Consider the following 576,716-nt stretch of genomic DNA (forward strand, 5'->3'; position numbering starts at 1 on the left):
TGTCGTCAAGTCGCTTCCGACTCATGGCGACCCTATGAATCAACGTCCTCCAAAATGTCCTATCTTGGACAGCCTTGCTCAGGTCTTGCAAATTGAGGGCTGTGGCTTCCTTTATAGAATCAATCCATCTCTTGTTGCGTCCCCTTTTGGATGCACACCTTAATGTGTTGAGGGGGTTTGTGTGTAATCCAAAATAGAAGGTACCAGAGCATTTTCTCTCTTTTTTATAGAAATATACTGTAGGTGGCGCTATTGTCTTGTCATTTAAGTATGTTACTTCTCAGCATCAGATTATTGCTGAGGTTTAAAGTCGCTAGCTTTACTGCTGGCATTGAACAAACTGTAGCATACTGTTTATTGTTTTTTTAAAATGTATTTTTAGACATACCACACTCTTAGTAAAAAATAAACTCAGAGGCTGTTTCCAGCATTCAGATGTACAAAGTAGTATAATATTCATTATAAAATTAACTTTACAGGATGATACCATTAATCTGCTGTTACTTGATCGCAATGGGTTTCAACTGGAGTATCTCTGCATAGGATTGCACTGTAGAAGATGCAAGGCAGACAATTAATGTAAAACCTTTATATAAAAGGATGTAGCGTCAGCAAAAGGGAGAAAAGTCAGCAGAAGCAATGCGGGTGGCAGCAAAAAATCCCCAAAAGGTAAAATGCAAACAATTGCCATCCAAGAACACTTGGGAAAACAAAAATGGCGTTGCCTGACACTGGAAGGGCATCAGAATCTGTGTGATGTGGCAGGATATTTCATAAGCAAGAAACCACAACTGAAAAGGTCCTGTCTTTAGTGGTTGCTCATCGGCTTGTATCGAGCAGGTGGCCCTTCAGGTACCCTAGTCCCAGATTGTTTGGGGTTTAGAAGGAGGAGTAGAAGAAGAGTTGGGTTTTGTATGCCAATTTTCTCTACCACTTAAGGAAGAATCAAACCAGCTTACAATCACCTTCCCTTCCCCACAACAGACACCCTGTGAAATAGGTGGGGCTGAGAGAGCTCTAACAGAGCTGTAACTTGCCCAAGGTCACCCAGCTGGCTTCCTGTGTAGTAGTGAGGAAACCAACCCAGTTCACCAGATTAGCATCCGCCGCTCATTTGGAAGAGTGGGAAATCAAACCCGGTTCTCCAGATTAGACACCACCGCTCCATTTCTGGATTAAATTCAAAGGCAGACACTGTGAATTGAATCCAGAAATGAACTGGCGGCAACTCCTTAAGCACCGGCAAGACATATTGCAGATAATTAACACTTGTCACCAGCCAGACTGCTATACTGTACAAGCAAAATGCTGCTATACTGAGCTAACAGCAGCTCCTAGGCTCTCTTCAAAGACATGCCTGCTTAGGTGGCACTGCAGTCATCTACCCTGAAGGTAACCAGCACATGGAAGGAGGGAACTGGGAACATAAACAGATGAAGAAGACCCACCTTTCTGCAGATAATTTAAAGCCAGAGGTGCCAGCAATACCCTTCAATGAAACTACTCATTCAACCCAGGGGCCTTGAGCACTAGGGTTGCCAGGTCCCTCTTCACCACTGGCGGGAGGCTTTTGGGGCAAAGCCTGAGGAGGGCAGGGTTTAGGAAGGCGAGGGACTTCAATGCCATAGAGTCCAATTGCCAAAGCGGCCACTTTCTTCAGGGGAACTGATCTCTGTCGGCTGAAGGTCAGTTGTAATAGCAGGAGATCTTCTGCTACTACCTGGAGGTTAAGCAATCTTGAATATATAACCTGTGCCAGTATTAAGAATACTTTATAGAAGAGGCAGCACGAAGGCTCATAAATCAACAATCCATAATAGGAAAATATATATTTAGAATCTTTTATTTCTGTTTAGCTGCCCATCCAGCAACATTTCAGCTGAGAAATTTGCAGCAAGATGAGAGTCAGTCCTTATCAGGGAGATCTGTAGGAGACATCTCCCTAAGCAAATTGTATTCCTCCTACTTATTAAAGAGGCTGTTGGACTGGGTTGAGAGTAATGACATCCTTGGCTGGGAACAGATTGGCTTCAGAAGGGGTTGGTCTGTCATGGACCACTGTTTAGTGTTCTCCCATCTAGCCGAGAAATATTCCTCCCCCCGAAATGGCACCCTTTATGCGGGTTTTATGGATCTTAAGGGAGCTTTTGATACCATCCCGAGGGAGAGGCTATGGTTGAAACTATCACATTCTACTATGGATAGGAGGTTACTATGGCTTATCCAGCAATTTCATACTGACCTCACAGCTCAGGTTCGCTGTGGCAACCAAGGAGAACTAACCGAGCCTTTTGAACTGGCCAAGGGAGTTAGACAAGGTTGCCTCCTTGCTCCTCTCTTGTTTAATCTATACCTGAATGATATGGCAACCAATTTCTCAGAGTTTTGCCACCCCCCAAAGCTTGCAAGCCATTCCACCCCAATTCTACTCTATGCTGACGATGCAGTTCTCCTGTCCCGCACAAGAATTGGTTTGAAAAGATCTTTGCAAACTTTTTCTGAGTACTGCTCTAGGGAAGGTCTTAAAATAAACCATCATAAATCTAAGACTATGATCTTCACTAAGAGGAGAAAAATGCCTCTTTTTCGCTGTTTATTAGATGGCTTTGAGGTTGACCAAGTCAAGGAGTTTGTTTACCTTGGCATTCTGTTTTCCCATAACCTAAATTGGAATGCCCATCAAAAAGCAGTGTCCAACAAAATTAAACCTGGGGTTGGTGCTATTGTCAATTTTTTTCACACCAAAGGTGGCAAATATATTCCAGGGGCTATTCAGGTTTTTAACCTGAAAATTACCCCAATTATCCTCTTTGGTGTTGCCATCTGGATTACAGTCATCAATGAATCTATAGATCATCCACTGCTTCAGTTCTTACGAAAACTCCTAAATGCCCCTCGATGTGTTGTTGGCGTTACTCTTCGTTCCGAGTTTGGCCAAATGTCACTTGAAGCTAGGGTGTGGTTGGCTGCCTTTAAACTCCACCTTAAACTGTGCTTTAGCACTGAGGGGTTCCTAGCTTCTCTGAAGCATGACCCTTTCAAATCCTCATGGCAAAAAATCTTAGATGAGAAACTGGCGTTGCTGGGCTTCTCGCAGGATATGATATCAGATCTTGGGAAAACTGAAGCTTTTGCCAAAATTAAAAAGCGCATTAAAGAGCTCGATTATAACAGCACTACTTTTCGTGCTCGTCGCGTCTGTTCATCCCAGTTCTTCTGAATACCCCCTCCACGTGGTCTGCCTGCCTATATATATTATCTGACAACTCCTCGTCTCTGTAGAGCTTTTTGCTTGGCTAGATTGAATGCTAATCCTTCTATGGTAATGCAGGGCAGAATTCTGAATATACCATACTCAGACAGGATCTGCCCTTGCTCTTCTGGCTCTATTGACACATTAGCCCATGCCCTTTTGGAATGCCGCTTTTACGAGGAACTTCGATCGCACTGTATTTCCCCCCTTTTAATATACAAATCCAATGCCTCTGTGACTGACATAATGCCTTTTTTACTAAGCGACAGGGACCCCAAGGCTACATTGTCAGTGGCAAGATTTGTTTCAGTCCTTATATCCCTCCAACACTAGATATATGCTGCTCAAGATCAATTGATCAAGGAGCTTCTAAGGGATAAAAAGGAAAAAAAGGAAAGAATTGCAATTCAGCAACGACGCGAGAAAGTCCAAGTCATAGACAAGCAATTGCGTCTGCACGCGTTCTTGACCACGAAGGTTCCAAATGGTGCCCGAAGGTCCAATTTCTCCTAGGGTGCAGAAAGATCCAAGGGAGAGTCCCAAGGCAAAATAATACAACACAAAGAGAACGTGTAGCCAGCAGTAGCACGTTTCACTACGCCTCGTCAGCTCATTCAAAGATTATCAGCTCCTAATGCATGTCAATTTCACATTTACGGCATGCTGTTGGATGCCTCCAGAAGCCCAACATGTGTGTCTATTAGTCTTAGACTGTAAAGTGCGCACCCAGTGCGCACCCAGTTTCTCTCTTGGATTTTCTCGCGTCGTTGCTGAATTGCAATTCTTTCCCTTGTATGTTTTGTATTGTTAGGTTGTCTTAGGTAGTTAGGGGATTTTTGCCATTGTGTTTAATTGTGTTCAGGCAACAGCATGAAGTAATGCTGAATTTGCCTAGAAATAAAAGATTCTAAATGTATATTTTCCTATTATGAATTGCTGATTTATGAGCCTTTGTACTACCTGGAGGTTGGCAACCCCATTGAGCACTATCACACTGATAATGTTAAAAACAATCCTAATAACCCAACTCCAGACTTAGACTCATTCATTTATATTATTATGCCTCTCTATAACTTGAGGGGGGGGAATCTTTGCGACAGCCAAAGTGGTCTTGTGTTCAACGCCTGCTTTCAGTTTCTCTTCGGTAGGTATATTTGCTCTCCCTTGAGGAAGCGGCAAAATCCATAATTCTCTTATATTGGAGTGAAACACACATTCCGAAAGACAATGCTCTGATGTATCGGTTTGCCCCAATTGACCTTAAAGCACAACCGTGTAAGGACTCCTTATAGGATTGCCAGGTCCCTCTTCACCACCAGCGGGAGGTTTTTAGAGCGAAGCCTGAGGAGGGTGGGGTTTGGGGAGGGGAGGGACTTCAATGCCATAGAGTCCAATGGCCAAAGCAGCCATTTTCTTCAGGTGAACTGATCTCTATCGGCTGGTGATCAGTCGTAATAGCAGGAGATCTCCAGCTACTATCTGGAGGTTGGCAACCATAACTCCTTTGGATACCTGGACATGATGGATGGTATCCTGCCATTCCACTCAGCTAATGATGACACACTCCACTGGGACAAAGAGCTTTCCTTCCGTTTAAGAGGCTGTTCTACCAGCAGAAGAGCTCTTGCACCAGAGAAAGGCTCCTTGTGATGGGGAAATCTGCCACCATAAACCGAGCAGAGTGGGAGAACGCAGCCCATTATCTCCAAATCTGTGTACGTGTCGGCACCCTCGACAAAAAGGCGTCACCCCTTCTCTTTTGCCCAAGGATTAAAACATGTGAACCTTGCTTTTATCTTCGAAAAGAAAGACACTACTGTTATAATTTATACCCATTAAATTGTCTGAGTGCACATGATTCTGTTACCTTGCCAAAGTGAAGCGGATCTCAGCTGGCAATCTGCGCTCGGGAGATAAGAGCAGGATATAAGCGTAGTTAATAAGCAACTCATAAACTAACAGATCAGCAGAACGCCGTACAATAGTTATCAGCCATTCATTCAGTCAGGTCCTATGCATGCTCACTCAAAAATTCATTCCCACCAAACTCAGTGGGTCTTGCACCTAAGTAAGTATGCCTAAGATTGCAGCTTTGAAGTGACAATTAAGGGTTAAAAACTTTTGCACACCAAAGGCTATGAGGTAAGGTTAATTTGCCCCAGCAAGTTGTCTTTTAAATAGCTAGATTAGATCATTGAGGTAGTTTTTCTAAGGAGCTTTCAAAAATACACAGAGGAATACAATTCAGACTGCGCTAATTCAAAACAATGAAACAGTTTGGTTTTGGGGTGACAGCCCCCCCACACACACACTTCTTGAATACTGCCATGTTTTCCTTTACAGTCATTTTTTTCTGCCTTTCGAAGGAACTACTGTGCTATGTATAGATCACAGAGAAAGGAGGAATCTGGTGTAGTCAACCTCAAGAAAGACTTTTTGCAACCCTTAGCAAAGTAAGATCAGAGGGCTGCAAGCGAAGGGATGTCTCAGGTTTCTCAAGCAGCTTGCTAACCTGGTACTACCCTATCTATATTGCCCTGCAGGACTGCTTGACTTCACATAGCATGACTGCAGTTATACAGTGATGTCTGTCTTAGTGTATGCTTCATAGAATCATAGACTTGGAAGGGACCACCAGGGTCATCTAGTCCAACTAGGGTTGCCAACCTCCAGGTAGTAGCAGGAGATCTCCTGCTATTACAACTGATCTCCAGCAGATAGAGCTCAGTTCACCTGGAGAAAATGGCCACTTTGGCAATTGGACTCTATGGCATTGAAGTCCCTCCCCAAACCCCGACCTCCTCAGGCTCCACCCCAAAAACCTCCTGCAGGTGGCAAAGAGGAACCTGGCAACCCTGAATCATGAACCAGATTGGTTTCCCCACTCCTCCACATGAAACCAACTGGGTGACCTTGGGCTAGTCACAGCTCTTAGGGCTCTCTCAGCGCCACCGACCTCACAGGGTGTCTGTTGTGGGGAAGGGAAGGGCAGGTGATTGTAAGCTGCTTTGATTCTCCCTTTAAGTGGTAGAGAAAGTGGGCATATAAAAACAAACTCTTCTTCTTCTTCTTCTTCTTCTTCTTCTTCTTCACAAGAACCCTGTGAAGTCGGTTACTCTGGGAGAGAATTACTAGCCCCAGGCCACCCACTGAATTTCTTGGTAAGCAGAGATTTAAACCAGCATCTCCCCTCCTATTCCTGCATGCTTATTACTATGCCACGGCTACACAACTCTCAAATCTGAATGACTCCAAGTATCTTACTTGTAGTGCGGTATTCAGTTCCTAGGGGCACTTGAGCAACGAGGAAAAGTGGTATGGAAATTTAGTAAATTAACTGAGAACAATTTGCAGTACCTAGTTGATTTTGAGTTTCAGCAGAAAGTAGTGTTATTAAAATTAATTGTACTTATGTAAGAGAGAAAGAGGAGCCCCGTGGCGCAGAGTGGTAAGCTGCAGTACTGCAGTCAAAAGCTCTGCTCACGACCTGAGTTCAATCCCAACGGACGTCGGTTTCAGGTAGCCGGCTCAAGGTTGACTCAGCCTTCCATCCTTCCGAGGTCGGTAAAATGAGGACCCAGCTTGCTGGGGGATAAATGGAAGATGACTGGGGAAGGCTCTGGCAAACCACCCCGCAAACAAAGTCTGCCTTGGGAACATCGGGATGTGACATCACCCCATGGGTCAGGAATGACCCGGTGCTTGCACAGGGGACCTTTACCTTTACCTTTAAGAGAGAAAGGCTTCTCATAACCATCTTCTCTGGGTGACTGCACAAACTCGTCTTCTTTTACACAGTTTCCTCCTCAGAATAACTGGTGTCTGGCTCATCCAGACTCACCCCTATTATGATGAGAAGCACCTGCTCATTCAGAGCTCCTCTTTTATGGTGGGGGTGGGAGTGTGAAGTGGTATTGAGGCACTATCTGCTTGAGAATGCCAGAACTTGCTTGAGGCCTGTCAATCCTATGCATTCCAGCTGTAAATTTTAAAAAGATTGACTGCGTTCCCCAAGGAGTGACAGTTACTTTTTACCCTGTAAGCCTCGTCCTTCACCCCTGAGGCACGTAGTTATCACAGTGGAATGTTTTCCTATACACAGAAACCAAGGCCCTTAACATGCCAGCACTATTTGATCCTGTAACGTGCACAAAGCAATAAAACACTTCATATTGAGTACTTTTTGCTGGATCAAGGTAGACGGCATACCTTGCTGAGAGATTAAGTCTCTGTAGTAGAGCCAGCTTCTTTTCGAGCCAGATTCAGTTGAAGGGGTTTTATATTTATTGTATTCAGATATTTATTTGTATTCAGATATTAGAGTACCTAAGGGAATGCCTGCTCTCACATTGGTTTCCCCACTCCTTGAATTCTGCCAACAAAGCCCCACTCGGGATACCCTCTCAGGCAAGATAAGCATCCACTAGAAGCAGGGTGATTCTGGTGGTTGTACCTATGGCTTGGACCCACACAAGGTTTCTATGGACAGAAGGGATTTCTGTCCCTTCCACTGCATCCTCAAATATCCCCTGAAATGCTGCTCCTGGGAGGAAGAGGGTATGCCTTGTGGCCGTTCAGGTCTCCTATGTGGTGCAATCTATGTATAAAGAGAGAGCCTGAGAAAGTTGGATCCTTCTTGTAGAAACCAGGAGAAAGTGCCCTCCCCATATGTTAAAACCTTAGTGATGGCAACTACATTTGTCATGCTTGGTGCATAAAGCGGTGGCAAGGGGAAGTCAAAGAGTATGCTGGCAGGTCCTTCCCATTGGCAACCCCTCCGAGAGGCAGTACTGTGTAATCTGCCCAAGGAAATATATATTCTTCAGGGAAATATTCCTAATACCCTCTTGACCAAAGTGAAGTCAAACTTCTGTCTTTCCCAGAGTGACGTGAATACTCTCCTTTGCGCTATCAAAAAGCACAGAAAGCACATTTATTATTTATTATTCATATTTTATTGGGCCCAGATGAACAATTTATACCTCATTATGCTAGGTCAGTACCTCATGCACCACATCTGGGGTGATGACCCCAGAATGGCTTATCAGATTCATTTCTCTCTACATAGTGTCAGTTGTCAGATGGCAAACTCCTCGGGGCATGGGCTTATGTGTTTTGTAGAGGCACGCATATTGGTAGCACTGAATAAACAACAAATCAATCTCAGGTTTAAATTAGTTTTAAGTCTTCAACGATTATTTAATATGAATTAGTAAGCATCTAATATACTTTAGGCCGGCCTTTTGTTCAAGTCATAGTGGGTTGTTCTCATTTTAATGGGCATATAATGATACGGACTGATGATTCCATATGCATTTCTGGTTGTGAAAGCAAAAATGTACAGGATTCCAAGATTCTTCTCATACATGTGCCATGGGGAATATTTACCAGATAAATAAAAGCAGATTATTCAATTGTATTGAATTCAATTGTATTACAGCTTATTCAATTGTTTTGGAAATGCACGTTTAACTGTTCTCACAATCCAGTTAAAGCAGTATGCTTACATTTTAGTTAATTTAGTTTCCCTCACATTTAATAGGACAGGTGATATAATTCTGAGCATGCTTGCCCAGCTGACAGAGTGTTCAGGAGTCCTCCAGGGGGTCTTGTACATCTCTTCATCCTCTCTTCTCAATTTGTTCTTTTATTTTCCATTTTTCTCCTTAGGCAGCCCAATCCGGGGGGGGGGGGTTAGTTTGACTGCAGCTGGGAGCGGCACAGCCATGCTGCAGCCACAGAGGATTCCTGGCCACAAAACAAAAATTAAAACTGAAGAAAAATAAAACGTACCCAAAAATTCCCCATTGAAATCAACAGGGCTACGCCACCAAAAAAGGTGGCATAGCCATGCCGCTGCAAGAAGGGGCATTTCCGGGGCTGAAGGGCTTAAGAAACTAAGGCAGCTTCACCCCCAGGAACGCCCTGGGAATGTCTCTCAGGACGCCAGCATGGGGACTTGTGCCGCTGGAATGCTGCCAGGAGGCAGCGCCCAAGCCCCACACTACTGCATCGTGTGCCAGCGTGGATGCCACCTGTGATGGCGTAAGTACCTCTTATCCCGGGATACACTGCCACAGGGCCATGCCGGGTCCTAAAGAGCTTTGCTCCCCCCCTTTTTTGCTCCCCCCTCTGGTTAGCAACTTCTGTGATTTACATTTACATAGTACCTGGCTAACCATTTTTGTTAGTATCAATGGTTTGCTCTCATACCAGACATTCAAACCAAGTTCTAATTTTAGTTTCAATTTCAGATTTGAGAGCAAATTGTGGTTAGCAAAAGTGGTTGCACCAAAGTTTGCAATTCCTAGGTTTAGAATACATACATTGAAAGTAACTTGAAATATTTATTCTCATTATGGCGGTATTAGGCTCTAGACATTAGCTTTAAACTCTAGGCATGATTCCAGCACTACACACAAATATCCAGCATAGAGGAAGTAAACTTGGAAGATGATAAGCCAAGAATGAAGGTGGTTGCAGATGGAGGGAGAAGGCTGTGAAGGGAAAGGACTGGCCAATGAGGATATTTTCCACCTGTTCCTCGTTTGATGTAGGGTATGATTCAGAAACAGTAGGGAATCACGTGAGCACATGTTCTGGGGTGAGTTGTAGTCTGCTGCAGCAAAGGTAGAGAGGAGGGATTTTCTTGAACTCCATGGATCCTTTTCTTCTACCCTTCTCCTTCCAGGCCTTCTTTGGTCACTTATGCATGGGAGTTTTACCTGAGATTCGTTGCTCGCTGGACCCACACTTTCTTCTTGCGAAGCTATGTACCAGGAGTCTCCAAGCTCAAAACAAGAAGCTTGTGAGTCCCCACCCCTTGAAACTCTGCTTTGTAATTGGCTGTAGTCCTTAGAAGTCACACACACCCCCGAAACCCAAGTGCTGGGTCAAAAAGCATTTTAAAAACCAAAACCAAAACAGAGCTCCCTAAAAGGAATGGGGGGGGGGGGAGAAGAAACCCAAGCCTTGTTTCTGAATGCCTCTCTTCTGCTCAGAACTCCCAGGAAGCAGGAGGCATTTGAATTTCCGCCTCTTGACACACTTTGTAATTGGCTGTAGTTTTTTCTGTGAGAGAAGCATCACTCCCCCAAGCTTCCATGTCCTGCACTTTGCCTTATGCATGGGGATTTCAAGCGGGCTGAGATCAGGGGAGATGGAAGAATTGGGTTAATAGACGGATGGGAAGCCCCTGGATTTGTGAGGGCTGGCAGCGAGGTCATCTCTAATGGGTGGAAAACTAATGCATAACTCCAAGGAACAACTGAGACAGACTGGGGGTGAACGTGAGTGAAAGTACCCATGCATAACTGACCTTTGTTAGCATGGGCATTATATTCCCATCTCAGAGGGGGGAAAACTATCAATGAGTATAGGTAGTAGGACAGTGCTGTACTTAGGGTTGCCAGGTGCCCAGTGGTGGCGGGCAAACCCCCGGCAATTTGCCCCTTTGCCCGTCGACCAGCTGACAGTCGGCGGGCAAACTTGCACGCTCGTACACGCCGCTGCAGGTGACTTCCGGAAGTCCTGCCTTGCGAGGGGCCTTATGCTGCTCAAACTAAGAGTTGTAAACCGGAAGTGATGTGCACACGCATCGGCACGTCCACGAATTGCCATGCGATCCCGAGCTGTGCCTTAAAAGTCTCCCGCCGGAGGAGAGGTAGGACCTGGCAACCCTAGCTGTACTGCATATGTGCAAAATAAGACACCAGGACATGCTAATACAGCTGGAAAGCAATACAGCTACTATGCAGCTGCAAACTGACCCACAAGTAGTTCAAGATGTTTGCTCAGCAAATGAGTAAACAGTCAAATCTCAGGCTCAACTCGCCACATTTTGCAACCATCAAGCATGGTAAATTTGACTGCCAAAGTTGTTCAGAGTTAAAATTGTGGCATCCCTATCTCAGACCCTACCTTGCAAGTAGACTTTCTAGCCATTGGCTCCCAGTGAAAAAAATAATCTGACCTACCCTTGACCATTAATTAGCAATCTTCTTAAGAAAAGGTGGCTAGTGTGAAAGCTCTGAATTACAATTTATCAAGAAGCTTGATGCTATACAGCAGGGGTGGGGAACCTTTTTTCTGCCAAGGGCCATTTGGATATTTATAACATCATTCGCGGGCTATACAAAATTATCAACTTAAAAATTAGCCTGCTATATTTGGTCAAACATTTAGCCAAGAGGCACGACCGAGTGTCTGCCACATAGAGCGACTCGCTTTTGAGCTCTGCTGTCCCCAGCTGGGCCCAAGAGATTCAGGCAGGGCAGCATCCTTCTGAGCTAGAGATCTGCCAGAACCCATGAAGGGCCAGACCAAATGATTTTGCGGGCCTTATATGGCCCCCGGGCCTGACGTTCCCCACACCTGCTATACAGTTATGGATCAGGATGAGATCCTCTCACACTACAAATGTTAAACTATCTTAGAAGGCCTTGCCTAGGCTGTGTTATTTTGCTGCTATTGTGAATAATTGCTCTGCGTATCTTGTATAACGTTGAAATGTCACAACTTCATGAATGTAATTGGCTTTGGATATAGGATGGTGAGGTCACACATGAACACATGAAGCTGCCTTCTACTGAATCAGACACTTGGTCCATCGAAGTCAGCATTGTCTACTCAGACCAGCAGCGGCTCTCCAGGGTCTCAGGCAGAGGTCTTTCACATCACCTACCTGCCTAGTCCCTTTAACTGGAAATGCTGGGGATTGAACCTGGGACCTTTTGCATGCCAAGCGGATGCTCTTCCACTGAGCCACGGCCCCTCCCCGGCCACCAGCGGGGGTGGGGATACTATTTATTTATGTCTCCACAAATGCCCCAATTTTGTGTGTATTATAACTGCCAATTTAGGCAGTTATAGATTAATTTAGATTAAATAATCTCTAGTACACAAACGCTTATGCCACAATAGTGTTTATGCTGCCACAAGACTCTGTTTTGCATACCTGGACAGTGCTCCTATTACAGTGTTTTATTTATGTTCTTAAAATTTTTCAATCCCACTTGTCTCTGTAAATGGGTTCCAGAGTTAGGGTTAGGGTTGCCAGGTTCCTCTTCGCCACCTGCTGGAGGTTTCTGGGGCGGAGCCTGAGGAGGGCGGGGTCTGGAGAGGGGAGGGACTTCAATGCCGTAGAGTCCAATTGCCAAAGCGCCCATTTTCTCCAGGTGAACTGATCTCTATCGGCGGGAGATCAATTGTAATAGCAGGAGGTCTCCAGCTAGTACCTGGAAGTTGGCAACCCTATTTTCAGTCAATCCAATAAAACTAAGAAACATCACATAATTGGTTCCACAGGGGGGGAAATGAAACAATAGAACCCCAAAAGAAGTCTCATCAGTGCTAACAACCATAATTAAAGGCCCATTAAAAGTCTTGGCAAACAGTGCCTCTTCTTGAACTCCAGAAAAGACTACACGCTTCCCATGCCCTCCAGTAACCTATTCTACAAAATGCAATAACAGGGCTCTCTGATGGAGGACTAATGGATACTTGTAGGTAAAGGGATGGTAAGAAGGCCCGAGGAGCATGATTGGAGCATGAGAGAATAGTTGGTACTGTTGTTGGGACTTTGTACTGCACACTAGTCTGAGAAAACTGGTTACTACTTTAGAGTAGGGTATGTTGTGGGCGCCTTCTCTGGCATTCAACTAAGCACAATAAAGATAGGCTCAAACATCTTGCTGAATGCTGACCAAGATATAAGGATTCTTGTAGGTTATCTGGGCTGTGTGACTGTGGTCTTGGTATTTTCTTTCCAGCAGCTGTAGCAGGCATCTTCAGAGGAGTAACACTGAAGGACACAGTGTTACTCCTCTGAAGATGCCTTCACACAGCCCGGATAACCTACAAGAACCAATGAACTCTGACCGTGAAAGCCTTCGACAGTAAGATGTAAGGACTTGGGGGGTGGGCAGCGGCAAGCAAGTGGGTTATTAAAGAATTAGGTCATTAGGCTCTCCTTGTGTGTGAATACAATATCATATTCTCCTCCTGCCAAATGGCCATGCAGAAGCCAACATTTCACTGGAAACCCTGATTATGGCCATGCGTTCCAGTTAATGATGCATAGTAGAATTAAATGTCATATTTTCTATGCCTATGTGATATAAGGAATACTGTGGAAAAGAATTGAGAGGTTAAAAAATGAATCATGATCTCTTGCCACACATGCATACTTCTAGTAACTGGGCCAAGCAGACAGCAGTTGAGAACTATCAGAAGACACGACTGTCATTTCTGAAGCCCAGCCAAGCCCTGCTGGGATCAAGACCAAAAAGCTTGAGGCTGGCAGTTTAATTCCTCAGTTAAGACTAAGAGCTGGCGATGCTGGTGGTTGCAAAGGAGAATATATACAAGAGCCAGGTCTTTGGAAGCATTTCTTTGACATGTAACACCTAGCCTTCTGACTCATTGTTTTAAACAACTTTTCAGCAATGACAGAAATCTTAGGGTTTGTGATGTATCTAGTCCTTGATTCTCACCATTATACTGAACTACCCAGTGTGATTGCTGGCTAATGCTCCTCAAAGTCTACAATGGATTAAAACAGCAGATTCCAGAAAGGAAGCCATATTTCATTGTAGCCAAGCCCACAATATTAGGGGTGCCAGGTCTCTCTTCACTACCAGCGGGAGGTTTTTGGGGCGGAGCCTGAGGACAACGGGGTTTGGCGAGGGGAGGGACTTCAATGCCATAGAGTCCAATTGCCAAAGCGGCCATTTTCTCCAGGTGAACTGATTTCTATCGGCTGGAGATTAGTTGTAATAGCAGGAGATCTCCAGCTAGTACCTGGAGGTTGGCAACCCTATTTGTGTGCACAGAGCCGGCTCTGAGCGCTCTAGAGCCGGCTGGGCGCGTGTGCGTTGGGAAGGTGCAAGCCGGCGTTCCCCGCCCTGACGGCCAGCTGGGAGGCGGGCGGGGCAGCACAGAGCCAGCTGGGCGCATGCGCCGGCTCGCTCTGTGCGGCCCCGCCCGCCTCCCAGCTGGCTGTCGGGGCAGGGAACGCCAGCTCACACCGTCCCAACGCGCACGCGCCCAGCCGGCATTCGCTCCATAAGACAAGTTTTTAGAGGAGGAAAACAAGATTTTTTCTTGTTTTCCTCCTCTAAAAAATAGGTGCGTCTTATGGAAAGATGCGTCCTATGGAGCGAAAAATACAGTATTTTATCAAAGTAATTGTTGAACTGAAATACAATTAAGAAGAAGTATAGCAGGCGGGGCCCATTACTTACATCATAGGAGCCTACACAACACAAAACACTGTTGCTGTATGTAGGTTTTATTTTATTTGTTTTTTATCTTATATTTTGGAAATGTACATCCAGGTTTTTTTCCTTTAATTTTTTTTTGGGGGGGCCCCAAGAGAGTGGGGCCCTAAGCTATAGCTTGTTTAGCTTATACGTAAATCCGGCACTGCTGGTGTGGCATTCCCAATTAAAATCTTGCCTCCGCCATGAACTCACTGTAGAAGCTACTATGAACTACAGATATATGGTAGGTTATCGGGTGCATCTTATTATAGTGTAGCCAAGCCTCAAGCTATGGCAGGAGACCTCCCACCAACAATGGTTGTTGCTAGGGTTGCCAGGTGCCCAGTGGTGGCAGGCAACCCCCCAGCAATTCACCCCTCTGCCTGCCAACCATCTGAGGCAGAGGGGCAAATTGCTGGAGGGTTGCCCACCACCACCAGGCACCTGGCAACGTACACGCAAGCGCTGGTGCCGCCTCGCGAGGGGCCTTTCCCTCTTAGTTTGAGTCGTAAAAGGCTGCTTTACCACTCAAACTAAGAGGGAAAGATCCCTCACAAGGCGGCACTTCCGGTTGTAAACCAGAAGTGCCGCTCGCACGCAGCCTCATAGCCCCATCGCACCTACAGCCCCATAGCCTCCTGCCGGAGGAAAGGAGGGACCTGGAAAGCCTAGTTGTTGCCCACTGTTTTCTGGCCTAGCGCCGAATTGGGGAGTGTCTTGGAGCCGGTTACTTACTGCAGCCCCCCAACCCTGGCCACCCTTGGCATGCAATAACCACCCCATGATCCTTCTACTATGATGACCTTAGCATACCGTTAAACACGCAGAGACAGTAGCTGGTATGGAAATGGCCACACCTTTATTGGTTACAGCATCAGGCATTGGTGTTGCATAGGAGCTGGATCCAAGGCATTGGCCCGACCCGCATGCCGACCGATGCATCCTACTCCCAGCCCGCCTGCTGGGAGTAGCCTGAGATGGCAGCATGTGGGACCCACTTGGGCAGATGCCTGCTGTGTGGTCCCATGCCACTTGGTGGGAGACCACCACCCTGACCACCCCCGACTGGGCATGTCTCTATTCCAGGCCTCCCCAAAAAAACCTGATTGGGGTCCCCAGAATGGGGAAAAGGGGGTACGTAGGCCGCCTTTCCCCCCAAACTGGATCCGGCCCCATGCCAAAACAGCCACAAGAGACGGCTGGGGACCAGCTGGGACCAAGCCAACCCCCGCCAATGCCTACAGCTGCAACCAATCTTTTCAGCCATGCTGGATGTCATGTAGCTGAACATCCATCCCCCAGGAGGAAAGGAGGACCGTGCCTGGGTGGACAATGCCTCCCAGCAGCAGGAAATGTCCGTGTGATGAATCACAGAGTCACTGATGTCTACTGCCATCTTACCAAGGGCCACCATGGCTTTTTGTCTGGCTCTGTCCACCTTTTCCAGGTGGGCCGACCCACCATGACTGCCTCTCCGGGAGTTCAGACCTAAAGCTGCTGGTGTCGGCAACCTGCTGGAGATAGCCTGCCAAGCCAGTCTGCTCCCGCCAGCCCACCCACTAGGGAGGGGCTCACGAACAGCGAGACCTGGGGTGCAGAAGCAATGTGAAGCGAGCATTACCGGCAGCCCAGAGCCCAGTATGCACTGAATGGCTCCTCTTCCCAGACCCCTTGAGGGAGTCCCACAACAGGGGAGGTGTGCAGCGGGCAGGAAATGTTCCAGCTGGAGTTAGAAACACTATGGCTCCTTCTCCAGCTTCCCCACCAGCAGCCATTTTGTGGCGGCATGCTGGCTGCCCAGCTTATCCCTCGCCTCACCAAACAAGCCCCTGAACTTTGTACCAGCTCCCAACCCTCCCCAGGGCATGCCAGAAAACTGGGCTCGTAGGTAAGTCTGACCCTTGCTACTCTGAGCAGCAGTTGGAGAATTTTTTTTTAACTGCTGGTATCACACATGGTGTGATATCACTTCTTGGGAAAGTTCAGAAGTGATGTCATGGCACTCTAGGAATCGCTGGAAACTCTACGGTTTTACCTTGATTTCTAGAGCCCCTTCATGTCAATTCCAGTTTTTCCCAGAAGTGATGTCATGGTGCACACAACAAGATAAAGAAAAAGGCAATCCCTCAAAACATCCTACAAAAAAGTGCAGCAGCACAAAAGGGGAAAAGAACCTACCCACCATCAATGAATAATATATAAAAAGTCTATTTTGAAAACATATAGTTGCATAAACATAAACATGTACAATTACGTAGAAGAAATATATATATTAGGAACAGGAAAATCCAATGGCTATTTGCAAGCAAACGTGAATGAGAAAGACAAGAGCCGAGTAACATTCTTACGGCCACAAGTTTCTAACTTGCCTGTCAGAGACAAACTGGTATCTTCAGCTTGTCCTTTGACTGGTGGCTTCATACAAGAAAGAAAGAACCATGCTTTATATCTGAAGAAAAGAATAATATTTCTCTAAAGAAGATACTTCAAAACATCGTGCAAGCAGCCATAATATGTATGTGTTATTCCTAATGCTTGCAGCCTTTTGACTTCTGGCTGACTATACAATGACGTTACTCAGTTCTCAGTTCAACTTTCTCATTCATGTCTGCTTGCAAGTAGCCCTTGGAGTTTCCTGTTCCTAATATATACATTGAGGGTTGGCCTTGGTTAGTATTTGAATGAGAGACCACCAAGGAAGTCCAGTGTTGCTACGCAGGGGCAGGCAATGACAAACCATCTCTGTTCGTCTCTTGCCTTGAAAACCCTATGGGTTCACAATAAGTCGGCAGCGCTTTCCACCATCAAAATATACATTTCTTCTATATAGTTGTACACATTTTTCTGTGTAACTGTATGTTGTTGTTTTTTCAAAATAGATTTTTAAAATATTTTTTCAGTGGTAGTGGGTAGGTTCCTTTCCCCTTTCGTGTGACTGTGCTCTTTTGCAGATGGTGCACACAACACTAGCATGCCCCTGTCCCCACCCTCCAAGCCCCCCATCGGTTGCCATGCAAGCCCTATCAACACTAGTCCCATACAAGCCTTCAAGGGAATCTTGTGTGGTGTCTGGAGTTACGTTAGTTGCATTATTGCTACGGCAGATCTGTCTGGTCTGTAAATTTCTAACTTAGAAGCCCAGTTGCTTTATCAGCTACTAGAAATGCTTCTTACTGAATACGTTTCTGGCTCTCATGATAACAAAGATAAATTTGAGAATCTGCAGGTAGATTTCTTGTTAAAGGATAAGACATCAAACAAAGCTGGTATTAAGTGCTCACGGACTGATTTCAAAATTCTTTCACCCTTCTCTGGAATAAGCATATTTATGATGCTGGTTGGCAGCCCAATCCAAAGGCCAATCGTACTTTGGGACGGCATAGCCATGCCACCTCTTGAGCGGCTTTCTGCCCCCCTAAAACATTATTTTAATGCCAGAAAATTCAAAAACCCGTGAAACTCCTCCATAGGGTTGTACGGGAGTATCACAGGGCAATGCCAATTATTTTGCTAGCATAGCTCCACAGCAGCGCAAAGGGGCATTCCCAGGCTGAAAAAAAGTTTGGAAGCTGCCTAAAAGCAGCTCCGCCCCAGGAATGCCCTGGGTATGCCCCCCTCCCCCCGATGCCGGCACAGACACACACTTCCAGGAACGCAGCAGTGCTGATGACCGAGGCCTGTGCTACCACGTCGCTCCCCAGTGGCTGGCATAAGTTGCCCTGTGCTGGTGCCTGTGCCACTTTGCACAGAGCAAGTGGCACGGACGCTGGCGTAGGGGGCATGCCAGCTCCTATGTGGCTCCAGCCTCCCCCCCCATTCCATTCAGGATTGCGTGGTTATTCGGATGCTGACCACTGATCAATCCAGCCTAATACTGTTTACTTCAACTGGCAATAACACTCTAAGTTCATGAGAAGAGGTTTTCCCTACCCCTCTTATTAGAGCCTCTTTCTACTGGAGATTCCATGGATTTAACTTGTGGCTTCCCATATATAAATCATGTAATTACAGTCAGCTGGGCTCTGAGAAGGAAGGAGAAAGAGAGCCGCTAGAGTGCAGATTGTACCTAATTGCGGAAAGGGATTGCAGAAGCTGATTGTTGTTGACTGGGGAGGTCCTGCTTTGCCTGGGGTTGACTGCTGGCTCCGCCTTCTGTTGGGTGAGCCTTGAACCGTATAGGGTTCCTCCTCACCAGAGGAACGAGTAGGGTTGCCAACCTCCAGGTATTAGCTGGCGATCTCCTGCTTTTACAACTGATCTCCAGCCAATAGAGATCAGTTCACCTGGAGAAAATGGCTGCTTTAGCAATTGGGCTCTATGGCGTTGAAATCCCTCCCCTCCCCAAACCCCACCTTCCTCAGGCTCCACCCTAAAAACCTCCTGCCGGTGGCAAAGAGAGACCTGGCAACCCTAGGTGTGAGCCTTTGGTGCAAACCGAAGGGTGAGGGCTCAAGGGCTCTTACCCTGTGGCTCTTTGCCTAGGGGTTCAGGCCTGGGGGCCCTGTAAGACGCTAAGAAGTTTGTAAATCCTACATGTGATATCCTTTTTGCTTCTGCGAGTGGGGAGTCTAGTGAGGCAGTTTGTCAGGAGAGTTATCAGGGAAGTGCAGGAAAAAAACTGAACCCCTTCTGCAATGGATCACAGCAGCATGGCTGGTGAGTAGGGTTGCCAGGTCCTTCTTCACCACTGGTGGGAGGTTTTTGGGGCCTCAGAAGGGTGGGGTGCAGGAGGGTGCATTGTGCAGGGGGTTGGACTAGATGACCCTGGTGATTTCTTCCAACTCTATGATTCTACTCTACCACTAGGCAACTGCTAGTTTGCTACTTCCTATATCTGTCTCCCACATTGATAAATGCATTGCACACAATAATATCACTTCTGCCTAACAATCTTCTCTCTCCATCACCTCCTACCCTTACAAACAATTCAAAGTTATGAAAAGAGACCCAAACAACCATCCCTCAAATATTGCAGCTAATATTAAGTGAATGGGCTATGCAAAGATACTTGTGTTTTTCCCATTTGCTGTTTATTTTGATGCTGGGATTTTAGCTGGGATCCTGAGCAGATCCCGCAGCACAGGAAAACCTTAAACAATTGCCACGGCACCTGTAGAAGAATGGAGATTTCACTTTTTAATTCTTTTTTTTGCTTTTCATGAAACCAGCATTTTAAAACAAGAAAGTGCTTGTTGTGAGCTTCAGACACTGATCTAAAAAATAGATGGGGAAAGGTACTCGCTGCTTAGTGTAAACCTTTGCCTTGCAGCTGAGCATATCTGTCTGCTGTTCATCACAACAAACTGGAAAATGTCCAAGATGTGGGGTGGGATTAGTGGAGGCATTTTATGAATGGCCAAGCCAAATTGTTTTACGTTCCATAGCCACACACTGTGTTGAATGTTGCTGTATATTGAAGAGAACCATCTAGGCGTGTCTGTTTACCCTAGACTTCATCGGAATGGCAGAGGAGTCGGTCTCTCTCTTTCTCTCTCTGTGCGTGAGAGATCTTCACTATTAGCTGTCCTAATTATCCCAGGGACTCTGTTCTACTTTTTCTGTGTGCATCAGGCAGGCTGATCCTTTGCCTTGGAGTTACATGTCTGCAGTGCCAAAAGCAGCCCTTTGCACACAATCTCAGCGGCCCACATGAAAGGAGCTTAACTTTGATCCAGTTTTCGGTATTACGAATTCTGGCACAGTTCCACCAAGAAAGAGACAGAGAGAGAAAAGAGAGACGAGGAAGAGACAGACTTTAATTCTTTGTGTCGTTTCGCAAATTTTAAAATATAACGTGGGGCAGGGGGAAATGTGATGCTGGTTGTAAAATATTTATTTGCTAGTGCACCATCTTTCATCCAAAAGACATCAGACAACAAAGTAGCATGCTGAATAGGGCAAATTGCCTCCAACGTATGCAGAATGTGGCTCTGTTAAGAGCATACTTAATAGCTGCGTTGGTGGCAGAACAAGAAATAAGCAGGACAGTTCTGGGTTAGGTAAAGAGATAGATGTTCTTTTGCTGATGACTTTAAAAAAATCCATCCAGCTTCTAAAGTACACTGAGGTCATTTATGCATGGGTACTTGGACTCACATTCGCCCCCTGTCTATTCCAGTTGTTCATTGGAGTTCTGCATGAGTTTTCCGTTCATTAGAAATGAACTCTCTGCCAGCCCTCACAATGTCCAGGTCTTCCCATGATGCTTCCCTCTTTCCTGAGCTCAGCCTCGCTGAAATCTCTGTGCAGACAGCAAAGTAGGGTAAACAGAAGCTGGGTTTCTCTCTCAGCCAATCACAAAGCAGTGTGTAAAGAGGCGGGGATTCAAATACTTCATGCTTTCTCTGAGTTCTTTTTGTGCAAAAGAAACGCTTTTTAAAACCGAGGCTTGGATTTCTCCCCACCCCCCCTTCCTTTCAGATTGCTTCGTTTTTTTTCTTAAAAAGCTTTTTTATGCAGCAATTGGGTTTGAGAGTGAATCTTCTTTCACAGTGAGCACTGTGAAGTAAGCCAATTACAAAGCAGCATTTAAAGGGGCGGGTCTTTATTTGAGTTTGGAGACTGCTGGTGCAGAGATTCCCAAATGGAAAGTGTTGGTCCAGCCAGCAACGAACCTCAGGTAAAACTCCCATGCATAAATGACCTGAATGAGACATCCTGTTTGGAAGAAGAAGCCTAAATTGAAGGTACCACCAGAGTTGCCAATAGTAGCCATAGAGAACCAGTAAAGCAGTGATCCCCAGTATGGTGCCCAAGGATGCTGGGATCCCTGTCAGTGAGTTTCCTGGTGCCTGATTCCTTCTTCCCCCACAGCAAAGACCCAGTCCTGCCTTTCCTCCACCTCAATGAAACAGGAGGTGCTCCTGAACAGCCCAGTAGGCATCACCATTTGTATCCTCAGGAAGTCCCCTTTCGGAAACAGCCACCTTCATCATAGGAGGATCCTCAGCTTGGACCTTCCAAACATTTTATGATTGGCCCCAGCTCCCAAAGCAGGTACTAGCTGGAGATCTCCTGCTATTACAACTGATCTCCAGCCAACAGAGATCTGTTCTCCTGGAGAAAATGGCCGCTTGGCCACTGGAGTCTACGACATTGAAGTCCCTCCCCAAACTCCGCTCTCTTCAAGCTCCGCCCCCAAAACCTCTCACCAGTGGCGAAGAGGGACCTGGCAATCCTACAAAGCAGCCATTTCATGATGGTGCACATTCTAACTATTCTCACAATTACAGAGGTGCCTACAAGTTCGACAGAGTTGGGATGACTGGGTCAAAGTGTCAGGACAACTGAGGAGTGTTAATTTCATTGGGTTAATTGGGTGACTTTGGACCAGTTACTCTGGCTCCACTCAGACATCATAGGAAACTGGTTTGTGCAATGAACTCAGACATCATAGGAAACTGGTTTGTGCAATGAACTCCGATTATGCTATAGTATGTAAGTTTTAAAATCCCATTTTTTTTGTCTTCATCTTGCTTTATCTCCAACGCCAAAGCTTTCTCTGTGGCCACAAGAAACAGTGCTACTAAGTTTTGTGTTCAGATGTCACAACCAACTGTGGCTAACAAACCAACTACAAATGCTACTTTGGAAATACCATCTTGGTGCAGGGTTACAAACTCTGGTTTGGGAAATTCCTGGAGATTTGAAGGATTTGGGGAGGAGAGTGACCTCAGTGGGGTATAATGCCATACAGTCCACCCTCCAAAGCAGCCATTTTTCTCCAGGGGAACTGATCTCTGTAGTCTGGAGGTCAGTTGTAATTGTGGGAGCTTTCCAGGCAGTACCTGGAGGTTGGCAAACCTAGTTTGGTACCAACCAGTAAACTGCAGTTTGTTGGATCTTGTATACAGACATCACAACTAACTGGGGTTTGTTCAATCAAACCATAGCTTTGGTGTCTGAATGCAACCCATTCTCAACTAACATTCCTCACACAAGATGCTGTGAAACTCACTGAGTGACCTCGGGCCTGACATTTTCTTTTAGCCTACCTAACTTACAGTGCTATTGTGAGGGTAAAATAGAAGAGAAGGGAACCTTATACACAGCCCGAACTCCTTGTAAAGGTGCCTGAATAAAAATTGAATAGATGTATTTACGTGTGTAAAGTGCTGTCAAGTCGCAGCCGACTTATGGCGACACCTTATGTGATTTTCAAGGCAAGAGACTAACAGAGATGGTTTGCCAGAGCCTTCCTCTGCACAGCAACCCTGGTATTCCTTGATCTCCCATCCAAATACTAACCAGGGCTAACCCTGCTTAGCTTCCAAGATCTGATGAGATCAGTTTATACTATGCTGCCTTCCCTAATGCATGTATTAAGATATCCACTGTTTTCTCCCATGGAGACATACAGTGGCTTATAAAATCATTCCCCCCTCCTCCCTTTTATATTCATAACAACCCTTTGAGGTACGTTAGGCTGAGAGATCATGATTGGCCTAAGGTCGCCCAGTGAGCTTCTATGGCAGAGTAGAGATTTGAACTTGGGGTCCCAGATCATAATCTGGCACTCTAACCACTGCTTCAAGCTGGTTAGATAGCTGATACCTATAGTTTTACCTGTGTGTTTTACCTATGTGTTTTCATTGACTTTAATTTAAAAAAAATTGTTTTCCATTTCCCCCTTGTTGGAGTGTAAGAACTTTGGCACTCACCGACAATAATTTACACCTTGCTCATCCTATCTTCTTTAAATGTGCCTTTGGTCAATCAATAGTTTATTTGCAGTCATAGGCCATCAAATAAAGCACATTTGCATAGTTAAATATTATAGGATAAAAACAAATACAAAATAGATTTGCTATTAAAATGGTTAAATGGTTAAAATGGCTAAAAATGGCAAGATTATCAAGGTGCGTAACTAATTAATATCAGAGCAAATACTAAATGTGGGTAAAATTAGAATGCTTGATAATATCCTAAAATTAGAGGCTAAAACTAGAAGGAAAAACAAACAAACAGGTATTCAATCTACAGGATCAAACAGTATTCATTCTCTATTTCCTTAGCTATTGTAGGTTCTTAAGCAAACTCTGCCTGATTTTAATTGCTAGCCAAGCAAACCTGGCCATGCTTGCAGGTGCCTTTGGTCTGTTTCTTTCATATGGAGCTGCTCAAGGGAGGGGTGGTGGTGTAATTATACTGCATTATCTGCCTGAGGAAACAGAAACTTGACAGAAACTGGTATAAAAAGGATATTCTTTCTCTCTCTCTCTCAGTAATAATACAGGCACACTGAAGAGAAAATACATCTTCTTTTAATTCTGTGAGGACAGTAATGTAAGGGACAACCGCTAGTTTCAAGTGACTCTCCTCTCTGCACTTAAGCTTTCTGGGAGCAAAACTAGATGTGACGGTAGCCACAGGGCCAACCCCTGGCCACTGGGGCCATTTTAGAGGAGAATTTAGCCATTTAAAAATGGTCACAAGGGCCTGATCCTGATTTGGCTTGCAGCATGCGGGCGACGGATGATCCTGCTCCCCTTGTGTTTTTTAAAGTGTTAAAATAACCATAGAGCTAGATTCAAGTCCAGTAGCACCTTAGAGACTAACAAGATTTCCTGGGTATGAGCTTTCGAGAGTCAAAGCGAAAGCTCATTCCCCCGAAAATCTGGTTGGTCTCTACTGGTTGGCTGCTACTGAACTCAAATCTAGCACTTCTGTTGCAGACCAACATGGCTACCCTCTGAAACTGCCTTGGATCAGGTTCTCGTGGCAATATTGAAATGGCTAAATTTTCCTCTAAAATGTAATTAGTGGGCACTGTTTGGCCCCTTGGCTGTTGTTATGCCTACTTTGGCCTTGAATTACTTTGGACAATAGTCTCTTAGCCTAAGCTACCTGACAGGGTTGTTGTGAAAGGAGACTGGGAACATCATGTATGTTGTCCTGAGCAATCAGGAGGAAGGGTGGGAACAGCTTTATTTTGCCTTCCTGCAGCAGCCTTTTGCATGCACAATTCCTTACAGAAATCTGGAAGGGAGATCTGCATAAAGAAGCCCTTTTCAGTGCACAGATTGCCCTTTCAGAGCTAACATCCATTACTCCTATATTAGAACAAGTCTGCATTGTATCAAGTTGAGAAGTAATTCAGTGTTGCAAGTAGCAGGATAATTACATTTTCTTTTTATTTTGTTTGATTATTATCCCCAAACAAATCAGTTGTTTTTATTAATGGCTTGGAGTTTAAAAAAAAAATAGAAAGAAAGAAAAAGAAAATCAGATTTTTTGTAAAGTTGTGTGACTGTTAAAATTTAATTTGTTGTATTTATTTATGGAGCATTGCCCCACTTTTATCCCTGATAGGGACCCAAAGCAGTTTACAAACATACCTAATAAACAAAAACGAATCAAGCAAAATGTAAGCAAAACACAAAACCATATCCTTTTCTGGTTCTGAATCTGGTGGTCAGCTCACTATATGGCTCTGAGTGGCAAGCCAAGAACCCTATAGCTCTTCACCTTTCACCTTTGGCTATGCCAAGGCTTTCAATACCTGCAAACAGGAAGGAGACACAAAACACAGCTGTATAACTTGCAGGATGTTACTGCAACACCTCCCCGCCCCATGCTTTGCTTTGACAATGAAGGAATAATGTTACAGGTTTCCCAGCACGATCATATATCTAATTCTGAACTGGGCCCTGGAGTGTGGGTCGCAGTGGGGTCATCTACAGAAAAGTGAAATGTTTCTACAAGCCTTGAGAACTCCCTGGTTTGGAAAAAAATAAATAAATACAAAATGTAATAATCCCTTCAAAAAAGGCAAAGCAATGGGTGAACCTGTGCACACATCACAACTTTAAAAAAAAATGCCAACTGAGCCTGTGCGCATTCTGTATTTGTTGAATGCAAATTTGGCCAGTGGCAGTAGAGCAGCCCAGTAATCCTGCTGGTGACTGCTGTAGCACCGCAAATACTGCTCTAGTGTGGAATTGGCTCGTTCCGTCTGGCTGTCCGACTGGGGATGATGAGCAGAGGTCAGATGTGCCTGAGTGCCCAAGAGGGGGTGCAAAGCACACCAGAAGCAAGACGCGAATTGTAGACCCGATCTGAAATTAGATGTTCTGGGAGGCTGTAGAGTCGGAAGACGTTTTGTAGGTACAGACGGGCGGTCTCGTGAGCAGAGCCTGTTGTTCCTGGATACGTTCCTGGAGTGAGGGTGCGGGGGTGCGGCAATGAATGTTTCTGGCAGCAGGATAGTTGCCAGTAGCTAGCATATTCAGGTTTCCAGGATAAAGCATCTACCCATTTTTTCTGGGTCCTGGGGATGTACCGTATGTGGAAGTGGAACCAAGAGAAGAACAAGGACCATCAGATCTGTCGCTGCTTCAGCCATTTTGCCATCTGTAGATGCTCCAGGTTCCAGTTATCCGTCCAAACCTGCACTGGGTGGTGGGCTCCCTCCTGATGCCTTGTTGTTTTAATATTGATGAGTATTATATTGTTGCTTTTATCATTTTTATTGCACTGTTTTTAGTTATGAGGTGCCTCAAGCAAGTATCAGGCAGCACATAAATATCCTAAATCAAGTAATATATAATAGTTGAACTATATATGCCGTGGTGTTTAAAGCTAGTAACAACTTAAGGGTGTGTGTGGTGGGGGGGTATAGGTGATTTCGATTAGAGCCTGAAGTATTTTAAACTCTCCTTCCCTTCACCCACCTAGGAAAAGCTGAAGGTAAGCATGTGGTAACCATCATAGGTCGAGTCTGCCTTGCAAAGATCCCATGAGGGGCCATGGCCCAGTGCCAAGCTCCAGGTGGGGCCTGGAGATCTGGAATAACAACTGATTTCCAGATAACAGAGATCAGTTCCCATGGAGAAAATGGCTGCTTTGGAGTAAATGGCATTAAACCCTGCTGAGGTTAGGGTTGCCAACCTCCAGGTACTAGTTGGAGATCTGCTATTAGAACTGATCTCCAGCCAATAGAGCTCAGTTCATCTGGAGAAAATGGCCACTTTGGCAATTGGACTCTATGGTATAGATTCCCTCCCCAAACCCCACCCTCCCAAGGTCCCACCCCCAAATCTCCAGGAATTTCCTAACCCAGAGCTGGCAACCCTACCGAGTAGTAGAACACAAGCTTGGTATGCAAAAGGCCCCAAGTTCAGTTCCTGGCGTCTCTTGTAAAAGGGTAGCATGTGTTGAGAAAGATCTAAAAGGGGAACACATGAACACATGAAGCTGCCATATACTGTATCAGACCCTTGGTCCATCAAAGTCAGTATTGTCTACTCAGACCGGCAGCGGCTCTCCAGGGTCTCAGGCAGAGGTCTTTCGCATCACCTACTTGCCTAGTCCTTTAACTGGAGATGCCGGGGATTGAACCTGGGACCTTCTGCTGGTCAAGGCCAGCATTCCCGGCAGTCGGTTATCATACGGGAGTGCTCAGCCTCCATCTGGGCCAATCATTAGTGGAGGTACCTAACAGGTAAAAGGTGCGTAGCACAGTATCGATCCAAGTTTCACGTCAGACGTCAACAATTGTGGGTTATAGTAATGGCCATTTCAATAGCTTTCTCTGAGGTAATCCAGGCTGGGTCTTTCATCCAGCCTATCCCTTCACTCTGCAAGGTTTTCCAGAAAGGTCCTTTGCTGATTTCATTGCTGATATCTTTGTGAACTTTTCTCAATAAATCTTGCTTTTTAAGTTTACTGGTGTACAGCTGTGCCCACATGAGGCAGTTACTCCTCTCTTTCTTGCTATTATTTGGCCGAACATGGAAAATTATGCCATATTTGCAGTGTCTAGAAGATACTTAATTCACTCATTCATAGGGAGCACATTCCATATTTATGGCTCCATAAAGGATGAAATATTATAAATGGCTGGATGGGTGGCAGTGCCTAAAGATGTCATTGGGTGCGAAGCCCGAATATTCACATTTCAATTGAACTTTCTGAGAATCTGAGATACAGAAAGTGGATTACGCCTCCATTTCTGTGGAACCGTTATTTGGCTATGGCACATGATATGTAATTTGGGGCCGTGGTGTTTAAGTGCAAGGGCTGCTTTGTTTAAAAGACTTTTCAACTTAGTAATTGGTGACTGTTGCAAAGGTCCCTCATTTGGCTGATAAGCAAAATTATATACACACAAAATGGCAGGGAAGGTTCTTGTTGTGACTGTCTTTTAAAAGTACTTTTCAATACATCCTGTGATTATGGTCATTAAATTCACACAATGCCACAAAATAATCAACAACGAATGCCTCTTTGGCACCCAATTATCACTTCCAAAAGGCAAACAAACACAGCCAAAGATTAAAGACAATATTTAGCCCTCCCAAATGAGGAACCCTGCTTCCACAACTCCTACACATGAAGCCAGCTGGGTGACCTTGGGCAAGTTACCGCTCTGTTAGAGCTCTCTCAGCCCCACCTACCTCACAGGGTGTCTGTTGTGGGGAGGGGAAGGGAAGATGATTGTAAGCCGGTTTGCGTCTCCCTTAAGTGGTAGAGAAAGTAGGCATATAAAAAACCCAACCCAACTCCAATAACTATGAGAACAGTTGTCTAAGAACTCCAGATCAGTATAAGTCCTGTGCACCTGTTTCTTTGTCAAACCAATCAAGACAGAATTTCCATATTTCACATTAAGGGCTAGGGTTACTCCATTTCTGTTAAGGTTTTGTTGCCTGGAACTCATGAGGAATGGAGGTTGCCTGTTAATCCAATGTGTCAAATACCCAGATTTACTGCTCTGCCCTGCTGCCTACCCAAAGAGACCAAACCCCACCACTGGTAACATCATGGTGGCAGCTCCCATGCCTGGCAGGGCCCGTCTGTTCCCTTTAGTCCATGGAGCTATCCTATCCAGCAGGCAGACAAGTGGGCCAGCTGTCCAGAAGCCTTCCAGCAGAGCAAGCCTGCAAGAGCTTTAGGAAGGCTGAGGGGGGAGGAGGTACCTGATGTCAGTGGCAGTGCCAGCTCTCTGAAGCTAGGGTTGCCAGCTCCGGGTTGGGAAATACCTGGAGGTTTTTGGGGCGGAGCCTGAGGAGGGCGAGATTTGAGGAGGGGAGGGACTTCAACGCCATAGAGTCCAATTGCATAAGCGGCCTTATCTGAAGCTCAGCAATGGCCTGGGGTATCAAGATGGCCAGATGGAGGGTTGGAAGAGGGACACGCACATACCAAAAGACACAGTGCAATCCTAAGCAGAGTTACACCATTGTCTTCAAGAATCAGGATGTGTTCCATGAATCTTACTGCTGATTTGCTTGCAAGCTGGCAGGGCCCTACATCATATAGTACATAAATGCAAGAAAATGTGTTTTGGGTAGCTTCTGGAAACTCTAAACATGAAGGGAACAGAATGAAAAAAAATAAGGCCTTTCCCCACAGAGCTCTTTCTCTCCCCACTCCTCTTTGTTCAACAACCTCTGTGATGCCCTACTTCCACAACCAGGACCCATCTATGATCTCCAATCAACACTGGGACTGGGCATGATCAGAACATCCACCTACACAAAGCCATCTTGTCTCTCCCCTCAACTTGCCAACTGGCCAGCTGAACCTAAGGCACCATTAAATATAATGTGTGTGTAAAGTGTTGTCAAGTCGCAGCCGACTTATGGCGACCCCAGCAAGGGGTTTTCAAGGCAAGCGATTAAGCAAAAGTGGTTTGCCATTGCCTTCCTCTGCAGAGGCTTCCTTGGAGGTCTCCCTTCCAAGTACCGACCCAGCTTAGCTTTCCAGATCTTATGAGATCAGGCTGTACTATATCATTCCACATCTCAACTAAATATAATAAAACATATTAAATACAATACAAAAAACATAATGGGACTTTCCCAGTACAATAAATCCCACAGTATTTGGTTGATTTTCTTCAGACTGGCAAAGTCACTCACCTGCAGAATAATCCTGAGTTTTTAAGAAAATCTACAAATGTTAAAAGTACATTTTCCCTGGTATAAAAGACCTCAACATAAAAAACATCTTCAAGCCAAACTGATTTTTTAAAATCACTCTGTTGGCCATTTTGTGCTGATTTTTCATCTGAAACAAGGCCAGATCACACCCCTCGTGAGTTACTTACTTTAATGATACTGTTTATATGGCCAGTTCAGCCCTGAACAATGTCACACTGAGACCAAAGTCCAAAACGCACGGTCAGTTAGCCCAGTTCCAGCCCTGTTACAGCCCAGTTCCCTCCCAGTTTCACCCAGGATCAAGTCTTCGCAAACGGACGGTACCTTATTTACTCTTCTTTCAGCCCTGTATCGAAGCGAAACGAACCCGCCTTTTCCCATTCCTCTTCTAGGAGAAACAGAAACAGAAATAGGGGAAACACAGATGATTGGCATCACTCACAACCAATCACGAGGCAGTTTGTGAAGAGGCAGGGATTCAAATGCTTCCTGCCTGCTGCTACTTGGGAGCTTTTTCTGAGAAAAAGAAAGTCTTTTTTAAAACGAGGCTTGGATTTCCCGCCCTTCTTTCAGGTAGCTCAATTTTTTGTTTTTAAGTTCTTAAAATGCTTTTAAAATTACAAGCGGGGGTGGGGGGTGGGGGCCTCCATTAGTGAATTCGAAAGGACCAATCACCAGGAGCTGGGGTGCGGGGGGGAGGGCTTACTCAGCAGGAACCCGCATTTTCTGTTTACATGGATCCATTTGCACATAGTTTAGTCCCTGCTCATTCCAGGTAATACGGGTTCATTTGATCCTGGGTGGAACGGGCATGGAACTGGGCTGGAACTGGGCTAAGTGACCATGCGTTTTAGACCCAAAATAAAAAGGGGGGAAAGGGGAGGGAGGAACTATCTAAAAAACCCATAAGGAAATTAGTATTTTTAAATCTTAATTGACTGGGGAAGAAATTTGTCAACTGCCAATGTAGTATTAAAATCACCCCTGCTAAAAGACCCCTCAGATTATCCAGTTCAGAGATAGATTCCCAAATAAAAGGCTTTATCCATCTGACTCTAGCCTTGTTGAGCAAGTCACAGCTAAACAAGGAATGCTGAAGAGTGTCTATTTGGCCAGAACCACATTGACATACTCTCTCACAGTACGGTACCCTATTTAAACGTCCTGTTAAGTCCCCTGATGGGATGGCATTCAGACTAGCCAACATAAATAATTATCTGTATCACAGGATTATCAGAAAATCAAAGTACATTGGGAGGGATCGCGGCAAGTTTAGACCTAGGTATAGAGGTGAGCACACCCTACGTGCTCTTATTGTAGTACTTCCAGAATCCAGTTTTTGCAAGCAGCTCAAGATGGAAGAAAGAGCTGCTGATGACCTGTGCTCTTTTCGGTCAGAAAGAGAGATTCCTAAAGACTGGATACGACATTCAACCAGTTTACTCCACAGTGTTTGAGTTATGTTCTCTGTGCCAAAATCCAGAGCCATAACTTGGATAGGCAGAATAGAATTTCAAGCATAATAATGCTACCTTCCACAGCTTAATTTATGAGGTGATAAATGTGACTTTATTATAAGAACGATTTCTAGTGGTTCAACCTGCATGCAAAAGTGTTGTAGAGACACACAAGCTGTTCTATGTCTAATTAAGTGCTTCTCCCCACCACCACCCGATGGATTGTGCAATTCATGCAGCTAGAAAACAATGGATTGTATTTTCCGTGTTTAGTTTAGTCATTCGTTTGGCATTGAGTCTGAGGTCATCCATCCAATCACACGCTGCAGCATCTCAGTTTGAGCTAGCAAGGAGAAACAAAGAAAGGGAAGCTGAGTCGGCAAGAACGGGACAGCGCTCATGTGTGGAAAAGTACTCCGCTAAATAGCTTTTTGATAATGGTGCCACAGTCTGTTGTGCAGCATTATTTAAAATCCTTTTGAATAAGTAATTCGCTCATAAATATCTTGCTTCCTTGCCCAGCTGCTGATCATACTCAATACTGTTTTCCTGTCAGAAGCAATAATTACTGGCTTGGCTTGGGCTTGCAGCAAAACGATACCAGAGGCAAAGCCAGGAGTCAGACATCAGCCCACCAGCATGCTGAAGCTGCTGTACGAGTGCCTGAATAATTTCATTCAAATGAACATTAATATGTTGCATTAGAATAGAATCATAGAGTTGGAAGGGACCACCAGGGTCATCTAGTCCAACCCCCTGCACAATGCAGGAAATTCACAACTACCTCCCCCCTCCACACCCGCAGTGACCCCTACTCCATGCCCAGAAGATGCCCAAGATGCCCTCCCTCTCATCATCTGCTTAAGGTCATAGAATCAGCATTGCTGACAAGATTTGCAGGAAAATATTTGTAATACAATACATTGGAGATTGGAAAAATCCAAACATCCATAGAAGTAGAGTTGCCAGGTCCTACCTCTCCTCCGGCGGGAGACTTTTAAGGCACATCTCGGGATCACGCGTCAACACGTGGACGCACCGACGCACGTGCACGTCACTTCCGGTTTACAATTGGAAGTCCCACCTCGCAAGAGTCCTCATGCCACTCAAACTCTTAGTTTGAGTGGCATAAGGCCCCTCGCGAGTTGGGACCTCCGGTGCAGCAGCATGTACGTGCGTGCACGTTTGCCCGCTGACCGTCAGCTGCCCAGCGGGCAAAGGGGCAAATTTCAGGTGGTTTGCCCGCCACCACCGGGCACCTGGCAACCCTACATAGAAGGCATGGCTGCTCCTTTAAGAAAGGTGTGCCGCTGAGATCTTGTAAGATTGAAAATGAGCAGCCATTTGGGGGTCATTAGGCAGCCCACAACCAACACTGCTGATGATTCCAAGCCACCATTAGAGGCAGGGGAGGAGGGAGAGAGAGAGAGAAACTGAAAGAGGTCAAAGATAGGAGGAAGGGAAAGTAAATATGTGGGGGTTGGCAGAAAAGATTAAAAAAGCCAAAGATGGGGGGAAGGGGAACAGAAAAAGGTGGGTGAGAGAGGGGTAGAGGGTGCCAGGGGAAGAAGCAGAAAAAAATAGGTGAGTGAGTCGGTGGGTGGATGCGAGAGAAAGGAAAGGCACTGCCAGGGGATGCAAAGAGGGAAAAGCACAGGGAGAGAAGGATTGGAGAGATTCCCACCACTTTGAGTCCTTGCAGTTGCCACATTTGTACAAAACTATTTACCAACTAACTTACATACACATCGTGGCAACTTTTCACTTGGTACATTCCCCCCCCCCCTGTATTTCCACAGCTGGAATCACTGAGAATGTCAACTTTTGCTGGCAGAAGATAATACCGGAGAGAGTAATTTGCAATTACACTTGATAAACAGAATATGTAAAACAGATAACATCTGTTATCAAGGAGTGGCTCATCACAGGTGTATCCTTTGCACTGCAGATGAGGTGATGAAGGAGCTGTGGTTCAGGTGATAGCGTTTTGCATGTCAAAAAGTCTGAGTTCAGTCCCTGGCATGCAGAGAGCAAGCAAGTGTTTGCAGAGACCTTTCTTTGTCCTAAGAATCTGGACAGCCACTGCCAGTCACTGTAGAAGATACTGTACTTTCCGGATCCAATGGCTTGTCTCAGCAGATTAATGTTTATGACAAACATGTAAAAATTGGTGCTTGGTTTTATGGGGGTGGGGAAGACCAGAGAATCAGCCTCCCCCAGGCCCACACAGAAGGAAATCAGAGGGGAAACCAAAAATAATAACAGTAAGAATAAAAGCAAATTGGGACAGGAGCCATGCAACAACTACCCTTACTTGAGGTGGACTTATCTGATTGGCTACTGGGAATGCTCTCTTGACCCCTCCCAGGAATCCCATTGGAAGGGAAGGGTGTCTCTTTTTCATTGCCAGGGAAACAAATACATTCAAAGAAAAACAAGACTGAGGAAGCAGCAAGGTAAGACCTGAACCCGAAACAAAAAAAAAAACCCACAAAAAATTATGTCATGCATTCCTGTAATCCCGAAGAATTCCAGAATGATATTAGTCATTCTAGAAACCATGGAACCAGCCCCCAAAAAGGCATTTTTCAAGTTGATTACACGTACGGGAAATTCCAGATGCACACCCCTAGCAAGAATATGTGGAGCAGGGCACTGGAATGAGTATTGTTACTGTAAAGAATGTGCTAATTCCTATAGTGTTGTGTGCAACCTATGGGACTACTTATCTAGATATGTATTATCTGTTTATCTCTGACCTTGTGACCATCAATATTATGCCAATAAAGGTTATCTGATTCTGATTCTATGGGACTACTTAAACCTAGGTGTGTTAAAGGTGCCCCTGTCTCCAAAGTATTTGTGAACTATTTACTGAAAAGTTATGAAAATGTTTGCATTCATATTGAATCTCCTGGGATTACAACTGATCTCCAGGCAACAGAGACCAGTTCACCTGGAGAAAATGGCCGCTTTGGAAGGTGGACTCTGTGGCATTATACCTAGGGTTGCCCGGTCCTTCCTGGCAACTGGAGGGAGCTTTAGAGAGGCAGATTCGGGGGTGGCGATCTGCACCCCCTGCGCAATGACATCACTTCTGGTTTGATGTCCAAAACTCTATGTCATCATGCAAGGGATGCAGATTGCTCTCCCCCCTTCCACTGGCCTGCTTCTATCCGTCAACCAGCTGAGCAGTGGCGCGAACTGGTGGGCGATTGCCCACCGCTAGTGGGCAGCTGGAAACCCTAATTATATCCCATTGAAGAGTCTCCCTTCCTCAAACACCGCCCTCCTCAGGCTCCACCCCCAAAATGTTCAAGTATTTCCCAACCCAGAGCTGGCAACTCTAAGTCAGGCAGTGAAGCTTGCTGAGAGAATACTGATAAGGTAAGTAAAGAAGACAGTATAAGTGTTCATCTGTGAAACACTGGAGCCTTTGCAATGGCGTGAGAAGGAAGGTGGCGTCTCAGCTAAAGGAGACCAACCACTCACACCACCAATTCAATATTAAGAGAGGAGGGAGGAATGATGTTGTAAGTTGCTTTGAGTCTCCAATGGGGAGAAAAGCAGGATATAAACAAACAATGCAACACAATATAACAACGTGACCAGAAAAAAAGTCATCTCCGCTATGTATAGAAGCGAAACTTTCAGGGCAATGCTAAACTGTGGTATACCCTTCTAAATCCATTGAAGTCAATGTTTAGGATTGCCACTATTAGAAATTCTAAGCGAGTTTACTCAGAAGTAGGTCCCATTTTATCCAAAGGCGCTTTTAGGAAAGTGTTAAGACTGTAGCCTAAATGATTTATTGCTGCAATGGACACTATGAATTTTAATTTCCTGTATTTCAAATATGTGTGAAATCTCAGCCATAAATTGCATTAAGGTTTGCACAATCTGTTTTTGAAAGGCCTGTGAGAAGAAAAGATTTACACAGACATTCCAACATGTAATATTTTTTAAAGCTCCACAAAACAGATGCACTTAGCTGAAAATCATGGAACAAAAATCAGGGAACAAGTACTTACGTTTGTTTACAAAAAAAAATTCTCATTGTCAGAATCGGAAGCAAATAATTTAAAATATATTCTTTAGGAAACTTGAACTTTGCTGTAATGGGCATCCTCAGAATTTCAGCAAATGTAAAGCAGCTCCATTCCACAAAAGGACACTGTGTGTGTGTTTGTGTTCTGTCAAGTCACAGTTGACTTACTGTGACCCTCTAGAGTTTTCAAGGCAAGAGATGTTCAGAGGTGGTTTGCCATTGCCTGTGTCCGAGTTAGGACTCTGGTGGAGGTTGCCCATCCAAATACTAACCAGGGCTGACCTGTGCTGGTGAAGATACAAGCCAGGAGAGGAGGATGGGCAGTTTTTATTGATTCTCTCCTACCACAGCAAGCCTTCATATCACACCCAGCACTGTTCCTAGGGGTTCCCTGAACCTCATAGGTGGTGATTTGGGATGGGGGGAGGGGGTTAAAGCAGGCAGAGTGTACAGGAAAATCCCATTCCAAATGAGTAGAGCTGAACTTGCAGGTCGTAAGAGCCCATGGTTATTATTTATTATATCTTGGTGTAGTGGTTAGAGTGCTGGACTAGATTCAAATCTGCCCTCTGCCATGGAAGCTTGCTGGTGACCTAGGGTTGCCAACCTCCAGGTACTAGCTGGAGATCTCCTGCTATTACAACTGATCTCCAGCCGATAGAGATCAGATCACCTGGAGAAAATGGCAGCTTTGGCAATTAGACTCCATGGCATTGAAGTCCCTCCCTTCCCCAAACCCCACTGTCCTTAGGCTCCACCCCAAGAACCTCCCACCGGTGGCAAAGAGGGACCTGGCAACCCTATGGTGACTCCAGGCCACTCACACACTCTCAGCCTAACCTACCTCACATGGTTGTAGTTGCGAGGATAAAATGGAGCAGGTAGACAAGACTGAGCTAGCTTCTAAAAGGCAGCAAACTTTTTGTAAAGTGTGTTTGCCCTCAGAGCTGACATCTGGAATATGCAGTTTCTTGAGGGTTTGAAAGACTTGTGGCTTCCTGAGACTTGAGTCCTCTGTAATCGAGCAGTGTTCTCTTTTGTATGCTTTGAGTGTCTGTCAAAACGGGACAAGACGACAGAAGAGACCTATAGTCTCCATAATATTTTTTAAAGGAATGCAATTATCGTGAGAGTGTTGAGAGTTGTGTGACCTATTGTTGGACCATATTTGGTCCAACAATATTGTTGGACCATATTTAAAAGAATTCCTTTTATGATACCTCAGGTATATTAACGTGACAATGCATCAGATTCCTGCTAAAAATCCTCTTTGATTGGCTTTGTTTCCAGGAATGCCATCTGGAAAGGACTTGTTTTTCTCTCCCTGCTAAACCTTATAAAACCATGAGTGATTTGAAATGGATCTTAAGTATCATCTGGTCCAACTCACAGCAGAGGCAACTGTAAATCATCTTTGGTAGATATTTATTCTTCTCGCTTCATCTTAAAACCTTGAAGGGGGTGGGTAAGGAATTTTACAAATTCTTTGGGTAGATTATTTGGGTTTCCTGACATCCAGAACTTGATTCAAAACAGGCTTCAACAAAAGGATCAAGCCCAAAGAAATCAATTTTAGTGCTGGGACTTTGGCCCTAGAAGATGTCAAGTAATAAGAGGAGAATGCTGTGGCTCGTGTGTGGAGTGTTTCTGAACCACTGAAACAAGAACCTATCTTCATACCTCTAGGATTAAAAGCACAATTCTTCAAGGTCAGGTGATTGAAGGTGGGGCCAATGAGGGTGGGGCCCACATGGAGCACAGATTCACCCAGCCTAAGATTTTGTTTTAATTACTTTGTGGTATGATAACTTCCATTCAAATAATGAGAGCTTGGTTTTATGATAGAAAATTATCTTAATAAAAACATTAGTGCCACCGGCACCCCACCCCCCTGGTGTTATTGCTAGGGTTGCCATCTGCAGGCAGGGAATTTCCTGGAGATTTGGGGGAGGTGCCTGGATTTGGGGAGGGGAGGGAGCTCAGCAGGGATGTGATGCCATAGAGTCCACCCTTTGACGCTGCTATTTATTCCAGGGTAAATGATCTCTCTAGAACGGTATGTATACAATATCAGGTGGGACATCATTTTGTCCTCCCCGCCCCCCAATGTAGATCCAGCCCTGGACTCTCCAGCAAAAAGTCTTTCATATCACCTGCTATCTGATCTTTTTAACTGGATATATCTGGGACTGAACCTGGGATCATCTGCATGAAAAGCAGATGCTCTACCACTGAGCCACAGCCCTTCTCCAACTGGCATTGGCTTTCCATTTCCTGAAAATCACGCTCAGCTTTCACTGCTGAGATTTCCATTGGCACTGTCTGTGCACTTTGAAGCCTGTCTGCAGCCTTAATGACTAGAAATTAGCTCTGGGTTGTGTGAAATACTTGGAGATGTTGAGGTTGGAGCCTGGGAAGGGTGGGGTTTGGGGAAGGGCCCTCCCTTGGCAGGGTATAATGCCATACAGTCCACCTTCCAAAGCAGCCATTTACCCAGGCAAACTGATCTCTGTCCTCTGGAGACCTGTTGTAATTCCAGGAGATCTCCAGCTAGGGTTGCCAACCTCCAGATAGTCAGCATGTGGCTCAATATTCAATTCAATCCAAAGCAAAACCAAGGGCTAATTTATTCAAATAAAAACATACAAGAATAAACCAACAAACCAAAGTAAGAGGTAGAAGTGTTAACATCACACAATTCGCCTCGCAGGGCTTAAGGCAGCACCTCTGAACAACCTCTGAACAAGCAAAGGGCTATATACTTCAAATGTGTTTCAGTGTAGCCAAACTGCTATAATATTATATATTCATAAGCCTTTGGGCTGCTTTGAAACTGTATCTTTTCTTGTTATATGTTATAGCCGTTTGGCTACATTGAAACACATTTGAAGTATATAGCCCTGTGCTTGTTCAGAGGTTGTTCAGAGGTGCTGCCTTAAGCCCTGCGAGGCGAATTGTGTGATGTTAACACTTCTACCTCTTACTTTGGTTTGTTGGTTTATTCTTGTGTTTTTATTTGAATAAATTAGCCCTTGGTTTTGCTTTGGATTGAACTATTCACTATTTCCAGCATAGTTTTTTTCACTTCTTAGTTAACCTCCAGATAGTAGCTGGAGATCTCCTGCTATTACAACTGATCTCCAGCTGATAGAGATCAGTTTCCCTGGAGAAAATGGCCACTTTGGCCATTGGACTCCATGGCATTGAAATCCCTCCCCTCCCCAAACCCCACCCTCCTCAGGCTCTGCCCCAAACACCTCCCACCAGTTGCAAAGAGGGACCTGGCAACCCTATGAATGAAGGATGGGAGAGCCTACAGGAAAGCTGGTTGGAGCCTTATCTAGGGGAAAGGGGCAAGAGGAGTCAGGAGCGAATCTAGAATCATAGAATCATAGAGATGGAAGGGGCCATACAGGCCATCTAATCCAACCCCCTGCTCAATGCAGGATCAGAGCATCCCTGACAAGTATTAATCCAGCCTCTGCTTAAAGACTGCCAGTGAGGGGGGAACTCACCACCTCCTTAGGTAGCTGATTCCACTGTCGAACAACTCTTACTGTAAAAACTTTCTTCCTAATATCCAGCCAGTACCTTTCCGCCCTCAATTTAACCCCATTATTGCGAGTCCTGTCCTCTGCTGCCAACAGGAACAGCTTCCTTCCCTCCTCTAAGTGACAGCCCTTCAAATACTTAAAGAGAGCAATCTTGTTTTCCCTCAGTATAAGTGGGCCAAAGAGGAGGACTACTACCAGACACGAGGCTGTGAAGTCTGGTAAAGCGTAGGGAGAAAAGGAACAAGGTCGTGCAACCCTCTTTGCCTCCCAATCTGAGGCCTTCAGGGATAGCGCGGTGGTGGACACTCCCACAGACAAAGGGGCGATGACGGGGCTTCACAAGCAGCATACATGGCTCCCTGGTCTTTGGTTCTGTATGCACTGAACCACTGGTACAGAACAGTTGCTGCATCCATTAAGGAATTGGCTGACTCTTGAGTATGTGTGGTGTTTGCCCCAGTAGGAAAATAATACAGCTGAGCCTCTGAAGCAAGTGGTTTTCAACTGTCTGGGAAGGGCTGTCTCCTTTCTCTCTGCACTGAGGTTTGCCAAGATGGCATTGGAAGGAGCCAAATAGAACACATGGGCTTTTGTCAAAAATCGGATTTGTGCCATGAAATGGGGTACAGAATGTGTGCGTTTGTAGTCTTTTTCCCTAGTGAGATGATACTTGTATAGACAGGAGCTGCTCTGAAAAAAGGAATTGAGACAGGATTAAAGAGACCAGCTTCACACAAAGGAAGAGCTGCAGCTAAAGTCTTAAGGCCTCCTCTTAAATAAACGTGTATCTGGGGTTCTCAAGAAACTGCCCTCTCCAGGGTCAGGAGGAGGAGAGGGAGGGAGAGAGCCCACGATAAAAGACAATTTCTCTTTCATTTTCCAAGAAAAGGGGAGGAAAACAAGCCACCCTTCCTCCAACCTGCCTGCTCTCCTTCCTGCTGTGTTTTAACAGATGGCATCAGCAGGGACCAGAGCGGAGTGCTTAGTAATAATACCAGAGCAGTGTGGTCTCTCCCTTGGCTAAAACCATCACATCGGTTCTGAAGCCGCAAAATTCAAGCGGATGCAGGAAGGCTGTCAGAGTAAGCTTTGAAACTGATCCGTATGGATATAAAGTAAACTGGGACCCAATCTCAAGAGGGACAGCAATGGTCCCAGGAACAATTGCTTAATAGAACCACAGCTGACAAACGAGTTAAGGGAGCTCGATGGGTCTGAACGGAGTTTAACCCCATGGAGCTCAATAGGAATAAATTGGTCTGAAACCCGTTACACTGGCTTGGAAATTAGGAAGCCGAGCTACTTTTGCTGTGAATTATCATTTCGTTTGCTGCCGCTACATTCTTGTGTTTCATGCCTTTGCTTAGAAAAAATAGGGGAAATTATGCAGTTTTGCCCGAGTGGGGAAAGATGAGATCGCTTGGGAAAACTTTCTAGCAGTGGCTTAAATTATCCCAATTGTCGGATGTATTTTGTTGGATAATAAAACTATCCAAGGCAGAGCTCACCCAGCAAAATCAAGGGTCATTTATGCATGGTTGCTTTACCCTCCTCGATTCCCTGTTTCAGCCAGGATCAAAGTTTTCAGTATGCACGTTACCTCATTCCTTGGAAGCTCACTGTTTCAACGCAAATCAAACCCGGATTTTCCCATTCCTCTTCTGGTCCGAATTAAACCGTTCATCCTGGCTCATTCCAGAGCCACAGAGTGTGCTTATTCCTTTCTTGGGCTGAGCTTTGCCCCACCCTTTTCCAGACCACTTTTCAAGGCAGCATGCTGATAGCCAAACAGGGGAAGCACAGAAGATTGGCTTCACTCACAGCCAATCATGAAGCAGTGTGTAAAGAGGCGGGGATTCAAGTGCTTCCTGCTACCTTGGAGCTCTTTCTGAGCAAAAGAAAGGCTTTTTTAAAATGAGGCTTGGATTTTTTAAAACGAGGCTTGGATTTCTCTCCCCCCCTCTTATTTCAGATTGCTCTGTTTTTTTGTTTTATGTTCTTAAATTGCTTTTTTATGCAGCAGTTGGGTCTGGGGGGAAGGAAATCTCCAATGGGGAACAATGTGAGGTAAGCCAATTACAGAGCAGCATTTAAATGGTGGGATGATTTGAACATGGGAGACTGCTTTTCTGTATTCATGCCTCCATTAGCACACAGTTTCGTCCCTGATCATTCCAGCCAATGCATACAGTTTTCCTCAACCCGGGTTACTTTGATCCTGGCTGAAATGGGGAATAAAGGAGGTTAAAGCAACCATGCATAAATGACCAAGGTGTCAAATAACTGCCGTGCTAAAATAAGCCACAAAGGGGTCTGAATTATAGTACAGGCTCATCCCTCGTACATGTGTGATCAAGGCATGAAAGGAAATAATCATAGAATCATAGGATCATAGAGTTGGAAGGGACCACCAGGGCCATCAAGTCCAACCCCCTGCACAATGCAGGAAATTCACAACTACCTCGCCCCTCCACATCCCTAGTGACCAGAAGATGACCAAGATGCCCTCCCTCTCATCATCTGCCTAAGGTCACAGAATCAGCATTGCTGACAGATGGCCATCTAACCTCTTCTTAAAAACCTCCAGGGAAGGAGAGCTTACCACCTCCCGAGGAAGCCTGTTCCACTGAGGAACCTCTCTAACTGTTAGAAAGTTCTTCCTAATGTCTAGACAGAAACTCTTTTGATTTAATTTCAACCAAGACTACGGTTCAACCAAGAAAATACCAAGACCAATTTTAAACCAAGAAAATACCAAGACCACGGTTACACAGCCCGGATAACCTACAAGAACCAATGAACTCTGACCGTGAAAGCCTTCGACAATATTTTAATTTCAACCCGTTGGTTCTGGTTCGACCTTCTTGAGCAACAGAAAACAACTCGGCACCCTCCTCTATATGACAATCCTTCAAGTACTTGAACATGGTTATCATATCCCCTCTCAGTCTTCTCCTCTTCAGGCTAAACATACCCAGCTCCTTCAACCTTTCCTCATAGGACTTGGTCTCCAGACCCCTCACCATCTTTGTTGCCCTTCTCTGGACATGTTCCAGCTTGTCTACATCTTTCTTAAATTGTGGTGCCCAAAACTGAACACAGTACTCTAGTTGAGGTCTAAGTCAGTACAGTCCACCTGACTTTGGGGCAGTGATACACAGTGGCTCTGGAACCAAATATGGCTCTTTGACCTGCCACTTGTAGCTCTTCTAAGCACTGTTCCCTGCCCTGTGTTTCAGCAAAGTGGGAAAGACCATTGTTGGTGGAGCTCATGGTTGGCAAGAGTTTTTCACCTTGAAACAGCCCCCACCTGGGTGAGCCTCCCTGAGGTGTAGGATTCATACCAGGGATGGAAGTAAATACAGCTCTTTTGGTTCAGAGTAACTGCAAATATGGCTCTTCACAAACCACAGAGTGAGCACCACAGCCTTGGGGCAATCCTTTGCGGCTTCACTGCTATGGTTTTCTTTCCCTAGCCCATTGAGGGGTTTCCACAGGTTTTTTGACCACTCTTATGTTTTAAATTATTTTTATGTTATTCTTAAAACTCATACGTCATGAAGTGATCAAGTCTGCACATACATCTCCTAAATGATGGTCAGAACTACGAGCTCTTTGGTGGGAGGTGGAGAGACTGAATCCAAGTATCACCTTCTTCCTTGTGCCCACAGCAGACTGGCAAAATTGACGATCTCTTTGTTGAATGTCTACACTAAAAAACCTAGAGTCCAGTATAGTACGTGCACATAAGGATCTATGTGATGCTGTTGTGAAGAAGAGCATTTTTTCAGATTGTACAGTAAGTGTGGTTGCGGAATGCTAGGGACTGTGCTGAGCTGCTTCCTAACCCCTTCCAGCCTGGGAACTCCTCCCTACGCCTCAGCAGTGCTGTGCCGGGTTTTTGCTGGTGCAGCATCACTTTTTTCTATAGGGCTCCCCCCCCCCCATTTTTTATTTTAAACATTTTTAAAGCCCTTTTTCCTGCTTGCGATGCCTCAACCACCCAGTGCCCGGGTGCCACTGGGCTCAGGAATAGGCTGCCTGACTTCCCAATGGGTCATATACTTTCCAGTCATTGGGAAATAGGTGTGGTTTGCCCCAAGCAGTGGTTCCCAACGTGGGGTACAGGCCCCACAGGGAGCAATTTGAAAGCTTGTTTTGACCAGGTTAATGGCCTTCTAAGACTTCCTCCACGTGAATTGGAGTTCACTTTTTGAATAATAAGAATTATATGTCACGGGGGGGGGGTGGGATCAGGATTTTAGAGATGCTTAGGTGGGGCATGGCCAAAAATAAGTTGGGAACCACTGGCCCCAAGGAAAGACAGTTATCTTTTCAGTACAAGAGAAATTAGCATGTGATGGGTGTGTCTTTTACCCACCTCTTTGGAGACAATCAGCCATAAGCTATTCATTTTGGGGTAAATTAAGATTACAATATCCAAAGTTTAGTGAAAACTTTGCTGCTGGAACACTCCTGCTGTAAAATAAACCAGGGTTAAAGCCTGTTAGGTAATTCCTAATTCAAAAAGGAAATTGCATAACATGGAGCTCAGGGTGTAAAGGCTTAGGTGGCTCTATTGTTGACTGCTTGTCAATGCAGAAGCTCATATCACACCACCTCAGACAGAATCAGCTGTTGCACAAGCGTATGTGCATAGCCAAGGAAAGTGGTATTACATAATATACAGAAAAACTGCTCAGTGAATAGAGGCAGAATAAAAATCTTTCTATTTACCTGTGCATTTATGTATTATGTTTGGATCCCTATTCTTCATCAGAATCGTCTCTCCCAATGTGTTTTCATAGCAGTTGGAGGAATATCATCAGTACAACATTATATAAGGAGCAGTGCTGAAAGGAAGTGGGCACACATCTTAACATATTTTTTTAAGTTTCCAGTTTTGTTTTCAAATTTTAATATTTGAGGAATGCTTAAAAATCCCTAAGGATATAATTATTACCTTGCCATACTCAAACCTTTATATCCTCCCACACCTAAATACAACAGCATTAATAACTGAACAGCTTTTAAATGTTTAGATTAGAAAATCAGATTTTGCAGGACAATTTAAGGGGATACGAGGTAGTCACTGAATTAGAAGGCAATTTAGAAATAGTTAGAATTCTTTAACATTACTGACAGTTCAGTCTGATATCTTGAAACATTGTAGATTAATCCCCAAACTGTCAAGTATTTAGTAATTTATTTGATATCAGATTTGGAGGGATATTATAAAATGGTTATGCTCCTCTGGTAAATGAGACTGTGACTGATCTAATACAAGGGTCGATATTACGATCTCTTGGATGCTGCTTTTTTTTAAATAGATGTGTTTACAAGGTTTCTTTCTGTATTTGAAAATGACCCTCTAATAATGTCTTTTACTGTTTTAGGGTCAGTGGTGAGAGGTACAAGCCAAATGTATAAGGAAAAGTAAACCTTATAATGAAGACAGGCTGCACAGAGGTAATACTGTACCTCTGTGTGTGTGTGTATATGTGTATTAAGTGCTGTCAATTTGCTTCAAACTCATGGTTACCCTATGAATCAATGCCCTCCCAAACATCCTATTGTTGACAGCCTTGCTCAGGTCTTGCAAACTGAGGGCCGTGGCTTCCTTTATAGAATCAATCCATCTCATATTGGATCTTCCTCTTTTTCTGCTGCCTTCAACTTTTCCTAGCATGATTGTCTTTTCCAGTGACTCTTGCCTTCTCATAATGTGACCAAAGTATGATAGCTTCAGTTTAGTCATTTTAGCATCTAGGGACAGTTCAGGTTTGATTTGATCTAGGACCCACTTATTTGAGTTGGTGTTTTCTTTGATGGTCCACAGTACCCGTAACACTCTCTTCCAACACCACATTTCAAAGGAATCTACTTTCTTCCTGTCAGCTTTCTTCATTGTTCAACTTTCACACCCATATGAAGTAATAGCATGAATGTACTTGATCTTGGTTGCCAGTGATACATCCTTACACTTAAGAATATTTTCTAGCTCCTTCGTGGCTGCCCTTCCCAGTCTCAGTCTCCTGATTTCTTTGTTGCCTGCAGTCTCCCTTTTGGTTGATGATGGAGCAAAGGAATAGAAAGTCTTGAACAATTTCAATTTCCTCATTATCAACTTCGAAGTTGAATAATTCCTCAATAGTAATTACTTTTGTCTTCTTGATGTTCAGCTGTAGTCCTGCTTTGGCACTTTCTCCTTTAACTATCAGTAGTAGTCCTTTCAAGTCTTTGCTATTTTCTGCCAGCAATGTAGTATAATTGGCATATCTCAAATTGTTAATGTTCCTCCCCGCAATTTTCACTCCACCTTCATCTAAATCTAATCCAGTTTTCCTTATGATATGTTCTGCATATAGATTGAAGAGATAGGGAGATAAAATACATCCTTGTCTAACGCCTTTGTCAATTGGAAACCATTCTGTTTCCCCATATTCTGTCCTAACAGTAACTTCTTGTCCAGAGTACAGGTTGTGCATCAAAACAATCAGATGCTGTGGCACACCCATTTCTTTTAAAACCAGTCATAGCTTTTCATGATCCACACAGTCAAAAGCTTTGCTGTAATTTATGATCTGCACCTCTACCTATTATTAAATTAGTTACCTAAAATCAGTATTCAGTTGGCTCTCTACAGCTCATTATGCATCATGGTGTACAACAGAGCACTAATTAGTGCTTTCTGAGTTATATCCAATAATCATTTTCTATTGGCTGAATAATTCTGCCGGATACTTCTGCCGGCAAAGGATGTGTACTATATCTGCTTAATCTCTCCTCTCCCTACAGACTCCCATGACATTCCCAGCACTGTTCCTAGGGGCCTCCTGAACCCGTTGGGTAGAGTTTGGGGGGATCAGAGTAGACCCTGGGGTTTGGCACCCCCTATGGATTTTTCATGCCGTAGGTGACCCATGACGTTTCCTTCAATAGCCCCCCCCCCCATAACCTGGGCATTCACAGAGTTGGGTAGGCAAGAAACTAATGCTAACTGGACAGCATGAAGCCAATGGCCACCTGCTCTTAGGGGGCAGGGCCAGTGTGGACTGGGAACAGGGGAAGGCAGAACAGGCAAGTACGCCGTAGACTCCCATGCTGCTGCTGGTTATGTTGTTGGAAAAATCTCTGGAGCCTAATTTGAGTGACAGAGGATTCTTTCCTCCTTCGGAATCAGCCCCTCCCTTCTGTTGACAGTTATTGTAACTAACTGATGCTGCTAACTGCCACTGACAACTGCCTGTCTCTGTCTGCCTCACACTCTCTCTCAAGATGTTACACTGTTTTAGTTAAGATGCGATAAAAATGATAGAAACCTCTTAAAGAAAATGTTTGTTTTGAAAGACTTTAGGAACATTTATTAAAACAGTTTTTCTTATAAATTTCTCCACATTCATAGAATTGCCTGTTTGGAATCTGCTGTTAAAGAGGTGGAATATCCTGCATCTAGTCAGTGCTGGGATGTTACCCCACAAGAAGGGATTGGATTAATTTCCTCCCCCACCCAACACATGTGACACACCCAGGTGATGGCACTGGGGCCAGTGGTACTGCCTGGGGTTGCCACTTACCATCCAGGACCCACCTTGAGCCTCTTTTGATGCCCTTTGGTACCCTAGGCAATTTCCTAGGACTGCCTAATGGTATCACTGGGAGAGGAGATTTGTTGGTCTATGGATGGCCCAGGCTAGCCTGATCTCGTCAGATCTCAGAAGCTAAGCAGGGTCAGCCCTGGTTAGTATTTGGATGGGAGACCACCAAGGAATACCAGGGTTGCTGTGCAGAGGAAGGCACTGGCAAACCGAAACCGCCTCTGTTAGTCTCTTGCCATGAAAACCCCAAAAGGGGTCGTCATAAGTCGGCTGCTACTTGACGGCACTTTACACACATGTTCAAATTAGCTCAATTTATAAAACTTGCTTCTTTTTGTTACCCTATTAATAGAAGCAATTTTGCCAGCATAGTGTAAAATTTTTTAAAAGCCCTCACCAGTCAATGTTGTCTTCTTATCTCTTTAATCCTACTCTTTGGTTAATGTGTGAGGTTACAACAGCATGTAATCCTAGAATGAAGCCGAATCTTAAATATCCCATCGTTCTAAATCGTCATTTCCACTTCAGAGACTCTCTTTCACCTATTATAAGAAACAAAATAATATGACTTCTGTGAGTCAGTTTGAGAATCTTTTATTGCAAAGCTTAGTGTCCAAAATATACAGAACGAAGTATGTATTAATTCAGTGCAGGGAAAGTTAAATTAAGAAATTCTGGATAATTTGTGGAATCTCATTTTTATAGCTGGTGCAGCAAATATTCCCTTGTGTTAATATTAAAGGAAAACATTGTAAAGTGCTTCATTGTCCCCTTATGGACTGAACAGATAGGGTTGCCAACCACCAGGTACTAGATGGAGATCTCCTGCCATTACAATTGATCTCCAGCCGATAGAGATCATTTCACCTAGAGAAAATGGCTGCTTTGGCAATGGGACTCTATGGCATTGAAGTCCCTCCCCTCCTCCAACTCTGCCCTCCTCAGGCTCTGCCCAAAAAACCTCCTGCTGGTGGTGAAGAGGGACCTGGCAACCCTATGAACGGACTTTGTAGAACAGGAGAGGATAAATGTTGGCAATGATAAAAATATTTTAAAAAGAAATAAAAATAAATGTTTATAATTGAGATATATTGGGCAATACTTTTTGTGTTGATTGTTATCAAAGACTTTTTCATAGGTCAATTTAGTCTCTTCTATTTCCTGTGGGTTAACTACGTAGGCCTATTTGCCTTATCCAGTTTTTGTAGTGATCTGCGGTACCTGAATAACTCATTTTGAGGATACTGCTGTTATTTACGCCAATTCCCAACCAGTTTCCATGTGATAGCCTACACCAAAATTATCTTCAATAAAATGAGAGAATGCTTTGGGAAAGTATTAAGGGTTTGATTTGTCTCTGAGATCATCCTCTGTCTTCTCCCTCATGTTTTATCCTGAAACATGACGTTTGTAGTGCTTCTACATCAGGTTTCACTCATGCTAGGGTCTGTTTTATCAACCAGGTGGTAAATTGCATGCTAAGCCAAACAAACTGAATGAAAAAAGTGGGAAAGGTGAAGCAAGAAAGATGAAGAATCTGCAGACTGGTAACGGCTGAAGCAGGATACCAGCCAAGCTCAAGGAATTTATATACAGGATTTTATCCCAGGTGAGGTAAAAGTACATACAGTTTTCATAGGACTTCACTCACCCAGATCTTGGAGTAGCAGTTAGAGGAACATTTCAAGACACTTGATCTTAGAATCTCATCTCTTTTTACAAAGAATACATTCCCACTGGTGAAGGTTGCTACTTCATCACAAGGACCACAACAATTTCTGTTTAAAGAAATGTCCTTGAGCTAGATTCAAAGTTTCATAACTGCATTTCTGAACTTCTTCTATGGCCTCCATAGAGGATGTTGTTATTTAGCAAAGATTGCAAATATCTGCAGCTGTTAAGTGCTGTTAAAAGAGCAGGCCCATATTTAAATCTAAAAACATACCATATTGCCATGTTGAGCTTCCAGTGCTTAGGGTATAACGTAGAGGGTGGCTCCAGACAACCCTTGGAGAACAAATTAGAGGCTTTGGCAGCCCTCCCTTGTCTTAAGGCTTAAAAAAAAATGCAGTTCAGGTCTGGCAGAAAACTGTAGTGGGTTTAAATGTTATCGTGCATCTCTGACAATTCCCCTATTAAAAAGAGAGAATCCTGAAATGAGCCTTATTGTTTTGGCAATGTCAAACAGCCTCATGAGAGATCATGTCAGTTCTGTCGTCCTAACAGGTCTTAAAGGGAGCTGATGTCACAAAACATTTTATTCTGCAAACAAAAATGTATCGCTTGGGACTTCGAAAATTATATCCTAGGAAAAAAGAAGTATTTCTTTTTTTTTTTTTAATATAAATTTTATTAGGTTTTATACTAGAAGTTTTCCATTACATTGAACAACATCTATAACAATATCAAATTTCAATTCTAACTTAAAGTTGTTATACTTCCATATCATATAATAAAAAAAAGAAAAAAGAAAAATGGAAAAATTTTTTGACTTCCCCTTCACCTCTATCTGCCTCTTAATAAAAAGTTCATCCCGTCGTAGGTAATCTAATCTTAATAAACTATCAATACCATATATAGAAAAAAAAATCATAGTCTGTTAGTAAATATACTTATACTTAATCATTATAAAAAAAAATCAGAAATAATCCTCTGGATCAGATTAGAAAATATTCTTCCATTCTTCCCATTTTTAACTCATATTCACAATAATGCATCCACGCCCCCCATTCCCCCAAAAACCGAACGTCATTTTCTTCATTTAGAATAGCTGTGAGTTTTGCCATTTCTGCAACTTCAAACATTTTAACAATCCAGTCTTTTTTCTCAGGAGTTTCTAGCCCTTTCCATTTCGCTGCATAAAGCAGTCTCGCAGCTGTTGTGGCATAAATCAAAAAAGTTCTTTGTATTGCTAAGTCGTCTGGAATCATACTCAGTAGCATCATTTCTGGTGTTTTGGGTATATTCTTTTGTAGTATTAATCTCAATTCATTATAGATCATGTCCCAGAAGTCTTTGGCTTTGTCACAGGTCCACCACATGTGATAAAAGGAACCAATTTCTTTGTTACATTTCCAACAAGTAGGGGACATCGTTTTATAAATCTTTGCAATTTTCTTGGGTGTTAAATACCATCTATACATCATTTTATAAATGTTTTCTCGCACTGACTGTGCTTTTATTCCTTTTAGATCTTTGGACCATAATCTTTCCCATTTATTTAAAACAATATCATGTCCCAGATTTTGAGCCCAATCGATCATAGTTGGTTTAATCGTATCCTGCTCACAATATATTGTTAAAAGGAGATTATACATTTTAGAAATCAGTTTTGTATTATTATCTAGTAAAATCCTTTGAAAAGATTTTTCTTTAGAGAAACCTTTTTTTGCATCTTGTATAAAAACTGATTTGATTTGGTAGTATTGGAGCCATTGTAAATCATCCTTAAGAAGTTGAAAGTCTTTTAGTGAGCATTTCTTTCCTTCCCAATTAATTAGATCTTGATAAGTAATAAATTTGTCTGGTCTAAGTGGGCGCAAAGTTAGCATTTCTTGAGGCGATATCCACATCGGTGTTTCTGGTTCCAAAATATGTTTATATCTCATCCAGATACGAAGTAAAGAGGACCTGATTATATGATTACGAAATGTTGCTTGTAATTTAATTTTATCATACCACAAATAACCATGCCATCCACTTAAGTTATTATAACCTTCCAAGTCTAACAAACGTATATTTGACAAGTTCATCCAGTCTTTTAGCCATACTAAAGCTGCCGCTTCAGCATAGAGTTGAAAATTAGGCAGTGCTAAACCTCCTCTAGTTTTTAGATCCACCAAGTATTTATAGGCAGTCCTTGGTTTTTTCCCTTGCCAGATGAAGTTTGAAATGTCTTTCCTCCAAGTTTCAAAATATTTAGTTTGTGATATTATTGGTAAATTTTGGAATACGAAGAGCATCCTCGGTAAGACATTCATTTGGATCGTTGAAATACGTCCCATTAGTGACAATTTTTTGTTTGACCATATAATCATATCAGTTTTAATCTTACCCCATAACTTGAGGTAATTGTTGGTTATCAGATCTTTATTCTTTGCAGTAATCCAAATTCCCAGGTATTTAACTTTGTTAGCTTTCTCCCAGCCAGTATATGATATAAATTCCTGTTGCTGTGTTTCCGATAAATTTTTAAATATTATCTTTGTTTTTTCTTGATTCACTTTAAAGCCTGATACTTTTCCAAAATCGTCCAAAGTCTCCTGAAGTATATTCATTGACTGTGTTGGATTTTCCAAAATTAGCAGTAGGTCATCCGCGAATGCTCTCAACTTAAATTCATGTTTTTTAATTCTTAACCCGCGGATGTCCTCCATACTTCTTAGTTTCACACATAGCGGTTCCAACACCAACAAAAATAAAAGTGGAGACAAGGGACATCCCTGTCTAGTCCCTTTCGTGATTTGGCAATTATCTGACATTGATTCATTAACCAAAATTTTAGCTTGTTGGGAGGTATAAATAGCCGATATACCTTTCTGAAAACGATCTCCAAAATTCAATTTATCCAAAATCCGTTTCAAAAAGTTCCAAGAGACCATATCAAAGGCTTTTTCTGCATCCAAAAATACAAAAGCCGCAGTTTGTTGAATATTCTGGTCATAGTATTCCAGTGAGTCTAGTAAAATTCTTACATTGTCTTTTATTTGCCTTCCTGGTATAAAACCTGCTTGGTCCTCGTGTATAAGATCCTTAATAAATTGTTTTATCCTACATGCCAAAACCGAAGCAAAAATTTTGTAGTCCACATTTAGCAGCGATATAGGTCTGTAATTAGATGTTTTTTCTGGATCTCTTCCTTCTTTAGGTATCAATGATATAAATGCATGTGACCAAGTCTCCGGGGATGTTCCCTCGTCCAAAATTGCATTGTAAAGTAAGCCAAAAAATCCAACTAAATTGTCACTAAATGTTCTATAAAATATTGCAGTAATTCCATCTGGTCCAGGTGTTTTATCCGTCTTTTGTCTCAGTATTGCTTCTTGTATTTCTTCCCTTGTTACTGGAGCTTCAATACATTCTCTCTGGGTCATTGACAAAGCTTTCATCTGTATTGAGTTTAGAAATTTATCTATTTTCTGTTTTGGAGTATTTTCTTTCTGATATAACTTAGAGTAGAATGAAACAAATTCTTTCTGAATTTCTGAAGTTGAATAAACTGGTCCTTTAACAGTTTGGATTTTTGTTATAATCTTCTTTTGAAATGAGTCCTTCAGTTGTGTTGCTAAAAATTTTCCTGGTTTATTTGCATATTCAAAATACTTTTGTTTAGCAAGTTTCAGATTTTTATTCATTTCCTCCATTATTACCAAATTTAATTGGTGTTTAGATGCAGAAATCTTTATTTGAATTTCTCTTTTCTCCTCTTCCTGTGTTACCGTTACCAATTTCTGCTCCAAATTTTGTAAATTCCAAAGTATATTGTTTGTAAATTGCAATTGAGTCTTCTTCCAGGCCGAATGTTTCTGTATCATAAAACCTCTCAGAACAGCTTTGAATGCATCCCAAACTGTATTCAAAGAAGTTTCCCCATTAAGGTTAATTTCAAAAAAGTCTTTCATTAAAGCCTGTAATTCCTTTTGTATCTTATTGTCTTTTAAAAGTTTATCATTCATTCGCCATCTAAATGCTTGTTTATTGTTCCAATCAAAAGTAACAGGATTATGATCAGAAAAAGTTCTAGGTAAGATATGAATTTTACGTAGTTGCGTGAAGATTGATTTACTGGCCCATATCATATCGATTCTGGAGTGTGAATCATGTCTTGCTGAATAAAAGGTGTATTCTTTAGCTGTTGTATTCATTGTTCTCCAAATGTCTTGTAATTCTAATTCTGAAGCCATGGTAAAGAAAGTTTTAGGCAAGCATCCATCATTGATGTCTTTTGCTTTTGATTTTTTGTCCAGAGATGGGAGAATAATTCCATTGAAGTCGCCCATCAATAAAATTTGGTCTTTTGCGTGCTGGGCTATCAAATCGTGTAATTTTTCGTAGAAGGGTTTTTTCCCTTCATTGGGTGCATAAATTCCAACCACTATTGTCCTTTGTCCCAGTATTTTAGTTCTGATAATTACAATTCTTCCTTCATTGTCTTTATATACTAATTCTGGACAAAGATTGGGGTGGGCATAGATTACCACTCCCTTTGTTTTAGTTTTGGCTGAAGCAATAAATGCTTGTCCAAGCACCTGTTTCTCCAAGTATTTTTTATGCTTTGAAGCTATATGGGTCTCTTGTAGACAGATTAGGGAGTATTTATATTTCTGTAGATATTTGAAGATTCTAGCCCTTTTAGTTTTCTCATTCAGTCCATTTACATTCCAAGAAATTGCTTTTGCCATAATGTAGTATTTTTTAGCAAAATAAAAAGTCTATAATTTGGTACCTCCTTCTGCACCCTGTACCTCTTCTTCTTCCTCTTCTTCTTCCTCCTTCTCTCCAGGTAATTCTTTAAGGTCCATCTTATATTTTCTCAGAAATTTCCCCACATCTGCTTGAGATAGAATTGTCGTTTTCACTTCCTTGTAGGTGAAAGCCAAACCTTGTGGCATAATCCAACGGTATTTGATACCATTAGCTTTCAGTGTAGACACAAAGTCTTTGTAGTTATTCCTCTGTGAGAGTAGATGCCTTGGAATATCCTTCAGTAGTATAAGAGAGGAATCTCCTGCTGACACTGGATTTTCATAATGAATCTTCATAATCTTATCCTTAACTCTGGTGTCATAAAACACTATCATCAAATCTCTTGGCTTAGATCTTCTCATTCTGGCAGGTAATGGTATCCTATATATTCTATTAATGGCTTGTTTTAATTCTTGTTCATCTATCTGAAATAAGTAGGCCAAGTTTGGTATTGCAGTTTCTTTATTGTCTCCCATCATATCTGGAAAGTTGCGTATACGAAGATTGGTCTCTCTCACTCTCATCTCCATCATTGCCATTTGATTTTTTGCCGCCATCTGATCAGTTTGTATTGTTTCAATCTGTTTTTCTTGGCTTGTTAATTTTTTCTTTGTGTCCTTGTGCTCATCCATCACTTTCTTAATTGATACATCCATCGCTTGCATATCTGTCTTCATAACAGTCATTTGAGTTTTTACTTCTTTCAAGTCTCCAGTGACCACATCCAACTTCTGATTAATAGCTTGGGATGCTTGACCAAGATTTGTCATCATAGAAGTCAACTGTGCCATCTGTGTAGACATCTGTTCAAACTGTTTATTTGTTGCCTCAGTTTGTTTAGTTAGCATATCCTGTAACTTTTTTTCCATGGTCGAGGTTTGTAAAGAGTCCCTTAGTTTAGTATAGGCAGGGCTGTGTAGTGAGCCAGAGCGGGGTCGAGACATTTACATTCAAAAAAAGCTGGTAAAATACATGTCCACAGACAGGGCCTTTAAGGTGCTGATTAAAAATGATAATTCAAACATCAGCCTAATAATTTTTTCGGGTTGAAAAGAGTCGAAATTGGCTTTAAAATTGCATTTTAAAGTTTTAAAATACCAGTGAGTTTTTTCGGTCGCTCTAGATTGGGTTAATCAGGAAGTATACCGGAAGTTGCAAGTGCTGCGGACCTTCTACCGCCTCTTCTCGATGGTTATTCCTTCAGGAATGATTTCAAAGTAACTCGAGTGCGACGCATATTCAGTCCCACAGCTACTTCCTGTTGTTTTAGTTCCGATGATAGAGAGGGTGTTATAGAAAGTCTTCCGTTCCAGGCGCTCCCTTACTACAAACGTGGCAGGAAATTCTTTTCGCCGGAAAATCAGGAAGAAAGATCACCCTCCCCTTCCCTCGGACCTTCTCATTGGTGATAGTTCTTGTCAATCTAAAAGGTATCCTTCCGACTCTTTGTTATGGTTTAGGCTGATCAATTTGATAAAGGTCCTGTCGCTAATCCCGATGACTAACTCAGATCAAACTTTTTCAGTTCGAATTAAGGAGGAATGGGGGTCTCAGAAATGTTCTTATCAGCCCCCCGTCTGTTCAAATATTCCAGTAAATAGACGCAGAGTTCTTTGTACTCACTTGGGTGTCAAGAGGTGAGGTTCTTTTCTTTATGTAGTCCTTATGCTGGTAATAAGGTGGTGGAGGGTAGAGCTTGAGGCCAGAGTTGCGTTTTGGCGATGTCCTTCCCTAGTGCCCTCGCAGGACCGGCGTCCAGGACTCCGAGGGGCTTAAAAAAGCCCCCTCAGAGTACCTAGGAGGTCAAACCGCGTTTGCGGGCTGCAGGGAGTTCCTGCTTTCCAACCCACTTGCAAGGGTCGGATTGGGGTATCTATGTACCCCAGAAATAACGCAAACTTGGATTTCTCCCAGGACAGCCTGGGGAAATGGAGTGCTCTCTCCAGCGGCACCACCGGAAGTCCGGAAAAAAGAAGTATTTCTGAGGGGGGCGGGGAGGTGTCAATTTAGATGGGATCCCAAAGTTGTATCTCTTGCATAACCTCTTTTAACTTGTTACATTCCCTGCCTACCCCCAGCAGATGCAAACAGATCATAACTGATGGATGCAGCGCTGGTACCTAAGAAGAGTCATGACCAAAGGTGCCCATAGGGTAGCGTTGCCAGGTCCCCCTGGCCATCAGCAGAAGATGGGTAGGCTTGCCTGGTCCCACTTCGCCACCGGCAGGAGGTTTTGGGGGCAGAGCCTGAGGAGGGCGGGGTTTGGAGAGGGGAGGGACATAAATGCCATAGAGTCCAATTGCCAAAGCAGCCATTTTCTCCAGGGGAACTGATCTCTATTGGCTGGAGATTAGTTGTAATAGCAGGAGATCTCCAGCTATTACCTGGAGGTTGGCAACCCTAAAGATGGGGGAGTAGTCTGGTATCTGAAAATTGGATCTAGCTTTTCTTTACCTGAAAGAAAGAAAAGGACTATGAATAATGTACTAGAGCTTAGCTGATGCCTTGCATCTACATCCAGAGAAAAACAGAGGCCTACTTATATTACACATTATATGTACAGAGAAATCCTGTTTATTCAGAAACAAGACCACTAATTCAGAGGGACTTAACCTCTAGTAAGTGTGTCTAGGGTTTCAGCCTTACTTGCTGCTGTTTCTGCATATTATTTAAAATGGGGGTGGGGAACAGTTGCCAACCTACAGGTGGCAACTGGAGATTACCCACTATTACAAATAATATCCAGACAACCAAGATCAGTTCTCCTGGATAAATTGGCTGCTTTGGAGGGAGGATTCTATGGCATTATATACTAATGAGGTCTCTTCCCTCCCCAAAGCCCCCTTCCCCAGGCTCCACCCCCCAAAATCTCCAGTTATTTCCCAGCCCAGAGTTGACAACCCTAGTAAAGAAATAATTTTTTCTAGCCTTTCAGGAGTGAGCAGTGCAGTTATACATTTAGACTAGGGTTGCCAGGTCCCTCTTTGCCTCCGGAGGGAGGTTTATGGGGCGGAGCTTGAGGAGGGCGGTGTTTGGGGAGGGGAGGGACTTTAATGCCATAAAGTCCAATGGCCAAAGCAGCCATTTTCTCCTGGTGATCCAATCTCTATCGTCTGGAGATCGGATGTAATAGCAGGAGATCTTCTGCTACCACCTGGAGATTGGCAACCCTAATTTAGACCCAAAATGCAAATCGGTGACATTTATTTATAATAGTCTTGACCTGATGGGGGCAGAATACACAAAAACCCTGGAAAATCCTGAGACCAGTAACCAACTGAATCCTAAATTCAGGGGCCTGTATCCAGCCCTTCACACCTGGATGGTACAGAGTTTCCTTTCCATTCTGGCATCCTTTCTAACTCCCAGAAAGATCGCTGCTGGGGCTGAAATATGCCATTCTTGGAACTGAAAAAGCTTCTGTGTGAAAAATAAGATTATCCATTTATGCTACCTGTTAATTTTCTCCCTAAGTGGCTTATTTATATATGCACTCATTGCCCTACATCAGTGCAAACATTCTTGAAATGAAATGGCGTTTGCAATCCTAAACATACCAGAAAGTAAGTCCTATTGAATTTGTGGAACCTGCTTCCAGATGTTGTTTTTTAGGATTGGGTGGTAATCCTTTAGCCTTAACATTGATAACAGTGAGTTGGGCTTTGGGTAACTGGGTGGCATCCTACTTTAGGGTAGAGGAAGGACATCCAGTTTAAGGAGACCACCACAAATTTATGTGGCTCTTCTACTGGAAACAGACTCCTTAGGCTGGAGGAAGGCTTCCATCTTTGCTCAGTGGAGTGGTAGGACACACCCCAGTGTTGGTGTTTACCGGTATATATTTGGACTGAAGAATAAGCAAGTGAATGACAAGCTTTTTGTCTGCTTTAGTGGGCGAATGGGTGAATGTGATCTCCGCTATGGAACATCCATTCAGAACTGTAGATAGGGTTGCCAAGTCCCTCGTCACCACGGGCAGGAGGTTTTGGGGGCGGAGCCTGAGGAGGGTGGGGTTTGGTGGGGGAGAGACTTCAATGCCAGAGTCCAATTGCCAAAGCAGCCATTTTCTCCAGGGGAACTGATCTCTATCGGCTGGAGATCAGTTGTAATAGCAGGAGATCTTCAGCTAGTACCTAGAGGTTGGCAACCCTAACTTTAGATCAGATCTCATGTTTTTATTCGTTGTACAAGCAACAAGACTGGATCTGATGGCAGCAAAAGCCCCCAGGAAAACACAATAGAGTCTAGCTAGCCTCTACTGTTCCAATGAACACACTTCCCTGTGAAGAAATACTTATTTAATTAATGGGGATATGAGATAAATGCTGTAATCTTGTCTGACTTTAATCAATGCAGTTGTGACTTGTTATTCTAATATGTTTTAAAACTTCATATGTTCTTACCTCTACCAAGATTAATTATATGTAGATCAGATAACTAGCATAATTGTTCTTTTCTTAGACAATAACACCAGATTGCTTTTTACTCGGTTGTCTTGATGTGGGTAGTTGCAGCTCCTTTCCCAGTTGACCAGATTGGTTCCTTCACCGTGCAGGGCCCTCAAATTATTAATCAAAACTAAGCTCAGACATATTATTTAACCAGTGCAAATAAATAAGTTCATATAAGAATATGATCACTATTACAGACTCCTGACCCAAAGCATGAACAAGAATGAAGCATTGTGTGATGTGATTCATAGCCTTTATGACTATTCTTGGGTTGGCTGCCAGGAAAATATGGGCTCTAGTAGTCAGTCAGAGAGCTACTAATGCTGTTTAATTGCATATGTATAATTATATTCATAATAGCACCACCACTCATGTCTGTATCAGAGAAGTATACATATTCAAGCAATTTCAGAGGTTACCTGTGTTGGTCTGCAAAAGATCAGCTATATTTGATTCCAGTAGCACCTTAGAGACCAACAGAATTTTGGGGGCATAAGCTTTTGAGAGTGCAAATCATCAGATATCCTGAGAAAGGGAGCTTTGACTCTCAAAATTACATACTCCCAAAACCTTGTTGGTTTCTAAGGTGCTACTGGACTAGGAATCTAGATATTCATACAGATTTTTCATATAGTGCCAAGTCTTACAAAGCCTTGCAAGCTACCTGTGACAGAAAAGATTACAATAGTAATCCCAGCTATAACAATAAGGTCCATTTTTGTGCTGTCCTCAAAGTAAACATGAAGGCTTATTTGATTATATTTAAACAGCAGTAGGCTCCTAGTGAAAGTGTGACTGGTAAATTGCAGACCAATGAATGAGTGTTAAATTTCACTCCAAAGCATACTTAGCTTGAACATCAGACTTTACGAGGGGAGATTCCAATTGTAATTGCTCAAGACCTGCCCTGGTCTCTGATAAATCAGGGCAATCCATGATATCTAGTGGAGGCCAGTGTTGCGTAGTGGTTACAGCATTACTCTCAGACCTAGAAGATCCATGTTTAAATCCCTGTTTGGCCATAAAGTTTGCTCCATGTCCTTGTTCAGTCATTCTTTTTCAGTTTCACCTACCTACAAGGTAGGTGAGGATGAAATGGGGCGGCAGAGCAGCCCCAGTCTTCTTTGGTGGTCTCCTATCCAAATACCAACCCTGCTTGGCTTCTGAGCTCTGTCCAACTAGACTCTGCACTATTAGGGCTACTATTGTCAAAGGAGCCCCGTGGCGCAGAGTGGTAAGCTGCAGTACTGCAGTCCAAGCTCTGCTCATGACCTGAGTTCGATCCTGATGGAAGTTGGTTTCAGGTAGCCGGTTCGAGGTTGACTCAGCCTTCCGTCCTTCTGAGGTCGGTGAAATGAGGACCCAGCTTGCTGGGGGATAAAGGGAAGAAGACTGGGGAAGACACTGGCAAACCACCCTGCAAACAAAGTCTGCCTAGTAAACGTCGGGATGTGATGCCTCCCCATGGGTCAGGAATGACCTGGTGCTTGCACAGGGGACCTTTACCTTTTATTGTCAAAGTACTAGAAATAAAATAAATATTTAGAGAGCTGTATGATATTCCTGTCTCCGTATCCTGATATTACATTATGGAGTTATTGTATGTGGGTTTTGAGGAATGCATCCTATATTATGATTTTAGTGTGTACATATGGAGCACACAATAAAACTGTAAAACGGTTAGATCCAGGGATGCTTGTCAGATTCAGGAATGCCCAGCACATCTTTTAAAAGATGAGGTTAAATATTTGTCTAGGCTACAGGGAACTGGTTGTGGCCAAGCATATGCCTCTTGTAAAGTGTGAACTGGACTGTTATGTCCAGTCTACACTGGACCTTGTTACTGTTTATCACAAATAGTGTTTGCGGACCCCCACCCCATTAAAAAATGTTTATGTGAGACAGCGCTTGTGTTAAACTGAGGATGCTTTTATAAATATGTGTCATTAAAAATGGTTTCTTAATCGTTCAGAAAGTGTGTGTGCTTGATGTAGTGGTTAAGAGCAGTGGAGTCTGATCTGGAGAACCAGGTTTGATTCCCCACTCCTCCACATGAGCAGCAGAGGCTAATCTGGTGAACTGGATTTGTTTCCCCCTCAAGAAGCCAGCTGGGTGACCTTTGGCTAGTCACAGCTCTCTCAGCCCCACCTACCTCACAGGGTGTCTGTTGTGGGGAAGGGAAGGTGATTGTGAGCCGGTTTGAGTCTCCCTTAAGTGGTAGAGAAATTCACAGTGGGTAGCTGTGTTAGTCTGACCGCAGTAGTAGAAAAGAGCAAGAGTCCAGTAGCACCTTAAAGACGAACAAAAAGATTTTCTGGCAGGGTATGAGCTTTCGTGAGCCACAGCTCCCTTCTTCAGATACAGCTAGAATGTGAATCCATCTGTCTTTAAGTAGAGGAGAGTGAATTCAGACCTTAGGGAACATAAGAAAGGCCCTGCTGGATCAGACCCAAGCCCATCAACTCCAGCAGTCTGTTCACACAGGGGGCAAACAGGTGCCTCTAGGAAGCCCCTAGGTGCCTCTAGGAAGTGTCACATACCCCACTCCCAGTGGGCAGCCGTGTTAGTCTGTCTGCAGTAGTAGAAAAGAGCAAGAGTCCAGTAGCACCTGAAAGACTAACAAAAATATTTTCTGGCAGGTGTCTGAAGAAGTGAGCTGTGGCTCACGAAAGCTCACACCCTATCAGAAAATATATTTTTAGTCTTTAAGGTGCTACTTTTTTCGTCTTTAAGGTGTTGGTCTTTAAGGTGCTACTGGACTCTTGCCCCTTTCTACTACCCTTATTCTAATACTCTTGCCCTTCCAATACCCTTTTCTAATACGCTTGCCCTTTTCTACTACCCCACTGCATTCCCGTGGGGGTCTTCTCACTAGGGAGCGAGCCAGCGGGGCCCCTCGTGCGTGGAAAGCAAAACCGGCGCGCGCCTTCTGCATCCCGGCGTTGCAACCCGGGACTTTCCAAGTTGTTAAAAAGAAGAAGGAGGAAAAGAAGAACCACACACACACCCACCCACCCCTTTCTTTGCCCAACGCGTCTTGCTTCGTTAGCCCAGGAGGCCAACGGGGAGGGACTACGATTCCCATCTTTCCCTGGGCTCGGGGGGCGGCCCCGTCGGAGGCGGCTGCGGGAAGGGGGCTTTGTGCTGCGGGGCGCGCTCGTCTGGCCGGCGGCTCATCCCCGGGCTGCGCTTGGACGGCGGCGCTCGGTTGCATCCCGCGGCGGAGCGCGCATCCCGCACCATGCTCCTCCCCGACGGGACGGCGCGGGGCCGAACCGGCGCCGCATGCAGCAACCGCAGCAGCTGAGAGCCCGCGTCCCCTGGAAACGAGCCCGATTGCGCTGGGGAGGAGGAGGAGGAGGAGGAGGAAAGGAAGGGAAGGGAGAGCAATGAAGGGGGAAGGCGACCGTTTCCGCGGCCGGTGCTAGAGGGAGACAGAGATCTGTGCATCCCCCCCCCCTTTCCCATCCGCGGTTTTCCGATTCGGCGGCCGGGGAGGAAGGGCAGCTCGCCAGGGGGGTGGGCGAGGGCAGGGCTGAACGGGGGCCGGCGACCCTCGCGAGCGGGCGAGGTGGACGCATCGCCCCCGCCGCCGCCATGGGCAACGCGGGCAGCATGGACGGCCAGCAGACGGACTTCAGGGCGCACCACATGCCGCTCAAGCTGCCCATGCCCGAGCCCGGGGAGCTGGAGGAGAGGTTCGCCGTCGTCTTGGTGAGTGGCCCTTGCCTTCCCACCCACCCACCCCGCATCCCGGCCGAGCACCCCCATGCAGACGGAGAGAGAAAGAGGAGAGGGGGGGGGGTCCGCTCGCTTGGGTCCCCTTCGCTCCCTCGTTTCCTCCGCCGCCTTCATCCCCCCCCTTGAAATGGGACACCAGAGAAGACGGTGTGTGTGTGTCCTGGGGTGGGGGGGTGGGGGACACGTCCTAAAGACCCCGTCGGGATCTCAGCTGTGATTTCCTTTTTTTAATATATATAACATATTTTTATTGTTTTTTATAGTACAGTAGTTTCCATCATTCATTAACATGATTATATGATATAAACGATCTTTCTCTCTTCTCTATAACTAAGTCGAACATTTACATTGACTTCCCCTCTCTCCTCCTCTATCTTATGGGTAACTTTAATCGCCACCTTTGCATTTAATGGCTCATTCGATACAATACTTCATATAGAAACCTGATTACAATTCTTAAAATCTAAATCATTGCCCTGGATAGTATTTCTCCCTTAATCGATTGAATTAAGAACAAAGCGTAGCCTTCCACGCTTCCCAATTTAACTTCATGTTGGCAATATGTTGTGCACGCCTCCCATTCTCCCACAAATTCTCCTTTTGGTTGACTGATGCCGTGAGTGCAGCCGTTTCTGCTAGTGGGGTCTGAGCTGGGCTTTCCGACGCGGGGCCAGCGGGCGGCTGGAAGTTGGGAGGAGGCGGCCCCACTGCCTGCGGAGCAGCTGATCCATTGTTCGGAGGGGAGACGGGGGCTGGCGGGCTGGCTGGCGCGCGAGGGGAGGGGAGGGGAGGGGAGGCGGGCTCCCCTTGCACCGCTTCCACGCCCCCCCCACCCCCAGCCTTGAAAGCAAACACGTTTTCAAAAGGTATCTGAAGAAGTGAGCTGTGGCTCACAAAAGCTCACACCCTGCCAGAAAATATTCTTGTTAGTCTTTCAGGTCCTACTGGACTCTTGCTGTTTTCTACTACTGCAGACAGACTAACACGGCTGCCCACTGTGAATTGTGTGTGTGTGTGTGTATATATATATGTGTGTGTGTGTGTGTGTGTGTGTGTGTGTGTGTATATATATATATATATATATATATATATATATATATATATATATATATATATATATATATATATATAAGCTCATACCCTGCCAGACAATGTTTCTGTTAGTCTTTAAGGTGCTTCTGGACTCTTGCTCTTTTCTACTACTGCAGACAGACTAACACAGCTACCCACTGTGAATTATGTGTGTGTGTGTGTATATATATATATATATATATGTATGTATGTCTATATATATATGTATGTATGTCTATATATGTATGTCTATATATGTGTGTGTGTGTATATATATAAGCTCATACCCTGCCAGAAAATATTTTTGTTAGTCTTCAATGTGCTACTGGACTTTTGCCCTTTTTCAGATACCTGAAGAAGTGAGCTGTGGCTCACGAAAGCTCATACCCAGAAAATATTTTTGTTAGTCTTTAAGGTGCTCCTGGACTCTTGCTCTTTTCTACTCCTGCAGACAGCTAAAGCTCATACCTTGCAGGAAAATATTCTTGTTCGCCTTTAAGGTGCTACTGGACTCTTGCTCATTTTCAAAAGCGTTTTCGTCCCTCTCGCCGCCGAGCGCACCGGTAAAAAACACACACACACACAAAAGACGCGGCTGCGGCTTCCAGATTGCGGGAGCGCTCCCCGGCGCCGGTGGAAGTTCTGGCTGCGCCAGGCGGCCATTCAGTCGCGGCTGGCCTCTTCCGAGGAGAGGGCTCCCTCTCTTTGCAGCAGGGGGGGAGGAAAAGGAAGTCGGAGGGTCTGGGAAACGAAACAAACAAAGCTACACTAGAAAAGGGCAAGAGTCCAGTAGCACCTGAAAGACTAACACGAATGTTTTCTGGTAGGGTAGGAGCTTTCCTGAGCCACAGTTCACTTCTTCAGAAGAAGTCTGAAGAAGTGAGCTGTGGCTCACGAAAGCTCCTACCCTGCCAGAAAATATTCGTGTGAGTCTTTCAGGTGCTACTGCACTCTTGCTCTTTTCTATTACTACATACAGCAAGAGAAGTGAGCTGTGGCTCACGAAAGCTCATACCCTTCCAGAAAATATTTTTGGTAGTCTTTAAGGTGCTACTGGACTCTTGCTCTTTTCTATTGCTCTTTTCTATTACTACATACAGCAAGAGAAGTGAGCTGTGGCTCACGAAAGCTCATACCCTACCAGAAAATATTTTTGGTAGTCTTCAAGGTGCTACTGGGCTCTTGCCCTTTTCTACTTCTGCAGACAGACTCACATGGCTACCCACTGTAAACAAAGCTACAGTCCTTGAAGAAGGAGGAGGAGGGGGGAAGTGAAATACATTCATAGGCTTGCTTGGAAAGCCTGCGCGTTTTGTTGTTTAAAAGTGTGTGTGTGTTGTGGGGGGCGGGGTTTGCGTGGGTGGGTGGGTAAAACGTATAGTCTCTTCAAGGTTTTCATTCTTATTTTTTTATTGGCTTCGTTGGCTGGAGGCATTTCAGGGTTGGCCCTTTCTTGTCTTTTTTTTCAAAAAATAATAATTCAATAAAACCTGCCTCGCTGCAGCTGTGTCCACAGTTTTCACAGCAATCTGCAAAGCTTGAGATGAAGAGGGCATGGCTACACCTCCTTTTTTTTTTTTTTTTTTTACCTCTGAGAGGGTTTGGGGACTTTGGACTGCTTTCTCCTCATGTAGACCCCGAAAGCTTTCTCCTCGTTCGGTTGAATTAAGAGCCAATTGATAGATGGTGCAGATTAAATCTACAGAATTCAACCATTTGACCCATCCCCCCACATATTTGACCCTAAACAGTCTTCAGTCCAGTAACTTTACTTTTGCTGACCATTGTGTTGTCTCTGTGTCTGTTAGTGGAACTCAGTACTGCCTCTAACCAACTTACTAGTACTAACTTCTAGCGGTACTGGTTGTGGATTTAACTTTTGGTGTGGCAAACAGTACAAATCATAGAATCATAGAGTTGGAAGGGACCACCAGGGCCATCTAGTCCAACCCCCTGCCCAATGCAGGAAATTAACTACCTCCCCCCCCCCACATCCCGTGACCCCAACCCTCCATGAAAAGTTAGAGGCACGCATACAAAGCGCAAGCAGCATGTAAGCCATTGTTGAAAGGAGCAGGTGATTTTTGTTATCTGCTAGACAGGCAGGAAGTTTTGCAGCAGCCAGGAGGGTTCTGTTAAATTGCTTTAGGAGGCTGCCGATTTTTAAAATCAAAAGTGCTGTGCGAGTTGCTTTTCAGAGACTTCGTTGCTATCAACAGCGCCTCAGACGTTCCCTATTTCTCTGCATCTCGAGTAATGTATTATGGAAATCAGCTTTTGCAGCAATGATTGTCTTTCTGTCATGAGTTTAGAACCAACAGTGTAGTGTACCTTGAAGGAAACAAATAGGAATCACTTTTCTCTTTGCCTGCACTCACACCACATTTTAATTTTACAAATGGCATCCTGTCAGATGGGCCTTAAGTAATAGAATGTGCAAAAAAAGTAGTTATTTTCAAGGGAAAGCAGCAGTGAGGGTACGTGTGTTATGTCCCATGCTTGACCTGATGAAGAAAACTTTTTCTTTCCTTTTTAAATGATACTTCCCAAATATCTAGCAGCTGCTACTTTAGAAGTGTGTCTCAGTTTACAGCCCAGATGCAAAGATGAGTCCACATATTTTTTCCTGGAGTGGTCGAAGCAGTTGTGAAGAGGAAGGGCTAATCTGTGATCTACTCCTAAAGGTGTGCTACGTACCTACATCACACTGGAAGGAGGGTTTCCCCCATTGATTAGAGTATGAGTATAGAGTTTTCATCTGTTTTGTTATTTCCTGATGAGTTTATATATCATGTGAGCAATGCATCTTCTAAGAAGTTGTTGTGACTTAAATAAATGCACCATTAGGAAGGACTATATGGATGGAAATCTTTACATTTATGTTGATGGGCACGGGAGCAACCATGGAGGATGTCAGCAATAAGCCGGTCCAGGCTGATCTGGAATCTGCCCATTTGAAATGGCTACATTGTCTTCTGGTTCATGGACGTTTGGTCACTTTATGAGAATAGATTCCAAAAGTTAGAATCCTTGCCAGCATTTACGGCCTCTGAGAGTGATGGCTGCCCGGATTCCAAGTGATATTTGTGTTCACAGCAATTAGGGTCTACAAGAGAGAGGAGACCCCTCTGTGAGCATTTTGGACTGTGCCAAAGTGTCCAGGTAAGCTTGGAAAAAACGAAGTGCTCCAGGGGGCAAGAAACAGATCTGTTTCATTTCAGGGCCAGACTCTGGTGGTGTCTGGCCCCAATTCTAAACAGATCCACAGTGGGAGGTTAACCCATACATTACAGTGCCTGAACCCTCCTTTCTCCCAATTTTTAGGCTATGCCTTATCACTACTTCACGTTTGCAGTTCTTAGACTTCTGAGTAGGTGAGCTAGAAGCAGTGAGACCAAAATGGGTCAGGAAAGAATTTCTGAACATAGTGATATGAAAGGCAAAACCTTAAATCTCTCTTGTATTGGAAAGTATTACACATTTAGTATGAGCTGCACAATTTCAAAAATGCATTCATTTTTGATGGTTTGTTTATTGTATTATTTCCCTGTTGTATCTGCCTATTGAAAGTTCATAGTTGCCTTTTTGAAACGTTTGAAAATCATTTTAACTATACAGTTAAATAACTATGCAGTTAAATAACTATAGAATAACTATGCAGTTTTACTTTGGATTATATTCAGGGCGGGTTGAGATGTTAATTTAATGTTGAAAGCAAAGGAGTTAAATACTAAAGTGGGATTGCATGTATTTGAGTTGAAGGTAGGTATTACTAAATAGGGAACTTTTTGCCAGGGATAAGAGTTCTGGGTTGTGTGAACAGATTAAGCTACTTAACTTCTGCAGTACTACCATAATACTTTCCACTTTCTCTGAATGGGTAGCTAAGCTTATAAACTTGCATGGATATAACATAAATGATTCACTGTATTCAGTTTTAGCACATCCATTAATTATGACATCATGTAAAGTATACAGTAAAGTCAATACAGTGCTTCAGTAATAGAACTATCTTCTATCTGTCATGTAATATAGGTCTTGGTGGGTGGCTGTTTATGTTAATTTTTTAATTACTACTGATTGACTTGGTCAGTTTATCATGTGAATAAGCTTGTTAGTAGAAGAGCTTGCATTGGTACACCAGCAAAGCAATCCTAAACAGAGCAACACCTTTCCAACACCACTGACTTCAATGGACTTAGAAGTATGTAAGACTGTTCAGGATTACAGTGCAGATTTAATGGTAATTACTCCAGGGATGCACCTATGACCAATCTTATGCTTCATTTGCCTAGCACATTCCTCTTGCCTCTTCTCTCCCATGCTTATGCTAAGTATTCTCGGTGCCTTTAGTTCTTCTTTATACTTATCCTTGTCCAGGACTGGAATGGTAATGCTGTGCCATCTGCATACTGCATCCACAGTAGGAATTTATTTGTGTGCAAAAATCCCGTAGTATTGCTTTGAATAAATGGGGAGGTTATCAAGTGCAGGGGATTTCCACATGGGTATCTAGAACAGGTTGCTGTATCAGGTCATATTTATGTAGAACTAGAAGTCTGGTTATGACATAGTCCTGTTAATCAGGCTGCGAAGGTTGACTACACTATAAATAGACATAAATAGAATCACTTAAATAAAAAAAAATCAAACTATTTACAGTTAAGGTTGCTGGGCAATGCCTGGCAACCAATGAGAAGGTTGTGGACGGAGAATAGGAAACTGGGACACCAGCTGGAGCATTACATCGCTTCTGGAACCAATATAAGGTAGCTCTAGGAATTGCTGGAAACTCTATGTTAAAAGTTTCCAGTGTTTCCTAGAGCTACCCTTTGCCCATTTTGGGGTTTTATCATAAATGGTACAGCACTGTATGCAATGCTGTTCTTTTTTAAAAAAATTATCCCATCACAGCTTAGGGTATTGGTAGGCTACAGTGGGCTTGGTAGCCGTATTCACAGTGTTAAGTCTGAGCACACTTAGTCATTGTAGTATCATGTAAAATCCTTACTGAATACATAGAACCATATTTTATCTGTGAGCTATGTTCTGTCTACTTGTGATGGATGCCACAGTGCGAGCTTGCACTGTGTTCTAAGAATATAGGTCCATTAGGAAGTTGGGTAGCCTTTCCTGTATTTTTCATATGGTTGAACAGAAGACTGGTTAGTTTGTTAAGTCCCTTCAGTTAAGGTGCATATTTTCTTTCTAAACTGGTTGGGTTGAACTTGCTCTGTGACTGGACCACTGAATTTTCCCCGCAGAACTCTTTCACAATGTGAGGTCAGGTACATTGTTTTAGAATGCTTAATGACCAGGAAGCTATCCAGTTGTTTCTATGTTCCAAACTTTTGAAGCGGCAAAGCTCTGGTTTTGTTGGGAAAATCTTAAAACGGAAGATGAGAATAGTGTTACCCCAATCAGACCATGGGGGTTACTGCACTTTGTATTCCCAGCTATGTATTAAGAGTTTGAAAATGTTGCAAAAAACATCACTTTAAAAGGGTTTTTGCATACCACAACTTATAAATGGTTGGAAAACGTCTTCACAGCTAAAGGGGCCAAACAAAGTGCGAACAGTCTTTTTTATAACGTTGTCAAACTCTTAATACATTGGTGGAAATACATAGAAAGTGCAAACAGTGTATTTTTTATAACATTTTCAAACTCTTTACATTGCTGGGAATACAAGTGCGGTAACCCCCCATGTTGACTTTTTGACTTTCCTTGACTTGTACTTGAAAGCAAATTTTATTATATTCTTTTCACTGAGGTGGTATTTGTATATTGTTACTGGTTCTTAATAATGCCTATTTCTAACTTAATTTAAGTTGTTGAAGAAGCCTGAAAGTAGCAGCAACACAATCCAGCTTACTTCATTGCCGTAGAATTTCTAAGCAGCTACTAGAAGCTGTCCAACTGCTTGACAATCTTTCTTTACTGTGATGAAGTGGAAACAGCAATGAAAATGCAATCCTGTGCATTTACTCCATTCTGAGCACACTGGAATCAAAGGGCTTAGGCTGGTCTAACTCTGTATAGGATTGCATTGTTAGAAGTTTTTAAAGAATCAGAGTGAAAAATCAGAGTGAAATTTTAGCATATAGTACCATTGTTTTTAATGTCATATTCAAACATTTATATTTGTATTCAACCAGGTGTTTCCTGCAATCCCAAAAACACTTCCCTGCTTGATTAAATAATATTGGACTTAATTCTGTGCAGATCTTTTTAGGGTTGCTCCTACTTGTACCAGTTTTGCCATGAGTATATCTGTGGACATAGTTATTTTCTCTCTTTAGCCACATCACAGTTTTTTTTGTAATGGTGCATATTATAGTCCAGGAGGCTGAAAACTGTAATTATTAAGAGCTATTACTAACATGGTTGAGCACACAGAAAGCTCAAAAATTTATGCTGGAGGGTTGCCAAAGCCTAGCTCTCAGAATTTGAGTGCCTTGACCTGGAATATGAGTGAGGTAATGAGGAACATGGAGCTTCGAGACTGCGGACTACTGTTTTGTCACCACTGAAAATAAGAACTGGCAATGCTAAATATCTGAGATAAGAGCTTTGACATGAGAGGTGTGCCTTTCCGACATGCATGAATCTCTAGGATTTTTAAATTTAGAAATGAATTGTAGAAACATATGCCCATGGAATGTGCTATAAAACCATCTCTTTGTGTGTAGAGGAAGCCTTAGTTATATGTGTCTGCCAAAAAAACAGTGGGTTATAGATCAAATCAAGCCTGAACTGACCCTAGAAGCTAAAATGACTAAACTGAGGCTATCGTATTTTGGTCACTGGAAAAGACAGTCATTCTAGGAAAAGTTGAGGGCAGCAGGAAAAGAGGAAGACCCAACAAGAGAGGGATTGACTCAATAAAGGAAGCCACAGCCCTCAATTTGCAAGATCTGAGCAAAGCTGTCAAAGACAACATTTGATTCATAGGACATTGAGTCATAGGGTCGCCATGAGTCGGAAGCGACTTGACGGCACTTAACACACACAGTCTCTGTAACACAGTTAATGGGACCGAAAGCCATTATATACACAAGTGTATCTGTTATGCCTGAAGAGTTTCTGTAGAGCAGGACAAATACCTTGCCATCCACATGTATATGATTTTCAAAAATATATGTATCTATATGTCACAGTATATTCAGAGGTTGTATTAACTGGTTCCCCACCACCCCCGCTCCCCTATTTACATTTTAAAGATAAGAGTTGGGGGAAAGTAATATCTGAAGCAACCGTCATTTTGTCTGGACTGTGCCCAAAAAATTTGGACGGAGGCGGTAAAGGCTGAAACTTCAGTGATTCCATCAGGGTGGTCTCTTTTTTAATAGTGTGTTCATGTTTACGGAAGACACATGGTCACGAAGAGGGGGCCGAGGTAGAGTCTGCAGAAGGGTCTAAAATCTGATGAGCTGTTGCTGACATAATCTAATCATTTGCTCACATGTTTGTGGTTATCCTAACATGAAACATCTTATTCTTAAAATGTGCTGTTGCATTGTGCAAATGACTGTCCTTCAGAGGGACACAGAACAATACATTTTTGAAAAAGGAAATGCAACATAACGATGTCTGGTAATCCGTTTTTTATACTGCATACGAGGTCTCCCCATTCAGTTTTGTGCTCACAGTATGCATACGTGTGGATACTTACTTAGTATCTATGCTTGAGAAAAACGTGATTGGATACCTTCTCTGGAGTACAGTGTGTTGCCCACAAATGTCTTAACAATCCATTCCAGGCATGGGAACTCAGACGTGAAAAATGTGTTTCATCAGAGTAACTATCTCCATTAAATTCAGCTAATGCTGCATGTTACCTTACATTCCTTTTCATATATGCCTTAGGAGTTGTGGGATTCAACCTTGGAGTCCTGTGGGCTAGACATCATTTTTCTATACCTGGCACCACCAAGGCTACTGTTTGGAAGTGCAGATTTCATTCACCTGGCATACAGACACCATGGATCAAAACCCTCCTTATATACTTCAGTCTGATAATCTTGGAGGGTCAGTCTCATGATACTGCATATTGTGTTGTTTCAGTGCCTGCTGTTGGATGCCTTTTGTTCGAGCAACTTGCGTGGAGAGAAGTCACTAGTCGGCTACTGTGTTGATTCAGACTGCTTCCCTCCCAGCAGTTCTCCCAGCAACAGTTGTAAGGGTGGTATAATGGATACTAATCAATTAGTCACCTCCTAGCAGAGGAAGGCCTAAAGCCTAAAATACTCTCTACAAGAGTGTATTTTCAGGTGACTGCTGGAATGACTCCTTGGGTTATTTGCACTCTGGCCTAGGATCTTCTGGGTAGCATCACTACCCCCTACCTACAGAGCTCACTACCCACTACCTCTGCATGGCTTCAGCCAGGAACAGATATGCACATTGCCACTCCAATTGCCATTGGTGGGTTCCTTCCTGTATGCCATCTCCTACACCTTTCTCCTGTTCGGTTCTTTGGCCTGCTGTTCTGTTTCTTGATATGCCTCGAGCCGCAGGAACTATAGCATTGCTTTTGAATTTAGGCCGGCATTCAAACTGTCCCTTGGCCCTCCGCCTTCTGATTACCTGCAGCCTCACAAAACACTGAAGCTTGATTCTCCAGCACTCAGAACCTGAATCCAGGTGTCAGACCACCTCCCTCCAGTGGAGTGATTGGGGATTCCCATGTACTGAAACGATGTAGGGCAGATATCGTGATGAGCAAACCTTCTAAAATCCTGACCTGTGTCTTCAGGCTGTAAAACTTTAATGTTCTAGCTGTGAGAGAAGGGCATCTTGAAAGCTGTGGGTGATTCCCATTGCACTCTTGGGGAGGCAGGACTAGATCTTAACCATGTCTTCCTGGGCAGAAATCCACCCACTGCTCTCAGTTTCCATCCTGCCTCAACGGGGAGAGCATAGTGTTTCTCTGCACTGAGAATTAGCTCTTAGGGAATTTTTTTCTATTATTCTCTGTTCCTTTCACTATCAATCTTGCTCTTATCGCACCATACTACCCTCTAACCTCCTCTGGCCTCTATATTCAGGCCAGCGCCATTCCGCCTAGTGGGGAAGCCGCTCCAGAGGCAATCCTAGACTTAGGACCTAACTGATGAGGCTGATGCCTCTGAAGAACCAAATAGTAAATCATGGTTCAAATGAAATAAGGAATTCTTTCCTAATTTTCACAACAAAAACTTCATTGTCCCCTTTCTGGAATATTTTGATCTTCTGGTTAAAGCTTAGTGGGACAAACCACTGGCGAATAGACAGTTCTTTGCAACCACAAAAAGTTATAGAAATTGGACTTTCATGCTATGGATCTTTTCCAGATTCCCCAAGTGGATGCCCCAGTGGCAGCCTTACAGTCCTCAGACCTATTATTTGAGGATGGGATAGGCTACATTTGAGATTCCTTGGATAAAAAGATGGATTTTTTTGGCTAGAAAGTCCCATGAGGCAGCAACCTTAGCTATCCAGGTTAGAGCTACAACCTCCATATTTGCTGGAGCCTCAATAGTGTGGTCTGGAAAACTCATTCAATTAACTCCTAGGGACAACAGAAGGTTGTTGAGGACCTTAGTAAGACCCTGATAGCAGTCACCTTCATGGCTGACGCTTCTTTGGATGTGATGACCTTCGCGACCTGCTAAGATGCAGCCACAGATGTAATGCAGAGAGCCTTATGGTTTAGAGCATAGCGAGCAGATTTTAGATCTAAGTCCATCCTTATGGCATATATCAACATCATGTCCTGGTGCGGACTGACAACATGACAGCCAAGGCCCACCTCAACAAGCAAGAGAGATAACGATCATCCACTCTCTACAACAGTGGTTCCAACCTTTTTTTGACCAGGGACCACTAGGACTTTTTGTTCGGTGCAGGAACCCCAAGGTTCAAAATAAAAATTCTGAGAATTTGAAAATAAACTTTAATCATAACTGTTAGTTAAACATTAAGCTTAGAATAATATTTGAATATATATATTTATAATAGAGAACTTTTAATTGAAAATATTAATTTATTATGGGTTTATAACTTTGTTTCGCGGACCTTAATTTAATTCTCGCGGACCCCTGGGGATCCACGGACCCCTGGTTGGGAACCAGTGCTCTACAAGGAGACGGAGCTGATTCTCATATGGGCTGAATCCGACCTGAAATCGATGTAAATTTTGCTTTAATGAATAGACCCTTTACACTATTTTATTCTTATCAAATAAAGTCATTTTTAAATGGGTATGCTTATGGGTGTGAAACATTGCATATTTTCATACCAAATTATTGACTTAATCTGTTGGTGCTTTCTTGATGAAGGTATGAACCCATTCTGTCAAGCTGCATGCGTCACTTGCTCTTCCCTTCAGTCAGATCTGACTAGCCTGGACGAAAGCAATAGGCTTGCTTTTTAAAAATACTCTGATGAAGAAGGATTATTGTGTGGTGCCTGCATTAGCAAGGATGAATCCATACATCACAATTCATTCCTCTTGGAATATGCATTTGGACAGAACCATAGAATAAAACCACAAGCTTGGGGACAAGTTGTTTCATTCAGAGAGTGCCTCCTGTGTTGGTCCCCTGAGGACCTAAACATGGAGTCCTCAAAGCCAAAGCACTGATTTTGTAAACTTGTTATAATCTGAACTGTTCATAACCCCATACTGGGTTAACCTTGGCCTGGTTTACATATGTAGCTGAACGAGGTGGCAGAGGGCTGAGTTGGTAGAATGGGCTGTTACCACACAGACTGCAGTTGAGGATTTAAATTTTTCCCTCCTGTTCATTAATAATTCACAGTAACTGGAAAACTAGAACAGCATGCAAAGAGCTAAGCTAGAACCCTTTCACTTTGATGTGCTAATTGTTCTTTATTTGCAAGGGATTTTTTTTACAGGGGGTGAATTTCCTACCTTCTTGTACTTCTTTTTCTTTTTTGCGGAATGCAAAGGGAACTCTACAACCTTTTCTTCATAGGACATTGTCACCTGTGCATTAGTGTAGAATGCCCACAAAGTACAGTGGCGAAACCACCTGCAGAGTTTGCTTTCTGCAAATAAAAAAGCACCCAGAATACAATACTACTCCCAGAACATACTGATTTAAAATTTGGGGGTACATTCTTACCCCAGTCTGTAAAATGCATTGGTGTAAAAATACCCCATGAAGTTTTTTTAAACGGAAAACACTGATCCAGAGAAGCATTTTAAGTGCTTTGGAGACATACCCCCTTCCTGATAACCTGTCAAATATGATCTCCGGGTGTATCAACAGATGCTTAGTGTATAGGACGCAAGATGTGATAGTACCACTGTAAACATTACTGGTCAAATCCCATTTGTGTATTGTGTCATGTTCTAGCAGCCTTTTTTATAGGAAGGACATAGAAACTAGAGTGGGTACAGAGGAGAACGGTGAGGATGAGTAGGGGTTTGCAGACTAAGCCTTATGAGGAAAGGTTGCGGGAATTAGGAATGTTCCGCCTGGAGAAGAGGAAGTTGAAGGGGAGATCTGATTACTCTTTTTAAGTATTTAAAGGGCTGTCATTTAGAAGAGGACAGCAACGTGTGTTTCAGTTGGTGGAGGATAGGACTTATAATTGGTGGGTTTAAATTATGGGTGGGGAAATATTGGTGAAATATTAGGAAAAAACTTTTAAACTTTATGGATGGTTCAGTGATGGAATCGGTTGCCCAGGGATGCTGGGGGTTCCCCCTTCTTGGAGGTGTTTAAGCAGAGAACAGTTGCTTAAGGTCATCGTGGCTGGTGGAGGGGCTTGGAATGGATGGTCTCTAGGCTCCAACTTTCTATTTCATGATAATCTGGAGAACATTTACTTCACCACAGAGATAAATTCTTGGGTTAGAAAAGTACCTGGATTATTCATTGTAACAATAATAATAAATTAATTATTAACATTATTAGTTTTACATGTTTCCGTTAACACTATGAAAGTTTATCTTGGTTTCTGATATCTTAGGTTCAAAGCATAGGTTTGGTTATTTCAAATTAAATAAATTGCTTGATAAAGGCACAGTACTTGTGTAAGTTATTCATTATACGAAAAGGGAGTGGTGAATTTACTCAAAAGAAACATTGTGCCTCGTTTGAAAGTGTGTTTTCATGCGCTGGGTGTTCAGGTATTATGAAGCACCATGACTTCTATGACCACAAACATTTTTATTTTTGTGGTTACTTTTCTACCTCAAAATACATTGGAATTTGTCTTGGGTAGTGAATATACTCCAGAGTACATTATGTGTAATTTTTTTCACAGATTTGATAGAAGGTTTTCAGGCCAATTGTATACTTTTAAGAACTTACGATGGCTGAAATTACTAAGCTGAGTTTGTTCTTTCCATAATAGCGAAATGTAGAAACACTGACACAAGCCTGGGGGTTAAGGGAGGGAAGTAACAAGGCATTTAACCTTGTTAAATGGGGAGGGGCTGAGGCTCAGTGGTAGAGCATCTGCTTGGCATACAGAAGGTCCCAGGTTCAGTCCCTGGCATCTCCAGTTGAAGGGACTAGGCAGGTAGGTAATGTGAAAGACCTCTGCCTGAGACCCTGGAGAGCCGCTGCCGGTCTGAGTAGACAATACTGACTTTCATGGACCAAGGGTCTGATTCAGTATAAGGCAGCTTCATGTTTTCAAGGCATTTAACCTACACAAATAGAGATTTACATTTAAACTAGTTAATATATAAGACTATATGCATTGTTTTACTCAGTGAAGGACGTACACTATTTGAGAAATCATGCAGTGATTTTACAACTTTTTTTTAAAAAAAGAAAGGGTTTGGCTACAGTTTGGGGCACTAATTAGTTCCCTGTGTTCAGTTTTGTGTTACGAAGTTTTAAAATACAGTGGGGTTGTGAACACTGCCAGCAAAACCTCATAAGGTTGTTTGCTCTTGTATTACTTTTCCTCCTCTTCCCCCTTTTTTTGCCAGTCCCTTTCTCTGTTCGCTAGGAGCTGTTTAAGTCAATCTGTTTGCTGTTGGGGTTAAAGAGCAGAGTTTGGGGCCAAACCGGGTGGGACTTTGGAAAGTCTGTGATTGGATATCTGGCACGCCTCTTTATTTTTGTAAATAGCAGCTGCGGGAGGCTTCAGCTCAGATCAGGACTGCAGGGAGGGTGGGGGTTTAATTACCCCCCATGTGCCATGTCCCCAACTTCAAGTGGCCCCACAGAAAATGGTATTTGATCTATTGAGAGTAATGTAGCCTTTCTGTGCAGGAACTATACATTTCATTTAGTGGGAAAATATGAATTATCGGGGGTGTTTGAATCTGGGAAAATGGCACGGGGAGGGGAGAGAAAACTTCCCTGGTGCCTCCATCCTGATCAGAATAGGGCAGAATTGGGCTGTCTTGTGGCTGATGTTTACCAAAAAGAGCCACAGTGGAGATCTGATCACAAGCCTAGCAGCATCTTATCTGTTTTGTCCAACAGTGTCTTTTGTCAGTGTCTTCCTCATTTTCTAAGTATTAGCCATCGTTAAGGTCTTATAACATTAGGCCATGTAGGAAACATTTGCTGTGAATCATTTTCATGTTTTCTACACTTCATAGTCCATGAAGATGAGAAAGAGTCTGTAATGTACAAGGCATCTTTGGGCTGTTCTAAGCAGAGATTCATGCCTCTTAAGTTTCAATGGACTTAAAAAATAGTGTAATTCTGATAATGATGTTGCTGTTGGAATTCAGCACACACACACACTCCGCATCACTCATCTGGTTGAGATTTCTTTCTTCCTTCCTTCCTTCCTTCCTTCCTTCCTTCCTTCCTTCCTTCCTTCCTTCCTTCCTTCCTTCCTTCCTTCCTTCCTTCCTTCCTTCCTTCCTTCCTTCCTTCCTTCCTTCCTTCCTTCCTTCCTTCCTTCCCAGTTTATTTTATTTTATTAGATTTCTACCCTGCGCTCTTCCCAGCCAAAGCCAGGCTCAGAGCGGCTAACAATCATTGGAGAAAATCCAACATTACAGCATAAACATTCCATATAATACAATACAGATTAAAATCAATAAAATTTATACAGTAAACCAATGATGCCTATTAAAACCAGTTGGTGAACATTAATAGCACACTGGAGCCACAGTGAGTCAGGGGGAAATAAGTCAGGACTCCACCAAGGAATCAATTAGATGGAATAGAATTTTTTTAAAAAAAACAGAAATAGTGATGGTCAGGGAGGCCAGCTATGATATTATATCAACGGTTGCTGTCCTCAACTATTGGCCGGGCAGAACAGCTCTGTCTTACAGGCTTTGCGGAACTGCGTTAGGTCCTGCAGGGCCCTGGTCTGATTGGACAAAGAGTTGCACCAGGCTGGGCCAAAAAGGCCAGCCCCCTTCCAAAATACACACACACACTAGTAAGCTATGAACCTGGAGAAAGGTGAGATATCCCCTGAATACGATCCATGTCACAATATTGTGCTTTTTAAAAAAACCTTCTTTGACACACTATTTTACCCTATAGAAAAATAAGAAAAACCAGCCCGGCTCTATTCGATCCCTGGGGTCAGAAAGCACTTGCAGGGAAAGACCTGGTGCTCCCTCGACACCCCCTCCCTGCATTCAGATCACTCGGTGGTAAATTGCCTGAATGGAGGGGGTCTTTGCATTGGCTGCTCTTCTCTTCATTTATATTTATAAATTTAGTGTTTTATTGCTAAAATTGCACAACCAAACAAAAAACAGGTGGGGGGGATGGCTGAACAGGAAAAGAAATGGAGGTCTGAAACTGACAGCGCTCACTGTGGAACTGCCCAAATAAACAGCCTCTAGTATTCCAGCTTCGAAAGGAGGGGTTGGATGAGGGCTGGGAAGGGTGTGTGGGAGGGAGGAACGAGAATGGTGGGCCGTGGGGAGACAAACCCAAACTTAAACCTATGCACAGGAGTGGCATCTATTTGCATCGAATGGGCAGACTTTAAATTCATGGCAAAACAGCATCCCGAAAACCCCGGGGAAAGTGTGAGGTGGGAGCAAAGTGACTTCTGAAGGTCAGAAAGAATCATGCACCAATGAAGACCTGAAGCAGTCTGGTGGTGATTGTGAAGCTAACTACCGTGCACAAAAGGCCTTTGTCTCCTTTGGGTAAGACAGACAGCAGCTACCTGTACTCCTTGCTAGAAGCATGAAAACAGACGTGTGGGAAGCTGCACCTGTGTCAAGAAGGTGCCATTTGGCTTGGGATTTTGAATACTGACATCCCTTGTGGGCTGTGCTTCCGACATGTCAGATCAGTAAATTCCTTGCATCTGTTATCCAGATTCACTGTAGGCTGAGCGCTGTCATTGTGCTGGTGCTTTCAGGTTCTCGGAAGTCAGAAAAAACAAAAAAAAAAGAGCACCTGAGTATGAGGGAAAAAAATCCCCTCTGAGTTAGACATGCTCCTTCTTGGTCTGTATCTCTGCATGTGCCTGCATGAACCCCCTGGAGAAGCTTTGGAAGGTCAGCCATGAGAATTTTGTGATAGCATCTGAGTTCTTTTTACGTCTCTCTTCCCTTTTAATGTGACTACAGAACCGACTGACTCCGTAAACAGCCCTTTTCCATCCTATTAAAGCATTTAAGCAAGTATTTAACTTTATTGTGTTGATAGACCCATTGAAAATAAAAAGGCAGATACATTTAAATGCACATGGAAGTGTTTTGCTGGATTAGGATCAAAGGGTGATGTCAAATGTACAGAAGAAAAATCTTTAGCTCTGCAGATCTCTCTGCAAACATAATGATTATAAACAGCTATACTGCGTGCTTCACCAGGATCATACTGTAGAGGTTGAGCTACACATGCAGAAGTTCTTGGTTGAAGTATTGCTTCTGCCATGACTACTGCCAGGCTCTCCTGATGGCGTTAGCCAGTGTGGTGTAGTGGTTAAGAGCGGTGGATTGTAATTATGGAGAACAAGATTTAATTCCCCGCTCCTCCATATGAGTGGCAGACTTTAATCTGGAGAACCAGGTTTGATTCTCCACTCCTCCACATGAGCGGCAGACTCTAATCTGCCGAACTGGGTGTGTTTCCCCATTCCTACAGATGAAGCCTGATGAGTGACCTTGGGCTAGCCGCAGTTCTTTCAGAACTCTCTCAGCCCCACCTACCTCACAAGGTGTCTGTTGTGGGGATAGGAAGGGAAGGCGATTGTAAGTGCTTTGAGACTCCTTAAAGGTAGAGAAAATCGGGATATAAAAACCAATAAATCTTTTAGTCCTCAATCTGCAGATTCATTAAAGCATAAACTTTTATGGGCTAGAGCAGGGTGTCGAACTCAATTGTTACGAGGGCTGGATATGACATAAATGCCACTTGGTTGGGCCGGGACATGCCTCACCAAGCCCAGATCAAGAGTGGGGGTGGGGGCTGGCTTGGCTGGCTCGCTGGCCGGATAAGCGCTCTCAAGGGGTTGGATCCGGCCTTCAGGCCTTATGTTTGACACCCCTGGTCTTCGAGCTTGGATTGCCACCAAGTCTGGAGAAACAAGTCCTGTCCTTTAATAGAGTCTTAATGTGTGACAGTGGGTAGTTCAAGGTTTTGATAGCATGGAGGTAAATAGCACTGCTTGGTAAATAACATGTCTTTAAGTCTCTATTAATGAGGCAGGGCATTTTTCTCTCTAGGTTGTAGGCAACCCTAGCTTGATCCTACTTCTTCAGATACATGAATTGGTAATATAATTGATATATGTAAATTATCGTGAAAACTCAGAATGGTTGTTATATTCAGGTTGAATATTGTTTATAGTTGCTTAGAAAAGGACATTTCTTGTCTATGCTGTGCAAAAGCTGGTCGTGACTGATGGCGACTCACAACATTTATTTATTTAAAATATTTGAGTCCTGCTTTCCAATTGGGCATCATTATAGCAGCTAGCAACAATTTGTTTTTAAAATTCAAGCACCAAAATAATAGCACAATAATTGTAATCAACACTAAATTAAATCTCCAAAGTGCAGATTAGAAATCTGGTATCAGGAGAAGAGAAGAATCAGTTCAGACAGAACTCAAGGGCAGTTTTTGAACAGCCATGTTTTTTCTAGGAGGCGAGCAGTGAAAGGGATAGGTGGACTTTCCCAACCAGGGCATTCCATAATTGTGGTGCAGCCACCGAAGAGGCCCTATTATGTATCCCACTCTGTTGAAAATGGTGAAGGGGTACAGAGATGGGGCCCGTATTTGATAGGTATGTATGCAAAGATGTGGTCTTCAGGATAACTAAATGACATAAATCATTTAGGTCAAGTTTTCAGAGTTTAAGTACTCATATACACAAGATAAGTTATGATAATAAATGATGCCAAAGTCTTTTGTTTCTAATTTACAAAAGCCGTTCATCTGTACCAAGACTAGCAGCAAAATAATAGCACTGTCTTGTCAGAACAGACTAGAGCAGTGATGGCGAACCTTTTAGAGACTGAGTGCCCAAACTGCAACCAAAAACCCACTTATTTATCGCCGAGTGCCAATGCGGAAATTTAACCTGAATACCACCCCCAGAGGGGGCCCAGAGGGAGAGGCTAGGGTTGCCAAGTTCCTCTTTGCCATGAATGGGAGTTTTTTGGGGTGGCGCCTGAGGAGGGTGGGGTTTGGGGAAGGACTTCAGTGCCATAGAGTCCAATTGCCAAAGTGGCAATTTTTTCCAGGGGAACTGATCTCTATTGGTTGGAGATCACTTGTAATAGCAGGAGATCTCCAGCTAGTACCTGGAGATTGGCAACCAGTTCCTTAGTGTTTTCTCTCTACATATCAAGACAAATGGAAAGGTGTTTGAAGGATGGCTTGTGGGCACTTCAAAGGTGGAATAGGACTGCACACCCCTCCGCCCGCACAGACCCGGAGGGCGCTGGAGAAGCCGCTGGAGGGAAAGAAGGAAGGAAGGAAAGAAGGGAAGGGAGAAGGAAAGGTAAGGAAGGGAGGGAGAGAAAGAAAGAAAAAGAGAGAGAAAGGGAGAAGGAAATGGAGCAAGGGAGAGAAAGAAAAGTAGGGAAAGAAAAGGACAGAGGGAGACAAAAAGAAAGAGGCCATTTATGCATGGGAGGTTTTGCCTTGGATTTGCCACTCAGTGGGGCGTGGCAGCGGCGGCAGGCTTGTGAGAGGCGAGCAGGGTAGGGCAGAGGACGCCTCTTTCGCACCCACCGGCCAGCCACGCCCCTCCACCCGCACAGAGGGCGCCGGAGAAGCCGCCGGCCATGCCGAGTGTGGGCGCTCGGCTTCTGTTCCCCGCTCTCCCACCCACCTGGCCCGCCACGCACGCTCCAGTGGCAGCAATGGCGGCAGCTTCTGTGGGAGAGTCCGGAGGCCACCCCCAATGATGTCGGAGGTTCCCCACCCCTGGGCTACAGCCTCCCCCATCCGGGGCAGGGCAGAGCCGGAAAGGCCAGCGGCTTGGAGGAACCGCACGTGCCGGCAGAGAGGGCTACGAGTGCCGGAAGTGGCACCCGTGCCATAGGTTCGCCAACACGGGACTAGAGTATCATGCATTTCTTCCCCAAACATATTTGACAGCCAAGAACACCCAGAGAAAGGGATCTCTTCTTTAATAAGAATGAAATTACTTGAATTTGCAAAGTACACAAATAAAGGGGGGGGGGAGATACACAAAGGGTGAAAACACATGGTCACTTTAGCCTCCTTTATTCCCTGTTTCAGCCAGGATTTAGCCAGGAACGAACACACGTTCGGCAAAACGCATGTGTTCGATCCTGGCTGAATCCTGGCTGAAACAGGGAATAAAGGAGGCTAAAGCAACCATGCGTTTTCGCCCGAAGACACTGGCTGTGATCAGGAATACCAGTGATAATCATGGATTTGGCTGGAACATGTAACAGTTTGATGTAAGAGTTGGCTCATTTTGCTATTTTACTGTGTCAGATGTTCTGCTTTTTAAATTAAAGTTAAAAACAGCCATGGGGAATGTAGAGGGAGAATTTATGGTGGAGTTAACTCTTTGTACTGTTTCTCCAGTCCACTGAAGGCTTACAAAGGGTGTAACTCTGTATAGGACTGTATTGCTGGTCTTTGAGGGTGATCAGCAAAGATGAACATATCAGGCTTCATTCACTCATGTCTTCTGCAAGACGTCAGGGCAGGGCTGGAGGGGTAGACAGTTTGGCAGTTTTGGATAACAGAAGCAGTTAGTGGTAATGATCCAGCCATAGCTTTGGCAGAGATTAGAACTCAAGTGATTCCTTGGAGAAATTTTTGTCCCCGCTGGGCATAATTTTCTTCCTTTTCCTCTCTGTACATATTTTGATAACCAGAGCAATCACTGTGTTTGTGTAAAGAGTGCAGATCATCCTGAGGATATGATATGCGTTTCACTAATCAAGTTGGAGTATTTTTGACACTGTGTTAATTACAACATATTTGACAAATGATTTTTTTGTGGTTGACAGCTTTGTTGTATGCATACAATGCTAAAATGGTAAAAAATAGTTTACTCATTTAAAGAAATCTTAGTACTACTTATGATCTGAACAGTCAAGCAGATACATTTTTAAACAAGCTTCTGAAGTCACTGCTCCTCCGTATGTGAGCTATATGCAAAAGGATACTTTTTGATGAACATAGAAAATACTGTGATTCTGCTGCGGCTAAGAGTAATTAATAGATAGGAAGGTCTCAGTGAAGAGAGGTGTATGGTAAAGAAAAAAACTAAGATTTTGCCTTTTATTCTGAGTAGCTCTACGTTGGGAATGACTCCGTTGGGAGTCATTTCACAAACTGCTGTTCTTTTCACATATAAAACTTTGTTCATCGTTGTGGCCTCAGGAAGGAGGACGGAGGGAAGAGATTGTGGCAGCCTTTAATGTCACCCTTGCTAAAATTTACTTACCACTGGGCTGTCCACATAACCTCTGTGGTTTGACTGTTGGCCCCTCTGCACAATTCTAGAGGCAATTACATTGGGGGTGGGGGCACCAAGTTCCAAATGAGCTCTGAAACAAAATACTAAACATGGAGAAAAGTGTTTCATGGGTTGAAAGGGACATGTATAAAATAGTTTCCAAGGGTAACCATGTTGGTCTGCAGTAGAACAGTTACATTCTAGTCCAGTTAGATTCTAGTCCAAAGATAGGACATTTTGGAGGACATTGAGTCATAGGGTCGCCATGAGTCGGAAGCGACTTGACGACACTTAATACACACAGCACCTTAGAGACCAACAAGGGTAAGAGCTTGTGAGAGTCAAAGCTTAGAAGGAATGGAGATCTGAGTCTTTTTATTCTGATCAGAAGGTGAGAGGGGTGTTGAGAAGAATGCTACTATAGCCGTGTTGGCGAACCTATGGCACGGGTGCCACTTCCGGCACTCGTAGCCCTCTCTGCCGGCACGTGCGGTTCCTCCAAGCCGCTGGCCTTTCCGGCTCTGCCCTGCCCCGGATGGGGGAGGCTGTAGCCCAGGGGTGGGGAACCTCCGACATCATTGGGGGTGGCCCCCGGACTCTCCCACAGAAGCTGCCGCCATTGCTGCCACTGGAGCGTGCGTGGCGGGCCAGGTGGGTGGGAGAGCGGGGAACAGAAGCCGAGCGCCCACACTCGGCATGGCCGGCGGCTTCTCCGGCGCCCTCTGTGCGGGTGGAGGGGCGTGGCTGGCCGGTGGGTGCGAAAGAGGCGTCCTCTGCCCTACCCTGCTCGCCTCTCACAAGCCTGCCGCCGCTGCCACGCCCCACTGAGTGGCAAATCCAAGGCAAAACCTCCCATGCATAAATGGCCTCTTTCTTTTTGTCTCCCTCTGTCCTTTTCTTTCCCTACTTTTCTTTCTCTCCCTTGCTCCATTTCCTTCTCCCTTTTTCTCTCTTTTTCTTTCTTTCTCTCCCTCCCTTCCTTACCTTTCCTTCTCCCTTCCCTTCTTTCCTTCCTTCCTTCTTTCCCTCCAGCGGCTTCTCCAGCGCCCTCTGGGTCTGTGCGGGCGGAGGGGTGTGCAGTCCTATTCCACCTTTGAAGTGCCCACAAGCCATCCTTCAAACACCTTTCCATTTGTCTTGATATGTAGAGAGAAAACACTAAGGAACTGGTTGCCAATCTCCAGGTACTAGCTGGAGATCTCCTGCTATTACAAGTGATCTCCAACCAATAGAGATCAGTTCCCCTGGAAAAAATTGCCACTTTGGCAATTGGACTCTATGGCACTGAAGTCCTTCCCCAAACCCCACCCTCCTCAGGCGCCACCCCAAAAACCTCCCATTCATGGCGAAGAGGAACTTGGCAACCCTAGCCTCTCCCTCTGGGCCCCCTCTGGGGGTGGTATTCAGGTTAAATTTCCGCATTGGCACTCGGCGATAAATAAGTGGGTTTTTGGTTGCAGTTTGGGCACTCAGTCTCTAAAAGGTTCGCCATCACTGTACTATAGGATGCAAAGGTACAGTGCCTATTGTATTCAGCTTGAGTAGAGCAGAAAGGAAATGCTTGGGGGCAAAAAATTAGCATCTGTAGTAAGATTAGAATCCTGTGTCCCTATTCAGCCCTGGGGAGTCCATTGTTCTGAACTGGAGAATGAATTTAAAATCAGCAGTCTCGCTTGTAATTTCCCCTTGAAGGTTCTTTGTTTGAGGATTGCCACTCTTAGGTCAGCAGTGGAATGACCTGGAAGATTAAAATGTTCTCCCACTGTTTTTTGAGTGTTAGGTTTTCTTAAGTGTAAGGATGTGTCACTGGCAACCAAGATCAAGTTAATCATGCCATCGTATTCCCTATTACTATGTATGGGTGCGAAAGCTGAACAATGAAGAAAGCTGACAGGAAGAAAGTAGATTCCTTTGAAATGTGTTGGAGGGGAATGTTACGGATATACCGTGGACTGCCAAAAAAAACAAATCAGTGGGTTCTAGGTCAAATCAAGCCTGAATTGACCCTAGAAGCCAAAATGTCTAAACTGAGGCTATCGTACTTTGGTCAAATTATGAGAAGACAATAGTCACTGGAAAAGACAATCATGCTAGGAAAAGTTGAGGGCAGCAGGAAAAGAGGAAGACCCAACAAGAGAGGGATTGACTATAAAGGAAGTCACAGCCCTCCATTTGCAAGATCTGAGCAAGACTATTAAAGATAGGACATTTTGGAGGACATTGATTCATATCTGAAGAAGTGAGCTGTGGCTCACGAAAGCTCATACCCTACCAGAAAATATTTTTGTTAGTCTTTAAGGTGCTACTGGACTCCTGCCCTTTTTGACTATTGATTCATAGGGTCGCCGTGAGTTGGAAGCGACTTGACGGCACTTAACACACACACACACACACATGGTTTTTAACGTCAAATTTATGTCCATTTATTCTTTTGTGTAGGGACTGACCTGTTTGTCCAATGTAGAGAGTGGATAATATAGAGTGGGATAACTGAGAACTCAAGCCTCCCCTTGACTGCAAGTAGGGTTGGAATCCAGATTAAATTCTGCCCATCTCCTCTTCCTTCTGCAGACCCTCAGTTTGCCCCTCATACCATTAGTGAGAGTCCCCTGTATCCCACCAGAGCAGCATTTCCGGGAGATCAGTGGACCACAGCAGGAGACAGAGAGGGAGGGAAGTTCTACTCCACTGACAATTGAAAAACCTAGTCTAGATGTGGCAGTCTCAGTGGACAATCTGCACCATAGTGGATTATTATGGCTATGAATTGTGCTCACCTTCTAAGGATATTGCCAGCTGAAAGAGAAATAGACAGTGATCATACTGACGATGGATATATTATCCATACAGCCACCTATCTTCCTACATTTGGCTTGGTTGAGATGCGACAGCAAACCGTGTTTTGCCACTGTGTGAATGAGGCTGTGGGATCCTTGGGCTTGTGCCCCCACCCTTCTTTGATGAGTAGCTTGCTAATGAACTGTGGTTTGCCGGCACATCAGAACGGGCAAACTAGTGTGTGCTTGCCCTGCAGACCAGGATTCCAAACAATGGTATCCCCCATTGTGGAGTCCTGCTTTTCTGGGCAAGTGTGAACCACAGTTTGCTGATGGGCAGGCAATGGCAAAGATTACTTAGCTGGCTGCAAGAAAAGGGGAAGGAAGAAGAGGAAATGCCTGAGGGTTAGTGATGTGGGTTTGCAGAGAAATTTGTTAAGGAAAATTTTTCCTGGAAATGTTTTCCAGAAACATCTCTGATTCAAACTTTTAAAAATAACAAAATTTAATTCGTGTTAGCAAAAGAAGGTGAATAACCATGTATAACCCATTTACAAGCTACTGGGGTGTGTCCATGCATCATATTCTGCATATAGCCCATCCAGCATAACTGATTTGCAGCACAACAGCCCTGACAAGTATAAATTGGCTATATTTACATATGTGGGGCGGAATTTTTTCCACCGAAAAATATAGCATTTGAAAATTTCTTGGGAAATGTTCTGTTTGGGGAAATTACCTATCCCACGTCACCACTGAGAATCTCTCACCCCAACCACCAGCTCATTAATGTAACAATAATCCATAGTTTGCCATTATCTAAGCTCACTTTCCGTAAGACATCCAAAACGAGTATACACTTATTCAGCTACAAGAGTTTATAACAAATAAATAATCTGTGAGCTATGGTTTGGAAGTAGTCTTTGTTGTGTGGAATATTTTCAAGATACACAGCACAGATGTTGGCAGGGAAAGGAATTATTAACTGAGGGGCTGGGTTTTTTTTAAATTTCGGGCTGTTGATTATTTGGAGAATCTCTCTTTTCTCTTTCCTTGCAATGGCATTTTAATTTTTCCAATGTTTGGTTTCAATTTCTTGTTTGATTTTTGTGCAATGGGGTGTTGTTGTTTTTTTGTAACGTAGGTGATGCCATATGAATAATAAAAATCAAGAATGAATTTATAAGAATGTGTGCTGAATGAGAGGCCAGCGTGAAGGCTAATTGCCTCTTGGGGCCTGGAGAGGGAAAGGATATCTTTATTCTCACCTTGGAAAAACTGACTGTTTCCATGGTAGTCGGTGCAGCGGGGCAATGGCTCTTGACTGGCAACGTTCCACCTCATTTGGAATGGAGAATGTATCCGTGGGGGATGTAAAGGCAAATAGCATGAAGGTGACAGGGCATTTCCCCCCAAAGATTCAGAAGGAGTGGAGGAAAACAGATTCAGAAGGAGTGATATGGAAGCAGAGATGGAACCCAGGATTGCAAGTCAATATGAACACAGGAGGGCCGGCTGAGAAGCAAGAGATTCTGATGTTGGCTTGCGGAAGAAAGCAGAGCTGTAGCCAGAAGGCAGGCATTGTGCCTGTGAGCCAGAAGACTGAGCCAAGAATGTTGAGAAGAATCCAGGAGAAAATTGCTCCACGTGGTTTGAAATTTGTTCTGGTTACTCCATGTTACATCGACCTGGAGCCGCTTGGGTTACATCTGAAAGTGCTTGGTTTTTTTTTTTAAAGAACAAAGTGTATTCTTTTGTTTTTCTCCCTTGTAAGCTTCTAGAATCAAGCACTGAAGCTTAGTCTAATAGAGGATTGGGAAGCTGTTTTGTAATATTGTCGAAGGCTTTCACGGTCAGAGTTCATTGGTTCTCGTAGGTTATCCGGGCTGTGTAACCGTGGTCTTGGTATTTTCTTTTTCTTTTTTGTTTTAATTGTGTAGGCTGAGTTGATAGGGTGGATGATTTTGGGAACCATGGATGATTTTGGGAATTGGCTTATCTATCTTTTTCAGTCACCCAAGGGCAAAGGCCATGTTTGTTTGGCACTGAGTAAGATCAAAATTCTGAACCCTATAATATTAAGCAGAACAAGTTTGGTATATCAGTCAGCCAGAGCCTTGAGATCTTGGGGCCTTCCTGTGGAAACTTGCCTTATCTAATGTTAGGTGGGAGGGACTTTTTAAAGGGCCTTGTAAGCAGCTGTCTCCAAGTTATGATACTCTGGGGGTTACCGCACTTGTATTCCCAGCAATGTATTAAGGGTTTGAAAACGTTATAAAAAATACTGTTCGCACTTTCTATGTATCCCCACCGATGTATTAAGAGTTTGAAAACGTTATAAAAAATACTGTTCGCACTTTGTTTGGCCCCTTTAGCTGTGAAGACGTCTTCCAACCATTTATAAGCGGTGGTATCCAAAAACCCTTTTGAAGCGATGTTTTTTCAAACTCTTAATACATCGCTGGGAATACAAAGTGCGGTAACCCCCTCTGTCCCCTACTAGCACTTTAGGTCTTCCAGGGGTGGACTAAATAATTTCCCCCTCCAGATAGGGTTGCCAACTCTGGGTTGGGGAATTTTCATAGATTTAGGGGTGAAACCTAAAGAGGTGGGGTTTGGGGACGGGAAGTACCTTGATGAAGTATAACACCATAGAGTCCACCCTCCAGAGAAGCCATTTTTTCAGGGGAACTGATCTCTGTTGTCTGGAGTTCAGTTGTAATACCAGGAGATATCCAGGCCCCACCTGGAGATTGGCAGCCCTACCTCCAGAGGAGGCAATTGAGGAAATATCCTTTTTTGTTGTTGTTGTTTGTTTTAATAGTTAGCTTTTTTGCTCTTTTTTTGCCAGCGTGGTGTAGTGGTTAAGAACGGTGGTTTGGAGCGGTGGAGTCTGATCTGGAGAACCGGGTTTGATTCCACACTGCTCCACATGAGCAGCGGAGGCTAATCTGGTGAACTGGATTTGTTCCCTCACTCCTCCACACGATGCCAGCTGGGTGACCTTGGGCTAGTCACAGCTCTCTTAGAGCTCTCTCAGCCCCACCTACCTCACAGGGTGTCTGTTGTGGGGAAGGGAAGGTGATTGTAAGCCGGTTTGAGTCTCCCTTAAGTGGTAGAGAAAGTCGGCATATAAAAACCAACTCTTCCTTCTTCTTTGGTGTTTCACTGTTTGTTTTTAATCTGCAGAATGATTTTTATTGCTTCTCTTGATTATGCTGACATTTTATAATTTTTGATGGTTGGTTTTTTTTTAATGTAGTTAAATAATTTAATGTGTGATTTTTTTGTCTTTCTTGGATGTCTTTAGTGGGCAGAAAAGGGGGAGTGATATAAATAAACTAAGTCAAAAAATTTTTCCTATTTTACATAAGTCTTCTTTTGCCAGTTATAGGTGTTGAACTGCAGTTCAGCAACTCTGGCCACTACTTAGTTACTCTTTGAGGAGCTCCCTTGGCTTCTGAGATTTCACCAAATATTGCCCACACACTTTCAAGCATATCTTCACACACATAAAGGCTTGAAACTAGTGACAGACGAACTCCTCTTGGCTTCATTTAGAATTGGCTCAGTATTTATGTATTTTCTCAACAAGCACTTGAAAAGCTCATCTGTTTTCTGAAAGTTCTCTCTTGGCTTTTGCAATATTTTGGTGGACATTGGTGCTGTCTCATAGCACCTCCTGGAAATTTAACCACTATTCTTCTTTGTCCGGGGGGGGGGGGGGAGAAGGAAAAGAAACACAATTGTGAACAAGAGGGACATATTGGAATTGAGGATATCAAACACACACAAAGGTTTGCTGGAAAAAATAGAGAGAATTGATCCATCCCAAAAGAGAAAATGCCTACCAGACAAAAGGCTGCTTGGTCACTGATTTAGTCACATAATTAACAGCAGTTACCAAGAGTTTCATTTAGTCTAAGTTGGCTAATGTTCTGGGCATGTACCTCCAAAGCAATTGGCTTGTAGTTTAGAATCTGGTAGGAGCCCCGTGGCGCAGAGTGGGAAGCTGCAGTACTGCAGTCCAAGCTTTGCTCACAACCTGAGTTCGATCCCAATGGAAGTTGGTTTCAGGTAGCCGGCTCGAGGTTGACTCAGCCTTCCATCCTTCCGAGGTCAGTAAAATGAGTACCCAGCTTGCTGGGGATAAAGGAAAGATGACTGGGGAAGGCACTGGCAAACCACCCCGTAAACAAAGTCTGCCTTGGAAACGTCGGGATGTGACGTCACCCCATGGGTCAGGAATGACCTGGTGCTTGCACAGGGGACCTTTACCTTTTACCTTAGAATCTGGTGGATGCTTCCTGCTGGTGTTCAGAATCTCATTTAACGTAATGAGCCAAAAAACGTCTGGAGGAAATAGTGCTCAGATTGCAGTAAAGCTGAGCATTACAGTCTGCACAAATTAAGACCAGATAATTGCAAATGTTGTCAGCAGCAGTACTTAGAGCTAGTTGGTTGGGTCCAGCAGTAATTTCCCCCAACAGAAGGAATTTCTGTTAGTGGAACAGGACTTCCTTGGTTTTCCTCTCCTGCGGCAGCCTGAAAGGAGGCCCCCAGAAACAGCCTGAGGCGGGAAACCTGCAGCAGTAGAGAGGATTCAGAGCCCCGTGGCGCAGAGTGGTAAAGCTGCAGTACTGCAGTCAAAAGCTCTGCTCACGACCTGAGTTCGATCCCGACGGAAGTCGGTTTCAGGTAGCCGGCTCAAGGCTGGCTCAGCCTTCCATCCTTCCGAGGTCGGTAAAATGAGTACCCAGCTTGCTGGGGGTAAAGTGTAGAGGACTGAGGAAGGCACTGGCAAACCACCCCGTAAACAAAGTCTGCCTAGGAAACGTCGGGATGTGACGTCACCCCATGGGTCAGGAATAACCCGGTGCTTGCACAGGGGACCTTTACCTTTTAGAGAGGATTCGGCAAAAACCACAGGCCTTCCATTACAGAAATTTGCACAGGATCCAGTGGTTTTTCCCCCCTCTTCTGTTTAAAATGAAAGCGTTTTTCATTGTGTGCTTTTCCTGCAGTCACAAAAGAGACACAGCTTTGGTTAAGGATTTTCCTATACAGTAGCTTCCTCCAACACAGCAACTTCCCCCTGTGGCTGGTTTAAAGCTGTGGGGCTAAACCTGATGTGGGGGAAGGTACCTTTAATAAGGTGAAGCAGTTGTCATGGGTTTTGCGTAACCCCATCTAGGTTGATCGAGGTTGACTTTTGGATATAATTGAGGGGGTTTAGCAGGAATCAATGTGGGGATCAGCAAAACCCCTTTGTGGCTTGCAGGTACTTCTTGTGCTTAACCAGTGCCCTTTGACATCTAAAACCTTCCTAGCTGATTCATGTGCGCGTTTCTTTATCTAGATTTCTCACCATGATCATTCATGTTTCCTGTCTGCTCGATTCATGATAGCTGCATTAGTCAACGGCTGGGTGTGTTAGTTGCATAGGATCCAGAAGAAGTCATATACAGGCCAGAATCTGGGTGGGCCTTGTCAGTGCTTGAGCACGGTGGCCTCCTGCCATAAACAAGTAGTAAACGAATTTTTCTTTTAAAAAAGGGAGAATATGTGCAAGATTTCACATTTGGCAGTTCAGAGAATGCCCATTTGTTTCTGGTGCTTGAAAACTTTAGTTCAAGCAAGGGAGCCATCCCTGGGTCTCCTGTGTATTAAGGCTGCACCCAGATTTCAGGGGTTTGTCACTGCCTGTCTTGGTGAGCGTCTGTGCCAAACGGCACGTCATGGATTGTTACATGATATGAGAAGGAATGTTGATCTCTATAGACGAACGATAATGAAGCTAATTATCTTGTAAACTCTGCTGCTGCAGAATAGAATACAATAGCCAACCCCCAGTGATTACATGGGGAAGATAATAAGGATACACACATCTCGTTACAAATGGTAATAAAGGAGAGTGTGACTCCCAGCACCACTGAGAAGCAAGGACTGCCACCCAGGAAGACACACACAGATTGGTCAAGGGTGGTGGCGACTGCACCCCAGTGGGAGAGACAAATGCCACACACTGGGATGTAGGTAGGTGTGGCCAAGCCTGGGGTGGGGCAGGTTGGCACAGGGCATGTCACCAGCAAAAGAGGAAGGAATAAGAACCCATTATAAGGAAGGGCAGGGGAGGGCTCAAGAGAAGAAAGTGGGGCCCAGGAGAGGAGCCCAAGGCAGGGCAGCAGAAGCTAGAAGGGAAGGAGTTAGACGGTGTTAAAGCAATTGATAGTTCTTGACCTGGCTGGATAGCTCTATTAGGGTGAGCTCTTGAGGAAGTTGTCCTTCACAGCCATGGGTTGGAGCAGGGGTGGGGAACCTTTTTTCTGCCAAGGACCATTTGGACATTTATAACATAATTCGCAGGCCATAAAAAAAATCAGCTTAAAAATTAGCCTGCTATATTTGGTCAAACATTTAGCCAAGAGGAACAACTGGAGACGGCTCCGAGTGCCTGCCACGTAGAGTGACTCGCTTTTGAGCGGATCGACAGTCTTAGATCCTTCTGAGCTAGTGATCTGCCAGGACCCACGAAGGGCCAGACAAAATTATTTTGCTGGCCTGACGTTCCCCACCCCTGGGTTGGAGGACCTTGTGGATCATCACAACCCTGAAGAGTGAAAGAAGAAGGCAGGTGCGGAAGCACCCAGAACAGCACAAGCGCTTGTAGACCTGGGTGCAATAAAGCTTATCACAGAACCGATGTGTTATCTGGTGGCCAGCAGCAGATCTGAGATACAACACGTGGGATATAGTATATCGAGAAGTTACCACTGGAGCTCTTTCAGTTGAGGTTGGGAAATAATCCTGTTAGGCTATCTCAATATCCTTCATTGTTCTAATGCCTCATTTTGTCCAGCTTAAAAAATAGGAAGACCTTAAAAATTTTTACGTTGTTTGAAAGGTGGTAAAAAGAAAACTCAGCATCTGAATTTTTTAAAACATAAGCCTCAGCTAATGTGCGTTTTGGAAAGTTGAAGAGTAGTTCATTATTGCAAAATGTTCCCCAGGATGCCCTTTTCCCAAATCAGTTCTTGCCAGCATTGCTATCTCTTGTGTGGGCGGAGGCTGTTTAGAGTGAAGGTTGATGTGTCTCCAGAGTCTTTTGTTTGAAAGATTTGATGCTTTGGACCCACTGCTGTAGAAAGAAGATGAAAAATTAAGGCCTTCCTTTGGAGGCAACATGCTGATTAAGTCCTTGAACGTGAGTGTGTTTATTCTGCTAACCAGCGTAGCTCAGCTCAGTTCTCTTGACCTTGTTGGCTTTCTGATATCCCTTTCATATCACTATCTACCATTTCCCTTTAGAATCCAGACAGACAGTGCAATCCTAAACACAGTGATATTTTTCTAAGCCCATGAGTGTAGAAAGGTGTAACTTTGTTTAAGATTACGCTGAGAGTTGGTTCCCCTAGCCCTTTTTTGTAACCCCACTGGTACTGGATATTTTGTGTAGAAAGATATTTTTTCTTGTTCCTAACATTTGCAAGCAATTCATGATTCCCTTTTATCTTTCCCCTGACTCTCTGGTTGATTTCCTGGCAGATGCCTGTCTAAGGGCATAGGAGGTGTATGCTAATCTAACTTTGTAGAAACTAGTGTATCCTGAAAGAGCAATGGATTTGTTCTAGATGTCTTTCTGGCACTCGAGTGTAGATAGGCTGGTAATAATTGCTTGAAACATTGTGCACCGACTGATATACAGGCACATTTCAAGATCTCACAGTATGATAACTTTCACACATTAAAAAATCAGACAGTGTTGGCTTTTTCCACCAAGGCACTCCAGGTTGATTTGGCAATGTCTGCATTCAGTCTCATTGTTGTAAACATAGACTTCATGTTTTTTGTAAGTATATTCTGCATTATTTAATTCTGCGTTTCAGAGTGGCTTGTTGTTATTCTCGCAGGTCTTCATGTGAATACTATACATCTACTCTGACTGGTGCAGCAGCTCTCCAGGGTCTCAGGTAGAGGTCTTTCACATCACCTGAACCTTTTAGCTGGAGATGCCAGGGTTTGAACCTGGGACCTGGACTTCGGCATACAAAACAAATGCTCCACCTCTGAGCCAGACCCTTGGTTGCCCTCCTAGCTCTACAGCAGGAGTTAGATGACAGATTTTTTCAGAGTTGGTAGTTTGAAAGAGGTGTGGCTTGTATACCCAACACCATTTCTGTGCTTGTTAAAGAGGGTTTTTAGGTTTTTATATTTTTTAAATCTGCAAAACCTGTTTGTACGAAGGCGACTGGAACAGAAGAGATGTGTATGTACACTATGGGAGATATTGTCTTTCACCTCTCTTAAAAATGATTGTCTGCCTTGGGGTTGGTGGGTTATTTCCAGATAATTTTTCTCAACCCTTTTTTTTAGTTTGGTTCTTTATTTTGAAAGATGACCCCACGTGTGTGCACATATTATATTATCCTCTAGCTTGTATGTTGAGCCACAGTCCTGGACTGACTTCTTATTTGCTGCGCTCAGACCTTATGATAACGTGTGGCTAAACTCTGGTTAGTCTGTCTTATTTATGTAACAAATCCCAGGTTTGTGCATAAATCCTGGTTTGTCTGCTTTTTGCCTCTGCCCCACCTCCCAGCAGGGAAGATATCTTCCCCGAAGTAATATGACTGTGGTCAGGTGGCCATGAGGGACAGCGCTACTCAGCAAACTGTGACTTGAGAATTCAGACATCATAAAACACCCTACTTGTGGCATATTAGGTACCAAGTGTGTTTAACAGACCCTCATGTGAAACTCCAGTGTAATGCCATCCAACAGAGCAGGGTTTGTTGGACTGTCTGTAACCTGATGTCACAACTACCCAGGGTCTGATCAAAGACACAATTACAAATCAAGGTTTATCCTGACATCTGAATGGCCCCAATGTGTTAGCATATTATTATATATTGCTTCCATGATTAATGATATTACAGAGGATAGATCTCTTCAATGGGAAAAAAACACCTTTGATCAGAGTCAGAAAAGGCAGCTTATTTATTTTTGAACTTTATTACACGCTCTCTGGATGGTGAGAAAACCTCCTTTTATTTTTTTTTGTGCTGCTGTGATAAAGTGACTTTATTTGAACATTCCAGAGGATAAAAATTCATGCAGCCTAATAATTTTGGGGTGAAAGAAAACTGCCTGTTTAGCATTATTGATCTGATAAAATATTTTAATTTCTTTAAGACTTTTAAAAGAAATGACTGTGATTTTGGTGTCTGGTAATTTTTAAAAATTAAATTGAAATTAATTTTACAGTTCACGTGAAAAATTAAGTTATTTCATTCTGAACTGTAAATATGCCATTTTACCTTTCATTTGTGGTTCAACCAGATTAGATACCCAGCAACTGTGTGTGTAAAGTCACCAAGTCGGAGCCAATTTATGGTGACCCCATAGATTTGCAAGAGATAAAGAGGTGGATGGCCATTGCCTGCCTCTTCATTGTGACCTTGGACTTCCTTGGTGGTCTCCCATCCAAATACTAACTAGGCTGGACCCTGCTTAGCTTCTGAGGTCTGACAAGATCGGGCTAGCCAGGTCAGGGCCCCAGTGACTGATACAACTAATAAAATCTGAAATGATAGGAAAGATCATGGCATTTATAAAGTCATATCATTTTCATCCTCCCCCGCTACAGGTAAGTTCTCCTGCCAGCCTGCTGATTGTTGGTGGGGGTCAGGGCCGAGGGTGGAGGATCCCCTACCCTCCGCGGGAGCATGGCAACGCTACTTGTCACATCTCTTGGACAACTCAGGAAGGGTCTCATGTCCCACATAATCAATCATAATCTCGCCTAGAAGAATGAAGCATCCAGGCTTTCTTATTTCTAAAAGTTTTCTGTTTTAAGAGGAAGTGACCTAACCCACTCAGCAGGAAGTTGTTACGGAAGAGCAGACCCTTGATACTGATTACATTGAAGGTATTTAGAAATGTTCATCTCCCCCTTCCCCTTTGTTTACATTATTTTTTTCTTGTGATAACTAAAATGTGCTAAATGAAGAGAATCATTGATTTACACAACATGTTTCATGGCTATTAAGCAACAATAAACCTAAGATAAACTGCTCTTTGCTGTGGCCTTTTGCAGGAAAAAAAGGATTTAGTTGGACACCATTCATACCCTCTTTTATGGAGAGACTCCGTTTGAAATTCGAGTTAAACGTAGCATAATGTAAAGAGGCACAGGCTTGCTTCACAGATGTTTAAGTTGAATTGTGCCGCTTGTCTTTATTTCTCAGCTGGGGTTAAGCCCCGAACTGCACAAAATGAAAATGGCCTTTTTATTGCCTCGGAGGCTACATTGTTGGGTTAATGCCATGGATGCTTGGCGATGAATGCTGGAGCCCCAAACAGCTGCCTTTGGAGTGTGCTAGAACTGTGATCCCATATGCTGCTTACCAGCCCACTGGGACAGAGTGGCTCAGTCAGAGACACTGAGACAGTGTTGGCTTTCTAAAGTTTATTATTTATTTTTTAAAAATTGGGAACAAATGGGCACACATGATATTAAGTATAATTTTTTTGCCCCAAACAGTGTCTACCAGAGCTATGATTAAAAACATTAGTTTTAAAAAAATTAGTTAAACATTAAAAACATGAGTTTTCTTGCATTTCCAGCAAAATACCCCAACTCCTGTTCCTGATCTTCAAAAATAGTTCAGCATCCTTGCTTGTGTCAGAGTTGGAGCATCTGAACAGTTATGCATCCCATGACCGTATTTGTTTGAAGTCAAGCTGTATTGATTTATGTGGGATTTAGAAGCAAGACATCAGGTAATAGGGAATGGGAAAGACCTCTGTTGGAGACCCAGGAGAACTACTGCCAGTCTTATTAGACCAGTGATTCCCAATCTGGGGTACGGGTACCCCCAGGGGTACGCACCATGACGTTTAGAGGTACGCAAAAAAAAATTGAGTAATAGATGAAAAAGACACATACTCTGTAGACGATCAGGATCGGGCTGGAGGAGGTGATTGCAGCAGTTCCTGGTGCGCTCAGGCACAGTGTGCGGCGGTGGTGATGGGAGAGCCCAGGTGCGCCTTGTGGTTGGTTTCTTTCGCCTGGTACCCGGTGAGGGGTGGAGCGGAGGAGCTTGCTGCTGGCTTCACTCCTTGGACTCTGAGGAGGAGATTGCCAGGCGCCCTCGTTGGCCAGCTGCGAGTGGAGGTGCAGGGGGGACCTGCGTGAGCATGCCAAAGGCCGGCTGCAAACAGAGGTATAATGTCCCCTCATTAGCGAACATGCTAATGGTCGGCTGGGGCACTTCGTGACTGCAGCAGGCCAGGCACCTCAGTCATGAGCCATACGTGTGGGATCTAAAGTCTGCTGTTGCTGCAGGCCGAGAGCAGCCTGGCTTTCTTCAGGTAAGGTGTCCCCACGCCAGCCGCTCTGCCGCCTCACACTCTTTCCTGGTCCTGCCAGGAGCACCACCTAATCATCGGCGCTGCCCTTCAGACGAAAGCCAAAAGGCCACAGAGCCGGCAACAACTGGACGAGGGAGAATGGGCCTTAAACAAGGAAGTGTTCCTTCAGATAGCGGAAAGATTCGGACGTCCCGTCATGGATCTATTCGCCGCAGGTGACAATCATCAGGCTCTGAGGTTCCTCTCATCATGTCGGGATGATGCTCTAGGATTCCACCAGAACTCAGTAGTAACAATACAGAGTTTGGGTGGAGTCCTAGAGTTTTGTCCTGGCGCAGTGATGTTACTTCTCAGTTCACACCAGAACTTATTTGTGGCATCACAGTGACACCAAGTAACATGTCTCCCCCTCCCTGAGCTCTTGCTGGGTGCCAACGCTGGGTTGGCAACTCTAGCAGAGCTTTTCTCCAGCTCAAGGAAAGTTCTACTATGGAACATGTTTCTTTGGCCAGAGCAAGGATGCTCGGGCTGGTGGAAGCCACCACCATTAGTCAAATGGAAACATTTGGCACCTATTGTAACTCTATGCATGGATTAAACTGTTTTATGGTTAACCTCTACTGAGTATCTGCAGATCACAGAGCCATTATCTCTGTACAGGGGAACAAAGGCATGTCTGCCCATTCTTCCCTCCCCTCGTTGATTTGGCCTCGTTGATTTGGCCTTTGATGCATGCAGTCTGACATAATGAGCACAATCAGCATGATCAGCTTCAAAGTTGCTGATCAAAAATATAACATTTTGCTTCATCCTGATGATGCCCTGCTGGCATTCACTAGTCCTATGTCTGCTACACTTCACTACTAATAATGATGGACTTCAGATCATTGTCTGAACACATGAAGCTGCCTTATACTGAACCAGACCCTTGATCCATTAAAGTCAGTATTGTCTACTCAGACCAGCAGTGGCTCTCCAGGATCTCAGGCAGAGAGGTCTTTCACATCACCTACTTGCTTAGTCACTTTAACGGGAGATGTCGGGGACTGAACCTGGGACCTTCTGCATCCCAAGCAAATGCTCTACTACTGAGCCACAGCCCCTGGGTGCACCATCAACTGAAAAGAAACCTGAACTTTACTGCTTTTGATCAAAAGTAGCTGTATGTTATGATAATTTGGACTGTTATTGGTCTAAGGATGAAGTAGAATAGTTTGGGAATGCGGCTTCTCCAAAGCATATAATCCAAATGGTTAGAATAAATTGAAGTCACTTGACCAAAAATAATAGCAGAGTTGGGAGTTTTGAAACATACTAGATCTTACAGTTGGTGAATGAATAAAGGTATTATATAATTTAATATAAACGTTGAGATCATTGTCTCTTCCCATATCCATGAGCTGCTTTTGTAAAATTAATCCAACCCTTCTGTCATTCTGACACAGAGATAGAGAGAGCTTGCATTTAAGTTTTGAAATAATAATTGTATACCAGATGAGGAGGATTTTTCAAATTTAGCAACAGCGCAGAGTGTGAGGAGTAAACTGGCATCCCAGTTTCACTCTGATCCACATTGCTGCAAAAAAAGAAACCTCTGTTTTTCTTGAGTCCTTTATATAGAAAGTGGCAGCCTCTTTTATGGAAGCTGTAGGAAGATGCAAGTATGCTAAAGCCTTCATAAATGTGAGGACCTATTACTGTATTATAAAAGAAATATAGTCTGGCTAACAGTAAAAAAAAATGGAGACAATCCACTAGAATAGCTCTAATCTGAACAATATTATTTTGGCCGAATGGATGTGCAATTTTTGAAAGGTCAAAATGAACTGGTGCTCTGGAGATAGAAGAAGAGATGGTTTTTATACCCCACTTTTCTCTACCTTTAAGGAGTCTCAAAGTGGCTTACAGTCACCTTCCCTCCCAACCCCACAACAGGCACCTTGTGAGGTAGGTGAGGCTGAGAGAGTTCTGAGAGAACTGTGACTAGCCCAAGGTCACCCAGCAGGCTGCATGTGGAGGAGCGGGGAATCAAACCCAGTTCTCCAGATTAGAGGCCACTGCTCTTAACCACTACACCACGCTGGACACCTCCCAAAACTTCAGTTCTTTTGTATTACTACATGGAATGCAGAATCCGGATTCATCCTCCCTATCCCATTTATATCTACATTGTTAAATCAATGCCAGCACTTTCCCCCTGACATTTCTTCAGGAAATTTCTGAATCCAGTATTGTCCAAATAACATCCAACATTGCTTAAACAGTATTTTTTGAATTTTCAGTTTCCTAACATCTCTTTGCTACCTTATCCATTAACATAACAGCCTGGCGACCATTTTATGTTAAATATGGATGAGAATTGGTTCAATATATAAGCATATAGTAATGAAATATTAGGGTTATAATATAAGAACATGATATTTAGAGTTGCATTCGAGTTATAATTAAATGAATTAGTATGGCATTGAATATAAGGTAGCATAAATGATTATTTGACAAATTTGAGATGGACAATATTTTAGAACAAAAACTTAGAAATATAACTTAAATGTATTAGAAGTAGTATTTGGTTTAAGACTGGAGGTGGGTTGCAAGGATTGCGTTGTATGTATCACTCCCATTATCATTTCCATTTTCCCTTTTTTACTTTTTATGTATCCAAAAATTAATCAAAAACAAAAAAACATAATATGCCTGATCTTACAAAGCCAAGACTCTATGAATCAATGTCCTTCCAAACGTCCTATTGTTAACAGCCTTGCTCAGGTCATGCAAACTGAGGGCTGTGGCTTCCTTTATAGAGTCAATCCATCTCATGTTGGGTCTTCCTCTTCCTGCAGTCATCAACACCATGGAAATACTGGCTGGATTGCTGTCACCAGCAAAAGATGCTTAGATTTGGATTTTCAAGGTGAAAGTCCTGGAGTTGTCCCACATTTAATCTCCTCTAGAGATGCTCGGATAATGTGCACTTAATAATTCATTTGTACTGATTTATGTTCACGGACCCATTAGTTAATAAGAAGTGTCACAAACACTTTAAAAAAGTTGCAATATGTTGTCAGTGTGAATTCAGCAATAGGCTTATCAGGGAAAAGCAGCACTGAAGAAGAATATCTTTTCTCTGCCAAGTTAAACGCAGAGGTAGCAATTTAGCATAGGCCAGGATTGGATTAACCTTGTTATGAATAAGGTCATGATGATTAAACGTCATTGATGCAAGAACAGCAGTGGATGGGTGATAAAATACAACAGAAGGAAAAGTTATTATTGTGACTAACATTCAAGGCTTAATTAGTAACAATGCATTTAATATGACAGTCAACTCAGAATTGCTGAGCTGAGCTAATGGGCATAAGAATCACAAAAATGGTTTCCCCCCCTCCCACCTGATCTGCTTCCTCGCCCTTAATATTGAACATGAAGGTCTTAAATACATTTGTAACATCAGGAACATCAATCCATTTGCACGCTGCTGCTGAAGTCCAGAATGAAAAGGGTTGCCAATCTCCAGGTGGGGGCTGGAGATCTCCCAGAGTTACAACTGATCTCCAGATTTTCTCTGCCCTCTTGCATTACTGATCAGATAGTTTCCTCATTAGCTTAAAAGAGAGAAGGCTAGGTCAAGTGTGGGTTGTAGCACCCCATAGTTTCAGTCTGAAAGCAGGTCATATTAAAGTGATCAAGCCAAACTTAATAAACAAGTCCATCGGGCAAAGAATAAAAAAGAAAGACACACATGCCAGCAAGTTAACAAACCACCATTGAAGACCATGACCTTTTCTCAGCCTGCAACTGAATGACTCTTGGCCAGCCATGTCCTTTTTCTCAAAGGCCAGGCTTTCTCCTCTTTTAAAATTCTCTCTTGCTTTCCGATACATCATTTAATTTGTACCAGACTTCAGTATTTTAAGAAGTAATTTCTGCTGAGCTTCCCCCTCACCCCACTATGTTTGTTCATACATTACAAACTAAGCAGTCAGATGCATAAAAACTACAACTGTGAAATGTTGTGCCCAGTCTATACTTATTTTGCCTTCAAAATAAACTTTTAAAAACATGCACTAGCTAGTAATTGTTAAGTCTGTCATGCAAGAATTCGGCTTGCATCCTTCTGCTTTGCTCAGGAAGGGTGGAAGCCCTCCTCCAGTAGAAGGAGCCTTTCACCAGTGGGAGTGACTCTTCTTTCCATTGGAGGAAGGCTCCTGAGTTTGGAGGAAGGATTGCAAATGTGGTGGAGCACAGGGCTAGAATAGCCCAAACCTGGATGGCCCAGGCTAGCCTGATCTCGTCAGATCTCAGAAGCTAAGCAGGGTCAGCCCTGGAGACCACCAAGGAAGTCCAGGGTTGCTTACAGAGGAAGGCACTGGCAAACCACCTCTGTTAGCCTCTTGCCTTGAAAACCCCATAAGGGGTCTCCATAAGTCGGTTGCGACTTGATGGCACTTTACACACACACACACACAGTGCTAGAATACAAGCTACTAAAATTATTAATATTATTGTCCTAACATCCCTCATTGGTGCTTTGGGTTCTTCACATAAAAATGTAACAAATGCAGCATTGTAGTGTCATTAAAAAAACAGAATTAAAAATATAGAAAATCAATAGTATACTCTTCACTACTTTAGAAAATAAATGGATTTCAAATGTGTGATAGAGGTGAGGAAGAGAGAACGGCACAAGTGAAAGTTCCTTTTTAGAAGAGGCCTGATTATCATCCACCTGGTTCTCCCATATCCTAGTCCAACACCGTAACCAGTACATAAAACTGCCTGTCCATGTTACCATACAGAGTAGTGTCTGAGCATAGGTAGTTATGAGGTTGATATTCCAGGAGCAAAGATTGCTATTTAAGATCAAATTAAAACTACAAAGACATACAGCCCAATCAAAACATCTCAGTTGAGAATAGGAGTTGGATACTTGCTTATGGATTCCTTCTTCTTTCCTTTCATGATTGGCAGGCACAGGGAAGATGGTGTTTGCAACTGGAGGGTACATTTGAAATGTCAAATGGAACTGCACTTAAGGAGAAATGTGTGTGAGCCTGGCTTGTCGCTGTGCTCCCCTTGTTCCTTCCCCTTTCTTCTTTGCTCTGACAATAATGGTAATATATTTGAAACCAATTATTTGTGGTCAGTATGATGGTGGTTCATGCAGGCCTCAGGATAGTGAAGCAGGATGTTGTTGTCTGTATCAGGTTATTGTCTTCACGCACTCCCACACCAGTAAGCTCAACATCTTTCCCATTTTTTGCATGCTTGTGGTCAGTGATAAGGAGTGGTTTCTGCTAGGGCATAAGATCAGCCATGCTGAATCAGACCGACGGTCCACCTAGTCCAGCATCCTGTTTCACACGGGTCAATCAGATGCCCCCAGAAGGTCTACAAGAAGGGCATGGATGACAATGGTTCTACCTGCTTCTTGCATTGATTTACAGCCTCTGAACATAGTTGTTCCATTTAGTTGTGGCTGAAAGCCATTGATGGACCTATCTTCTATGAATTAATCTGATCGCTTTTAAAGCTGTCATTATTTCCTGTGACAGTGAATTCCACTAGATAATTTATTATTTGAGTGAAGAAGTACTTGCTATTGCCCATCCTGAACCTGCTGTCTATTGATGCCTATGAGTTCTAGCAATATTGGGGGGGGGGAATCTCTTTACTTTTTTCACTCCTCACATAATTTATTATAAACTTCCATCAGCCCCCCTTTCCCTGGCTGAGGTTGCATTTTCTTCAAACCCAAAATTCTTTAAGTTTAACTTGTAGGAGAGGTGTTCCAACCCCTTGGTTCCCCTTTTCTGCACCTTTTCCCAGAGCTGTGATATCCTTTTAGAGATACAGCAAACAGAACTGTACACAGTTCTCCGAATGTGGCCTATGTAGATCTATGCAAGGGTATTACAATCTTGGCCATTTTATTTTCAGTCCTGATAATCCCTAACATGGAACACAGGAAGAAATAGAAACACAGGAAGAAATAGAAAGTTGCACACTCCTGAGAGTGGGCTGTAGTCTATGGACTCTTCAGTCTGAATAAAAACCTGTTAGTTTTTAAGGTGGCACAAGACACTGGTTTATTTTTATTGCTAGAGACTTGTTTCTTCCTTTTGCCTTTGTTGTACAAAGTGTTAAATAATGTTATGCTGATTGTATGTTATGGTTGCAATGTTATGTTTCTTCTCTAGGAGCCACATTAAGGATGTTTCCTCAGTAAATGTTTGTGGGGCTAGTTTGTCATGGATTTCTAAAGGTGCTTGTACCTTGCTCAGAATGGTCCTGCCCAGCAGCAGCATTCATATGCTACTGAAGTGCCACACCCGCTGTGGTCTGGCAGTAATTTGCACTAATAATGTATGGAAATTCTGAATTGCGAATTGCCTGGATTACATGGTTAGTTCCCACCCCATAGTTCTAGATGGTGGCATAGGAAATAACTACTTAGTCGGGGCTGCCCTGACAGCTGGAGTTCGTCTTCGGTCTTCTGTGCAGGCACACATTGGGGACTGCACTTGCGCAAGCCTGCTACGGAAAGGAATTGCTAGCTTCTTAACCCTAGTTAGGGGGTGCCGGCTCCACCATGCTTGAGCTAATTTTTCCGCTGAAATTCTGCATCCTAGTGGAGTGGCGCCCCCTCTCCCTCAGTTCTTTCTTTGCCACTGATGAGAAAAGACTTCCAAACAGCTTCGCTCTCATTTCAGCTCTTTTTGTCAATGGTTTTGTCGCTGAACTCCCTCTCATGGTTCAGTCGGCTCTATTTAAGAAGTGCCTTAAATGTGGCACTAAAATGACAAAGACAGATGAACATTCCCTCCGCCTTTTCTGTTTAGGTGAGTTGCACAATGGGGGGGCATGCAAGCACTGCCAGCAGTTTGTCCCCAAAGCTTGAGCCGACAGGGCTTCTCACCTGAAAGCATGGCTCTACAAAAAAGTGCTATCTGGATCTCAAACAGTGACCTCAAAGTCATTGCCCGAGTGAGACCAGACTCAGTGTCCAGAGTCTGTCAGCTCCGTCCACTCAGATCCAACGCTGGGTTAGCATAAGAGACATTCTCGGTCCCCAGAACTGAAGTGAAAGAAGAGTAGTGCGTTGGAACCACTGCTGAAGAAGGCTTGTTCAAAGACAAAGCAACTCACCAAAGATCCTTCTGAAGACCTTAAGGAGCTGGTTCCAACCAGCTTGGTTTTAATGGAACCTATAATCTTGGAGGATGTATCTACACCTCCACCCCCTCGCTCTCCTTTCCTATGTCTGAATCTGACTTTGACCTCGCAGACTTTGTAATGCATGAGTTTCAACAGGCTCTGGAGTCTACCGTTTCCTCAGATCAGCCTGCTCCTCCTTCCCATGTTCCCGCCTTTGCGACAGGTCAGATGACTTCGGCTCTGATGCAGCAGCCTCTAGTACGGACTGCTGCTCAACCCTGTTGGGTTCCACAGTGGCCTGCTCCTCATCAACATAATCTGTGGTCTGGGTATCCTCAGTGTACCCACAATGGACACCTCCTCCTACTCAACATCAACAAATGCCAGCTCCTTGGGCTACCCCAGTCTATGAACCAACTTCTCAGCAAACGGCTGTAGTTCAACCAGAGCTTCAATTCTCTGTTCAGGCGAGTGGTTCCAACTGATCTGGGCAACGTAGGGTTGCCCAGTTCCGACGTAGGGTTGGAAGCACCATTGGAATAATCCCTGACTGATATGGTCGGGTATGCCCTCCCCATCTCTCCAAGAGATGATGTAAGGCATTTTTCTGACTAAATGATTTATATTACTAAAGATTTGGACATTGATACTAAATCTTCCAAACCTAAGCCCAAGGAGAAGATCCTTTCGGCCTCATACTCGGAAGTCCCTGTTACGGTAGCATTCCCTGTCCCAGAGGACTTCATGGGCATGGCCCAAAAAGTGTGGGAAACACCAGCTTCCACTCCATCAACATCCAGAAAGGTTGAAAACCTTTACAAAATTCAACCTGCTAACTGCAAATTTTTATTTTCGCACCCAACTCCCTCATCAGTCATTGTGGCAGAGTCTCAGCCTAAGCACGGTCAGGGTAGCCACTCTGCTTTCCCTGTGTCCTTGATGTGGAAAATATGCTTTTCAGTAGCACTTGGTTGTTGGTATCATATGAACTGGGCCTCATTTACTCTCTTGCCCATTATACCAGATTTCAGTTGGGCTTGGTGAATCCTATCTAGGCATTAGAAAGGATTATGTCAGAATCTAGCCACTGAAACACAAGCCTGAGTGATGTAAGCTTGGTATGAATGACCAGTCTGTCCCAGTGGAGCAAAATGGCTCGCTATGTGGCCCCAGATATAGTCTACTGGGGGGGAGCTTATCTCCATCCCCCCCATTTCTCCACCTTCTAGATGTGATATAATTTAAACAGCAATGTGCCAGGAAATCAGCCAGGATTAAACCAGGATGTCTGAGTTCACACATCACATGAAACAATGCACAACAAACCAACTTTAAAGCATGGTTTGAGATCTGGTTTGACATGCTCATGGCTTCATGTGGTTTCTGAACTGAGTCCATCTCACTTCAAGAAGGGAATAGTTGACATCATAGTAAACACAGTCCACGGGAAGACGTTATGGGTTGTATATTGTTGTAAATTTGTCCATAGTTGTTCTGGCCCCAGTAAGTTTCTGTTTATATCAGATTCTTTGTTTTGTAAAACTGTCTAGTGTACATCACTTGTGTGGACTCCACAGTTGACTAAGAAAATAATTAAAGAATTTAGTGTTTTTTTCCATTTTCCTTTGCTCCTTATTTTAAAAGTCTGTAACATTTGTTGACACAATGGAATCCTCCCTCCACTTACTGTACTGATTGTTTAATTTAACCGAGATTGCGATCCCATAACTTTGCATTAAAAAAAGCTATCCATTTTATAGCTTTGGAAAGTAATAAGCAGGGGATTAAAGATTTCATTTTGAATTGTCTGACATCCTGAGCAATTTGTCAGCTGTGCTTTTCAGATTGAGAAGATTTTAAACTGCTGTTTAAAGATAAGGACATTTTGCTACCCATGATAACACTTTTTGTTTCCTATAAACGGAAAGGGTGGTTTTCCCTATGCTGTTGTGTAAAATTCATTGTTAAGCACACATCTGCATTTTCGAGTCACACATTCAAACAAAGAGAAAACATTTTTTTCTCATGTGCAGAATGTCATGTATGTAGGCGATCACTTTTTGTAGTTACAAGATGGAACTTCTCTAAGCTCACTCCTGATCTGTGAACTTCCTCCCCCCTCTTTTCCCTTATTTTAAAGTTTAAATTCTTGAGCTCTTTTGTAAAAAGAGCGAGAATCTCCATGTAAAAACACTGGACATGGCCAGTTGGTGTTTGCAGTTGGCATCTTCTTTCAGATACAGCATGGCTACAGGTTCAAACTGGGTTGCCATGGCATTCTCACATGACTTGCAGAAACTGCAGAAGAGAATCAACCAGCACTGGGGAGATGAAGGGAGACATCTAGGATAAAATTCTGCCAAGAGCTACACAGAGGAGAGATCTGTGATATATGTTTCTCAATTTAAATGTAAATATACACATGGCTGCAGTCCTAAAACCAGTTCTTGCAGAGCCATAAAGAAAGGAAGGAAGGAATGGGGGGGGGGGAGCAGTGGAGCTACTCTGGAATAAATGGATTGTGGATGGCAGGCCTGTTTGTAGTTCTCCAGTGAATTGTTTCATTGCTAAATGCAAATTTCCTCTTTTCAGTATTGAGAGCTGCAAATTTTCAAAAGTAATGTGTTAAACCTTCCACAGTCAGCCTGAGGTATTAAAGAGCTAGGACAGTATCAGCAGAATGTGTTTCTAAGTAAAAAACAACAACCCAACAGCAAACTGATCCTTCTGAATTCATTACAGTCAACCTGCAAGGTATTTTGAATAATAATGTAGGCTAAACAGTGCCTGGTGAAAGCCTGTGAGTTTGCATTAATGGACTGTTACTCTACCCATTGAGATGAGATTGTGTATGGATAAGATGGGTCAAATGTATGTTGCAGAATTCCAGACCATTGTGAAATTTATCTTTTAGTTTTGATTTTCTCCTGGGTCACCTTTCTGTCTACCAATGGGCTCTCCTGTACAATTTTCAGGATAAGGCAAGGGGAAGAAAGTTTTATGTTAAAACTATCTGAAGAAGTGAGCTGTGGCTCACGAAAGCTCATACCCTACCAGAAAATATTTTTGTTAGTCTTAAAGGTGCTACTGGACTCTTGCCCTTGTTAAAACCCAGTCATTGGTTTGCAAAAGAAGGAAAGATGCTTCACATTTATGCATAGCTCTGTGTAGTATCGCTTTAATCTTAAGTATACACAGCTACCATTGTTGTGTGTGTGTCTGTTGGGGGGGTTTACTTAATTATCTACTATTGTGTGGACTTGTGATTGTGTGGACTTCTTCATTCTAAAAAAGAATTTCTACGTGTTCTTGAAATTTTATAAGCATTTTTTATTCACTAGGTAAATTCAAGTGTGACCGATAAGTCTTGGCAACTTGACCCTGCAGTTTCAAAATAAGTATTATGTTTCCGTCCATCAAGAATGTTTCACATGAAACAAACTTTATAGGAAATTCTGCTGTATTAATAAACAAGAGGAAGAACCCTGATCTTGCTTTCTTGTTCTCTTTAAAAATATATGCCTGATGCCAAAGGAAGTTCTTAATAAAGCTGTAATGTCTCCACTTTTGGCTTCCTAAGAAATCTTCAAGAATTACAATCTAACTTTTATCATTGCTTTGGTGCTGCAGTTCTGAACAAATATATTGAGAGTCAAATATTTTTTTAATTGGTTATTTGCATAGTAATATCACCAGGACAGTAAGAGACAGGCCTCCCAATCCTCAGATCATTCTCAAAGCATGTACAGAAGAAAGAGAAGAAGAGGAGTTGGTTTTTATATGCCGACTTTCTCTAATACTTAAGGGAGACTCAAACCGGCTTATAATCACTTTCCCTTCCCCACAACAGACACCCTGTGAGGTAGGTGGGGCTGAGAGAGCTCTAACAGAGCTGTGACTAGCCCAAGGTCATCCAGCTGGCTTCATGTGTAGGAGCGGGGAAACAAATCCCGTTCACCAGATTAGCCTCCACCGCTCATGTGGAGGAGAGGAATCAAACCTGGTTCTCCAGATCAGAGTCCACAGCTCCAAACCACCGCTCTTAACCACTACACCATGCTGGCTCTCTAAATGGCAGCACAGAATCTGTTTCCTTGCATTTATCACATGAAATCATCTAAACATGATGGCTGCTTGTGCTACTGCTACGATTCATGATGGAATCCCTTGCTATAGTATGCGCTGGACAGATGGTATGGAAATTTAGAAAGCGAACTTGCTACAAACAACCACTGTTCCTTTTAAAAATGTCATTAAGATAACTAAAAAAAATACTCATCTTCCCTTAATAGCTCCTGTCCCTGGAAGAAGGAGAAGGACATGCTATTTTCACAAAATAGTTATATGGATCCAAGTGTGGCCCACAGTTGATGCTCATAGTCATTCAAAGAGCAAGTACACACACTAGGGGACAGATTGTAACTTCTCCCTTCCCTCCTGACAACAGCCAACTGGAATTTTTTTTTAACTGGCTTTTTAGGAGCCACGTCTGGGAACCGGCATCCACCCTCCGATTTCAGCCAGGTGGCAATCCTATTGATTCAAAAGACTTCATAGGGATACCTGGCACTGATCTCTGCCTTGGCAGAGGAGTCCAGGAAGAATAGGCTTTGGCTCCTTGCCTGACACAATTGATTCTTAATCACTTGACCCAAAACAAGAGGCAAGATTTGCAGTGACAGTTGCGGGCTACTACAAACAAAGCAAATGAGAAAACTGAAAGCCTTTCTTTCCTCGAGACAAAACCCTGCTAACATTATTTCAGCAATCAAAGAGGAAGAGAACACTAGAGTATTGTTACTTCTCGGAGGGCAACACAGGGCCCGTTTTTGTAGCTCAGCTCTGTTTTAAAGAAAGGTCTACAGTGGAAGAGTGAAGATTTTGAAAGCCATTTGTCACACCTTTGGCTGCCTTCTTTTTGCAGATCAAGGATTTTTTTTTTTGTCTTTACTCAGGGACAGCCTGCCTATTAGACATTGGCCTGTAGTGGTTGGTAATTTAGCAGAGGAAGTAAAGGTGCTCCCCCACCCCACACTAAACCTGCTGTCATAAAACTACCAGCCAGCTCTTTGACGGATTTGAATTGGAAGGGAACCACATATGGAAAAAATAGGCATAAGCCCAGAATATATAAACTCCCACCGATAGCCCAAAAGGGGGGGGGGGAAGTGTCTGGAGAGGCAGTAATTTTCAGGCCTAGACACCAACTGTGTCTGAAGGGAAAGAAAACGGCTTGCTTTTTTGCAGGCATATGTTTTCTTACGGTTGGCTGGTTTTGAGTGGTTGGACACGGGCTTTAGCAATTAGGACTTCTGACTTCAAGAACAGGGAGACTTTCAGGAATGGTTTTGCAAAGGGCTATGATGAAAAGCTGCGCTAAAAGAGCAGAGGTCTGTATATGGAATTTGAATTGCCGTCAACAGAGGTTTTTTTTTGTGTGTGTGCAAAGGGCTATGATGGGGGGGGGCTGAAAAGCTGTTCTAAAAGAGCAGAGGTCTGTCTACGGAATTTGAATCCCACTCAACAGAGTTGTCCCTTGGGTGCAAGGCCCTGGACAGATGTTTGTTTGTTTGTTTATTTAAACACATCCTGCCTTTCTCCATGGCTCATACAGTACATAATTAAAACATCAACCTCCCGCCCCCCTCAGTTTTACTCCAACCTAATAAAGCCTAATAAAATGACTGCATCCAACACTCCATTAAAAGCTCTGGTGAATAAAACAGCCTCCTAAAAGTTTCGAAGGATAGCCTAAGGGATCTGCCTACTCCCATATAAACCGACCATTACAGTCATATCCAGATGCTCTGCTTCATGCGCCCTCACCATGATCAGAGACTAGATGTGTGGCAACCCAGAAAAGGCCCGTCTCAGTTGTGGCACAAAAATTATGGGATTTCCTCCGCAGGGAGATTCGTTGGTCCCCTTTTGTCAGTGTCTTCTTCCACCAGGGTTTTGACTGGCGTTCCCTCACTGGTTCCCACTGACCGTTCCTCCCACTCTTGGGTTTATGTGTTTTGTTTTTATGTATTTATATGCGTGCTTAGTCTTGTTTTAATGTTTTTATTGCTTGCTGCCTTAGGTACCCTAAATTGGGTGGAAAAAAGCAGGCTTCACCATGTTTTAAATACCTCATAGATGTGACATTTTGGGTTGGGCAAGATGTGGAGAGGAGCAGGAAGGCTAATGTGTGATTGTATGTCCGGTTTTAGGATATGAAACAATATGCAATACAATGGAATTGTATTTTTCCTGAGACTCTCCTCAGACTTTGCATCATCATGAGACTGCAGGAAAGGAAGCTAGAATGCTACAAAGTTTTCCCTCCTGGAATGCTTGGGTATAAGGCGATTTAAAAATGGATACCTATTACAACGTCGTCTGGATCTGAGCAACCGAAAACACCTTCTTCTATGATACTTCCACAATCCTTGATTTTCTGCTGCATGTATTTGCTGGCGTTCTTTCACTTTTCCATTAATGTTCTAAAACGGCTTGTTGTAGCGATGGTCTGTCTGACAGTGGACTCTGTGGGTGGTTCCATGCGGAGGCAATTCTTTACAATCAAGTCATTACTCTTCTGGCATTAGCCGCATGTGGAATTACAACGACCTCACGTTGGTGAACATTGACTGCACTTTATACCTCTGGGATTTTCCCACCTACCAAAGGGGTCTTGTCCTGTTCTAATAATGAATCCACGCCCCCTCCCCTTCGTTTGATGACATTGGTGGAGGGATATCTTCATAATTTTATGTTTAGTTTGCGCTGATACATCACGACACTGGTGAGATCTCCTAATGACAGAACTAAAAATAGTGCCAAATTCACAATGGTGTAATGACGCCGACTAAAAAAATAAGAATGTCACCGGTGGCAAGCTGTTCAGAGGTTGACAGCTGGAACTGTGCTTTCCCACGTATCCCAAAGCCCATGTCCTCCTGAGAAGATGGGGAAATAGCAGCACATAGAACAAAGACCCTTCGTGCAGCATGGAGATTACGCTTGTAAGTCTGCCAAAGAAAAAGCAGCCGGTCAGCTTCTAGAAAAAAAATGGGGCCATAACAAGGAAAGAATGGAAGAACAGTGGACTAATGACAGTCCTACCTAGAACTCCTGTTATAACTGAATGAATGGATGGTTTTATTTGCATTTAGCCATAACATATGGCTACAGACATATCAAGTATACCACAAATACATAATAAAATATTAGATTAATAACATACTGGATTAATAATAAATATACATAATAAAACTTTGCTAAAACGATGCGTACAAAACAACAAAATAATAGCTAAAAATTGTGGTGGTGTCCCAATCGGACAATGGTGCCTAGCGACCATTAAAATCAACTTGAAGGATCTACTCCCTTAGCAGCCATATTGGCCCTTATTTTCTTTGCTGCCAGAGCATACAGGGCAGTCCTATAAGAGACAAACCCATTTGTATCTTTTAACAAAAATACTAGTTTCTCGGCTCTAGGACAGGTATTTAGGCCAGAAACCAACCCGGCAAGAAATTTAGCCCTGGGTTCCACATATAGAGGGCATTCAAATAAGTAGTGGTATAAATCCTCTATAGCAGATATTCCACAGATGCAAAAACGTTGGTCTTTTGGAATTTGGCAATAACGCCTGGACAGTACAGCCGTTGGCATTGTTTGAAACCGCAGGGACGTAAAGGCTGCTCTAGGCTTGGGGTTTGGTATATTGACTAAATAAGTAGCTCTAAGATGGTCAGTTTTGGAAAGTTTAAACCAAGGAGCAGTTCTTGGGCCTGTTATAACTGGGTGTAGAAACAATGGTAATTGTATACTACACATCACTAATGTAGAACCGCTCCTGCTGTGTATGTGTACATGTATGTGTCTGAATTATCCACGTACACATGTTTTGTCTGATGGGCTGAGAAAAAACAGGATCTACATTCTCTACTGCAGGGGTGTCAAACTCAATTGTTATGAGGACCGGATATGACATAAATGTCACTTGGTCGGGCCAGGCCATGCCTCGCCAGCCCAGATCGAGAGTGGTGGGGTGGCTGCCTTGGCTGGCTTGCAGGCCCGATAAGAGCTCTCAAGGGGTGGCCCACGGGCCTTATGTTTGACACCCCTGCTCTACTGTGTCCACAAGCAGTTAGAAGGAACATTTTATGGTTGTGTGATGTTATAGTGATTTCTATGGCTACTGGTTTCAATATGGATAATGGGGAAATAGTTCTCTTTTTTTACATTTTATGCTTAAAGAGAGTCATGTGCGATGGGAATGGCTTTAGTTCAAAGAGGCAGGAACGCTGAAAGAATGTAAAAGCACGCGAGCTTTCAAGAACATGCTGCTTCAAATGTGCCTTCAGGGTTCTGTGTGGCTTGCTGCTAAAGTTTTTTTTTAAAAAGAAAGAGGCTGTCAAAGAAAATGATTCTTCTTGCAATAACATAGACAATATTAATATTAAAGATAACTTTTGTTTTCTTCTCAAACAACAAATCATCCGTACCCTTCTTCCAAGGTGCTTGGGATAGCAGTATCATGGTCGTTTCTGTCTTCATCATGGTGGTAAGTAACATAATTATACTTTGAGGAAGCCAAGGGCACTCTGACAAATGAGAAGGCGGGCTGCTCAGGGAATCCATTGAGCAAACAAGCAGCATTCCCTCCCCTCGTTCCAGACTATGGCTTGGATCCACTGGAAATTCCCGGCTTTGCTGGGAAAGGGCGGGGCACAAATGAAATAAATAAAATTTCCACCAAAGGAAGGGATTTCTTTCCCCACAGCATAACTTCTGTAGTGTAAACCAAAGGCATGAGCTTCTTGGCTAAGAATAAAAATGTGGCTGTTGGACACGTATGTTTACTTGGAAGCAAGTCTGTTAAATTCAATGGGATTTGCTCCCAAGTAATAGTGCAAAGGATAGCAATTTTATGACATCACTGTAGTTATTATGAGAAAGCCACAGTTGTGTTTGTTTGCAATTTTTACTGTTGGATATTGTTCCTCCATGAAATATGAAACAGCTAAGGATATTGGTATATCTCAATGGGCAGCAGAACAGCTATCACGTAAACTATAGAGGAAGTTGTGGTGTTTTGTTTACTTGCTGAAGGTTTCATGTTCTGTTGAAGCCATGACACCCTACACTAAAGACTGAAGATGCCTGGGCCTTAAGCACGTAGACCTAGAACTCAGACTTCTTGAGCATAATGTGAAATTATCTCATTTTTCCATCTGGGTTGTGTTGCCACCACAGCGACCAGAAGGGTGGTGCTAGTGGTTAGGTGGTAGAGCAGGGCTATTGAACAGAGGTGGATAAAGGCCTCTTCCATAATTATTTCAAGGTTAATTTATATTTCAGTGAAAAGTCCAGCTGTTGTTACTTTATAGAGGGTTTTGCAATTGCAAACATACAAATAGACCCCTTTACCTTTTGAAGGACCTTTTATATGTGTCCTTTTGGAATCTTTGATCAGTAATACAGAGAGGGAAAGTAAAATATTATGTCTTTAGCTTTAAAAGTCATTTTAATCCCCACCCTCACTGCCTTACAATTAAGGGTGGCTTTATTTTGCTGAGCTGTCTGTTATGCCTAGGCAACTGTCCCAGATTTGTCTATAAATCTTCATGTATTTTTGCATGATATACGATGCCCCAAGGCTAGAACAGCTCAACCACTATCTTTTAATTTTTACACCCTCCTTTTTAGTTTCGGAGCACAAGCTTTTGCTGCAGCTGTACACTGTCAGGTGTGCAGAGTTAACTGTTAGTCTGGGAGCATCAAGAACCCGCCGGTGTAGCATAGTAGTGGAGAAGAATTGGATCTTGGTGACCATGCAAACCATTAACCTAACTGGGTTACTGCAAGCAGTTTACTGTCCCTCTGTGAATTAAACACACGAGAAAGAAACGTAACCACACCTCTTGGAGGAAAACATTCTGTAGCACTGGGGAAAACCAGAGAATGCTCTTCTTCTTGCTGAGGCATGTTGGTCCTGAAGTGTGTAGGTCAGAATTGGCACCTTGAATTGGACTGGAAACACATCAATATGTTCAAGGGCATTACCAATTAGGCTACATTGTGGGATTTTGAGGTTAAAAAAATGTATTGTGAGATCCTGTTTGTCCAACAGGGATGCATCAGATGTAGTTGCTAAAAGGTGCTTCTGACTACTGCCGTCATCTGTTTGTTCAACAGTAACCCTAGGCCCAGAAGCACATCCAAGTTATGCATGTTTTGGCTAGTTTATTTAGATAATTATACCCCTCTTTTCTCCACAGTGGGGACTCAGAGTAGCTCACAACATCATTCTCCCCGCCTCCATTCTGTCCTTACAGCAACAACCTGTTCGGTAGGTTAGGTCTGAGAGAAAGCGACTGCCCCAAGGTCACCATTGAGCTTCCATGGCAATGGTTATGTTAGCCAACCAGAAAAGAGTGGATAATGTCTGTATCAATGTTGAATGCTAATGGTGGAAACAAACTGCATGAGAAACACTATACATGTGGCTTCAACTTTATTGTGCCTCCCTGATATTGACACGTTGACCATAATGTTGGAGCATGATCTGTTTTTTAAAATTTCACACCCTGGGCCTTCTGTGTCAGTCTCTGTTTGCAGAGGCCGTATGCCAAGAGAAATCTCACCAAGTCCAGTGCACTAGGCTTTGCTTTGGCAACACTATGGATGCAACACTTGAATGTTAAGAGAATGTATGGATGGAGCAGGCAGATACTATCTGACTCCTCCGCTGCAATCATGCTCTGGAGAGCTGGACTGTATGTCAACTGTGCCTCAGTTTAGAAAACAACATTTCAGAATGACTTCTTCTGTCCTCATATTCCCAGAACTTCACACAGTCTGTAGTGAGAGGATGAACAACAGTTCACATAAACCAATAGAAAGGAATCTCTGTGTTTTGGATCGATTGTGGATGATAACATCTTGGGCTGGAGGAGTTGGCAAATGTTGCATGATAGACTTCCTTAAATGCACATCTGGTTTACAGATACACGGCATTTGTCATTTGTTATGCTTTCTTCTAAAAATATGGCTCGAGAATATGTCCTGTTCTTTTTTTCCTCCTCCCTTTCCCTTAAAAAATGTCTTAAGTAGCTGTGCAAAGATGCAGGGAGGCAGTAGCTAGATTAGCTCTCCCTATTTTAGGAGTAGCCTCCACCTGTCAGCAACATATTTTGCTATAATTTGTAAACATGGGAGGAAGATGTCAGCAAGTAGCCACTTTCTCCCTTCTTTAGAAACAAGATTGTTGTGAGCAGTGGAGAAGGGAATGAATTAATATGAACCACTTAGGTTGTCATACCAAGCCAAACAGAAGGGAAAAGGAAGAAGCAACCCCCCCAATAAAAATGTTAGTAGAATAGTTGCCAGTGAGGTGCATACTTAGGTCCTTTCTCTTTCTGCACCACAAAACAATGGGCAACTGAATAGTCACTGAGTTTTGTTGTATGTGTGTGTGCTCACGCAGGATAGTATTTGATCCAGGGGTTACTGAGAAGTGAGGTATGAAGACCTGGATGCAGGCAGCCTCAGACTAGCCTCAGGGGGTGTAGGCATCCATTTCTGCGTATTATTTTAAAGAAACCACTATTTGCACATTTGGTGGTCTCGCATTCCTTTGAATCCCTTCTCCAAATCTCCAGCAGTTATAAAAATACAAATCCTAGAAATATGTGCTTGCCATTTAGAGATTGTTCATCTCTTATTTGGCAGTCGTCATAAAGGGTCCCTTTTAGAGAGATTTGTTCATGCGTTCCGAATGGCCATTTCTTTAAAAATATGCAGGCATTCTGCCTTCCCAAGATCATTGTTGAACGTGAAAATGTTTGAAAGCAATTAAGGACATATTTTGGGGTTGGAAGGGCACATGGGGCAGTAATAGACATACAAATATACGTATGAATATAATTTCTTTTGGATGGCTTTATGATCTGTGCGGAAATGGTAAGGAAACATGTTGAGGCTAATAATCCTGTGTAGAGTTATACCAGCAGTGCAGTCCTAAAGAAGAGTTATACCACGAGTCCACTGAAGTCACCGGGCTTAGAAGAGTGAAACTCTGGTTAGGATTGCATTGTAAACAAATTAAATATTACAATGAGGAAGAAGGGCAGCCTCAGAAAGGACTGTCCAGGTATGTAGGATTTTATCACATCAGTCTTGAATATATTTAGCTTTTTAAAATTCACAAAGAGAGAACGAATCAGTACACTGCCCTAAGTTCCTTGCAGGAAGGATAGGATGAAGTACAGTGGATAGATAGATCTGCTCTTAGTAAGAGATAAAGATTGGTCATTTCAAGCATGTCTTACGGTGCCATCCTAGAACATTTCCTTGGCAGCAAGTTTCACGGAATAGACCTGAGTAGGATTCTGATAAGATCTGCTGTTAGTATTTGACAAATATTTTTGAAATGGTTTCACCGTATGTTCATTAAAGTAATTTAAGTTTTTAAAAAAATCCACTGCTTTTGCTAAAAAGAGTAACTTTTTAATATACTTCATGGAATGATTCCCCCACCCCACCCCACCAGCATGTTTTTGATTCTGTACCTTGTTCTAATTTTCAGGCTCTGTTGGGTCTGAAGTTATTTAGTAGGAGATGGGTACAAATAATTCGAGTAAAGTGTTGTGCGAAAAGAACGTCCTTGCTGCCTGCAACACGAGAAAGACATCATGCACAAGGCATTGGCAAATGCCCAGACAAGAATGCAGTAAAAAGGGCTGACAGGAAATATCTATATTTTACATGAATAGCCAGCTGTAAGAACCTTGTCAAAAGCAGTAAAAAAAACCCTTAGAGGATTGCTTGTAGATTCTGCTTCCTATGCTTCTACCATGTGGATTTGGTCACCTGCTTCAATAAGTAGAGCAGTCTTACACTGCAAAAGTGTAGAACTTAAGTCAGAAAGCCCTTTTCGTACGTTCTTGCGGCTGGTTGTGTTGACTTGTTTGTTTTATGATTTATAAATTCTTTTTTTGGGGGGGGATCCTTTTAGAGTTTGAGACATTTCAAATGGAGGTAGCTTTGATTTAGAAACAGAAGGAAGGCATGGCTCAAGCGTCTTCACTATTGCAGTTTATTGCTTAAGCTGTCATTTCCTAGGGATGCCTATTATTTTCCAGGCTAGTTGGGGTATGGGATAGAGGGTTCCCATTTCAACCTTTTTTTATGCTGAAATGAATAGAAATATTTGATGAGGATTAGTTCCTTACAGGCTTCCCTCCCTCCATGAGTAACAAATCAAGATTAATTTTGTTCATGATTAAATTTGTATTTCAAAGCTGCCTTGGTAAAGTTAGATCATTTTTACCTCTTCCTTGGTTCTGTTGTAAGCAGCTTTCACATGAAGTCATGCTGTTATTTAGCATATTTTTCTAAAGGTATGTTTCTTGGTATGGAAGGCAGCCTCCTTAAGGAAAATAGTTGGTGGGATAGACTTCAGTTTTTCAGTGCAGTTTAACAGCATGCAAGAAATCAAGGCAGGCGGAAGGTGAACTTGTTAGAAGAGTTGGTCTCTACCACTTAAGGAAGAATCAACCCGGTTTACAATCACCTTCCCTTCCCCTCCCCACAACAGATACCCTGTGAGGTGGGTGGGGCTGAGAAAGCTCTAAAAGAACTGTGAGTATCCCAAGGTCACCCAGCTAACTTCATGTGTAGGTGTGGGAAAACCAACCCAGTTAGTTTCCTCCTCCTTTTTCCCGGGTTACCCCCTTTCTCTTTCATATACAACCTTCTACTCTTTCACCTTATGCCACTATGGTTTCACACAGACAAATCGATACACAAATTCCCATCTTGCTGTGTTTCCCCCCTTCATTCCACTTAATGATAGCCGAAGCCAGCTGATTCCAACCACTGAAGAGAGCACTATAGCTCTGGTTGAGCAGGTGAATAGATCTAGAGGCTTGCTGCCGGTCTGCTGCCAGGTCATTGTTTTCCTCGCTGTAATAATTGGGTGCACCACGGAAGCATAAGGAAAGGTATAGTATGACCTGCTGAGAAGACCCAAGGATGCTTGTTCATCTGCCCAGTAGTTCAATCCACAGTTGTGCTTCTCTTCTCAGGAGCGGTAATCAGCTGAACACTCAGCCAGCCCAGCCACCATGGAGAGCAACAGGGGGTAGGTGGGTGTCTGTGTGTGTAGGGGGGGAGGGCTTGGTCTGAGCTGATGGGTAGATGCAGGATTGGCTGTGAACTGTTTCCACAGGTCAGCCCAATCCCATTTTGTATGTTTTGGGGATAGACCTGCCCTTGAAGCTTATAGCAGTAGCTTGAATGATCAGGACTTCAAGCAGGATTTTTCTGTAGTTGATTTCAGGTCACTACCAATGTTATTTTGGTACTGGGAGGTTGTAGAAAGTTGTGTAGACAGAGTTTAAGAAGACAGAACGTATGCTTCATTTGTTCTTCACCTACCTCCAATTTGAATCAAATTTTCACTAACAACCCTTTCTTTAAAATTATTGTGTTCTCCCCCCCCCCCGTTTAATCCCAAGTACTACTTATAATTGCTATGCAGAATTATTGATTATAGCTGTGTTAACAGTTTATGGGGAGAAAGAAGGGAAAAACCCTTCTCAGAACTCCACAGTAAAAATGGAGCTCAGTTGTCACATACTTCACTGATTAGAATTCAACGTGCTAAACTGGAAAGTTAGGCCTAGTCTTCCGAATAAGCTTGCACAACTCCTGTTGACTTCTCTGGGAGTTCAGTGCAAGCCTTCAGAACACAATTTGGCACTTGTGGAAAATATTTCTGTAATAAAGCCCTGAATGAGGTCTTTAGTTTTAGACTCTTGTGCAACACCAGAGAGAAAGAGAGACCGAGAGAGAGAGATCAGCCAACTTAAGGCCCAGTAAGTCTAGGTAAACCCTCTGCATCGGTCACCATATGTTTCCAATCAATATTTCTTGGCTGCCTCCAGGAATTAACCAGTCTGATTTCACCTGCTGGTGTGGCAGCTTCACGTAAGCAGCATTAATCTAGACTAAATTGCTCACCAAGGCTTAAAGCGCAGTTTGTGTACTGCTGTTGCTCTCCGATGAGGAAAGGGGGCTTTTTTTTTTACCTTCCTAGAAGGTTGACATACATTCCTAATAGCATTCCCTAAAGCATTTTACCGTGTTTTAAGGAATGGGTGCACTGTGAGTGCCATTGTAAGGTTCTTTTTCATCTGCATGATTGAATTTAGGTCGAAATGCTCAGGCCGTATGGTGTTTGTACAGTCTCTTTCTTGACCTATGCTTTAATGGGAGTTCAGCTGGGGTTCAGGGCAGGAGATGGAGGCCGAGGAGAGAGAGTTTTGCTGTTAAGTGTTTAGCCAGAAGCTACATCTGCAAGAATAAGGAATGGAACCTGTTAAATGCTTTTTCCTGTCAGTTACTGACGGGGGGCCTGGTGCAGAATAAAATTGCTGCAGAATAGACTTCTGGGATGGTAGAATGGGTAGAATCCCTGCCCTGTAGTCTAAAGTATATCAATTATAAGTAGGGCTCTGGTTTTGAGGTGAAAAGCTTTTGTTTATTCAGCCGGGGGGGGGGGGGACACACAATCATTTTAAAGCAGTGGTTCCCAACCTTTTTTTGACCAGGGACCACTAGGACTTTTTTGTTCGGTGCAGGGACCCCAAAGTTCAAAATAAAAATTCCGAGAATTTGAAAATAAACTTTAATCATAACTGTTAGTTAAACATTAAACTTAGAATAATATTTGAATATATTTTTTATAATAGAGAACTTTTAATTGTAAATCAATGTGATTTTTGAGCTTGCATCCTTTTTACAAGCTGGGCAATTCTGGGGCTAATACTGTTGCTCAGAGCTACATGAATATCATCACTTGCTTCCAATCGATTTCTGGTCTTGTTCTTAATTATAAGCAAAGCAGAAAACCCTTGTTTGCATAAATAAGTTGTGGAGAAGAGCATAAGATATTGCAAGGCGAATCCCCGAACTGTAGGATATTAAATTGCTTTTTTACACCAGAACTCTTCAAGAGAAACTGATTCAAACGCATCCTTACAGTGCCTATCATTTTGGAATTCAATGAGCTCTTCCTGGATTTCTTCTGCAACCTCTTCAACAGCAATACCAAAAGGATTGCAAATCAGCTTTTGGGTATCTTTTGATTCGGTCTGGTTATATTTCTGGAAGTAACGGTGGAATTCATCGACCAGCATTTGCAGATGACTTCTGATGTTGTCTTGTATTTTTGCGGTGATCATGTCATCTTTAATATCATCGACCAGTGCTTTTAATGTCACAAACGCAGAATAATTGTTTTCGCCTACCCATAATTGAAGTTTGCAAATAAAGGCACGCAGTTTGTCTTCAAACATAAAAATGTTTCCCACACCTGGTAAATTTATGTTTCCAGAACCTTGCAACTGTAAGTTTAGTTTATTCAAACGTGAGAAAATATCCACAAGGTCAGCCAAATGCATCTGACTTTTCGAATCAGAAAACAGCTCTAGTAAATCTTTAATTTTCTTCTCGGCTAGAAACAGCTCAACCTCTTTTCTTAATTCAAATAACCTTCCCAGCATATTGCCTTTCGATAGCCAACGAACTTCGGTGTGGAAAAGAAGAGTCTCATGATCGGAGTCCATTTCAGTGCACAGTTTTTTAAAAAGGCGTGTATTTAAGGCGCTGCTTTTAATAACATTGACCACTTTTATGGCCATTTCCATGGTATTAACAAGGCTTTTAGGAAGAGTCTTGGAAGCTAACGCCTGACGATGTATGATACAATGAGTTGTTATTGCTGAAGGATTCTTCTGTTTTATTAATGTTGCTAGACCAGAGCATGATCCTAACATGGCTGGAGCGCCATCTGTACAGAAGCCGGCGAGCTTTTCCCACATAATGCTATGTTTCTCAAAATACTCCGCTATTATATTCATGACGTCGATACCTTTTGACGTTGTTTCCAGTTTTTGCGAAATCAATAATTCCTCTTTAATAGTGTTGTTGTCGTCTAAAAAGCGGACAAATACAAGCAACTGACTGCAATTAGAAACGTCTGTCGATTCATCACACTGCAAAGCGAAACATGGCGAATTTTTTATTTTCAAAACAAGCTGCTCCTTGATGTCATTTGACATAATTTCAATTCGAGCTTTTACCGTGTTGTTCGATAGAAGTATTTCTTGTATTTTCTTTTTGGCTTCCATCCCTAAAACCTCTTCGACAGCTATCATCAAACAAGGTTTGACGAGTGTTTCTCCTATTGTGTGTGGTTGTGTGAGGCTCGCTTGCACCTTCCCCCGGCCTCCCCGCCCCACATGTTCCTTACTTGTCGCACGCTGCTCCCGCGAGTCACCACCGCACGCCGCCGCTCTCTGCACCTGCGAGCCACCGCCATGCCGCCCGCATAAGTATTAATTTATTATGGGTTTATAACTTTGTTTCGCGGACCCCTGGTTTAGTTCTCGTGGACCCCTGGTTGGGAACCAGTGTTTTAAAGGAAGGGTGTACCGTTTCAGGCTGCAGGTGGGGAGGTTACATCCTTAATACTACCTACTCTATGAAAAAGCTCCCTGGAAATTAAAATTGAGCACACTAGGCAGAAAAGTTCTAACTTAACCTTTACATACCATACTAGTTTTCCAATTGAAGGAAATTAGGTATGTAGGGATGTATTGAAAAACACCCTGAGCTGGATAGACCCAGGCTAGCCTGAGCTTGTCAGATCTCAGAAGCTAAGCAGGGTCGGCCCTGGTGGGTATTTGGATGGGAGACTTCCGAGGAACCACCGGGGTTGTGACGCGAAGGCAGGCAATGGCAAACTACCTCCGAATGTGTCTCCCCTTGCAAACCCTACGGGGTTGCCATAAGTCAGCTGTGACTTGACGACGCACACAAAAATGCACCGCATAAAGTAACATTTGAATGCATTCAAAATAAAACTAGGAAAATAGTGTTTCATATTGTTTTTTCCCCTTGTTTATTGCATAATTTATTTTCTTGCTGGCCTCAGGAACCAAATTTCAGGGAGCTCAGTGGGCCTCAGCAGTAGAGGGGAATTGGCAGAAATCAATGCCTCCCCCTAAGAAAACTTATGTGCTCTTAAGATTTTGAAACAATATATTTTTGTGTGTGTTTTTGCCCATTTCTGGGGTAGTTAGCAAAAGAAGGAAACCGCCCTCTTAAGTAGACATCTTTTCAGTGCTCCTATTTTCATAATGTTTATTGAGCTGTCCAGCCGTGGATGTCGTTTGAAAAAGCTCAGCGCTAGTAGCACATTGGAAGATCACAAAACTGTATCTAAATATCCTCACTAAGTAATTGGTCGCTTTATGTTCCTCTGTGTGTTTTATCAGTTGCTTCATAACGGGGTTATTGTTTGCTGGCCCTGTTGGCAGAGCGTGCCTGTTTGCAGTTCATTGAGTCACAAGTTAGCCCCTTAGTTTGTACATTGCTGCTAGCCACATTAATGGAAGATATGATCATGCTGCATTCCTGACTTATTTTGTCATGAAAGTAGAGGGGAAGGGCTGGCTATGGCTCAGGAGGATTAATCCTGGTTTGAATGAATTTGGTGAGAGTTTGTATGCCCGCAGAATGACTCTGGCAAATGTAACAGGCAAAATGTTCACCTCTGCTTAAAAGATTGGAGAGTATCATAGGTGCCTTGTATTAGAAAGCCACGGAGAGAGCTTTTGTCATAATATTTAGTGCAATCCTATTTTGAGTTATTCTAGTTGAAGCCCATTTATTTCAGTAGGGTTAAGATGCTGGGATAAGAGCCCCATGGTGCAGAGTGGTAAGCTGCAGTACTGCAGTCCAAGCTCTGCTCACGACCTGAGTTTGATCCCAACGGAAGTCGGTTTCAGGTAGCCGGCTCAAGCCTTCCATCCTTCCGAAGTCGGTAAAATGAGTACCCAGCTTGCTGGGGGTAAAGGAAAGATGACTGGGGAAGGCACTGGCAAACCACCCCGTAAACAAAGTCTGCCTAGTTAAACGTCAGGATGTGATGTCACCCCATGGGTCAGGAATGACCCAGTGCTTGCACAGGGGACCTTTACCTTTTAAGATGCTGGGATAACTTTGCATAGGATTGTACCATTAGATACATATGACCCAGTGCTTGCACAGGGGACCTTTACCTTTTAAGATGCTGGGATAACTTTGCATAGGATTGTACCATTAGATACATACTCGATTTGTCACAAGCGGACTCTTAATCCGTTTAAAACAATAGAAGTTTGCCTGTGTCAGAAAGAAGGCAGTGATGGCCTTCTTCCTTGTTTGCCTACATCACCCTGTAATTAGGAAAGTGATAATGACATATGATTTCTATGAAAAGAATATACTTAGAAACAGAGAAGGTCAGTTAACTGGTTGACAGGAAATTCATAAGACTAAATAGGAAATTTGGCAAGACTGTGCAGGGAATTTGTAAAACAAGAAGGATTCTCAGGTGTTTTGATATCTTTGAGTAGTGGAGCAGGTGGTGGTAAATGAACTTGTTGAATATGTTAAGTCAGAAGTTCTTTTTTCTTAGTACCCCAGAGGTGTACAGCTGTAACTGTAGCTGGTAGATCTCATTGCTGCTAAGGGTGGGTTCTGTGATTTGTTTTGTTTTTCATTTTGGTTATTGATAGCATTAATGAACAATGAACATGGGGTTACAAAGAAGCAGATTAGGAAGGCTGAAAGCCCGATCACAGGAGCGGTGCTTATTGACCACGGATTAAGTGTGATGATTATAGCATAGGTATATGGTTGACTGCCCTGACCTGGATGTCCCAGGCTAGCCTGATCTCGTCAGATCTCAGAAGTTAAGCAGGGTCGGCCCTGGTTAGTATTTGGATGGGAGCCCACCAAGGAAGTCCAGGGTTGCTGTGCAGAGGAAGGCACTGGCAAACCACCTCTGTTAGTCTCTTGCCATGAAAACCCCAAAAAGGGGTCGCCATAAGTCGGCTGCGACTTGACGGCACTTTACACACTGTTGATTAGTTATCATTGTTCGTGCATTAGGAGAAGAGAATTTTCTCACTCTTCTGCCTAGGCACAAGGAATTGTTTGATAGTTCGCACCTCAGAAGTCCAAATACCATTTTCTGTTGTGCTCGGTGATATAGACAGAAAACTAGCTCTTCTACAGTTCTCTAGAAGTTTCCTTGTTCGTCTTCTCCTGGTCCCTGCAAGTTTGTCCCAATGTCTACCAGTTGCTAACCACTGCATGATGGCAGAATTGATGTGCCGCTTTGTGGTTTACGGTTTATGTTACTTTCTGTCCCACAATGCTGTAGTTCTGTAACTCACAGTGCAGTCCTAAGCAGAGTTACACCCTTCTGAGCCCATTTAAGTCAATTGGTTTAAAAAGATGTAACTGTGTTTAGGATTGCCAATAACCCTAAAGAAAAATGTCCTGTTCATTTATGAGGCTTAATGTGTACAAAATGAACAACTGAAGCTTTACGTGGCATGGAGGTAAATAACATCACCAGCATGACATCCCATTAAGTCTCTATTAAGGACATTTTTTCCCTCCCAGCTCCTTATTACACATTTAGTCCTTCCTTGATTGAATGATATGTTGTACGTGCAAAGGTCCAAATCAGTTTATGCTGCTTTTAAAAAGTGCATCTTAACACTAAACAGCAGCGTCAGGTAAAGTAACAACATTACCTTGTATATGAATTGTTCTGTTACGCTCCCACAGCTGCATCCATATTGAAAACTACCATGCCAGTTAGAAAACCAGGCTAGGACTTTTCCCCCTGACACCTGTCTATGGAGGGAATTATTTGCATGGAGGAGCATTAAATAATTTGAGCCTTCTTTTGGAGTCTGAAGTGGTCCAGGCCAGAGATAGATTTTGTCACTTTTGTAAGCACTAGGCTGGGGCAGGCAACTCCTAGCACGTGTGCCACCAGCAGCATACCCAGACCGTTTTGCTTGGCACCCAGGGCCACATCTTTGGCCATGGCACTGGCAGCATTGCTGGGGCCAGAGATACAGGCAGAGGCAACAGGCATGCCTATGCCCGTCATTGCCTCCCAGACCTGCACAGCCACCACCAGAGTCCAAGGCAAAGGCCCCATGATGCCTGCAGTGCCACTGGGGTCAGCGTGGTGTAGTGGTTAAGAGCGGTGGTTTGGAGCGGTGGGTGTGATCTGGAGAACCGTTTTGATTCCCCACTCCTCCACATGAGTGGCAGAGGCTAATCTGGTGAACTGGATTTTGTTTCCCCACTCCTACACATGAAGACAGCTGGGTGACCTTGGGCTTGTCACAGCTCTCTTAGAGCTCTCTCAGCCCCACCTACCTCACCTGGGCCATTAACGCATGTCCGATTTGGTCTGCTTCACCCACCCCAATGTAGCGGTTTTCTAGTGGTCGCACGCACGCTGGCCCCGCTCTGCGGATCAAATCTACTACGAGCGCAGTTTACTTGCGTGTTTTCCAAGACCCGTCTTATCGCGAAATAGAGATCACAATCGAGATAAATCCGGTTGTTTCGTCATGCGTGAGCTTCCGGGTCGGTATTCCATCAGTCCTTGCCGCCCAAAACTCCTATAGCCACTCCCACCGCCCCTCCCATCAGCATTCACGGCGTGGTAGAGTCAGTCCTGCACACACCATTTCCCGTTCTCTGATCTCTTTCCACTCCGTCCTGTATGGAACTCTTCCTCGGTGCCTGACTGACCGACGGCAGCTGTCCTTACTGCATTTACATTTCTTCCGTGGCGCAAGCTACTTGCCACACATGGCCACATAAAAGGAGAAAAACCAACGTCAGGAAGTGAGGTACGTTGGTATACCGGCATATCATTCTAGGGGGGGGGGGGAAGGAAGACGCCAAGCACTCAGTCGCGTGACTATGATTTAATGACGTCGGTAGCGACGAACACTCCCCGAATATCCCACGTTATCCCATGCCCCAAATGCATGGAACACCGGGTGGTGCACATAGTGTGGGATGGGAAACGGACATGCGTTTACTTTTATGATCCCAGATTAAAATAGTGTGAGATGAGAGAGAGATTAACCGGTGACATCTTGCCCATGCGTTAATGGCCATGGTGTCTTTTGTGTGGAGGGGAAGGGAAGGTGATTGTTAGCTGGTTTGATTCTCCCTTAAGTGGCAGAGAAAGTCGGCATATAAAAATCAACTCTTCTTCTTCCTCTTCTGCGTTGCCAAGCACACAGCCCTCGCCCTCATTTTGTTTGCTGGCATCTTTACAGGAAGACATTGGGCCGCACAGGTTGCTTCTTCCCGCACTAGGGCTGAGTTGCACAGCTAGAGTAGAATTATCAAGTGCAGAGGAACTGAAAGATCACACCTAACAAACCAGCCTTTCTGGCTGCAGTACAAACTGAAAGAAAAACATTATTTAAATAATTTGTCTCTGTGTTTTAAGTATGGCATTATTCTCAGGATTAAACAAGTGTGTCTGTTTTGGCGCAGGGGAGTGGCTCACATGCTGTGAAAGATTTGAACACTGACTATCAGCACTGTGCCCTGCAGTTGCTTCTTGCTCACAGGTTGTCTGTCTCTCTCTCTCTTTAAAAATTTCATGTTTATATCCTGCTTTTATATGAGGACTCCTCCCAGTGTTTCCCATCCAGGTTCCTAACCAGATCGGCACCCACTTAGCTTTAGCAACTCTGTAGCATTAGGTGTTCCCAGATAATTATCTCTGTTTTTTTAAAAAAATTGGATCATGTCTGGCAGCCATGTGACCTTCTCTTCTGCTGGAAAACCTTTCAATATTATTTTGTATTGGCACTAGATTTTGTATTGGTCTTTTTATTATTACAAAACTTCCACTTTGTATTGTGAAAATTCTATTTTTTTTAAGTATGCAGAGTAATGAACATGTGTTTTATAGCCTTATCTCGTTAGTGTAAAGATGTTTTTGGTTCATTTGGCTCAGGAGAATGACAGATGTAGGCTACAGCTGGTTCACAGTTGCCCATACTTATCGAAATAAGTAGTTTTTCAGTGCACATATTGAAACAAGTAGTTTTGCAGTGCACATTAACTGTGTTCTGGACTTCATTTGAAGTAGAACAAGTGATACTTTTTGTTGGGACAACATACATTTGTGAAAGGGTATGCATAACTACGCAGGACTGTTAATTGGGCGCAACATGCTGCAGTGTTTCATCAAAAGCATTTGTCCAAAAACATACCCAAGCAGATTATGCCAGGGCAGATTACCTTCCATGGGATCTTATACACAGACTTTTATGTGCATTTTTGTGAAAGGTGTCCTGGACCGTCCAAACATAGAGATGGAACTCCCGAGGTTGACAGAATGATGAGCGATTTCATTAATCACAAAACGAGGTAGTAACTGAGTAGAGATAGTGGCTGAAGTAACCCTCTTAGCTCTTGGGTTGGCTTCTTTCTTTTCTTTGCAGAAATAATTCAACCAACTAACTGTACATTACACCATCTTGCTTCATGTTCATAAAGTCCTTAAACATTTCTGGGTTTGCAGTGAATGGTTCCAGCGCTTGTGATCTGTGAAACTGCCGTTTTAAATTAGTTTTGTATTTTCTGACTTGCTGGAGAGCTGAATTTGAAATGATCTGTTATCAGCATATGGCATTCAGTGGAGATAATACACCACGGATGCTTTTGTCTTACTTTTTGTGTGTGCTGCTTATGAAGAATGATCTTGTCTGTAGAGAGACAACTTTTACAAGTATGGATGCAGTACTGGTTTCTATTTTCTTTATGGTGAATCTAAATAGTAGCTTAAGTTCAGTGACTAAATAAGAGTGACCTTGAGAGAATCTATGTTGAAACCATGTTGAGATCATCCCTCCCCAAATTGGTTGGCAATTATTAGTCTGTTGCTTCCCTGAACATATAATTATGTAGTTAGCTGTAATAATGGAAATCCATTCACATGGCTTTTGCATTCAAGCTGCATTAGGTATTTCAGTCAGTTATACTGGTATAAATCTACCAGTCTACTATAAATCTTTGCCTTTGAAATTGTTTTCAAAAGCCAGTGGGAACCAGTGTTTTATAGTGTTCAGCATGTTGGGCTAGGATCTGGGAGACCCCGTTCTGCCACAGAAGCTTGTGTGATCACAAACTCTGAGTCTAAGGCTGAGGGGGGTGGGCAAAGCTCCTTAGGAGCTGGTGTGACCCCGCGCCGGCATCCGTGTCACTTTACCACGGTGCGCAATGGCACCTATGTCAGCACGGGGGGGCAAACATTCTGGTGCTGGGGAGCTGCAGGGCTCTGCTGCTCGTGAGCCAAGCTGGCAGGGAATTCCCGGAAGGAAAAGCCCGTGTGTGTGTGTGTGTGTGTTTGGGCTTTCCCAGGGGCGGAGCTGACATCAGTTTCCCCTTTCAGCCCAGGAACGTCCCTTGCCGCTGTGGCGTTGCCACTCAACCTCTTTTGGTGGCGCAACCCCATTCTTTTCTATGGGATTTTTTTTTTTTTTTTGCCTTTTCCATTTCCCCCCTTTTAAATTTTCGTTTTCTGGCCCGGAAGCCTCTGAGGAGGAGGCGCGGCTGCACCACTCCCGGCCGCCGCGTATCCACCTGCCCCCTCAGGAATGGGCTGTAAGTTACCTCCCAAGGTTGTTGTAAGGATAAAATGGACAGGAGAAGAACAACGTCAACCACTTTGGGTCTCCACTGGGGCGGAAGGCAGGGTATAAATGATGGGGAGGAAGGCAGGCTATAAACTATGTATAGAAGGGAGAATTTGCAGTCATACATAAGTAGCAATATCGGGAATATGTTTCCCTGACCTGAATAGCCCAGGCTAGCCTGATCTCATCAGATCTCAGAAGCTAAGCAGGATCGATCCTGGTAGATATTTGGATGGGAGACCTCCAAGAAATACTAGGATCGAGGCACAGAGGCAGGCAATGGTAAACCGCCTCTGAACGCCTCTTACCTTAAAAACCCTATGAGGTCACCATAAGTCAGATGTGACTTGATGGCAAAAATAATAATCATACAATTAATTTTGATTCATGTTCTTAGAGTCAGGTCAACTTGTTTCTCAGGCAAACAGATTTGCTTATGAGTCGCATGACCAGTGAACTCATAACTAAACTTTTTTCAGTCACTTTTTGGTTTCCCCTCCCAAAATTAAAGATCCAAAAAACAGATTGCACAAGGTGCTTTGTTGCAGATCTGAAGTTCTTGGCTCACATGGGATGCTGCTAAGGCAAACGGATTAATTGCATAAGTCAAGACAGCAGCAAGAAGTGGCGAGACTTAAAGGGCTGGAAAATAGGTTGTGCATTTGCAATCAACTTGGGGCCAATTCACACCATCCGACTGGCGTGTTCAGTTGGGCTGCATCCTGAACTTAGTACAAGCTGTAGTAGCATGAGTAATCCATGGTGCTAATAATAATAATAAGCTGTACTAATCAGTAGCCTTACTTTATAGGGCATCTTCACACAGAGAGCAGGCCACTCTTTTGGTTTGGTCTCTTGTCTCACTCTCTATATCACACTTCTATTCCACGCACTGCACTGCCCGGTTGTTTGTGCTCCCTAAGCACATTAAATCTTGACATTACGATTCAGTCTCTTTCTGGTTTTGCAGTAACTGAAGCTAAAGTTTGTGCATCAGGAACACAAGGTGCCGAGTGCTAAAGAGTGTCCACGGCCAAGCTTATCATGTTGTTCTTAAGGATGTACAAAGAATCAAACAACAAAAAAAGTATGCGTAGTGAAATATTTTGAAGAACTTGGCGGGCTCCAGCCTTTCCTGTCTCCTCTTTTGTTTTCCAAATGCATCAGCAGATGGTCATGGAAAGGCAAAACCTGTACCTTGAATGACCTTTGCCCTTGAAGAAGGTGTAAATCAGTTGTGTCAGGAAGCCTCTATCTCTAAATATGCCTAAAGAACTTATTTGGTGGTAGGTGTAAACAAATCTAATTAAGGAAAATTCTCCAATGTTTTAATTATCTAAATGCATTGCTGTGGTGCTAGGTGTTTAAACTGTTGTCATGTCTCAGGAGGTGAAAAATTTGCAAGTGGTTACAGAGACAGGTTTTTTATTTTTGCAGAAAAATTAATTAGAGAATGAGCTACTGAAAGCAACTAGTTTGGAGATGTGTTTCAAATAATAATGGGACCTTTTAGAAGTGCTGGGACTTTTTATTCTCTCTCTCTTTCTCTCTCTCTCTCCCCCCCCCCCCGCGTTGTCTATCCAGTAGGTTGATTCGGTACTTTAAAGAGCAACATAAGGCTCTGTTAAACGTGTCCATCCTTGTCCTGCTGTCTTTGGAGAGGTAGAAAGCATGAGTGGCTCCAAATCAACCAGGAGTATTAATGGGGGAAATAGTCTTCAGGTAGCTTAAAGGGTCCGGTTGGTTGCTACATTCATCTGATTGGCAAGGAGGTGGAATTCTTGTCCTTTTTAGGTCCCCATGCCTCTTACACACAGTTGGGCCAGCAAATCACTTGACTTTCTTGACTGAATCCATCTCTTCCCCTGAAACTCGTAATCCTAGCTGACGATTTTCCATCACCTTCAAGCTCTCAAGGTTTTCTTTAAGTGGAATGTATACATCTTATTTAAATAAGATGGTGAGTTTATGGTGAGTGACTCGTGGCCTTTTGTGGACTTTGAGGGCAAATTTTGTCCCAGGTCATGTTATCCCCCCTGAGAATCTAAAGTGTACAATTTAAGTCTTGCATGACTGATTCATACATAATGCAACTTATATTCTGCATTTGAATATAGATATTTTTAAGGCTGCCTCCTTCACTTTGTTGATATCTCCTGGGTTCACCCATCTTTCTCATTTTTTTGAACTGCTCTGCAAACACAACACATAAATACACTGTGGATTGTTCAGAACTGCAGCTGTCTCAAAAGTGGGTCTGGGCTATATGCACACATTATTATCCAGTTATGAAGATATAGACCAAGTTTTCATTAAAAATGAATGTATCTACTTCTGACACTGTAATTACTGTGTATTACTTATTAACATTTTCAAAATTTGCTCCATAGATTTTTTTTGGGATATTCTTTCTCATGGCTAAGCTTACCATTACCTATCTGTGCAAGAACGCCTTGTAGTAATTTTCACAGTTACCGGTATGCTGATATCTTACATGACCTGTTGGTTGTAAGGATGTTGTAAAATCTGCCTCATTGTAAGAACAGGTGCTACTTACTGCATTTGCAACCTTGGAGCCAACTCTAAATGGCTTTAAATAAAAGTTTCTAAGATAGTGGCAGTTGGGTACAAGAGCGTATAGCTCAGCAGAAGTGCGAAGGTTTACAGTTTGATCTAAAGCAGTTGAGACAGTAAGCTCATATTCATGCCTGCTTAAGTAGATGCTGCTACCTGGAAATCAATATGGTTTATACCAAGTAAGAGAGCACTATTGTCATAAGCTTATGAACAATAGTGTGGCTGCTTAGCATTTATATAGGGTATTTCGTCTTTAAAGCACTTTAAAAGATTAACTGAAGAAAAGCTAGTTGTGCTCCAACACTGAATGACCATCGTACTAGCTTCTGATGGTTGAACATTCCCCTTCTCTAGTGATGGAAGATACCTCTTTAACAGAAAACCAACCCTCCCCCCAAATAAAAATCATTTTCAAAGGCCTTTAGAAGAAGAAGAGTTGGTTTTTATATGCCGACTTTCTCGACCACTTAAGGAAGAATCAAACTGGCTTACAATCACCTTCCTTTCCCCTCCCCACAACAGACACCCTGTGAAGTAGGTGGGGCTGAGAGAGCTCTGAGAGAGCTGTGACTAGCCCAAGGTCACCCAGCAGGCTTTGTGTGTAGGAGTGGGGAAACCAACCCAGTTCACCAGATTAGCATCCGCTGCTCATGTGGAGGAGAAGGGAATCAAACCTGGTTCTCCAGATCAGACTCCACCACTCCAGACCACTGCTCTTAACCACTACACCACGCTAGCTAAACATGGGAAGGATTGGGCCCTGTTTTCTTGACCTTTTCCACTATGACACCACTTGAGGAAATAATTTTGTGCTTCACATATTTTGTTATCTATGTTGTGAATTCTTAGCTTGAAGTCAAATAGTTCATTAGATAATTAGGGTCAAACCACACATTATGTAGCAGATTCACCACCTTTCTTGCCTTCCCTCCCTCCAGCTTCCACTCTCCTCTCATTGGAGTGGGATTTGCAAAGTTTCCCTGCTTGCTTCGTTCTAAGCAGCAAAATCGCTCCTCCTTTTTTCTCCTCACCAAAGTAAAAATTATTTCTTTCTATATTGGAGGAGCAATGACCTCAGCACTAGTGGCCCTAACCAGAAGGACATGGATCTTCCAAGTTTTTAAAAAAACTATTTAGATATTGATATCCTGTCCCCACCCCCAAAGGGAACCCAAAACAGGTTACCAGTAAACCTCTATGGCGGGGGGCGGGGTTGAACTTGGACCTCCCATATGCTAGTCTGATACACTAATCACTGCTTTACGTTGTAAGAATATATATGGAAAGTGTCAGGGCCTGTATTTGGCACAAGTCCTAGGGGGAGGGAAGATGTAATTTGTGCTTTACAGCATGTTTGCCATACTGGTTGTCTCTTTGACTTGCAAGATAGGCTATGAAACTTCGAGGAGTAAAAAACACACACATAAAGGCAGTACAATGTAAACAGAGATTATAAAGATGGTTGCTCATCTTCAGTCAGTTACTTTTGCATTGATCACAAAAGTATTATGCAGTTTTTCAGCTTTGCCTGGATTTATAATTGGTGAAATGTTGATACAGTTGACCTCTAACAGGTCAAGGGTATTTGTTTTGACTGTGTCCACAGACCGATGAAGCATGGAGTAGGGGTCACTGGGGGTGTGGGAGGGAGGCAGTTATGAATTTCCTGCATTGTGCAGGGGGTTGGACTAGATGACCCTGGTGGTCCCTTCCAACTCTATGATTCTATGTGGTACCTGGAATACTTTCAAAGATGCCATTTTCTGAAGTTACCTTTGAGACATTCCCAGCTGATCCACTGCCACATCATATCCTGAAATACCAGGGGACCTGGAACACATGAATACTCCTATGTGACCTGATGGATGGAGGAAACAAGTGTGTGGTAATACCCACATGATCCTGGTGACTCCTTTTTCAGAACTTCAGAATATAACTATGGCGAGGGATCTTATCTTTCATGTTAGCCAGATTCTGTAGGAATCATGCTAGGAAACGTTGAAGGCAGCAGGAAAAGAGGAATACCCAACAACAGATGGATTGACTCTATAAAGGAAGCCATGGCCCTCAATTTGCAAGATCTGAGCAAGGCTGTTAAGGATAGGACACTTCGGAGGACATTGATTCATAGGGTCGCCATGAGTCGGAAGCGACTTGACGGCACTTAATACATACACACAGATTCTGTAAAGACATTCAGCATCCTCATTCAACATAAGCATTAGCATTCCATTAATTTCACTGAGCATAGAGTGAATCTAGCACGTGACAAAAAAAAATGTAACCTTTATGCTTCAGCAACAAGTAGGATTATGAACAGGTCTGGAGAAAAAATTTCCCATCCCAGGCTTAATATGTGGAAATGAACAGCTGAAGCTTTTCATGGCGTGGAGGCAAATAATATCATCTGGTAAATAACATCCCACTAACCCTCCATAAAGGACAGGACATTTTTTCTCCGGGGAGTTGGCAACCCTAGCCTCAAGAAACCTTGACTGAGATGTAGCCTACTATTTTGCTTGGCTAAAGATGGTGCATTCTATCAGGGCAAAACACATTCCAATGGCACGGGGGTTCTGCCGTGACAGCATGACGGACAGACCGACCGAATGCAATCCCATTGTTGGAGCAGTTAGAATAAAGCACCAGATGGACCAAGAAATTTGTGAAATGCAGCCATAAAGTAGTAGGCTAGCATATGAGAAGTCCTTATTCTTTTACAGCCTTTTTCATTCTCTTGAGCAATATGCTGTGTTTTAGAAGCAGGGCAGACCTGTAACAAAGCCCTGGCACACTTTCACCCAGCCCAAATGATGCACTTTCAATCTACTTTCAATGCACTTTGAAGGTGGATTTTACCGTGTGAACTGGCAAAATCCACTTGCAAAAGGTCGTTAAGGTGCACTGAAAGTGGATTGAAAGTGCATTATTTGGGCTGGGTGAAAGTGCCCTATAGTGTTTAAAAAAAGAAACAGCCTACCATTTTGAATGGCAGGGAAGGGACGGGTAGCTTTCGGAATAGGCCACCAAGCTGTTCCTCTCCTGTGGCGTTTCAGAGTCCCTGTTGCTCGTCCACACAAACTGTGAAATTCCCGAGACTGCTTCTCATTAAAAAAAAGAAAAAAGAAAAAAAGAATTGGTTTGTAACATCCTGCTTACTCCTTCGCTTAATCTGTCTCACTGGATTTGTGTGGGGATAAATGAGCCGTGTCCTGCATTTTGTGCTGTGAAAGCACTGTAGAAACATGATCTCTGAAGCCCCGAGGTATGTGTACCGTCTTCTTATTGGCTTTCCTGTGCTGGTTCTGGATTTCATAAGATAACAGCACAGCTGTAATTGGAAAATTGTGTTTTATTCTAATGTCCTTTTGCTTGTTATGTTGTTTTTAAAAGAAAGTTCTGTTGTTAGGGTTGAACACGAGCAGCAGGAATAACCTAATAAATGTGCCAAAGTCTGTTAACATTTAGCTACACCCTGATTTTGCTTCTTTTATGGGTGTAACGGGGTTTTTTTTCTGTCCCTGTTCCTTTGTGGGGAATGGTAGAAATGTTCCTTGGCTAATTGAGTTGGCCACGTAATCCCTGTCTGTAGCCACCAACCTGCGTGGAAATGATGAGTTTAGGATACTCTAAGAACTTGACCTGCGCTCAACTTATTCCCATGTAAGGCAATTTGATATCATGATTTCCTGAATCAAACTCACGTGTCACTTTAAGTGCTTTTCAGACTCTCTTTCACTTTTGGTATGCATGCATTAAAACCAGATGGAAAGCTTTAACTCTGCTTTTGTCAGGTTTTGAATTGAATAATGGCCGAGGAAATACATTTCCGTCTTCTTGAAATGCATGATCTTAGTCCTACAAAGGTACACATCAGAAAAACGAGAATGGTTGATTTCAAGGATTGTTGTATGCTGCCAGGACTTGTCCTCTTTGTGACATCTTTCTGATCCAGGATCTCTCCAGGATCAGAGGAGTGTGCCGAATATATTAGGTGCTGTGGAACACAGGCAGGATGGTGGTGCTGCAGTCGTCTTGTTCCTGGAGGCACCTGGTTGGCCACTGTGTGAACAGACTGCTGGACTTGATGGGCCTTGGTCTGGTCCAGCAGGACCTTTCTTATGTTCCTATGACATGGATACAGATATTGCCAGTTTTACATTAGGCAATGTAGGTGGTCACCTAGGATAGCACTTTTTAAGGAGGGTGTGTGTAGCATTTTTTTCCCCAGCAGGTGGAAGAGAGAGTTTTCCAGTGTTACCTCACCATATGTAGGAGCCCCGTGGTGCAGAGTGGTAAGCTGCAGTACTGCAGTCCAAGCTCTGCTCACGACCTGAGTTCGATCCCAACGGGAGTCGGTTTCAGGTAGCCATCTCAAGGTTGACTCAGCCTTCCGTCCTCCCGAGGTCGGTAAAATGAGTACCCAACTTGCTGGGGGTAAAGGGAAGTTGACTGGGGAAAGCACTCGCAATGAAGATCCTGTTGAGAGCCATCAAGTGAAGGTGATACCCAGGCCAAGGACAGGTTAGCTGCGGCTTTCTGGGATCCAGAAGCTCCAGAATATAAACTATAGGAGGAGACCTGGGAGAACATTTTTATAGAAATAATACAAATTGTGCGACCGTGTGGTTTTTGTACTATGCTAAGTGATACGTTCGGTCCTTTTCTCTGTGGTTATGATTCCCTCCCTCTCATTTCTACTTCTTTTTTCCACTCTCTGTTTTTAAAGAAGCGCTGATCCTGGCTATGAAAAGTGGACCATTATATAGTATAGTGGCAGACAGATCATAGTAGATTACCAAGGGCATGCCAAGTTGCACTTGACAGTCTTCGAGTTGCAGCTTTCCTCATGTTAGCAAATGTGATGCCTCAGCCTCCGACACACACAAACGGCTGACTTGCTAAGTGCACTTTATGTCTTCCCGTGTGTGAAGGGCAGAATCTTTCAGCTTCTCGTATCCCCATTATGGTCTCCCTGCCATCTCTTACCTTTGCTTTCAAGACTGCACGACAACAGACATCTGCCTTAGTCTGACAAGAGGACCCAAAATATCGCTACATCTTACATAATTAACAAACCTCCCACTTATGGGTGGATAATGAGCTTTTGCTGACAGTGGCTGTCAACACTGAGTCTCATCGTCTGGTGCTGAAAAAGCATTTTATTGTTGGACAATATAATATGGGAACTGGGACTGTCAGTGATGCCACGGGGTAGGCGTGTGATATATGGCCACTGATTCCTTCCTTCCCCAGCTGTCCTCCTTGTGCCCCTTTTTTGTTCTATGAGATAGAAAAAACTTATTTACTTATACTCCGCTTTTCTTCCCGATGGGGACACAAAGTGGCTTACAACATTGTTCTCCTCTGCTCCCTTTTATCATTGTAACAACCACCCTATGAGGTAAGTTAGTCTGGGAGTATATAACTGCCCTGAGGACAAACTTTCCATGGCAGACTGGGGATTTGAACCTGAGTCTCCCAGATCCCAGTATGGCATTCTAACCAGGAACCATTATAACCAGCTGGCTTGCTACTTGCTAAGGATATAAGCGCACCCTGATCTGATGCCTGTCTTTCTTGGCCTTACCTCTGGTAGCTTTGCACTTCAGGTGGGGAACTCATGTAAGGATCACTATGTCATGCACACCACTTCAGCCCACTCTGTATCACTGTGTGGCCAAGGCTTGCCTGTGTTTCTTCAGACCTTGTAGGATCTAGTGTAAGGATCATTACAGCCTCTCCTCCAGCAATGCAGATCCTTATCTCCTGAAGGCTGAGGGGGTGGGCTTCCCATCAGGTCCTCTTGATCTGAAGAAGAAGAAGAGTTGGTTTTTATATGCCGATTTTCTCTACCTTTTAAGGAGAATCAAACTGGCTTACAATCACCTTCCCTTCTTCTCCCCGCAACAGACACCTTGTGAGGTAGGTGAGGCTGAGAGAGCTCAAAGAGAGCTGTGACTAGGCCAAGGTCACCCAGTAGGCTTCATGTGTAGGAGTGGGGAAACCAACCTGCCTCACCAGATTAGAGTCCGCCACTCATGTGTAGGAGTGGGGAATCAAACTCGGTTCTCCAGATTAGAGTCCACCGCTCCTAATCACTACACCACGCTGGCTGACTGAGTCTTGCTGTGCTGTTCCAGATGCTGCCTGCTCTGCCAGTTTGTTAACATGGAGTCAGTCCTGCTTTTTGGGAGTAGGATCTTGACCAGGTCACTTGCTTTCCTTTTCCACCAAGTCCATTTTCCTCAACACTGAGGAACAGTGCCTGACTGCATATACAAGCAGAAATTGTTTCTGCTGTGTTCTAACTTGGGGCAAATTGTATACTGTACCAATGAGGGCTGCTGCTTTTGTACTGCACAGAGGGAGGCAAATACAAGATTTCCAGGGTTGAAGCACAACGGCTTGGTCCCGAAGTGCTCTTTTTACTCACGATAGACGCTTCAGCTTGTGGAAGATAGGGAAGGGCCAGGGCTCAGTGGTGGAGCATCTTCTTGGTATGCAGAAGGTCCCAGGTTCAATCCCCAGTATCTCCAGTTAAAGGGATTAGGCAAGTAGGTGATGTGGAAGACCACTGCCTGAGACCCTGGAGAGCTACTGCCGGTCTGAGTAGACAGTACTGACTTGGATGGACCTTTATGGTCTGATTCACTATATGGCAGCTTCATGTGTGCGTTCATGTGTATGTGAGGGTGATTTTTCATCCATTTCCTCTCACTGTAACTGTAACTCCCATGATGATCCTGGGGATCTGCAGGAGGCACAGTTTCAGGGGGAACAGATTACTCCAGTGGGAGGGTGAGGCGAGGAGGTCACCATTGATGGAGAGCAGCTTTGATTGCACTGCGTAGAATCTGAGCCTCTTCCTCCTGCGCATTGAACTAAAAACATGGGCCTGGTTTAAGATGAGGAGCCTCTGTTGTATAGTGTACAATTTTGTTGCTGCCTTTCTCAAGAGTAAAACCTGGCCTTTGAAAAATGCCTTTTAATCACCCCTTCTTGAGCTTTGTAGCAATTATTTGCCATGTCTCTCTTATGTCTAACCAGCAGGGCCTCGAAGGTGCCTGTCGTATATGAGACAAAATTGTTCATTATGTCCTTCGCCTGTTTTGATTATGTGAAGCCTCAGTGATACGAGGCACACTGTGGGCAACCCAGTGATGCCCCCAAGGGCATTAAGCTTTACATCTAACCATTTTTCATCCATTATGCATGCCATAATATGACACTGACAACCCATATTTTCTTGAGAAAGTAAAGGGTAATTTATTAAAGGTTTGCTCCACTATATTAACCCATCTATCTACAGCAACAGAGTTTTTGTTATTTTCTGCAGGTTTCAAATGTCTGTCATTCAAGGTTTATTTGGTGCCATTTTCCTCCCAGGTTGCCCTAAGGAAACATAAATTCTGAATCAGGGATTTTTTTTTTTAAGAAGAGGAAAGCAAACTCAATTTTACATTGCATGTGTTTAAGCTGTGCCACTTATTCTAATTTCAACACGTTGTATATAATTTGAACTTTTCTGCAAGTGTGATGTCAGCCAAAAAGGGAGAGTTGACCCAGAGCTTTTCATTAGGGCGAATAATAGGTCTTGAGGCACAGATAGCAGCAAATAACTGAGGGACCTCTTTACCTTGAAAACCTGTATCTCTGCCTGTTGTCCTGTGCCAGGAACTTCCACCACTACCCCCCACCCCAGAAAATTTAGGCAGCAAATTCTAACTTTGGTTCTGATCATGTATGTTGCAGATCGACAGTATTACAGTTTCTAAAACTGCAGTATGAAGTACACACACATGCATTCAGACACACTACATAGACTGCACCCCAAGGTATGAGGAACACAGTAACCCTTTAAAAAAAAAGAAAAAAAGACAACCTTCTTTACATATACATTATAGACATTGGCATGAATCCAACTTTCTTCCAAGGAGCTTTCCTTCAACTTTTCAACTTGAGTGGCTCTTCCGTTGAAGGAAGTATCACTAAGTCAGAGGAACACTGTCTAAGTTGGAGGAAGGCTTCAGACTGCTCAGTGGAGTGGAAGATAGGGGTAAGAGCACTAGACAGGCAGGTGTCAAGATGTGGTTGATACATTTGGGGACTGTGTGTGTAACTAATATAGTTAAGTGACAGGTTTGGGGAAGAGAGAGAAACTTTGGAGGTATGCAGAAATATGGTGTGTGTGTGTGTGTATCATCACACAGCTTGACCGGCAGGTGTCAAGATGTGGTTGATACATTTGGGGACTGTGTGTGTAACTAATATAGTTAAGTGACAGGTTTGGGGAAGAGAGAGAAACTTTGGAGGTATGCAGAAATATGGTGTGTGTGTGTATCATCACACATAAGCCACAGCTGACTTATGGTGACCCTGTAGGGTTTTCAAGGCAAGAGATGTTCAGAGGTGGGTTGCCATTGTCTGCCTCTGTGTGGGCTGAGAGAGTTCTGAGGGCACTTAGACCGGCCCAAGGTTTTGGTATATCTAGTACATTTTGCCATGTGTTAGCCTGAAGTGCTTGCCAAAAACAAATCTTAGGATATATTCAGTTCTGTGCTTTGGACGAGACAACTGATCAGTTGGTTTTTTAAAAAATTCTTTGGCTGGCAGAAATACTGGGTTCTTTCTTTTATCCATTCATTCATTCATTACAGATCATAAGAAACAGACCCAGCCAGCTTCTACATTCAGCTCCTGCAGAGTGAAATTAGCAAAGCTGTTGTCCCTCTGAGGGGTTCCCACTGGTACTATAATATTCTCTTTCTGCTTCATTTTAAAACAGGCAGCCCATAATTTTCACTGGTATTAATTGGGGAACTAGGCAGTAAAATGACCCATTTTAATAGTACTGAAAGCTAATGAGGAACTGTGGGTGTAAAATAACAAAGCCTGGCTCTCAAAAGCGTTAACTTCCATCTCTCTCTCTCTCTCTCTCTCCCCCCCCCCTTCTTGGAGGCCATATCTAGACCATATCTACGGCAGAGCTCACATCCATGGGCTCTGTGTACAAGGTCAGATACTTTGTGAGACGCGGAATTAGTAGACAGCCGACTTGAACCACAGCCATGGGAGTTTCGTCTAGCAGATAATAGACATAGCTGCTTGTTTCCTACGGATTAGTACTTATTTATCTGTCTGGAATTCCTGGTACCACTGATTAGTGATGGTCTTGCTTGCTGAAATCCTGAAAGACGTTGTCTGCTAATCACACTGAAGTTGCTTCTGTCAGAATAAAATATGACAAGAGATCATGGGTCTGTGGGCAGATGTTCAGAGCTGTACACTTGCATTTTCTGCTTGCTCATCGGTTCCAGTTTTCCTTGTTCTTTGCATGGCTCTTCTCTTGTAAACAGACAGTGGTGTTCCAGATGCCGGTGTTAGTACTTGATCGATACTGCATCTTCCACATTACACATTTGCTGGAGCTGGCTATTGCCGTGACTACAATCTTAAGGGTACCTTTGGATATGCCCCAAGTGGATTGGCTCCATCCTGACTGTGGCCAGTCTAGGAAGTATCTGCATGTACTGCATTTGCATTTGCTGGGTCAAATGTTTTTAAATGGTCTTTTCGTACTCTGTATATGGATTTCAATCCATTGCTGAAAGTGCTAAATAATATAATTTTTTTTGTTGGCTGAGGGATGCTGTTCATTTCCAAAGCTGTGTATGAGTGCTGATCTCTCTAGTATCAGAGGAGCACGCCTATTATATTAGGTGCTGTGGAACACAGGCAGGACGGTGCTGCTGCAGTCGTCTTGTTTGTGGGCTTCCTAGAGGCACCTGGTTGGCCACTGTGTGAACAGACCGCTGGACTTGATGGGCCTTGGTCTGATCCAGCAGGGCCTTTCTTATGTTTTTATGTAACCCAGTAGGAATTTTAAGGCAAGAGGCTTCAGAGGTGGTTTGCCATTGCCTGCCTCTGTGTAGCAACCCAGGACTTTCTTGGTGGTCTCCTATCTAATTACTAACCAGGGCTGACCCTTCTTAGCTCCTGAGATCTGATGAGATCAGGCTACCCTGGGCTACCCTGTTCTGTTTGTGCTTTTGGGGTACAATGAACAAGGGGAACCCGTATAAAGTTTAGCTTTGGTTAGTGAAGCATTGTGTGGACTCCTAACATAGGAATCTATTGGCATTGGCTGTGGGAGTGAATGAAACCCAGTGTCTGTTTGGAATGGCATTCATTTAGGGATTCATCAATTATGGCATCCTTGTTTGTGCTCCTAATTGATACATCCCTAAATCAAATGCAATTCTCAGTGGAGTACTAGGTTTCATTCTAGCTAGGACTTCCTTGTTGGTTACTCAGGCAATGAATATAGTATATGGACTTGTGCTAGCTCCTATGCACTGAATCTCCTTTGTTGCAGAACTTGAGAGTTCTTACTGATTTTACAAGACAGTCACTCTAGGACAAAGGGCATTGTAGTGTTAGAGGGCACTCTGCTGGAGTTTGGGGTACCCAAAACTGACAGAGTTGGGGTGAAACAAATCAAGACGGTCCTAAAAAAGGAAGGGAAAGAAGGAATGTAAACAGGCACATTTCACTACTCCTTCCCCACCCCGGCTCTAAATGAGCCATTTTATGAATTGGCTAGTTAGCTGCTATTTCATGATGGATGCCTCACTTCTACTGCTCCTCAATGTCTCTCGTACATTTTGATAACCGTTATGGATGAAATGTGCTCTGAACTGTGTACTACGATTGATGGCATTTTTGCCATTTTGTTCACTTGGCAAGCTGCCCTTTGTACTTCTTTCCTTCCTGCCTTTACTAATAATGCATTGCTAACAATTTGGAATCCCCAACCAATCTTTAAAATGTTTTTTTTTTTTTAAAAAAAATAAGCCTTAGAGTTCACTTTCTATAATCAAAGGCAGCATGATAGGTGTTGTTAAGTTGCCATTTGTCAGGGTTACTTTCTTTTATACCGTTGCTGCTCTGTCGATTTTCAAAGGGCACTGAAGCAGGAGTAACATTAATCATACTGGAAGAGCCAATGATGCGAGCGTGCCCTCTTGCTTTTTACCTACCAGCGAGGAATTGCGGTGTGAGGCTTTGCCAGTGTGTTAGGAAGCCCTTCTTCCCGTGTCTGCTTAAAGAGTCCAGTCTTGAAACTGACCAAGGGAAACTTGCAATTGATTGGGGCTCTCTGTTTCTATTAGGGCGCCTGTCTCTTTCTGTATACCTGGGCTGAAGTCTCTTTCCTGCACAAAGCTTGTGTTTAAAATATAGCCTCAGTGTAGATGATGTTGGGGAGGAAATCGAATTATTCCACCCCCTCACTAGTTTTGCTGTGGACTGTACTGCTGGGCTCCCGCTGGAGTAGCAACAAAAAAAACTTGTGTATGTTCTGTGATGGGCCGTTTGGCTGCAAGATGAAGAAGAAGAGTTGGTTTTTATATGCCAACTTTCTCTACCACTTAAGGGAAACTCAAACCAGCTTACAATCACCTTCCTTTCCCCTCTCCACAACAGACACCCTGTGAGGTAGGTGAGGCTGAGAGAGTGTGACTAGCCCAAGGTCACCCAGCTGGCTTCATGTGGAGGTGGCTTCAAGCACCGGGTCATTCATGACCCATGGGATGATGTCACATCCCGACGTTTACTAGGCAGACTTTGTTTGCGGGGTGGTTTGCCAGTGCCTTCCCCAGTCATCTTCCCTTTACCCCCAGCAAGCTTTTTACCGACCTCGGAAGGATGGAAGGCTGAGTCAACCTTGAGTCGGCTACCTGAAACCAATTTCTGTTGAGATCGAACTCAGGTCGTGAGAAGAGCTTGGACTGCAGTACTGCTTACCACTCTGTGCCCCGGAGCTCGAGTTTAGGGCTTACAAGAAGATAATGCTTTATTTATTTTCAATATTTCTATGCCACCTCTTTACATTCCTGCTGGAGGCAACTTACAGTTAAAATCACCATAATATAAAAAAACAAAAAAAAAAACAAGCTATTAAAAACAAGCCTTGAAAATATTTGATAAGGGATGCTGATGATAATATGAGAAGTGAACCATCATGATCCTTTAAAACATTCCAGTCTTGTTTATGGAGGAGAAAGATCTCATAAAGTAGCTCACCAGAGGTACATTTTGAGGGATGTCCTATATTTGTGCTTGTAGAACAACAGCTTGGGTTGAGGATTTGACAACCGCACCATTAAGGGAGCAGATGTATTGCCGCATGACACTTGGAAGACGTCTTTACTACCTGACTATCCTTAAAGCTACCCTGCTTTGAGAGACATTTCCTTGAAACTTTGGGAAGCCTTGACTTCATTTGGTAGCAGAATTTGGAAAATGAAAACTATTTATTAAGATAGCCGGGTCACTTACGTTCTAAAGCCCTTTAATTGGGTTCCTAGATTACTCAACAATTTCCATGGTAGCAATAAATCACAGGGAAGAAAGCACAGTGGAAATCCAGAGACTGCAAGATTTCCTGTTTCCTGATGCCCATCCTTTTTGCTTGGCTCCTGCTTTGCAAGCCAAATATTTGTGTTTGTTTTGCTTTAATGAGGTGCAGAACACCATCATCAGTAGCTTGTGTAATGTTGCATCATCTACATTTTGCACCTGACAGGTTAGTCAAAATTGGGCAGATGATTTTTTTAAAATTGAATTGTAATTACATCCTCCTCTAAACCTTCCTTTGTCCCCACAATTAGTTGATCAGTTATATCATTAGCATGAGCATATAAAATCTGAAGCTATATGCATGATTAACCAGCTGTATGCATGATTAACAAAACGTGTGATAAGAAAGCACCATGGTTTTTCTCCCCTAGGCAGTATATTTTGGGCCAATCAAAATACATCATTATTTTACATCTTGTAGGAGCCCGGTGGCGCAGAGTGGTAAGCTGCAGTACTGCAGTCCAAGCTCTGCTCACGACCTGAGTTCGATCCCGACGGAAGTTGCTTTCAGGTAGCCGGCTCAAGGTTGACTCAGCCTTCCATCCTTCCGAGGTCGGTAAAATGAGTACCCAGCTTGCAGGGGGTAAAAAAGATGACTGGGGAAGGCACTGGTAAACCACCCTGTAAACAAAGTCTGCCTAGTAAACGTCGGGATGTGACGTCACCCCATGGGTCAGGAATGACCCGGTGCTTGCACAGGGGACCATTACCTTAGGTTGCTTTAAGTGAAATTTTAGTGTTAAAAAGATGTGTGATATGGATTGTTTCTCTGGTTTACAGTGCAATCCTGTGCAGAGTTACTCCAGTTGACTTCAGTGGGTGTGGACTAGAGTAACTATTCCAGCAGACCAGGTCAGCCTCCTGCGCTGTCACAGAGAGCCCCCCAGCCACCCAGCTCAGCTCTCCCATGGCTGGAGCCGTGCTTACCAGGGCAGCCTCCATGCCGCTCTGCAGGACTGCAGGAAGGATGGAGACCAAGCAGCGAGTCCTGCCACCGAGGAACTCCTGACCCCGTCCAGGCTGGGAGCAAATGTCAGCACCAGAACACCCCACGCCCAGCAGAGAGATAGGAGGATGGTGGTGGGCAGGGTTGCAAGTGAGGCCAGCCTCAGCTGATCAGCGGCGAGCAGGGGGAGGGCGAGGACGGTGAGTGAGCCCAGTGTCCCTCCCAAAGGGCGGAGCCAGGGAGGCTCATTTGGGCAGAAGGGCCATATATGGACTCCCAGGGGGTGGAGCCAGGTAGGTCTTGGGGGAGGAAGGAGTGGAGCAAACCCTTTAAAAAGGAGGCCAGGAGCTGAGGCTGAGGATGATGCAGGCTGCCTGGTTCTTGTACCATGGGGAACTGAGCAGCCAGGGAAGGAATATATATGTGTGTATGTATGTATATGTGTGTGTGTGTGTGTGTGTGTGTGTGTGTGTGTGTGTGTATATATATTTGTGTGTGTGTATGTGTATAATTATCTGTGATATTTCTAGACTTTCTGAAAAATTTCATAGATGATTTGAACTGGCATTGCACAGATGTATAACTCTGGTTGTTTCCTAAGCATGGCAGATAGGGAAAACCATTCATTTTCTACTTTGCATAGAAAACTAATATGCATCCCCAAAAGATTGTTCATGTTTTTTCCACTGTAGTAGATCTGGGGCACTTTGTTAGTACTGCAGATCTTGGCAAAGCAGGTTGATAGAAAGTTGTGATCTGTTACAAGCAGTCCCCCTCAGGGCATAGCCCCAGTTGTTGTTGTTAACTTCATCTATAGTCTCCCTTTCTCACTGAGATTCAAAGCAGATTACAAAATATAAAAAGCTATTTAATCAGACATCAGGGGCCTCCAGTAAACTATGCAGCAGGTCTAGGATTATAGAAGTGGAAAATAATGCTAGCAAAAAAACTATGCAAGACAATAAACACTGTCTGGCATGGCATCCCATAATGAATAAAGGGGGTTACAAAGGTAGAGGACATTGCAGTACAAAAAGGGAGGTGATATATACAGTGAACTTTGCAAGAGACTACAATCCTATCCATTATAGAAGCAACCTCTTGTGCTGTTTCATAATCCCTTTGTAAAAATGCCCTCCTGAACATTTCTGTTTTGCTTAAAGGCAGGCCGTTCCACAAGGTGGGAGCCACCACAGAGAATGCGTATGAATGAGCAGTTGCTGATTTTACCCATTTGCAGGGTGATATCTTCAGAAGGCTTTACTCAGATGGTAGGGCATAGCAGGAGAGGCGGTTCTGCAGGAATGTCGGCGCAAGCCCATTACTGGCTTTGTGGGTGATAACCAGAACATTGAATTGAACTCGGTAGCTGATTGTTACTCAATGGAATGTCTGTAGAATGGGTGTGACATGCACATTCTGCTTGATAGCAGCTCAGCTGCGATATTCTGTACCAACTGGAATTCCCAGGTTGTCTTTAAGGGCAGACCCATGTAGAGTGCATTACAGTAGTCTAGCCTCAGGGTAACCATAGCATGATCTGTGTACCCCGATCAGTTGAATTAAAGTAGGAGGCCATCTTCTGAATTAAAATAATGCAGCTGGATTAGCTTGCTTCTCCAGTAGTAAAGCTGGATCCTGTGTAACCCCTGGGCTCTTAACTGAGTCAGTGAATGTCATCTGGACCCTATCAAAAGTGAGAAGCGCAATGTCCTTCAGGACTTTAGCCTTCTCAGTCAACATTACCTCTATCTTTCAGGATTCAGTTTCAGCTTGTTCAAATGTAGCCAAATTAACAACAGCCTTGGAGGGAGCATTGAGCTGTGGCTGCTACATCAATGCTAGGGCAATACCTCTTGATGTTTGAAGGCAACAGACCATGTCTTGGGGCCATGACCACCACCACGAAGATGGTACAGCTCTTTCCCCCAGTCCTGAGAGCCACTGTCATAGTTCATGGATCTTAGATTCTAAGCCCTGAATTTATTTCATTCAGATGATATGGATTCCCCCCCCTGTTTCTAGTTTTCTTTTTACCTCCCCCTGAGTAGATTTCATACTTTATGTATATTAGAGAATTGGTGTAGCTTTTGCCTTTCAAGTCTGGCTAGTGCAGTTTTATCAATATTCTTCACCCTCCAGCACACACAATTTAAAGCAGAACATAATTTTCATATTAAGATTTTACAAATTACTCTGAAACATAAATTGGCTAGCTGGAATCTTGATCTTGCAAGGGAGCAGAAAACTAGAACTGAAATTCTCTCTAAGAGTAGCTCCGAACTTTATGAGTCAGTCATGTTTGCTTGTGTGACATCAGCGTTTCCCGGACCAAATGCTTACAAATGTAAAAAAAGGTATGCGCTCACCATCGGAGCATTAGAGAGCCACGCGCAGAGGAGTCTGCAGCACATGCACTCGGTGGTTTATCTAAAAACATCTGTTTGCCCCACTTTCCATGTTTGCGTGCTGCAGGGAACTATTGGTGTAACACTGGTTGTACCCACAGCAACAACAACAAAATGTGTCAAGGAGGGAGCCTGTTATAATTAATTAAGTTTTGTTTCCCTTTCCAGAGACATTTTGCCATAAAGTGGTGTGGGGACACTGCAAACGGTTTAGAAACTAAAGCGGCCATGAGAGGAAGGGCTCCCAAACAGCTGGGCAAAAAAGGAGGCGGACGTTTTGAGCTTGGGTGTTTTTAATTTCCCCGTTTTGACGCAACAAAAGGTTGTCTGTGTTTGCTTCGCTCACGAAGGGGGCGATGTTTGCCGAGAGGCCCCTGAGTGGTGGGAGGAAAGTGGAGGAAGCTTGGTATACCACGAAAGAGAAGTGGGAAGAACGAATCTGCAAGGAAAAGAACGAGGCCCGGCAGAGAAGGGCTTCTGTCGTGGCTAAGAAAGCCGGGCTGCTTTTGCCCGTCCGCCCATGAGGTGTTTAGTGTTATTGCCATTTTCTGTCTTCACACTAGGTGAGCATAAAAGCGTGCATCAGGGGTGTGAAAGCGAAAGACTGGCTCCTTTTTTGCTTCTGCAAAGTTCTTATCGTGTAAAGGCATTGTTACCGGACTAGTTAAAAGTTGGTCCTTGCCACGGAAAAAGAGACAGAAAGAAACTGTCGTAGCCATCTTATTTTTTCTAACCACAATGGATGGTCCCCCTCTCTCGGAAACATAACACATGGCTGACCTCTCTGCTTAGATTTACAACAATCCTCACAGTCCTGGACATGCCATTTCACTATCAGTAGGAGAGCTAAAAACAATCCAGAGTGTAACTTCAAAGAGTGGCATGGCATAATGCATAGCAGTGTGGAAAGCTGGAGCTGCTGTCCACGCCATAAATTACCTAACTCTGCTTCCAAACATGCCATTGCGTTTTATGAAAGAATTTAGATGAAAATAAACGTTCTTGGCTTCTTTCACGATCTTTCCTTTGTCGGAGCCACACATTTCTCCCTCCCTCCCTCTCTCTCTTTCTTTTTTTTTTTTTTAAAGACGCGGGCGTTCAAAAATATTACACTTTGGGGTTGAAAGAAACCTTTGTAAATACCGGTAATCGCCAGACGTAGTTCTAATACTGGCATGGATTATAAAGTCAATCTGCTTCACATTGGTTCAACCTGAGAGGGAGGGAAGTCCCTTGAAGACTAAACATTGAGGGTTACTTGCAAGGGTAGGTAAAAATAGATTTGAACATATGCCAGTGCTCTTTTAATAAAGGGGACCCGCTATAGAAACAACCGCTAGTGCGTCTCTAGTAAGTTTTCTTTACCTATCGGGCTTTTAGGAACAAAATCTCTTTAACATTTTTCTGTACAGGCTGACAAAGGATACTTCAGTCACAACACCAGATACTATAATATAGTAAGAGAGGCAGATCAATTAAATGTAGCAAGAACTAGCTAACATAAATTGTATTATTTGTATCGTAAAACTTTGTGTAACTGTTATGAAGACCGAAAGATCTAAATCACGGGTTCCCAAACGGGGGTCCACGGACCCCCAGGGGTCCGCGAGAACTAAATTAAGGTCCGCGAAACAAAGTTATAAACCCATAATAAATTAATATTTTCAATTAAAAGTTCTCTATTATAAAAAATATATTCAAATATTATTCTAAGTTTAATGTTTAACTAACAGTTATGATTAAAGTTTATTTTCAATTTCTCTGAATTTTTATTTTGAACCTTGGGGTCCCTGCACCCAACAAAAAAGTCCTAGTGGTCCCTGGTCAAAAAAAGGTTGGGAACCACTGATCTAAATAATACACAAAAACTCTAAATACATGGATTGTATGTCTTTCAGGACGTGTGCCAGTTCCCTCTCAAGAAATCTTTTATGTTGACCAGTGATTTAAAAGGATCCATACATAGGATCTCTAAAATGTGTGGCTCACGAATCTTTCAGTAAGGTTAGGCAAGATAAGGTCATCAAGGATTTTCCTCAGGCCATGAAGGCCCCTGTTGTCACAGAATGGCTGTGCACTCACAGACCCGTCTGGAGATGAAGCGGAGGTGGGCAACGGCCTGAATGCATGCTGAACATCAGCCCAACAGACTGTGTTCCTTGAGTTCCTGAAGTGGTGACAGTGCTGGCTCCCAGTGTGTCTGGCCAAGTATATCCCTCAAGTCTTCCACCCCATTGTGTTTCCAAAACACCAGCATCTTCATAGGCAAGCATTGTGGATTTTTTAAATTCTTGGGTTTCCTACCCCAGGATGGCCAAATCAGCCTGTGAGCCATGCATCTTGTAAACTATCCATTAGATGAAAGCTTAAGGATGGTCACTTTTTTAAAATAACATGCTTTATTGCATGGGTTCTCAACAAGGCAGGAATTCCCCCAAGGGGGGATTTTAGGGTTCTGGGGGAGGGATTGGGACCACTATTCAGCAAAGTGTGATGCCCTGTAGAGTATGTACAATTTGTAAAATTGTTGTTTGTTTTTAATGTAATCGGCAACATTCAATAAAGTTTATGACTATCTTGGGAAGGAGGGGATTATATTCCAAACAATGGTGAAAGGGAGGGAATGGAGTAAAACAGGTTGAGAACCATTTGTGTCTTTATTGTGTCTTGGCTCTGAAGATCCACAGTGAGTGTAACTTCATATTTTAAAGGATATTTTAGTAAGCTTTGTTTACTGACATAGTCCCAAGTAGGTTTATATTCCAAACAATGGTGAAGGAGGGAATGGAGCAAAACAGGTTGAGAACCATTTGTGTCTTTATTGTGTCTTGGCTCTGAAGATCCACAGTGAGTGTAACTTCATATTTTAAAGGATATTTTAGTAAGCTTTGTTTACTGACATAGTCCCAAGTAGGTTTTTGGGTGTGTGTGTTAAAAATGTCATTTCATTCTTTTTCTTTTTCCCCCCCATTAATACACCTGTGTTTTACAAAGTTCAACTGAAACTTTTCTAAAGAGTGGGTGAATGACAGTGGAGACTCGCAGACATCCATAAAGTTCAGATGGATGGCTTGGAACCACCATGTCATATTGTGAAATTGAATTATAGCTTGGATAACTTGCTTGATATATTACTTAGTGGAATCAAATGTGATTCTAAGTGCATTTTATGTGAATTTTCCAACCTATTTTCTGCTGTTTGATCTTCCTTAGGGACATTTTTTTCTCCATCTTTAAGCCTGGTTCATTTGAAGCATAAATCTTCAACAGATTAAGGCATTTTCTTTGGCATGCCAGAGAAAATCAGCTGCAGAAATTCTGCATTTTTGTTCATTTTTGTTCATGCCAGAAATAGTTAGCACGCTGGAAATATTCACCGGCATCTAGTCAACTGGATCACGCAGCCTTTAGTCAGATGGAAAAATGCTGTCCTTACCGTCTTAGAGGGAAGTTCACAAATAGCTCAAGAGAGTTAAGATTCAATTCCCTCTGTTTCTCTCCTCATTTCTTTCTGCAGAGCACTTTGTAATGACCATGTGTCCAGAGCTTGTAGAACTCACAGTGTCGAAACGACCAAGAGTGTTCTGGGTTCTTTTCTCCCCACGGAGCATTTTCCACAGAACAGGATGTCTAACTCTCAAAAATGAGAATAAAACAAGTAGTAGCTGCCACCCTTCTGTTACACCAAGCAACTAGAGATGTTTTCAGGTATGAGATGAGAGTTTTCAGGTATGGGATCCTGGACAGCCCCTCCACCCTCATACCACTATTAAACAAAGGGTTGCATCCATCTTTTGTATGGGTGGCAGTACCCCAAAAAAGGCAATGCTGGTCTTTGCAGGACTTGCATAGACAAAACTCTTCTGGGACAGGGGACTGAGGTAAGAAGGGAAATTGGGTGAGATTGTGTAAAAAAGCCGGTGTGATCCAACCTAAAAGATTTAATTGTTTAAAAACAAAAAGAAAACCCGCATGGACTGGCATTTTAAAAGAAACAAGAAATAATGTTGATTTTAGTACACTAACTTAAGATATTAACTGCCATCACACAGAAAAATGCTGGCATTATGAAGATCCCACAGAATTCGCTGGTTTTTGTAGGATTAGACACCAGTGTACATACAAAGGGCTGCTTTCCCCAACAAGAAAATAGGGTTGCCTATCTGGTCATTTGCTTTACTGATTCATCTTTTGTATGGAGGGAAGCAGTGTGTGATGGAGTCCTGCCAACTGAAACTCAAAGAACTGTAACCTAGCTATTATTTAAATTTTTTACCCCTTTCTCTTAATCATAGATCCCTAAGACAGTTGCATCTGCCACAATCAAATGAGGTGATGGCCAGAGTAATGTATTAGTTGGAGTAGGATTTAGTAGACCCAGGTTCAAATCTCCACTCTGCTCATTGGGTGATCTTGGGCCCCTTACATACTCTCTCGATCTACCTCGCAGGATTGTTGTGAGGATAGGATGGGGAAGATAGAACCATGTACGCCACAGTGAACTCTTGGGAGGAGAGTGTACAAGAAAGATGACATAACAAAGCAGTGGCAGTAAGAATAAATACGACCACAATATTAAAAAGTCAACAGCAATATTAAAGTGCTGTATAACTGAGGAAAACCAATCCTGTTTGGCTATTTCAAAGGAACAATGAGCTAATGAATGTGGAGGGTATCTCAAAGAAGGGTAGCATAAAATGGAGGGTTAGCTGGGCAGGCACTATGAGGTGGTAGAAAATGCCATCAAGTTGCAGCTGATTTATGACAACCCTGTAGGGTTTTCAAGGCAAGAGATGAACAGAGGTGGTTTGCCATTGTCTGCCTCTGTGAAGCAGCTGTGGTTTTCCCATGTGGTCTCCCATCCAAGCGCTAACCAGAGCTGACCCTGCTTAATCTGAAGAGATCGGGCTAGTTTGGATCATCCAGGCCAGGCAGTACGAATAGTAGGTCAAATAGGCTTCTTTCTTCTGTTAGTGGAGAATGTTTCACCTTTTACCTCATGGCTCACTGAAGATCTACAAGACTTCTTGTGCAATCCTTACATTTACATTCTTACATTTATTGTGACGGCCATTGGCCAGCACATCTTGTGCAATCCTAAATGTTACATTCTTCAAAGCTTATTTACTTCAGTGGACTCTGTTTAGGATGTTACAGTTAGGTACTTTTCACACGTGCCGAATAATGCACTTTCAATCCATTTTGCAGCTGGATTTTAATGTGTGAAACTGCAAAATCCACTTGTAAACCATCATTTAAAGTGGATTGAAAGGGGGTTGAGAGTGCATTATTCAATATGTGTGAAAATGCCTTGGTAACTAAACAGAGTTAGTTAGTAACAGTAACTAAACAGAATTAGAAAGGACTCTATTTAGGATGTTACAGTTAGTGCTTCCCCCTAACAAAGAGCTACACGTACTACTTATTTAGATATTTCTACTCTCTTTTCCTCTATTCATATCCAGAGTCACTCACAATGCCTAAAACCACCAATGTAGTTTTTTTGTGAAAACATACAGATATTTAAATTGACACAAAGAACTTGCAGCAAGACCACTGAACACATGTTAATCTTTTGTTTTTTTGGAGCTCTCCTGTGAAAGAATAAGATTTAATGTTTACAGGTTTCTACAAGGTTTCTTGGTTGATTTTACTTAGAGAGGATACATTTATTTAATCCCAGCTTTCCCTCAGAGGCCTGTTTTTAAAGGAGGGAAGCAAGGGAGGGGAGTTCTGGAGCATCAATTACGTTATTGACTGTTTACCTTGACTGGTTAGATGAAAAGCGTGTCACATGCTGTACTTCAGCTCCGTGGTGCCAGGTTGGAGGAGTAATTTGTTTTAATTAGATTATAGCTCTCTTCATTTGAACTGTGTCACAGAAATGTTCTTTTAGTTTGCCGGATTCAACCCCTAATTGCTTTTCGGTGCATGTCATTTTGAGAAAATGGAAAGCGAAAGATCAGAAGAGCTGCCCTGGTTATTCGGTGTCGAATACTAAAGGCCTTGGATGTATGTGGGTCAAGAGACTGATCTCAGGACTATTCAGGGAACCGGTGAACACTGGCTGTTTTCATGCACTTTCTTACAGGCTGTGCCTTAGGCTACATTCATGCTTGTTCATCCTCATCTGCTTTTCTGAACATTAGTTTCTTTTAATGTTGTGAGTGTATTGTTTACCATGCATCAGTACAGGTGCGGGCTCCACCCCTGCCATCAGCTCTGTCCCTCAGGCGGTGCTGATACTTAATACATTGGTAGTCAATAGGAGCCCTCTGTTCTGCGTCATAAATGTGGAAGCAATTTTGCACTGCCACAGGATCAACGGAACCTCTTTTCATTGTTTCAGTCTTGAATGCTTTAAGTACCCACCTTTAACCAACTATGAATTCATTTGTAAGGTAATATGCAAGAAATGTATCATGCCTTAAAAACAACAGGACAGTGTAAAAAAAAAACCCTATCCTTTCTGCCCCATAGCATCTAAAAAGGCATAACACAGACACAAACTGGTTTGTTTTTTTTTTAGTTACGAAACAGAGCCACTTTAATAAACTTTGAATTTAGCAGAGTCATGCCCTGGAGTCTGAATGTGCATCATAAAAATATAATATAACAGAAGGCCTAAGCAGAGTTACACTTTTCTAAGCCCACTGGCTTCAGTGGACTTAAGAGGATGTAACCCTGCTTAGGTTTGCGCTGTAAGAGTAGGATGTTTTGGCTCTGAAACCTCTGCAAGCGAAAAGGGTATATCGGCGACTTAGCAACAGGGCGTTCATACATTGTCTGCCCTCCAAAAACAAAAACGCTCTCTTCTCCCACTTTTCACCTTTGCTGTCATAAAAGAACTTGAGTAACTAACCATCATGCCTACAGTTTTATTATTGTGAGAGAATACTATTAATTTCAAAGGCTGGTAGACTTGGCTGCTGATGAAATTCACTCGTGAAAGGGTTTACGTGCAGTAATGACTTCCCTTTCATTAACAGCAACTGGGCTGCTTTGTGTAAGTAACTGCTAATCGCCCTCAATAAGATTGGCTGCAGAACCTGCAGAAAAGGAAGTAAGTGCCTTATCCAGCAAAGCTGTCTGTTTGGGGCCGCTGGCTGGCTGGATATAAATTTTACTGCAGAGGGTTGCTATGTGGTACAGGAATGCGGGAGCCTCTATGAAGGACGCCAAGGATGGGACTCAGTTTGGCAGACCAAAATGGCTCCTTTGGAACTAGTTCTGGCCCATGGCTCTCAGGAGTACCTGTTCTTGTTAGTATACAGTAGCACCGGTTAAGCTTTCCTTTCACAATGCCCCCTTCTTTGCTAGACTCAATCTGAGAAGTTATTGCCCAGTTAGAACAGATGTTGAAAGTGGGATGGATAAACATTCACTCTGCTGATGACCAAGTAAAGCAGGGGTATCTTGTCTTGAAACCCCTATGGGGTTGCAATAAGTAAGCGGTGACTTGACGGCACTTTACACACAAGGTGTAGGGGAGATCTTACCTGGAATAAGGTTATATGCTAAACCAGCGCTTTTCTGGACCAGTAGGTATGTAAGTAATGTGGTTAGTGCATATAGAGAAACTATTCTGTAGGAAGGTGTTTCATTGTCATTTTCTAGCCTTTACTTGGTACTCATATGAGCACTGACAGTGTAATCTTAAACATATGACATTTTCTTATACTGAATCAGATAATGGGATCTTCAAAGTCAGTATTGTCTACTCAGAGTGGCAGAGGCTCTCCAGGGTCTCAGGCAGAGGTCTTTCACATCACCTACTTGCCTAGTCCTTTTTAACTGGGGATGCTGGGGATTGAACCTGGGACATTCTGCATGCAAAGCAGATCTTCTTCCACTGAGCCAATCCCCACTTTCATCTTCTAAGACTATATAAGTCAATGATCTTACAAAGGTGTAACTGCTTAGGGTTGCACTGTGAGTGTACCTTGTGAATGAAGAAGAAGAAGAGTAGGTTTTTATACCCCACTTTTCTCTACCTTCAGGAGTCTCAAAGCGGCTTACAATCACATTCCCTTCCTCTCCCCACAACAGGCACCTTTTGATGTAGGTGGGGCTGAGAGAGTTCTGAGAGAACTGTGACTGGCCCAAGGTGAGGCGGCTTCATTGGGAGGAGTGGGGAAATGAGCCCTGGTTCTCCAGGTTAGAGTCCACCGCTCTTAACCACTACACCTCACTGGTTGTAGACTGAAATCTTTTTGCAAACTTCCCATTCAAATTCTCAGATATTTATGCAAAACGTATGCAAAAGATAAATCTCAGGTACTGATGTTAAAGTGTTACCTTAAAGGAAAATAATAAATCTTTAAAATCTTGATAAAGTCATAAAGGAAACCCTTAAAGGAAAATAATAGATGATATTTTTGCTGTGGAAGGCTAGAGCGTCACTGCAGTAGTTCCACAATGGCTGTTGTCCACCTTTTACCTGGTATGCAAGCATTACATGTGACATAATAATTATAATTATACTGAGATTAAAAAAATACTAGTGAAGGAAAGGTTTTCATTGTCCTGAGAAGAATCTGGTTAGCCTTGAGATTCTGTTCTCCCGTGACATCTTTCTGTCATTCTGATCAGTATCCTGTAGAAATTTAGTTCTCTCTCCATCAGTTCCAGCCGCCGGTGCAATCTCTTGCCAACGTAAATGTTTTCTGACATGGGCCAGCCTCATAGGGGCATCCAATACCTGCCTCCTCTCATCGCCCTTCATACTCTCATTGATGTCACAAGAGCCTTCATTAGCTGTTTTATTGGCGAGAATAACTGGAGGTGATCCGGAGGTGGGCCCTGTTGGTTACCTGGCAACTGCAGTCCTTAGTGAAGTTATATGAGGAGGGAGTGATGCTTCTGGGGTTTTACTGTTCCTTTACATAGAAGGCCCCTTCTCTCTTTCCTGTTAAAACCATGGCATCTGGAGTTATACTAGAAGATGGTAATTGGCCTATTACTATATCTTGGCTAGTGACTGAGGCTGCTACCCAATGTAAAGAGCATTACAGTGCAGACTTCAGTTCCCAGTAGGTTGCAGCACAAATACTTATTAATTCTTATTTTACCTCTGCAAGACTAATGGAACAGTGCCTAGTTTGGTGGAGGACATGCAGGAGTCCAGTGAATTTGATAGTTTAGTAAATGAAGGAATGCTCGATTGTAGTAAACGATTAATGTCCTGTTGTCCAGAAGGGCTCGCTCAACTATTAGTGGCTGAGAGGGAACTGACAGGACTGGTCCTTATCCTATAGTCCTTACAGTTCCCAATGAAAGTCTACTTTCTCCTCAATGGGAACCCAAAGCAGCTTACATTGTTCTCCTGTCCTCTGTTTTATCCTGCTGCATCACTACATTAGGGTAATGCACTATTATAGGACTGTTTGTGCCCATTGTAGGCATTTGGCAAGATTCCCCCCCCCCCACACACACACCGGGTAATGTAGGTTATACTCACTTGAATTATCGCCAGTTATTTTGCTTCTTAATTCCTTTGTTGTGAAGATCAGGTTCAGTGTTGGTTTTCCCCTCTTCATGTATTTTATAACTATCCATCGTGTGCTTGTAAATTGGCTTCGTTACCTGGTCCAGGTGCTTGTGAGCCACAGCCTTTGCCTTGGGGCTAAACTATTTTTATTTTAAAAAGGTAAAGATATGCAGGAGCCCAGTGCAAGCGCTGGGTCATTCCTGACCCATGGGGTGACGTCACATCCCGACGTTTACTAGGCAGACTATGTTTACGGGGTGGTTTGGCAGTGCCTTCCCCAGTCATCTTCCCTTTACCCCCAGCAAGCTGGGTACTCATTTACCAACCTCGGAAGGATGGAAGGCTGAGTCATCCTGGAGCCGGCTACCTGAAACTGACTATTCTGCCTTTCTGCCCTGACAAGGGCCACCAAGGTGGTGAACAAATTAAAACATACATGATAAATCACATTTTAAAACCATTAAAGTCACCCCTCCCCAACACGCATCATTAAAACAATTAAAAACAGAGCTAAATACGTACAAAGACATAAAAACAATTAAAGTATTGGGCGGGAAGGAAGGATCACTGAGGGAACATCAAATGAAGCAAAAAAAGAGTCTTCACTAGCTGTTAGGAAGATGTCAGCAGAAAGAGAAAGACAAATATTCCTAGGGAGAAGAGTGTTCCAGAGTTTTGGTGCCGCAACTGAGATGGCCCTCTCCTGGGTTGCCACTCACAAAAGGCAGGGGCACCTGAAGCAGGGCTTCTGAAGATGACGATGGTGGTTGGGCAGGTTCATAAGAGAGTAGGTGGTCATTCAGGTAAACAAGATGTTCTTATCAGTTAAAGTTGTGGAAGTAGCAGCCATGGGCCTCTCCACTGGAATTGGGACTATGGTACTAGGAGAGCACGAGTTAACCCTTTGGAGATGGGCAGTAGCTCAATGACAGATCACATGCTTTGCATCTTGAAGGTCCCAGGTTCAACATGGCATTCCAGTTAAAGAGTCTTATATAGCAGGCCCTGTATTGGGGAAAGACATCTCTGAACCACTTCCAGTAAATTTAATGAGCTAGATGAACCAATGGACTAATGGGCTTGAGTATGTGTGCATTTGCACGCCCCCCCCCCCACTTTTGCACCCTCTCCACAGTTTTAAATTAGCCCACTGGAGATTCTATTTGCCCTGACAGGGGAACTTATTTTCCCACACCTGCTGGAGCAAGTTGTTATCCAGCAGCTTTATATACAATGAGGAAAATGACATGAGGGAACAAGTCACTCCTCTCCTTATCCTTCGCTGCAATCCAGATCATTAACCCTTCCACTGCTGCTATTTGAAAGAACTTTAAAGAGATGCAGATTCAGTCATGGATTTTAGTGTTTCTTCTGGCTTTGACCTTCAATAAGAATAAGAATAAAAAGACGTTTAATTTTACATCTTTCTGATATGTTTTTGTAACCTTGAATACTATCTTCATTGGCCTTTCTGAGAGGGCTTTTCTGTGACTGAAGCAGAATTTGTTTGTAGGAGCAGTTAAAACGCTTAGGGCTGTTTAGCTTGGAAAGAAGGAGGCTGAGGGGAGACACGATAGAGGTCTATAAAATTATGCATGGTTTGGAGAAAGTGGACAGGGAGACTTTTTCTCCCTCTCCCATAATACTAGAATGTGGGGTCATCTGCTGAAGCTGGAGGGTGAGAGATTCAAAACAGATAAAAGGAAGTACTTCTTCACACAATGCATAGTTAAATTGTGGAACTCCCTAACCCAAAATGTGGTGATGGCTGCCAACATGGAAGGCTTTAAGAGGGGAGTGGACATGTTCATGTAGGAAAGGGGTATTCATGGCTACTAGTTAAAATGGATATTGGTCATGATGCATTCCTATTCTCTCCAGGATCAGAGGAGCATGCCTATTATCTTAGGTGCTGTGGAACACAGGCAGGATGGTGCTGCTGCAGTTGTCTTGTTTGGGGGCTTCCTAGAGGCACCTGGTTGGCCCCTGTGTGAACAGACTGCTGGATTTGATGGGCCTTGGTCTGATCCAGCAGGGCTTTTCTTATGTTCTTGTTTGTATGTGTGTCTTGTTAGGGGTGCCAGTATAGGAGTGCTTGCCTTAGTGGATGCTGGATGGCCCTATTACCATGCTCATTTTCATTTTGGGCCATAGTTTGCTCCTCATTAAGCCTGATGAACTGTTTAACCTAATTACCATCTGAGGGATTTATTTAATGCCAAACTGGGCAAGCCAGAAAAAGCCACAGCTTGATTTAGCGGAGGATATCTTCCTTCAGACAGTTCTGAAGAATTCTGACTTCAGTTTTTTCTCAAGGGGATTGCTCATTAGGAAAAGGAACCTGTCTCTCATATTAAATGAGATTTCATGCACAGATCTACCCCTTGAGGTATGGAGGATGTAGGATGTACAGAATATACTTGTTTCTGCAGGTGAATGTTTATTCTAGGTGATGATTAATATAAGTTATTTTTTAGAGGGGAACTCATTAAAAGGACTTTCAGAATAACTACTGTTTATTTTTTCAACTCATATTTCATATCTAAAAGCTGTGATTATGATAATTAAAACATTAATCTAATAAATGAATATTCTAGCTTTCTCTCCTTAACAGTTGGTTTGGAGTAAAAAACTCGAGAGCATTTCTATGTCGCTTTTCTCCTATTTCCTGTACCCATAATACACCATGCACATGAAAATGGAGATAAATATAATCTCTGAATGGGATTCCTTTGCTGCCTATGTGCAATATGATATCATGTTGGTTTCCTCATGTGGAAGTCACAGCAGTAAAGCTGTTCTGGTTTTCTTAATAGAGTGCAGGGGATTTCCATAGAAATAGGATAACTGAGTGGGGAAACATGATGGTGTGGGTAAATGTGGAAAGAAAGAAACCAAGAGTTCTTACCTCAATTAATGAGTAAGCTTTTTGGAGAAGCAGAAACCAAAACTATTTTTACAGAAAAGTTGGGAACCTTTTTTCGGAGTTCCCCATCTGGGGTTTTTTGACCATTAGTGGCTGTGGTGAGCAATAAGTAAAAGAGATAAACCCAGCATAAAGATGAGTGTAGCAACTAGCTATGCATCGGCTCCATGTATCTTAAGACTCTTGTTAATTCTTATTTTGCTGTGGTCAGATTTAGCAGCTTAGCAAATGGGATTTTTGTTGTTGATGATGGGGTTTAATCAGAATGGTATTACTAGATATTATGGGTCTTTTAGGGACCATTCCTGGAAATTGGGCCCAAAGCCCTTAGGAGGCCGACTACGGCCTCCGCCGGTGCAGGGGCCCACACCGATGGCGCCCGGAAGGTGCACGCCGGCGTTAGTGATCCCAGCGTTAGTGGTCCCGAACTGCCGCCAGCACAGGCTGCAGCAGCGAGCCATGAGGTGTTCCAGCGCCTCGGCAGGCGTTTCCAGGGTGTAACGGCGCCGGCTGCAGGGCAGGGCTGACATTAGTTGGCCTCCCGAGCACTTTTGGCTCGGGAACACCCCTTTTTATTTTTGCAAAGATGGTGTATCTCCCGTGCAACTCTCATAGGGTTCATGGGTTTTTGGCACCAGGCAGAGAGGCAACGCAACTAGTTTGCCTCCAGCGCGGGCAATCCTTTCAGGAATGCGCTGCTAAAATAATCTCAGTAAACATGAAGTGTGTTTGTTATGTGCTTGCATGTCACTTCTGACTTTTCCTTCTTCAGCTGTGTTTGACTGAAGCCCATGAGGACTAATTGATTTTATTTTCCTTTAATAGTGTGTTTGGGTGTATTTCGTATTACATTGTTCACTGTGGTTCAACATATTTCACTTAAGCTCTTGGGTTTTATGTGTTCCTTATTGGTTTACTCACTGAGGTGATTAAGCCCCCAAATTAATACGGAGAAGCTGTGTCCCAGTGGATGTGCGTGAGGCTTTGAAAAAACTGTGGTCCCACCTAAAGATGGAATCTAGGACGTGATAGATAGTCACTGTGCAGTAGTGAGAAGCCCACAGTGGTAGTGCAGTATGAAAACATAGGACAATGCACTGAGAAAGCAAAGACCAACCAACAGGGCCCAGATTGGAGAGCACAAAGTCTACTGAAGGCAGAAATTCTCCTTCTGTGTATTCTAGGTCCACCTGCAAAGGAAAGTCCATTTTGTGTAGAATAGCACTCACTTCTTAGGAATTCATTCTGAGGAGGCTGATATGCCTCCTACTCCCTCTGTGGTTAGTGTTGTAATGCTGAAGATAGAGTTGAGGGAGTTCAAGTAAAGAATCATCATATCTGAGGACATTAGCAAGAAAACATGAAGGAGAATAGAAGCATAGTTCCTTGGATTGTCTCTCTTCTACAACTGAAGAAGTCTTCACGAATTTAGTCTCTTGCCTTGAAAACCCCATAAGGGGTCTCCATAAGTTGGCTGCGACTTAACGGTACTTTACACACACACACACACACACACACACACACACACACACACACACACAATATGGTCCACGATGCAGGTCATTGTTCTTCTCAGAGTCCTTTTATTCATCCATTTGTTTGAAGATTGTAGTTCTGTACCATACTGCCAAGTCATGATCCATGAACTCTCTTCCCAACTTTGGGTTTTTCGTCTATGACACACTTCCCTTTGTTCTTCCTGGTGTTGCTCAAGATCATTAAAATAAGTTTCGGGAGAATCGTGTTCCCTAAAGGCTTGATGTGCATCTACTGGACTAGTTAATTAGAAGAATTCTTAATTTCTAAACTGTTTTTTAAAAAATTAATTACACAAAATCATATTGGTTTGGGCAGGATGTTTTATTTTTATTAATATATTATTTGTTTATTAAAACATTTATACCCCACCTTTCCTCATGGTTCACGGTGGCTTACAATATTATGTTGCTCCCTACTTGTGGTGTGACATGCCACTATCCAGTTGATACCCATGATTCTACATGTCCCACAGAGCTTTTGAGAGGGTTAGGGAATCTAGGTCATACTTTTCCACTGACAAAATACTGGAGTTTTGAGTTCAGTCTCCTCCACCAGAAACTCTTGTGGCCAATGTGCAGGTGAAGGTGAAAAGTACCTTCTTTCTCATCCTTAATGGTATTTGTTCCTAACATAAGCTGTTTTGGTGCATCACCAACTGTTTAAAAAAAAACTAGTTTTCTGCTTTAAAAAAAGAAGATTATCCTCAGTGCAAGTCAAATGGACAACTTAAAAAATCTATATATCACTTAGTTTAGCTGGGGTTTTTATTTGTTTGTATGGTAGAGGACTGTAGTAAGGACTTCAAATATTTTGTGTGAGCTTTTGACAAAAACCACTTTTTCTCTGATCTGGCATTCTAAGGAGTCTATATTTCCTGCTGCTGACAATACTGATCAGTGATTAGATATTGCCCACAGGAAAGGCTGTATGGTGGCTTACAATGAAGCATGCTGACCACTTACTAAACCCTAAAACTAGCCAACACCAGGATTTTAAACAACAGAAATCCTGAAAGAACTAAGCACAGAGCTTTCCGTGGGTTTTGCCCTGAATGCTGTACTCTGATCAGGTGACTTTCAGCTCGCTCCTAAGCAGAGGCACACCTTTCCAAGTCCATTGAAACCACTGGGCATTAAAAGGGCGTAACTCTGCATAGGATTGCATGGCTAGTCTTGCTTCGACTGCCTCCTCAACAGAAGGCCAGACTATTAAATCTGTTTGTTTTAATTGCCTTTGGTCAGAATGCAAGCTTTAGATTTGGCTCTGTGTCAGATTCAAAGTGTTTAATTAATTAAAGAGGAAAAGGGGTTCTCTCGGTCAAGCGGTGCTTAATCACTTGTCCACCTCAGCCATGCCATAGTATAATTAGAGTGCATACATTAGCATATTGTTTGCTGCATTATGGGTAGATACGCTGACTCATTAATGTTCACATGTCCATGTATGAGTGTAATAATCAGCTAGACACCGACTGACTTAGCTTTTTGTTGGTATTGATATTACCCATTCTGGAGATACTGCTGTAGCATCTCAAGCACGGTTCTGTTAGACCGTGTTATGGCAAGGAAAAAGAACTTTCAAAGAGGACGCTCTGCAACAATTTTCTTGTTTGTTATATGTGAAAGTGTCTTTACAGGACCCTTGCAAGGTTGGTCTGGGGATCCATTCCACTGTTGTAGAAGCAAAGCCTCAGTTGAAACCTGGTTTGTACCAAGGAGGTTGATACTGGTTAGGTACATGCCATATGCAATAAACCTGACCACGTTATGTAAGAAAAGGGTAAAAATGAATTGTTAAAAGGGTATAACAGAAAGAGCATTCTGTACACACATAGGAGGACAGTGTGGTTATGAGTGTGATCAGACACCTACAAGGTGGCATATTAGATTAAGCACTTTAGATAATTACTTTTTCTCTTTACGAGCTAGCACATGCCAGAGTTCATTAATGAAAGCCAGGAAGAAATAATACTCTAATGGAAAAAGAAAATAGGATCTAACCGTTTAAAGATAACATAATAAACAGCTATATTAATAATGTTGAACATTTGATACACGGCTGATTTTTTTTTTTTACAAAGTTGTTTCTGACATTGGCTTGTATCCAGTGAACCATGAGTGGCAAGAAGCTTGCAGGATGGGACTTTCCTGCCTCCCCTTCCTCCTGCAGTTCACTGCCCCCCCCCCCCAAATTTCCTGCTTCTGTGAGTCAGGGCTCTTATGAACAGTACTGGGGGACAAAGGGGTAAAGAGGAATTGGTGAAAATGTCCTCCCCAGTTGTGTCAACAGAAGGTGTCTTCCATCGGCAGATAATGATGGTAGGATGCAAGCCGTTCTTCAGCTAAATGCTATTTTAAAGCATACTTTTAAAAAAAAGAGTTTTGTGTACTCTCTTCAGCATATTAAGAGAAACAGTGAGAGAGATTCTTGCACAGGATGCCTGAAAATGAGCTGCATTCACAGGAACGCCACACAGAGTGGATCTATGCGAAATAATGCAGAAAGGGTACTTTTGAAAAGCGTTCGAGGTCTTATTTAGCCTCAGAATACATAGTTACAAAATGTGTGGTAAATAGTGTATTTAATTTTTTTTAACCTGCTTGTGAATTATATGTTATATTTAGATGCTTAGAAGCCCCAAAACCATTCTGGAGATTATTCTTCATGCTTTTGAGGTGTCAGCAGTAAAAGTGGGTCAGAGAAGATTTATATGTGCTTATTAGGTTCATGTTTCTCACTCTGCCTAAAGACTAAAAAATGAAGGTGGCATTTTATTTCTAAAACAGAGAAGAACTTTGAAATGTCCCATGCATTATAAGCGGCACTTGTAGGGCGCTGTTTTAAATACCTTTAATTTTTATTTACTGAGGAGTGAAGAAAGAGAAAAACTGGGAATAAATCTGTGCTTCTGCTACAAGAAACACTGAAGACATTGTAACAGTTAAATGCCATCATTGGGCTTTATTAGTAATAGGAATTAGTAATATTTCTAGTAGGAAGAATAGGGGGTAGTCCACACATGCTACCTATTCATTTCTTCCCTTAGAACAAGAAGTGGGAGCATTCTAGTTCAACAAACCAATGCTTGCTTTTTCCAAGTCATCTTCTGTGTCAAGTGGAAAGAAGCAGTGGAAAAGCATACCCATGCATCTGTTGAATTGCATGTCGTGCACTGACTTAACAAATAACAATTTCTATTATGGCCACAGAGATGGTTTTCTGAAGCATATTGTATTGAAGCATATTTCCTTTGTAGTGTGTGTATGTGTACTCCTGGATGCTTTAGATTTCATTGAAAGCATTTTATGAGCAGTCATTGAAAGGAAGTGTGTGTAAGAGGTCAGCATTTTAGTAAGTCTGTGAAATACTCTTGAGCCTATTTGCAGCCTTGCAATAGGTCTTTATTTATGTTTAATACCAGTTCTCTGGAATTATTTTTGGGTGGGGTGAAAGCCAGTGAGATGTCCAACTTGACAGCTATAGTGTTCCTTTTTTAAAAAAAAACTCATCTTCTGCTAGTGAAAAGTGTTGATGCTGAATAAGAAGTTTAAAAGAACCTTTCAAGGAAAGGATGGATTGCGTATACACCCCAAGATTGCTTATTACTTGCATAACAGCTTTGACTACCTTAACATGAAAGATGCGCCTGCAAGTAATGTAATGGAACTCAAAACTCAGAAGCGGCTGAGTTCAGTGTAAGATTTGTTTGGCTTGCAAAAGATCCCAAGCTCTTTCTCTGGCATTAGGGCTGTGCACTCCCCCCCCCGGATTTTTTGGGTTCGGGTTTAATAAACCCAGAATTTTTCAAAAATCTGAAAAGCCGAATACAATAGATTTGGCTTTTATTGAAAAAATGCTTAAAATGTTGGGTTTATTAAACCTGCACTTGAAAAATATATGGCCCAGAGCCCAGCCTTCAGTTCTGCGCTGCTGGGGCATTCAGATCCACACTGCTTGCCAGCTCAGACCTCCACATGGAGGTTGGAGCCCACGGGCAGCGGGGATTTGAGCGCCCCTGTGTTCAGATCCCTGCTGCTAGCCAGCTTGGACCTCCATGTGGAGGTGGAACCTGCAGGCAGCGAGGTTCTGAGCGCAGGGAGAGGAAAAAGTGGCAGCAGGGCCAAAGCGTCCTGAATAATGCTGAAATATTTGGCTATAGCCAAATGCACATGCCTATCGTTTCCATTTAAAGGACCTCAGGTAGCAGATGTATAACACCTGTAGAAATCTGTGGTGGAATCTGACATTCTTTATTGTTTGAAGTTCAAGAACATTTTTAGTGTTTGTTCTCCCCCTAAGAAGATGATTTGATGTGGTTTTCATCTAGTTTCATCTACTGGTTTTTTTTTATTAGCTGTTATTTTGTTGGTTCTGAGTTCTTTATTTGTTTAAACTTGTGTTTGCTGTTTTTATGTATGCTTTTAAATTGTTACAGCATTTGCTCCATTTTGTAATTTGATACTGTAAGTCTCCTTGAGTAATATTTATAATAGAAGGGAAAGTAAATAAAACCAGTAGTTTAAAAACAATTTAATTAAATAAATTAAAAAACAAATAAACAAAGTAGGATTTGTTTGGCTTTATGCCAGTTTGAAGCCTCCATGACTTGGATCCCACCTAGAATTTCCATGGACAAAAAGAGGAAGGAATTTTTTGCCAGTTTCCTCCTCTCAAAAACCCCTTGATTCCCCCAGACCTGTTCTTGGGGATCCTATGTCCCTTAGGAGTAGCATTTTAAGGGGCCTATCAGGCTGCTGCAGAATGGGAGAATCAGCAAAAATTGCCCCATCTCCTTGTTCCTGCAGCAATTCTACGTGGGATCCAAAGCAACCCTAAACCAGTTTATCATCTACATTTTGCACCTGACAGGTTAGTCAAAATTGGGCAGATGATTTTTTTAAATTGAATTGTAATTACATCCTTCTCTGAACCTTCCTTTGTCCTCACAGTTAGTTGATCAGTTATATCACCAGCGTGAGCATATAAGATCTAGAGCTATATGCATGATTAACCAGCCGTATGCATGATTAACAAAACGTGTGATAAGAAAGCATGCATGGTTTTTCTCCCCAGCCAGTATATTTTGGGCCAATCAAAATACATCCTTATTTTACATCTTGTAGGTTGCTTTACCTCTTGTAGGAGTCCCGTGGCGCAGAGTGGTAAGCTGAAGAACTGCAGTCCAAGCTCTGCTTATGACCTGTTCGATCCCGACGGAAGTCGGTTTCAGGTAGCCGGCTCAAGGTTGACTCAGCCTTCCATCCTTCCGAGGTCGGTGAAATGAGAACCCAGCTTGCTGGGGGTAAAGGGAAGATGACTGGGGAAGGCACTGGCAAACCACCCCGCAAACAAAGTCTGCCTTGGAAACGTTGGGATGTGACGTCACCCCATGGGTCAGGAATGACCCGGTGCTTGCACAGGGGACCTTTACCTTTTTTAAGTCTACTGAAACTAATGACCTTAAAAGGTTGTAATCCTTCTTAGAATGCCGATATTTTTCTCCTACTAATCATCCTACTTTTCTACTTGCTTCGTGTTTAGTGGCACTTAAACGTGCTTTCACTTCCATGTACTAGACAGGGCAATCAGAAGCAGGTCTACTTAGAATCCTACTGTGGTCTCCCCTCCCCCTTGAACCTGGGTTTCCCAGGTCCTAGTCCGACACCTTAACCACTACATCATGCTGGCTCGCACTCTGGTCTAGGCAATGGGATTTATTCCCAGGCAAGTGTTTTTCAGATTACACTGTAAGACACCTGCTCTTTATTTTGATTCATTCAACAGAAGTTTGACTATCCTTATCTGAAAGATGTGCGTGCAGATCATGTTACAGAACTCAAAATGGGGTGTGTTGAAATGCCTGTTATTTTGCTGAAAGGTGCCCTGAAAGGTGAACCAAGTTGTAGGATTATATGAGGCTGATGTTGAGAGGTTACCTAGGAAGGCTACTGAGCTGGTGAGATCCTGGCACTGTTTTAATTTCATGCACCGTTCAAGAGAATTCATAACATATTGGCACAGCAAATGCCTCCTGGCTGCTGTAATTCAAAGCTGTAACTACTAGTGCATTACTGAACTTCTAATCTGACGAAATCAGCAGAATGGTGGCATTCAAAGACTAGACCATGTAGACACTTTTTTGTTTGTGTTTTGCTTTAAGAAGGGCTTTGGGAATAAAGCAAATCGGCCAAGAGCTAAACGAACCAGGCAAAAAAACACAGCAGTTCAACACAGTAGGCATTTTCGTTCTCATTCCCTCCACAAAAACCAGATGTGTGCTGTTAAAACTTATTGCCTGGCTAGCACGCACTGCTCGTTTTCTAGGGAGACCACCGTAGTGACTGAATAGAGGTTTTTGTGTTGTGAGCCCTTGTTCCCAATGACTCACTCCCGAGCTTCGCCAGCAGTAGTGGAAAGGAAATCTAGAGAACTATTGGAAAATGTTAGAGCTGCGATGCATATTGGTCGGATTCTATTTTCATGTTGAAAGCTGCCCTTTTGACAAGGTAGATCTTTTCATCGAAGTAGGCAATCCAGGACCCCTTCCCACCTCCTTATTGAGGCTGTTATTGAGGATACTTAGAGGGAGAGCAGCTTCCCAGCCCTGAAGCTGTGATATTTCTCGAGAAGAATGTCTGGGGAATTCTTGTTCCTTGACAAGTTGTGCAGTGTGTGCTGAGGGGACTTCGGCAAGCCTGTACCAAAAGGGTGTGCTGTAAAAAATCAACCCATTTCAAAGTGGGCGGAGAGCTGTCCAGTCTCTTCGCTAACCACAAGTGCCTCAGTCAGGGTTGGTACCCAGCTTTGGGCTCTGTGAGAACTATGTAGCCCTTCCTGGCATATCTGAAAGAATCTAGTTTTGGGGAATTTTCTAGCTCAGGCAGGCAAGTTAATCTGATTTGCCTTTGAAAGCCCTTGAAAGCCCTAATCCAGTCCTTAGCATGCTGCTTGCCGTACTCACAATTTTGTGGGCAAGACAGGCGTTTCCTTTGAAAAGGCTGGGTCTAAGCTTTCTTCCAATCATTTCTAGACCATAGCTAGATGGAGATTTATGTATGTGTGTGAGAGAAAAATGAGTATTTTGTTGCGTATTTGAAGATTTTGTACTTTACATACTCCTACATTCTGATTTTAAAAACAAGGATTGATCCCTATTAACATTCTTAATTTAAGATGGGAGATTCCTTCTTCTTCCCCTCATATAGTAACATGTTTGTGCCTATCACAACCTCTGAAGAACTTGTTCACTACTGATGCTGAAAGTGTCATCAAGTTGCAGCTGACCTATGGAGACCCCATAGGGTTTTCAACACAAGAGACGACCAGAGGTGGTTTGCCTATGCCTGCCTCTGTGTATCAACTTCCTTGGAGGTCTCCCATCCAAGTACTAACCAGGCTGACCCTGCATAGCTTCAGATCGAGGTAGCCTTGGCCTTCCAGGTCACGGTTGTTCACTGCTAATCAGCCCTATATTTGGAAGGTCTTCAACAGTGTGAAAAAACTGCAGTGAATTATTCTGACTGCACACTTCCTGTGATTATCAGGGTAGAATACAAGTTGGGAGGGGGGCATGGAAGAATTGTGACCTGCAGCACATACATATTTTTAGCATTGGTTGACACACAAGATTTTAATACACACAAATCTTATGGAAGAGGTAATAAAAATACAAACTTTTAGCATCTACTTCATGATGTTTGGAGAATGTGGGAACACACATTGTTAATGGCACTGAATGGTGAAGCAGATGAAACTATGTATTTCATTTGGTAATACTTTTACGCATTGCTTTTCTCTCCAGTGGGGCCCCGAATCAGCTTACATTGTTCTCACTTCCTCCATTTTATCCTCATAACAACCATCCATTGAGGATGGTTAATCTGAGAGAATGTGACTGGCCCAAGGTCATCCAGAGAGATTCCATGGCAAAATGGGGATTCAGACTTGGGTTTTCTGGATCCTGATTCGACATTCTAACACTGCACCACTCTGGCTCATTTCATCAATTTTGGCTGATTGTAGCCAGCTAACCCAGGCAGATTGTTATGCAGGAAGCATGTTGAGCGCCGAGCAAACTGGCATCCTTTCTAGTTGTGATGGCCAGAACGCTTGCACCTCTTATTTTTGAACGTGGCAGTGCTGTACTAAAGACAATTAGTTCTATCAACACAGCAAAACTCACATAGAGTGACAAAAAATATTTATTTATTGCACATTTAATGTTTAAATTGCTAATTGCTGTCCATATAGTGAGAGATCAAAGAGTGCTGCAATTAGACTGATACATCCTTGGTTGGCGTGATATACAGCTGTGTCCTAACAAGCGTATCTAAATAAAGTGGGGGAAAGGGTATTTCATCCTTTCCTAAGAGCAACTTCAAGGACCCTTTGCTCATCTCACTGCAGGGGGCGATGGAAAAATTCCACTTTGAACCATTACAAAGAAACACAGAGCACAGAAAGCATTTGTCACTTGTGCTTTCTGTCCCCTCCCCTTGGGTTATGTATGAAGTTCCTGTAACCTAAGATAAGTTTGATATTAGCACTCAACATGCTAATTCTGAGGGAAACTACAATTTCTTTATTTTCCTGTCTGGGAGTGGTAGCTAACCTAGACCTAATATACAACCATTGTGTTTGGGAGAGGCACTTACCCACCTTGCCTATCCCCAGAAACTATCTGTGACTTTTTAAGACATGACTGCAGGACAGCTTTGTACATACTGTTGATTTAGTGGTAGAATGTTACACTGGAAGTATAGGAAACATGAGGCAAGAGACTTGTGAAGCCACAGAACAGGCTATAACACTTTATGTGTGTGTGTAAAGTGCCTTCAAGTCGCAGCCAACTTATGGCGACCCCTTTTGGGGTTTTTATGGCAAGAGACTAGCAGAGGTGGTTTGCCAGTGCCTTCCTCTGCACAGCAACCCTGGTATTCCTTGGTGGTCTCCCATCCAAATACTAACCAGGGCTGACCCTGCTTAGCTACTGAGATCTGACCAGATCAGGCTAACCTGGGCCATCCAGGTCAGGGCCTTTATATTCCCATTTTAATTCAAGGGGATGGATTCCTCAGAGTCGGTGCTGAAAATTGGCTTCTCCCAGTTATCTGATCGATCTTTCCTAAGGGTGATAACTGAGGAACAGAATGTCATCCTATGAAGTTAGAACACTTTGGTTCACATGTCCCATGAGGTCTGAAAATGTGCACGAAAATGCGTTTTAAAATCTCCAGGTGGGTTATGGAGGCCCAGCTGGGTTATGGAGGTTCAGCTGGGCCTCCTTGTGGAGGCCCAGCTGAACGTTGTATTCAGTGGATTTACATAAAAGTGGATTCAGTGGATTGACACAAAATCTCAGAGAAAAGGACAGGTGCAGGACACAATTCTTTTACCAGATCTTCAAACATTTAGAGCACAGTGGTTTGTGTGGTATTAAAAATTGGGAATATACAATAGAACTTTCTCAGAGGTGTTAGATGTAGTTGATGTGCATGCAGTTTACGAATGAAGGCTCTTTTATATAAAATAACATATTCCTTATATTACATTCCTTTAGTTCTAATTTGTTTCTGTCTCTTTAAATGGCTTAGGTCCATCAGTCATAAGGAAGTTTATCTTTTTTTAAAAAAAAATGTGTCCTTTTAAAAGGTCTATTTGTGATCAAACAATCAACGTACACTCCACAAAATGTATTAGGGTCAAAGTTTAAAGAGAATATATTTTTCCCTGTGCATTTACGCACAAAGATAGCCTGATGTGGAATTACCAAGAATGCCTGTCCTTCAGTTTCATCACCATCACAGTCCACAGTTATTGTACTCAAGTTTGTGGGTTGTCCGGACATGCCAGTATGTAACCTCTTAGGGTGGATTGAGGTGACACCAGCACACAACTTTTGCTTTGTAAATCTGAACCAGCAAGTAATTATTTTCTGTGCCATAAAATCATGAAAAGCTACTGGCCTAGCAAAACAGTTCCGACTCTTTAATTTCTGGGAAGGCTGTGGAGCAGGGAGTGGAGTCCCTGAATTGCCTTGACTACTCGATGAAGGTTCTGGTTGGCCTGTGGCCTGAGGAGATGCCCTGCTGATGGGGTAGACAGGACATATTGGACGATTGCACGGTGGGCCAGATGGCTGAAGGCTACTTTGCCCATGGCAGATAATGCTGCTTGCATTACTGCAACACTATGTATGCACACACAAAACCCAGCTGATCTCGGCACTATAAGAAAGCACAGGGCTTTTCTGCATCAGATTTTTGCTGCAGCTCAGCTTCTTAAATGCTTTGGTTTTTCCCCTCCCTTACATGTAGTATTGTTGCTTTAAAAAAGAGTTTTTCCTGTTTTTTCTCCTCCAGTTCCAGGGGACAAAACGGAAACAGTTGAAGAAGAGGGGGTAAGGATAAAATCCAGGAGAAGGACTGACAAATTATATTGTCTGTGAGGGAGGGAAACAATGCAATTAAGAAGCTGAACTGCATTAAAAACCTGGTGTGGAAAAGCCCAAAGTGTGAGCGACAGATGGGCTTAAAGTAGCCACATGCTAGCCTGCAGGAAAGAGAGAAATAAAGGGGAAGAATGTAGAAATTGAGAATTGTCAGGGGGAAAAAACTACATAATGCATGTTAAGAACATAAGAACGGCCCTGCTGGATCAGACCAAGGGCCATCATGTCCAGCAGTCTGTTCACACAGTGGCCAACCCGGTGCCTCTAGGAAGCCACAAACAAGACGACTGCAGCATCATCATCCTGCCTGAGTTCCACAGCACCTAATATAATAGGCATGCTCCTCTGATACTAGAGAGAATAGGTATGCAGCATGACTAGTATCCATTCTAACTAATAGCCATGAATACCCCTTTCCTCCATGAATATGTCCACTCCCCTCTTAAAGCCCTCCAAGCTGGCAGCCATCACCACATCCTGGGGCAAGGAGTTCCACAATTTAACTATGTAATGTGTGAAAAAATACTTCCTTTTATCTGTTTTGAATCTCACCCTCCAGCTTCAGCAGATGACCCCGTGTTCTAGTATTATGGGAGAGGGAGAAAAACTTCTCCCCGTCCACTCTCTCCAAACCATGCATAATTTTATAGACCTCTATCATGTCTCCCCTTAGCCGCCTTCTTTCCAAGCTAAACAGCCCTAAGTGAATAGTGGTCTGACTTGGTATAAATCGGTTTTATATTATTATGATGGGTAACGGTTGGACATTGAAGAAAGCTAATAGGAAGAAAGTAGATTTCTTTGAAATGTGGTGTTGGAGGAGAGTGTTACGGATACTGTGAACTGCCAAAAAAACAAATCAGTGGGTTATAGATCAAATCAAGCCTGAACTGACCCTAGAAGCTAAAATGACTAAACTGAGGCTATCGTATTTTGGTCACATTATGAGAAGACAAGAGTTAGTGGAAAAGTTGAGGGTAGCAGGAAAAGAGGAAGACCCAACAAGAGATGGATTGACTCTATAAAGGAAGCCACAGCCCTCAACTTGAAAGATCTGAGCAAGGCTGTCAAAGATAGGACATTTTGGAGGACTTTGATTCAGAGGGTCGCCATGAGTCGGAAGCGACTTGACAGCACTTAACACACACAACGGTTGGGTTTGTTATAGAACATAAATTTTGTTCTTAAATGGGGAGGACAGAGGTTATTTGGGGAAGGGCCATGTGGCTCAGTGGAAGAGAATGTGTATCACTTGGTATAAGGCAGCTTCATATGTTTGTGGTAGTACTAGCATTCAGGACTGGAATTTCAGTTCCAGTTTTTTGTCGTTTCCCTTACATTCACAGGGAGAGGGTGGCAGTGGTGGATTAAACTCTTGCTTTTTATCCTTTCATTTAGTAACTTTGCAATGCGTAAGAAGTATACACGCAATAGAGAAAATAGCTATTGGATCTTAGTTTATTAGAGCATGAAAAGCATTACTTTTCTCTGTGTCTTGTTCGTTAAAATAATTTTTTTTGTCACTTTCCCAGCCTCACACTGGTAACCCTTGAACTCTGTTGCTGAGGAAAACATATCAGAATGAACTGAAATGGTTCAGTTTAGCTATTACATTTCTTGATAATCAGTCATGTGATCTCCTACTGTAACTGGGAATTAAATTAATTTCATAATTCTTGGAGTTTGATTATATTTAACTGTTGTGCCAAAGCAATGTTATAATTAATTTAAAAGCATAACTATTTGGCATCAATTGAGGGAATACAGTAGTGAAAACATTGAAATTGATTTCCAGTTATTGGTTAGTATATATGTGCTTCGGTTTATTTTATGGTTTCATGACCCTTTTTCATAATGAAATGTGTATTCACTATATCTACACTACAGTTCTGTCCATGGTCAATTGCTTCATCTTGAGTCAGAACTTTCTTATGACAGATCACAGCCATGCAATTTAGGATGCCCCCTATTACTCCCATCTTAGTAGTTTTAAGTGGTGGTGAACTGTAGCCTGGCTATGTGGTGAAGCACACAGGCTACATGGCTGTGTGGAATGAGCCAGTCCAAATTTCACCATACATGATAGACTTTGGATACTCTCCAGGGCTATGGATTGAGAGAATTAAGATGTATTGCTAGGAGGTGTATATTACTATAGCTTACTTCCACTTGACAAAGCTTGTTCATTCTCAGGCTGTGGGAGGGCAAGTTGTGGTCATTGTTGAGGTCAAAAGATTCTAAGGATATAGTATTAATTCCTCTCTGTATTTCATCCCGAATCTCTTCCAGGGTGAAATTATCTAAGCTTGTTGAGCACCTCCTTTCCTGTTCTCCTCATAATGTTTGGTAAAGTCATGTAGATTTCTTTCCTGGGAGTAAGCCCCAATTAGGGTTGAGTAGGCTTTTGAGTAGACCTGCTTAGGATACCTCTAGATTTATTTTGTGCTTCTGCCCAAGAGCCTCCTGTTCCCTCTCACTTGGCATTAAATGAACATATTCTTACGGGCCCTGACTTCCTGTTTAATCTTTCCCTGTGAAAGACTGCTGATATTGGCTACATTGATTTCTTCTTTCTGATCCACTGTCTTCTAACGAATACACAGAACTTAAATGGGACGTCTCCATGTATGAGTTTATAGGTTTTTCTTAATGGTATCAGCAGCAATGTGAATACCCTGAAGCCTGTAACATTTTGTTCTGTTTGGTCATGTTATTAAAGTTTCAGCAATTTCAGATCACAAAGGACTGCATGTTCGGAGCTGTTGGGACCATCAGTGCTCCATGGTTCTGAACTGCTTTGTATTTTGCCTTCTGGATTGTAATCCAAGATGTTTCTCTTTCAGAGCTTTTAAAAAAATATTCTGGCCTCTCCTTAGGCAGTACTTTGGCAACAGCATCACACAGAGAATCTCTCTGTCTCCTCTTCATGTGTCTAGTCTTTTTTATTTTAAATAGCTAGTGGAGGTGGAGGTAGGAGTAGGAATGGACTGGTGCCTGAATAATTAGCAAGTTGCGGCAGATTTTGCATAGTAATAGCTAATATGAAGGGTTGGATCGGATATAAAGCTATCTCCCTGCTATCCATCTTGGCAACATGTACTGTTCCACCACCCCGCCCTACAGTACATTTGTTTCTCTCCCCTGAACAAAATTTACAAAGTCCTGTAGCACTAATATTAACTTGAGCTGCCATTTTACCAGAACCTGAAACCGTGGCTTGATTTGGCTTTCAGATCTAAACTGAGGGGAACTTTAGTTAACATTGGGCTGGATTTTAATTGCCTTTTCCTCTTGTGGAAGGCTCTTCTGCAAGTGGAAAAGAGGAAAGGTTTGTGTTGATTTCCCTACTTACTGCAGGCTCCACTTTTCCCCAAGCAGTTCTTGGGGGTCTGCTTAGCTCCCAGGGACATGATTTCAGAAAGGGGGCATAGTAGGCTGTAGTGGGAGGGGAAGGAATGAAAGTTATTTTCCTTGAGCATTAGTACACTGGATTGAAACAGAATCCAAGCCAGTGTTGCTGACAAAACGCGGATATTTGTCCTAGGAGTAGAAGGATCACTAGACAGAGCATGCTGTTGAGGTTGGCTTCTGGTTGTTGACAATTCACAGGGAACCAGTCATATCTGTACCAGCTCAGAACAGCAAGGGCTTGGTTTTTAAAAACTCCTGATAACATGGTGTTCTTGTACCAAATAATGTTAGTTTTTAACTGACTTTTAAAGTCACATAAACTGCACTTACATAGTAATCAAATTCTTCCCATATGATTTCTGGGCTGGTTGTTGGATGAGCCTGTTCTTTAGATAGACAGGACTTACACCCTGGTGGAAGACCTTGGCTTCTGAACAGAATGTTCTCAATTTATGAGCCAACCCTTAATTCTTCCTCTAGTGTGCAGATGGTTTTCAGCTACTACTGCCTGGATTAGTTTCTTTTAAAAAAATAATGTTGAAAAACTGGGTGGAAAGAATCCCAGTATAATTTGCAGACAGGTTATGATTGGGTGTTGCATTGATCATGTGCTACGAGACATGTCATGAAATGTTGGAGGGGTGCAATTTGGAGAAACGTCCAATCCTTTTGCTGCATTAATGTTTTTCTTCCAATAAACTTAATTTCCTGCATTGGGCAGGGGGTTGGACTAGATGACCCTGGTGGTCCCTTCCAACTCTATGATTCTAAACACCTGAAAATGGTTAACAAAACAGCAAGTGCAATAAAAGACCCTAACTGTAATGTAATGAAATGTTGGAGGGGTGCAATTTGGAGAAACGTCTGATCCTTTTGTCACATTAATATTTTTTCTTCCAATAAGCACCTGAAAATGGTTAACAAAACAGCAAGTGCAATAAAAGACAACCGCAACAGCGGCGTGGTATCTGCTTGGTACCAATGTGTGTCAGCAGCACTGTTGTGAGGAAAGATTTACAAATGCTTGAATTGGACAGGCAAGCTGTATAGTAAACAGTCCATCAGACAATGCAGAATTGTGTCAGGCAAGGAATGAAGAGTCATCACCAATGCAACACTATGGCCATACTCCCCCCCCCCACTTTCTTACAACTTATTCAGAACAATGCGGTCTTCTTCTCAGGCTGCCCACCACTTGCATTCTGAAACATTTTCACATAGTAATTTTTTTGCGTGGCGATCTTTATCTGTTGGTTTTTAAAAAATGTTTCAACCCTGCCCCTCTTTAAAACAAATCTGCCCATTTTTCTTAGATCCTGGGAATGAAAAGTGGGGGATTGCGCCTGCAAAAATGTGACTTAAGGATATTCACTTCAGATGTTTGCTTGTTTTTTCCAATACAGAGAATAATCTGTATTTCAGAAATGCATTTTTTTAAAAACAAAAGTGTGTGGTAAAACTAGTGACTTTGGGGGCATGTATATAGTTCTCACCCTGACCTGGATGGCCAAGGCTAGCCTGCTCTCCTCAGATTTTGGAAGCTAAGAAGCGTCGGCCCTGGTTAGTACGTAGATGGGAGACCACCAAGGAAGTCCAGGGTCGCTATGCAGAGGATGGCAATTGGCAAATCACCTCTGAACGCCTCTTGCCTTGAAAATCCTACGGGGCTGCCACAAGTCAGTTTTGTCTTGACAGCTCTTTACACACACATATATGGTTCTCAGACAGAACATGGATTGTCTCACAGGTCTGGAGATTAAATAATTTTGGGGAAGTAATTTGTGAGGCTTCCATTAACCCCTACCTTTCCTGTATGTGAATACTGCAGAAACATGAGCATGGGAAATTCTGGGCTTCTTTCCCACCCAGTAGATAAAATTTCTACTAGCCATTCCCATGTGGTTATAGTGTTCTCTTTCTTGCTCTCTTATCTCTCCTCCCCAGTTGCATGGGAGAGTGCCACCAAAAAGTGGCTTCTGTTGTGCCTGTGAACTGGACCTTTATGGCAGACAAGCTTTCTTTCAGGAAGTTTGTCTACAGTCACCACTTTTGTTATTGTGAAACTTGTGTTGTGTTTTTGGGGATCTCCCAGGTTTCCTAGAAAAAGAGTTTAGAAAGTCTATAAAACCACACCCTGCTTTGCATCATAAGAAAAGGAGTAGCTGTTGAGATCTTTATGAATGGAACACTGGTATGAACCATTGCATAAAAGCTGTTCTTAGTTCAGAACAACTAATGAGAGATTCTCAATGGCAGTTGAGCCATAATATTTGTACAGGTTTGATTTCCTGGGATACTTTGTTAACCACTGTTTTGATGTTTCCCTAAAATACTTTTATTTTTTTAGAGTTTGTGGCTTTGCCTTCTCAGCTTAAGGTGTATCTACCCGGCATTGCCTTCTAGCATGAGTGATTCACCACCCAACTAAAAATAACAAACCCTCCACCTATTTTAGCTTTGAAGGTTTTGGAAAATAGCTCTTTTACAAGCAGTGAATTAATGATGCTTCAGCATTTCCAAAATCTGGAACTTCACAGGCTGAATATTGACTTTCAGATGTATGTGGGGCAAAAATAATTGTCATCTGCTTGCTGCTAAAACCGTTCAAGCCGTTTTAATGCATGAACTCTTGGTGAAAAACTTGTCAAAAGGGAAGAGAAAATTAATATTTTATTGCAGTTAGATCACTAAAGTTGAATATGTACCTCTTTTCTTGCAGTATTATAACAAAGGAGGTGCTTAAAAAGGAACAATACGGGGTTTACTTTGCTGATAATCCTGACTGCATTCAAATAGATGCCAAGCTAGTATACAGTGCATGTGGATCCTGCAGCATTGATGCACATCAGACACACATTAGACCCAGGAACACAAAAGCCACATTAAATAATAGATTCTAGACATCATTAAAAAATTGGCAAATTACCAGTAATTAACATGGCAGTTTAAAAACTTAGAAAGTCTCCTCCATCAAGTCCGGTTAGGCCCATGAGTGGTGGTGACCTTCTAGGTTTTGTAGTAGATAACCTTGAGAAAGAGAAAGCTTGAGCATCTTTACTTACTAAAATTACAGCTCCGGGTATTAGGCTTGCCAACCTCCAGGAACTAGCTGGAGATTTCCTGCTATTACAACCGCTCTCCAGCCGATAGAGATCGGTTCACTTGGAGAAAACGGCCGCTTTGGCAATTGGACTCCATGGCACTGAAGTCCCCCTCCTCAGACTCCGCCCCAAAAACCTCCCGCTGGTGACAAAGAAGGACCTGGCAACCCTACTGAGTATGCTTCACAGCATCTGCCAGTTCCTGCTTGCCCAATACCACTACCTGATTCTTTGCCTGCTGTTCCATCCAGGTGTCCTTGGAGAATAATGGATGCTGGGTATCTTTCCTATGTTGAATCCCTATGCTTGGGCAGCCTCAGTGCACCCCACAAAATAAACAAAAACAAACACTTCATCACCCATAAGGTTTTTCTGATTCTGAGCCTAGCAGATGTGGGGTGCTCCTCAATCCCTCTCTCCCTTTGAATAGATGAGGCCTGTGCAAGCTTGTTTCCTTAAGTGCTGATTTAGAGTGTAAAGGAATGGCTATCTTTGTGCCAGTTGTTGTAAAGAAAATGCTGTTGTAATCCCTCTGGTATTGAGGGGGAGGGATGGACACCATGTCCACATACTGAAACAGCTCCCATTCACTCCTTAGGCAGGAGAATTTCCCAGTGGGATGTGCCTGAAAGAAATATTACCAACTGAAAGTAGAATTTGTTTTAAAATTACATCCGGATTTTTAAAACTGAAAGCTACATAAAAATCAATAAAATTCTTAGAATAGGAATAAAGGTTTTGTAATAGCTTTTGGGTACTTTACTGTAAAGGCTGAAGTCCCTTGTTCAACCTGTAGCTTCTGCTGGGGTGCAGCATCCCTGACTCCGTGCTGAGTTTGGGAACCTTGTTTCCTTTTCGTAAAGTAAGAAAATATCACAGGATCCATCCCCAGCTGGAACATCTCAGTTCCCTTCTGATTAGTCTTTGGAAAGGAATCTAGTAGCAAGTGGATAAGGAGGCTGATTTATTTTTCTCCAGGTGAGCTCTGTCCCCCACCCCCTCTAGTCTTGAGCCATACAATGTGGTAATATTCCCATGGGATACCCCTAACTCCCTTTTGCCATTGCTGTTTCCTCTTCTGTTGAAAGCAGAAGGCAAAACTCTTAAGGGCACTTTTTTTTGCCAGCACTGAAATTATACTCTTTGCTAACATCAAATTAGCTATGAAACACAACAAAAACAAAAGATTAAGACAGACATGCATGCAATTGTTTGTGTCTCTCAAGAGGGATGTTAGTGTTACTGATGGGAAAATTTAAAAAATGTTCACACACACGCTTGAAACAATGACCTGAGCTGACTTTTGGGTATCTTATAGGGATAAGAATTCTCACAAATGTCTTGGGAATTCAAACCATGGAAAAAGGAAGCTTTCATTTCCTTCTTCTGCTCGTGACACTCAAAATCTATTATCGAGCAACTTAATTTATCTTAACTTGCCTCACTGGAATCCTTCCTTATTCTGGATCAGCTGCCTGCTCTCTCTGGTTGCATTTTGTTCTTTGGACGGATTTCATACGCCTTGCGATAGCAGGATACGGGTGGAAATGTTGCAACAGACTTTTACATAAGACCATGAGGTTGTGCTAGAAACAATATAACAAAGACATTACTTGGGAAGCTCTCTGAGAAGAAAATCAAACCTGTTAAAAAAATTAAAAGTAGGGAAAATCCCCCATTGCAACCAGCGGGGCTATCCCACCAAAAAAGGTGGTGTAGTTGCGCTGCTGTGAGGGGCGTTTCCGGGGTGAAAAGGGTTAGGAAGCTGCCTAAACACAGCTCCTCCCCCAGGAAGCCCCCCCATGCCAGCACAGGCTTTCTCTTCCAGGCATTCCCTGCCAGCGTGGCTATGTTGATGGCAGCGGCTGGCGCAGTTCTGTGGCTTCTCAGCACCAGCGTGTTTGCCCCCAGGGCGGCGTAAGTGCCCATTATCCTGGGTTAAATGGGCACTTACACCGCTTCGGGTCACACCAGCTTTTAAGGAGCTTCGTACCCCCCTTTAGGAACGCCGCCTTACTCATAGAAGTAGCTTTTTAAGAAGACTGTTATAACCAATCTGACCAGCTGTCACATCACACCGTTTTTATAAGACGGTCTATTAGACATTGGGTGTTTTGCTCACATTTCTAGATCACTTGATCCTGAGAGGCAGAGGATATACTACATGCTATTTGCAATGATCCCAGCGCGAATGGGTATAAATGTGCATGTAAGACATTCCCTTAAAATCAGCTGTAGAGACAGAACATATCAGCAACTACATTCTGCTTATGTAGCAGATGAAGCCAGTTCTAGAGGACTGAAATTTTTGAGGTTGATTTCAGGAAAAATAAAATTGAACATCAATTTGTTATCAGGTTGAGTGAAAGGCAGTGCACAATTTTCCATTAATATGTTCAGTTCCGTTATCACTAGTTGGCATATCTCAGGCATCCTAAGGAAAAGAAGAATCTCATAAGAGGAATAGTCCCTTCTTAAGAAACATTGCGTTACATAACAGTAGAAGAAGCAGACTTCATGATTACAGTTTTTTTTAAACACACACATTTAATATGAGATTGACCAGCTCAACCAACATGTAATGGGATATCTGAGTCTTTCACCACTAGGGTCACGAGTTCAAGTGCAGACCAGATAATGGGTGGCTTAAAGCAGTATCCAGTTAAGTAGCAAGGGATACTTTTCTTTTTCAGCAAGGGATACTTTTCTTTTTCAGAAACGTAAGTTCTCCTTTTATGCTACGAGGGGGGGGGAATTATAGCTCACTAGAAACAACCCTCTAAACAACTATTCGCTATTTTGTTACTTTAGTCTAAACCCACTGAAATCATGACCTCACACTGAAGTAATCCTGTTAAGCATTGCCTTGCTAACATCACATGCTCACATAGGCTGGAAATACACTATGGATATACTATGTGAATTATGTCCGGTGCTATGGAACTTTGTGCTACAATAGGCTAACATGGCTGCCCCATGGGTAATTGTGTGTTTACTTTCTCAGCTGAGATTTGATTGCCATTTCAGTGCATGGTGCTAACCATGTGACAAAATGATGATAGGTGGCAGATTCCCTCCAGGATCAGAGGAGCATGCCTATTATCTTGGGTGCTGTGGAACACAGGCAGGATGGTGCTGCTGCAGTTGTCTTGTTTGGGGGCTTCCTAGAGGCACCTGGTTGGCCACTGTGTGATCAGACTGCTGGACTTGATGGGCCTTGGTCTGATCCAGCAGGGCTTTTCTTGTGTTCTTATGAGTGATGCCATAAGTGTCCACATGGTCTGCCATTTTTACATTGTCTCAGTTCAGCCCAAGTTTGGGGCTTCTGTGGGCTTTTTGCAGGCAGCCTGTAATATCCAAAAGTATTCAAGCCTACTGAACTGTCTGAATCCATGCAGCTAAGTGATATGGATTAAAAGTATTGAGTAGTCTAGATCGTAATAATCCTTGCTGTTTGCAGGATGGAATTTCAGCCACACTGTGATGAATCAGTTTGAAACATAAAAGCGATTCCTCTTCTTCGCACCATATCAGTAAGGAATTCTTTCTGTGAATTTCTTTGCTCTGCCAAAGAGGTGGAGTGACATCTCAGGCGTGATAGCTCACGGGCCCACAGCTACACCAATTTATCTCACAAGGAAGTGAGAATCGGTGGATTGCTTTTTACACATTTGCTTTGTATAATACCCAGTTGGAATTCAGAACCGTGTGCATGGAGCTGACCCACTTCGTAACGATATTCTCCGGAACAAAGAGGCAAATTATCACACCCCAGTGAAAAGCAGAATATGTGACATCATAATTTTTCAACAACCTTTGCTGAACCTGCTGCTTCAGCCTTTTCTGGTCAATCACGTCTGAGCGCTACTAGATTTATTGAGAATATTTCTATGCCACCTCAAGTCCTGCTTGAGATGGCTTACTGTTGAAAAACACAGTATTTTAAAAAAGCAATTAAAAACAAGCCATAGTCATAAGCAGCATAAAAACTGCCCATAAAACTGTTTAAAAACCTGATAAGATAAATCCCCTAATTAAAAGCCTGGGTCAAAAGACATGTAGACCCGAACTAGAATCCTAGGAATGGAAGCTGGAAAGGAAGACCCACGCAGGTGCAACATCATGCTGTGAATCTCCACTCTTCTTCCAGCGTTTTCCGGGAAAAAATCCACGTGTTGCCCACCAGACAGTAACCATTCTGACCGTGCTTCATGCACACATGGCTGGTAGGCTCCCAGTTTGTGTGAATGGAGTTTAATGATTGCTGAGGGATAGAAACTTCCTCCATTTTTATGACTGTGGTGAGGCCCACTCAAAAGGAAAAGCCATTTTTTTTTAAATAGCTCCTATCTGGTTAATATCATGTATGCACCAACCCTTAGAGATAACAGAGTTATTGGAGGTTGCAACATTACATATGGAAAGCTTTAATATAAAGTAGCCCAATCAGCTTTGACAAACCTCTACTAAGCTTTCATTTTTAAAGAGAGAGAGAGAGCACGTGTGAGAGAAAGGAACGGCTGCGGAGGTAAATGAATATTCATTCTGTCACCTCATATTAAACAGGAATTCAGCATAGCATTAAGCAATAAGCTCTGCTTTGGGCCAGCTTTTGTCTGTTGGAGGGGGGTGGACTTTAAAATGCTGAGGTTGGAGGCATATGCTAATGGTTTTGGCCAGCGTCCAGGTTTTTGTAGCCTCCCTGGCTACAAGGCTGCATAGCAGTGCTTTGTTGGAAGCAGAAAGTGTTTACATTCACAAAATTTTGAGTGGTTGTATGAGTTCAGCCAACGTGGGTCACGTCCCTCCGGCCTAGGGCTTTTACTCTGATGGAAGAGAGCAAAGGATACTGAAATGTAGCTGAGCGTGATATGCACTGTCCCAGGAATATGGCTTTTTAAAAATAATCCTGAAATGCAGCTGTTTCCTGTTGCTGCTTAGCAGTTAATGCTATGCTAATAATAAACATAATAGTTTTGCTTTCGGGAGAGACAAAAGGCTGTTCCTGTTGTGGGGAATCTGTCCTGCAGGTCATGAAAGCAATAAGGTTCTGATGGAGGCATCCTATCTTCCTGGGTATTGGGACCATCTATTTCTTGCTTCTTTTTCTTTTTTTGCTGTTAAGTCACATCTGATTTATGGCGACCTCCATAGGGTTTTCAAGGCAAGAGACATTCAGAGGTAGTTTGCCAGGGCCTGCCTCTGCGCCAGGATCCTGGTATTCCTTGAAGGTCTCCCATCCAAATACTTGCCAGGGTCGACCCTGCTTAGCTTCTGAGATCCAATGAGATCAGGCTAGCCTGGGCTATAGTCTGCTCATTTAGCAGGTAGTCCTCTGATGCAGTGAGCTCACCCTTCACTTCATGGGTTTGCAGTGGGTACAGTTGACTATCAGTTGCCCCAGAGGCAAAAATCTACAAAAGAGATGAATTGGTGTACCGCTTAAGTTCATCCAACACCACTGAGCCAATTTGAGGGAACTGCTACCTTCTTCTGACTTGGTCCATGAGTTCCTATGAATGGATTAGGCAGAATGCCTCTAGATTTTGCTGCTTGAGACAATCCAGGAGGGCTTGTTAAATCAGAGTGCTCTGATACGAGTAATTTGTAATATTGTGGTGACCTTTTACCCTGAGGGGAAGGTATTGCTTATTTTTCTTATTATGTAGTTATGACAACTCTACTAAGCTTCATGAAGTTATTTATGTCCCCCCCACCACCATTGTACATGGCCCTCTACAAAGCACAAAAATATATGCCCCATCTAAACTTTTGCTGTAAGGGAGATAGCAATGAGAGGGGAGGGAGGTGAAAATGGGGATAAACAGAAAGGAACATGCGTTCATTTCTGGTACATGTACTCAGGCTTAATTCCAGCTGTGAAGGAGGCACGCATCCAAAGGGTTTGAGGGTTTGGAGGAAGGGACTGAATCGAACAATGCGAAACAATATTTCCGGTCGTAGCTGTGTTTGTGAATGTATAGTTTATGTCAGTGTGGAGAAATCTGGGATGCAATTCTGTGGGGCTTCATAGCATATGGGTTCCTGTTTCACTGTAGTTATGTTTCAGTGTCTCTAGTTACTTAAATTTCAATTCATTTTCTACATTTTCCTCCACATTTTACTTTTGGTTTCCGTAAATTAGTTAAATCTGCCTTTTGACAAATCTGTGTCAAGAACAGGAATGAAACTTTATAAGTTTTGTTTGGTGGTTAGCATAAGACCTAAGTAATTTGGGAATGTAGAGTGGGAGGGTAGAGAAGCTGTGTACTTATTGAGCCAGCATATGATTGGCAAGTAGTAGACAATAATATGCATTATGAGATCCATTGGCAGCTGTTTCTTAAGGCTTCGTGCTAACAAGCAGGAGCTGGGACACTGGTGAGATATGAGAAATCTGTTGTGCTGTTCTAGAGAATGACGTCCTAACCCCCATGGTCGACCAGTGCAGAAGATCAGAAAATTTAAGATCGATTAGATATAAAACAAACAAAAACAATCCAATTAAGTTGATTGCACTCTTAGGTACTACCCTTGGAAAAGGTATGCACAGAATCATAGAGTTGGAAGGGGCCATACAGGCCATCTAGTCCAACCTCCTGCTTAATGCAAGATCAGCCTACAGCATCCCTGACAACTGTTTGTCCAGACTCTGCTTAAAGGCTGCCAGTGAGGGGGAGTTCACCACCTCCCTAGGTAGCTGATTCCACTGTTGAACAATTCTTAATGTAAATCCCCGCCCCCAATATCCAGCCGGTACTTTTCCGCCCACAATTTAAACCCATTATTGCGAGTCCTGTCCTCTGCTGCTAACAGGAACAGCTCCCTGCCCTCCTCTAAGTGACAGCCCTTCAAATGCTTAAGCAGAGCAATCACGTCAACCTCCTCTTCTCCAGATTAAACATTCCCCACTCCCTCAACCTTTACTCATAGAGCTTGGTCTCCAGGCCCCCAATCATCCTTGTCGCTCTCCTCTGCACTTGCTCAGTTCTGTCCACATCCTTTTTGAAGTGAGGCCTCCAGCACTGCACACAGTACTCCAGGTGTGGCCTGACCAATGCCAGGGGCAGGTCCAAAGGTGTAATCCAAAAGCCAACTCCAAGAGTTCAAGCTGAGGTCCAGAAAGAGCAAACAGTTCACAGCAAGGCCAGGAGCAGATAGACATGTTGCTTCTACACAGCTACTCTCTTTCCAGCTGCTTATCAACAGCATGCCACGCAGGCAGCCTGTAATGCTATGCACCTGCAAGCCACCTCAGACCTCCTCCTGGGAATGCTCATCCCCGCTTTCCGTGCTGGGTCGGTACCTAGCTGTCAGTCGAGCACTTCATCTCCGATCTTGTAAAGTCTTACGTGTTCGCCTCCTGCACCGTTCCTGAGGCTCTGGTGATGAGGGGGGTGAGCAGACGGGCAGCTGGCTTTCTGCAGCTGGCTTGGAGCGGGAGGAATTGCTGCGCTGGTCCTTGGCTGAGGGGTTTGGGTCTGGCCCCACAGGGGCTGCTTCTTCCTGTGCCACCTCCGCTGCTGGCTGTGTATAGAAGGCAGGGCTGCTGGCTGACTCTTCATCAGAGGACTCATCGGTGTCCCTGGGACCTGGCTGGGCCATGACACTGGTCTTCCTTTGAATGGAGAAAGGATTTTTCTCCTTTGTAGATGCAATTCATGATGGTCATCATATTTCTGTTAGCAGTTTAGGAACAAGTTGCCAGAAGTTAAAACTGATTGGTGTAGGAGCCCCGTGGCGCAGAGTGGTAAAGCTGCAGTACTGCAGTCCAAGCTCTGCTCACGACCTGAGTTCGATCCCAACGGAAGTCGGTTTCAGGCAGCCTGCTCAAGGTTGACTCAGCCTTCCATCCTTCTGAGGTCGGTAAAATGAGTACCCAGCTTGCTGGGGGTAAAGGAAAGAAGACTGGGGAAGGCACTGGCAAGCCACCCCGTAAGCAAAAGTCTGCCTAAAAAACGTCAGGATGTGACGTCACCCCATGGGTCAGGAAGGACCCGGTGCTTGCACAGGGGACCTTTACCTTTTTAAAACTGATTGGTACCTACATTTTTAAAAACTCAGGTTGTACTGTTACCTGAACTGGACCCTGAGGGGGGAAATTAGCATGATATAGGATCTTCAGCCAGATAAAGGGATCTTTTGCCTTTGTATACGGAGGTTTTATTCCTGTGCAATATTCCAAGAGAAAATGCAACAGAAATCAAACAATTTGAACTAAATAGGATATTTATTTACTAGCACTTAGACACACAACTAGAGGTATGTCAGCCCTTGGCCCACAGAACCAGAAATCACCACAAAGTCATATAGAGTCCAAACAGATGGCTTTTACTGGTCAAATAGGCATACAGTGCAAACGAATAAAATGACAGCTATGAGAGACTCACTAGCTGGGAGATAATATAAGGCAGAAAAGGCGGGAGATTACAAGCATAGGCTGAATACAGTTTCCCAGGAGCTGAGTTCCCAGGCCTAGGTATGCGACCTTGAGGGCCAGACAGTACAGCGCAGAGACAGAGGCAATAACGAAACCGAGATAGCAGCCTGACATTCTGCTCCCCTCAAGGCCCCCTCCCAGTTCGCAAGGGGGCTGGCTTATCCGGGTAAGCAATGTGAAAGGCGTTGACGAGGTCGGGGGCGGAGACATCCCGTGCGCGCACCCATTCGTCATAGGCAGGGGGGAAATGTTTCCAACGGACTAAATACTGCAGGTTGCCATGGTGAACACGGGAGTCAAGGATCTTGGAGACTTCGAAGTGTTCCTCCCCCCCCACCATGATGGGTTGCGCAGGAGGTGGATCCGGATGCCACTGTGGAGAAGCAACATGGGGTTTGAGGAGGCTAATGTGGAAAACAGGATGCACACGCCTCAAGGATTTGGGGAGAGCCAGTTCCACCGTGACAGGGTTTATGACCCGGGTGATGGGGAAAGGGCCAATGAATTTAGCACTGAGCTTATGGCACGGACGGGTGGAACGGAGATTTTTGGTGGAAAGGTAAACCAAAGCACCCACTTGCAGATCACCCCCGGGGGAGCGATGTTTGTCAGCTTGCGCTTTGTATTTACGCTTGGCCCGGTCGAGGTTGCTAACGAGCCAGGGCCAAGTGGTACGGAGGGCGTGTGCCCAGGAGGCAATGTCGGGGTTCCCCTCCCCCTCTACATCATCTGCAGGAGCAATAGGACTGAAATCTTGTCCATACACAGCAAAAAATGGGCTAAAACCTGTGGATTGATGCATGGCATTATTGTAGGCATATTCTGCTAAAGGTAACAGTTCCACCCAGTCATCCTGGTGGTAGTTAACATAACAGCGTAAATAACATTCAAGTACAGCATTGACACGTTCAGTTTGACCATCAGTTTGAGGATGGTATGCACTAGACAACCCTTGTTCCACTCCCACCAACTTGAGGAAAGCTTTCCAAAACTTAGAAACGAAACCACTTCCGCGGTCACAAATTATCTTACGCGGAAACGAATGTAAACGAAAGATATGCGTCACGAAGAGGCGGGCCAGTTTCTGAGCAGAGGGGATCCCTGCGCATGGAATCAAATGTATTTGTTTAGAAAACAAATCAGTAACAACCCACAACACAGTTTTACCCCCACTGAGAGGGAGATCAGTCATAAAGTCCATAGCAATCACTTCCCAAGGTTTGCTGGGCGTTTCAAGAGGTTGTAGCAGTCCCGGGGGTTTGCCCTGCGATCGTTTCGCAGCGGCACAAACGGGACAGCTGCGGATGAAGGAGTCAATGTCGGAACGCATTCCCCCCCACCAGAACTGTCTGCGCAATAAGTGAAGGGTTTTCAGAAACCCAAAGTGCCCAGCTGTTTTGGCTCCATGAGCTAAATGTAAAACGTCCTTCCGGAGAGCTTTGGGTACATACAATTTCGAGTCCTTGTACCAGGACCCTCCCTGTTCCAAAACACCAGGAGGTAGGGTATGAGCGGAGCGTTCTAAAAGGCACTGGTCCCGAAGGACATTTAAAAAGGACTCGGAGATGGGGATTTTGGAGGGGGCCCCCCCGTCGGCCATGGAGATCTTAGAAACAGTTATGGGGCTAGTGCTTACGTGCGGCGGCGCGCAGACTGCAGGCGGCTGGGCGGCCGGAGGGGTAGGAAGGGCGGGAACGCCGGTCTGTTGCGGTGGCGGCTGGGCAGCCGGTTGGGCTGGCGGAGCTTGTAAGTTGGGTAAGGCGTGCTGATGCTGGGATCGAGTTTGCACAGCCAGCATAGGTAGGGCCCCACGTTGCATAGGGGTGAACAGAGAGTTGGTGGGTCTCTCGAGTTTTACCGGATATTGTGGTAAACGGGAGAGGGCATCCGCGAGAACGTTCTGCTTCCCAGGGACGTGCTTCAGGGTGAAACGGAACTGAGCAAAGAACTCCGCCCACCGTTGTTGTTTCGCCGATAGCTTATGGGACCCCGTGAGGGCAGCTAGATTTTTGTGATCGGTCCAAACCTCAAAGGGGACTTTAGACCCTTCCAAGAATTGCCGCCATAGAGTCAGTGCATGATGAACTGCTGAGGCCTCTTTCTCCCAGATGGGCCAGTTTAATTGAGCGTGCGCAAATTTTTTTGAAAAGTAAGCGCAAGGGTGAAGAAGACCATCCGGTCCTTGCTGGAGGAGAGCCCCTCCCATGGCTACATCGGAAGCATCGACTTGCACAATGAACATTTGATTTGGGTCTGGGTGCCGTAGCACCGGCTCCGAAGTGAAGAGGCGTTTGAGGGCCAGAAAAGCGGCTTGGCATTGCTCAGTCCATAGGATTTTTGCGGAGGGCAAGCCAGCCGAGCTTACTTTTCCCTTAGTTTTCAGTAGGTCCGTAATGGGTAGAGCCACCTGGGCGAAGTTAGGGATGAATCCCCGATAGAAGTTTGCAAATCCCAGAAATTGTTGTACTTGCTTACGGTTGGTGGGGGGAGTCCAATCGAGGACGGCTTGGACTTTGGCGGGGTCCATGCGAAGACCTTGGTGGGAGATGATGTATCCCAAAAACGTGAGTTTGCTTTGATGAAATTCGCACTTAGCTAGTTTTGCGAAAAGTTGATGGTCACGCAGGCGTTGCAGAACTTCCCGGACCAGAGCCACATGCTCGTTCATAGTTTTCGAATAAATGAGAATGTCATCTAAATAGACCACCACCCCACGATATAGAAGGTCATGTAGGATTTCATTGATGAGTTGCATGAAGACCCCCGGGGCCCCTTTTAATCCGAACGGCATCACAAGGAATTCATACATTCCGAAACAGCTAGAGAAGGCAGTGAGGTGCTCATCCCCTTCGCGGATACGGACTCGGTAGTAAGCTTCCACCAAGTCTAATTTAGAGAACACACGGCCTTCCTGTAATTGTCCCAAAATATCCGATATTAATGGGATAGGATAGGCGTTGGTCTGGGTAACCGCATTGAGCTTTCTGAAGTCAATGCACAGGCAAAGGTCGCCCTCTTTTTTCCGGACGAAAAACGCGGGGGCCGAGTTTGGGGCATTCGAAGGGCGAATGAACCCTCTGGCGAGGTTTTTGTCCAAAAAGTCCCGGAGGACAGTGCGCTCGGAAGCGCTCATAGGGTAAATCTTACTCTTGGTTAATGTGCAGTCCTTTACTACTTCAATCGCACAGTCTGAGGCCCGGTGGGGGGGTAAGGCATCACATTCCCTAAGGTCGAAGACATCTTCAAAGTCCCGGTATACAGCAGGTAGAACCGGTGGTGCTGGGGCAGTAGAGGTTAATGCTGGAACGGGCGGATATAGCAGAGCAAAGTTCTGCCGATGCTGGTCGCAGGTGGGACTAGCGAAGGAGATAGTGTTTGTTTCCCAATCAATACTGGGACTATGTCCTTTAATCCAGTTAATTCCCAAGACCACTTCAAATCGGATAGGGGCTATAGTGAAGTCTATTTGTTCCCAGTGGGAACCAATTCCCATTGCCACCCCTATGGTGCGGTGATCAACTGGACCCCCCTGGAAATGGCTTCCGTCCATTTGGGCAAATTGGACGGGGGCGGGTAAAGCTTCAGAGTCGGCTCTGAGTGCAGCAAAAGTGGCTTCGCTTATGAGAGTGCGACAGCAACCGGAGTCAATTAGTGCTTTGACGGGGAGTTGTGGGCCACCGTTAAGGTGTTGTAAAACTGCATCCACGTAGACGGTGGAGTCCACTTCTTTGATTTTGGTAGGAGCATTCGGTTTGATAGGAAGATCCTGAGAGGTCTGTGGAGACGCTCCATTCACCACAGACCGGAGCCGTTTTTTGACAAGTCGAGGGGAGATTCCAGGTTTAAGGCTGGAGAAATCCAAGGATTTTCCTCATCCGAAGAGGGAAAGTTGTCCCCCAATGGGGCACTTGTAATCCGAGACCCGGCGGGGTCGTTGGTAGTAGGCAGGGAGGCTGGGTCCCCGGCATGGAGTGCAGAGGGTGTGGGTCTTCCCGGAGCTGCGCTGCGGGTGGCCGCGGTGCCTCTGCGTGGTGGACGACCTCGGGCGCGGGTTGTCGTGCTGGGACGAAATAATTCCTGGCAGCGCGGGCAAACGGCTGCAAAGTGGCCCATTTCTCCGCAAGTAAGACAGGCACCCCTCTGAAATCGGGCTTCACGTTCCTGGGGCGGACGTGGGGGATTTCGTGGGACAAGCAGTGGTGCCTTGGGTTGAGGCTTTTGGGTGCCTTTTTCCTTGTGCTTTTGACGGACGAGAGAAATAAAGCGTCGGCGGCTTTCCACTTCCTCGGCTAATAGGATCCAGTCTTCGAGGGTATCGGGATCGCCCCGCATGTAAGACCAGTTCAGAATGTCAGGATGCAAGGCTTCCCTGAAATGATGGATCAGGGTGGTCTCGGGCCAACCTACAATTTTACTTGCCAGTCGTTGAAATTCATCGGCAAATTCTCGAACTGTAGCAGAGCCTTGTTTTAATTGTAAGAGTTCCGTTTTGGCTCTTTCCCCCAGGAAGGGGTCCTCAAACCTCCTTCTCAGGGCAGTCATGAAGTTGTTGAGGGAACGAATAGCACGAGAGCGGGTGTCAAACTGGAGGACCATCCAGTCAGCCGGTTTACCTGTCAGAAGGGAAGCTACGTAACGCACCCGGCTATCTTCCGTGGGGAAAAGTTGTCCTTGTTCTCGCATATAACTGTCCACTTGATGCAAGAAACAAGGCAAAGTCTCGAGAGATCCGTCGTACGTAGTCCTCAATTTGAGTTGCTTCCAAGGGCCGGGCGCAGGTTGGCCCGGTTGCACGGGTGGTCCGGGCGGAGGAACAACAGGAGCTCCAGGAGGCAAGGGTGGAGCAGGCACATTAGCGGGTGGTTGGGGTGGCTGTACGGGTACCCCCTGACCCGGTATCGGAACGGGCTGTCTCTGAGCTATCAGGGTTTGTTGTAATTGCCTGTTCTCCTGAAGCATACGTTCCATTAGTTCCTGGAGTTGATCAACACGGTCGGAGAGCTCCCGATTCTGGGCTCGTAAGAGATGAACCTCCTCACTTGGGCCACCAGTAAGATGAGGTTTACTGGTCCGGAAGCTTGTGGCCCATTGAGAGCTATCCCCATATAGATCCTCGTCTTCAGACTCTCCTGAGTCTCGACGTCGGTCAGCCAAACGGCGTGCGCGTTGGGTCGCGCGCGACGGGACAAACGCCGGGGAAAAAGACAGACCTGATAGCCCTTGTACATTGTCCTTGGGGCGCGTGTCCACGTTCGCCCGATCCCTAATCCTTGCTGCAGCCGCCCTGGCTGCTTCCGCAGCTTCTCTCTCTCTTGCGACCTTAGCCGCTTCGGCGGCTTGCTGATCCGCAAGAACTTTGGCGTTCTCAAGTCTTAGGGCAGCCTCTGCCGTAATGCGCGGCAAAAGTTCTGTCTCCAGGAGTGAGAGTATGGGGTCGGGTTCCCCGCCCAGCAGAGGTTGTACTCGAACCGCCAGTGCGGGTGCCTCGGCTCCAAAAGTCGAGGTCAAAACTTGAGCCAAGGTGGCTACCGGGGTGTCCTTTGTACATTCCACAAGGAGAAGAGCGGTGCTAATAGCGACTCGCTTGGCCTCAGCCTGACAGCTGGCTGCATCCGGGATCAGGGAAAAACCCTCCGGCGGGGCTCCCGCCATGGTAGAAAGAGTTTCTCGAGAAATAAGATTATCCAAAAGTCCAGTTAATATTTGTAAATCCTCAGTTGCCAACCGGGCATCGTCCAGTAATTGATCCAAGTCTTGAAGATCTAAACGAGTATCAGTATCCTCCGACGTCAACATCCAGAGAGTTCCTTTAAGAGATTGCCACTGTTCCTGTACCAGTCCCCTCAAGCGGCAAACCTCTCGGGTAGTCCGGAAAAGTTCAGCGATTAAGTCTTGTAACAGAGTAGGATCCTCAGAGAAGGGCTCCAGGGTAGTAGATCACCTGGAGAGCTGCACAGCTCCCATCCAAGTGGCAGGCGAACCCCCCTGGGCTCCAGCCTGGCTAGTAGAATGGTGAAGAGATAGCTGTCATAATGTCAGCCCTTGGCCCACAGAACCAGAAATCACCACAAAGTCATATAGAGTCCAAACAGATGGCTTTTACTGGTCAAATAGGCATACAGTGCAAACGAATAAAATGACAGCTATGAGAGACTCACTAGCTGGGAGATAATATAAGGCAGAAAAGGCGGGAGATTACAAGCATAGGCTGAATACAGTTTCCCAGGAGCTGAGTTCCCAGGCCTAGGTATGCGACCTTGAGGGCCAGACAGTACAGCGCAGAGACAGAGGCAATAACGAAACCGAGATAGCAGCCTGACAAGGTAGACCAAAATTGCCTCTAACTTTTAAGACCACAAATACAACTACATGTGTAAAACCCAGAATAAAACCACCCTCTCCCTTCTAATAAAACACATGCACACACACAAAACTGAGAACGGGGAAAGGAATTGGGAGGGAGGGAAAGTGGGTAATACTACCTGATCCAAGGTGGATGAGAAGCTGAGAACTGCAAGGAGTTCATAAGGCAGAAGTCTAATAGAGAGAAGCCTGCAAAGCAGTTACAGGGGTATGTTGAGGTAATGGAAGAAACCTGGCACACTTTTCAGTGAATTGGAATGGTCTTTTTATGTGAAGGGTCCCATAGTTTGGCATGGGACTGGATTTTCCCAGGCTCAGGATTGGTCCAAGAAATAAAGTTTGAATTTGATTGGGCAGTTTGAAGGTAACTGCTCCCAAAATTCAGTGGGAAGAGTAGGAAATGATACCTGACATTCCAAGGTGAGGTGGTTGATGGGTATTTTTTAACATATTGACAAAGAACCAGAGGATTGAAATGAAGGTGAATTGTCCTCATGATGGCCCATCCTGAGTGGACAGATTGGAGGTGATATTTTCCCCATCAACTAGAAATGGCCCATTGGGATGAAAACATCCTTTGAAGCAGGGGTTATGCAGGTATTATGTATGCCTTGGAGCTGGGGGGTATGTAAATTCCTCATTTTGCCTCCTAGGAGCCCCATGGCGCAGAGTGGTAAGCTGCAGTACTGCAGTCCAAGCTCTGCTCACGACCTGAGTTCGATCCCAACGGAAGTTGGTTTCAGGTAGCTGGCTCAAGGTTGACTCAACCTTCCATCCTTCCGAGGTCGGTAAAATGAGTACCCAGTTTGCTGGGGGTAAAGGGAAGATGACTGGGGAAGGCACTGGCAAACCACCCCGTTCACAAAGTCTGCCTAGTAAACGTCGGCATGTGACGTCACTCCATGGGTCAGGAATGACCCGGTGCTTGCACAGGGGACCTTTACCTTTTACATCCTGCCTCCATGCTGGAATGTCCTCTGGACATGGCTGGCCAGATGTGCGCTCTGAAAACTTAAGCCAAGAAATCCCCATTGCTCTTTAGGTTTTCAAGGGGATGCCCTTCAACAGAACTAAGAGGAGATTGGGGATCAAATTGGAATGTCTCAACTGAGGAGAAGACAGGGACCTTACAATTCATCTGTTAACCGGATTTGAACCACCAGTCATTTCAGTCACCCAGAATATAAGGAGGATGGTACATTACACAAACTAGAACAAATGTTCCTATAGGGATACAGGAGTAGGTATTTAAGCTCCTTGCTGAGTAGCACCTTACTTTGGTTGAAATACAGAATATGTTTCAATCTAATAAATTCTGGGAAAGGGAAGATTGTTGAGGGTCACCTGCGGGGACTGGGGGTTAATTCTGGCAATATATTTGACTTAACATAATATTTAGGTTGGGTCTCAATAATGGGAATTAGACCCAGAGGTAAGTTTTGTCTGGGGGCCTGTGTCAACTGTTGGCAGCCCTGAGATTTTGATGAACACTACATTAACATGTGGTGGTTATGTTCATCATTTTTGGACAAAGGTGTGTAACAAATGCCATCACACGAGCTGTATGAACCCTGTGGTAATAGTACTGAGTATATATTCAGAGGATCAAGCAGAGATATTTCAAAAGAAGATTATTTTTCGGCTTCTGAATGCTGACCAAGTAAAAACACTTACGGCTTGGAAAGGTCAAAGCCAGCCTGTATAAACCTGGTAGAAGAGGATATAGGACCCTCTTACTAAAGACAAACTGTCACAACAAATAGGAATTTAATTAAACTAGAAGCATCTTCTGCCATCTGTCATCCATTGTACACAGATTGATCATGTCCGAAAACTGTTCTGCCTGTTAAATATCAAATAATTCTAACATACTGAGGGTGAAAATAGACAAAATCTGTTATAAGATCTCCTGATGTCTTTAATTTAAATTAAAAACAGCTGAGGGGCAATTTGAATCAGTGTAGGACTTCCCAGGCTCTTTTATATATGGACCCCCCCACAGCTGCTCTTAGCTCTGGGAGGGAGGGAAAAAAAGACAGTTGGCCTATCATTTTTTTACTATTGGGTATTACAGCATCTGTGGGGAAGGGGGAAGTCCTAGAAACTGCATGAAGGGAAACAGATAATTCCTCTGATCCAATCCAAATCTTTTTCTTGCCCGGCTGCTTTTGAATAAGTTTATATATCTGGGCATGGCTTTCTTATCTTGTCTAGTTTCTCCTCTGAGTCATTATAATTTATTTTTTCACTGTGTGACCACTATTACTCAGTATAATCTCTTCTCCCCATCATCTCCTGTTCCAGTTGTGTAGACCCTTTTGTAGCTGCTTATCCAGTGGATCCAATGGAGTTGTGTTTAGCACTGTAAACTTGTAGTGTTTCCCTGGCTGCATAAGATATGATCATACAGTATGCCGAAAATCCTTATGTAGGGTAGGATTGGTATCTGTTTGGCATCTTAGAACCAAACACAGAAATGCAACACAGGTAATAAATAACTCTCCGAGATAGTTGATCTTAACAATAGCATAATAGGTAGTGCTATGATATTTTGTTGGAATCTAGAAACAATAATGAGTTCCTATTCTGAAATGAGGCTTTAGGAAGTGTTTAAGACGTGGTTTGACTAGCCTTCAAGAAATTTGATCGGGTCTATTCCGGTACCAGTTTAAGCAAACAAGTAGCCTCTGGTCTTCCTTTCTGTGTGGTACAATCAAGCACACGGAAGTGTGATCAGATACAATCCAGTTGCCTATTGTCATATGATGGCTACATTCCAAAGTCAGATCAAGCATTCTGACTCTAATCCAGAAGCGTGGTGCAGCCAGTGAGCTTTTCATTGTTCCCTCCCAGGGTTTAAAGGCAACTTAGCATCACGAGTGATATCAAGAGGAAAGCAAACAGCCATGGCTGTCGCATACTTAGCAAGGGATGGTAGTCCAGTCTCCTGCTCTGTGTATAGTTAGTCATTTTACCCAAGAGCAAGTATAAAATGCCACTTGCTTAACGAGGTCTACTTTAAATGTTTGTGATGTACTTTCTTTGGATTGGAAGAAGTGAGTACAAGTAAGATTAGCATATTATTCAAAAAAGGACAGGACAGATCTCCTTTTAAGAGCTCTTAGCAGCATTCAGTAATTCCATTTTCCAATGAAAGCATAAAGTGATGGGCAGCTGTTGGATCAGGCTCTTTGAAGAATAGTCCTTATTCTAGGTGCAAAGTAAAAGATGTGTATTTTACAGAAAATAATGGAATAATATAATTACAGCAGAAATTCAGTAGTACAGAGCAGATATCATGAGCAAGACAGACACGTAAGGGTATTTCAGCTGGAGTTACATGCATACGGTAATAAGTTTTGACAGGAAACTAAGATTGCGTCAGTGGGTAGCTCAAGAACCAATTTCCAAAGGAGTATAGCTCAGTGATAGATCAGTTATCTGAAATACCATGAACAGAATATTGCTTTATCACAGAATTAGGGACTTAAAGTGTTATTAAGAAAGGGGGTGTACAACACTAATTTCTACATGGATGGCACTCTTGTGTAGGAATGAACTTGCTACTTATACATAATAAGCCCTTTTTATGTTATAATCACATATTTATAATAATTATAAAGTTATAATCACATGTACCAAGAGGATGGCAACTGCGCTGAGGTCCTCCCAGTATGTGCAGAGTGCAAGTCAATGCATTCAACAGAATGGGACATCTAATAAGGATTGCAATAGGACTAAGATTTCAGAAATCCAAAACAAAGCAGAAATCTGAACAAAGCATTGCTATTGAACATGGTGTGTTAAACAAGTGGGAAATGATTTTCATCAGCAGAAATGCAATGCAGCAGTAGCAACATACAGCAACAGATAACACATACTGTACACAGTAGTAAAGTCTACAGACCCATTCCCTTTGTTGAAACATCTTCCTAAACCATTCTAGTATAATATAGTCCTATCACCTTTATAAAAATGCCCTCCTGAACAATTCTGTCTTAGTTTGCACAATGGCAGAAGCATGGAAGTATGTGTATGGATTACATATGTATTTGCCGTAATATGTGAACATGGCTACTGTGGATTCCCAGGGTTTACCACAGGTACACAGAACAGTTTTCATGCACATAGGATTATCATATGAACGATAATCTATATGAGGGTAAATTGTTAATAATCACTTTACGGAAGTGCTTTCTTAGGGCAAACACAACCTAATATATGTCCAAGAGCACCATCTAATGCATTGCTAGGGAAAGCTAATTATATTTTAATGCATACACAGGGAGGTATCATTAACTAATCTGGATAACTTAATAACCTAATGGCTATATCTGGATTCAGTCTGAGTGGAAATTCCATATTACAAATAAAAAATCTGCCTATTACATCTTTATCCAGTCTTTCCCCCAAGGGACTTGGGGTGACAAATTTTGTTCTCTCTTCTACATTTTGTCCCAGCCTTAAAGTAAATTAGGCGAAGAGACTGTGGCTATCGCAATGTCACTCATAGTACAATCCTAAGAGCACTTTCCTGGAAGTGAACCTGACTGAACTGAGGATTCTGAATATAGGATCCTGCCAAGGATTGCTCTCTTAATTATTCAAGGTCTCCTTGTTCCATGTCCAACACTTTAACAGTTTCACCCTCATGAAAAACGAGAATAACTGACATGCATATTATATGCGTTTTGGATTCCACCTTGGAATGGCAAACGCTACTATAAACAGCATAGATAACAGTGTCAGAGTCACTAAATAAAATACAGCTGCTCAGGATACAACAATAAAAATATTATAGCCAGATGTATTTGCATAGGTCATAGAAAGAGAAGATCTTTCTCATACAGCTGGGACACTGGCAAAATAAGTTCCTATTGTCAAGAGAAAGGGATATGTGCAATATAGGGAGTGTCTGTGAAGTACGGCAGGAGCCCCATGGCGCAGAGTGGTAAGCTGCAGTACTGCAGTCAAAAGCTCTGCTCACGACCTGAGTTCGATCCCAACGGAAGTCGGTTTCAGATAACCGGCTCGAGGTTGACTCAGCCTTCCATCCTTCCGAGGTCAGTAAAATGAGTACCCAGCTTGCTGGGGGTAAAGGGAAGATGACTGGGGAAGGCACTGGCAAACCACCCCGTAAACAAAAGTTTACCTAGTAAACATCGGGATGTGACATCACCCCATGGCTCAGGAATGACCCGGTGCTTAAGCACAGGGGACCTTTACCTTTTACCTCTGAAGTACACTGAACCTCAAAGCACCCCTAGGCCCTTGCATTGCACAAGCCTGTTGATTTCAGTGAGTTCTGACTTTGAGAAATTTTCTCCCTGGCCTTGTGCTGCTCTAAGATCACGGTTCAAGGTGATTTAGTGGTTCTGTTGCCAATAGCAATGCTTTACATAACCTTGGTGCTTCGTGTAGTCCTGGAATGCTATTTAGATCCTCATCTACTAGGAAGGATTAAAATAAGACCCCTCTCAACAAAATCACAGGTAAAAAAGAACTCTGGCTATTGTTAACAGCCTTCCATCTACCATGCGGGTTAGCAGTCGGAGTGGAGAATGAGAAAATTTTTGTAATTTAAAAACAAGGTAGAACAAGAATTGTGGCCTGAAGGGAAAACATTTGCAACGGGGAGAAAAATAGTGAAGCAATATGCTCCCATAGGAAAGCGGAAAGCACCACAAATTTATTCTCTCAATGAGTCACTTGCTGGAGCAATGCAATGGGCAATTTTCAAGAGGGGGGGGGACAGTAAGAGTTAAGAATGCAATCATTTCCTGCCTTTTTACCTGTGAAAATATCTAGTTCATAGGTCAATGTAGATAGCAGAAAGGTGTGACCGATAAGCTGGCTTCCTTAAATGGTGCTGAACTTCTAATCACATTTTAGAAGTGTGAGATTCTAGAAGAAAAAGGCAAGGGAATTCATTGATGTGTGAATTTTCAAGGGTGGCAGAAATCTTACTTTCAGATTCTCTAGAGGGGTGTCTCTCTCTCTTCGAAAGGGAGAAAAGACATGTAAGATTCACAGACTGCTTCTGAATATGTTCAATCAGAAGTAAATTTCCCTGAGGTTAGTGAGGTTCTCTTCCTAATAGTTCCGCTTAGGACTGCTGCTGTAGGCTTATTTCACATACAGTGCACAGGCAAACTTTCACCTACTATGCACAGGTTTGCAATTGAGTCTGCTCAATGGAGAGGTTCAGCTAATCACAGCTCCTTGACAAATGTCCCTAATATGATACACATGATTGCAAACACGTTGGTTGCATTCATGCTTTAGCTTTGTAATTCCATCTTTAAAATTTCTCAGGTGCCCACCTAAAATTTTAGGGTTCAGTAGTCCTGTGACCTAGTAGTCTTACAGCGTTGCGCCTCGGGGCTCTAGACTGATGATATAGAGAAAGTAAAACAGCAGTTCAACTCAAAGGAGCCGCTTCCACATCTGTCCTTTTCAGTGGGACTTGGGCAGAATCAGTGCTCAGTGGTTTGGAGCCAGGTTGGTGTTCAGTTGGAGGTGATTGAGCTATAACTCTGACTACCAATGTTACGCAACTCCAGGTAGAGTAATTACAGGAAGAAACAGACATCACACTATAGATGTCTTCAGGATAGTATATGAATCATTCTGACGCAAAATTAAAACATAACATTTTCTTGGTGGGGTTGAAGGGCATTACTGTGAGACAACTGAGGGAAGAAATCCAGTGACATTAATAAAATGGTGATGTAGCTAAGAAGATTGTCCAAATGTGTTTTGAAAAGTACACAAGAACAAGTTGTGGGGGACTGCAAGGACTCCTGGGAGGGATCTCATTTCCCTCCTCAGTCCCCTCCCCACACTATTTCCTCTTTTCCTTTCCCTGACAGCACTCACAGCTTTTCCCCTTTCCCTTCTTGTGGTTTCCTAGCAACCCTGAAATGGCCGCTGAAAACTCATACTGTATTCTTTCAAGTTATTGATAAACATTTACTTCTTAAAGCTACAGACTTCTTTTCTGTTCTTTGGATTTTTTTTAACCCCCAGTATATATTTTTAAGAGTTGACATTTTTCGGAAAACCTGGGGCTTCTCTGTCTGTCATTAGTCCCGTGGTGTGGATTTTTTAATCTACACTCTGAGGCAAGGTTCGGCATTAGATATAAGATAAAGTGCATTTTCACTGCATTTAGTAGTGTTTTTCTTATTAATTGAACACCTAATGTGAATCACTGTAAGGAAAAAAATTGGCTTCTGGGAGACTAGATGAGTGGGTGAAACTCCCCCCTCCCCAGGCTGGAAGGAGTGTTGTGGCACTGTAGTAACCATCTTTCCCCTCACTTGACAGTGGACATGTTTTAAAGAGTATTTTGCAAGGCTCATCTACGCTGTTTATTCCTGTATTGAGTGTTTTTAGGATCTTGAGGTGTAATTTCTTTCGTTCAGTCTTGTGTCACTTGCATTCCACCACTTTGGAATTTCAACACTGTTGTAATTCCAGGTATGCAACCAATGTTGCACTTCCTGTTCAATATTTGTATGGTTATGAAAGTCAAGGTAAGCGATTGCTAAATCTCATTTGCATTTTCTGTTTTCTGGCAAAAAAGTGGTAGATCTTTTAATGAAATGATATCCTGGTGATTGTAATGTTGAACAAATGAGATGTTTTTTTCCCTCGTGAACACCAGCTTGAAAGCCTGAGGCAGAAATGATCAGGGGGTTTCTTCCCATCAAAAAGAATTTGAAAACTGGGATCCTCTGACGAATCATTGAACTTACACTCACAATCCTTCATAACTTTCTCCCCAGTGTATTATAGTATCCCATTTCTGAAGTAGATGAAAACACATGTGATTTTCTTTATATGAGTTCAAGAAAGTTGTATAGCACTGAATAGACAAATTGTTCCGTGTTGTATTTCACTAGATACCTGTGGAAATACCGCTGGCTTCTTCTTGATGCATTAGCAAATTTCATTGTGGAATATGTCCTTGCAAGCTTCTTGTTTCAAATGCCTGAGGAATTTCCTTCCCTGATTCTCCAGATGTATACACAAATGTGCCCACGCGCACGCACGCACACACAACTTAGTACACAAAAATCCCTCTTTTGTTACTCGGCCTTCTAAATAAAGCTGAACTACTGTTCTTACTTCTCAAAGAAGCATATACTAGGAGGCCAGCAATTTAAAAACTTTCTCCTCTAAGAGAACCCTTTTTGGTATCAGTTTGTCTGTCAAAACCCCACGAGTCCTTGCCATCAATCCCTTGCCTGTTGCAAATACTGTATTTTTCGCTCCATAAGACACACTTTTTTCCTCCTCAAAAGGGGGGGAAATGTCTGTGCGCCTTATGGAGTGAATGTGTGTGTTAACTGGAGTCGAATTGCCGAGAGGAAAGTGCTGGGGTTCCTGTGTCTGTCCGGCGGTCTGTCCGGCGGAGCTCTGCTTCCCCCTGCTGCAGAGAGGAGGCTGCTGGGGTTCCCTTTCATAAGGTTGCCTCCCCTCCAAACCCCGCCCCCGAGCTCATAAGGGTTGGGCCCTTTCACCTGCTTCCGGGTTGGGCGGTGGTCTCTGGACGCGCTGCTGGCCCTGCCCTCCCCCTGGCCGCGCCCGGCCGATGCTCAGCTGGCCGGCGGGGTGCTGCGCCCTGCCCACTCCTGCGCCTGCTCGCTGCCTCCGATGCGGCTCCCGGTTCCCACCCGGTGGCCGACCTGAGGGTCTCTGCACGTTTCCCCTCCTGGCTGGTGTCCTGCGGAGGGGAGAGAGGGAGCGGGTAAGCCTGCGTCCTGCCTCCCCGGCCTCCCCCAGGCCCCGGCGTCAGCCTTCCCCCCATCTTCCCTCACTTCACCGTTTGTGCCAGGTGAGACTGGGCAGCCCTCCGCAGAGGGGAGAGAGGCATCTGCGCTACGTCCCGCAATCCCTGCCGGAGGGTCCATCGCGGGACACAGAATATATTTTTTCTTGTTTTTCTTGTTTTCCTCCTCTAAAAACTAGGTGCATCTTATGGTCAGGTGCGTCTTATGGAGCGAAAAATACGGTAGTTCTTTTCAAAAATGACTGTTATTTAAAGTGTTGTTATATACAGACATAGGTGGGGCCGAAATCCAAGGTAGCTTTCTGCCAATGCAAGACCCTACCAACTGCAAAACAGGAGTTTCTTGTCTTCCCCCTCTTTCTGCAACCCACTGAGCTCCCAAAAGGGTGCCCTTGTAAAACAGAGGACCCTCAGGAGACAGGAGTGTGGTGAAATGAGGGCCTGCATTAAGAAAGCGGAGTGAGGGTCTGCAGTGAGAAAGCAGAGTTGGAGAAAATTCCTCGCTTTCTCTGGTAGAAAATGACCTTTGAATTCAGTCTCTTGAGCTGAAAAAAGAAGTCTTATCATGAGGACTTTCACTTTGTCAAACAGAAGTATATGTACAAACAACTGAAATTATTCAGTTATTGGTACCCTAAAATTCAGAAATGACATATTAAAATGTATAATATTTAATGCTCAGACAACACAATAGAAACATATTAGGTAATAACTTCCTTATGGAAAAGCCTTTGAGAAATAGGGAGCCTTTGTATTTGTCGAACAACTATTTACACAAGAGATAAAGGAATACATGCCTGTAGCTGGACTAATTTGGTGGGTATGTTTTTCCATTAGCACAATGCATCAAATCCTTCGATATCCCAGAATTCTTTCTGGGGATCAGCTGCTTTCCAGCGCTGTGCTATCATCACAGTGCAAATTATTCTGGGCCATATTTTAGGAAGCATTCTCCATTAATACTGGACATTGGCCAAACCTACTGGGCTTCTCTGTGGCTCTGCATGAACTAAGAATGTGATCCAGAACGTTGCACATTTGCAGGGCGAGGACAGTAGAGCTGGGTAGGTTGCATTGTGGGGAAGCTTCCCTGCCATTACCATTACTGCCACTAAGGAACACTTAATAATCTTCCGAGGAATTTACGGGTTGTGCAAGACGCTGTTTGGAAACCTCTATTATGAAAGAATTTTCTCTACTTGAACGTTGAGTTTGAAAGAAACTTGTGTTTCAGAAGTCCATAACCTCATTTGTGGATTGCACCTTTGGAACTCAGCGTTTGAAGCTACTCCGAAAGGTCTTTACTGCAATTGATGACCTTTGCCCTGTAATGTTTAGACAAACCCGTTTGTATCCATTCGGGCATTTTATTGGTGATGGTAATTGGCCATTGTTTTCAATTTTGAGTCTTTCTTTATATGTGAAGGGCCATATCAGTGCAGGCACAGATTAGAGCCCAAGTATGTAAATTATCTCCTTCAGTTTGCATTCAGTGACATTTTAAAATCAGAATGTTGCCCTGCTGTTACAGTAAAAGAGTACTTCATTAGCATTTTAATGACATTTCAAGATCTCTTTTTTAAAAAGCCAAAGCTTTTAAATATAGGCATTTAGCTATTCCTCTGCCAGGGTAGGAAAGAAGAGGCATCTTGATACACAGGGCAGTAGAGTTCATTCTGTATCTGCAGTCCCTAACTCCTACATCTCAGGAAACAGAGTGTTCAAGGCAAAAGAGTTTTTAATGATTTCAGAAGAGTAGTTCATCAACCTGTGCCTTTGATAGTGGAGCTGCACACTTTTTTTCCACTTGCAGGACTCCCATGCCTTTAAAACTGCTCAGATCAGGGACATATTTAGTAGGTGAAAGTATTCCTAGCGCAGCAAATGTCTCACCTGTTATAGGTGAGATTCTTGATTGTGGGTGGTTACTATGATATAGCCCTGACTTGGATGGCTGAGACTGGCCTGATCTCATCCGATCTTGCCTGGTAAGCAGGATTGGCCTGGTTAGTACTTGAATGGGAGGACCACTGAGGAAGTCCAGTGTCACTGTGCAGAGGCAGGCGATGGCAAGTCACCTCTGTTAGTCTCTTGTCTTGAAAGTCCTATGGGCTCGCCATAAATTGGTTGTGACTCGACTGCACGTTCCACCACCACTATGATATAATGTAGGATGTAGGGATGTTATTTACATCCATGTCATGAAAAGCTTCAGTTGACATTTTCACACATTGCATACCTAGTAAAGGTACTGGACATTTTTTTCTCCAGGCATTTGGCAACTCTAGTGGAATATTAGTTGGGAGCAGCTGGGAAGCTGGTAATGTTTCTTGTGTTGTCTGCCTTCAAACCACTAAGACCAGGTAATATTACCCGGTCTGGCCACTGTTTACTATTTACTTACTGCATTACCTGAAATTCATGTTTAGCTTCATTAATATGACTACTGTGTTATTGTTTTTTCACTCTCTCTCTGTCTTACAAGTGACCTGTATGTTTTATAAGGTCATTTAAGGGCATCTGCTTAACTAGTGGCTTCAGTATTCACAAAGGAGAGTGGCTACTTCTTTTTTTGGTTTTGGTTTTCTGTCTTTGGATGGTCCAGGCTAGCCTGATCTCGTCAGATCTCAGAAGCTAAGCAGGGTCAGCCCTGGTTAGTATTTGGATGGGAGACCTCCAGGGAATACCAGGGTTGCTGTGCAGAGGAAGGCACTGGCAAACCACCTCTGCTAGTCTCTTGCCATGAAAACCCCAAAAAGGGGTCGCCATAAGTCGGCTGCGACTTGACGGCACTTTACACACACACAACTTTGGTGCATCCTGTTTGCCCCCAACCTCACCACTCAATCCAATGAAGTCTGCATTTACAAGTCTCTACAAAAGGCAGAGTTGGAGCTCTCTGCTTTTTTTTTCTTTTGTACTGAACATACAACCTTAATGAAGAATCCTTGAGAGTTCAAAAAGTTTGCTCACTAAATTTTGTGACATTTTGGCCAATCCTAATTTAATATTGCCCTGACCTGGATAACCCAGGCAAGCCTGATCTTGGCAGATCCCAGAAGCTAAGCGGGGCCAGCCCTGGTTAGTACTTGGATGGGAGACCACTGAAAAGTCTACGATTGCTACAAAGAGGCAGGCAAGGACAAACTGTCTCTTGTCTTGAAAACCCCTTGAGGGGTTGCCATAAATCAGCTGCGAGTTGACTGCAATTTATACGCACACAGTCTAATATTGGGCTACTTTTGTTTTTGAAACTTTTGTATGGATCAGTGTCACTACTTCCAACCTGTTGTATGTGGGCATAAAGTTCTCACTTGCTTTCCTGTGCTTTCAGTTTCTTGTTTGTTGTTTTTTCCTCCTCAGACAAGTTCTGATCACCGTCTAGCGCTGGGTGTGTGTAGAATCACTGCCACCAGTTATTAACCCCCCACATCATATTTGAACCACACAATGTTGCTCCTTTATCTCATGCTTGCCCAAGCTCCCTGTGTTTGCATTTTTAGATCATGTGAATGTCCAAGAGATAACTGGCTCATGGTCGTTCATGATAATGATACTTTGCTGAAGAGAAACAATAGCGGTTGAAAGCTTGTTGTTGCAAAAGGCTGTAGCATAGTAGTAGGGACATACATTTTCCATTCAAAAGGTCCTGGATTCAGTCCCCATCTTCTGTGGTTAAGAAGGATCTCAGGAAGCAAAGCCGGGGAAAGACCTCTCTCTGCCTGAGACACAGGCGAGCTGCCACCAATCTACTCTTAGACATTACTGGGCAAGATAGACCAATAGTCTGGTTCAGTATTAAGGCAGGTTCATACATTCAAAGAAGGGTTTTTTAATGTCCTGTCAATCTGCATTATCCTCTGGCCTCTCTCCTTATCCTGTTTTTGTCGTATTCCACTGTCAGGCATAGACCGTGACCTCTGTGGGCAGTGGGCAGGGATGTTGATATCTTTGCTCCTGGAGAGCCAGCATGGTGTAGTGGTTAAGAGAGGTGGTTTGGAGCGGTGGACTCTGATCTGGAGAACTGGGTTTGATTCCCCACTCCTCCACATGAGCGGCGGAGGCTAATCTGGTGAACTGGATTTGTTTCCCCATTCCTACACACAAAGCCAGCTGGGTGACCTTGGGCCAGTCACACTCTCTCAGCCCCCCCTACCTCACAGGGTGTCTGTTGTGGGGAGGGGGAGGGAAGGTGATTGTAAGCCGGTTTGATTCTTCCTTAAGTGGTAAAGTCAGCATATAAAAACCAACTCTTCTTCTTCCTATTATTCTATAAAAAGCCATGTACATTGATTGGGCTCTTTGCTGCGCTGCTCTAGGCTTTTTAAGTAAATTGGGAATGGACAAACGATGCCATGCCCAATTTTTGCACAACCCGCCTGGCTCCTGTTTCTTCTCCTTCACTCCAGAGGAAAAAAACAACAAAGAAGAGGGATCTGGACACTCCCTCAAAGCCTCCATGGGGATGGAGTGAAGCTAAGCACAGCTCTCAAAATGGCAGAGCTGAATTTCTTATTACCCCCTCCCAAAATTTAAAGAATTTTTTGTTTGTTTGTTTCTTTACCAAACTGGTTGTAGTACTACAACACTCTTGGAAAAAGAGAGAGAGAGAACCTTTTAAAGGGTTGTAGGGAGGAGGGAGGAGCCCCGTGGCATAGAGTGGAAAGCTGCAGTACTGCAGTCCAAGCTCTGCTCACAACCTGAGTTTGATCCAGACGGAAGTTGGTTTCAGGTAGCCGGCTCAAGGTTGACTCAGCCTTCCATCCTTCTGAGCTCGGTAAAATGAGTACCCAGCTTGCTGGGGGTAAAGGGAAAACGACTGGGGAAGGCACTGGCAAACCACCCCGTAAACATAGTCTGCCTAGTAAACGTCGGGATGTGACATCAACCCCATGGGTCAGGAATGACCCAGTGCTTGCACAGGGGACTACTTTTACCTTTAGGTTGGAGGGTCTGCAATAGGGAGGAACAAAGGAGCGGGGATGGCAGCACAGCAAGTGGCATGGTAACAGGATGTGTGGATGCTGTTTCTTCTCTGTTTGCAGCTGCTGCCATGGGAAGGGAGCAGTTTCACACTCCTGTCTTGGAAGCAGCCTTGAATGCTTGAACCATGAGTGTTCCTATCTGCTTTGCTACAATCATTTACCATTGCACAGTAGTAAGTGGGGGGGGGGGAGGATTACCACAAGTAACTCATTACTCCTCTGTCCTCTAAACCTTTATAGAACCTGAAACTAATCCCATTTGCTTCATCTGCTCTTCCCTGACAGTTCTCTTTTCAAAAAGGGCAAGAGTCCAGTAGCACCTTAAAGACTAACAAAAATATTTTCTGGTAGGGTATGAGCTTTCGTGAGCCACAGCTCACTTCTTCAGATACAGCTAGAATGTGAATCCATTGGTCTTTAAGTAGAGGAACAGTATGTAAATGTGAATAGCAGGCTTGATTGGATTAGGTGTGATATGCAAAAGAGTCTGTGATGTCCAGGGGAGAGACCCACACCCATCTCTCCCCTGGACATCACAGACTCTTTTGCATATCACACCTAATCCAATCAAGCCTGCTATTCACATTTACATACTGTTCCTCTACTTAAAGACCAATGGATTCACATTCTAGCTGTATCTGAAGAAGTGAGCTGTGGCTCACGAAAGCTCATACCCTACCAGAAAATATTTTTGTTAGTCTTTAAGGTGCTACTGGACTCTTGCCCTTTTTGACTACTGCAAACAGACTAACACGGCTACCCACTGTGAGTTCTCTTTTCAACATCCTTTTTGTGGGACGCTCTGTTAACCAGGAATTCAAAAGAAAGCAATTGACGTTAATTACAACCACATTGAAGGCAATGGCAAACCACCTCCGCTTAATCACTTGCCTTGAAAACCCTATGAGGTTGTCATAAGTCAACTGCGACTTGAGGGCACTTTACACATGCATACACAAAAGCAGCGTGCTCCGGCTTGTTCTTGTCAGACCCCTCTCATCCTGAAGCCTGCTGTGGTCACCCATATTTGCTTTCTCTTTCTCTGCAGAATGCAATGAACTTGCCTCCTGACAAAGCAAGACTACTCCGGCAGTACGATAATGAGAAGAAATGGGAGCTGATCTGTGATCAGGTAAGAGGTGCTTTTTTTTCCAGGCAGCTTCTTTAAGGGACCTATCTAACCTGTCTAAATTAGCAAATTTTCTCCATCTAAAGAACACAACTTTACTCTTCCTTCTGCTAAAGTTAAGGGAGAAAAGGCTGAGTTACCTTGCCGCTATCTTGAGGAATTCAAGCTGGGAATCTCTGGGCCGCTTGTACAGAATTTAACAGATAACCCCTCGGCTTTGGTCCAAGTAGCTCCCTGTAAAAATGGGTGTATTTTTGTGGATTCAGAGGGAGGGCTGGAAATGATAGAGAAATCCAATTGACAATTAAATGTGCTGTCATGGAACTTGATGGGATGGGGGAACAAACTTCACGACTCTGAATTCCTTCTGTTCCTGCATAGGTTTGACCTACCTAAATTAGTGGAACAGTTTACCAAAGTCAGGTCATGCCATCCTCTTCCCTAGGTCTAGCAAATGAAACTCTTAAAATGTAGTGGTTGCTGCTTTAAGAGATGGAAATAGTGTTCTGCTGGGCAGGAAGCCTTCTCAGGGAGGGCCAATTAGTGAAGACCTCTCTATCTGATATAGGGTACCATCTGAGGCTGGTGGTGGGAACAAGCTGTTTGTCATTGCATCAACGCACTAAATCACATCTGGTGTGAAACTGGATGGGATTCATTGCATCAGGGTGATGCCCTAGGATTCAACCAAAACTCCATGGACAAACCATAGAGTTTTGGGTGAATCCTAGGGTGTTGCAATTATGCAATTACTTCACTTCTGGTTTTGGATCAGTAGAGACCTCATGCATCGATGCAACACTAAATCGTCCGCCCTTTCCCCCCTCCACCTTGTGGCAGAGGACGGGTCCAGGGGCTTCCCTAATCTGATAGCTAAGAAAGACTGTTTGCTGGCTCCTAGTTGTGTGTGCCTGCCACAATGTGCAGGATTCAGGTTCTGACATACCACTGCAAACATCACTTTTTGAACATATGCGTGCTTTGTCTGGAATTACCATGTGCCTAATTTAAGACACTCAGCCCTGGAAAAGGATTAGCAGTAATCCCAACTGGAGGAGGAAGTAGGTGCTTCACAGTGGTTAGTGCTGTAGAGTGGAATTTGTGATATGTCTGATGGTGAAGAAAGCTGATAGGAAGAAAGTAGATTCCTTTGAAGTGTGGTGTTGGAGGAGAGTGTTATGGATACCGTGGACTGCCAAATCAGTGGGTTATAGATCAAATCAAGCCTGAACTGACCCTAGAAGCTAAAATGTCTAAATTGAGGCTATCGAATTTTGGTCACATTATGAGAAGACAAGAGTCACTGGAAAAGACAATCACGCTAGGAAAAGTTGAGGGCAGCAGGAAAAGAGGAAGACACAGCAAGAGATGGATTGACTCAATAAAGGAAGCCACAGCCCTCAATTTGCAAGATCTGAGCAAGGCTGTCAAAGATAGGACATTTTGAAGGACATTGATTCATAGGATCGTCATGAGTCAGAAGTGACTTGATGGCACTTAACACACACACACTGTGATGGTCAGGAAAGGTGCATTCTGCCTATATCTGGGAGAAGTCAGCAAAGGGTATGACTTTTGGCTGTAAACTCATACGAATGGCAATGACTCAGACCACAGGGCATGTCAAATGTAAAAACCCTATTGAAAAACGTCCTATTCTTAATTTAGAGCACATTCTGTTTTTCTTTTTCTTTTTTGTAATATTTATCTTTGTGTTGACTGGTATGGGATAAGGATGACATTACTGTCTGGACTCAAGCCCAAATGGTACTAGGTTAATTTAAGCATGGTTTCTTGGCCTTTACTGAATTCTGGTTGGACTACATCCAATTCCTGATGGTCAGAATTCCAGATCTCAACATGCCTATCTCAGTTGGCAACCTTACAAGAGACTTGACTGAATGCTGTTTACTTATGACTGTATTTCCAGAAGTTAGACCACCAACACAGTCCTATGTCATATGCTTGCTCTGGTTCTACAACATACAGAAAGGAATGATGACTTTTACTTGTCTAAAGATTGATGAAATTGCTCCTAGATTATTACATTCAACCTGAGAACAAGTGGGAATATGAGCTATTACCTTTTAAATTTTGTTGTTTTTAGTAATGCACTTTAATCACATCTATTCCTGGCCTGGGTAGCCCCAAGTTAGTCTTATTTGTCAGATCTCAGAAGCTAAGCAGGGTCAGCCCTGGCAAGTATTTGGATGGGAGACCTCCAAGAAATACCAGGGTTGTGATGCAGAGGCAGCAATGGCAAACGACCTCTGGACATCTCTTGCCTTGAAAACCCTATGGGGGTCGCCATAAATCAGCTGTGACTTGATGCCCCCCCAATCTGGTTCAAAGAGAGGAGGAAATTAATGGTTGGGATCCAGCCAGTTCCTCACCCCCACTAAATCTTGGTCAATTGCGCTCCTGTTTACAGCCCCTATCCTACATGTTTCTCATCCATGCGGGTCCCTGATAGACTTTCTTGGTGGTCAAATGGGACCCCTTCCTCTCTTTTTCACCAGTGGACAAAGTGGTTGGACCTGACTAGTTGCCTCCATTTGTGGAGACGAGGTGTTCTTGGATTCAAGGCTACCAGTCAAATAGGGGACACCTGACAACCCTAGCAGGGCTTGATTTTAGATTAAAAAACCAACAGGCCACATTCAGACATCTAGACTGAAGCAGATTGCTTGCATTTGGCATGTTTGGAACTTTGCCATTGGGTTTACACTGAGGCGTACCCCAAACTGTACAAATAGTACATCAAGCTGTAGGATGCGCCCTATATTTCTCCCCAGAGTAGGTTGTCAGATCACCTTGGAGAAACATTGCAAGTTCAGAACCAGTAGCTTGTGTTCTTGATCTTCTACGCCGAACATTTAAAGCATTGTGCTGCTTACAGTTACAGTTTACAGAGACACTGTGGCAAATTGCTTAATCTGCTGTAAGTAACTCATTTTCTTGGGGCTGTTTGCTTACAGTCAGTAGGAATGCCTCTGTGAACCGTGAGCTTTGCCCTTGGTTTCTATACATGGTGTTTAGCAGCAGGATCCAGGAAGAATGAGGTCACTTATAGGAGTGGGGCCTAGCCACTGTCATTCACACCTCTGAGTCAATTGGACTCCTTTACAGCGCAGGCAGCTCTGCCAGATAAGGATCTGTAGTCTGGAAGTCTGCAGATGCCGTGATAACAGCCCTGAGGAAGACAGGTGAGAATTTAAATCTGGAGAAAGTGACAGAGACGTCTGAGTAACACTTGTGTATTTTCCTAGTGGTGTTGGAAACACCTTTGGCTCAGAGCTTTTTCTTTTTTCCCTGTCAGAAAGAAGCTATTAAATGGCCCCAGCTGTGAGTTTCTTACATGAGAGAGGATCGCAGAGCAGGACCAAAGTCCTCTTAGCTTCCCCTGTGCCACTTCCTCGCATCTCTGTGAGGGCTGTAGGATCTGTAGCGCTTCCGTGATCCAGTAGCCCATCTGCTGCTGATCTCTTGACTCTTGGAGGGGTTGTTAGCAGCGGGTGTAAATTAGAGTCGCCAGGATGCAGACGCCTCATGAAGAGATTATAATGAAGCATATGGCGCATTAAATATTTATATCTTTTACCGTGTAATTATAGCCAGGCAATTTAACCATGGTTAAAGCCATTTTTCCAAGGATAGATTCTGTGTGTCGTGTATGTCTCAAACGTAATACAGACAGAGACTCATCTTGTTTGGCTCTGACAGATTTACCTTAGTTATGCCTGGATCTGAATTGGGGTTAGGATGCGCAAGGCAGAGCACAAGAAAGGGACTGGAAAAATAATATATATTATTTTTCCCCATCTGGTTTTGAGTCACTAGCCAGCCGAAGGAATTCATGACCCCTAAGACTGTATTTGGACATTCTAAACAGGTACAAGTGTGAAAAGAAGCACAAGTGAGTTTACTCTGTTAATGTTGCAGCTCAGTTATTATCTGGAACTAGGTGAAGTATGCATATTATACAGTGGCCTGGTTTTCTCTCAAGAAAGAGTTAAACTACAGCACCTGTGTTAATGAAATTAAATCAAAAGACTTTCCGTCTAGACAGTAGGAAGAATATCCTAACAGTTAGAGTGGTTCCTCAGTGGAACAGGCTTCCTCGGGAGGTGGGAAGCTCTCCTTCCCTGGAGGTTTTTAAGAAGAGGCTAGATGGCCATCGATCAGCAATGGTGATTCTATGACCTTAGGCAGTTCATGAGAGGAAGGACTTCTTGGCCATCTTCTGGGCATGGAGTAGGGGTCACTGGAGGTGTGTGGGGGAGGTAGTTGTGAATTTCTTGCATTGTGCAGGGGGTTGGACTAGATGACCCTGGTGGTCCCTTCCAACTCTATGATTCTATGAATGGGAGACATGGTCATTAATCTTGCATAGGAGGAGAAGGTGTCCCAGGGTTTTCTACTGTTTCTTCAGCAAATGAAGTCTGTTTTGGGGAGATGTTCAGAAGTCTGTATAAAGAGGAGGTAAATCTGGTACATATACATCTTTGTACAGATTTCTGAACATCTCCCTAAAACAGACTTCAGTTGCTGAACCATTGTTCTAGTACACTCATAAGTCAGTGTATATCACAGCTGCGCCAGAACAATGGTTAGGTAGAGTGGTGAGGAACAATATGCCAAAAGAAACAAAGGTCTGTTCTTGGTTATAAATTATAATCTCAAAGTAGGTGACTAGTATGTGTTAGACAAGACAGCAACACGATCAAGGACCGTCTTCTATCCTTGATAGGATGGTGGCGATCATGATCATTGTATCTCTGTGGAACTTGGGTTCCACTAGTATATTCTGTGGGTGATAGGGTGGTGGCAAAAAATGTTATTAGGATGACATCGCATGGGGTGGGGTGGGGTGGGGTTGGGAACGTATTCCAAAGCTCTTTTTTGCCCCCTGATGGCTGGTTAAGACATAGCAATTCAATTTTGGAAGGGAGAATTTCTCTTCAAGAGGAGGCTGAGGATTTCCTTAAGGTCTTACCATCTTTGTGGTATTTTTGAGTGGTGGCTCTTTATAACAGCTGTGTGATCTTTATTAGGCGGGAGGCTAAAGACAAGAGAGATTGGCTAGTAATCAGCTTACCACCTAAAGCTACCTAACCAGGGATTCTAACATGGTGTCCTCACATCTAAACCCAGTACTCTGCTCACTGTACCTAAGCAGTGCAGCTGTTAATAATGTTGGGGGGGGGGAGGGGGGAAGGGGAGTAGATAACTGTATTTTGGAGGAAATGAAGGGAAGCTAAGATCTCTTAGTAAGTTTACAAAGCTGTTCTTTGGAGAACGTGTGAATGGTCCAGAGTCAGTTCTACAGCACCTGTTTTGCCTCCCAAAGGTCCCAGACCCAACCTGCTTGCATCCCTATGAAGCTTCTGCCAGTCAGAGGCAGCAGTAACCAAGATAGATGGACCAGTGATATGACTTGCTATCGGGCTTGCCATTTGCCTGCGTGTAGTGGATAAACCCCCGACTTTAGCCCCGATCCCCCATGCTCAAGAAATTGAGAAGCGGGAGAAAAAAATGGCTGGAAAATGGCCTCCACAGTGACACTCTAGGACCGTGTTGGCGAACCTATGGCACGCGTGCCACAAGCGGCACGCCGAGCCCTTTCTATGGGCACGCGTGGAGCCGCCGCCGCCCCTGCCCACCCCCCGCCCCCTGCCCCCTCCTCGCGGCCTCGGCGCCATCTGCCTCCGTTACCCCGCTCCGCCTTAGCAGCAGCAGCGCCGCCGCCCCACCCAGGCGCCGCTCCAGACCCGCCGCCGCCCGCTCATGCTCAGCCCCGAGGGCTGCCCTGCCGGCCGCACCGCTACGCCCGCCGAGTCACCCCCGCCCCCTCCTCCGCCCCCTTGGCTGCCCGTCCCCCTCCTCCGCCCCTCCTCGCGGCCTCGGCACAAGTTTCCGCCGCGCCGCAGCCAACTTTGTTGAGGGGCGGGGGCGACTCGGCGGGCGTAGTTGGGCGGCCGGCAGGGCAGCCCTTGGGGCCGAGCATGAGCGGCCGCGGCGGGTCCAGAGCGGCGCCTGGGTGGCGCGGCAGCGCTGCTGCTGAGGCGGAGCAGGGCAGCGGGAGGCTTGCGGGAGGCTTGCGGCGGGCTGCTCTTTCGCTTGGACTTGCCACTGAGATGAACATTTCCCCCATCCAGATTCTCAAAACTGCATGGGGGTGGGGGTTGTTGTCTATTTGTGTATGGGAGGTTTAGCCTTGGACTTGCCACCCAGATGCACATTTCCCCCATCCAGATTCTCAAAACTGCATGGGGGGGGGGGTTATTGTCCATTTGTGTATGGGAGGTTTACCCTTGGACTTGCCACTCAGATGCACATTTCCCCCATCCAGATTCTCAAAACTGCATTGGGGGGGGGGGGTTGTTGTCCATTTGTGAATGGGAGGTTTTGCCTTGGACTTGCCACTCAGATGCACAACTCAACAATAAGCCCCCCTGCAGAGTTTTGAGAATGCAGATGGGGAACATGGTGTTTGTCAGTCATTGCCATGATTTAATTTTATGGATGACAAAGGATAGTACAGTTAGTTCTGAAAATGAAATCCTTAAAGTGTGGAATTCTCTGCCAAATAATTTTAAATCAATGAAAGCACTTGGGATTGCTTTCCTTACTTTGTTTGGATCATTTTATGTTTGTGAGCATAAGATGTTAACGTACGAGTTGTTTTTTTCTAAACTAAAACCTCAGTATTCAGGTTAAATTGCCGTGTTGGCACTTTACGATGAATAAGTGGGTTTTGGGTTGCAGTTTGGGCACTCGGTCTCTAAAAGGTTCGCCATCACTGCCTAGGAATTTCCTCATCTATGTTATTTACCATAGAGATTAGGGGAAGTTCCTGCAGCATCACCCAGAAATGCTGTCACATCCTGCTCCAACTTCACCCTCCCTAGGTCCCGCCTTCAAAATTTCCTAGCGTTTGCCAATACAGTGCTGGTGACCCTAGTTGATATAAGGCAGCTTTGTCTGTTCTTAGCATGGTGTAGCAGCCACAATATTGGACATGAATGTAGGAACCATAATTGGAATTTAAACTTAACTTTTCTATTTCCAAAAATCTGTATATTATTGCCCAAGGGATTTCCTTTTAAACAACAATCTAAGAGTCAAAATAAAAATTCAGTGTCATCTTCGAGACTAAAAACATTTATTTCAATATGAGCTTTTCTGAATCATAGCTCATTTCTTCAGACATGTAAAGGGAAGATCATACTGGGAATTCTTAGGGGAAGGAATTGGTCAGGGGCAGGGGGGACTGAGGCAGAGAAGCTTGGCATGAATTCTGCCATGAAGCTTTCATGGGGAAACAAAACAATGATTTTAATTTTTCAATGACTTGACCTTGTTGATTAAGTTAATTGACTGTTGACCTGTTTAATAGACCAGGTCTAAATTGCTGTGTAACTGTTGGGTTAATATAAAATCACATGAACATAAACCAGTCATAGACAGTACTGACCTTGGTAGACCAGTGGGATACTGAGTCAGACCATTGATCTGTCAAAGTCTTTATTGTCTACTCTGACTGGAAGTGGCTGTCCAAAGTATTTCACATTATCTTTCATGTGATCCTTTTAACTGTAAATGCCAGGGATTGAACCTGGGACCTTCTGCATACAAAGTAGATGCTCTTCCTCTGAGCTACAAACCCATGTGCCTTCTGTTGCTGGGTGTAGGATATTCTGAAATCAGCTGCATCTACGTTTTTATTTCCTGTGGATGCTGTTTTTAGACTGCAAGACTTGGTTTATGAGAGGTTTCTCTACTTACGTTATAAAAAGGTTTTGTTAGCGACAAGGGAACCTTAAAGAACATTAAATAGCTTTCTTGTTAATACAGGGTGGGCTATTTTTAGAATCTAAAAGCATAAAGCTTTGGATAAAACGCACCAGTGAATCACTAAACAATACCAAGAGAGGTGTTTGAGATTTCATTTGTCCAATTCACATTCCTTTAACAAACATGTTAATGGTTATAATGATGGGCTCTGTTCTGTGAATATTCCTTTTGATGGCAAACACACATATTCCCTTTTTAATATGAGTCTAAGACGATGTGATATATATATGCTCATTTTTTTGCGAATTGTAATTTAAGAAATCCTAAAGAGCTTTGCAGAAAGAACTTGAGGCAACATGCCATTTCTCCCCATGGCCTCATTTATAGTTTTAAGGAATTGCATGGGGATAGTGGAGGAACGTACACATATACCTGTTTTTTATTGTGAGATGAGCTTTTTTTTTTAATGCTGTTCTTTTAAAAAACTTTATTGAAATAGAAAATGTGTACAGCAGATAAGAAGGTTACAATCCAGACCCGCTGCTGCTGTGCTAGTCAGAAGATTTATTTTTTAATGTAGACGAGCATTTAAAAATGTTGTTTCTGTCACATATTCTGAAATGGTACTGTCCAGTCCCCCCCACCCCCAGCCGTTTAGGAATCTGCTACCTCATTCTGCTATCTCCATAGGCCAGGACTTTATCTTCTCATGCAGGTGGAGGAATTCTAAGGTGGCAGAATGGACTGTCCCACTTTAAGCTGGAGGTTGGGAATGCCATTTTGGAATGCTGCCCTGAACACCAACCCCCCTACAAGCAAAAATAAGGGACAGTAGCTTGTTCTGTGCTATGCTAGGTTTTCATTTGCAGGAAGCTTTCTTGCATAGGAGAGCATACAAAACGGAGTCTCTGCCTACAGTTTGGAATGGTACAGTCCATTTGACCAGCTGAAGAATCTACCACTCCGTTCCCACCTCATTGTGTAGGTTGGGTAGGCAAGACCCAAGCCTGAGACTTTGGGGAACAATATAACTGTTAAAGGTAAAACACAAGTCAGGCTCCTACAGAGAACATAAAGAGCAGCTTCTTTGGGACGGAGAGCTTCCAGGCTTGGTCAATGTTTTGTTATTATCTGACTAAAGGAGCTTTGACTCTTGAAAGCTTATACCCCCAAAAATCTTCTTTGTCTCTAAGGTGCTACTGGACTGGAATCTAGCTCTTCTGCTATAGATCAACAAAGTTACTCTCCTGAAACTATTTGTAATTACCATAGCTGTTCAGTTAACATCTTTTTTTTTTTTTTTTTGGCACAGCTGCCTATTAAACAAACTGAATGCGGCTTTTTAAGGCTGAGGTGCTGAATGTCATTTTACATTTTGACCTGAAGAACATCTTGGGAAAATGATGGTCCGTTTGCATCTGACCATTAAGAGCTAGGCAAAGTTGTATTTTGAACCTGGTAATGCCAGTCTTGGATGTGAGTGGTATGGTGTAGCCTGGTCTTGTCAGATCTTGGAAGTTAAGCAGGATCTGTACTTGGATGAGGGACCACCAAGGAAGACTCTGCAGAGGAAGGCAATGGCAAACCACCTCTGCTTCTCACTTGCCTTGAAAGCCTCTTGCTCGGTTTGCCATGAGTCTGTTGCAACTTGGCAGCATATACATGCATACTGACAAACTTTGTGGATGTTGCAGAAAACAACTAGTGCAGTGAGGCCTGATATTTACTTATTTGTTTAAGTATTTATACCTCACTTTTCTCCAAAATTGTACCAAAAATGGCCTACAACAGGAAACAAACCCCACCACCATATAAATAAAGCAGTAAACAGACAAACAAACCAAAATTACATCTTGAGCTGATCCTGGACTCATCAGCTGGCCATGCAAAAAACACAGGCTGCAAGCCCTGGGCAAAAACCAAAGGGCCAAGAGCCCTTTGCCCCCTGCCCTTTGGCTCATGCCTCTGCAATACCCACTGGTATTCACTGGTATTATTACAAGCACTGGTTCACTGGTATTATTACAAGCATTTGAATCTCTGTGGGCATTGCTTCACATACATGGCTTTCAAATCAAAGACTTGCAACCTTGCTGTAGGATTTCATCAACTGACCCTTATAGGTGTGTTTGTTGTATTTGCCCTGAAGCTGTGGAAACCCCCACCCCCGGTTATTTTCTTTTAAAAACATCAAAAGTATTGTGAGACTTAAAAAACAACACCACCTTGTGCTGTCCTTGGGGTGTGAATATACATTAACATGTGTTCTATTTCACCCAATTTATTGAGGGGGATGTGTGTGTGTGTGTGTGTGTATTGGGATATGTGGAAACATCAACCTTTGAAGAGGAGTTGGTTTTTATATGCCGACTTTCTTTGCCACTTAAGACAGAATCAAACCGACTTACAATCACCTTCCCTTCCCCTCTGCACCACAGACACCCTGTGAGGTAGGTGAGGCTGAGAGAGTGTGACTACCCCAAGGTCACTCAGCTGGCTTCGTGTGTAGGAGTGGGGAAACAAATCCAGTTCACCAGATTAACCTCCGCTGCTCATGTGGAGGAGTGGGGAATCAAACCCGCTTCTCCAAATCAGATTCCACCACTTCAAACCACTGCTCTTAACCACTACACCATGCCGGCTCTCTTTGGAATAAAATAAATAAGTAAAAGGATAATTGAACTATTGTCAAGAATGTTTTGTGGGAGTGATTTAAAAAAAAAAACGCTCGCCATATTCGGATGGTGTCTTTTATTGCACTGAGGATACATTACTGGCTTTGCTTCAAGAACCTCTCAAGCTATTACTGAATGGCCCATGTGTGTTCGGCTGAACTACCACGCTAATCTGCTACAGCAGAACTGAGCACCAAGTGAATCACTGCCAGAAGAATTTTGACCAGAGTGGCATGTGCCATAATTGTAATTACCACATCAACAAAGTTGGCCCTCTGCTCCCTTTGAGTGGGTTTTTTTTTTTGCCTACAAGGAAACATTTAACTCCTAGTTAACATTATCCAGCTGTTCTTTGTTGAGAGTGAATACATTCATTGAGCTGTACAAAAAAATAGTTTCATTATTTTCCTGGTTTTTTTCCTGTGTATGTTTTTCTTCATTTCTATCTATAAAAGTACTTTAGCTGTGAGCGTTGCTGAGCAGTTCATATCACTTCCTCTCACGTCCTGCCACCTTTTCTCATTCCTCCCACCATTGCATCTTTTACCAGGGCTGAAAGTGAAACCAGATAATATTTGCAACAATTCTTTATACAGTATTATTTTTTTGGTCATCAAGTCACAGCTGATTTAGGGCATCAAAACTAGCCACGATAATCTCTTCCGTGCTTGCAAGATATGTAGCCCAATTGATTCGATAAGAAAAATCGACTGTCTGACTACAAGGCCCTCCATACCTGTGAGAAAGAGTTTCTGGTGATTTTGTGCACGCTATTTCATTAAACCTTTCTTTCATAGTTAACAGGAAAATACAACCAAAGCCAGTGTATTCAAAAACTACTCCCAGTTCTTATCAGCCTTCCAGAAGCTCTGCAATATATTTTCATTTTAGCAATCTCTCCCCTTAAACATTAACAGATCAGCAGAAATTTTAATTTCTTATTATATTTCAGAGCCTTAAGCATTTTATTCCAAATCTTTATATAGTCTTTATTTCACTAATGATGAAAACTGTTTAGTAGAAATGCACTGGAAGAAAGAAAGGAATACTTTTTTGGGGGAAGAGTAAAATTACAAACCCTTAATAAATAACACAAACACACACATATTTGCACAGATGACCTCAAGGCCAAACACTATTGTAGTGAAAACTGGTATAATGTAGTAGTTTAGAGTAAGAGTTCTAAACTGGAAACCTCCAGCCTAAATTTCATCCCAACCATGGTTGACTTTAGTTGTGATGACTTCTCCTAGCCTCAGCTCCTATTCCAGCGTGTGTTAATCAGATGTTGTTTTTTTGTAAGCACCACATTAATTGGTTTCAGCATTTTTCTGTATTGTTCAAAATGAAATTTGCACTTTTCCCTTGGGAAGATATGTAAGCTGTTCCCGGATTAGGAGTTTGTATATCTTGCTGAAGGGGACAGTGCAGAGTTCTACTTAGGATGCTTCAGAGCAGCATGAAGACAGGAATCTTGTTCAGTGGGAGTAACTTTTGAGAAACTTTGCTGTCTTACAGCAGAACACATTAGGTGACCTATGGGCTGCCTGAGAATGCTCTTTCAGTCAAATCAGTATGATTGATAGGTTGGCAGCAGAACCTGAGTCCCTCATTGTGCCATCCTAAAACAAGAAGACGCATATTTTTATTTTTATTTTCTTACATCAACAGTCACCACAAAGATTTTTAAAAAGTTTTCTTACTTGCTTTAATGTTTCCCAAAGAATATGTGGGGGTGATTGGAAATTAAATGTATTCTGAGATTTTCAAGCAACAACACTTTTAGAGGAAAATGGGGATAACCTCATACCATGTTAGCTCATAATGTTCCCTAATCATTAAAAGTGTTCAGTGCTGCCAAAAGAATACCAGATTTCTTGACAATTAGACTAAACACAGCAACATTGTATATTCGTTGAAGAACTCCCAAGCAGAAAAAGGATAAACTGCTCTGAATAATGAGGAGAGAAATGTTTTGTTGGTGACTGGTTTGAATATTCCAGTTTTCAGTAGGCGCGAGAAAAATATCAGTTTTCTTATTAGGGTTGCCAGGTCCTTCCTGGCAGCTGGCAAGAGATGTTGGGAGGCGGGTACAGGGGCGGCAATCTGTGTCAGTGTGTGATGATTTCACTTTGCCTCCCCCCGGCTGTCCCCGACTGCCTGGATGCCTGCTGCAAGCTGGGGCTGCTGCGGCGCCCGTGCTCCAGCAGGCCCTCAGCACCACTTTGCTTGCGCCCCACCCTTGCCCATTACCACCAATCTGGTAAGGTGCCACTCGCTGGGGCTACCCAGCAGCAGCTCTGCCCTAGGGGCCTCAGCAGTACTTCCGCAAGGCTTCCCCACCTTTCCCCTTGCACACTCCGGCCCCACAGTTGCTCACTCGCTGGCCGCTCCAACTTCTCGGTACCTCCCTCGTCCCTTGCTCCCCTCCCTGTGTTGTCAGCACGCACTGACATAGATCACACACCCCTTTGGTCGGCCTGCTTCCTCCCGCCAAATAGCTGAGTGTTGGTGGGTAAGGGCAGAAATCCCCAGGAGATTGCCCACCGTTAGCGGGCACCTGGGAACACTATTTATCACTAACATTACTTCAAAGGTTGCTTGTAAACTGCTTTGTAACTGGACTTCATCCCTCCTACCCTGAAGGCATACACTTCTTTACTCACGTAATTAACACTGCAGTCTTAAGCAAAGTTACACCCATCTAAGTCTGTAAAGGTCAACAGGCTTAGAAGGATGTAACTCAGTTTAGGATGGCACTGCTGATCGCTTAGTGTTGCACTGGCCTGTTCATCTAGCTGATAGCGCTCTGTTCAGATCACCATCATCTTTATGACAGGCCCTAGTGCTATAGAGACTACAGTCTAAATTCCACCAATTGATTGAAAGGAGGATAAAAAGACTATCAGTTTTAAAGGTAAGCTACTTTAGGAGCCAGTCTAGCTGAAAAGTGGGATATAAATGCATCAAATAAATAAAAATGGCTACAGGAAGAAAAGAGGAATGGGAAAAGCAAATGCTTTGTGTTATATTGTAGCTCTGTTCCTAGAGGAAAAGAAGAGCCCTGCAGTGAATAGAGTTTGCCCCATGACAGTGTAAAATCCTCCATATGGTGCAAACGAATTTAGCTGTTATTCATCAATCTGAGTTGTGGACTTTAAATAGAATTTACTGGTGCAATAACAAAAGCCTGAACATCTGTGTTGCAACCTGCATTTTACTTAGTTGGTTGGATCCTGCCAGATTTTTTTGCTGATTCTCACACAATTCCCCTCCTTACTATTGCCCCATCTTACATAACTTTTGTCCATGTAGGTCCCATGGTCCGTACCTCAACATAGCTGTTTTGGTGGTCAAAAGGGACTCAGCAGAAAAGAAGGTTGGATCCAATGTACTGAGAGGAAAATGAAGAATATTTCTTTGCCATAGTATCAGTGTGGTTGAGGACCATATATTCGATACCTGCTTCTTATTTTCAGTGTCTCTGAGCACACATTCAGAGTTCAAGATGTGAAATGTATGATCTTGGGTAAATTACATAGGTCAAGATCTAGAGCATTTCCAGGTATTGTAGATTTAGAATTCTTAAATGTAGAACCCTTGGGTGATATCCAAAGATTCCCTTTGGATAAATTGTACATTTTCCTCTGCTAGAGGAAACCTCTCTCCAAAGGTGGAAGGCTCCTCAGCTGTTGGGAGGGAAACATTAGATCTAACCTTTTGTTTACATAGGCAGGGAAACCTCAGGTGTTCAAACACAAACGTTTATTGACTACCTTGGGTCATCTACATTTTCTGACTGATCATACCGAATGCTGTACTTTCTCTGTGTTATTGTCTACATGGTCTGTTATGTTTAGATGAAGATGGCTTGAGGGTCATTGATGATCATTTTCCTCACTTTCTGAATCTCTGAATAACTCCTTGATCAGATAAACACATCTGTGATTTCGATAAATCAGCTGACCTATATAAGGAGAACTTTCTGAGCAGAAATAGTCAATGCAGTGTATTGGATGGGTATCTGTTAGGGGACCTAAGTCGATTTTTTGTTCAGCCATGACCTTCTAGTGGTTACTATCTCTGTTTATCCTACCTCACTGGTTTCTGTGAGAGGAAAAATTGGGATAGGTCCATGTACATTAGTATGAGTTTCTTTTGAGGCAGTGCTAGATATAAATGTGTTGTTCTGTTTTGAACACTACAGAATACTTGAGCTTCCAATGCTGGTTTACCTGTTATCTAGAGAGCTAAAATGGTGTTATTTCTAGCCACGGTTGAGGAATGGGTTAAGTTCTCTATAAAGAAACTCAAAGGGTTAAGTTGCTGCCCTGTTCTACTCTGCCTTGCTTATTTATTTCTTCAGTCAAAAGATTTCTGTCCTATTTTCCTCTATGTTTGAAGTGGCTTCTTCAATAAAATCAGTTGGGTAAAATACAACAAAAATGTGGTACAGCATCCCACTCAGCCCCAAAGCTACATAAATGTGACTGTCCAAAATATCAATAGATGGCATACAGAAACCATAGACGGGCAGAATATTCTCTCTGTCCAGCAGTAAAATTTAGGGGGGAAAGTAGCTGACAGATTCAACCAGAAAAGACCTGCTTACAAAGGTTGTGGAACATAACCAGAGAAGTTGCTTTATGGCTTCTTCTGATAGGCTTGAATTTCTGGCAAAAAAAAGTGTGAATGTAATAGGCACTTTGATTTGGTGTTGGTAGAGGGATCCCTGTGTCATAGAATCATAGAGTTGGAAGGGACCACCAGGGTCATCTAGTCCAACCCCCTGCACAATGCAGGAAATTCACAACTACCTCCCGCACCCAGTGACCCCTACTCCATGCCCAGAAGATGGTCAAGATGCCCTCCCTCTCATGAACTGCCTAAGGTCATAGAATAAGCATTGCTGACAGATGGCCATCTAGCCTCTGCTTAAAAACCTCCAGGGAAGGAGCACTTACCACCTCCCGAGGAAGTCTGTTCCACTGAGGAACTGCTCTGTTAGAAAATTCTTCCTAATGTCTAGACGGAAACTCTTTTGATTTAATTTCCTGGCATGCATATTGATTAAATCACGATCTCCCTTTATCTGAAAGCCGAGAACAAAATATTTGGCTTCTACAGAGAGTCATCTTTTCATATACCTTTCAATGTATTGACACTGAGGTGAGCAATCGGTTCAGAACTGATCTGTTTTCCCAAACTGAAAATAGAAATGCATATTTTTAAGCATTTCAGTCACCATTCCAGTCAGCTACCTCTAACTTCATCTTTCCCTCCATTTCCCAAAGCAATGTGACTTTCATTTGTTTTTCAACGACTAGTTAAATCTTTTCCAAATAGGCTTAGGCTTAGCTCTGACAAGGTGCCGGTACTTTAAGGACTTCTGTAGAAGTGTGTGTCTGGATGTTTTACTTGCCTCTGTTCAGTTCCGATCCCTGAAGTGTATTTAGCCCAGATTGGAAGATTCCAGCAAGACCTAGGACTTCCAGAATGTTTCATTTGCAAGCATAAGGGGAACAATAGAAATTGAAGGCATGCCAGAGATAGGAAGTTAGAGTGGAGGGAATGGATTGCAGACAGTTGTAAACAAGTTTGAGCAAACAGTATCCCCAGCAGGGTAATGTGCTTTCTGCAGCCATTAGTTTTTAAATAGATCTGTCTGCTCAAGAGATGTTGGGGTGGGGGGAGGGATACTTTTGTCATACGAGTTTCAAGCAGATGATTGCATTTTATGGATTATACATGCCAGGTTTATGATTCAGTGAGTAGTTTCCCACACCCGTGTGCATCAGGGAATAGTTTATGAAGCTTTCTATTTCTTCCTTTAGCTGTGCTTCAGACAGACGTCACATGCTGAGGTTTCGAATTTGCCCCCACCCCATACCTCATCCATAAGAGTGGCCTTTCCTGGGGTAAACAATCATGTATTTGGAATTGGACAGTCGTGGATATAGCCAGCCATCATTTCCGTGCCAAGGAAGCCAATGATGTGGGTTTTCTGGAGAGATCTGATTTGGAACATTTCCCAGAAAAATTTCCTAGCCAATTAAAAATTTTTTTAAGTAATATTAGCAAAATTTAAATAATTTTAGCAAAAGAAGGCAAATACACCATGTACAAGTCTGGACCATGTGCAAGCACTGGGGTTTGTCCTTGCTTCATATCCCACATCTAGCCCATCTAAAGGATGACTGATTTGCAGCACAACAGCACTGGTTACCATTAGGGTTGCCAGGTCCCCCCTGGCCACCGGAGGGGGATGGAGAGGTAGGGTTGCCAGATCCAGGTTGGGACTCTTCCTGGAGATTTGGGGGTGGAGTGCGGAGAGGACTGGGACCTCCAGAAGAACTGAGCTCTGTAGAGCCGGGCTTGGGGATCTGAACTGTATCTTGACTGGTGGGCTGCACAGGACTGGAGGAGGTGGTCCTTCACGTTTGCAGAACCTTTTAAAATAACTTTGAAGGCAAAACGTTTTTGTGCCCAGGTCTGTCACCTCAAAAAAACCTAAGAAGTGTTCTTAAATTAAAGAGTGGTACAGATTTTGAATCCTTGGGGTGATTTTATTTTTAGTATTCGTTAAGGAGTGTTAATATATTAAATACATTATGTTTATCTGTATTTGTGGTTGATGTGTACCATGTTATTTTTAATTGTTCCCATTTTTTGTATTTTTGCTGTATTTGCTGGTCATGGATGAAATAAATACCTTTGAAAGCTTTGAAGGCAAAAAGGAGTGCATGAATTGTTGAGGTCTCTTCGAAACTGGACCCACTGGTCTAGAAATGTTACATCTGTCTTCCTCTGTGTGTGTGTGTGTTTTTTTTTAAACTTATGACTTATAAGCATTTAGGAAGTTTTGCATTTTGTAACTAGTTCATATATCTTTTGATTTCCAAAAACAAGGAAGCTCTTAATATGATCTTTGCCAGTGTTTTTTTCTAGCAAAATAGTAGGAGGCACTAGTGGAGAAGGCTAATGCATAGAAACATTAACTTAAGGATAAATGTGGCATGTTGTGGCAAAGAAGAAGGCATGTAGGCTGTAGTGTATGCCAACAGGTGCGGTAATAAGTGGGTATTTAAAAATTGTGTAATTCATGAATCACTGTTTTAAGAAAACAATAGAGCCTTCTATTTCATTCTTCCAATTGAATTTGGTTATTGATATTTATCATTCAAGAGTGCTAGTGCTCGGGGTAGTCAAAAGCCCATTCTGAAGCACGATAAGCATATTAATATGTATGAGATTTTCTTCTTGTTGACATTAAACCTGGATGTGGTATTATGAGTCAGTACTGTGGGTTTAATGTATGTTTACAGAAGATAAGCAAACACTTAAAATATTGTACAGAAGCACTGTATGTCGTTCAAGACATTGTCACACGGTGTGATTGTGAAATCAGCATATAAACAAAAACTCAAGTTGTGAGCAGAGCTTTTGACTGCAGTACTGCAGTTTCCCACTCTGCGCCACGGGGCTCCTTGCAAACTAATACGAGCTCTTTATTGTAAGGAATTCTGTTTCTAGATAGGATAGGGTACAGATAGGTTCTTAAACTAGTGTAACTACCTAAAATGGATAGAGATGCAGGATACATGTCCTGCACGCATGGTGCCAAGATGGAGAAGAGAGGGTTGTGATGCGGAGGCAGGCAGTTGGAAGCCACTTCTGAATGTCTCTTGCTCTGAAAACCCTGTGGGGTTGCCAGAAAGCAGCTGTGACCTGACGGCACACCCACAGGCTTAGGATGTGATTGTTGGCGTTTGTTTGCAGCTCCCAGTGATTTTATTCTGTTTTAGAGTAGAATCATTAAATTTATTTGCAATGAAAAAAAACCCTTCAATTTTCATTTGTATACTGAAGCTTTCTGAGTTCTGGTATAATTTCCTCTTAGTTATAGCTGACTCTTTTCATGTTCTTTTGGTTTCATTTTCAGAGCACCTACCTGCTCCAAAGCAGTTAGTTATTAAATAGTAAAGTACAAGGAGATGTTGAAGCAAAGAAGAAAAAGGGGGGAAAAACCAGAGAAAGGGAAGGCAAAAATTCAAACTACAGATGTGGCTTCCATATTCATGGCTGTGCTTTGGATTATTCTACAGATGGTTGCCTGATCTCATCAAGCCTTATGAAAAGTTATAAATGTGCATAATTAATAAATTCTTCCACCTGGAACAAGCTGAAGAACAAGAGCTAAAGGCAGTTAAAATTGTTTCCACAAAAGGGCTGAGGTTTTTACTTCTTTTGGTTAGACAGAAGAAAGAGTACTGAAGAAAAAGAAGGAAAAAATAAAGAAGAAAAAATACAGCACAGTTACATAAAGTATATTGAAATTGATAAGCATATTTAACACCTAAAGCAAGTGCATCTTCCTATGGTGCATAATTATGCTGTGGAATTAATTTACACAGGAGGTAGTAGTGTTGTTAACCTGCACGACAGTGTTTTGCTTTTAATTACAGGATGTTTAATTCTTCCAGACTATTTGGCCTCTTGGGCCACTGTTCTAGTGTTTAGAATATAACACAATGTGGCATATTTACTAATTACGTTTGACTGTACTACAGGCATAGTAACTGTTGGATGACTAATGATTGCTCTTATTTCCTACAGGAAAGATTTCAGGTGAAGAATCCTCCACACACTTATATCCAGAAATTAAAAGGCTATCTCGACCCAGCAGTAACTCGGAAGGTAAGAGGTTTGTTTTCTTTAAACACCAAGTTATAGAATCAGCAAAGTAGTTAAGATTTTTTTAGGCTGTACCACTTCAGCTTGGAAGTGAGGAAATAAAGTTGCATGTTCGAATGCTTCTCACCCCTGTACCCCTGAAAATGATTCCCTAATAAACAAAAAACCCTAGTCTGTTTGGGAGAAAACCATAGTTTTCTCTCTGATACGTCACTTTTCTATATATAAGGAGAATTTTTTAAAAATACATTTGTATCTCTCTTCTCCTCCCTGCCCCCCTCCAAGACCCGTAGCCTAAAGTGGTATAGACCACCATAAACTTTGCCGCTCAGTCCTGCTGATGACAAATGCTGGCTCTTCCTTGTCCATAGGTCACAGAAATGTTTTCTAAATTTAAAATAAAGTGCAAGCATGCTCCATTCTATTGTAATATGGCTGGTTGAGCATTGAGAGCTGTCTTCACAGGTCAGCGGACAAAAACCTCCAAATAAGTATTGCAGACCCAAAAGACTTCTGGTATGATGAAGCTTTAGTGATTTCTTGAGTGCCATGAGGCACCACAGGGTTTAGGGGTTGCAAAACATAGCACTTGCAGGCCCCAAGTTCAGATCCATTCCAGATTATAAGTACCTAAGAATTTATGCTCAGCTGGCCAATTCTCTATTTCTGGAGTGAATGTGATGAGACAAGATTTCGAAAAAGAAGAGTTGGTTTTTATATGCCGACTTTCTCTACCTCTTAAGGGAGACTCAAACTGACTTGCAATCACCTTCCCTTCCCCTCCCCACAACAGACACCTCGTGAGGTAGGTGGGGTACTAAACAATTCCTCAGAGTGTTAATTTCTGCCTCCCTTAGCAATGAAAGAACTGAAGACAAATTTTTATATAATCCTAGATGAGTAGCCGTGTTAGTCTGTAGCAATAAGATAAAACAAGGGTCCGGTGATGCTTCAAAGACAAAGTGATGGTGAAATAAATTTTGTTATACAGTCCTGTGCAAGTAAAATCTGTAATGGCAGATGCAATTAGTTTGGTCTGAGCCCAACACCGAGAGACCCATTTTTATGATGTTCCCAAACATGCCTTTCTGGGAAGAAGCCATGGTTCAGTGGCTTAGCTGATTCTTTGCATGCAGATGGTCCCAGATTCAATCTGCGGCATCCCCAGTTAAAACGATCAGGTAGCAGGTGATGTGTAAGACCTCCATCTGAGAGACCCTGGATAGCCGCTGCAAGTCAGAATACACAGTACTGACTTTGATAGACCAATAATCTGACTCAATATAAGGCAGCTCCATGTGTTGTTTCCACTGGTTAAGACTGACCCAGAAATAAGACTGGCTATTGGAAGGAAGGGGGGCACAAGCAGTCTGACTGATGGCAGAAACCTTCCTAGGTTAAAAAAAAGAGGGGCTAGGGTTTTCTCACAAGTGGGTTCAAGTCTCCTCGCACACATACACACTGACACCCTAGCTGCATGTTGATCAGAGCCTGGGGGTCAAGGAGAGGGAGGACTGAGGACCCAGTACTTGCCTAGTTTGTTCAGTGACAGTAGTAGGAACTGATCCACAGATGTCAGGTAAACACCACAGGTCTTCTGGTTTGCATGCCAGGAGGGTACAACTGGAAGGCCAGCTGATAATCCACCTCTTTCCCTCTCCATATTTGTGCTGGGTGGTGTAGAGAAGGGAATGGCCCTGCTATGGATATGTGTACTTGTGAAAGACTTCAGTGGGGTACAGTATTAACCTCAAGTCTTATCCACACTGTAGAGATATAGATGACTGACGAGTCATTCAGTTGGGACTGCTTGCACTCCAGCTTTTACAGTCCCCATCCATCCCACGTGGCTTTTGTCCACAAAGATCCCATGATCCCCAGCACAGTCTTTTGGGGTGGTCAAAAGAGACCTCTCCACCTATTTTCACTAGTAGAAAGGTTGGTTGGCTCCAAACCCCTTGGGTGGTCAAAAGCATTCTATAGAAAGAGATATTTTTAATTTTCAATGTATTATATATGTTATTTACCATATATTTAAAAAGAGGGGATTGGAAAATGCCTAGGATATACTGATTTCATAAAAGTGCTTCCTTCTGCTTGTCTGATTAGCACTTGAGTACTTCAGGATATGGAAATCTACTCTGCATCTTAATTTTTATGTATTCTCTGCTTTCTTTATATGTTATTGTTCATGTAAATATGACACTCAAGTGCTTCCCCCCCTTTTTTGTATCGTGTAGAAATTTAGGAGGAGAGTTCAAGAATCTACACAAGTACTACGAGAGCTAGAAATTTCTTTAAGAACCAATCACATCGGGTAAGAATCATTTACTGTTGTTTTTTCTAGTGACCTTTGGATGAATAACATTGGGCACAATCCAGCCAAAGACAATTCCTTCTAAAGTGATTACCTCTGTCTCCCCTTTGTGGTCCACACTGAAAAATAAATAGTGCACAACATTGTTTTTTAAACTTTCCATCTTCAGAAAATCCTGAATGACCAGAGGAGTTGACCAAAGATTTATTATTAAATCTCACACTTAAATATATATATATATAGCTAAAAACCACCCGCATTTGGAGGTGCTGAATAAAGAAGTGCTGGGGATTGTAACCTTTGCCCCATGTTATTTTTCTCATTCTACCCTCCCTCACCCACAGTTGTTGGGTGCCCAGAAACAAGCAATTGCCCTTGGTTTGTTTTTGTTTTTCTCTCTGGCAAATAGTATCTTCAGTGAGCAGGGATTTCAATAGACAAATGAGAGAAAGCCCCCTCTCCCTCACAATCCTGATCTGTGTCGCAACCCCCTTTTCTAAATCAGATGGATCATGGATTGCCCACTATGTTGTCAAATTTAGCTTTAAGCTGCTGCTGAATCCTTCAGTATTTGCCGTGGCACCCCTAGAACTCCAAAGGATTCTGCCTTATATAGGGTACACTCTCTTTTTTTTAAGTGAGTTGATGCAACGAATTTTTGAGGTTAAAGTATTCTATTAGTAGATCCGATACTGACGATGGATACCACGAATTTGTGTCTTTAGGACCCTACATTCCTTGTCAAACCAAATATTAGAGGGGTTTTCCCTTGTTTTCATCCTCCCCTCAGACTGCTGTTTTGCCGAATCAGCTATACATGTTATTAACTTCTCATACGATTTAATAGCTTCCCATTGGTTTTTAGCACTAATTACGGACACTCTACACTCGATCAAAATCTCAGTTTTGAATAGTCGATAGATCTTTTGGGTTAAGTCTGTAGACCAAAAGATCCTTGGCAAAACGTCTAGATTTTCCTTTGAATTTGGGGTTAGAATTGTTAGATTCATGGGAAGATAAAATTTAATAGCCATAATTAGAGGCAGATGGTCACTGACAGTGCAGTGGGTACACTCTCATTTAACACAGAGCATTAGCCTCGTTGTCATTCCACATCGGCCGAGGAAGGCCCAGAGCACATCCAGCAGTCCCCTGTTGGACAAACAATTGTTCAATTTAGCTTGACTTCATTGAGGAACCCCTGATAGGTTTCCAAGGATCTTCATGGATACAGTTTTGAAACCACTGCTATAGAGCGTGGCATTGTGACAGCATTATGGGGCCTTGTTTTTATACCATCATTGCTGTTGCTACAGCAGTGATAAATTTGGGACAGATAATTCAACAACTGCACATTTGTTTGAAAGAAGAGCTACATTTCAAGTATATTTGTGTCTGTGTCCCCCTACATTTTTCAGGAATCTTTTTATGTGAAAGGTCTGGGAGTCCCTTTTGTGTTGTCTCTTTCACCTTTTGCAAAGCACATTGAAGTGAAATTGACCATGAAATACCAAAGTTGGGCCAACATTTCTAATACATAGTTGGCTGAGAAACAAATGTTTAAACGGTATCTTTCATACTGCTTGCCAGCAAAAAGTCTGCAAGCAATTGTAGCAGTTTGTCATCTGTGGAACTCTAAGCTTTGGAAATATTTCTCAACCTAACTATTCAGTAGAAGTTGTCAGCATGTCATCCTATTCTTACCATTTTTTGGAAACTTGCACATGGGTTATGTTTTTTTTTTAAATCCACCAAGCAAAATTCATGGCTTACCTTATGCAAAACCAGATGTTAAATATGATTGAAGCAGGAAACTGCTTCTGCTAGCCTCATTAGGATTCTGAAGTCATATATATGCTGTAATAAATTTCTTTCAACAGTATAATTGTTCGTTTAATCAGATTGCTTGTATGCAGCTTTTTGTACCTAAGATAGCAAATAAAGAACTTCCTCAAACAAACAAACAAACAAATAAACACAATGTTTGTCACAAGCTAGCTTCCCTTGGTCATATCCTCACTTAGCTTAAAATGGGTTGTGTATATTCCTTCAAGCAATATTCACAAATATGTTTGGGAACAATCCAGGGGGTTACCGCACTTTGTATTCCCGATGTAATAAGAGTTTGAAAATGTTATAAAAAACATCGCTTTAAAAGGGTTTTTTGGATACCACGGCTAATAAATGGTTGGAAGACATCTTCACAGCTAAAGGGGCCAAAGTGCGAACAGTATTTTTTATAACATTTTCAAACTCTTAATACATCGCTGGGAATACAAAGTGCAGTAACCCCCCAGTATCAATGTAATATAATAGTGGAATCAGCTGATAGGCAGATGGTGGCCACTGGATCCAGTATTTGCAGAGCAGTGGCTTACCTCCATGCTTTCCTATTAATACGGCTATTCTTGCAATAGAAGAGTTACCATAAGATGTTTCCTTCTCAGTTTACATGAAATTAAATGGACTTGTAGGGCTTCAGAGTTCCTAGAAAACAATTTTACTAGGTGGAAGGTAACTGCTTTATAACATGAAAACGAAAGTTACTTTCCCTTCTGCCTTAGAACTGGCTGAATAAATCAATCTTTACGGTGTCACCCTAATCAGCCTCCGTAGAAGTCAATGTGCTTAGAAGAGTATAACTCTGCTTAGAGTGGCCCTGTTGGTCACCATTTTGGTAAATTGTGGTAAACACATGGTATGAAGTTGACTTCTAGAACAGCTGTTATTTAAACGAAAAAAAGAATTGTCAAGGGGTATTAGCCCTCTAAGAGGAAGAGGAAGACCCAACAAGAGATGGATTGACTCAATAAAGGAAGCCACAGCCTTCAATTTGCAGGATCTGAGCAAGGCTGTCAAAGATAGGACATTTTGGAGGACTTTCATTCATAGGGTCGCAATGAGTCAGAAGCGACTTGACTGCACTTAACACACACACACACACACACACACATTAGCCCTCTGCTTTCCTTCCTCTTCCATTCTCACATTAGGTGAACTTTTAATGATAGTGTACCTATAGAGAGATGAAGAGTCACCTCCATTTTTCATTCTAACTCTGTTGTTCTAGATTGAATGTTGGCTAGATTGAATGCTAACCCTTCTATGGTAATGCAGGGCAGAATTCTGAATATACCTTACTCAGACAGGATCTGCCCTTGCTCTTCTGGCTCTATTGACACATTAGCCCATGCCTTTTTGGAATGCCGCTTTTACGAGGAACTTCGATCGCACTATATTTCCCCCCTTTTAATATACAAATCCAATGCCTCTGTGACTGACATAATGCCTTTTTTACTAAGTGATAGGGACCCCAAGGCTACATTGTCAGTGGCAAGATTTGTTTCAGTCCTTATATTCCTCCAACACTAGATATATGCTGCTCAAGATCAATTGATCAAGGAGCTTCTAAGGGATAAAAGGAAAGCACTGTTGTTCTTGTAAGTGAACTGTCCTTGGCTTTTCCTTTGTATAAATCTTTTACAAATCTTTCGGCAATCCAAGGCTGAATTTTGTTGGTTTGGGTGCAAATTTTATTGGTTAATGAAGCTCAGGTTGTAACTGAAAGCCTGTTCCTGACTCTCAACTTAATGTACCTCAGAAAGTGGTTGGTGTGATGTTGCCTGGGTCCCTTGGATCAAGGGTACAAATTAGATAAGTTTTTTTAAAAAAATCCAACCTAAATAAAAACGATTGGTGGTGCTTATAGGTGTTCAGGTTTGCATTGGCTTTCTTTTATATGGAGAGTTTTTCTTTGTACTTGAAGCAAGGTAGAAAGGCAAGAATAATTCAAAATAAGCCACACAGCACTCTTTATGTCCTTTGCATTGTAGACTGTTTCAGGCTTGCAGGTTTCCCCAAAAATAATATACATGTTAAAACTAATTAGGTGTGATACTACTGAGTGCATCAGATTATGCAAAAATTAGATCTTAACAGCTTTTGAACCCTCAAGGGATCCTTCCGGCTTTGTGATTCCTTATGAACAAAGCAATACAACTAAATATAGCGGCTCAGGTTTGCTATGCTTTTGAGTCAATTAACCCTGTAGAACAACCTAAGGAAATCTCAGAATGTATTTGGTTTTATTTTAGCAGACTCTAGCTTGCTTAGTTACTGCCTCCATGTTATTGTCGACTGACTGGCGGAACTTTTCCATAAGTTAATTTCCAGGTTTCCTCAAGTACTGAAACATGCGTTTGCCATCAGGATTAATGTCATGCAGAGCAGGACCAAATTTCTTGATGCCTGAGGCAGAAAGTCAAGATGGCTCCCACCCCCCAAGTTGTAAAAATATAATACACTAACAATGCAACCTTATGCAGAGTTCTTGCATTGGCTTAAACTGGAGTAACTCTGCATAGGACTGCCCTGTAAGTAATTTGACAGCTCGCTGACATTACATGGCCCTCCACAGTCTTTTCCGAAGTAGGTTGTGCCACCCTGCCCATTGGTAGAGATAGCACTAAAGACTGTGTAGTTTTGCATTAGTTGGGCTTTGGTGGCTTTGTCATCTGTCTAAAAGATCTTCAATGAGCAAATGAATAGTTTTTGCAGATCTGAGAAATGTTCTGTGAACACGAATATGCTAATTTCCAGTGATTTTTTTCTCCCCCCAACAGTTGGGTCAGGGAGTTTTTAAATGAAGAGAACAAAGGCCTGGATGTCTTGGTGGAGTATTTGTCATTTGCACAGTATGCCGTCACGTAAGTAAGACATGGGCTTCAATTCATTTGCAAAAAAATAAAAAAATAAAAATTTGCATTGATTTGTCTGTTGGTGTCCTCAGTACATCACAGGGCATTTCCAGAATGCCCACATTTGTTGCAAGAATCCTACTGTTCTAATAATTATAATCCCCTCTTTCAAAAGATTCCGGCCAGAACTCTTCTCCTTATAAGTTGCATTGCTTCTGAGAGTATATTATGGAACTGTGAAGACAGTGGCTGTATGCCATGTTTGAAAAATATAATTGTTTACAACCTTATGATGACTCTACTTATAGAAGTCCACTTATCTTACAATGATAACACATCAGTACTCAGAATAGTCAGTGAGAATCAGTGCAAACATTCTGTAGAAATGGAAAAAGGCAAAATCACAAGGTAAATCTGCCCCAGCATGTGAAATGAGACTAAATATCTTATCTGCACTGAGATCAGTAGGCGGTTGGTAATCTGTATGGCCCATGAGTTCTGCTTTGCCTGTTTATAGCAGAAGTGGGGAAAGCCGATGCTCACCACAGTCAGGCTTCTGCTTTTCCCTGATTCTCAGTGATTTGAAGTATCTCTGAAAGGAGGAAGACCAGAGTAACATGTTATGGCAGTGGTGCGGTTGCTACCAAAAATACTTCTGCAGGGAGGGGAAGAGGCGTGCAGATGTCATGTGCAACTGACTTCTCTCATGAAATCCATTTACAATACAGTTCTGCTACTGGGGGAAAGTGAGCTTTAGTGCCCTTTCCCCATTTCTCTCCTTGCCTTAACAAGGGCCTGCACAAGTTGTGGCTCATTGAGCCAAAGGCTCCTTTCAGCCATCTGTTGTGGCCCTCAGGAAGTGTCACTTACTCTTCCCTAGAATGGTCAGCATGGTGTAGTGGTTAAGTTGTCAGACTAGCACCTGGGAAACTCAGGTTCAAATCCCCCCTCAGGCAGTGGAAGCTTGCTGGGTGACCTTGGGCCAATCACACACTCTCAGCTGTGACCCTGGCTAGTATTTGGATAGGAGACCTCCAAGGAATACCAGTGGTGTGATGTGGAGGCAGGCAATGGCAAACCAACTCCAAATGCCTCTTGCCCTTTAAAACCCTACTAGGTTGCCATAAGTCAGGTGTGACTTATGGGAAAAAAGAAACACACGCACAAAGCATGGTAACCTTAAGAAGAACCTCAGTGTGTGTGTGTGTGTGTGTGTGTGAGAGAGAGAGAGAGAGAGAGAGAGAAAGAGAGAGAGAGAGAGAGAGAACAGTACTGACCATAGTTGAACCCTTCTATGCCCATTTAAATCAATGGGCTTAGAAGGGTTTTGCTCTACTACAGATGGTGCTGAGAGAGACCCATCTCCAGTTAAACACTAAGACTTTGGTCAAGGACTGTTAAAACCAAGGAAGTACTTATGCCTGGAGTTCACCCATGGCAAAAATACTGACCTCAGTTGCATATTGACAGATGAAACTAAATTAGTACACCCAGTTTATTGTTTTGTTCATGGAAAATAAAGAGGGGTATGTGATTCCATCTCTGCTGCAGCACTGGAGATTTGTTGTCAGCAACAAATCAAGCCATTACTTGTCAGGAGAGGACTGTAGCAGGTTGTAAGGTTCTTCTTCACTTTTCTCCCTGTGATGGCCCTTTTCCGTTTCTCAAGATCCAAATTTACTGTGAAGCGTACATGAAACTAGCACTGTGTTCCAGCTCAAGGGGAAATGTGTTAACAGTGCATTCTGTCGCTCTTTCCTTGATCGTAATCTGTTGGGACATAGTAAATCTGCAGATGTTCGGAAGGAAGGAAAAAGCTATCTACAGCTCTCCTCTCCCTCCCCCTCCCCTCTTTCTTTTGCAAACCTGCACTGAAATGCCTATTTCCTTTTTAGATTTGATTTTGAAAGCTTGGAAAACAATATGGAAAATTCAGTGGACAAATCTAAACCTTGGAGCCGATCCATTGAAGACCTACATCGAGGAAGTAACTTGCCCTCTCCTGTTGGCAACAGTATTTCCCGCTCTGGCAGGCATTCCACTCTACGGTAAGTGGAAGAAATATGCCTTTTTGAAGAGGAGGATTCTTTTCATTTTAATTTGCCCAATAAGTGCCGTATTCCTTATACTGTTTACCTTTATTTTGGCAACCACCTAACCCAGTCTCAGAAATCATTTCCGCTGTTAATTTGAAAATGCTCTGAAGAGATTAATATATATTTAAAGTTGTAATGAGCTGAGTTTAGGTTTGTCTTGTGGTGCTTTTCTTGGGCAGCTGACTGCTTGGCGTACAATTATCTTGTCCCCGAGAGTGTCCTCTCTTTGTTTATATAATGAAATTGCAGAGCAGTTAAGTTCCAGCATATTTGGAAAAAAAATCTTCAGTTACATTGCTAAATAGTCAGCACTTCGGAGAGCTCTTGTTACTTAGTAGTGGGAACATAAACAGAATGAACATAGACATCATTCAGCTGTTGAACCCTTTATGTTTGGTATTTACTGTGTGTGTGTGCACGCTTACACAGATAGATAGTATGTATATATCATGATGGGTAGCCGTGTTAGTCTGTCAATAGTAGTAGAAAAGAGCAACAGTCCAGTAGCACCTTAAAGACTAACAAAATTTCTGGCAGGGTATGGCTCATGAAAGCTCATACGCTACCAGAAATTTTGTTAGTCTTTAAGTGTGCGTGTGTGTGTGTGTGCGCGCGTGTGAAGTGCCTTCAAGTCGCAGCCGACTTATGGCGACTCCTTTTGGGGTTTTCATGGCAAGAGACTAACAGAGGTGGTCTTCCAGTGCCTTCCTCTGCACAGCAACCCTGGTATTCCTCGGTGGTCTCCCATCCAAATACTAACCAGGGCCGACCCTGCTTAGCTTCTGAGATCTGACAAGATCAGACTAGCCTGGGCCATCCAGGTCAGGGCCTTTAAGTATATATGTGTGTGTAATTATACACATGTCTTACGTGGAACTTCCAGTGGTCCTCCACCAGATTACTGACTCAAGTCCATACTTACATAGTTTCAGTAATGGTACAGCTTTCTGGGGTTCTCAGAGCATCCCTCCTGGCTGTACAGCATTTTTGTTGAAGTGAAGCATGAACTTCGAAACAAACAATAATTTTTTACTAATATTTAAACCTTTGCTCCTTGTCACTGCCTCCTAGCTTCACAGTATCTATGAAGACCTGTATGCGAAGCTGTTTAATATTTCTTGGTAATACCTGGAAGTCTTTGCTGTAAGAACCAGCGTTCATGTATGAAGAACTTTAAAGTAGTAATAATGTAATGACAGTGCAGCTCATGAGGCATGCACTGCACTTCTTCACAGACACTGTTGATGGTTCTGTAATAATCACAAAGTAAAAAGGTAAAGGTCCCCAGTGCAAGCACCGGGTCATTCCTGACCCATGGGGTGACGTCACATCCCGACGTTTACTAGGCAGACTTTGTTTACAGGGATGGTTTGCCAGTGCTTTCCACAGTCATTTTCCCTTTACCCCCAGCAAGCTGGGTACTCATTTCACCAACCTCGGAAGGATGGAAGGCTGAGTCAACCTTGAGCCGGCTACCGACTTCCGTTGGGATCGAACTCAGATTGTGAGCAGAGCTTGGACTGCAGTACTGCAAATTACCACTCTGCGCCACGGGGCTCCTAAAATTCCATAGTAGTTCTTGTTTAATGTCTGCCTGCTCTTGCTTTTCAGTATTCTCCTAATAACTGTCACATAAGTAGCATTTCACTAACAACTTTGTTTGTTCATTTTTCAAATGCATCAATCATTTTGCTTTTTGGTATTATGGGAATTTTCTCAGGGTCCTTTTGGGGGGATGTTAATCAGATTAAATACAGAATGTAAAGAACTCACTGATTCAAGCTGTTTCTATCTAGAGTATCTTGTGAATTTGATACCGAGGTAGATTCAAGAGTGCTTAGTGGCTATATTTTTAATACCTCCACCAGTGGAGGACTGTGGGCAGATACAGATAGGTAGTGGAGTCCTGGTAAAGTACCCTCATTCGTATACTGAGCTGATGCTACTCAGATGGCCAGGATGGGCTTGACTCATTGAAGGTGCCATTTGTGTTAACCCATCCCATGTCATTAATCAAAGTGCTTACACTGATTAACCATTATGACAGTAGCATTTCTTTAGCTACTACCATACTGCATTTTAGGGCATTTCCTTCTAGACACATCATGGCAAGGATCTGGTCCACAAACACTGTCATATAAACTCAGCTTGCCTATGGGTGGGGTAGGAATCTTGCAAGCTCCTGGGTTGCTCACTTGAGAGCTGCGCGTGTGCAAACTGATTCTTATCTTTTGTTTGGTGAAAGTATCAGTCTTAAGAAGGGTATTGATATTGAATACCATGTTGCTTTGAGTTTCCTTGCCCCATTTTTTTTGGATTTTGCCAGTGAGACTAAAAGTAAAGAAACTTTTGCAACTCAGAAATCAATGGGGATTTAGCTTTTAATATTATGTTTTTCACCAACTTTCTTGGAAGTTCAGTAGTAACCAGTCAAGCAGTGTTAGTGGACTTAAAATAGGCTTAGCGGGTGCTGCTGATTCAGGCTTCAGAAGCTTGGAGGGAATTAGGAGACTGATAGATTTGCAAAAGAGATTCACACAAGTGGAATGAAGGACACCCAGGATTGGAAGCAGAGGCGAAAGATCAAACTGTTAAGCTTACGTTTGATCTGAAAACTTGGAAGAGAAGGTATTTATAGTACTGGAAGAGTAACAGGAAACCTCCGATAGATAAATAACATGAAGCTTTCCACCAGAGATAAGGTTTCTGCTATGGGGCATTTGCTAATCTGTAGGAAAACCATCATAGTAGTATCTCTTGTGTTGCTTGCAGATTGTAGGTTCTTTAAAAGAAAACACTGTTTAAAATGTGATAAACCAATAGCATTGTGTTCAAGGTTTAATGTCTGCACTGTCCACATTCCAGTTTTGTTCCTTGTTTCCTTTGAGACACATTTGTAGTAGAAATGCAGAATTCAGGTGTGCATGACACATTGCTTACATTGTTTTCTCTTCCTTTCTCCGTTCCTCTCTTCCCCTCTCTGATCTTCCTTGTTGCTTTGTTCCTTCTGCTCCCCACCCCATATCAATTCCGTCTCCTACACCTTTCTTCTGAGCATTTCTGCTTTTCCTCCTTTTCTCCTCCATGTTCATCCATCTCTCAAAATGCCATCAGAACGGTTTGTCCGCCTGAACCACTTCCGTTCAAACGCCGCGGCCAGAGCTGCTTTTCATTCAACTGCCTCTGGAGCGGCTTCAGTTTACACTCTGCTGGCGAGGCTTCAAGCCGGAGAATCTCGTAAGTCAGGGGTGTAAAGCTACACCCAGGAAAGATGCATAGTACATGGCCGCAGGTTCTTGCAAACTGCTGTCCATGTATTATAATGATGGTGCCCGCATGTCATACACGAAAGGCTCGTGATACAGGAACCTTCTGTGTATGTGATGTAGGTTATCTCATTATATTTCATATGCTTAAGCTTACTTGTCTTTTTTTTTTATTAGACACGTTTAAAAATTATAAATTGGGGGAACAGCAAAGAATTCCCCCAATTTTCACCTACAAGAATCTCTGAGCCAACTCAGGGGCTTAGGTAGCCTTACTTCCTCCCTCTGCTTTCTCCTCCTTTAACTGCTTCTCAGGTGGTCTCCATAATCTGCCTCTTCTGAAACCCGTCAATCTGTTTTTTGAAAGTTCTTTTTTGTTGTTTAAGTCTTATGTGTCTGCATACCTGGGGAGTCCCCCAAATAGGTTAGCAGCTTATACCTTTTCTGTGGGTGCCCCTTCTCTGTTGGGTAGTTTTTGTCACCCAGAGAGGGACCAGCCGGTTTATCTGCACATACAGTGAATTCTGCCATCTCCTGTTGCCCGTGAACAAATGTAAATAAACCACAGACTCTACCATTATTTTGCTATTCAATATTTTATTGTTTAACTTTGTTATTTTAGTATTTTAGCACATGATATTTTTCACAATAGCAGTCTTCCAGAACTCGGCGTGGCTTTTTTTATAGACGTTGTCCTTGTCGTCAAGGAGGTCTTTTGATTTCCAATTTAACTAGAGATTCCAGCCAGTATTCAGTTCATCTGTAGTGTCCTGAACTGACTAAAATCTGAAAGGCAACTGCAGATTGTGACTCCCCAGGCATCCCCTCCTCAATTACACATAGCGGTGGCAGAATCTTTCTCGGATCATATCTGTCTGATAACTGAAGCTCTATATTTGTGCAAGGGCCATTAAAATTAATGGGGGCACTCCTTGGGAGAGAATATGGTGGGTGAAATTGGGAAGCCCACAGAGCTGCTCTTTGTGGAGAATAGCATAACTTCCAAAACATTTTATGGTTTGCTTTTCATTACAGGGAACATTCCGCTATTCTCTGTTTTTCATTTATAATTCAGATGAACCTCCTTTTCCCAGTTCCTTTTATTGTTTGCCTACATGAAGCAGAATGGAATTTATGCTACAGAAAGGGGCGGGGGACCCCAAAGTTTCACTGACTTTATTTATTTCATTCCTTCTTTTCTTCAAAGATTTATTCCACAGCCTTCGATGAAAGCACAGAGTGGCTTACAGCAAAAATAAAGTCACACCCAGTTTGCTCAACAAACCCCCAGCCATATTTTTGCCATCAAGTTGTAGCTGACTTATGGTGACCCCCATAAGGTTTTCAAAGCACGAAAAACTCAGAGGTGGTTTGCCATTGCCTGCCTCTGTGTAGTGACCCAGGACTTCCTTTGTGTTCTCCCATCCAAATACTAACCAGGGCCGACCATGCTTAGCTTCTGAGATCTGATAAGATCAGGCTAGCCTGGGCCATAAAACAGGGCACCATAAAACATCACGAATGAAGCATATTAACATGCAGTGAAGAGCCCTCAATACTAGTCCCATCCTAAGTATAGCCACACCCTTCTAAGCACATACTAGTTAAAATGGATACTAGTCATGATGCATACCTATTCTCTCCAGGATCAGAGGAGCATGCCAAATATATTAGGTGCTGTGGAACACAGGCAGGATGGTGCTGCTGCAGTTGTCTTGTTTGTGGGCTTCCTAGAGGCGCCTGGTTAGCCACTGCGTGAACAGACTGCTGGACTTGATGGGCCTTGGTCTGATCCAGCATGGCTTTTCTTATGTTCATATTGGCTCTAATGTACTTGGAAAGGTATAACTCCACTTAGGATGGCACTGTAAATGAGATCAATTTGAGCCCTCATAAAAAGCCCTTTCCTTCCAAGCCATCCAAAAAGCTGAAGGGGATGGGAACTACCAAACAGTTTCTGGAAGCCCACTTGAAAGTCTAGAAGCAATTGGGGAGGATGCTCTTCAGTGAGTAGCAGCAATCCATGCCACCTGCCGAGAGGGCACTACACGAAGGAACTGCTGGGTTGGATGAAGTTGGCACAGGAGGATGCAGTCTTTTCACTTGTTTCCTCTTCCTGCTGTAGTTCCTCCCCTGTGCCATATACTACCACATTCCAGAAGGTCTCTCTCTCTCCCCCCCCCCCAAGAATAGCAAGAAAGAGGAGGCAGAAATTCCCTCTTCTCCAGTCAGGACTCAGTTTGTGGAAGTTAGGATCCAAGCCAATGCTTCACTCAGATAATGCAGGGGTCTCAAATTAAAGCTACTACAGAAAGTGAAGTTTTTGTAACCCTGTTGAGTACGTAATGATCTTCAAAATCCCATTATGGTTGCCATAGGTTCTGTCATTGTGCATTGTCTTCATTGTATGTTTCTCATCAGCAAAAAAGCAGACATTTTAAATTACAGGTGAAGGGAGGGAATATGCAGAGTCAAAGATTGGCAGGGTTGTATCACTCTAGCCAAACTGGGTTCTGTAATGTGTTGACACCCAGCTATATAAATATGTATACCATATGAAAATCATTTGTGGGCTGTGACATCAGTGTGCTTCTTCTGCTTCATTTGTTTTCCATTTGTGCAGGGCTAGTAATTTTAAAAAACCATGAAGGAAAATGTGCCCCTCTGCGCTGTATTTTATTTCTGTTCTCTTGACTAAATTTTAAAAGCATTACTTATTTTTCATTCAGTTAAACAGCATATTCCTGCTAGATCCCTTGAGCTGATTTGCTAACACAGCACTTCATAGAACTGGGTTTTAATATCCTAGTCTGTTTACTTCCAGTGTGACATAGGATTGTCATCTATCCCTGATAGGGCAGTTAAGACCTTTTGAGAAGCTCTCGTCCAGTCTTCAATGTACCATTCTTGAGCAAGGTGACTGAACGAGTGGTGACTGGACAACTTCAAGAATTGCTGAATGAAGTTGATTGGTGGGTTCAGCCCTTGGGACTGAAACAGCCTTGTGCACCCTGGTAGATGACCTGCTGCAGCAGATGGACAGCAGATGTATGACTCTGTTGATTCTCCTGAACCTCTTATCATCTTTTGGTGCTATCAGTCATTTATGGTATATGTCAGACTCTGACTCCTGGGAGTCCTCCAGTGTCCACACACTACAGGAGTCTTAGAAAAGAGGAAGGGGTTCATACCACCCTTAGCCCTCTTTCCTTCAACCCTTGGTTTATCCTCTGGCTACTTGAGTGTGGGCAGGCCAGTTCTCTTCGACTGGTTTTGGGCCATGCCTAATAAAGGCCTGCGTAGGGGCAGGACCATTTCAAGTGTTTCCAATGTTCTCTGTTTAGGGATAGGACTTGACCCATTCTCAGTATCTGGGCCAATGGACCTCCCTTGTGTTCCTCTCCCCCATCAGCCTCACCTCCAACTGGCTGGTGCAGCTCCAACCTCCAGCTGGCTGGTGCAGCTCTCAAGAAGCCACTGTTGCCTGCCTCTGCCTGCTTCCAGGCCCCTCCTGTGGCTCCTGCCCTAGGCCTGCCCCTCTGGGCCTCTAACAAACTTGCCAACAAGGTTTGCTTCCTTTGGGCATGCCGGTGAAGCTTCTTCCCCGCTGCTCCGTGGCCACTCCCAGCAGGGTTGCCTGCGTTGGGCTCACCATGGCTGCTTCCCTTGGCTGCCGCCGTCCCCAGCATTGCCCTCCGCCATCCACCTTTGAGGTGTCCTCCCGTTGCTCCCTCTATCTCATTGATGTGGTAGCCCTCCAGAACTTGTTGGAGGGGCCATGCGAGTGTGAGGAGGGCTCCTCCTGCCTTACTATTGTCGCAGTCTCCCGGCCTGTCCCTGGAGCTACCAGGGAGTGTGGGGAGAGTGCCTCCTGCTCTGTTGACATCATTGTAGCCACCTGATCTGTCCCCAGAGTTGCTGGTGTGTGTAGGGGGCTCCTCTGGTCCTGACGTCACCACGGCTTCCCATCATGTCCCTGAAGCTGCTGGTGAGTGCGGGGAGGGCGTTGCCAGCCTCGACACTATCCTTCCGGTCTGTCTTTTGGAGTTGGAATTGGGAGGCACTGTTTTTCTGTGGTTACAGTCATTCTTGTAAACCAAGTTTTCAGAAAGGTTTCAGAAAGTGGTGGAGAACTGTTGCTTGGTTCCTTGGCCTCTGGCCTGATAGGTCCCCTGTCTCTAGCTCAGGCAAGATTTTCACATTCAATGTATGCAAACTTAAACACCTACGATGTATAATCTTACATTGACCAAAGTAGGATCCAAAAAGGACCAAACGCGTTTCGGCCTGAGAAGGTTTTCCTCAGTGGTCAGTCATAGAGTTATAATCTAGCACACATCCTAATGATATAATTGTGTCATAATAAACAGTGCTAGAGGCCTTATGTTTTTAACTTGACTGTGCACCTTATAAAAATTTATATATTTTTAATCATAGAAGCACATACACAGATATTCTCCGAGTGATGACAGTTCTAGTGCTGGAAAGATTTAGGCTCACACCAACGTGTGAGCTGCAGATGTGTAACCAGTAATTCTAGAAGTGTCTCAGCCGTATTTGTCAGCACGTTTACAACTAGGACTATGTTTTGGACTTCACGTTAAATAGACTTTACTTCTCTTTCTTGCACTGCTTAATGATATAAGGCTCAAGTTGTCTTAAGTGCTGAGCAATTCCTGCAGAGGGTAAACAGTCCTTGTTGTCAAAGTGATTAGAAAGGTTAAGGACTTTGAGATTAGGTTGTTCTCTGAAGCCTCAGAGTCACAGGGAAACTGAGGATTAATGTACCACCTGTTGTTTAAAAAGTCTATGAATTGTTTTCTCAGACTCTAGAGGCCCCAGGCGAACAGTTTTTTGATGAAACCTGAACTGAACTGAAGACGTTTGTAGAACGTATCACCCAAAAGCACTCAATTAAAATAGCAAAATAGATTATATTCAGTGATATAGTTGGAGAGTGGGAGATTTCCTGGCTTTGAGGAATAACAACCAGGCATCTCACTGGCATCTCACTGTCAGCCTTCTCTTTTCCATAAGGCTGTGAAGAAATAAATTTTAGGCTCACGAGTAATTCATCTCCACAATTCATATGGGAAAGACGTTTCTGAATAGTGAGGGATTTTCCCCTGAACGATAGGTACAAATTTGTTTCTTGTTTGTGGTATGCTCCTTTCTGTGATGTTCTTAGGTTGTGGAGAACTTGCAGGGTTGGCTCTTTTTTTTGGGGTGGGTGGGTAGTATTCCTGTCATTCCTGGCAAAATGTTAAAGAGGTTGAACTGCTCTGTGGGCATTGCTGTGCATCACAGCTTTCTTCTTTCCAGCAAGGTTTTCCTTGCACTTCCTCGTAAAAACTTACGTGTTTTATTTTATTTATTTATTTTATTCAATTTATACTTTGCTTTTCCCCAACCAGGTCAGGCTCAGGGCAGCTTACAACAGTATTATGTATAATATAACATAATTTAATTAGGCTAAAACATGACATTAAAACATATACATTAAAACATACACCTACAATAATGTAAATGTTCCCCAGTGGGCCCGTCACAGTCACAGGCAGAGGGCCACCAATGATCTAATAACAATCCTCAGGGATATGTGCATTTGGAATATAGTCCCCCGCCCCTGTCCAGTTCTCTCGCAGAATGAATTGAATGTTTGTGTGTATTTCTCAGGGATTGTGCTGAAAGGAAAACAGGGATCACACTAGCGCCATTCATGTGACAGTTCCGTGGATATGAGCATGGGGAGAGAGAGCAGGACCATTTCCCCTGACGTCATCCTCCAACTCACGTCTCAGACTGTAGACAGAGCCTTCGCAGGCTCAAAATGCATGCGTACAGGGTGCGTGGCCACATGCGTTGAGACCACATGCGTGTAGTTGGCACGTTTTAAAGGCTCTGTTCACAGTTTCGGATGAGAAGGAGGGAGGTCAGTGGGGCTGGCAGGGACAAGCCACATGTTTGTGCCTTATGGATATGTCAATTTCATCTCTTCATGGCGTCCTTGCAGTCCCACATAGGAACTGCACATGCACAGTTCCCTTGTGTGCCCGCACGGAGGACCACTTGATGAACAACAGCTACAGGTAAGCAACACTGTTTTCTGTTGCACAGTTAAGCTCTGGAATTCATAATGGTGTGATGAAAGGCTAATGTGAACTTGGCTGTAGCAACTGAAAAGTATCTTTAAAAATGTGCTGCTGGGGTCAGTGCTCATAATAATACTTACCGTGTATGTAGTGCTTTATTATGTTCTCAGTGCTACAGTTCCCATGCATCGTATCAGTAATCCATGCAATAACCCTGCATTATTGGTATTGTAAATGGGTGTCTGGGGCTGAAAATCACTGCCTTGCATAAGACCACCTAGTGTGTTCCTGGTTACGATGAGATTGCAGTTAGGGGTTTCCTAGCTTACACTTGAAAAGTAAAAAAGTCTGGTAAAACTGTTGGAATATGCACATCATCTTATTTTTTCCGGAACAAACTTTTTATAGTTTGACTTTGAAGGAAAGAAGAAGGAAGTGATAGGAAGGGTGTGTGCGTGCAAGAATACATATGAGATTAATTAATAGAATCAATATACTCTGTGTCACAATCTCTAACCTACAGCAGGAAGAAAAGGAGAACCATCAGCGTATCCAACGGCGTTTATGTTTGCCCTGACGTTTGGTAGGAAAATATTAAAAGAAAGCAACTGCAGATCAGGGCATAACCTCGCCCGCTAAAATTTGATTAGGGATCATCTTAAGAGTTTTTTTGAACGAACCATATAAACTGATTCCAGTGTTTCCTGTCACTGCAAAAAAAACGAGTGAATGTTACAGGTGGCTGGTAAATATTAAAACCCTAATGACTAGACACAGTGAAAACAGATAAATAAATCACATTTTAAAACTGTCACCAGTACAATAACCCTGAGACAAAAAACAATCAAGCTAATAAACGGTGATATGTAAATCAAGGCAAAAATTCCATTTTTCAGTCTCCTGTATAAACTTTTTTTTTTAACTTGCAAAGCCTGTTGTCGTTTCTTCACCTGATCATCTGCTGACGTGGGTAGGGAACTTCTCTAAGAATATCTCTTAAGGGCTTGACACTTAATGTACTGAACCATATTCTTCAAGGGAAATACAAACCACACAATTATACACACACACATAGAAGAAGAAGAGTTGGTTTTTCTACAATGCTTTTCTCTACCTTTGAGGAGTTTCAAAGCGGGTTACAATCACCTTCCCTCCCCCACCCTGCTACAGCCACCTTATGAGGTAGGTGGGGCTGAGAGAGTTCTAGGAGATCTGTGACTAGCCCAAGGTCACCCAGCAGGCTTCATGTGGTGGAGTGGGGAATCAAACCAGGTTTTCCAGATTAGAGTCCACTGCTCTTAACCACTACACCACGTTGGCTCTCTTTTGAATGAACACATTTACATAGTCCCATAGTACAGAGAAACAAAGGTCATTATTCTGAAACTCAATTGTTTTTAATCCACCTCTTTCTTATCATTAGGTAAAGCATAATAAAATGCTTTCTTCATGCCAGAATGGGTGGGAGGATCTGGTACCATTACCGAATGGCATTAGGAAGTGACTCCTGAGATTGTGGGCAGCGTCCTCGGTGCAGTGCAGATGTTGCCAAGGCAAGTCTCAGCAGAGGCATAGCTTATTAATTGGAAAGCAATGCCCAACAAAAACCATTGGAGTTGTCACCTGTGATGTCATCACCTGTGCTCAGACTAGGTGCTACTATCCACCTAGCAGTCATAAATCCATTTCTGGGTGTCCTCTAGCAAGGGTACTGGATCCCACTCCCCATTCAGTAGTACTCTGAAGTAGAAGTTGGTAGTTCTCAGTGAACCTCCACGGTTCACCACCAGAGAGGCATGCTGTCTAACTCTATAGGTGTGTGCCCTTCGCACCGAATTGAGCATGCCTTTTGTGCTTGAGGATGCATACCTGAGTACAAAATAGGGTTGCCAGGTCCCCCATGGCCACCGGTGGGGGATGGAGGGGTAGGGTTACTAGATCCAGGCTGGGAAACTCCTGGAGATTTGGGGGTAGAGCCTGGGAAGGACAGGGACCTCAGTGGGGTGGAGTCCACCCTCCAAATCATCCATTTTCTCCAGGGGAACTGATCTTTGTGGTCTGGAGATGAGCTGTAATTCCGGGGGATTCCCAGGTGCCATCCGGAGGTTGGCATCCCTAGTACAAAAAGCAAATTGAAAAGTCATCTCTGGGTTCTGTTATTTGAAAGACTTTGCGAGTAGTTCCCAAAAGAGACCTAACTTATCATTCTTCTGGTTTCACAACATTCAAAACATTTTTTTAAAGTTCCATGTTTCATTTAAAGCAATATTTTAAGAGGACAGGGCATCTAATGTAAAGGTGTCGTTATTTGATGGAATATTGAATATTATGGCAGTGATATACCCTGTGGTTTCCACAAACTACAATATAAACTTGCTGTAATTGTTAACATCAAAACTGAACTGGCTTATTTCCTTTTGTGCCAGGATGAATCGCGTATGAGTAGTAAGAAAGAGACCTTTGAAAGGTTTGTTGCACAGCATGATAAAATATTTCAGGTTTCGGTGTATCTGCATTAAATATATATTCTCTGCATTAAATATACTCATGACTGCTTGGGGTGTCTTTCCGTCATAATTTATGCTCACCTAAGCTTTCTAAAAATAAAGAATTTAGCCACATTGGATTTATTTTCTGTCAAAGGGAGCATAAGTTGCTTGCAGTTTCAGTTCGGCACAGATTTAAGTCATAGCTAGCATATAACACCCTGATTTATTGACCAGTTGGAGACATAGATTTGTGTTTGGCAAAAATAGTGAATCTCTTGCTGTGACAGTGCAGGGAAATGTATACAGGTAACAATATCAGCTGCAGTCTGCACAATACTGCAAGTGTGCCCTCAAATGAGTTTTTGAGGTTCCGATTCAGTACCAAGCGATGGGTATAGAACATCCACTTCCCCCAGTAATATACTGGCATATATCAGCGGCTCTCTTTGATTAACCACCTTTTTTAACCCTTCTTCCAAGGAAGTCAGGGTGGCTTACATGGTTCTCCCATTTCCCCACTTATGACATTGTGAGGTAGGCTAGGGTGAAAAGCAGAGTCACTGGCCCATGGTCACTAAACAAGCTTTATGGCAAAGTGTGTGAACCTAAGCCCCCCTCCCCCAGTTCTGTGCTGACACTCTGTCCACTATACCACAATGGCTGTTCTTAGAATGCTTGCCAGCGTGGTGTAGTGGTTAAGAGCGGTGGTTTGGAGCGGTGGACTCTGATCTGGAGAACCAGGTTTGATTCCCTGCTCCTCCACATGAGCAGCGGAGGCTAATCTGGTGAACTGGTTGGTTTCCCCACTCCTCCACACGAAGCTAGCTGGGTTACCTTGGGCTAGTCACACTCTCTCAGCCCCACCTACCGCACAGGTGTCTGTTGTGGGGAGGGGAAGGGAAGGTGATTGTAAGCCAGTTTTATGCTTCCTTAAGTGGTAGAGAAAGTTGGCATAGAAAAACCAACTCTTCTTCTTTCCTATGAATACCAAGTGAGTTTAAATGCCATTATTTTCTCTTAGAGATTTCAGTTTCCACATGATTGTGTCAAGGAGAGTTGATGGGACTGCTGTTGTAGACCAAATAGAAATATTTTCTGTATTATGAAATAACATTGGAGTAATATCTCCTTTATACTTGCGAGTAATGCTTTCAATTTGAATGCAAATATAATGATAATTCTATCCAGACCAGTACAGTTTGGCTTCATATAATTCAAAATGGGATATGTTTCTTGTTTAGGATTGTGACAGTAGTTTAGATGGAGTTCAGTGTTTGGATGAAAATGTTTAAAAAAAACCCTACAAACCTCACTTCAGATAGAAAAGTAGCACAGCATGAGGAACAATGAGCTCAAACTTTTTTGTCTGATGAATACAGAGCATTACTGTGATCAAAGGTGCCATCTCTACTACCAAAATCGTATCTTTGTCCATTTCTTTGTGTTCAGAGTAGATGCAATATGGCTATGCCCAGAGAAACCATTCCTGGGTGTATGAGTGTGTACTCATGTGTATGATCTCGTCCCTAAAGTCTGAAATGATCAAGTCATAGGATTCCAGAAAATTTGTGCCTTCTCTGTATGTACAGATTTGGTCTCCATGCATTTGGAACTGTCATGTTCATCCTTAAGGTGGTTTTGTGGCCATTGTTGCTTGCAGTGGTCAATTATATAATAGTTCGTAAGGAATAACTAAGTTAAAAGTATTTTGCATTACCTAACAGTGTAGACCTATGTTTCTAGCTTTATATACGTCGCTATATATACAGTAGGGTCACAGTTCTTGCAGTGGCGGTATGGAAAAAGAAAGAAACGAATACCTTAGAGACTTACGCTGAAGGAATGTGTAGATTTTTTGGGGGCCTAAGTAGCACAGCAGTGATTAACAGATCAATCCCTGCACTATGCCCTGATGAAATGTCGAGCCCAGACAGGTATAAGATTATAAACACAATGTAAACAACAGCTAAGCTACCATCTGCACTTACTGTTGCAGAGGAGTCTGTTTTCTTAGTAATGCAGGTATTAACCTCAAAAGACATAGCAGGATAGATTTGTAGAAGATAAATATTGGTTCTGAGAATTCTTATTCAGAAGTTTAATCTCATAGCTCTTCAATTTCTACCTCGTGGCTAAAAGGTCTTTGGAATTTCCTATATACACGTATACATAGATGTGTGTGTGTGAATGAGTTGGATTCAGTGGTAGATTTCTGGCAACAGAAGGGACGTCCATGTTAATTTTAGCCAGTTCCCTCTTTCTGCTGTTACATTAGGAATTGCTGAACAATTCAGCAATTCGTAATATAACCCAGTTGTATCCAAACCTATAGTAGGCATTCCATTAAAATCTATTGCTAAGATAAAGTTTAATGTTGTTGTTGTTGTTATTGAGCATATGTCAGTAGTGGTTAAGAGTGGTGATTTGGAGCGGTGGACTCTAATCTGGCAAACTGGGTTTGATTCCTCATTCCTCCACATGAGCGGTGGATGCTAATCTGGTGAACAGGGTTGGTTTCCGCACTCCTCTGCAGGAAGCCAGCTGGGTGACCTTGGGCTAGTTATAGCCCTCTTAGAGTTCTCTCAGCCCCACCTACCTCCCAGGGTGTCTGTTGTGGGGAGGGGGAGGGAAGGTGATTCTAAGCTGGTTTGATTCTTCCTTAAATTCACGAATATGTTCATGCGTATGGTTCTATGGGTGGGCAACATGGTAACAAATTCCAGTCTGTGTTTATTTTGTTAAAATCCAATGGCTGATGGCATTACTCTTTTATCTGCAGGTATAACACCTTACCAAGCAGAAGAACACTTAAAAATTCACGATTAGTGAGTAAAAAGGATGATGTCCATGTCTGCATCATGTGTTTGCGGGCCATAATGAATTACCAGGTATTTCAGTTGCTTGATTGGATAAATTTGTTTGAAAGGAGCGATTCTCAAACATGACTGAAGTGGGCTTCCTTCCCTGAGTCAAGAAGATGTCCAGGCATTGTACAGGCAGAAAGAGAGCTAAATCCTCAAAAAGCCAATGCCGGGAGTTAGAGATCTGCTTGGACAAAAAAGCCATGTGGGCTGCCCAGGGTGCTCTGAGAAGGGGTCATCACACAAAATTGCTCCTCCAGGCTCTTTCTCCATAGGTACTTCTGCTAGTGCAAGAAGCTCTGTTGGCACAGTGGGCAGAGAAGGGCAAATGTATGGCTTCCATGTTGCTTGCCTTTGGCTGCCTTTTTCCCAGCCCCAGGTGTCAGTTTTTCATGGATCAAAATGGGATGCTGAAGGAGGGAGAATGCTGGGAATATCCAAGTCCATGAGCGCCTTCTGCTCACACTTTGTAGCATCCACCCTGGAGACTTTAGGGGAACGATTACTCTTCTTATCTCCTGGAGCAACACGATTTTTTAAAAAGGAGATTGGAGAGGACTAGGTCATATGGATGCAAATTGTTATTCCGGGGACCAGAACATAAACTGGGGGTGGGGTGGGGGGATGACAACACTTTGATCGCCACATTACTAATCAGTGAGAGAGTTGACACCCTTATTCCTGTCTCAATCGAGATACCTTCTGAGAGGTATTGGGGAGGAGTTTGATTCATTTATTTGAGAATAACAGTGAAGATAATTTGTTATAAAACTAGTACAAAAGCCTTCTATCTAAGCCTAGTAAACTCAACATTATATAATTAAGCAGCGTAAATATGTTTCTTTTTTATATACTACAAAAGGGTGTGAGTATATGGATATCCAAATGTTTTTGTGTATCACAGTTTTACCATACCACGATGACTTTTAGTGTTCCTTATGTGGCTGAAATTGGCCCTTTGTAGAGCTAGCATAGAACACCAAGGACCAATATTTCACAAACAGGTGTAGGAATTTTGTCTATTTGAATCTCCATGGAAGGAGGATAGGATAAAAATGTTGTAATAAAAAAACCACTATTGCTTGTTGTGCAGTGAAAATTACCCTGTGTTTGGGGTATGTCAGCATTCCTTCTCATGAGTAGCACTAATGATTCCCAAAATGATGCTTATGGGAGCCATTGCATGTATTACCTGGCTCCCACTTGCCTTCTGAATCCTATGGGCCATGAATGATGCACAAAAATTGTTCTTTATCAGCTGATTAACCCCTTTGGCAGCTAAATTTTGCTTGGACCCATACCTATTTTATGGTGGTACCCCTCCTATTTCCTCAAAATTCCAAAATTGCCCACTGCCTCAAAAAACCTGTGCTTTAAAGTTTACAAAACTAACCCACAGTGGATTAAGAGCCTTTCTTTGAAGCATGGAAAGGTACGTTTCATGGATATTTGAGCATTATTCCTATGCAGGTGAGGGAGAGACGAAAGAAAGTGAAAATCCCAACAGTTTTTGCTGTAGAAATTCTAGGTTCAAAGTATCACAGAATTCTACTGGTACATAGGAAACATTTCCCCACAAAACTCCAACTTATGCAAACTCTTACAAAACCAACAAACTAGACCACCCTACATATTCTATTAAAAAGACATTCCAAGGGGGAAAAAAGAATAAGAAAAAAAGTTTGGCAGCAACACTGGACGAGATATTTCAGATATACTTCCTGAGAGCCTGATATTAAACCAAGAATGCTTGCTTGTTGCTCTTTTTCTTGCCAAGTCTATGTAGATATATTAGAACCGATCGGTGGCTGGTCATATCATATTCAGATATTACCATTTTGCAGTGTACTCTTAACTTGTATTAGGCATATTATTTAGCCTGATGTCCATATGTGTGTCATATGATTTTTAGATGATAAAAGTGTAAACGTTAATGTGACAAACATGTTTGGAAACCTATCATACCAATTCTCCTGTCAGAGACCCAGGATTGGTTACAGCCCTTTAATTGCATGGCACATGGATGTTGTTTGTGTTGCTGTGTACCACCTCAAGCATTTTTAGAGTGGGAAACCAATAGTTTGAATGAAGAATGATACATTTGTTTGAAAAACTGTGTTTGCTGCCATGTGTTGTGTGCAAAGGCTAGAATTTATCCATTTTTCTGACTTTCAGTATGGATTCAATATGGTCATGTCCCACCCCCATGCTGTCAATGAAATTGCACTAAGCCTGAACAACAAGAACTCCAGGTAAGTTCCTCTTTGATGCTGGAAACGTTGGTGTCCAGCTGATGGCTTTTGCCCACTTCAAAGTGCTTTGCAAGAAATGCCTTCTTTACATACACTACAGCCCCCTGTTAATGCCGTCTCAGAACTGGGTTCCTTTAATCTGAAACTTGTGGCTGCTTTGCTAGAGTTAAGGTTTATGCATAATGTATACCAGAGAAATTGCTTATGCATTAGTTGTTGGTTTTTAAATTAGGAGCGCTTTAAAGAGATTGAGATTTCAGCTTCATGACCCAAGGAGCTATTCAGTATTTGCAGTATCTTGCCTGAAGTATCGACAGGCGTCAATCTCGTGAAGTGGCAGCTGAACATTTAAAAATATTATTTTCAGATGTCGTCACATCAATCATGAAAAAAAGCTGAATTGTCACATTGTTCTAACTGGCTGCTCTCTCCCTTTCTTTAAACAGAACAAAGGCCCTGGTCTTAGAACTCTTAGCAGCAGTTTGTCTTGTAAGAGGAGGACACGAAATTATATTGTCTGCATTTGATAATTTTAAAGAGGTAGGTGATTCTGTTTCATCGGAAAGCAGCATATGCCTGCACAGCTTTGTTGGATAAGGTTTGTTGAACTCGATGGCTAATCTTTACTTCATGGGGCTCGGTCTGAGTGCATTTTAAATAATACAACCGTTTGTAGCAGCATTAATATTGGATACATGTTAGATATAGGTTCAAGCACACATTGCATTCTATTTCTGTTCTGCTGAAATTAGACATCTTTTGCATAGCAAAACACCAAGGCTGTCTAAATTTAGGATTCCTAGTGGGAGTTATACTTCACATTGCAACATTTGGTTACAGTAGTCTATTTAGTTTTTTTCCCAACCTTGCAAATATAAATTTTAAGCCAACTTGATTTATGCTTCCTCCACATATCCACTCTTAGACCCCCTCCTTTGCCTTTTCAGCTATCCACTCCCCCCTCCCATTTTGCTTGATAAGAAATTAACCTTTTTTCTCTTTCAAATTCAATAATTTAATCACCACGCCAGAAAAAAGATAATTGTTCTGCACTGAATGGCATGAGTGGCGGGTGATTTTATTAAATATATAGTTTGCCTTTTCAACCTCTAACCATCTGAATTCAGGCAACATGCAGACACAGTAGTAGAAGGCGTGCTGATCCATTGGTATTTGAGTGCTCAGAAAGAAGCATGGGATATATAGTGTGACTGAAAAATGGTCTCTCAAGAAAGAAATGGGGATCTTAAAGAACACACACACACACACAGAATCTCCTGATCAGCATTAATGCACTGTGGAACAATGTAGAATACACAGCTGCTAATTTAAGGTGGTTTCCACAGCTCTCTTAATTCCTGCCCAGTAAAGATAGGCATATATAATCATGCATGACTCAGCCTGGCTTCCCTGAAAACAAGAGGGTCTTCAGCTTGAAGAGTACTTTGTCAGCGTGTTTCTTTTGGATGAAGATCTCAGCTACAGGATTCAATTCTGAGGGAAAGGAATGCCTTAACTGAATGTGGCTAGTAGCCATGGACGGATCTATTGTCCACAACTCTAGTCTAATCCCCCATCCCATAGACAGTTTCATCTATACTAGTGGTCATGACTACATCTACTGACAATGAATTTTACAGTTTAAATTCATACTGAACTCAGAAGTACTTCCTTTTGAATGTCCAGAACTGGTTTTCTGTCGACTTCAATGGGTGTCCTCAAGTTCCATTCATCATAGATAGATCGATTGTTTATTTACGGCCCTTAGCAGGATAAAACCAGAAACATGGACTAAAATATTCTTACAAACAAAGAATTACAGTCCAAGTTTTATAACACTTTAAAAAAGAAATAACAACCAAGACACTTCTGCCAGTTGGGCTAAGAGACTGTTCTATGGCGTCGAATTTTCAATGCTGTCGAGCAAAATTTCGCAACCTGTAAAGTGATTGAAGGATTATCCCCTTGTAGGAGCAACTCAATGTTTTCTCCTGCCCTGTCAGGTCCCATTCTCAATAAGAGGGGCTCAATAAACTTAGAATAGGGTAATGTGTAAAAATTACAGTTCAGGAGGGCGAGCTCAATAGTTTCTAAGTCCCCTGATTTATAGGGGCAGAATCTTTCCTTCCTGGGTATCTTCTTAAATTTCCCCTCTAGAATAGCAGAGGGTTAGGCTGCACACCTGGTTCCATTCATGATTTAGTGATTGTGTTTGGTACCATTAGTGCTTTTTTTAAAAAAAGGTGTCAGTATTCATAGATACGTTGCCCTGATTCTACCCTTAGGACTTGGGAGAGTACCCTCAGAAAGGTGCTGCTTTTCAGTATTGCTGAGTACTGCCTCAAAAATAGCCCTGGATACAATAATCTGTATACTGTTTCCCAAATGTGGCCCCTATCTGCAGATATCTAAATCTGTGGATCAGGTCCACACTTGCACTAAACAGATGTTTCTGCAATCATGGGGGGCACCCCTAGGTTTGCAGAAAAATCTGACATTAAAAAAACATTGGGGGGTTTAAATCCCCCCCCCCAAATGAAAGAGCGTTCTCTGTGCTTGCAGAGAACCTCAGGTGGCACAGTCTGGGAGCAGCCCTGAGCCTGGCCGTGGCACTACCCGGGAGCCATAATGTGCCTGGTGGTTGCACATCCGGGGACCACAGCAGGCCCAGCAAGAAAATGGGGAGAGGAGATAGGATTCCCTCTTCTGCGAGTTTTGCAGCTCCCCCACTGAGCTGGGAAGGAATTCCCCACACACACATACATGAATTGCACATATCAGGAGTGTGTGTACCTGCAGTCCCCCTGAACATTTGGTTGCCATATCTGAAAGGGACAATGCACAGACTCTGCATGCATGTACAGGTTCTTTACATACTATGCAAAACCCCTGATTTTTCAGGGTTCTGGTTTGCATGTATCAAAATTGAAAATCTGCTCATTGACCCTTTGCCGATTATGGATATCAGGCAGATCTGTGTGCACTTGCTGATCTCCTGTTGCATATGACATAATGTTTGAAAAGGGATAGAGTATGACTTCAAAATAAACAATATGAAGAGAAAAAAAATGAGTCCCACCAGAGTCATTGCCTGGATGCAGCCAGTCTAGACCCATAAGTAAGGCCTGGCCTGGAGCTTTCCGTATCCTAGTACCCTGGAACAATTGTAAGAAGTATAATAGACTTCAGAATATTTACACACACACCCCAACATGTTGCTGGTGAATACTGGGATATCCCTGTGTACATGTACTTTGGAAGGGGATCAGAAGTGGAGTCCAGTAATTTAGAATGCAGAAACCAAGCAGCCAATACAATCCTGACTACAAATATGTTACAAGCAGAGAATAAATAATCAAGTGTATTATGCAGTTGAGACAAACCAATAATTGAAATCAATCTCTAGCTAGCGTTACCAATATTTCAGAGCTACTGGCACAAGAAGCAGAAATCCAGCAAAGCTTTCCCTACTGTTCTGTCTCCATGCTTAGAAAAGTTGGATTTCTGTCATGTAGTTATTACAAGTAGAATAGCTTTGACAAGACAAAAAAAAAATGCCAATTCTAAATGTAGGAACCGAGAGAGGAAATATATAGCAGAACCCAGTTATCTCTGCTCTACCTCAATCTCTCGCCCCATGAAACCCCTTCTCTAATGATCTCTTAGCAGAATCATTGGCAGAGCCTGGGAGAGAGTATTATAGTTAAGGATGATATGTGAATGGCAAAATGTCAATAACAGAACATATAAAGCAATCCTCAGATACAGGAAGGAGGGGGAAATCATCCATTTCTCAAACATTATTTTCCCCACAATCAATTCATGTCATTGCAATGAAGCTTCCCCAAAACATAAGATTTTGTTCAGAAATATAGGTCTAAAATAGTCAGAGAAAAGTTGTTCCAGATCACCTGCTCCCCTCTACGTGCTAGAATTTATGAAATTTCTCACACTGTTTATGAAATGATTGCTGGACCTTATCTGTTAAATAAATTCACTCATTTTCCGTTGTGTTACTTGTAAATAATATTAAATCTGGCCAAGAAAATGGGTTTGTTGGCCTGATGGATAACTCTTGTTACGTTCTTATTCTAGATTTTGGCAATATTTTTTCTTTTTAAAGGAAATTTGTCTGTGACATTTAGAAGCTGTTCCCACTGGATAATTTTTCTTCAACTTCTGACAATTCCTTTAGAATTTTTTACATTTTCTTTTTTACACAGCTTCTCTTTCTGTCTTTTAAAATAACGTGCGTCTTTTCAATAAGAACGAATAGTGTGTCGAAGCCCACAAGCTTTCTCATGGGCGCAAAAGGGAGGAGGGAGTCCTCTTTGACCACGGAAACGCCTATGCTGGGAAACATAGGACCTGAATGGACGAGAAAGCCTGTAATAAGTAGGGGAATTGGATGTGACTCAGTGACAGCGCTTGTGGGATCCAACCCTCTGTCTCAGTAAGACAGAGCTGAGCCTGTTTCTCTTATCTGTCCTCCTCATAGTATTTGGACTTTATGGGAAACTGGAAATCTTACAGTGCATTCCTAAGGCGACTTACTCCAGTCTAAACCCATTGAAATGAATGGGCTTAGACTGGAGTAATTCTCCTTAGGAATGCACCGTTAGTATGTCCCTTGTAAGTAAAGGTAAAGGTCCCCTGTGCAAGCACCGGGTCATTCCTGACCCATGGGGTGACATCCCATCCTGACATTTACTAGGTAGACTTTGTTTATGGGGTGGTTTGCCAGTGCCTTCCCCAGTCATCTTCCCTTTACCCCCAGCAAGCTGGGTACTCATTTTACTGACTTCGAAAGGATGGAAGGCTGAGTCAACCTTGAGCCGGCTACCTGAAACCCACTTCCATCGGAATCGAACTCAGGTCATGAGCAGAGTTTGGACTGCAGTACTGCAGCTTATCACTCTGCGCCACGGGGCTCTTACGTCTCTTGTAACCTTGTATAAAAATCAATTAGCTGTAGTGTTATCGAGTACCAAAGATGTTTTGCCTTTATAGGTAGAAGGAAAATGCCTATTGAAAGGGAACCATGGACACATTTTAGAGAATAAGGCCAAACACATTTCTTTTCCATGCTAAGGACGCCCATTCTGTGCTGATGTGCATGTGAATCAGCCTTTGAATTGCTGTATAGAAACAGCAGCAACATGCAGACATCAAGCAAAATCAAGACCTGTCTTGAAATCGTTTTCTGGGTTTTAGTCAGTCATATTCTCACTGGGATTCCAGACGATAATTTACTTGAGGGTGGGGGGAAGGTAATAAATCAAAACTTAATTGCCTACTGCATTATATACTGTGTTACATTATGTATACATATGCATCAAGTTATGTAGGGAAGCATCACTGCAAAAATACAAAACAATTGAGGCCAAAATAGATAAACTGAAAGGGCTTAACATACACACAAAAACACACACATTAATAGGGCAGCAGAATTTGGGGGCTGTGATGGAAGGGTTCAGTTGTGTTTTGTTAGTGTAGGGGATCTTGGCAATTCAGTGCTTTGGCTAATGAGCCCTAGCTCTGCATTATTTTTTTCCTATGGGGAGTAAGAGCACATTATTTAGCCCCAGAATCTCTTGCAAAGATGGACTGAGATTCAAATGTATGTATCGAATTCAGAACAAGAATTTATTGCAAACAAGCCAGCTTTATTTGAATTGGTCACTGCAGCTATTTTATGTTACAAGTAATAGGGTGTGTTGGAAAGTGTGAACCAATCATTTTCCCCTGGAGCAGTAATCTGCAGACATTATACCCCTCTCATTAAAGGGCAGAAAGTATTTTCAGCCTAGTAAACACAAAACAACAGTTTATTTAACCAGAAACTTGCAAGATAATGAGTCTTTTTTCTCCTTTAGCAGTCTGTAAGCATGTACCGCTAGTCCCCAAACCACACAGTGAAATAGAGCTATCCTGGAATGAAACTGGCTGATCACACTGGGCCGTTGTAGTATGAAGAAAAAAGGAATAATCGTGTCTTCAGAATAGATGGGGCAAAGGAAGAAAGGAAACATGTTGAAGCATCACATCAGTGTTTTGATTTTAAGCCTACAAGCATATTTAAAAGTAGGCCGTGTTTATGTCTGTGTCCTAGCTCCTGTCCGATGCCAAGTTTTCTGGGAAATGAATTTTTTTTCATCTTATTCTTGCATTATCACTGAATATTCTGTAACTTTAAGGTTCAGTGAAGTCCCAAGGCTGTGACAGTTGCCATTTTTAAAATGTTAATTTTTTTAACGAACGCAAACAGACATAAGAACAATAAAACATAAGTTCAATATAACAACTGCCATTCAAAACTACAACTATATTGTCAGCTTCTCTGAATTACATTGCTCTTTATTTACCACATATTCTTCCATATCTATTAGCACATTTATTACTTATTGCCTAAATATCTCTCATTTTATCTATATTTAATTCAGTTCTGTTCCAAATTTCTAGCTATATAATTAAAAAGAAACATTTAATTTCCCCCGAAATTCTGAGATTGGCCTATCTTAGACAAAGATTACATTAGAAGATCTCTGTAAAAAATAATCTCTTTGCTTCAATGTCACAATATAAATGCTTAACTACCGCAAATAATCAGTTCCCAAATGCTTTATTTCACCGCATATCCAAAGAGATTTCCTCTTAGCTATGAATTCCATTTGCGTTGGGCTTTACTATTTTCATTCTATTGATGGAAATGCCTTCCATGTATAGGAAATTTAGTTGGGATCCAGCCAACTTTGTATATGTATGGTAAACTGACATGTGTAAGTACAGTAAGTAAATTTCTTATGTATGTTCAATGTGTCTGTTAGTATTCTTAGGTCTGTAAAAATAAATATGCTTATGCAGGCCCAGCATTCTGGTTAAGGCATGTTTGTTATATGCTGAAAAAACACACTGATTATATTTTGCAACTGGAAGGGTTAAAACCACTGATCTATTTAAGTGTACCAGTTGGAAACAGCAGCACATTGGAAATCATGGTAGTTGATCAGAAGCCATTACTCTTGATAACAAATAATATTTGAGGTTGTTTCCTTCAAGCCATCTTCTTCTTTTCTTCTGTTTTTCTCCTACTTATATTTTTAATCTGTTCTAATTTTCCATTTTACTATCTTTTTCCAGTTTTGTTTCCAACTGTCATTAATATTTTGGATTATAAATATCAGTTGGACAAGACAAAAAGCAGTTTTAACATTTGTCTGGCCACTTCTGCTGTTATTCTGGGAAGAAAATTCTAGACATGGTACCTGTAATTTCAGCATTTTGAGACGGCAGTTCCTGATCTCTTCTTATAACGTTGTCACAAGTTGGGATTGATATTTTTGTGTGCTTCTCTTAGTACTTGTGCATGTCCACCATGAAATGTCAGGGATCTTGTACTATCACTGACAGAAAGTGGAAAGTTTATACCCGTTACAGGCCTTCACGTCTGTTACAATTGCTGACTCTGTTGTGATTGAAAATAAATAAAGCCAGAATACAGTCTGTGTACTATCAAGTTTCAGCCTAATGTCTCTCATTCTTTGCAGCTTGATTCTGGCTTTTGTGATAAGGATCAATCTTCCTGCGGTTTATGCATCGCTCAAACCAATCTGGGTTGTTTGTGTTCAGACTGAGGAGAAAAAGATCTGTCAAGCATCCGTGGTTCCAGACATCCTAGATTCTCTTACTTTTGCCAGCCCACCACAGCTGTATCCATTCATCCATTTTTCCAGTTTAATGAACAAGGAAGCTTGACTGCATTTGCTAGGATGCCCCTTGATACGCACAACCAGCTGTCAGCGTGGAGATATAAGCAGTTCATAGACTGGAAGAGAGAGCAGGCCCCTGTCCAAAATGGTCTCCCTCAGAGAGCCATCAATTTTTTTGGTACCTTTGCCAAGGTGGTGCACCAAGACATGTTTCCTAGGCAGTATAATAAAATGGCTTCTGTCAGAACTCTGATGTAGTCAAGTTTCATGGAAGTTAATGAAGAATTATCATTGTTTCTGTGCCACAAAGTTCATGGACACAGGTGAAACTATTTCATGAAAAGGAATAGGTTTGCTAGGATGGCAGATGTTCCTAATGGTCTTGCTGCTTGCACCTTTAAGAGCATGCAGGAGCCAGCGTGGTGTAGTGGTTAAGAGTGGTGGACTCTGATCTGGAGAACCGGGTTTGATTCCCCATTCCTCCACATGAGTGGTGGAGGCTAATCTGGTGAACTGGATTTGTTTCCCCACTCCTACACACTGAGCCAGCTGAGTGACCTTGGGCAAATCTTATTCTCTCAGCCGCCCCCTACCTCACAGGGTGTCTGTTGTGGGGAGGGGAAGGTGATCGTAAGCCAGGTTGAGTCTCCCTTAAGTGGCAGAGAAGGTCAGCATATAAAAAACAAACTCTTCTTCTTTTTCTTTTTACTCTGGTGAACCTTTTCCTGACACAGATATAAACTTTAACCTGCTTAATTTCATGCTGCTGATAATAGCACTGGAGCAGCAGGTCAATAAAATAACAAAGGCTATAATGCCGCACTAGGATTCACTGTTCTTTGCAACAGGATGGGAATGAAGAAATGAACTGCCTGTGGTTTGGTTTCTAAATAGGATTTATTTTTCTCCTTAGGCCAGCATTAAATAGTGATTATCTGCTGTGGTTATCGTCTAATGACCGTCTACTGTAGTAAACTGTTTAGAGAGATATGCTAGAAATTGTTCGTGCTTCAACTTTTGCCGGTTTCTAATGCAGAGGATTTCAGTGGTGCTTTTAATGCTCCCTCTAGCGTACAGATTCATAATAGACTTTCTGTGCAATTCCTTCTCAGGTTTGTGGAGAAAAGCAGCGGTTTGAGAAGCTGATGGAACATTTCCGAAATGAAGATAACAATATCGATTTCATGGTGGGTGTCATAAGCTTAAGACGTGTTGCATATTTCTCTGCGTTTTCATGCATTACTTTGAAGAACATTTATTGTTTTACGTATACATTTCACTTATAAAGAGGAGTTTCAAAGTTTCTCGCAGTGTGCTTACCTGAAGGCAAAAACATTTAAATTTCCACAACAAGACAACTTGTAGTCACAATGGGGTAGCACAGGCAGTCATCTGAACAAAAGCAGGCTAAAAGGGAAAAAATCAGAAAACATTAGAATAGCACCAGTGATACGTGTGGCCTTTTTGCCTCCTTAGATCTACATGAAATGGCCATCACCCACTTTCGTTAGTGATGTAACAGCAACCAGTAATATACTGGGTGTCAGAATATCTACTCAGAAGTTCAAAACAAAACTAAGACATTAAGCCTAGAACATCTATGTCTTCTTCCGATCATGCATATATAAAAGTATTCATTATTACTATGGAGCTTATTGGAGTGAAAGCAATGATTTCCTGGCTCACAGTTTATGTGGTGCTCATGAATGAGCCAGTCAAATAGAAAGGGCAAAATATAAGCCCCGTGGCGCAGAGTGGTAAACTGCAGTACTGCAGTCAACTGAGTTCGATCCCGACGGAAGTCGGTTTTAGGTAGCCGGCTCAAGGTTGACTCAGCCTTCCATCCTTCCGAGGTCGGTAAAATGAGTACCCATCTTGCTGGGGGTAAAGGGAAGATGACTGGGGAAGGCACTGGCAAACCACCCCATAAACAAAGTCTGCCTAGTAAACGTCGGGATATGATGTCACCCCAAGGGTCAGGAATGACCCAGTGCTTGCACAGGGGACCTTTACCTTTTTAAGATACCATTAAACCCCTAATATAATTGACTGATCTTTCAGTCTAATGAAGGTTTTGGATTTGCACTTTTGTCTTTTAAAATGAGTATTATGCATGGCATTGAATCCATGTGAGAGGTATTTTGTGATCCTGGTTCTATGTGTGATACCTACACTGTTTCCACTGGTTCTGTGCCACCTAATCTAATTATAAAATGATAATGTCTGCATGTTGCCATATTTCATTCATGGAAAACCACTGATAGGCTGTAAAAATCCAGTTGTTGAAATTTTGATAACTGCTAATTCTGGAATAGGAAATAAGAAATGCGTGTGATGCCTCTAGGTTAAGCATTTCAAAGAATACAAATAATTTTGGGGAAGTTTGCTTTAATAAACAGGAATGTTAACTGAATTAAATAAAATATGAAAACCTTATGACATGTGAATCACAACACAGATGGGGAAGTGGCACTATTGCAGTTTCCCTTCTTGTTCTATAGATAAACGTAACACTTCTATTTTCGCTAGTTCCTCAGTTTCCTTTTGCCGAATTATTCACTGATCCCACTTCCCTCTGAATGACAGAGTGGTTCCAAAACAGACAGTATAGGTTGCATGTTCACTAGACCAAACTTGCTGATGTGTCAGTCTTACCCACTGAAAGTCTGCCATTTTGGATAATATCTTGGTGTTGCCACTGAAATACTTGTGAAAGCAACCTCGAGAGCATTTCTTAATGACCTGCTCCAGGTTTAGAGCTTAAGGGAGATGGTTCCCCCCATTCCTAAGGTGGTGTGATGTGGTGTGAGTGAGTGCCTCACAGTTGCTGCACCTTGGATCTTTCAGACACTACGGTCCTTGAAAGTAAAATCAGAATGATACTGCCATGATGGTAGCAGATTGAAGGTTTAAGGAGGCTACTGGGGTAAGGGCTCCTTAGTAGGAGTGGTAGTATATGAAAATCGCCAGCCTTTTTGAGTTCTAGCTAGATGTATCATTTTGGGTGCCCACAATTGTCTATATTGTATTAGTACCACAGTGGCATAGGCCACAGTGGCCCAGTTGATGTGCTGGGAATTCTAGTTGACCTGTGATGGTACCTAGTCCCAAAAAAATCCTAGAACTGCACAGTGAGATAGTACATATGTATCTTTTGAAGGAAGTGGCTTATATCCACTCACAATCACAAATGTGTTCAAAGTACCCACTGCAGACTTCATGGAAGAACTATCTGATGGCCTGTCACAGGCACACTGCTCCATCCTATTTGTGTTGATGCCTTAAGCAACTACTGCAGCTGCTTATACGAGGAAGTAAGAGATGAAAAACCCTGAGGGTATTTTTAACTTCTTCCAGCAGCTGACAGACTTTGTATCTAGAATTAAGGGAGAGAAATGGGCAACATGTGGTCAACTAACCAGAAAGCTTTCTCTCTGTCAGGAACAAACCCAGCAAATTCAGATAGCAAGCAACATCATGAGAGAAGGATCAGAATTGTTACAATGATTTTTTTTTTTGAAGGATTGGGCCTTGATGGGAATTGGGTTCAGGAAGATGATAGGAAGGTCTGGCCCAGCACAGTGGCTACACAGAAGCAGGTCCAAGAACACCAAAAGCGGGGGGGGGGGGAGTCAAAGATGGATGAAGGAAAGGATTCACAGCTCAACTACTGCAATCTAGGGTGGGGGGAGTCTTCCCAAAGAAGCAAGTTAATTGGTTTGAAGAAACAGATTTTTGTGTGAGGTGCCAACTAGTTGTTCTAGGTTAAAACTGTTCGCCTTACCAGATGCATCTTCTTGCCACCTTTTGCAGAAGCTGTTAGAAAACTGCGGACAATGAATTCTGAGCATCAAACACAAACCCTGCTGCATTACATTCCAGGTGCTGCTGGGTGTGTGGGAGAGTAACTCCTGACTATCCTTAGGGCCATGTCAAGCACATACACATCTGCAGACTCACAGAAGAAACATTCACTAGCATTTCTCTTTCAAGTCACTAATGAGATGTGCCTCACAACACGTTGGGGAGTTAGGACTCTTAAGACTTGGGCTTGTTACAGATAAAATCTACACCCTTGGGTTGTTTATCCCCTACTTCCTTTTCCTTCTTCCCAACGATTAAAATATAATCATTATGGAGAAGAAACGGTTGAGAAATTAATGGCACATGGCACATGTCAGATCAGATTCTGCTGTTGCCATCTGGTTCTAACTCAATCTGCATGTTGTTAGAAACAACATGTGGCTAATGTGTTCCAGGAGGTTTGGGAAAGAAGGTGGGCTTTGCATCTGCAGATGGTCATTGTGGACCCCGTGGGCCATTTGAGTTTTGGGACCATTTGGGTTTCCCATCTTTATCATGTTTATTAGGCCGAGGGGTCAAGCCAAGCCCTGTGGTTCTTTCTGAAACATGAATAATTGCGCTGGAACATAACTGCAATGGTTACTGTAGACTGTTGACCTTCACTTGGCATTAAACCTGGGGTATGGAACCCTTTGCCCCAGAAATAAGCACTCCTGGAGTACAGAGGAAAAGAAGATCTGAAAAGACATTTTGGACATTCTTGCGACTGTTGTGCCAGCAAGCTGCCATTTTAAAATAATCCAGATATATAACTCGAGGGAAACAGATTATTTTGCTTGAGTTCCATTAAACGTGTGCTCACTGTTAGGGTGGACGTGCGGATTAGTCGCCATCACAGCAACCATTTATTCAGTCCAGTCAGTATTTTTTTTTCTTACTGCACTGGTTTGTATCAATCAGATGTCTGATTTGTAGGACTACAGCGGAGAGTTTGGTGAAATAGTTGCTTTAATGAAGGAAACTTTAAAGACTTTTCAGAGCTGGATTGATGCACAAGCTAAATAAATTGCAATTTAGGGCCTCAGATTATGAGGGCTCCTACATACAACAAAATTACTAAATTACTATGTTTATTAATGCTATGGAGCCTCTTAAACGAGACATAGTTAGGGCTTCAGCCCTTCTTAATCTGCCCCTGAGATTTGCCATGCCTTTAATTTATTAAGAAAAGGAATGGCACAATTTATGGAAAAGGGCAAAGCCACTGCATTGACTTTCAATTAATCTTGGCTGTATTCCAGGAAGCAGGAAAAAAGGTTTCTTAGGTGAGTTCTTTCCAAGAGCCGTGCTTTTGGCCTGTATATTTCCATGGCCTTCCCCATCTCTGTTCTCTGATAGGCCAGATGTAGCGTTGTGAGGCCATGCTGGGCAACTAGCAGGAGTTCATGGGCAGGGAGATGCAGGGGCTGCGACATCAGTTCTGGAGGAATCTCTGAGGTGACATTACGTAGATCAAGGAATTGCCAGAAATTCTGTGGTTTTACCATAGAGTTCTGGCAATTCCTAGAGCTACTCTATGTCACTTCTGGGTTTTCCCCAGAAGTGATGTAGCAGCGCACATGACACCAATGTTTTTAAAATTCATTTTTCAAGGAAAGCTGCCATAGTGGGAGGGCTGGCAGCCGTAACCAGGTGTTCAGAAAACTTTTTTAAAAAAATAGTGAAGAAATTATTCAGTAAAAAGGTGGATACAAATAAATTTATAAAGCTTTGTTCTGAAAATTCAGACTCTAAAGTATCTGCATCTAGCACCACAATCTGTACCCGCAGAATACACAGAATTGTTGTTGTTTAATAAGACAGCCTTATGACAACGAATGTGTTCCTTTGCAAAAGAAAGAATACACCTCTATTGCATCTATTATCAATATCCATTTTGTGACAACTGTTCCTTTATAGGTGGCATGCATGCAGTTCATCAACATCGTGGTTCATTCAGTGGAAGACATGAATTTCAGAGTTCACCTCCAATATGAATTTACAAAACTAGGCCTGGATGAATATCTGGATGTGAGTATAACCAGCTCATCATGGACTCCCAAGCATGGTATCAGAGGCGACTGTTTCAGTGCATTTGAGTTTTGTGCTGGGACTTGATTGTGCAGATGATTAATTGTCCCGGGTTCTTTTAACAGGAACTGGCCGTGTGTGTTTGTGTGTGTCTTTATTTTATTTTGTAAACAATTGCCAAATAGTGGCCCTACTAAAACAAAAGAGCGTTAGGACCTATATATGTAGGAGATCTCTCTCTCTCTCTCTCTCTCTCTCTCTCTCTCTCTCTCTCTCTCTCTCTCTCTCTCCCCCCCCCCCAAACCAACCTGTCATATAAATCTGAACAATGAAGCTTTGTGGGGGGGTTTCTCCTCGTTTACAAAAAGGTGATCCCTCGCCTCTTCTTTTTCATGTTTTCTTCTCCATTAAACGTGTGCTCACTGTTAGGGTGGACGTGCGGATTAGTCGCCATCACAGCAACCATTTATTCAGTCCAGTCAGTAATTTTTTTCCTTACTGCAGTGGTTTGTATCAATCAGATGTCTGATTTGTAGGACGTTGACATTGCTCTGTTGCATGCCATGGATGACTGCTTGGCTAAGGGGCTGTTGTTTTCATTTGGTAGACTTCAGATGTGGCTGCAAGATAGTCCGAAACTGGGGGTGGAAGGGTGGGGAGCGGAATCCCTTTTACTTCGCATATGCGGTGACCACCCAGCTCCTGGTGCTAAGAGAACTGAATGGAACCAGATGCTACACACGCTTCTGATGCAGCGACCTTTGCTCCAACAAAATGCTTCTGCTTCGTGCGCCTCCCTCTGCTACGCTGACCTGGCTGCAAAGGCAGCTGGATCCATTTCAGGCCTGGCAGGCAGTACTCCCCCCCCCCCACTGATCCTATTGAGTCAGCGTAGTGACACATTTGCTCAGACTACAGCTGTGCAGACTTCTGAGGGTTTTATTCATTCTGTGTCCCCGTCATTCAGTCATGGGACTCATCAGACAAGATTGCCTTCTTGGCAGTACCGATTTAACCACAACTGTGAAGATGGAATGAACTAATGATTACGCAGGTATAACTGAGAGAAACTACAGTTACTGGGATGAAGAAGAAACTTCGAATTCTCACTTGCAACTGAAATGATCAGGGGCTAGAGCAACTGTCCTATGGGGAGCAGTTAAGATGCTTAGGGCTGTTTAGCTTGGAAAGAAGGCGGCTAAGGGGAGACATGATAGAGGTTTATAAAATTTTGCATGGTATGGAGAGAGTGGACAGGGAGAAGCTTTTCTCCCTCATAATACTAAAACATGGTGTCATCTGCTGAAGCTGGTGAGAGATTTAAAACTGATAAAAGGAAGTATTTCTTCACACAACACATAGTTAAATTGTGGAATTGAGTTCAGTTGAATCAGGGAAGCATTATTCTGGAATGACTCCAGTGGACTTAGAAGGGTATAACTTTGCTTAGGATGACACTGCAAGTCTCTTTCAAGTTAAGAGGAAAAGAAACCAACTAAGCTTCCCCCGTAAACAGTAAGAAAAATGGCATGGGGACAAGCAGACCACATTACTGATAGTGTACTTTCAAGTCAGTGAGATTCCACTCCCACCCTCAAAATCAAAATGAAAAAATTGAGAATTATTCATTGATACTCAACTTAATCAGTATTGAAGTGTGTGTGTACACACACAAGCAAGCAGCTACTGGGTTGTACTGAATAAAAAGCAATAGCTGGATGTAGAGGTCCGATCCTGCATATACAGTTAAAAATAGGATAAAGGACTGTAAAACCAGGCAAACTAAGGCCAAACTAAAACCCCTGGAGACATGAATTAGCCAACCGGAAATTCAACAGCTTGCCTAAGAAGGAAGGACTTAAAACATTTTCTGAAAACTGGGAGGAGGGGATTTCCAAATTCATGGAATCATTAAAAAAAAAGTCAGCATTAGATTTTACCACCACTACCTGTACCTCCGCCCTGACTTGGATGGCCCAGGCTAGCCTGATCTTGTCAGATCTCGGAAGCTAAGCAGGGTCAGCCCTGGTTAATATTTGGATGAGAGACCACCAAGGAATACCAGGGTTGCTGTGCAGAGGAAGGCATTGGCAAACCACCTCTTGTTAGTTTCTTGCCATGAAAACCCCAAAAGGGGTCGCCACAAGTTGGCTGCGACTTGACGGCACTTTACACACACACACACACACACACACACACACACATCCCTGTACCTCCATTAGTGCAAGTTCATAGAGCATAAACTTTTTTCAGCTATAAAGATATGCGAGATGGAGGACATAAAGGAGAAGGCGCTTCTTCAGATTGCCCTGCCAGTCACTCCTAATATTCATGTCTTTCAAATTCTGCATTCCAGGTATGGAGCAATATGCATGACTATGGCTATTGGATGTGGAATGTAGCTTACAAAACTTTTTTAAAACTTTCAGGGTTTTAGAAAAAAACACACCTCAATGTAGCATGTATTAGTAATAACTGTAAAAAACATGCATTTCAGCAACAGGTGTCATTGGTTGTTACCCCTGTTTGTCGATTCTTTTATCTATGCCCCATTCATTTAGTGACTTTTGTTTTGTTTTGCTTTCGAACTTTCAGAAGCTGAAACACACAGAGAGTGATAAGCTGCAGGTGCAGATTCAAGCTTATTTGGACAATGTGTTTGACGTGGGAGCTTTGCTGGAAGATGCAGAGACGAAGAATGCTGCCTTGGAAAGAGTGGAAGAACTGGAAGAAAACATATCTCATGTTAGTATAAACACTAATGTTTTGTTTTGCTTTTTAAAGCAAGGGGGTTAGCCAAGCTGGTGTGTTATCCTTGCAGATGGGTGGGCTGCACAAGGATCACTGTATCGGTGCGTTCAACTGTTAACCTCAAATATATTTCAGCTGGCCTACACCATCTTGTGGTTAAGAGCGGCAGACTGTAATCTGGAGAACCGGGTTCGATTCCCCACTCCTCCACATGAACCCTGCTGGGTGACCTTAGGCCAGTCACAGTTCTCTCAGAACTTTCTCAGCCCACACAGAGGCAGGCAATGGCAAACCACCTCCAATATATCTCTTGCCTTGAAAACCCTACGGGGTACCCATAAGTCAGCTGTGACTTGACGGCACCCCCCACCAATATACCAGTAACACTCTTTTGCTCATTCTTATTTATTATTGTTGCTGTCTTGATGGGGGAAATCAAAGATGTAGAAGGAAATGGATTTTACTTGAAACAGATCATACCTGAGTATGATTTTTAGTCCAATATACAATTGTATGCCATGTTTCATCTTGGCAGCATTACAGAACACGTCACCCAAATCACTGCAAAATATCACTGAATGGCCCTCCTATTGTTAGGAATGAAATCCAGGCTTGTATCCAACAAAGCGCCTGCAGAATTCTCAGCTCTCTCCCCATTCATTTTTGATGCTTGGAAAGACTATTACGGGGGTCCCAGGACCCATGTGGACAAAGAGCCTTATGTGTCCAAGAACTGCAGGGAGGAGGGGGAACGGATTATCTGATCCAGCAAGGATTGATCCAGCAGCACTCCTTTCATTTTTAGTGTTTTCTAAACTGGTGATGAACTTTGCTCGAGAGGTTTGCTAAGAGTTACAGTCCTGTCACGTATTTATTTATGGCATAGAATTGACTTTGGGCAGCTCCATTTTGGCTCTGGAGTGATGTATGTCATATGTGGAATTATCAATTCATGCATGTGAATTCTCAGTTATCAATTCTCTTGCCTTCTCCGATTACTGTCTTACTGCTCCAGTGCCATAAATGAACTCAAATTGTTTTTTGTTTTTTTTGCTTGTTTGTTGAGTTACGTAGTACTGGAGTATTTTATTTCAATTGAAATTCAATTCCAGATGGAATCACTTGGGAGAATAGCTTCAATATGAACACTGCAATAGGCTGGAAAAATTAATTTGCATATAAATTGCACATTCCATGGATGTATTGAACACACAAATACAATCAGTTGGAACTTCATGCCATAAAAGTACACATAGAAATCTCAGTTGGGGCCAAGATGTACAGTATGTGTATGCAAAGTAGATTAAGACTGAGGAAGCATGGCCTTTGCCAGAGGTCCCAAACCTTTTGAAGCCTGCAGTACCTTTAAAATTCTGACATAGGGTATTGGGCGCAACCACAAAATGGCTACTGCAGGAGGCGGAGTCACCACAAAATATCAAGAGTGAGGTTACGCATAATAGTAACTCCTCAACATTTCAGGTTAAGCTCTGTTTAACAGGATGCCTTTTAAAATGTTTGTGTAAAAATGTTTAAAAATATTTTATTGCATACACACAGCTTAGCTTCATTCACACAGTTAATATCCTTTGTGCTGTGGTGGCAGCTGCTTCTGAAGCAATGTTTTTTTGAATCTGCACAGCCAATCAGCTCTCCGGTGGCCAAATAGAAGACCTGCTGGGCAAAAGTCCCACCTGGCCCTGCCCACTTTCAAAAAACACTTGGGCACCAGGAAAGGTGTTGGCTGATGCTGTGGCTCCCATGGGCCCCATTTTGGGGACCCTTTGCCTGTGCATTTGAAAACCTGAGCAGCAGGGATCATGCTGGAATTAGGGTTGCCAACTCCAGGTTGGGAAATTTCTGGAGATTTTGGGGGTAAAGGCTGGGGAGGGTGGGCTTTAGGGTGGAGAGGGACTTCAGCAGGGTATAATACCATAGAGTCCACCCTCCAAAGCAACCATTTTCTCCATGGGAATTTGTCTCTGTAGTCTGGATATCAAGGGTAACTCTGGGAGATCTCCAGGTCTCACCTGGAGGTTGGCAACACTAGATGGAATGAATAGATGGGGTTAAATGGTTATGCTTAAAACAAATTTTAGTCCCCAAGAGATCAAATTTCAAGTGATGGCTCAGCAAAATCTTGAAGATAACACAATTTATCCACCACCATGTAGTATTTGTGTTTAGCCTTTAAGTGCTATAAATTGTGTGTGCAAAGTGCCGTCAAGTCACAGCTGACTTATGGCGACCCCTTTTGGGGTTTTCGTGGCAAGATACTCACAGAGGTGGTTTGCCACTGCCTTCCTCTGCACAGCAACCCTGGTATTCCTTGGTGGTCTCCCATCCAAATACTAACCAGGGCTGACCCTGCTTAGCTTCTGAGATCTGACGAGATCAGGCTAGCCTGGGCCATTCAGGTCAGGGCGCTATAAATTACTAAAAAAAATTAAAAAAATTACAGGATATTTCTTGTTCTTGGTATGCACACTTTGTTAATTATGTAGAATAAATCTCAAATGCTAGTAAACTAAAGAATAAACGGTATTATAGATTCTGTTCCATCAGTAACACACTCGGTCCCAGCTTTTAAAATGAAGCTCAAACCTCATTCTCAGATGATGAAGGTAAAAAGCAGCTGTAGCCTAGCTCTGCCCGCCTTGCCCTGTACTGTCCACTTTGAGTCACTGTAGCTTTACGAGGTCTCAGGCCTGCGAGGTCTTTTACAGCCCTCCTCCTTGATCTCTTCTTAAGTCAGCATGGTATAGACTGAAGCATGGCCGGTCTTTTGTGCACAAAGTATGAATTCTGCCACTGAATTAAATTAAATTAAATCAAGGGAAGTAATACTACCACAATACAATACGATTCTTTATTACGGTCAATGACCAGCACAGGAAAAACAGGTAAGATACCAATTTACATACGTCTAAAATACACATCTGAATAAAACATGCTGGCTCGTTTGTTAATATAGATAAACCACTTGGCGAGAAAGGGGAGCACATGTAATTAAACTATATCCCTTCATTTTCAAGACTGCTGAGTAGCACAGACCCTCCTCCGTCGTAAATCAATTGCAGCGGCACAGAATCTAGCAACTGAATACGTTGTATCAGAATTTACATCTTGTAGCAGAGATGGAATATGTAATTGTCCCATATGGCTGGAAAATTTATGAATTAATGGTAGGATGAACCTTTCTCTGATAGCTGTATAAATATTGGCAGTGGAGAAGAACATGTTCAAAGGTTTCTGTGTAACCAGAACCACAGGGGCATTTTCTCTCCTCATATGGCATCTTCCTGTAGTGGCCTTCCTGGATGGCTGAGGGGAGGGCTTGGCATCTGGCCAAGGTGAAGCCACTGAATTATGCTCTGGAGTATAGGCCTATCTGTGAATTGAACCTGGAACTGCTAAATCCAGCAGGAATTGTGCTTTTAGACCAAGAATTCAAATGGGTTGGAGGACCAAATTCCCCACTTAAAAGATGCTGGAAATGCATTTTTTTCACCCCAAAAGTCATTTTTTTTACTATCCTGTCAATCTACTGCCTTCACACCCTAACATTATAAAAATTAGTAATGTTTCCTAAAGTTTTGACAAGTGTCCTGTTTTCAGACATTGCTAGTGTGAATGTGATAACAAAAAGATCTTACGTATACATACATATCATATCATGGTGGCATGCAGTAATAAGAGCAAATAACAGTGCAGTTTTACACATGGTTACACTCTGAAATCAATAGGCTTTCAAGGGTGCAACTGCATAGGATTCAACTGTATGCTTCTTTGCCTGTAAAATGCACCATTGCCCTAACAATGAAAGAGATTCAGTTGTTTTTACAGAATCTGCCACAGTCTCCATTGAGAATCCGTACCAACTTGAGAGGGCATGAGCCATTTATTTAAACTCCATTGCCTTAGACCAAAAATGCTGCTCTCAGAGGCCTTGTAAGTAGGGAAGATCAGGATCTCAAAACCTAATAGCCTGGTAGGGCTGGAATTAGGAGCCCTGCCATACAGGCCCTAAGTCCTTATTACATGTGCAACTAGGACCACCCATTAACGAAGAACCACATTCATTAAGCAGGTGTTCATCTACCGCTGTCTTCCTGTTCTGAAAACCTGTCAGTGCTTTAGACCAGTGGTTCTCAACCTTTTTCCAACCGTGGCCCCCTTCTGACCTTTTTTCCTTCCTGTGGCCCCCTGTCCTACTGGTAGAAAGGTAGCTATTTAAATGTTTTGTTTGTAAATAGCCAAGGAACAAAGAAGCATTAACAGCCACACAAAATGCACACAGCAATTTTCACCTGTGGCCCCCTTGGAATATCCTGGGGTTCCCCGGGGGGCCATATGGCCCCAGGTTGAGAACCACTGTTTTAGATAAACAGAATTTCTAGACTAGAATTTCTCGTGTATTTCAGTCCCTGGGATTTCTTTTTAATTGTTGAAGTATCTCTTACCAATTAACCTCTTTTAACCTCTCAACCTCAATTAACACATAGATATCCGAAAAACTTCAAGACACAGAAAATGAAGCTATGGCCAAAATTGTGGAACTGGAAAAACAGCTCATGCAGAGAAACAAAGAACTGGATGTTGTTCGAGTAAGTGCTTGCTTGCAGATTGCAGCTCTCCATAGATTGCTCACAAGTATCTCAAAGTTTAAAAAGTGAAGTTTGCTAGACTCACAATCGATTTTGGGTGGATTTACTTACTGCAAGAATAAGATAACTATTTCCAAAGTGTACCTAATTGGAATAATAATGTTCTGAAAACTTTTGCTCTTTTAATATATCCTTTAATAATTTTAAGGTGAGATTCAAAGGGCCATAATAAATAGCACTTCGTTTGTGTTTCTTCAGTTTTAGTACACTGCCCTGTCCTTTATGTTACCCAGGGAGCAGGGGGAGGTATACTTGTGTATCTATTCAATCATGCAACCGACACCACGGCGTTTGAGATCAAGAGGCTTTGAATACACAGATATCTTACTTTCCAAGAAAAAGAGATACTTGTCTTAAGCAAGGATAACTCTGTTAGAAAAACGAAGAGAGTAAAAGCTAAGAATGAAAAGGCAAATTCCAGCTGGAAAAAGTACATTGGTAGATTACGCTAGCAAACTACCCCTGACAAATCACTTTTGAGTCAAATGCCTTAAGAGACTGACTTTAGCATATTCAGATGAGAATCAGCTTTATTTTGGCAGACTCAAATAACATATTTTAGCAGATTAATTTGGCAAGACCCAATTAAACAATTCCTAGAATCCTTAAGAATTAAGATGGCCAATTGTGTCTCACAGTGAGTCCATGAGAGAGAGAGAGAGAGAGAGAGAGAGAGAGAGAGAGAGAGAGAGCTATATGTGTCTATCTCTGAAGGGCACAGACAAGATAAGAGAGCAGAAAGGGAATGAAAGAAAGATAGTGGAAGGGGAGGCTTAGGGGATCTGAGAAGGAGATCTATGCAGACGACATTGGGAAAGGGGTAGGGCTGGCAGGAACCAAGGCAGGAAGGGGGGCATTGGGAGAGTCAAAAGGAGATTTGAGGGCAGGACCCAGGTGCTGGGTCACTGGAGCACAGCGAAGGAGGAAGGGACAGCACAGTAGGAAGAACCATAAGTGGGTGGGGTCAGAAAAAGAGGAAAGATAGTTGCCTGTCTTGAAGAATTGTCTCTGTGGTTGTGGCGCAGGCGCGAATGAAAAACCTGAGCCATTTCTGTGATGGAAAGCTGGGACATTTCTTGTCAGATTTCTGCCCCTTTGGGGGGTAACTTCAGAGGACGATGTTCTGAAAACTTCATTTGCACAGGATATAGGTTTACCATGAAGATTAACTCAGGAGGGAGACCAAATTGTCCTCTCTGATGGGTTGGGTGTTACAGTGCCGGTTCTTGAGGAGGTCTGGGGTGGGGGCAAGTGCACCAGGCACAAGGAGGGGGTACGCCAGTGCAGGCATGGAGAAGAGTTTCTGCCCAGCATGTAGCTGCTTGCCCGTCTTCATCACCCACACTGCACCTGCAGCAGCTGCACGCGAGGCCAGGGGGTGAGCAAGCGAGCCATGGTGGCATCACAGCAAACACCCCTGGGGCCACCAGTGCCTGCTCCAGCGTGTGTGTGCGCATGTGGCACACCCCCTCTCTCCCTCCTGCCCCAGGCGCTCCTTCTCCCAGCTCCATGCCTGGGGTGTTATTTTGGAAAGGTGTTAAGTATTTTCTGATGTCTCATAAACACTGACCATTCTGTTGTTCCGGATATGATGATCTCAGAATACAGGAAGCAAGCCTCCAGATGGGATTGCTTATTTCTGCATGGGACACCTTATTGTCTCACCTTTGTGATGGCATTTTAGCTAGCTTTAATTTCTTTGTAAGATGCCATCTACCACTGTGGCTCAGTGGTAGAGCATCTGCTTTGCATGCAGAAGGTCCCAGGTTCAATCCCTGGCATCTCCAGTTAAAGGGACTTAGGCGAGTAGGTGATGTGAAAGTCCTCAGCCTGAGACCCTGGAGAGCCACTGCTGGTTGGAGTAGACAATACTGACTTTGATGGACCAAGGGTCTGATTCAGTATAAGGCAGCTTCATGTGTTCATGTGTTGCTTTCTTAGATTCTGGGTTTGCAAAGGGTGTGTGAGTGTGACTCGGTGCTATTTCCACCTATATCTTATGGCATCACATGGCCCTAGATTTCTGGCAGGTGATGTGTGTGTCTTATGCTAACAGTTTGAACACAAATCAGTTATTTCCTTTGGACTCTTTTTTCCAGGAAATTTACAAAGATGCAAATACACAGGTCCACACACTGAGGAAAATGGTCAAAGAAAAAGAGGAGGCCATTCAGCGGCAGTCGACACTGGAGAAGAAGATCCATGAACTGGAGAAGCAAGGGTCCATTAAAATTCAGAAGAAAGGAGATGGTGATATCTCCATTCTTCCTGTCGGGGTGGCTTCAGGGTCATCACCCTCAGGGTCCGAAGCTAATGCTGGCACGTGTATAGGGTCAGTTTCTGGCCCTGTGCCTTCGGTTCCATTGCCACCTCCTCCACCACCTTTACCACTGTCAACAGCGGAATCAGAAGCAGGTGAGAAATGTTGGAAGGATCTGGAAGCACTTTTGAAAACCGTTCATCTTTTGCAAACTATTTGTGCCACCCCGCACAGAGTTCAATCCTTTTCAGTCCATTGGCGTCAGAGGGCTTAGAAGGGTGCATCTCTGCATAGGATAGCACCAGTAAGATAATGAAGCTTACTTTGACATATTCAGGAAGACTTGATTCTTCCCATGGAAGACAGTCCACAGAAATTTACATGTGCTTACAGTCAAATGGGGGGAAAAGACTGGAAGTACAGTAAGTTCCTCTGAAAGAAGCCAGTATGTTTACCGTCTTGGTGAATGCCATCAAATAACATCTTGCCTTTTTGTTCAGTAGTGCAAAATGGTCCCGTGACAGCACCCGTGCCTCCACCACCACCTCCGCCTCCGCCTCCTCTTCCTGGTCCAGCAACAGAACCGGTGCCAGCTCCCCCAATGCCACCCCCACCCCCACCATCAGCACCTCCTCTTCCTGGAACAGCCTCCCCTACGGTAGTTTTCAACTCAGGGTTAGCAGGTAAGAACCACCAAAAGTTACCAATGCTGACTTTTGGGACATTCAGTAATGAATTGCAACAGTAAAGTACAGAGGTTGTTTCTCTGAGTTTCTCAGTTGTGCATAGAATTTGTCTGGGGTTCGCCAGAGGCACATGGTTATCATAACATCCATCTGATTTTGGACAGTCAATTGAGTTGGGAAATGTAGCTCCTTCTCCCCAGATGCTTTTTCCTAATGGGGACTCCAGCGGAGGGTAGCAATTTTAACTGAGAAAACGTCCAGTGAAAAAAGGGTTAAGGAGCCCTCCCAAAGTGTGTGCTGGTCTTTCATTCCATGGTTTAATCTCTGGGGCTGCATTTCGTTAACAACAATAGCAACGAAAACAACAACCTGTACTTGACTGAATCTGCCACAAAGGGGAAAGCTTTATGTCACTAAAACCAGGCCTTTGCTTATCCAATTAAGTCTATAGGGGCCCAAGTACCCCCCCTTTATTGCCTGTATTACAAAGATTCAAAACATCACTTTCAAATAACACCTTTCTAATCATTGCACCCATGGTGCAGAGTGGTAAGCCGCAGTACTGCAGTCCAAGCTCTGCTCACGACCTGAGTTCGATCCCGACGGAAGTTGGTTTCAGGTAGCCGGCTCAAGGTTGACTCTGCCTTCCATCCTTCCAAGGTCGGTAAAATGAGTACCCAGCTTGCTGGGGGTAAAGGGAAGATGACTGGGGAAGGCACTGGCAAACCACCCCGTAAACAAAAAAGTCTGCCTAGTAAATGTCGGGTTGTGACGTCACCCCATGTTTCTGGAATGACCCGGTGCTTGCACAGGGGACCTTTACTGTTACCTTTAATCATTATGAAAGGACCGATCTTGTGTGGCATGGCTCCAAAAGTCATTGGTCTGGACATAATTGAAGTTTCACTACCTTTTTGTTCTGAAACAGTAGTTAAAATATAAAGAAGTTTTGCTTGGGCTATTCAGTCAGCAAATTCCATTGGCCCACAGCACCATCAGTCCAAAATCAATTGACGTTTGTTACACTGATGATCTAGAGAGGAGGGAAATAGAGCAGCTGATGGTTTTCTCAGCCAGAAGCTCAGAGGGCTGTTACTCAGGCTTTGAGAAACATTGCGTAACCCTTAAAACCGAAGCTTACTCTTACTAGCACAGTACTTCCTCTACGGTGGATGGAGGCCTAACTTCTATGAGTCTCATGGGAAGTTTGTGAGGAGCTAGAAAGACTTAAAAGGGTAAAAGATGGGAGGAAGGAAAGATAAAGCCGGAAGGGGGAGGAGCAGAAGAGGTAAAAGGGGAAAGTTGAGTTGGAACAGAAAAAGGTGTTGGGAGGGAATAGAAAAAGGTAGGTAAAGTCAGTAGGAGGGTTGGAGAGAAGGAAGGAGGAGAGGCAAAAGTGTAGACACTGCCCAGGGAAGGCAAAGAGCAAAAGCAAGGAGGGAGAGAGGAAATAAGGAAATGAGACTCCCCTCACCTGTGAGTCCTCGCAAGTCCCCCTCCCCCCACACACTTGTTCTCGCTGAATCTGCATAGGATTAGCTCCTTTCTGAGAGCACATTTGTGAGAAGCAGAGTCCGTAATGGAATCTGGCAGGGAAATAGAACATTTTAAACCCAATGAGCCACTCAACCCCTCTATTCTAATACTTTAAAAACAAAATGAACTAGCATTTTGGTGTTCAGGGCTTTATGCCGATGCTGTTTATTTGGCTCCCCATGCAGGCTGCAGGTCTTAGCAGTCTCATCCTTGAGTAGGCCCCCTTGTACATGGTGGGACTTACTTCCGAGCAGACAGGCTGCCAGTTAGCCAGTTCAGGCTTCGTTTCTCCTTCCTCCTCCTGAATTTGATCCATGTTCGTTCGTCCTTCAGTGGTACACGTGAAGCTGGTCGAGAACAGGTTCAGTGCCAGGCTCTGAAATGGTAGCGCTCTGTGTGGCTTTGTTTGTCCTGCCCCGTTTTTCCAGTCCTTGGCTTGATATTGTCATTATTCACATTCCTCCCTCAAAATCCGATGTTCAGTCAGCTTGCTAACCCTCTGTTTATTGTCTTGCTACAATTCATACATTTTCCTTTGAGTTCTCTGTGCTTTGGAGGAATATGAATCATGATTCATGTATTTAAGCCACTCTGTACAGAACCCATTAATAAGAAAATGGCTCACCACATTTCCTAAGTGTCACTGTCTAAATTTCAGGCATGGTGTTGGAAACTTTTCATCACATATCTGGATTTAGGCCTTGGACTGAATGTCATTTCCACTCTCTTTTTGTGTGCGTTGAGAACGATGCTTTTGGAAACTGAAAAGACTTTGTCCGACTCAAACTTCAAGGCATCTGCATTCCAGTGATCAAGCAAGTTAGATCAGGGGTCCACCAGTCCACTTGTGAGGGTGCCAGGAATCCTTCTGGCAAGCAGAGCCTCCAGCAGCTTACAGATCACGTCAACAAGTGAAGCTGCCTTATACTGAATCAGACCCTTGGCCCATCAAAGTCACGATTGTCTACTCAGACCGGCAGTGGCTCTCCAGGGTCTTCCACCAGGGTCTTTCTCCAGGGCAGGGGTCTTTCACATCACCTTCCTGCCTAGCCCCTTTTAACTGGAGATGCCGGGGATTTAACCTAGGACCTTCTGCATGCCAAGCAGATGCTCTACCACTGAGGCACAGCCCCTCCCCTAAAGGATCCCCTTTCCAGAGTTCCCATTTCCACAGCACTTTGAAGAACGTAAGAAGAAGCAAGAGTGGACATGTTCATGGAGGAGAGGGGTATTCATGGCTACTTGTAAAAATGGATACTAGTCATGATGCACACCTATTCTCTCCAGGATCAGATGAGCATGCCTATTATATTAGGTGCTTTGGAACACAGGCAGGACAGTGCTTCTGCAGTTGTCTTGTTCTGCAGTGGGCTTCCTAAAGGCACCTGCTTGACCACTGTGTGAACAGACTGCTGGACTTGATGGCCCTTGGTCTGATCCAGCATGGCCTTTCTTATGTTCTTATGTCCTCCAAGCTGTGAAAGAGACTTTCTCTCTCTTACCATGTCTATATTATGGTACAAGTTAGAGTATTCCATCTCTCTCCCAAGGTCTCTTCATGTGCCAGAGGACTGGAAAAATATGTGGGTTGACGGTAACCACAAATAATGCTGACTGGTAAATCCCCCTGTGCATGAAGCAGAAAAGGCTTTATTGTCTTCTAAGTTACATAAACCACCGAATATCCAAATACCTAAATGTCAGGGTCTAGTTGGGGCTATGTGGTCCTACAGCAACCTTCTTGCAAAGCTGTCCTTGCAGGTAGAAGGGTCTTCTGAAATGCATACTGTGAGATGCAAGAAGTGGAGGAAGGGGAAAGTGATAGATCCTGTTTGGCACTTGCTTAAATGAAGTTGTTAAAGTCATCGTGCCTCCGTAGTAGAAGAGACTTGGCAGGCACATTCTTGATTCACTGTGTTGTTATGCTGCCAAGAGCCAAACTAGCTGAGACACTGGGAGTTACATGATTGGAGCTCCACACTTTTGTAAAAATGCAATTCTAAGGTATGTGGGGGGCTGGTTCTGGTCAGGACTGCAAGGGGAAGGTGGGTGAAGCCTCCTGCCCCCCAGTGCTGGTTTTTTGACCTGAAACCATCCCTCAGAACTGCTGTTTGCCTCATTTCCCCAGTGCACATTTTCAATAAAAAGCTGGAAACTGTAGTCACTTAAATTATTGTTTTTATGTAAATCCCCCTTTCCCCCTTGATCAGGGAGTAGCTTTTCACATAGTTTCCCCCTCCTCCACTTAACCCCCACTACAACAGCCCTGTGAGGGTAGGTCAAGCTGAGAGATTGTGACGGGGCCAGGGTCACCTGGCAGGTCTTCCGTGGTCGAGGGAGGGATTCGAACCCAGTCGTTCTGGGTCCTAGCCCTACACTCTGTCCGCTACACCAGAACAGCCCTCACTGCGTCTTGTCTGGTTTGGCACCACGATAAATTTGTGTAGGAAAATGGTATTTCCCCACTTTGTTGTGTTGAATACGTAGTAACTATGAACAGGCTGTTTGATGTTGGTTTAATATGGTTATTAGTAAAAAATGGTAACGTGTGAAGTAGCCCTGAGTTGCCCTTATTTGTTCTTTTTTTGGAGTCAGTGAAAGCAGTAAATTGCTTTTTTTGCTTTGTTTATAAATTATTCCGTGGTCTGTGCTGCTAACCCTTTTCTTCTTTATTCCTGCTGCTTCCTTGTAAGATGGGCCAATCAAGCTTTTCTGTAGGTTCCTCCTTGCTAAGTATTTTAAAGTGGTTCTTTTTTCCAGTGTCACCTCCTCTCCACCCCATCACCCATATCCATTCGTGTGTCATTTTAAAACCTGGCTTGCTGTGTTTTTTTGCAGTCTCTAAAAGCATGAACGGCTTTTGAGTTTACTGAAAACATGGTTGGAGTGCAAAACCTTCTCAGGCATTTCTCCCTCACTCCTGTAACTTTATAATGCATGCATGTTAAAGCTCATGTATCTCTGTGAGACACCAGACTAACACATCACTACTCCATGTGCAATTCTCACTATATATTCATCAAGGTAAACAGGCTATCGTATTTTGGTCACGTTATGAGAAGACAAGAGTCACTGGAAAAGACAGTCATGCTAGAAAAGTTGAGGGCAGCAGGAAAAGAGGAAGACACAACAAGAGATGGATTGACTCAATAAAGGAAGCCATAGCCCTCAGTTTGCAAGACCTGAACAAGGCTGTTAAAGATAGGACGTTTTGGAGGACATTAATTCATTTGGTCGCCATGAGTCGGAGGCGACGGCATTTAACACACACACACATTCATCGAGCCATCACCATGTTTTAAAAACATTATTGACAGGTCAGGTCTCAATTTATACACAACCCAAATTTAATATAATAATCCATAGTCTTTATATTGTACATTATTGCTTGAAGTTCTTCATATATGTGATTACAGTAATTCTTACAGAAACACAGTAAGGGACCAATATTATCTCTCTTTCCCCCACCCCAATTATAAATGGAAGCTTGACATCAGTGGTATGACTATTAAATCAGAGATCCATCTATACAGCCTCCTGTCCTTGCTCAGCAGAATAAAGATGGGTAGACTGTTTGAAGGGTATGGAAAGTGGTCCTTCCCCACTTTAGCGGATGATTTTGGGGAAAACATGTAAAAATGTGTCCTTGGCCAGACACTTTCACGAGAGATTGAGTTAATGGTAATGCTGGAGATGAAAAGAGGAAGATGGAAAGGTATCAGGTTGTTGGGATGGACCCATCCCAAATCTTCACACATGAACAGTGGAACCATTTTGGAACAGAATTCTTGATTATCTGTGGTAAGATGCAGATGGTGTTCTGTCCTTCAGATGATGGCCCTCTACTCAACCATACCAAATGCCAGTACCTGATCACATGTCAATTTATTGACAAAATGCCTTTTTTCAAAATTGGAAGAATTAGAATTATGGGTTCTCTATCATTACAGACACTCGACATTTAAATCTCTGTAAAGTGGTTCAGTTTGAAATCAAAGTAAGGCCTTAAAAGCCAGTGTGGTGTAGTGGTTAAGAACGGTGGTTTGGAGCGGTGGAGTCTAATCTGGAGAACCGGGTTCGATTCCCCACTCCTCCACATGAGCGGTGGACTCTAATCTGGTGAACCAAGTTGGTTTCCCCACTTCTACACATGAAGCCAGCTGGGTGAGTTTGGGCTAGTCACAGCTCTCTCAGCCCCACCTACCTCACAGGGTGTCTGTTGTGGGGAGGGGAAGGTGATTGTAAGCCGGTTTGATTCTCCCTTAAGTGGTAAAGAAAGTTGGCATATAAAAACCAACTCTTCTCCTTTTCCCTTTTTCCTTTTTCCTTCTTTTTTCTTCCTTCTTCCTTCTTCCTTCTTCCTTCTTCTGATTCAGTGAAGGATGATCTGGTCTGGCTTGATTAATTAACCTAATTTTGAAACCAAGGACAATAAAAAATTTTTTTTGCCTTAGTGGATATTTTAGGTTTTTAGTGTGCCCTAGTATGCCATTTAATGCATCTCCTGTATCTTATGAAAATTAAAGCCTATAATTAATGAATTGTTGATTACTTCAGTATTTCCAGTGATGGACATTCTACCATCAACTGGGCTGAAAATTACAGAGTTTAATGGCTCTTGTGTTCAGAAGGCTTTTATTCGTAGTAATTAACCTACATTTTCCTTATTATTCTTTTTTTTCTATTGGTTAATGAGCAAAGCAGCCATTCAGAACTACTTTAGAAGACTCGGTAGACTAGAGAATTTCAACATTACCAATAATCTGAAAAGTAATTATGCCAAGGCTAGAGAACTTTCCTTTACTTTGTGACACAGAAATGTACCCCTGTCCCCATCCATCCCTTCTGATGGCTGGTAATAGGTCTTTTTAAAACATTTGTTTGTAGACGACTTAAGCAGAGTGATACCCTTCTAAGTCCATTGAAATTAATGGTCTTAGAAGGGTGTGATTTCTGTTTTGGATTGCACTGTTAATTTCAAACATGTCGTTAGCATAACTGAGTGTCACGTCATGAAAATATGCCATATTAGGATGCAAGCAATGTATGGGTTGGATCCAAAGTCTGTCTTCTGGGAATGAAGGTGCAATTCTACTTGCCCGAAAGGAGGGCTGTTTTTGTCAATTCCCTCTTCCCTTTGCAGATCACCACCACATTATACTTCAAGACGAAATGGAAAAAATTCTGCAAGCAGAACTTTGGATCCAATCCTATGCAAATAACCATATTAAAGAGATCCCGTATTTGAAACTCAGATCAGAGATTATCATGTGGAACCTTGCCCTTCAAAATCTGGAAAGAGCCACACATACAACTTGTCCCAACACTGTACATAGGACCACTGGGAATTGGACAACCCTAGATTTATAACTATAACTTCATAAATGTAGTCGATCCACCATTGACTGAAGTGGATTTAGAAGGGTGTAACTCTGTTAGGATTGCACTGGAAATGCCATATTTTCTGCATGCTTTACAAATAACTGTATATCTTCATGTAGTGTTTTTATATGAGACATGGCCTTAGTAATGATATCTGTGATTTTTGGGTAAATGTGTGGATGCTAATTTCTGTTAATTAATATAATTAATAATTCATAGTCTGTTAATGTCAGTATGGTTAGAAGACCATGATAGGAAATCGCTGGCTAAAAATTACACAGGGCTTAATTGAGAATCCAGCTTCCAAGGCAAACTAGTGACAAACCATTTTATAGCTTTCTGGCAGGGATATTTGGTAGTCCCAAGCAAATCCTGTGGGGAGAATATGGATTTTATCAGAAAAATGCTTTTTTGTTCTGTCAGATCTTTATAAACTCTTTCCTTATGTGAACATTAGGCAAAACCCACTGAATTAAAGATACATCTCTCTGTCTCTCCCCCCCCCCCCCCCCATCTCCTGATGTAGCTCAGGGTTTTCAGGCATTTTAAAGTGTGTGTTTGGCTTGCCACACCTTCAGTGTTGAAGCACCATCTCCAAGAATTAGGGTTGCCAGCCTCCAGGTGGGCCCTGGAGATCTCTTAGAATTACAACCAATCTTCAGGCAACAGAGATCAGTTCCCCTGGAGAAAATGGCTGTTTTGGAGGGTGGACTCTGTGGCATTATATACCAATGAGGTCCCTCCCCAAACCCTGCCCTCCCCAGGCCCTCCCCGCCTAAATCTCCAGGTATTTTCCATCCCAGAGCTGGCAGCCCTACCCAGAATTGCTGTTTGGTTGCTGTAGGCATTTACTGGCTGTTTCAGAATTTGTAATGGCACTTTCTGTTTTATTTAAAGCTGTGAAAATCAAGAAGCCGATTAAGACAAAATTCCGCATGCCGGTGTTTAACTGGGTGGCTCTAAAGCCCAATCAGATTAATGGAACAGTCTTCAACGAAATTGATGATGAAAGGATCTTAGAGGTATGAGCCACACACATCATGCTTACATTTGTGGGTTCTTTTATTATAATAATGGTTTGTGGTTAAGAGGAGGAATCCTTCATGTCTGGCTGCTGAAGTAAAACAAGAGGCTTGTGGGGCCTTCAAACTAATAGAATTATACAGCATAAGCTTTTGTGGACGTTTGGAGGATCTCTAGTCCACAAATGTTTATGCCATAATCTTTAAAGGTGCTGCAACATTTCTTTCTTGTTTTATTTTTGAGCTGTTGTTCTATGCATTGGGAGAGCATTGAATGGGCTCAAAACAATGGGCTGTAGACTTCTGGACTGACCTATTTGGACAGCCTGACTTGAGCCTGATTTCAACATGGTGCTATCAGAGGCTAAAGGCCTTTCCCTGTGGGACTTTACACTCATACAGTGTCTTTAAACCAGGTGGCTACCTGTGGAAGCTGCAAAGCTTGGTGAAAGTGGTTTGGCTTGAGGAGGAATCACACTTAAATCAGGCTTTACTCGTGTGCCAAGATGGGCTGAGTTAATAAATACATTCATTTTCCTTTTTCAAGGAACTTGATCTTTCAAGAAGCTTTTAATGGTCTTTTATGCATGGGAGTTTAACTGGGGTTCGTTGCTCGCTCGACCCACACTTTTCCATTGTGAATCCAAAATTTGCTATGCACCAGCAAAGTCCCCGAGCTCAAAATCCAGAAGCATCTCCTCATCCCTTGAAAACATTGCTTTGTAATTGGCTGTAGTGCTTACTGTAAGAAAAACATCCAGCTCCCCTCCCCCCCCAGCGGAAACCCAAGTGCTGTTTTACAAAACAGTTGCGAAAACCAGGAGTAACCCAAGTGACGCTTTAAAACCATTTTTTTTTTGTGAATGTCTGCTCAGAAAGAACTCCGGGTGGAGACAAAAATCAGGAAGCATTTGTATCCCTGCCCCTTTAAACGCTGCTTTGTAATTGGCTGTAATGCTTACTGTGAGAAAAACGTAGCCCCCAACTTCCCTGTTGCGCACTTTGACTTATGCATGGAGATTTCACCCAGGCTGATCTCAGGGGAGATCGAAGAATTGGGTTTTTACAGGAACACCTGGGATTTGCGAGGGCTGGCCGCAAGGTCATCTCTAATAGACAGAAAACTCATGCATAACTCCAAGGAACAACTGAGTCAAACCAGGGGCGAACTTGAGAGAAAGTACCCATGCATAAATGACCAATTTAAACTTAGGAATGCCCTGAGAGGGCAGAAAATGTTTCTTGTGTTTCATTGTGTAATACAATTTCAGTGCCTTGTTCGTTGTATGCATTATACCGGCCTTTATTGCATTATTTTTACAACTCTGTCAACTCTGTCACGTGTGCATGTATGTGCCTTGAGTCTCAACGAGAAAGGAGGACAATAAACGAAGTAAGCCGGTATGTTGAATTAATGGTCTGTTCTGCTTCTTGCACCCCTTAAGGAGGAATCCTTTTTCAGACATGTTTAGTAAAAATTATTCCATTGTTCTTAAGCACAGTTGCAAACTCAGGCTACCAGGGCTCCCTGATACAATTTTATTATAATTGGGGTGGTGTGTAGGATTGCCAGCTCAGCGTCTCAAGAAGCTTAATTTGGCACACAGTAACACATTCTGTGGGATTTTGCGCTCCTTCAGAATCACAGCATGCACACAGCCCTGCTAATAGTTTCTCACACTATTGTGTTTTGTGTCTCTGCTACCGAGTATGTGTAGGCAGGAGTATTTTTTTAAACCATTTTGTGTATGTAGCGTTATGTTCTCAGCTGTGACTTTTAAGAAATGGATTGTTTCAATGCAGATTTTAGAACTGGTTCATTTCTGTCTTTAAAATAGGATTTAAATGTGGATGAATTTGAAGAAATATTCAAGACAAAAGCCCAGGGCCCAGCCATTGATCTTTCTTCAAGCAAGCAAATAACTCAGAAAGGATCAAACAAAGTCACATTATTGGAAGCCAACAGGGCGAAAAATCTTGCCATCACTTTAAGAAAAGCTGGGAAGACCTCGGATGAAATATGCAAAGCTATTCAAGCGTAAGGGAAAGGTCTCTTTAATGCAGTGCTTAGTTATATTACTTTAACTTGCAAGTAATATTTCTGCAACTGGAGGAGCTCCAGAACATCTACCTACTTCTCACAGTCAATGGTGGTCATATAGACCAGTTGATCATTAGCTGTGATTGCAATCCTTTGTGCATTTACTTGAGAGTAAGCCCTGCGGAACATGGTGGGATTTAGTTCTTAGTATAGATGCATGACCTGACCTGGATGGCCCAGGATCCTGATCTCATCAGATCTCAAAAGCTAAGCAGGGCCAGCCCTGGTTAGTAATTGGATGGGAGACCCACCAAGGAATGCCTGGGTTGTTGTGCAGAGGCAGGCAATGGCAAACCACCTCTGTAAGTCTCTTGCCTTGAAAACCCTACCAGAGGTCGCCAAAAGTCATCTACTACTTGATGGCACTTTACACATGCAAAAATGCATAGGGTTAAGCCATATATCACTGTACTGTCAAAGCCAGCGGGTGATTTTCTGAGGAATGTCATAAATATATTTCTGCCAAGATTCTTGTCATTCAATACTTTCATTCCTAGCAGCAATTGAAATACCATCCTAAGATAAACATGTTAACAATTACAAGAGCAAGAAAGGGCTAGTTTTCCTTTCCTCAGGGTTTGAATTCAGTCCAAATGTCCCGGATGAAATGTAGGTGGTATTGCGTGTGTGATTTATGTTTAAAATGTATAGGCTGCCTCTTCAAATGCTCAACCCAACTAGTAACTAATAAGACAGTAAATCAGTTCTAATAAACCTGGAAGCTTTAATACTTAAAACAGTTCAATAGAACAAACACAAAGAGTTTTTTTGTCTAGCTTGCAAAAGCCATCCTGAATAAATTCACTTTGCATTTCTTTTAGGAGGAGTGTCTCCTGTGGTAAATCATTCCATAGTCCTGGGATTACCATGCTAAAAGTGCCGTTTCCCCGCCCCCTTTGATCAGTGATGCCCAACATTGGTGGCTGTGGGCATTGTGGCACCTGCTGATGGCTTTTCCAGTGTTCATTGGCTTCTTCAATGAAGCATCTTTCCCCAAAGCAAAGAGCCAGTCGTGTTTTTTCTCTTATTAGAGCAAGAGAGGTTTCTGAAGAAACCATCAGGCATGATCAGTTTTGTGTCTGCCTGGAACCCCCATTCAGAAACATCTGCCTATATCAGGAGAATGCTTAGCTGGCAGCATGCCAATATCCTTTGATTGGCCCCAGCACCACATAGCAGCCACATGTCAACTTCATGAAACACAGCTTGACAGCAGGAATTGGCATGATTGGGGTTGCCAACCTCCAGGTGGGGCCTGGAGATATCCCGGAATTACAGCTGATCTACAGACTTCAGGGATCAGTTCCCCGGAGAATACAGCTGCTTTGGAGGTACCTCTCCTCATCAACCCCACCCTGTCCAGGCTCCACCCCTAAATCTCCAGGAATTTTCCAACCTGGAATTGGCAACCCTAGATGTGATTACCATCTAAAGCAGGGGTTTCAAACATAAGGCCCACGGGCCGGATCTGGCCCCTTGAGAGCTCTTATCCAGCCTGCGAGCCAGCCAAGGCAGCCACCCCCTCCCACTTTCAATATGTGCTGGTGCGGCATGGCCCGGCCCGACCAAGTGACATTTATGTCATATCCAGCCCTCGTAACCCCTGATTTAAAGTGTGGCCTAAATATTCGCAGGATAGATTGTAGCCTTAATAACATGCAGTGATTTGGGATCTCAGGTTAATCAGAGCATCACATTTATTTAGGCTTATGGAAACTAACTCTTCTGATTAACAACTCACTGCCACCCTCTTTTTGTAATTATCCTTTTTTAATTTTGGGGTTTTTTTTGCATTGAATAGATTTGATCTGAAGACCTTGCCAGTCGATTTTGTCGAATGCTTGATGAGGTTCTTGCCCACTGAAAATGAAGTGAAAATGTTGCGGCTCTATGAACGGGAGAGGAAACCCCTTGAGAATCTGTCGGATGAAGACCGGTTCATGATGCAGTTTAGCAAGATTGAGAGGCTGATGCAGAAGATGACCATCATGGCATTCATTGGCAACTTTGCAGAAAGCATCCAGATGTTGACTCCAGTGAGTAAAATGCAGAGCTCAGAACTTTCTCAAAATGGAACTAGAACTGGAATTCTAAGGATTGTGCTTATGTGTACGTTATATGGTTGTAGCGCAGTTGCTGCCGTTATCATTAGAAGTGGGCAGAAGTTCTCTCCCGATAAATTCTTGCTGATCTTTGGTAACTTACCTTTAGTTCCTGCTTAGAAGTCAACTTGGAACTATGCAGAGATAAAAGCATTGGGATCCTCTGTTCTCCTTTCTGTTAAAAAAACCTGACCCCTTACATGTGTGATTAAACATGTAAAATTATAAATAGTAATGATTGTCTGAGATTTCAGTTGCTTCACTTTTATCTACTCCATTAAAGGGTGCCTTTTCATGCTTACGTCTCGTGGCACAAAGCTTAACACTTTGTTTGCCCATTCATTGTAGTGTGAGATAGTCCTACATTTCTCCCATTGAAATAAATAAGACTTTATAGTGGTGAACTTTTGCCAGATCATGCCCTGCATTGTTATAACAATTTTTAAGCATTTAAAGTAGTGTTTTCAGCTGATTTAATTGGTCTATATTCTGTCTTTTAATTGATTAAGTTAATTGATCGTCATTAGGTACACACAATGGAAATCTCAAGACAGAGGGTTTTTAACACTTTCAAAGGAGGTCAGCATGGTATTCTCACTTTATGAATATTTCAGTTAAAAGGGCCTCACCCACAGTTTCCAGTTTGCATTTGTCACCAACAGGACAGGACCCTTAGGGAGTCCTTTAGTTTCCCGTATTTTGTATGCTTTTCTCACTCACTAGTAGTTTTTAATGTAGGAGAAGGTCATGTAAAGAGAAGAATGGCAGCGATGAATCATGAAGTTATAGAGCAATTGTAAAGAATTTAATTCCTGCATACAGGTACCTTAAATGACAGAGAGAGGAAGGAACCTACACTTCTGGGTAGCCTGCACAGACTCAGAAGTCATAAGCCCTAGAATCTTGAACGTAACAGCTCTACCAGTTACTCGGAGAAAATGTTTTAATTGAAAGGCAATCTATTGATCAGCTGCACTGTTAAACCAAGATCATCCCAGAACCCTAGTTTAAAATCAGTCACAATCCCATCCTGGGGTCAGCTGGTGAAATGGAAAGAGATAAACAGTACCTCGTGCTGTACTGCTAGAGTCTTCCTGAAATATGGCCTACGTAACAACAGGCTCTCTTGCAGCTTCTAATTTTAGATTTTACAGATGTTCACTTTCCTTTCTGTGTTTGTCTTTAGCAACTACATGCAATAATTGCAGCATCTGTCTCGATCAAGTCATCCCAGAAGCTCAAGAAAATATTAGAAGCAAGTATAATTTCTCTTACTTCTCTCTTTCTCTCTCTTTAATTTTGGTTGAAGACCATCTTGGGTGGCTATGCTTACATGAAAGCTAACCTTTCATTTCCATCACAATAAGTTATACATTTAGCTCATGCTTATTATGTTTTCCTATGATTTCTACAGATAATCTTGGCTCTTGGTAACTATATGAACAGCAGTAAAAGAGGAGCTGTTTATGGGTTTAAGCTACAGAGTTTAGATCTGGTAAGTAGAAGAAAAACACCTCTCCAAACTGACTTGCACTTAGTTTTCACCTGAAGATTGCCTGCAGTTCTTCATTTACTTGGCTTAAGGAATCTATTTATTTGATTGACTGATTTGATTTCTTTTGTGCCGTTCAACCAAGAAGGATCCCCAAGGTGGCTGTAATAAAACAAAACATATAATTACAATGGGGGTGCTTTCGTTTGCTTAGATATTCCTCTGGCGTAGCATCCCAGTTGTTATTAGTTATTGTATTTGTTTTCATTTCTTTAATCCAAACCATTGCCACAGTTATTGCAACCTAAAGGGTCAGTTTCCAGGCTGTTTCCTTCCCCCCCACTGCTGCAGGTCTGTCCAAGGGCAAAGTGGGAGGAGAGATTCTAGCTAGGGTTGCCATTTCCCCACTGGGTGTGGGGGATATTCAGCCCCCCTCCCACTGCTGATTAGCTGGCCAGCAGGGAGACTTATTGGCAGTAGGGAAGGCCTACATCAGTGTCTCAGCATCTATGCTGACAAAGTGGTAATGTCACTTCTGGTGAGAGCCCCTCCACATGGTCTGCCTGCCTATACATATTATCTGACAGCTCCTCGTCTCTGTAGAGCTTTTTGCTTGGCTAGACTGGATGCTAACCCTTCTATGGTAATGCAGGGCAGAATTCTGAATATACCATACTCAGACAGGATCTGCCCTTGCTCTTCTGGCTCTATTGACACATTAGCCCATGCCCTTTTGGAATGCCGGTTTTACGAGGAACTTCGATCGCACTATATTTCCCCCCTTTTAATATACAAATCCAATGCCTCTGTGACTGGCATAATGCCTTTTTTACTAAGTGATAGGGACCCCAAGGCTACATTGTCAGTGGCAAGATTTGTTTCAGTCCTTATATCCCTCCAACACTAGATATATGCTGCTCAAGATCAATTGATCAAGGAGCTTCTAAGGGATAAAAGGAAAGGAAAGGTGTAGGCCTCCCACATTGCCAGTAAGTCCCCCCACCAGCTGCCAGGTTACCTGACAACCCTAGTTCTAGCAGATGAAAGGTAAACTGGTGAGGAAATGAAACAATAACTTTAAATAGAGGTGAATTACAGGCCCTAAAACTTCATAATCCTACCCTAGTTCATATTCTCTTCCTTGCTATTATTCCAGTCAGTTGGAGTCTCAAGGAAAACAATGTGAATTACAGATTGGCCTAAATTTGCACTTTCAAGAAAATGTGTTGAGCACCATCCTGTACTTTGCCAGCTTTTTGCTATATCCATCTCTCTGCTTCTTGAGGACAAAAATCTGGCACTTCATAAATTTTAAAACAGTAGAAGGGGAACAGGCTGGGTTAAATCAGTGATCAATCCAGTGAATGTAATGAACAGTGATTGCTAAGGTATACTGAACACATTAGAGAACATTCATTGTTGTTTTTTTATTCTCAATAGTAATACACAGTTACTTGGAAACCCCTTTGGGAGATCGACTTAGAAATGTGATTCAGATTATTCTCCTGTAAAGTGCTGCCTTTTTTTTTTTTTTTTTTACAAAGCCTGATTTATTTAAAAAATCAGACAGCACAGGAAACCTCTGTGTTAATTCAATATATGCCGGAATCTTAGGCTTCTTTACTTTAGTTCTCCTCTTTTTTCCCATACCAACACAATTTGGACACATGTATGTCATGTGATTTGGGCTGCAAACCAGTTGGATTTAAAAATAAATATTTTGGCTTGGGGATTAGGATACTAGAAATTACCCACTGAGCAGGGAGAATTGAAAGAGACAATATTTGGAAAGTTGCTAGAGAAATAGGACCCTTTCTAAAATACAGATCTTGCCTTTGACTATTCTGTCTAGATCTTTGTGAGATTTACAACATTTTCTTTGAACAAGAGTGTGTTTCTTAGGTAACAGTGAGAAATCTTCAGTTGCACACACATTTTTGCTTTTCTGCACTGCAGCTGGAATTAATGCCACAACTATGATTTCTAAAGAAGTGCTGTTTATTTTTTGAAAGGTGTCTTGGAAGTGGAAGGAAAAAACATCAACATTGGAAACAAAATTCCTCATTTATCATTTGTGATTATGGCCATTTGAATGACTAGGTCCTGCCTTCCCATGACACACAATTCCCTCTCTGGATGTATGTGTTGTAACTGTGGCTTAGAACCAGCCAACTGTCAACAGAAGGCACTAGAGGATGGGGTTTTTCTCCCCATGTTCTCTCCTTACTCCCAACAGTCCCTTCCTGCCTCTGGAAAAATTATTCCTAGAGTTCTGGGATTCTTGTACAAAAAAGCATTGCAGGTCAGGATGCTGCAGGGAGGAGGGGGAAAGAGGTACAATTGCTGCTTCCTTGGGCTTTGGTCAGCAGGACTGTGCTTCGGAAGAGAGCCTCGTCCTACATGATTTGTTGTCCACCAGGGTCCTGTAACTCCAGGAATTATCTTTTCCAAGGTTGGGAGGTGGATGTGGGAAAGATCCACATGCCTTCTGCTTGACAGTTGATTGGATCCAGGACTTAATTTTTTTTTTAATGCAGTCTATTCTCACACATCTCTTTTGTCTCTTGGTTTGCAGCTACTAGACACAAAATCAACAGACAGGAAACAAACCCTTTTGCACTATATATCGAATGTTGTGAAGGAGAAGTATCAACAAGTATCGCTTTTTTACAACGAACTTCATTATGTAGAGAAAGCTGCTGCAGGTAATGAGTCCACTGTTCACTCTCCACATTGGTTCAAATAGATTCCATGCATAAATGCAATAATAAGTTGTACGCAACCAGGGTGTAGGTCTGTTTTTAAAAAGGTATTGGCTTGTGTAAGATAAGTCGGACATCTCATAAGTATTTCAGGAGCACCACCAGCCACAAGCAAAATATCATTTAAAAATGTTTCCCTGTGCCTTCTGGGTAATCCTGAAGCCATAGAATCATAGAGTTGGAAGGGACCCCCAGGGTCATCTAGTCCAACCCCCTGCACAATGCAGGACATTCACAACTACCTCTACCCCCAGCGACCCCCACTACATGCCCAGAAGATGACCAAGATGTGTTCCCTCTCATCATCTGCTTAAGGTTATAGAATCAGCATTGCTGGCAGATGGCCATCTAGCCTCTGCTTAAAAACCTCCAGGGAAGGAGAGCTCACCACCTGCCAAGGAAGCCTGTTCCACTTAGGAACCGCTCTAACTGTTAGAAAATTCTTTCTAATGTCTAGATGGAAACTCTTTCGATTTAATTTCAACCCCTTGGTTCAGGTCCGACCTTCTGGGGCAACAGAAAACAACTCGGAACCCTCCTCTATGTGACAGCTCTTGGATGTCTTCCTCCTGTCTAGTTACCAGCCTGTTTCCCTAGACCCTCCTTCATACCCATTTCTTTGACTCCCACCTCACCCCGACTTAAACCGGCATGGTTCCAGTTACTCTTTCATTGCTTGTGGCTTTTCCTAGACTTATGTCCATGTCCTTCTTCCTGAATATGTTTCTATAACACGGAAGGTTTGTCCAGCATCTTGGTATTTATATTGAGTGTTTTTATGGCTTGTGTTCATAATATGAAGATATATCTGGGCAGAAGTCAATACCTGTACTTGGACTGACAAAACCTTAGCTTCCCTTCTATTGTAACTATCACTTCCTGTCACTTTTCTCTCCTCTCAGACTTGCCTAAGGGCCTAACTACACAATACATTTTTGGCGAGTTGGATCTGGGTTTCCTGGACCCAGCTCACTTTCTCCACAGCCACACAGCAGTTGAGTGGAATTTCATTTAAAAAAACAGCAGGAGCTTGATTCAGCTCAGAACTGAGCTGCCCCCCCAAACTGGTGGCATTTCCCTGAGCTGCAGTGGCCCCTGCAGGTTACTATTTGCATAACTTTGGAGCTGCATGTGCTCAAAGTACTCCTGTGTGGGCTACGTCAGCTCAGTAAAATGGCATCTGGGGAGACAAGAGGCCCTCCTCTCCCCACTCTTTAGTTTAAAGCGGAATTGGGCTATTATTTTTAAAAGGATATTCCCCATAGTGGCTGTGTGGGCAGAGTAAGTCATTTAATTTGGCCCTACGTCTAAACCTTCTTGCCTGCTATTGCATCAATTTAGTGTTTTGCACATGACTTAGGATTCCCCCCCCCCCATCAAGTCACATCTGACATATTGTGACCCTTGGTGGGGTTTTCAAGGCAAAAGATGTTCAGAAGTGGTTTGCCATTGCCTGCCTCCATGTCACGACCCTGGTATTTTGTGGAGGTCTCCTATCCAAATACTTGCCTGGGCCCAACCCTGTTTAGTTTATGAGATCTGATGTGATCAGGCTAGCTTGGGCTATCCAGGTCAGGGCAGGACCTAGGCTGCTGGGGCTTAAATCTTTTGGTAGCAGCAGTGGAGCAGAGGAGAGCCATGAACACCACCCTGGGCTCATTGAAGAAAAGATGGGATAAAGGTAGATATAAGGGGATGGGGAGAGGGAATGTATGTCTCTCATTAAACTCTGTGGGATCTGTGCGACACATTTCCCAGCTTTGCTACAGGGGATCCTTTAAACTCAGATGGAAGGATCAAATAGGGATGTGTGTGCTTGAGCTTAACATTTCAGATGTATTTCATTTTTTTATTTTATTTTCAGTATCCCTTGAAAACGTTCTGTTGGATGTCAAGGAACTCCAAAGAGGTCTGGACCTAACAAAGCGCGAATTCACCATGCATGACCACAATACCATGCTAAAGGAATTTATTCAGAATAATGAAGGGAAGCTTAAAAAGTTACAGGATGATGCAAAAATAGCCCAGGTATTCCATGCAGCCCGGCTCTTTCTAAAGTGCTGTATTGATGTACGTACCTCTCAGGATCTGGAAATGAAGGAATCTGTCATCTTTTCAAGCTACAGTGACTGAGAAGAACAGGGATTCACCCTAAGCTGTTTTTGTGTTTGCAGTACTAGTTAGTGTTGATGTGACACCCACTGTCATCCTCTGTCGCTAACAGTGCCATCCCAAGCCAAGTGGGTCTTCTCAGAATCCTACTCAGGTCCTTCCATAGAGGCTTATTCCCAGGAAAGTGCATCTTTATGGCACTGTTAGAATGGCGTCACATTTAACCCGACAGCCATATTTCTTTCACAGGCAACAGTGTTTAGCTAACAAACAGGTGCCTGTAAACTTCTTTGTACATTTGTCAGTCTCAGTGAGGCTTCCCAGCCACACAGACAGTTGGTGTTAAATATGTGGCCTTGTCAAGGCCTGATTTTATTAACCTTCACAGACTTCACACCATGGGTGAAAACGCATGGTTGCTTTAGTCTCCCTTATTCCCTGTTTCAGCCAGGATTCAGCCAGGATCGAACGCATGCGTTTTCGCTGAATGTGCGTTCGATCCTGGCTGAATCCTGGCTGAAACAGGGAATAAAGGAGGCTAAAGCGACCGTGCGTTTTCGCCCCATGATTTCAGAGAAACTGCTTAGTTTGCATCGTAGAAATCATGTCTGGACATGAGATAATTTGATACTATGAAGCGCCAAGGTGAGTTCAAAGCCAGGAAGCATCCAGAAGTTACCTATGTTTGAGCCAGTTCAATCAATCAATCTTGATTAAAACAGTCATAGACCAGCACAGCTCTTCACAATTTACCACTGAAACCCTTAGTATTACACAGGTTTATACAAATTGTAAAGAGTTATTTGCACAATTATTATAAACTATTTATACTACCCATTAAAATTATTGGCATACCGACGTTCTCAGCAGCATCTGACGGATTCTACAGGCCGCTGCACAAAACTTTGCCGTTCCTGCTGCAACCCATGGATTTTCATCTATTAGCAACATTTTAGTATACCCCAGACCTGTTTGAGCCAGTTTAAAGTAGTCATCATGCTCTACAGTTATTGTAAGCCCTTCCAATCCTGGTCATACCAATCTGTTCTTCACACACACACCATAAACGCTAGAGAAGCCCAGCAGCTATATGATACCATCTTCAGAGGCAGATTGCATTGCCAAGTTTTCCTCGTTTCCTAGCTCAGAACTGTGAGATCATTTCCCCTTTGCCTGTCAGACAGTGCATGTCAGGTAGTGGGAGGTACCTGAGAGTTGGTGCTTACTTTGTGCATCAAGGATGTGGGTTGCTTCCGCCTGCTTGCATCTTTCACCATCTTGATAATGTTTGAAGTCTAGAGACCACGAGGTTACCGCCTTTGCTTCTTGAATGAATGAATATTAAATGTAAGTTCAAATGCCGCAGGCAGCGATGGTAAAATTTAAAAAGCCAGACTGGACTTCGTATCCCTGGAAAGCATATCTTGTAAATCGCTTACAGTGGACAAGCACGATTTTAAAAATGTGCTGTAGTGGGGTTTTCAAAGGTGTGGGATCTAAGAGGGCTTCGCTCTGGAGGAACAGCTAGAGGTGCTTATCTGGAAGATGCTATAGGATGTATCTTCTCTGTTCATGTTTTCTTGCCTTGTTTCTCTGTTCGTTAATTCATATTTTAGCTCAGACTTTAGCTTTAGACTTTTTTTTCATGCTACATGTAAAGGAAAATGGCTTTTAAAAGTCTCCCTTTTTGCAGGATGCCTTCGATGATTCTGTGAAATACTTTGGAGAGAACCCCAAGACGACTCCTCCATCAGTCTTCTTCCCTGTGTTTGTACGATTTGTGAAGGCTTACAAAGTAAACATGCATTCTAGTTCATTTGTCATCTTACTCTTACGGACATGGTTCAGAATTTCTAACCAAATCTCTTTTATTTTTTATTATTTATGTTATTTTTTTATTTACTTCATTCATACCCCACTTTTGTTCCCATCAAGGGCCCAAAGTGGCTGATGACATTCTCCCCTGCTTTTTATCCTCATAACAACCCTCTGAGGTAGGCTAGGCTGGGAGTGTCACTAGCCCAAGGTCAACCAGCAAGCTTCCATGGCACAGTGAGGGTTTGAACTTGGGTCTTCCAGATCCTAGTCTGACTCTCTAACCAATGCACCACGCTAGCTCTTATTTTGTGGTTATGCGGTTTGTTCCTGCCAAGTATACAGTCTCGTAACTCCAGCTTTGTGATATAGGAGGACCAGAAGTAAAACACTAGCAGTAAGATTTATACTGAAATAATCAAAATGAAGATTGATTTGTACCTCAGTCATGAGCTGCACTTTGGCAACAATTAAGCATCAAGTTCCTCAAAGGCATTTTGTATTCTAAGACAAGTGACAGCCCAGCTGTTTGTTATGAAGGACACTGAAAGCCACTGTTAGACCTTCTTCTGTCAACCTACAGAAGAGTGACCGGTCTACTTGTCTATCTGCCCTTCCCCAAGGAGCCTGGAGTGGTCTATGTGGATTCTCTCTCTCTATTTTTCCCCTCACAATAATCCAGTGAGGTAGAAAGAGTGGTTGGTCCAAGGTCACTCCCTGACCATCATTGCTGAGGGGGGACTTGAGTGTTGTTTATCTACAGACTTGGGGGAACCCCCAGGTTTGCAGAAAAAGTCCTAATTTTTTTAATTGGGGGAGGGGTTTAAAATCATCTCCCACCACAGTCTGTGCAGGCAAGGTAAAAGAAAAGAGACCTCACAATGTAGCATCATAAGATCTTAGCTACCATTTTTAGTGGTGGTGGCCACTGGTGGCTGTAGAACAGGGCTGGCCAAAGAGAAGCAGCAGTAGCTGGGCAAGAAGTCAGCAAAACAGTAGCACCGTTTGTCATATGGAGGGTGGTGCCAATTTGTTTACTGTTGCCCCAGAAGGTCACACCAGAACCAACGGGTTGAAATTTGATCAAAAGATTTTCCGTCTAGACATTAGGAAGAATTTTCTAACAGTTAAAGTGGTTCCTCAGTGGAACAGGCTTCCTCAGGAGGTGGTAAGTGCTCCTTCCCTGGAGGTTTTTAAGCAGAGGCTAGATGGCCATCTGTCAGCAAGGGTGGGCATCTTGGCCATCCTCTGGGCATGGAGTAGGGGTCACTGGGGGTGTGTAGGGGAGGTAGTTATGAATTTCCTGCATTGCGCAGAGGGTTGGACTAGATGACCCTGGTGGTCCCTTCTAACTCTATGATTCTATGATTCCCCAGTTGCTGCCCCCCCCACCTAGGGGAGAAGGTCGGGAAGCAGAGGCAGCTAGGAACAAGGAGAGGAGGGCCCATCAGCCCCTCTACTGCTGTTCTCTTCTGCCTTCCCCCTTGCCCCTACTTGGGAGGGAAGGTGGAGAAGTAGCAGAAGCAGTGTGGCTTAGAAGAGGAGGAGGGTGAGACTACTTCCTCCCCCCCCACCTCCCATGCGTTGCTTATGGATGGAGTGCATTAAAAATAAATCCCATTCGTTGTCAGCTGATCCGAGCTCCCAACAGCCATGTGTCTTTCTTTAAACCCATCAACAGCAAGCAGAAGAGGAGAACGAGCTGAGGAAAAAGCAAGAACAGGCACTAATGGAAAAGCTGCTGGAGCAGGAAGCACTGATGGAACAGCAAGACCAAAAGGTAGGAAGCGATCCAGTCTTTTCCCTGGGATAGATGAACGAGTGGCAGTGACAGGCATCGGCATGATGAAACGGGTTGACTGTGGCTGGCTGGTTGAATCTTCGGGGAGGGGGGGCGTTACGGCAGCCACGCACCCAGCAAATTCCTTCCAAGATGCTTTCTCTGAAAGAAAGCTGCTGAAGCTCTGCTTTCCAGAGAAGTATTTCATAGGACCCTAAGATCAGTTTCAGGAACATGCCTTCTTCTGAGTCATTATTTTGTTATCCTGAAGCCCTTGTTGTGATACTTGGCATTGGGCCCTGTTCCAAAAATGGATAGGAAGATGTAATGGGTTGTTATCGCAAGCAAGCCTGGTTATTCAGTTTACTGAGGGCCAAACTATATGCTGCGGTGGACACAAGTTCCAACCTCTGGCTGCCGATGCCATTTTAGAGGAGACTACCCATTTAAAAGTTGCCACAAGAACCAGTACCGCGGCACCAGGGGATCTTGTCCATCCCCCCACTGCCTGTGCCTTTTCAAGTGCCAAAACAGCCATGAGCTTCTGCACTTTAAAAGGTGGAGCGGGGAGGAACAAGATTGCTTGTTGCTGCAAATCAGGGCTGGGCCCTCTCAGCTATTTTTAAATACCTACATTTTCTCTAGAATGGAGTCAGTGGCCACTGGTAGGACCCCCGTGTCCACCGTAATGTGTCGTTCGGCTCTGACATAGGCCAGGATTCAGTGGAGCATTTCTACAGGTAGAAAGATTTCCGCTTGTGGAAGGTGACTTTCTTACCTGGAGCAGGAGCAGCATTTTGAGGGGCATCTTGGCCTGCAGAGGGCAGGTGAGAAAGCTGCTCCCTGCAGGCAGAAATCCTTCTACCCGTGGAAAGGCTGCTGGATCTGCCATCGTTTCTGATGTAGCAAAATATGAAGACAATCAGCAGGAGAGACTCCAAAGACAACAGCAAAGAAAAGATGCCGTACTCAAATGAGCATTTTCTGCCTGAGATATGAGACCCTCCTCCACGCTGATGTCATCTTTTAACTATATCATTATGAGCTTCTCTCATGCAGGCTCAGGTTAGAAAAGTGCAGCCTACAAACATGCCTGCCTTGCCCCCTAAGGTCATTAGTCTCCTATAGAAGACTGCGCGGGCTTAGGGAAATATTCCTTCGGGGGTAACGAATGGCTTGGACCCCCAAAATGTCATAAAACAATGCACATCAGAAGCCAGAGCCATTCATGCATTACTTTTTCAAAGTTTGATCTGCCATTTTGGTTTTCAAGCAGAACCCATACGTTTGTAAGTGATCCTGGGTCTTAAGGCAGCGTTAAAAACGATTTTAAAATGCAAAGGGTTCTTTTGTTGTCCTTTCTGAAGGTGGATTGCTAGCCTTTTTTTGCCCAGCCCCTCGTTTAAACAGTTTGCCAGCGGAGGCTGCAGCCTGATGCCTGAAAAGAGTACGTTGGCAGCCTCCGCTTCCTTGAGAAGCCCCGTTGACTGACCTTTGCCGTCCTGTTCTGCTCCCTTTCAGTCTCCTTCCCATAAAACAAAGAGGCAGCAGCAAGAGCTGATTGCAGAGCTAAGGCGGCGCCAAGTCAAGGACAATAGACATGTGTATGAGGGGAAAGACGGGGCCATCGAAGATATCATCACAGGTAAAAAGATACACTGTTCTAAAGACAATATGAGGCGTCTGTTGATAGCGTTCACCTTTAGCAGTTCTGCTAAAGCAGTGGTTCTCAAACTTTTTGGGCCACCGCCCCCTTGGTTCCACAAACTCAACCCCAGTACCCCCTACCCGATCCTATAAAAAGCATTATTTAAAATAGGGGTGTGCTTGACTCACCAAAGAAGATAATAACAATAAAATTTCAAAACATTAACAATTAATTGCACATCTATTCAAAATCAAATTAAAACTTTTTAGTTGAAATTGATTCAACAAAACTGATGAACTTGATCCAGTGGTACCAGCTCTTCAAAGTCTGGAATATTTTTTTTGATAGTTTCCACCAAATTTGCCAGCATGGTGCCATAGCCTGATCTATTGTAAATTAGTGGGGCCCACCTCTAGTGCCCCCTGCTGCCCTCTTGCCACCCCCCTAGGTAATCCCCCCCCAGGGGGAGGTACTGCCCACTTTGGGAACCACTCTGCTAGAGCTTTGCAGCCCATTATGAACGGTGACAATCAGGTGTGCCCATCCTTTAACAAACACAGCCCAGCGTCCAGCCTACTTGCCAATCCATGCCTTTTCGGTAGCAGAGATTTTGACGAGACATCGTATGTGTCATTCTGCACCCCAGCATGCTGGCATGACTAAAGCCATTCACAATTGAGAGTGTACATTTGTGCAACAGATGCATGCGGTAAATTGTCGAATATGGTTGAGCCACATGCAAAGTCACTGGCGCTTAACCTTATTTTTCAGAGCTCGTGTTTTCCATACGATGCTACTAACTATAACTTGCTGTGGCATTAAAACCACAGTGAAGGGCAAAATCATGCTGAATGATTTAGAACTTCAGAGCTGGCTGTTTGTTTTCCTACGAACGAATGCTTTCCCCTTTTCTGCCGTCTGCAGTTGAACCCAATAGGGTAACAGTGGCTGGGCCTGATTTTTAGCAGATGTGACATGGAGGGGTTATTATCTCCCGAAATCTGATTTTGGTCCGTGGCTCTGTAACACCGCGCATGTTAGGGACCATAAACAGCCACAACTTAGGTTCCCCCATGTATTTTGTATTGAGCAGCTAATCCCTGCATCCGTAAAACTAATATTTGAGACCTTTAGTACCAAAGACAAGGAATTTTTATTTATTTCAAAACATCCTTTACACACCGTAAAGCCTTGTTCATCTAGGACTTCACTTCCATGACTGCTCCTGGATGCGCCATCTGCAAATTTTCCCTTATGTATTCATAAGGATTCTCTGTGGTTGTGTAGCTTCTTTTCCCTACAATCCCAGAAGAGCCAATCAAAAGTGGGAAATGCCCCACACAAAAGAAAACTACGTTCAGATAAAAATTATGCAAATCTGTGTCTTAGTTTAAAATACCAGTTGTACAACACCCAGTCCCTGAAAGAAAATTTTGACAATTGCCCAGCCAAAAAAATCCTATTGTGGTGAAATGACCAATAAGCCATTTTAGGTGTCTTTAACAAAATACTAACAATGTACTAATGCAATAGATCTTTGCTTCTTACTGTGTTCTGTCTTGTTTGGCTGTTATTTTCCATGCAGTGCTGAAGACAGTGCCCTTTACCGCTCGAACGGCCAAGCGTGGCTCTCGGTTTTTCTGCGAACCTGTTCTCACAGAGGAATTCCATTACTAAACTGTTCCTCTTTCACTCCTGATGCTCTTTTTTAAAAAAAGGTTGCTGTAGGTTTTTGATGTTTCTTCCTTTTGCTGTGGATCTTGTGTAAGGCTTTGTGGCTGTGGAATGGATTTGTGATGTCTGCCGTGTCCCTGGAGTTGTATGTCCCATCGTCACCTCATTGCACGTTCCCATCTGCCAGTAACCTTTTGCTCCCTTCCATAAGAAACACGACACTTCACAACAGCTTGTGCATTTCAGAGGCCCCACTAGTCTATGTGCTAAATGCCATGGAACAGCAAATGTGGAAAGTCACAGAAATGCCTTTTAGGCCAGTGGCATTTGTGCAGCCCACACGATTTGCAAAGCATTTTTCCCCCTGGGTTGTAATGATAAAGAGTGACAGATGGTTCACCTGTTTTTTTTTCCTGTATCATTTTCTCGGGGCTCTTACCTTGTTTCCTTTTGCGAATTGATCTGCACTGCACAAATCCTGTTTATCTCTGGAAGTGGGTTTAGTGTGCATGCGTTGTGCTGAACTTCTGTAGGCTTTCCTTTGTGGCATGCAAGAGACAGTCACCATTTTCTTTTCTGTGATCTGGAAGAGCGTTCCACATCCGCCATGCTAACTTTTACTTGCATGTTTGTAATTGCATGTGAGAGCAGATACAAAGTAAGTAGCCCCTCAATCCTCGCATGTCCACATCCACGGTAGGTTCAGTTCCATGCCAACTTAATTGGAAATCTTCTTAGAGCCATATATTAACAACACGTAAGATAACACTAGGCCTTTCTAGGCCTTTCATCAAGTCAGTCAGTCTTAATTATTGGGCACCAACAGAAGCCCCGCGGGGCCACAGTACTGGAAGCACACCTTGGTTTTCTGAACAGAGGTATAAGAAAATCTTCATGACTATCCAAATTGTTTACAAGCTAAGGGGAAGACTCAAGATGGGTGGCTCAGACTGGAGAAAGCTAGTCAAAGACTCACACGCTGGCTTTGCCATTGTAGACGTTCCAGGTGATTGTTGTGGAACTGGATCTATTGACATCTTGTGGTGTAAACTGTAAAAAGGGGTGTTTACCACTGCATGCGCCCTGTTCTTTGATACAGAAATCTCCACTCTTAACAAGAACTGTGTTTTGTTTCCTACCTGTGCAATATATTTTAGCGGGGGCCTTTATTATTATTTTTTAAATGATGAATGCTGACTGCATCCAGCTCGACTTCTGTTTGCTCTTTCAAGTTAATTGCTGAGCAGTCATCCTGGAGCCAATATTCAAAGCAGCTTGGAGTTTCATTACTAAGAGACTGGGGTGGGCCTCTCTTCTGTCCCTCTCCTTCCTCTCTTTAACAACTTCTTGCGGCCTTGGCCTCCTTCTGCGCCTCCTCTTGCTTTACTTGCTAACTTACGTAGGTTTCGATTTTTAATTTTGTTGTTGTTGTTGCTTTCAGGGCACTAAATTGAGTTGCTCTTCGTGTTCCATCCCATTTTTTAACTTAACCATCATTCTGTGTGTTTTTTTTTTCTGTTTAGCCCTAAAGAAGAATAATATCACTAAATTTCCAAATGTTCACTCGAGGGTAAGGATTGCTTCTAGCACACCGGTGGTGGAGGATACACAAAGCTGGCAAGCATCACTTTTTACTTAGCTTCCTCCTCTCTCTGTATGCCACACAAACTGCTACAAAATGCAGCCCTTTAACAGAAGTGGGAATGCGCTCGAAGGGATTTGGAGATTGTTTTCGGGTCTTCTATGCTCTGCTTTGACATGGAGAGTAGGGGATAGGTTAATCGTCAACTCTTGCATGCACCAAATGGCAACATTTCCATTCCGCAAACTTAATGGCCACCCCTTCCCAGAAATCAGAGTTGTCTTCTACTACAAGACCGATGTTTCTCTTGCATGCCAGCCTCTGGATTGCAAGCCATGCCCAGGCTTAAATACCTGCAACAGGAAGGCAAATGGAAGCTCAGCCGAGTTCTTATGCACCCGGAATAAACGTCCTTAAGATTCTCTTCCCTGTTTGAAAATCCTCTGGCGAGGCCCAGATTTTTAAAAAAACATTTTTATTTTTATATTATAGGGTACAGAAAGCAGAAAGGGGGGAGGGAAAAATAAAAAAGGAAAACAAGATATATGCAAAAGTGTCAGTATCTGAGCTTTTAAATAATTTACAATTTCATCACTTCATCGGACGATTCTTTATATTTCTCTAAATAATTTCTGATTTAACCATCTTGTTAATTATTCTCTAGAGAGTATTTCAGGCATGTGAGTAATAATCATATAAAGGTTGCCATTTTGTCTCGAATTCTTCCATTGAGTTCATTCTCATCAACTGTGTTAGTCTAGCCATCGATGCAAAATCAAACAGCCAGGCCCAGATTTTTAATACGTATAACAGGAGAGGGTGGGGGGAAACCCTCAGCCCAGCTCTTCTTCAGCCGGTACACATGGTACACTTCCCCTGCGTTTTAGGCCAGTACTGTAATTAAAGGAGAGAAAAGTATTCAAAGGTAGGGTTGATGTCCCTTTCCGTGCCTCCTTTGCTGCTGCCTTTGGGATGGATCCTGCAGTCTGTCGACAGAAGGCCGTGATCGTTCCTGTCCCCAGTTGTGGGATTTGCATGGACTAATAGCCGTATGTGTCTGGGGAGGGGGGTATGCACTGAATGGGGGAAGGGGCAAAATAGCCCTCCTGCCCTCTGGTGTCGGAGAAGCCGGTGCTTGTGGAAGAGGCAGGAGGGAAATATTTTATTTTTATTCATTGTTCCCCCACCCCACCCCAAAGCTACTGATTTTGTTCTCTGCTGCTTTCATTTCATCCACACAACGACCTTCTGAGGTTAGTTTAGACTGAGTGTGTGTGACTGACCCAGCGTTATCCAGCAAGCTTCCATCCCAGGATGGGGATTCAGACCCGGGCCTTCCCGGAGCCTTGTCCAACGCTAACCACTGCACGCTGGCTCTCTTTTGCCCTCTTTCTCAGTCCACGCCCCTGATCCACATGCCTGTTAATCCACTTGGATCCCACAAGTCCGGTGTGACATCTCCAGGGGGCAGGAATACGTCATATCTTTTTGCCTCCGTCAGAGAAAAGAGGCAGAACCAAGCAAGTTCACCTCAGATCCTTTTGTTTTTGTACAGCTGCACACATGCCCTTAGTTATGTCACTAGGGCAGGGGTCTCCAAACCTTTTGAGCCCGCGGGCACTTTTGGAATTCGGATACAGCGTAGTGGACACAGCCACAAAATGGCTGTCACAGTTTACCTTCAATCACACACCATCCTTGTGTGGTGGTGGCTGCCGCCGCCAAAGCAACTTTTTCAAAAACCTGCACGGCCAATCAAATCTCCATGTTCTCAGACGAGGCAGTTCCCTGGATACCAGCTTCGGTGGCATCAGGAGCAAAAGGGCTAATGCCAGGCAGGAGACACTGCCAAGGCAGGAAGAGAGTGGCCCCAGGAGACTGGCAGATGGATTCCCTGTCCATAGAAGACAATCTGGCTCACATCTGGGAATGGACTTTCTTGGGATTGGAAGGAGCTGCTGGGAAGAGGGGAGCACAAGAAACATCCTTGATATTTGTGCCAATGACTGGGAGGAACCAAGCCTTTGATCACCTTCCTTTTCCTAATAGTGGAACAGGCTTCCTCGGGAGGTGGTGAGCTCTCCTTCCCTGGAGGTTTTTAAGCAGAGGCTAGATGGCCAGCAATGCCTAAGGTCATAGAATCAGCAATGCTGATTCTGTGACCTTAGGCAGATCATGAGAGGGCATGGAGTATGGGTCACTGGGAGGGGGGAGGTAGTTGTGAATTTCCTGCATTGTGCAGGGAGTTGGACTAGATGACCCTGGTGGTCCCTTCCAACTCTATGATTCTTTCAGTGGCAATAGTTCCCAGTCTGATGAAGTGACAAGAAGCCGAGTATATATAGTTAGTAAATTCTTACCGTTATCACCAGCTGTCTGTGCATGGGTGGGAGAGGAGAGATCGTGTGCTGTACAGAACGTTGATGGCTGGGTTTTGTCACCGAGCCCTGCAGTGCCGTCATGTTTTCATGGGAGTCATCAGCAACCATTCACTTGTGTGGGAGAACTCATTGACAACATTGCAGTGCATGAAAACCTGCCTCTCCCACTAATTCAGCGTCTGGGATGAAGGCCTCTTTTCAGTTATGCCTCATTCTGAATTAAATTAGCAACAACGAATTAGCAACGATATTGTATCTACTGTTCCATAGAATTCATTTGGAGAGTCTGAAGAATGAGCCATCCCTTAGCTGCTCGACCTCACCCCCACTCTGTCTTCTGCCCTTTTTTAACGCGACCCCAGAACGTGACGAAACCCTCCGACCAGATTTTTATATCTGTTGGCTGAAGACCAAAGTTTGTGGCAGGTTGAGGAGCACGGTCTCCGGCCCTTCTCCTTCCCCTTGGCCTGCTCCTCTCCTTCTCTTACTGATCTTGCAAATGCTTTCCCCAAAAGATCAAGGTGGCGTGCCCTTCCCCTCCCTGACACACTCAAAGCATTCTTCCCCACAATCAGCAAATAGCCTGAGAGCGGAGAGAACATTAAATGAGTTTGCAGAACGATTCCCCACCTCAGACCTGACTTTGTCGGGGAGGGGTGGGGGGATAGCACTAGTGGGTTCTCTGGTTGATTACAGGTTGGGGAAGCTAGTGCACTGTTGCTTATCGCCATATTGGCCCTGTCTCTCACACCAGGCCTCTTGAATCTGAATATTGGCAAACTAAGCTGATCTTAGCATGAACCAGCTATGCTGCTTGTAGCTTAACCCTTTAGGGAAAGAATATCGGCAAATTCACACACGTCAACATAATTCAGAATGTTTCCTTTCATGTGGCACTGAAGCTGACCATCTTGCTGTTAATCACTAAAACACCTCAAGTGTTGCTCTCCCACATCCATCGCCTATAGTCCAGAGACTGCTTTTTCCACCAACGCTCATTCAGCACAGAAGGTGAGGAAATAAGACAGTTTTGGATTCCTTTCCCTCCATCGCCCACAGTTCTTTCTTCCATTGTTTCTCCCATCCTTTCTTCAAGTAATCCAGGATGGCAAATGTGGGGTGAGGGGCTGCGGCTCAGTGGTAGAGCATCTGCTTGGCATGCCGAAGGTCCCAGGTTCAATCCCCAGCACCTCCAGTTAAAGGGACTAGGCAGGTAGGTGATGTGAAAGACCTCTGCTTGAGACCCTGAAGAGTCTTCGAAGAGGGGTTGTGGCTCAGAGTAGAGCCTCTGCTTGGCATGCAGAAGGTCCCAGGTTCAATCCCCAGCACCTCCAGTTAAAGGGACTAGGCAGGTAGGTGATGTGAAAGACCTCTGCTTGAGACCCTGAAGAGGGTTCGAAGAGGGGTTGTGGCTCAGAGTAGAGCCTCTGCTTGGCATGCAGAAGGTCCCAGGTTCAATCCCCAGCACCTCCAGTTAAAGGGACTAGGCAGGTAGGTGATGTGAAAGACCTCTGCCTGAGACCCTGGAGAGTCTTCGAAGAGGGGCTGTGGCTCAGAGTAGAGCCTCTGCTTGGCATGCAGAAGGTCCCAGGTTCAATCCCCAGCACCTCCAGTTAAAGGGACTAGGCAGGTAGGTGATGTGAAAGACCTCTGCTTGAGACCCTGAAGAGGGTTCGAAGAGGGGTTGTGGCTCAGAGTAGAGCCTCTGCTTGGCATGCAGAAGGTCCCAGGTTCAATCCCCAGCACCTCCAGTTAAAGGGACTAGGCAGGTAGGTGATGTGAAAGGTCTCTGCCTGAGACCCTGGAGAGTCTTCGAAGAGGGGCTGTGGCTCAGAGTAGAGCCTCTGCTTGGCATGCAGAAGGTCCCAGGTTCAATCCCTGGCACCTCCAGTTAAAGGGACTAGGCAAGTAGGTGATGTGAAAGACCTCTGCCTGAGACCCTGGAGAGCCACTGCCGCTCTGAGTAGACAGTACTGACTTTGATGGACCAAGGGTCTGATTCAGTATAAGGCAGCTTCATGTGTTCTTTTGCCCATTTTATTTTCAGAATTTCCCTGTGGGGTAGGTTAGGCTGAAAGAGTGTGACTTGTCCATGGCAACCAGTAAGCTTCATGGCAGAATGGATCCTTGAACCCACATCTCCCCATTCCTAGTCCACCATTTTAATCACTACAGAGCTGGAGATGTGACACTACAAAGCACTTGCAGGAAAGGGAACATAAGGACATAAAGATTTCTCCACCCCCCTTCCTTTCAGATTGCTCCGTTTTGTTTTTTCTTCTCAAAATGCTTTTTTATTTGGCAATTGGGTTATGGAGGGTGGTTTCTCTCACAGTAAGCACTACAAAGCAAGCCAATTACAAAGCCTCATTTAAAGGGGTAGGGGCTTGATTTGAGTTTGGAGAATGCTGGTGCATAGATTCCCAACAGGAAGGTATGGGTCCAGCGAGCAACGAACCTCAGGCAAAACTCCCATGCATAAAACCGTAATTTACCCAGTGGTTTCCTTGTAAATTTAGTTACTGTTCTGCTATTAAGAAGATGAGATGAGCTGTTTAAAACTATGGATGGCTGGGCAGGTTGGTGCTGATCTGGGAATCTGATGCTCTGGAGTGTGGTCCTAGTATTTCAAAAGGACTATGGATTTGGAGCGGTTTGCCAGTGTGGTGCCTGTGGGCATCACGGCACCCGCCAATGTGTTTTTCTGCTGCTCACTTGCTTCTTCCCCAAAGCAAAGTGCCAATCGTGGATTTTATCCATTTCATTGGAGCAGGAGGTGCGTCTGAAGAGGCCAGGAGATGCCACTCGTGTCTGCAGGGACCACCTATTTAGAAACAGCTGTCTTCTTCATCATAGGAAGATGTTTGCTTTGAACTGCTAGATATTTTCACTGATCTCAGCCCCCATGATAGCCATTTTACGATCGTTACCAATCCACCGGGGCAGCCGTTTTGTGATGGTGTCTACTAAGTAGTCTCAAAATAACAAAAATGCAGTCCCTAAAGGAGAGGGAGCTCTTGATTAGAGAAAGAAACTAGGAGATGAAGATATTGGTTGTAATAACTTCTGTAAACAATTGAACTAGCTCTTAGGCTGCATTCTAGAAAGCATTAGCCTGTGAAACAGTGAACTCTTAACATGTTGGCTGGGGGAGTGACATTCGAAGGAGGTGGGAAGCAAGAGTGAATCCCAACCTTCAGAAGACACCACTTAGCATAGCTGACAACGCTAGTGTCTGATCTTGCCCTCTTGATTAAAAACCATCCCTTCCTCCCCTTTCATTCTCATTACGGATAAACAAGAAATAGAAACTGACTCATGGTGGCACAATGTACGATCCTTGATGGGGGGATCTTCATTTGAAACTCCCTCCCCCCCCCCCCCGCCACATCTCTCTATATGGAAAGTGCTTTTATGCCAGGGAGAAACTGAATATAGTTCCACTACACGCAGGAACAATTTGAGATGGGGCACTTATAAGCAAGCCATCACCCATAAAGCTGATGTGTTTTCATTCATGCAATCACAAGCTTGTAGCTGTCCCTGAAGGATATCGTAGCCCTCTTTGTACTGCAGCGCTAGGTCGAAATTGCACGCAAGGGCCTATTTTTACTAGTCTTTAATTAATGAGCTTTGCTCTCCATGAGTTTAAAACATCGCTTTTTCTTCTTTTGCTACAAGCTGCTTTGATTGGCTACCAGCAGGATTCTTTTTTCTTGTCTAGATCCAGACCCCAAGATCCACCTGCTTCTGATCCTTTTTCATGTTTTCAACTTCGCAGATCTTAGAAACCAGCCCTACAGACGAGCCGATGCGGTGAGGAGAAGCGTGAGGCGCCGCTTCGATGACCAGAACTTGCGCTCTCTCAATGGTGCTGAAATAGCCATGTGAACTGAACTGGGGAAACCGACACGTGTAAAGTAGAAAGTGGGGCATGACCGATACCTTTGTCATGAGGACTGTTATGCGCACTACCATTTTAATTACGGCCTTGATCACAGTACATTAACTTTCCTTCTGAAGGGCTTACTAATGCCAGAAAATGCATAGGAATGCAGGAAAAAACGAGAGAGAGAGGAAGATGGGCTTTCTACTCAGCTGTAGCTACCAAGTGCCTAAATTTTGAAGTACCTGCTCAAATTAATCAAAGCAATAGGACATTGTTTGATTGGTTTTCTTTTTTACACCAATACATTTGTTCAGTATTCTTAACCAAAATGTAAAATACATGTTGTATTTTGTTGCTGTTGTTAATGAAAGGTCTCCAGGAGGCATTCTTAATTTCATGACCAGTTGTATATAGATAATACTACTGTGGACTTATTATGATTTTTATTACATTCCTGGAAGGTCTAAAGGAGTTGTTTTCATCTTCAGCTGCACATTAGCTTTATATATGCATACATAAGTATATGCATACATAAGGGCTTATTGTATGTAAAGGGAGAAAACCAATAAAATGAATGGTACCCTTTCAACGATTCACTTGTCTTAAGGCTGTGGGATGCATCCATAAAAACCGAAGCTGAGACTGATGCAGCTACAGCTTCCAAAGGGTTACAGTTAATTGGGATAACCAAGTCTTTTGTTTTCTGTTGTAAATAGGTAGGTAATATGAGGTTTATATCAGATACATACTGCCTTTGTTCAGATTCTGCCCATTATACATCGAAGGGTAATGAAGCAAGTCAGAAGACATAGCTCAAATTTTTTAGCGGTGCAGATAGAAAAATAAAGAATGATGTATGAAATTTTATTATGGCATTCTTCAAGTAGAGGCAGCTTTGTGGGGGTAACTGGTATTTATTAATTAGCACTAAGATATTAACTTCTCAATAATCAGTATTAGAACCCCTGAGGACCACAATGGTCCATTTTCACTTGCTGGAACAGTGAAAATCCGGTGCCCTACTAAGCCAACTAGGATACTCTTCCTGAAGAACAATTTTTATATCTGCATTCTCCATGAATGGGAAGTTCAATAACTTGCTGTTTGCACCAGCTGGGATCATGATTCACCGGCTTAATAGTTGAAGGGCAGCAGCCTGTTGCATTCGCCAGTACATACATTCTCTCACTTTAAACAGATGTGTGTGCAGAAGCAGGCTTCCATGTGGCTCACAAGAACTGTGTGCACAGATAAGTGCCGTTTGGTTATCACTTGACACCATTGTGTTGTTTTTCAAAGGTATGCACATTCCCATCCAATTTTGGATGTGTACCACTTATGTGTGCTAATCCCCTTCTCTGGATTTGGGCTTATGTCTTAACTTTCGAATCCATTAGAACACTTAAAAATTGTTTTAGCTATGAATAGTAGCAGCTGCAGCTCAATACGTTGCTACTATGGCAGGGCACTTGATTTTATTCTGAAGTCAAAAACTGGACTCATGGCATCTTGCTTACAGCTTACTTTTCCTGGTAGCACTGCATCACTATGTTAATTGTAAAAAAAAAAATTGTATAGTATTTAACCACTGAGTTTATTTTCTTTTTATGTTGTGCTTATGTGAACCACTGGTAAAAGTCCCATATTCCTTTGATAATGTGTAGTTATATGATAATCTGTTTTTAAATGTACAGATATTTTGCTACAGAATTGGTGCTTTTTTATGGTTTTTACACTTCTCTTTAATTCCCACTGTAGCCTCTGGGTAATATTGTAAATATTGTTTAAAAAACGCATCAGCCTGTGCTATACAATCTGAATGTTATTTTAACTTATAGTGTTTTTTTTATATATATATTTAACTAAATGGACAGTTTGGGGCTCAAAAGTTACTATGTTGACCTTTTGCTTACCTATTTACAGAAAATTTATTTTAAACAACTGCCAACTGCTCTCTTGATTTACAGCAAATGTACACTTGACATACTAAAGAGAACATGCCAAGATGACACCGTTTTCTTCTACTGGAAGATGACTGTTTCGATTGAGATATAATTGGGGCAATATAATTTAATGAGAAACAACTGCACAAAGATTAAACATATACTAAAAAGGATTTAAATATGAACAAGCGGGCTGTAATGTTGGCATGTTCTCTTCAATATTTTATCTAGTAATAGACCTGCTTCTTAGCAATATTATAGGTTTTATAAAAGCAGTTCATGCTACTTTTCTGATCTGTTCATGGCATATGATTGAATAAACTATTTACACTACTACACATTGAGGCAGAGTTGACTCATTTGTTCAGGCAACCTAATATAAATTGGATTCTATATCTGCTTGAAAGTGAGGCTATTTGCTCTAACATTCCAACACTGTGTGTATGAGTATTTTTCCAGCACCCTGCCATGAAAGGGTACTACCTCAAAAGCACAAGATGCTTCGCTTCAATAGTGCTGAGCCACAAGAGTCCAAAAATCCACAAAGCAGTGTTTACTGGATATGTTAAGTTTTTAGTCCATTCTTCTCCAGTGGGGAAACCTATGGAATCCAATTTTATTGCATTGCTTGTTATTGTATGTATTATACTAGTCTTTATCATTTTTATAATTTTGTAATTTGCCTTGAATCTCAAGAGAAAGGTGGATGAGTAATGGAGTAACGAAGTATAGATGGGGGTCAGTTATAAGCACTACAATAATTCTGATTCTCAGGGTTTATCAACCGTGTATTTCAATTGTAGGTAGATTTGAAGATTTCGGAATAGTTATAAAGCATGTTTGTAAATCAATGGTAAGTGATAAAACATGCATAAATAATGCTTATTGCAATCAAAGCACACACAAAGACTTTTTACAAACAGATTGAAGTTATTTAAGGCCAATTTAACTATAGTCCCTCCCCCCATTCTTACCAGAAGTTAATGCCTTGGTTTAAAAAAAATGTGTCTGAATGCAGAGATGTGTCTGTAGTTCCATACAATAGAGACTGGACTTTAGAACAAATCATGAAAGGAAGACATTCCAACACCTAGGTTGTTTCCACTACACTGTCTTAAAATGATGTTAGTTTATGAACACATGAGGAAAGGTCAGAAGTCCAACTTAAGAAGGTGGTCTAAGCACTGTGGCAAAGTGTGTCATTAAAGTAGAATGTTAAAGAACAGACTAGCCCAAGTAACAGGAAGTAACTGCTAAAGGAATATGAAGGAACATGAATTTTATATTTTATTTTTCCATTAAACACAAGACAGGCAGCCCATTCCTGAAGGTGGGTGTGCGGTGGGCAGGAGTGGCACAGCTGTGGCGCCTCCACAATTTACAATGTAAAATGGGGAAAATGCTCCCATAGAAAACAGCGAGGCTACGCTCCCAAAACAGGTGGAGTAGTAATGCTGCACCTCGAGGGGGTGTTCTCGGGGCAAAAGGAGTTAGGATGCTGCCCCCTGGAATGCCCCCCCTCCACTTCTGGGATTTCACTCCCAGCGTGGCTTACCAGTGCCGGCATGAATGCCCCATGCCAGCGTAAGTGCCCCTTATCCCAAGATAAATGGGCACTTATGTCGGCATGGGGTCATGCCAGCTCCTATGCCAATTCAAACCCCCCTTCAGCATTACGCTCGAAGACAAAGCTTTAAGGAATTGTCTTAGAAATATGTTTCTTCATGTAAATTATGCAAAGCAATAAAGTATATTATAAGTAACTACTCCTGCATTGGGGAGATAGATGGCTATAACTTCAAAATTCCCAGCTGTTTTTGCTCTGGCATTTCCCCCACTTATTTCAAGCTCATTGTACTTACACATGTTATCAGTCTGAGCACTCTAACTAGGATTTGCTTTTGCTATGGTGTTTAATTAGTGAATGGTATTTACATTGTTCTCCAAACAAAAACCCAAAGAAAGTGAATTTTTGCCAGACTGAAAATATATATGTATTTTTTTAATTTACTCAACAAAATATATTTTTTAATTTACTTAAATAATATATATCCTTGGCCCTCATTCTTGCATCTGTAACTTCCTCGACACTACACCACATGTAAAAGATTGGCTCTGTGCTCTAACATGTAAGATACAGCTGAAAAAAAGCCAAGAGATAGTGCTTCACTAAAAAGGAATTAGTCTGTAGATGAGGTGCACATCTTCTGTACTCTTATAGCAATGCAAGGAATGGATCCTATTAAGAACATAAGAAAAGCCATGCTGGATCAGACCAAGGCCCATCAAGTCCAGCAGTCTGTTCACACAGTGGCCAACCAGGTGCCTCTAGGAAGCCACAAACAAGAAGAGTGAAGCAGCACCATCCTGCCTGTGTTCCACAGCACCCAAGATAATAGGCATGCTCCTCTGATCCTGGAGAGAAGAGGTATGCAACATGACTAGTATCCATTTTGACTAGTAGCCATGAATACCCCTCTCCTCCATGAACATGTCCACTCCCCTCTTAACGCCTTCCAAGTTGGCAGCCATTACCACACACACAGGGCAGGGAGTTCCACAATTTAACTATTTGGATGTGATAACATACATTGTATGCCACTCTAACAATCAATGTGGATTGCTGCACACAGAAATTCTAAGGAAACCAGTGAGACCTACAGATGACTCAACCCCTATAAATCTTCATTTGCACTGTGAACTACTAATCTTAACATCTCTTAATAAAAACAACAACACACAATATCCAAAATTAGTCTGTGAACACCATCAGCATATTACACTGCTGGGAAAAAAGGTTTCTACATAGTTGCTGGTGCTGGCTTTCAACATTACCCCTTTTTCTTTTCAAGAAAAGATATACTAGCAAGAAGCACTACACAAGAGAACTCAACCTCCATGTGCTGTCTTCAAAATAATTAAATGAAAAGTATGTGAGATCAGCATGTATCAGCTGTACAGAGCATTTTAAAAACAGGAAAAAATACTAGTGCACGCTAGAAGACAAGGTTTAATAAGTGATAAAAATGTACAAAAATATTCAAATCAGAAAGGTTTTAGAATCTGTACCACAGTAGTCAATACTCCTCATTGTATAGGGCAGATAGAACTCATCAAATCAAGGTTGGTCAGAGGCTATTTATAGTACAAAGGAAAAAGAGCAGACAGAAAGAGACCAAGTTCTTAACATCAGGTCAACATTTCTCTTAAAAGCATTAGGTCAACATTGATTTTCTAGACAAGAGTATTGCAACTGCTTCTCAAAATTTGGTGGTACATTCTGAGGAAAGTCCTTAAGGCATCGTATTGCAATAAATTTAGTCTGATTTTGCGATTTCTGTTTTAACATCAGATTAATGCTGAAATAATGTCCTCTGCCAAAAATTTTACATCTATTATAATAAAAAAATGGTAGCTCTATTATTACCTCAGCACAATTTAGTGCCTTTTATAAGCAAAGGCCTTTCAGGATTTCCATCAATCATCTATTGTTCACAGTTTTAAAACCTGACACTAAAAATTTCGCTTCAGGGTGAAACTTGGTATTATTTCAACCGAAAGACAAAAATTCAATACAAATCACCAAAACATCCGTTTGGCCAGCAAGGTAGTGTACAAAACCTCAGCAAAAGGGGTTTGGACCACTGTAAATCAAGAAAAATATTCAGCTCTCTTCTGTCTTTCCTTCCATTTGCAAAAAAAGAAAAAGAAACCTAGATAAAAACCCCAATGGAAGTTGAACCGCAAGAAAATTAGACCATCGTTCCAAAGATAATTACTTGAGCACCTCTTCTATCGTCCCTTTCCTGACCTTGGCAAGAAAAACAAGTTTGTGTCTTTCCAGTAAGTGTTCTGAACGTGAGAGGCCTGAAAAGCTCTGGTGCTTTTCCAACCCACTACAGAAAGGGCTTGAAAAACAAAATGATCTTCTGCTTGTCCTATTCTACGCGTCTTTATGTGCTCTCTGAAGAATGTCGAGGTGCATGGGGTATATATACAGGCTGCCTAGATTAATCAGAAACAGAACTCAGCTTGAATGCTTAATGTTCTTTTTCTTTTTTTCTTTTTGCCAATTTGCGGCCAGGCGCACAACAATAGTATTTGAAGATATTTAGTCACGCAGTAGAGCTGAAAAGCCATTGTAATATCAATGGAACTCAGAACATTAGAACCCATTTCCTGAAATTAGTCATCTATAATTTTTATTAAATCACATTGTAAACATATTTGGTATAAATATTTCTTATTGATCTTCATCCAGTTGCTCCAAGAGGGTCCTCCTTTGTTTTTCTAGTTCACCTTCACTTAATTCACTACCAGAGGTATCCCAATTACCCTGCAAAAGGATAATGAAAAATTGACAAGCTTATATATTACAATGTCATATTCAGCCATCATAGGTGTTTTCTATTATTTATTAATAACTACCAGCAATTTCATACTTCAAGCAGTCTTAAACCTGAGGAATTTCAAGATCTACCAGATATACCACAACACAAACCTTTGCAAAACTGAACTTGCCATTTAAGTGTTGGCAAGTTTACAACAATGACAGACTGAAAAACTGGGCTAAAACTAATAAGATTAATTTAAACTGAGATAAATGTAAAGTTCTGCATTTAGGCAGGAAAAACCAAATGCATAATTATAAGATGGGGGAGACTTATCATGGCAATAGTATGTGCAAAAAGGATCTAGGGGTGTTTAGTAGATCATACACTGATCAGCAGTGTGATGCGGTAGCTAAAAAGGCAAATGCAATCTTGGGCTGCATCAACAAAAGTAAAGTGTCCAGATCACACAAAATGATGGTATCACTTTACTCTGCTCTGGTTAGACCTCTCAAGAGTATTGTGTTCAGTTTTAGGCACCACAATTTAAGAAGGACGTAGACAAGCTGGAACGTGTCCAGTGGAGGGCAAAAAGATGGTGAGGGGTCTGGAGACCAAGTCCTTATGAGGAAAGGTTGAAAGAGCTGGGTATGTTTAGCCTGGAGAGGAGATGACTGAGAGGTGATATGATAATCATCTTCAAGTACTTGAACGGTTGTTTTCTGTTGCCCCAGAAGGTCACACCACAACCGACGGGTTGAAATTAAATCAAATGAGTTGCCGGCTAAACATTAGGAAGAACTTCGGTTCCTCAGTGGAACAGGCGTCCATGGAGGTGGTAAGCTCTCCTTCTTTGGAGGTCTTTAAGCAGAGGCTAGATGGCCATCTGACAGCAATGCTGATTCTGTGAACTTAGGCAGATCATGAGAGGGAGGGCAGTAAGGGTTGCGTCAGTGCTTGGTTCTAGTGACCCTTTCTTACATGCCCAGGGTTAAAGCCGATCGCCACTTTGGGGTCAGGAAGTGATTTTCCTCCAAGCTAGATTGTCCAGGGATCCTGGAGGTCTTTTTGCCATCCTCTGGGCATGGAGCAGGGGTCACCGGGGTGGGAGGTGGGTGGGCAGAGAGGTGAATTTCCTGCATTGTGCAGGTTGGACTAGATGACCCTGGAGGTCCTTTCCAATTCTGTTCCTATGATTCTAACATAGCCAACGGCACGGACTGTCTCCAAAGACCTGCTTTTAAGCACACCACTGGAGTTTCACTTTTTTGATTTAATGATAGCAACACCACCACCTTTTTAAAGTGTCTGAACCATCATTTCCATCCCAGTTCCCATTACAAACCACACTGAAACATCCTTAAATTTACCAAAGGTTTGCTATGCAACACGGGCCTTCGGTTTGAGAAAGACCAGTTCAGAACTTTCTTGGGGTGTCAACGGAGTTGGCCGCAAAATTCTTTGGAAGAAAGCCATTAACAACATTAAAAAATACATCTAAATGGCTTTAAGTTGATTCGGTCAGTAACCTGGCTTGCCTTCAAGGCTTGACTATGATGGCACAATCTTTTCAATGCTCTGCTGCCACCAGCTCTAAATGTAGGAAAACAGCTGTTTAGAAAACGATTCAATGGCAGCGAAGTCTTAACAGTTCCAGCCTTCCCCCTCACCTTTCTCTTGTCCTAGGAAGGAGAAGGAGTAATTACCTAAGCAGGAGCTCAACTTATCCCTGCTGCTGGCTGGCTTAAAGAAGAAACACACTAACATTAAACATTTTTTTTTACTTCATTTATACCCCACAGGGACCCAAAGCAGCTTATATTCTTCTCCTCCCTTTTATTCTCACCACAGCCCTGCGAGGTATGTTAGGGCGTGAGAGAGTGACTAGAGCCTAAGGGCACCCAGCAAAGCTTCCATGGCAGAGTTGGGATCTGAACCTGGGCCTCCGAGATCCTAGCCGGACGCTCTAACCACTACCACCGGCTGCTGGACCAGCAACTGGCATCTGGAGGGACACTGCCTCTGCACAAGTCATTTATTGGAGGAGGAGGAGGAACTCACTCAAATTGCAATTCTGAAACAGCCCTCCATGTGAACAGCTGCAGTGCACCACTGCTACATTAGTGGTGATTTTAGAAGCATGGTATATAAACTACAACTTGCTAGGTACAAGATACTGAAAATAGTGGAGATGGATGCTTGTCCAAGATATGCTTCAGGGCATAAATGTAGTTATTAAATCATGCTGCTCTAATAAGGCCTGTTCCGTAGGCCGGAATAATCAGAGATTATAAAACACAATCTCTCTGCACAGAATCTTTTTTTTTTGGTTGTTTGTTTTTAAGTATTGTTATACGTAAACATCTGCACAAGCCACGTAAGGCCTTGCAAAGCTGTAAATACAAAAAGACAACACTCTCCCTCTCCCACACAGTAAAATAATTTTTTTTAAAAAACAAGCAAACTTACAGAATCTTTACCAGGACGCTTTTTGGGAGGCGATTTATGCTTAGACTCAGATCTTTGCCGACTTCTTTCCTTTTCGTTCTCTCTCTCTTTTTTGTCTTTTTCTCGATCAACATCAGATTCCGGAGAATCCTGTATAAAGTAAAACAAAAGTATAAAGCAAGGCTGGACAGAAGGCAGAGCGAGGAAACGGTCAGTGAAACAACGGTCAATTTCCAGTGGACCATCTAGCACCTGCCAGTTGCCAGGATTCTAGATACAAATGAGCTATAAGAAACTAAGGAAGGACATGGCCAAACTTACCTAGTTCAGAAGCCCAAAATCAAAAGATACTTACTGATTTATGCCTCCTCTTTTTGCTCTTCTTTTTGTGTTTCTTTGACTTCTTGTAGCTTCTTTCTATTAACGCATTAAAAATTAAATACAGATTAAGACTAATAAAACGCATCACTGTTAATCTTCTTTTAACGAGATCTAAAAACTTACCAGATTCGGCACTGGAAGAGCGTTCAGAAACTGACCGTGACTCTGAGCGTTGCCTCTTTTTCTTCGAATGGCTGTCGTCATCCTCTGATTCCGAACCCTATAATTAGAGTGTTTAATATTTAGCATCACCTTTAAAAGTCCACTTGGGATAACTAATTGCTTTGATACGGCACTTTATTAAGGGCCCTACCGAACGAGAGCGAGACCGCTTTCTGTGGTGCTTCTTAGATTTTTTAGAATGCTTCTTGTTCTTTGAATGATGATGCTGGCATTCATGCTGCAGCAATAAGAAAGATAAAACATTAATTATTCCTTTGGTATATCCTGATGGAAAGCAAGACCCAACCTGCCTACACTGACAACACACCTCCAGAGCCTCTTGTTCTGAAGGCATCTGGTAACACATTTCTGTATCTGTAACTTGCCTTTCATCCCACTGTCCCTGCAAAGTCCCATTTGCTAATATTACTCAACTGCTTGACACTTCAATAGCGAGTGAAACTGCAAATACCAAACACCCCTCGTGAGGAAAGACATTTGAAAGGAATGATATACAACAGTTTCAATAACGTGTTAGCGGAAATCTTTACAGTAACCCTTGTTGACAAAAGTTAATATTTTTCCAGTTGTTAGGGAATTTAATAAAAACGTAATCTAATGAAAGATGTAAAGTCACCCATTAAAAATTAATTACAGTCCACACTCTCAGGTAAGAAGCTAGTATTCTAGTAAAGATATTCTTCAGCACTCAGTGACACTGACAACCATCCCAGTTAAATGGGCCAAAGTGAAAGATCTTATACAATGTTTCATGAAGAAAAGCACTTGCTGTCTTTCAGCCTAATTTTCCAATTCTGGATAACTTTTGGCTTGCACCTGTGTGAAGCTGGCAGAATGAGGGCAGCACACAAGAAGAAGAGCTGGTTTTTATACCCCAATTTTCTCCACCTTTAAGGAGTCTCAAACAGACTCTACCTTTAAGGAGTCTCAACAGATACCTTGTGAGGTAGGTGGGTCTCAGAGTTCTAACAGAACTGTGACTAGCCCAAGGTTACTCAGCAAGCTCCGTGTGGAGGAGTGGGGAAACCAACCTGGTTCACCAGATTAGAGTCCACCACTCATGTGGAGGAGGAATCGAACCCGGATCTCCAGATTAGAGTCCACCACTCTTAACCACTACACCACGCTGGCTCTCACAGCACTTGTTACTTCTGCACTGGGTGTGGGGGGAAGCAAGGAGGGCATTTACAAACAAGCCTCTATTACAGTGTTCCTACATACTCTCGTGTTCCCCAGCATGCATACCCTGTTCCTGCCCTCTCCTGGGGGTTCAATATTTGCTCCAAGCACTTCCCATGCTATTAATAAGGGGAACAATTCTGGACAAGGTAAAAACATAACCATAACCCTTTCATAGTCTTTACTGATCAAATCAGAAGAAGAAGGGTAGGTTTTTATATGCCGACTTTCTCTACCACTTAAGTAAGAATCAAACCGGCTTACAATCACCTTCTCTTCCCCTGAGGTAAGTGAGGCTGAGAGAGCTCTAAGACAGCTGTGACTAGCCCATGGTCACCCAGCTAGCTTCATGTGGAGAAGTGGGGAAACCAATCCAGCTCTCCAGATTAGAGTCCGCCACTCCAAACTATCACTCGTAACCACTACACCGCAGTAATCAATATTTGCCTTTAAGAAACCGAACAGAAGATGCCCTGTGACAACATGACTAACTAGAACAGCTGGTTACCTCTAGTAAATACATGAAATCCTTAAATATTCTTTTTCTTTCTGATTCTAGAGTGATGTCTTCAAATGCTGGTTCTTTCACAAATCTTTCTCGAATCTACGAGTGAGAGGAAAATTGTGTATAGGTTTCTAACATACATAATGTTTTTCCATTACAAATGTATTTCAGGATAAAAAAACATCCACATCTTACGTGTGACGTAAATACAAGCCAAGAGTTTTTTTAATCTTGAGTTATTTCCACAGCACACCAGAAGATTTTTTTACAGCATTAATTCATGAATGAGATTTAATCTGTCGTAAAACTACCAGAAAATCTAATTTATGTATTCAGTATCTGATACTGTAATTTAAACCTGAAACACATATAATCTGCATTTCATAAAGAAATAGTACCTCAGTATTAAGAGTAAGGATGTGAACTAATTATTTACTTCTGCTTTTTCATACATACATTTCCTTGTATACTTTTTAAGTGCTAGATGATTCCTGAAATTGCCTCCTAGAATTCTGCTGGGAAACCATTATTCCATGGCTGTTTCCCTGAGTTAATTAATTTGCAGATTCAACTTTACTTGCTAGCCTTCAGTTGGTTTATCATTCTGTTTACAAAGTCTCTTTGATCCTATTAAGCGTCCGCGGATTGGGAGTGAGGTGTCAACCAATATACAGATAACACCCAACTCTTTTTTCTCCTTAAGAACTAAGCCAGGTGGTTCTGTGGAAGCCCTGAATAGATGCCTGGAGAAGGTAACGGGATAGATGAGGGCCAACAAACTGAAGCTCAATCCAGACGAGACTGAGGTGTTATTGATCAGTGGGAGAAGATGCTCAGGGACTGTGGAATCAGCCTGCACTCCCTCCTGAAGGAGCAGGCTGGTAACTTGGGGGTGCTACTAGATCCTGGTGTACCTTCCTCTGTATCTTTCCAATTTTTAGTATATGTGCTGCCGAAGCGAGCACAGGATCCTGGCATGCTGAAAGAGGCTGGGGTCTCCTCTGTGGCTTGCGGTACCTTTTATCAGCTCTGGATGGGATGCCAGACACAGACATTCCTCAAAAAGGCCACAGACATCCATGTTCTGATCACACTGAAGATAAGTTACTGTAATGCACTCTACATGGGGCTGCCTTTAAAAACAGTGTGGAAACTTCAATTGGTCCAAAATGTGGCAGCCAGGCTATTGGCAGAGATTGATGACAGGGATCATATTACTAGGGATCATATCACTCTTGTGCAGAAAGATCTATACTGGTAGCCATCTGTTTCTGGGCACAATTTAGAGTGTTGGTTCTTAATCTAAACAGCTTGGGACCAGGGTATCTGAAGGACCATCTCCTCCCATACTATCCAGTCTGCCACTTAAGATCTGCCTCTCAAGCCCTGCTCTCTGTGTGTCCACATTCAGAGGTTATGCAAGTGGTGAGTAGAGACAGGGCATTTTTTTGTGATGGCACCTCACCTCTAGAATGCCCTTCCCCTTAAGGCTCCCATGCAGCCTGCTTTACTTCTTTAAGGCACCAGGTCAAAACACATCTTTTAACCCAAGCTTATGATTAGGGGGTTTATCTTACCAGCTTTTAAATGGTCTGCTTCTGTTTTACGATAGTTTTTGAACTGTTTATGTCCAGTGGCTTGTTTTAAATACTGTGGTTTTAACCGTAAACCGCCTAAAGCAGGACATCTTAAGAAGATGGGATTCTATTTGGCACATTTATGCCAGTATTTTGCTACATATTACCGTATATACTCGCGTATAAGCTGAGTTTTTCAGCCCAAAAAAAGGGCTGAAAAAGCCGAACTCGGCTTATACGCGGGTCAATATGCTAAAGGAGGGAGGGAACTTACCGCCGTCACCGCTACCGCCATCGCCGCTGGGCCCGTGTGGCTTCCCCCAGCTGGCAGCGGCCGGGGGGGGGCCTCCTACAGGCGCAGGAGGGCCACGCCGATGCCAGGCCCGCGCACCTTTCCCCGGCCGGCAGCGGCCTGGGGGGGCCTCCTGCAGGCGCAGGAAGGCAGTGCCGCCGCCGGGCCCGCGCAGCTTCCTCCGGCCGGCAGCGGCCTGGGGGGGCCTCCTGCAGGCGCAGGAAGGCTGCGCCGCCGCTGATTCGCCACTTCTCCCGGTGAGTAGGGGGTTCAGGGGCTCTTCCCCCGCCCCCCCTTGGATGGCACTGGGGTCGGGGTGGGTCGGGAGGGCCCGGGAGGCCGGCGGGAGGGCGACCTGGGGCAGGGGCAAGATCATCCCTGCGCTCTAAAATGGCAGCCGCCATTTTAGAGCGCAACATTACCGGTAAAGGGAATTTCTTATTGACCCTCGGCTTATACGTGGGTCAATAAGAAATTCCATTTTCTGGCCTCAAATTTGGGGGGGTCGGCTTATACTCGGGTCGGCTTATACCCGAGTATATACGGTAAGACACTTTATGTGTATTTGGGAAACCATTTTTCCCTACAACTTTCTGATCATGTTAGTAATAAAAAATTAGCCACTTTATGTATGAAGGGATGAACACAGTGTGTTGAACAACAACAACAAAAAGACTTTCCGAGACACTGCTGCATAACACTTACCTCTTCCCATACTGCATCCATTTCAATTGGGGGAGTGGCTTGTTTTAGCATGCTCTTAAAAGCAGATTCTTTCCGTTTCATTTTGCGAGCTTCTTCTTTCTCTCTCTCGCGCTCACGGGCTTCTGCCTTTTCCAACAGCTACATTAACAGAAATCCAAATGACCATTCAATGAAATACATAATGCACAAAACAAGCAAATAAAACAAAAAAACACAATTTCATTTCGCATTCTGATCATCGTGTGTGTTGTGTTTATCACATGGAGAATACTTTTTCTATTAATCTTAGTGTTAAAGACAACCCTGAAGGTCACACCACGTAATGACCAAGATTTCAAGATCCCAAGATTTTCTTCCTCTTTTTTTCATCATGCAACCAGACAAGTACTGAGGAATTTGAAAACTTGCTCACTACATCTAGTTCACCCTAACATCAAAAAGTTACACTATAGGATTATTTTTTGGACTTTCCTAATAGATCCAAAATGTTTTCCATTATCATTTTCTCCTACTGAATCTCACAACACTAGTAATACTATGAATGATGCAGATTTGCAAATGTTCCACACTGTGTTAGAACACACTGCAAACTTGCTATCAATGGGTTAGGTTTTGAAGGCTTTCCCTCGTGTGGAATCTTTCACTCATGACATGTTTCAAAGCTAGACTTCTGTATGAGAAAACGTGAAGCTGAAATTAAATATTTTGTTTGAGTAACCTCTTGCACAAGAGCTTGGGAACTTCTATAGCACCACGTGACCTCTTGTCTGCAAAATGCGTACCAGCATTCATTTGACATCTCAACAAGGCTTTCTGGGACCAGCGCAGCGATCTTAAGGTTTACAGAAGAAAATTTAAAACTTACGCTATTGAAAGCCAGTTTGATATTTCCAGCATCTAACGTGGTAGCTCTTTTAGTTGAACTGATGACAGTGACAAAGTCTTCAAAAGTAGTATTCACTTCAACGACAAATCCTTTATCCTGCAAAACAGCAATGTCGATAAAACTAAGAGACATGGAAATCTCATGGTAGCAATCAGTCAGTTTTTTGCAACAGCACATGAAATCCCAGTTGCTGGCCCACAATGTATTTAGTCATTTTCATATTAAAAATACTTCCCCCCACCGGGCACTTAAATAAAAAAATTTGTCCTCACCTTTAAGATGTCTTTTATTATCTTTTTCTCATCATGGTAGCGTGCTTTCAAATCTTCAACATAAAACTTAAAGAGGTCAAGGGCTGTGGAGCCTAATAAAAGAAACTGTATTAGTCTAACCAACAAACAGCACATAAAAGTACACTATCAGCCCCCAGCCACAATTTGCCACAAACGTACACCCACTGTGTGTTATTTTCAACAGATTAGAAACAGAAAACATATTCACCAGGCTGACCGAGCATGTTCGTAAACCTGATATCAGAACTTATAGTGGGATACAACTCCATCCACGATGACATTGAATGCAATTGGCCGTGTTCATGCAGCTCATCCAAAAATATCTGGGGGTTGGGGAGAGAAGAGTTGAAAGTGGGAAGTTTAATGAACATTTAAACTATAATTTAGAGGGAACTGTACCAGATCTATCCTTTCTACAGCCTCACAGTATCAGGAGGGAATGCCCAATTCCAAAAGAGAAGCAGCTGCTACTCCGACTCCTCACTTACTACAGCATCTATTTCCACAAGACAGAACAAAGCACCATTGCAAAATACAAACAGGTATTCTGTATACGTGACTTGGTATCAGCCTTGGTAAAGTGCTTGGCTGCTATAATTTTAGGGAACCTACTGGTAATTAGGCAACAAGTCAACATTTTTTGTCACAAAACAGACTTGGGACATTTTGAAGCTCTTAAGGTTTCTAGGTAAAGCAAAATGAAGCAGAACCAGAAAACTTATTCCTTCATTTTTTACCCAGAGGATATGTCCCAGAAGAGGATCAGTGGAAAAGAAACCACATTCAAGTAAAGACAGTCATGTTCTGCACAAGCATATAAATGCTACAAAATTGGTTTCATGGAATCTCAGTATTGAAATTACTATCTGCACTAATTATTTGCACACTGAAGGATACCCAGGTAATTTACAGCCTAGTCAATTCCTTATATAGCTGAAAGCTATTCTTTTGTTTCTGATGTTAACATTTTGTCACCAACCTGGAAAGATTCTCGGTTTTTACGCTGTCGCCGCCTTTCCCTGAGTAAGCTCTTTTGTTTTTCTTCCTCTTCCTCTTTTTCCAAAGCTCTTATGTGCTCTTCGAAGCAAATCAAAGCATCCTCTTTATCCATATCTAGAAAAAGCAGCAAACTTTTTTTTAGATAAGTCTAATAGAAAGCTAGTTAGAACAATATTTTATCAAGGTTTTTAAAGGTCTGGGGAAAATGTGTTTCATAACTCATGGAAGTTTTATAGACAAAGTCTGCATCCAGCCTAGTTCAGTTTAAAGGAAACTACTGCTTCAAAAGAGAAAAGAGGAAAACCCAAAATTACGGACACCAGTATCCTGTGGAAAACTGACATGTTTTAAGATTGAAGCACTTTTTCAGAACAATAGCTTTAAGAGAAACATAACAGGAGACCAAATGTATTTCAAATTATCATGGGGAAAAAGAATATATATCACTGAAACACGTTAACAGCCCATTACTGAGCTTTCGGCAGCCAGGGGTGGCAGGGGGGAGGCGCCGCTGCAGCACCTCCTAAGCAGTTCTACAGCTGACAAAAGGTTTTTCTTTTTAAAAAAGCTGCTAAAAAGCAGGCACAACCTCGCTCTTCTCCCCGCCGGCGTACCCGGGGCAAAAGGAGACAGGATGCTGCCTACAGGCAGCCTCGCCCCCGGAACACCGGCATGGGCCTTTATGGTGGTAGGACACTGGCGGAAGGCCCTGTCGGCGCCCCAGGGTGGCACTACCACGGCAGCACCGGGAGACCAGTGTCCAGGCCTCTCTGCTGGCGTTTGGGTTACTTATGGCGGCATAAGTAGCCAGACGCTGGTGTGGGGGCTCCCCAACACTGGCACAGCCCCTTCCTGCCTCCTGAGGACTTTCATCCTCAGAAGTCAGGAATGTGCTGTAAGACAACAGCTGACTCATTAATGCCATTCTTTTTGGTTCAGTAGAAAGTATTTCATATATTTTAATTCTTCCCAAAATTTCCGTTTGGTTTTTTTTCCCTGGATACTTTTTTGAGTACCTTTTAGAACAGAAGAGTCCGGTATTGAATTTACCCCAGACAGCAAGCACAAGGACCCACATAAAGATCTTTTGATTCTGAAATATAAGCCTGAAAATTGCTCAGGTAAGGGAGCTCTAAAATGGCATCGGAGCCATTGAGTATGTAGATTGGCTCATTGATGGCTTAGTTAAGAAGGTGGTCTTGACCACTCTTAGAAATTGCAGTGACAGAACAGAGGCATTTTTCCAGCCTGAATGGCCCAGACTGCACTGAATATCCAGGTTACTGCACAGTTTAAGGAGGCAGTAGTTTCATGATAAAAAACATGCTTGGGGTTATGGCAGCTGAAATAGCAGTGTAATAATAATTCTACAATAAACAGACTACAAACTTAGCCTCAATGATTTAGTTGCTGCTGCCCCCTAGTCAGAGCTAAGCCTCAGACATTTTATCCTTACTCTGAAGTTCCTCATCCTCTGCAAACGTGGGATTGTCCATCAGATACTGCTGGGCCTCTGACCACGTGGTACAGTAAGTAACATTAGCCATGTTGTCCAGGATGTTTTTTAATGCTTCCCAGTTCCTCTTCCTTAACTGCTTGGCTTGCTCCTGAAAAAGTAAGTCAGATAAAGTTTAATAGCATTCATTTCTCTGAAATACCTGGTATCAAATGTTATCTTACTGTTAAGGGCTTGAAACAAGTCCAACAATCCATATGTTTCAGACTAAGGCTGCAATCCTAAAGGGGGGAAGCTCCTTAGGTGCCAGCGTTATCCTGTGGCGGCATAAGTGCCCATTTAACCCTGGATAAGGGGCACATATGCCGTCACAGGTGGCATCTACACCTGTGCTGGGATGCAATGCAGCCACACAGGGCTCAGGCACCAGCGCTGCCCCTGGGCAGCGTTCCAGCAGCGCAAATCCCCATGCTGGCATCCTGGAAGGTGTTCCCGGGGGCAGAGCTGCCTTTAGGCAGCTTCCTAACCCCTTCCAGCCAGGGAGTGCCCTTTCTCGCAGCATCGTGGCTATGCCACCGTTTTTGGTGACATAGCCCCATTGATTTCTGGGTAAGTTTTATGTTTATCTTATTTTAATTTTGTTTTGCGGCTGGAAATCCTCTGTGGCTGCGGCATGGCTGCGCCACTCCTGGCTGTCAACCCCCCCCATTAGGACTGGGCTGCTTGTGAAATTCACCACCATATGACAATGCTTCTTTCATAAGGAAAGGTGACACTAAAAATGTTGCATTGCCAGAGTGCAGACAGAATTCAGTTTGGACCCAAAGACTTCTCCTAGAACGGTTTAACTTTTATATCACGTTTTGTTTTTGTTCTATCTTAACTATTTTACAATGTTATATGCTGTTAACAAGGAAGTGTAACTGGCCAAATTCTCCTATCCAACAAGATTCAGATAGGCATAAGGATTCCATAAGATTCATGTTAAATTTAGCTAGTTAATTTAAGGCACTTGGTGAAAATATGTCTGAAATAAATGGAGCATACATTTAAGTAATAGTGTATTAAAGATGAAACACATTGTTAGTTGTCAAAAACTAGCCATGAGCTTTCACAGTCAGAACTAAAGGATTGATATCTGTATTCACAATCGTTAAAAATTTAGGCAGCTTTTTCCAGTTACAATGAAGAAATGTATAAGTTCTAAAATCTCTACAAAGAAAGAATAAAAACAGGTAGAAAGAATTCAACACAGTAAAGAAAAATAATTACTTTTTCTTTTTTTGACAGAAAGAACAGGACATCTTCATAGATTTCAAGACGGTCACGTTCAGATATTGCGTTCCAGACCTCCATCTCTCCAAACATTTGTTCAGCTTTTCTGTACAGAGAATCATAAGGAAAAAAACTGTGGACTCCAGTATCAACATATTCATTTTGATTGTTCTTGCTCTTCCCCATTAGTCACCCCATCCCTTGGGAAAAATTGTGAAACAAGACGATCAGATATTTATAATTTATTTGGATCATGCAATGCTACCTAAGTTGGGTTTATTACCACAAAATTATTTGCTCTTGGCAAAATCAAATAGAATACACACTCTGCCATGGCAGGTCTTTTTTAATTAAAGAAATGGAATTCTTTCTTCAGATTCCCAGGTTATATCATTTGAAAGCAGTCCTACTGACATACACCCCCATTCATACCAGACTTAAGAGCCCCTGAGGCAGCAATCAAAAAAATTGAAATTAGCTTTAAAATGCATACATATAAGTCAAAATAACAATCTCAGGTTGTCACCTGTCTTGCCTTAGATGAGGGGGCACCTGAAGGAGGGCCCCTGAAGTTGACTGTAGCAGACGGGTAAGGGTTCATATGAGGAAACAGAAAGAGAGAGACTCCTATTGCCTCTTCTTTGTGTTATGTCAGCTCATCAGATGAGCAGGTTCCCAGTACAGGGATTACCCAGCACATCACACCCAAAGCAGGTCGGGGTGGGGGTGAAACATGTTAACAATAAGATTTGTGAAATTCCCCTCCTTACCCTATTATAAATTGTGCAAATCCACTCTAAACGTAAAACAGAATTAAAAGTTCATAATTATTTTCCCCTCTAACCTTCTCCAAGCTAAAGAATTTTAAATCTGTGATTTAAATCCACCCAAAAAGCATTGCATATCAGGTCCATCTTACTTGTATCTGGTCGTAGAAGTCATCTTTTCATGGTTTTCAAGGAAACGTTGGAAAGACTCTTTTGCTTCTTTGTATTTTAATCTTGCTTCTTCTTTTTCTTCTTTCTCTGTGTGGACTTTGTAAGCATTAAATGCTTGTTTTTTCTCACTTAGCTTTGCCAAAGCACTGCAAATTGAGAAAAAGAAAGTATTTAATTATATATACATAAAACAGCCATTACAATTATTAATTTTTCAAAGAATTATTTTAATCCTATATACAAGGCAAGAATTTCTAAAAGTGTTTAGAGTGACTGCTTTTCTACAGGATGAAAGTCACTATTAAAAAGGATGAGCCAACTTGAACAATTATATGAAGAGCAGAACATTAATTTATGTAAACTCCCACTTCGGTTAAAAAGGATTCAGAATAGATTATACCTGTATCTTGGATCATTTATGATCATTTTCATAGCTTGTTCCCAAGAGGCATTGGATGGTACACGCTGTGAAAATATTAAGTGAATAATATAACTTCTGCCATTGTCATTTTTGTATATGCAACAGTACACTTAATAGACATATCTAACTTGTGAGACACCACTATCAATGTTACTGATATCGAAATAATATTTGTCTCAAGAATTGTCATAATTTCCTGTTTCTCACTTTAAAAAATACAGCTTCCATAAAATTAGCAAACATAATACACAGGACACTTTCTACCACTATGTTTCTCCAACCACTTCTAGAAAAGCAAGTAGATTAAAAGCATCATTGGCCAACTCAGAAAACAGTAACACAGTAACCTTTCAAACCTACAATGATATTTCTGTAGCAATGTCTGTAACACAGGTCCACTTAGTAAAGAAATGTCACAAAGACTCTTTTACAAAAAATGACAATTCAAGAGGCACAAGAGGACTGTCAATGTTTTTAGACCCAATTTCTCTTCCTCTCCTACTCCCAAATTCTAGACTAAGGCATTTTGTCTATCATGTTCTTTTTCCATGTGTAGTTCAGCATAAATGTCCTTTTTCAAAATTTCTTACAAAAATCAGCCAGTTCTCTCAAAGCAAGTATTAAACGTGCAACTCTTCACATATTAAATATTAGATGCAATATAAAAACCTTTTCTTTCAATAGTTCTTTAAATGCTTGCTTGGCTTCTTCTTTTGTATTCCATGTATAGGTTTTTTTAATTGGTTGGGCTTCCTCCTCATCTTTTTTGGGGACAACACTATAGATTGAAAAAGAAAATATTTGTTAGTTACCCAAGTAAGGTTTGGCGCTTATTTAAATGAAAAGACGCTGGGGTGAGAGCCATAAATAATGATACTGAACTTCTTCCCCTCCCCCACAACCCTCCCACAAATGGTAGCATAGGCAGAAATCATCTGAGGTATATCTAGGTTCAAGGATAACTGGGCCAGACTGCTCTTATTTCTCATAAGTAAAAATGCATCCATTAAAACCATAATTATATTGCTACTACATGTCCAGTTTAGTAATATTAAAAAGCTGGTTCCTTAACATCTTAAATGGAGAAGGCACTTTATTTTGATATGTTTCTACAAAGCCCTTTTCAAGAAGCCAAGAGAACATCCTGAAATCAAGAGGGGAGAATCCGTGCAAACACAGTGGTCTATTTCAAGAAACATTTTTAAAAGAAGGACAAATGAAATTAGGTTAAGAGTTTTACCCTTCAGTTGCAACATGAGCCCTTGGAAATGCAGGTATACCAAAAGTAACATTAAAAAGAATTAAACTTTCTGAACACTTATTGAGGATCTTTGGAGGTGTATTGTTGCTACGGCAAAAATAAAAGATTTCCTATATCCCTCCTCTTTTTCTTTATTTCCTCTTTCCGTACTTCTCTTCCATCTTTATTATGTACTCGTTTTCCCCCAGTAACTCCCCAGGGTTCCTTATGAAGTTCTCGAGAATCCATAAAATACACATAAGGTTAGTATTCAACAGTGACCATCTACTAAGAAACATACTGCAAAATTGGATTTCTATGTGAGATATTATAAATATATGAAAATCCAAAATGTTACCCCCTACAGATTTTCTTTTTTTTACTGCTGAAAGTTAAAAGAGAAAGTCCATAGCACGACTACAGCTGAATATCAAGAAAACAAAAGATTTCTACAGGAGAACTACACAACTTTAAGGTTGACAGTGAGGAAATTGAAATGGTTCAAGACTTTCTATTCCTTGGCTCCACCATCAACCAAAAGGGAGACTGCAGCCAAGAAATCAGAAGGAGATTGAGACTGGGAAGGGCAGCCATGAAGGAGCTAGAAAAGATTTTGAAGTGTAAGGATGTGTCACTGGCCACCAAGACTAGATTAATTCATGCCATTGTATTTCCTATAACTATGTATGGATGTGAAAACTGGATGATGAAGAAAGCTGATAGGAAGAAAATAGATTCCTTTGAAATGTGGTGTTGGAGGAGAGGGTTACTGATACCGTGGACTGCCCAAAAAACAAATCAGTGGGTTATAGATCAAATCAAGCCTGAACTGACCCTAGAAGCTAAAATGACTAAACTGAGGCTATCGTATTTTGGTCACATCATGAAATGACAAGTCACTGGAAAAGAGGAAGACCCAACAAAAGATGGACTGACGCAATAAAGGAAGCCACAGCCCTCAATTTGCAAGATCTGAGCAAAGCTGTCAAAGGTAGGACATTTTGGAGGACTTTCATTCATAGTGTCGCCATGAGTCGGAAGTGACTTGACGGCACTTAGCACACACACAGATTTTTAAATATGTTGTGTTCATGTGCCTTCTACCCTTTAGCTTCATTTTCTTTGACAAATCCGATTTTTTTTTAAACATAAAGGGTCCTCTTCTAGGTACTACTTACTCTGTGGACTCCTGTTTAGGAATTTCTTCTATGGAGTTAGCGACAACTTCCGCAGTCTGTTCCTGCACTATAGGGGCAACGGGCAGAGCCTGCTCCTCGGCTGCAGCACTGACTGCATTTTCATTTTCAGCAACAGGTGCAACAGCAGAAGGTTCCGCTTCAGGGGCTGCCACTGCAGGTGCAGCTGGGGCAGCTGGGGCAGCCGGAGTTTCCGCAACAGTGGGAGCTGCAATGGGAACCCCTGTGGCAACGACTGCTGCAGACAATGCCGAAGCGGTTTCTTCTGATTTACCACTAAGTAAAGAAAAACAAATGTCAATTGGAGGAACAACAGGAATTTCACCACAACGTATTATTATCATTTTATTATTTATTCAAATTTATCGCCTGCCCTCAATACTCAGCCAGCCAAGCTGGGCTCAGGGCGGATAACACTCTATAAAATCACATACAATCCCTAAAACATCAAGCTAAAAACATAATATCACACTAATTAAACAGCAAGATGGCATTTAAATAAACCAGTTGCCACTACAGAACTGGTTTACAGCAGATCACCCCCCACCAATGATGGGGGGGGGGGGAGGATGGGAAGGCAAGCAATAATGGATAACTCCCAGCTGCCCTCAGTTATACATACATGTTCCTTTGTTAGTACATTAATAAGCCCTTGCGGATCTTCGGGCACCTGGGCATCCTTTACCCCATTCTTCTTCACCAGTTAATTATACATTTCCACTTTTGCAGCTAACAGACTGCCATCATGTCCAAAGTGGCAAACTATGGCCTACGCTTTCCCTGCCAGCCAGGACAGAGTCAGACTTGGTGATCCTGACTGACAGTGAAAGTGTACGCCATTGTTCAGACACAACAGCAAACTATGATTTGTGATGGAAGCATCTAATCAGCTGATCATTCAATTCTAATCACAAAAAGGAAGCACATGAGTCCAAACAATCCCCACCTCAGGGTTGTTCACACAGCAGCAAGCCATAGTTTGGACCATGCCTGCACGTACTTGTTTTTACTGGGGGAAGGGAGGGTGTCCCAGTATATTCTTGGCAAAAGCCTATTTGGGCTATGGGTTTGCACTGATGACTAATTCTTCTGTCACCCCATATCCCCTGAAAAATGTCAATGACGCAGAACACAGACTTTGCCCATACTGACTCTATACAATTCCTCAAGAGCTTAATTAAGTCCAGTACATCAAGGGGATCTTGCAGAAACTGGCAATCTCCTGCCACCTTATCTTTCCTTGCTAACCCTGCTGAAACAGAAATTGCATAGGATAGCAATTTGGGCTGGGCTGAGGGGCATGGATCTGCAGTTTTCAGCCAGGTTTTTCTCATACAACCTAAGTAAACTGGTAAGTGAAGCTTTGGTGCTACTGGCCACAACTCACAAATTAGTCTGAAGCAAGAATTTAAAACATGCAGCTTCATAGACTCCCAAGTTCACCTATAGTGGTCACATAGGGTTTTGCACACAAAATTTAAGGGAAACTAATGTTTTCTGAATTAAAAAAGTACATTTAGCACTCTATCAAGCAGAAGTGAATGTAATGAAGGAAAATGAAAATTGTGTTAGATCCTCAAAAGCCATTTTAGCACCTTTCTTCTCTGCAGCAGCCACTTATGCACCCCAAAGCTGCTGCTGAGAATTGGGCAGTATTCCATGTAGCACAGGGGGCTTTAGCAAAGAAATGGGTCTCTTCAGCAATGGACTCATCCCTCTTACATGGGTAGAGCTTGTGGACTTCATTCCACTTGTACAAGGCCAATGTGTCTTATTTCTTTTTTTAAACACAGATGACATCCCTGCAAACTGTTTTCAAAACTGCTATATTTTAAGAAGTTTTATGTAAATATTTCTAGAGAAACTTAAACCCTCATCAATTAGAAGAAAAGGAGAGCCAGTGTGGTGTAGTGGTTAGAGAGTATTGGAGCAGGATCTGGGAGACCCATGTTTAATTCTAATCTCACAAAGGAAGAACAAGTCCAAACAGTCCCTTAGGACAGTTCACACAGCAGCAAGAAATGGTTTGGACCATGCCCACATGCTTTTACTGGGGGTGGGGGGAATCTCATTTTTCCCTTGGGATCCCAAATTTGAACCCTCACTCCGCCATGGAAGTTTGCTGGGTGACCTTGGGCCAGTCACACATACTCAGCCTAATTTACCTTCCTGGACTGCGTTGATAAAATGGAGGAGAATTATGTGTGCCGTTTTGGGTTCCGATTGGGGAGAAAGGTGGGGCACAAATGAAGTCAATAAATAATAAAGGACAGTCGAGGGCAATTGTACAATCTGCCTTCTGTGTTCTAATTGCAATTTAAAAATCAGCTACAGTAAATGTTTAAGTGTGCAAGCATGCTTGTACACACACTCAAAAGTTCTACAGATTAAAAGGAAACCAGGACATTTTACATTATTAGCACGTGATAAAATTAAATTTACTTCTTAAAAAGTTTTCATAAACCATGCAATTTTTTTCAAATCAAATATTTTCAAACATACCTGTTTTCTTCTGCTTTAATCACTGCTGTAGGGAAAAAAACGTATCAAATTAATTTGAATAAAACTGTGTAATTTACTCAGCTTCAGAAACGGATCCTAAAATGCTCTAGGCACAGTACACATCAGTAGTTGTGACAGATTATTATGTACGTGACAAGTGTAGAAGATAAGTCAATATTAACAAGAAGGTGGGAATGCCCCATTCCCAGTGTAACCTTGAATGCACAACAATCCTATCTGATTGGACCAAATCCTGGTTAGTCAAAACATCTTTTCTACTGCCATTCATCACATGTGCCCCGGTCACACATGAACACATGAAGCTGCCTTATACTGAATCAGACCCTTGGTCCATCAAAGTCAGTCACAGACCGGCAGTGGTTCTCCAGGGTTTCAGGCTGGGGTCTTTCACATCACCTAGTTGCCTAGTCTCCTTGACTGGAGATTCCGGGGATTGAACCTGGGACCTTCTGCATGCCAAACAGAGGCTCTACCACTGAGCCATGGCTCCTCCCAGTCCTTACTTTCAAATCACACCAGTAACTATCCAGCACAAGCAACATTTGTTTTATGGGACTATCTGGTGCCAGGCTTGTTGTCTATGGCCCAAGTGTAATTCAAAACAGCTCAATAAAAATGTAATTGCAATGAAGAGATTGAAAATCAAACTTAACTTTCTAAACACAAGCTCCGGGTCATAAAAGCCTGTGAAAGCCTTGGGGGAAAAAGGACACCGCACCCTGACAAAAAATCTCTCCTCCCTTCTTTTGTTGTTGTTGTATAACACATTGCCTAGTGACTGACTCAATTCTGTTTGGGCCCAATCCTGATTCCATTGACATAAATCTGATTGCTATTTGTGGACTATTCACTGCACTATCATCATGCTGTAACTCTAAATCAAGACAGAAAAAAAGATTCCATGGAAATTACCTTCAAGATCTTCCAGTTCTTTGGGTTTTGCCCAGCGTGACTCTTTTGTTTGGGAATTGTAATAGTAAGGCTTTCCAGAGTCAGATTTATACTCCTTCCATGGACATTTTGACAACATTTGCTACAGAAGAAATAAAGATATCACACTATTAATGTTGGCACGCAATACAATAAAGCATAAGTTGAGTAACATGTGAGGTTAATGTCATTAGAAACCATAGTCAGGATCCAAGGGTTGTACATGGAGTTCTGTATAGGGATGTGCAATTGGATATATCCAGTCCAAATATATACTTGGATATATCCAGTCCAAATATATACCTGAAAAATATCTTATCAATATCTTATTGATATTTTTGGTATATTTGGATATTTGGATGATAGTTGGGATTCTCAGCAATACTGGTATCTGGGTCCCAAATATTTTTGGAAATATTCAGGAATATCCAGGCTTGGCATTTTGAAGATCCCAGGCCTGGGTTTTGTCCTTCTAACAGGTCTCATGAGCAACGGGGGGGGGGGGGGGGGAAGGAGGCATCTCTTCCAGGCAAATGGGATTACATGTTAACGGGAACTCTAACTGCCCAATCATGATTCTCTCATAGCTTTCTGACCATGGGCAAAGAGGACAGAGTCCTCTGCCTAGTACATAATTCCTGCTCACCCCAGGCTGAGTGGAACAATGGTTCCCTCCTTGTAGAGGGCTGCCCGGGACCATGTGAAGGCAGAGTTTCCCGCATCTGACCTGCCCTCAGTCACAGAAGAAGAGTTGGTTTTTCTATGCCAGCTTTCTCTACCACTTAAGGAAGAATCAAACTGGCTTACAATCGCCTTCCCTTCCCCTCCTCACAATAGACACCCTGTGAGGCAGGTGGGGCTGAGTATCACTAGCCCAAGGTCACCCAGCTGGCTTTGTGTGTAGGAGTGGGGAAACAAACCCAGCTCACCAGATTAGAGTCCACCATCCAAACCACTCCTCTTAACCACTACACCATGCTGGCTCTCCACAGAACATGTACCTCTCACTGACTGCGCACAGGTGGTGACCCAAGGATGTTCTGGGCTGGGGTAACTTGCACTAGGCAGGGTGACAGAGACCACTGGGCTCACTATTACCAGGCTTTGCTCCTTGCCCAGGTACTCGACAAGGAGCACATGGCATCTCTGCTGCCACTGAGGAAGAAGTCAGTGGTATGAGAGACAGGTGTGTCTCCGTGGGCCTCATGGTGAATATGGCAGTGTAAATATTTGGGCAGCAGCACAGGCTGTAGGCCAGAGGTAGATTTACTGCATGGATCTTCTCCTTCACCTGGTGGTGAAGAATGCCTTGGGTGCGAGTTCTGCAGAATATCCAAAATTGGAAGCTACAACTTGTGATTTCCAGTGTCTGCTCCAGAACTGCCAGAATCTCATGAGTCACTTTTTGCAGTGTGAAAGCTACACATCTGTTGCCCCAGAAACAGGCACTGATGGGCACACTAGAGTGCTGTCTGCTCAGTGACATCAACACTTGCTGGAACTCCACCTGCACTTGAGCATCTGGCGGAGCAGAAGAGCACCCTTACCAAGCTGACCTTAGAAGCAGACACTTTGAAGGCGGAGGGATAGTGTTCACAACGTGGAGCAGCTGACTCTCTCCCAGATGGTGGAGATCCCTCAGCCCATGTGACACGGCAAACCTGGGTCTTGTCATTCCCTTCATCTAAAAACTTCAGGGGATGATGGGCGTCTTTCTGAACCTGGGCGCAGGACACTGCTGAAACGTCTGCTAGTGCAAAGGCTGCAAGAGGGCATTGAGTCTCGCTAGAACTCTCACCCAGCACCAACCGTGTTAGTGACCATGTGTGACCAGCACATCATGGGACGCCTCACTGAGCAGGCTCATTTGCTGGAGAAGTGAGCTCTCTCAGAGAATGGTGTGTTTGCTGGCCAAGACAGGCACATTGTCTTCAGCAGAGGAAGGGGAAAGCAGCTCTGATGCTCCCCAGCCACCCCTTCTGGGCAGCGTTCCCCCATGGCCACTTTCAAGATGTCCATGGAGATGGAGACCATCAGCGAGACAGCTGGCCCCTCTGGGAATGTGATGTGCACAAACCAGGATTCAGCATGCACAAATGATGAGAGACTATCTATCTGAACCCTACCAGTTGCGTTCCGCCAATCCATTGAGCTATGAGGTCATGAATGATGGTCTAGCCAGACCTCTCTCTTGTGGCTCAGAGGCTTCTCTCAAGCCCTCTGGAAAGACTTCAGATTGAGAATGTTGGTTTTTCCGCCCCCAGAGTGAATTTGCCCTCTGCCCACATATGTTCATTTAAATGCCATGCCATTATGAAACACCACTCAATCCTAAGAATGATTGACCAGTTATAATTTTAGCTTATTTACCTCAGCAGGTGTTTTAAGATCATCTGGTTTTTCCCACGTAGACTGTTTTGTGTCATTATTATAGTAGTATGTTCTTCCATCTGGTGACTTATGCTCTGACCATAGTGATTTCTAGAAAAAACAGGAATCATATAAAGAGATTCTGGAACGCATCAGAGGGGTACAATATAAGGGGCTACAAAAAAAGTTACAGAAGGAACACGATACCTGCTTTGAAGGCTCTTCATTAGCAGAATTGTTCGTGGTGGTAGCTTGAGGAAGAGGACAAACTACTGGGGGTGTGGGCTAAAAAAAAGAAAAGCATACAACTGTGATCTCTCAAAACCAGGAAGCGCTGACACTACAAATTAAACCTATGCATGTAGGCCTATCTTCAGATGTGATATGAAAAAGCATGTAACAGTCAAGCCTAGCAGCAAAGTACAATCCTGACTCTCTACAATGTGGGGACATTGTGTGCCTGTGCAAGACCATTCTCTGTAAACATCTAACCCTGAGTGAAAAATTTAACAAAACCTGACCAGCAGAAAAATACATTTACACTAAAAGTACCACTCAACAATCAGGTAGTAGTTAATTAGAAGACAGTTGGTGAAGAAAAGGTATTTTTAGGTCAACAGTATATTCCAGTAAACAACAATTGGCTCCTTTTTAACATTTTCTCTTCACATTGCCATGATTAACTTAAATAGTCTTTGCTTACAGCTACTTAAAGAACGTGATTGTATAGATGTCCTTAAAATACTTCATAAAAATAAACTCCTTTAATTCTGGGGTGCAACGTGATATACAGCCACTGTGCTGATCAGAGAACCAGCATTACAATTTATTCTGATATACTTAAGTTGCCCTAACTTTGACCACACAATTTAATATTGTGCAAGATATGAACAACATTGTGTTTTCCTCATAAGCCTACATGGGGGAAACTGTTTCCGCTTTCAGTGGTAGATCACCAGTTCATTCTACTCCTGGAGGCCCACCAAGCAGTCAGGGTCACAACATGCTGTAGCTGTGTGTGTGTGTGTGGGGGGGTTTAGAAAGTTTACTGCTTCGAGCACCATTCCACTTGCACTAAAAATAAGATCCAAACCACTGTGCACATTTAGCATTTTAATACAACAGTATTCAAAAATAGCAAAGTTAATATTTTCATTAATCAATAACTTTTTCGCCTTCCATGGTCCTCCACTATATCACTTAGAGAGAAGAATACAGGTAACACCCTTATATCATGCAACAAATCCTGTACTTCTGGCTTAACCCACCTATATATCTGATAGAGACATGTGGTTTCCACTGGCGAATATCTAAATCCACAGACGGAGCCACACCAACACTAAACAGATTTTCCTGCAAACTTGGGGGATCCCCAGGGTTTGCAGAAAAATCTGAAATCTTACAAAATATATATATTGGAGGGTTTAAATTCTCCCTCCCCAATAAAAAAAAGGATTTTCAGCACACTTACCATGATTCTGCAGAGGTGGCCAATGGGAGTAGCTCCGAGCCCAGCCGCAGCTCCCAAGCACCACCACTGCTGCGGCTGGCCTCAGAGGCCTCCAGGTGGGGCCTGAAGCCATGACAAACTCTGCAATGGGGGGAGATGGGATTCCTCCCTCTCCCCCCGCAGATCTCGCAGCCCCCCCCCCCGTGTGTGTGTGTGTGTGTGTGTATATATATATATATATATATATATATATATATTAAACAAAGCTGAACAGTGGTATGTCTAATTCCCAATTATTCAGTTCTGTTCTAGGTGTGCTGAGGGGCGATGTGATTGAGCTCAAGGTATTTTCCAAAGGAGAAACACTACGTTGACTTACAGGACACATACAAGAAAGAGCTAAAAAGTCTGTATGAGGGAGTACATGTATTAGAAAATATATTTTCCTTCACACATGCCTGTTTTGTAAAACTTGCTTGAAAATTTAGAATTGGCAACACTTCGCCTAGATTAATGCCCCCCCATCTCTGCCTTAGAAGTAAATAAATTACCAGAGCCAGGTTTACTAGTTCTGGCAGTTCTTTGAGATCAGAGATTAGTATGTGTGGCACATATCCAACCAAGAACACAATCCAGCCAAAATTAAGCACTCACAAGGATTTACAGCTGGAACGATTTAAGTAGCTGCTTAATTTTGGTTAAATCATGACCAAAACGTTTAAAACTGCCATAGATGACGTACAAAGTGGACAAACATATAGCTTTCAATGAGATCAAGATGAACAATATTCCAATTTTAATTTTAAATGAACATCTGGAATTCAGAAAACCTAGAAATTGCTACACTGAGTGCCTCCTTTATTTCTGTTCTCCAATGGTTGCACCTGATGCACATACAAAATACAATATAAGCCTGACCTGATAAGGCAAACATAATTCAGCAACCAACCATCCAGTTTGGGCCTATGCCAGTGGATTTATTTGTACCCACCTCCTATTAAAAACATATGCCCAGTAGTATTAGAGAGTAGGACAGTCACTCCTCAAGATGTGAAAACTTGGGAGGAGGGAACCAAAAAATTCAGAAAAAATGCTCCCTGGGCTCCCCTTCCCAATTTTTCAAATGGAAAAGTCGGGACATCTGGGGGAGCACTGGAGGGGAAATCCAATAAAACGTATTTCTCTCATTTTCCTTTTGAATGAGTAAAATATTTTTGGTGGCAAGCTTTAACTTACTGTGAATTTATAACATGAAGATTTTTCTTTTAAATAATCAACAAGTGTGTGAAAGCATACTCCCTACCCCATTACACACAAAGAAGAAAATGGCTCACATTTTAGAAACAACAAGAAACTATGAAAACCTAAAAAAGCTCCTTGTTTACCTGAGTTCCAGGGGGTGCCAAACCTATAAAATATGAAAAACCAAATTTTAGAGAACGTAGCTAGAGACCCAGCTGTACCTTCTTTAATGTCGCTCAAATGGCTTTTAGTCCTTGAGAAGACACTAGCATCTACATGTTACAACTCACAAGGTTCTTGAAAGTAACTATTTCAGGAAGACTATATTATGGATTTATATCCTTGTAACACAGACAAATCTAGTTGCATCTTTTTACAATAGCCTTTTTTCCTGCCAGAGTAATAAATATTTCAAGTATCTTTTAGATACTTCTGCACACTCAAGCCCCAATGCAGACAAGTAACTTCTCCAGAACACCTACTCAGATTCTGGATTAAATTATAAGAATCTAAAGAAAATTCTCTAAACCAATTCAGCAACATTTAACACTGTAAGGAATCTTCTGCCTCTCATGCAAGAGTCACTAGACTGAATTTTAGGGAGAAAATATATAGATAGAGAGAGATATATAATCTAATTATTATCATAAAAATCTAATTATTATCATATATATATACTAATATATGATAATATAATAATAATATATATGATAATAATTAGCTTTTTCTACTGTTATGATCCTTGGTTGAGTTAGGGAACCCCACCTACTAGGACATAAATTCCTTTTAAGCTGCCTTTCTGTGTGCTTTCTGGAAGGACCTGTATGGCTGTGATGTCACAAGACATGAATCTCAGCAAGTACCATTCTGTCCCCTGAGGATTAAGGGGGGAGGGTCCCTTGAATATAGAAAGATTTAAGACTGCTAAAGTAAATATGCAAAACTGATTCACAAGGTGCTTTTAAATGTAAGATTCTTTTCTAACAAAGGAATATTCATATTCCTGTAGTATATCCAAATTAACAATTTTAAATCATAACATGACTAGACAAATCTCTTTATTATTGCACCTTTTCTAACTAAAATTATATAAAAAAATTGTTTATACATACCAACTTGAGAATCCATGCTGTTCACACCTGGCTGTGGAAAAGCAAAACAACATTTAAAATTTATGGTGCCTACTATATGCTAAGTGATAAAATTTTGAGCAACAAAGTCACTACAACTTCAATGCATGCTCTCCCACCCAGCACATATTATATGCAAAATTATAATTGTGTTACACCATTAAAGCAACCTTGCTATACAGTTTGGTGTCAATTTTTTCTAACATCACTGTCAAATTCCTAAGAGAAAGAGCAAAGAATATACAGTAAGAGCATTCTCCATCCCCATTTATCATTGACCGAATTACTCCAGGCACCCATCAGAGGAGGCAATGCTCAATACTCAGCATTCGTAAATTGCAAGACCTTACTTCTAAACCAACTTTCATGCCCCATCCTTCTCAATGTCAAAAAGAGCCTGATGGGAAGATGGTGCTAACACTAAACCTAGTTAAAGGATGTAATTTGTAGCTGACATCGCATAGTTACACTGTTGCTTTGCCAGAAAATCAGTGTGGAAAAGGCATCACTATGTCAGATGAAAATATGACCCTTGAAAGCTAAGCCGTATGTACTGTTTATTGTTCAGATTAATTACTGTGAAGACCACAATGCAAGTACACAACATTTCTCAGATGACACTACCTACAATACTGGCTAAGACAATTTATAGTCTTGCAAGCTAATGCTTCAAGAAAAAAAAAACTGTTTGGAAAACTGTTCCATTAAGTATTCAACACAACAATTAGGCTTTCACTATCGTGTCAGCAGAACTTTCACACTTTCCCCATTATAAACAAAAATAAAAGCACTTTCTTCCATGGGGTTGTTCTGCCATCTTACAATATTAGAATTTTGTTTATGTTTGCAATTGAGGTAACAAGCCAGAACCACTTAACCTGAACCACTTTACTTTTAGGATCCACTGATAACTGTAAAGGTAAAAGGTAAAGGTCCCCTGTGCAAGCACCGAGTCATTCCTGACCAATGGGGTGACGTCACATCCCGACGTTTCCTAGGCAGACTTTGTTTGCGGGGTGGTTTGCCAGTGCCTTCCCCACTGATAACTGTAAGAATTGTAAATTCAAGGCAGGGGGCCCTGGCTCAGTGGTACAGCATTTTCTTTGCACTCAGAAGCTTCTGTAGGATTATTTTGAGCAATTTTTCTATCTAGAAGATATTATCATAGATGCTCGGTTTTGCAGTTCTCAAACTTGGTTTTGCAGTTCTCAAAATAAACATCCAGAGTTGAGAAAACGACCTTAATCCCATTGTTCCTTTGCAAATCAATGTACTCAGAATCAACCCCTTACCTCTTAAATGCTAAGTTTCAAGAAGTTAAATGAATAGAAGATTGTTTGAAGTGGAATAGATCTGCACAAGGAGCTAAGTGTGAGGAAGGAGAGGAAAGCAGTAAAAATTGAAGTGAAACCTTTTGAGCAAAATACCCCACAAGTCTTGGGATCTTTGTCTGTATAGCCTAAGGTTTATTACATTATTCTGTCCCTGGAGGAGAAAATCTATAATGGCAGCAGGCTATAAAAGAGGCCCCATTTGGGAATATTTTAATGAAGTTCCTTTTCCTATGGGTAAGGCAGGCATGTGTGCAAAATGCAAACACTGCAACAAAGAAATGCAAGGCCTGGTGGCCCAAATGAAATTGGAGATCAAAATAATTTCTTAATTATCTCTCTATGTATTTCTAATAGTATAACCAAATCAATATTTTTATATAACTGTAAAACTAATCTGAAAAGTTATTATTCTAAAAATGAAACCTTAATCTAGTTGTAAATATTAAGATTATACCAGCAACTATGAGTCTATGTGGAAAACCATGATTTAAATCTCGTCTTACTGACTAGTGATTTAAATCAAATCCACCCTGGTTCAAACTGAGACAATCTGCTGATGGCTACCAAACTTTTAGTTTCCAAATATTACCACCAGGCTTGTTTAGAGTTAAATGGTTTGTTCAATCTTGACATATAGCCAAAATGGCAAAACTGATTGAGAAAACCCAACAAACTAATCAATACACTCACTGAACTGGTGTTTTTTCCTGTAACTTTACCATGTTACCAATTGGGCATTGATTCCTTTGGGATATTTTCAACTATGTGACTGCTACTAGCTGTATATTTTTGTACTTAAGTTCTTTTGTATTTCAATATTTTTTAAAAGAAACACTTCAAGATGCAAGATACTGGAGACAACAGTCAAGTTGTCCATACAAAAAAATTCAAATGTTTTTAACCTGAAATACTCATCATGTAATGTTACAGTGAGTGTGCTGCCCTAATTACCTAGCAAAGGCCCTTTCTTGTTGAATAACTTCGGCAAGATTTTCAAACCAAAATGTCAAAGTATCTGAAGGGAACAGTTTTGAGAACATTTCAGGCAGGTAGAAACCAAGGAATATTTAAAATGCAAAACAGATAAGCAATGTGCCTGTAAACCTTCATTGTAAATATTAAGAATGTTAATTCCTAATAGGAAAGAAATCTGAAGCTAAGCACAATATATTCTAACAGAGAACAGAAATCCCTTCTTATGGAAAGCATAACTGCATTAATGTATACTGTACACATTATTTCTTAAAATGATTATGAAAAAGTGAGGTGCTTCACAGGATGTGCTCCTTGGATACTGAAAAGTAGGATAAAAATGCAGCAATATGCTAAGCATCCCAATCCAAGTTAAAATGTGGACTGACCAGTAGCGCTGACAAAGCCGGTTGACTGGTAGCCCGTAGAACATTAGGTGTCCTCAGGCAACAAAACACAATCTTTCCTAATGCTGGTATGAGAACCAAAGAAATCACTTGCACATGCTCAATAGAAGCCTGTGTCAGTTTCCTGAAAGCTGAATGCTGAGAAGACTCAGTTCAGCACTGCCAGACTGGACAATGAGGATTAAAAGGTTAAGACTCAAAGAAAAAACAAGTTTGAAGATGGTATTGATGGAATACAGAGATATTACCATTGTACATGTTTAGGAAGGAAGTTCCATGCACATGTGGCAGAAACAGAATGAGAACAAGACCTGACAGATGGGGTGGGGACAAGGCTTTAAAAGGTATTTGTGCTTGATACAAAAAAGGACGCGAAATCGATGAGGGGACTTTAGGAGGACAACAGCACAATCTGAGCAATGAACAGTAGAATATTTTCGGCAGCAGACTTTGGATAGAAATGAGAGAACAAGGTGTGAAAGAGAAAAGCAAGAGTGAAGAAAGTTACAGCAGTTGACGTGACAAGTAACCAGAGCATCAACCAGAATTTTAGCTGAGGGAATGGAAAGGAATGGGCAGATTTTTGTAACACTGTAGAGCATGGACCACAACCTTGTTGAACCTATGAGTACTTCTGGAAAATGGCTGGCATGGCTCAGTAGGGGGGCGAACAACCACAAAATAGCTACCATGTTGACATGGGCCAATTACAAAACACTGGCATTTCAAGCTAAGCTTCCTTCTATGATGGAGGCAACTGTTTCCAAAGTGTTTCATTTGGAAACTTCCTCAAACGTCATTCTCCTAGGCCTTTTCAGAAGTACATCCTACTCCAGTGAGGTACAGGAAAGCCTGGCTGTGCTTTGGAGAAGAGATGCTGTAAGAGGGAAGCAGACAGCAGGAAACACAATGGCAGACACCAAGACAACTATGGGCACCACACTGGGGCGGGGGGGGGGGCGGTCACTGCTGTACAGTAAGAAGTGACACCACGTAAACTTAATGAATGTGTAGAGTGAAGAATGGGAAACACTGAATAAAGCCGAGATTGCAAGACACATCAAGATGAAGAACACTGATATTATATATAGATATGGGGAACAACTAAACAGAGTAAGCTTGGAAAAACAGAAATAGTGCAGTACAGATTAAAAAATACATCTCAGATAGGAATTTAAAGAAGTGGGATTGTACAGAGGAGAAGTTTGGTATCATCTTACTACCATGATAACAAAAACCATGGTGGCTGATGATGTCACACAAAAACAGAGTACAGAAAGGATAGCAGAGGACCAACAATAGAATTCTTAGGGACCCCAACAGAGAGAGGAAAAGTGGAGGAGGAGCTTCCCCAAAGGAAAACACTGATAAACAATCTGACAGAAGGATGCCCAAATAAAAACAGCTGGAGAAAAAGACAAGAAGGAGGTGATAGTGAACTGAAGAGTTGGTGGTTTTTAAAAGACATTCAGCTAGAAATACAAGTCTATATTTGAAGTGTTTATGTGTGTAAAGTGCCTTCAAGTCGCAGCCGACTTATGGCAACCCCTTTTGGGGTTTTCATGGCAAGAGACTATCAGAGGTGGTTTGCCAGTGCCTTCCTCTGCACAGCAACCCTGGTATTCCTTGGTGGTCTCCCATCCAAATACTAACCAGGGCTGACCCTGCTTAGCTTCTGAGATCTGACGAGATCAGCCTAGCCTGGGCCATCCAGGTCAGGGCTGAAGTTTTTATATTGCTTTGCTAACAGAAAAAGAAAAACAATGGTATTAACAGATATGGAAGTATACAATTCTGTGAATTCTGCCTTTTAGTTTTGTAGGCAATGCTGACAGTTGAGCATCAAACAGTTAACTTAAACACATCACAGCCCAATAACGCACAACAAAATGTAATGTCCTAAAGCACCATATTTGTGATAGATGAATCTGTTTAAGACCAAAAACCCCCCAAGATGAACTAAATATGACAGGGTTTTTCGCAGTCGTCTTGCTGATGTATTAAGCAGGAGTTTGGTCTGAAATGTATCAAAAGGATACAGCAATATATACATGCACATATAAAATTGCTTATACCAAGTCAACCCATTTGTTAATCTCTCTCAGTGTTGTCTGCTTTGACTAGCAGTGGCTTTCCAGGATACCAGGCAGAGAAATATCTGCTACCTAAGATTTGGAATGACAAGCACTGAACCTGGGCCTTTTTGCCTACAAATAATAAAACTATGGTTCACTTTCAACAGCTGATAATGCCATACGATTTTTGATCCTTGAACATACACTTTTTTTTGGGGGGGGGGAGATCAGAAATTTACTGGTCATTTCATAAAGGTCTCCCTGCTAATTTATATTCATTCTACGTAAACATATGATGCTAATTCGAATTTCTGCAACTCATATTAAGGAACACAAAGCACTACCAATTTCTTTTCTGCATTAATTTTCACTAATTAAAAGTTTAATTGTTCAAACAGAAAGAGATTCCTGTTGTACACCTGAGAAACCCTAAAGAACAAAGTCAGATCCACCTGGTAAAAACTTTTTTAAAAATCACAAGACAGATTTAATAATTACCGGTCCTGTAGGCTGCATAGGAGCATGAGACATATGAGGTGCCATCATCCCGGGCATCACTGATTGCATCATTCCAGGCATCTACAAGTAAAATATTATTATAGTATGTGTTTACAGCTTACCATATGTTGCTGCACATATGGATTTCTTTATGTTGATAGAAGGATAGTATTTAACCTTGTTGAGACAGGATTTCAGGGGCATAAACGAATACAGAAAAATGAGTTAAAGTTTGTATAAATCTTATGGAGGCTGGTAGTTCAATTTGATTTTTCTAGTTATAATGAACTACAACTTTAAGTGACCAGAAGAACTGCTGTAGACAATGATAACATTTTGCAGCTTCTAGTGGCAGCTGGTCAAATGGGAATTCAAGGCAAAAATGAAGAAGAAGCTGGAGGAGCAGGGGGGAATGGACAGCAGAAAAGTTACCTCAAGAAAACAGGGCCCCCCAATGTTTTACTACTAAAATACCCAAAACATTAAAACTACCCAGAAGCCGCTGCAGGAATGGGGCCCAAGTCAATTAAACTCCAAAACTTCTAAATCAAGTTCCCAAACCAAAATCCCTCTGTGACCTACATAAACTCTTGAGGGCTCATTTACCTCATCTATGAACAGAGGATAATACCTGAAGAACTTGTCTCACAGTGCTGGAGTAAGAGTTATGCTTGCAAAGCTGTTCCAAGATGAAGAGTACTATAAAGTTTAAGAATTATGACTGCAGGGTTCAAAAAACATGAACTGTTAAAAAAAGCTGAGAAAAGCATGCAACAGGGAAGCAAACTAACTTAGCCGATTAAAATCACAACACTGCCCTTATTTCCTTAAAGCATCATAAATACGGGTGAGTGGGGAAATTCTTCACTTCAGTGATACTGCAAGACAATTATTACATGTGGGTCTAATACAGGCCATCCAAGGCAGAGACCCAATACAGTTACTATGAAGAACTAATTTGCATTTGTATGTGCATGCTACCTTAACTGGAAATGTATTTCTGAAAAAAAGGTTAGAGAGCAAAAGGTTTTACTTCCGGTATTTTCATTATTAGGAATTAGGAGGACCGCAGCAAGAGAACAGACTGTACATATACTAGTAATATATTCAATTGGCCATATTCAGCCAATTAATTTGAGTGGTGAGCCCCACAAATGGGTCTTGGGAAATAACCCCCCGCTATATGGTGACAGTCCCTGTTGGGTTGGCCACGACCCCATTCCCATATATCTTCAGGGAGCATCAGGTTACTGCTCCCTCTTACCTTCCATCTTGTGTGGAGGGAGAGGTATTTGGTAGGGCTACTGCTCCACCCTCAATCCACAAGGTTTTCTTGGAAGCGTGAGGAAGAGAAGAAAGAATGGGAGTGGCCCTCCCATTCCCCACCATCCTGTAGAAGCAGGAGAAGAAAGGAGTCTTGCCCCACTGCTGCTTCCATATAATTGTGTTCCACGCATAAGATGCTCCCTAAAACTTCTATCTAGGTACTTGCAGAAACATCAAGGATTTTTTTTAAAGAGAGGACTGCCAAACTCATAGCCTCTAGAACACATGCACCATGCCAGTTCCAAAATGCTGCCAGGTGGCACTTGATAAATCCAGTTTGTGCCATCACAAGGCAAATCACAAAACCAAGGGATTTATCAATTAGCTACTGGGCCAAAATAAAGGTCTCTATTTCCCATGGCCGCATGCTTGACAGTGCCACACTAATAACTGTGAAATACCCATCAATTTCTGGGATATATATACAACGCTCAGGATGTCTGTAATTTAAGACTGAGAGAATGGGACTTCTAATAACAATAGTAATAATTATTTAAATAAGGTTGACCCCAGTGAAGTATAGTGAAACCCAACGGGTAACTCTCCAGTGGAACACAGTGGATGTTGGCTCCCAAAAGCAGTAAGAAGGGGAGTAATTATTCCAGTAACAGTCAATGTTCTATGTGAGAAGGACTCGGAGGTCCAAACTGTTAGGCTAACAGACTAATATCTGTTACCAAAAGCTGTACCAACCATACTTATCTTAAAAATATCTTTCCTTATTCAGGTCTCTCAAACTTCACCTCCACAAAATCCATTCGAATATACCTAAATTATCTATTTGGTTCCCCCCCCATATATATAAAATTGTTTCCTTAACATGTGAAAATAGGGATGATGCAGGGTGACAGGGACGTGTATGAAAGAAATACAAATGAACCCTAACAGGCAGCACAGGGGGAGAATAGGAAGTATTTATTAATAACAGTTACGTCTAAAAAATTGGTCATTATAGGTGGACTTACTGTCCAACTACTTTGCATATGCCCCCCATTCTTGCTTAAGCTGCACTAGACTAACCATTATGTATTGCCATACTATTTGCAATCTGGAAGGATGCTAGTCATCTATCAGAGCTGCTAACTAAATACTGGGACACAGAAATGAACACCCTCAAGAAAGGCTTCAGAAAAGAGGTAAAGATACTGGCATGATGCGCCAAGACCAAAAGTGCACCAGGCACTTTTCTTCAATCTAGTTCTTCAATCCAAGCTAGCTAGGTCCCTTTAGAAGCAAAACTCTAAGCTTTTGCAGGTACTTTCCAGGACTAGCAAGGTCTATTGTTGGAGTAAGCGGATGCCAAACAAAGCAGAGGATTTCACTTTGATTCCTCCAAATAATCATAGAAAATGCAAACAAAAGATACAGTCACTGGAAGGGAGGGGGAGAGAAACAAAAGCACAGGCTGAAAGGGCCAGGCCATTCACTGACCATACCTTTGAGAATTATGGGGCCACAAGAGGGACAGGTTGTTTATGGTCATATCCAATGCCAGAAAACATTGGCAGAAAAAAATATAATTCCATTTCCACACACTGTTCTCTCTAACTACCAATATACAGTAACTCATGCAAGAGGCATAAGTGTTTTCAGAGGTTCTCTTCTTTTGTTCACTTTTAACTAATTCCTCTATAAATCCACATACCCCCTGCTTTCTATATGCAAGATTTTGTTTGCCTACTGGGCAAGAAAGTTTCTATGTCAATAAAGTAAAAAATAAGAATGTTCACAAAAACAATAACAAAGAGGTAAAACATCTGTAGCAACGTGAAGCTCTTAATGAATTACGGAAAGGACTAAAATAAATCTAAATTACTGCTTTAAGAAAAATCTTCTGTTAAAAAGGGTTACTGGTATAACAAAAGACACAAAAGCTAACTTACCTGCCCCATTTGTGGTCCTCCCATTGGAGGCATCATTTGAGGCATCATTCCATGTGATACTGGAGGCATATTAGGTGGCCTCTGGCCCATAGGATGTATCCCCATGGGTGGATAGTGAGGCATGCCAGGGTGTCCCATCTGCAAAACAAAATGTTTAATGACAGTTCAAGATTCCAAGTGCTCGAAAATACACAGAATAGTAGCACCATTACAACTTCTCTGGTTGACCACTCTGGTTGCTTAGGTCTTGTTATAACCTTGTCTCCACATTGTAGCCATAAAAATGGAAACATCAAATAAATTTCACAAGTTCGTGGAATTTCTCAAATCACAGCAATTAAAAGCAATAGTTTTCAACATTTGGAAAAGCTTGCCTCCATGAGTTACAAAAGAAGTTTGAATCTCTGCTTTAATACACCAAGTAACCACACGTATGTACTTGGAAAATTCAACCAACACAGCGAGACTTGCTTGTAAAAAAAAACCTGATAGATTTTATGAATATATCAGGATATATACATAGCTATATATCCATTCCCCTCCTCTCAACTGTATCGCAGGATGGATATAGATGAAATATGCTTATTTTTTCTATTTTCTATAACCTTTTGCTCTGATGCTAATTTCATCATTATATTGTGGTGTTTTAGAAGTCTTAAAAAGTGGTGTTCTGCCTTAACAAAAATAGTAACCAGCTTGCCAGGTGAGAAATGGAGTGATAATTTCAGGACACAGCTTGCAATCAGCACCATGAAGAGCAATCCTCTCTGTGCTCCCAGTCAAAGGAAATAATGTAAGTGCACACGGAATCAATACGTTCAACAATAAAGTTTCTATTTTCTCTATCAGCTATGGTCCAAGGACTGCAGATTTGAACTGCAGCTCCATATTTCTAAGGAAATTTAGCTACTAACATTTTAAAAGTGCAATGCTAAAGGTAAATGTTACATCGCATCTGTCCCCTTAGTGACACAAGATGAAAGCAGTTCTCTAATATCTTTTCCTAAAGGTTGAGGATCCCTTGTAGGTTATCCGGGCTGTGTGACTGTGGTCTTGGTGTTTTCTTTCCTGACGTTTCGCCCGCAGCTGTGGCAGGCATCTTCAGAGGAGTCACACTGAAGGACAGTGTCTCTCAGCGTCAAGTGTGTAGGAAGTACATTATCTTGATACCTACAGGACAATGATTAGCCCGTCACCTTCGATACTTTTTGCAGGACAATGATTCAGCTCAAACCCAACCCCTTTCTGACTATAGATTACTCTTCGTACGCGCTTGACGCTGAGAGACACTGTCCTTCAGTGTTACCCCTCCGAAGATGCCGGCTGCCACAGCTGCGGGCGAAACGTCAGGAAAGAAAATACCAAGACCACGGTCACACAGCCGGGATAACCTACAAGAACCAATGAACTCTGACCGTGAAAGCCTTCGACAACAGGTTGAGGATCCCGCTTATAAAACGTGGTGGAGAACGCCACGTGCATCCTTGTCCGCCACGCCGACCTCGGATCGCAAAGAAGCGCCCCCCCCTCCTCCCTCCCGAGCCCGTCGCTAAACTCACCATCAGGGACTCCCGGCCCATTCCGCCTCCTCCTCCGCCGCCTCCGCCGCCCCCCGGCCGCATCGCAGGGTTGAGGAGGCTCCCTCCGCCGCCGCCGCCGCCTCCTCCGCCGCCCACTCCTCCTCCTCCGCACCTGCCCAACAGCCTCCCCCTGAGCGGCTGGCGGGAGGAGGGCCCGAAGGGCAAGAGCGGCTCGGGCTCGCCCCTAGGCGGGAGCAGAGGGGCCAGGAGGCTGACGGGTTTCCCGGCCGGCCAATCCGGGCGCCCTCCCAGGCGGGCGCTCTTGGGCGACTGCTCCGCGCCGGGGGCCCCCACGGGCCGCACGCCTTCGCCGGGGTTGAGCTGCATGAGGGGCGGGGGCTTGGGCAGGGAGAAAGGGAGCGGCTGAGGGGAGGCCGCGGCGGCCCCCGAGTCCCCGCCGGACATCGCCTCCCCCCGGGGACGGCCTGCCTGCCTGGCTCCGGCCGGCGAGCCTGCCTGCCCGCCCGCCCGCCCTCCGGGGCCGGCCGGCCGGCCGGGCGCGCGGGAGGGGGAGGGGGGCGCTACGCGAAACCGTTAGCGGCGGGAAGGGGGGGCCGAGAGGGAAAGAGCGGGAGGGGGGGCGACTCGGGAGGCTGGGAAAGGTACGTGAGGGACGGCAAGAGGGCCCGGGGCGGGCAAAAGGCGCGCGTGGGCCGGACGGACTTTACTGAGGTAAAGGGGGGGGGAACTGAGGCGGACAAGAGGAAGGGGGGAGAGGGAAAGAGAGAGGCGCGCGCAAAGGACGCTGGGAAGAGTGCGCCCGCGAATGGGGCTGCGCGAACGAGGCGGCTACGGAGGGCCGAGAGGTACCCACGACACCTGAAGCGGACGGCGAACCCAGGCCCCCCACCCCGGAACGCGGCGATGTCTGGGGGCGGGGGAAGAAAAGCGTCGCTTCACGCGCCTCACATCCTCGGCCGTTTCCTTTAAGGGGGACAGTAGCATGGGAGGAAGGTGCATCCGCTGGCGAGCGACGTAAAGGAGGAAGGGGCGTGGCCTCGCGCTCCCCGCGTCGGCTCGTCCCCTTTCCTTTTCCGGTTCGCGCCATCGGCCCCGCCTCCTCCTTTCTCCTTCCGGTGGAAGGGATCGTTCGAACGGGCGTCCGTTGCTTTCCGTCCGCGCGGCGCGAAGAGTTGCCATGGCGACGCTCGACCGTTACAGGCGGGGCGGCCGCGCGGGTGCCGCCGCGCAGGGCCTCGGGCCTCCGGACGACGCGGCGGTGGCGCGGAGCCTGCAGGCGGAGCTGGAGGACGACCGCGAAGGGCACGGGGGCCTGCTGGGCACCGCTGGGAGCGCGGACGGCGTCCCCACGCTCCGGGCTGGCATCGCCCGCTTGCACCACGGGCGAGACAGGCCGGCGCGTCGTTGGCCCAGCCGGGCCTGTTCCGTGCTCTGTTGCCTCCTGGCCGTGTGTTCGCTCGCTTTCCTCTTGGCTGTTGCTTGCCTGGTGCTGAAAGGTGAGCGGGGGGGTGGGGTGGGGGGAATATGAATGAATGAATGAAAAACCTTTCATGGTTTACAATTACAATATTACAATTGTTACAGAAGGTACATAAAATATGCAGTCATTAAGATAAAAAATTACAATATTACAATTGTTACAGAAGGGACATAAAATATGCAGTCATTAAGATAAAAAAAAAAAAAACATAGGCCAGTCAATTCCAAAAAATAGAAATTACAAACTTCAGAGGAGTCACACTGAAGGACAGGGTGACTCCTCCGAAGATGCCTGCCACAGCCGCTGGCGAAACGTCAGGAAAGAAAATACCAAGACCACGGTCACACAGCCCGGATAACCTACAAGAACCGCTGAACTCTGACCGTGAAAGCCTTCGACAATATTTAGAAATTACAAACTTTGGGCTTTTTGAACTTTCATCACATCCACTAGAAAATTGGCAACATCTACAGTAACCTCCGGATCGGATTCATTTAATAAAAACTGACATCTTGCTTGTGTAGATGGGTGATATTTGGAAAGAAGCCAATTTTTTTAACCATTTCCCACGGGGTGTTTCCTATAGAGGGCAGACCAACAGAATATGATCAATTGAGTCCAGGGAATAGGTATCACAGGGACAAGTCCTTTCCTGGATTGGTATTTGTTGATACCTTCCAGCGGGGGTGAGGGGGAATATGTTGGGCGTAGCTAAAAGGAGTTTTGTGCCACCTGTGTAATGCAAGAGGGCAAAGCTGACGAATCAAGTAAATAAAAGGCTCTAGGAAGAGTTTCAACGAAAATGGGAATTGTACTTTGCATATGCTTCGTAATGGTTAGATCAGCGGTTCCCAAACTTTTCAGGCCACCGCCCCCTTGGTTCCACAAACTCAACCCAGCGCCCCCTACCCTATCCAAAGCATTATTCAAAACAGGGATTTGCATGACTCACCAAAGAAGATAATAACAATAAAGTTTCAAAACAGTAACAATTAATTGCACATCTATTCAAAATCAAAATAAAGTTTTCAGTTGAAATTTATTCAACAAAACTGATGAACTTGATCCAGTGGTACCGGCTCTTCAAAGTCTGGAAAACCTTTGTGATAGTTTCCCCCAATTTGGCCAGCATGGTGCCATAGCTTGATCTATTGTAAATTAGTAAACAACACAATTGAAGGGGCCCGCCTCTGGCGGCCCCCTGCATCCCTCTGGCCTCTTAGTGCCCCCCTAGGTAATCCCACCGCCCCCAGGGGGTGGTACTGCCCACTTTGGGAACCACTGGATTAGATAAATAGAAACGATTTAGAATAATAATAATAATAAACCATGTTGGGCGTTGGGGTTTTAAAATGTTTAACCTGGATAAAGACTATAACCTATTTAATTACAGGTAAGTGGATAAGAGTAACAAAAGTGATATATAGGCTTTAGTGGTAAAGCAAGAATAAAGCATAAATATTGTGATACGATCAACAGACAGTTGATAATGATTTTACATGCAAAAGGTTTTTATTAGTATAGTAGAATTAAGGTATGCCATAATGTTAGAAGAGTTTTGGGTTATGTCTGTGTGATATGTGGCTTGTTTAATTAGCTTGTTAATTTTTTAAAAAAATTAAAACAATGTGCATCAAAGACAAGAGGGCCGCCGGTGGATCAGAACTGTGGCCAGCAACTAGTTGCACACAGTAGCCACCAGGTTATCCTGGCCTTTCCCTAATGTTGCAGCTTTAAGCTGGTTACTTGCATTCCTCCTTTGCCATGTATTTTTCTAAACAGAGAAGTTCCACGTTCTTTAGCTTTTGGTAAAAGAAAAAGGAAAGTGTGCCAGCTCCCTAATTAATTTAATTGTCCTCTTCTGCGTAAGACTTCTGTTGCCTGCATTTGCCTTTCCCTTTGCTTCCTCTAGTGCTTTCCCCATTGTCTGTTTTAGATTATAAGCTTGTGGGTGTGAGGTGGGAGAATGATAAAATCAACAGCCAGAGTGGTAGTGGCTCTGAGTAGGATCTAGGAGATCAAGTCTCTTGAATCCCCACTCTGCCATGAATACTTTGCTGGATGACCCTGGGCCAGTTGTACACTTTCAACTTTTCAGAGTTTTCTGAGCATAAAGTGGAGGAGCAGAGATTGTTTTGAGCCACTTTGGCCTCCATTAGATGCACAAAGTTACACATGATTGAATCTCAGCTGGTTTAATTAAGCGTAGTTAAAGTATTGCCTAGTAAACCATGGGACAAAGTTGGTAAACGTCTTGCAGAAAAGTTGACACTGTAGGACAACTACTGTTTCTTTAAATGTTTCACATTATAAAGTTTTATTGCTAATTATTTTCATCTGCAGACTTGCAATTTGAGAAAGGAAAGACTGATGAAAGTATAGAAACAAACCTTTTAGGTAAGATTTTTGTAGCGATTTATTTGAGAAATGACAGCTTGTTTAGTTTTTTTTATAGATCATCCATTTGTGTTGGGACTGATCAACTAGTGCCATCCTTAAATTAGTATATTCTGTGGTTAACCTTTCAAAAGGACTATTTTTTGAAGTGGTGTCTTCTTACATTTGACTGAAACTTCATGTAGCCTTTTGTCATTGTCTTCCACCAGCAGGTGAAGACTGTTGTTTTGTTTGCTGTGCCCCCGGGAAACTCTTACTGACCCTCCTCCCTAGTTGTGTGTGTTTGCTGTTTGTACATCTTTATGGTCTTATTATATTACTAAATTTATATATAAATTTTAAATGTTTCAATGCCTGATGTTTGCTGCCTTGTGGACCCCTGTTTGGGTGGAACGGCTGCTTATAAATGCTTTCAATAAATAAATTAGGGACTTACTAATATTTCATGTTGACTGTCGCACAATAATTTAAAAAAAAAATTTTAAGCAAACGGGCAGCCCCTTCCTTGGGGAGGGGGTGGATATGCAAAGGCCAGGAGTGGCGCAGCCATGCTTCCCGGCCACAAAATAAATTTTTAAAAAGAACAAAAATAGAAAATCCCCATATACTTAATGGGGCACTGGCCCAGCACAAAGGGGCATTTTGGGGCCAAAAGGGATCTGGAAGCTGAATAACGTCAGCTCCGCCCCTGGAAACACCCCTGGAACGCCCCCACACCAGCGTGGTCTTTCCCTTCCAGGGATGTGAGGACGATCTGGCTGTGACATCTGTCACCCCACTGATCGCCAGGGTTGATTCGGCTGATCCGGCTGGCTAGGCAGGTGTCCCCTACCTCCCTCACCACTCCATGTGCGTCCCTCCCAAAGCTGCGCGCTCGGTGGAAGAGGATGACCATCCCAGATAGGAGTGTACCGTTCTTCGATCAAGGGTATACAATAGCTGCACTCCCCTGCTAAAACCTCAAAACAAGAACAAGGTCCTTCCAGGATTTTTCTGCCTGTGTGATAGCACAAGTGGCGGAAGCCTGCACCACTCCATGGTTCCATGGCACCTGTGTGTTTGCCCCTGCTCAGGCATCCATGACACTTTGCACTGTAGTAAACTGGCATAGATGCCAGTGCCGGATCCTATGGAGCTTTGCCGCCGCCCACCCCCCTTAGGATTGCACGGTTAGTTGCAAATATGAAATTAACACAAATGTCATGTCACAGTAATATTGTAATAGTGTTTTATAGCAGTTGCCTGAACATGAGTGTTTTACAGCAGTTGCCTGAATTATGCTTACTCCATTCACCAACTTTCTCCCTTTAAAATGAATAAGTATATTTCATATATGAATTGGGCAAAAATGCTAGTGTAGTGCTAGCTGCCAAGGCTCCAGTCTTAGGCACTGTTACTTAACTGAAAAATCTCATTGCGATGAATGAGATGTATTCCTAACATTCGTATAATAAGTTATGTTATTCTCTTAAGCTAGTTGTAATAATTGTATGCTTGTTTAGTTGGGGCAGACTTTCTAGCAGTGGAGTTGAGATATTTTGCTTGAAGTTGTGTTTTGAGCTTTTATTTACAATGGTGTTTTTTTCTTTAAGGGTTTTGGAGTCTCCTTATTCTTGCATTAGTGTCAGGTCTGTCATGTTGCAGTTTTTCTTGGACAGTGACCTATTTTGACTCCTTTGAACCAGGAATGTTTCCTCCTACCCCACTATCACCTGCCCGGTTCAGGTAAGTACTGTTTTAGTAAGACAAATGTGATTGGGTATAGGTCCCAGCAGGCTATCCATTGAAACTAATGCAGCCGTGCACACTTACACGGGAGTAAACACCAATAAAAATAATGGGACATGAATCAACTTGCTTAGGATTAGATGAATGCTTCATGCAGGCTAGTTAATGTATATTTAAGGATCAGTTTATTATTATTTTTTAAATGTATTTTGTCTCCTGTATGTTTCATATTAATGAAATCATGCTATCTCACATTCATACGTTTTAATGGCAAGCATGATTCTGTCTAGAGCAGCGAATTAAATGGTTTTGGCCAGCAGAGTGCATGGTAGCATCAGTTTTCATATTCTAAAGAAGATGCCTTCTCTTCTACTTTATTTATGAATTGTCCCATCCAAGTGAATTAAAATCCATTTTACAATTGACCTTTTACAAGACACATTGTAGCAAATTTTGGGAATACAGCTAAAACTATATTACATTAGAAAGTGAAATTGCTTAGCTGTAAAATAAGTTATCAAACGCTGATAACAGAAAATGTACGCACTTTCTGTAGACCTTATTTATTTAAATAAGCCCTGGCCAAGGGCCAGTAGCACTTTGGCTTGCACCTCTGGCCCTGCCAGGTTAACTGACTGCAGAAAGAAAAGAGGAAAAGTCAGCCTAGAAGGACCCGAGAAAACGCACTTCCACCCCCCCAAAAAAAAACCTCCCACAGAATTGCTATGTCTGTTTGTAATGTGAACAGAGATAAACTAATGAGAAAGGGTTTGTTTGACAGTACTCAGATGAATGTTGAGCTTATTTATTTAAAAATTATGGTTATCAATAATTCTGTAATTGGAGTGAAATTTACCATTTCCAGTCAAATAGATGGTGTTCATTTTTAAAAACTAGATAATTGTTTTACTCTCTTTGTTTCTATAACTTCCTAATTTACTCTCTGCTTCTCTTTTCAGGCGAATGACAGGGCACTCCTTTCACGTGGGCTATAGTATGGCCATTCTGAATGGCGTAGTGGCAGCTCTCACAGTAGTATGGTGTCTCCTTTAGTCTGCATGGACTCTGTTTCTCTCAATATGTCAGCCACACTTGAATGCCACAGTGCAGCAGGTCATATTCGTAAGAATGAGTTTCTTCACAGTTCCCAAATATTCCAAGAAGCAGCTGGCAACAGAATGGGAACAAACCACAAAATTAGAGGTGAATTGGCAGTGCATGAAGCGGTTGCCACGGTGACGCTGTTCAGACTGACTGTGTAGAAACCGTACTGTGAGAACTTGCATTGGTTAGCACTGTTAGAATGCTGAAGATGTGCACTGGATTAATACTATGGAACTTCCCTGTCATACAGTGTCAAATGAAATTTCAGATACTAACTCAACCTATTACATTTGTTGTTAAATTCTTAGAATTCTACTTTGTCCCATGGGGGCAGAAGCATGAATGTGGAGGCATACATTTTCCAAATGCTGAGACTGAATTAGGTCTTATATTTCTAGAATTATATAATTTGTTAACTGTTTTATAAAAAAATTTTATTTTATAATTAAACATCATGCATCAGGTCTTAAAGTCACATATTATTAAATAATTTATATTTTATAATTGCCTAAAGGGGTGTCTTGAATATGCTGGCAAATGTGAGAAACAAGTGCTAACTCTTATTAAACCAACATTTCTTTGGAGACTGCTGGCACACTTTTGATTTTCATGGTTTATGCAGAACAAGAAGGTTGGAAGTTTAGATTAATGATGATAAACAAATTAACACTTGCCTTCCTGTAAGGTAGATTGAATTGTTTGAATTCAGGTGTTACAGCCAGCAAAGACTGAATATAAACTGAGGCTAACAAACTAGCTGCAAGTCCTAGTTTGCAGCCTTGTTTGGTACTGACGAACAGACCCTGGTTTTGTAGACGGTTTGCATTCAGGCACCACAAATCAGGATTTGATTAACAATGGTTTCTTATGTCTGAATGCAGCCTAAGTTATCATCAAAAGGTTAGATCACCTGCGATGAATTAGTTCCATGATTTTTATTGTTCTAGTTTTAAAGTGTAATCCAGCTGAAGCTGAGCACTTTCAGTGATCACCAGCCAGCTATGGGGTTGCCATCTCCTGGAGATAACATAGGTCATATTTCCTGGGATAAACATTCAATCAATACCTTTATTGGCATAAAAGGGACAAACATTCAGTAGCACAGGAAATACAGTGGGTGAGTTTTAGCTGTATTCTTAAGTAGCATTTCTACTCCTGGGCGGAGAGGGATAGAAAATCTCCTGAGCAATGTTGAGCACATTTGTTTCACTGGAAGACTTGAGAATATGCTAAAATCTTTCTATTTGGAATCAACAGGACTTGTTATTTAAAACCTGCTCAGGTTTACTTGGGCTGACCGGTAGAAACATAGTATAGCTTTTATATGGTTACTAGTTCTTAAAATGCGTTGGTTTCCAGTAACAAACACCAAAGAATGTTGTTTTTTATACACTGTTTTTAAAATAGGAATACACTCAGATACTTCGATTCAGGGTATATGAAATTAAGAAAAAGTACCAGTTTCTGGCCAACAAAGTACTTGCTTCACTACCTCTGATATGTTCATGAATCATTGGTGCAGGGGTATTTTGTATAATTCATGTTTTCAGTGTGATTGGATTTCTTAATTGTCTCTGACACTGTGCTTACATGCTTAAAGGTTTTGGGCTATTCATTATCTGTACAACTATAACATGTACAGTATTTTAAAAATTGCTAACGTAAATTGCTAAAGCACTGTAATTATAAAGAGAACAGAACTGGATCGGGAATTGATAACAAAGTTAGTATTTTGAAGATTGCATGGCTTAGCTCCAAAGAAATAGAATTGTAGAGTTGGAAAGGATCCCCCAGGGTCATCTAGTTCAACCCCCTGCACAGTGCAGGAAATTCACAACAGCCTCCCCCCACACAGCCAGTTACCCCTACTCCATGCCCTGAAGATGGCCCCCAAAAAATCCTCCACGATCTCTGGCCTGGAGGGAAATTGCTTCCTGACCCCAAAGTGGCAATCAGCATTACCCTGGGTATGTAAGAAAGGGCCACAAGAGCCAAACACTGACACAACCCTTCCTGCCCTCCCTCAAATGAACTGCCTAAGCTCACAGAATCAGCATTGTTGACAGATGGCCATCTAGCCTCTGCTTAAAAACCTCCAAAGAAGGAGAGCCCCCCCCTGGAAGCCTGTTCCACTGAGGAACTGTTCTAGCTGTCACACAGTTCTTCCTAATGTTTAGCCAGAAACTTTTTTGATTTAATTTCAACCCATTGGTTCTGGGCCAACCTTCTGGGGCAACAGAAAATAACTCTGCACCATCCTCTGACAGCCCTTCAAGTACTTGAAGATGGTTACCATATCACCTCTCCGTCATCTCCTCTCCAGGCTAAACATACCCTGCTCCTTCAATGTTTCCTTATAGGACTTGGTCTCCAGACCCCTCACTATCTTCATTGCCCTCCTCTGGACACGTTCCAGCTTCTCTATATTCTTCTTAAATTGTGCTCAAAACTCAACACAACACTAGGTGAGGTCTAACTAAAGCAGAGTAAAGTGATACCATCACATTGCATGATCTGGACACTAGACTTCTATTGATACAGCCCAAAATTGTATTTGCCTTTTAAGCTACCACATCACACAGCTGATTCATGTTCAGTGTATAATCTTCTAAGACCCCTAGATCTATTCGCATATATTACTGCCAAGACATGTCCCCCATCCTATATTTATGCATTTGATTTTTCCTACCTAAATGCAGAACTTTCATTTTATTAGTTTTAGTCCAGTTTTCCAGCCTGACAAGATCATCCTGTATTCTGGCTCTGTCTTCTACCGTATTTGCTACCCTTCCCAATTTAGTCTCATCTGCATATTTAATAAGCATCCCCTCTATTCCTTCATCCAAATCATTTATAAAGATGTTGAACAACACAGGGCCCAGGACAGATCACTGAGGCGCTCCACTTGTCACTCTTCTCCAAGAGGATGAGGAACCATTAACAAGCACTCTTTGGGTGTGATCTGTCAACCAGAGTGCAGAACACTGGGATATTCCTACGGCCACTTTCTGCTTCAGCCCCCACCCCTCAACTGCTCCTGAGGATCGGACAATCTTTCAGAATGTTGCACTGTGGAACACAGTGGCTACAGCTGGGGCCAAGATTTGCACCACCCCCAGGCTGTGGAGCAAACTTAAGTGCCTTCTTGTACACAGGTTTTTGTGCCAAGCGTATGGGTATAAAAAAAGGTGTATAGTCTGTTTAGGTGTAAATGGGTATATGTGTTTTAGTTAAGTTCATTTTGTCATATTTTCCTGTATTATGTTAAACAATATTTTTATTTATTGAAGTTGTTCTGCCAATAAACTACTTTTGTTTATAATCAAGTGATACTCTTGCATGAATATTATTAAATTTCTCCACACATAACAATGTATACAGCAGTATACATGGTAGAATATATCAGTAATCAGAATTGCTGATGTTGGATTAGATCCTGCCTAGACTTCCTGGGGCTCAAGGAGGGGGGTGATTTTTTTTGCTGATTTCCCCACTTCCCTGACAGACCAAAACAATCCTTGAAATGCTGGTTCTGTGAAATGGGGAACCCCTAGCAATAGCTTGGGTCAAATCAGAGGTCTCCAGTGGGAGGAGAACTCCCCCCTTTACCTTGTGGAAAGCCACAAATTTCATTTGTCTCGTAACATTTCATTTAAAATCTCAGTTACATTTGAATCCAGGTCTTCCCAGTCATAGTTCTGTGTTCTAACCACTACAGTGGTACACTGCTGCCACCTAGTGGTAAACCGATGCAAAGCACCAATGAAATAGGTAGAAGAAGAAGAATTGGGCCGTTTATGCTTAGTAATTATCAGCATGTTCCAGGCCAGAGTGCCCCGCATATTTTTTTGATTTCTTCACACTGAACCGTCATTCTAGCCGTCACTGTGAAGCTGGTGCATACCTGCTTTGCATTTATTAAGAGCCCTTTTAACACGGCCTTTTGTATTTGCTCTGCCCCTGCATCGAAGCATTTACTGAAGGAACCATGAAAAATCACAGACGCGGCTTAGCTATGCAAACAACCATTGCTAATCACTATGCAAACAAAGGAATGAAGAAGCAGGCGAGTGGGGGGGTGGGGTTGGGACCGTGAATAGTCATTTTAAAGGATGGATTTTTAAAAAGCTTTGAGAGAGCATCAAAATCAACTGCATAAATGGCCTTGGTTTTTATACCCCACTTTTCTCTATTGAAAGTAGTCTCAAAGCGGTTTACAATCACCTTCCCCTCCCCACAACAGAAACCTTGTGGGGTAGGTGAGGCTGAGAGAGTTCCAAGAGAACTGACTAGCCCAAGGTCACCTAGCAGGCTTCATGTGGAGGAGTGGGGAAACATCCAGTTCATCAGATTAGAGTGCGCTGTTCATGGGTAGGAGAGGGGAATCAAGCCCAGTTCTCCAGATTAGAGTCCACCGCTCAACCGCTACACCACACTGGTATTGTTGCATCTTCATTTGTGAAGGAGATTAAAAACAAAACAGCACTGCTAGATGCTGAGGTTGTAACTGAGGCTTGAACAAGAGATATACTAGTTCTAGAAGAAAAAGTAGAGGCAAAGCACAGAGAAAGCATAGACATATACTCAAGGGTTATCTCTATCTCAAATATTTACTGGTTTTATGTCAGTCTGACTGTAATGGCTTCTATCAATATTCTTGGAAAGCAATTTATTTTATTTAGAAAATGTATATGCTGCCTCTCTAGAGACCTACTGCTAAAACAACACAACAAAACCAAACAAGGCATTAAAAGCAGAACCTGTTTGATTCTGACCATTTTTCGAGGCTTTTCCTCTTTGAGAGGGGTGCCAGAATTTGCAAAATAAAACAGTCATGATGGTCTTTGCATTCTTCTATGTCCTCGTTTTCTTTCTGCCCATCAATCAAGGTACTGTGATCCTGTCAAAGACCAGCCCATGTGTGCTTGCCACATGAATGTAGCTGTCACTAGAAAACAGGAGGGTGCTCTTTTCCCCAGAGACCTATCACTTTCTGTAGCTGCCTTTTTATTCATTCCAAAAGTAATACACTAGTTACAGACATTTTATTACTTACCTGTGAAAGCAAAGCCACCAGGCACTGATTATCACGCCTTACCCTACTCATTGTACTTAAAAACATTACTTCTCATCTTTGCTTGCCTTCAAATGTTCTGCTCCTCTTCTTCATGTTGTGGTTGAAGGACAATATTGTATATCACCAGTCTGAGGTGAAATGTATTTAACAGAATAAAATTAAAAAATTTTTAAAAATGTAACAGTTCAGATTGCAGGAGGAGGACTTGAACAGTTGATTGCTTCTCCATTGGGAAAAAACCCCTTACATACAAGATTAGTATACAGAAGAGAAGACTAGACTAGGAACCCACCTGAACACATATGCAGCTTCCTTATGCTGACTCAGACCCTTGGTCCATAAAGGTCATTACACTCTACTTTGACTGGCAGTGGCTCTCCAGATTCTCAGGCAGAGGTCCTTCACATCTCATAACACCTGATTCCTTTAACTGGACATGCTGGGGATTGAACCTGGGACCTTCTGCGTAACAAGCAGATGTCATACGTCTTCCCTCACCTACTTGGAATCTTGTTTTGGATACAATTTTTAAATTCAGGCGGATGATATAAAAGATTGTCCCATGAGCACAGCTGGAAATATAAATGCCTAGGAAAGGAGCAAAGCCTTATGAGGTCAGTCAAATCAACAGGGCATAGTTTAAAGTAGAATCATTGAATCATAGAGTTGGAAGGGACCACCAGGGTCATCTAGTCCAACTTCCTGCACAATGCAGGAAATTAACAACTACCTCCCCCCACATCCCCAGTGACCCTAACCCTCCCCCCACCATGCAGGATCCCACAATCAAAGTACTCCCGACAGATCGCCATCCAGCCTCTGCTTAAAGACCTCCAAAGACTCCGAGTCAGTGCATTCCACCATCGAACAGCCCTCACTGTCAGGAAGTTCTTTTAACTGCAGAAACTGTGAACAGCTCCAACTAAAGAAGAATGGCTTATAAATAGGGTTGCCAGGCAATTGCCTGCCAATCCATCATCGGCCAGCTCAGGAGCGGGGATTGCGCGGCTGTACCAACACAATTACATTCCTTCCGGTTTACATCCGGAAGTGCCCCATCGTGACAGGCCCAGGGGTTTGAGTGGTACAGTGGCCTGTTGCGACGTGGAGCTTCTGGGTGTAAACCAGAAGTGACATAATCACTTTGGTGCAGCCATGCATGCATGATTCCTACCCCAGTTTCTCCCCAAAAACCTCCCACCAGAGGAGAGGGGGGACCTGGCAACCCTATTTATAAATCTGGGGGATGCATAGGGTTGCAGCTTTGGGTTGGGAAATACCTGGAGATTTGGGGGGTGGATCCTGAGGAGGGCGGGGTTTGAAGAGGGGAGGGACTTCAGTGCCATAGAAGCAGCCATTTTCTCCAGGTGAACTGATTTCTATTAATAGCAGGAGATCTCCAGCCACCATCTGGGGGTTGGCAACCCTATGGATGCAAGAAAAAACAATAAAGTAAACTGCCTACAAGTCTTATTTGAAAGGAAATGTACTATACCAGTACTTATAAAACATATGGGCATCAGTATTAAATTATATATCCCAACAAAACCTGACCCAACAAGATGATTTGTAAATTGCTTCTTTGATACCACAGGTGAGCAATAAAATTTTGTGCCTGGTTGTGTTTGAATACAAACTATAAATGTCACTTCTGTATTGAAGACTGTACCCATTACATATTTTGTTTGCTGATCACCCCTTTTTATTTGGTCTATTGTGAATTAACTGTACAATTCAGTCTCATAAATCATATCCCCTAATGCCAAGAACTTGAAGGGTGCATACCATGCACTAAAACAGTGGTAGCAAATACTCTGTACCAGTATATCAGATATTGGCTTGGATCCTTTGGAATTTTTCCACAGGTGCAAGGATGTTGACTTGCAGAGAGCAACTTCCTCCCCTCCCCACTACGGCAGCTCAAAATGCCTTCCCATTCCGTTTTCGGGGAGGGCCCCTGTTCCCCAGAAGTAGCATTTCAGGGGGCATTTTTAGTCTCCTGTAGTGGAAGAGGGGAGGAAGTTGAGTTGTGACAGCAGCAATTCTTATGTCTGTGGGAAAACTCTGGTGGATCTAGGGTTGCCAGGTCCCTCTTCGCCACTGGCAGGAGGTTTTTGGGGCGGAGTAGGGTGGGGTTTGGGGAGGGGAGGGGATTCAAGGCTGGAGATCCGTTGTAATAGCAGGAGCTCTCCAGCTAGTACCTGGAGGTTGGCAACCCTAGGTGGATCCAAACCATTTCCCCCCACCGATCTACATTCCCCAGGATGAATTACAACATATGTTTTAAAAAATAGAAATACGTGTTCAATACATATAGTGATGTGCCAAAAGACATCCAGTGTGTTTTATGACTGAGCAGGGAGTTGTACTTGAGTCCTACATCTAAAGCAGTGGTTCCCAAACTTTTTGGGCCACCGCCCCCTTGGTTCCACAAACTCAACCCCAGCGCCCCCCTACTCTATCCAATAACACAGTTGAAGGGGCCCACCTCTAGCACCCCCTGCTGCCCCCTTGCCTCTTAGGACCCCCCCTAGCTAATCCCACTGCCCCCCAGGGGTGATACTGCCCACTTTGGGAACCACTGATCCAAAGCCACATGAATGACATCAAGCTGGTAATTAATTTCCAACATCAGCGACAAGGGAATTAACATATGTTGTGGCATTAAAAGTCTGTGACTCCTTAAATAAAAACGAATTATTAATTGCATGCAAATTTCCCATGCCTTAAGGAAAATAACCGAATGTGGGGTTTTTTTAAAACAATTTTCTTTGCAAATATTGTGTGGCCCTAAGTATAGTTGGGTACATACTAACTATTATAACTCAGCAGGACATATTCAGATCACTACTTCCTGTAGCTGTAATTTCCCCAGAAAATCTGTTGGATGCCTAAACTTGGAGTAATAATTTATATAAATTGTTCCAGCAGTGAACATAATTATATACTGTTGACAAAGAAAATCAACTTACATGTAAACTTTTAATTTGATTTTTGGCAAGAAATATGTCAGGAGAAACTTAAAATATTAAAAACCGCACAGGAGGTTGTATAGCTCACTGATAAAATATTAAAACAACTTGCTAATCCATGGTGGTATTTTTTTGTTGATAGGAGCATAGTAATGTAACTTGAAAATCTTTTTGATTCAAACAAATGTTACTTGTTTTGATTTGCATTTCAATACCTGCACAAATGCAAACAACAACGGTCTTGAAATGCTGCAGGTAAATCAAACGATACTGTTATGATTGACTGGATGTCTTTGCTTAGCACTCCTTACAAGTCACATGAGAATAAATTTTCTGTTGACCATTTTTCATTCAGACAACTTTGGAGGAATCCTTTTTAGACAAAGGAAAGGCCAGTCTAAACATTCCTCTTTGTTAATGCAAGGCCATACAGTAGATAATTTGAATCGATCTCAAATAAACAGTGCCATCCATAGCCAGCAGGGCTCTTAGTAGGAGCGGAAAAGAGAGCTGCTGGAGTGGTGAGTGTTTTGTTTCTTTTTTTCCTTCCCTTAACTGCTGGGGAGCATTAGCTGAGGTTACTGTGTGGGAGGACATTGGGTTTTTTTAAAAAATATTTTTATTGGTTTCTAGTATTAAATAGGAATACAGGAAAGGAAAAGAGGGTAGGGGAAAACATTAACAAGAAAGTACATATTTTTACCTCCTTAACAAGGTTCAAATTGTCGTCAATATTAACATAATATATTTAATTGTCAACTTCACTTTTATAACGTTTGTAAGATTTTATTATTGTTTTTTGGTTTTAATATATTCATAGAAGATATGCCATTTGTCTTTATTTGATTTTTGAGTGCCTGTTTGTAATAGTTCTGTTAAGTGTGCCATTGTTATAAATTCATATGCTTTATCAATCCAGAGTTCAATTTTTGGTATTTTTTTCTGTTTTCCACAGAGAGGCTAAGACTATTCTTGCCGCTGTTATCAGATATTTTAGTATGATTTGTTGATCTTTACTGCATTCATCTGGTATTTTACTCAGGAGGAAGAGTTTAGGGTCATATGTGATAGGTTGACCAATTATAATTTCTATGTTTTTATGAATTTTCTTCCAAAATTTTTGGACTGACATACACGTCCACCAACAGTGATGGAGGACATTGTATGAGGGTGTGTGGGTGTGTATAGCCTGCTGCAGAGTGATGCCTGTTTCAGTAAAGTGTTGTTTCGGTTTATCTCTTTTGCCTGGGTTGTGGTTGTACCTAACTTGAGGAAGGTGATTGCAGCTTATTGCGGAAACTGATTGTTGTTGATTGGGGAGGGTCAGCTTTACCTTGAGCTGACTGCCGGCCCCGCCTTCTGCTGGGTGAGCCTGCAATTGGGGATCAAGCCTGGGGACCCTATAGGGTGGGGAAAGAATCCTGTTATTGGGGCAGAGTAGATCTCTGTGCCCTTCAGGAGTTCTGAGTGAGTTAAGCATCTGCGTGAGTTTAGCAGTAGGGCGAGGAAGCTCAGGCACTAGGTCCTTATTCAGGGCAAGAGAGGCACAGGGCATAGAGGGCAGGGCACTGATCCCTTTTCATCTCCAGGATAAAAACACCAAATAAAAATTAAAATACATTATGAAGATCGAAAGCTAGCAGGGGTTGGGGGCTATCCAGTGTGCTGCATGGAATGTCACAAGTATGACTGTCTGCCCGCTAGACAGAAATCATGGGTGTGTGCTCGGTGCAAGGAGCTCCTGGCTCTCAAGGAGTAAGTTCATTTCCTTGAGGCCAAGGTAGCTCAACTGGAGGGGCTGAGACAGGTAGACAGAGAAGTGGGTAAGGATGTCGGGAACACAATAGTCACATCCCAGTCCAAGGGTTACTGTTCCCTGGCAGTCACAGATGGAGCACTTGGTGAAGGAGGTCATCTCTCTGAGGTAAAGGGATGTGGTACCTTAGAAGTGACCACTTCCTTGGTGGGTGAACAGATATCCTCTTGTACCAACCATATGCCTCCGAGGGGAGGGGGGTTTCTTGTAGTGGGAGACTCAATCCTTAGAAATGTAGACAGCTGGGTTTCTGGTGGGCACATGGACCACATGGTGACTTGCCTGCCTGGTGTGAAGGGTGCAGATATACCCCATCATTTAGATAGTTTGATAGAAAGTGCTGGGGAGGAGCCAGGGATGTGAGCAATGGGGTCCCTCAGGGATCTGTGTAGAGACCGGTGTTTTTCAACCTGTTTGTCAATGACCTGGAGCTGGGGCTGAACAGCAAGGTGGCTAGGTTTGCAGATGATACCAAATTATTTAGGGTGATTAAAACAAAAACAGACTGTGAAGAGCTCCAAAAGGATATCTCCAAACTGGAGGAGTAGGCATTAAAAAGGCAAAGGAGATTCAATGTGAGCAAGTGATGCATATTGGGGCAAAAAATCCCAACTTCACATATACACTGATGGGATCTGTGCTGGCAGTGATAGACCAAGAAAGAGATCTTGGGGTGGTAGTGGATAACTTGATGAAGATGTTAACCCAGTGTGCAGCTGCTGTGAAAAAGGCAAATTCCATGTTGGCCATAATTAGACAAGGAATAGAGAATAAAACTGCTGCTATCATACTGTCCTTGTACAAATCTATGGTTAGATCACACTTGGAATACTGTGTACAGCAGAGGTGGGGAACCTTTTTTCCGCCAAGGGCCATTTTGATATTTATAACATCATTCGCGGGCCATACAAAATTATCAACAAAAATTAGCCAGGCAAGCCCCAAGCAGGCAGCTGCCCCAGATGACCGGCCCCAGCGTGGGCAAGCAGACAGGCATCCAACCAGTGGTGCACTCGCCCACCTCGTAGCACAGAATGGTCTGTTGCACCAGCCGGGTGTAGCTGTCCAGCTGCATGCTGGAGTTGCTCCTGCTCTGCATGGTCGGGGCCGGATTCTACATGGTCGGGGCCGGGCTCCTGCTACCTCCACCTGCAGGGGTGAAATGAGGACACACTGGCTAAGACAGGGGTGGGGAACCTTTTTCCTGTCAAGGGCCATTTGCACATTTATAACATCATTTGGGGGTCATACCAGGTGTAGATCTCCCGTGGGGGGGAGAGGCTAGGGTTGCCAGGTCTCCGGCCACCACCTGGAGGCTGGCAACCCCAGGGGAGGCCATGCAGAGAAGGACTGGAGGGCTCCCCCGGTCCTCCCCCCTCCCAGGCAGGAGGGAAGTCAGCGGTGGGCCCCGAGCAAACGAGGCGCCAGGGAGGTGCAGCCCGTGGTTGATCGGCAAGGGAGGAAGGTAGGAAAACAGAGAAAGAGGAAAAGGGAGAGAGGGAGAAAGAAATGGAAAGAGGGGGAGAAAGAAAGGATGGAAGGAGACAGACAAAGAAAGAGACAGAAAGAGAGAGAGAAAAGCCTTCCTCTCCACACACACACCCGCCGGCCCCACATGACCTGGCCCCAGGCTCCATGCCCTCTCCGCCCCAGAGTCCACAAAAGGCCCCCTGAAGCCCGATCGGCTCCTGCATGCATACTCTGCTGCCGGGAGCCACGGGCCTCTTCCCCCCCTCGCTGCTCAACAGCCGACAGGCAGCAAGAGGGGCTTACAGTGTGCCCCGGTGTTCCTGCACGCTGTGGCTATAGGGGGCAACCTTGGGGGAAGCGTCCCTCCCCCTCCTTTTGCCGACTAACAGCCGTCAGTTGGCGAGAGGAGGTCCAAAGGGCGCTGCAGCACCCCTGCAAGCCATGGCCCCAGGAACACCCTCAGGGAGGGCCGTCCTATGCCGTGCCTCCATGGTGGGGCCCCGGAGCTCCCGAGGGCCACAAAAAATGTCCTCGGGGGCCGCATACGGCTCCCGGGCCTGAGGTTCCCCATCCCTGGTGTACAGTTCTGGTCACCACACCTAAAAAAGAATATTGCAGAGCTTGAGAAGGTGCAGAAAAGAGCAACTAAAATTATCAGGGGGCTAGAGCAACTGCCCTATGAGGAGCGGTTAAAACATTTAGGGCTGTTTAGCTTAGAAAGAAGGCAGTTAAGGGGAGATATGATAGAAGTCTATAAAATTATGCATGGTATGTAATTAGTGGACAGGGAGAAGCTTTTTCCCTTCTCATAATACCAGAACATGGGGTAATCTGCTGAAGCTGGAGGGTGAGAGATTCAAAACTGATAAAAGGATGTCTAATGGGTTTTATTACTCATGTGAGATAGTTTCAATAACACTGTAACCCCAGTCTTGAGTCCCATTGGGTGAAAGTTGGCTTAAAAACTCCATTAAAAAAACCCAAATAATTAAAATCACAGGAATAAAACATGAAGCCTGAAAGAATGGGTCCTAACTACCATCAGTGGAAGGAATGCAAATTTTTGCCATGTTCTTCTTCGCTCCTGCAGTCTCTTCTGTCTGCTGGGAAGTAGGGTTGCAGAACCTGCATAGATTTAACAACTATATAGATGGGGGGAGCTACAATAGGAAGTGGGGAGGAGACAAGATTGTTCTTCCTGTCTTGTCCACCCATGTGAAATGAGCAAAGATATGCACCTTTCATCGGCAGGAGGCAATCGAATGTCTTGTGCTATGGTTGAAGTCAAATGAAGATTAAAAAACAAACAAACGGCAGAGCACAACAACATCTGCTTTTTAATGATAACTACATATAAGGATAGCTAATGTCTTTTTGCCCTGACCTGGATGGCCCAGGCTAGCCTGATCTCGTCAGATCTCAGCTGCTAAGCCGGGTCAGCCCTGGTTAGTATTTGGATGGGAGACCACCAAGGAATACCAGGGTTGCTGTGCAGAGGAAGGCACTAGCAAACCACCTCTGTTAGTCTCTTGCCATGAAAACCCCAAAATGGGTCGCCATAAGTCGGCTGCGACTAGATGGCACTTTACACACACACTCACACAATGTCTTTTTGCTTCCTTACTCGGAAAGTAGCAATCTCAGGACACCAGGTGAGGCAAAGCTGCTGAACAGTGTGTTCCCATTGTTTTTCAAGGATGCACGTTGGGTACTGTTGCCTTTATCAGATGTCTAAGATTACTGCTTCTTTAGAAAGTAATGGGTTAGGGTAGCTGCGAATCATTATTGTAGGCACAAATGCAGTTATAGTAACTGGGCACACGATGTGTATTAGGGCTTGTTGTACATATCATATAATCATTATGTGAGGAGGCTCAAATTGCCTCTGCCAGATGACTGACTTCCATTGCTGCTGTAACATCTACAGCTGGTCACTATGTTATTCTTCTGCATCCTATAGAAATGCTCCTCTCCTTCATCAATTGTAGTCAGAATGCTGCAGATGCTTTTCTGCCCTGAGGCCACCCCCTGAAGCCACCCCTCTCCACTTGAGAATGGGACCACTCTACAGTATTTTGAAAGGTCTCCTTTAGGACCGTCTCTGTTTTCTTCTCCTCTTTCTGCTTTGCCTTGAGGAGTTCACATGTTCCCTGAGAGCCAGGAGTGTTTGCACCAAACCCCCATATGCACAGCTGCTGTCTAGCAGGAAGATAGTTCAACGTGTGTCATAAAACCAAATGGGTCAATCCTACTTAGAATCTGAGATCTGACAAGATCCGGTTAGCCTCAGCCATCCAGGTCAGGACACCAATCATGTTAAACCCATGTTATACAGGAAGAAGAAGAAGAAGAGTTGGCTTTTATATGCTGACTTTCTCCACCACTTAAGGAAGAATCAAACTTGCTTACAATCACCTTCCCTTCCCCTCCCCACAACAGGCACCCTGTGAGGTAGGTGGGGCTGAGTGTGACTAGCCCAAGGTCACCCAGCTGGCTTCATGTGTAGGAGTGGGGGAAACAAATCCAGTTCACCAGATTAGAATCCGCCACTCATGTGGAGGAGTGGGGAATCAAACCTGGTTCTCTAGATCAGAGTCCACCGCTCCAAACCACTGCTCTTAACCACTACATCACATATTGCACATAAACAATTGAAATGTCCCTTTCACTTCAAATAATGTGATTACTGGTTGACTTGTCTTCACAATCAAGATTTACAAATGTTAGGGGAATTATTCGCCTATTTTTGTTCAGGTTTACATTGATGGGATTTTACTGTCTAAAGCAGCCATTTCCTGTTGCATTTTAATCTGTGGTTACAGTGGCCACTGAACCCTTCAAGTAGATTAAATGAAACAGACCCAGGCAAGCAACAAATGCTTGGTGGAATCTGTGGCAACAATTTTCCATTTACAAGATCTTCTTAACAGGATGCATGCCATTAAAAAAAAAAAAGCCTAGAAAAGTCAGGTTCTCACCATTGGAATTGTGTTCACCTGCCTCTGTGAATAGGAGGACCAGTGCCCTGGGCATCCACGTGTATGGATACTTGCATGATTGATCAGATTTCCTTTTCTATCTGAGAGCGGAAGAATTGGAGAAATTGGGCGAATTGTATGTGCAGCTGTGTACTCACGCTGCGTAATGGACTACTGGCAGCAGGGCACACAATTTCTAGGATTACTTCCAGAGGTTTGCCCTCAAGAAATGGCCCTCATCTTATGAGCTCATTCTGCTGTGGCGGAGTTCAGTGGTTAAAAATTGCATAGATCTGAATATTTGGTTTCCCGCTCAGGTGTAACGACTCTAATTTGCTGACATGGGATGAACGGCAATATTATCATATTCTATTATAGCTGCATCCTTGCCCTCAACCTATGAAAAGGACATAAGAATACAAAGGAGGTATATAACAAATCACAGGCAAATGAGAACTTAACGTATTTCTTGGTTTAGGAGACACTGTGGTAAAGCTTCACTTTTTACTTCCCGCTGTAAAATAAAACAACAAACATTTTAATTAGTTTAGGTTTTTGACTGCAAGGAGAACAGCTGGAAGAAGCTGTTCCTGGACAAGTAAGAGGTTTCAAAAATTACTGTCTTATTACAGGCATCTGTCAACAGGCTGTTAGACTAGACTGGAGACGGGATTTCAGTCTCCTCTGTACGGTTTTGTGCCAAGCCACAGAGGATGTCTAGCCAAGATACGGGGGGGGGGGGGAGGGAAAGAAACTGCTCCAAAACAGCTGTGCTTTTTAAATTTCTTCTTGTGAGTGTTAGTCCAATGCTCCAATGTTCATTTGGTAGACCAAATGCAGTTAAGAAAAATAATTAAAACAAAGAAAATGATTGGTGGATGGAGAGGGGAGAGGAGGGGGAAGGTGGAATGGGAGGAGAAAGATTTTGCAGTGGGTGTTGCCAACAGAGCGGTGGAGAAATTAATAGTGTCTCCAACTTGTCCGCACCCCTTTGATTGTTGTCTTTGAAACAGGGTAAAGAAATACATCTTCATATAAGTGTTTGTTGAAAGCATGGACATATAATTCTTTGAAATCATTTCCAAGACCAAAAGGAAGGTTTTTGTTGCGAACACACAAAGATAAGACGTTTCCTTAAAAGTTGAAAAAAGCTAGTGCGGAAACGACCAACCGGGCTACTTCACTAAAGCAAGGCACGTTACATTTAAAAATGTCACCTATTTTAATACCAAGAGCCCCGTGGCTCAGAGTGTTAAACTGCAGTACTGCAGTCAAAAGCTCTGCTCATGACCTGAGTTTAATCCTGACGGAAGTCGGTTTCAGGTAGCCGGCTCAAGGTCAACTCAGCCTTCCATCCTTCCAAGGTCGGTGAAATGAGTACCCAGCTTGCTGGGGGTAAAAGGAAGATGACTGGGGAAGGCACTGGCAAACCACCCCACAAACAAAATCTGCCTTGGAAACGTCAGGATATGATGTCACCCCATGGGTCAGGAATGACCCGGTGCTTGCACAGGGCACCTTTACCTTTTTATTTTAATACCTCAAATAATGGCATTATTCTGGTTGCTTGGAGCAAGTCTAGCATTTGGGTTTTAGAAGACTTCCAGGATGCGTGAAGCCAAACTTGATGTAGATTTTGATGTAGATATGGGGCTGAACTGTTTGTCCCACTGACTTCAGAGGAGGCCTCGGTTTAAACACTATTGACATGACTGGAATCAATATGGATTGATTGGTCACTTACGAAAGAAAAAAATCCTTAAAGTCAGCAAACTGTGATTTTGATTAACACCTACATGCCCTGGGGCTAAAGAAAACAAACATTCCTTATCCTTGATAAGAAGAATCAAAGGGAACATGATGATTAGGGGTGGATTGAATTCAGAAAACAAAGAAGCATCGAGAAACTGGGTGAAAACGCATGGTCGCTTTCGCCTCCTTTATTCCCCGTTTCAGCCAGGATTCAGCCAGGATCGAACACACGTTTGGCGAAATGCACGCATTCCATCCTGGCTGAGTCCTGGCTGAAACAGGGAATAAAGGAGGCTAAAGCGACCGTGCATTTTCACCCACGTTCTTTCAAGTGAGATGCGATAAAATGCATCTTCCTACAACTTCAGGGTTGTTACAGTGTGGGGATTAGCTGTAGTTCAGATAATAGTTGATAAGAGAGCCCATTATACTGTGACCTTTTGGCCAGATGGCCTGAATCAGATACATCATTACTTTAATGTTTAATGTTTACAGCTTGGTTTCAGCTGGGGAGGGCGGGCTATAAATTGAATAAATAAATAATAAGTAATAACAAATGATTAATAAATATATAAATAATAAATAATAACAAATGATTAATAAATAACGTCTATCTCTGAAATTCTATTGGGTTATTGAGCTCAGCCCACTCTGAATTTAATAGATAAAATTGGCTTCTTTCACCTAAGCAAACCATGGCATCCTGACCTGCTTACTGGCAGTATGGTCCATCACTCTGATTTTTTTTTATTGTTCCCTAGGGCGAGATGCTGGAACTCTGAAACCCGGAAACTTTGAATCTTGGGACTGTGATACTATGCTGGAAACGAGTTCGACTTTTGAGAAACCTTTTGGAAACTCATAATTGCCTTGCTTTTGACTTTGCCTTGCCTACATTTTTGCCTAAGTTTGAACCAAAGCCTCAGCTGTGTAGTTAGAGTTTGCATGATAGCTTTCTTATTTTCTGTGTTTCGCCACTCATGTATTTTGCCTTGTAAACCTGCACAACTTTTTAATAAGCGTTCTTAACGTTTGCTTTTGGGGCTTATTTGACTCTTGAGAGGCTTCAATCTAAATCTAGTTCCTTGGGCCAGGTGGCCCACCTACTAGAACCTTCTTTTGTTTTACCTATGCTGCAGGTGTCCTACCTTGCAAGGTCGGTTTTGCTAATTAAATCTTGTAAAGGGTAGGAAGTTTGCTTTAGGTCCTGAAAAGAGCTGGTGGCAGACTACCCCACTGGGCGGTGAGGTTTTTCACACCCCAGATTTGTTAATTGTATGTTTGCTGAAAACCCTAAAGAGAACCCACAGGGCAGGTTGCTCTGCGGCTTTCACACATACTCTTACAGATGGAATCTTATCACCCAGATATTGCCTCCTGTATGTTTCATATGGTACAATTAGAAGCACAAATCAACCCCCTACAACCTCTTTCAGTTGTACAACTCATCCCCATAAAAATGTTGAATGTTAATACAGGAAGTCACTATTGGGTTTGAGCAGAGTGCCTTTCCTTCACCATTGAGGTTTAAATACAGGTGATGTGAGAGATCTATGATTTGCATCTCCAGCATACTATTTTACAGATTAACAGTTTCCACGTGTCTGCCTTAAAAATTGAGGGAATCACATAGGAGGGGGAGGTGTTTAACCTTTTTCTCTGGCACCATTTACCTGAAGCAAGTTATCTTCCCTCGAAGTTGCAGTTACCTCTTGGTGGGTAGGGCTTGGGGTTGGGGGGAGAGATAGCATATCCCCCCCCCCATCGTGGAGCTACTTTCAGTTGGGGGTGAACCACTGTTCTGATTGTCCAAAGCAGCAGCATGGGCTTGCTAATTAATAAACAGCACAGCAGGAGATATTCCTGCACTGAGCTACAGCCGGCTCCTACTTAACCAGAGCTAAGGACAAAGTTGCAGGGAATGATATAGCCTCAAAAAGAAAGGTTGCACATTTAATGGTGATATTCCTATACTATATATTCTTACTATAACTATAATGCTAGACATAAACCAACTCAATACTATATATACAAAATATCCCACCTGTATGTAATACAAATACCATACAGTAGATCAGTCATCATACACAATCTCAAGGTCAGAGGGTACAGCCTCCATATGTAACAAGTAGACTCCATGAACCATATCACTATTACTTCTTAAGGTAAGTGCCCATATCTGTTGTTGTTTTTTCCAGACATGTCCATGTGTGAAGCTGTTTTCTTTTCTTTTCTTTACAGGTTACCAGTTGATTGTTCCTGTTTCAAAGATTTCTTCCTCAGATGGTGCACATGGATTCTTATTGTAATAAGAATTACATAATAATAAATTACATAATAATAAATAATAAATATTCTTATTTCCCTTCCTTACTGGTGGAATGATATAGCAGCAAGTCCCAGCCCTGGCATCTTGCATTTCAGAAACAAAGCAGTTCCCCACCCCCAGATGTTTCACCCATCCATTGTCACCGCTGGAAGTAAAATGCCATCACACCTATTTAATATTATCAGAGCCATCCATGTACAGGATGCATCTGGAGTAGTGTTCTGGGTTTGAGAAAAACAGCACTTCCTTTTCCATATTGCCAGCCGTCTTCTAGCCATTAATTTGATCTTGCTCCCTAGGGTGGTGTTTGCCAGATGACAGCCATTTCTACTGCTCCATTAAGTCACTTTTGACGTCCTCTGTCCTTCCTTTTCTCTGTGACACACTCATATTATATTTATCATCTTCCTCTCCCCTTCTCTTCCCTCCCCCCGCACTTGATGCATTGAGTGCTCTGAGATGGCATAATGCATTGTTTTAGAACCAGAGCCACTTCCAGTGACTGGGGGATTCACATCGCTCAGATTAAAACTGAAGCACCCACCAGATGCTGATGCCATAGGAAGTTTACAGAGCCACTGATTTTCAATGAGACTTGAAATCAAATGCCATGAAAGATAGGACTGTATAAAAGGGAAGGTGGGGATTGTGACCGTTCTCAAATAAAGACAAAGAGACTGGGATGTCTTTGTCAACATTCTCCCTTCCACTGAATTGCTATTGATGAATTGCTATTGAAATGTCTTAATGCCTGAAGTGTATTCTTGAGTGCTTCTATCTGCTATAGTAGCACGGAGATTAAACACTAGGAAGAGCCTCTTTGTTTCTTTGTGCTAACAGGATTCATAACACCAGCACAGTACCTGTTGTGCAATGGTATTTTTTTAAATGTGAGGTAAATGTAAGAACAGTTGCACCTATGTTAATTGGCAGTACTTTTAAAATTCACTGCCTACTTGGTATATAGTTGATATAGTTCACTTGGCTAATGTGCAGGGTGGAGAGTATCATATTTACAGTGTAGGAGATACAATATCCATGTCACCAGGCCCCATTCAAAAAACAAAAAGCCTTTAAAAGGCTTTTTTCGAGCTTTGGGCGACTGGGAAATGGGTTAGGACGCTCCACCGCAGCTACTGTACTTTGGTCACATTATGAGAAGGCAAGAGTCACTGGAAAAGACAATCATGCTAGGAAAAGTTGAAGGCAGCAGGAAAAGAGGAAGACCCAACAAGAGATGGATTGACTCTATAAAGGAAACCACGGCCCTCAGTTTGCAAGATCTGAGCAAGGCTGTTAAGGATAGGACATTTTGGCTCAACCACGCCCCCCTTTCCACCCAATCAGGGTCCACAAGCTGGTAAATCTAAAACAAATTAAAATATCAGAACAATTAAAATATATTATAAAATAATTTGATTAAGAACACATAAACTACACCTGAAAGAGTGGCAGTAACTGTTATTGGGGGTATGCCAGACAAAAAGGTATAGAAAAAGGTATAAATATCAGGTTTACAACGACATTAGTCCCCTAAATATTAACTGAATAGCAGCAAGAATTCAGAACCTTTTATATCTTTTCAAAGGAATATAATTATTGAAGACATTTTTGCCACAAAATTGTGGAAGAAACTACTGCTGATCTCATGAGCCATATAATTTCACAACTTGTTAACATTGTGCAGATTCTCTGAAGCTGCTGTTTTCCTTCATCATTCCCCACCCACCCCCTTGGTTTTCTTTTCCACGCACATTTAAATGGATTGTTCATAGGCACAATGAACAGAGGGTATAAACTATTAAGAAATGCAAGTAAAATGATAGCAGCACTGGAGAAAAAAGAAAAATGCAAGGAGAAATCCTTCCCATGGTCTACTGGGAATAAGCTTTCAGGTGCATTTTTTCTCCTTTTGCATTAACTGAAAAAGTTGAACAGAGGGAAGTTCTCTTTGGCCCAGTATGCATGGCTGTTTCTCTCACGGTCATCCCTCTGACTACTTTGGGTCTTTGTTTTGATTATGCATGCAGTTTCTGACCGTCAGAGGTTGCCTCGCTCTTCCCCTGCGTTTCACCGTGTTTTGCCCGCGTTTTCAGGCACCTGTTTTATCTCAAATTTGAAAACGCGGGCAAAACACGGAAAAATGCAGGGGGGGAGCGAGGCGACCTCTGATGTGACCATGAGGGAAACAGCTATGCATAAAAGGCCTTTGTTTGGTGGTGTTTACATTTCATCCACTTCTTTCTAGCAATACCTATTCAAGTTTCTGAAAAGATCAGGTCTTTTTGTATGAAGTTTCAACAAACCATTCTTTTTTGCCTTTTTATCTTAGAAACAGGTAAGATTCCAGAATGGCGTACTTGAATAATATTTGTTGGAAATCTGGCTCATGCAACGAATGAAGTCCATTCTGATACTGAGTTCCCTAACTGCATTTTCAGAAGTAAGAAGTGCTGCAATAATGTTAATTTTCAACGCAGAAGAGAGATGGTAAGTCCAACTGCTTCCAAGTTCTAGTGACACAGGCGTAATTATTGTTCAAGCTGACTTGATCTCCGTATGAATTCACACTGGCTTGATAGAGTGTCTGTCACATCTTGGCCTATTCCCTTATTCATGAGCTTCTGGTAATCATAATGCAGACCTCAATGTAAGTGAGATATGCCAAAAAGATAAACATATCCCTCACAACAGCAATGCGTGTGCTATCTTGTAGAAGCATTTCCTAGAACAGGGCCGTATCCTCCAAATGTCATGGTGAGAGGGCTTCAAGATACACAGGATGGTGACGATCCAGGTGAGGCCCAAGTGGGGTGTGTGTAGAGTTAGTACACTTTATGTACTAAAGCGTGGTGAGGTGATGAAAATGAAAAAAATGTTATGATACTGGGTGACTTCAGCCATCCTCACATTGACTGGACAAATTGACTGGACATTGACTGGCTCGCTCAAGTTAAGCCACAGAAACAAGGTTTCTAGATATGTGCATTAAAGCAGTTGGTCACAGAACCAACTAAAGGTGCAGTGACTCTGGACTTGGTTCTGAGCAGGTCTCAAGACCTGGTACAAGATACAGATATTGTTGCACCGATTGAGAACAGTGACTACAATGCCGTTAAGTTCAGCTTTCATGTCAATGGAAAGTTGCCCCTAAAAGAGGGAACTTCACAAATATGAAGGGGCTGGTCAGAGGAACATTAAAAGGGAAAATTAAGAGAGTCACATCCCTCCAGGATGCCTGTAAGGTATTTAAGACTGCACTAATTGATGTTCATATAACATTATGCGTGGGGTAGAGAAAATGGATAGAGAGCTTTGAGGACACCCCGTAAAGTTGGTCAATAGATTCAGGACAGGCCAAAGGATATACTACTTTATTCAAAGAGTAATTAAATTGTGGGGATCGCTGCCAGTGGACATCGTGATGGGCACAAGCTTTGATGGACCTGAGAAGGAATTAGACAGATTCATGGATAGGTCCTCTATCCTCCCCAACAGTTCCAAACTTGAAATCCTAAACCAAGATTTCCTAGCTCAATTCCCTATTTGCTAGGTTTTGGTAATCTTATGGGCTATATTGCTGTGCATTCAGCAAATGTAATAAGCAAATCGTGCAGAACTGTAGAAAAAGTCTGTAAGAAAAAATCTTGGGATGGTGAAATTAAAACCTGACTCTATGCGAACTTCATGGACTTAACTTGCTTTTCATTGAGTTTTAATGTTCAATATTGTTTCATGATCTGGTCCCATTTTAATCCCCTAGTCATCTTTACTGTTAAAAGCAATTTCCTTTCAATCATGTGAAAGGCTGTGTTGTAATGGATGACACTGTTGATTCTTCTGATTAAATAAATTCAGATAGTGCATACTCAACCACTGAAGATAAATGAGACTATCACACTGCAATATCATTGTTAATAGTACCTTTTCACTTCTTGATTTACAGAAATCAGCAGGTTTATATATGATTCACATACCTACATATCACTTAGAATACTATCATGGTAGACTTACAGCTGAATATGACAGTTGTCTTCTTAAAACATAATGTGTTTTAATTAATGTCAGGTGTTTGGGTATAAGCCATGGCTTAGTGGTAGGCTATCTGCTTGGCATACTGAAGGTTCTAGGTTCAATCCCCAACATCTCCAGTTGAAAGGATCAGGTGATGTGAAAGATCTTGACCTGAGACCCTGGATACCAGACAATACTGCTCTTGCCTGACTCTGTACAAGACAGCTTCATGTGTTATCAAATGCTATCTATAGTGTCTGATTTGTGATGGCTTTTCTACACATAAATTATTTAATATTGCAATCAATGGAAGCAGAAGTTCATCCACAGTTCTCAAACAAAAATGGGGCAGGAGTCTCGATTTCTGCTATTAATCCCATATTGTTTGACTCCAAATGTAATGAAAAAACACATTAATGAACAATTGTAACACAGAGCTTTCATGGAGACTGGTATGTTATGATGATGCCTCTCTGTGAAAATATCAGGGCTTCTACAAGATTAGGAAACTTGGGTAAGCCATATATAGGCTTTTTAGTTATAAGTTTTATAAGATATTGCATAATTCTGTGATTCTACAATTTTAAATGTTTTTTTTTACCATGAGTTGATTGATATTCTGGAAGTTTGAATTATTGTATTGATTCTATTTTATTGGTCTCGGACTGTATTAAATAAATTTGATTTGATTTGACTGTTGGGACGAAGCACTGAGTGACTTCTGTAGTTCACAGATTGTTCCTTACAGTACGCCTCGCAAACGTTTCACTGATTAGAAAACACAGAAGCTATGAAGTTACAAAGAAAATAGAGGATCCCACCCCCCAGTTAATTTACAAGGTGAAATCTCTAAACCCAAAACCACCAGCCTCTTGATTATTTGCTGCTGAGTGCACTAGGAAGTACTTTCACATATTTTTCAATTGTGATACAAGGACTCCTCAGGGACGTACAGAATGTAGTCAGTGGGAGGTGTGAGTACTTTGATCCTTCCCAGTATCTGGTCTAGTTGGTAACCTGAAAGCTCTTTGCATTGATTGCCAGCCCTGTAGGAAAGCCTGGCAAAGTTCCATCTCATGCATCTGCCTTCCCTCGCCTTGGCCATGCTTACAAGTTTACCGCAGAATGCAGATTGCTTTCCAGTAGGAGCTGAAACAATCGGCTCCGTGACACCTGTACAAATAATGTCTAGAAATTATTTTGTTTCTGGCAACCTACACAAAAGTTTCCAGTTTTGAAAAAGGGGGTAAATGTTCACCTTGAAATTTAAGATATAAAAATGTGTGGAAACTGAGGTTGCAAAGTGGAGACTGAGTCTGTGTTTCCCCCTTTGGCTTGCTTTCTGCAATCTGGGCTTAACATGCTAAGCCTTGTTATACTTGATTTTGGAAGGGCTTTGTTCTGGTTGTCTTACACGATCTCTGCAATTTTTCCCCAAAACCCAGGACAGCCATTGGTATCTGCTGGGTTGTCACAGAATGAATCTATAATTTGGAAGCAGTTTTGAAAGTCCCTCCCCTCCCCTCAGGCTCCACCCCAAAAACCTCCCACCAGTGGGGAAGAGGGACCTGGCAACCCTACCCTCCAAATGATTCCAAAGTTATAGGAGTGGGATTTTCCCACTCACCAAACAGTCCTTGCGGATCTACCTTTTCGCAGCAGTCTCAGCACCCCAGCAGGCTCTGTTCTCTAACACCTGAAGCCCCTTTCAGCTACCCTTGGGGGCTAGAAAGTGGCAGCTGCTGGGGCTGTTCCTGCAGATGCCTTTTCACCTAGGTTATAACTATAGGCACAACCTATAGTTGTGCCTGAGATCCTTAGTCATTCTACAGCGTGGTTACATTTCCAGAGACTTAAAGAATTGTTTTCTGAGGGAGGTTCTCCTTCCCTAAGGGCATCACGATACTGTAGAGTGAAGGACAATTTGTGTGTTTATTTTCAAAAAGGCAAAGTTTCCATTTGCTTGTTACAGATAACGGTGGAATTGCGGTATGAAAAATGGATTGAAGTGCTAGGGAATGCAGCTTGAAAAGTACAATTGCCTGCTGTTGGCCAGCCTTTAAATAAATCTAATGGCCAATAACTTTCACCAGAAGTAAATAATAAAAGTATTATAATTTGTGAGATATCCATTAAAGAGGGGAATGCTAATATATTTCCTGGCTTCTTGCTTGTTTTATGAATGGCAGTATTCTCCAATTATACTGTGAAAACACCTCATAGTCTGCAGTCAGTTGGCTGGAAAAGAACGCGGTGGGGAGTGGAAGCGGAGAGGGCGGAGGCCAGTGGAAACAGCAAAAGCAGGATCTGTACTGCAGGGAGTGGGATTTTCCCACTCACCAAACAGTCCTTGCAGATCTACCTTTTCGCAGTAGTCTCAGCACCCCAGCAGGCTCTGTTCTCTAACACCTGAAGCCCCTTTCAGCCACCCTTGGGGGCTAGAAAGTGGCAGCTGCTGGGGCTGCTCCTGCAGATGCCTTTTCACCTAGGGTTGCCAACCTCCAGGTAGTAGCTGGAGATCTCCTGCTGTTACAACTCATCTCCAGCTGATAGAGATCAGATCACCTTGAGAAAATGGCGGCTTTGGCAATTGGACTCTATGGCCTTGAAGTCCCTCGCTTCCCCAAACCCCGCCCTCCTCAGGCTCCACCCAAAAAACCTCCTGCCGGATTCAAAGAGAGACCTGTCAACCCTATTTTCACCCCGAAGAATGGCCGCAAGAGGAGGGGGAATAGCCCTCCTCCGCAAGGTTGCCAGCTTCCAGGTGGTGGCTGGAGATCTCGCACTATTAGAACAGATGTCCAGGTGACAGAGATCAGCTCACCTGGAGAAAATGGCCGCTTTGAAAGTTGTATTCTATGGCATTAGACCCCATTGAAGGCCCTCCCCTCCCCAAATCCTGCCCTCCTCAGGCTCCACCCCCAAAATCTCCAGGTATTTCCCAACCTGGAGCTGGCAGCTCTAATCCTGGGGCAAGCTGAAAGCGATCTGCCCCATTGAGCTTTGGCTCCCCACAAGTCTGTGTCTTTAATGTTGTAAACTGCCCTACATAAAAAATCTTAACCCTATGCATTTTAACTGTATACTTAAAAGCATTTAACTCATTCCAAACAGAAAATATTTCAAAGGAGGTTTTTTTCCAGTGCTCTGCAAAATTTCCAGTTTTTCTGCTAGAATTTTTTTTTAAAAAACCTGGGGAGAAAGTGATGGAAATGTAAGCAAAGGTTTTTCCTGGATTTTTTCAAGGCCTTCACCTCTCTAGCTGCAAATAGGGCTGCCAATCCCAGTTTAGGACATTCCTGGAGATTTGGTGGCAGTCCCTTGGGAAGGCGGAGTTGGGGTGGGTGTGATGGAGCTCAGCATGGCTGTGATACCCTAGAGTCCACCATCTGAATTGCCATTTTCTCCAGGGGAACTGATCTCTGCAGCCCAGAGTTGTAATTCTGGGAGAACTCCAGGCCCCATCTTTGAGTTACCATTGCAATAAATAGCCAGGTATTCAACAGTTGAAGAAATGGAGGGAGCAGGTATCAAAGATATTCCTAGCCTGGAGTGTCAATCAGATCCCCCTATCCAGGCCCTAATCGTACCAATGTTATTGTTTCATGTACCTTCCAACCATATCAAATTAACCAAATTAAGTAGTTTGCTTTATGACAGAGGATACTAACAAGGCTCCTAGGCATTTCATGACTATATGCCAAATATCTAGCAAATCAATCTTTCCCCTTGCTGAAGCAAAAGCAGTAGGTATAAAATTTCTGATCTTGCCAGTGGCAATCCATTTATACACTTAGTGCTAGCATCATGTAAGTATGTTTTCAATCTTATCTTCAGCAAGGTACATATAAAAAAACATACTAATAATCAGTTTTGAAAGCTTATTCTTCATGGAAGCACATTCATTCTAATTTTAACTAACTATTCAATGATGCATTTTGAATGTTAGAGGGAGGGACCCAATTTTCTAGAAGCTGATGCAGTGTATTAATAAATTATATATATTACAGTTGGGTGGTATTCTGTATTCTCAACTATTATAGGTAAAATATTTATAGAAAGTCATTGCAAAAGGAGCTTAATCTATTCTTTGTGTGCTTAAACAGCTGTCTTTAAGCAACAATTATGTTTGCTAATAATATTCTGTACAAATATTATCGACTTGTAAACCATTGAGATCCTTTAATGGAATAGGAAAAACATGTCAAATTATGCAAATAATAGTTACAAAAATGTGATTTTTGTCTCTCTGCTGAATTTCATCACTATACTGGGGCTTCATAATTGCTAGCTCTAGTAAGCAATTAATTTAAATCAGAAGGAAGCAGAGGTGTGGATACTGATCCTCGTTTGATAGTGTGAAACTTGGTTAATTCTGAAAGAGCTAGAAAGTGGTGTCAAACCACCAGTGTATTTTTTATGTGCATTGGCGAAAAGGGCTATCTCCAGCATATGCAGTGTGTTTGAACTGGGCCCAAGAATGAGTAAAAAGCCTTAATTATTGCTCCTTGATTTTCTACAGTGTGGCGTGCCAACTGTGGGCCTTTGGAAAGGCTGTCAGAGCCACTCCTGTAACAACCAGGATCAGCCACAGGGTTGCCAAGTCCCTCCTCATCACCGGCGGGAGGTTTTTGCCAATATTTGGGTTTCAGTTTTACCGGCTACCAAAACCTGGGAATAAAGCCGAAGCCGAATAGCCGATCACTGAATCAGCCGAATAGGTATTCGGCTTCGGCTTTCCCCAGGCTTTTCCCTATGGGCTTTTTAAAAATGAGCTCTTGGGGAGGCATTTCTTGAAGTAGAATTCCCAAATTTTCAGGGTAGCTTCAAGGGACTCTCTTTGTATGAACCACAAAGTTTAGTAAAGATTGGTTCTTGTAGGTTATCCGGGCTGTGTAACCGTGGTCTTGGAATTTTCTTTCCTGACGTTTCGCCAGCAACTGTGGCAGGCATCTTCAGAGTAGTAACACTGAAGGACAGTGTCTCTCAGTATCAAGGGTGTAGGAAGAGTAATATATAGTCAGAAAGGGGTTGGGTTTGAGCTGAGTATTGTCCTGCAAAAGTATTGTCCTGTAAGTATCAAGATAATGTGCTAATGAGGGTATGGTATGTTAATATGGAACCATTGTATCCTGAAGTGATCTGTTAATGTGTGTAATCCAAAACTAATCTGTATGGCTATTGTTGAATGTTGTCTTTGTCTGGAGGTTTTTCAGGGCAGGAAGCCAAGCCTTATTCATTCTTAAACTCTCCTCTTTTCTGTTAAAGTTGTGCTGATGTTTATGAATTTCAATGGCTTCTCTGTGCAATCTGACAAAATAGTTGGTAGAATTGTCCAGTCTTTCAGTGTCTTGGAATAAGACCCTGTGTCCTGTTTGTGTCAGTCCATGTTCAGCCACTGCTGATTTCTCAGGTTGGCCAAGTCTGCAGTATCTTTCATGTTCTTTTATCCTTGTTTGTATGCTGCGTTTTGTGGTCCCGATGTAAACTTCTCCACAGCTGCAAGGTATACGATATACTCCTGCAGAGGTGAGGGGGTCTCTTTTGTCTTTTGCTGATTGTAGCATTTGTTGTATTTTCTTGGTGGGTTTAAACACTGTTTGTAGGTTATGTTTTTTCAAAAGTTTCTCCATCCTATCAGTGACTCCTTTAATAAATGGCAAGAATACCTTTCCTATGGGAGACTGTTTTTCTTGAGTTTTCTGATTTTTGTTTGGTTTAATGGCCCTTCTGATTTCATTCTTGGAATAGCCGTTTGCTAGCAATGCGTGATTTAAATGATTAGTTTCTTCCTTGAGAAACTGTGGTTCACAGATCCGTCTTGCACGGTCCATTAATGTTTTGATTATTCCTCTTTTCTGTCGGGGGTGGTGGTTGGAGTTTTTGTGTAAGTAGCGATCTGTGTGAGTTGGTTTCCGGTAGACCTTGTGACCTAACTGAAGGTTTGATTTATGGATGACAAGGGTATCAAGAAATGGGAGTTTACCCTCAATTTCCTTTTCCATGGTAAACTGAATGTTTGGATGGATATTATTAAGATGGTTTAGAAAGTCCACTAATTTTTCTTCACCATGGCTCCAAATGGTAAATGTATCATCTACGAACCTGAACCAGACTGTAGGTTTGTAAGGTGCTGATTCTAATGCTGTCTTTTCAAAATATTCCATGTAAAAGTTTGCTATTACTGGACTGAGTGGACTTCCCATAGCTACTCCATCAATCTGTTCATAAAATTCTTGATCCCATAGGAAATAACTTGTTGTCAAACAATGGTGAAATAAGGCTGTTATATCTTCTGGAAAAATCTGGTTAATCAATGAGATTGTGTCTTTAACTGGAACCTTGGTAAAGAGGGATACAACATCAAAACTGATTAATATATCCTTTGGATTGAGTCTTAACGGACTGATTTTGTTGATGAAGTGAGTTGAATCTTTGATGTAAGAAGTGGTTTTTCCAATGTGGTCCTGTAGGAGGGTGGTCAAATATTTAGCTAATTCATATGTTGGGGAACCAATGGCACTCACGATGGGTCGGAGTGGAACGGAATCCTTATGAATTTTAGGTAGTCCATATAATCGTGGTGGTTGTGCTTCAGTCTTGCATAGTTTTCTGTGTGTGTCGGGATGAAGAGTGGAATTCTTGATCAGAATGCTAGTTTTCCTGGTAATTTTGCAAGTTGGATCTCGTTTTAGTTTTTTGTATGTGGCAGGGTCCAGAAGTTCCTCAATCTTCTTTTTGTATTCTTCTGTTTTCATGATCACTGTGGCATTGCCTTTGTCAGCTGGTAGAATAATGATTTCTGGATCTGCATTGAGGGTCTTGATGGCGTTTCTCTCCTTGTGTGTTATATTGCTAGCAGGGGGCTTTGCTTTTCGTAGAATTCTTGCTGTCTCTCCTCTTATTTCCTCAGCATCTTCTTCAGGTAGATTACGAATGGCAGATTCTACATTTGCAATGATGTCTTCCACTGGAATTTGTGTGGGAGTGACTGCAAAGTTTCCTCCCTTAGCTAAGATGGAAGTTTCTTCAGGTGAGAGTTGTCGGTCTGTCAGATTGAAGATAATCCGTTTGTCGTCAAGTTTTGGACTGTTCTGTCTTCTTTCCTGTAATTTGTTAAACTTTTGCTTCTGTCTGGAAGTATGGCTGGTTAACCCCTGTTCCATTTTTCTGTAGGTGAGATTATCAATCTTGTCCCAATCATGGCTTCTCATTTTGTGGCTAGTATTGATATGTAAGGAAAACAACTCCTTGTCTGTGGCAGCAAGTTCTCTGCGGGTAGTGTGAATTCTCTCTCGTAAGAGAGCCCGTTCTAGATGGTCATAAATGCGGTTAGCTCGTGAAGTTTTAAAGATTCTTTTACTTGTGAGAAAAGATGGAATGGAACAAATGCTACGATCAGCAAAAGACAAAAGAGACCCCCTCACCTCTGCAGGAGTATATCGTATACCTTGCAGCTGTGGAGAAGTTTACATCGGGACCACAAAACGCAGCATACAAACAAGGATAAAAGAACATGAAAGATACTGCAGACTTGGCCAACCTGAGAAATCAGCAGTGGCTGAACATGGACTGACACAAACAGGACACAGGGTCTTATTCCAAGACACTGAAAGACTGGACAATTCTACCAACTATTTTGTCAGATTGCACAGAGAAGCCATTGAAATTCATAAACATCAGCACAACTTTAACAGAAAAGAGGAGAGTTTAAGAATGAATAAGGCTTGGCTTCCTGCCCTGAAAAACCTCCAGACAAAGACAACATTCAACAATAGCCATACAGATTAGTTTTGGATTACACACATTAACAGATCACTTCAGGATACAATGGTTCCATATTAACATACCATACCCTCATTAGCACATTATCTTGATACTTACAGGACAATACTTTTGCAGGACAATACTCAGCTCAAACCCAACCCCTTTCTGACTATATATTACTCTTCCTACACCCTTGATACTGAGAGACACTGTCCTTCAGTGTTACTACTCTGAAGATGCCTGCCACAGTTGCTGGCGAAACGTCAGGAAAGAAAATTCCAAGACCACGGTTACACAGCCCGGATAACCTACAAGAACCAATGAACTCTGACCGTGAAAGCCTTCGACAATATTTAGTAAAGATTGGTTCCCTGAAATTTTGGGAACTCTACCTCTAAAAATGCCCCCCGCAGGAGCTTCGGGAAAAAATTTGCATGGGCTATAATGGACCAGAATTTTGGGGTAAATATGGAAATAAGCCAAATACTGATATTTACCGGTATGGGTATTCTGTTTATTCTGAGTTTACAAAAAAAAAAAAAAAAAATTGGGGGCCCAATAAACTCGAAGCCATAATTTACAGAATTTTGTTGTTGTACAACCCTAGTTTGCATGTTACATCCCAAGATGCCCCTGAGGTCTTGTAAGACTGCTAGATCTCGCAAGACTTCAGGGGAACTGACTGAGCATGTGCAGCCTGCTGCATTAGCTCCAAAAGGGGCTTAGCAGCAGGCCAGTGATGACTTGGCAGTGCAGGCTGGGCAAGAGAAGACCAGTGGTGCTGCAAATCCCATTCCCAATTCTGAGGCCCTAGGAGCCCAGGCAGGACAGCAAAGAGTGTGATGGCTGAGAGAGCTGCTGAGAGCAGGGGCATGGAGACCCCTGAACCCCACAATTGGATGGAGAGTTTAGGATTAAGTAAATTGATTAAGTAAAGCAGGAACTGAAGACCTGCTAAACAGGCATTTTCCCTATTCCTAGATTTTGCATCCAGTTTGCTATTACAGCATTTACAAGCCCTTCCATCAAGTAGGATCTTGACATTTCTACAGCTCCTTGCTTATCTAAATATAGCGTTGGATCCAGTGACTCCCTTCTCCTTGTCTGATCCTTTCTTCTCTTCCTCTAGTAGTAGGGGTGTAAACTACAGGGGGCCAGAAGACTCCAAGCCCCACCAGGATTTTCTGGTAGGGGCAATGCCCCCTCTGGGCTCTCGGGTCCTCCAGGATTTCCCAACAGGGGCATCCGGTCCCCGGGATGCCAGGTAGGATCATAAAGCTGCTCAGGCTGTCAGGTTCTCAAGTTCAGTCAGTCCTGATTGTCTCTTTAGCAACTTAACAAGTTCCTAGGAGGCATAGGGCTGGTTTTGTTTGTTTGTTTTTGGAGAGGGAGGGGACCTTCAGTTGATAATGCTAGGGTATCATTGATTACTGAATTTCATTTTATGTTTTTTTCCTTACTAAAGAGCAAGTACTGTGAAAGGACAGAAGACAATATTATTTTCAGTTTTCTTTTCCTGCTCGTTTTATCACTGTATCATAAACTCCACCCTCAAGAGCTCTTGAGTAGCGAAGAGGAGTCAGGAAGGTTTGTGTCTGTCTGTGATTTTCAGCCACCGTCATAAATAAAATTACCATCGGCTGCCACGAATCGTGAAGGAAACAAGGTATAACCGGCATTTGGTAGAATGAAAGATCTCGCTTAAAACGTTAGGGAGCGTTTTGGGGAACGAGGCAATTTAATAACAGGCTTCCTCTGAAGTCGACGTGTCTGCATCTCGTTGAAAGCGAAGGATTGATTGCTTTGCAGTGCAGTCTTCTTATTGACTGGCAGCCTATCTCTTTTCTGAGGCAGAGTTGGCATTTAACATTTGTGCAGCTCTGGAGACCTGAAATGGGTTCCAGCTTAAGGCAGACAAAGCAGCGGTCCTCCTTGCCAATGTTATCAGCTCAAAGACATTGTGCACAGTAGCTTTTGTTATCAAGAACACAAGGTCTATGGTAAATGAGGCTGAAGTTAATGGAAAATTTCCTGTGATGGAAGGGACCTTTGGATCACGGTCTCATGTGCCAGTTAGTAATACAGGCAGTTTAAGAAATACTTTAAAGTGTGTAGTTCTATAAAAATGGAAGGAATAATCCTTTATTTTAGTAAACCTGAATTGCTTACGACTGGGTGGTGTAGAGGGCAGGCAGAAACAAATGCCTGTCTTAAAAATGGTCCCTTCATGATTTTGTTCTGAAGGCGCTTGTTTTTTTCCAGAGCCTAGTTGAAATCTTCAGGGTAGGAAGCCAATGGCTTACAGGATGAGTGGATGAACCTAGGCTTGGCATGTAGTAGGATCCAGGTTCAGGGTCTAATTCCTTTTATTAAAAAGAACATGAAATATCAGAACTGGGGAAAAGTCTTCATCCTGACGAACTAGAGAGGAGCTGCTGATCAGACCATTCTCAGCTTGGTAGACTGACTGTCTGCATAAGGCAGCCTTCCCATATACATAAGCTCTGTAATGAGACGTTATTCTGCACCGTCCTAATTTTGGAAGCAGCATTTATACTTTCCTCCTTCATCTTGGGTTTGGTATGAAATGCATTTTAATGTCACGACAATAATATTATTAGGATCCATCGGGGCATGGGAGTGGAAATCAGTTGATCCCCCCCCCCCAAAAAAAATTACACATGATTTCAAACCTCAGGCTGCTGTATGCACAGTTACTAGCAGTATGGTAATATGCAGTTTTCCCACCCCTTACTCCAGACTAATCCCATCCTCGGTGGTTGAGGAGGACAAAGGAGTGATCTGAGTACTTGCAGCCTAAAAGAATATATTTTTAGACTTACTGATCTGTGCAGCAGTTAAGCTAGATGATTTGATTGTCTACCAAATAACATATAAAATTCCTTGCGGTAGAAGGGTGGAAGGAAGTAAAAGTAATTTGCTTATCTATATAGGAAATTAAATTTGCAAGATGGGACCATTAATGGGACACTGTTATAGTCTCTCATTGCGATGTGTATATGGATTTCTGGATTATGAATGTTTTAACCACAGCAGCATAGCTGATATATTGCCATACTATACCCCAGAATATTTCCCATGAAAGAACCGTATCACATTATACAAAGATACTTGCTTTGCTCTGGCAGGCAAGAGCCTTTTTGTATATTTGTATGAAATATTAAAAGATGTTTTCATACCTAAGGGTCACCGTTATTCAAAATACTGGAGTGAGTGAGTGAGATTCAGAAAAAAATTATCTTTATTCACACTTATCCAAAATACTCTAAAATAAAAAAAAAATTGAGTGCTTACAAAGGGTCATAAAATGTGTGCAGGCTGGTTGCGCCAATGGCAGGTTCCCCATGATGCCCCATATCCACAAAATTATTGAAAATATTGTATAAAATTCCCTTTAGGCTATGTGTATAAAACAAGATATCTCATTATACGTATGCAAATATTCAAAAATACAGTAAGATCCGAAATATGGAACACTTCTGGTCCCAAGCATTTTGGATAAGGGATTCTCAGCTGGTACTAGGAAAACTCATACAGGCTGAACTATTTTTTTGTGCTGCCTTCTCCTGAACCACACTGGTTATGTGGGCAGGAAAGGTATGGTCAGAAAACTGAGAAGAAGAGAAAGTAAAAGTCAGGGTTTGGCCCTTGTTATGCAGACTACCACATCAGAGAATCTGCTGTAAGTGAATGGCCAGAGAGGCATTTCACAGTGGGGGTGAGGGCAAGGGCACAAGAAGTAGTGGGACCAGAATATGAGCAAATCTTAGAGACCTGTGGTGTCACTTTGAGAATTATGTTGCCTAGGCCAAAATATGTGTGTGAGGTGCTTGTTTCTAAATGAGCAAGCTTCATATGCACAATGACAGTATGCACCAGAGGCACACAGTCTTTTATTTATTTATTTATTATTTCCATTTGTTACCCCGCTCTTCCCGGCCAAGCCAGGCTCGGAGCTGCGTGCTGTCATTTCACACAGGGAGAAACACCTGCCTGGTCAGAAGTCATGCACGGAAGCTCACCGTGCTTTGCCCATGGCACTACTGCTCTCCAAGTTAACTTGCTTCAGAAGAAGTACTGCCTAGGCCCCAATCAGCATATGAAATACTGGTGATCTCTTTCCAACAGACAACACGACAGCCCCCAAGTCTCTGTGATGGCACACCCTAAAACAGTGATCCCCACTGTGGTGCCCATTGGCATATCCCCCCAGATCCCACTTGCTTCTTCCTGAAAGCAAAGAGCCAATCTTGGCTATACGGCACTTCATTAGAGCCGTAGGTGCTTCAGAAGAGCCCAGGCTTTGTGTGCTGCCGGGAATACCTGTGTGGAAACAGCTGCCTCCATTATAAGAGTATGCTTCGCTTGGAACTTCCTCACACTTTGTGGTGCCTTCTAATGTTTTGTAATTAGACCTGGACACTATGCCGGCATATTTATAATTGCCTCCCCCTCCCCATGACAACCATTGTGTTGTGGCACCCGCTTCCCGTTCCCAGTGTTCTCTAACTACCCTCTCGTTCAACAGGATTGTAGACCCCTCCCCTAGAGGCATCTGTGATGAATCCTCACTATCCTGAGTTGAGAGAAAGTGGGCCAGGGAGTCAAGAACTTGGTTGAAAATAAGTTGAGGGAGGAGAGGACAAACATTGCTGATAACAAATCCATTTAACACATGATGTTTATTGTAAAGGACAGAATCTGACATTTAAAAGTTAAGGCAAGCAATCTGTTAGGCCCACTCCACCCCCCGAGTTGAAAGCAACATGTTGGCCAATCTTATCTGAATGTCCCGAGAAAGATGCAGAATCCGGTAGCTTAGAAAAGAAGGATAAAAGATTAATGTATTGGCAGAGCATGGAATTGTTTCCTTAGACATGTGTAACAATTCGGTTGACAGCTTTGCGGCTGAGATGGTCAGGTACACAAAGCGAAGCAAAACCTTTTTATAGCTAGCAACTGTTAACAATTAAGAGTCCCTTTCATGTATTGTTAGTGGCATTATCCCATGCTGATGGATAACCTCTAGGAAGCTTTCATCTATTTGGGGAGGTCACATAGATAAAAATTGATTTGTGTACTAACAGTGCAAAACTCATAGAAACGTTGTCAACTTTCAAGATTAGACAGAGACCTGTCAAATTTCAGCATTACATGGAATAGGGAGAAAATCTTTAAATTAAGCAAAATTAATTGCTGGTTTTGACCCTCATCCTTTGTTCATTGTATACTACATGGATATGTCAAAGGAAAAATATTTCTCCATTTTCTATAGATGGAGGTGGCACAATGCAATGCTCATTTTCTATGATATGCACAAGACCCCCCCCCCCCCAAATGGCTCTGATCTGCAGGTTTGGGCCAAAACCTGATGAAAGACAGAAGAGTATTGATGATGAAGATTCACATGTGGAGGTGGGAACCAGTGTGGTGTAGTGGTTAAGAGTGGTGGACTCTAATCTGGAGAACCAGATTTGATTCCCCACTCCTCCACATGAGTGGCAGACTCTTTTTTATTATAGTTTAATAACAGAAACAAAACAAATAATAAAAATACAGAACAGAACATATAATACTGGCAGAAAAACACAGAATGATAATGTTCAAATACCAAATATTAGTAACCTAACTGAATTTGTTGCAATGTGTACTTTTGACCTGAAATATTAGTTACTTTCATATATTCATTTACTCTAGTCTACCTTTAAATAGCTTAACACCAATCCCTATACGTTTTTAGTTTTATATCACTATTCATAAAAAAATGAGTATCCATCTTTCCATAATGCCAAATAATTTCTATTGGATTATGAACAGCAAAAGTCTTTGGTAAAATTTTAGCATTTTCAAGATTGACTGACAGTGTTTTGGAGATCCAACACATATCAATTCTCAAATAAGATTGATGTCTATCTGAAAAAAAGGTATAGTCTCTGGTATTTAATTTTTTTTTATCCCCCAAACATCTTATAATTGCAATAAGTCCATGTAATTAAACACATTTTTTGGAAGTTGTGTCCTTTGTGTATCTTAGACCTGTCCTTCTTGAGGTCTACAACCCCATTCACATCTCCAGAACATTACCACTCCTCCTTGGAAGTATAAAATTGATTGAAAGAGGTTGTCAAAAAAATTTTATCTTGCAATATTGGTAGCATGTATCGTCACAACAGTGTATGTCTTTCCCTCTGGTCCTTTGATTTTTAAAATGATAACTCCCCCTTCTTTGTCCTTTAATTCCTCTGTTGTTTTTAATTGCAAATTGTTTACATAAATTGCAACTCCCTTTTTTATTGGCTAATGAAACAAATACAGCACCCAGTTTTTTTGTTTAATATATGCTTGTGTTTTAACTTTATATGTGTTTCTTGAAGGCATATTATGTCTGCTTTTAATTTTCTTAATGAATAAAAGGTCTTCCTAAGTTTCAATGCCAAATTTAACCCATTAAAGTTATAAGATTTAACTGCAGCTTGATCAAGTTTGTTTTCTTCTTTCTCTAAGAACTTGGCCAATTGTTTAGGGGAGGTTGATTTTGAGTTATTTGGAGAGTTTTCTCTCCTGTTTCTTTTGTTGGTCTCTGCTCTGTCTTGAGAGGCTAGCTCTTTTGCCAGCAAATCTGCTGGTTCAATATTGAAGATTATTTTTTCCCCTTTTGGTAGGAAGACTTCCAGAGCAAGTGGAACTAGCCAGCGATAACATATTTCTTTCCTTTGTAAGATCTGTTTTAGGAAATCAAAGTCCCCTCTTTTCTTAAGTAAACTCGCTGGCAATTCTTGAAAAATCTGTATTTGTTTCCCCTCTATCTCCAGTTAATTATGCCTTTGATGCTTATCAAAGTATCTCTTGATAGTATCTCTCGTTTTCTTGTTTGAAAACATAACTAGTATGTCTCTTTGGTAATTCCTATTGGCGAATCTTTAATTTATTCTGAATATGTCAATGATTTCAGGAAAATCTCCTTGAATTTTTAAATAGCCTTGCAATAATTTGTGGATTCCCCACCCCCTAATTTTCCTTTCCCAAAGTGCTCTGGAATTCCACAGAACCTCAAATTTTCCTCTCTATTGTGTACATCTAGTATGTTAAATCTTTGGCCCACTCTGTCTCACCAAATACCTTGTCTCACAGTTGAGATTCAAAATCCTGCTTTTTAACTTATCTCTTGAGTATTTTCTTGTTTTTGCTTAATTTCTGTTAAGTCTGTTAAAATTTCCTGTCTTGCACCTTGTATCTCCTGCTCTGCCCTTTTAAAGGAATCCTGCATTCTGCTTGTTGAACATTGGTATGTAATCTTTCTTCAATTCCTGACATCTTAGCAAATGCTTGACATGGAACTGTTAATGAGGGAGAGGCTTTCCCCATGCAGTTTGAATCTTCTTCTTCATATATTTCTTGTACTGTTTTTTAACTTTTTGGGGACCCATTAGCTTTGTTCTGTTTTTCCTTCTTTGTTTTACAATGTTATACAATCTATCTATATATCATTTCATATATCACTTAACCATATCTATATGGTTCAAACTAATTCATGATCATATTAAGATAGGATCTGAGAGTACTACACCGCTATATAATATGCTGTTTAATCTCTAAATCAAATATATATACCTTAAATATATTCAAGAATACCCTAAAACAAGTTTCTTTACCCTTCAGATTTTACAATACCAATTCTTTATGTATATGAAAAGGTTTAAACAACAGCTTTTTTTCTTTTAAATTGTCATTTATATATTGTTTTGATCCCCACCCCACCCCTGTACTGAGAAACAGTATCCCTTGGTATCTCTGAAGTGGCTAGCATTGGAACATATACTAGTTTGCATCTAGCTTCCCCCAAAAACCCTTCAGACAAAAGAGGTATTTTTGCCAATTTGCCCCTCCCATGGCAGATCGACTACAACTACTCCTCTATGCTATGCCTGGGGGCTCCCTGGAAAAAAAATTGGGTGACATTTTGGGCTGCAGAGGGCAAAGGAGGCAGTGATCTGTTCATCTATGGAAATCTGAGTCACAATCCACGCCACTGTCTGCAAACTGACCTACCTTATAGGACTGTTGTAAGGATAAAATGGGAAATCTATTATGTATGCTGCTTGAACTCTTTGAAGGAAGGATAGAGTGGTGGCTATAAAGGGAATAGATTAACATTTGCTTTGGCACTGATTTTTTTTTTTCCAGCAGTTACGGATTAATTGCTTGTATGAATGTACTATGGCACTGTGTGCCATTGTGTTGTGTGCCATCAAGTTGCTGCCAACTTTTGGCGACCCTATGAATTAATGACTTCCAAAACATCCTATCATCAACAGCCCTGCACAAGCCTTGCAAACCGAGGGCCATGGATTTCTTTATTGAATCAGTCTTCAACCTATGGAATTGCCTCTTTTAAAAAATTGTATCTTCCTGTCTAAAGATGAATTTTTCTTGCATATTTTAAATTTATGATGGATGAGAATTATGGTTGCCAACCTCCAGGTGGCACCTGAAGATCTCCCACTATTACAGTTGATCTCTAGATGACCCAGATCAGTTCCCCAAGGAGTGTCCAGCTGGCCTCGACCAGGGCCAGGTGGAGTAGTCTCTTTAGTGAGTCCAGGGCCCTGAGGGACCTTAAAGAGTTCTGCAGGGCCTGCAAGACGGAGCTATTCTGCCAGGCTTATGGTTGAGGCTGGCTATGTTTCCTTTCTCTATAAATGCTGGCCTCCCCAACCCCCCCCCCCAACTGTGGTCATTCTCCCTCTTTGCTATTCATCTACTCTCCCAACTCTGACTTTATGCTACACTTTGGGAGCATCATTGGACACTTGTCCTTTTAATTACTGTTGTTATAAGACTGTTTTAATTGTTGTTTTTAAAATGTTTTATCTTATCCTATTGTACAGTATGCCATGATGTGAGCCGCTCTGAGCCCAGCCTAGGCTGGGGAGAGCGGGGTAGAAATTTAAATAAATAATATGGCTGCTTTCGAGGGTGGACTCTGTGACATTGTGCCCTGCTGAGGTACCTCCCCTCCCCAAACCCTCCCCTCCCCATGCTCCACCCCCCAAATTTCCAGGTATTTCCTGATCCAGAGCTGGCAACTCTATTGTGAATATTTAACCTTTGTGTGTGTGTTAAGTGCCGTCAAGTTGCTTCCGACTCATGGCGACCCTATGAATGAAAGTCCTCCAAAATGTCCTATCTTTGACAGCCTTGCTCAGATCCTGCAAATTGAAGGCTGTGGCTTCCTTTATCGAGTCCATCCATCTCTTGTTGGGTCTTCCTTCTTTTCCTGCTGCCCTCAACCTTTCCTAGCATTTAACCTTTACTATCATGTTTAATATTAAAGTGAAGCACATGGCTGTCCATGTTCCAGTTTTGCTGACATTTCCTCTCCACTCTTTAATATTTTCATAGAACTGCTGCAGTTTATTAGTTTTACCTAACGGGAAGAATTCAAGCCGCTGTCAGAACAGTACTGAAGAATGGTGGAGTATAAAACAGCCTCCACAAACCCTTGTCTCATTTACAGAGGGGGAAAAAATGAAAGCCTTGCTTCTGTATAATAGCTTTTCTGTATTTGTCTACAACTAAGAAGTATCCCAACGAAAATGGAATCATTTAAATTTTTATCTTTTCATGCTTCTGGTTCCATAGCTGAGCTCACAGTACGACACTGGCTTCATTAAGCAACTTTGTACAGGAGCCAGTTGTGATTTCAAAGAACCATGTCTTGGAATGGGAACAAGCAGTTCCAGCAGATGCATTTTTAGCAGAAGAATCAGAGTTGTATGCAAATATAAGAAGAAATAAGGAATAATAAGGGTGAAGGAATTGGGGTGGTATTGGCTGGGCTGAGGTGAGGAGGAGAACTTTCCCCTCATCAAATGTTGTCTATACAGTTTTACAACCAGAACACTGAGGAGTCAGAAAGTTTAGGAGGATCTAACTCTGCTTAAGGTGGCACTGGAAATAGTGCTGATATATCTAATAGCTATCACCCACCCCTTCTTCCTTCCCCATTTGTTATTTTGCAGTTTTTCCTGTATTTTCCAGGTACAAATTATAAAGCAATGTTACACACAAACAGTAAGTATACAGAGACATGGTTTGACTTTCCAGTAGCATTCAGATTGGTTGAATAGTATAGAAATAGGGCTATAGATTCTAATCTTTTAAAATGTAATTTATAAACCATTTAGAAGCTGCATGTTGAATGATGACAATGCAGCCACGCAAAGAAAAATGGGATTTTAATCCATTCAGATTGTTTGGTTGCCATCTCTTGGCTGGGAAATTGCTGAAGATTTGGGGTGGAACCTGGAGAGCAGGGTTGCCAGGTACCCCCTTGGAACTGGCAGAGGTGAGGATTGGGGGGAACTGACTAGTAGCAAACTGAGGCCTAAGACTCTGTTGCTGGTGATGCATCAACACCGCTTCTAGTGCACACCAGAAGTAGGGTTGCCAGGTCCCTCTTCACCACCGGCAGGAGATTTTTGGGGTGGAGCCTGAGGAAGGCGGGGTTTGGGGAGGGAAGGGACTTCAATGCCATAGAGTCCAACTTCCAAGGAATACCAGGTTGTGTCTCGGAGGCAGGCAATGGCAAACCACCTCTGAACATCTCTTCCCTTGAAAACCCTACGAGTCGCCATAAGTCAGTTGTTACTCGAAAGCAAAAAAAAAAAAAAAAAATCCCCCTACCAGCTGGCTGAACAGTGCTGTGGGGAGGAGCCCCAAAAGTGGGGGATCCCTCATCACCAGCAGGGATCTGGGAACCCTTCTGGAGAGAGTGGCAACTAGGGAAGGGAGGAAGATCAGCTGGGTATGATGCTATGAAATTTACCCTCCAAAGCAGTCATTTTTTTCTAGGGGAGCCAGAGAGCAGTTGTGATTCTGGGAGATCTCCAGGAGGTTAGAAACCCTAGATTTCATGTGGAGCAAACCTAGAATGAGAGGATGACTTTAGAGGGGATTGGTGGATGTTGTGTGTGTGTGTGTGTGTTGTGTTTGGTGATTCAGACATTCCTTTAAATAACAAAGCAAATTATTCTTTCTGCAGTAGAGATTTTGTGTCTTCTGCTTGTAACTAAGCAACAACAAGCTGAGTTCTCCCAGGGACAGAAGTACTTTGCTGAGCTTCTTGCAATGCCATAATGAGCATTTTGAAGGATGTGCATGCCAGTTATTATCAGTGGCTTTTTAACCCCCTGCAGTCTCACGATGAAGCAGTGAATTCAGAAAATCTTTCTTTTCTTCTTTTGTTTGGAAAGCTGAGGGAATTTGAAGGTCAGCTTTCTATTTCTTCATTTTGAAGTTTCACCTGTTATGTGGGTTTTCTTACCCTTTCTTGGCCCTACCATGCCCTTTCCTCTGGAATATACCGCTGCCTTTGTGTCCTTTGTAAGTGTTCTTCTATTCTACGGCTATTTAAAAAGGCAATGCAAAGACTCTCCTTGCCTGACAATTCAAGATCACCTAATTTTGGAAGGTATACAAGCAAAATTGTCCATCAAAAGTTACAATTATAAAACTCCAATTAGGACTGCCAATCATAAAAGCCAAATAAATTAAAATGCAGTCCTAAATGAAACTGTCTTCAACTGCCTCATGAAGGTCAACAATGAGGGGGCCAGGTGCGCCTCCCTTGGGAAGGTTGTTCCATAATTATGGGGCTGCCACTGAAAGGGCCCCCTCTTGTGTAGCCACCAAATGAGCATTTTTAATTGGTGGGACAGTCAGGAGGGCCTTTCCCAGTGATCTTAATTCCGGGGCATGAATGTCCAAGGAGAAGATGAACTTTTAGAGACCCCACTCCCAAACCATGTAGGGCTTTAAAGGACAAAACCAGCACCTTGAATTGGGATTGGATCAGGAGCCAATGTAATTGCTGTAATATTGGGGTCATATGTTCCCGAAAGCTGCCCCCAACCAGCAGTCTAGCCACAGCATCCTGCACTAGCTGCAGCTTCCAATCTTCAAGGGAAGCCCCAAGTAGAGTGCATTGCAATAGTCCACTCTAGATGTAGCTAAGACATGGATCACTGTGGCTAGATCTGACTGACCCAGGAACAGATGCAGTTGGTGTACCAGCTGAAGCTGGGCAAATACATTCCAAGCCACAGTAGATACCTGGTTTTCTAAGGTGACCACTGTATCAAACAGCACTCTCAAGCGGCGAACTCTCCAAGGCAGGAGAGATTGCAAATTCCTGGTCTGTCTTTCCACTAACCCAGAGAACATTAACCCTATGAATCAATGTCCTCCAAAATGTCCTATCTTTAACAGCCTTGCTCAGATCTTGCAAATTGAGGGCTATGGCTTCCTTTATTGAGTCAATCCATCTCTGGTTGGGTCTTCCTCTTTTCCTGCTGCCCTCAGCTTTTCCTAGCTTGATTGTCTTTTCCAGTGACTCTTGTCTTCTTATAATGTGACCAAAGAATGATAGCCTCAGTTTAGTCATTTTAGCTTCTAGGGTCAGTTCAGGCTTGATTTCATCTAGAACCCACTGATATGTTTTTTTGGCAGTCCACGGTATCCGTAAAACTCTCCTCCAACACCACATTTCAAAGGAATTGACTTTCTTCCTATCAGCTTTCTTCATCGTCCAGCTTTCACACCATACATAGTAACAGGGAATATGATGGCATGAATTAACTTGATTTTGATGGCCAGTGACATACTTAAGAATCTTTTCTAGTTCCTTCATGGCTGCCCTTCCCAGTCTCAATCTTTTTCTGATTTCTTGGCAGCAGTCTCCCTTTTGGTTGATGATGGAGCCAAGGAATAGAAAGTCTTGAACAATTTCAATTTCCTCATTATCATCCTTAAAGTTGAGTAATCCTGTAGTCATTACTTTTGTCTTTTTGATGTTCAGCTGTAGAAAGTGCTTTTGCTCTTTTAACTTTCAGCAGTAATCATTTAAAGTCTTCGCTATTTTCTGCCACTTATGTAGTATCATCGGCATATCTCAAATTGTTAATGTTTCTCCCTTCAATTTTCACTGCACCTCCACCTGAATCTAATCCAGTTTTCCTAATTATATGTTCTGCATATAGATTGAAGAGATAGGGAGCCAAGACCAGCCTCTAAATATAAGTTAGAGTTTGAAATACAATTAGGCTCTTGAAAAATGGCACATAAAATTTTTGATTGTAAAGTTTCAATTTTAGAGGAAAATGTAGGAAACCAAATTGCAGTTCCGTAAAGCAGAAAATATCTAATTTTGCCTTATAGACTTCCAGAGCTAATGGAATAGATTGCCCTCCTGAATGATAAAAGAATCTCATAATTGCAGCTAAATGTACTTTATTAGAACATATGAACTGTGGAATTAATGTTGTACATTTGCAGAAATATTCAATGTAAAACTAAGCTACACATATGAACTACAAACTATACAGCAGAGGCTTAAATTTCCTTTTAAAAGGGAAGAAAGCCTGGATATTCTTGGCCAGAGGCTTATGTTTCTGAATTACTGAGAGTTCAGTGTTAGTGCAGATTTGCTCGTTGCATTTTCTGCCTTTTTTCATGACCTTTCCCAGCCTTTTCAATGGCTAGAGAGCAAAGCTTTCACAGCACTTCCTACATTTTTTAGGCTACATGGCAGAGTGTTCGTAGCATTTCCTGCCTTTCTAATGACTTCAAGTGCAGAAATGCTCTCCACCCTCTATACTCCAAGGGTATATTATGCTGACTAATGATGTAATGATGTAATGTAAACAATATAGTGCATGTTAAGATTTAAATATGAAGACACGATGCTAGAAATTAATGAATAGGTTCAATCGCAATGTATTTTTCTGGAGATGAGAATGATGATAAAATTGATTATATAAAGTATAACAAAACTCAAAACTGACTGTTTAAGAAATAGTATGCTTAGCGTCCTGGAAGTGGAAGTCCTTATATGGTAGTCTGTAGTAGCGCAACTGAGCATGTGCGGTAACATTCCTAAAACAGTTCAGAAGCGCTGTTACTCCAATGCATGGAGTTTTTTCAAGACAACCCCTTGTCAAGGTGATTGAAACAGTATAAATACAGGCAGGGAAAGGGCTAGAATTTCAGACCTCTAAGGGAGGCTCAGAAGATGGTATTGGTATGTATGGCTTTACAAATATATTATTCTAGAATGTGAATTGGATACTTTGAACTAAGTCAGACTTCTTTAACTGTTATATTTTAAGTATTGGATTTTAAAACTGAATAGTATGTAGAACTTGCTTGCTTTACTGTATACATTGTTACTGAATTTTAAGACTTTGTAATTCTTGTATATACACACATATATACATAATTTCATTGGAGCACATCAATAAAAAGACTTACTTTTTAAGTGAGTAAAGTATTTGAGTCCTGCTTAGTAGGTGATTAACTGAATAAGATAACATACCACTTCTCAGGAAGGGATCAATTCTAAGAGCTAGTCACTCGAAAGGCACTGACCCGCTTCAATTGAAAGAGGCAAAGTAGAAGCCTAAGTAGTTAAAGTTCGAAACTTGCTTAATCCTATGCCTTTCCAGAACCCAGAGATCTACTTTCCATCGTAATGGGTATTTCTGAAAACATTGAGGGGCCCAAATTGACTCAGGAGCATGATGCACTGGCAGGAGGTGCTTCAGTCATCCCTCCTTTCTACCCCATTCCACTTTCACTAGAAATGAAAGCCCCCAGGGGGCTCTTTGTCCCTCTGCTGATTCACATGTCTGTCTAGGACATGTGGGCAGGCATATGGGACCAACAGAGGGATCAACAGCCCCCCCTCCCAGCCATTTTCTGGCAAAAATCACATGGGGTGGAAGGGAGGGAAAGCGACTTCCTGGTGGTGCACCATGCCCCAGAGCCGATTTGCCCCCCCCCCACGTTTTTTAAGGGGAGTTCTGGGTCAGACATGAAATGCAAGTTGGGTTGCAGGTTTCCCCAACCTGACTTGCATTTCATTTATTGTGTAATGAGACCTTCAGTGAGAAAGGAGGACGATAAATTCTGGCTTGGATCAGTTCAAAACTGCCCGTGCGTGCAAGCAGAAGCGCTTCATGTGGAGTTTTACTGATTTTCTCTCACCGCTCTGAAAAGTAACTTCAGAGGGCCAGGGGATTCTAGAGCAATGCAGAGGAGACTACAAATGAGAGGCATTATTGGTGATTCCTGGGGGTGTGGGTTTGGGTCTTTGTCTCTACAGATTTCCAGTCCAGAATGTAAGCTTTGTTTTTTTTCCCTCCAAAAAAGAGCAAGAATAGAAGTGTGACCTAACTGGTCAGAACTCAAAGTTCAGGCACAAATCAATCATAGGGCATTAAACAGTTTCTTTTGTTGGGGTCTGAAATGGTCAACCACAGCGGTTAGAAACAAATTGCTCTCGCAGCAGGAGGGGAGGCCTGTTTCAATGGAGCTGGCATATTGCGAGAGTTATTTTGAATGGCTTCCCTGTGTTCAGAACTAGGGTGGACTAGGTTTGCTGACTGACCTTTTTAGAAGCCCAGGATTCTGTTGCTGATCACGAAAGGGGAAAACTAATTTACCTTCGCCTGTCATGGTTTCCTGTTCCCATTAAATAAAACGTTCTTTTCAGTGTGTATTTTTTTTGTACAGAAAATGTGTGCATAGTGAGCGGGGGTTGGGGTTGGTGGGTGATGTCCGGAAGCATGTTTAAGCATTTGAGAAATTCAGATGTCCCACCACATCTGGCCATTGTCACATAGACACAAGCGCACACTAATCTTCCCACTGTGACAGGAACAGCTGCTAGAAAGCAATGGGCTTTACTGCCCTGTTAGGGTTGCCAACCTCCAGGTAGTAGCTGGAGATCTCCTGCTATTACAACTGATCTCTAGGTGACAGAGTTCACCTGGAGAAAATGGCCACTTTGGCAATTGGACTCTGTGGCACTGAAGTCCCTCCCCAAACCCCACCCTTATGGTTGCCAGTTCCCTCTTTTCCTCCAGCGGGAAGCTTTCGTGTTTAAGCATGTGTGTGCACGGGTGTGTGCGCACGCTGACGCACGCACGACACTTCCGGTTTAGAAGCGGAAGTGCTGCCTCACAAAGGGCCTTTACCTCTTCGTTTGAGTGGTAAAGCGGCCTTTTACCACTCAAACGAAGAGGTAGAGGCCCCTCGCGAGGCGGAACTTCCAGTTCTAAACCGGAACTTCCAGTTCTAAACTGGAAGTGCAGCGTGTGGTATGCACATGCGCATGCATGTTTGCCCACCGACCCTCAGGTGGTCGGCGGGCAGAGGGGGCAATTGCCGGGGGTTTGCCTGTCACCAGTGGGCACCTGGCAACCCTACCCACCCTCCTCAGGCTCCACCCCAAAAATCTCCAAGCATTTCCCAACCCAGAGCTGGCAACACTGTGCCTTGTATGTTTGCTTAGGAGGTGAAGGGGCATAGAGTTGCCAGCTCTGGGTTAGGAAATTCCTGGAGATTTGGGGGTGGAGGGTGGCGTTTGGGAAGGGGAGGGTCTTCTGTGGGGTATGATACCATAGAATCCACCTTCCAAAGCAGCTGTCTTCTCCAGGAGAACTGATCTCTGTAACCTGGATACCAGTTGTCATTCTGGGAGATCTCCGGTCACCGCCTGGAGACTGGAAACCCTAGCTGCATAACATAAACAAGCTGCACTGTCAGGATGGCTGGCTGTGCCTGCTTACTCTGAGCCATGCCACAGCTGCCAGCAAAGATGCTTATGTGAATACCCAGCTCTGCTAGGGTTGCCAACAGGTACTAGCTAGAGACCTCCTGCTATTACAACGGATCTCCAGCTGATAGAGATCGGTTCACCTGGAGAAAATGGCCGCTTTGACAATAGGACTCTATGGCATTGAAGTCCCTCCCCTCCCCAAACCCCGCCCTTCTCAGGCTCCACCCCAAAAATCTCCAGGTATTTTCCAACCTGGAGCTGGTAACCCTAAGCTCTGCCCAAGGTGATACCAGCAACCGCACCTGCTCTGCCTGTCCACCTGCCAAGTAGCAGCCAGCAGCAGAAGATGCCAAAAGCACTATATATCATGAATTTTACTGTATTTGTTCAAAGTATCATAAAGCATGGGAGCAACAATAAACATCAATTTCAGTGTTCTCAATGATGAACAATTATTTTCAATGGTAAGCACATATACACATATAACCACATCAATCACCAAGGCTATGTAGCTCTGCTACAATCATATGTTACATCAGAGAGTAACACAGTTGGACAATAGTCACATAGTCCTTATTAATAAGAGTAATGCAGGTCAATTGTAATGTTTCTTCAGATGTGATACTCTTCAAATTGTGTAGCCTCTATGGTCCTGTTATCACCCTGTTTCGACCCTCTAGGTCTTCCTCAGAATCCAACACCCAACTAGGAGGGAGTTACAGAACAGCCTGTGTTGGATTCTGAGCAGTGATGGAGTGCTGCTCAGCTTGGCAACCGAGAGGACCAGGAGAAGCAGCCTCCAGGTCAAGCAAAGTGTGTGCGCTCACACACACTTCTGCATGAGCGTGCACCCATGACTCCAGTACTTTTTTACTCAGGTTGGAGCCTCTGAAGCCAGCTTTTCACTTTAAAAAGAACTTTTTTTTTTTACATTAGACCTATAAGAGTGTTAGGCATTCTGGGATGAGGACATTATACTCTTTGCCAATAAACTCTGCTAAGGTAGGGTTGCCAGGGTCCCTCTTCGCTATCGGAGGGAGATTTTTGGGGCAGAGCCTGAGGAGGGCGGAGTTTGGGAGGGGAGGGACTTCAATGCCATAGAGTCCAATGGCTAAAGTGGCCCTTTTCTCCGGGGAACTGATGTCTATCAGCTGGAGATCAGTTGTAATAGCAAGAGATCTCCAGCTAGTACTTGGAGGTTGGCAACCCTACTGCTAAGGTTCATGGTGCTGGTTTTTAAATGATAAGAATATGTGCTAATTTCCTCCATTCCCCCCTTTCTGGGTAGCACATATTACTTCAGCCTTCCATAAAACTGTTGACAGGGTTTCAAAGAAGCCACAAGTTACTCAAAATAATCTTTGTCTTTATTCAGGTTTTACAGCCCATAAATCATACACCAAGAAAAGCATTTAAGGATTTTAAACAGCAGCAAGAAAAATGTAGCCACATCATCCATGCAGGCTTTAACAAAAGCCACTTAGAAACCATCTTAATTTGTGGGTATAAGATGTGGCTGAAAATCTGAACAACCATTTTGCAAGAATTTTCTCCCCATCTTTATTATCTGTTATCGTTCTGGCCTTTCTTTATTGTGCTGCACTACCATGAATACAAATAAAGACATCAAGCTGTTGTATCCAATGTTTTGAAACATTTTTGAAGGGACATAATTGTGTTATCTTTAAAAAGCACACAAGTCTAACCAAGACACAGACCATGGAATTAAAAAAAAAACAATTTTACACAAAAATGAAGAAGGTCATCCTCACAGGCAAAAGTATCTCATTTTCTCTTTGTGATAATTTGGCTAAATTTTTGCCTATGAAAGATTTTGGAGGGGAAAGCTTTAATGGAACTCCCTGGCATATCTTTTTCTACAAACGGTTTTCTACAAACGGTTTACTACTTCTTCACAGCCATTTCTTTCCCCATCCTGGAGCTTTGGCACCATTTTAAAAAAACAAGTGTCTTCGTGAGGTAATCTCTGACAATCGGGGGTCAATATGGTGATGTCATTTGATCATACAGCCACTCATTGTGATCTCACCAAGACAAGTGAAAGTGCCAACACCTGGCCCTCATTCTGAATAGTCAAGTAGACTATGGTGCCATATAACTGTGGCATGATGTGATGTGGCAAAGGGGTAACATAATTATTTTTGTCACCTTCGCAAACGTCCCTTCCAAATCCCTCAAATTAGGGTGCGTGTTGCAGGTGAGAAAAGTTTCCCCATCCCTTTCAGGTCAGTCCTGAGCTAACCCTTTGCATATGATCCTATTGTATTTACCTCATAATGATGTGGCCCATTTAATACAAATTCCTTTGCCCTTGGGGAGATTTCTTAGGGGCGCCAGTGTCCATACAGGGCTGTCTTCCATTTAAGAGCTATCCCTTGAGTCCCAGTTGAAACAGCATTTCTGTATTCCTCAAAGCAAGAACAGAGCTGCCCTTCCATTGAAATGAAAGGGGAAATCCATTGGGATTTTCTTGCATCCCTTGAAGCACAACTTCTTTTCATGCCGTCACCCAAGCGATACCGGCGCTATCTGCTTCCACGTGTCTGTGCTGTAACCTGTTCTGCCAGAGCTGTCAATGTGTTAGCTTTTTCATGAGCAATTAATTTGCACATGGATTGAGAGAGAAAATAAATGAGGACAGGAGGATAGCAGCAGAAGTTTCTGGGATCATTTTGTGAGCAGATTTTAAAGCGTCAAGGTTATCACTTTAGCAACCCTGTGGCCCCGTCTGAGTGCATGACTACTCTCTGTTCCTAAATCTCATTATTCTTTTAATACCATTTTTCTAGTCTTTCTGTGTGCTGCCCATCGGCTGAACCGGTTTTCTCTTTTTTCCCCTGGGCCTGACATCTTAATTGACATTTCCCCCCCTGTAGTTTCTAGCATTAGGTGAGTACCGTGGAGCTGACTCTGTGCATTTTGCCATGGCCTGCTTGGCTTTTCAGCAAGGTTCTTGTTAGTGACTGACAGGAGGAAGCGCTTCAGGTGAATGTGCTCATTTAGGCATAGCGTGAGACCACAGGGCAGGCAGCAGGAGTGGGAACAGCTCCAGAAAGACAGAAGTGATCGTCTACCATTTTCCTTAGGTGGCTGAAATAAGCTGAGGGCAAATGTAGGAGAGTTTGGCCTCTAACAATGTTCTTAGGGTACAGATTTATTTAATTATTTTATAAAATAATAGTTAAATTGTGGAACTCCCTGCCCCAAAATGTGGTGATGGCTGCCAACTTGGAAGGCTTTAAGAGGGGAGTGGACATGTTCATGGAAGGAGAGGGCTATTTATGGCTACTAGTTAAAATGGCTACTAGTCATGATGCATACCTGTTCTCTCCAGGATCAGAGGAGCATGCCTATTATATTAGGTGCTGTGGAACACAGGCAGGATGGTGCTGCTGCAGTCATCTTGTTTGTGGGTTTCCTAGAGGCACCTTGTTGGCCACTGTGTGAACAGACTGCAGGATTTGATGGGCCTTGGTCCGATCCAGCAGGGCTTTTCTTATGTTCTTATGTTCTTATTATTTAAATTTTTTTAAAATTCTTCTATCCCGCTGTCCCCGACAAAGCTGGGCTCAGAGCAGCTGACAACAAAAGTGAAACGCATTAAATTCAACAAATACATTAAAACCATTCGTGTAATAATAAAAGCCCCATATATATAGCAATGATTAAAAACAGAATATGTTGGTACATACCGTATATACCCATGTATAAGCCGACCCGCGTATAAGCCGAGGTGCCTAATTTCTCCCCCAAAATGGGGAAAAATTAGGCACCCGCGTATAAGCCGAGGGTCGGCTTATAAACCCCCCCCCCTCCCGCGCGCAGGCTTACCGTTCCTTCTGGGCTCCTGGCGGCGGGCCCGGCGGGGCCGGCGTAGCGGCCCCCCTGCAGCCACAGGGGGCCTCTGGAGGCCGCTCCCGGCCTGGAAAAGGCGGCGGAGGTAAGTTCCCCCCTCCCTCCTCCCTCCTCCTTCCCCCCTCTACCGTATTGACCCGCATATAAGCCGAGTTCGGCTTTTTCAGCCCTTTTTTTGGGCTGAAAAACTCGGCTTATACGCGAGTATACACGGTAAGTACATAAATGGCCTAACTCAGTGGTGTCTCCGGTATGCAGGGCCAACAAGGGCAAGTCAACAGGCAGTAGGGTTGCCAAGTCCCTCTTCGCCACTGGTGGGAGTTTTTGGGGCGGAGACTGAGGAGGGCAGGGTTTGGGGAGGGACTTCAATGCCATAGAGTCCAATTGCCAAAGCAGCCAAATTGATCTCTGTCGGCTGGAGATCAGTTTTAATAGCAGGAGATCTCCAACTAGTACCTGGAAGTTGGCTACCCTAACGGGCAGTAAGTCCCCCCCCCCCACATCTAGTAATCAAACTAGTTGAAGATGTTAAAAAAGGGGGGGGGGGAGACAGGGAGGCCAGCATTGATTGAAAAATCATCGCTGTTCTCAACCATAAGCCTGGTGAAATAGCTCCATCTTACACGCTCTGTGGAACTCCTTAATCACATGGCACATATTACGTGTAGTTTGGACTTAAGGTCATGTGATCTTTGAGCGAGTCTTCAAACTATCAGTTCTCTAATGCTTTTAAATATAAGGGGAAATCTCTAAACTATAAGTTTTCTCACTACACTTACTCCTAGGTAACAGCTTCCGCACATAAATTCACTGCCCCTCCAGATGAACAACTAGTTTTTTATTTAACACAGCAGAGACCAGGTTTTCTTCATGACTCAAATAAGTGAGCCAATCACATACTTTAAGAGAAGCCAAAACTTCACTGGCCTCAAGTTAGTGGAATCTGTAGAGAAATCTTCCTTTCCAATGGGTAATAGGCCCATCAATTACATTGCATTTAGGAAACAGACCCATCTACAATTGCTTGGTCTTAATACTTTAAATGGACCCTCTGTAGGTACAGTGGAGAAGCATGAATGCGCAGGGGGATGATTCATACAGTTGGGAGTAATCATACAACTTTTGTTGATCCTATGGCTTAGGGTTTCCAACCTCCAGGTTGGGCCTGGAGCTCTCCCAGAATTACAACTGATCTCCAGTCTACAGAGGTCAGTTCCTCTGGAGACAATGGCTGGGGTGGAGCCTGAGAAGTGCGGGGTTTGGGGAGGGGAGGGACTTCAATGGAGTATAATGCCATAGAGTCCACCTTCCAAAGCAACCATTTTCTCCAGGTGAGCTGATCTGTGTCGCCTGGAGATCAGTTGTAATAGCGGGAGATGTCCAGCCATCACCTGGAGGTTAACAACCCTATGGATATACCACCTGTTTCAAGCTATGTGGAAATGAGTGAGCATTCATTCTTCTTTGCCAATTCTTAGAAAAACCCTTTAAGTAAATGTGTGATTTTAATGACCCCCCCCAAGAACATTTTGTGGGTTCTTAAGTCTACTCCAGGCAATAAAACACCCTATCTCATTAAGACAACCTGTGATTCGCTAGCAGAGAAAGCTTTATCTTAGCAAACAGCAGCAGCAGCAACAACAATAATAATTTCTTAGTTATATTTCTGCACCCTGCTTTGTTTAATCATTGCATTTTTTATGAGACTTTAGGCTTAAGTTTCCTCAGTGCCCTTGTGAGCAAAAACAGTAGACTTGTCCCTTTACCCCACCTCCTTTTCAGACAAAACAATTTCTAGACACAAATGTTTTCAGTCTGCAGTCTGCCTAACCTGCACATTACAAATGAAGACACTCATGTAGTGCTTTCAGTACATTTGGAACACAGATTAAATATGGAGCGCAGGACAATCGCTTCTGTAATTGTCTGAAATTAATGTGATTCCAAAATGTAACAATTTTGGCTTGTTATGGGATATCTGCTTATTATATCTGTGTTTTACCAGGTCATTTACAAATGCAATCTGCAGAGAATAATGTTGTTTACTTTCTTCAGTGTTAGTGATTTTTCCCCTGGTTGTTATGCATGTACAATTTTTAAGATAATAAAAATTACTGTTCTCTTTGTGGGGGAAAAATGATAAGGATATCTTGGAGCCCACCAGAAGAGATGTATATTGATTTCTGTGAAAACTAATTGTGATAAAGGTAATATACAATGTATGGCTTGTTACAGCAAGCAAACATTATCGATCTGATCATATAGAGAGACAAATGGAACTAGGTGCCGCATGAGCCGTTTCTGGCATGGATGGTTTGGGATGCTATAGATAATATTTGCTTTGGACTTGCAATGGACAAAAACAGAAACTAGTTTATTATCTAACTATACCCTATTTAATTTTAAGTCGAGATATTTAATACATATTTTATTTATCTTCTTTTTTCTGGTTAGAATATCTTTCCGTTTTTTAAAAAAAACAAAAAAAAAGTTGGCTGATTATATAAATGGTATAAATTCATTCTAACCAGATTTGGGGCGGGGGGATATGCTTTCTGACAATAGCTTTTCCCAAAGTGCCCTGCCTTGCAATTTCGTTTACTTAAACTGCCTTTGAGAAATTCCAGCCGTTTTCATGATGTGCATTTTCTGTAACACTTCTCATTATCCAAAATCAAACAGTTGATCAATTGTACTACAGAGGCATATGTTGTTTTATGAAAGTGGTGCGTAGATTTCTCAAGGTACTCATACATTAAAAAAAAAAGGAAAATCAGAGGATTTTCCCCTCCCACTTGCTGGGAACTATAAAAACAGTGCTTAGTGGAGGAATTTCCTAGCATCAGTGTAAAACGAATCTCTTTCTTTGTAATGGACCATCTCAACCCATTAATGAACAGGGTTAATGGAAAAAAACTTCCCATAGCTGTACCAGAAACTGCACATGTGAGAATATACCACAAAATAGAATCATGTGACATTACCACATACAGTTGTAAATAATGTTTGAAGGTAGTAGACTGGTATTCTTTTTATCTGATCAAAAGCTGAAAAGCCAGTTAACTGCAGATGTTGCTACCTGTGTAGGTTCCCTTCTGAGTTTGTCATTAAAACTCAAGCTAATCTCCTGTCCCTGTTCTGTCAGATTTTTACAGATTCCACCTCTAACCAGCCATCATGTTTCATGAAAGCTCCTTCCCACCAGTTTACAGCTACTATTGATGGAATAATGAGAGGGAGGGCAGGAAGCAGCCAGATACTTCTCCTCCACGCCTTGCTCTAGCTCAGCAAAGAATTCTCTTCTCAAGGAAGCCCTAGAAATGGATGTGCATAGAAGGGAGTAGGGTTGTTCCCTCTGCCCCCAGTCCTTATGTCCACACATCAAGCCCACTGGTTGCAGAAAGCTATATAAGCACCCAAGTATATGCGTGAAAACTCCTTCACACAGTCAGGACTGCTTCTTTTTGTGGCTTTCCAGGTGCACAGAAGAGATTAAAACACAAGCCTTCTGATGCACTGGACTTGACGCACATATTCAGCTGAATGCACAGACATCAGAAGCTGGCCAGTAGATGTGATCCCTCTTCTCTGTGAGCACACAAAGTGCATGCTTTTAAATGTTTGTGCAGGGCTATTTTCCATGGGAGCCGGTAATGTTCCACTGTCACTGGAGCCTATGTTTCTGAACAGGTTAATATGTGTACATATTTGTTCTCAGAGTTCTTTAAGAATATGATGGATATTTTCCGATTTTTCCTGACGAACCAGTTACAGCAGGCAACCCAATGTGGATCTTAGCCAGATATTATTTTGCAAGGCTGCTGAAGTACTAGTGATGCCTTCCTTTATGTGTATCCAGTAATACCCTGGAGTGTGTCTGTGTTGACATGGTTCCCTCTGGAGAAATGTTGGAAGGCGCAGGACTCATTCTTTTAAAAAATTATTGTTATTACTATTACTATTACCATTATATCCTTTTGCCAGCAGGAGGTGCATCTTGTCTTTCTAAACACAACAGAAGTATGTATGGGAATGTGATTTTACTCTTGATCAGCCACAGTGGTGCTTTCTCTGTTTAAAGCTCTGAAAAGTTGTTTTTCTTTCTCACAAAACCTTCTTGATGTCTTATTTCTTATAAAGCACACACACATGATGGGGATGCATGTTCTCCTTTCATTAGGGTTGCCAACCTCCTGGTACTAGCTAAAGACCTCCTGCTATTACAACTGATCTCCAGCTGATAGAAATCAGATCACCTGGAGAAAATGGCAGCTTTGGCAATTGGACTCTATGACATCGAAGTCCCTCCCCTCCCCAAACCCTGCCCTTTTCAGGCTCTGCCCCAAAAACCTCCCGCTGATGGCAAAGAGGGACCTGGCAACCCTACCTTTCATTGTTCTCCTATTTTATTCTCACAACAACCCTGTGGGGTAGGTTAGGCTGAAAGTGTGTGACTAGCTTAATTTTACCTAGCAAGCTTCCATGGCAGAGTGGGGATTCGAACCTGGTTCTCTCAGATCTTGGCCTGATCCATTAATCCCTAGACCACATTCATACACACATTGGTTTGCCTCCTGCCATATGTTTCCCTTGCCCCAGCAGGCCCCCTACAACCCCTTCACCACTCCAGCTCACTTCCCCTGCCTACTCAGGCTTCCCTATCCTCCTGCTCACTTGTCCCCCTATCAAAGCAAGGTGAGGATGCAGAAAGAGGCAGGGAGGCAGGGGGAGGCAACACAGAGGTTTGCAATGCTTGCCTATGGAGGAGGGGGGACCCCTTCCAAACCCCATAAAATCGGACCCCCCTGACCCAATCTTAACCAAACTTTGGTGGTCATGCAAGGACAGTCCCTTCAAGCTATGCTGTGAATCTGGGGGCTCTGCCTTGAAAAATGACCCCCCCCCCAGGGCTGAATTTTTTCAGGAAACTGGAAAATAAGCCTAATGCCCATATTTACCCGTATGGGTATTCAGCTTATTTCAGGTTTCCCCCCCAAAATTGGGCCCAATAAACCCGAAATTTACCTTTTTTTTTGTACAGCCCTAGTTTTAAGTCTGCCCCGATTTCAAATTTTAAGCCCGTCCTGTGTATACTTGTCACTTGGGGTTTTTCTCCCCATGGCCATTCTCACTTCTCCCTCCCACATGTCTGTCCCTCTCATCCAACCGTTCCCCTCGAAACCATTATCAAGTGCACTAGCGAGAGAAACCATTAGGCTGCTTATTTGGTCAATTTCCCAGTGAGTGTGGGTCAGTTTCTGACTGAACAGTTGAGAGAATGCTGGAATAATCACAAACAACCTAGGTGGCTGCTTTTGATCAGTTTCACAGGGAGTGTGGGTCAGTTTTAGTTGGCCGCCCTCCACTTATACGTGTCCTCTTATAGGCATGAAACCCTTTTGTTGTTGTTGTTTGCAAGTGCAAGACTACAATGGGACGATGAATGTCACAAATGACTGTGCAAGTGTTTTTATGTTTTCTTATGACCCCTGCATTGAGTTACACAGAAACAAATTGGTTGTGTGTGTGTATGTGTGTCCAGACCCTTCTCTGCTTTGGCTGTAAAATGGCCACTTAGTTCAGATTAGATGGAAGAATCCCGCTGCAGGGCTGGTGGGGACTGGTAGCGTATTAAAAAATATATATACTACAGCCAATTACAAAGCAGAATTTTTAGGGGGGAGGGACTCACACATGTTTCAGATGTTCTGCATTTTTGCTTGGGGTGCATAATTGATCACAAGGCACTCCCGGAATTTCTTCAGGGCAAAAAGCCCCTATGCATAGTGTTTTGAGAATTCGACTGGAAATACTGTGCAGTTAGAGAGCAGCAGATCCAGCGGAAACAGACCGTGCATAAAAGGCCCAAATATCCCAATAATAATAAGTAATTTAGACATTGTCATGGAAGTCCTGGTACTATGTTGTTCCTGGCATTGTAACAATGGTAAATTATGGACAGTCCCTCCATTCACTGCATCAAATTATCCAGGTGGGTTGAAGCTTTAGCCACTGCTTCTGTCTCCTGGGCAGGCATGCTACCTCCTGTCATTGTCCCCCTCTTACTGTTTTGTCCAGCATACCTGCTAGCTAGAACAATGAAAGCATTTTGCTTTGTCCCTGCAGAGCAAGAGGGCTGGCTGTTGCTTCTTGCATGTTTTTTCAGAAGGGTGAGCATTAGCCCTTTGCCCCTGTTTCCCTCCCAGCCTGCTCCGCCTTGCTTCCTGTAGGTACAATTACTTTTCCCTGCCTGCCTAGTATATACTCAGGCCAGGTGATTGAATAACTCAGGCAAATAGGGCTTGTACTAACGAAGACCCCTGCCAAAGCTAGTGAGGCTGTGAAATGATTGGTGGAAAGTGAAAATGTAGTGCATTGGAGATGATCCAGTTTGATTAACTTTTTGGCTGGATTACATCCCTGACATATCTCACCTCCGCTCCTGCTTCCTACCGCCCCGGAAATTAAAACCAGGCAGAGGCACTGCTAAAATATTTACTGGACTGAAAGTTTTCCATCCACTTCCCAATGTCTGAAATCCATCCTCTGTGGTGGCCCAAAAGCAAGGCCGGCTATTCCTTTCTTCCATTTTCCCTTTCGCTATTGCTCTGATAACCCACTAACAAGAGGACTGTTTAAAGTGCATGTTCCCCTTATGGTTGGACTTGCTTTTCTTTTAAAAATCCAATCAAAGCCTAGATAACTGAAACTTTTCTTCTTGTTCTTTCAGTTGGATTGTTGTCTTTGGTGCATTTTTAACACTGTTTTAACACTTTTCCAAACCCCTAAAATCTCATTATCATATATGTGTCATCTCTTGCAGACTGGCACGACCATTTTGCACGTGCTCTTAAGAATGGTAAGCTTAACATTTGATGTGAAGGTATTGATTCATTTCACTTCCAGTACAAACCTGAGCAGAGTTATGCCCTTCTAAGCCCATTGACCTTGAAGGGTGTGACTCAGTTTAGGATTGGAATGTAAGAGACCCAGTCCAAGACTCATCTGTGGCAAACCAAATTGAAGTATGAGACACAAGCAGCAAGCAGCATTCCAGGTTAAATGCATGGGTTGAAGAGTTGTTTCTGTTGCAATGGAAGGGTGGGGAAGAGTTAAGTAAAGTTTGTACCTTTAACTCAAAATGCCATAGTGTTGGCTTTTGTGTGTGTGGAGGATTTGGAAAAACAGCATTTAAATTCTTCACAGTTCTTGAAGCCTAAGCTGTGCTATCTAAAATAACACAGATTCCACGCACTTAGTAGTTAGTGAATTTGGCAGAAAGCTTCCGATGTTTACACAGTTTATTGCACAGTTCATTAGGTTCCTCTCCCTTCTCCATTCTTGATAGTCAAACCATCCAGACCTTTTAACTCCTACACTAATGGGACTTTGTCCAAAAAGGGGAAAACACGTTGCTCAGCCACTAGGTAATGGTACTCTTCTATTCATTCTGTACCTAGTGCAGCGTTTGAAGTTAATCTTCAGATTTTTAAAAAATATGTTATATTTTTCTTCCCTTTTGCTCTCTGCCTTACAAGAGATCCATGAGTTTTGTTCTGTGCCTCAGGAAGATTCAAAGAAATGCTGCCTTTTATATTTTCAAAAGGAGACCCTCCGTCGTTTCTTTGTCCTGGAATGTCTTGCTGCATTCTGTGGTCTTTTTTATGCTAGACACAATCTAATCTAATTTGTCTGCAAAGAGCTTCCTGAATTATGGTCTAAAAGCTGTACTGTACTGAAGTCTGAGCCTCCACCGTGCTCTCTCTGCTGGGAATATTTGCCACCCTTACTCTCACCTCTAACATGAGGGCGAACTGCTAATTTGAATAGGTAGATTGGAGTCCAGTAGCATCTTAGACACCAACAAGATTTTTGGGGTATCCCGAAAATACTCTGAAAACTTGTTGTTCTTTATGGTGCTACTGGACACAAATCTAGGGCTGTTTATGCTTGGTAATTAGCAGCGCTTTCCAGGCTGAAGTGCCCCGCGTATTTTTTTTTTATTTCTTCATGCTGAACCGTCATTCCAGCCGTCACTGTGAAGCCGGTGCATACCTGCTTCACATTTCTTAAGAGCCCCTTTAACGTGACCTTTTATATTTGCTCTGCCTCCGCATTGAAGCATTCACTGAAGAAAGCATGCAGAATCCCAGCCGCGGCTTAGCTATGCTAATGGCTATTGCTAATGGCTATGCAAATGAAGGAACGAAGGAGCAGGCGAGTGGGGGGGTGGAGTTTGTTTGACTTTCTCCTCTTGCATGGGGACAGTGAATAGGCATTTTAAAGGTTGGATTTAAAAAATCAGCATTGAGTGAGGAGCAAAATTGACCCTGCAAAAATGGCCTAGCTGTTCTACCACAGACCAATGGCTACCCTCTGATAGTAATTTGGATAAAGAAAATATACAGTAAAGCCTTGCTTTTTTAAAAAAGAAAATCTTGTAGTGCTGTGCTGTTCAGTAGACACTAGTTATTTATTTTATTTCATTTTGGAAATTTAAATCTCACCTCTCTGCCTTCACCAGGGCTACCAAAACAACTAACAAATTAAAATGTACATAATAAAATAACATTTTAAAACCATTTTAAAAACCACCACCACCCCGCACAAACACACACACACATCATTAAAACAATTAAAAACAGAGCTAAAAACAGAACATGATATAAAAGCAACAATTAAAATATTGGTCAGGAAGGAGGGATCACTACCCACTGGCAGTAGGTATCAACAGAAGGATCAGTGTTCTCTTCTTGAAAGGAAACAAACCAAAGAAGCATTGCCCTTGGGACATCTTCAGAAAAGCAGAGAACATGTAACAGTTTTTATTGATGTAAATGACTATCTGGAACTTCATGGAAGAGGGGGAGCAGATGTTTGAGTCAGCAAACATCTGCAGGGAAAATTGGTCAAAACTGCAGTCTCCTGAGGCTGGTTTGATTTTTTTTTTTTTTTAAGGAAGATTTGGTCTTTGTTATACACATTGTCCACAATGTATGATTTGCTCCTAAAGAAGAGTTCAGTTTGAAAACTATTCACAGTGTTGTGATTAGTCATATGTCTTAACAAAGGTATTATTTTACTGTCCTTGTCAGGATTCTACCCCAGCCCATTTCCAAAATTTCCATTAAGCACCTCCTTCATCCTGAACTGTCCCACTGTGCAGGTAGATTACCTCTGCATCTGTTCAATACTATAGCCAGGGTGCCTTATCTTTTGAAGCCTGTGGGTTAGGGTTGCCAGGTCCCTCTTCGCCATTGGCGGGAGGTTTTTGGGGCGGATCCTGAGGAGAGCAGGGTTTGGGAGGGGAGGGACTTAACTGCCATAGAGTCCAATGGCCAAAGCGGCCATTTTCTCCAGGTGAACTGATCTCTATCGGCTGGAGATCAGTTGCAATAGCAGGAGATCTGCTATTACCTGGAGGTTGGCAACCCTACTGTGGGTACCTTTGGAATTCTAACACAAGGTGGTGAGTGCAACCCCAAAAATGGCTGCCACACTTCAGATCCCACCTACGTGTTCGTTGTCAAGAGGCTCATGCACACCAGAATTGCAAAACCAAGTTAGATGGACCTGTGGTCTAACGTGGGATAAAGTTGCTGCGTATGTTTGCGTATATGATCAAGGGATGTGCGTCTGCATTTCTGACTGACAAAGTACAGTGCTTCGGATGCTGCCAATGACTTGAGAGAGGTTTGGGCTTTTGCCTCAGGAACCTTCCAGATAATTAACACACACTTTTTAAAAGAAAAAAAATAGCCTTGTGTGATTCTGCAAATGGGTGACTAATGAGGACTTCCTGTGGGAGATTGTTCTTTGGAGTGCAGAAATGTGGTAGTTAGTTAAACCAATGGGAAAATTCAGGATAAGCACATCAGCAGGGAAAGTGGTCCAATTAGAGGAAGATAAAGGAGGCCAAAAGTTCCACAAAGTAAGTCCAAGTAAGGGCCACAGCCTCATCTGATTCCCCCCCCCCACCTGGAATGAGAACAGTTGTTAGCTTTGCTGTTAAGAAGGGAAAGAGTAATAGATTATCATAGCATCTGAATGGAACATGGTCATAAAGATTAGATGTTAGGTTGCTCCATGTATGTTTTCACTCATTTGGAATCTATGTTTTGCCAAGTGCATTGGCTGGAATTAATCTTGTTATCATCCCAAGGGGGTCTACAATGTTTCAATTCAAGGTTCTGGCATTAACCTTTAAAGGTCTGTATGGCTTGGGACCACCATGCTTTCAGGACCACGTACTCCCATATGAACCTCAGCACCAACCACTATGGATCATCTTCAAAGGCCCTGCTCCAGGTGTCCCCACCATTTGAGGACAGATGGGTGGCAACTCGGGAAAACGCCTTCCAGGATCAGGAATTCTGTGGCTACAACTAGGGGCCAGTTCAGTTCTGGCTGCATTAAGGAATTCTTTCTTTTTTTTCTTGCCTGGCTCCCCCTTAAGCCATTAGCCCAGTGTGGTATTTCTGTCTGACCAGGCTCTAATGCTTTCTACTTTTGCTGGATGAACACACAGGTTAAATCCCAACTCCACAACGTCAAAGCTCCAGTCCTCTTTGTGCAGGCAAAACTGCTCTACCCCGTCACTCCTGCAGGGGGCTGCAGAGGGCTTGGCACCAGAATGTAGGCAGCCTGTCTGTCTAGAACTGTACAAACCTCTTTGCCTTTCTGTTTGAATGGATCTTTTAGTAAAAACTTTCAAAACTTTACCATGGATAGTGCATCTCATGTTCATTTGCTTATCCTGGCGGCACCACCCTAGTGAAAGGATCTGTCTGCTACCTGGGAAGGTGTGCCTCAGACAGGATCTCCAAGTTCCCCTCCCTGCATCTATAAGAAGAGTGCATACTCCTGTCTAGTAAAATTTCACAACACTTTTTTTTGAGGCTCATCTTTTGATTTGCTTCTACTCTTTGGCTACACATACACACACACTTACAAGACTGTGTAACTTCTTCTCAATTCAAACTCAAAGAGTGATCTCAAAAGAAATCTTTCTTCAGTTATAGAATTGAGGGACTTCAAGTCTTTGGACAGTGTGGTCTCACCTTGTCAGGGTTGCCAACTTCCAGGTGGCAGCTGGAGATCTTCTGGGATTACAGTGGATCTCCAGGCAACAGAGATCAGTTCACCTGGAGAAAATAGCCACTTTGGAAGGTGGACTCTACTGCATTTTACTCCATTGAAGTCCCTCCCCTCTCCAAACCCTCCCCTCCTCAAGCTCCACCACCAAAATCTCCAAGTATTTCCCAACCCGAAGCTGGCAGCCCTACACCTTGTGATACATATTAACGAAAACAACAATAAGCAAACTTCAAATTTCCTCTTTCTTTTTTTCACACATAAGATTTATCTGACAAGGCATACTGAATAATAATTAGGGTTGCCAACCTCCAGGTACTAGCTGGAGATCTCCTGCTATTACAACTGATCTCCAGCCGATAGAGATCAGTTCCCCTGGAGAAAAGGGCCACTTTGGCAATAGGACTCTGTGGCACTGAAGTCCCTCCCCTCCCCAAACCCCTCCCTCCTCACGCTCTAATTCAAAAACCTCCCGCTGGTGGTGGACTGGGCAACCGTAGTCTCACAGGCTCTTCTGACTTTAATCAAGCCAGTCCTTTGGAGCTGAATGGACCCTGCACTCCTGCTCTGCCTTGGGGATGAACACACAGGTTAAATGCTAACTCCACAACGTCAAAGCTCCAAGCCCTCTTTGCGCGGGCCAAACTGCTCTACCCCTTCAGTCTGTCCTCTTTCTTTCCAAGACTTTCTTATAGTCCCTAAAATATTGATGCATCAATTTACAGGCAAGCTGAGGTCCTCCTGAGGCAAGCTACCTGCTGTCCCAGGCCCTCCAATCATTCTAGGAAGATTGCACTTTTTTCCTTGAAAAGTAAGCAGTGTCTTATGATGCAAAGTGGCCTTCGGATTAATTCCCGGTCATTGTAAACTGTGATTATTATCATAGTACATGCAGCATATGAATTATCAGGTAATGATCCCAACAGAGAAGAATCTCTGTGGTTTCAGAATTGCCTGAAGGATTTAGCCCATGATAATCTCGAATCCTATATGTGTAGGTCGTATACCTACCCCCTCCCTGCCACACACACACCTCAGAACTTCTTAAAAAGATTAGGCTTATTATTAATAAATGGTGTGGGTTATTATACACAAAACAGATGTGCGTATTGTTTTTTCCTGCCAGAAAGAGTAAGGAAAGCATGTTTTTAAAAAAAAGTTGAAAAAGATATAGTGCAGGCCAGACAAAATGGTAACGCAATCAATCCCCAGTTTCAAAACGAACAAGACAACCGGGTAGAGTATTTTCCATTAAATGTCAGTATCTCGCAGGATACAGAGCAGATTGTTTGACAGAGAGGATATCTGTTTTACGGCAGTACAGTCATGTACATTGGTAATAAATATTGGTTGCATTCCAGCATTATTTATCTGTAGGCACTTTGTGTCAGAATGGCTTTGTGGGACTGAGACTTTACAGACCTGAATACCTACGTGAATTAAGAAAAGTCGTCTGTTACGTTTAGCCCATAGGATTCTCACATACCTACACGGTTGCTGACCTTTCGTGCCTGCCTCTTGCTTTTCTTTTTCACTGTTAGACTGCCCTTTGAAGAAAAAGGGGGTGGGCAGTGCTGATCTTGGGAGGCAGTTGGGTTGCAGCTAGTGTTGCCAACCTCCAGGTAGTAGCTGGAGATCTCCTGCTATTACAACGGATCTCCAGCCGATAGAGATCAGTTCACCTGGAGAAAATGGCAGCTTTGGCAATTGAACTCTATAGCATTAAAGTCCCTCCCCTCACCAAACCCTGCCCTCCTCAGGCGCCGCAACCCTAGTTGCAGCGCTTAAGGAATTGAATTTGGCCCATGGCCTGCAGCAGTTGCTGAACTCTGTGGTGACAGTAAGCAGACTTCTGTCTGAATCCTCAAAGAGCTGTTGCCAGGCAGAGTAGACAGTGCTGCAGCATACTGGGCTAGATTGACTAGTAATCTGATTCACTATTCAGAGCTTCCTGAATCTGCTGCTGAGTCTTTGGACTTTTTGCATGCTGCAATTTGCCAGTAATGTATACTCTTGGGAAATTACTCCCGTGTTTAAATTCATTCGCTCCTCGATGACCATATAAAAATGTGTCAATCTGTATTTAAACCAACCACCGTTTTTGTATAAATTGGTTTTTGTGAATTGGTTATGAGATTTCAGGTATTGGAATAAGTTCATCCAAGGAATATGTCAGCTTTCCCTCTACTTGTTTACTGTGAATATAGAATTGTCATTCTTTGTGTCAAATGAATAACTGTAAATTTAACTACAAAAAAAACCCAGGTAGAAAATCAGCAGGCCCACAGGACTGCAATTTGGGGATTATATTTCTTGCTGTGAAGTTTTGCTTTCTTAAATATTCCTAAACACAGTTACATCCTTCTAAGCCCACTGAATTCAATGGATTATGAAGGGCTCAGCTCTGTTTAGGATGGTTCTGCAAAAAAGTATTTGCAAAATTTAAAAGTAACCAGTAGTTTTAATTGCTAAATTTCTCAACACATTTTAAACATATGCTTTGTTATACAGAGGAGTGTATATAAATACTGAACACATTTATATAAAAAGATACAATATATATCCTTCCACCATCCTCTACATAAAACTGGTAACTTTTATAAATTGCTAAAGAGCTTTATATTGACACAGAGATAGGGTACTGAACCTACAGGGAAAGAGAAAGCAAGTAGTAACTCATTGCCCAGACATTGCTGACATTTACGCAAGGTAATAATACAGAGGCCCACAGAATAAGGTTCCTTGTGAAATGGAAATCAGCTTGGCAAGGAATCTCTCTTGAATGCTCTGAGTTAGTCCTTTTCATCATTCTAATATGTGTGGTGCCCTGACCTGGATGACCCAGGCTAGCCTGATCTCGTCAGATCTCAGAAGCTAAGCAGGGTCAGTCCTGGTTAGTATTTGGATGGGAGACCACCAAGGAATACCAGGGTTGCTGCGCAGAGGAAGGCACTGGCAAACCACCTCGGTTAGTCTCTTGCCATGAAAACCCCAAAAGGGTCGCCATAAGTCGGCTGCGACTTGAAGGCACTTTATACTCACACAATATGTGCGGTAGACATCCAGCGTGGTGTAGTGTGGTGTAGCGGTTAAGAATAGTAGTTTGGAGCATGGTGTAGCGGTTAAGAGTGATGGTTTGGAGCAGTGGACTCTGATCTGGAGAAGCGGGTTTGATTCCCCACTCCTCCACATGAGCAGCGGAGGCTAATCTGGTGGATTTGTTTCCCCACTCTTACACATGAAGCCAGCTGGGTGACCTTGGGCTAGTCACACTCTCTCTGCCCCACCTACCTCACAGGGGGCCTGTTGTGGGGAGGGGAAGGGAAGGATTGTAAGCCGGTTTAATTCTCCCTTAAGTGGGAGAGAAAGTAGGCATATAAAAACCAACTCTTTTCCTACTGGTTGCATTATTTTTAATGACCATGATCACCCAGATTGTGAAACAGTTCTCCCCATCCGAGTATAAAACAAAAAGGAGGTTTTCATTCTGTGCATCACTATTCAGGGGGCTGCGTAGCAATAGACATTTGAATATAAAAGACTCTTCCCCTTTTCTATAGGCAAAGCTCTAACATATTATTGAATATTCCTGGTTTTGACTGGAAAAGTTTAATTAGTTAGTCCATCTCTGTTCATTCATGGTGGGAAAATCATTCTTTCCTGTAATAATCGACCGAAAATGGGATGCTTAGGGCTATGGTCCTGGAAACTCTATGGTCACTGCTTCAGAAACTCTATGGTCATTGCTTTGGGGCCAAATTATATGTTATGCTACAGTCACATATTAGAACTTCAAGTATGCTATTTAGCCCTAAAAAGCTTCTGCATGTATGTATAGCTACTGTATACAATACATGAAACCCTAGTTTGTTAGGGTTGTGCTTGCATGTACCGAAGCTAAAAGGTTTAGGGTTGCCAGCTCTGGGTTGGGAAATACCTGGAGATTTTGGTGGTGGAGCCTGGGGATGGAAGGTTTTGGGGACCTGAGGGACTTCAGCAGGGTATAATGTCATAGAGTCCATTCTCCAAAGCAGCCATTTCTTTTTTTTTTGCAGGGGAACTGATGTTGGTCGTCTGGAGATCAATTTTAATAGCTGAAGATCTCCAAGTACCACCTGGAGTTTGACAACTCTATAAAATCTACATTGCCTTTTCATGCAACATGGTGACCACATTTATTGGGAGGATCTTCCCGTTTCGAGTCTCTCTGTACATGTGGACTTTAACATCTGAAGAGGACTACATGCTGATGCTTATAATGATGGGGCATTCTTCCCACGATACCTTGTCATTGTCTCCTTATTATAGGCTGCTGATAAGCCTCTTGGCATTCCTTGTGAGCTGGGAGACGGAGCTCACCTCGCAGACACTGACTTTATTGATTCTTGGTGACCCAAACTCCGAAAGGAGAGATCTTTTGCTTTACCCGTAACTGATCGGCAGCGGGACAAACAGCTTATCCCCTTGGTCATTTTCTTCAAATGAAAGCACACAGGGTGGAAAGGAGGGAATACTGAAGTCCCTCTTGACACCACACCAAACTCAGGAGCTGATTTGTTCCCCCCAAACCTTTAAGATGAGTCCTGGGTCCCCCAACCCAACTCAAGTTCAATGTATAATCTAATCAGACCCTTAGTTGCCTGAGCCCAGTTTAGTGCAAATGGCAAGTAGGGCCACTAGCAGGCTCTATCAAGGACAAATCCATGAGCCAGTGAGAGCTTATCTGAATCCCTTTGTCAGGGAAGAGACTCTGGGCAATAATTTTGGTCACGTGACAACTGGAAGTAAGCAGTGGCCTTCCCTCCAGATTGTTCCCAAGCACTTCAGGGCATTGCTAACATAGATCTTGTCTAGGGTTGCCAACCTCCAGGTGGTGGCTGGAGATCTCCTGCTAGTACAATGGATCACCAGCCAATAGAGATCAGTTCACCTGGAGAAAATGACCACTTTGGCAATTGGACTCTATGGCATTGAAGTCCCCCCCTCTTCAAACCCCGACCTCCTCAGGCTCCGCCCCTGCCGGTGGTGAAGAGGGACCTGGCAACCCTAATCTTTTTCCACGTTGTTTAACTGCTGGTCAAATGGCCATAAATAAACAAACTGAAACTGATCTTGTCCCTGAGGCAAGGCAAAGGTGTGTCATTCATTTAGGTTGGTATCTAAAATGAACTGGTTACTCCTCTGTTTATCTCTTCTGTTCTCAGCCTTGCCCCCTTGTTATTGATACCTTTGGAAAATATATTTCCCCCTCTTGTTTGCCATTTGCCTTCATTCTGCTTCTTAAGTGCCTCCTTAGAAACTTCTTCTTCTTCTTCTCCTCCCCCTCCTCCTCCCCTTCCTCCTCCTCCTCCTCCTCCTCCTCCTCCTCCTCCTCCTCCTTCTTCTTCTTCTTCTTCTTCTTCTTCTTCTTCTATTAAACTGAGGGCTTTTCACTGGACAATAGTGGGCCTGGGCTCTGATGATCCATGGAAAAAAAAAATTAATTGTGAAGCTTTCATTTCTCCCAGCCCAGCTAAACCAATGCTGCTATTCAACTTCATTAAAACTCACTACAAAAATAACTATAATGTTGATAACGTGGCATCTATATGGTTTCCCCTGTGCTACAAATAGCAGTTCCCGGGGGAGCTCTTACAATCGAGAAAATGGTGTGTGGGGGAAGAAGGGTTAATCACCTCTCCGACAGCCACAGTCTGATATGACTTCCAGCTGTTTTTAGCCCTTTTGAAAAACAACATAGAGATCCTAATGATGGATCTCCTGGACTGTGCTAGTTTGGTCCTGTGAGTGCTTTGATGTAATCATTTGGAGCTGTGGCGGTCTTGGCTAACGCAAATGTGAAGTGCAAACAAATCGAGTAAGGTGCTCTTGCTGTTTCTAAACACAATCATCCCATATACTTGTTTTCATTTCTGCCAGAGACCTTTATGGCTGATAGATATAATTCAGTGAATAGATGTGCTCTGTTCTATAATCACAAAGTCATGGTAAAGATGCTTTTTGTGTGGTCTGTAGCAATTGTTTCCCATGAAAATGAAAGACAGAAGAGGGGAAGCAAGAGCCCCATCCTGTGCATGTTTATTCAGAAGCGGCTACCATTGTATTTGATGAACCTACTTCCTGGTGAAGTGTGCAAAGGATAATTTAGGGTTGCCAACCTCCAGGTGGGGCCTGGAGATCTCCTGCTATTACGACTCAGCTCCAGACTACAGAGATCTGTTCTTCTGGGGTGGGGGGGAATGGCTGCTTTGGAGGCTGGACTCTATGGCATTATACGCTGCTGAGGTCCCTCCCCTTCTCAAACCCCGCCCTCTGCAAACACCACCCCAAGATTGCCAGGAATTTCACAACCCAGAGCTGGCAACCCTAACAGAATCGCATCCCAGGTGTGCACTCCTGCACTAATTTATGCTGGGCTAAGCCTAATGGGTTTAGACCAGACTAACTCTGTGCAGATGAGATCATGCGTGTTCAGGGTAGTATGGCCGTAGGCTAAACTAACGACTAGTGGAAGATAGTAACACACAAACTTCAAGATGTGTGGCCAAATTTTGTGCTGCTATATATAAGGCCCGAAAGGATGTAATGTACAAATAGGTACAATTTGATAGATAAACGTTTTAGAAGCAAGCTTGCTTACCTTTTTAGATATGGGATTTTATTGATATATTTTATTTTGTGGACTTTTCGATTGACTGATACTGTTTTATTACAAATTTAATAGATGTGTTCTATTTTTGGTCAAATGACCGTAAAATAAAGATTGATTGATAACTCTGTGAAGGATTGCACTGCAAGTCCCATAATGTAGGTAAGAAGAAAAATGCTGCGAGTCAGAGGTGAGAGTGAGCATGGTGTCGTGGTGAAAGTGTCAAACTAGGACCAGGTTCGAAGCCCCACTCTGCCATGGGAGCTTGCTGGGTGTCCTTGTTGGGCCAGTTCACACATTCTCAGCCTAACTTACCTCACAGGGTTGTTATGAGGAGAAAATGGAGGAGGGGAGAACTTTGAAAGTTGTTTTGGGTCTCCGCTGGAGACCCAAAGGTTGGTCATAAATAAATAGCTCAATTTAAAAATTAAAAAAAGCAGCTCATGAGCTATCAGCAGCTTGCTGGCCACTGCATAATAGATCAAGCATCCCAAGCTTGCCAGCCTCTAGACAACTGATCTCCAGACTACAGAGATTAGTTCCCCTGGAGAAAAATGACTGCTTGGAGGGTGCACTGTATGGCATTAGAACCTGCTAAATTCCCTCCCATCCCCAAACCCCACCTTCCCCAACCCCAATCACAAATCTCCAGGAATTTCCCAACCCATAGTTGGCAACCCTTGAAGACGCAAAAGAAGATTGTAAACTCTAATGTACAGCATGGGTGAGAACACCAACTGCATCTCTGTAACCAATGTGTGACTGTTATGTTAAAACAGATTGTGTGGAAAGGCATGTGGTATTTTGGCTAATCTAAACTATCCATGCAGATTTACTCCAGGTGTTGGTTCTTCGCCTTCCTTTAAAACAATACATTTTAGCACCTATTCTCCCAAATTCATACTGCCCTGATGCCAGCCCAATTCCCCCTCCCACAGTACTTTAATATGCTCTTAGGCTTCTATTTACACATCTCTCTTCTGTTTGTTCATGTAATTGCTGCTAGACTTTATGCTAATGGTTTGAATGCTATCTGTTCACAAACACTGCAGATAATTTCTCTGCTCGGTGAGGTACAGCTTGTGATTAATAAAGGCATATTAACTCCTACAGCGTTTCCCTATCAACAGCCTGGATTGTGAACAAGTCACCCAGAACATGCAAGCCGTGTTTTACAAAGCCTGACCGAAACAATATCTGAAATCAGTGGCAAAGTTTACTGTTGTTCTGTTAAATTGCCAAATTTGCAAGGCTGTTGAAAGCTGCTAATAGCATTACTTTCTGAGAGGGTCTGGTTCACACAGGTATATATTTGCTCTTACATTGCTCACACAGGTATATATTTGCTCTTACAATCAACATTTTGTGATTTACAGCTAAATTGAGAGGATGAGCAACTTCTCCCTGTAGTACTGGAAGTGTAGCTGCTCATTTACACACGAAAGCCATCTCATTGCTGTGTTCACCAGGTGACAGACATGCATGTGCGAACGTGAACCAACTCAAAGTTTTTTTTTAATCTTAGGCCATTTATGCATGGGAGTTTTTGCCTTGGATTTGCCGCTCTCTATATGCCCATTTTTCCGATCCGAATTCTCAAAACTCTGCATGGGGGCTTATTTTTGAGCTTTGAGAATTCAGATGGAGAAAATGTGCATTTAGAAAGTGGCAAATCCAAGGCAAAACCTCTCATGCATAAATGGGCTTAGTTCCTTCGTGATATCCCAAGGAGTGGTTGAAGACTATGATGTTTATGTACTGATGGAGAATCACTTTTCCCCGTTAAGGTGCAAATGGAATTGCAAGGAGGGTACTACACAGCAAATCCAGTTCTATAAAGCTCCTCCTATCTCTGCATTTTCTTTTAAGACTAATTAATTACTTCCTATGGAAGCATAGGTCAGCATTAGCAGAGTGTTAGTTTCACATGTCATGTGCTTTTGGGGACCTCGAGCCTACTAGTGTTGAGTATTGAAATCAGAGCAGATTAACTGTTTGCACACTATTGCCAGGGTAGCTGGGGTAAGAGACTAGGAAGCCAAATTCCAGAGGCCCCAGTCACCTGAGGGACCTGGGTGGCTGAGCAGTGCTGTTGTAGTTTCAGTGGTCCCTATACTGAAGGGGAGGGGGAAACGTGACCTTCTTACTGCAATGTTAGGAGAATAAAATAAACTCTAGGGTCTGTTCTCCCCAGGGGTTGCCTCCTGTTGTACGCAAGCAGACCAGGGGTCTCACATAGGGTTGCCAACCTCCAAGTAGTAGCTGGAGATCTCCTGCTATCACAACTGATCTCCAGCCGACAGAGATCAGTTCCCCTGGAGAAAATGGCCACTTTAGCAATTGGACTCTATGGCATTGAAGTCCCTCCCCTCCACGAACCCCTCTTTCCTCAGGCTCCAGCCCAAAAACCTCCTGCTGGTGGTGAAGAGGGGCCTGGCAACCCTAGTTCTCCCCCTTCTCATTCCTTCAGTGAAGTCAGAAACTGAACACAGCAAAAAGCGAGGGCAAAAACGCACGGTCGCTTTAGCCTCCTTTATTCCCTGTTTCAGCCAGGGTTCAGCCAGGATCGAACACACGTTCGGTGAAATGCATGCGTTTGATCCTGGCTGAATCCTGGCTGAAACAGGGAATAAAGGAGGCTAAAGCGACCATGCGTTTTCACCCTTAATGTCGGGAAATCCCTTTTATAGATTATTTGAATTCCAGCACCCAGTTATCCCATTGGGTTAGTCCCAGTGGGAAACTTGGGGGGGGGGCTCATCTCATCTATGGGCAAGTGAGTCCTCAGGGGCTAATCTGAAGGTGCTTCAAATCACTGGCAGGTTGTTCCTTATAGCTAGCCAAGGCTACTGTGTTCCCCCAGACCTGCTAAACCTTTGGGTGTCCTTCTCTGCATGGGCAGCTCAGCCAACAGTTCTATTTCAGACACAAAGAATAGGGATTTTAGGGGTGGGGAATGGGTACTGTTACCATGAAATGAGAAAGAAGAGTAGGATGTGCAACAACCTTCTGTCCTCCGGATACCTTTGGGATCACACTCCCATTGCAGTCTGCCTGGCATTTTTAGTACTGTAAAATTAAGTGTGCTTGCTGCCCAAATGGCCGTATCAAGCAAATAATACTCATGGCATAGACATCTCTGCATCATAGTCTTATCACTCAAATGTGGTTTTTCGGTTTCATAATGGGGAATTCAGGGCTGTGCACCGTTCTAGTCTTTTCCTTAGATCTAAGGGTGAAAATCCAAAACTGATCTCCATCAATTGTAGCTAGCAAGTCTGCTTTTTGTCTAGAAAGTAGAGTAGAGGTGAATTCAGGCATATCACAGGTGGCTTCCCTGGACATGATCCTCCTTGTGGAGAATGCCTTCCTGTGCATAAAAAGTGTATCATTAATACAGAGGCATGGCACACCTTCAGTAAGAGCTACAGATTTCTCTTCCTAGTTCTCTTCCTAGGTCAAGATGTCACAGCAGCAGGAGGTAGAAATGTGCCGTCTGCATTTTGAATCACTAACTGATAAAGTCAGTAATAAAATCTGTAATTCAAAAGCAGTTTCTAATTCACACCGCAGATTGTTGCCTGAACTTCATTCCCTCCTCCCCACATACAAGCATTGGATTTCACCACCCATTTAATTTAGACAGGTCTGAAGAAGGTCATTGAAGTGGCCAGCTTTGTTTCTCAACTAGAAATATTCCTAATTCTGCACACCTGGTGTATCAACACTCAACACACACACAGTTTCTTGATGTATGTCTTTTGTTCTTTTTCACTGCATAGCCTGCCTCACTTGCCCTGACCTGGATAGCCCAGGCTAGCCCAATCTGGTCACACCTTGGAAGCTAAGCAGAGTTGGCCCTGGTTAGTACTTGGATGGGAGACCACAAACAAACTCCAGGGTCACTATGCAGAGGCAAGCAATGGCAAAAGACTTCGGAATATCTCTTGGCTTGAAAACCAGATGTTACAACTAGGAGAAGTATAAGGGGTTACCATATTTTGTGGCCTCCTTATAGCAAATGTAGGATGTGTTCTGGCTCTTAGCATTTCAGTTAGTCGTTGTAGTACGTGAAGGGATTAACAGCTGTATCCTACGGACATTTCCTAGTCCATTTCTAATCTAATAAACTTCAGTCACATCTCTTTCCTTCCATTTCTTTGGCTAGCTCTGTCCTTATTTGTACAAACAGTCTGTCTATACCCAACATTTTATGGTATTTATGTAACTGCTAGGTTTAGAAGAAATCGTCCTTCCTTTGCGTTTGTTGCTTTGCTGGTCACGTTATATATGCAAAAAACAAAACAAAACCTCTCTAAGCATGGGCTTATATTTTTGTTATTTTATTTATGTTTGTTTTTATTGCGTGTGGTTTGCTATCTTCCCTAATTCTAGATCTGCAGAATCGAAGTCTGCAACTATTTTCAACAGACTGATTCTCCTTGGGTGTTCTTTGGCCATAACTTTTTTGTTGTGAGAGTTTATCTCTTGCACACTGAAATTAGTCTGCAAAGACTGCCCCTGATTTTCTGACTGTTGACTATGGTCATCTGCTATTTCAGTCTTTGCAGGGTTGTGACATAAAATACATCTATGCACCAGGGGATTTTGCATTGTGCCTCAATTTGTCCTTAATGAAGTGTTCTTGGGAAAGACATCTCATAAATTGTTCTTGTTGCCATATGCTACATTTGACTTGTGGCCTGATTTGTATAAATCTTCACTAGGACTCAGTCCTGGCCGGTTTTTTGAACCAAGTCTCAGTCCTGGGAATATATCAAGTAATAATGAGTGAAAGTGACCCTGAACTGATTCGGAGTGCATTTCTTTTATCACTGAGTTATCACAGTGATAGTTATCACAGGAACTACATAGAATTCTACACATCAACTATCAGGGGAAGGACATCCAGATGTTGGTATTCTTATTTATGAGAGATGTGGGTGGTCTTTCAAGGCATACCTTAAACCTGGCGTCTCTTTTTCTAAGAAGTAAACACTGAGCAGAGGATTCCATGACTCAGCAGATATGGCTATCCCCAATTTTTAAGAGGCAGAGTTGTTTTTTATATGCCAGTGTTCTCTACCACTTAAGGGAGACTCAAACCGGCTTACAATCACCTTCTCTTCCCCTCCCCACAACAGACCCCCTTGTGAGGTAGGTGGGGCTGAGAGAGCTGTAACAAAGCTGTAACTTGCCCAAGGTCACCCAGCGGGCTTCGTGTGGAGGAGTGGGGAAACAAATCCAGTTCATCAAATTAGTGTCCACCGCTCATGTGGAGGAGTGGGAATCAAACCCGGTTCTCCGGGTCAGAGTCCACCGCTCCAAACCACCGCTCTTAACCACTACACCATGCTGGCTTTACTTGATCTCTACAGTAATTTAAAGGGAGAATAGTAACAGAAGGCTGGCTCTAAACCAAGTGCTTAAATCCAAAGTTACCCTTCCGCTCATGGAAAGAATCTTCCACTCACAGAAGGAATTCTGCTCACAGAAGGGCACCTTTGGCTTCTTTGGAAGAGTTGGTCACATTTTCCAGCCCTGAGCACTGTAAATGTGTTGAATCCAGAATTGCTGTTTGGAACTGTTGAGGGACTGAGATGAAACTCACGGTGCTAATTTCAGTGCTAGTGTTCTCAAAGTAATATATTGAGACAGGAGCGGACAGCTGGATCAGCATGTAGGATTGCTATAGCAACAGTATATGCTTGAGTTCTGCAGCAAATTTTCATATTTATTTACAAACTGTTGATACAATTTGCATACAGTCTTCATGGTGAATACCACCTGGCAGCGGATACTGGATGTGTCACATTTATCCATTTGAGCAGCATGTTCGGATCAAGTTTATGTGCATATTGCAGAATTTTATGGGGAATTTTTAAGGACATCTGTCTCCATAGATGGCATAAATGGCCCTTTGAGCTACTTTGCAGAAAAAGAGATGATGCAACTGTCTCATTTACTCAATTTGATCTCCCTCCTCTATCACAGTACCATAGCAAGAACCCCCCAAAACAGCAATGCCTAATAACCAGATTCAGATTGACAGCTCGTAGTATATAAAAAATACTGTCTGTCTGTGATTTTTTTTCAGTATCCAGACTTGATCTAACATGTTGTTGTAGAATTATGTTCAGTCAAAAATTGCAATGGACAGCAGGTCTTAAAATTATGTAAACAGCATTGTCTGACTTACAGCAATATTCTGCACAACAAAGAGACTTTTGGAATGCATTCATTTCCCAGTAAATGTAACATTGCTGCTGAATATGTTAGATGCTGGAGTGGTGTGGTGAACTATATGCTATATTAGTTCATATGTTATTGGCTTGTTTGAGCCAGCGTGGCGTAGTGGTTAAGAGTGGTGGTTTGGAGCAGTGGTCTCAGATTGGGAGAACTGGGTTTGATTCCCCACTCCTCCACGTGAGTGGCGGAGGCTAATCTGGAGAACTGGATTTGTTTCCCCACTCCTAAAGCCAGCTGGGTGACCTTGGGCAAGTCACTCTCTCTCAGTCCCACCTACCTCACAGGGTGTCTGTTGTGGGGGGGGGGGGAAGGGAAGGTGATTGTAAACCGGTTTGAGTCTCTCTTAAGTGGTAGAGAAAGTCAGCCTATACAAACCAATTTCTCCTCCTCCTCCTCCTCCTCCTCTTCTTCTTCTTCTTGTTTCTGGTGAGAAACTGAAAGTCATGAATATTTAGTCTTAATCACACTGTCAGTTATCCCTCTCTACACTCACTGATTTCAGCGGACTTGGAAGGGTGTAATTTTGCCTTGGATTTAATTTTGGTGTATATCACTAGTATTTGGGAACTATTAAAGCTGGCACCAAATGAAAGAATTGCCCTCTAACCCCAGAAATGAGACATCAAGTTGGATCTAACTAGTTTTTCCAGTGGAGAAAAGGGAAGAGGAGATGTTCTTTCGCCACATGGGACCTGCATGAACAAAAGCCATGTGGAATGAGGACTCTAGTAAGGAGGATAATTAGGTGAGGCTGAGTGAAAAAGCTGTCTGGATCTAATTAGATGCTCCTAGATTTCCATGTTCTGCTACTTTCTCTATTCCCTTCCATTTATCTTCTTTTGCCATTCTTTTATACAAATAATCTAATCAAGCAAATAGATGATTTAGGGTTGTTAAGGTGAAGATTATGTAGGAAATATTGGACTTCTTGTCGGTCCATTTTTTGCTTATCTTCTAATGCTGAACTTAATAAATGTTTACATTCTAAAACAACCTGAAGTTTGGTAAAGAACTGATTCTTGATAATTTTTCTCCATTCACAGGTCAGATTATTTTTCATAAATAAGAACAAAATAATATTGTTCAACTTTCATGGTTTCAAAGTATGCAGTTTCTACTCACGTAAGATTAAATATGAGGAGGCAAATTAGGAATGCACTTTCTGGCTCCTGCATGGTAAAAAATAATCTAGAGGAAGGCCCTGCTTCCATGTTTTCTTTAGCAGATCTATTAACGGGAGACACATTTTTAATTTTCTGATTTTCTACAGAGGAGTTAACCTTGCTGAGGGGAATAACTGTACTCTGGTTTCCTTCTTTTTTTAAAAAAAAGAAAAGAAGAGGAGGTATACATTTGAGTACTCTGTAAAAATGGCTTAAGAAGCTAAACATCAATAATATGCAATAGTTAGGGGAAGGAATAGTCTTGCTGGATCATAGCCTTAAAAACCAACCACCCAGCAACATTATCACACAGTTGAATAAATACAGTAGAGGAGCATGTCTCCAAACAAATTAAAAAGAAACCAATACACACTTAATAAAAGGGCATCAAGGTGAGGGTATGATTTGTGTTACATTTGAGTAATGATGTCACAGGCACTATCCACACAGTCCTGCACAGTCAGCTGCAGGTGGAATTTGGTAGGAAGAATAAAAGGTTATTTTTTCCCACCCATGTCTCTGCCAAACAGTTGATGATGCAGCCTGCTTGGAAGGATGGGGTGTGCACATTCCAGCTGTTAAATACATCTGAGGAACAATGTGCAGAGCACCTGTTGGTAAATACAATTCCTCACTCAGCGAGGGATATGTGTGACTGAAACCCCGGGTGACTCAGGTTATGTGTATTTGTGATAGAAAGCTCTGACTAGTATACAGTCCAGCATGCATCCTGAATGGAAGGAAGGATTGATGGGTGGGTGTGGCCATCATTCTCTGGGAGTCTTTCTCCTTCCTCAGATTCTTGGTGAAAACTTGATTTTTTTTTTTTAGTTTTTTATTTTCCAAATGGATATTACAAGACATACATGGAGATAACTTTTAAAGTGGCCAAATTTGGGTGGCAAGCTATGAGGATCAGGCGTGCATGGGTCGAACTTAATGGTTGAGCAATTTTAGATTTATATTTATGCTAATTCCAATTATGTAATATTTTAAAAATTATGCGCTTAACAGCTTTTATGAGTGAGAGATTGTAAGAAGTTATAGGGGTTTGCGCTTGATACTCTTTTATATGTGTTATGTTATGTATGTATATTTGGTATGTTTTTCTGCTGGTCTTAGACCGTATTAAACTCTTTTCTTCTTTCTACAAGACATACAAACATACAAACATATAAACATACACATCAAATTCTTACTTATAATGGAACTTACTCTGTAACCTCTATTCTAGTATAGCTACTTTTAATGTTATAATTCCATATTCAATTATGTATTTCTTACTTAAAACTTAACATACTATTATTTTTATCAGTTAATTATATACTCAAGAAATACTTTCCATTTTTCATAAAAATCAGAGATTGATCTATATTATTCACTAGAGATGTTAATTTAGCCAATACTCCTTTATGCATGGGTACTTTCACTCATGTTCACCCCTGGACTGACTCGGTTGTTCCTGGGAGTTATGCATGAGTTTTCCGTTCATTAGAGATGACCTCATGGCCAGCCCTTGCAAATTTCATGTCTTTCTGTTCCTGTTAAATCCTGATTCTTCAGTCTTCCCTGAGATCACCCCGGGTGAAATTGTCCTCCATGCATAAGGCAAAGCATGGGACAGGGGAACTGAGGGTGTGTGTGTGATGTTTTTCTCACAGTAAGCACTACAGCCAATTACAAAGCAGTTTTTTCAAGGGGCAGGGACTCAGACACTTCCATATTTGAGCTTGGTGACTTGCTGGTGCATAGAAATTTTTGGATTCACAACACAAGTGTGGGTCAAGCAAGCATCGAACCCCAGGTAAAAAAAACCATGCATAAACGACAGTAGTTGCATATTCTGCTACTTTGTTTGTCCATTCATTTACATCTGGGCAATCTTCTGCTTTCCACTTTCTTGCATACTCCACTCTTGCCACTGTCATCATATAGTTAAATAATTCATTATATATTTTTGGCATATTGTCTGGCAAAATATTTAACAACATACTTTTGAATCTGGGACAAAATTGATTTTCGATATTCTTTGCATTTCATTATGCAAATATTTTCCAATATTTTCTTGCTATTTTGCAAGACCACCACATATGATAGAATGTTGCATCAGTGCTTTGACGCTTCCAGCACTTCCATCAAATCCCTTATTTGCCTTTGTAATATCTTTACATATTATATACTATCTAAAATACATTTTATACCAATTTGTTCTAAGCATTTGACATTTTGTAAATTTAATTTCTTTTAACCATAGATTCTCCCACTGAGTCATATCTAGAACCTCCAGTCGGAGGTTGCCTTGCACTCTCCATGTTTTCTGCATGTTTTGCCTGCATTTTCTGGATTCTGGCTAAAACAACATCCGGAAAACACAGGCAAAATGTGTGGAAATGTGCAGGGAGAGCCAGGTGTCCTCTGACTGTCAGGAAAGGCATGCATAATCAAAAGAAAGCCCTGAAGCAGTCGGCATGGTGACCACGAGGGAAACAGCCCTGCATAAATGGCCCTAGAAAGACGTACAGCAAAGCAAGGCAAGAGGAAAGCAAGGTTTAATCATGTGACCAAGAGTTCCAAGCTGAAAGCGGGCCATGCAACTGATCCATTGCATATTCACAGAAAGTCCAATACTACTTAAAATTGTTCTATGCAAGCAACCAATTAAAATGCACAAAACGAGGCGGCTGGGCGGAGAATAAATGCCTAGGAAAAACAAGCACAGCCTTTTCTGAATTAGATGAGTTCAGAGGAGGAGTGCATGAATGTGATGACTCCCGTGCGGCTTGGTAATGACTTCTCTGCAGGATGCTGTCTGCAGTGAAATGAAAGTTGTGGCCCCGGGCAGGCCATGTGCAGCAGTTCTCCAGGCTGTTTCTATTAATGGAGCCGGGAATGGTGATCCGTAGGTCTTACGTCACTAGAATCATGACCATGTGACTCTCCAGTTGGCAGCTGGCCAGGAGTGAAAGATCCGAGACTGGGAAGAGAACCATCATTCAGCTCAAGCGGTTCAGTTTAACAGCAGCAAGGCGGATCATCCAGAGATTATGTGATGTGAGAAGAATCAGATGCCATAAATACACTTTGATAGAAAAAGAGACGGATCTGCTACTCTGGGGTTTCTTGCCTGTTCCATAGGGACAATTTGTTCTTGCTCCAGGCTAACGATCCAGGCATTTTAAATAAGGCTGGTACAATTCACAAAAGCCTGTAGGGCTTTGAAGTAAGTGCTTCTTGAAATGTAAACCTCAGCGTGCTGACTGTGGCCTATTGTTTTTTTTTGATATGTCCATTTTTATTTACATTTCGATACTGTACTGTGGTAGCAAGGAAATCACACTTCTTTGTGCAGTAAGAAATTCTGTACTGTAGGAACAAGGAAGCAACAGAACCTCTTACATAGCATTCATTTTCTAGGTGGGAAAATTCAAGTGAACAAAGATGAATAAGTCGATCAGTGGGAAATTTATACTGATTTTGCAAAGCAACAAAAATTCATATTTGTGATGAATATGAATTGCCCGGCAGCAAATTGTACACAGGTTCAATCTCTAGAACTGTGCTATTGCATGCCTTTTCTTGAAAGAGGTATTTGCCATGGAAAAGTTCATTGTAGTTTTTTCTAGTAAATTGCATGATACATTGGCTTGTGTCAGTGGGTTTTGTCCCCCACCCCCCAGCAATTTAAATGGAATTATTTCCCAGTTACATTGTGTGTATTGCCACTAAAAACATTTGAAACGGTTGGGCTCAATTTTCACCATTATGATTACAATTTTCTCCCTCTACAGAGTTCTCCGAAATGGAATAGTTAAAACATGCTGTCATACATTTCTCCCAATCAATAGTTTACAGCTCTGTGCTGTTCCATATCCAGCAACATTTTGCAGATAGACGCAGTATTGCTCTCATGTGGAAGTAACACCCATGTTTTCACACCAAGCAACATCGCCAGAGCTTCCCCACCCTCAATTATTCATTACTTGCAGGCTATATTCATTTCATCTGAAATCGCCTATACTTCTGAAGCAGGGTGTGAGGGTAAGCAGATCGTGAAAGCTCTGAATTTTTGAAAAGAAGTACGTTTAGTAGAAGGCTCAAAATTACAACAGAAAAAAGTACTCAAAACAGAATATGGGTGATTTAAAACGCATGCAGAAACATGTATACTGGATAGGCAGTTTATGGGATGTGGATGGAAAGAAAGTAGCGGGCACTTGCTGGCATTTGGGGATCATAAGCATGCATTTACAGTGTGCATGTGCACGCATCTGCTCCCCACTGCCATTAGAGATTTATATTCCAGAGACCTAGGAAGAGGAGGTGGGAAATGGAAGTGTGTGTATTAGCAATATATCTTTTAAAAGGCATCCTATAAATCTCCTCCAACAGCTCCCCCCCAAAAGAAAAGAAGAGGAAAAAATCAGAGCAACAGAGGGCTAAAACTGGGGACCTCTCTGCACATAGGGATGTACAGGCAGTGATAAGCAATGCTGGCAGAAATGCCGGACAAGTTTGGAGCCAGTGTGGATCTGTCCAGAAAGCAGACTGTGTGAATGCTGAGCACAGCCCGCCTCAAAATTGTCAGTTTTTTAAAATGAGCAATGACGCGGATCAACCATTTGCATAAGTTGAATACAGTCGAATGAATAAACTAGCTGAACCCATGCTTGGTGTCTCCTGTTTTCATTTGGCAGTGTTGGGGCAAACATTCAACTCTTGTAATGTCCTGTTATCATTTTAAAAGATTCAGGGATTCTGTTTGTCTCCTAGTGATAGGAGCTTGTGTCTCTCCCCTCCTCCCCCCACAAACTTGAAGAATAGTCAAGGGGAATTAAGCTGCAGGGGGGGGAAGAGATCAAGAGATGGTACAATAGAAGTTTAAAAACAATAAGTAGTACAGTTGAGAAATAACATGGTAAAATAGCTCTTCAAAACAGCAAGAATCTCCCCACCCCCCGCACACACACATACACTTTGTATGTTTGAAGGCCATCTACCTGAACTGATATTAAGCAGGGCCAAACTAAACACTACTCTTTAGAGTTGGGTCTGGGTGTCTGAAGAAATAAGATAGGATGTAAATGTTTTAAATACTATATCCTCAAGAGAAGACCTGATGTGTTAATGAGACTTTGCAAAAGGTATTTCGTATCACGAAATATCATTTCGAACACAATGTTGTGTATCAAACAATCCACACACCTCACAGAGTGAGGCTTTGCTGTTTTGTCCCCCCCCCCACTGCCACCAACTCACCCCCAAACTTTGTTCCAGGATGGCCAGCAAACCCTCAGAAAAATCATAAGGGAGGTAAGGGGGAGTCTGCATTGTGTGGGAGAGGAGTCAGCACTAAGGTCATGCAAAATATTTTTGGGTAAATTTCGGGTTCGGGTTTATTGGGGCCAATTTTTTCCAGTAAACCCAGAATAAGCTGAATGCCCATACCAGTAAAGGGGTATTTTTGGCTTTATTTCCGGGTTTACCAAAAAGCTTTGGGTTTATTATAGTCTATGGTGATTTTTTTCGAAGCTCCTGTGGGGGCATTTTGGGAGGTAGAGTCACCAAATTTGCAGCATTGCTTCAAGGGGCTCTCCTTGCATGAACCCTGAAGTTTGGTGAAGATTGGGTCAGGGGTCTCCCCCTCCTCTAAGGAGAAGCATTGAAAAATGTTTCTCTGTGGAGGAGGGGGCAACCCCTTCAGGACCCCATAAAATTGGACCCCCTGTCCCAAACTTTAGCAAACTTTGGGGTTTATGCAAGGAGAGTCCCTTGAAGCTATGCTGTGAATTTGGTGACTCTACCTCAAAAAATCCCCCCAGTAGAATTTTAAAAGTACTTACTTTTCATAGTCTGTAATGGCCACGTCAGCACCCAAGGATTGTAGAAAAACCAGTTTCCCATGAATGCTTGCAATGGACCCACACAACTGCGCATCCCCCCCATTGTACCACATCCCTCAGTAAACTCCTTAGATTCCTTTTTTAAAATCATTAAATGAGGTCTCTGTCATCCTTTTCTTACTGAAAACTTGCTACTCTCAGCCATCGATTTAGGAAAAAGATCCCGCTTTTCCACTCCCTGGACAAACACGCAAGCTAATTCCCCATTGCAGTCTGAATACATGTTCATATGTTTATGGGTGTGTGGTAACAACAGCTACAAATTACATACAAAAAAAGCATCCCCTTTGCAATTTTTCATTCTTTCAGCTAAAAATGAGCTTGTGTGTATATTAAAAATCAAGTGACCTTGCATATAAAAGACTTAGTCCTTCATATGAAAATTGTTCCTGGTGCTGTTCAAAACTAAAGTACAATATCATTTTGGACTTTAAAAATTCCAGTTTGTGCAATCAGAATAACATTTGCATTTGCAGGGTGTTAGAATAATAGAATCATAGAGTTGGAAGGGACCACCAGGGTCATCTAGTCCACCCCCCCGAACAATGCAGGAAATTCACAACTACCTCCCCCTCACACCCCCAGTGACCCCTACTCCATGCCCAGAAGATGGCCAAGATGCCCTCCCTCTCATCATCTGCCTAAGGTCTTATTTAATATGGATTACTCTGGTGGCAATATCTTGGTTCTTATAGATGCTGGAATATTGAAGGAATGAAGCTGCTCTGCACTTTGTAGAGTTTTAATCCATCCTTTTCAGTGGTCTTGTTTGAACTGTCTTGAAAATGCCTTGGCTGAATAAGTATCAATGTTATTTAAAAAACATATTCATGGCTATGCCAAGGATAGCATGTTTCTTAAAACCAACCTCTTTGCAGGCTTCCCCCCCCCCCCACATGATTTGCTTTTCACATTCACATGATAAGGGGATAAAAATTAGTCCAAATTAGCACTTCCTTTATGAGTAAACAGAGGTGAAAGTAAATCAGTACAGGCTGATACAGTGTCCTAGTAAGAAAATGGCCATAGTATTACATCTTATATTCTGCTTTGAACCTCTAAAGAGAGACAGTACTTTCACCCCTCTGGGGCAAATCACTCCCCCTCCAGCTTTAAATAGTGAATTTTGGTTGCTAGGAAACTTTATCGCTTATAGGTCAACTACAGTAGTGTGCACCGTGGAATATAATTATGGGAGTAGCCACTGGCACCTATTGGCTAGTGCCTATAATTGGTGATCACTATTTTCATACTCGTCTTCCAAATGCTTACAGAAAATTAAAAAGACCTTTGAAAAATATTTTTTCCTTTTTCAGGCTGGGCATTCGGTTTTGCACTGACAGTGTAGCAAGGCAGCCCAACCTAAGGGGGGTAGTAGTTGCACGGTGGTCAGGGACGGTGCAGCCGCACCGTTGCTGAGCCACCTCCTAAGTGGTTTGCGGCCAGAAATTGCAGCCAGCTCCGGAAAGGCAGTATAAAAAAATAAAAATATCAGGAGTCGGACACTGGCTGCTGGAATGGAGGGGGTGGAGCCAGAGACCTGGCGGTCTGGGAGGCAGGGGGCCACTAGGGGGTGGGGAGGCCAAAAGGGCTCAGGGAGCTGACTAGTGTCGGGCCTATCCCCAGGAACATTTCCTTTGGCACAGGCGCGAGCCCCTGCACCAAAGTTGCGCTGCCACCATGGCATTCATGCAAGTTTGGATGGCGCAAGTGGCACTCACACCAGACCCGGGGTCACGCCGTCTCCTAAGGCGCTTCATCCCCACCCTTCAGGATTGCATGGTTAGTCTAGCATTTTTAAAATGAGTTTCTGTCCCCCCAAAATAATCGTTTCTAGGATTAGCAGGGGAACATTAATGGGCAAAGCAAGAATTCCCTCTCATCGCAAAACACAAAAAGCTGCCGACTAGGAGATCTCTTGACCACACATTTACTCTGTTAAGCAAGCAAATCCTTCCTCTGGAAACTGGATAGTTCATTGCTAGCCCAGCTGGGATACTGCTAATGATGCACACTATACAGCAATGGAAAAAAAAAAAACCTTTGTGTTTTTTCCCCCTTGGCTGAAAAACCTCTTGATTCAAATGAGAAGCTTTCTTGAAATAATTTTGCAGTTTTTTTCATGCCTTCTCTATTGATCTCACAGACACAGAACTTTCTGTATTTCCGATTAAAGCTGAAGAAATGCTGAAATCAAGAAAATAACTGGATGGGGTCTCACCCTTCTGACCTGAACGTTTCAGTTGTACTTCGGTGCCAACTCAAAGGCTAACCTTTTTTTTTTCACTGGGGGTTGTTTCTATTCATAAGCATCACTGTAGGTTCTCTTTCTCATAATGGTATTGGTAGCTTGAAAAATAACCTATTAACCTGTACTTTAACACATACACACACAAGAAATGGATAACCCGTTGACTCATCTAGTTTGTAAAATTGGTCACAACTGGAACACACATTCAAGCAGCTTTTAAAGTCCACAGCCTTTTGGTGGGGACAAATGAAACTGCCCTAAACGACTGATCTTTCCCCTCTGGAGAAGATCAAATGGCAGTTCATGTACAAGGATGACCAATAGAACAGTTGAAATGCTGTGTGCAGTTTCGCTCACATTTTTGGGTACTGGCTTGTCATGCAAACACAGCAACATGTCATGCTTCTGCTCTGCCCAGGGTGGAATAACACATAACCAAACATGTTTCCAGAGCACTGGGGAAGCCTCTCACTGATGGAACACACTGATTGCTTAATTTTAACATGCATTATTTGTCTCTTTGGCTTACTCTTTGTGCAGAGATATACTTGAATTTGCTGGACCACATCTGAAAGTTGCCCACAACTACCAAGTTCCTGGGTATTTCCTTTAAAAAGATCAACCTGGAATCATTTTAGTTCACTAATGCGTCAGTCTCTCCCCTTATTAAAGAAATCCCAAACTGGGGATCATGTAACTCTTACTTACTGGCTTTTCTGCACAAAAGCAACCATTCCTACCCATTTTCACCTGAAAATCCAACACTGTATCACGGGGTGTAGATGGCTGCAACAAATCCTGCAACCACAAACCCCAGACTCTGTGAGGGCATGAAGAAGAAGAAGAGCTGGTTTTTATATGCTGATTTTCACTACCTTTTAAGGAGAACAAGAGTTAGTTTTTATATGCCAATTTTCACTAAGGAGAAGAAGAGTTGGTTTTTATATGCTGATTTCTCTACCTTTTAAGGAGAATCAAACAGGCTTACAATCTCCTTCCCTTCCCCTCTCCACAACAGACACCCTGTGAGGTAGGTGGGGCTGAGAGAGTTCTGAGAGAACGGTAACTGGCCCAAGGTCACCTAGCTGGCTTCGTGTGTAGCAGTGGGGAAACCAAACTGGTTCTCCAGACTAAAGTCCACCATTCTTAACCACTACACCACTACATTACATTTTTCATAATTAGCTTATTTTGAAGGGCCACCTCTCCCTCTCTGAGCTTGTGCGCCAACACTGTTCTTTTGAGCAATCTTGGGTCTCTGTACATTCCTACAGCAAGGTAAGATTGGCCGTGGCCCATACTAAGACTTTTTTTTGGGGTGGAGGCAGTGGTGGCGGCAGCTATACTTTTGTGAAATGGAGTGCCAAGTGACGTTCAGGCTGATTAATGCTTCTTTAGGAAAGTTTTAAGGCATTGCTATTGTGAAGGGCTTTCTGCTGATTCTTGGATTTATTGTAGGCAACACTGGGGTTTTGGATTAATGGATATGGCATGCATTTATTGGTATCTTGATTGATATTAAATGGATGTGATCATTTTATGTATGTTACTGAATAAAAGAAGAGCCCCGTGGCACAGGGTGGTAAGCTGCAGTACTTCAGTCCAAGCTCTGCTCACAACCTGAGTTTCATCCCAACGGAAGTTGGTTTCAGGTAGCCGGCTCAAGATTGACTCTGCCTTCCATCCTGAGGTCGGTAAAATGAGTACCCAGCTTGTTTGGGGGTAAAGGGAAGATAACTGGGGAAGGCACTGGCAAACCACCCCATAAACAAAAAAGTCTGCCTAGCAAACGTCGGGATGTGATGTCACCCCATGGGTCAGGAATGACCTGGTGCTTGCACCTTTACCTTTTACTGAATAAAAATGTCCTTGAGCCTCTGGGGAAGGATGGTAAACAAATGTGTTTAATGAACAAAATCATTTTGCATTCTTGTCGACTTCAGTTGATAGAGATGATACTTTTGACCATGGATTGATAAGTTAGAATTTATACAATCAAGACTGTTAACTAAGGTCACCACCTAGAGAATGAGACAGCAATTTATGTGAGACCACAGCAGAATGTTTGATTTTTTAAAAATTGAATTTGCCATAGAGGAAACAGCTTCTTTAGAACTAGAGGGACAACTGTTTAAAAATAAGTCAAGAGGATTTCCTGGGTGCGTTAAAAACCTGGTACACTATGGATTTTATGGCTCACTTAAAGGAAGTTATTCATAGACTGCTTAGATTCTTTAATTTTATTTAGCATATGGTGGAATATCATAGAAAAACCTCAATAAATTGGATTGTCTGGTTTGTAACAGATTATGGAGCTCTGTTGCAGAGACTTTGGTGGGGGGGGGGGAGAAAAAAATAAACCAAACAAGTTTTCCTTTGCTGGATCAAGATAAAACAAAAAGAGGCTGCTTGATTAGTCATGTGTAAAAATGGTAGAAAAGTAAGATTATGGCAGCAGGCCATAGCTCCGGCCTACATAGTGCTCCACAGTTCTTGTTAGGATTCTAATGAGGTCAAAACAAACCACATAAACAAACACAAAATTACACACACACACACACACACACACACACACACACACACACACACACACACACACGTCAGATGTCCCACTAGCCAGATGCCCCAAATTTAAAGAAAAACGCTTCTCTTGATTTCAACCGAGTGTTGAAAGGTTAGTTACACCTTCTGACTGATATTGTCTCTTCTGCTGCTCATGCTGGGACTACATCTGGGTCCAGACAAGCTTACTTTCATCTGTACATATGATGGAAGGGCTTTTGTAAGACTGAACAATTCCTAACCAGTCCTCTTTCATCCTCCTCCTGGCTATGTTTCTTCAAGAAGCAATTTCCATTTTGATTATCAGTTTGCGTAAGCTCTTCCAAAGTTTTCCAGAATCTCATGGGGTAAAAGACACTCATGGGCACTGGGCTATTTCCTAATTGGCCTTATTTCTTATGTTCAGATGCTTACCAGAGGGTCTTCCAGCAACTGGCTTCGTTCAGTTTAACTGCTAGCTGGTAGGTCTTTTTCTTTTAAGTCTGTGGTCTTCCTTTACAGGTGGAAATCTTCCTTTTCTGTGCTGTAACCACCCAGTTTATAATTCCTTAGCTCTAACTTTGAAGGGCGCTTTCACACATGCCAAATAATGCACTTTCAATCTATTTTAAAGCACTTTGAAGCTGGATTTTACTGTGTGAAATGGCAAAATCCACTTGCAAACAATAGTTAAAGTGCATCGAAAATGCATTATTCAGCATGTGTGAAAGTGCCCTTGGTTCTGGGCATCTGGAACATCTACATTCTCAGGTTCCTTGATCATATGTTCATTCGAATGCCTGTATGGAGCCTGGTATACAGGGCTTTGTCCCCACGACTAGGGGACCTACCTTTTCAGGGTTGCATGGATGTGCACAGAGGTTCTATGCAGACATTTGAATGACCATTTTAGGTTGTGGGTAGGGCCTGACACAGCAATACTGCTCGATTTTTTCTGCTCCTGAACTGTTAATACGAACAAGTCCATTTAAAATCGAGGGCCAAACTAGACAATACATGTGACCTGAGTCAGGTTGGGAGCGTCAGGCTGCAGTCACACATGACGCTGGAGAACCAAAGTCCCCAAGTGCTCCGGGGCTCGATTTGGTTTGGAAATATGGTACAGGGAGAGGAGGGACTTCAGCTTTTTAAAATATTCATTGATTCCCATATCACTGAAATCTTGTATTACAATATTTTAAATTTACAACTGATCACTCTCCTATTTTGAAATATATGTGGGACAGAATGTACACCGTTGGGAATGGCTCATTATCTAGATTCGCAGTGTGTTCCCAGGGTGCTTTACTAAAGAGACAGATCAACTGTTATGCTAAGTATGCAACAGCGGAGTGCCCTGCAAAGGTATAATTAACTGGGGAAAAATCAAATGGAAGAACGCATATGCTTATTCTGCTCTCTGTGTTGGAATATCACAGTTTAGAACGCGGCACGTGTTTCCCTTACGGCATTATAAGAGAATTGTTGCCAGAGTCCTGGCAGAGAGACATTTATAATAAGGTTTTTGAAGGTAATGGTTTGAGGAGTAGATTGAAAACACAGTGGAGCTGACAGAACGGGAAGGGCCACTTTTCTCTGACCCAATCAGTGGTGGCAGCCACCTCCCCTGCAGCTTCACCACCACCTCCCCTGCAGCTTCCAGTCATGATCAAGTCAGAAGGTCTCTGTAGTGCTGATCTTTCTCCCAGGGCTGTCTTGCCATATAGCACCACTATAGGTTGCCCTGAATCTTATGCTATTGCCTGTGCTAGTGGAATGGCATGAAGTTCATTGTCCTTTCTGGCTCACACATCTCTGGATCCAACTTCTTATTTCTATTAAGTTTTAAAATCTGGTAATTTGTACATCCTGTTCAGATTTATATAATAAAGCTGAGCAAAATGATTGTGTGATATTTGGAACAGGTTGACAACAACACTTTAATATGACAGTGGTCCGTTTTTGCAGTGATAAAAATAAAGATGTGTGAGAAGATCCCAAAATAGCTAATTAAGATTGATCGTGTAACACCAATTCCAAATGATTACTCACTATGGGGGGAAATGAAGTTCTAAATATATCTGCCAGAAAGTCAGTTTGGGAAAGGGGAAAAAAGACCCTAATGAATACAAAGTGTTGCCATTAATAGCTTTTTTGAAAAACGTGATGATGCACTTGTCTGACATGGAACTAGTTCAGCATTGACCAGATGGTTGGTAGCAGATGGTTCACATTAGTCTGACTCCATGTTCCAAATCTGAGAGAACCTTAGCATTTGGATGAGATGCTCCTTAACACATTGCAAATGTATATACAATGAAGCAGGTGTTTTTATTAGAGGGATGGGAGAGATCGTCTGCACTGATAAGTTTGGTGAACGGACAATCGGTTGAAGTGAATGGAGTGCAGGAACCTTCTGGGGAACAACCAGGATTCTTGCCAGCTTATTCGAAGGATTGTTCCAGCAAATGGAAAATTACCACCTTCGAGGAGTACTGTTGCATTCTGCAAAAACCAACAAAAACTGGGGAGAAAATTCCAACCCAAAACAGACTAGGTAACCAAAAAAAGTTAAAGGAAAATGGGGAAAAAACCCCTATGTATAGAGTTATTACTGGCAATTACAAAAAGCTAAAATTATAATCCAAACGTTTTAATAAAATTACAAATATTAAAAACTGTGCATCATGTTTTGGTTGATGTTTGGATTGTATTGCCCATTTTTAATATTGTAATAAATTTTATTTAAATTAAAAAAAAAACTGTGCGTCAAAAACACAATCTTTGGTTACATACACATGTACCTTTCCCTAGTATATAAAACCCTTTTAGTAAAATTGCACTTGTATGCACACAGTATGTCACACAGTTACAAGCATCATGCCTATGACCAGGTACATTTCCAAATCACATAAAATACATGTAAATCAAACAAAACCAAACATGTTTCGGCCATGAAGCCTTCCTCAGTGGTTAGATCTTTGTCATACATACCATATACCTCTTTTGTTAAAATTACAACAAGCCTGACCAAGGCACTAAACATCCTGAAAAACAAGAAAAGGGAAATAAAAGAATTGATTTATATTAATGGCTGCCAGTCTGCCTGAATCCATTCTTCTGTTACCAGACTTCTGTGGTTAGGTTAGCAGTTGAATTTCTGAGGTTCAGCTGTATAGATTGTTATAGATCAGTCCTGTCCCAGGAAATATCACTTTGTGTAATATTTCCAGTATGACCTTTCTGGTTTTAACTTGCTAATATTGTAATCTTCTATTTCAGCTACCAGAGTTCTTGCCAGTATTCCATGAAAGTTGCTCTCAACCTGGATTCTTTCTTAGGCCTGGTTAGGAGACTGAAGTAGCAGAACCCAGAGGTGGAAGAATGGTAGAATGGACTGCAACCTTCATTAAGGTTAAGAGTCCAGTAGCACCATAAAGACTAACAAAAATATTTTCTGGTAGGGTATGAACTTTAGTGAGCCACAGCTCACTTCTTCAGATACAGCCAGAATGTGAATCCATCTGTCTTTAAGTAGAGGAGAGTGAATTCAGACAAGCATTAGTATGTAAATGTTAACAGTATGTAAATGTGAATAGCAGGCGTGATGGGATTAGGTGTTGTGATCCCATCCCATCATGCCTGCTGTTCACATTTACATACTGTTAACATTTACATACTAATGCTTGTCTGAATTCACTCTCCTCTACTTAAAGATAGATGGATTCACATTCTGGCTGTATCTGAAGAAGTGAGCTATGGCTCACGAAAGCTCCTACCCTACCAGAAAATATTTTTGTTAGTCTTTAAGGTGCTACTGGACAGAGAGACTAACATGGCTACCCACTGTGAATTATCTTCATTAAGGTTGTCATGCTTTCCACTATGACAGGAGGCTTCCTGCTAATTGTCTGTTGCTCACCACCCCTCTGAGCAACAGCTGGAGAAGAATAAGAAAAACCCACTGCTGGACTCTGCACCAGTACATCATTTCTGGGTACAACCTGGAAGTGACAATGCGTAGCTCTAAGAATTGCCAAAAACCCTATGGCTTTACCACTGAGTTTCTGGCAATTTCTAGAGCTACCCATTGTCACTTCTGGGTCGTACAGGAAGTGGCATATTGATGCCACTGTCACACAACCTCCCATGTCCCCATCCCTCCTGCTTGTTGCCAGGCTTGGACTGGCAACCCTATTCTTCAACCAGTAGGAGGTGGACTCTAGCTTAGGATTTTCCTTTGCATGGAAGAAAATTTTCATGCAAATAGAACAAAACTAGCAGGGAATTTGCAGGGAATTTTAAACCTAGGGAAATATTGCAAAATGTGATCCTCCACCTGTGATCTGAAATGGTAAAGTGCATTCCACTACTCATTCCTACTACCTTCTTCTGTATGTGTGAATCAGGCCTTAGTTTCTGTCTTCTGTTTTTCAGTCCTTCCATTACAGCAGTGTTGCTCTCAGCCTGAATCCTCTCTTCTCACAGTCCTTCCATTTCAACATTACACTTGCAACTGTTCAGAAGATGCACGAACACAGATTTTACAATGCACAAGTGCGGCAGGACTGTGATAACCTGGAATATCCAAATAGCCTTGACACACAGATGCTGAGCCGTTCTATCTTCTGCACAAAGATAGTTTTTATCTAATTTATCTCAGACCCGCACTATTGCAGGTTGCATCAGGAAAAAGAAACCAGCTGTGAGAATTAAGTCGTAAATAAGTACTTTGTAGCAAAGTTTCAGAACACCAAAGTGGATAATGCAGAAGAGGAATCTGAGTGAGAAAGAACTCTATAAGATTGACGTTGCTCCAAATGTCGCTCGGGGCTCTGTCATTTTCTTACTTCTCATGGAAGGCATGACTTATGGGGTGACATGAATCTTTCACACTTTAAATTTCACAAAGCCAATCTGTACCCAAGATTAATGCCACATGTCGACTGCTTTCTTGTTCAATTGTATTTTGCATTCCCACAAAAGTCAATGTTATTTACATATTTTTCTGAGATGATACAAGCCACAAAGCTTCTGATATAAATCAATCCCTTTCAGAGCAGCGCCGACAAAGATCAAGTCTAATGCTCTGATATCAATCTCATATTCCTGTCTGAGTTTCTAATTCTTCTGTTCGGTGAAGAAGGAAAAGCCTGATGCAGAATTCAGAGCTTATTTTGTGCTGCCTTTGACTTAATCCGCTGGCATGGGGTCTGAGGAAAAGCAACACTCATTAAGGGCAATCTTCCTGCCTGGCTCATCTGCTGTAGCAGCCAGTAAAGAGGAGGATGGTTCGATGGGCCATCTCATATTCTGCTTGGAGGAGTCGCTTGCCTGATTTTTCTTGGAACTGGTGTTGAGTTTAGACAGCAAAGCCTCCGAGACAGGAAACGAAACCTGATGGTAAGGTATCCTACTCTCTTCCCACTTCTCTCTCTCTCTCTCTCTCTCTCTCTCTCTCTCTTTTATCACAAAGATGTTTACCGCATTAACACAAAAGTCGGGACCCAAGAGTTTAACAATCTCATAAAACTGTAGCCATGATTTGATTTAGCTTCAGCGGTGTTAGAATGGAGATTGATATTTATATGTGAAAGTGGCTGAGCAGACAGTCACAAAAGCAGTTTAGTTTGGAGCTGGCTTTAAAATAGTAAGAACTTGTCAGGTAGCCCCATTTGCTTTGCAATTTGCTGCTAACTTTAAATGCACAAGTCTTTAAATGGCAACAAATTGCAGCCAGACCTTGATGAAACACCCTCATCTTCTGGGAAAGTCAATTAACATAATCTGGTTTTTGTCTGTTTTACAAGTAATTCAGCTATCGAACATGGATTTTAGACTTTCACTGGAGCTACAATAAGTATACAGGTATCTTTCCAACAGGCGATCCAATTCCCATAGTGGAAAAAACAACCACAACTCTCTTCTGCCACTCACTTCAAACCATGAGTGATATGCCTGGATTGCTGAAACCTATTTTGAGGGGGGAAATCATGTGAATTATGTCACCATGCCTACAGAATCTTTCCACAGAATATGAGGGCACTTTCATACATGCCCCATAATACACTTTCAATCCACTTTCAATGCACTTTGTAGCTGGATTTTACTGTATGAAATGACAAAATCCACTTGCAAACCATCATTAAAGTACATTGAAAGTGGATTGAAAGTGCATTATTCAGCATGTGTGAAAGCACCAGTAGTGTTATATGGAGCAACAGATGTATGCTTGCCCATGGTGAGCATTTGAGTGCTGTCTGAAAAGTGCTCCAACCTGGCCAATGGGAAGCAGAAATCTGATATACATAATAAAACACAGTCAGAATAATATGAAAAATGAAATATGAAAAAGGCCCAAACAGCCTTGGATAAGGGCTCTCCTTCCACCCTCTGCCTTTTTCTGACAGAAACGGAGGCTTGAAGGCTGGCAGTACTGTTGCAGTTGCCTAGGAATGGCCACAGAGGGCTTTTGTTTCACAAAGCTACTAGTGCTGCTTCTATTATTGGGGGGGGGGGCTGTATATATTTCTTTATATTTCAGATATTTCTGCAAACCTGTGGCTTGTCTGTTCATGACTCCTATCTCCAGATTCAAGTATCCACAGATTTGGCTATGTTGAGAATTAGAGATATTGATAGAGTGCTAAATAAAAAGGGAACACAATTCATGGAGTGAAGACTCCAGATCATGTTGGAAGGGAGAGGGTGTGCAGGCGCTCCAGCTAGAGCGCCAGTTGGGAAACGTGCTCAGACTCACAGGCCATTCATTCATGGGAGGTTTTGCCCAGGATTTGCTGCTCCCTAGATGCACGTTTCCCCCATTTGAATTTTCAAAACTCTGCACAGGGGCTCATTTTTGAGTTTTGAGAATTTGGCTGGGGAAAAATGTGCATCTAGAGAGGAGCAAATCAGAGGCAAAACTTCCCATGAATAAATGGCTGCAATGTTTTACCAGCGCCCCCCCCCCCTCTTGCAGACCTCCTGCTTACCTGCGGCTGCCCGGCCGTAGGGCTCCTGGATGGTGGAGTGAGTGTGTGGTGGCTGCTGCAGTCACAGCTGGGGCTGGGGCGCGGGCAGCTGGGCACCCGACAGACCCCCGCAGTGCTGCCGCCTGACCCGACTCATGGAGCGTGCCAAGGAGGGCCGGCCAGCTGGCTGACAAGCTCCCTCACCTGGTGGCGCCCCAGGAAAGAGAGAAAGAAAGAAAAGATGGGAGGGAGGGAGAGGAAGAAGGGGAAGAGATACAGAAAAAGAGGAAGAAATGAGAGAAAAGCCTGCGGCAGCCCTGAAGCCTGGGGAGGCTGGGCCAAACCTCCCGCCCACCCCCCGGCCTGGGAAGCAGCCCCGCGGCCCGGGGAGCCGGGCAAAAGCCTTCCCCACTCCCTCCCCAGCCACACACAGGCCCCAGGAAGCCCAAAAAAAAAGGCTGGGGGAGGGGGAAGGGGGACTAGGATCCTCAGCTCCGCTGGCCGGATAAAAGCCCTCCGGGAGCCAGATCCGGCCCGCAGGCCGCATGTTTGACATCTCTGGTCTAAGGAGTTACTAGCGGAAGATGATGCCAGAACCTGCAATTGTGAACAGACCTCTTCAGATATACTGCTTCATGTCAGCAGCTCTGTATCAGGGTGATGAGGTTGTAGGAAGGAAACCGATCCATTTGCCTCAAGTATCAGTTGCACCACAGTCATTCTTAATTAGATGAGAAGTGATTGCTGTATTGTCTGAAAGGTATCTGAACTGACCCAGTTTCTTTCTCTTTATGGTTTCCAGCCAAGAGAAATGTTCCAGCTTGGACCATTACATATGAGCTTTCACCTCCTGAAGACAATTAGTTTGGGGTAAGTTTGCTCGCCCGCCGCTTGTGCACCTGTTCTAAGCCAATCATATACTAGAGTTCAATCAAAACAGTTTCAAACAAGTCATTCTCAAAATGATCAAAATGACTGATGTCGTTTTGGAGTATGCTCTTTTATGGAGTTACAGTGGTGAAATGCACAGAGACAAATGTGGCAATGGTAACTATGACAATAAGTTTGTGGTCATGCCATATTTATTTTAGCATGCCCTCCCTCAAGGACACATGGTTCCCTCTGCCATGTTTATCTTCCCAACAATCCTGTGAGGTAGTTTAGGCTGAGTGAGAGAGAGACTGGCCAATGGTCACCTACCTATTTCATTTGTGGCAGCATGTATAGTACTTCTTTCTTCTATTTCATTCTCCCAACAACCCTGTGAGATGAATTAGGCTGAGAGAGTGTAAGTAGTGGAGTGATTGGAGATTGGACCCCAGGTCTCCCCTATAAGCTGCATTGGCTCTAAATGCAATCCAGCAATATTTGGGGATTACCTTTGCCTTCTATTGACACTAATCTTCATACCAGCACCCCAAGTACTTGGTCCAGCAAACTGGAAGACTGTTTTAACACTGGCTAAACCCGAGGAGTGGCTTAACTCAATAATCATTCCCATATTCAAAAAAGGTGCACCAGACTTACTGGAAAACTTTCGCCCAATCAGTTTACTATCAGTTATTGGGAAGCTGTATGGCAAACACTGGCTAAAGTAAATTTAAAAATGTTAAAAAAAGAACTTTTTAATGCTCACAACTGACTGCCCTTGAGGTGTCATTTTCCTTTAATAAAACCCAATCCATCTTGCCTTTCTCCATCTACTAACTGAGCCATCTTTTTTCCCCACCCTGCTCTATCCCCTGGGAGTCAACTAGGCCTGCCAATGAAGAGCTATATTTATAGCCTGAGGGATTGAGCCTGTCTTGAGTCTTTCCCGCCACATGCACCTAGTGCCATATTTATGCGCAAATATTTATAAAATACTCTCTTGATAATTGCTATTCCGTAATGATTTGTCTCCTGTATTAGACACTTAAAACAGACTTTGAGTTGATATAAAAATAATGGGGCAGCTGGTCTTAAAAAAGCACACACCACCAATGTCATATTTCACTGTTTTTCTTCTGCGGGTTACACTGACTCCTCATAAAACTTAGAATGGCTCTTATTTTTTAAATCTTATTTGTACAGTGCCTTTGGGATGTTTGACAGGGAAAGTACTTTATAGACTTTATTGCACTTTGTTATTGCATTGTAAACTACCCTAGGCTATAGTGTTGCCTAACCCTACAGCCAATCATGAAGTGAATAATAGACGGACTTCAGAACAGGGTACTGTGTATTTCAGGCAAGTGGAGAAAAAACATAGATTTTGGCATTGGGTACAGAATTCAGGCATCCCAAGTATCTTAGTAGAAAAGAGCAAGAGTCCAGTAGCACCTTTAAGACTAACCAAAATATTTTCTGGCAGGGTATGAGCTTTCGTGAGCCACAGCTCACTTCTTCAGATCTGAAGAAGTGAGCTGTGGCTCATGAAAGCTCATACCCTGCCAGAAAATATTTTGGTTAGTCTTAATGGTGCTACTGGACTCTTGCTCTTTTCTACTACTGCAGACAGACTAACATGGCTATCCACTGTCAAGTATCTTAGCTTTCATTTGTCTTGTTAAAGCAACCCTTCAGCTTTCCCCTAAGCATGTGAGCATAGATTTGGAAATGTCATTTTTATTAGTGACCACTGGTGAAATCTTTAAAGCCTAAAGCGGGAGAAGAATCCAGTAGAACATTTGTGGCATCAGCTCCCCAGTTAGCTCCCTGGCCCTCTGTTAACTTCTGTTAACAGATGCAAAACAGAGTTTTGAAAACAGGTGTAATGTATATAGGGTGCAGGCAAAATTTGAGTTACTTACACATTAATGTATTTTGATTACGTTTATGTTAGGGATAGGCATTTGAAACATGACTGATCTAATCCACAGCAAGCACACTCCAGTCGTTAACCTCAGCAGGGTACCTAATCCAGATGAAATTGCCTCCAGCTTTGGTCAGGAACCACAAACGAGCTATATCTCAATAGTACTTTTGCTGGCACTGCTATGTTTGTCATGTAGGGCTGCACATATGCTAGGCAGGCATAGGAAAGCTTTGCTGGGATGTATAGAGACAGAAGCCCAGACCTTGCTATCCCACCACACAGATGGGAGGGACAGAGGCTTAAGGCTCTTACAGGGAAAGTACAAGCAAAACAAGCATAGATGAGTGAGTGAGAGAGGATGAAGGATCTGAGCATCTCTTTCAGGGCTCAAACAGATCAGATGCACACGGCTCACCCATTATTTTTTTCAGGCTCAGTACAAACTTGTAATACAGCTCCCCCTGCACATTAATACCACAATCCCTCTTCCCATACATACAGTCTCATGAGTTGTGGGGAAAAGTTTGCTTTAATACTGTTACATATTTTACATTTCTAAAAAAATGCCACCTTTTGCTTTAATAACAATACCTAGCCTGAGGGTTGCCAGGTCCCTCTTCACCACCAGTGGGAGGTTTTTGGGGCAAAGCCTGAGGAGGGCGGGGTTTGGGGAGGGCCTTCAATACCATAGAGTCCAATCGCCAAAGTGGTCATATTCTCCAGGTGAACTGATCTCTATCAGCTGGAGATCAGTTGTAATAGCAGGATATCTCCAGCTAGTACCTGGAGGTTGGTAATCCTACCTGAGAGTCCTACAAGTGTACTAACCATTTTGTACCTTTTTGGTCATGTCCTGTCAATGTCTCGATTTTTTTTAACACATGAGCACATGAAGCTGTTTTATATTGAATCAGACACTAGGTCCATCACAGTCAGTATGGTCTACTCAGACCAGCAGCAGCTCTCCAGGGTCTCAGGCAGAGGTATTTCACATCACCTACTTGCCTAGTCCCTTTAACTGGAGATGCCAGGGATTGAACCTGGGACCTCCCGCATGAGCCACAGCCCATCCCCTTTAATTCTAATGGACCAATGTGGCTGCAAACGTTAGGCCAATTAACTTTATTTTTCTGGCCTTTTCATTGCAAAATCATGAATTATCCACCCTGTTGATGTCTCTTGCAAGTTCACATTAAATAGACAAGATAACTAGGCGGCTTAACCATTCTTGCCCCATTGTAGAATGCCTGCAGTTTTTGACGAGTGCTCACTTGCTGAGACGTCTTTCAGCTTCTGCCACAGTCACTGGAAGTATGCAAAAAAAAAATCACTTTCAGTTGTTTCTTGTAAATCTCATTTAATAATATAAGTAGGGGTCATTCAAAAGTAGGCTTGAAGATTTTTTTCAGGGGCAACATTTCACAAGGAGAATTCTCAGAAAGATCTGTGGGTTGCTTGTGAAGTACACATTTAGAAGTGCCTTCCAGTTCGCCAGGCTCTAGTGTGACATATTTTAGAACTGAATGGAATGTAAAACAAATGTTATGTGTTGCTTTGAATATGTACTCTCATTCACAGATGACGTTGTCCAAAATTGCATCAAGAGCATTCCTTCTGAATAAAGACTCTGGTTCTCCAGAGATTGTAAGATTTGATTCTCCAGGTTCAGACTTTCCATCATGAAATCATTTCCATTTCATCCCTCTCTTCTTTGGCAATTGTACCAAAAGTCCCATCATGCCTTCTGATACAAGATGTGCTTCCTGTGGAATTTTAGGTCACTCATCTCTAAATCGTTTTATTTCTTCAATAATAACAGCAATGAGAGCTACCTCTGATTCAAGAGCTGTTCCTCTGGCTTGTAAAATCTCGTCTCTGTCCTCTTGGAAGAACTTTGTACCAGAAGCTAGCCATCAAAAGGCATTAAATTCAGGTGAAGTATCTTCTTGGTGGTTCTACTTGTGATTGTGCTTCATGTATCTTTTAACTCTAGAGTACATTCCAGTGCTTCAAGTATACCTGGAAGATGCTTTGTCAGTGGACGGCTAGCATCAGCACGTGTACTCTGGTGTGTGTCTGACTAAAAGTGGAGTGAGCTGTGAAACCTGTTATAATCTTCCACCTCTCAGGGCTAACACTGAAAAACACAAAAAAATTGCTGAACACAACCCTCAAATGTTAATGTTTCAGTATAGCCTCCAGCAGCATTGATCGCCACAGGACTGAGCGAGTGGGAACCACAAGGAGAGTATGCAACAGTTTCAGTTTGGGACGTAATGCAGGTCTGAACACCTTTTATTTCCCCTTGCATGGTAGAGCCATTATCAAATTCATGACCTCTACAGTCAACCAGAGGAATGTTATGATGCTTCAAGCTGCCAATTAGCACTTCAGCTCTCTTGATTAAGTTCAAAGTTGGTAAACTCAAGAAACCTTTCTTGGATGTTATAGGTACCATTGTCTTTGTTGCAAATGACAAATCGCGATATTAAAATGTTCAAGCTTAGAGGCATTGGGAACAGCATCACATATGACAGAATAATAAAAGGCTTTTTTGGTCTCTGCAAGTAGGGACTTCTGCACATTCATACCACTTAATGCTGCCAGTCTGAGTAGACAATACTGACTTTGATGGACCAAGGGTCTGATTCAGTATAAGGCATGTGTTCATGTGTTCAATAAACTTATAATAAAATAATTCAATAAATCCTAAATAGAACTGCACTGTTCCTTTTATGAACGATTAATTCAAGTGATGTGAACTGAATTTTCCCTTTAAAAAATAACTGGCTTCCATCAGAATAAACAACAGTCCGTCACTTTCCTTCCATCAATACATCTTCCATGAATCTGCTGTGAGTTTTAGCCTCATGGCTGTCATTGTATCGTCGTGAAAAGTGTCAAAGGTTGGTTCGCTGACATATTTTTTTGGTTGCTTTTTTGGTGACATGCGTGAAGTTCAGCATGTCGATTCCTCTTTTGCTGATGGAAAAAGGAGCATCTTGACAGCACTGTCCACACGTGAGTTGTTTAAGAAAAGATGCCAACAAGCAGACTTGGTCTTTCTTACTCCACATTCTAAATAAAAGCTGTTAGAATCTGGACATTAATTGTGTGTGTGTGATAAGTGCTGTCAAGTCGCTTCCAGCTTATGGCGACCCTATGAGTTAATTCCCTCAAAAATATCCCATCATTAACAGCCTTGTTCAGGTGTTGCAAACTGAGGGCTGTGGTTTCCTGTATTGAGTCAAACCATCTCATGTTGGGTGTTCCTCTTTTCCTGCTGCCTTCAACTTTTCCTGTCATTATTGTTTTTTTCTCATAAACTCTTGTTTTCTCATAATATGACCAAAGTACGATAGCCTCAGTTTAGTCATTTTAGCTTCTAGGCAGAGTTCAGGCTTGATTTGATCTAGAACCCATTTATTTGTTGTTTTGGGGGTCCACACTGTCTGTAAAACTCTCCCCCAACACCACATTTCAAAGGAATCTACTTTCTTCTTGTCAGCTTTCTTCATTGTCCAAATTTCAAACTCATGCATAGTAATGGGAAATACTATAGCATGAATTAACTTGATTTGGTCACCAGCGACACATAGTTACACTTAAGAATCTTTCCCAGTCTCAATCTCTTTCTGATTTCTTGGTTACAGTCTCCCTTTTGGTTGATGATGGAACCAAAGATTAGAAAATCTTGAACAATTTCAGTTTCCTCATTGGCAACTTTAAAGTTGAATAATTCGTCAGTAATTTATTATTTTCTGCCAGTAATGTGGTGTCATCAACATATCAAATTGCTCATGTTCCTTCCACCAAGCTTCACCTTCATCCAAATCTAATCCAACTTTCTTTAAGATATGTTCTAGATATAGATGGAACAGACAGGGAGATAAAATACATCCTTGTCTGACACCTTTGCCAATTGGAAACCATTTTGATTCTGTCCTAACAGTAGCCTCATGTCCAGAGTATAGGTTGTGCATCGAAACAGATGTTGTGTCACACCCATTTCTTTGAAAAGAAACCATAGCTTTTCATGATCCAGACAGTCAAAAGCTTTGCTGTAATCTATGAAACACAAGCTGATTGTCTTCTGAAATTCTCTTGTATGCTCCACTCCAGTAACAAATTTAAATTTGCTATATGATTGCTAGTGCCTTTTCCTTTTCTGAATCCAGCTTGAACATCTGGCATTTCTCATTCCATATATGGTAACAGTCTTTGTTGTAAGATTTTGAGCATCACTTTACTCACATGAGAAATTAATGCAATCGTCTGATAGTTGGCGAAGTCTTTTTAAGAACTGGAATATAGACTGAGCATTTCCAGTCTGTGGGCCATAGTTTTGTTTTCCATATTCTTGTCAAGATTTTCATAGACTCTGTTTCTGTGGCTTGAAACAGCTCTATTGATATCCCATCCACTCCTGGTGATTTGTTTCTCCCAGTTGTTTTGTGTGCACTTTTGCTTAACTTTCTAAAATTGCAAATTCTTCTTCGAAAGATTCTTTATGGAAGGAATCTGTCATCCTTTCAACTCTTCTATATAGTTGTTTAGTGTATTGTTCCCATCTTTTCTTTATTTTGTCCTGGTCAGTTAATGTATTTCCATGTTGATCTTTCAGCATGCTTAACCTTGCTTTTAATTTCCCTTTGATTTCTTGGATCTTGTGGAACCTATCTTCTTCCTTATTTGTTGTTCTTTTCTATTTTTTTACAATGATGTGATGCACCCTTCTCACTCACACAGTGCCTACCACCCTCCACAACCTCTCTTCCAGGGTTACCTGTAGGTCAGGCCATCACACATTAACCCACCCCCCTTTAATAATTTCCCATCACTCAAACACTGCACAGAGTTATTGGAGTTGGGGACTCAAACACTGTTCAATTGTTGTTATTATATTATTATATTGTAGAGGTATATGTAATAGTTTGAATTTATCTATGAGTTGTGGTGCTTACTTATATTTATAAATGTGGGTTATGTTGATACATATAACACCAAGAGAAATTTAATAATGGATGATTGCATATTGTATTGTTACATTTATTAGTGTCCTGAGAAAGATTTCCTAAATTTCGAAACAGATGAATACCGGATCCCTGTTGATATGATGATCTGGATATATTGATCCGCAGGAAACACATATGCTGATCTATAAAGAATATTCCATGTGAATCATGAGTTACTAATACTCACATAGGATGGAGAATTCACAACTTTGACTTCAACTCCATGCTCTTTGGCTCTTGTGGGGTATAGACTTGGACATTCCCCATTTGGACTTTTGTTCATTTCTTTATTGTTCACTTACTGTATTATGTGTTATTGTATTTCAGTTGTTTGATTGTATGGTATATTTTGCACATTGGTAAATTGTTTAATGCATAACTATTTGGCATTCTGCTGTTTCTTTGTTTTGACTGAAGGAGCAGCAGCAGATGAGGAAGCAGGATGGGATACCCACATTACTGGAAATTTCGGGCAACACTGACTGGAAGCCTTTCCGTTCTGCAGGTCTAACCAAATATGTGTCAGTTCTGTGTTCTTTCAGCTATATGTTAAATTATTTTGGACACACACACCCCGGCTAACCTTGAATATTTTCATGGGTTTTCTAATGAACTTGCAAGTTGGAGCAGTGGACTCTGATCTGGAGAATCAGGTTTGATTCCCCCTCTTCCACAGGAATGGCGGAGGCTAATATGGAGAACCCGGTTGGTTTTCTCCACTCTTCCACATGAAGCCAGCTGTGTGACCTTGGGCTAGTCACAGCTGTATTAGAGCTCTCTCGCCCCCACCTACCTCACAGGGTGTCTGTTGTGGGGAGGGGAAGGGAAGGTGATTGTACGCCGGTTTGATTCTCCCTTAAGTGGTAGAGAAAGTCAGCATATAAAAACCAACTCTTCTTCTTCAAGTTGTATAATGATAGAATGGAACATTGTGACTGTGTAGTTGTGCTCAGTAGAAAATATTCTGGTTACTGTTCAGCCCAGTGAGAATTCTGTTAATTAGTCTTGTGCCTGGTGAGAGCTGGCCATCTGCTAAGGGGTTGATTTCAGCAGCACAAAATGATTAAACTTTCAACAGCCTGCTAGTACTAAATAACTTTATAAGGTTGCCCCAAAGACTAACTGAACATAAATTTTTTAGAAACCCTCAGTTATACTGCTCCAATTACTCATGCCTGTGTTTCTTTAGGGGTAATTTCCTGACAAACCCTGTCTTTGTTTGTAAGTCTGCATGGATAACGGGTATTGATGTAGAAGCTGTACCTCTCTCCACTATTGTCTGCCTTCTGAGAATGTAGGCTTTTTGTTGTTAACACACATTTGGTGCACAATAATACCCTTTGTTAGCTTTATGTCATACAACCTTGTACTGAGGTAATCTTCAGTCTATTGACTCTAACATGCACCAATAGCATATCCAAACTCTAGTCTTCATCAAGACTATGACTTAAGCCTATCCATCCCAATGGCAGATGTGTTTATGCCACTTACAAAGACTTTGTTTACATAAATAGGCATGTTCCTTGAGCCAATTTTTCACAAGAGTAGTTTCAGAAAAACAGCCCCCCCCCAAGTCAATCTGTGATCTCTTGACAGCGCAGTATATTTTGTTGATGTATTAAAACTGTCTTGGTGGCCATCATGAGGGCAGAAGGAGGGATATAAATGTGGTAAAATAAATACAATAAAAACATTTATACCCTGCCTTTTCTTGTAATTCGAGGTGGCTTACAATAATAAGCTTTCTTTTTTTTTTTTTAAAAAAAGTCTTATTTAAACCAGAAGAAAATAAGAGATAAATAACAAAATAATATGGACACGTGCCCACACATGCGTATCTTTTTTGGTACTGTTTTTTAACATGGTCCTAGTGACGTCAACGGGAAGGAGGCCAAAGAAAATGTGAATAATGTGTCCTTTGTGAGGTGATAAACAATGCTGTAGGATCCGATCTCTTAACATAGTTTCAAATGCAACTGTAGGATAAATTTGAAGATAGCTCTAATTACAACGTTCTTCTTTATTCACCTGGATGCCTGAGATCTTCCCTTTGTCTTGGGAATAATTTGTTTATAATTCTAATTTCTCACAGCTAATTTCTGTTAAGAACTGACAGTGTACTGTAGGTGTTAATGAAGCTGCCTACATGAAGGAGATAGGAAAGGTTAACATGTAATCTGTTTGTCTGATATTGCTGCAGCTTTTTTACTTCAAGAAATCCATGTAATGAGACTTAGAAACTCGCTTATGCAAATCTCTTTTGCCTCTTATTATATTCCAAGTCCCAGAGGAAAGTAATAAACCTATTGCAGACAGAGTTTTTAAGTTAGTTTTACCACTCTAATGAGGCTAATGTAATCATTCTCAGCCAAAGTGTCCTGCATTATCTAGGTTTGTTATTTGCTGTCCTCATATAGAATACAAATTTCTATTTTCAAGAGGGACAAATATTGGCCTCCTCTCTGGACTGACATAAGGATTTTTGCTCAAACTACATTTGAAACTCAGCACAACAAATAAAGAAGCATATGTCATGCAACTCAAATAGGAACTCTTATTGTGGTAACTGTTCATACTAGCATTGTCTGCTTAGAAAACCACTTTAACCTGATTCCTTGTCTATGCTTTATTATTATTGTCCATTATTAATACCTTTAAGGCCAAATTAACTCACATATCTAATTCTGATATGCTCAATAGATCTGCAAAAATGGACAGATCGGAGGGATTTCTCTACAAACCCGAAGGAAATCCAAAGTTTTCAGAAAAATCTGAAATTTTAAAATAATCCATCCATGGTTTAAAGTTCTCATATGAGGATAAAATGGAGGAAAGGTGAATATTATAAGCCACTTTGGGTCCCCATCAGGAAGAATAACGGAAAGCAAAGGTTCACTTTGGGGCCAAAACAGCCCTGGAAAAGGTCCTGTCACTCCTCCCATCACATCCCCCAATGACTTGCTAGGGACAGACCTGGAGGTAACCACTGGAGATTCGCAACTGGGCCCAGACAGTGTGCAACCACACAACTAGAGGGAACTTTTCCTGGACAGATGATGCTAGGGAGAGGACAGGAGGGAAAACTGAAGACGGGGGTGCCGATAAAGGTAGGTTGGCTAGTGGGTGGGAAGGAGACAAGGAAGCAGGAAAGGTGAAGAGACAGTGGGGGCTGCCAGGGAAGGAGGAAATGCGATGTCACTTGCACGTCCTTGCATGTCCCCTACTAGTGTGATCTGATTTCCTGACTGATCTTTCATAAGAACATAACAACATAAGAAAGACTATGCTGGATCAGACCAAGGCCCATCAAGTCCAGCAGTCTGTTCACACAGGGGCCAACCAGGTGCCTCTAGGAAGCCACTAACAAGACGACTGCAGCAGCATTATCTCTTTTAATCACAGTCAGGGCTGGGGAAGAGAACTTTGGCTCATTCCTTGCTGTTCTTTTGATATACATCTCCTCCCTCTGAGGAGATTTTTTTTCTGAGGGGAAAACATAAGGTGCATATAGAGCAAACTGGTGTGTGTGTGTGGGTGTCCCTCAGAAAAACAGAAGAAAGGATTAATTTCTCCACAGCACCATGACTCCAATTCAAGACCACAGGGCTACAGGGGGAAATTAAAGGAATGAATATCCAGTCATGACCATCACAGTCTTTATCCTTTATTATTTTATATGAACAATTAGTGACTTAAAAAAAAAAGACACAAGCAATTCCTTCCTGCTTTGCATGAATGAATCAGACTTCACAAAAGCAATGTTAGTCACGGTTCGAAGTTTGAGTTTGCTATGCTGTGGAGAAGCATCAGATTAGCCAGCTAACTTGCTAGAAAAAGAGCCAGAAAGAATGAAGAGTAAGGTTGCAGTGTGTTAGTTCATCGGCCATAATGCATGATTTAGAACTGAAGCACTGAACTGGCGCCAGCGGGTTCTGGTGATGACAGAGGTGCTGTTTAATTATTTAACTACCAAATGCAGAAATCAAAAAAAGGAAATGTAAGCACGTGCACGTAGACACACATACACACATAAATTCTGTATCACTAGTTGTAAAATGAAATTACGCACATCCTTTTTCCAGGAGTCCCCTTGATATCATGTTATCACTCTGCCATCCTCTTGTATGCAATAAATTTGGAGGTCTACCTCCATTGACCGTCAGCAATATTTATACTTAAGAATTAATTTCTCCCCATTCGGGGTCAAATTCTCATAGCTATGAGAGTATCTGCTTGTTTTGGGATCAGTCTTGTAGCCATATATATCATCATGGGAATAATCCTAAGCAGATCTACTCAGAAGTAAGTCTAGGGTTGCCAATTTCCAGGTGGTGGCCAGAGATCTCTCACTATTACAACTGATCTCCAGCTGATGGAGATCAGTTCACCTGGAGAAAACAGCCACTTTGGCAATTGGACTCTATGACATTTATGACACACACCCCCTTTCAACCAAATTTCCCCCTCTCTCAGCCCGGCCGTATATTCTGAGGGAAAAGCGTTGGCCTGAGTATATTTGTGAGGAGATTATTTTCCTTCTCCTCCAGTCCCACACCAGTATTTACCTCAGAGAGAAATATGGCACAAGAGGCTTTTTTAACTTAAACTGACAAAACAGGGAAGTTTAATGAGCAGAACTCACAGAGATTGATTTTCAAGGAGAAGGCAGAATTGGAGAAAACGTAGAGTCAGATTGATATTCACAAGATTACCTCAGATAGATAGTTTAGGTGTTTTCTTAACTCAAGTTCCTTTCGTTCTTAGTTTCAAGCTTAGTTCTGTCCCTCAGAACTGTTACTCAGGTTCAGACTCTCAGACTCTGTCCCCAGCCTAGCTCACAGGAGCGAAGGAAGCATGAGTTCCTTTCCCTCCTCAGAGAACTTACAGAAGATTGGGGAAATATCCAAAATCCCTCTTCCAGTTCTCTCTCTGACTACCCCACACCAGTGGCTGTAATCCTCCACACCTCTCTGCTACCGGAATAGCTCTACCTGAGAGACTAATTCCCCTTTGTGACCTGAGAATGGGCCCTCTCTAACACAATTCTCACTCCTGTCACTCCCACAGGTTGTGTGTTTCAATAGCCTCGGCTTTAACAGAACCCCTCAGGTCCACAGAGTACGGTCTGGCTTCTGCTCAGTTTCACTACCAAGCTCAGAATCTATCACAGCCTTCTCTGGCTGGTTCCAATCTTAGGACTCCTTTCACAGCCTTCTCTCAGGCTGTTTCCTAAGCTCCCAATCTATCACAGCCTTCTCTCAGGCTGGGTCCCAAGCTTCGAAAGCTTTCTGTCTCTCAGAGCTCAGAGTGTCAGCTCTCTGGCTCCGCCCACTCTTGGTCTGTCAGCTTTTGCTGCAGATGAACCCCTTATCCGTCACAGCATTGAAGTCCCTCCCGCCCCAACCCCCGCTCTTCAGACCACCCCCAGGTATTTCCTTTTTTTATTTTTTTATTGTTTTTCAAACTAATTCACATTCAATTGTGTCATTCCATTCACATAGTGTATAGTATAAACAATTTCTATTTTATCACTAAAAAGATATATATAATTGACTTCCCCTCTCCCCTCCTCTATCCATTTAATATCCTTATTTCTCTTTTTGTATTTAAAGTCTAATTCATTATAATAACCCACATTTATCATTATCTTAAAGTCTAATCTTTAACTTTGATATCTTAATTACTTCAAACAGTTTGAATTAGATCAAAACATATCCCTTAACATTTCCCAAATTAAGTTCATTTACACAATATGTTGTCCATGCTTCCCTTTCTCCCACAAATTCCATGTTGTCCTTTTGATTTATTAATGCAGTAAGTTTTGCCATTTCAGCCAGTTCCATCATTTTATCTATCCAGGCAGTCTTATCTGGTATCTCAGATGTTTTCCATTTCGTTGCATAGACCAATCTTGTGGCAGTGGTGGCATGTATCAAAAATGATCTCTGAGTCACTATGGAATCTGGTATTATACTTAACAACATCATTTCCGGTGTTTTAGGGATATTATATTGTACTATCAACCTTAATTCGTTGTAAATCATATCCCAAACTCTCCAGGTATTTCCCAACCCGGAGGTGGCAACCCTAAATAAGTCCCATTTTATTGAGTGAGGGTTATTTTCAGGAAAGTATTGCAGCCTTAGCTTGCTTGTGGGTAATTTCCAGCCTTACTTTGTACTGCTCATCAACATGACATGAGGTTTCTCCAACACCAAATATAAACTTTCTAATTGGCCCCATTATGGACGTGGGAGAACTATGCCACTGACGGTGGGTCAGCTTGTTACATTTGCATCTCATCACTTCCAGCTTTGCCTAATTTTCCGTGTTGAAGAAAGAGCCAAAGCATTCTGACCTTCCAGCAAGGAGACATTGCTACAAGAAAAGTCATCAACCTGGTATTAGAGAAGATGGTTTTGCTTGTGTTCAAAATAATTAGAAAGGCCATTTTAGATTTCTAATGACTCACCAGATTTTCTTTCCCAAGCAACAATGATGAAATGTGTGAGTTGTCTTACATTTAAAGTAACAGCAAAGGTAGACTTTTTATGATGACTTTTGATGTTAGGTGTTTGGTATTTTTTTAATCTGCTCATTCTAATAATTGTTCTAAGTGAATAGTTTAGGAATCTTTTGTCCAGCTGCATATTCTTCATCTCAATTCAACAGATGATGCAATCTGGCTACTTTTTTGAACTTTGAATATAGGATCTGGAATGTAATACTGACATATGGTTGTTGCTTCTGCTCAGAGAAAACAACAGTGCTGAAGCTAGAAGCTGGAAAAACAAACAAACAGAGGCACATAATCAGCATTTCAGTTACATCTAACCAGCTCTAACCAGCTGAGATCCAGTCAAAAGCCTGATAGTGCCATGTACCAGATGATGTAACACTAACCTGATCTTTTCCAAACATTATTAACATGCCCTGTCCTCCTCTGATTTGCAGAATTATAACCTAATTGATTACCATATTTTGGTCATAAAATTGCTGCATCTTATTGTTGAAGAACTGACTAAAGGATAGGGTTTTCAGCTCTGGGTTGGGAAATACCTGGATATTTGGAGGGTGGAGCCTGAGGAGGGTGGGGTTTGGGGAGGGGAGGGACTTCAATGCCATAAAGTCCAACAGCCAAAGCGGCCATTTTCTCCAGGTAAACTGATCTCTGTTGCCTGGAGATCAGTTGTAATAGTGGGAGATCTCCAGCTACCACCTGGAGGTTGGCAACCGTGCTGAAGGATCATATAACTAAAGCAGGCCTTGGCATTGAAGTCCCTCTTCTCTCCAAACCCCACCCTCTTTAAGCTCCACTCCCAAAATCTCCAAGTATTTCCCAACCTGGAGCTGGCAACCCTAACCCCTTGCCTTTTAGGCATGACGTTTCCCTGATCTAACTTCTTAAGCAGTGTTTTGGCCTACTTTTTGATATGTAGGGTTGCCAGGTCCCTTTTCATCACCAGCAGGAGATTTGGGGGTGGAGCCTGAGTAGGGTGGGGTTTTGGGAGGGGAGAGACTTCAATGCCATAGTCCAATTGCCAAAGTGGCCATTTTCTCCAGGTGAACTGATCTCTATCGGCTGGAGATCAGTTGGAGATCAGTTGTAATAACAGGAGATCTCCAGCTATTACCTGGAAGTTGGCAACCCTATTGGTACTGCTTTCAGCTTGCACTGAAAGTAATTCCTAAAAGGTAGGCCTGGAGAGTTGCTTAGAAAGCTGAATGGAGATGCCTGCCCACCCATTTAAATAGCTCTCCCACCCCCTGCCTTTTAGACATGTCTTTTCCAAAAAGCCTTTCCTTGGAAGCAGGGAATGGAGTACTCTTTAAGAAGTTTGTCTGGAAACTCCAGCCATGCCTCTTGGGATTTTTGGTGCAGGCAGGAACCAACTGATCCAGCAGTCCTAAATAATAAATAAAAGGATTCAAGTACATGCTCTCACTCCTCCTTTCCAATCAAAACTTAGCCCTCTGAGGAATCTTTTCTCTTAAATCCCTAGAAGGACTTTGTTATATGCACGTGAAATTATATGTACTTTGCCTGTAAGATTGCTTTAGACATACACTCGCCATACTCCAATATTCTAATTTTTTTTTTTGCAAATATTTTTTATTTCTTATCAACATAAACCTTCAAATATACAAAGAAAACAAAATACACACTCACAGCCCATTCCTGAGCTTTTGGTGTGCGGGGACAGTGGGGAGGAGGCGCCACCGCTGCGCTTCCTAAGAAGTTCCCTGCACACCGAAAACACAAAAAAAGCCTTTAACTGGCTTCTATTCATGTAAAATGGGGCAAAAAAGCCCGATAGAGAAAAGCATGGCTGCTCCTGCAAAAACCAGGCACAGCAATGCCATTCTTGGTGCTAGCATCCGGGGCTGAAAGGGGACAGGAGGCTGCCTAATGGCAGCTCCTCCCCAGAACACCCTGGGAACACCTCCCGGAATGCTGGCACGGGCCTTTACACCAGTGGAGACCCTCGGAAGGCCCCGCCAGTGTGCTGCGGTGGCGCAGCGGTGTCCAGAGACCGGCATCCAGGCCTCCACATCAGCGCTGGGGCCACTAACGCCGGCGTAAGTAGCCCAGGCACTGGCGTGGGGGGCTTGAATGCCAGCACGGCCCCTTCCTGGCCTCCTAAGGGCTTTCGCCCTTGAAGTTCAGGAATGCGCTGATACAATACATTCTCAATACATTACATGCACAAACAATATACATACAAAGTCTAATGAATTAAACTTTAGCTGAGTGGACCTAAAAACATTTTCTTAGTTTCCCTCTTGCAGCCTTCCCTATACAAATTATTATGACTTCATAATATTAAATCTATTGCTTTATAACATTAGAACTACTGCTTTTTAATCAGTCTTTCTCTCTCACGATGAAAGAACTTTAAACTTGTAGCAAAGAACACTTATTAAATCATTCTAATAGCTTATATAGACATATATGTTCAGTCTGCCTAGGAAACGTTGGGATGTGACGTCACCCCATGGGTCAGGAATGACCTGGTACTTGCACAGGGGACCTTTACCTTTACCTTTAAGTTCTTTTATATATTTTTCTATTATAGTCTAAATTTTGTAGTCTAAATTTTATTAATTTATTGATTGTATATTTGTAGCTTCCTGCCATGTATGGAAAATGGGCACTGCCTGGAAGTGGCTAAAGAATCCTCCTTGCCTTTCAAAATACTGAAGGGGGAGCTGTCAAAAGGGTACAAAAGAACGTAGACAAAAAACAGGATTGTTACTCTTGCCAAGCCATTTTAAAGTAAAGTTTTCAGAAGCTCTTTTTGATTAAGATCAGTTCATCTCCATGCCTCTAATATTAACAGAATTACCCAACTTAGTTCAAAGGGACTATACTAATGCTGGAAACCTATCTATTGCAAAGTTGTGTGCAATCCTCTCAAGTACTTCAGAAAAACAAGCATTATATGTAAAATGACACAGGGTGAACATATGTGGGTCAGGACCTGAGGTGGGGGAAATTGTTCTGAAACCTTAAAGTGGGAAGACTTGAGTCGAGGTCACAGAAAAAGTAGGCAAGGTGATAAAACCTCTGGATGCCGCTTTCAAACTGCAGCTTGGGGAAGCCTGTGATAGAATGCTCCATATACAAGATGTCCCTGACTTGAACAGTTTACCTGGGGATCTGATCTGTGCTTTACGTTCTTATATGTATGCAGTCAAAAGGTGGTGTAAGATTTTGTTTGTGCAGTGAATTCCAGTAAATGTATATGCTCCCTCTCCAGAGACCCATTCAAGGAAGCTCCTATGATAATGAAAATATTGTATTTGTTATGGATGTGTCTGACTCTTGAACGATTGGGCTGGTTCCTAGCTCCGAAGAAAATTTGTCAAGGCCTGGATTAAAACCTAGTTTAGACATTGCCTTTCATGTAGACTCATGGAAATCTCTTAAAGATAGTGACCGTACACACAGGGGAGAAACATTTGAAAGCTCCTTACAGTATGCACAGCTTCTTCCCCCATCCTCATGTGCATCATATGCCCATATTCATAGAATCCACAGGATCATAGAATCGGAAGGGACCACCAAGGTCATCTAGTCCAACCCTCTGCACAATGCAGGAAATTCACAACTACCTCCCCCACACACCCTCAGTGACCCCTACTCCATGCCCAGAAGATGACCAAAAAAACCCACCCTCCAGGATCCCTGGTCAATCTGGCTTAGAGGAAAATTGCTTCTTGACCCCAAAGTGTTGCTCGTCATTGCCCTGGGGATGTAAGAAAGGGCCACAAGAACCAAGCACTGATGCAACCCTTCCTGCCCTCCCTTTCATGATCTGTCTAAGTTCACAGAATCAGCATTGCTGACAGATGGTCATCTAGCCTCTGCTTAAAAACCTCCAAAGAAGGAGAGCCCACCACCTCCCGAGGAAGCCTGTTCCACTGAGGAACCACTCTAAATGCCAGAAAGTTCTTCCTAATGTTCAGCTGAAAACTCTTTTGATTTAATTTCAACCCGTTGGTACTGGTCTGACTTTCTGGGGCAACAGAAAACAACTCTGCACCATCCTCTATATGACAGCCCTTCAAGTTCTTGAAGATGGTTATATCACCTCTAAGTCGTCTCCTCTCCAGGCTAAACATACCGAACTCCTGCAACCTTTTCTCATAGGACTTGGTCTCCAGATCCCTTACCATCTTTGTTACCCTCGTCGGGACATGTTCCAGCTTGTCTACATCCTTCTTAAATTGTGGTGCCCAAAACTGAACACAATACTCTTGGTGAGGTCTGACCAAAGCAGAGTAAAGTGATACCATCAGTTTGCTTGATCTGGACATGATATTTCTGTTGATAAAGCCCCAAAATTGCATTTGCCTTTTTAGCGACCGCATAACACTACTGACTCATGTTCAATGCATGGTCTACTAAGACCCCTTGATCCTTTTTGCACATACTACTGCCAAGACAAGTCTTCCTTATCCTATAATTATGCATTTGATTTTTTCCTACCCAAATGAAGAACTTTTAACCCAGTTTTCCAGCCTGTCAAGATCATCCTGTATCCTGGCGCTGTCTTCTACTGTATTTGCTACCAGTCCCAATTTAGTATCAACTGCAGATTTAATAAGCATCCCCTCTATTCCTTCATCCAAATCATTTATAAAGATGTTGAACAACACAGGTCCCAGGACAGACCCCTGAGGCACTCCACTTGTCACTCCTCTCTAAGAGGATGAGGAACCATTAACAAGCACTTTTGTTAATGATCTAAACCACATTTTACCAACTTGTCAACCATGTGGAACATTATTAAAAGCCTTACTGAAATCAAGATAAGCTATGTCCACAGCATTCTTCTGATCCAGCAAGGTAGTAACTTTCTCAAAAAAGGAGATGTGGTTAGACTGACATGACTTGTTCTTGAGAAACCCATGCTGGTTCTTAGTAATCACAGCCATCCTTTCTAAATGCTCAAGGACTGACTGTTTGATATTTTTTTCTAAACCTTTTCCAGGTATAGACATCAACCTGATGGGTCGGTGGTTACCCAGATCCTCCTTTCCCCCCTTCTTGAAGATGGGGACAACATTTGCCTGCCTCCAATCTTCTGGCATGTCACCTGTTCTCCAAGAACTCTCAAAAATAATGGACAGAGACTCAGAAATTACATCTCTGTGTTCTTTTAATATCCTTGAATGCAATTCATCTGGCCCTGACAACTTAGTTTCATTTAAAGAAACTAGGTGTTTATGTACTAGCCCTATGCTGATCCTAGGCTGCAGCTCCCTTCCCTCATCATCTGTTCTGATTTGGCTATGTTGTACAGTGTTTCCCTCTCAAGAGAAAAATGAGGAAAAGTAGGAATTGAGCAGTTCTGCCCTATCTTCATCACTTGTTACAATGTCACTTTCCTACCCTCCTGAGGTGCAAACCATCTCCTGATAGAAGAGCTTCATCTCAAAAGCATAAGCCATGGTCCAAAAAACCAAACCTTTCCTAGTTGTGGTTCTGTAGCCAATCAACTGATACATCCTATGGGGATTACACACTTATACATGGCCTCATCTGTGGATATTTAAATCTGTGGATTGGGGCCACATAGCAGCAAAGGAGATCATCCAGGGTGTCATCCAGGTTTACAGAAAGATCCTATGGGTTAGAAAAAAACGAAGGAGACATTAAATCCCCCCAAATAGAGGAGTGTGCCTTCATTGTCCCAGAGAGATGAACAGGGAACTGCCATCGTTGTGTGAGATGGATAAGTGGAGGCAGTAGCACTGCAGGTGGGTGAGGGCATGGAAAGTGGGAGCCACCCCTCCCGCCCCCTGCCATCGCTTCCTACATAGCAGTGGGGAGGGTGTTGGTCTGGCAGGAAGGGCAGCAGGTAGGGGGTGTACAGAGAATAGACAAAGCAGAGCAGCAGGAAACAGGTAGGAGGGAGGGCAAAGTGACAGAGATGGGAACAGGCAGGAGACCAAAGCAATTGGGGGGTAGGAAGGCAAAATAGAGGAACGAGTGAACCAGATTCCCCTTCCTCCATGAGTTTCTTATGGGTCCCTGCGAGGGGGGAGTGCAATCTCAGTGGTGGATGGTTGGGTGAGCTAAGAGGGGGATGGGATCCCCCCATGAGTCTCATGGATCCCCACTTGTTAATAAACTCGCCTTGTTTTTTCTCTCACATGTGTCATCCCCAGAAGTAAGGACTTCCCAGTAGCCAGCACACCAAGCTAATATCTAAACTAGCCCTGAAATCTATAGGGTCTCTACAAAATATGTGTGATTATCAGCTCTTATTGGCTAGAATCAAGATGAGGCAGAACAGTGTGGGTCTTTGGCTTAGCTGGCCTGGGATAATATTGCGGAAGCAAAGGAAATGTATTCTGTTCCATTATCATGGCAGCTGGGAGTGCCCTGGAAAAAGAATAATTCCCCTGCAGCTGTATTGAAACCTGATGGATTTTTTGTGACGCATCACAGCTCGTAATAAGAGACAGATCAAAGAATCCCATGCAGCATAAAACATACGTTTGTTGTTAGACCTGGAAGCTGCTTGACTCGCTACAGAAAGTTCTGCTGTTACAAGGGAAGCTGCGGCATTTCTTTTTTTAATGACACAGCAGCTACTTTAAAAAACACAAGGCATCTGAGAAGTTCTAATAGGGCAGAAAATCCCATCATATTGTACTGTTATATAATTTTAGTTTCTCTCTTTCTATAAAATCAATTGTCCTGGGAGCTGCATTGCACACTGACAAATGGGTGCGCTTTTGTCACAAGCAATTATGTTATGCTACATTAAGCCGCCATATAATCTATGACGTTATGGGAGTCTGAGAGTATCCAACCTTTCTCGGAGAGGTATCCTTGGCTCTGTTAAGCTCTTGCTTAAATACGAACTGTAAAGAAAAGTTTTCTGAAGGCTTTGGAAAGAAGCACAGGAACCAAGCGTTAAGAGTCACTCTGTTCCCCACTAGGCCTACATTAATAGGGCTGCCTCCTGCCACTGTTCCCCTGAAGGGATCTTACGATTGCTTAAAGCCATATATTTGACTACAACAGCTGCAGGGGAATATCAGCAGGAGCAGAATGATACAGAGAGGCCATAAGCCACAATACATCCAAAGCGGAGGTTTAAGTAAATGAGGAGATGGTTTGAGGATACAATCAAGTATGTTCAGCAGAGAACAGAGAAGTCTTTCATAACTTATAGGCTCTGTAACCTTTAGAAAACAAGTGCTAATTCCGGTTTACCGTAGATGGGAACTGAAGCATTAGATAGTAAACATCCTATTTTATGCATTCCTAACCCTTGATGTTGTAAGGAACCCCGTGGCACAGAGTGGTAAGCTGCAGTAATGCAGTCCCAAGCTCTGCTCACGACCTGAGTTCGATCGCGATGGAAGTCGGTTTCAGATAGCCGGCTCAAGGTCGACTCAGCCTTCCATCCTTCCGAGGTCGGTAAAATGAGTACCCAGCTTGCTGGGGGTAAAGGGAAGATGACTGGGGAAGGCACTGGCAAACCACCCCGTAAACAAAGTCTGCCTAGAAAATGTCGGGATGTGACATCACCCCATGGGTCAAGAATGACCCGGTGCTTGCACAGGGGACCTTTACCTTTACCTTTTTTTTAACCCTTGATGTTAAGTCCCCCACCCCTGAATAAATTGTTATTTTGCTTAACAATGATTGATTTACCCTTAGGTTATTTAAAATGCTTACCAGTTCCCTAGTCATGCCTCACTGTTCAGACCTGTTACTGAAATAATATGAGGGACAGAAGTTGTGAGACAGAACGATAGCTGCAGAAAAACAACGGGAAGAGATTCACAGCAGGTAACTGCCCGGCACCCCCATCCATCTCAGTTAAAAATGGGGAGGGGCAGTAATGATGGTTGCCAGAGACAGATCCCTGAGGAAATTCTGATTGGTTTAATCTTGGCTGGGAGCATTAAAATGTCGTTTCAAAAGGCAAAATATATCTGGGGTCCTGCAGAGCAATTTCTGGGGTGTGACAAAGAACTAGAGAATAAATGGTTAGAATGTGATGGTTTTTATATTTGATAAATGCTGAACCACGTCAGCAGGGAGCTGGAAGGCAAGAAATGGTGTGTGAGTGTTTTTTAACGAGCAGAGATATAGATGTTTGAAACCGTGTTATGAATTAGCAATGAAGAACTGCTTTGAGGTAGAATTGCATTGTCTTAATGTTGCTCAAATTCACGGGTGCTTAAAACAATTGGAGGCTCCTGAACGGATTTGATTTTGAACCACATTATGTTTATTTCAACAAGAACAAATTACCCATATTTCTCATATTTGTAGTGCACCACAAACGGTTCTGTAGTTCTTGCATAAAACTTTGCAACCCAGAACACTAATTTTCGAAACACCGACTGTGACATGCTACGTGGTAAAATATGTAAGGGTTGAGAGTGTGCAGCTATATGTCATCTAAATATGAGAAGTCTGTATATTTTATGCAGGTTGAACACTGGGGGTTACCGCACTTTGTATTCCCAGCGATGTATTAAGAGTTTGAAAACGTTATAAAAAATACTGTTCGCACTTTGTTTGGCCCCTTTAGCTGTGAAGACGTCTTCCAACCATTTATTAGCCGTGGTATCCAAAAATCCTTTTAAAGCGATGTTTTTTATAACATTTTCAAACTCTTAATACATCACTGGGAATACAAAGTGCGGTAACCCCCACTGATGTCTTATGAACCCCCAGGAGAGCAGTATTTTGTGCCAAACTGCAACACGTGACTAGGGCTTTGCAGTTGATAATTAATCCAATAACGGAACAATGGAAAAGATCATCAGAGTACTCAAGAATCTCTTAATATAGACAAGCACAAAGGAGAGATAAGAACTGTCATATTTTTACACATTTCATGCTAATGGATCATCTCACCCACAGCAATTTTTCCCCTGTGTTGCACCCACCAACAATTTCAATATGGGCTGAATACTGATGTGCCAAACACTGATGTGCCAGACTGCAGCAGCATCTGCTTATGAAGAACATTGAAAATAAGAAACCATTGTTTCTTAAAGATCAAGCAAGCAGCTGCCATGATTTGTCTGAGTGGGGCTTTGGCTCAATGGTAGAGCATCTGCTTGGCACACAGAAGGTCCCAGGTTCAATCCCTAGCTTCTCTAGTCAAAAAGATAGTAACTGGTATGAAAAACTTCTACTTGAGGTCCTAGAGAACCACTACTAGCCACTGTAGATGATGATAAGCTACCATCAAGTCACAATCAACTCCTGGGGACCCCTCATGGGGTTTTGAAGGCAAGAGATGAGCAGAGGTGGTTTGCCATTGCCTTCCTCTGCATAGCAGCCCAGGTCTTTAGTCTCCCATCCAAGTATTGGCCATGGCCACTCCTGCTTAGCTTCCAAGAAGAAGAAGAAGAAGAGTTGGTTTTTATATGCTGACTTTCTCTACCACTTAAGGGAAACTCAAACCGGCTTACAATCACCTTCCCTCCCCCTCCCCACAACAGACACCCTGCGAGGTAGGTGAAGCTGAGGAATGTGACTTGCCCAAGGTCACCCAGCTGGCTTCGTGTGTAGGAGTGGGGAATCAAACCTGGTTCTCCAGACTCCATAGCTCCAAACCACTTCTCTTAACCACTACACCATGCTGGCTTTCACACCAAGCACTTGTAAGCTCAGGCTAGTCTGGGCTTTTCAGGCAGCAGAGTGTATAACACCAACCTTGATATACTAAGGGGTCTGACAGTATAAGGCAGCTTCAGGTGTTCATGTTATAGCAGAGGGGGGAAGAGTAGGAGCTGTGAACTGTAGGGTTGCCAGGTCCCTCTTTGCCACTGGTGGGAGGTTTTTGGAGTGGGACCTGAGGTAGGTGGGGTTTGGGGAGGGACTTCAATTTCATAGAGTCCAATTGCCAAAGCAGCCATTTTCTCCAGGTGAACTGATCTCTCTCAGCTGGAGATCAGTTGCAATAGCAGGAGATCTCCAGCTAGTACCTGGAGGTTGGCATCCCTAGTTCCAGAGGATCAGTAACAGTAGACAGTTCTGGCTTTGATAGACTAACACTTGGTCTAAGGCAACTTTGGGGTGGTCATGTGTCTCCCCTCTTGCACAAGTAGACAGGCAAGACTGGGCCCAAACCAGTGAGTGCTTTAAAACGCTAGTTATATTGGTAGGGTTGCCAGGTCCCTCTTCGCAACCGGCAGGAGATTTTGGGGGTGGAGCCCGAAGAGGGCGGGGTCTGGGGAGGGGAGGGACTTCAATGCCATAGAGTTCAATTGCCAAAGCGGCCATTTTTTGCCAGGTGATCTGATCTCTATCGTCTGGAGATCAGTTGAATTAGCAGGAGATTTCCTGCTACTACCTGGCAGTTGGCAACCCTATATATTGGGTAACATATGCCTTGTGCATGGTATAGTGTTGCTTTACAAAACTGAGTAGAAAAAAGGTAAAGGAAGACCTCAAAATATCAGAAAGACAAAGGTACACAACAAGATTTCAAAAAGTTATACAAAAATTGTGTGTAACATTTATGAAAAGCGAAATACAAAATAATTAGTTTTTAACAAGTCTAAATTCTTAACAGTCACATATCAAAATTACAACAAGAAGGTCACACATCAAAAAGTGCATTTATAATAAGTGATAATTCTTAACAAAGTCTAAGTTCTTAACAAAGTCTCACAGCAAGATTACAACAACAAGACAGGAATGCCAGCTGATGACTCCTGTTTCGGTCTCTTCTTCAGTTAATACCAACCATATCTGTTGACACCTGTTGTAAGCACTTGCAAAAACATAATAAATCTTGACCACTACATAACAATAATGTTAAAATATAATACAGAATATATACTATTTGAATACCAAAATTTTCAGTAGAATCAGAATATAAATAAGTCATCACTAAACCTGAAATGAAATATATAAACATATCACCAATCCACTATGCCAGAACAATATAATGAAACAAATAACCATCTAAAAACAAATTCATGGGCCCAGTTATACATGGGTGCAACGTACAATTTTTGCTTTACAAAATTGTACATGGGTGCAACATACTTCTGCTCTGTTGCCCACTGTTCGGTACCCCAGTTTTAACCATTAGAAGTTTAAGAGCCCTATTTTCATGATCATTGCCAAGAAACCTGGAGAAAAATGTCTTGTACCTTTAACAGAGGCTTGGAGATGGGCATCTGAAGCTTTTCATGGCATGGATCTAAATAACATCACCTGGTAAATAACATCCTATTAAACTTCTGTTAACAGGGCAGGGCATTTTTCCTCCAGGCAGTTGGCAACCCTACTTTTAGTGGAGCTCTGGAGCTAACCTAAAGGTGTCAAACTGTCTGTAGTAAAGGACTTTCTGTACTTTTAAATTGGAAGTCATTATAGTTTCACAGGCAGCTTTTGCAACTGGCTTGGAAAGTGCTACCAAGCATAACTGTAACAGCTGCTCCTTGCACCTGTTTTTAAATACTCTTTAAAAAAGAGGTATTTCTTTTAAAATGGCCATGCCACTCCATACATTAAAGGTAAAGGTCCCCTGTGCAAGCACCGGGTCATTCCTGACCCATGGGGTGATGTCACATCCCGACATTTTCTAGGCAGACTTTGTTCACTGGGTGGTTTGCCAGTGCCTTCCCCAGTCATCTTCCCTTTACCCCCAGCAAGCTGGGTACTCATTTCACTGACCTCGGAAGGATGGAAGGCTGAGTCAACCTTGAGCCGGCTACCTGAAACCGACTTCCGTTGGGATCGAACTCAGGTCGTGAGCAGAGCAGTACTGCAGCTTACCACACTGCGCCACGGGGCTCTACTCTATACATTACCCCTTTGTTTATTAATTCTTGCAACTCTTCCATTCTTCACTTTTTTAAAAAGTGGCAATTATACCATCATAGAATCATAGAGTTGGAAGGGGCCATACAGGCCATCCACTCCAACTCCCTGCTTAATGCGGGGGTTGGGGAGGGGAGGGACCTCAATGCCTCAGAGTCCAATTGTCAAAACGGCCATTTTCTTCAGGTGTACTGATTTCTATCAGCTGGAGATCAGTTGTAATAGCAGGAGATCTCCAGCTAATACCTGGCAGTTGGCAACCCTACATGCAGAGAGGATGGCCGAACTGCCTCTCCTACCTGGCCCACTCCTCCTGTAGGAGAGGCAGATCTGCCGCCCTCTCTGCATGCCACAGGGGTGGTGACTGCCCTCCTTGCCCCCACCAACTATCTTAGCATTCAATACCAATAAAATCTGCTAAAACTATAACTTAAGGACATTAAGTTTTAAACTCTGCATAGACTTTAACTGTATGAGTTGCAACCAATCATACAAACTTGAGTATTGCCAGCAGACACATAATTTTTTTTGTCTTTGAGATTTCAGTCTATTAGCTATCATTTGAATATAATATTTGAAACACAAAGCTTGGTTCAAAAGATGTGGCTCACTCATGGGATAGAGAAGCTTTGCAGTCTTTGAAATTATTGCATCCATTTACAACTTGATGGTTCACCAGTTCTGATGGTAATCTAGTTAATATTGATGAGTGTTTCTCCAAAGATTGAGTGGCTATAATTCTACTCTTTTAGACAGCAACCCTAAACATGTCTACTCAGAATCCTACTCAGGTCTATTAATAGAGCTTACTCCCAGGAAAGTTGTTTTAGGATTACACTGTGAGTTGCAGAATTTGGTTCAAGAATCAGATCAAGGTACAGGGACAAGGGTTTAAGGCATATGATCAACACTTTTCTACACTGCTAATTGTTATGAGTGTGCACTGGGAATATAACTCCTGTCCCAGCACAACCAGTCTGTTACCCTTGGGAGAGTAACTGCTGGCTTAAATAAGCTAATCTGAATGAAATGCTTTCCATTCTAGTTTGCTGTGCATTCTTTAATTTCCCTTTTATTTGACCGGTGAGGAGTAGGAGAAGAGCAGGGGAAAAAAGAGAGTGACTCAACTTGCCTGGGAAGTTGTCCAGCCAGAACACTTAGCCCAAATGGTATGATCTCCACTAGAGTACCTATAAACAGAAAGCATTTCTCTCAGATGCTGCACCAGTTTAAGGACTTGAGAGGGCTTCGGAGTGTGTCTTCCCAAAACATTCTGTAATCTTTGTTTCTGTGGGTGCTACATAGGCTGGGGCAAACCCTTGCTGTGGGAGATAAAAGCAAAAGTCCTTGACCGCAGGTGGAAGGAACAGAGGCATCTGCCCTATAGCAAAAAGTAAGCAAACACAAAAAGGAGACAGATAATTGATAATGAAGGATTAGATCATGTCTCTTTGAGAACTATTGATTCAGGCTCTGAGATCACTTGGATATCTTTAAAAGTAATTAGAACGTATAGCAGTGAGGAGATCAGATATGCCAAAATTTGCCCATTTGTGTGTTAAGCAAAAGGTCTATGTTCTTGTAGAAGCAGAGCACGTAGTGTTGGGGTGGAGGGGAACTCTGCTCTTGTTGTGCTAAGCACTTAGGTGTTTGCAGTTTTGGTTTTTCTCCTAGCCTGTTTGTGTGAGAATTTAAATTTCCTCTATAATATGGAATTTCTTCTGGTTCCTGCTCGAAAGTTGATAAGGAGAAATCCCTTGGGTGAAGGTTACATCCAATAAGAATTTCATCCCTGTTGTTTGAGACCCAGAAAAGTTCCAGAGAGAATGGAATGGGGACATTTTCCAAGAACGTTAAAACTCCTGCCGGCTTATCTCCCTGCACTCTCTCAGCTTGGCTCTTATAAAGGAAGTTAGCAAGGCTGAAGAGAAATGCTTCCAACCAACAAAGCACAGTACAGTAAGTCAGAGTTGGAGCAAATTGGAGCTTGCCCTCACGTCTGCACTCAAGGCCAAACTAGAAGGCCACCACAAGGGTACTGCCACCACAAGGATACTGCCACCATTTCAAAGTCAGTTTTGAAATGCTGCAAGGGCTCAATCCTCATTTGGCATACAATGCAGTGGGTTAAGGTACTCTTGTTTCCCCCTGCCCTGTGCCCTATCAAGTGCTGAAATGGCCACACACCCCAAGGCACGTGGTGGGGGAAACAAATGATCTGCCCTGCGGGTCCAATCAGGATTGGGCCCTCACAGCATTTTAAAATGACTTTAAAATGGTGGTGGATCCTCATGGTGGCCATGAGGACATTGTTATGTCTAGTTTGCCCCTCGTGTTCTAAAATTGAAGTTACACAGAAGTCCAGTGGCACCTTCGAAGCTAACAAAACACACTGTAGTATGAGCTTTTCATGAGTGAGAGCTCCCTTTATGCCTCTGATGAAATGAGCTCTGACTTCTGAAAGCTCATGCTGGAATATATTTTGTTAACCTTTAAAGTACTACTGGGACCTCTGTTTAATTTTGTTGCAACAGAGTAACATGGCTTTGGAGATTGTTACCATGGGTGAAGGTTACACTAAGAATTTCTCACTAGTAACACCACCTCCTCCCGATCCTTACTTTACATGTAACTAGGTCGGCACATGCATGCGGGTCCCCTACAATAGGTCTAATTTGTCTCACAGCAACTTTATATGAAGGTGTTTAAAGGAACTGTTGTAAATATGTTTGTGTGTGTAAATGACTACATAGGGTGGGTTTTCCTGTCTTTAACGGAGCTCTTGTGACAAAAATAAATAAATAAATCACAACTTGTTTTTCAAACACAGCTCATCAGGATACTAAAGATAATGTCTTTTGGAAGGCAGGCATAACCACATTTCTGACTTAGACCAGGGAAGAAAAAACTTGTACATTTCAAAAGGCCCTACTTGTACCATAACCTTGAACATTCAGTGGAGGAAAATAAGTACATTATGAGTTGTTTATCTACATTAAGGCTTTATTTACATAAATAAGGGGCTCAAAGTATAGTTCCCTTAATAGCAGAAAGTTTCAGGGCTGTCTTTTACATTGTCGGTTTCTAAGGGAGAAAACACTGGAGACATGTACTGCCATTTAAATATCTGTTTCTTAATAAACATACAGGTAGAACATATGGAATGTAGTGTGCTAACTTCTATGGCAACAACACTCTCCTAAGCACACCCTTCCATCTTTCTCATCAGATTACCTTATGAAGCTGCCTTGTACTAAGTCAGACCACTAGTCCATCTACATTGACTGGCAGAGGCCTTCTAAGATCTTAGGTGGAGAAAGACCTTTCCCAGCATCTGAGATTCTGTACTTGGAGATGCTGAGGATTGAATCTGGTGCCTTCTAGCATGGTACCATGGCTCCTCCTCCAAGGTTGCCAGTTCCAAAATTCCAGCTCTTTGTTTGGCTTCTGGCCACATTCAAAACTTCTTTGACACTGAGATAAAAATCCAAACCTGTTTCAGCTCCCACTCAGTCAAGGGTGCATGCCATTTATACCTAAGCTTGGCTTGTTGAGGTCAAACCATGGTATTGGTTATTGGTGGATAGAAATGGCTCATGCTTTGGATCTGAACCACAAGCAGAAACTGGTATATATAGTGAAAATGAGCAGCATTGGATGGTAAGTCCTCTTTACAAAGAGAATAAAGAAGAGAGAAATAAGAGTTACACCTTTGATTATGATGTATGAAGCATCACCATTTTGACAGTTAAGGAACAGAGCCGCTTGATCTCTGCTTCGCTGTAGGGCAGTCCCCAAGACAATCAACATGATTAATTTAGCAGTTAAATTAGATTAGTTTCAGCAGCTGCACTCTCGGTCTTTGAAAGCACGACCCTTGGAGATGATCCCTTCCACCCCTCCTCTTTCAGATCAAATATTCATAGTGATTTCTCTAGCATAGAATAGTTCTCCCCCTTTTTGGCATAACATGCCAAAAAGACTCATGACCCTTGCCCCTTCCTTGGAAAGGATGTCAGAATAATATTAACCTTTGTAGTCGAGCGTGTGTTGTCCTCTTCCACTAATTGTAAAGCAATACATGTGTAACAACAACTGACATTTCTTATGAATTAATTGCTTTCCAAAAAGGGGGGGGGGAAATGAATCATGCCATCGAGCAAGATTTTCCAATCTAGCAAAGGATGAATGTGGACTCCTCAGAAAGCCTTTGCCTGGAAATACCCTCTCCTAGGATTGTCTTTTCAACAACATGGACTTTTCTTGTGGTGGGTCTATTCCTCTGGAAAAACTTACCACTGAGGGTGTGGAGGAAGCCTTCACTTGCTAAATTCAGGAAGGCACCAAAGGTGGTTTTGTTCCAGAGGGTGTCTGATGGAGGGCAAACTGTTTTGACAGATTTGGCTGTGTTAAGAATTTTGTATTGTTTTTAACTGCTTGTTTTAATTGTTTATTGTTTCTGGATGTTTCTGATGTTGTAACAATTGCTGATTTGTCAGCCACCTTGAGTTTGAGTGGACAGTGGTGTATATATATATGGGGCAGCACACACACACACACAGTATGGGGCAGCAACAAGAAGCCACTCCAAATGGTAATAGGAGCAGGTATAGTAAAGGGAAGAGCAGTTTGCATGGTGATTCGACTGGTTCAGATTTCCCCACTTAGCCACAAAGCTGGGTGATCTTGGCCAGTCACACTCTCTCAGCCTTACCTACCTCATACCATTGCTGTGGGGATAAAATGGTGCTGCTCTAATCTCAGTCATTTTAATAAACAGTCAGATTGAAGCCCAATCCTGAACCCAGATTTACCATCCTGCTATTTCCATAGCTTCAGGCACGATCTGTTTGGAAATCCCATGGACTTGCAGTGCCATAGACTTAGAAGGGTGTAACTCTCCTTTTCAAAGGCATTGCTGTGCCTACTTGTCCTGTGCCTACTTACCCAAAAGTAAGCAACATTGACTGTAGTGGGACTTACTTCTGAGTCAACATGCCTAGGATTGCATTGTAAAGATCCCTCTAACTGAAGTGGAACATTTGGATTATTGTAGTGGTCCGGTAGTAATTACTACTTTTTTATAATTAGCTAGCAAGGAAAAACCAGATGAAGGGAGCAAAAGTCAGAAAACGGAGCACTTTCTTATGCTATTAAGTACGCTTATTTTTAGGACGCTTCACTTGCCAGAAGAGACCTTGATGTGTTTTCCTCATTATATACTGAGAACGAATTCAGTAGGGAGAGTGCTATATAACAGTGAATGTTGCATATTTTAATCTTCAAGGGTAAAGACTGCAAACAAAATTTTGTTAGTAAAAGTTGTTTTGGTCCCTAACCTGATTAGAGATGGGAGCACAGGGACACAGAAGAACAGCTGTTGCTTCGTCTGACTTGGATTTCAGCAGAGGGCAAACTTCTTACACTTTCCTTTTAGATGAAATAATTTCCCCTTCTCTTCCCAGTGGCCCTATGTAACCCTTCTGGCAGATCTTGTAGTTAATAGAAAATTCTGTGATTTCTAGGAGGACATTGCTTTATGCAGGCTGACCTTTAATTCACATGCATTGAAACTTTTCATTTGCAGTGTTAATTCTGCTACAATGTAGCTTTTGCAACTTCCAATATAACATTGTTTGCCAGCTTCTACCTTCATAGGCTATTTTCCACCATGGCTATCTAGACACTTGGTGCATTTTTTATTAAAAATGCATCAGGTACACTAATGTGTAACTCCTAATGCAATTATATGGAAGTACTACTGCTACTGAAAGTAGCCATTAAATGCATAAATGTAAAAGGTTTAAATGCAGAGCTGAGCATCATAATACGCTAAGTATAATTATACAGAGTTATATTAAACAGGATTGGGCAAGTCATCTAGCACTGTTGGTCATCTGGGAACCATACCAGGAGCCAGTGAACAGTTGTAGCACTGAATATTTTTCTTGTTTATAATAATCCAGAATGTCCTGTGTTCTTTCCTTGGATTTGGCTACCAAACTACCTTGGGAAACACGTTGAAGGTAGAGTATTACAGTGGATACTTACCTCTTTTTATGTTCATTTGGGGGGAGTTAGAAAAAAAGGTACTACTGATTTTCAGTGATCTCCTGTTCACATTGCAAAAATATTGGTGGTGTTACACTGCTTGGTTCCATTTTCATCTCCTTTCCTCTTGCTGTTCTTGACCTCAGTTGACCTCCCTGGTATTGGAACCGGTGATCCATCAGCGGAAGGTGTTGAAGATTACGGCTCTTTCCCACTTTCTTCTCCCCCAAGCAGTCCCTTTGGAATTTGGGAAAGATGTACTCTGAGTATTTCCCGGTAGGAAGAAGAGAACAAAGAAGATCCATAATCCTTGTGTAAGAAGGTTGGTGGATCCACTCATTGACTGTGGTGGTCCATGGGGTTTTATTGCCAATCCCACAATGTAACTTTTGGAGTTACAAAATCATAAACTCTCAAACAAAATCATGAGGCTCACCACAGTAAAGAAGATGAAACAGCAGTGTGTATCAGTGAAGCCCAGGACATTGGGAGCACAGAAGGAAAATGAAATGGAGAGGCGGCTGCAGCCAGGAGAACAAAAGGGCTCCAAACAGCATCAAAATAATGAAAATGTTCAGTGGTGTGAGCAATCTTTTGGCAATTTGGATGCATCTCATGTTCTACTTTCGAAGCAAATTAGAGATTAGTTGGCACAGTCCCATGAAGTGTCCTTCCAGATGACTGCCCAGCTTTACTTGAAATCTCTTCCTCTGCTCTTCTTTTCTCTCTTGCCAAAAGTCTGGATTAAATAGATGAAGGGTCTCACAGGTCATTTGCCAAGTTGATCCCATGGTGTCACCAGCAGCAGCAGCATCCCAAATGACTGTCCTTGGTATTATGAAGATAGATGCATGAATTGTGAATTCACATTCCAGAGGTTCTCATATCTGGGCTATTACCACTGCATCGCCTTCTATCTGAGAATATATTGTGAATTGTTTGCAGAGAAAAGAGTAATGAATCAAGTTTATTCTAGGTGAATTGGTGACTCTTCTGGTCATTCAAAAAGCTTGGGCTGCTTCTAACTGAAAAATCGAAGCTGGAAATGTTTGGCTTGAATCCAATGAAGGATTTCCTTCTGTGGAACATGGTTTTCTCATTTCCCTCTCTCACTGCACCCCAAAATACCCCCCCCCCATGATTGACTGATTAAAGGACAAATATCATGGAAAGGCCCTGACCTTGATGGCCCAGGCTAGTCTGATCTCATCAGATCTCAGAAGCTAAGCAAGGTCGGCCCTGGTTAGTATTTGGATGGGAGACCACCAAGGAATACCAGGGTTGTTGTGCAGAGGAAGGCACTGGCAAACCACCTCTGTTAGTCTCTTGACATGAAAACCCCAAAAAGGGGTCGCCATAAGTCGGCTGCGACTTGAAGGCACTTTACACACACACACACATCATTGAAAGACTGATGGCCTTATGAAGCATGATCCCTGTTGCTTATTTTCAAGGCAGCTAACAGTGAGGAACAAACAAGAGAAGCTAGAAGAGCATAAAATCAAGTATAACATTAATTAGTCACCAAAAAGAAAAGCTGCTATTGTGGTTTAATTAAAAGATCACAGGAAATATTTAAACAACATTGTCAAGGAAAGAAGCTCAATTAAGATTTAAGTCAGTAGATTGATGCTCTTGTTCTTATACTTACTGAAGCTATTAAAAGTGGATTGTCACAAACCAACATCCTATTGTGCTATGCATGGCACCTATCTATAGCATATATTTTTTTAAATCTTGATTGAAGGCCCTTACAAATTCACCTGTGGTCTTTAATTCATGGAAGTTGTAAATTAAGGCATGTCTACCTCCCATATCAGGATGTGGAATGGTATAGTACAGCCTGATCTTGTCAGATCTTGGAAGCTAAACTGGGTTGGTACTTGAAAGTAAGACTTCCAAGGAAGACTTTGAAGAGGAAGGCAATGACAAACTACCTCTGCTTAATCACTTGCCTTGAAAATCCCACCAGGGGTCACCAAATGTTGGCTGTGACTTGAAGGCACTTTACGCGCACATCTTCCACACCATGTATGGTGTACATATGATGAAGAAGAAGAGTTGGTTTTTATATGCTGACCTTTTCTACCACTTAAGAGAGAATCAAACTGGCTTACAATCCTCTTCCCTTCCCTCCCCACAAAAGACACCCTGTGAGGTGGGTGAGGCTGAGAGAGCGTGACTGGCCCAAGATCACCCAGCTGGCTTTGTGTGTAGGAGTGGGGAAACAAATCCAGTTCACCAGATTAGTCTCCGCCACTCATGTGGAAGAGTGGAGAATCAAACCTGGTTCTCCAGATTAGAGTCCATCACTCCAAACCACCACTCTTAACCACTACACCACACTGGCTCTCATGCTTGCTTGCAAGTTAGGCTCCATAAACCCCACTTAGTGATGATTGGATCCCTAGGCCCCATTACCTATGAGATTTGATTTCTTGCTGCTGTGGATTTGCTCTGATGATATTTCATAAATATTCAAAAACTTGGGAGGAGTGGAGCCCCAGGAGTACAGAGGGAATGGTCCTTCCCTCCTCTCACCTAACTCCCCCTCTGTTCCACTCTTGCTGTTAGTGTCCATGGTGAGTACAGATAAAAGAGGTGTTTAAAGTGCCATGGATGCAGACTTCTGCAACCCTGTGGTTTAAGAACCATTGGGAAAGTAGCCTCATGGCTTTTCTAAGGTTGTTTGGTGTCAGCCAACTATGGATAGTGAGAAAATTAAATCTCTGGTTGTTTTTTGTTGTTGTTGTTGTTTTGCAAATCAACCATTTCTGGGCAAGGCAGCTCAAGATGCAATAAGAATGTCTAATGTGAATTAGGTGTTTCTCCAATTGATATATTTTTAATATCACATCAGAGAGTCTCCCATCCTGGAGCTGAACCCTGTCTCCAATAAAGATAGCATCTTGTTCCCCTTCCTTCTAACCAAAGCCTTGCTGGACTCCAGCAGCTTCTCAGTGTCAGTTCTTTCTTTGCTGCTGACAGTGGGTGGCCTGCTCTTCACTGATAGGAGTCAGATGAGGAATGGCACAGGCATGGAGAGTTGTATTGCACCACCCAAGGGTCCTTACAACATACAAGTCTTCTCTCCACATGCACCAGCTTGTCATCCTGATGGGCATTTTGCCAGTAGTAAACAAAAGCTTACTCCAAAGAGTTGACTGTGTCCTGTTCTGATGTTTACAGTAAACCTGTGGACTGCTGTAGAACAGTCCATGCTTTGGGATGTTTGGCTTCTCTGTACCAAGACAAAAAGCCCACACAAATTCATTTCATGAGAAATTTTGTTAATGTTGGCGGGCTTTATAACTGCCTCTGCTTCAATGTTGTTTCCAGGGTCCTCTGCAGACTTTGATTTATGAGTAGACATATGGATGAGCTATTCTGATCTTCAAATTTCATCCTGACAGAGGTTTGCAGATATATTTCATGTGTCAGGACTGAACCCTGATGGCTGTTGATCCACGTCCAAGGGCTAAATTTCTTCTGCGGTGTTTTTCTAAAAGTGTGACTCTATCAAACGTGGCAACAACAACTGGTTTCCTAAATCAGATTATGAAGTAACTGATAGAAATATAGTTCAAATCATAATGTTTGGTCACTGGGAAAATGCAATTCCTTCTTCATCTAGCACATCACTTGCTATTGAAGAGCTGGTACCCTGTGCAACCAGTGGTGATGAATGACTAAAAGAGCAATTCTAAGCAGTTCTATCCAGAATTCTACTCATGTCTATTCAGTGGGACTGTGATCCAGATTGGTCCCTGCATCACACTTGTCACATGTAGGTATTTTATGCATGGCTGTTTCACTCGCCATCACCACTCTGATGACTTTGGGTCTTTGTCTGGATTATGTATGCCGTTTCTGGCCATCAGAGGTCACCTCACTCTCCCCCTGCATTTCCCCATGTTTTGCCCATGTTTTGAGGGACCTGCTTTATCTTGAATTTGAATTTAAATATATAGCATTCACATACCCCAGATAGTATCACCATATCATCTTACGGGACGTATATATACTAAAGGTTTCAACCACTAGTCCTTAGTTCCTAGGGAATGCAAAGACTTATGTCTCTGGTAGTGGCTTCCTGCAAAAACAGCTAGCTAATCAACAGCTGTACCTTGGAAGCCTAGAGAAAGCATACAGGCATATACTCATCCATCCTTATTTTCATTCTTTCCATGTTCCATAATCACATTCTGCTTGGAGTTAATGAAAATTTATAATTGGGTTTACAGCTAAGCTGGACAAATCTTTCAAGGTTCCATATTGTTCAAGACTGCAAGAGCTTCGAGGGAAGAGCATTCTTCCATTGAAGATTTATACATGTCTAACAAAGCATTTGTTCAGTTTCCTTTGACTTATGAGTACAGTTGTTTTAGCCCCAGCTTTTGAATTCAACTACACAGCAGCACCCTGGAGAGTTGGATACAATGCAATTGCAGCTTGGTCTTGCAGATGCGATGAAAAACAACATGTCAAAATGAGGCGATTAGTCTCATCTTCACATCTTCTTGCTGACAAAATAAATGAAGTGGGAACAAAGGGGTGTGTGAAATTCAATGTCTGTGTTTAGAGCTGGTTTGCCAAATCCTCCCTTTGTGCAAGGAACTAACTCCCTGAAGAGTGTTCACAAACACAGGCCGTGTAGGACCAATCCTGTTAATTAAAGCAGCTGGCATCAGATTTCTAATTAAATTGTTCAGAACGTTATAACTTATTTCCTCATTTCTCTCAGCTCTGAGCATTGTAAAACCCAAGAGCATATTCATAACATCTGTGTCTCCTGGGTGTCTATGTGTGGGTCCAGATCAAAGACTTATCCCGATGGGCCTCAATATGAAGGCCATGGCCCTCAATATGAAGCACCTGCATCGTAGGTGAGCTTTCAGCTGCTACACTGTCACTTGCCGACTCTCATTGATTGGTCCATGAGTCAAGCAGTAGCTGAACTCCCAAATAATGACCTAAAGCATAAGCCTCCATGAAGTTGACAAAAATGGAAGCTTCACCAGAACCCTCTTGCCCAGCTTCCATTCATCTCAATGGGGCTTTCAGATGCTTCCAGAGGGGTAGCCATGTTAGTGGATTGTAGCAAAATAAAACAGTCCAGTGGCACCTTAAAGACTAACAACAGATGAGACTGCAATTGTAGCAATGATTACTGTAGAAAATGTGGTGCCTTCCAGGCTACTGGACTCAAATCTAGTAGAAAACAAGTAGAAGAAGAAGAAAAAGAAGATGAAGATGAAGATCTGGTTTTTATATCCCAATTTTCTCTAAGGAGTCTCAAACTGGCTTACAATCACCTTCCCTCCCCCTCCCCACAACAGACACCTTGTGAGGTAGGTGAGGCTTCAAGAGTTTGGAGAGAACTGTGACTAGCCCAAGGTCACCCAGCAGGCTTCAAGTGGGAGGAGTGGGGAATCAAACCCAGTTCTCCAGATTAGATCCTGCCGCTCCTAACCACTACACACCATGCTGGTTCTCTCTAGCTTTGTTAGACATACTAACAGAGAATGAATTTTTATATGATGTCTGTCTGGGGATGATGTCTGATATATGAAAATGAAGGTTTGGTACAGAATGTATTTTTTGAGTTTATATTAAAATTTAAATCATTAGAATAAGATCAGAATGGCATTTCATTTTTAGGACTGTAAAGTTCATGTTATCTTTGGATTTTAATAATCTGGATGCCTTTTCTTACTGAACCATTTAAGTCATACTACATCCTGGGTAAATAGCCCATGATTTATTTGTATTAGATGGGCTTCATTTTTCTGCATTCTAAAATTGCCTTTTGTCTTTTATAGATAGCTCAGAGAGAGGGGGATGGCAAAATGATGGTCATTGCATTAGATCCTGCAGCCATTTCTCTGGTGGAAGTGGATCTATCCCCACCGTTCCCATCCTTCATTCCCCAGCATTTCTCCATGAGCCCCAAAAGACATTGCTGAGGGTCAGGGGACCCTTTCAGACAAACCCTGTGGTTCAGGGAAGCCCTTCATTTCTCTTCCATCAGTGAAATGTCTGCAGTATCCAAAGGATCCTTATTGAATTCTTCCTTTTGTGAGAAAATAAAATTAAAATGCTAAAATAGTCTATTTTTTTTTTAAAAAAGTAAGACCCATGTGTGTTTTTGTCCTCAAGCACAGTTTCCTTAAAATGCATCTGAGTGGATCAAGATTCCTGCCATATGCACTGTCTACAATAAATCTACTATTTGGCAGCAGATCTTACTTTAGCAACCTATCACTTAAAATGAAAATTTCACCATCTGTTCCATATTCTAATTATACACTCAAAGCTAACAGATAACAATGATGAGTTTCATTTTCACTAGCCTTCTGCCAGGAATACAGCTTGCAAGTTGCAGCATAGCCTCCCTCCAACTGCATTCGTAGGGCACTAGGATTACAGCATCATATGTACTTGCTTGTTGATCTATGGACAGGCCAGGATTCAAATCCTAGAGAGCCTAGATAATTGGCTGTATCTTTAAAATACTATCACAGAACATTCTGGGTAGAATACATTTCTTTTGAAAGGACCACATAAAAAAAACCTTTGCCATTAGTGGCCTTGAAAGGCAGACTGGAATGGGATAGTTCTTCTTCTAAATCTTATTATCTGATAACGTGCTCTTCCTGTACATTTCACATTTGATTTTTTAGACACAACAACTGCATTTTTTTCCTGTTTGCAAAGAATATGGAAAAGGTTCAAAATGTGTGAGAGTTCTTCCCAAATATGTAAATCTTTTTGCCAAAATCCTTGGAAGAGATTGAACTCTTTTAAAAACACTGGAAGGATCAGCAGGCCTTTTGGATTCCTGCTTTTGACTTTGGTTAGTCCTCAGGAGTGTGCAAATTGTACTGTTAAAAGTAATTTATTCATCTCTGCAGATTCTGTGTATCCCCCCCCCCCAATATCTGAAGTATCTTGCTAATATCATGGAGGATAGGTTGGTCAGTGTCTGCTAGCCATTATGATATCTACTAGTCATGATGACTAAAAGGAACACCCATATCCAGAGACAATAAACAAGCCCTAGCAGGCAACATGTTGGCCACTGTGTGAAACGTAGGAAGATCCATCTGTCTGCCTCCATCACTGTATTCCTCCAGAGGATGAAAACTTATCTGTTTCATCTGGTGTTCCCTCAGTAGCCCTCCTCCCTGCTTGTTTGTTTTAACTGTGTATGCGGCTTGTTTAATTGTTGCTTATGTTTTTTATAGTATGCATGGGACTTACTCAGAGTGGATAGCCCAGGCTATCCCGATCTTGTCAGATTTCAGAAGCTAATCTGGGTCAGTCCTGGTTAGTATTTGGATGGGAGACCACCAAGAAAGTCCAGGGTTGCGACACAGAGGCAAGCAATGGCAAACCACTTCTGAATGTCTCTTGACTTGAAAACCCCACAGGGACACCATAAGTCAGCTGTGAATTTTTACTGATTAGGGTTGCCAGCCTGAGAAGGCCCTTTCTTGGTTGGCTATCCACTCAGATGTTGGGTAATTTATTTTTCTCATTGCTTTTCTTATGCTGGGATTGTTGATAGGAAAGTTTTGGTGTTTTGTCATTTACAAATGAGCAGGAATTTAAATCTTTAGCTCCCAAATGCATTAAGTGGGATAAAATCATAAATCTTTTATTGAAACATTGCCAGCAAGCAGGAATATGAAACGTGTGGGCTGGTCCTCTGGTTGCTGCAGCTCAATCTAGCCTACATGACAAAGGGGAAAGGTCATGTGTCTTCAAGGCAGTGTGGTATAGCCCAATCTCGTCAATCTTGGAGGCTAAGCAGGGTCAGACTCAGCACTTGGGAGGGAGACCACCTAGGAAAGCTCTGCAGAGGAAGGCAATGGCAAACTACCTCTGCTTCTCACTCGTCTTGAAAGCCCCTTGCTGGGGTCGCCATTAGTTCAATGTGACTTGACGGTACTTTACACACCATTGTGTCTTCACACTTGTAGATGTCTTCTTGATGGGCCTTGTGTGTCAAGGAATTATTTTGTTTAAGTGCTTGTCAAGCCTTGGGAGAGATTACTGCCCCATACTAGCTGAAGGAAAGGGACAGGTGTCTGTGGAAAAGGTACAGTTTTGATTCTGGAAGAGACATAGAGGGGGGAAAACAGCCACTGCTGAAATTGTCCGAAGCACCTTGGAGTGCAAAATCTCCCCCCACCCGGGGATCTGATGTGGTATAGTAGATCTGCTCTATTGGAGTGCCTCTGTGCCTCCACCAATGTTCTAACCTTTTTTCTGCTTTTTTTTTAAAAAAATAAGAAAATAACAAAATATTGTAAGACTCCAGTACCCGCTCTTTCTAAGGGAACCATCTTGGGTAAGTACTAGCCATTGGAACTTCTCCTTACTAAGACATATGGTGTAAACACAACAGAATGCTGAGTTTTTTGTTTGTTTGTTTGTTTTTAAAATAAGCAACTATAACAAAATATTATAAGATTCCAGTACCCACTCTTTCAAAGGGAACCATCTTGGTTAAGTACTGTGTGTGTTAAGTGCCGTCAAGTCACTTCCGACTCATGGTGACCCTATGAATAAAAGTCCTCCCAAATGTCCTATCTTTGACAGCCTTGCTCAGATCTCGCATATTAACGGCCGTGGCTTCCTTTATTGAGTCAATCCATCTCTTGTTGGGTCTTCCACTTTTCCTGTTGCCCTCAACTTTTCCTAGCATGACTGTCTTTTCCAATGACTCTTTTCCAGTGTTTATGTGCTAAAAACGCAGCATGCAAATGACATGTTTGCCTTGACTGCTAGTTCTAGTCAGGCCTGCCATTACACAAGTAAACAAAGGAAAACTGGATTCTGAAAAGGTGGGAGCATCTCTCTAACAGTAGATTGTACGCCTTTTGTTGTTATGATCGGGCCGTTTGGTTTCTAAAGGCATAACTAAACATTATGAATCTCACAGGGCAGTCCTGGGTCATGTTTCTCCCTCTGCTCTGTAACATCTAGCACAACTAACTCTGTGCTCTGAAGCTGGGATGGAAAATGCGTTTTCTGACATCAGAATTAAGGCATAGCAGATGGGCTAAGGGACCCCAGTATGCAGCGGCCTTTTGCTACAATATCCCTGTGCTTTTTATAACTTGTCATTACCCTCGAGGGAGCTTATAAATTAGAGCTAGGTAGAAACAGACCTAGTCAGTGGCTTAGGTTGGGGGGGAAAAGCCCAAAATATCCGGTGAAAAATTTTCACCCAAAGGTTGGGTGGAAAAAAGACTCCATTAAGGATAGAAATTGTTTATTTTGAAGGCGCTAATTGAAGGGAAGACGCAATGCTGTCTTGATTTGCTAAGGATTGCTCTCCCATATGGAGCAATCCCCCAGTTTTATTAATGAATACCAAAGTGATAGCATACGGGCCTGCCTAAATCTCCAGGACTGGACCTGGCAACCCGGTATGCAAGCGCACTGACTGCTTTCCAGCCGCGCGCCTGCCCCAAACACTACTGGGCGGTCGCGGCGCGGCTCATTTGAAACTGACACAGCCGCTCTCGCCAGCCCGGGCAACCAGCCACTAGGAACCAGATGCAAAGGGCCGTCTCTTGTGAGCCTGAGAGGAGCCATGTTCCTGTAAACCTCTGTTCCAGTAGCAGCCATTTCGCAGAGAGCTGACAGCCACGTACTCAATGCGAGCTGCTCCCCCTCCCAACTTCCTCCGTTGCTCAATGGGTCGTTAGCAGTGATCCTGATATCAAGATGAGTCATCCCCCCCTGTCCAGCTGCAGCGACCCCAGGACATTTGCACAGATCACACCCATTGTTCCTGAATGCAGATCACATCAGCAGAGAGATTCCAGACCATCACGGGTTGCGAAAGCCATTGGCATTAGAATAGATTTCCAAATTCTCACTACCCTGCCCTGGTAGACACAGCTTAATCCTTTTGTCACCTTTTGTCACCTGGGAACCTGGGAGGGGTAAAATCCCTCTCCCCGCCCCCAGAAAAACAGTATAACTGGGATGCCCCTGGCCCATTCAAGACACCTTAGGTCTTTCCTGGCACCTTTGCAGTTACTCTGTTGGTTTGGTTTTGCGCAGCCTTACCACGCTCCCTCCCGCCTTGCTGGTCAAGTCTACGGGAACCCCTGCCCCCCCATCTCGGTCTTCCTTTTCAATCTGTTATCAAACCTCACTGAGTTTCCGGAGATGCCAACTGACCGAAGATTGATGACATCCGGCTTGCAACAGAAAACACCAAAGTGACAAATGCTTACAGAGCAGATCACCTGGGGTTCCCTGAGACAGGACCATTTGTTACTATGACAGCAACTGGTCCGGCAGATGGGGGAAGCAATTGCATTTCTTACCAATGTTAATTGAGCCACATCCTGGAATGTCTTGCAGTTTGATTTCCCCAGCCAGGCCAAAGGCCTGGACCAAAGATTTTTCAGCAACAAGGAATTGCGGGGGAGGTCTCATTTCCTTGAAATGCCTTACCCCAGACACGGGAGGGAGGAAACGCTCCCATTGGGCTGCTGGGCAGAGGGGCGGGTGATGTGAGAAATGCCCTCAGGTGCGCGTGGAGAGGGGGAGGGGAGCAGCCCGGCCCCGTGTCCCTCTGGCTTTCTAGTAACAAACTCAGGTGAACTCTGTGCTGGGGCAACGGCGCGCATGCCACAGAGAGGGCTCTGAGTGCCCAATCTGGCATACTCCAGTAGGGCACACATGATGTGCTTGAATGTCTCTGTGTAGCTTGCTTCTTCCACCACTACCACCACCACCTAGTAGCATGGCAAGGTAAGAAACAAGAAACCCTGATACAGCCAGTAGGCCTGGCAAAGGGGCAACAAAGATGTCAACAAGGAACATCTGATACTGAGCAAGAACTGAATGCACCCACATTTGGAAACTAAGGAGGAAGTGCGAAAAGGTGAAGAAAGAGCAGAGATAGACATGGTGACATCAAAGAGATGAACAGACCCCAGGACCTCATCTTCGGACTGGAGCTCATTGCTATGACCATATTACAGCTACTTTGAAACAATGGGTGCCTAGTTATTTCCCGGTTCAATTCAAGATGCTGGTTCTTACCTTTAAGGTCCTCCAGGGCCTGAGATAAGCATACGTAAAGGACCCTTATGAACAGTGCAGCAGTTCCATTGTCCTATGCAATTAATTTGTCACAACATCTTGCAGGTTAGATCTGCTGCCACCTGACTGCAGGCCTTTTCAGCAATGGCTCTGATCATGGGTAACACTTTATCTGGAAATGTTAAGGTGTTCCAACCCTGCTGGGGTTTTTTTGGGAAGTTTCATCAATTCAAGACAGCATTTGGAAGAAATTGGGTCTGTACTTGCATTTGCACAATCCATCCAACTAAAATTATGAGTCTCAATACCTTGTGCTCTCATCTCTGCCGTTAGAATTTAAGTTTGTCTGGATTGCATGGTGGTTCTTTTTTTTTAAAAAAAGCCAAAGCAGAATGCCAAAATTTTTGACTAGTTAGAATGAATTATATTTAGCTTTCCTACTGAAAAGTGGAAATGAGTATAAAATAAAGGCTGTTTTGGAAAATGGAAGAGCATTCAAATGATTCTCCTGGGAACACAATCACGCTATTATTTGTTCAGCGTATGTTGTGGTGTTTGTGTGTTGTACAGTTGACTGCTGCTCGATCTTCCCCCAAGGGTAAGAAAATGGAGCTCCGCATCTTGCCAGACTCATAAAAATATTTGTAAGCGATAAAGCCTCCATCACAGACCTGAGTGAAATTGACAATTCCTGGCACTGTGCAGATGACTAATGGCTTACCCTGTCTGCCGGAAACTTTCCTTCTTCTCTCTCTTGCCTCTTGGGTGATTCACAGGGAACAATACATATGCAAATTGCTCACATCTAAGAAACTTCTCTGTCATTGCCACTGGAGAAATAAATAAATATGGGCATATGACAATGTGCTCCCTTCCTTTCAGCACTGAAGATCCACAAATAAGAATGGCGGTTGAAATGAAACTCTGCGTGTGAGTGTGTTTGATGGGGGGGGGGGAAATAAATGTATTTACTTATTCCCCTGTGTCACTTGCAGTTTTGGAAAGATGAGATTCGTGAAATATTTATTTAACCATAACACCTTGGACATGCTATCAAATGCCAAACAAAGCAGAAAGCAAGGATATGAACATAGGGGAGATGTCATACATCTTTCATTCCCCCAAGAGGGTACAGATTAAATCAGAGTAAACAATCTGCAAAACTTGTTTGACCTGAAGGTGAACGTATTTTCCCCCATGTTCGGTTGCCACTGTAATTCAAATGCATTAAAATTGAACTGGGTTTCTGAACTACCACTGGCATAGTTGCATATGTGGAAGGTTTTCTTAATGAAGAGATGGTGAAAAAATACATTTTATTACTGGAACTGTGTTCCTCTACCGCCGATTACATCTGCTAATATTGAAAGCCCATTTGTGTCTGCTCTGCTCTGCTGTGATTAGAGATCACCTGGCCTCTTTGGTGGTATCCAGCTCTGCTTAGCAGATTGCTCTGAAATGTGTTTTCACATTTTCTGGAAAGTGGTGCACATTAGAACATGAATTGCTCTATGCAATACAATGAAATGTGGTTGATACATTTTAGCGCTCAAACTATATAAACAGTTCTAGGAAGTAATCTCATTCTCAAATGGAAATCAAATTGTCAAAACAAAGAGCTCTGGGTAACTTGAAAGCATTCTCACCAATGTGTGACGTTTAGCTTTGGAGAGACAATGTGGTATAGTGGTTAGAATGTCCGCCTAGGATCTTGGAGACCCAGATTCAAATCCCAACTCTGCCATGGAAGCTTTGCTGGGTGACCCTAGTGAGTGTAAGCAGTGGCAACAGCCTGCTCTTCTTTTTGCTCTTCTTTTGGGGGGACAGGGGTGTAGGTGGTTGCTCCTTCCACTGTGGGGCCCCTGTTGTAGGGTTGCCAACCTCCAGGTACTAGCTAGAGATCTCCCGCTATTACAACTGATCTCCAGCCGATAAAGATCAATGCACCTGGAGAAAATGGCTGCTTTGGCAATTGGACTCTATGGCATTGCAGTCCTTCCCCTCCCCAAACTCCGCCCTCCTCAGACTCTGCCCCAAAAATCTCCTGGTATTTCTCAACCCAGAGCTGGAAACCCTACCTTGTTGTCCATTGACTAAAACTACCCCTGAGCAAGGATGGGCTTTGATGGTGACTGCTACCTGCTCCCATTAAAGGTGGGTGGGAAGGGGCGATCTTACCAGGCCCAAAAAGAGGCCCAGGCCTCAAAGTTGTCAGTGTGATGATGTCACTTCCAGAAGCAACGTCATCATGTCGCAGCCGACGAGGGAGACGCTCTGGTATTTGGGCAAAAACTCTATGGTAGAAGCAGTTTTTACCATAGTGTTTTGTCAGATACCAGAGTGTCTCCCTCGCTGTCAGCGACGTTGAGACCTAGGTCTCATATTGGGTTTGGTAAGACCTCTGCTGGCCAATTAGATGGCGCCAGAGGGAGGGGTCCCAAAGTGGGGGGATCCCCCGGGGGGTCTGGCAAACCTAGGCTGCACTGTTGCCTCTTTGCATGGCACTATTGACAAGGGCCAAGCTCAGTAGGGCACGCACAGGGGCTATTTGGCTTGACCTGCTCCTGGATTGTTTTAACCAGCCAGCCCATCCCTCTCTTCACTGCCTGTAATTATCTGCAAGAGGAGAATTCTTTGTATAGTAGTGATGCTTTGGAAGCAAGAAAACATGTTCCTTTTTCTTCTTACCCAAACAGCAAACCTCCTGGTCTGTCCGTCTATGCTTTCTGCTTCTAAAAAGAGGCAAATTTTACAGGCTGTAATTGCCTCTGCACAAAATGTGTAGTCAGGTGTTTCAGCTGTTGGTCATCAGAGTGTGCCCAAACAAGATTTCTCTGTCTTGCTTTTTCACATTCCTGCATATTAACATTTTCCTATTGTTCTGATGCTTATTGGCACGATGGAAGTTATCTACTGTGAAAAATTAAGCCAATCCATGCCTGGTGTACAGGAACAAGCTTTGCGCTAGGCATGATGGTCCACTATCATCACGGCAAGTCATCTCAAACCTAGACTTGGAGAGCTGACAGGCTGGAATTTTGGGAAACATAACTAGAAATAAACTTGAATACCTGAAGCAGACAAGTGAAATAATACATTGTTGTTTTATTTAATAGGGCTTTAGGAAACTACAGTAAAATTATGGTGCAAATTTAAAGTGCATGTAAAGTTGTATTTTAACCATTTATATTTTGTAGTGCCAATTTAAAGGGGGGAAATGAGTAAAAACATTTCCGCTAATCTGTGACACTTCCTATAGTTTCTATAGTATGAAGATCAGTTGCTATCTGTTGTTTCTGCCTCAGTCTTTCTCAATGCTGTTTTTCATAGTTTTTAGAATTTACTAGAAGGAAAAATTACATTGAGTAAAAATGCATATCCAAGGTACTGGGACTGTAAATATCCTCAGATATGGTGAAAAACCACATTCAACCATCACATTTCAGATACTACCTCTATATTGTACCCATGGTCAATAACTCCTGATAAAATATTATTTAATAATGGAGTTACTGTACAGACTTGGGCAAATTGTCTCCCAATATATCCTATTCCATTTCTGCCATGTAACAACATTTTAAAAAAACTGTCTTCTAGGGAATAAAGGGCTTCTTGGAGCTAGTATGGTGTATTGGTTAGGAGCAGTGGACTCTAATCTGGAGAACCAGGATTGATTCCCCACTCCCCCACATGAGCACTGGACTCTAATCTGGTGAATTGGGTTGGTTTCCCCCACTCCCTCACATGAAGCCAGCTGGGTGACCTTGGGCTAGTCACAGCTCTATTAGAGCTCTCTCAGCCCCACCTTCCTCACGAGGTGCCTGTTGTGGGGAGAGGAAGGGAAGGAGATTGTAAACTGGTCTGATTCTCCTTGAAAAAGGTACAGAAAGTTGGCATATTAAAAAACCAACTCTCCTCCTCCTCCTCCTTCTCATCAAAGGTTCCTTAAAGAGAAGATCTGAAATGGCAGAAAAGCTTCTTTGAACAGTATATTTCCAGTGCTGCCAAGGGTGAGAGGAGAGGCTAGATCAAAATTCAGGTGGCTTTACACTCTGGTACAAAGTCAGGTGATGCGCTTTCATGTTATGTTTGAGTTGAGTCTGGGTAGGGACAGAAATAATCTTTTTCTGGAGCCCACAATGGTTCTTGACAGTCTAGGTTGCCACTACCTAATACCCCCTATGACACAGCGATTCCAGAAAGTGTAGGATGTACTCTAAGGTCTTTTCCTGAGAGCAACATGGGGAGCGACAATGAGCCATATAAGCTAGACCAGTGTTCTATGTAAACTGACCATGCAACCCTAGAATCTGCTCCAAAATCTTCAGCAGGATTGATAATATTCCAGAAAGGGGGCAGATGAAGCTGCCTTACACCATGTCAGAACATTGGTCAATCAAGATTGGTGTTGTCAACTCTGACCGGCAGCAGCTCCCCATGGTCTCAAGAAGAGGTCTTGCACATCACTTCCCGCCTGATCCTTTTTAGACTAGAAATGCCTTGGATTAAACTTGGGACTGTCTATATGCAGAGCAGATGCTCTGCCTCTGAGCCACAGCCCCTCCATTAAGGGGAGATCTCATGTACCCTAGAGTGTTGAATAGGACTGGGGTGATCTGGGGTCAAATTGCCATGATACTCACTAGGAGACCTTACTGATTTATTTAGGGTGTTTGATGCTCCTCCAGGGCCCTGCTCAAGGTGGCCCTGGGCCAGTCATTCTTCCACATCTTCTCTGCCAACATTGAATTGTGTTGCATTTGGGTTCCCCCTCCCTTTGAAAATGGGGATGGGAAGGGGAGATAGCTAAACTTTCAATGGAGAATTGTGGCCTGAGCATGTGTATCAAGTTTCATTACAAGATCCATTCCAAGATCTCAATAACAAAGTCAGCCTGTTACAAATAAACTGAAAACGCTCACACATAGTGTTCAATGGGCAAATTAAACTAAAAGAGGCACTTTGCTCAGTCAACAAATTACAAACAAGGAGATTTAGATAACGGTAAAATCAATCATTAGAATAGAAAATGATGGTGGAAATATTGACTGGATCAGACGTACATGGCAGAAAAACATAGTTAATGATCTCTGTCCTTTGGATGTTAACTGACAGTATCTTAAAATGTATTTATCTAGACATGTCCTTTGCAAAGAAAATATCAATTATATTGTCTTTGTAACCTTGCACACTATTACAGTCACATAAATCTCCTGGGTTTAGGTACATGTGACCAGGATTGTTGCTTTGATGTCCAGATCTGGAAATACCTTTCTTCAAAAGACAGATGTCAAAGCCTGTCAAAAAGCATAGGGCACCAGCTAAAGAATATGACTTCCTATTTAACTAAGAGAAAGAAGAAAGATTCTTCCTAATGTATTCTCTAATCTAGAGCGAATGGCAGGTTCTTTTCTAACTGTCAGTCTCCTCCTGAGGGACGAAAGGCGGGGGGGAAGGAAGCATTCAGAAATGGAACAGAACATCCCGTGCACTGGGAGCAATAATTTCACAGGCTAAATCCATCCTGAGACTAGAGATAGAAGGGTCAGATCTTATTTCAAGGGCTCAAATGCCATCGCAATGAAAAGGTGTAATGGTGCAATTTTTTTCCAGGTGCTTCTCATCTTACATGAAATATTGGATTTGATGGTTCCTTATTTTCCATTTGTAGTACTATTTGTAGAAGAAAAATAGCTGGTCGCATACCACCATACCATAAACTATGGTTCAGAATACAATGCACAGTTATGCACACTTAAATCCATGGTAATGAGTGTGGCTTAAGTGTACTTTCTTTTGTGCTAGGCTGAGGCTGGAGTATTTCATTTAGCTAAGGCAAAGATATAGAAAGATCTTCTAAGATCTATCATAAATTGCTAATCCTCACTTTAGTCTCTCTCTCTCTCCCATCACTTGATGGCTGCCTCATTAAGGTTACATTAGGTTTCTAGAAGATTTATAGCCCATGCTTTTTTTTTAAATCACATGGAAGCTTACAATAACTTTAAAAAGCCCCATATCACTTACATTAAAACAATACTGTATTGGAAATAATTACAGAAGGAGTAGCAACAACCAAGTTGCTCCAGGTCCTTGCAAAGAGGGTCTCAGTCCCAGAATCTTCAGTGGTTGGGAAAATGTTATTACAGTAATCTGAATCATCCCGTTAGAAGTTCTGACATCTGAAAAGTTTCTACTAGCATCCATACTCTCCAAACTTCCAACAAAATTACACTCTAGGATGTTAACAGTACATTCAACTGAAATGCTGGTATTGTCCTCCTATTTTTACAGCAAATGCACAAAGGCCCTATCATTTATTTTGCATGTCCCTTGGGATACATTTAAGTACAATTTCCTTTTGGCTACTTACCAAGTATTCAGTAAGTTTCCTGTGTAATACTTCCTTTTCAATTAGGAGAGCACTCCCACAAATGGACATTTGAAATGGACATTTGGAAAGAATTTGTAAGACCCTCTGCTTGTGGGACCAACATCAGCTCTCTTCTAGGGTTGCCAACCTCCAGGTAATTAGCAAAAGCGTAGCACTGTGGCAAAATAAAGGTAAGTATCACAATGTTAAAAAGGTAAAGGTCCCCTGTGCAAGCACCGGGTTATTCCTGACCCATGGGGTGACGTCACATCCCGACGTTTACGAGGCAGACTTTGTTTGCGGTGTGGTTTGCCAGTGCCTTCCCCAGTCATCTTCCCTTTGCCCCTAGCAAGCTGGGTATTCATTTGACCGACCTCGGAAGGATGGAAGGCTGAGTCAACCTTGAGCCGGCTACCTGAAACCAACTTCCGTTGGGATCAAACTCAGGTCGTGAGCAGAGCAGTACTGCAGCTTACCATGGGGCTCACAATGTTATCGTACATATATATCTATATCATTACACATCAAAGAATCCACTAATAGTGAATTTTCTGTACAATATATTGTTGCAAATAATGTTTTTCAGGTTGCTGCCACATACAACCATTGCATAACTTTCTTGTTGTTACATAGCATACATTTTATACAGGCCAATATCCAGTATGCGTGTATACAATATCTCAATACAAAAACTGCAACACAGCACTGGAACTCAAAGTAGAGATTGTGCATGGCGAGACAGGCATGCAGCTAATAGCCCATTTCACTCAAAGGTTTCTTCAGACGCCATTGTTCGCATATGGCATGAAGCTGTGTTCAGCACTGGAGCACGTATAACATATCTCAACCGATGTGTAATGTCATGTCATCAAATGCAGGTGCATGTGATCCAAGGATGGTCACTAGCCAATCTCAAGATTTTAAAAGCCGGGATGGGCATGGGTCCAGGGCACAAGTGGTGGCCCTCACTCTTCCAAGCACCCTGTCAGCATCTATCATCTGAAGAGAGCTAGGGTTGCCAGGTCACTCTTCACCACCTGTGGGAGGTTTTTTGGGTGGAGCCTGAGGAGGGTGGGGTTTGGGAGGGGTGGGACTCCAATGCCATAGAGTCCAATTGCCAAAGGGGCCATTTTTCTCCAGATGAACTGATCTCTATCAGCTGGAGATCAGTCGTAATAGCAGGAGATCTCCAGCTACTACCTGGAGGTTTGGTAAACAAAGGTTAGCGTGCTGTAGGATACTCAGCAAACTAGAAACAGCACTTCACAAGCTAGACACAATGATTATAAAGTAGTGGTATTTAATAACATATCCACCACTGATAGTATATAGGCAAAAACATGTGTTGTTAATTATTGCCTTAAAAGTAACACCAAAGAGAGGACTATGCCTTGTTACAAACAAATAACAGTATTATAGGTAAGTCCATGAAAGGGGGTGCCAACCTCCCTTTCTTCCACAGATATGCTTCTTGAGAGTAGCAATTCAGTAGTGCAGTTGTTCTCAACAGAAGCCCGGTGATCTTTCTGTTTCAGCGATTAATGCTTTCTTCAGGGACCACTATATCATAAATTAGTACATAATACTAATTAACAAATAATAATTAATATAAATATGCTAGCAATTGGCTTAAACAAGGGAGAAAATAGAGAGAAGATAGAGCATCATACTCACACGCTGGCTGTTATTAACATTCTCTGCGTTGGCAATTTACCAAAGATACTGCCCTTAATTTTAAATGGTGCAGTCACATGTAAGAATCAACCATTAAAGAGACAATTACATTTTGCATTACAGAAAAACTGGATTCAATTAAAGAGACAGCTGTTACATATATTATGTTACAAATAGCATGCTAAATCCATCGAGGGCAGTATCTTTGGTAAATTGCCAATGCAGAGAATGTTAATAACAGCCAGCGTGTGAGTATGATGCTCTATCTTCTCTCTATTTTCTCCCTTGTTTAAGCCAATTGCTAGCATATATTAATTATTATTTGTTAATTAGTATTATGTACTAATTTATGATATAGTGGTCCCTGAAGAAGGCATTAATCACTGAAACAGAAAGATCACCGGGCTTCTGTTGAGAACAACTGCACTACTGAATTGCTACTCTCAAGAAGCATATCTGTGGAAGAAAGGGAGGTTGGCACCCCCTTTCATGTACTTACCTATAATACTGTTATTTGTTTGTAACAAGGCATAGTCCTCTCTTTGGTGTTACTTTTAAGGCAATAATTAACAACACATGTTTTTGCCTATATACTATCAGTGGTGGATATGTTATTAAATACCACTACTTTATAATCATTGTGTCTAACTTGTGAAGTGCTGTTTCTAGTTTGCTGACTACCTGGAGGTTGACAACCCTTACAGTCTTCCCATTAAGGAGGTTAGTGCATCCAGTATTAACTTCAAATATGTTTTACAACAATTTACTAATTGCTTATCAAAAAATGTCATCTACGCGGTCCTGTGCCCCTGTTTAAAAATTTACGTTGGCTCCACCTCCCGCCAATTAAAAATTAGAATTAGCGAGCACAGAGCCAGGATCCGCTCTAGGACCTTGGAGGCGCCGCTCACGAAACATTATTTACAACATGGCCACTCGGAAAATGACGTTTTGTTTTTTGCTCTGTGGCAATACAGACCTCGTCCTTACCAACAAGAAGACATCATAAAAATATTACACCAACAGGAATTGAGGTATATTCATTTGTTTAAATCTATGTCACCCTCAGGACTCAACAGTGAGTTCGACTTGAGTAGTTTCCTTTAAGATCTTGATTTTCTTCAGCTGTGCGGGCAGATCATTTTGCTCTTAATGAGACATGAGAACCTTACCCATTACCAGTTATCAGAGATAGTAAGAAGCCCTCACGGGTCGCTGGTCACTTAATGGTAAGCTGTATATTAAATTATGGTTTGATTGCTGTTTGTAGATTTTGTACATTATAAGACATTATTATCGGTGGATATAACTTTTTTATTTAGGTCCATGTACCATATATAAACCCTAAGAATTTTTTGATTGAAGAAGCTACCGTGAAACGATTACGATATCCGGAAGTATCGTTTCATCTTATATTATTTTGAAACTTCGGTGGAGTAACCGTTTGTGTCATCTTATATTATTTTGGAACTTCGGTGGAGCAACCGTTTGTGTCATCTTATATTATTTTGGAACTTCGGTGGAGCAACCGTTTGTGGAATTCTGGTTTTCTTCACTCTTGAATTAGCGGTGGAGCAACCGCATGCAGAACTTGATTTAAATATCTTTGGAATGACGGTGGACTTCCCCTTTGAAACAGACGGGAATACCGCTTTTTGGACACTGACCTGGGCTTGACCACTTTCTTTTTGGATCTTAAGTTTGGACTATGGTATAGAGGTGATACCTGTTTACATATCTGCGTTGTTAACCTGAGACTCTGATATTGTATTATTTTTGTCTCATTACTAAATAGGTATTATTTATTATTTATTATAAGACTGAGCTGTGTGCTGTTTGTGGTTTCAACTACCTGGCAATTGGCAACTCAAGCAGATGTAGAGAAACAATCCTGTGGAAAACTCAGAAAAACCTGTGTGTTTGTGCGAGATTTTTGTGTGATTGTGCTGTAGAGCAATCTCTCAGGGTGGGAAACTGTCCTTGGCTTCTTCACTGCTCATCCTTTGGACTGTGTTGGTCATCTGCACCTAGGCCATATATATATTATATATATATATTAATAGCACAGTTTTATACCCTGCGTCAATGAATATTATTAGGCCAACAGTGGTGGCTGGCCTCAGGCAGTTGATTTGGGGCACCATTAAAGGGTGAAAAATGGTGAGTTCTTTAGTTAAATGTTTTATTTTTATTGTGGGACTATGATTTGGTATTTTCCATCTCAGGTCCCAAAAGATCCCAGTTCAGTTCTAGTTCCAGTACTCAAGGCCCATTTCATGCCACCTCAAAGTCACAGGCCATGAGCTTTCTATATTGCAATGATGTTACATAAGAATCACATGCAGATGTTCTGGTGGTAATTCAGGAGGCAGATTCTGATTATATTGGGGGGGGGCAGTTTCCTTTTCCTGGCCGAAATTTCATTAAATTAAAAAAGAGCTGGCATTTTATTCTGTGGTCCACTCTCCTAATATTTACCATGTCCTTTACGACAGTGGTTCTCAACCTTTTTCCGACCGTGGCCCCCTTCCGACCTTGTTTCCTTCCTGTGGCCCCCCTGTCCTACCGGTAGAAAGGTAGCCATTTAAATGTTTTGTTTGTAAATAGCTAAGGAACAAAGAAGCATAAACAGCCACGCAAAATGCACACGTGCAGGTCTTATTGGGAAACTGACATTTACAAAAATATACCCCACAAAAGGGGAATACGCTAATAAACAACAATGTTCACATACAAGGGAGAACAAAGCCTCTACCAGTGTTTTCTATTTTCTTCACTTGTGTTTTCTTTTTTTCTGTTTTCTTTCCTCAGTCACTTCTCTGTTTTCTTCACTTCTCAGGTCCCTCTGTGGCCCCCTAGTCTCATGCCGTGGCCCCCCATTTATGCAATTTTCACCTGTGGCTCCCTTGGAATATCCTGGGGCTGCCCGGGGGGCCATATGGCCCCAGGTTGAGAACCACTGCTTTACAGTATATGTCTGCACTGTTCAGAAATAGCTAGTGCAGGAAAGTCAAGCAACTCATAAAGTTATTCAGCTAAGAATGCCCAGTCTGCGCCTACTTTTCTCTGGCTGTGCTCTCCAAATGGATTTCTTCCAGGCAAAACCATTAATATTTTTTTACAGCTCGGGTTGCTGCTAAGTGCACAGTGCACTTGGTCTCTCTTTTTTCCTTCCCTGGGAGTTCGTCAGGCACACCCGGGACCAAAGGTGCTTTGCCGGGTCGTCTGTTCCATTTGTGGTTCTTTGCAGTTGCTAAGTGGCTCTTTTGACACGCGCCTTTCCGAGATGCTTCAGATCAATGCAAAACATACAAGCCAAACTCACAATCAACAACGGTTGAGCTACGAAAGGGGGGAAACTGAAGGCATTACCAGACTAATCAGCATTTCCAGTCTTCAGGATGAAAGTGTCACAGAATTGGTGCACTTTTACACTTCTGCCATTTATAACAATGCATTGTAAGAATGGAACCCCTTAGGACCTAACAAAATAATTTCCCAGTGACATATAGGAGGCTGTGCTGAATTTTGATGAGATTCTATTTACAATGGCAAAAATCACTACAGTCAATATGGGTAACTCCTAAGTTAATGCAGTTGCAATTGGAATTGGGAACCAGAACTCCCAATGTCTGATGAATCACCACATGGTCACTCCATAAGAAAAGGAAATGCAGAATCTCAAGATCACTTGGAAGGAGTCCATGACAAACTATTTCTCATACCAGCACTGTCCCTCTTCTAGAAACTAGGACATTCGTGGTAGATAAGTGCACTACAAAAATGTTCATTTTAATTTTGGGTCAGGTTTTTTTTTTTTAAGGGCATGATTTTCAGTACATGAAATGTTGGGCAGGGTCAATGCCATTTTTTAAATTTTAGGGCAGACATCTTTTTTGGGAGACTGAGAATTTCAGGATCTGAAAATCCCCTAGGAGATTTCTGCAGGGTAGCCAAGCCTCTTGAGAATCCAGGTGCCAACCTGCCTGCCCACCCACCAATTTGAGGCTGTGGTGGGAGCAGAATCTGTTGCCTCCAGTGCCGGGAGAAGTGATTTTAACTGGGAGAAAGGACGGCAATTCAACCCCTGAACTGCCATTGGGCTGATGTAAGTCAGATAAGTCTGGAGCTGGTTCAGTCCTGCCTGGTGCTTTGAAACTTTAAAAGACCATGTGCATGTGTGTGTGTGTGTGGGGTGGTGGTGGTGGTGGTGGTGGTGATAACACTCCCTCCCTGGGAACTACTGTCTGGTAGACCTGCCCCCCAAAGGCTAGGTCTATCTGACTATCAGCTATTAGTTGCCATCAGCTGCTAGTCACCTCTCTTTACATTTTAAAGGGTGATTCTTTTCTATGTGAAGATCTGGCCTCTGGCCTCTAAAGTCCAAATCTACTCCCATATAAACTAACAGCCTTTAAAATGCAAGGGAATGAGAGATGCCAACTGAGAGCTGATGGTTGGGGCCAGCTTCCTCTCGTTTCCTCCTCATTCCTCCCCAAAACAAAACCTTCCTGAAATTCTTGGAAATACATTTTTGTTCATCCCAGAATTTTGGAAGCATTTGGAGTCATTTTAGATGATCCTTGAGCTGATACAAGAGCTAATTTTGGGTTTAATTACTGTTTGAGGATATCTGGATGCACACCGCTAATCCCTAGCTGGGAAAGCTGCTGTCGCACAGACTCCACCAGCCCGGCCTGAAGGTTCTGGCATCTCGTAGGAAGAAGCCCTCCTACAGCGGTGTCCCTGCTGCAAAGAGAATTACAAGAGACACTAAGCTGTGCTGAGCCAGGCATGGAAACCAGTCATCTGCTCCCTGAGACTGTTGACAGATTCATGTCAACATTGATACAGCTTTTCCACAAAAGTATCACATGCGCCTCAACATCAGGGAGAGTGTCAATTGTCAACAGGCAACAGAAAGTTAAGTTTTGATGCAAGGCTATAACCTTCTCGCAACACTCCAAACAGCGTTTTTTTAAAAACCTTGATATTCCAGTCTACCTGAGCAGTGTCATTACGGAGCATCTGGCATGCAGATGAATGAGATTATCACACATGGCTTTGTATCTGGGTGACTAGTTGCTTGGCATTCTGTGGTATTATTGATGAGGCTGTCTCAAATGAGCCACAATTACAAGCATAATCCATTGCAGTAAGAACTTGTGCCTGCAGCCACAATTTGTGACTGTCCTGACTCATTTGTTTCCCCCTTCCCCATTTGTACTGAAGTTAGTTTAAAGGTACTTCTGTCTTAATTTTTGTGCCATGCTGGATTTCAAATGGGGGTATTCAACACTGCCGAATATATTAGGTGCTGTGGAACACAGGCAGGATGGTGTTTCCTAGAGGCACCTGGTTGGCCACTCTGAACAGACTGCTGGACTTGATGGGCCTTGGTCTGATCCAGCAGGGCCTTTCTTATGTTCTTAATGTTGTTCTTCTTGTGATTATAAGACCCATCTAATAAAGTAAAGAAACAGACCGATAAGGCTAGGCAGAACACCATCGGTTGTCACCTACAACTCTAATCTCAGACCAGTCCAAAGCATCATCCATTTCCTGTGGCAGTTCCTGGACTGGTTATATTTTTCTGGTTGGCTTTTCCTTGTTCAACAACCTAAAACATTACATTTTAATTCTATACATTTCATCGTGGACTTCCTGGGATATTTCCAGCTGCAGCAGACGGGCTACCCCGTCAAACATGAGCAATGGCCAGGAAAGCGAGTCAGTTGAAACTTGTGTTCCATTATTTGTGTGTGTGTATAATTCAAGTATCCTTGATTCTAGACTGGCACTGGGATTTCTTTTGTTACAGTTTGAACAAAGACTATGGCTTATTTATTACAAACAACTGATGAGAACCTCTCCCTAAAAAGAACTTGGATTGTGGTTTCAGAGTGCAAAGTATATTAGCTTCCAGACTATGTTTTATATCTTCAAAAAAACAGTGTGGTCTTGGTATCAATTCTGAAGCGCTTGAGAACTGCTAGAAATCTTCACATTATTCCTTCCAAGTGTTTCAGAAGTATTTCCTCCCAAGCGCCTTTCTATGTATCCAGACTTAGTCAGTTTAAATCCTAACGTGTCACATTTGTTTCAGATAGTGCCTCGTGTTACCACGGTTAAAATTTTGCAGAGTGGTGCTTTTCTCACCTTTAACAGTGCCCTTCCCTGAGTCCTGATGTATGTCATTGTATCAGATACCTCTAAATTATGTATGTAAAATGCAGTCGTGGCCTGTTGAACATGTGCATTCTTCCTAGCTCTGAATGGTGTCCATAAATCTTTCAGCGTGTACAGCTGGTTTGCTTTAAAAATACTCCAGGGAGGAAAGCAAGCGCAGCTATTTCACAACCAGAGAAATGTGAGGCAATTTTAGTGGTGTAATGACAATGAGTTGAAAATAATATGTTTGAGTCTGAGCACCAGAAAAAGGAGACAAAAACGGAATGTGAACAGAGTCTGCCCAAGTCACCCAAATGCCTGCTTGGGGCGGAACAATGGGGTGGGTGACCAGACCCACCAGATGACCCTGGAGGACCCTTCCAACTCTATGATTCTATGCCTCCCAAACCGAGGCTGGCACCACACTGGTCTAAGTCAAGCCCTGCAGCACTCAAAGTGCTGCTGAGGCTAAGCCTGCTTGTGGCTAACCACAGCATGGTCAGAGTTGAAAGGTTCACCTGCTCAGGGTGAAAAAAAATACTTCGAACCATCCCTGACTGCAAGAAAAAATTGTGGTTTTATGTTTGTTTGTTTTTTTACAATCATTGTTTTATTTACATTGTAAGCCACCTTGAGTTCTGTAAGAAAGAAGAAGAGTTGGTTTTTATATGCCGACTTTCTTCACTACTTAAGAAAGACTCAAACTGGCCTACAATCACCTTCCCTTCCCCTCCCCACAACAGACACCCTGTGAGGTAGGTGAGGCTGAGAGACTGTGACTAGCCCAAGGTCACCCAGCTGGCTTCATGTGGAGGAGTAGGGAAACAAATCCAGTTCACCAGATTAGCCCCCGCTGCTCATGTGGAGGAGTGGGGAATCAAACCCGGTTCTCCAGATCAGAGTCCACCTCTCTAGACCATGCTCTTAACCACTCCAAACACCACCCTCCTCAGGCTCTGCCCCCAAAATTTCCCACCTGTGGCAAAGAGGGACCTGGCAACCCTACCTGGAGAAAATGGGCACTATGGCAATTGGATTCTGTGGCATTGAAATCCCTCCCCTCCACAAACCCCACCCTCCTCAGGCTCCACCCCAAAAATCTCCAGGTATTTCCCAAACCGGAGCTGGCAACCCTACTGTGTGTGTGTGTGTGTGTGTGTGTGTGTATGTCAAAAAGGGCAAGAGTCCAGTAGCACCTTAAAGACTAACAAAAATATTTACTGGTAGGGTATGAGCTTTCGTGAGCCACAGCTCACTTCTTCAGATACCACTTCTTCAGATGTGTGTGTGTGTGTGTGTGTGTGTGTGTAGACTGGCCACCAGTATTTGAGGCATAGGTTGCTTCAGCGGGAGATGGAGAGTGGCCCTGAGCCCAGGATTGAGCCAAACAAAATAATCTCCTGAACCAAACCTGCCACACGGGCCACCAGTAACATGCAGAGAAGGGCCTAATTTACAAAGTGATGCTTTATCCACACACCAGTTATTTCTGAGATTTTAGTTGAAAGCTGCAGGATGGCAGACCCGGAGGTTAGTTCATTTCAGTGAAACTTAATCCCCTTAGCTAATGGAATCTGTGGTGTGATCAAAGCTTTCTTCACTGTGTATTTTGGTATTCTGTTAGAAGAATGCAGATGTCAGCCTGATGCCACTGCTGATTTCTGAGCTAGGAACAAAGAGGAAAGCATCAGATAAGTCCAGATTTCACCAACTTGAAAATCAATTTGAGTGCAACCACCTCCATCCTTATTGTTATTTTATATCCGCTTAACTTCAGAGGTACGTGTGATTTATTTTATCAGCAAAGCTATTAATTAAAAATAGGGGTTAGTGCTTTTTGCATCACTAATTTAATCTAAAGGAAAAACTGTCTCTGTAAAATAATGCTTTGGAAAAGAAGGAAGTTAAAAACTTTTTAAGCTAAGGCTTTTCATCCCCCTACCCTTGAATAGCCCTGTGCTCTGGGTGCTGTACTAGAGTAGAAGCGGGTATGTTGCATGGGACCCCTCCTCATGAAGCCCATGTCTTCTTGCACTCTGAGATCCTTTGGCCTTCAGAAGTCAGAGGTGCAGATGAAATCTATCCAGTCTAATATTAAGGCAGGGTCCCTCAATTAAGGCAGGAATTCCCATAGGAGGAAGTAGCCTGGCTGCCTGGATTCTCCAGGAGAACAGTCTTCAAGGATCTTTTCTTGGACCCCCCACCCATCCTCACACCTGTGGCCATAAGCAATGAGCCAGGATAATAACCAGAACTTTCAGAATCTCCCCTTGCAGCCACTCCACAGTTTTTCCATTGGGCAGGATTATGTAGTCCAATTAGGGTTACCAACCTCCAGGTCAGGGCGGGAGTTCTCCCAGAATTACAATGGATGGATCTCCATACTACAGAGATCAGTTGCCCTGGGGAAAATGGCAACTGGGCAAAGCTGTCCCCTGCTGAAGTCTCTCCTGGAGCAGGTGAGTGTGGGGGTTTGGACAACCTTTCCAGAAAACCAGGTAAATGCAGCCCTTGTAACTTTTAGAGTTGCCAACCTCCAAGTGGTAGCTGAAGATCTCCTGGGATTACAACTGATCTCCAGGTGACAGAGATCTGTTCTACTGGAAAAAATGGCAGCTTCAAAGGATGGACTCTATGGTATCACATGCCTGCTCAGTTCCCTCCCTTCCCCAAACTCTGCCCTTCCCAGGCTCTGCCCCCACATTCCAAGGAATGTCCCAAACCAGAGTTGGCAACTATAAATCCAATACTTTAAAAAGTAACTACAGAGTGTGAGAGACAAAAGTATGCAGAAAGGAAAAGAGGACCGAAAAACGACAGCTTTAGTATTTACCCTTGGCATCTCCTTTACTGAGTGTGCTGACTTACACCGTACCAACATTCAGGAGGTCAATACAAATGTCATCAGGGATCCGTGACTCACACATAAAGTGCCATGCGTGTGGTACAATATCCACAGGATTACCTGTACTTGTCACTGAAATCCTATGAGAACTGGGATATAAGCGAGGTGTGGTTAATGTGTTCTGCGAGGGGAGCCTCCGTGCCTCCGTGAGAACTGGGATATAAGCGAGGTGTGGTTAATGTCGTGTTCTGCGAGGGGAGCCTCCGTGCCTCAACGGATGGCTGCTAAAAACCTGGGAGAAGAAGGATGGTTTTAAACCCCTTCCTCCTCCAATCTGAGGCCAAAGGAGGGTTGACAGCAACCACATATAACCACATCTCCCTCTATACTTCTGTGTGCCAGTTTCGCTCCTCAGGCAGCTTTCTCTAGGTTATACCCTCAACTAGGATGGTCTGTTTGGCAACCGTTATGTCACAGGCTTTTTCTGAGATGGGTTCACATCTTCACTATTCTCATCAGAGTGAGAGTAGTGGTAAGAGTGGTGGTTTGGAGCGATGGACTCTGATCTGGAGCAGTGGACTCTGATCTGGAGAACCGGGTTTGATTCCCCACTCCTCCACATGAGCGGCAGAGACTAATCTGGTGAACTGGATTTGTTTCCCCAGCTGGATGACCATGGGCTAGTCCCACTCTCTCAGGCCCACCTACCTCACAGGGTGTTCTGTTGTGGGGAGGGGAAGGGAAGGTAATTGTAAGCCAGTTTGATTCTTCCTTAAGTGGTAGAGAAAGTCGGCATATAAAAACCAACTCTTCTTCTTCTGAGTATAAAGGGCATTGTCATTTCCAGCATTCAGGAAGGCTTCTACCAAAAAAAAAAAAAAAAAAAGGTTTCCAAGGAGTTTCAAAGCTATGAGGAACAAAGAAATAATTTGCAGTGACCTAACAATCTGAAAGCCAAAGATTTCCAATCGCATTTGTTGGTCTTTCTCTACCTCTGGGAATTTTTTTAGATTTTTCACTACCTCCGGAAAGGTAGGCAGGGAAAAGGCTGAAAACTCACAAAGCGTGCATTGCTAGGGAAGATCCTGGTTTCTCTCCACCCTTGTATTTCACTTATTGCTTTTTAAATCTGTTTTGTTTCTCCCCAGTTTCTTCAAAAAGTAGTAATAAAAAAACAGGAATTAATACATACTTTAGTCTTGGTGTATCCTAAAAGGGGGGGGGGGAAATCACACACACACCACAATTCCCTCAAGAAATAATGGCTTGGCTATTCTGAAATCAGCTACATTTATTAAGTTAAATATCTACAAGCCATTAGCATTCCATTTATAATTGCATATTTTAAGTAGGTGAAAGGAAAAAGTAGTCTTTTGCATAGTTACCATTGCCAGGGCAACCACTTTCTTAGTATCTACGTCCACACAGTGTTTCTTTCCTTTCTTTTGTCTGTGGTACACACAGAGCTTAAAGAATATTAAATGGTGGCAAACACAGGCTTAATTAAAATTCCAAAATCCCAACCTTTATCTCAATGCTTGAAAAAGGAATTTGCTGGCATTCATCCCCTTTCCAAAACACAATCCTTCTGATTAAAAGGGAGAGGGGGAATCTCCATTATTTGGTATCCCCTAAAAATAAATGACCTGCTTGCAAAGGCATCAGAAGCCTCACACAAACCGCACATAATGTATGTATAGATGGGCTGTTGCTGTACTAGCTGGGCACGGTTAGGTCAAAATTAAGGAATTAATTGGAATTAATGAGCTTGGAAAGTGTAACTTTGGCTAAATTAGGATCTGTTTAAACAATTTCAGTGGTAGGGTAGCCAGGTCCCTCTTCGCTACTGGCAGGAGGTTTTTGGGGTGGAGCTTGTGGAGGGCGGGGTTTGGGGAGGGTAGGGACTTCAATGCCATAAAGTCCAGTTGCCATCTTTGGAGAGGAACCTGCGGGTCCGTTGCGGTGTGGCATCTATTGTGGTGGTTTTCATTCTTCTGTTGACGGCTGGTGGAGCGTGCTGAAGGGATCTGGACAACACATCCTTTCTCCACGCTACTCCCCTCCCTTTGGACAGTATCCTCTGGTCGTTTTTTTCTGAAAAGAAGACAAGAATAGTTCTAAGGAATAAGCAAATCATCACTTACCTGGACTTATTAGGTTTTGCATGAAAAAATGTTATTCAACCATCAAGGCTGATATATTGTTGCCTATTTATTGCTTATTTATTGCCTAATTGTCATCCAGATGGATACTTTTTCTTGTGCATATTGTATATAGTTGCTTTTGCGTTCATGTTGTTTGTCTTTTGTCACTTTAGTCACAATATAGTTTTTTCATATTTATATTAAGATATTGTCGTGCTGTCCTTTTTTGCCAAACTACCTGGAGGTTGGCAACCCTATTCAGTGGGGTTATCCATTTTGAACTGGTGCTGCTTGAAAATGATACTGTTGGTGCCTAGCGGGTAGGACAAGAAGTCCCAGGGCTTAAAGCCTAATTATTTCACATGTGTGGAGTCTGGCTATGGTTACTCTATAATACAGAAAAATGCACTCTGCACATGCTTAAGGACACAGTCATATGTACAGCTAGCTGACAGAATCCAGACCAAGTCCTGACACTGGAAGCAAATTCTATGGCTTCAGCGTTCCAGTGCATCTAAGTGAGCCTTGGCTTAAATTCAGCCCTTGACATGGTGATCTAAATTCATTCTTATTCATTCCACATGCATTTCCCTCCCAAGCTTCCCACTGCCGCCTGCTTAGATGTGTTTTTGTCCTTACTAAACATTCTCATCCTATACTAATTTTCTGTACAGTCCTCAGAGACATCAACATTCATATATGTAGAATGGTTGGGCAATCAAATGTGGCAAAAATAAATTGCACTTAAAAAAAACATTTAAAACAGCAACATTATTCAAGCTATATAGGCAGATGGCAGACTATGACAGGGACAGGTTAGAGAGGGAAGCCAAAAGATGCTCCTCGTGAGGAAAGCCCTGAGGCATGACTGGAAGCAAAAGGGTACACCAGCAGCTCTGAGAAGCTTGCTCAGAGAAGACAAGACAAGCCCCAGGTGGAGCTGGTGAGGGCTAACCACCCTCTAAAGGGGCTGAGCCAGCAGCCATTAGCAGCAACCAGGAGTGGGTGGGGAGGCAGGTCAGCTCAGTTAGGGTGCTTGTTCAGGCAAGGCTTGGAACAACAGCTAATGAGGATGGCAGATGGAGAAGTTTGGGGAACGTCTGGGCCATGAGGCAGGAAGAGTGTTGTCAACTACTTCCTTGCCGTGAAGGACCAAAGCGAGCCAGCATGGTGTAGTGGTTAAGAGCAGCGGACTCTAATCTGGAGATCTGAGTTTGATTTCACACTCCTCCCCATGAAGCCTGCTGGGTGACCTTGGGCCGGTCACAGTTCTCTCAGAACTCTCTCTGCCCCACCTACCTCACAAGGTGCCTGTTGGGGGGGGGAAGGGGAGTAACTGTAAGCTGCTTCTGAGACTCCTTACGTAGAGAAAAAGTGGGGTAAAAAACTTCCTCTTCTGAGTGTGCTTGAGGGAATGGGACCAATGGACTCTAGACCCTTATACAGCTGGCTATGGGCTGTAGTACTACAGGTCACCCAGGAGACGCCCAGTCATGCCACACAGACCAACCTTTTTATTTCATAATTATTTTCCCTTATAATTCTACCCAGGGCATGATACACACGTGCAGGTGCCCTCGTGACTGTTGTGAAAGGATTGTCATAAAATTTATGGGTGACCTCTTCCCATTCCCCCTCCTCCTCAACTACACACATATTACATTGCAAGAGCCTTCGACACTGCACAGAGGGTAGTGGGTGCCTCCCCCCCCCCCCCGTATAACTATTCTACCATCCTTCTCCAGGACTATGGCTCAGGTTATTCCTGCTGTGAATGTCGTTTTTGCAGTATGTTTTAATCCCAAACTTCCTCCAAGGAGTTCAGAGCAGTTGACATGGTTCTGGATAGTAAGAATATACTTGCTGTCCTTTTTATGTATGTGTATGTATATTTATGTATATCTTTTATTTGCTGGTCTTGGGCCGTATTAAACTTTATTGATTGACATGGTTCTGTCCTCCTTTTTATCCTCACAATAACCCTGTAAAGTAAGGCTTCTCTGAGAGAGAAGGGGTGGCATAAGGTCAGCCCATGGGTTTCATGGGGAGGGGCTGTGGCTCAGTGGTAGAGCATCTGCTTTGCATGCAGAAGGTCCCAGGTTCAATCCTTGGTATCTCCAGTTAAAGGGACTAGGCAAGTAGGTGATGGGAAAGACCTCTGCCTCAGGCCCTGGAGAGGCGCTGCCAGTTTGAGTAGACAATGCTGACTTTGATGGATCAAGGGTCTGATTGAGTATAAGGCAGCTTCATGTAACAAGTGCGGATTTGAACTTGGAGCTTTCTACATCTGGTGCAATGCTTTGTGGAATTCACTGCCTGTGGAGGTAGTCAATGATGGCCGCAAGGAGGGATGGCTTAAAAAGAGAGCAAGACAGATTCATGGAGAAGAACCATGGTGACTAACTACATGTTCAGAGGCAGCAAACCTCTGAATACCAGAGCCAGGAAGCAGCCTTGCTCAGGGTAGCTGGTTGGCTGCTGTGTGAAATAGGTTTATGGACTAAAAGGACCACTGGCCTGATCCAGCGGAACTTTTCTTATGTTCTGAACCACCAAACCATGCTTGTGAACCAGAACTCTAGAGAGGAAATAGCTATGCCAGAATGGTGTAGTTGTCGTGGTACAGGCGAGGAGCGAGGGCTGTAAGCGTAGTCTGGGGAACAGTCCAAGGTCATTCACAGTGAAGGCAGAGTCCGAGATATCAGTACAGGCAAGGGAAGTCCAAAGCGTTAGTCAGAGCCAGTCCAAGAAGTCAGGATACCAGGAATCCAATGGATAGCAGGGAAACAAGGCAGATACTCAAGGAGGTTGGTGACAAGTTGCTTGCACAACAGCCAAGCCTAACTGATGGCTTAAATCCCTTCCCCTGCTGCTGTAGCAGCCAGCTGATGCTGATGAGGCTGAGTTCACAGGTGGTGCTTCAGCCCTGCTCTTCCTCATCACTGCTACTGGGGAGGTTCCTCTGTAAAGCCTTCAGCCTAGCACTTTGCCATCTCTGCTGCATTGCCAGACGGACCTGTTTTCTCCTCTGCTCCAGTGGCCCTGGGGAGGCCTCTGGAGACACTGCATGTTGCAAGGTGTCAGGTCCAACTGGAGTCCTTGAGCTGGCTGGCTGCAGACATGGTGAGTCATCCCCTGACCTTCGCTGATCCTCCCCTCCGGCAGGCTGTAGGCCCTGTGGTTGTTCCTGTGGGACTTCTGCCTGAGGATGTCCCTCTTCGTCAGAGGAGGTCTCTGCAGGCTGACTCATGACAGTAGTGGTTAAGAGCGGTGCTTTGGAGCGGTGGACTCTGCTCTGGAGAATTGGGTTTGATTTCCCCACTCCTCCACATGAGCGGTGGACGCTAATCTGGTGAACTGGATTTGTTTTCCCTCTCCTACACGTGAAGCCAGCTGGGTGACCTTGGGCTAGTCACACTCTCTCAGCCTCCCCTTTCTTCTTCCTCTTCTTGTCTCTGTCCTGAGGAATGATTGGAGCACTTCAGTCTGCACATGCTAAGAAGGCCTTGTTATCCTCACTTGACCAACAGCGATTCCAAGTAAAGATGTGAGATTTGCATGCGGCCCCCAGTGACAATAACAGAACTTCCACTCAGGTGTCAAACTGAAATGGGACCATGGGCAAAGCGCTTAATCTCATAAACTTTGTGTCCAACCAACTTCTCACTGAAACAGCTGTCCCATATGCACCAGCCCATATGAGTACAGCATGAAAATACCAGAAATTCAGCTACTATGTCTGAGATCTCTGTACTGGGCCCTCATGTATTTGCCCTTGTCGATCCTCTTATCTTTTACAAGCATTTATGCAGGTACTCCACAGACCCATCTGATTCAGCTGTTAGGCAGCTGGTTGGTGGCATGTTGGTGGTGAATCACTCCAGATCTCCAGATGACCTGTCCCAGTGGTTTCAGGCAGGTCCAGATTTAGGTTTGATGAGGCCCTAAGCTATTGAAGGTAATGGGGCCCTTTATATATCCAGCTGTCCTCTGTCAACAACAAATTGTCGCTGTTTTTTGTGTTGAATATATGCTATATGGTAATTTATGGACCTAATAGGTATCTAAAGCCATTTGCACCTAACAAAATATGTATTTTATCAAAGTAATTATTTTTTATCTTATATTTTGGAAATGTACATCCAGTTGTTTTTCCTTTAAATTTTTTTGGGGGCCCCAAGAGAGTGGGGCCCTAAGCTATAGCTTGTTTAGCTTATACGTAAATCCGGCACTGGTTTCACGTAAATGTTAAACAGCACAGGGGGACAGGAGGACTAGCCCCTGCAGGAACCCATGGCATACATTCCATGCAGCTGTTCAGCAGTCCCACAGTAACATCTTTTGGAAAGCGGCCATCTGGTATGTGCAGAAGCGCTGAAGCACAGTGCCCCCCTCCTATCAACCCAGCAGGCTGCTCCAGAAGAATGCCATTTTCCTTTAATTTTAAAGCAATTTTATAGCTACATCATGAAAAAGATAATTTTCTCAATCTAGTTTCCTTTTTGTCTCTTGCTTATGCCCTTTTATACTTAACTTTGTTTTTAATCGATATTCTGATAGCAGAGAGGGTTTTCCCCCCCTCTAATGAGGTAACAAAATCAATAATGTTTAAACTATTTGGTTTAATTGGCACACTGCCCCAACACAACTTGCTACTTACTTTAAATCTGCTTTAAATGGGTTTCTCATGATTTGTTCCCTTAAGAGCAAAAGAAAATGATATTCTTAAGACTTCCCAGTTGGGGTTCACTGAATGTTTTGATTGTCTCTTCTCCGAGCAATAAAACAAGACAATAAGCAGCCCTTGTAAAGTTTCATGTTGGGAGTCAGGCACTGAAGCAGGCTGCTTGAAAGAGTTTCCACTTTGCATTGCCAGTTTGGAGATCTGGGTTTGCAGTGGAAAACAGGATTTTTGATAGGTAGTATTTCATGTTTCTGAAAATAGCCTGTATCATATTGATCTTGCTTTGACCATGACAGTTTGGCATAACTCACGGAAAGTGATGCACTCAAAAAGAAGGAAAGAAAGGAAGGAACGCTGACTGATCTACTCTGCCAAACAGTATGAGTAATTGCAGATGTCACAAATTATTGAAGATGTCACAAATTAGCCCATTAGTAACATGAAGACGTCAACATTTGGGCATTCTGAGATCAGGTGCTGAACTTTTATTCTGCAACTCTCATGCAATGAGGAACTGTTCCAGCCCTCAGATCCATTGCCAAGCTCCAGCTATCGTTGCACGTATTCTTATCCATGGCCGTTTCCGCACCATTCACTTACAGCATATTATTATCGTGGTGGATCTGCGAGGTTTGGCTGCGTATTTGAAACTCCTGTCCACATGTTGCTGTATACATTGGGCCCAAGAATGTTTTTGCCTGTCCACACTTAAAAAAAAAAGACAATATTTTCCATGGGGAAGCGTGGCATCATTCGTGACTTTGTGGATGCCAGGACGCTCTCCCCTCTTCCTCTCCTTTTTTTGTTTTTTGTCAAGTCAAAGTGGTTAATCAAGTCAAAGTGGATGCAAAATTAATTTTTAAAAATTAACAAGCGGGGAAATGGTTGGCGGGAGGAGGGGGAAGGGGAGGGAAAGGGGCAACAAACTCCAGCAGCAAACCTGAGTCCTCATCCGGGTCGGAGCCCCGTTGACTCCCAAGCTGTGAAGGGGAAAGAGGGCTGCAATGGCTGCCCCTCGAAGCAGGGCATGGATCCTCTGCCTCTTCATCATGGATGGGACCTGCCGCCTCACCAGTAGTATCTCTTCCTTGCCCTCCTGGCCTGGCCTGGGCTGCTGCACTCGCCGTGGCACCCTTGCCTGCAGCTTGCAGGACTAAATAGAGCTTGGCGGGTTCCTGTCCTTCCACCTTCCCTGGGGCTAGGATGAGAAATGCAGTGGATGGAGCTGCTGCCCAGTTTTGTATGTAGGGGCGCCAGGTCCCTCTTTGCCACCGGTGGGAGGTTTTTGGGGCGGACCCTGAGGAGGGCGGTGTTTGGGGAGGGGAGGGACTTCAATGCCATAGATTCCAGTTGCCAAAGCAGCCATTTTCTCCAGGTGAACTGATCTCTATTGGATGGAGATCAGTTGTAACAGCAGGAGATCTCCAGCTAATACCTGAAGGTTGGCAACCCTATTTGGATACGAGCCAGCTTGCCCGGCCAGGGAGTGCCGGGCTGCCGCTGCCTCCTCACCCTCCTGGGCTCTGATGTGTGCATGGGGCCTGAAAGGCACTGCCGGAGTTAGTGCTGGGGTGGGGGTGGGGAGTGGGGATGGCATGTGAGAGTTCTCTATATTTGCCGGTATGACCACCATCCTGGAGATTTGGAGGTGGCCCGTGGGGAGGGTGGAGTTTAGAGAGGGACCTCAATAAGGTATAATGCCACACAGTCCAGCTTCCAAAGCAGCCATGTTCTCCAGGAGAATTGATATCTGTAGTCTGGAGATCAGTTGTAATTCCAGGAGATCTCCAGCCCCCACCTGGAAGTTAGCAACCCTGTGTGTGTGTGTGTGTGTGTGTGTGTTAAGTGCAGTCAAATCGCTTCTGACTCATGGTGACCCTATGAATGAAAGTCCTCCAAAATGTCCTGTCTTTGACAGCCTTGCTCAGATATTGCAAATTGAAGGCTGTGGCTTCCTTTATTGGTAGCAACCCTACCATGAAGTAAACAAAATAATGCAAAAGGTTTTTTTCCCCCTCACCCATGACTCCAGGCTGTGGCTGATCTCATTCAAGGCCACACATTTCTCTCTGGTTGGCCACTGTGTGAACAGACTGCTGGACTTGATGGGCCTTGGTCTGATCCAGCAGGGCCTTTCTTATGTTCTTATGTTCTGCTCCTTCTTTTCCATGGGTACACATGGATGAAGAAGTCTGTAAGAAGCACTTCTTCCATGGCTACAAGCCGCTCATTCTCCTCCACGTTGCTTACTTTTGCCCACCTCTGGTTGTTCCCTTCTCAGTGTTTTAGAATGAAGACAGCAACGTATGTCCCAGGTGATGGTTCGAAGACATATGATACAATAACTGAACTTAAGCTAAGCATATGCAGGTCTGCTCAGTGCGTGAACGAGAGACCTGCAAATCCTATGTATGCCTCTTTGAGATCCATGATGGAAGAAAGTCAATATACAAAATGTAATAAATGTGTACAAACTGAGCCTACGCCAGTTACTGAGAGGAGCACATTTGACTTTGTTCTAAGTGTTAACATTTTCCTTGGCAGAGAATATCAAGGCATACTGTACCTACATTTTGACACAATCTAAACTAAACTCCAGCATTCAGTATTACCACTGACTTGGGCAATTGTGTTTGCAAAAGAAACACATACTGTAGACTTTCTGTGCAAAGAAGCCTACAATATGAGCAATTAGCATCTTTTGAAAGACATGTTTGAATTATGCCGTTCTGCTATAACAACCGTAGGAGTTGAAGCCAACTTCACCGCCTGGGACTGATGTGATTCTTTTTCCTCCTCCTTAAAAAAGAGCAGCATGACAAAGCGATATGACAAAAATTTTGTCAGTTTTCCTCTTGATGGCACTGCAAATGGCTTCTCTGCAGACATTTTTGTATTTCATCAAAAATACAGTAGGATGCAAAAAACTTATCTTCAAACCAGACCTCGGTTTTTATGAGTCAATATTCACTGAACTTTAAACAGCATAACATATAGAAGGGAATAAAAGGCAGAGAGCACAATCCAGGCAAAGATAAGCACTTTGCAGCCCCACTGATTTCAGTGGGAGAGATTTGAGCAAGTGCCCCCTTCTGTTCTATTGAAATCAATATGTTTAATGTTGGCTAGAATGTGCCTCTGTTTTACAAACAGTTCAAAACTGTACCAATCTATAGATTGGTTCTAGGCATGTATAGAGTTCGTACAAGCTTGTTGAGAGTTTGGGCTTTCTTCTTGCACATGGGGTAGTAGCTACCTTTCCCTCACAATAAGGTCCTTGCACAGTGAAAGCATATTGGTGCGAGATCTCTTAACCAATTAAAGGATAAGGTAGTAGGTGATGTAAAAGACCACTGGCTGAGACCCTGGAGAGCCGCTGCCTGTCAGAATTGACAGTGTTGACCTTGATGGACCAATGGTCTGATTCAGTATAGGTTCACAGGTAAAGTTTCAGGATTATGAGCTGTTTCCAAAAGCCTCTCTGTTCCCCTCTCGTCTTGGACATATAATTTCCCTTTTCACCTTTAATTAGGTTTAAGTATTGCATTCATGCTGGTATCAATCATGTTGAAGACAACAAGAGAGCGTACTTAGCTGCTACTTTAAACCAGCTTCAAAACACAGTTTTAGCCTCTGGTTAAAAGGGACTGAGGAAAGGCTGAGGGACTTGGAAATGAGAAGAGGAGGTTGAGGGGGGACATGAGTGCTGTCTTTAAGTACTTGAAGGGCTGTCACTTAGAGGAGGGCAGGGAGCCCGTCCTGTTGGCATCAGAAGATAAGACTTTTTTTATTGCCGCTGTACCTTTAGTTTTGTGACTTGGATTTGTTATGCTGACTATTTTTGCTATAATTTTGTTGTCTTGTAACGGAGCGGGGGTTTTTTAACACCATTTTGGGAATTTGACTCATAAAGCAGCATATATTTTAAAATAGTCAAGGATACTATTTAGAATCCTTAGACTTAGGGATTTATCATATTTTAAATGTTTTTTCAAAATGTAATCATGTGTAGGACTAGGGACTAGGGTTGCCAGGTCCCTCTTTGCCACTGGCGGGAAGTTTTTGTGGCAGAGACTGAGGAGGGCAGGGTTTGGGGAAGGGCTTCAAAGCCATAGAGTCCAATTGCCAAAGCAGCTATTTTCTCCTGGTGAACTGATCTCTATCGGCTGGAGATCAGTTGTATTAGTGGGAGATTTCCAGCCACCACCTGGAGGTTGGCAACCCTATTGGAGACAGCAGAAATGTACACAGGCTGCTGCTTTGTGAGGGAAGTTGCATAAGGAGTCACTAATATCCTTAGTAAACATCATGGTTTTGAAATTAAAACAACAACAACAACAGCACATTAAGAAATTATGAGCCTTTTTTGATTCAAAAGAGCAAGATCATATTAGTCACAGAGTATATCTAATGTATTCTCTGAATGCAAACAGAGATACAGGTGCATATTTCTATTTATAGGAGGAAGCATACACTGGATTGACTGGAATATGGCTTTTTGTAAGCCTGGAACATTAATAAGTGTATTAACTTGTTCCAGAGTGGCTGGAGGAAGGAACCCAGGATTCTCAGACAGAGCTTGGATTGACCCCTTTCAGTGCTAAGAATGAACAAAGATAGAGCACGCTTAGTTTTTGGGGTTTTTTTTAATGCAAAAGGCCCATTGAAAAAATACTCAATGTTGTCAGCACAGTTCATTGTGTGTTTTTACCTCCCACTTTAAGAAATGCTTTAAGCATCGAGCAAGGCAATGATTTGCAAAAAAGGGGAAAGAAAACAGTGAGAATAGGTTTCATTTATGCTCCTTTTACTAAATAGATAAACACTGGAAAATTAGTAAACATAGCCCACGTTTGAAATTCCCTATAGAGGCATTTCCTCACAAACGGGTGCTTTACAGCATACTGCCCAGCCTGGTAGATTTTGGACTTTTGTTTTCTATTATTTAATGAAAAGAATGAACACAATGGTTGTGCAGACATTACCACCAAGGCAACCACCAATTCAGGTTTTTTCCATATCAATGCATTCCACTCACAACACATTCAAGCCAGTTATACTTTACATCCACCTAGCTCAGGGGTGGGGAACCTTTTTTCTGCCAAGGGCCATTTGGATATTTATAATATCATTCGCAGGCCATACAAAATTATCAACTTAAAATTAGCCTGCTATATTCTTGGGCGGTCCTAACAGCTCCATAGCTAATGACTCTTCTTCAAGGGGGGGGGGGAAGGTTCCTTTTCTCGGCAAAACAAACTCACATCCACCTTGAATAGAGGCTATTCCTGTCCACGGGAGGGGGTGGATCACCAGTCTTAGATCCTTCTGAGCTAGAGATCTGCCAGGACCCACAAAGGGCCAGACCAAATGCTTTCGCGGGCCTTATATGGCCCCCGGGCCTGACGTTCCCCACCCCTGACCTAGCTGAACATATGGGCAGATTTGGAATTTTGAAAACAGGTACCAGTGCCACTACCCAATGGCTGCCGTGGGAGAGGGTGACCATAAAATGGCTGCCAGAGGGGCTGAAGCCAATCAGAAAATATTTGGAGATGCCAAGCCAAGTGTCCTCCTATGATGGGGACAATTATTTCTGGATACCCCAGGTTTACCAAGGGTGGTGGAGACTCCTGGGCTAGGGTTGCCAACCTCCAGGTACTAGCTGGAGATCTCTTGCTATTACAACTGATCTCCAGTCGATAGAGATCAGTTCACCTGGAGAAAATGGCCACTTTGGCAATGGGACTCTATGGCATTGAAGTCCTCTCCTCCCCAAACCCTGCCCTCCTCAGGCTCTACCCCAAAACCTCCTGCCGGTGGTGGAGATGGCCCTGGCAACCCTATCCTGTAGCAAGTTCTTCTCCAAATGGATGAAGGGAATTTGGGGTAGGCTCTTTGCTTGGAGAAAGAAATGTATTTATTTAAAAGATTTCTATCCTGCCTTATCTCCTCTGATCCAAAACCGCCAATGATGCAGCAACCCGGTTGTGAGGATACAAAATTTAATAGTCCACATTAACACAGATTGAAAAAAAATGCAAATTAAAATTTTAAAAGCACTCAAGATTTTTAACAAGCAACAATTAAATAAACATGCACACAAATAAATTAACAAACACTTTAAGGGAAAGCTTTGAGGAAGAAAGAATGTGTTCCAAGACACACAATGGTGAGCATGATGGTACCCATAGGCACCACACCGGGAATACACTGCCTTTAGGGTTACAAACAGGCCTGGAGTGGAATGGGCAACTCCTCATTAAAGCTAAGTGACTTGGGGACCTAGGCCAACTTGATAAATTGCATCTCCTCCTCTTGATAGAAGTTGGTACCCCGTGGGGCCCATTTTATCCTTTCACCAGCTCTGTTTGCCCCAGATTTATGCTCCTTAACTCATTGTCTAGTGATTCCCCCCTTCCTAAAATGTACAGTAATTTTATTTCCCTCATAACTTCCATCACATCCCTCTGCTGTTTTTAAGAAAGTCCAGCAGACAGTGCTGCTAACAGAAGTACAATCCTTCAAACCCTTTTTCAAAAAAATAATAATTTGTTCTCAGACTTGAGGGGGAGAAATCCACCAGTTCAATAATAGACCTGATACAAAGGCTGAGCATTCATGAAAATTTAAAGCTTGAGTTTTCCACAGGTTGTTTTTCATCTTTTTGAGCTGACACACAAGAAGAAAATGAAAACGATATAAAAATTTCTTTAACTGTTGAATGGTTGACTTCATAAGAACATAAGAAAGGCCCTGCTGGAACAGACCAAGGCCCATCAAGTCCAGCAGTCTGCTCACACAGTGGCCAACCAGGTGCCTCTAGGAAGCCACTAACAAGACGAGTGCAGCAGCACCATCCTGCCTGTGTTCCACCGCACCCAAAATAATAGGCATGCTCCTCTGATACTAGAGAGAATAGGTATGCAGCATGACCAGCATCCATTCCAACTAATAGCCATGAATACCCCTCTCCTCCATGAACATGTCCACTCCCCTCTTAAAGCCCTCCAAGCTGGCAGCCATCACCACATCCTGGGGCAGGGAGTTCCACAATTTAACTATGTGTTGTGTGAAAAAATACTTCCTTTTATCTGTTTTGAATCTCTCACCCTCCAGCTTTAGCAGATGACTCCATGTTCTAGTATTCCACTGCTATGAAATAGCAGAACTCCTTAACAATGGATAAATGGGAAGAGGGGCCTTATCTTTACATTTGTGACCCTACAGATTGTCACTGTCTGAATGATGCGAGGCTGCATTAATACAGGGGCAAGTGAAGCCACACCTGCTGTACAAGCAGCAGTGAGCTGGATTGAGGTTTCAGGGCCACCATTCACACAACCCCTTCCCCACACTGCTCACCACTGGCACTGCCCCTCCCCACCCCCTTCATGCGCCTCATGACAGTATAGAAGTGTTGACTTGACAACAATCGTATTGGTCCCCTTTCCCTACAACAGCTGGGCCCTGGCTCACAGTTGAGTTGTGGCTGAGTTTTTTTCCTCCTTTTAAGCCATGTTAAAGGAGGAGAAAGCTGGATCTCAGCATCGCCATGTTGAAAGCAGTGCTTGGATCGGCTGCAGAAAAAGCTCTCATACCGAGGCTCTGCCTGGAGCTGTTGTGCTAGGGTTGCATTGTATAGGGTACATCGTATCTGCTAGGGTACACTGTATCTCTATGGAGGTGCGGGGTGAACTTTCCCATCGTTTAAAGCCTGGCTGCTCCATTGAGATACATTGCGAAGATCACACGAAAGAATCTGAACACAGCCACTTTGCCAATGCTTTTCAATGAAGGAGGATAGGGCAACTGCTTCTAGACCCCATAACTCTGGACCCCCTGACCCAATCTTTACCAAACTTGGTGGTTCTTGCAAGAAAAGTCTCTTCTAGCTACCCTGAAAATTTGGGACCTCTACCTGCAAAAATGTCCCCCAGGAGTCGCAGAAAGCCCTATAGGCTTTATTGGACCCGAATTTTTGGGGAAACTCTAAAAAAAGCAGAATTCCTACATTTACTGGTATGGGAAATTCAGCTTTTTGGGTCCCCCCCCCCAAAAAAAAATCAGGAACAATAAACCCGAACCCGAATTTTAATGATTTTTTTAACAGCCCTAGTTGCCAGCATGAGGTTGCCAACCAGTGGGAGACTCACCAGTTGGGTGGGGCCCTTCCTGGTGATGTAGTGATGTTGCCAGTGATGCAATGGCATCACTTCCAGTCATGCAGGAAGTGACATTGTCACATTGCCAGAGACACTGACCCCCCCCCCATTTTCTCCTGCCGCCCAGCTGAGTGGCAGCAGGAACAACATCCCTATGTTGTGCTGTTTGCTGTTAAAGTCAGACCAAAGGTGTTTTTCTCTGATCCAGCTTAAAAGGGAAAGCCCTGGGAGCCCCACAAGCCATGCTTGGAAAGAGAACATTTGGAAACTCCCAAACAAAAAAGGGGAGTGCTGAGTGCCACACAGAGGGAAATTCCCATGTAGAAAAAGCCTGTGACTTTTCATAAGGATGGGCATCAAATACAGACTACTTGTGACACACAAATGTGTAAGCAACGCACAGGGCACTCCTGTGCAGAGATACTTTGGTCTAAAAGGTAAAGGTGCAAGCACTTGGTCATTCCTGACCCATGGAGTGACGTCACATCCTGACGTTTACTAGGCAGACTATGTTTGCGGGGTGGTTTGCCAGTGCCTTCCCCAGTCATCTTCCCTTTACCCCCAGCAAGCTGGGTACTCATTTCACCGACCTCGGAAGGATGGAAGGCTGAATCAACCTTGAGCCAGCTACCTGAAACCAACTTCCATAGGGATCGAACTCAGGTCATGAGCAGAGCTTGGACTGCAGTACTGCAGCTTTACCACTCTGACCACGGGGCTTCAGTCTAAGCTGACTGATTTAAGTGGGCTTAAACGGAATCCTTTCCACAGATCACAGTTGACAGTGGACCATTTAAATGCATGAAAGATCCTTATGGAGGGAACACGATGGAGGGAACTGCCCCTGGAGGTGGCAATTTAGAGTGAGATAATGGCTTCCATGTTCTTCCCCCACCTCTTCTTCCATGACCAATGGCTCCTACTGGTTGCAGCTGTAATGAGGATATGCAGCGCTATCCTAAGTAGTGTTATACCTTTCCAAGTCCTCCCAATACCTCTGTTTAGCTCAGCGGAGAATGTCTTGTGAGGAATATCCCACCACTAGCTTTCTGAGCTATTTACCTCAGTGCTGCTGGGTGCTAACTTATTTCCATACATATCTAATGCGACTGAAATCAGTGCAGCCCAGAAAAGCAGGCAGCATTTATTTTTTTGGTGTCAGTTCTGATGACAGGTTTATCGGTAATATTATGAATTATCTGTGGCAGCTTTTCTTACACAAATTTCTCACACGTTAGCTCATCCACTTTAAATATTCCATGTCAGGTCTTCTGCCTTAAATGAACGTGTTTATCCATAGCCCTTTCATTTAGTTTTCCAAAATTTTATAGTGTCTTTCTGTCTTGCTTGGTATGTAAAAGGAAAGATTCTTGGCACACCTAGGGAAAGAGAGATTTGTTGCCATTACTTGGCCTCGTTGCTACCCACTTTTGATCATTAAATTACAAGAAAATGCTAAATTAAAAATAAACAACAGCAACAATGAACAGACATGATTTTATAGACAAAGTACAAAGTCCAGAATAAGAATCCCCCCCCCAATCAATCCTCCCTGGGATTTGGAGGGGAATGGCTATGGCCATTAAAATGATAAAGAGTCTGAATCATTTTCACAGTGTAAGTATCCTGATTTAAACAGCAATATATTGCAACCTTTTTACAATGTTTATCTGGCACATTCCTATGGTAGTTTACACACATTCACATGCAAAATAGCCACAAGGATTTAATTTAGGGCATTTTAAAAAAATTCTTTCCTATCTAATGCCAGGAAAAGGGTTTCGTGCAGACTGGATGCTATTGCACTGTTTAATTCTTTTGCACTTTCTTACAATCACTTAGACCATAAAGGTCTCGCTGTTTTGCAGTTCGTATGAGAACAGGGAGGACTTAGCCTAGGGTTGCCAGCCTCCAGGTACTAGCTGGAGATCTCCTGCTATGACTACTGATCTCCAGCCGATAGAGATCCGTTCCTCTGGAGAAAATGGCCACTTTGGCAATTGGACTCTATGACATTGAAGTCCCTCCCCTCCCCAAACCCTGCCCTCCTCAGGCTCTGCCCCAGAAACCTCCCGCCAGTAGTGAAGAGGGACCTGGCAACCCTAGCTTAGCTGCTTCCTGCTGATGTTCTGTGTTTTACAGGCCTGGGTCCAATCTGACTGTCAAGAGACAATTTGCTATTTCCATTTTTATGGCAACGGTTCTGAATGACAGGTTGCTGTTTCCTGGATTTCATTCCATTTATTCCCATCCTTATTTGCATTTTCACTCGTCTTCAACTTGGAACAAAATAATCCTCTTTCACCTTTGAGCTGACCTTTTTTATTTCTTTAATAAGCCCTCGCATGTTTTTTATCCTCTTCTGAAAAGATTGTATAAGCCTCGGGTTACTTCCATAGGGAAGAGACAATAAAAGCGAGCAAAGCTGTATGTTAAAATGACAAAAAATTACAACCCCATTTATTTTCTCCAGGGTTTGGAGGTCATTGCAAGAAGGAGCTAATGTTTATCTAGCAGAAATATTCTTTGACTCAAGGGATCCTAATGCATGGTGAGGTGTGCCTTCTTTTCTTTTTACCCCAAATGTGTGGAGATTTCTAAATAAAAGAAGAATATCATGCTCATTTGCAGGAATAAGGGCAGTTCAAACCATGCATGGGATATGTTGTTTGTAAAAACAATGCTGCTCAGGTAATTTTAGATGCTAAGTGATATGAATGCATTTACCTGTTGTAGCTTCTCTGCGTTAATCCATTCCTGCATCTGAGAGGTCCTTTCAGCAGCTTTTTACCTGGATGCTCATTCCATACTTTGAATCTCTGCCATGCAAGCAGTGGCGTAGCATGGGTTGTCAGCACCCGGGGCAAGGCAAGTAATTTGTGCCCCCTAACCCGTGGATTTTAGCACTCGAGTCTCTTCCACTAGATTAGTTAAAGAAACCCTTACCCCCTAAGCACATGTATTGTTTGTTATGAAAATACTGATGTAATTAAAGTAAAATGCATCTAAATACAAGTTTATTTTCAAACACTTTATTGAGTGCAAACATGCATTACACATTCTCCACATTTTCAGCAGGTCTATGAATACAAATCTACAAATGCTCTGTCTCTATTTTTCTCTTTTTCCTGCCTTGTGCACCAGATTCTTTTTTGTATGGCATGATATAGGTGTAGTATTCTGCTAAAATTCTAAAAAAGAAAAAGAAAAAAAAGAAAATCACTTTCTTGCCTTGCTGCACTTTTAGCACCCCTTCATTGTATAACCATTTCTTTACTCTTAACATAATGTTTATTCACCTTCATGCCTATTGCCTTACTCTTTCAGCAAAAAAAATAAATAAATTAAAGGTTGCTAGACCCACTGGCTTACATCAACTTATGTTGAGCTGGAGCAGCTACATATGGATCGAAATCTGTCTCGTCACTGTTGAACCAACCAAACTTACCTGCAGCGGCGGCTTCTACTCAGTTCCCCGCATCTCCTCGAGTCCTCCCGCCTCCTGCTCGGCAGCTCAGCCAATTGCATGCTGGTTCTCTCCCGCGCTCAGTGCTGCGCTGGGCGGCTGCTGCACTGTCCCTCCCCCAGATAGTCCCTCGCTCTCTCTCCGCACCGCACCGCACGCCTGGCACGCACCCCCCCTCCACAGTGGGCGGCGACCCGGCGGCTCGGATCGGATTCGCACAGCCAGCACTGCAGTGAGAGAGAGTGAGTGAGTGAGCCAGGCAGGGGCAGAGAGCTGCGAGTGCGAGCGCGCCCCCCCAGATGTTGCGCCCGGTGCGGCCGGGCCCCCCTGCACCCCCCACGCTACGCCACTGGGAGGTAGGAAAGATGTCATGATGAATTAAATAGGTGAAAGCATTGGGAAGGCTACAATGGAATCGCTTTACTCTTTCCCCCAGGGTTACTGCTTGTGATTAGAGTCCTTTTTCAACATCATTTCCGATTACAAAATTGAAAAGGCTGTGATAAAAGCCAAGGAGGAAACTTTTTTTGGGGGGGGGGGAATCAAATTAGTTGAGTAATATGAGAGCAAAAATGACTATGGGTCTTTCCAGACAATTAGTTTACAACATAACGAATGCACCGCGTTTGCGGACCTATTTTTTGGGATTCAGACAGCATTACTGAAAAGAGCACTCCTGTCTCAGAGATAGTGGGGTTATTGCAATTCAGAGTACTCTCTGGAACGTGGCCCTCGTAGCATTTTAAAATCACTTTAAAATGGGGATGGCAGTCTTCGTGGCGGCCATGAGTTCACGGGCACATTTAGTTGGTCTCTTAGCCTGCCAAGAGAAGGCTTGCAACGAAGCTGAAATTGTAATTACAAAATGCTCCTATAATGTCACTCATCGTAGTGACTATTCAGGCTTTCCTTGAAACTTTCAACTGCGTTGGGCAGGCGGTAGGGTTGCCAGGTCCCTGTTCTCAACCGGCAGGAGATTTTGGGGGCGAAGCCTGAAGAGGGTGGGGTTTGAGGAGGGGAGGGACTTCAATGCCATAGAGTTCAATGGCCAAAGCGGCCATTTTTCTCCAGGTGTTCTGATCTCTAATGGCTGGAGATCAGTTGAATTAGCAGGAGATCTCCTGCTACTACCTGGCAGTTGGCAACCCTAGCAGGCGGAGATGGGTGGCTAAAACCAGGAAACAAGCTTCTTCAGATTTTGCCTTGACATCAGAGACACTGTTTCGAGAAAAGTGTCAATGAGGAGATTTGGGGGAAGGCAACAGATTTCGCAGTAAGATTCAAATGCCAGCTGCTTTATGATATAGTCAAGGTAACATTGCATATAGTTGTGGCTACTTTTCAAAAATAACCAGATACTGACAGAGAGTGACCTTGACTCTGTGGTAGAGCCAAGGCTTTGAGTTCTGAAGTTGCCATGTTCATTCCTGGGCATTTTCAGTTAAGGGATAGCATGTGTGAGGAAAGTCCCTGTGAGCTGCTGTCAGTCAGAGTAGACATTACTGAGATAGATGGACCAATGGTCAGACTTGGCCTAAGGCTAGGGTTGCCAACCTCCAGGTGGTGGCAGGAGATCTCCTGCTATTACAGCTGATCTCCAGCCGATAGAGATCAGTTCACCTGGAGAAAATGGCCACTTTGCCAATTGGACTTCAAATGGCATTGAAGTCCCTCCCCTTTCAAACCCTGCCCTTTTTAGGCTCTGCTCCAGAAACCTCCCGACGGTGGCGAAGAGGGACCTGTCAACCCTACCTAAGTCTGTTTCATATGAATATATGATATATAGATGTTCATGAGGAAAAATACATGTGAGCTGAATCAGCCTTAATAAGAACATAAGAGGAGCCCTGCTGGGTCAAAGAAGAAGTTTGTCTAGCCCACCATCTTGTTTCATACAATGGCCAACCAGTTGCCCTGGAGGGTCAACAAACAGGGCACAGAGGCCAAGGTCTGTCCTGATGTTGCCTCTTAGCATTCATATTTAAAGGTTTACTGCCTCTGAATATGGAGGCTCCCTTTGTCACCGTGGCTAGTAGCTGATGGTCCCATCCTCCCTAAATATGTCTAATCCCCTTTTAAAGCCAACTATGCTTAAAGCAATCGCTGCCTCCACTGGCAGTGAATGTCACATTTTAATCGCTTGTTGGGTAAAGAATTATTTCCTTTTGTCCCATCTGAATTTATTGCCCATCATCTGCATTGGTTGCCTTTGCATTCTAGTTTTTAGAAGAGGGAGAAAAAGGTCTTTCAATCCAGTATCTTTCCATTATTTTATAAACATCTGTCACCTTCCCCCCTCATTCACCTTTTTTTCTAGACTGAGAAGTCCCAGACTCTTTAGCCTGTCCTAACAGAAAAAGTGCTCCAATCCCTTAATCATCTTGGTTGCCCTCTTCTGTCTTTTTTCCAGCTCTGCAATGTCCTTTTTTGAGATACCACAACCAGAACTGCACACGGTATTCAAAACGAGGCTTCACCATAAATCTGTACTGGGGCATAATAATATTGGCAGTTTTCGTTCCAGTCCCTTTCCTAATAATCCCCAGCAGGGAATTTGCCTTTTTCAGTGCTGCGGCCCAGGCAGTTGACATCTTCACTGAACTATCCATTTCTACTGATTTCGAAACCCAGTACATGAGCATTTCACAATGCTTTCCTGTTTTTCACACATGTGCTCCAACAGTGGGAGAAGTATTCTAACGGGACGCAGTGGCCATTTGTGCAAGGTCAGTTTTGATGCTCGCTCAAAGCTCTTTTTTTAAATGCTACCTTTAAAATGCCTATTCACGGTCCCAACGCAAAAGGAGAAATTCCATCCCTCCCACTCGCTTGCTCCTTCATTTACGTAGCCATTAGCAATAGTCATCTGCATAGCTAAGCCAAGGCTGGGATTCTGCATGCTTCCTTCAGTGAATGCTTCGATGCGGGGGCAGAGCAAATACAAAAGGTCGCGTTAAAGGTGCTCTTAAGAAATGTGAAGCACGTATACGCCAACTTCACAGTGACATCTGGAATGACGGTTCAGCATAAAGAAATTTTTTTTAAATGTGGAACGCTTCAGCCTCGAACACACTGCTAATTACCAAGCATAAACAGTCTTAAAGTCTGCTGATTAAAATTATCTCTACAGTTTGGTGGCTTGCATCCACTGGAGGTTTTCCATGGAAGGATTTGCACACACACAGAGCAACTTTGTGGCCTCCTTTTTCCTTTTGCAGCCCAAAATATCCCCCAAATGCTAGTCCTGGGAGTCCCAGGAGTAGCATTTTAGGGGGCATTTTGGGCTGCAGTGGGAAGGGGGAGACACAAAAGTCCACTCCACAAGCAGCTGTTAATGATGCATTAGGACACATAGGAAATTAACAAGTGCAGAGAAGGCAAGTTTGCATGGTCTTAGTGCTGCAGTTCTACATGGACAAAAGCTAGCCTGCAAGACGCACCCATACAATTCACCTTGAGCTAGAATATCTGCCGCAGCTTTTTGTAAAATGGCAGCTTGAAGGAAATTTCCCAGCCCTGTTAAATATTTTGGAGCATGTCAAGGAAGGCTGTCACCCAGTGCTTTCAAAACACACCCCTGCCTTTCCGTCAAATCTACGCAACGGTTTCATTAGCATGACAGCATTTCCAGGACGTGCGTCTTGTCTCGCCAAAGATCTCCTCAAAAAGGCAGCATGTTTACTAAACATTTGAAACAGACACATGGAACAGGCTTTGCTAGATAGAGAAAAGAACAAGGTTTTAGGTCATCAGAGTACACTTCTTTTGCCAAAGTAGAATCGCGGCTCATTGTATTTATTATTTCTGCATCAAGTTTAATTGTAAATAGCCAAATATGAAAGAGATGGCACTAATTCATTCTACAACCAAAGCCCTGCCAAAGCTTCCTCCCCACCCTCCATCTTCAGTGCTTCCAATACTAAGTTTATTCACCTCGAAAACCATATTGCTAGTTCTTGCAGATATTGTTTGTGTTTACTGTACAGGGTCTCTTGGCATTAAAATCTGCGAGTGGTGGGTGTGATGATAACAGATGATAAATTGTGCATCTAGTGCACATGTGTATAAATACTTGCTCACGAACACTAAGACCCCATGCAATAGATAACCTGGCACACACACCACTATAGCTGCTGAGATATATTGTGATATTTTGACTTGTTTTACGTCAAGGATGTTTTTCTACTATATCTCTAACCAAAAGAACATACATGCTCTTGGCTTTTCATTTGTCAAGGATAAGCTATTGCAGAATAAGTTAATATGGTATATCACATACAGAGCCTTTTGCAATGTACAATAGCGAGAGGAGTGTTCAGGCAGCAGTCTCTTATGGAAAGAGGGCTGTTACATGTTACTGTTTTCACTTGTGCAATATCGGAGGGTATGAACAACACATCATCACAGGAGGCAGCCAAGTGAAATAGCAAAACTAAAGACTGCAAGAACGGTTTACTGGAATAGTTTACACTCCCTTTCCTTAGCAGCATTGCATAGTGGTGAGAGCCAACACGGTGTAGTGGTTAAGAGTGGTGGTTTGGAGCTTCTGCTTCTCCTCCTCCTCATATCATTCTGCCAGGACAACTGTGCTCAGGGGTAAGGATTATACAAATGTGTGCTTTCTGGTCCAGAGAGTGACTGAAGGTACAAATAGATAAGATGAATATCACACATCTGATTCTATCCATAAAATGCACACTGCGAGCTCAATTTTCCTCAGGCCCATGCAGGGAAAGGATAGTGTGTTTAATTGTTCTGCCTCTGTTCAGTTTTGATTTTGGAAACCAGGATCCCTGCTGTTTTATTAGCATATTTTAAGCAGGAAAATGCATTATTTTCTCTTTAAGTGGTAATAAAAATGCAGGGAACTCAGTTGTGGATGGTGAGACTGAGTGAATGTTAAAGGGTTAAACCCCTCTCCTTTCCACGCACAGCTTAAAGGCTGGCATATTGATATTAGTATTGTTGTATACATTATGCTTTCTTTATACTATTATTCTTTCCAGTGATTATTGTTTATTGGGGTGATGAAGTATATCTTATATGAAATGGTGTGATTCCGAAAATACCATTCCTGTTTTCATAAGATTTTTTTGGATCATGCATATACTGGCTACCTGAAGAGTGGATGATCACAAGGGACCTTAAAAAAAAAAACCTTTGTTCTTACAGAGACTAGAATTTGGCTTTTTGTTGCCTAATCATCACATGGACACTATTTACCTGTTGATTATCTTTGGTTGTAATATTTATGTACGTGTATGGTATTACACTTTAATGAGTATATGTTAATAAGAAATACATAGTATATTATTTATGAATAAGCTGGTTTGTGGCCATTTATGCTTTATTTTGAGTAGATTTACTGTGGTTGCATAAATGGTGAATTTTATTGTTTGGCATATTGATGTTGGCAGAGTGCTAAAGATGCAGAGAAGCATCAGACTCACTGATTATAGATAAAGTAGCTCTTTATTGAGGGAACTACATTTTAGAATAGGAAAGCTGAGAGACATTTTCTCTAGCTGACTAACTAGCTAAGGAGGGAGAGAGAGGGTAGAATGTCTTCAGAGAAGGAGGAAATTGTCCCTGAGAGTATCAGTCTGAGGACAGTCAAGGGGTGTGAAAAGGGTTGGAAGGTCTCAAAAAAGCCCTAACTAGCTGACCACCTGCCCGCCTCCTGTTGGGTCTTCTTCTCAGTTCCTTTGCACACTGGACATTGCAGCTCTTCCAACCCCCCTTCTCAAGGTCTAGTATGCAAAGTCCAAAAGATTCATCTTCTTATGTAGGCTTTCGAACTTGTCTTCAGGTAAGGGCTTGGTGAACGCATCAGCAATCATTTCTTCTGTACGACAGTACTGTAACTCAACAAGCCCATCTTCACACATAGTTCTCACAAGATGATACTTCACATCCATATGCTTGGTTTGGAGTTTATCTTCTCCGCCTGTGCAAGATTTATGTATCCTTGGTTGCTTTCAAAAAGTTGTATGGGTTTGGGTTCATCTATCCCAAAGTCCTGCATCAGTTGCAGTATCCATTTAAGTTGTTTGGACGCATCTTCTTGTGATACATACTCAGCTTCAGTTGATGATACAGCTACATTTCCTTGCTTCCTGCTGCTCCAATTGACTGATCCACCTCCATAAAAGAACAGGTGACCACTGGTTGACTTTCTGTCCCTTATATCTCCTGCCCAGTCTGCGTCCATGTATCCCACTAGTCTGGGATTCTCACTTATTGGCAACTTTAGCTTCAAATGAGTGGTGCCATGCAGATATCTGGCAAGTCTCTTGACTGCATTCTCTTGTGTTCAGTGACTCCGCCTTCCTGCACAACATCACCACAGCAGCTGCTATGTCAGGGCATGTTAGTGTGCTTATGTATAGCAATTTCCCAATTGCTTCTCTGTATTGCTTGTTGTCAGGTAGAAGTTCACTGCTTCCTCCCTGATTCAAGTAATTCGATTCCATAGGACTTCTGACTGGTTTAGCATCCTTCATATTCATATTCTTCAGCTCTAAGATCCATCTTCAAGAGCTTCTGCTTCGAGACATAGCTGAACGCCTTTGATCCAAAGTCTCTTAAATGATTCTCACTGGGTTTGTACCCATACCAGCGTTCATAAGGCATACTACTTGTGCCTTTGGTAGGTAATCTGTTTTGCAGGTAAGTTGCAGTATTAACAGCTTCTCCCCAATATTTTTCTGGTAATTTTACATCATGCAAAGTACATCTAGCCATTTCAGTCATGGATGTATTCTTTCTCTTGGCCAGACCATTGATCTCTGGTGTAAATGTGTGTGTGGGGGGGTGAGATGATGAAACGCTTAATTTCATTTCCCACATACTCTCCTCCATTATCTGAATGTAGGGCCATTGGCATGAGCTGGAACCTATTGCTGACCAAAGCTATATAACTCGTAAGTTTGAGAGTATCAGTTTGAGGACAGCCAGGAAGTGTGAAAAGGGTGGAAAGGTCTCTAGCCTTACAGCCCTAACTAGCTGACCACTTGCCCACCCCCTGTTGGGTCTTCTTCTCAGTTCCTTTGCATGCTAGACATTGCAACTCTTCCAATTGAGAATGCATGAGATGTGATATTTGTCTGGTGTGTTGAGCCCTTAAACACACAAACAAACTCAATATTTATTTTCTGTTACCTTTGTCAGAAGCAATGTTGCAGAATATGGATAAGCTAAGCATTTATTTACTGACTTATTATTTACTGATTTACTATTTATTTAATGGAGGAAAAAACACCAAATGAAAAGTCCCATCTGTTATTGTTATTCTAACCAAAATGAACAGGGAAACAAAAGAAGGTTTTTTTTAAAGTTTTTATTATTCTGGTGCCTTCATGTTTGGTTTGGAGAGCAAGGTGAGTTCAGACGGAGGTTGGAGAGAATGAACACACCTACTACTAATCTGCCAAGTGAAATGGGTTTTGCAACAGAAGAGATTTTCCCTGATAAGTCTTTCTATGTTTCTACCATATAGTCCTGGCTTCAGAGCACTTCCTTGATGCTATTTAACCAGACCACACCCCCCCCCCTTGGCCTGAGTTAATTCTGTAAGACTGAGCATTTTCAGATTCTTTCTTTCTAAGCAAATTGCATAACTTCAGTGTGACTGACCTGTTTGTGACAGTGTGATTGATTTGCTATTTTTAGTAGTGCGTGAGAGACAGTGTTGCTGTGTAGCTAGTGTAAGATTTGCTTTCCTTCTGGTTTTAGGGTAAGCATGCTTGTTAATTCTGGAAGGGTGTCAGTGCTGCATTCAGACATCATGACAACGTGAGATTAAACAGAGGCTGGCCAGCGCGAAGCACAAACATGGTGTTTGCACATTCCCTTCACCCTTCCTACCTTCCTCCTTCCTTTGCACCTGGATCCCAATTGATAACTTTCCTGTTGGATTAATCTCCAGTTCATCAATGATGTCCCAGTTGAGTTACTCTCTACAAACTGGGATTCTACAAGAGGAGAGATGGAAAGAACTGGGGCCTATAAGAAAGCTGGCATTATGCCCAACGCTGACAAATCTCTGCTTGAACCCTGTTTTTTGTTGCACAAGATGTGTTATGTGAGTTTAGTTGGGGGTTCCCCTACCCCAGTCACATCTCACATGTGACTGAGGAACCACCTTAAAACGTGTTGTGGGGCCCAATTCTGCTTTGGATTGAAGAGTAGAAACACAAAACCAGCACACACAATTCAATGCAATACAACTATATTAAAGTGCAAAATATCACGTGAAATACTTAACTAAGGACGCTACTATTTACAAAATATACAGGTACACAAAAGTGCAAGGAGCAACATCAATTCTATGGATTCAATTACCGTAATCAAGGTACGTATTTCTAATATTGTTCATATTAATAGTATTGCATATATGTAGCAATGCTACAGGTAAGTGGTACTAGAAATGTTTTGTTGGATTGAAGAGCGGCAGGAGGTGGGGCTCAGCAGTGGAACAAACAGACCCCCACTTCATGGCCATCTTTTGGTTGCAAAAATGGCATGGGATAAAAGGGAGGGGAAGCTGAGAGCCAGTGTGGTGTAGTGGTTACGAGTGGTGGTTTGGAGCAGTGGACTATGATCTGGAGGAGGAAACAGACCAAGGAAAAACTAGTCTCCTTTGTATTAAAAAAGATCTAACTCCATACAAATGACCAACAAAGTTACATGTCATGGGCATTAAAATAAATGCCTCAAGTGTCATAAAATGTGCTTGCAAGACAGATAAAACAGTTTGGGACTAGAGTGTAACTTGTACTGGGCAAAAATAGCAAAACAAAATGACCTCTTTTTAAAAAGCATGATTCTCTGGGCTCACTTAGTTTTTGCAAGGTTACCTTAGGGAGCTGGGAGATATAGCAGAGAGAAACTGCAACAGCTTTTTCACTGAAGTAGTGGTCTGGACAGTAGAGAAGTGGAGGAGTTCTTTTCTGGTCAAATGAGTGCTGGGGTACACTCTTACTACTTAAAAGATGGACAATTAGCAGAAGTCGCAGCTGTAAAGTGTCATTGCAAACATGCACAATTATGTCTATCTCACATCACAGCTTCTGAAGCAATATTGCATCTTTCCATAAACTTTACTCACTCCAGAAATGGGTATCCCCTTCCCAATTGTCTTCAATCCCTGACCTGGATATCCCCAGGCTAGCCTGATTTTGTCAAATCTTAGAAGCTAAGCAGGGTCGGCCCTGGCTAGTATTTGGATGGGAGACCTCCAAAGAATACTAGGGTTGTGACGCAGAGGCAGGCAATGGCAAACCACCTCCCAACTTCTCTTGCCTTGAAAACCTCACCAGGGGTCGCTATACATCAGCTGTGACTTGATGGTGGGGCGGGGGGAAGTCTTCATAATGACTTTTCCACCTAGAAGTACAGATGAGCATGGAGAATAGTACCTGAATGGCAAAAAGTTACATATCATTATGGAGAGCAGATTCTGGTGGAGAAAAGTAAAGGATATTTGATGACTCACAGATGTACCATTCTAGCCACAGAACACTAAGAAGGATGTCATTCACTCCCACTTCAAATGCAGTGCTCTGGTCTCCCCCCCCCCACTTAGGCTGCATAGAAGTCTGGGTCCCAGCATCCCTCACCCTCAACATGATAATTAGCACTTATTTGACCATGAAACTGAGCTTGCCTAACAGTTAATTCTTCTCTTTTGTGTTTAAGCAATATCACAACATGACGAAAAATCAAAGATAGAGAATTCAATAAGTTTGGATTTAATTACAGCAGAAGCCAGGACACTGGCACTTAAAAAAATGCAACAGATTGCCTTGTTGTGGATCCATATCAAAGCTATGAGCCTATGTGCTAGAAAATCTAGCAGGTTACTTCAGCTCGTTTTTTGGGAAGATACTGTGGTGTTAAATTTTTAACAAGTGACAAATTGTCAGAAATACTGCCTTGGGCAATTATTCAGCCATTTGGCTGCAGGATGGGGAGGGGGGGAGAGGATTAGTTTTATTGGTGGTGGTTGTATGTCGGGACTACAGTTGTTAGGAGGAAACCATACCTGGTGTACTGGGCGGTTGTGGCCTGTTGGGCGAATGTGGGCACCTATGGGAATGTGGGAGGCCAGTACAGGGTCGGGGATACCAGTGATTTAGGGACATGGGAAGTATGGCAACGGGAACAGGTATTGATACATAAACCACCTAGTAATTTCAATCCCACTAATAGCATTGAAGAAATTATTTACATTTTATTTTTATTTTTGAGTGCCATCGTGAAGCTACAGACAATGCAAACTTAAGATAATGTAGGCCAACAACATTCAATATAATGGATCATCAATTAAAGGTCACAGCCTGCCATGTAACAGTGCAAGAAAGCCATCTGTGAGCCAGCAGATATTTTATATAAAGAACTCCTGTTGAACTCAACAGGAGATCTGTAAGCCAAACAGCTCCAGAATCAAGTCAGTGCAAAAATAAATTAGTTTATCAGTGGTGGCAGCTGGCACTTCATAGGCTTTTTATGAAAGCTTGTTTTCCTATTGTTTGTAGAAATGCAAAATTATTTTTCTTTCCAGTTTCCTCATCAGGGACTCGAGGCACAGAGCACAGCAATCAGTTGGAACTGCTAAACAGGAGACTCAATCAGAGATGCGACAGAGACACTCATGGTCTTAGAATGTGGAGCTCAGCAACCTGACTTGCTTCTTCATGTTGTAACGATATAGTGAAAAAGAGTGGATCCTGATATATATTGTTCCGACTCTCTTGGAAGGAGAATACAAATGTGATTGATTTAAAAAATACATTTTAACAGCTACATCACAAAAACTCTTCTAAGGGAAAAGGGTAACAGATAAATGCATTAGCTTGACTGGGATGTAGGTTCAAGTTCCATCTGTGCAAGGGGTTGTTTATGTGGGTTTGTGTGTGTGTGTTGTGTGCTGTCAGGTCATAGTTGACTTATGGCGACCCCGTAGGGTTTTCAAGGCAAGAGATGTTCAGTGGTTGTTTGCCATTGTCTGTCTCTACGTCACGACCCTGGTGTTCCTTGGAAGTCGCCCATCCAAATACTCACCAGGGCTGACCCTGCTTAGCTTCTGAGATCTGACAAGATCAGGTTAGCCTGGGGTTATCCAAGTCAGGGCTTATGTGGTTTTAGGCAAGTCAAAAGAAAATATTAGAGATTAAAACATTTTTAATGCACAAAAATTCTGTGTTTTTGTATGCTTCACCAAAACGTATAAACTGGTAGCCCAACAGTGCAGTCTAAAGCAGAGTTATACCATTCTAAGCCCACTGACTTCAGTGGACTTGGAAAGGCATAACTCTGTTTAGGATTGAACTGTAGGCTGTGAGTTTTGTGAATGTGTATATGTATGCTCAGGTATGGTGAAGGGAAAAAAAGTTTTGCAAACAGAGGGCTATGAAATGCAGATGGCAGTAGTCCCTGCTGCTGTGTCACATTGCTATGCAGAGCCAAAATGTACATGACATTACACCAAAGAGATGTACTGGTGATAAATGAACATAATAAGAGAGATAAAATCGCCACATAACGAGAAAGAATAGTTCTGTGTCACGGGCATCTTCTCACTTTATGCTCCCAATCTGGATTGAAACATCATTTTTCCAGTCACAAACCTCTAACGTGCATACACCCATTGTATCTAGGGTTGCCAACCTCCAGGTGGTGGCTGGAGATCTCCCGCTATTACAACTCATCTCCAGGCGACAGAGATCAGTTCACCTGGAGAAAATGGCCACTTTGGCAATTGGACTCTATGGCATTAAAGTCCCTCCCCTCTCCAAGCCCCACCCTCCTCAAGACCCACCCCCCAGAATCTCCTGGTATTTCCCAGTCCTGAGCTGGCAACCCTTCCCATACCTGTCAGTGTTATTCGAACATGTGCATATTTAAAAGAGACCATATCCTGGCAAATGGCTTACACTCTGGGCTGGCCCCTCTCTGAAGCTCTGGGCCCAGTTAAGTGTATGTGTTCCAACCCACTCAGCCACCCTTTGCTTGTTTAGACATGGCATTCCATACTAACCTTATCACATTCTTCATAGGCTGTTAGATTCAGGTGCAGTAGCACCTTAGAGACTCTTGGCCTGCTCCAGAAACTTCAACTGATCCAGAAAGCAGTGGTGAGGGTCCTTATCGGGACTCCTTGGAGACCACATATCCAACTGGTGCTCTGCCAGCTGCACTGACTCCAGATTGAATACCGGATCAGGTTCATGGTTCTGGTATTGACCTTTAAGGCCAATACCACTGTACCTGAGGGACCACCTCTCCAGATACACCCCTCAGAGAGCATTACACTCATCCAATACCAACTTGTTGGTGGTTCTTGGCCCAATTTGTGTCCAGCTGTCCTGGTGGAATTCACTATTAAATGAGACCTAGGTCCTGTAGGACTTAGCTCAGTTCCACAGGGCCTGCAAGACAGAGATGTTCCTCCAGGCCTATGGTTGAGGACAGCAATGGTTTCCATCAAAACTGGCCTCCCTGTTCCTACTCTTTAGGTGTTATAATCCTGTTCCATCTTACCTACCCACCCTCTTCTCCTGACTGAAGGTTTTATTAACGTTAGGGTTGCCATCCTCCAGGTACTAGCTGGAGATCTCCTGCTATTACAACTGATCTCCAGCCAATAGAAATCAGTTCACCTGGAGAAAATGGCCACTTTGGCAATTGGACTCTATGGCATTGAAGTCCCTCCCCTCCCTAAATCCTGCCCTCCTCAGGCTCCACCCCAAAAACCTCCCACCAGTGGTGAAAAGGGACCTGACAACCCTAATTAACATGCTAATTGGCACCTTTGGATACTAGGAATGTACAAATTGGGGATTTTATTAGAGATTATAATGATAATGTATTATATATTGAACTGTATAATGATTATAGTTATGATGGTTGTGAGCCACCCTGAGCCCGGCCTTGGCCAGGGAGGGGCAGGATAAAAATCTAATAAATAAAATAAAATAAAAACTAAAATTTTCAGGGTATGAGAGTCATACCTCAAAAAACTTGTTGGTCTCTAAGGTGCTACTGCACTTGAACCCAGACTCATTTCGGCAGCCCGCTGTACACCGATTCTGACATGCTGGACTAAAAGTACGAACTAGCCTTAAAGTGACACTGATTCTGACTTCATGCTGAGCAAATATTTATTTATTTAGGGATTTTTACCCAGCATTTCTCCGCAGCAGGAGACCCAAAGCGGCTTTCAACACTGTTTCCCTCTCTTCCATTTTATCCTCATGACAGCAATGGTCTCCCAGATCCAAGTACCACATTACTCTATACTGGACAAGCTACATTGATCTGAGTGCCTTCGTGAAAATGCCAGCTGAATGCATATCTGATACCAGGCAGAAACAAAAGAACGGGGGTGGGGGGTGGTTCAACCCCCTAAAGGATTCTTATCTCTTGCATGCAGTGGCGTAGCGTGGGGGGTGCAGGGGGGGGCCGGCCGCACCGGGCGCAACATCTGGGGGGCGCGCTCGCACTCGCAGCTCTCTGCCCCTGTCTGGCTCACTCACTCACTCTCTCTCACTGCAGTGCTGGCTGTGCGAATCCGATTCGAGCCGCCGGGTCGCCGCCCACTGTGGAGGGGGGGTGCGTGCCAGGCGTGCGGTGCGGTGCGGAGAGAGAGCGAGGGACTATCTGGGGGAGGGACAGTGCAGCAGCCGCCCAGCGCAGCGCTGAGCGAGGGAGAGAACCAGCATGCAATTGGCTGAGCTGCCGAGCAGGAGGCGGGAGGACTCGAGGAGACGTGGGGAACTGAGTAGAAGCCGCCGCTGCAGGTAAGTTTGGTTGGTTCAACAGTGACGAGACAGATTTCGATCCATATGTAGCTGCTCCAGCTCAACATAAGTTGATGTAAGCCAGTGGGTCTAGCAACCTTTAATTTATTTTATTTTTTTGCTGAAAGAGTAAGGCAATAGGCATGAAGGTGAATAAACATTATGTTAAGAGTAAAGAAATGGTTATACAATGAAGGGGTGCTAAAAGTGCAGCAAGGCAAGAAAGTGATTTTTTTTTTTTTTTTTTTTTTAGAATTTTAGCAGAATACTACACCTATATCATGCCATACAAAAAAGAATCTGGTGCACAAGGCAGGAAAAGGAGAAAAATAGAGACAGAGCAACAAGCTAAGTTAGCTGGAAGGCTTCACCGGTTTTTGGTGAGTACTGCTGAAATTACAGCAGGACCATCAGCAGCACCACAGGAGACTCATAATCCTGATCCTGTGTTGGTGGACATTCCTGTTCCTGCATTAGAAGCAGAGACAGTTTCATCTAAGGATGTTTATACTCAGCCAAATCTGCCAGAAAATATTGACCAAAAAGTTTATACTGATATTGGCTATTGGCCTGAAACCATGGATGAAACCTTGAAAACTGAACTTGTCAGGCGAAGGACAGAGGAACTGCAGAATAAGGATGCATGGTTTCCAAGAGACAGTAATGGCAGGTCATTTTCCAAGGATTGGTTCTACATACATTTGGAGAATGGTGAGACTATGTTAAGGACATGGTTGGTGTTTTCTCCTGTAAACAATGCTGCATATTGCTTTCCTTGCATGCTTTTTCAGAAGGCTAAAGGGAAAAGTTCATTTGGAAAGTCAGGTGGATTTAATGCATGGAGAAAGTTAAGCCCTAGATTACTAGAGCATGAGCGCAGTTCATATCACTTGAGTGCATTTACAATGTGGAAAGAATTAGAAATGCGGCTGCATAAACAGGAGACTATTGATGCTGCTGCCCAGCTTGCACAACAGAGGTCATTTGAAAAATGGAAGGCAATCTTAGTCAGAATACTTGATTGTGTTCTGTATCTAGCCAGGCAAACCTTACCCTTACGTGGTCACTCTGAAGATTTAAATACAGATGGTAACTGTGGAAATTTCTTAGAAACTTTCAAGTTACTCGCCAAATATGACCCAGTTGCCAAACAACATCTTCACAGAGTACAACGCACAGATGGTTACATTGTGTCCTATCTCTCTCCACAGAGCCAGAATGAGTTTATTAGCCTGCTCGGCGATCACATTCGAACAGTCATCTTTCAAAATATCATAAAGGCCAAGTATTTTGCTATAATGTTTGATAGCACTCCTGATATTTCACACACTGACCAAATGTCCCAAGTGATTCGATATGTGCATATTGAAGATTCAGGAGTCCATGCGACAGAGTCTTTCATTGACTTTATTCAGTTATATGGGAAATCAGCTCATGTCATTACAAAACAAATTTGTGACAAGTTGCAAGCTGATGGCCTTAAACTAGAGCATTGCTACAGCCAGGGATACGACAATGCTGCGACTATGGCTGGACACATTAGTGGTGTACAAAAACGTATTTTGGATATGAATCCCAAAGCAATGTTTGTGCCATGTAACAATCACTCGCTCAATCTTGCTGGGATGCATGCAGTTGGTGTTGGGACAAAGGCTGTTACTTTCTTTGGCACTGTGGAAAAGGTGTATGCATTTTTCTCAAGCTCCACCCACAGGTGGGATATCCTTAAGAAACATGTACCAATTCGTGTAAAGCGATCGTGTAACACAAGATGGAGTTCAAAGCATGAAGCTGTATGCGTACTTGCTGAACACACTGAGAAAATAATAGACGCTTTGGAAGCGTTGAGAGATGGGCCGGAAGAAACCTCTGAAACCAGGGGTGATGCAGGAAGTCTTTTAGTTTGCATAATGACATATGTTTTTTTCTCTTTCTTGCATTTTTGGAACCCAGTACTAACCGAAGTAAATGATACTCAGATCTACCTGCAGCAAGAAGGACTTGCGCTTGATCAATGCGTGCAAAAGTTAAAAGCATTGGCTTTATTTTGTCATGAAAAACGTGATAGTCTAGTGTCAAAGGCAACTGAGAAAGCTCTGCAGGTATGCAAAACCTATCGCATACCTACAGAGAGAAGAGTTGGAAGACGCAAGAAGATGGATGGTGAGAACAGTTGCGATGCTGGCTTGACCTTAATACAGGAAACAAGCAGAGAACAACTGGAAGCAATTGATCAGCTCCAGGCAGAAATTAAAAAACGTACTACGCAGATGAATACGCTTCACCAGAGATTTGCTTTTTTGCAAATCCAAACATTGTTGGATACTGAAAAAGATGATTTTATTAAGAAACAAATTCAGCACACGTGTGCTCAGTACACAGAATTGAATGCTGCATCTATGCTCACCGAAATAACTCGACTTCGGCACCACATTATCTTGTATAAGGAGGTCAATCCTGATGAGCAGGTTGCAAACTGGTCAGCTTTAGATTTGCTTCGCTGGGTGTATAAGTGGAAGCTGCAAGAAAGTGTAACTAACTTTGTTGTCACATTAAGAATCTTTCTTACTATCACTGTTTCTACAGCGAGTTGTGAAAGAAGTTTCTCAAAACTTAAACTAATTAAAACATATCAGAGATCTACAATGAGCCAAGAAAGACTGAGTAATCTAGCAATACTGTCCATTGAGAGAGACTTTAATGTAGATTTCAATTCCGTTGTTGAAAAATTTGCGCTAATTAAAAGCAGGCGAATTTAAATTAATCTGTATATACAGATTGATATCTTGCACTTCTATTAAAGAATTACAATTAGAGGTACAGGATTGAGGAAGTTGGCTCCATCTAGCCCAGTCTTGGATCATCTCCAGGGTATGGTTCCATTTTGATGTTTAGTTTTTGTTCTTGATATTTGTTGTCGTTTACGATGGTTGTGAGACAACATATAATAGCATGGCCCATGCTAGGTTACTACATTTGTAGATTTGTATTCATAGACCTGCTGAAAATGTGGAGAATGTGTAATGCATGTTCGCACTCAATAAAGTGTTTGAAAATAAACTTGTATTTAGATGCATTTTACTTTAATTACATCAGTATTTTCATAACAAACAATACATGTGCTTAGGGGGTAAGGGTTTCTTTAACTAATCTAGTTGAAGAGACTCGAGTGCTAAAATCCACGGGTTAGGGGGCGCAAATTACTTGCCTTGCCCCGGGTGCTGACAACCCATGCTACGCCACTGCTACCTCCCACCCCCCAGCAAACCATCACAGTGTGAAAAGCAATGGAAAATACCTACTGATTTCTTGTTTGCAGAGTGTGCAGGTATCGCTCCACAATTACAGTCTACAGATGAACTGCATGCAAGACAGGCTCTGGGAGAGGGCAGGAAGGGGGTCCCTGTATACTTGGAGAAACCTTGAGGTATGCAGGAGAATTTGTCGGTGTGTGTTTAGAAACACTCACACATATTCAGCCCACCCACCATTCCAAAAACCTTGTGGAGTCCAAGGGCTGCAGTGCACGTTTGTGCTGCTTTCACGCTGGTAATGAACGTTGGTAGCAGAAAGAAGCACATGGCCATGAGTCCATAGCTGCCTGGAACTGGCAATCAGATAGAACGAGAAACAATTGGGAAAACTTGTACCCCCAAAATTATTCTAATTGCCTTTGCAATCAGGGGGCTTGAGAAAGCGGATTCTCCCCCCGCCCCTGCAGCTGCTTTCAACATTCCTGGCCTGCTGGAGCACAATTAGTCCACTTGGGAATTTTTTTTCTCCCTTTGGGTTAATTTTCAAAATTGTGGGTTGTTGTTGTTTTTTGCATGTCTGGAGAGTCTTCCAAATATGTAGAGACCTCAGTCTTTTCTGTGAATGGCCTTTTGTTTGTTTGTTTTGTAGTTGTCATCATTCACACGGGGACCAGTTAGTTTACTATGGGCGAAAACGCATGGTCGCCTTAGCCTCCTTTATTCCCTGTTTCGCCCTGACCTGGATGGCCCAGGCTAGCCTGATCTCGTCAGATCTCCGAAGCTAAGCAGGGTCAGCCCTGGTTAGTATTTGGATGGGAGACCACCAAGGAAGACCAGGGTTGCTGTGCAGAGGAAGGCACTGGCTAACCACCTCTGTTAGTCTCTTGCCTTGAAAACCCCAAAAGGGGTCACCATAAGTCGGCTGCGACTTGACGGCACTTTACACACACATACATTCCCTGTTTCAGCCAGGATTCAGCCAGTATCGAATGCACGCATTTCGCCGAACGTGCGTTTGATCCTGGCTGAATCCTGGGTGAAACAAGGAATAAAGGAGGCTAAAGCAACTATGCGTTTTTGCCCTATGACTAGGGTTGCCAGCAACGGGTTGGGAAACACCTGGAGATTTTGGGGGTGAAGCCGCCTGAGGAGGGTGGGGTTTGGAGAGGGGAGGGCCTTCAATGCTTAGAGTCCAATTGCCAAAGCAGCCATTTTCTCCAGGTGAACTGATCTGTATCAGCTGGAGATCAGTTGTAATAGCAGGAGAATTCCTGCCACCACCTTGAGGTTGGCAAACCTAAGTATGACATCGATGCCCTTTTCAATTGTTATGTTATACCATGCATACAGGGAGAAACCCCTACACACAGAGATACTCTTGATAATGATTGTTGGAAGAGGCAATGAATTTATTTTCAGCTTCAGTGCATGCTTACCAGAACCCTGTGGTACTACGGGTTCTCATGTAAAGAAGCTGAAAACATACACACTGCCCCTTTCAGACAAAACGGAAATCGTGAGTACTGGGAGGATCTACGTGTGTAGTGTGTTCTTCCCTGTACACGTGATAAAACATAATGACTGCAAAGTGCAAGAGTGAGATGAGATGGTGAAAGCCAAGTGGTGTGGGACTTGATTCTCTTCAACCTGAGCCCTTAATGTGGAAATGAATTGGCCCTGTGTAGAGTTTTGGTATGTGCCGCGCAAGCTATCTCTTTAGGGAAGGGACCATGGCTCAGTGGAAGAGCATCTGCTTTGTATGCAGAAAGTCCCAAGTTCAACCCCTGGTATTTCCAGTTAAAGAGATCAGGTAGTTAGGTGGTGTCTACTCAAGATCCTGTAGAGCCCAGTCCACAAAATGAACACATATGAGTATGCAAGATTTTTCTTTACCTGTCTCCAGAGTAATTTTCATGTTTTATTAATGCATGTAGAGTTCAACATGTAATTTAAACTCCAAGCTTATCTGGGTACTGGTCCCTGGTTTCATTTGTAAAGGGAACACATGTTGGCTCTTTCTTAAAAAAACAACAGATGTATGAATGTAAATGTGAGATGTACATGCGTTTACTGTAACATGTGTGCAAGGCTACTGTCAATCTGAGTAGACAATGTTGACAGACCAGTTGTCCCACTCCCACAGTCAGACATTTTGCCAAACAATAGAATCAATTTAAGAAATGAAGGCAACTGCTGCCCTTACATTTTAAAGGATAAGGGAAGGTGCCTTGTGTGGGCCGAGACTGTGAGTACAGCTCCATTTACCCTTGCTGAGCTCTCTTGCCCACTACTTCCACAGAGCTACAAGTGAAAGGACTGAAGGGTGAGGAGAACATTCCTCAGAGGACACTTCTTGCTGGACTCTGTCACCACCCCACCAAGGGTCCTTTAAATGGCCTCGAGGAATAGGGTTACCAGCTCCAGGGTGGGAAATATCTGGAGATTTTTGGACTGGAGCCTGGAGGGTGGGGTTTTGGGCGGAGAGGGACTTCAATGGGGTATAATGCCGTAGAGTCCACCGTCCAAAGCAGTCATTTTCTCCAGGTGAACTGATCTCTTTTGCCTGGAGATCAGTTGTAAGTCCAGGAGATATCCAGCCATCACCTGGAGGTTGTAAACCCTATCCAGGGAAGCCCAATTTGGTGAAACCTCCTCCATTCCCTATGCTCTGGCCACACACATTTCCTGATTCTAGAGGCTGACCCCTTTGCCAGTGTTGAAGATCCAGGAAGTATAAATGGAGGGGAAGGGGGATAAAGGAAAGTCTTCTCCTCCTATCAAGCGCCTCTTTCTATTTTCAACTTCCCCCCCTCTTGGAAGTCTACACTTCTCCCATGTTTCTAATTTCAAATAATATATGTACTCCCCATTTATTTGACTCTGAACTTCTACAATGCAAGGAAAGCCAAATAAAAATGTAGAGGTAAACAGGGTGGATTGCTAGTGGCCCTGTTACTCATGATGGTGCATTAGAAAAACAAACAACAGGTTTATTTGTGACATGTTTGGCACACAGCAGCAACTTGGCAGTGCTTAATAGTTCCCACTAGACGTCTAGCTCCTTCTTCTGTTGGGGCTGAGTAAATCATAATCTTCATTTTAAAAAAAAAAAAGCACTGCCACAGAAGCAGGCATGTTGGGATTGATAGGCCATTAAGTGACCATACTCCTGTTCCCTAGGGCTGTACCTTTCACTTAAAATAACTTTCCCCCCTTTCTTCTGTCATGTTATTGATGGAGTGAGGGACACAGAACAGACATATGGTTTGTGTATTTTTTCCCCACATCAAATACTTTTGTCACATTCTCCTCTTCTCTCTGGACTAAAAATAATTTCTGAAGGAAGAGGTGAAATAAGGTGTAAGCTTCTAGTATCCAGTCAGTGAAGTTTTGGGGTTTGGGGTTTTTTTTGTGTGTGTGTGTGTAAATAGCTGTGAGAAAGACCCATACCCACAGCCTCCCTGTGTAGCTATACAATTCTCATGTGTGCCTCAACAGCGTGGGATCACACTATACTGAAACAATTCCAGTGTTTCTGTATGTCCTAGAAAGGATGCTCATCTCAATATGTAGACCGGACAACAGTAAGTTCATAATCCAATTTATGGGGCCATGATATCTGTCAGAAAATGGTGCAAGTTATGTTCTTAACTAGGGTACAAGAGGCAGAAGGTATGACAGTAGAGAGAACAGACTGGGAGAAATGCTGCTGCCGTAACATCTGAGCAGTCTGATAGCCTCAAAACCAATAGAATTAATTGTGTATAACTTCTTCTGTGACAGAAAAGGGCAAGAGTCCAGTAGCACCTTAAAGACTAACAAAAATATTTTCTGGTAGGGAATGAGCTTTCGTGAGCCACAGCTCACTTCTTCAGATACCTGAAGAAGTGAGCTGTGGCTCATGAAAGCTCATGCCCTACCAGAAAATATTTTTGCTAGTCTTTAAGGTGCTACTGGACTCTTGCCCTTTTCTACTACTGCAGACAGACTAACACGGCGACCCACTGTGAATTTTCTTCTGTGACAGAAATTTTAACCATGGCTCTCTGAATAATACTCAGCGATTAGGTTCATGGTTAGGCCAAGTAATTTGCAAATGATATTGAAACATGTACTAATACCCTGCCTAACCTCTTTTTACCTGTGATTGTATTGTATTGCATTGTATTGTACTGTGTATTTTATTTTGGCCTATGGCTGTAAGAATAAACATCTCTCTCATCTGGTTGTTATAACATCTGAGCTTGTTTGGCGGTTCTAGCAGGGGAGCGCAGCTATCGTATACCCTTGACCGAAGAACGGTACACTCCTTCTATCTGGCATGGTCGTCCTCTTCCACCGAGCACACAGCTTCGGGAGGGACGCACATGGAGCGGTGAGGGAGGTAGGGGACACCCGCCTAGCCAGCCAGATCAGCCAAATCAATGGGGTGACAGATATCGCAGCCAGATCACCCTCACATCCAACATCTGAGCTGTGATTTTGTTTGCCTATCTCCAGGTATGAAGGTGGTTGGCCATGACCAGAGGTGGAAGTCCTTGGATGCAAGCCGAAGAGCAAGAGCCAAAGGACTCTTGGATCCTGATTTGGAGAAATATGGGAAATACTTTCATTTAAAAGGTTGAGATTTTAAAATTATCAAAAAATGTTGATGCCTTTGCTAATTGAAACGTATATAGAAAATAATATAACTCCTCCAAACAAACACTTTATTACTGCCTTGCCAGAAAAATACATACAGTTAGTTCAACGGGCAAATATACTCATATACATACTATATGTTGTTACAACATAATCCTTCTTTCTGGGATAGTCTGAATACATAACTACATAGCCAATGGATGCCCTTTTGAGGTTGATCTTTCATTCCTTAGGAATACTCTTAGATTGACGGATTTTAATCGCTACAGTGCAGAACCTGGCAGTGGAGGATGTAGCCTGCTTGTTTTCCCCCAATAACAACATCTGCAATAAATCTGATTGCGGTACCCCTGTGACACCTTTTATTAGGGGGGAAATGAGCTGGACACAAGCCTCATTATACCATGGACAACCAAATAAAACATGTGCCATTGATTCCAGCTCCCCTGACCCACAGGGGCAGAGTCTCTCTGATATTGGTATCTTCTTAAAACGGCCCTCCAACATAACCGAAGGGAGAGCCTGGACACGAGCTAAAGTAAATGCTCTCCTATGGCTTCCTCCTTCCAACTGAAACAGATAGGATGCTGGGGCTACTTTGTACCTATTATTCTCTGTTGATATGAAGGCAGGACACCTCCCCACATCCTCCTGTCTTTCTATGTCCCAGATCCTTTGTTTAATTAGACTTTTAGCCTGTTCGTATCCCATCTGAGACACGACCAGTGGGTCCAGTCCTATTCTAACCAGCTTCCTAAAGACTGCCTGAAGCCATGATGATTTGAAATTATCCTTTAGAATCAGGGCAGAAAATCACATTGGGTTGGTGATCATTTTAAGCCACATTAAGATAGATGCCAGGCTCACTCTGGCCTCCACTCTCACCATCCCCGTCTCCAGGCGGATGTTAGCATTTGACACAGAACTAGGGACATAACTCCTCCTATTCACATATGGAAGCAAAGCTGGTGCTATTGAAGTAAAGATAGAAAAGTGAAGAGATGCCTGAAGGTCTGGGTGAATATAGATTTTCACCCTGAATCTCTGAAGTCTTTTGTGCCTAGAAGGCTTTTGGACTAAACAAGCCAAGAAAGCAGCAATGGGGGGAAAAACACACTAAGAACTGGTTCTGATGAATATGCCAGGGGCCAAAAATACAAAATATCTCTTCTGTGAACTGGAAAACTACAACTTACCCATTGTGAAATTGCAGCTCCAGTGTTGCACTGTTCCCACAAGTTGACTACTTGCGTGAAAAGCTTCCCTCCTTCCCAATCCCGGAAAGCTAGGTAGTTACTGCCCTATCTTCAGAACAAGCTGAAAGAAAGTTTGATTGACAGGGCGATCTTTTCTTTTGCTATCAGTCATTCGACAGAGAAAACATGAACGTAATCAATTTACATTCCCTAGCAGGAAGGAGCCCTGACCTGGATGGGCCAGGCTAGCCTGATCTCGTCAGATCTCAGAAGCTAAGCAGGGTCAGCCCTGGTTAGTATTTGGATGGGAGACCACCAAGAAATACCAGGGTTGCTGTGCAGAGGAAGGCACTGGCAAACCACCTCTGTTAGTCTCTTGCCATGAAAACCCCAAAAGGGGTTTCCATAAGTCAGCTGCAACTTGACGGCACTTTACACATACACAGCGGGAAGGATGGGCTCATTATGAAGTTGCACTCTTGGGTGGAATTCCGCCCTGTATTTCTTTTAACATTCAGGTCAAATCATAAAAGTTGCTGAAACATCTGTGGATGGATTGCCTGCATATATTTTATTGCTAAATGGCACCTTCATGGGCACGTGAAAGGAATTCTTCTCATTATACTTTTTGGGAGGGAAGGGGGTATGGTACACCCCAGTCTCATCAGATCTTGGAAGCTAAGCAGGGTCGATACTTGGATTGGAGACACCCAAGGAACACTCTGCAGAGGAAGGCAATGGCAGCCCCCCTCTGCTTCTCACATGCCTTGAAAGCACTTTGCTGGGGTCTCCATAAGTTGGTTGCGTCTTTAGAGCACATACGTATGATGCTTTTATTTTTTTTAACCTTTTAATTTTATGAAATAATAATCAATACAAAAAGATACAAACACACCAAGAACAAAAACATTAATACAAAAAGAATATAAACTAGAGAAAATAGAAAAACAGACAAATAAAAGGAGTTACACTGAGATTACTACTATCCATGAAATTGATCTCACATGCTTAAATCAAAATACTTGATAATTACCATCTTTAGTGTCATAACTACCATCTTCAGCAACATTAATAAACCTGAAATACTACCTGTTAATTTCGTAATAAACTATAGCAACACAAATGTATTATGTCTATCATATAATCATAAATTGCCTCTTATTTGATGTTTCATATTTATAATATCTTAACATTATACAAAACAGATAATCTTAATCTAGAAATTTTATCTCTCAGATCACATATATCTCTCAGATCTCATCTTCCCTCTCAATCCACGTTTTGAGAAGAATATATATAGTAGAGTTTCCATTTATCCTAAAGTTCTTTAATTGGCCTTCTGGTCACAAAGTTTGTCAGTTTTGCCATCACTGCATAGTCTGCGAATTTACTCTTCCAGTCCTCTATATCTAGGCTGATTTCCATTTTGCTGCTACTGTGACTCTAGCAGCTGTTGTCATATATTTAAACAGTTCTTCTAGAGTTTTTGTGATGCCTGTTAGTATGATTCCCAGCAACATGTTTTTCGAGTCCATTGGGAACTTAAATCTTAAGATTCTCTGCATTTCCGCATGTGTTTCTATCCAATACTTCTTTATTCTTTTGCAGGACAGTCCTTTATACTCCCTATTCATTTTCTGAATGTTTTTAGGAGTTTTCAAATTTTCAAAATCTGTTAAGTCTCTTATCCCTTCACCTGAAGACTAGAAATCTTTCTTTAGTCTTGAACTTAACTGAAAATATAAGAGCCATTGCAAGTTTTTCCCCTCTTCCTTGATCTCTTGACATGTTTTGATTTCTCCTTGAGTATTGATCGTATGATGCTGTTCTGATCTAGAACTGCTGTTGCCCCTACTGGATTAACTATACAATTTGTCCATATGTTGTTGTTTTTTTTTAAAAAAATTACATTTAGATCCCACTTTTCTTCCTTGGAATACAATATAATCTACATAAGGTTCCTTGAAGGTCTCCCCTCCAGGAGCTGACTGGTCCCAGACCTGCTTTAGCTTCAGCAGTGTTGCTGGGCCTGCATATCATATTCTGGGTCTATTTTTTTCCCAGTAGGGGCAAATAGTAACACTAGGGGGCTGTTTGGGGGTTACAAAATTGGACAGAGCGCAATGCCTACTTTGACCCTTGCTTCTACCCCAAGACAACTAGCAAATAAAATACTGAAATAGGCCGGGGACCAGAACTGTAAAGCAGAGCTGGCTGGCTGCAGTAGCCACTATTGGGGAAGATGAAAATCCTTTAGGGCTATGCCAGGTGTGGAATCAACCCAGGGGGCAGGCCCAGATGTCAGAAAGGGCCTTAGAGGAAACTGTGAGGTGAAGCCTGGGTGAAGGAAGGTGAGAGACAGGACTGAAGAAACTCCCCACTGGACCTGAGGAAAGGAGAGCAGAGTTAGACAACTCCCTGCCCTGGGTGGGCAAGGAAGGGTTTTCTACGCAGATGATGCATGCTAATAAAAAGGCTTGAAACGTGCATCTCTAGCATCCAGGCAAGTTTGTGAAAGTCATGGACCACCATCCCACCTCAAGTTTGCTACGCATCCCCCCACTGTATGGTCCCCAGGGGCTGGTTGGTGGCAGTGCATACAGTATCTATGTGGGGCAGCAGATTTGCTGCCCCATGTAGGAGTGCCTCTGTGGCTCCACTTGTGTATTTGTTAAATAAAGCAGATTACAAAACTGTCATAAGTCTGTTTGCTCTACTCCAAAGGGAACTAGCCCAGTGTCCACCACTTCCTCGCCCAGGGGCAGTGTCCAGGGCCACCACACCCTCTAGGTCAGGGGTGTCAAACATAAGGCCCGCGGGTGTCAAACTTATCTGGCACGTGAGCCAGTCAAGGCAAACCCCCCCCCCCGATCTGGGCTGGCGAGGCCTGGCCTGGCCTGGCCCAACCTAATGACGTTGATGCCATCTCCATCCCTCGTAACAATTGAGTTCGACACCCCTGCTCTAGGTCCTCCCTTCTGTCAGCCATGCCTCAGAAAGGGTCTCAGGAAGGGGGGTTGGCAACACCCTTGGATGGTCTCTCTCTGGCCAGCAACCTTTCCCTGACTGACATGGGATAAGTCTAGCCCTTTATCCTTGGTCTTTCCTGGGCTTGCCTAATAAAGGCTTGTCTGGGGGTAGGCTGACCCTGCATTTCACCAATGCCCTCTCTCTGGGGGCAGGCTCATGGTGATTGATGAGAATCTGGGCCACTGGCATCCCTGGCTAGTAGGGTTGCCAGCTCCAGATTGGGAAATATTTGGATCTTTTGTGGGTGGAGCCTGAGGAGGGAGAGGTTTGGAGAGAGGAGGGAATTCAATACCATAGAGTTGGGGTTGCCATCCTCCAGGTGGTGGCTGGAGATCTCCCGCTATTACAACTGATCTCCAGGTGACAGAGATCAGTTCCCCTGGAGAAAATGGCCACTTTGGCAATTGGACTCTATGGCATTGAAGGCCCTCCCCTTCCCAAGCCCCACCCCCCTCAGGCTCCGCCCCCAAAATATCCAGGTATTTCCTAACCTAGAGTTGGCAACCTACCCTTGAGGTTCCAAGAGGCTGCTCTGCCTGCCTGCACAGACCCCAGGAGGCCACAGTTGTTGCTGGCCTCCTCCTCTGGTTGCTGCCTGGTACAGCCTGCTGCCTGAGCCCCACCTCCCATCTGAGGCCTGTGCTGGATCTGCTGTGGGGCATTTCCAGGCATGGCCTTGCCCCTTCCCCCACAGCTTCTTGTGAGACTGCCTACCCCAGCATGCCTGGGCAAGGCTTTCCCCTGCTGGAGACTCTTCTGGAGAAGGTGAGTGCTGTGGTTGTGGCCAACCCCAGGCAAATGGTGCCCTTGTAACCTCACCACAAAGAGACAATGGGACATGTTTAACATTATAACATGATGTAAGGCACACACACAGCCTCCCGACTTTTGACCACGTATAGCATTTTGTTCCAGAAATCAGTAGATGTGTGAGCAAGGTGCTAGATATTGGGCACTCAAGTACCAAATTCCCAAAACACCAGTAGTGTAATACATTTTATATTAGGTAAACCAAAATGTCACCAATTAATGTGAAAGTGTTTTGAGTTGTCTTTATCAGGCTGCATGTTAGACAAATCAAAAAAAGGAGGGTGTTGGGAGAGAGACTAGAATGTTGGGCATGATCTACATGGTCTCCAGACCCAAGAGCTTTCCCATAATTTCCAACATCCCCCTCCCTGTTTTCTTAATATCCAGCCTAGGGCTGTCAAAAAAAAAAATTCGGTACAGTTCGGATTCAGCCGAATTTGGCCCTTGTGGGTTCGGTACGTGCCAAAGTCCGAACTCCCCCACTTCGGATCCGTTCAATTCGGCGGGAATTCAAAGTTCAGAAAAAAAATTCGGCCGAATAAAGCCATTAAAAACACAATCGCGCCTTTCCGCGGCTCTGGGGGGGGGGGCATTTTTGGGCTTAGAGGTCCCAAACTTTCAGCAGAGCTTCAAAGGACGTATATTGAAAGACTCCCCAAGTTTTGTAAAGATTGGGTCAGGAGGGGCTGAGATATGGGCCCTGAAAGGGGTCCCCCCCACCCTTAATGTGTATCTCTCAGCAGAGCTTGCCGCCCATGCACAAAGCTCCCAGCCCCGCTGATGAGAGCAAGGGCGGGGCAGGTGCTAAGAACTTTGCAAAGCAACACAACTGAAAAGCAACACCTTTGCAAACATGCAAAGGGCAGGGCAGGTGTGAAGAATTTTGCAAAACAATACAACTGCAAAGCAACACAAGCACGCAATGCAACACCTTTGCAACAGTGCAAAGCAACACCTGACACCTGGGAGTTTGCATACCATGGAAAGGGACAGAGGCAGCTAGCTATGCATAATGAGCAGGAGGGGGTGGAATTTCTCCTTTTGCATTGGACTTGGGACCAGGCAGATGCATTCTTTAAGTCACCATTTGAAAACCAGTTTTGAGCAAACATCAAAATAACCTAACTGATCTTATGAATGAGGAAAAACCTGAAGAATAAAAATGAAGGCCCCCCCCCCTCAAACCAGGGAGAGAGAGACTGGAGGGGGAACACACACCCCAGGCAGAACCGGCAAAAGCCCCCTTTGGCTTCCCCCCCCCCACAGAAACTGCTCCCTCCCCACACTCACACACAGACTCTGCTTTCCCCCACACACACACACAGAAAAGAAAAATTATAGATTAAAGCCCCCAAAGGGGTCTTACTGTTGCTGTCTTCTGTTCCAGCAGGAGGGGCTGGGAGGCTGGGTAATCCAATATGATTCCATTTGTATCCAATATAAGATCCATATGCATGCATCTCTCGAGGGTGATCCATTCATCCCAATAGGGAAAAGGGGAAAGCCCATATCTCGGGGGGCCCTGACCCAATGTTTACAAAACTTGGGTGGTCTCTTAAAAAGCCTTGACTGAAGCTCCGCTGAAAGTTTGGGGTCGGCACACCCAAAAATGCGCCCCCTGCAGCCACGGAAAGAGAAAAGGGGGGGAGCCGATATTTCAGCCCCCACTGAACCCATCTTTACAAAACTTGGGTGGTCTCTTAAGAGGGATTCTCTGAAGCTATGATAAAAGTTTGGGGGCTGAACTTCCAAAAAAGCGCCCCCTGCAGCCACGAAAATGGAAAAGGGGGGAGAGGAAAAAGGGGTGGAGCCCATATCTCGGGACCCCCTGACCCAATGTTTACAAAACTTGGGGGGTATCTTAAGAAGCCTTGTCTGATGCTCCGCTGAAAGTTTGGGGTCGGCACACCCCAAAATGCGCCCTCTGCAGCCATGGAAAGAAAAAGGGGGGGAGCCCATATCTCGGGACCCCCTGACCCAATGTTTACAAAACTTGGGTGGTCTCTTAAGAAAACTTGTCTGAATATCCCCTGAAAGTTTGGGTTCTGTACCCCAAAAAATGCGCCCCCTGCAGCCACAGAAAGGAGTGAATGTGCACAAGCACCCCCTCACACACACATGAGGATTTCCCTCTCTCTCTCTTTCCCCGGCCGGCCGCACATCAGCTGATTCCTCCAGTACTCAATCCTGACTGATTGGCCAGAAGAAGACCCAGCTTGGCCACCGATTGGCCGGGGGAGGAGAATGCTGCTTACTGAAGGTTATGCTGCTTACTGACAGCCCCGAATTGGCCGAATTTATTCGTGAACTCCCGAACTCGCTGAATTCGGCCCCCCCGGTTGCCCGCCAGTTTTGAGTTCGGTTCCTCCCGAACGAAAACCGCCGAATCAAGGGAAATTCGGCTGATTTTCAGTTCGGGCCGAACCGAATTGACAGCCCTAATCCAGCCCAATGAAGAGTTCTGGATAACTTAAAAGCATTCTCATTGATGTGTGAGATTTCATTTTGGAGAGCCAGTGGGGTGTAGTGGTTAGAGTGTTGGACTAGGATCTGGGAGGCCCAGGTTTGAATCCCCACTCTGTCACAGAAGCTCATTGAGTGACCTTGGGCCAGTCACTCTCTCTTAGCCTAATACACCTCACAGGGTTGTTGTTGTGACTCTAAAATGGAAGAGAGGAGAACAATGTTGTAAGCCTCTTGGGGCCCCCACTGGGGGAGAGAAGCAGGCATAAATATAGAAATAAATAACACTGGTGGTAAAAAGTGCTGTCAGGTCACAGCCGATTCATAGTGACCCAGTTTTCAAGGCAAGAGACGTTCAGAGGTGGTTTACCATACCCTGCCTCTGTGGAGCAACCCTGGGCTTCCTTGGTGGTCTCCTATCCAAATGCTAACCATGGCTGACTCTGCTTAGCTTCCAAGATCTGATGAGATCAGGCTAGCCTGGTGAATATTACACTGTTGACTTTTTAATATTAGTTTGAATAATCTGCCTGTGATCTTCCATTATCAAATGTTCCTTCTGGATCTGTTTCCTACTTTTTTGTTTTTGTTTTCAGCCTTCCCCAGATGATCCATGGCACACAGATGGAGAGAGATGAAAAGACGGGAGCCTGACCTCTTGTACGTAGCTTCACTGTTGACATACAGCAAGGCTGTAAGGAGAAGACAGGAATGTGCTGCTGAGTTTTCAGACAGATGATCAGATAAGTAACTATTTGCCCTGAATTCTTAAACAGTTTTAAAAACGTTTTAAAGTTTTTCTAAAGGGTGTTCTTCCTACAATTTGGCAGGATCTACTCGCTGGGTGATAATGGAAACAGCAAATGATCTGATAACTATGCAGATATTTTGCCAATTCATAATATGGCTTAATGAAATTTCCATCACTGTTCTCGTACAACATAAACAGATCGCTTTATCAGGTGTCAAAGGTTTCTAAGTGTTCTATTAAAACTGCCTCTGTGATAGAATATGAAGTGGTCAAAAGAAGCTGTTTTCATATCGCTGAGTGCTTGTTGGGATCAAGATCCTGAAACACTCAGGCATTAGTAACAGAAACCAAATGGTGTGATTCTTGCTCTTAATGGCATCTCATTTATGGAGTCCTGAGACTGGAAAGATTATTGTTGCCTGACCATTTAACCATAGAATCATAGAGTTGGAAGGGTCCACCAGGGTCATCTAGTCCAACCCCTTGCACAATGCAGGAAATTCACAACTACCCCCCAACCCAGCGACCCCTACTCCATGCCCAGAAGATGGCCAAGATGCCCTCCCTGTCATGAACTGCCTAAGGTCATAGAATCAGCATTGATGACAGATGGCCATCTAGCCTCTGCTTAAAAACCTCCAGGGAAGGAGCACTTACCACCTCCCGAGGAAGCCTGTTCCACTGAGGAACCACTCTAACATCATTTACACCACTGGTCCTTTGCCTTCCAAGAACTTGCAACCACTGAGCTTCAAACACGTGACAGGAAGTGACACGTGACACACAAAGATGGCAGAGTTACGACCTCAAAGTGTCAAACCCAGGACTGTAGGTAGCAGACTAACAGTGCAATCCTAAACAGTTACATTCTGGTAAGTCCATTTAAGGTCTTAAAAGGGTATAACTCTACTTGGAATTGAGAGAGAGAGAGAGCCAGGGACAGGAAATGCAATCCAAGCACTGGGAAATATACCATAGTAAGGTACAAACTAGGAGCCTCGTGGCGCAGAGTGGTAAACTGCAGTACTGCCGTCCAAGTTCTGCTCATGACCTGAGTTTGATCCCAATGGAAGTCAGTTTCAGGTAGCCGGCTCAAGGTTGACTCAGCCTTCCACCCTTCCGAGGATGGTAAAATGAGTACCCAGCTTGTGGGGGTAAAGTGTAGACGATTGGGGAAGGCACTGGCAAACCACCCCATAAGCACAGTCTGCCTAGTAAACGTCGGGATGTGTCATCACCCCATGGGTCAGGAATGATCCGGTGCTTGCACAGGGGACTTTTACCTTTACCTTTAAGATACAAACTAAAGGTCAGAGCCACGGAGGAATACTTTTCTCCACTTAGTCATTTTGCTTTGGTGTTCTACTGCTCCTCTCATCCTACTCACAAGGAGAAGCTGGAAGTGCAGCAGCCCTACTGTCTATACAGGCACGCTGGTAGTGAGTCTTTCCAATGGGCAACCCCCCAGGGCTTGCATCTCAGCAGATAGTGTTTTGCAACTCACTTGAGGGTCCCAGCTCATGGCTTGAAGGTTTACATCGTGTTTTGGACTAAGGGGCATGTGGGAATAAGTGCTGTTCAGGGGCATTAGGGAAACTTTATTTGTTTTCCTTTGCTTGGCTACCTTAAACTTGTACGAGTGCTTATTTGTGTGTTTGTTTGTTTTGGCCGAAATCTCCCATTTGGGATGCCTTTCTTTTTGTGAAAAGAGTTTTTGTGAAAAGAGCAGCTTGTTGTACCTCTTGGCTTTTTCTATTTTTAAATGTAGTTTTTAAATAAAACCTTTGAAAATGTTTGTTGGGATTCTTTGTACACCTCAGGCTTAGGGTTGCCAACCTCCAGGTACTAGCTGGAGATCTCCCGCTATTACAACTGATCTCCAGCCGATAGAGATGTTCACCTGGAGAAAATGGCCACTTTGGCAATTGGACTCTACGGCATTGAAGTCGCAAACCCCAGACTCTGCCCCCAAAATCTCCAGGTATTTCCCAACCCAGAGCTGAGAACCTTACTCAGATACGGTGGCCAAACGAGGCAGCTCCCCTTTACAATAAAAGGGCCTCTGAAAGGGGAATTGAAGGGGGAAGAGGAGGTAACCTGATCCCCTCTTAAATAAAGGCAAACCCTCAGAAGCCTGTTTGGTGGCAGTGACTTACCAAGTGGCTTACCCACAGGTTGAGTGGGGTTGGTAGAAAGGAAGCTGAAAGGGGGATGACTGGGCTGTCTGCGGCTGCCTTCCACTTCAGGGCCCCTCCACTCCTGTCACAATAAGCTTCAATCCTAATAAAAGAGGAGAAAGTTTCTAGACAACTAGAGGCACCAATAAGGCCATTAATTTTTATTTTTTTATTTTTTAAATCATTTATATGCTGCCTTTTCTCATGGTTCGGGGTGCTCATATATGACCATATACATACAGGACTATTAACATCATTACTTGTAGGATGTCCTAGAGCCTTGAGGAAACAATGCCTTAAATTATTACTGTCAGATACAAGTGAGGTCTTAACAAATGGAGTTGCTAGATTTGCTTGGTTAGCAATAAAAATAAGATAGTGCTGGACCAAATCTATGGAAGTATAGGATGAATATTGTTTGGAACATATAGATTGTTATTTTGTACCAACCCTATGAATTTCTGTGTACTGATTATTTCCGTAATGTCTATGTTCTTTTTAAATATTTGAATTTTGTTTTATCCTGAATGTTTGTGTTTTACCATATATTTTGTAATATTTTGTTTTATTTGATGGTTCATGACTGTAATAAATATGATTGATTGGTTCAAGGTGGCTTACAATAATAGTCTTAAAATTCCAGTTAAAACCAAAAGTAATTTTTTTTGGCTGTCAAGTCACAGCTGACTTAGGGTGACCCTGTAGGGTTTTCAAGGCAAGAGACTTGTGGAGGTGGTTTGCCATTGCCTGCCTCCACATCACAACCCCAGCATTCCTCGGAGGTCATGCCATCCAAATACTAGCCAGGGTCAGGGCTGAGAGTGTGTGCCTGGCCCAAGGTCACCCAGCAAACCTCCATGGCATGAGTAGGGATTTGAACCTGGGTCTGACACCTTATCATGCTGATAGAAAACCCCAAATCTCCCTCTTCTCCTTGCCTTAAAAGCCAATTCAAACCCTTTCAAAAGCTCTGGCAAACAAGCAGGTCTGGCAACATCTTCTGAAGATCTCCAAGGAAGGGGCTCCCCTCACCTCTTTAAGAAGCCCGTTCCACAGTTCAGAAGCCATGTTGAAAAGGCCCGGGACTGATGCCAGACCGACCCCTCTGAGAGGGGGTATAGCCAACAAATGGCTGCCTGAAGACTGAAGCTGGTGCACAGGGACATATGGACATATCTTAATATCTGCTATTCCAATACATCACAAAAGTGCCATCTTTTCAGTAAATGTTCAGACCGGATACTCTTCTGTAGTTGGTTAATTTGGACATCAGTGCAGTATCTCAAATCATTTTAAACCAGTCTGATAAAGGAAGTGGGTTTACCTTTTTCTGGTAGAAAACTATGCATATTTGGTTAAATTTAAAGTTAGAAGTAACTCCTGTATTCTGTCCTTCTAGTAACTCAAAAGAGTAATCCACTGCTGCCCCACCACAAATATATTATTGTTCATTACCAAAATATGTGTAAAATGTCTGCTTTGGAACCCTGATAGTATCCCCCCCCCCATGAGATGATTGTGTGGTGGATGTTTGGAAAGTGCCGCCAAATAGGGTTGCCAACCTCCAGGTGGAACCTAGAGATCTCCCTCTATTACAACTGATCTCTAGACAATAGAGAGCAGTTGCCCTGGAGAAAATGGCTTCTTTGGAGAGTAGACTGTATGGCATTTTACCATCTCCTCCCCAAACGCTGCCCTCCCTAGGCGCCACCCCCAAAATCTCCAGGTATTTTCCAACCCAGAGCTGGGAACCCTAACTGTCAAGTAATTGCCAATTTATGGCGATCCCATAGGGTTTTCAAGGCAAGAGACATCCAGAGTTCTCCATTCCAGTTACTAACCAAGGCCAACCCTGCTTAGTTTCCAAGATCTGACAAAATCGGGCTAGCCTTATAATATGCCTTACCTGATACTATTGAAATAACAGTAGTCTCAACCCATCCAGAACCTCAGTCACTTGTTCAAAAGATAAAATTTAATCATTATACAGTAATTCATCTAGAGAACACAAATCAAATCTTCTCCAGTTATTAATATCCCCCAATATATCAGTTTCTCGGACTGCCTCTTCAGTATAAATCGCTGTCATTGACAGAAAGCGATTTGGAGATAGCTGTAATTTTAATTTATACCAAACTGTCAAGGAAGATAATACAAATGAGACCTTAACTATTGTTCCTTTTCCACCCTCTCTTCTGGAACCAAACAAGATCATCCCAAAAGATGGTAGAGTCTTTGCTTGACGTTTCCATCATAGTACCCTGTCAAGCTGGAACCATGTGGTGCTAAGTGATCCAATGCTGACATTAATCCAAGCTCCATGCATTCCGGTTCAGCTGCTCCATTGTTTAGGTGCACATACAACAGCACATATGACATACTGCAGTTTGCTTGTGTTTCTTGTGCGTGCAGAATTGATATACAACTGACTTGGGATCTGTGGCCATGCGTGCAGAGGAGGTGGGTGGGTTTGCTTTAGGATATCTTCAGGCCTGTGATTTTGCATCACTCTGCTGACCTTTAAATCATCCATTTTTGAAACATTGTGTTACAAGAAGGCTGTGTTATTTTGTTGCTGCTCCCACGCTGGAGAACATTGGAGGTTAGCTGATAATACATTACTGTTAAGCAGTTTGTTATGTCTCAGAAAGACAGTTTAATGAGGCCAGACACCAGATATTCCATAAATACAGTATGTACCTTTTGCAAATCAAGCCTGTTGGCTGGCATCCCTGTGTGGACAAGAGGATTCAAGACAGCTAGTAACTTACAATAGTTCAAAACAATTGAACTCTGCATAGAAGAATGATCACTTTTTGAGGCTGTTGCTGCTTCCTCAGGTACAAAGAAGTTAAGGGGTGGGGAAAGAGTTCTGAACCTTTAGGTTGTACTTTTTACTAATATCATAATTTATAGATGTCTCTTTTGCATGGCTTAAATCTCAGAGCACATTCCACGGCACGATTCTCTTGCAGGAACTGGGCGAAGACGCTGTGCTTGAGGAACAAATGCATTAGCAATTCATCTACCCAAAATGCCTCCTGTTTTTTTGTGCTTGCCATCAAACTGAGATATTACATTTTGCCTAATTATATTTCACAGAAGAAGGGTTTATTTTCAAGGAATGCTCTCAGAGTCACATCGCCCTCTCTCCTTTAAACTGTAGCTTTAAACTCTACCCTACTTCGGGTTGTGAATGGTAAATAAATGGACAGGAATTCTTTAAAACTATGCCTTTGTTTTCAGGGATGGATCAAATAGGACAAGGCTATCATCTGCCTGCTGACTTCATTCATATAAAAAAAAGGCAAATGGGAGTTTCTAGGGAAAAGAATGTATAGGGGCAGGATGCCAAAACCATCATCCTTATCATGACTTACTCCTTTGCAGTTGATTTCTCCAGCCATCTCCCCTTTCCTGGCTCTGGAAGTGACCTGAAAATGGAAGGGGGAAATGGAAAAGCTGGCCCGGTAGTGCATTGGTTAAGGCCACCCCAATCTATGGTGGGAGGATTTTTTGTGTATGGAGAAGCATTTATTCATGTGGAAAGTGGCTCACTGGTAGAATATCTTTGCATGCAGAAGTTCCCAAGTTCGGCCCCGTGTATCATCAGTTTGAAAGAGATCAAGCGGTAGATGTTGTGAAGGACCTCCACCAGATACCTTGGAGAACCAACTGCAAGTCAGAGTAGACAATACTAACCTTGATAAATGAATGGTCAGTAGAAGACAGTTTCATGTGTTCAATGCATCTGTTTGCTAACAGTCTGGAAGGTGTGCAGCCTGGAAATAGCGTTGGCTCCTAAGGGAAAACTAGAACTTTTTCCATAACAGTGTCATTCCTATCTAGCCCAGTGAGTATCAAAACAGAAGTAGCACAAAAATCTGTAATCAAGCTCTTCCATTTTTTTAGTTTTCTGCTGCATATTACTAGAAGAGGTGTGTGTATTCATCTTTTTTCTCCGGCAAAGCTAATTGCAACCTCAGAACGATGATTTAAATCATTGAGACATGGGAAGAAAGGGTTAAATCCCCCATCCAATCTCTAGCCAGCGTGGTGTAGCGGTTAAGAGAGGCGGACTCTAATCTGGAGAACCAGGTTTGATTCCCCACTCCTCCACATGAAACTTGCTGGGTGCCTGTGGGCCAGTCTCAGTTCTCTTAGAACTCTCTCAGCCCCACCTACCCCACAAGGTGTCTGTTGTGGGGAGAAGAAGGGATTGTGATTGTAAGCTCCTTTGAGACTCCTTAAGGTAGGGAAAAGTGGGGTATAAAAACCAACTCTTCTTCTTCGCAGCTCATTAGAGCTATCACTTAGCTTAGAAAAATCCACAACAGGTCCTGCTCTCCAGAGCAGATCTCTTGTTTCATGTCTGTTGTGATCCTGAAAGGATAGATAAGACAATGGGAAGATGCAGGAAGAGTCTCCAAAGTAGGGGAAAATGTGATATCCACTTACCCTGGAATTCACTGGCAGAAACCAGCAACCTGAGTAAAGACAGCCTCCACCCCCTTGCACTCAGTTTTTCACTGCAACATCCAGCCAATCGATTGCCAGCTACATCACCTGTTGTCAGCTTTGCTTTGGGAAGAGGCACAGTGGAGGGGAGAGTAGGCGAATCAAAGTAGGGGGAAATACAATTATGGAGAGAAGAATAAAAGACATCCGTAATGAGAGAGGGTCTCTGAGCCTCTTGTATGTTTTAATCAGTCAAGGAAAACAACAATGAGCAAAGGTGAGACTCAGGAGGAAGCTGTCGTTGGAGTCCCTGTGGCTTTCTGGCTCCTTTCTCTTTGTTTAGGACTGTTGGTAAAACTGGAGAAAACACATTAACCTGCCTGTGGCAGCCATAGGCTCATCATGTTTCCACAACTGCATTCCTGTGTGATGGGTTTTATTGATCATAGGTTAAAACTGTGTGTTTAGAAATCAGATACTTAACTAGCACCGGCACCATGCAGATTGCATTTTATTAATTTATTATTACTAATTACATTTTATCTTGCCTTTTCTCCAAAGAGTACAGGGTGATGTAAAAAGTCTTCCTGTGCCCAACCCCCTGGGGTTGCTAACTCTGGGTTGGGAAATTCCTGGCAATTTGGGGATGGAGACTGGGGCGGGGAAGAACCTCAGCAGGACATAATGCCATTGAATCCACCCTCCGAAGGAGCCATTTTCTCTAGGGGAACTGATCTCTGCTGTAATTCCAGGAGATCTCCAGGCCCCATATGGAGGTTGGCAACCCTGTTTTATGCTCATGACATCCCTGAATGAGTGACTGGCCCAAGGCCTCCCAGTGAGTTTCATAGCAAGCAGGGATTTGAACCTGGGTCTCCCTGGCCCTAGCCTAATGCTTTTCAACGTTTTTTTGCTTGTGTTCTGTGTTCGGCATCTAATGAGGCTCTTGCATCCAACCCAACCCATTTCCACAAATAAATTATTATTTTCTTGTCATATAGCCACCAAAAAACCTTGACTTAGTTAAATGTCTTCAGAATTCCCCCTGTATTGAGGGTGAGGCATCGTGTGCTGATTAACTGGTGTAAAGCATTACTACTTACTGTGAAAGTATGATACATTATTCCTTTCCATTGTGTGATGGCCCCATTTGTGATTGCTGAAATTCTGCAAGCAATAATGCTTGTCTCTGATCAGGAGCCATCAGGTGGCCAGGCATGCTGTTTTGAAACTGAATTCTCTTCTTGCCTGCATCCCATTAAGCAGCACACAGACTACCTCTCAGACAAGGAATGTGCTTTTCTGCTCCAGAGCAAGTGCTGTTTCTCCCACTTCTACTGCCACAGTACCTGGCTCTGTCTTCACGATGGCTCCCTCCCTCCTACACACTTCCAAGACTTCTGATTAGCTTTAGTTTTAGGAACCTGGTAATGAACATCTGTTTATTTGCCTTGAATTTTTTAAGTTAACCCGGTTCTAGACCTTTTCTTTATAGGCTGGGCAAGGGTTGGGTGGAGAGGCTTCCTGATTACCACTAGAGGCAGCCAACTGGCAATTTGCACAGCTAGAGGGGCCAGTGCCTTGACCCAGATGGCCCATGCTAGCCCTATCTTGTCTGATCTCGGAAGCTAAGCAGGGTTGGCTATGGTTAGTACTTGGATGGGAGACAACGAAGAAAGTCCAGGGTAGCTACGCAGAGGCAGGCCATGGCAAACCACCTCTGAATGTCTCTTGCTTTGAAAACCCTATTGGGTCCCCATAATTTGACTATGACTGGATGGCATTTTCCAAACATCCACCACACAATCACTTGATATTTGGGGTGGCGGGGGGGGGGAGGAGATACTGTCAGAGTTCCCAAGCAGACATTTTACACATATTTTGGTAATGACCCATAATATATTTGTGGTGGGGGAGCAACTTGATGGCACTTTCCACCGTCAGAGGGGAAAGTGGGCAGGATATGATATTGTGATGGTTACAAAGGTTAACCAATTAAGAGTCTACAGAGCTGCCTTCTCCATGAAAAGACCTGATTTCCCCTCAGCTCAATTCACTTTGACATTTTGTACATCTGTCTAAAAAGGTGTGACTGCAGTGCAGATCCAAAGTGTGGGCTCACTACTCAAGGAAAGTACATCTCTATGCAACCTTGCTCTTTAAAACATTAGTCTTCAATACAGTGCACTTCGATATGGTGTCATTCTGGGGTTCAGCACATACATTTTTTAAGCCACAGCTTAATGGAAGTCCTCTCTCTCTCTCTCTCTCTCTCTCTCTCTTTCTTTGTGCATTGTATTAGTTTTAACTAGAAGTTTGTAGTTGCTAGACAGTGATGAAGTCCATTCAAGATCATACATGAATCTGCCTTATACTGAGTCAGACTCTTAGTTTGTCAATGTCAGTATTGTCTACTCAGACTAGCCGTGGCTCTCCAGGGTCTGTCAGAGGTCCTTCATATCACTCGCTACCAGATCCTTTTAACTGGAGATGCTGGGGATCAAACCAGGGATCTTCTGCATGCTAAGCAGATGCTCTACGACTGAGCCACAGCCCCTTCTTAAAAGTACTCCTTCTTGGTGCCTTTGTTCTGCTAACTTTTATTAGTGTCAAATACAAGCTTTTGTGGATCATCATCCAGACCTGGTATAAGGGGAGGACTGGGAAGACTGAATGGCCCAGGAACAAGCCAAGCTGAGCTGTCCTTGCAGTGCCACAAGACAGCACTGCAGGTGCCACTCAGCTTAGACCCACACAGTAGTCCTGGCTGATGCATTGCTGCTGATGGCTGTGTGAGAGGAGACAACCAGAGGGTTGACACCGGCCATTGTTGCCGCTGAAGGGGCAGAGAAGCAACTGCCGCAGTGCTGGAGCAGACTTTGGGCTGGTTCCTAGTTGCAAACAGCCCTTCATGGCAGCAGCTCACCAGGGATTTTCCTGGCTAGTTAAATGGACAGTCTGCCTCTGCCTGGTATAGTGCAGAGGCTGCGCATGCAAGCTGGATGGTTTGTATTGCACCTCTAGCCTTAAGCTGGACTTAGGGCTTAGTCAAAGCTGCTCGGTCTCACAATGCCATCTTAAGCACAGTTACACCCTTCTAAGCCCAATTGATTGAACTGGATTTAGATGGGTATAACTCTATTCAAGACTGCACTGGCAGCCTGATACCTGGAATATGGGAAAGCAGGAAGTGTTGAAAGGATAAGAATGTGTGTGAAATCCACCATTTAAATGTTAAATATTTTTCTTTGTGAAACAGGCGATTGGCACCCATTCACCAAAAGGCTGAGTATTAGATTCAAGGAAACGTAATGTAGCTGAAACTGTGAACCTTAAAACATCCATTTCTTTCTCTGCCGCCACTCAAGACCTTCCCTTCACATATCATAATTCTGCACTTTGCCAAGGGTTTCATTTTAGCCATGGCTCTCCCGCCCCCCATGAACATACAGAGCAGTAATTATGGCAAACATTCCTCCGTGTCTGCGTGGTGTTCCTTTCCATCACCATTCAGTAATGAAAGACAGTGCTAACTGACCTGGGAATAGATCGCCGCTTTCTCTCTTTAGAAATTAACTATTAACCATAGCATGCTTTGTATTAACAACGGGGTTGGAAAAGGTGGAAAGTTACGTGTTGACTATGCCTTATACTGTAAGACAAGCAGTAACAGGACTGTCAAAAAGCTCAAAGGTTGCCTGAAATGGATGTTTCAAATTTAAGAACTTTCTCTTGCTGTGTCAGAGCAAGAAATATGTCCCTCTTTTACTCTTAAGGATGAGTCGTTGGCTATTTATGCATGGCTGTTTCCTCACAGCCACCCCACCAACTACTTCAGGGCTTAACTTTGATTATGCTTGCATGTTCTGACTGTCAGAGGTCACCTCGCTCTTCCCGTGCATTTCTGCATATTTTGCCCGTGTTTTCTGGATTCATGTTTAGCCAGCATCCAGAAAATGTGGGGGAAATGAGCAGAAAGGTGCGGGGAGAGCGAGGCGACCTCTGATGGTCAGAAAATGCATGCATAATCAAAGCAAAGCCCCAAAGTAGTCATTGGGGTGACCATGAGGAAAAAGCCATGCATAAATGGCCAAAGACACTTCCCCAAAAGTATGAATCAAGGAGAGAGTTGGCAGAGCCAGTCCAGTATAGTGTAACTTAATATTTTCCTTCTCATTGAGGTTTAAAAATAGGGTATTGTGGCAGAAAGACCTTATAACCCAGACCGAATTATATATGATACTGGGGTTCCATAACTGGACCTCCTGATGAGAAATTTAGCCGCAAAGGAACCTTGAATGGGACTTAATATGGATGAAGGCCATGAAAGGTAGAGTTAAGGATCCCTTCCTTTAGGAGCCAATCTTTTCTCTCTGCTGGAGCTAAAGTAACCCAGAGCCTTTGCAGTCAAGGAAATGGTGCACAAGGTTGGGGAGAGCGGGGTAGAAATGTAAGAAATAAATAAATAACACTTCTCATATTTCTCCACTTTGCTGGGGGTTGCTTTTTGTAGCTTAAAATTCCATGTTTGAGAACCGACCACAGATGCCCAATGGGATGTGTAGATGGGTCCTCAGAGAACACTGGAGATTGGCTACATCTCATCCTGTGTGAAGCACAATAATCGGCAACTCTAGGATTGGAGTGAGAGCAGATGATCGGAGAAAGAAAAAACTCCCAGATCCTGTTACATCTTAATCAAACAATCTCCCATTTTCTTTTGCTATTCCCAGGGTCCCAAGCAATAGTTTCTCTCGGCCTGGCAGAAGCTTAACACTTCTTCCTTCCTTCCCCAGCCTGTCTCCCGGTCCTATCCTTTATTTACCATCACATGCCTCATAAAGGCAAAATCCCTTTTATTTCTGGAATTACATCAAAAGATCATATTGTGGTAATGGTTTTGCAGCCCAATCTCCAGGTCCTGCTAAAGTGTACCCATTTTGCCCTGCCTACACTATCTACTGTCTGTTTTTTTCCATAGTCATGGCTAGTTTTTGTGATAGTCTGCTCCTTTTGATTTTAAGGTTTTGGTCCATCCCTTCACTTTTCCATAGGGAAACATGGATACAACAGCTGTCTTTCAAGCTATAGGTACACACCCTGAACAGAATACCGCTGTATCACTCCCATTTTCCAAGTCCATCCCATGTATGCGCTCCTCCTACTGCCATGCAGCTTTAACCCCCTATTGTGTCATGGGTTGCATTTCTGCCTTCCTTAGCAACTTGACCCTCTTTTGCCCATTCTTTGTGCACTTAACCCTCTTAAGCAACCTACATGCTTTCCTGCCTTACTGCTTCTGATACCCCATTAGTGCAATGTCACATTTTCACCATATGGGGTTGCCAACAGCCTACAGGAAAAAAAATGCCCTATCCTTTTAAAGAAGGCTTAATGGGGTATTACTTACTTCCATGTCACAAAAACCTTCACTTGCACATTTCCACACATTAACCCTTTGCTAAAGGGGCAGGACATTTTTTTCCTCCCGGCTATTCACTGGCTAGCCCTGACCTGGATGGCCCAGCCTAGTCTGATCTCGTCAGATCTCAGAAGCTAAGCAGAGTCGGCCCTGGTTAGTATTTGGATGGAAGACCACCAAGGTAATACCAGGGTTGCTGTGCAGAGGAAGGCACTGGCAAACCACCTCTGTTAGTCTCTTGCCATGAAAACCCCAAAAAGGGGTCGCCATAAATCGGCTGCGACTTGACGGCACTTTACACACACACACACATTCACTGGCTATCTCCGTACACTAGAAAAAAAAAAGAGCCAAGGAATAGTTTTTTGTGAAAAAACATTTCTTGCTTCTCATTCAGAGCTGTAGAGAGCCATCATGGGGCCCCCACCCAAGCAGACTCTTTCTGCCAGAATACCCACAAAAAAAGTTTGATTAGAATTGGTTTGTTGCTACTGATACCCCCAACAGCACCTTGCTCAGCCCCCAGGACAACCTGGGTTCCTGGAATGTTGCCTCCCCGCCCCCCCAGCAGCATGGTCATCAATAACGCTTATTAATAATCTGTGTACTAACTGGAGGATTTTACATTAATAATAAGTGCGGTCAAGTCGCAACCGACTTACAGCAACCTTGTAGGGTTTTCAAGGCAAGAATTGAGCAGAGGTGGTTAATCTTTGCTTGCTTCTGCATAGCAACCCTGGACTTCCTTGGTGGTCTACCATCGAAGTACTAACCATGGCTAACCCTGCTTAACTTCTGAGATCTGACAAGAGCAGCTAGTTTGGGCTGTTCAGACTGCTAGGTTATGTATTATGGGTACTAAAGATGGGCTGTGCTTTGCCTGGCATATTTTATGGGGTATTTTAAAGCCAAACAAGGGAAGGTGGCTCAAAAAGGTTTTCCTTTTTTTCAGTGTGACTTACATTTCAGGGAAACCCACATCATCTAGCAGACTTACATCTGTATAAGACCATGCAGAACAGTCTTTCCTCTGCTCTCCACCCTCCAAGCAGCACTTGTACATTCTACTGAATCTGAGTAGTGCCACTGCTTTTAATAACACTTTCAGGGCCGAATTGCACAAATAGCAGTGCATGCTAAAAAAAAAGAAGACCTTCCTCACCTCCCTATCTTGCTCCCTTTCTTCAAATCCCCACTCTGCCGTGGAAGCTCACTGGGTGACCTTGGGCTGGTCGCACACTCTCAGCCTAACCCACCTCACAGGGTTGTTGTGAAATTAAAATAGAGAGGAGAAGGATGTAAGCTGCTTTGGGTCCCCCTTGGGGAGAAAGGCGGGGTACAAACAAAGAAAATAAATAAGATCACAGCTGGCATGAGGTGGCCCTGGGCTTGTTGCAGATCGCAGGCTCTATCAACTGGCCAGACACAGAGCCAGTCGATGTCTCTTTCTCGTCCAAGTTTCCTGTCTAAAAATAATTGCGCTAATAGAAAAATTACTCCCATTCATCATTCATTAGTGGCTGCCCATGTTTTCTTGGCTGGATCATATCCATGGCAGAAGATTTATCTTTCCTTCTTGAATCGATGCCTGATGTATGCATGGAGGCAAATAAACCTATGGTTGCTTGCCCGGTATTGGTTGCTTTATCATAACTTTTCTTGAATAAGTAAAGCACTTCTCCTTAACCATATCCAGAAAATCCAATTGCTCTTATCTTTGGGGGGGGGGGTGCTTTCAAATCCCTATAATAATTCCCATCTCCTTGCTCTTTGCATTTTACCTTATCGAAGAGTTTGCTAATTACACGTTTCGCTAGATCTCTCCAGGGGCTGATCGTAGCTTGCCCAAAGCACCTGGTGAATCTCAACATGAAAGGGCTGCCAGGAAACCCAGCCGAGAAGTTTCAGATATATTTTATTAAAGCAAACCAAATAAGAAAAAAACATCCAAACAAGACAGTTACCATCAGAGCACTTTTTTGTTATTGTTGTTTTGGGCTGTGTAAACCAAATGCGATTTATAAAGCCAGGGGAGCAGCACTCCACCAACCCCTGGCTCTTAGCAACAGAACAAGTTTCAAGTGATAGGTACAAAATGCAAACCGGACCCGAAGGGATACAATTTGAAAAAGAAGAGCGAGCGGCAGTATACAGAAGACAGCTTGAAAACCATTAAGAGTCGCACGATCCGCAGGAGCGTTTGCGTGAAAAGCTGCCAGCCTCCCCCCCAAGTCCCCAAAGCACCACATCCTGATTTATTAAAGGTGGGTTTTGTCTGTTCCTCTCCTCCTTTCAGATCTGGAAGGGACATGCGTAAGAGGTTTCACAATCGGCATTTTTGCGAGGATCGCTCCGTTCCCCCGTGTCTCAGTCCTCATTCCCCACTTTTCTTTTCCCTGTCCAACCAAACTGCAAAGTTGGGGAACGTCTCCGTCTGAGTGCATGTACATCGCTATTTACAGGACACACCAAAAAGAAGAAGGAAAAAAAAAGAATAAGGGCGAAATCGCACCGGAGGTTTTGCCTTGGGTTTGCCGCTCCCTAGACGCACATTTTCCCCATCTGAATTCTCAAAACTCTGCATTTGTTGAGTTTTGAGAATTTGGCTGGGGGAAACCTGCATTTAGAGAGCGGCAAATCCAAGGCAAAACCTCCCAATGTGTCTTCGCCCTACGAAGGCTTTCCGGCTTCCTAACTCCTGCTTTCCCCCCTCATCCCCCCAACCCTCCTCCCATGCCAGATGAGGTTGGTTTTCCCTCTGCCCCGGGACAAGCAGAAGAAACTCTCACTCTTTGCCCAGGCAAGAGTTCAAGGCTGCCCCCCCCCCCCGCCCCAAGTCTTCCGGCTTTCTGGCCCCCTCCGAGCATCTCCGGCGGGGCAGGAGGGCCGTCCGGCTCCCCCTCCCCTCCCCAGCCGTCCTACCGGGGCCAGGAGGAAGGCGCTCCGGGCAAGGCCCCAGCGGCCGCTTCTGCAAGTGCCCCGGGCGGCGGGGGCCCGGTCAGTAGGGGCCCACCACCACCGCCTCCACCTCCTTGGAGGGCCGCCGCTCCTTCACCAAGAAGTTGATCATGCCCTCCGACTTGATGAGCAGGTTGCAGCCCAGGAAGAAGATGCCGAAGACGACGGTGAGCGAGAGGACGCACATGACGGCGATCTGCACCACCCGCATGATGTAGAGGCTGCGCTCGTCCGGGGCCGCCACCACGAAGCCGTCGTCGCTCACCACCGAGCGCGGCGTGAAGGAGCGCAGCGCCCGCTCCAGGGACACGCTGCTGTTGGCCAGGAAGAGCCCCGCCGCCTCGGTCTGGTTGCCCAGCGAGGCGTTCATGGCCCCGGCCGGGAGGGGCAGCGGGCGGCGGCGCGCCGAGGAGCCGGGCCGGAGGGGCAAGAGCGCGGCCCGGCCTCATGCGGCTCCAGCTTGGCCGGGGGGCTGAGGCGAGGGCGCCAGAGGAGCTGCTGCTGCTGCTGCTGCTGCTGCTGGTGCTGGTGCTGGTGCTGCTGCTCCCCGGGCAAGGGCGGCCCGGGCCGGCTCGGCTCGTGCAGAGAGGGAAGAGCGCCTCGAGGAGCGCGCGCCGGAGCTCTGGGGCGCGCGGCGGCTGGCGGGCAGTGAGCGGCGGCGTGGCTCGCGGCGCCTCTTTTGCGCACAGGCGCGCCCCTCCACGCCCCCACGCCCCCCACCCGCAGCCTGGCGGGCGGCGCGCGCCTCTCCGGCCAGTCCCGCCGGCCGAAGCGCACGCACGCACCCTCGCGCGCGCAGTTGCGCTCCTGCCTTGAGGGGGACGCCGCCGCCGGCCTCTTCTGCGCCGCCCTCGAGTTTCCCCTCCGGGAGCCGGAGCCCGCCCAAGTTCCAGTTTCAGAGGAAGTCGGCGGGGAGAGCGGAGAAGTTAAATCGCAGCGGGTCGCCGGGTTCGTCTGTCTGCAGTAGTAGAAAAGGGCAAGAGTCCGGTAGCACCTGAAAGACGAACACAAATATTTTCTGGTAGGGTCTGAGCTTTCGGGAGCCACAGCTCACTTCTTCAGATACAGCTAGAAAGTGAATCCATCTGTCTTTAATTCACAGTGGGTCGCCGTGTTCGTCTGTCGGCAGTAGTAGAAAAGGGCAAGAGTCCAGTAGCCCCTTAAAGACTAACAAAAATATTTTCTGCCAGGGTATGAGCTTTTGTGAGCCACTGCTCACTTCTTCAGATAGCTGTATCTAGCTGTATCTGAAGAAGTGAGCTGTGGCTCATGAAAGCTCATACCCTGCCAGATAATATTTTCTCAGTGGGTAGCCGTGTTAGTCTGTGTGCAGTAGTAGAAAAGGGTAAGAGTCCAGTAGCACCTTAAAGACGAACAAGAATATTTTCTGTAGTACAAAAGGGCAAGAGTCCAGTAGCACCTTAAAGACTAACAAAAATATTTTCCGGCAGGGTATGAGCTTTCATGAGCCACAGCTCACTTCTTCAGCTACAGCTAGAAATTGAATCCATCTGTCTTTAATTCCCAGTGGGTAGCCGTGTTAGTCTGTCTGCAGTAGTAGAAAAGGGCAAGAGTCCAGTATCACCTTAAAGACGAACAAAAATATTTTCTGGTAGGGTAGGAGCTTTCTGAAGAAGAAGTATCTGAAGAAGTGAGCTATGGCTCATGAAAGCTCGTACCCTGCCAGAAAATATTTTTGTTAGTCTTTATGGTGCTACTGGACTCTTGCCCTTTTCTACTAGAGAAGTAAAAGGAGCTGATATGACTTCTGCTAACAAAAGTAACACGCACCGGCATCAAACGCTACACTAGTATGCGTTTCGCCTAATGTGCGTTC

The 576,716-nt window shown here is 43.1% G+C and overlaps 4 protein-coding genes across 8 annotated transcripts; 2 read left to right on the forward strand and 2 right to left on the reverse strand.

Moving 5' to 3' along the window:
• Positions 1 to 60,569: 60,569 nt before the first annotated feature.
• Positions 60,570 to 309,326, forward strand: FMNL2 (formin like 2). 5 transcript variants are annotated; one of them, XM_056861350.1, is made up of 27 exons: positions 60,570 to 60,686; positions 206,441 to 206,524; positions 225,610 to 225,690; positions 227,928 to 228,004; positions 232,627 to 232,710; positions 234,597 to 234,749; positions 249,424 to 249,532; positions 251,681 to 251,757; positions 252,204 to 252,297; positions 260,579 to 260,653; positions 265,230 to 265,340; positions 267,936 to 268,085; positions 272,597 to 272,698; positions 274,858 to 275,173; positions 275,522 to 275,701; positions 283,520 to 283,644; positions 285,483 to 285,682; positions 287,547 to 287,781; positions 289,034 to 289,102; positions 289,262 to 289,342; positions 291,915 to 292,044; positions 293,966 to 294,129; positions 295,907 to 296,008; positions 297,710 to 297,808; positions 299,330 to 299,453; positions 302,654 to 302,700; positions 308,875 to 309,009. In XM_056861350.1, exons 1-27 carry the CDS (start codon positions 60,570 to 60,572, stop codon positions 308,911 to 308,913), a joined length of 3,225 nt encoding a protein of 1,074 aa, XP_056717328.1. In that variant the 3' UTR covers positions 308,914 to 309,009. The 5 variants fall into 5 exon arrangements, with proteins under 5 accessions (XP_056717328.1, XP_056717326.1, XP_056717325.1 ...); XM_056861348.1 differs by having other exon boundaries at positions 302,654 to 302,747; positions 308,875 to 308,986; XM_056861347.1 differs by lacking the exon at positions 302,654 to 302,700 and having other exon boundaries at positions 308,875 to 309,326.
• A 5,638-nt stretch (positions 309,327 to 314,964) lies between these two features.
• PRPF40A (pre-mRNA processing factor 40 homolog A) lies at positions 314,965 to 350,971 on the reverse strand. The gene is given in 27 exon segments (XM_056861114.1): positions 314,965 to 315,188; positions 315,190 to 315,261; positions 317,726 to 317,854; positions 318,060 to 318,121; positions 318,209 to 318,305; positions 318,399 to 318,485; positions 319,956 to 320,051; positions 322,527 to 322,664; positions 323,392 to 323,508; positions 323,685 to 323,776; positions 323,914 to 324,028; positions 324,685 to 324,818; positions 326,161 to 326,311; positions 327,433 to 327,541; positions 328,355 to 328,519; positions 328,774 to 328,838; positions 329,464 to 329,572; positions 331,213 to 331,506; positions 333,733 to 333,757; positions 334,666 to 334,786; positions 337,054 to 337,164; positions 337,261 to 337,338; positions 339,889 to 339,911; positions 340,858 to 340,888; positions 346,162 to 346,242; positions 349,371 to 349,508; positions 350,930 to 350,971. Coding segments are annotated over 27 exon segments (2,739 nt in total). The 5' UTR covers positions 350,951 to 350,971; the 3' UTR covers positions 314,965 to 315,110.
• A 1,117-nt stretch (positions 350,972 to 352,088) lies between these two features.
• Positions 352,089 to 357,599, forward strand: ARL6IP6 (ADP ribosylation factor like GTPase 6 interacting protein 6). Its single transcript, XM_056861174.1, has 4 exons — positions 352,089 to 352,407; positions 354,735 to 354,788; positions 356,381 to 356,513; positions 357,476 to 357,599. Exons 1-4 carry the CDS (start codon positions 352,089 to 352,091, stop codon positions 357,567 to 357,569), a joined length of 600 nt encoding a protein of 199 aa, XP_056717152.1. The 3' UTR covers positions 357,570 to 357,599.
• Positions 357,600 to 574,919: 217,320 nt separating this feature from the next.
• Positions 574,920 to 575,285, reverse strand: RPRM (reprimo, TP53 dependent G2 arrest mediator homolog). The gene has a single exon (XM_056861547.1). It carries the CDS (start codon positions 575,247 to 575,249, stop codon positions 574,920 to 574,922), a length of 330 nt encoding a protein of 109 aa, XP_056717525.1. The 5' UTR covers positions 575,250 to 575,285.
• Between the last annotated feature and the right edge of the window lie 1,431 nt (positions 575,286 to 576,716).

The sequence above is a fragment of the Euleptes europaea genome, chromosome 15 (genome assembly GCF_029931775.1).
Source record: "Euleptes europaea isolate rEulEur1 chromosome 15, rEulEur1.hap1, whole genome shotgun sequence".
NCBI lineage: Eukaryota > Metazoa > Chordata > Lepidosauria > Squamata > Sphaerodactylidae > Euleptes > Euleptes europaea.

Bases quoted from the DNA above. Each gene is read 5' to 3' on its own strand.
- ARL6IP6 (XM_056861174.1), top strand. From the start codon at position 352,089: ATGGCGACGCTCGACCGTTACAGGCGGGGCGGCCGCGCGGGTGCCGCC. The intron at 354,789-356,380 runs GTAAGATTTTTG...TTTTTCTTTAAG, and splicing joins TATAGAAACAAACCTTTTAG to GGTTTTGGAGTCTCCTTATT. The intron at 356,514-357,475 runs GTAAGTACTGTT...TTCTCTTTTCAG, and splicing joins CTATCACCTGCCCGGTTCAG to GCGAATGACAGGGCACTCCT.
- FMNL2 (XM_056861347.1), top strand. From the start codon at position 60,570: ATGGGCAACGCGGGCAGCATGGACGGCCAGCAGACGGACTTCAGGGCG. The intron at 249,533-251,680 runs GTATTTCAGTTG...TCTGACTTTCAG, and splicing joins GGGCCATAATGAATTACCAG to TATGGATTCAATATGGTCAT. The intron at 296,009-297,709 runs GTAAACATGCAT...ACCCATCAACAG, and splicing joins GATTTGTGAAGGCTTACAAA to CAAGCAGAAGAGGAGAACGA.
- RPRM (XM_056861547.1), bottom strand. From the start codon at position 575,249: ATGAACGCCTCGCTGGGCAACCAGACCGAGGCGGCGGGGCTCTTCCTG.